At 41.7% G+C, this 499,671-nt stretch overlaps 3 protein-coding genes, 1 non-coding gene and 2 pseudogenes across 19 annotated transcripts; 2 read left to right on the top strand and 4 right to left on the bottom strand.

Moving 5' to 3' along the window:
• Nucleotides 1-17,336: 17,336 nt before the first annotated feature.
• Nucleotides 17,337-18,747, bottom strand: LOC101154010 (large ribosomal subunit protein eL15-like; annotated as a pseudogene).
• A 137-nt stretch (nucleotides 18,748-18,884) lies between these two features.
• Nucleotides 18,885-97,160, bottom strand: FHIP2A (FHF complex subunit HOOK interacting protein 2A). Of its 2 annotated transcripts, none has more exons than XM_004050134.5 (17): nucleotides 96,723-97,107; nucleotides 87,520-87,598; nucleotides 85,051-85,220; nucleotides 82,813-82,917; nucleotides 82,207-82,329; nucleotides 75,180-75,473; nucleotides 74,477-74,673; nucleotides 72,930-73,044; nucleotides 72,330-72,406; nucleotides 72,052-72,244; nucleotides 71,690-71,859; nucleotides 71,185-71,328; nucleotides 69,673-69,763; nucleotides 63,079-63,222; nucleotides 57,494-57,634; nucleotides 57,054-57,157; nucleotides 18,885-19,227 (listed from the first exon to the last, which is right to left on the bottom strand). In XM_004050134.5, exons 1-17 carry the CDS (start codon nucleotides 96,765-96,767, stop codon nucleotides 19,203-19,205), a joined length of 2,217 nt encoding a protein of 738 aa, XP_004050182.2. In that variant the 5' UTR covers nucleotides 96,768-97,107; the 3' UTR covers nucleotides 18,885-19,202. The 2 variants fall into 2 exon arrangements, with proteins under 2 accessions (XP_004050182.2, XP_004050181.2); XM_004050133.5 differs by lacking the exon at nucleotides 18,885-19,227 and adding an exon at nucleotides 53,878-56,953 and having other exon boundaries at nucleotides 96,723-97,160.
• LOC134759244 (uncharacterized) lies at nucleotides 87,607-96,716 on the bottom strand (annotated as a pseudogene).
• A 196-nt stretch (nucleotides 97,161-97,356) lies between the features above and the next one.
• Nucleotides 97,357-488,155, top strand: ABLIM1 (actin binding LIM protein 1). Of its 15 annotated transcripts, XM_019034674.4 has the most exons (24): nucleotides 234,871-235,203; nucleotides 317,296-317,430; nucleotides 343,822-344,005; nucleotides 348,024-348,133; nucleotides 371,407-371,533; nucleotides 374,096-374,189; nucleotides 427,221-427,308; nucleotides 431,083-431,141; nucleotides 433,718-433,801; nucleotides 445,178-445,255; nucleotides 446,106-446,261; nucleotides 451,027-451,062; nucleotides 453,425-453,554; nucleotides 465,802-465,906; nucleotides 467,616-467,663; nucleotides 471,266-471,412; nucleotides 473,885-473,976; nucleotides 475,152-475,257; nucleotides 477,503-477,567; nucleotides 478,211-478,271; nucleotides 479,189-479,196; nucleotides 480,028-480,102; nucleotides 481,350-481,430; nucleotides 482,907-488,155. In XM_019034674.4, exons 1-24 carry the CDS (start codon nucleotides 235,140-235,142, stop codon nucleotides 483,018-483,020), a joined length of 2,247 nt encoding a protein of 748 aa, XP_018890219.1. In that variant the 5' UTR covers nucleotides 234,871-235,139; the 3' UTR covers nucleotides 483,021-488,155. The 15 variants fall into 15 exon arrangements, with proteins under 15 accessions (XP_063566596.1, XP_063566595.1, XP_055208190.1 ...); XM_019034676.4 differs by lacking the exon at nucleotides 433,718-433,801 and having other exon boundaries at nucleotides 234,875-235,203; nucleotides 471,272-471,412; XM_019034678.4 differs by lacking the exons at nucleotides 433,718-433,801; nucleotides 465,802-465,906 and having other exon boundaries at nucleotides 234,877-235,203; nucleotides 471,272-471,412.
• On the top strand, nucleotides 224,475-230,639 carry LOC101153289 (peptidyl-prolyl cis-trans isomerase A-like). The gene is made up of 4 exons (XM_055352039.2): nucleotides 224,475-224,632; nucleotides 225,076-225,156; nucleotides 225,878-225,974; nucleotides 228,791-230,639. The coding sequence occupies exons 1-4, from the start codon at nucleotides 224,475-224,477 to the stop codon at nucleotides 229,331-229,333; spliced, it is 879 nt and encodes a 292-aa protein (XP_055208014.2). The 3' UTR covers nucleotides 229,334-230,639.
• LOC115936149 (small nucleolar RNA U13) lies at nucleotides 262,905-263,004 on the bottom strand. The gene has a single exon (XR_004071726.1). It is a non-coding gene; the product is annotated as a small nucleolar RNA U13 (small nucleolar RNA).
• Nucleotides 488,156-499,671: the final 11,516 nt, after the last annotated feature.

The raw sequence follows: 499,671 nt of genomic DNA, 5'->3' as shown, positions 1-499,671 counted from the left end.
AGGATGCCCTCACATTACAACATCCGAACATGGGAAGGCACAAGTTCTCATTTGTGTTCCTTCCAGGAAGAAACCTTCCCTGAATTTCTCCCACCAGACTCACTGAGCATCACATGCACACACTTAAACCAATCATTAGCAAAAGTAATAGATTACAACAAGTGGTTTAGACTGACTCATCATCCCGGGGTTCAGTATGTGGGAAGGTAAACACTTGAACAAAACCAGGGCTCAGTTATCAAGGAAGAAAAGAGGTAGGCAGGAAAGTGGGGAGGAGTGGCTACTGGATCCATGAAAGTTCCTGTTTGCCACACATACTCTGTTTTACAAAACACAGTGATTTACAACTGTTCTCCTGAGTTGTACATATTTAGGAAATTCCATGATACCTCACTCATTACTTAAATAGTATTTTCTTTCAAAAGGGCAAAACACAAGCCTGACAGCAGACAATGAATGAATCATTAAACATTAATTCACAGGTGCAGATTTCTGTAAGTTGTAGAAAAATAAAAGGAGCTACCTTTTGATGAATAGCAGTAGTACTCATAAAGTGTTACACTTTTAGCATTACAATGGCATTGGGGGAAAAGGACAAAAAAGGACCCATTATTTTAAAATTAAAATAACAATCAAATAATTTGCATTCTCCCACAGAGATGATCGTACATTTTTATTGGATGTTCTCTTTAAATCCCTAAGGACTTTCACTGGTCAATGTAAAATTAGTCTTTTCTTTTTTCCATAATAACCTTGTTTGTGAGCCTTATTGTACGTACTCCCCACTCTTACTCCAAATAAAGCAGCCCAGTCTCTGTATGTTGAAGGTTTGAATTTCCTTAGCTACAGGAAGAATTATTTGGTGTAAGTTCTCAAACCCTAGGCCCATAGAGGTTTAAAACCTAAGGACTCAAAACCTAAGCCCCAGGGTGTTTCTGGGAGTTGAGGCAGAGACAAGCAAACACGGTAGAGTTAAATTCCCTGGGACTAAGTAGGGGAGTAAAACATGGTGGCAAGTTCTACAGTGTGTGAGGTGCATGCCCACCCAGCTCTTTGGAGCTGACTAGTTGTCTGATATGCCTGTATGGAGATCGTATCCCCAGTACTGTGGCCTGGAGAGCAGCCTCTGGCCCATGGGAGTTTCTGTGGCAGGATTTTTGAAGCCCACCCAAAGCACTGGTGCCCAGCAACAGAGCATATAGTTGAAGAAGCCATCAGGAAAGATGGCAATTATTGTGGAATCCGGGCTGTCCTTATTTTCTTAAAGTCAGGTAAATTCTTGGATGCTTAGGATCCAATGGAGACTGGGAAGGAGTTTCAAAGTGACAAAAACTACCAGCATCTATCCAATATTCATTCTTTCTAAATAACAAAACTGCTAAGTTACCAGAGGCAGCTGTACCTGCCTTAAACACTGCATTACCTACCTTTCTCACACCTGGGGTCAATGAAAAGAAGAAGTCATCAACAGGGGCTTTAGAAAAAGGCCATATGCTCTTTGGGCTTTCTGTTCCTCCTGCTGGAAATGAGGAAATCATGTCTGGAAGTCCAACAGCTATCTATTAATCCTGAGGATGAGAACCACTCATTAAAAATTACAGAGCAGGAATATAGGAAGGGCTCCAGTTCCTAGCTCAGGGGTCCCTCCACCGAGAATTTTACATGAGATATTAACCCTTACCTTTTTTAGCATTGTCAATCCATCTCTGTTATTGACAGAAGCACTAACCTCCTGTAAAGGACATGGCATGCTTTGGTCAAGGAATAGGCCAAGGCAGACATTCAGGCCTGCATGACTCAGCGGGATTGGTGCGCAGGTGCACACCTCCACTTGTTATATAACCTGTTTATGTAAGCGCATATTTGACTTGGAGCCGCTATTGTTTCAAAAGGTATAACTGCCCTGCTTCTGCTGTACAGGCGCTCTTGGACATGGCTTGGCTCAGCTCGGCATGACATTTGGCGTAGTCATGGCCCTGACACCTCCTAACCAGTTCATATATTTCTGACAACCTCGGAAGTACTATTACAACGGATTCTTTTTGTTGTTGTTGTGTTGTTAACATGATGAAGGACTGATTAATCCTGGAGTCAGAATTCAAGCACAATTTTATCTGGCTCTAAAGCTTACACTTTTAATTATCAAGCTATCTGCTAAGTCAAGCTGGAATGACGTTTATGCAAAGGGGAGAAGCGGCGTAGATACCAGAGCAAAAAACAGACAACCAGAAACCAATGGAAAGAATTCTTAGAGGAATGTGTGTATGTGTGTATTTGTGTGTGCTCATAGTAACAAAGCCCCCCAAATACAATCATGCTGATGAGGCAGCTCCATCTGTTTCTGAACCCTGATCATTGCACTTGAGATATTTCTGAGCTTGAAACCTCAAGTCAAAATTAAAAATATGCCTAGCAGTTAAGTCCACTAATTGAATTAATTTAGATGCCAATCCTGATAAGTCAAATCCCAAAGAAAAAATTTTGATCTGAATTAACTAGTTTAATTGTCTGCAAAGTCCAAATTGACCAAACAATTGCAAGTTAATCCCTTCATTTAATGGTTTGTACAGCCTCCCACTCTGATTGGAAATGGGATATTGGTACTTTTGGAATTCTCTGCCTCTGTAACAGGTGTGACTCCTTTCACCAGGCTCAGGTATAAATGTCAGGGGACATTTGGCAATGTATGGAGACATTTTGGTAGTCACAGCTGGGTGATGTTACTGGCATCTAGTGAGTAGAAGCCAGGGATGCTGCTAAACACCTTGCAATGCATAGGACAGCCCCCTGAACAGAATTACCCAGGCCAGAACACCGGTACTGTTACTGCTGATAAACTGTGCACTAGCCAAACAGTACTCAGTGAAGGGAGAATTAGGAACTTTAACCTGCTAATAACAGCCCAATCCGTTATTTCGGGCTTCAAAGTAATATTTAAACCTGGCCTGTTGATTCAACAAATTAAGCAGGTAATTGATCATACTCCATTTCGCTTTTCCATTGTAGATGCAGCCAAAACGTGTAGCTGATAGGTTTCTAAAATCCTTCATCCTTTCCCTTTCAAGTCTTTCTGTTTACTGGAAGGTCATTAAGTTGCTTTGCTTTTGAAGTCCATTTATTACTTCTAGATCTAGTGCAGTCTATTTAGTCTTTCTTAATGCTGTCTAGTAAAACATTAATGAGAAGCTCACGCATAGTCATAGAATTTGTCTGATTACCTCATTCATTTTTAATGAGCTTGCTGCTTACACTTCAGGATAACATAACAGAAATTGGATAATGTAATTCCTTCTGGGTGGAGTGCCCCTAAATTTGGCTCTTAATTATTAATCATGTAGGCTGGGGACACTAAAAAGTCTTTTGCCCGTAAATTTATCTAAATCTTTGACTACATAATTTCTATCAATATATTCTCTTCCCAGAAATTTCTTTTAATCAATGTTTGTGGCTGAAAACATCTGATTTTCTTCTGAGTGCAGTCCTCAGGATTTAAAACCTGAGAAATTTAGCTTCATCATAAGATTCAAACTTGAACAAAGGTGAGTCATTATTTTAAATGTTAATTTGCAGCTTCTAGAATCAAGGCAATGTCTTTAATTCTAGGTACATATATTTACGTATCTAGATCATCTAAGGTTATTATACATTTTAAAATTCTCATCTTATGGATTTTTGGCACAAATTTTCATTAATATTCAACTAGTTTCGCAGCTATTTAGTAATATATTAATAAGTCCTATGGTAGCAACGATTACAGAATTACTCGGTTAGTTTCTTTTATAGGTGGAAACACGTCGGTAAAATAAAAGGTTAAATTAGTTGTCCTAGTCAAAAAAACTAGACCTTTTGCATCTCATCTCTTTTCTAAGAATAAAGCAACCATTTCTTTCCAGTAGAGCAAGAATCATAGTGAAAGTCAGACTATAAAGTTTCATGAAGACTTCTAGGTAATCCTGACTCTACCAATTCTAACTACCACATCCCAAAACAACAACAAACTAATTTCTGTCAGTTCATGGGAGCTATAAACCAATTCAAGCTGTGTTCATGTGTTTAGTCCAGAATCGTTATAAAACATCACAAAAGCAGCATTCTACTGAATTAATTAGCCTCAGCTCAACACAGGAGTACAATCAGGATGACCAAGCCTCTGCTAATCCAGCCCTTATTTCTCTCAGCCAAAACCTATTAGATTGACTGAAAGCTAAGGTAATAAAGTTGCAGTGAATGTTTGCAGCACGGGCTTTAGTGGGATCACAACAAATAAGACAGTCAAGCTGGTCATTTTGGTCATGTAGATTGACTTAACTGTTAGGATTTAAGGGGGCTCATTCTGAATCAGGTGAGAAATAGGCCCAAAGTCAAATGGAGGTCAAAATATTAGATTTATTGCTAGTAAAGCTGGACTGGAATAAGGGGCTTGAATCTATGACAAAGTCAGGCTTCCTCTTTCTCTTTTCTGAGTTCTCCCAGATAGATACGCCTGAGGACCAGCTGTCTGCAGGGGTAGGGTTTGCCCTTGTGCCTGTCACCTGAAGAAATAAAAGATATTTGTGTCCTGTGAACAGCCTAGCTAAGAAAAGATGTATGCCAGTAGCTCAATGCACCTCTATAAATCCCACTGCAGGAAAAAGCCTGCAAAAGAAGGAAGGCAGAAGCCTTTATCCAACACTTCCAAGCGCCTGGAAGTCCCTAATTTGAGGGCCAAGGCTGAAAAGCCAGGAGGAGAAAATGACTCCCACCTACCTAAATATCTCACTGCTTTGCAAAACGAGAACTGAATTTTTCAGTTTTTAGTAATCATACTTTAAGGATGGAAATAGAAATAGTCTTTCTCCTTAAAACAGATTTTTTTTTTAAGATCGTTTGAGATGCAGTATTGAATTTCTGGCTCAGAGTTGGAGAAAGTATTTAACTTCATCAACTAGTGCTTTTTTGTGGGGATGACCGGATTATATTAGCCTGAATTATTGAGTCAATCTACAGTCTCTTGCTTTTGATAACAATGTTAGGATTGCACACTTAAGCAACAGTATAGTAAAGGAAGCTTGGGAATAATTTCAAACAGTTATTCTCAACTCTGGCTGAACATTAGAATCACCTGATAAGCTTTAAAAAATAAATATTAATGAGCCAGGTCCAGTGGTGCATGCCTGTAGTCCCAGCTACTGAGGAGGCTGAGGCAGGAGGATAGCTTGAGGACAGGAGTTCAAGGCTGTAGTGTGCTATGATCACACCTGTGAACAGCCACTGCACTCCAGCCTAGACAACATAGCAAAACCTGTCTCAAAAAATATTGTATTGGCTGGGTGCTGTGGCTCATGCTTGTAATCAGCACTTTGGGAGGCCAAGGCGGGCAGATCACTTGAGTGCAGGAGTTTATGCCCAGCCTGGCCAACATGGTGAAACCCTGTCTCTACTCAAAATACAAAAATTATGGCCAGGCGCTATGGCTCACACCTGTAATCCCAGCACTTTGGGAGGCCGAGGCGGGTGGATCACCTGAGGTGAGGAGTTCGAAACATGGCGAAATCCTGTCTCTACTAAAAATACAAAAAAAACAAATTAGCTGGGCATGGTGGCATGTGCCTGTAATCCCAGCGACTCGGGAGGCTGAGGAGGGAGAATCGCTTGAACCCAGGAGGCGGAAGTTGCAATGAGCCAGGATTGTGCCATTGCACTCCAGCCTGGGTGACAGAGCAAGACTCTGTCTCAAAAAAAAAAAAAAAAAAAAAATTAGCCAGGCATGGTGGCGCACCTGTAATTCCAGCTACTTGGGAGGCTGAGGCAGGAGTATTTCTTGAATCAGGGAGGTGGAGGTTGCAGTGAGCCAAGATTGCACCACTGCATTCCAGCCTGGGTCTGTCTCAAAACAAAAAACAAAACAAAACAAAAAAATATATATGTGTATATATACATATGTACACACACACACACACATGCACATATGTGTATTAATGGCAATCCCCTTTCTTAGAGCTTTTGATTTCATTAGCCTAAAGTGTGACCCAGGCATCTGCATTTGTAAAAGGGCCTCTCTTCTGACAGATGCAGCCCCAGGGCAGAGGTTGGAGTTTGGCTCAGGCTGTGCCTTACCCTTACTCCCCTCTCTGCATCCTGACCTCTTTGATCAGTATTGTAGTGGGGGCAAAATTCCACCTCCTTTTTCGTGGTTTCCCAGCTGGGCCTGAGGATTAAATTGACCTAACATAGATTAACAGGAGAAAACCATACAAAGTTATTCAATAGAAGTTTTACATGGCACAGGAGCCCTCATACAAAAATGAAGACCCAAAGAAGCAGTTGAGAGAGTCAATCACATACTGAATTGCACAAATAATAGTAAGTTGTGAAATGTAAGAAGGCAAAGGGGCTTGAGCTGGGGTAGTTAATTGGCTAGAGAAGTGATGAGGCAGATAAGGGTTCTTTTGACAAGGTTGGTTTGTACAAATTTCCCTCAGCTTCAACTTCCTGTCCTTGATGATAAGAATGTTATTCTTTTTGGTACAAGGCGGATATCTTTCACATGGGATTTTTATGCTCTGCTTCTAAGAAACAGAATGAAGGTCAGAGTGATCTTCTTGCACCTGCTGCTTTTGTAAAAGCGTCTTTAATTCAAAATAGTCATTATGCCAGAGCAGTGTATTTTGGGGTGGCATATTTTTGACTTCTTCAGTACAAAACTGCATAAGTATTCATAGCAGCCCAAATCCCCAGGCCCTACCTCATAGATGTGGAGTAAAGCCCTGGGCTGTTGAGTAGGAAGTAGAAAGGACACTGAATAAAGTACAGCAGCAAAAGTACTGAATTAGAAGCCGCAGACCTGGGGGCTAATCTGAGGTCCATCCCTTACAAACTGTGTAACCTCAGAGACATCCACTGTCTGGGCCTCTGTCCCCTCCTTTGTTAAAATGTATAATGGGAATGTCTGGAGTCTCGGTTTTAGCTTTGGGGAACTCTAGGTCTGGTTTCATTCCATCTAATTCAAGGACAGGTGTAGGGAGTTTATTACTCTAGGTTAAAAGTAAGTCTTCTATAGTAGTTGCAGAGACGGCACTAAAGGCAGCTTTCTCCCATTAGATAAGCAGCCTTTTACCCAGAGACACAGAGTGACAGAGTCAGGATAAAACAAGCTTTGTTGTTGAATCCCATCCTCCTAAGAGCCAGTGGGGAAAAAAGGGAGGAGCCCTGGCCAAAGATAGGAGCTTAAGGGGTGTAAGTCTCACCACTCCTGGCAGGATCAGAGGCTTGCTCAAGGTAGAGAAGGACGGGTGGGCCCTTCTGCTTACAGAGGATCCTCAGGGAAGCTGGCTTCAACCTTGCTCACGAAGAGTGGAAACTGAACTTCCTTCCTTTGGCAGATCTCAGCAAACCTAGATCTGGTCATCAGAATGTTGCTCTAACCAGTGGTTCTCAAAGCTTAGCGTGCATCAGAATGACTCAGAAGGAGTGTTTAGACCCTGATTGCTGCCCTCCACCCCCAGAGCTTCTAATTCAGTAGGTCTGAGAATTCGCTGTTTCTGTTGATCTGGGGACCACACTTTAAACTCTACTGCTTAGGCTATCTTAGGAAGAGCCACTAGGTTCTCCCTCTACAAGGCAGTTGCCATGACTTGGGGCCACTAATATCCTTCTGAAAACTTCTGAATCCACTTGTATTTTGTGTGTGTGTGTGTTTGTGTATGAAAGATGTGTCTACTCTTTAGGTTTCATCAGGATTAATGTACAATACTCTTGGTTGGGCGCGGTGGCTCACACTTGTAATTTCAGTACTTTGGGAGGCCGAGGCAGGCGGATCACTTGAGGTCAGTAGTTGGAGAGAGTCTGGCCAACGTGGTGAAACTCCGTCTCTATTAAAAAATACATATAAAAATTAGACAGGTATAGTGGCACGTGCCTGTAATCTCAGATACTTCGGAGGCTGAGGCACGAGAATTGCTTGAACCCAGGAACCAGAAATTGCGGTAAGCTGAGATGGCGCCACTGCACTCCAGCCTGGATGACAGAGCGAGACTCTGTCTAAAAAAAAAAAAAAGTATGATACAATTGTTAACCAAAGATACGTTTGTCATTCTTTTAAACCACAAATACAAAAAATAAATAATTAAGAAACCCTGGCCACGTGCTGTGGCTCTCGCCTGTAATCCCAGCACTTTGGAAGGCCAAGGGGGGCAGATCATGAGATCAGGAGATTGAGACCATCCTGGCTAACATGGTGGAACCCTGTTGCTATGAAAAGTACAAAAAATTAGGCGGATATGGTGGCACACACCTGTAATCCCAGCTACTTGGGAGGCTGAGGCAGGAAAATCGCTCAAACACAGGAGGTGGAGGTTGCAGTGAGCCGAGATTGCATAACTGCACTCCAGCCTGGGCGACAGAGCAAGACTCTGTCTCAAAAAAAAAAAAAAAAAAAGAAAAAAAAAAGAAAAGAAACCCTATGCACATGTGCAAAAACACTTGACCTTTTATGTGATACAATAACAACAGATAAAGACCACACTGAGATTTGCTTCTACATATCTTCATTGAAAGTTTTTAAAGTTCAATATCGTGACTAGTATTGTCTTCACAAATATACATTTTCTCCACTTATAGCCTAGAGATCATTTAACTTTTTTGCTATTGTAAATAATACCTCAATAAACATGTACCAATAATACTTTTTTCTGCATTTTGGATTGCAAATAGTTATACTGAGTGAAATTTTTCTTCATGCTCATTTTAGAAAATCCTTTTCCCAGCAAATCATTCTAACCATCCTCCCACCCCATCCTGCTCCCTGTCCCCCAACTTTCAGTTCTGGGGCCGTGTTCAGCTGTGGTTACACTAAATATTCATTCATTCGAACAATATTTATTGGATACTTACAATGGGTCTGTGCTATATGCCAGGGATACAGTGGTAGAAAAGACAATCATGGTTCCTACATCTATGGACTTACATGTTGACAGAGATGAGAGACAGAGATCAAGTAAATGCAAGTTAAATATTTACTATGGAGAAACAAATGAGGTGCTGAGATAAAGATTAATAGACATGCATTCATGTCTATTAATGGTAGTCACCAAGGAAGGCCTCTCTGAGGTGACATTTAAGCTGAAACTTAGAACAGGGAGTAGCTAGTCACGCTACTGTGGGTAGAATAGTCCAGTCAAAAGTAACCGTATGTGCAAAGGCCCTGTGGTGGGAAGAGTTTCTGGTAGAGAAACTGAAGGAACGGTGCAGCTAGAACTGAGGAAACAGTGAGAGAGAGGCAGGATTCAATCGTAAAATGCTTTGTAAGCCATTATAAAAAGTTAGGGTTTTATTTTCATTGAAATGGATGGTTTTAAGCCAGGGAGTTATCAGATTATTGTTTTAAAAAGATCACTTTTGCTGTTGAGTGAAGAAACAATTAAAGGAACAAGATCGGAAGTGAGAAGACCAATTAGAAGGTTGTTGGGGGCTCCAGGCAAGTGACGGCGCAAAATCGGACTACAGTGGGATTGTGGAGATGGTGAGTAAAGGACATTTATTTGGAGGTAAGCTCTGTGGAATTCCCTGATATGAGGGATGAGACAGTGAAGAAAAGGGAGGAATCCAGGGTGACTCCTAGGTTTCTGGCTTGAGTAATGGAGGGAGTAGTTATATAATTTACAGACATGAGTAAGACTTGGCAAGTGAAGAAAAGATTGCTCAGGAGGCCACTGAAGTGGGGATCCTTAAGCAGTTTCCCAGGATCCGCCTCTAAGGAAGCTGGGCAAGGGGAGACTATGGGACCAACACCCACTTTTCTCTTCCTATGTGCATGATCTCTCTTCTTTGGGAATCTTCTCCCCAAAACTAGGCTATGGGGTGCCATCATCTTCCCAGTTACCTAACTCAAGACTACAGCCCCTCTTGACTCCTCTTTCTTGCTACCTACATTACTTTTCAGGATTTCGCTGAATCACAAAAGGAAAACAGAAAGATAATAAAAACTTTTATTTATTTATTTATTTATGAGACGGAGTTTTGCTCTTGTTGCCCAGGCTGGAGTGTAGTGGTGCAATCTTGGCTCACTGCAACCTCCACTTCCCGGGTTCAAGTGATTCTCCTGCCTCAGCCTCCCAAGCAGCTGGGATTACAGGCACACGCCCCCACTCCTGGCTAATTTTCATATTTTTAGCAGAGATGGGGTTTTGCCATGTTGGCCAGGCTGGTCTTGAACTCCTGACCTCAGGTGATCCACTTGCCTTGGCCTCCCAAAGTGCTGGGGTTACAGGCATGAGCCACATGCCCAGTCAGAAAGATAATAAAAACTTTTAAAATTCTAATTCCTGGTTCCTTTATTTTATTCATTCATGCTAAACAGAGGCCCAAATGGGTTCTGTGCCTTGAGACTTTATTTCTGAGAGGGGACTTACTATGGTCTGAATGTTTGTGTCACCCCAAAATTCATATGCTGAAACTGAACCCCCAAGGTGATGGTATTAAGAGGTTGAGGCTTTGGGGGATAATTAGGTCATGAGGGCAGAGTCCTTATGAACGGGATTACCAGATACTGAATCTGCTGGCACCTTGATCTTGGACTTCCTAGCCTTCAGAACTGTGAGCGGTAGATGTCTGTGGTTTATAATTTACCCAGCCTAAGGTATTTTGTGATAGCAGCCCAAACAGACTAAGGCAGGACTTCACCAACTTCTCCATCTCGAATCCTCTTATCCTTCCCCTTCCCCTTTGGACTAAGCCCTAGGTCTGACAGACTGTTTTCTCCTGCCACACTTCACTTCATACAGTGCAGGGTTGTGAGGCCACCAAGTGCCTTCTCTTCTTACGTTTGTGTATTCATTTCCTAGGGTCGCCATAACAAATTGCCATAAGTTGGGTGGCTTTACGCAACAGAAATTTGTTCTGGTGGTTAGATGCCCAAAATCAAGGTGTTGGAAAGACCACGCTCCCTCCAAAGTCTCTAAGGGAGAAGTTGTCATTGCATCTTCTAGCTTCTGATAACCCAGGTATTCCTTGGCTGGAGGCAACATCACTCAGCCTGGCCTCTGACTTCACATGGCAGTCTTCCCTCTGAGTCTATGTCCAAATTTCTCTCTCCTTGTAAAAATACCAGTTATATTGGATTAAGAGCCCACCCTTTTTCAGTGTGACTTCAGTTTCACTTAACTAATTACTTCTACAATGATTCTGTTTCCAAATAAGGTCACATTTTGTGGTACTGGGAGGCTAAGGCTTTAACATATCTATTGGGGGATGCAATTCAACCCATGATGGTAAGAAATTTGCATTGCTTTTAATTACAGATCGCGTGACATCCTACCGTTTCTCTACACACAACCCACAGTGGACCACAGTGGACTGGTCCCATTTGGGCATTCCTTCTATGCTAGCCTGGTAGTCTCAGAAACTTCGTTGAGTCCTAGAGGTGAAGGATCTGTATAGCTCATCCCACACCGTCATATAATCAGGGTACTTGCTTGCAAATTTTCAATATGAAAAACAATTATTAGACATGCATAATGTTTGTGTTGGCTTGATCACTGCATTTTTTCCCATGTAGGCAAGCTCCATGGGACGTCAAACTATCAGACAGTTGCTTGGAGAGTATGGAAGAAGCTAGAGGTAGGGGAATCGGAGGCAGGAGTTTTACAACTTGAACATTTGGTAGCATCCACCCAGGACTACAATAAGAAGGCAGAAGGGCCTCCACCTATGCTCAGTGCTTAGATGAACGCTGCTAGTCTTGTCTTTGACAAGTGATTTTTATCACCTTGGCTGACCAAATCCTCCCCTGCCCTTTTTTTGTTAGATACATTATTATATCTTCAATCTGGTTAATGTCCATTCTTATTGCCTGGGGAGCCACTTGACCGCTTTAAGGTACTTGCTAATCTCTGCTCTGATCCATTAGGAATTCATTTAGAGTTTAACTCTCTGAGGGCAACTTCATTTCTACGGCTTGAGGACCACAGTGCAGTAACAAACAGAGGAGAGGAAGGTAGAGGTCCCAGCAAAGGGGGCTGCCTCATTGGGACAGTATATTGCAAACCCTCAGGAAGGCAGGAGGATAACAGGAAGACCCTAAGGAAATGAGAGACTCAGGGTGAGGGGTGGCAAACAGGAAAAAGGAAGAGTGAATGCCAACCTCGACTTTGCAATTTTCCCTAGAGCCAATTCTGACAGTATCCTCCTGCCTCTTTACAAAGAGCAGGCAGCGAAAACTGAGATGACAACAATTTTTTTTCCCTCTGTAAAGCTGGGCTCAATTTGAGACAGAATATTAATGGCAAAAGGCTCAATATCTCATTATCAATCCCCATGAGCATAGAGTCCTCAGAAAAGATAAATATTTGACTAGATGATGATAATATGTGTGATAATTTATAGTCAGCATTCCACATGCATTTTCATTGAATCTTTTATTTGCAACTAGTACTTCAGAGTGGGCTATGCAACAATTATATACATATGTATTTTAAATTCTGAACTCAGGATCTGAGGATCATTAAGCCCATATAACTCTTCAAAAAAAGAGCAGTTTCCTTATTGATTACCCAGGACAGGCAACAGAATGTCTACATTCTTTCCCTTTATCTTTCAGTTCATTGAGTAAAAATAGATTGAGGCTTACCCCAGTTTTCTCAAAAGCTTGCTTGAAGGTGAACATGAGGTCACCTTAATGGCTATCAAAACCATTTCTTATTGCCAAGCTTGAAAAAGTTTTCCCAATTCTCTGAAATTCTGTCTTTGGGGGAACTTTAACCTCTTTCTGACTTCTAATTAGCCTTTCTTCAAGGACAAGAGTTAGTGGAAAGTGAAAAAAAGTCAGAGAGTCTGCGTGGGGCACCTAGGTTGCAAAAGTAATTGGACTCCTTTCATCTCTTCCTCTGTGCTAATTCTAGGGATTAATACTGTTGTCTGTAAAATATCCTTTGAAACCAAGCCTCCCAAAGAAGGTATTGATGTATACAAGCAGACACAATTCCCAGATGGACTACTGGCTGATTTATGCTGATCCATGCACCTACACCCTCACAGATTTGTCTTCAATGACAACTCTTATGAGTCATTCTTACATGGACTCTTCATAGACAGCCTATTATAGATCCGTCCAAATCCCTGTAGTCAGTGCATTCTGGATTCAAGTACTTTTCCACTAGGTGGGGGAATGTTTTTCTAGTGGAAAAGGAATCTTCCATTCATTTGGACATGGTGTAAAAATGACTGGCAGAAAATGTGTTGTCTCAAAAGACTCCATTGCAAAAGCTCTTTATTTTCACATTGCTAAAAGATGCAGTTAAGTGGATTTTTTAAAAAATTAAGGAGCAGTCTGTTCTCAAAGATAAATGTATCCTTTGATTCATTCAACAAATATTTATTTAGTAGCTACTCAGAAGATACTTTTAAGATACTTTCTCCATTACTTTTCAAGTAACAAATCAATGTTTGTAGGAAGAGGCACTAGGTTTAAAGTATAACTTTAAACTCTCATGGAGCGTATATTTTGGTGAGGAAGATAGATAATAAGGAAGTGAAGGCCACAAATAAACCTAACAGCTTCCAGTAGTGATAGGCTTTGGATTTTTTAAAAAGAAATGAATAGGGTAATTGGAGGGTAACTGGGTGATAGCGTTTGGATGTTTGTTTCTTCCAAATCTCATGTTGAAGTGTGATCCCTGGTGTTGGAGGTAGGGCCTGGTGGGAGGTGTTTTGGTCATGGGGGTGGATCCTTCATGAAGGGATTGCTACCTTTCTTGTGTAATGAGTGAGGTTTTCACTCTATTAGTTCACAAGACAGCTGGTTGTTTAAAATGAGTTTGGGACCTCCCGTCTTCCTCTCTCTTGCTCCCTCTCTCACCATTTGACGTACCTGCTCCCCCTTCATATCCTACCATGATTGCAAGTTTCCTGAGACCTCACCAGAAGCCAAGCAGATGTTGGTGCCATGGTTGACAGCCTGCAGAACTCGGAGCCAAATAAAACTCTTTTCTTTATAAATTACCTAGTCTCAGGTATTCCTTTATAGCAACGCAAAACAGACTCACATACTGGGGAAGGAAGTTTTATATAGGGTGATCATGCGGGGCCACCCTGATGAAGTCATGTTTGAACCAAAACCTGAAAGATGAGAAGTGAAGGAAGAGTCTTCCAGGCAGAGGGACTATCAAAAGCAAATATCTCAAAGCCAAAACGGGCAGAAGTGGACTTTTTGGAACATAAAGGAGCCAGCACGTCTGACTGAAGGTGAGATGAGAACAGGTAAGTAGGTGGGAGCTTTCCAAGGGGAGATCTGATTGGCTATGGCAAGAGATTGGATTTTTCTAAGAGCACAGTGGTGCCATTATGAGATTTCAATGATATGAGTCTTGTGGTCTGCCAAAAGATGACCTGTTCAATAAACTTAAACATTGACCAAAACTTTGTTCTTTTAATTTATTTATTTAAATTTATGTATAAAGTTTAGAGCTCTCTCCCTGTCTTGCAGCATCTCAAATTGAATGCAGTACTTTTAACAGCTTTTGAAGGTTCCTGTGAAGTTTTTGTTGACTGGTTCTGATTTTATCTCCCTAGCAGCATATTAGGGAATGGTCAGATAGTCAAATGGCTACAAATTATAGAGAGGTTTACTATTCTGATGAATATATTTAATATCATAAATCAACTCTAACCAACACCTTAATGTTTCATTGAGGGATTTTTACGTTTATATTAGTTTCTTTCTAACTCTTTTTAGGTCACTCTTAAAGTTTAATTTTCTAATATTTTAGTACTTTTAAGATACTTTCTCCATTACTTTTCAAGTAACAAATCAATGTTTGTTTGTAATTTTTATTATCCATAGCCCTTGTTTATTATATAATGTGATTGCTCTCATCACTGTCTGGTTCATTTCTTCATTTAGCCTTTTAAGGGTTTTTTTTTTAACCCTTTTTAAATTCCTCCTTTACAGTTTGTTGTTGTTGTTGGTGGTGGTGGTTTTTTGTTGTTGTTGTTTATTTGTTTGTTTTTGAGACAAGGTCTCCCTCTGTCATCCGGGCTGGAGTGCAGTGGCATGATCTCGGCTCACTGCAGCCTTGACCTCCTGGGCTCAAGCGATCCTCCCACCTCAGCCTCTCAAGTAACTGGGACCACAGGCACATGCCAGTACGCCCAGCTAATTTTTTGTATTTTTTGTATAGATGGGGTTTTGCCATGTCACCCAGGTTGGTTTTGAACTCCTGAGCTCAGGTGATCCACCCACCTCAGCTTCCCAAACTGTTGGGATTACAGGTGTGAGCCACCATGCCGGGCCTACAATTTCATGTTTATGGTTAAGGTAACTCAAATTTGAACTATTAATCATACAGTCTGTTATGCTAACCCCTTTTAGGTATTCTTTCTAGTAAGTTGAATAATTTTCCTTTTCCACATTGAGTTCTTCTGCAAACTGTTACTGAGTCTATGTATACAATTTTTCCTGGTTAGAACTAAAAATGTTAGCATTTATTACATGGTAGGGTTTTATAAGCTACTTCTTGTTTTTTTAGGATACTCTTTAATGTTAATTTAGTGTTTGAAAAGTAAGAAATGACATTGAAATAATTATTAAAAGCAAGTTTTTTTAATAAATCCATATGTTCGATAAATTTGGAGAATTGCATATTTGGCAAATTATCATTGAGTAAATTAAATTTCTGTAAATTGGCATTTGGCAAGTTGATTTTCAGATAATTCACTCAGAAATTATTCAGTTTCCATTAATGAAGAAAGAACATTACAAAGAAAAAACAAAAAATAAAATAAAAATAAATTTAAAAAGAAAACAAAAAAAAGAAAGAACATTGACATAAATGTAGAAAATGTATATTGAATTCAAGCCTTTTCTTTTTGAGAAAAACCTGCTTATAGATCTAATTTGGTTTTAAAGCTTCCAGTCATCAAAGTTGTCAGGCATCTCTTTATATGGTTTTATAAAATTAAAAAATGTCATAGTTTCTGCTATTCTTTCAGGGCAGCCTTTTAAAAAAAAATGTTCACCTCTCATAAATAATATTTTCCTAGGATGAAAACTCAATTACTAAGGAGAAGAGTTAACATCAATTCAACAGAGACATGCTTTGTTAGTGCTTCTCAATGTCTTCCTGGATTTTTTTCTCCAATAAAGTTCCTGGTATACTGCCGGATGACTACCCAAAATGCAGTTACAATTGTGGGATTTTATGATTTAAAAGTAATTTAAAAATCAATTCCCTTTGCCGTTTACTCTAAGAGACAATTATTGCCTGGTATTGTTTTGAAATGTGGTCAGATAAAAGAAAAAAGAAGCTTTCTCTGGCCCTCTCCATCCACCAAGTCAGAGGTTATACTTTCCACTCAAGTTCCATTTTATGAGAATGGCAAATATTTGTGGTATGTCTTTGCTGTTTCTCTTTTTCTCCCCCTCCCTTTCTGAAGCAGTGCTAAGAAGTTGCTTGCGAATTTTTGCCCTTTGCATTCTACATTTTTCTCAAGTATTTCTATCTTTTCTTGTCCCTGTCTGCATTTTACTTTTCTGCACAAATACAAATTAAAATGAGTATATTTTAAGAAAAGTAGGAGCAGTATCATCTTTACAAAGGAATTAAATGTGCTTGAAATCCCAGTGTCTTTCCTCACCCAGAATAAAGCAGAATGACAGATTATTTGAGTTATACACTTTGACTTAGAAGACAAACATTTCCTCTAAACGGGTGACTTCAAATTTCTCATTATTCTTATTACAACATTTTGGGGGTAACACAGATTTTTTAAATAAATAAATAAATAAATAAATAAGTCCACCAGTGGGGTAGGCTAAATAATGCCCTCCTCCAAGATGTCCACATCCTAATCCCTGAAACACGTGAATTTGTTATCTTACATGGCGAAGGCTCTTTGCAGATGTGGCTAAATTAAGGGGTTTGCAATGGGGAGATTATCCTGGGTGGGCCCAATGTAGTCAAATGGGTCCTTATATGAGGTAAGAAGGAAGCTCAATATCAGAAAAGAAGATGTGGTGATGAGAGCAGGGGTTGGGGTGATGCCACTTCTGGAAGGGGGCCCTGAACCAAGGCATGGGGACAGCTTTTGGTAGCTGGAAAAAGCAAGGAATCCAATTCTCCAGCAGGAACACAGTTCTGCCAACCCACTGGTAACTTCTGACCTCTGTATGAGAACAAAGTTGTGCTGTTTCAAGTCACTAACTTTGTTGCATTTTGATTATAGCAGCAATAGGAAACTAATACAACTGGAATGTAAGAGGAACTTTCCACTGGAGTTCTTTTTAAAGAGTAGGGCCTCTTTAAAGAAATTTTTTTTTGGACTGTCCTAAATTGTGTATTAGGAAGGAATTTTACAAACTTTACTTATATCAGCAGTAACGGTGGAGCTGGAGAGTATTGTGTCTTCTCCACGCTGCACGGCGAGAACCACCAACAGTGTGGTGGAACTTATGGCCCTTTCCAAGACCGCGGCTCTTTTGGCCTGCAGATGTCAGCCCACACATCTCCCTGTGCTTGTGGACTGGTTTGGTGATCCACTGGGTGTCAGGATTTCTTCTGATGGCTTTATGGAATGGATCAATGAGGATAACCTCAGAAAATTTGTATGTGGAATCTTCACCAACCCAGTAAGAATTCAGGACTCTTAGAGCCCCACAGTGGCATCTGGCTCGCTCCTCTGCAACAGACTGAAGGTTTCGGGCAAACTTTAGCTGGTTAACACCGTGACGGACAGGCTTGCTCTAAGTTGCACCCTTGGAACTGGGCGTTTTTGGCCACCACGCCGCACACGAATCCTACATATCACATAACCTTGCTTGGCCTTGTAGCCCAGTCAGCCAGCTTTATGAGACCTGCTGCGGTGGAGCCTGGTGGGGCGGCGAGCCCTGTGGACAGCAGAGAGCTGGCAGTACTGCCAGCAGTGGACCCTTAAAAGAAAGTGCATGACATCACACTGCTTCTTCCTGCATAGCTCCTGGATGTGCTTGTATGCATCCACCTTGGTTTAATGGATGGCTGCCGCCAGGTGGAAAGGAAAGAGACTTTCTCCACTAAAGAAATATTTTTACACTTTTTTTTTGAGGACATTTTTTTAAAAATTAACTCCTCCACAGTTACTGCTCATAAATTCTCTTTCCTTTGGGAATTTTTGTTCCCAAGAGAAATAGTACAACCTTAGAGCAACTGAGCAAAGTTAGGCCGACTCTGAGAAGTTAGGCCAAGTTGAAGCACCACCCCAGGGCTCAAGCAATTAAAAGACCTAAGGCTTCACGTCATGGTTGGATCTGAGATCTCAAATTCTATCATTAGGTTGTTTTTCTTCTCTCTCCTTGCAAACAAGCTCTCTTCCATATGCCAAGCATGATGGCCATGAAATTCAATACACATAGAATTAACTTAGAAACCCCTGAGGAAAACGGACTCAGGATCACTATGGCAGAAAGGTCCCAGGAGGACTCCAATTGACCTAGCTTGGATCACATGATCAAGCTAGATTCATCACTGTGGCCAGGGAGATGATATACCCTGATTGGCTGGTCTGAGAGATAACATACTCTGATTGGCTGGTCTGGGAGATGAGCCTGCCCCTGTGGCAGGAAGTTGGGTCAGCTTTAACCAAACCTCGCAGAATGGGTTCCCCACAGAAATTAGAGAGTTAAAAATTAATATCAATGAAAAGCAGAGATAAAAGACCATGTAATTGTGGAGGGGGAGAGAGAGAAAAAAAAGAAAAGACTCTCTTATGACTTTCTAGTTCTTGGATATAATTCTTCATGACACCTAGCCACATTGCCTGTGGATTCAGGAGTATCCTGCATGCTTCTGATAAACTTTCTCATTTCTTAAGTCAAGAGTATTTATATTCTTGGTATCCAAATGATTCCCAACCAAGAAAAACCAAAGTAATATATCTTTAATGAACCAAAGTATCAGGTGACATTTTATTGATAACAGCATTTTTGATACTTGTGGTGGAATTCTTTTTCCCAGTAATAGCCCCCTGATTTTCTTTGGGGAAACACTCTGGATTCCCTTGTTTTGGAAGAGCCTGGTCAAGCCAAAGTTCTGGGCATGGGATAGGTGATTCAGGTCTGCCAATCAGCCTGGGGCCACCGGGATTGGTTCAAGGGTGGGCAGTTGATCCAAGGCCCAAGATTTTTTGTGGAAACCGTAGAGATTCTTTTGGCTGAGCTTGAAGCTTTGAGGACATAAGAGACTCTGGAATCCCTCTTACCACCATGAAGGCAACGCCTGCCTGAGGATAAAAGAAACAAGATCAGGAAATGAAGGTAAGACGGCTGACCCCTGAGGATGTAGCCTGAGCATACGGATCTAACTGTGTGCTTAACCAGCTCCTAGACTTTCAACTATGTAAACCAATACGTATTATTTTGTGCTTACACTAGCTTAAGTTAGATTTCAGTCACTTACCACAGAAAAAGTTTTTACCAATATTTTAACTTATATATCTTTTCAGTTAGTGTTTCAGTTATATTTGCATCCGTAATGTACTGCTATGCAACAAATCACCCCTAAATGTAGGGTCTTAAAATAACAATGATGTTTTCTTTCTGTGATTCTGTAGGCTAAATGAGTGAGTCTTCTGTTGGCCTTGCTTAGGCTTACCCGTGAAGCTGCACTCCACTGGTCTACCAGGTTAGGGCTGGGCTTTGCTCAGCATGTGGTTGTCCATCCTCTAGGAGGCTAGACTATTCCTCTTCACATGGCAATGTCAGGGCAGTGTTCAGGGGCACATGTCAATATACAAATGCTTACCAAACTTCTACTTATATCATGTGTGTAGATGTCCCATTGGCCAAAACAAATGTTATGACCAATCCTAGGGTCAGTGATTCACACTATAAAGTAGCACGAATAAAAGAAGGATGATACATTGAGACCATTTATACAATGATTTACCAAATTCTTAAAAAATTTCTAAGTGCTTCTCTGTGCATTAGCTTATTTAAGCATCATAAGAACCCTGTGAAATACTCAAAATCAATATCATTTTTGTATCAGTCAGGCTGCAATCAGGAGAGAGAAATGCCAATCAGAAATTTAAAGAGAAAAAATGTAATATAAAGAGTTATCAACTGGTAATAAGGAACTAGCAACTGGGACTGGGAGGAGATAAAAGAGAACTCTGAAGAATAACCTAAGAGTCGGGGAGAGTGACCAAGAAAAGAACAAACTTGGAAGGTAGGCCAAGTCTCACACCTTATGGCAGGTAGGAGTTTGCCTGTTGCCCAGTAGATAGAGGAGAAGTTTGTTGAGTTGTCCCAGGCCAGAGCTGGTTATCAGCTGGTGGGCTGAGGCTGGTGAGCAGGGAACCATGAGTCTCTCACCAGTGTGCCAGCCAAACTTGCAAGAGTATGAATGTCCCTGGCCATTCTATATGCATGCCATGCATCCTATGTGCCATAGGAGCAAGTGGGAAAGAATAACACTGGAACTGGAAAAAGAAGCCTCTTTCACCTGCAGAGTCCCTATGGCACTCTCTATTGACAAAGCTGTACACAGTGCTGGCTGACAGAGGTCAACATGTATAGGGTCCAGCTCCACAGTATCACAAAGCAGAACAACAAAGAGAACTGAAAAGCGATCAGTTGAAAAGGGGCACTGTCCATCTCTTTGGCTTCTTCGCTTCCATATGCACCCTTTTACAAACATTTGAACTCCTTCATGAAAACAAAACACCTCTATGTTTTCACCTAACATAATACAGCTTCCCTTTGTAAAAATGAACACGTGTTCACCATTTCCTCAAAATAAGGAAACACACAATCCCAATAGTAATAATTCTCAAGTTCAGTCACAGTCCCAATGAATTTTTGTTTGTTTTTGAGATAGAGTCTTGTCATCCAGGCTGGAGTGCAGTGGCGCAATCATGGCTCACTGCAGCTTTGACCTCCCAGGCTCAATCAATCCTCCCACCTCAGCCTCCTGAGTAGCTGGGACTATGGTGTGCACCACCAAGCCTGGCTAATTTTTGTACTTTTTGTTGAAACAGGGTTTTGCCATGTTGCCCAGGCTAGTCTCAAACTCAGGGGCTCAAGCAATCTGCCCATCTTGGCCTTCCAAAGTGATGGGATTACAGGGTGTGCCAATGCGCTGGGCCCCAGTGAATATTTTGTTGCCTGAACACTAAATTATAAAGTTAACCTCCAACAATTTAGATATAAAATAACAGTGGGAAGGAGAGAAAAGAATATTTTTATAATATACAAATGAATATATACTGTTTGAAATGCTTATTTAGTAATAAAATGCTTGTGCCCCAGTGCCGTAAAGAAATAGCATTTGAACATACATTTAATTTCCTCAGCAAGGCCATTTTGACTTTCTGCAGAAAGGGTACACTTGCCAGCAGTTTTGCCACGAAAGTACACCGAATAAAGGGTCATTTATAACCTGACACATCCACCCTACTGCTATGTCCGGTTACCATTGGCTGGAAAGAGACCTCACATTCTCTATTTGTCCCAATTGGCTAGCAACTTAGAACTTTCTAAAAGAGGCAAAGGCAGAGAAGAACAAAGGAAGGAGGAAGTAACTTGGGGAATGCTGAGAAAGGTAAAAGCACCGCCAAATATGGAAGAGGAACAGGCTATGACCTAATGCTTGCTTGGACCAGTATAAGCATGCCAGGGCAAATATTGAGGCTAAATTGTGGGAGCTAAGAACATAAAGTACATTCATTTTTTTTATTACGGCTAGCAGATATTTAAGAATGTTAGCACAGGTCTTTAAATAAATTTTGCTTCTAAGAGAAGTTACTATATTCCTAATTAGTCAGGGAGGAGAGTCTCTTTGAAGAGGAACCTTTACTTTACTTTTTACATACACATATAACAAGTAAGGAGAAAATCTGCAAAGCTACTGTGAACCCAGAAAATCTGGGACAGGTCTCAGTTAATTTAGAGAGTTTATTTTGCCAAGGTTGAGGACACAGCCTCAGGAAGTCCTGACGACCTGTGCCCTAGGTGGTCAGGGCACAGCTTGGTTTTATACATTTTAGGGAGACAGGAGACATCAATCAATATGTGTAAGAAGTACATTGGTTCGGTCTGGAAAGGTGGGACAACCTGAAGCAAAGGCAGGTAGCGGGGAGGGGCTTCCAGGCTACAGATAGGTGAAACACAAACGGTTGCATTCTTTTGAGTTTCTGATGAGCCTTTCCAAAGGAGGCAATCAGATATGCATCTATCTCAGTGAGCAGAGGAATGACTTTGAATAAAATGGGAGGCCGGTGCGCCCTAAGCAGTTTCCAGCTTGAGTTTTCCTTAGTGATTTTGGGGGCCTAAGATATTGTCCTTTCACATGACCACAGTCCTGATTTCTGTAAGATGCCATGGAATAATCTATGATTTCCTCCTCCCAGAATCCATCCTATATTCATTTTACCCTGAGGCAGAACCTCAGATGGTCAAGGTTCTTTACCAGGTGAAATGACCCAAACCTTCATTCCCAAAGGGTCTAAGTCCTCAGTCATGTTGCTTTTTTTTTTTGTTTGCTTGTTTCTATATTTTCTATTACCTTTTACTATTGTGCATAGAAGTACTAAGAGGGTCTCTAGATAATCCTCTGTGTTCCAGACATGGTTCCTCTTCCCCATTGTGTAGTAGCAGCTCAATTTCCCCCTTGGTAACTAGGATCAATCATTCTAGCCCATGGAGTAACACCTTTTTCTGCTGGTTGGCTCAGTGGCACAAGTCACCCCAAATGGCCAGGTGGCAGTTGCATCTCTCAGGAAGCCGCAGTTTCACAAAGCAGGCAATAAAGGGTGGATTTGGGGCTGAGTGATGAGAATAAATTGATAGCAGCACAGTTGTCTCTGTTTTTCAAATAAGAAAACTATGATTCAGAGAGGCTAATTGATATGCCTTACATCATGTGCTACCGAGAGGCAAGGGCCAGGACTTCATCCCTGGTCCTCAGACCTCAAATCAGAATCTTTTTTGCTCGTTTAGGGATAGTTGTTCAGCTAGATTGGATCAAGCACCAGACATGGATATAAGACCTAGGTCTGAATGCTACCATGTATTTACTCACTGCAAAACCTTAGGCAACTCATTTAAGGATTCCGGAGCCTCAATTTTTTTCAACTGTAAAGTCAGGATACTGGTCCCCTCTTGACAGGATTAGAATGAGATCTGAATGGTTAAACGTCCATGAAGGCACTATGTAAACTCCAGCAGATTATACAAAGCTAAGGTATCGTTATTAAGGACTGTACAGACTCTCAAGTTACTGCTTACCCATGGAAAATTTTGATTAATTCCTTAGCATCGCATAGTTTATGATAAATGGCCCTATTAAGGGAAGTTACTGCCACCCAGGCAGCGATGGGGTGATTTCTAAAACCAGCAGAAAATGTAGAGCAAGCGGGGATAGTCCAGGGTGGTAGGAATTGGTAGGGTTCTATGGACCAGTAATCTCTGAATCTCAATTATTTCTGCCAAATATTTCTTTCAAGTCATTTTGGGAAATGGCTCACTGCCTTTTTTCTATTTTATTAAATCTAAGAACCTCATTAAGTCAAACTATCAGTGATGCATTGTCAGCAGGAAGAAAATGGGGAAAATCCTCTTTCAGTGTTTGATCATGAAAATCTTTCTAACAAACCCAAGACAAACACATTCCACTCCTACTGTCTATTCACATGAGATTAACTATTGTGCCTGTTCACAATATTCAATCATCATTTCTTACTCATTTAGAGCTGCTTGCATGCGTTAGGAAATGGAGAACAGCAGGCTACAGTGTATCCTTCTGCATTCTCAGTGCTAGAAATATGGCTTAATTAAATGCAATTAGGACCTTGACACTATTTTTATTAAGAAAAGAAGAAGCCAAAGCTCTCTCCTCCAAAATAAAGAAGAAGATAGTAGAAGAAATTAACATTTGTTTTTCACTTTCTACTACACACTCTAGGTCGTTCCCAGTTTTTTTGTTGTATTTTATAGACCATTACTCATAGTCCTGCCTCACAAACACCTAGACTGCCTTTCTTGCCTTTACTTGCTGCATTGACAGTCCCCACTAATAATAAGCGTTGAACATATTTGATAGGAAAACACAGTCTCCTATGCTCAGTCCAATTAATGAAAATGTCCTTTTCCATATAGTTTTCAGGAAGGTGTTACATCATTAAACATCATCATCTGAGGGATGATTTGAGACAGGGTCTCACTCTGTCACCCAGGCTGCAGTGCAGTGGCACAATCACAGCTCACTGCAGCCTTGACCTCCCCGGACTCAGGTGATTCTCCCACCTCAGCCTCCCAAGTAGCTGGAACTACAAGGCATGTGCCACCATGCCTGGCTAATTTTTTTTTTTGTAGAGATGGGGTTTTGCCATGTTGCCCAGGCTGGTCTTGAACTCCTGGGCTCAAGCAATCCACCTGCCTCAGCCTCCCAAAGTGCTGGGATTACAGGAGTGAGCCACCATGCCCAGCTTCATCCTACATCATCTTAGCAGCTGTCTGTGTGCCTTATTTGGTGTCTGGCACACAAGCACACAATAAATATTTGGAATGGAGGCCTTTGGCTTAATGTCATAGCCTGTTATCAATGAAAGAATCATAAAAGAAGAACTCATAAGGAGGTTCTAAACTTTTCAGATGACATTTAAAATTAACTGGTTTAGGGCTATAAAGCTAAACCAAGACTTTTAAAGAAAGTCTTCCCCCTCATTATAAAAGTGATAAATGGTCACTATGGAGGTTTTTGAAAATATAAGGAAAAAATAAGATGAAAATCACCCATAGTCTCACAACCCAGATATATTTTTTAAAATTTTGGTGTATTTTCTCCTGTCTCTCTCTCTCATTAGGACTGTACAACACACAGTTTTGTATTCAATGCTTTTGCACATAATATATTTTGAATATATTTTTCTTGTCATTATGTGGTCTTTGAAAACAAAATTTTCAATGAATGTATGAAATTCTATGTTCGTATATATGTGTATGTATGCTCCCTCAGTGTGTATATACATAGACACACACACACTCCACACACATACAGGGATGGACACACACACACACAGAATACCACATAACACAAAGCTGAATTTATTGCTTATTATGGTAAGGAAGAGCCATGCTGGTCAGGTAGAATCTGGCTTAGCAGAATAGTGATTTTATACTGGATTTTGGGGAAGCATACAGTTCAGGGACTGGAAGATTTTCAGGGATATAAGTAGATTGACGTCAACTCTAGAAATGTGGTTACTCCAGTGAGACTGTTGCTGATTGGTTGGCATTCAGAAGCTCATCTATTAGACTAACTCTATTCCTGATTGGCTGACTTGCATATGTAAGAGACTATCACTGATTGGTTGATTTGTCAAAGCATGTTCACTGAAGCAAGTTGCATTGATTGATAGAGTTTAAAACCTGGTTATAATGGTACTTGTTACCATGGTTATAGAACAATCAACCTTTTCCCAGAAATATGGGATTTTAAAAAATTCTTAATACAATAGTTTATCTAATCATTCTCTTATTATGGGATAATTGGATTACTCACAATATTTCCCCTATTATAAATAATGCTCCAGAGACTATGCTAATAATCTTTGATCATATTCCTGGTTTTTTTGTTAGGAAAGATCCCTCGAAGTGGATTGGTGAATCAACAGATGATTTTGTTTAATGTCATTAAAGTAATACAAGTCTGTTACAGAACATTTAGGAAATATAGATATATAAAAAGGAGAAAATTAAAACATCCATAAGCTGCCCCTCTCCACACCATATTATCCCTGTTTAATGTTTAGAGCTTATTCTTCTATTCCATTTTTGTTGTTGTTCCTCTATAGAGCTATAAAAGAAACACAAATGAAAACTTCTGGTAGTCCTCCTTTCCAGTTTGCTTTCTTTATCTAATTTTCCTGGATATCTTTTCTTGTCATTACATAGTCTCATGTAATGTCTGGATAAAATGTGTGTTTCTATCTGTATATAATACCACAATTCCTTTAACGATTTTCTGTTGTTGGATATGCAGGTCACCCTTCATCCTTATTTTGTTCAATCCTAATTAGTATTCTTATATTATTTTAAATTTTTGTCATTATTATTATTATTATTTTGAGACAGAATCTCGCTCTGTCACCCAGGCTGGAGTGCAGTGGCACCGTCTCTGCTCACTGCAACCTCCTCCTCCCGGGTTCAGGCAATTCTCCTGCCTCAGCCTCCCAAGTAGCTGGTACTACAGGTGCCCGCCACCTCGCCCAGCTAATTTTTGTGGTTTTAGTAGAGATGGGGTATCACCATGTTGGCCAGGCTGCTCTCCAACTCCTGACCTCAGGTGATCCGCCCACCTTGAACACTGGGATTACAGGCGTGAGCCACCGCACCCGGTCTTCATTATTATTAGACAATGACTTATTGCACATACATATACCTAAATGTTCACACATATCTATGTTTATTGTCTAAGAATAATTTCACAGAAGCTGGACTTTGGGTCAAGTAGTAGGGCAGAGTTTTAAGATTTTTTGATAAGTATGTTGGAAAAATGGTTTGCAGAAAGATAAAAATTTAAACTGTTGAATTTTCTTCACCCTATGAAATACTTTGCCTCAATATTTTTTCTGTTCTTTGCCTATTTTATAGAAAGAGTTAATATAATATTTCTATATTAATTTGTATTTTACTGAGTGGAGGGTTGAAAACTGCTTTCCAGTTTTGTTGTTAATATTGTTTCTCCTTCTACCAATGTCTTATTTATGAACTATGTTATTTTTCTGTAGTCAAGTTCATATTTTCATATATGGTTGTTAGAATACTCCATATAAATGTATTCACCCTTGGCTGGGTATGGTGGCTCATGCCTGTAATTCTACCACTTTGGAAGGCTGAGGTGGGCGGATCACCTGAGGTCAGGAGTTTGAGACCAGCCTGAACAACATGGAGAAACCGCATCTCTACTAAATATACAAAATTGGCCAGGCATGGTGGTGCATGCCTGTGATCCCAGCTACTCGGGAGGCTGAGGCAGGAGAATCGCTTGAACCCGGGAGACGGAGGTTACAGTGAGCTGAGATCACGCCACTGCACTCCAACCTGGGCGACAGATCAAGGCTCCACCTCAAAAAAAAAAAATGTATATATATACACACACACACACACACACACATATATACACACACACACATATGCGCACACACACACACATATATACACACACACATACATACGCGTGCGCGCGCACACACACACACACACACACACACATATATATATATATATTCACCCTTGTGGCATTTCAGGTATCTTATTTGCTTTAAATTTGATTTAGTGTTTTAAAAATCTCTGTATTATGGAAAATTTCAAACTTTTAAAGGTTTTATATACTGTATATAATACTATGGAAGATACTATAATAAACCTCCAAGGACACATTACCCAGTTTCAATAATTATCATGGCCCATCTTATGTCTCTATGCCCCCCATTCTTTCTCTCACACTGAATTATTTTGAAGCAAGTCTCAGACATCAAATAGTCTTATCAGTAAACACTTCTATATGCATATATATATATATATATATATATATATATATTTGTTGTTGTTGTTGTTATGGTTGTTTAGACAGGGTCTCACTTTGTTGCCCATGCTAGAGTGCAGTAATGTGATCATAGCTCACTACAGCCTTGAACTCCTGGACTCAAGCAATCTTCCCACCTCAGCCTCCCCAGTAGCTGGGGCCTTCAAGTGGCACCACCATGCCCAGCTAGTTAAAAAAATTTTTTTGTAGAGACGGGGTCTCACTATGTTGGCCAGGCTGGTCTCCAACTGGCCTCAAGCAGTCCTCCCATCTTGGCTCCCCAAAGTGCTGGGATTACAGGCGTGAACCACCATGTCCAGCCTGTATATGCATATATTTTAAAAACCTAACAGCAAGATTATTATCACACCAAAAACCTCTACAATAATTATTTAATATTATTAAATATCTAGTCAGTGTTCATATTTTCCTGACATACATATAATATATGTCATATATAGTATATATTTTATATATAATATATGCAAATATATGTGTGTGTATACACACACACACACATATATATAATCATAAATCATTGGGTTCTCAAGTTAGACTCACACAATCAAAGGTATTACCCCGTATCAAGCTCCACAAGTAATTTCAAAAATACAGGTGGTTAGGCTGGGCGTGGTGCCTCATGCCTGTAGTCCCAGCACTTTGGGAGGCCAAGGTGGGTGGATCACTTGAGGTCAGGAGTTCAAGACCAGCCTGGCCAACATAGCAAAACCTCGTCTCTACTAAAAATACAAAAATTAGCCAGGCGTTGTGGTGGGCGCCTGTAATCCCAGCTATTTGGGAGGCTGAGGCACAAGAATTTCTTGAACCTGGGAGGCAGAGGTTGCAGTGAGCTGAGATCACGCCACTGCACGCCAGCCTGGGCAACAGAGTGAAACTGTGTCTCAAAAAGAAAAGAAAAGAAAAGAAAATATATAGACAATCAAGAGACTGAGATAAAGTACAGACAGCCTCCAGGGATGGGGCAAGGTCACTGTGGGGTTGGCTCCGGGAAACCTGGCAAAGCAATGGCCAACACTGAGGCAAAGGGACATGCCCGAGTTGCCCTGAAGATGCTTGAGGGAGGAACGCTAAGGGACAGAGGCTAAGGCGAGTAGGATGCTTGGATGGCTATTTATGTCAGGCTAGAAGATCCACCAGAGGAGCAACCCTTGGAGGGCCCAAAGGACACGCCCTTCAGCCAGGGCACTGGAATGTGCTGGTGAGGGGGCATCAGCACTGCTAATCCATTCAGTGGTGGTGCTCCACTGCAGGTCAGGGTCAGCCGTTGAGAAGATGGTCTGAGTTGGGCTTGTTAATGTGGATAGGGATGATGGAGCCCTGAAGTAATAGAGGTAAGGTGGCTTAACCACCAGAAGCCAGGAGGCCCTAATGAGTGTAACGACTAGCAGTGTGGAAGGGGGTGTTGACCCACAAGGGGCTATGGAGACAACTGATAGAGCAAGGCATCTGTAGGGGCAACACAGGTGCCAACAAGGGTGGTGCTTAATATCTAGAACCACAAAAAAAGGCAAGAATGAAGGAGCAGGGAGAGAGAGTGCCTGTCTCACGTCTCCTAGTCAGAACTCAGTGTTATTTTTTAAATAGCATTTGCTGTAACCCAGGCGTATTTTACTAAGGATTATGCAGAGGCAGAGAACAAGCCTTCTTTTATAACGTTTGAGTTCTAGCTGCCTTCTCCTCTCAACCTTTTCTTTGCTGATTCTCCACCTTCAAACTATTTGTCCTAAACTTTTTTGGCCTCATCCATTCTCCACCCACACAGCACACATTAGCAATGATGCGGGTGGCCTCATAAACTTCAAAATCTGACAGCGCAATCTCAAACCTATTGCTAAATTACCTCTGAGAGCTCCTTCAGACCAGCCTCAGCACTTCATCTTGGCTACTCCGAAACCCAACTTCAGAACTTTTGGTAAGCAATATAGATTTCACTGAATGCTTCATAAGGAAATCAAAGGGAAGATTACATGACAAGTCATAGAGCAAAACTTCATCAGCAAACTTCGGACAAACCTCAAAAGTTCCACCTTTGGCAGGGCACGGTGGCTCACACCTTTAATCCCAGCACATTGAGAAGCCGAGGTGGGCAGATCACTTGAGCTCAGGGGTTCAAGATCAGCCTGGCCAACATAGTGAAACCGCATCTCTACTAAAAATACAAAAATTAGCCGGGCATGGTGGCGGGTGATTGTAATCCCAGCTACTTGGGAGACTGAGGCTTGAGAATCACTTGAATCTGGGAGGCGGAGTTTTCAGTGAGCTAAGATCGCACCATTGCACTCCAGCCTGGGCGACAGAGCAAGACCCTGTCTCAAAAGAGAAAAAGAAAAAAGAAAAAAAGAAAAGTTCCACCTTCATGATCTGGAGGTGCTTACTTAAGCTTCTTAACCACTCTCTACCTTGAACGGTATCTTACGGACACTTTGTAGTTCTTTGGAGTATTTATGCTCTTGCTTTCGTATCTTTCCACTTGTCATTCTCTCTTTTTAGCATATTCTTCCTACCTCCACTTCCCCAAACTGGATAATTCCTGATCATCCTTTAGGAGTTACAGATTTCACTTCTTTTGAGCAGCCTCCCGTCTCCCTCCAAGTCTAGATTAGGGATCCTTCCTGAATGCTCCTCTTATTATCTCCTCTGCTTACCCTTTATAACAGTCAGGGGCCCCACAGGAAGCAAACGGTACACTCAGAGTTATAGAAACCAACAAGGAATGCTGAGGCATCTGGGAACCAGAAAACTTGAGAAGCCATTCATACCCCTAAGCCTGAAGGAGCAAATGGAGAGAGTGGTGTTACTGACACCCTCGTGGGAGCTGGGGCCATAGAAGCAGAGTCGTCCAGCAGAAGTCATAGCCAGAGAAGATCATCGGCACTGCTAGAATGAAGAAGGCCGAGATGGGGCTGGGGAATGAATACTCTGATGCCCCTCTCCTTTCCTCTCCTTCCAATATCTGTCCATAGGCTGCACCTAACCAGAAGTCAGAGGGCAAGAAAGCCCAGGCCATTCTCTGGGAGCCTTGAGTTTGACAGAAAGATACAGAGAATAGACGGTGAAAGGAGAATAGCCACCATTTCCCATATTAATTCTTTATCACATGGTGTTGTATTTGCTGGTTTGCTGATTTCAGCTCCTTGAAGGCAGGTGCGGCATTCTCACAGCCTGGTACAATGCCTTGTATATGTAAACACCCTATAAAGAAATCTTTAAATCATTCAGTACACATATCAGGTGATGCAGTACACATCGTTAATTCTCATATTAATCCCCATTGCCTAATCTATGGAGAGAGGAACGGAACTAACATTTCCCAAATAATTAACTAATGAACGGCAACATAGCCCGTGGCTGAGTGCACAGACTTCACAGCCACACTGCCTAGGGTCAGGTCTGCTTCTACCACTTCCTAGCTGGGTGACCTTTGGCAAATTGTGCGTTAGTTTCCCAATCTAAAAATGGAATAAAACTAGGCCTCCCTCATAGGGTTTTTGTAAGAATTCAGTGATTGAATATACATGAAATGGTTGGAAGAGTGTCAGGCACATAGTATCATAAAAATGTAAGGAGCTTATTGTTAATGAAATTATAATGTAAAAATATAAGGTGTTGTAATGATTGGTATTGTTACTTATGGCTAAAATTGTGCTCCATATTGGAATAGAGCTGCTTGTCTACTGTTAGAAAAGAGGTTTCTGGGTCTTTTGGACAGTACTCTCCCTGTACAGTAATTTTAGCAATGTGTACCTGGATAATAGTATCTGCTTAGCCTGGTGAATATACCCCAAAGGAAAGTGTTGTGAAAACTTTGCAGAAAATGACTCAATGTTTTCCATCCCTGGTGCAAAGCTGGCAGTGGTAGGAAATGCATGGAATCATGGCCTTTGAGTTGGACAGACATGATGCTTCAAGTCCCACCTTTCCCCATTACTAGGTGTGTAATCTCATGAAACTTCTTTACTTCTCTGATCCTGAGCCTTCTTCTGTAAAAACAGAGAAAATAGAGCCAGGCAGAGTGGCTTGCAAGTGTAATCCCAGCTACTTGGGAGGCTGAGGCAGGAGGATAAAATAAACCAACAAAACAAAACAAAAAAAGGCCAGGTGCAGTGGCTCACAGTACTTTGGGAGGCTGAGGTGGGCAGATCACCTGAGGTCAGGAGTTCAAGACCAGCCTGGTCAACATGGCAAAACCCCGTCTCTACTAAAAATACAAAAATTAGCCAGGTGTGGTGGCGGGCACCTGTAATCCCAACTACTTGGGAGGCTGAGGCAGGAGAATTGCTTGAACACGGGAGGTGAAGGTTGCAGTGGGCCGATATCACACCACTGCACTCCAGCCTGGGTGACAAAGCGAGACTCTGTCTCAAAAAAACCCAAAAACCAAAACACAAAAATAGCAAAATAGCATCTACTTTGCAGAATTATCTGACAATTAAATAAAATAAAGCATGCGTTAACATCTAAGGCCATATTTGGCCCACTAGAGACTGTTTCTGTTTTTTTTTCTTTCAGAGAAAACTTTAAAAGGCACTCTACAGATAAAAAAAAAAATTAAAAAAAAATAGCCAAATAAATAGTTACCCAACATCCACAATCATGGACTCCAAAGTGTGCTCCTGTTGTTCAAGAGCCACGTCCACCACATAATAATTGGGTGGCCTTTGGCGAGTTACTTAATTCTTGGTGTTTTAGTTTCCTCATCTGTAAAATGGGGATAATAATAGTAACCATCTCATAGAGTTGTTCTGAACATAAATAATCTATAGTATGTGATGTGCTTAGAATAATGCCTAGCTCTTCATAAGTGTTAATTCCTCCTCCTCCTGTTACTGTAGTTGTTATTTGATCAAGGGACTAACTTAGGCACTAGAGGAGACACTAAGACGCTTTATTCCATGCCACTGCCATCAAGAGGTTGTGATCTTCCATCTGAGAAGCCACTTTAAGGGAACCATGTCCATGTCACCCTTTTACGTTAAAGGAAAGTTTTCTTTGACAGCCTTCAACCTAGGTAAACTCTCAGGGTAAACAAAGCCCTGACATTCCTAACTCACCATGGTTGCAAAGCCTATTGCTTTCTCTACACTCTCTTCACCACAGGTTCTACTCAGGTCCTAGCTGAGGGAGAGACAGGGTCTTCCAATACCCACAGCCACAGAAGAGAAAAATGAGAGATGATTATTCCTGCAGGAGCTTCAGCAGATGCATCAATACAATCTACGTAAATGCAATAAAACTGGACTGATTAGGTGGGGTGAATAGCATGGGAAATATGAGCAAAGCAAATGGTGATTACAGCTGAGACAGGATTGCAGTACAGCTATTTAATTCTACCTTAATTCAACGAAGTTGGCATAAAAATGTTTAGTGTCAAAAACCTGGCACACCACCAACAACATCATTAATTAATATTGACTAAGTGTCCAGAGCCTCTTGGGTACTGCAGAGCAAAAACAATTCCCAGCCCTAAAATGAAAACAGGATAGAGAAAAAGGGTCATCTGCTTTTTTTTTTTTTTTTTTCTCAGATGGAGTTTCACTCTTGTTGTGCAGGCTGGAGTGCAATGGCACGATCCCTGCTCACTGTAACCTCCGCCTCCCAGCTTCAAACGATTCTCCTGCCTCAGCCTCCTGGGTAGCTAGGATTACAGATGCTTGCTACCACGCCCAGCTAATTTTTGTATTTTTAGTAGAGACGGGATTTCACCATGTTGGTCAGGCTGGTCTCAAACTCCTGACCTCAGGTGATCCACCTGCCTTGACATCCCAAAGTGCTGGGATTACAGGCATGAGCCACCTCGCCAGGCCGGGTCATCTTTTAAAAATGTTTTTCTCCCCCAGGAAGGTGGGCAGTATGAGAAGCCATTGGATTCATTTAGGGGTATTCTTATAGGGAAATGGAAATATTATCAAAATGATGATAATGGCAGCTAACGTTTATTGCATTCTTATCCTGAATATCAGATACTGTCCTAGTACTCTACATATATTGGCTTTTTTTTTTTTTTTTTGATGGAGTCTCACTCTGTTGCCCAGGCTGGAATGCAGTGGCACTATCTCAGCTCACTGCAACCTCCGCCTCCTGGGTTCAAGCGATTCTCCTGCCTCAGCCTCCCGAGTACCTGGGACAATAGGCACATGCCACCACACCTAGCTAATTTTTTGTATTTTTAGTAGAGACTGGGTTTTACCATGTTGGTCAGGCTGGTCTCGAACTCCTGACCTCAGGTGATCCACCTGCCTCAGCCTCCCAAAGTGCTGGGATTACAGGCGTGAGCCACCACGCCCGGCCATATTGACTCACTTAATACAGGTAGTTAATCTTCATTCCCTGACAAATGAAGGGAAGGATGGGGGCAACGTTTATTAAGCTCTTAGTGAGTGTCTGGCACAGAGCTATTTTCTTTTATACATGCTCTCATTAAATCCTTAAATGGTAATTTTCCTAGTTGAGAAGAAAGAGGTTCAGAGAATTTAAGTGATTTGCTAAGTTCTTAGCACTAGTATGTGGCAGATCAGCAGTTTAAACTCAGTTTTGTCTGACCCCAAAAAGTGACTTTCATTTTTACCACACTGTGTTCTTCTAATAACGTTATAGAAACAAGTCTCAAAGTCTAAATAGCAGATGCCTAATAGTTGACATTGATTTTTTGTTCAGAGATCTTTCTCCTGGGAAGGGCTCATTCTAACCATGTTGGGGCTGCCTTTATACACATCCCATCTCCCTCATTCTCCTCATTATACCAGAATCCTTCCCAGAAATTCACTTTTTTATTAAACTAATTCAAGTTGAGTTTCTAATTCTTACAACCTAGTGTATCCCAATTGAACCCCCACCGCAATTTCAGTGATAGGGCAGGTCGTAAATTCATTCTTGGCATATTACATAGTGAAATAGATGTATTACTCTATACATGATGTCACTGTAATCAGATGGATCTTTGTTTTTGGAGGGTGGAAACCAGTCTCTTTACTATCTGGTCACACCTTTTCTAAGGGAAGCATGTTTTGACCCTGCAGTTTAAGAAAATCTCTTGTATATCGGCCGGGCATGGTGGCTCATACCCGTAATCTCTGCACTTTGGGAGGCCAAGGCGGGTGGATCACCTGAGGTCGGGAGTTCGAGACCAGCCTGACCAACATGGAGAAACCCTGTCTCTACTAAAAACACAAAAAATTAGCCAGGGGTGGTGGCGCATGCCTGTAGTCCCAGCTACTTGGGAGGCTGAGACAAGAGAATTGTTTGAACCTGGGAGGCGGAGGTTGCAGTGAGCTGAGATAGTGCCATTGCACTCTAGCCTGGGTGACAGAGTGAGACTTTGTCTCGGAAAAACAAACAAACAAACAAAAAAATAAATCTCTTGTATATCATGTTAAGCTTGGATAGAATATTGCATTTATTTTCATCCAGTATAGAACCATTAGATGCCTTATCTTTTTTATGCCATTCTTCTTATCAAAAATTGTTTACTTTAATAGTACATAATTAAGGCTGTTGGGGAGTGGGTTGTGAGGGGAGGATGTTCTACAAAGCACAGTGTCTTTGAGCTCAAAGAATTTACAATGTGGATAGGAAGAGAAGACACGTGGATATGAGAAGAGGAGAACTGACATCCAAAGCCACTCTTCATCCCCTGAATCAGCTGCTGTGATCCAAAAGTCCCTTGGAAAGCAGGTGTGTGAAACTTGGAATATTTCCTCATAGGAAGAGTGTGATATAAGGTCCTGCTATTCCATGTTTCATCTGAAAAACTAACCCTGTAATGTCACAAAATGATCCAAAATCTTTAACCTCTAAGGCCTCCCCCAGTCTGGCTTCTGTCCTCCTTTCCTGGTAATTTCTCCTTCTACCCATATCATGCTGGTGCTCTTTAAGTGCCCAGCATCCTACCCTGTCACAAGCCTTTCGCCAGTCTCCGCCCATCTCCCGGCTGCTCTTTCCCGCCTGGCATTGCTTTGCACCTTCATGAACCCTTAGTCATCCTTCTGGATCAAGCTGAAAAAGGAACTGCTGCTCATGAGGTGTTTTCTTTTCTTTCTTTCCTTCTTTTCTTTTTTTTTTTTTTTTTTTGAGACAGAGTCTTGCTCTGTCACCCAGAATGGAGTGCAGTGGCACGATCTTGGCTCACTGCAACCTCTGCCTTCTGGGTTCAAGCAATTCTCCTGCCTCAGCCTCCCAAGTAGCTTGGACTACAGGTGCATACCACCATGCCTGGCTAATTTTTTTGTATTTTTAGTAGAGACGGGGTTTCACCATGTTGGCCAGGCTGGTCTCAAACTCCTGACCTCAAGTGATTTGCCTGCCTTGGCCTCCCAAAGTGTTGGTGTTGGGAATAATGCTTAAAGAGAAACCTCATCATATCCCACATTGCGATGACAGGTGCGAGCCACCTTGCCCAGCCTCACAAGGCATTTTCTGACCCCCCAAACCAAATCTGCCTTTCAAACACTGCCTAGCACTTCTTGGAATGTCCTTTGTAGTCCTCACTGCACTAGCAGGGATTTCTCTAGTGCCTCTCTCCTCTCTCTGAGCCTGTTTTCTCATCCATAGGTGAGCATCGGGATGTATACCATGTGGGCTGTGATGAGGGTAGGAGAAAATCACAGAGGCACAGAGCGTAGCACACATGGGCTCTCCAGCCACAAGAGACTCCTGCAGCTAGAGACACAGTGGAAACGTCTGGGGACAGACTGCCTCATTCTTCACTGAGAGGTGCCTGCCTTAGGTGGCTGCTGAAGCTCCCCAGCTTCTGGGAGGTGAGCAACAGTTACCACCCAGCTGAGGCTGCTCCCGAAAAAGCCCATGAACTTCTCTTCTGTCCGTGGGTAAGCAGACTTATGCTCATAGCGACACAGTGCTGATTCAGGTCAGCAAGCCCTAGCTTGTGTCCCACACTCAGGCCAGACAGGAAGATCCAAAAGCAGCCTTCTTAAACCGAAGTCATTACAAACAAACAAAGCCCACATACACATACAGACACGCACACAGACACACATACACGTGCGCACGTGCACACACAAACACAAGTATGATTTAATGGCCAGGTCTTGACTGTCTTGGAAATGGATGAACCACCTGGGCTTACAAATAAACCTGGTCATGTTTGCTTTTTCCAGGAGAAATTGAGGGTAGGGAGAGCGAGTCTAGCAGAGCTCTGAGATGGCCTAGAATGGGCATTGGGGAGAACTCCTGACCTAGCTATCCTTGAAATGTGTAGATCTCCCTGCTGAGGCTCTGCGGGTGATCAGGCACTGTCAGAATGAATTAGTGGCTCCATAAACCCAGGCTCTGTGGCTAAATGGTGGGGGCTAAAATCTCTGAAGTTCCTTACATCCCAGCAGGCTTCTCTAAAATATTTATGGCTGTTAGGCAACACAGCAAGCCCAGGTCCTTGAAATCTGGAATGAAGGTCCCGGACAAGGTTCCTACTGGCCAGCTGGGGAATCTTGGGCAACCCTCTTAACTTCTCTGAGTCTCCTCTCTCTATATGCAGAAAGCAGCTAATGAAGCCCTGTCTGCCTCATAGTGTGCCGGTGAGGGGCCAAGACCCAATCAGAGTCTCAGCCCCCAGGAAAGTGATAAAACAACTGCGATTACTTTCCAAATATTGTTCCAGTTTATCTCCCTTACTCTTGAAGGCTTTTGGAAAGCTCTCCAAAAGGCTGTGACCTGACAGTCAACTTGTATTTATTTGTTGAGAAGCTTCTGTAAATCAAAGGCATAAAACAGGGGACCCAGCTAAGGAAAATATTTCCGCTCACTGCGAAGAGATAAATTTTCAGGCCCTGAAAGGGGAGCTGGGAGAACTTGCAGGCATGTTTACAGCCCCCTCGTTAGTTCAGGCACAGTGATTGTTTGAAGTCCCAGATTCATCCAGCGAATAAGAAAGGCCCAGCAGGTCAGCTGTTTGACACTGTCTCCAAGGCTTTCTGTTATGTTTATACTGGAAAGTTACCATTGGCCTCTGTAAAATGGAATTTCCATATAATAATTGAGATGGCCTTGTAAGGAGGGAAGGTCCCTGTTGCTGCTTCTACAAGGAAGTTGGACTGATAGGGAAATGTGGAAACAAAGGAAGCTTTTGTCTTATCTCTGAGGCGAAGCCTTGTATGGTGGTTTCCAAATGCCTGTCTCATGCCCTACAGCATCAGAATCACTCGGAGTGCTTCCTTAAAATACAGATATCTACACCCATGCAACACATATTGAATTCCTAGGAAGGGGCCCAGGAATCTGTGTGTGTGTGTGTGTGTGTGTGTGTGTTGAGATGGAGTCTCACTCTGTTGCCCAGGCTGGAGTGCAGTGGCACGATCTCGGCTCACTGCAACCTCCATCTCCCAGGTTCAAGTGATTCTCCTGCCTCAGCCACCAGAGTAGCTGGGATTACAGGCGTGCACCATCACACCTGGCTATTTTTTTTGTATCTTTAGTAGAGACAGGGTTTCGCCATATTGGCCAGGCTGGTCTCCAACTCCTGGCCTCATGTGATCTGCCTGCCTTGGCCTCCCAAAGTGCTGGGATTACAGGCGTGAGCCCCTGCACCCAGCCTGAAGGGTTTTTAACAGTTTTATTAAGATGTAATTCACATCTATACAATTCACCCATTTAAAGTGTATGGTTCAATGGCTTTTAATATATTCACAGAGCTGTGCTTCCATCTCTATAATTTCAGAACATTTTCATTATCGCCAAAAGAAGCCCTGCTCTCCTTAGCCATCACCCCAATCCTCCCGCCTCCAACCCCCAGCCTTAGGCAAGCCCAAGTTTACTTCCTGTCTGTATAGATTTGTCTGTTCTGGGCATTTCATGTAGATGGAATCATGCACTATGTGGTCGTATAGTGAAGTGTGTGAGTTTGGAGCAAGAGCTAATTGGTTACAGGCAACAGAGGAAAGGCTGAGAGCACCACTATTGTCTTCCCCACTGAATGCCGGATGTCACCCCTCTAAATAAGTGTGGAATACATATTTAAAGATATTGGCTTACAGCTGGGCATGATGGTGTGCACCTGCAGTCCCAGCTATTTGGGAGGCTGAAGTGGGAAAATCCCTTGAGCCTCGGAGCTCAAGTCAGCCTGGGCACACCGCGAGAGCCTCCTGTGTCTAAAAAGTAAAAAAGAATATTGGCTTGAAGGAAGCTAAACAGTCAGTCTTCCTGTAGATCCAGCCTTGGATTACGCCAGGCAATCAGCAGGGGTCACTGCACTCCAGCCTGGGTGACAGAGCGAGACCCTGTCTGAAAAACAAAACAAACAAACAAACAAAAGTAAACCCGTCCCTCTGCAAAACCAAAGCCCCCCAGTTGACGATGCCCACCGCTCCTTATGAGGCATTTGAACAATCGTCTGTTATTGCAAGAAAGGGGAATGCCACTTCCGGGAGATTCAACAGACAGGAATTTGGGAACTCTATAAAATGCTCTATTTCGTAGACATTTTTTTCCTGCATCATTACCTTTCTTGAAAAGTATTAGTGCTCAGAGTATGTGTGTATTTCAGTATTCATATGGATTTATTCATCTGGCTGTGGTATAATTGCATTTTGTAGATGAGATCTGTTTCCTTCTCTAACTTAATTTTGGAGCTTACCTAAGCCATGTCCCTAGGGAGGGAGGTAAAATAGGGATTAAAGGATTTGCAGGATATTTTTTTGTTTGTTTTTTTGAGACACTGTAAGATGATGCCCAATTTTCTGAGAGTCTGTTCCTCCATTACAATCAGATCACAATGCAGTCTTGGGAGATTGCCCAGTGCTGTGGAAATAGTGAGGGCTTTGGCTGCTTGAGTTCAAATTCTGGTTACCTTTAACAAATGTGACTTTACTTCTCTCAGCCTCAGTTTTCTTATCTATAAATATGGAATATTGGTAGCTTGCTTATAGAATGATTCTGAAGAGTAAATGAAATAATAAACCTGGCACATAATAATAGCTGCTCTGTAAAAATGTAGCAAATATTACTATTATTTAACTTCTCATTTCATATATGTTATGTTTCCTCATTTGGATTCTTAGCTCCTTTGAGTATTGTCCCTGATCCCTACATAGCTCCTAACATAGTGTGTCCTATGCAAAAGCCAAGAAAGAGTTAGGAAAGAACAGATTGTAGAGGACACCTATGAGCCACCTGCCCAGGCTTCTTTTCTTTCTTTCTTTTTTTTTTTTTTTTTGAGGCAAAGTCTCTGTCACCCAGGCTGGAGTGCAGTGGCACAATCTCAGCTCACTGCAACCTCCGCCTCCCAGGTTCAAGCACTTCTGTCTGCCTCAGCCTCCCAAGTAGCTGGCATTACAGGCACCTGCCATTATGCCCGGCTAATTTTTGTATTTTTAGTAGAGACGGGGTTTTGCCATGTTGGCCAGGCTGGTCTTGAACTCCTGACCTCAGGTGATCCACCCGCCTCGGCCTCCCAAAGTGCTGGGATTACAGGAGTGAGCCACTGCGCCCAGCCAAGGCCTCTCTTTTCTAGACTTATCTATCCTGATTCCCATTGTCCATCCACAAAAATATGAAAGTGGGCTCCAGCAGCTTCTATGAGTGACTTTGCCCCCACTCCTCTTATCCTCAGCCTCAGTTGGTTGGACTAGGTGAGGACACCCAACTTAAGCTTGGCCAGGGAGTTCAGTGAGTTCTTAGCCAGTGGGCGTGAAACTGATCCTCCGTGTTCCACTGTAGTTGTGATTTGAAGTATGTTCACAAAATGTGATTCTAGGCAGCCATTCATAATGCTTCTAAAATTTTTTCTAAGCCCTAAGAAAATGGTCATCTTATAATGTTAAGGTAAAAAGGATAAGACAAAATTACGTAGACCTCACAGATTAGAAAATATATATGCATGAAGTACTGGAAAGAAAATATATAAAAATGTGAATAGAAATAGAGGGATTCTAGATAATTTTCTTTTAGTTTTTAATACTGACTGTTAAAGAGAAGTCTATATATTGGGGGGAAGGTGGGAGTAGGGGGAAGGAGCCAATGTAGATTTTCTTCTCTCTTCCCTTTAAAAAAATTTTTGCTTCTCTGGTCTCAGTTTTCTCAGAATCCTAGCTATGCTTGATATCTGATAAAATAATTCACACACGGGTGTTAACAACTTGCTAGCTCTCCAAGGGTGTTATTATTTGAAAATGGGCTTCCAGACGCAAGATGACTTCATGCAGAAATTCTCAACCATTGATCCTTTGCAGAACTAGGCTAAGCAGTTCTACCAGTTTGCAGGAGAAAACATGATAGAATTGTCTAAAATTAAAATTTTCTCCCATAAATTTTCCCTTGGTGCCTGCCACCAATGTCTCAATTAGAATTTTGTAGTCTGAACAATAGAATCACTGGGGAGCTTTAAAAATATACAAATTCCCCTGCTCCATCTTCCAGATTCCAGATTTAACTGGCCTTTTGTGGGGCCCGAACCGCTATGGTTTTTAATCCTTTGTAGGTGATTCGATCCCTCAGCCAGGATTGAGACTTATATATAATTATAATTATATAATTATACTGACAGTATAATTGATTGAATGCAAAATTCTATATTGAGTAATTTTGTTGTCTCCAGCTTAATAGCGTATCCATATTTTGCGGGATTTCTGAAGGAGCTGCATGGGTTCCAGTTGCCCTACTAATTGAATGAATTTGGAAACTCGTGCTTGACCTGAACCCTCGGGCGGCGCCGTTCCCAGTGGGGAAAGAGACTGTTTGGAGACATCGCCCTCCAGTGACAGCACTCGGGAACTGTTGAGAGGCCTGGGTACACCCTTGCTTCCCATTGATTGTTCGTCTAAGAACAGGGGTGCTCTGAGCCCGTTCCAGCCTGTGAAAGCTCCCTTGAGTTCGTTGTACGTTTGTCCTTGCCCGGATGTGTCGGCAACACGCTTGGAGGCATAAACGGGAACAAAGCTTCAGACGTGTTCTTAACCGTCAGGAGTAACAGTTGCAGATAAAAGCTGCAGAATTGCTCATCAATACTGGGAAGGCTGAGCACAACTAGAATTATTCCGGTAACTTAACAAAAAATAAATAAACATGTCAATAGTTACAGGGTTTAGGAGGGAGGGAGAGTGTAAATTCATAGCAAAACATTTGGTACATTCCGTTTAGCCCCTTCCCTTGTGTGGGGGCGGAAGTCTGAGGCGAGTAGGGTGCACTGTGGGGAGGGGCAGCAGAGAAGAAGTCTCACCAGGGTAGACAGGACCAGGGGGCCGTGCTGAGCCCTGGCCCCAGGAGCTGGCAGGTGAGAAGAGACTCATCTCTGTAAATAATGCTTGAGAGTCCATCTGAGCCCCCTGGGAAGCTTGTCCAGAAAGCTCCCGGCAGGTCCCATTCCTATCAATTCTGGTTCAAGAGGCCTAGGAACCCGAGAGAGTTCTGAGAAGCAGGGGCAGGGCCTGCCGTGCATCCAGTACCTACTTGGTAGCAGGTGTGGAAGGAGGCCTGTGCCCTCGTTCAGTCCTTACAACAACCCTCTGTGGTAGATGGTACCATCCCCATTTTACAGATGAGGACACTGAGGCTTGGGGAGGTGATGTGGGGTGCCTAAAGCACCAGAGCTGAGCAGTGATGGAGTCTGGACTGCAGTACCCTGTTGCGGGCGATGAGGGGGAGCTGTCACAGGAACAAGCCAAATCCTGCATTAGGAGGCTCAGTGCCAAAGGTCGGAGCAGGACCAGAGATGACGTGGACCTGCATGCCTGGTCCACAGCGCTCCTTGGGGACCTTCTGTTCTCCCTGAGGAAAGGGTTGGAGTCAGGTGGGAACGTAGGAAGGAAGAGAAGGTAGAGAGGGGAGAGGAGGCAGGACCAGCCACCAGGCAGGGGAGAGTCAGAGCCACCAAGGCAAAGCGCTGGTGAGCGGGAGGGTGGGGGCCTCGGGTCTCTTCTGCTTCCTCCTCGTCTTTCCCCTCAGGCTCCTTTCTTCCTTCTAGAGCTTTTCTTTCTTTTTTTTTCTTTCTTTCTTTTTTCTTTCTTTCTCTTTCTTTCTTTTTCTTTCTTTCTTTCTCTCTTACCTTCCTACCTTCTTTCCTTTCTTTCTGTTCTTTTTCTTTCTCTCTCTTTCTTTCTCCTTCTTTCTTTCTTTCTTTCTCTCTCTCCTTTCTTTCTTTCTCTCTCTTTCTTTCTCTTTCTTTCTCTCTTTCTTTCGACAGAGTCTCGCTCAATTGCCAGGCTTGAGTGCAATGGCGCAATCTTGGCTCACTGAAACCTCCGCTCCTGGGTTCACACCATCCTCCTGTCTCAGCCTCGTGAGTAGCTGGGAATACAGGCACCCGCCATCATGCCCAGCTATTTTTTGTATTTTTTTTAGAGACAGGGTTTCACCATGTTGGCTAGGCTGATCTTGAACTCCTGACCTCAGGTGATCCACCCTTCCCCAGCCTGCCAAAGTGCTGGGATTACAGGCATGAGCCACTGCGCCCGGTCCCATGTTCCTTCCTTACTTCTCCACCATCCTTGCTTCTTCTTTCTTCACTTCCCCTTTCTTAGAAGAGGGGTTTTCTCCTCCCTCACAGATCCAAGGCATGCCCTCACTCCTCACAGGATGGCAAGGAGAAACGATCAATCGCTTAAGTAATGAAAAACATCAAAATCAGACCCGTCTGCAGTAAGAATCCACAGCAGTCCTTCCGCAGCGCAGCGCAGCACAGCACTGCCTCCGCCGGCCGCCTTCCTTCCCTCGGAACTGAGCCCATCCAGGGCTGCAGAGCGGCCTGCAGTCCCTGGTGGCAACAGCACTTAGCGGCGCCTCATGTTTAATGCAAGCAAGCCTCGGAAACAGGAAAGCTTTCAAGATACAGCTGAAGATACACGAGCGCTGCCCTTTACAGAGCAAACACGAATGTACAAAACCAACGTGGGTTTTCCTATGTTACAATAATTGTGTTCTCATCTGTACAGATTTAAGCAAACCGCTTCTGTCAGAAGAAAGGAGAAATCTATATCCAAGGGCCTCTGTGGCCTAGAGAGGCCTGAGTCACCTCTGTTTTTTGAGTCTCCTAGTAATTTTAAAATGAAAAAATTCCGGCCGGGCGCGATGGCTCATGCCTGTAATCCCAGAACTTTGGGAGGCAGAGGCGGGCGGATCTCCTGAGGTCAGGAGTTCGAGACCAGCCTGACTAACATGGTGAAACCCCATTTCTACTAAAAACACAAAAAATTAGCGGGGCATGGTGGCACGCGCCTGTAATCCCAGCTGCTCGGGAGGCAGAGACAGAAGAATCGCTTGAACCCGGGAGGCGGAGGTTGCACTGAGCCAAGATTGTGCCATTGCACTCCAGCTTGGGCAACAACAGCGAAACTCTGTCTCCAAAAAGAAAAACGAAAAAATACTAAAATAGGTTATACAATTTGTAGTTCATTTGTAAATGCTCATCATTAGCAAGTTAATATTTTTAGCACAAAAGAGATAATGCAATATAATTGTGCTAGTTACTAGCTAATTACAGGATTTGTAAAAAGTAATCATTCCTAGTGTGCTATAAGTAATGGGGCACAGGTGTATAGCTGTATTTTGAATAACTTATTTAATCTGTTAGGATGTGATTCCTTTGGAAAGATCTAAAGTAGAAGTCTTTTGTGTGGCTGTGTTAAAGTGTATGATATTGATGACTATGAAAGTTTCCCTTCTGCTAACATAGACACTCTTGTCTCCAAACAAGTTCAGCTGTGCTTCCCACTCAGTCACTCATTCTGGATGGTTTTGTTAGCATATCCATGTCCTCTACCCTGTCTTCAGAGTGCTTAGGTTGAAAGGCTTTATAAATACCACGTGTCTAGTCCAGTACCCTTTCCTCGGCTATCTGGACCCAAAGCACCATGCCAAGTCAATGCAGTGCTACAGAACTTAGGGTTGTTTTTTTTCCCCCTCCTGAATATTCCTAAATAACTCAGTGTTTTAAAAGACTCTGATGTATCTTGGAGAAATGGCTGATCCTAGGACTGGGGCAGGAAACATATGAGATGAGCTGGGAGTATTTTGTAATCTCCAAAAGTAAGGAAGTACTAAAAAACAAAAAGAAACAAACAAAACACCCATATATTGATGGGGGTATGTTAAAGAGACACAGGAACCAACTGAAACTGTTCCCAAAGGCCAAAGCTGGAACAATTTGAGCAACAAAACCAATGAAATAGTATTAGATTATAACCCAAAGTATAAGATAAATATCCATGAGTTTGTATTGATATAAATGATTGGATAAATAAAGGGTTTGGGACACAAATCTTCCTTGCAGAATAATTCCAAACAGTTTTTTGCAGATACTCTACCCTCAAGAAGATACAGTATTAACTCTACACTTCTGAAGTGTGAGCTATCTACGATGACTTTGCTTCCTGAGAATACAGTATGGAAATGGGAGGGAAAGAATAACTTTACAGTGGAGAAACTTGACAAATACTATTTCAGCCAGGGGATCAAGCCCAACATCATGCTGACAGTGTGTACTCTTGATAAGATATGACTAAAATCACACTTTATCTCTGTATTCCTTCTCTGTAACATCCACAATCCCAGTCTAATCATGAGGAAAACATCAGACTAATTCCAATAGAGGGCATCCTACAAAATACCCAACCAATACTCCTCGAAACTGCCAAAATCAACAAAAATATATGGAAACTCTTAAGAACAGCTGCAGACACTGCAGAAAGCCTAATAGCAACCACTCCTCAGAGGTCTGAACACCAGCCCTGCAGGGCCCATCCCCTAACCTTCTAGGTTCTGATCATCTCAACTCCTTTCCTTTGAATCCTCCATCTTTAGAGGTGGTGCTGCTTCCTGCTATTTTTAGCCCTGCATTACAGTAATGTTCCTCCTTTGCTATTCCACCCCCCAACACCCAATTCCCTGTATAAACTTCCTCTGTTGAAGTACCTTGTGTGGTTTCTGTTTTCCAAACTGAGCTGTGCCTGTTACAGTGCTTGGTACCAGGAAATAGACCCTCAGGGATGGGGATTTGGAGGTTGATTTGATCATTGCTTGGTTTTAAATGCTGGGCTGAGATCTTTTCAGTGGGAATTGCTATGCTAGTACTCCATTGCATTTGGAGGCATAGTGATTAAGTTGTCACCAGTGATTGAGATGAAATGCCTATGGAATCAAGTGCCTTGTGGGACCATATAGCTTTTACACCAAGAATGAAAAGGACAATAGGCATAAACTATCATTGTCCCTTGATTATCCTAATGGCAGTAGTAATTACGACTACAAAGCATTGGAGTAGGATGACATCTTCCAACTGGAGAGATTACAGAAAGGAAATCACTAGCTCAGGTTTAAACTTCTAAATTCAAGTCTAAAACAGAGCACTGAGAGGCTCTATGGCAGCCCTAAAATAATGTAATTTTTTTAGTCACAGGGCCAATCTCATACAAAAAAGAACCATAATTAAATTGTGTGGGTTATAAAATTACAATGTAAATTGAACTCATAGACTTCCCTGACTCTTATGAGAAAACGCATTGACTGGGTGAGTGGGCCTCTAGGATTTTGAATGATCACATCTGGGTAGATGGGAATAAAGCTGAAAATCTTGAACCCAAGGCCTCTCTGCCTTGTGAAGCTTTGAACCCAAGGCCTCTCTGACAGTAGAAGCTTTTGTCTTTTAGGTCTATAATTAGAGTCAGATCTCAGCATGTTCCAGGGGGAAAAAGTGAAGTCTGACCTGGGAAGAATTAGCTTTTATTCCAAATGAATGACAACATCTTGCTAATTGATTTAGGCAGAAATCTGAGGATTATTTGAGAAGTGTCAAAGGAAGATAAAATATAACATTAAATCAGGCCAACGTATGGACTTGGGTGGACTTATCAGAGTCTGGACTTACTGTGTTAGCTCATCCAACTGGAAGTGGCTCTAACAGTTTTCTTAGTTGAGTCAATAAAATATATTTATTGGTGGCCTACATTCAGTGAGCTGAGATGACAACTTCCCGGGGTAATGTAGAAAAAACAATCCATAGATTTAGGGAGATAGGAATGCAAAATTACATGGGGGCATGAACACCCAGCCATATCTCCTGATGGGGTGCAGGTGACAATCTCTTCTCTGAGGTACTAAGAAATATATTAATGAGGGGCGTACCAGCCTCCCTGCAAAGCTCTGTGGTGGATCCCCTCACTAGATTGGGGTTAACAGTGGAAGATGCTGCCACTGAGATGGGTCTAGTCAGGAAAATAGCAATTATGTAATAGAGGTTTCAGCAGAGGGAATTTCATATGGGAGTTGGTTACATCAATGTTGGGAGGCTGAGTGAGGAAAATGGATTATTCACTGAGATCATCCAGAAATAATAACCCAGGAGGCAGCTACTACCACTGGGGCTGACAGAACAAAGCGAAGAGGCTGGGGTTGCAGAGCTAGAAGCTTAGGGCCAGGGCCCTAGAAATGTAGAACTCTGGTCTCTGAGAGGGGGCCTGCCATGCTACTGTTGCTGCATTTGAGACCAGAGGAGGCTGGTTCTAGGAGGGTTTAAAGAATACAGAGCCTAGCCAGGCTCAGTGGCATGATCCTGTAGTCCCAGCTACTGGAGAGACTGAGGCAGGAAGATTGCTTGAGCCCAGGAGTTCAAGGTTGCAGTGTGCTATGATCGTTCCACTGCACTCCAGCCTGGGCAACATAGCAACAGAGACCCAGTTTAAAATGTGTGTGTTTGTGTATATGTGTATATATATATTATATATATATAACAGTATATATATTACATATTTAAAAACATATATTGGTACATATAATTAAAAATAAATTATATGTATGTATATGTATGTGTATATATATATATATGTGGAGGCTAAAATCAATTGCTATGGACCCATTGCTGAGGTGATACAGATAGGAACAATAACCTCAAAGGAAGGAAGTTGCTTCTTCCTCCTCCTGTTCCCCTTCTCTGGAGCCTCTTATTAACCAAATGTAATAGAAAGCCAGTTAGCAAAGGAGAAATGTAGTTTGTAGTGTCCTAGCCTAGCAACACAAAGCAGTACATAGAGGAGTGGATTTGGAACAGAAGGACAAGAGCTTAGTAAGCCCCACTGAACTTGCCTTATCCCTTGTACTTTAAAAAGCAAACCTTTCCAAGACAGGGACTTTATTGAAATCCCCTCTCCTTGTCAGAGCCCTACAAGATTTAGTGAATATCTGTTGAACATCACGGATGATGTTACTACTGTAGCCTTGCAACAATACAATACATTTTGGACCTCAGACCTCAACATTTATGAAACCAGCACTCAATTACAGTGTTTTATGTGTCTAGCTGGAAAGTTTTTTACACTCCAAGCAGGATCATTTAGGAAAGTCCTGTCAAGAGAGTAGAGCCTGCCTTTGTATAAGTGGAGTAGCCTCTTACTGTCAGTGGTTTGATGAATAGAGGTACTGAGGGGAGCGTAACTGCTCCTGTAAAAGATATATATATATATATATTTTTTTTATTTTTATTTAAAATCATTGTTAAGAGGCAGGGATCAGCTTCCATGGTGATGTAAGGATTTCTGAAGAGTTTGTAGATAAAAGCAAGGTCTTTAAAAATAACACAGGAATCAGTAGAAAAACTCAGCATTTGCGCCTATCCAACATCTTTCTTAACCTAATAAGGCTGACAGTCAGCATCTCTGTTAGAAGAAGTTAATGGTATTAGTTGAATGATTGATTACACAGATCACTGGAGGAAGGGCCAAAACACAATGGTCTTATATCAGAGTATAGCAATGGCAAGCTGTACAATGAGGACAAAGAAATTTTAATAATGACCTTAAAATGGTGTTGATATTAAAATGCTCAGCCCAGAATTATCTATGTCAAATTAATTACACTTCCCTAGTCTTTTCCTTTCCATTGAAATAAAAATGATAATGAGCAACACTACTTCGCAAGATGTATATCAGCAATTTCTGACTAATTTCTTTGAAATACTCAGCTCAATGAATATAAATTATATTATATGCTATGCATGAAAATACTCCAACCATTAAGAACTGGGCAAAATTATTTTTATTTCAATGTCAAATTCCAAAGAAAAACACCCAGAAATTGCTATGCACGTTTGCATTTATAGCTTTTATTATTTTTAGGATGTGGTTTTGAACCCAAATTCCAATGAGTCATATGTACTGTTGCCAACAGTATTTTCAGGGAAAGGCTTACTTGAAGCTGCATGACATTGGATCATTTTATGGAAAATGTAAGTCTTTATGAAATGGAACCTGTTTGTTGTCAAGGAGTCCAAGCTACATTACTAATGAGGTAATATTTTGTTTTAAAAGTAGGTGTTTTCTTCTCAACTCCATTTCTGTGGGAGCCCGACACCAATGCAGCTTAAGAAAATGATGGTCTATTTTCTAATCATTTCTAAAACAAAATGGAAATAAAGATCACAGGACAAAGAATTGAAGCAGCCCACAAAGAATATAGAACCATAAATGTTCTGTGACTTGCTACATTGTTGATAAGAGCAACAGGATAAAGAGAAGCAAGTAGAAGAGCATACTTTAAACATGGAAAAATAATGTTTAAGGAATGGCTAATTTGTTTCTCCCCTAGAAATCTCCAGTACATGGCTCTCTTGGGAAATCTAATCAATTAAAACCCTACACGCTGTTCTACTTGTGAGTGGAATAAGGAATACATTTCTCATGTTATTATATAAATGACTCTCATCTTCAGGGATTTGAAATATAGCTTTATCCAGACTATAGTGAATTTGTATGTCATCTCATCTTTCTGCATTATAGTAAAATTGATTTTATGATTCCTTACTCATAAATCACAGGCCTGAGGCAATAACAGCCTTGGAGATGCTTTTGCTTGTCTTGCCTAATCTCACAGGCTGGGTGTGTCTCTTGTTCTTTTTTCTGAACCACATCTAGCTCTTCAGCTTGCAATTATGATTACAGTTCTCAGCCTTGAAAAAGAGTGGCTGTCAGACCCAGGTCATGTTCCTGGCTTGTTTGGATCCTCTAAACTGAATACCATCCTGGACACCTTTAGCACATCATTGGAAGAAATTAATAGTGTGATCACGATGCAAATGAATGCACATCACAACATGGGTACCATTATGAACTTACAGCTACAAAATTCAAAGGATATCTTCCCTTTCCCCTTACTCTCCCCTCTGATATAAGAGCAAAGTGGCCCATGGTGGTATTTAGATTTCTGGCAGTCTGCCAGGGGTTTTACCTTCATGTAAGGATGCGGTTCTTCAATCAAGAGAAGTCTAAAGTATTACCTAATATTTAAAATATATATATATTCCCCCCACTTTTTTTTAAAGGATCTCTGTCAGTTCCTCAATATATTGACTAGTCCAACTAGAGCAGTGGTCCCCAACCTCTTTGGCACCAGGGACTGGTTTCATGAAAAACAATTTTTGCACAGACTTGGGGATGATTTCGGGATGCAACTGTTCCACCTGAGATCCACCAGGCATTAGTTAGATTTTTATAAGGAGCGTACAACCTAGATCCCCGCATGCAAGTTCACAGTAGGGTTGGTGCTCCTACGAGAATTGAATGTTGCTGCTGATCTGACAGGAGGCAGAGCTCAGGTGGTCGCCTGCCACTCACCTCCTGCTATGCAGCCCAGTTCCCAACTGGCCACGGACTGGTACTGGTCTGTGGCCCGGGGGTTGGGGGACCCCTGAACTAGAGAGAAGAGGAAGGTCATAATATAAAATCATAAGCCTGGGCAATATAGTGAGGCTGTATCTCTACAAAAATAAAAATAGCTGGCCATGGTGGCACCTGCCTGTAATCCCAACTACTCAGGAGGCTGAGGCAGGATTGCTTGAGTTGAGGCTGCAGTGAGCTGATAGTGCCACTGCACTCCAGCCTGGGTGATAGAGCAAGACCCTGTCTCAAAAAAAAAAAAAAAAAAAAAAAAAAAAAAAAATTATAAAGCACACTGAATTTTAACTCCTTAGACTCATACTTGGGAAATCAGGTAATTCCTTGAAGCCACCTCAAGAAGACTAGGTATGAAGGCAGCAGAAGTCTCTTGATCTTGCTCCCTGGCAGGAGTGAGCTCTGGCCTGTCCACCTGCCTTCTAGCCTGACTCCAGGCTTAGATTTCAGGAATGGGGGGGAGTTGTGGGATAACCCAGTGGAGGTCTACACATCCTATCTCTCCATGCATATCTGGCACGTGGCTTCTGAATTCATCTCCACCGTCTCCATCAGCCTAGGTTGGTTCTCTTCTTAATTGGATATGCAAGCTGTTTTGTGACCCAAACCAGGAGAGAATAAAGAATGCTGTCAAAAGAGCACTGAGTTAAAAGTAAGGAGAAAGGCATGGTTCTACAAATGCTTTAGCTGAACCAAATCTTACCCCTAATCTTTGGGTCATTTTAAAAGTCCAATTTAATCTTTTGGTTTTAGTATTTCAGTTGACTATGTGCCTTCTCACTATACAATAGTTTTAGAAAGAGATCATAAATCACAAGCTAATTGCTATTCATCAGCTGAGAAAATATGGGCCCAAAGCACTGTTCTTTGGGCTAGTGCTTTATACCAACATCAGAATGAAGTGAAAGGCCACAGTTAAGCACGGCAAATACAGTAGGATGCAGAAGTTTCTTGCTAGGTTGACTCTGTTGTGATTATAACTTCTCTTTTTTTTTTTTGAGATGGAGTCTCACTCTGTTGCCCAGGCTGGAGTGCAGCGGCGTGATCTCTGCTCACTGCAACCTCCGCCTCCCCAGTTCAAGCGATTCTCCTGCCTCAGCCTCCAGAGCAGCTGGGATTACAGGCACGTGCCACCATGCCTGGCTAATTTTTGTAGTTTTAGTAGAGATGGAGTTTCACCATGTTCGCCAGGCTGGTCTCAAACTCCTGACCTCAAGTAATCCGCCTGCCTCAGCCTCCCAAAGTGCTAGGATTACAGGCGTGAGCTACCGCACCCGGCGTCTGTGCTGGTTATAACTTCTGAGACTATCTGGCATATCTCAAAAGTAAGACTATAACCCAAAAGTAAGAATAATACATATATAACATACTTAAAAGTAAGAATATTCAGGCAAGGCTTGAGTTTCAGATCTTCCTGTTTAGATGATTTGCCATCTTACTTCCTTTCCCTGGGGCTCACACCATTTGGGTCTCGTTTCTCTAACAGTGTTTACCAGTGTGCACTATAATTTATTTTTGTAAACACCACACCAAGACTGACTTATTTAGGGCTGAAATCATTTTCTGTGTTCCTAGCACCTTAATACCTGGTTCATAGAAAGTTCTTGAGAAATATGTGTTAAATAAACAAAATTCTTGTTTGGTTTGTGGATGTCCTATTTCTGATACATTTTTAGAAATGATATAACAGAGAAATTTCTAATGCCCACAATAGTCAAATCAATGAGTAGTGAGTGTGAATGAAACAGGCTTAGATGGATCTCTCTGAGGTGGGTAGTGGGGTATATTACCAAATAAAGTTAAAAACTGATTTTCTGGAATCAACCCAAATGCCCATCAATGATAGACTGGATAAAGAAAATGTAGTGTATATACACCGTGGAATACTATGCAGTCATAAAAAGGAAGGAGATCATGTCCTTTGCAGGGACATGGATAGAGCCGGAGGCCATTATTCTTAGCAAACTAATGCAGGAACAGAAAACCAAACACTGTATGTTCTCACTTATAAGTAGGAGCTGAACAATGACATAGGGAGGGAAACAACACACACTGGGGCCTGTGCTGGGGGCGGGGTGGGGAGGGAGAGCATCAGGAAAAATAGCTAATGCGCGTAGGGCTTAATACCTGGGTGATGGGTTGATAGGTGCAGCAAACCACCATGGCACACGTTTACCTATATAACAAACCTGCACATCCTGCATGTGTATCCCAGAACATAAAATAAATTATATTTAAAAAAACAAACAAACAGAAAAACTGACTTTCTGCAAGGTAGGCCCTAGGTGACAACTTTATTGCCATAAGAACAACTATAAAACACTCCATTTCTTCTGCATCATTCAGCATTAAACAAACTCACAGGCAGTGTTTCTGCTTGCTTATATCTATTTTTTTTTTTGAAAAGAGGTATAGATTTTACTTGAGAGTTACTCTAGCAAAACTTCAACTTTTACAGTTTTATGTTAATTCTTTAAATTCCCTTGGGATTACTAGTTTTCCAGCTAAAACACTGCTAAATTCTTAACAGTTTGAAGCAGGTTTTGGACTGGGGATCCAATTATGCATTCCTAAAACACAGTTTTCTTTTGAAGTAGCTTCTTTTGAAGGGCAAGGAGGGTGATTTCAACTCTTCAATGTCTAAACCTTGCCTCTTCCATCCTTTCAACCTATCATCTTTATTTCCGTCTAAAGTGATTTTTGAAAAGAATCTTCGGGTAGTTGGGATTAATCACTGGATTTTTCTTTCTGGCTGTGCTGTGTATTACATGTTTGTTTCCAATTCAGAACCTCTGGCAAATACTCAAGTGAACAGGGTAAGTCTAGAGTCTAATTGTTTTAAGTGTCAGCTAAAAAGAAAAGTTTTTATATGTGTTAAAAAAAAACTAAGAAATGATGCTTAGAATAAATTGTTTTTCTGGGCCAGGCACGGTGGCTCACACCTGTAATCCCAGCACTTTGGGAGGCCGAGGCAGGTGGATCACCTGAGGTCAGAGGTTCACGACCAGCCTGATCAACATGGTAAAACCCCATCTCTACTAAAAATACAAAAATTAGCTGGACATGGTGGCAGGCACCTGTAATCCCAGCTACTCAGGAGGCTGGGGCAGGAGAATCACTTGAACCCAGGGGGCGGAGGTTGCAGTGAGCTGAGATCGTGCCATTGCATTCCAGCCTGGGGATCGTGCCATTGCATTCCAGCCTGGGGAACAGAGCGAGACTCTGCCTCAAAAAAAAAAAATTGTTTTTCTGAGACATGCATAAACATTCCTTCCTTTTGGGCAGTGATTATCAAGAAGGGAAGTGGAGGTTTTCCTGGGGGAATTTTTCAAGCTACACATCTCTCCTCCACAAATAGATACATTGCTTTTTGTTCTCTCCCTTGAATACTATAGAGACCCACTGATTGTAGTGTGCCATATCCCTTTGTGTGTTGGGGGTGCAAAAAGTTAAGAATTGTTTGAGATTTATCATTGGATAAAATGTTCCCAATTAGAATTTTACAAAAACATAAGATGTTTTGTTTAAATTACATTATTTATTTTTTAGATCATCCCTCTTAGTCCTGCATGCAGTTAGCACAAAAAGTTGAACTTGATCACAACTTCCTTTGAAGAGAGAGTAGGTACACAATGACCATCTGAAGAGTTTCTCCACGGATGGACCAAGAATTCCAGACGTTGGTAACACTGTCAGTAACCTACACAACTTTCAATACAAAAAAATTTACCAAATATCCTGTTTAATGTAAACAAGGCAGGAGGCAAAACAGAGTATTACAGTAACACTATTTTACAGGGCCCAGAAAATGTGATTATCTACCATGTTTTAACACATAAAGTGTCACAATGACATGCATATTTGATTTACTATATAACCCAAAATATAATTACCATATAGTGTGGTTTTAGCACTTCACTGTAACTTCTTCTGTCAATACTGATGGACTTCATAATTAAATGGTAATTGTATGTTAATGCAATAATTTATGAAAACATTACCATGAATTTATGAAGTAATTCCATAATTTGTGCCCTGTAAAATTAAGTGTAACAATGTTTACACTAGCAACAGTGTAAGCGAGCTAAGAATTTTGGTCCTTATATATATACATATATACATATATACACACACAATAATGTATAATTAAACCAAAAAGCTATGAATCCACTCACAGCTTCCATATTGCACAAACAGATACATTATGAGAAAGTTACATAGTTATAAGGTGAGTACTATATGGCAATAGGCTAAGACAAATCTGAGTTCAATCAAGTAAAGAATGCGGCTCATAACTAAAAACAAACCCAAAGACTATATTGTTAGAAAGTTTTAAAAAATGTGCATACTTATTGATACAAATGTGAAGCAAGGCTGAAATTCACTTTGGAACTTGCTATGGCAATCAATTGTTATGACGGTGCTTTCCACTCAGCATAGTGCATTTTAGTCACTGTTTTTGCAAGTACTGAGTAACAGAAATATTCAGCTGTCAACAGAAGGTAAGAAAAACTAGTGATGCAGTACAATGTTTCACTAACAAATTGAACTCACTGTGAGAGCTTCTACTGGCTCTAGGCCTGAACTAAATATAAAAGAAAAAAGAAGGGATGAAAAACAGAAACTTAGAAACAAATGAAATCTTAAGCCTTAGCTGATTTCAAATTAAAGTCATTACAACAACTTAGGAAAATTATATTTTCAGAAGCAGCATACACATACACAAATATAAGAGTTAAAGCTTTTCTGAGCTTGGTTTCATGGACTAGTTATAAGGTCCCATAGTGGAATCAAGGATAAAAGAGTATTTGGTTTCAGAGGTAATATCATTGCTACTACACCTATTGAGCACTATGAAAACATTAAGAAATATCTAATATCTCTTAATGCCTTAGTTTAAATACTCATATATCAAAGTAGACTGTTACTACATCTAGAAATGGAAATGTCGAAGTTTTCCTTGTATGAAGTGATTAAAAAAATACAGCAAACTGAATAATGCCTTCACATCATTCAAAATGATTTAAAGAAAATTACGCACAAAATAACTATCTCCCACTTCTGTTTTTTCTTTGTTTTACTTAATAAATTTCTCAGAATAAGCTAACAAAGATTTGCATGAAATTAGAGGTTTAGTCTTTTTGCTGTTTTAACAGTGGTAAGCATTCTAGAGCTGAGGCTATTCATAATCTTTTGATATTCTGTTCTCAATAAATAGCAAGAACAAACTATGAAATAAATCAGAAAAGCTAACACAACAAAATGAGCAGACAGGTGTAAAACAAGCCTCTATGCACATGCCACACAATGCGTATATGCAAACATGCTACATAAAATAACTTCCTAGAGGGGGTAGTGACAGTTCCCTTCAAGCCAGAACCTTTGATAGCCTGTTCCCCCAAATATCAGTAAATGGAAAGATGAAGAAGAAAGTGCTGCGGCTTAACATGTCAAATAAAAACAAACAATAGCTTAAAAGCATTATTTGAGTGATCAGCATCACTTAAAGGAAAAATAGAAAGTGGACTGGCAAACACGATTTTGTCAATCAAGTACAAGCATGCTGTGCCCAGCGCAGCTTTGCTGAACTACAGGTTCCTACATGTGCACCCATTCACATACATACCCAATTTCCCCAAATCCTTTAACATGTAAACAGGACATTTAAAACTCTGTTTTCTTTAATCTCTTTAGAATCATTTAAAACAAAAGACTGAACAAAATAGAAAAAAATGTAAACATCGAGGAGCCACTGGCACTTTGATTGCTGCCAAGGGTTATCAGTCAGTTCCCCACCTAGACACCACCATGCGTTTCAGTAAGAAAATCAAATTATAAAGCAATTTTATAAAGCAATTTTCTGAGAGGGAGAGGGGGGAAAAAGGTTCTCAACCCAGTACATGTTACTTAGCTTAAAAAAATACAATTTTAGCAAACACTACCAATGGTGAGCAAATTCAACACTGTTGCGAAAACGACACAGTTTAAATAAACTGGGACCCACACATGAAGAAAATCACTAACATGGCTATGTGCACAAAAGAGTAAAAGAACATTTCTTTAAAAATATAGATATATTATGTTAATCAAGAATTTATCATATTAAATTGTTATTCTTAAAAAAGCTGAAGAAAGTTAATGGTGCTCTACACATTTTTATCGCCTATAATTCATTCAATGGTTTCTGAATTGTATTTTTTTCTCATTTACAGTTTTCATATTTTGTTTGATAAGAATTCTGACCTTAAAAAGTTATAAAATTAGTGATTTTTTTTTTGCTACTTATTAATCCAAAAGAATACAAGCATTTGAGTCCCAGAGAATGTCAAAATGCCTTGCTACCTAAAAGGACATTAATATAACAGAAATATCATCAAAGTCATGACATCGGAAATATTGCAGCTTTTCACACAGTCATTAGAAATGCTTATTTCCTGAAGTTCCTTTGATTGTATCCTGGATTCAACAATGTGCAATTGTATATATAGAACCATTATGATAAAGCCAATGAAAACAACATTATACAACATTTCACCAAGAATGTCCACTCAATAGGTTCTTAATGGTTCTGTCCAGTTTACAGCAATACTGCGTTTAAAAAGGCTTTTTATCCTCTTGTGGCTGGGTGGAACTGAGTCTTTTTTGGTGAAATGTACACAGTAGTTCTGTTCCCCCAGTTACATGAAAGATGTTATTTATGGTGTGGAGGAAGCGTGATATTTCACAAATGCAATTGCCGCCAGCTCCTTACAGAACTCTTCTAACACAATCACACCCTCTAGCAGTGTGATGTGGTCAATACTGGTAAGGAAAAAACAGACAATAAATCAATTCAAGATATCAGCCGATCATTAAGTTCACTGAAATTTTTGGATTAAAAAAATGTAAAACACTAACTTACATAGGGCCTTCAGGTTCCAAACCAAGTAACCGCTTTCTGACTAACAGAAGCTTGGGAGTAAAGTCTTGAATACGCTGGATTCGAAGCATAAGGTCTCCAACAACCTGCATCACAGAGGCAAGGCACTTCAGTTCCTGAAATCAGCTACACAGACAACCTCAGGATCTAAAAAGAAAAATCTTCCTTCCCTACTATTTAATAAAGAATGTAAACTTTCACTACTCATATAATCATCTTTAACCAAGGACTCATACCTAATTCTTTAAAAGTTACATATTATTTAAAATAATTGAAAAAATAATAGTTCAGAACGTGTAATAATTACTTTTAAGCAGTAGATATATTTTTCATTATGTGACACTAACTGCATACAATGATATTAACATATTAATTGCACAGATTTATCAATCCTAGTGAATATAACAGAACTAGTAACTCACCCTGACAATTACAGAGAAGAGAGATCTACAGCCAGGAGCGAGGTTCACGTAAGGATCCAAAAGGTACTCGTGGATGTGTGGATGAGGGAAGAGAGAAAGTCTAGATAACACTGAGGTTACTTGTAAGTTTACATCATATGGCTATGGAGAGATAAAAAACAGAAAGACATTTAAAAATAATGTATACCGGTGCGCTTAATTTACTATTTCAATTTGTCCTTTTAAGAAAGGAGAATCTGGCCAGGCCCAGTGGCTTACACCTGTAATCCCAGTACTTTGGGAGGCTGAGGCGGGCGGATCACCTGAGGCTGGGAGTTCGAGACCAGCCTGACCAACATGGAGAAACCCCGTCTCTACTCAAAATACAAAATTAGCCGGGTGTGGTGGCACATGCCTGTAATCCCAGCTACTTGGGAGGCTGAGGCAAGAGAATTGCTTGAACCCAGGAGGTGGAGGTTGCAGTGGGCCGAGATCACGCCGTTGCAGTGGGCCGAGATCACCCCATTGCACTCCAGCCTGGGCAACAAGAGCGAAACTCTGTCTCAAACAAAAAAAAAGAAAGGAGAATCCACCATCTTCCTCCCTGCTCCGCATGCTCTTCTGCAATGAAAATATCTACAACTAAACTAGCTCTCATCATCTCAAATTACATATATTGCAGGCCTAAAACTTTAAAGATTTAAAAAGTATATAAACATATAAAGACAAATATGTGACAGAGTCAGAATGTTTATTTTATGCAGGTTGATTCAATTAATGAAATTGTTCAAGGGGTCATAAAAAAGCACCAGTGTGTCATATATAATATTAATTACAGAGGACCCATTGAGCATAAGACCAAAAAACAAGAAGGGAAGATATTACACCTTTTCAAATATAGTAATTTTAGAAGTGATATTCCTCACCTCAGATTATTCAACTACTGCCAATTCCCAAAAACACATACAGTAAAATAAAGTCAAATCACAGAACCTTGTCACCAGAATGAAAGTACTTGGGGATAGAACTGATGACGACCCTATGCCTCAAAGTGGATGAGAAGGTTCAAAATGGTGATTACAGAGAGGGATCATCTCATTTCTTGCATGAGTATTAACTTTCCCCAAACAACTGTATATCTGTGTACAGTTCCTCACACTTGTTTTACATGTAATATCGTGATTTTACTTGAATTCTAATTGTCTGTTTATTCTTCACAGAAAGGGGCTTTACAGAGTTATGTCAACATCAAAGCAAAAGGCACACTACAAAAGGAGTTGCTACTACTTGCTCAGAACTTTCAATAGAAACTTCTCACCCCTTCCAGTTTGCTTCTTCTAAGCAGCCAAAGGAAACGGATTGGTTGCAACAAAACTAACTACAGTGAGGAGGCTGCAGAGAACCCAGGTGGCAAGAGTGAGACAGACACTGCAGCACAGTGGAGGGAAGAGGGAGTCAGGATCAAGTGCAACATCAGCCAGCACAGCGGAATGTTTTACTCTCAGCCACTGAACAACCTGCAAAGCCTTGATCACAGTGAATAGCAATGAGGAAGTCAATCTCTGGCATTCAGTGGAGAATGCTCGGGCACACGCCAGTTCTGCTACAGACTTCGGCATTTTACTATCTTTTGAAAATCACCACAGCTACAGACACTACGATGAACATGTTTTGTTACATAAACAAAAACTCTCAAGTCCTATGCTGTAAGGCCCGTTTTAGTCTTTCTAACTTACTACTAGATTCATGAACATGGATTTTTTTAAAGAATAAAAACTGCTCCAAGTCATTTATTTTTTTTTTTCAAAACCTAGCTGTAAGCAAGGTAATTGAAAGGAAATACGTATTCCCAGTAAAGGATAGTTTAAGAGCAAATTCTCCTACTTGGTAATACTTGGGGGCTTTGGGTATTTTTTATTGATATAGCATAATTGTACCTATTTTGGGGGGGGGGGGTCCATGTGATATTTTGATACATTTCACATGTGTAATGTGTAATGACCAAATTAGGGTAACTGGGACATCCATCACCTCCAGCATTTATCTTTTCTTCGTGTTGGGAACATCACAGTTCTCTTCTAGCTCCTTTGAAATATACAATACATTTTTGTTAACTAATTTCCCTACTGTACTACTGAATACTAGAACTTACTCCTTCTAACTGTACTTTTGGACTCATTAACCAACTTCTCTCCATTCCTCCTCCCTTGATAATATTTGCAACAGAATAGCCTTCTCTGAGACTCAACTCATAATAAACAATGAATTCACATTAAATTGTATTTTAGGTATGAAGGAATCATTTACAAAAAATAATTTAAAAGAATGCATTTAGTAAAAAAAAAAAAAAAAGTAGAAAAAATTTAAAATACAACTTAAGTCCAGAATTGTACATGACTCTTCACTGCAGGTAGTTAAGATTTTTAGGTCACTAAATTTTGCCATCTGCAGGTGCTTAAATAAATAAATCAATACAATTTGGCTTTAAACAAATACATTACTATTTAGACTTTGTATTTTCTCTGTGTGGTGTTACTTTGGTTTGTAGTTTATTTTAACATAAATGTAGGTCATAGGTTGCTTAAGAAATTTAAGGCTGACACAGATTATTTCTCAATGTAGTAAAAATGAAAATAAATTTCAACAAGATAAACTTGTTTCACTGTACTCTGAAATGGTCTCTACTTCCTATTGGTAATAACTTTAAAACAAGCTGGCCTTTTTGGAGGTTGTTGGTAATTAAGTGTTTATATCTATTACTTGAGGTCCCTTTATTTTATACTTTATACAGTATTTACCTGAAAGGAAAGCAAGCCAGATTTCTCTGACATGCCAAATGGACTTGGCCCATGTTTTTGGACTGAACTCAAATTTTGAGATAATAAACTTTGACTTAAAAAAGTAATATCAACTTCACTTTAACAATTAGAAAATGTGACAAGTAGCTAAGTTACTTGATCAAATTCAAATTCATCACGCTCAGGGCAGGGACAAGATTTGGCCTCCTTACAATGTTCCCAGTGTTCTTTACATTCTGCTGTGGGCTTTAGTATTTTACTATCTTTTTAAAATCACCACCGTTACAAACAATAGTAAATGTTTGTATTGTGAATTTTTTAAAATTAGCATTGTGATAACACAATAGTGTTATGAATACTTGATACTGTAAGTTCTCAATTATGCATGAAGACATTAGCCACTTGCCAAACTATTCATATTAAATTTTTAATCTCAGTCAAGTTACCTAGATCCTATTAGGAATCTATACTAAGAAAACGCCCTGCCAAGAGAAAAACAAAAGAAAAAGAAAAAAGAAGAAAGAAGAAGGCCAGGCGTGGTGGTTCATGCCTGTAATCCCAGGACTCTGGGAGGCCGAGGTGGGTGGATCACCTGAGGTCAGGAGTTCAAGACCAGCCTGAGCAATATGGTGAAACCCCATCTCTATTAAAAATACAAAAATTTGCCAGGCGTGGTGGTGTGCACCTGTGATCCCAGCTACTCAGGACGCTGAGACAGGAGAATCGCTTGAGCCCGGGAGGGAGAGGTTGCAATGAGCCAAGATCACACCACTGCACTCCAGCCTGGGTGACAGAGCGAGACTCGGTCTCAGAAAAAAAAAAAAAAAAAAAAAAAAGAAGAAGAAATAGGGAGAGAAAGAAAAAAAGAAACTACAAGCAAGTATCACTCTCTGCAAAAATGTTTAGGAAAGAAAGAAAGTAAAACTAGGCCAAAAATGCTAGCTTTCTAGGACTTGTGTTTTATCTCTGAGATCAGACTATACCATGTTCTTACCCAAAAGGCTTTGAAAATCAAGGGTTTTTTTTGTGTGTTTTAATTTTGTTTTAGAGACGGGGTCTCACTATGTTGCCTAGGCTAGTGTGCAGTGGCTATCCTTAGGCACAATCATAGCGCCCTACAGCCTTGAACTCCTGGGGTCAAGCAATCCTCCTGCCTCAGACTCCTGAGTAGCTGGGACTACAGTTGCACCCGGCTCAAGAGTTTTAAAGATAAAAGGTTTCAGACGGGGCTCCATAGCTTACCAGCTGTAAGTCACATAACTGAAACCAAAGATTCCTCATTTGTAAAACAATACTAGAAATCTCTCTTGCCTATGATACACGGTTACAGGAAGAATGACTGAAACAGTCTATGAATCAGTGCTGTGCTATGAAGTGCTATCTGGTGAAATTGAAAAGTATTTTAAGTATTTCGGATATTCTGTTTTCAATGTATCCTTTTGTGCCAGCACTCTACAAACTAGAGAAAAAGTGCTCAAGGTTGAAGATTCAGGGTAGATCTTTCAATTCAGAAACTACTTTTTAAAATTTAGGTTCCTTTTTAGTACTTTCGGTCAAAATTCCTAAACATTACTGTCTTGATACTCATTGTTATTACCTCTTGCTTGTTAGCTTAATCAAGCAACAAGCTTGATTTAAACTACGCCTAGCAAACTGGCTCAAAAACAAAAACAAAAAACAAACCACAATAAACTGATGCATCCTGGCTACCCAGGAGGCTTACACAGCCATGATGTGAGGCCACAATACCTGTTAATAGCCAGATTTTTATACTTTGGTTGTCAGGTTTAAAACAACCAACCAAGCAACACTAGAAATACAGCAAATGCTATTAAGACGTTAAAAAAGAAAAAAAAAAAGGACCTGGTCTCTTATAGAGATTACCGTCAGAAACAACGCTGACTAAACTCTAACATAGTGAAATACTTCTTAGATTACAATTTCTTTATTTGACTTTCTAGTTACTGAAGACAGCCTACTTAGTAAATTTCTTTTACAACTCCCTATGCTCACATAAATATTTAACTAAAATGCTAAAAAAAGAACACGTACTTTAACATACAGTTGAAAATTAATTCCAAATTGGTCCACTCAGTTTCCACACTGAGGAAAGTACTATGCTAGTTGTGTTCTTTCAGGTTTAGATTCTAATGGGTCAAGCATTTCAAAGCTCTCTCATCACTAAGCTTATGAGCCAATGAGAGATGGAAGGAGGGATTCCATAATCCCAAATTTATTTCTCCTAACAGTCAGATGAGATGTACATAGCAACGTATCAGCTGATGGTGATTTTTACCCACCTTTAAAGGAGTACATTAACCTTTTCTATTTCACCTCTCCCTTATGAAAATGAGTATCGTTTACAAGCTTTGTCTAAAGAGCCAGGTTCATCTAACACTATTCTGTAATTTTACTGAGACCAGTGTTCAAGATTCAATCTGAAATGACATTTAGGGTCTTCCAAATTGAGCATCTGTATTTGTACTAAATGTACTAACTAAAAGGCTAAGCAAGTCATAAAAGAAAAGCACACCTAATCATCTCCAAAATGTGCTAAGGATATTAAGACAATGGCCTATCATGAGAAGTAAAATAAACAAGCAGCTGTCAGGCCAAATAAATGTTTTAACATACAGAATGCATCAGAAATCTGCCAGTTGTTGGCAATCAAGCTTCATGAAAAAGTCATCCAGTGGAAAAAGTAAGAAAACAACAAAAGTACTTTATTGAAGATCTACTAAGACTTGAGATGATTCTGTGGTGAACGGCAAAAAAAAATATGAAAATTAGTATTTTAAAATATATTACCTGATCAAGAATTCTTCCCATTCTGTCGAACAGCACTTTCAAAAAATGACCTTCAAAGAAAGCGGCTTCTAAATTGCACTTTTCCAATGCTTTTGGAGACCCAGGCCACTCCCATCTTAAGCAGATAGCACAGTAGTCTCGGAACTAGGGGGAAAAAAGCATGTGAATCATTAAAGAACAAAAACAAATTAAGATGAAATAGAAATGATTTCCTCAAATAGGCATATAAAAAACCATTTGAATGCAGAATGTCTGTTATGCTTCAGGTGTCAAGGGAGAGGGGGAAGAGATGACTCAGATCTTTCTGTGACTAGGGGCACAGGTAAGATTATATTAACTGCTGCTACCAATATAAGTTGATGAAAAAGAGACATATTTTAACTTTACTAAAATACCCCTAACAGCTCTTTCCTTTAAAGGAATTTAACTCTTTAGTTACTTTTATCACTGATTTAGAGGACATTTAAAAAGCAAAGTCAGACCTAGCCAAGTTTTCAAATTTATTCTAAAATGGTATATACCACAGATGAACTGATGCATGTTATTTGAGAAGACAAGCCTGCCGTTCCTAGAATGGATGCACACTAGCACACTAGGCATGATGTTATGATAGGATCAAACAGTGCTACTCAAAGGTGGTCCATCGACCAGTGCTGGTCCTCAAAGTGTTCACTACCGTCCACAATGAGATGAGGACAAAAAGCAAGAGCAAGCACTTAAAAACGTTCCTAACAATTTGACTATGAAGAGTTTCATGTCTGTTGAATCTAACTATGAAATAATCAGGGTTTGTATTTTGTGTCTTTTTTTCTTTTCATTTTTCTACAATAGGAATTCTTTTTTTTTTTTTGAGATGGAGTTTTGCTCTTGTTGCCCAGGATGGAGTGCAATGGCACAATCTTGGCTCACCACAACCTCCACCTCCCAGGTTCAAGCGATTCTCCTACCTCAGCCTCCCAAGTAGCTGGAATTACAGGCATGTGCCACCACGCCTGGTTAATTTTGTATTTTTAGTAGAGATGGGGTTTCTCCGTGTTGGTCAGGCTGGTCTCGAATTCCTGACCTCACATGATCTGCCTGCTTTGGCCTCCCAAAGTGCTGGGATTACAGGCATGAGCCACCACACCTGGACAGGAATTCATTTTTATTGCATTTTACAAAAGTGTTGGTCTGTGACAGATTGGAAATTAAAAAAAAAAACCCTGGTCTTTCACTATAGATAGTTATCAGTGAAACAGTGTGAATATTTATAAGCACAATTTATTTCATATAATAAAAATGAATTTTAAAAGTCTCCCCCAATATGTAATTTACTTGAATTGAAACAAAAGAAATTTAAAGCACTGTTTTCTTCTATATTCCTTCCCTCTTCAGATTCTCCTTATTTAATAAAGCAAAATTACTTTGACTTCTCTAGTTTAGAAATTACCTGAAATTAAAACAGAAAATGGTCGGGTGCAGTGGCATGAGCCACCAGGTCCAGCTAATTTTTGTATTTTTAGTAGAGACAGGGTTTCACCATGTTGGCCAGGCTGGTCTCCAGCTCCTGACCTCAAGTGATCTGCCCGCCTCGGCCTCCCAAAGTGCTAGGATTACAGGCGTGAGCCACCGCACCTGGCCCAAATCTCAATTTTTAAGAAATCATTTTTACATTAACACTTCTTATATTCTGACTTATAATTTCTTATAGCTTTTGGTTTTTCTAATATTTCTGAAACAATTATAACTTCATTTGTAATCACAAAATGGAAATGAAACTTTACAGAAAGAATAAAAGCAGTTTAAAAATCCAATCGGTACTGCCAAAAGATATATTTTACTTTTATTGTCTTTACTTGATTGTTATTTGAATGTTACTTGCTACTCCATTAATTTATTCATGTATTAATGCAGACGAATTCATGTACTAATGTGGACTTGAATTAAAGTATTATGAATTAACTATGTGCATATGCAGATTAGTTATATATAATAGGATACTTCAATACAAAGAATTTAAATAAAAATTAAATGTACATTTTTCAGATTTGAGAATTTTTTAAATTTAGACTATGTAAATTTTAAAATTCTCTTTCAAATTTTGAAATATTTTATTCTGGTTATTTATTCAACAAATACTAAATAGTTACTGATATTGTAAAATGTATAAAGCTCTAAGCTACATATTTTGAGGGATTTAATGGTAAATCAAGCATGAATCCTACCCTCAAGAGACTGACTATTACCTTATAACCCCAAGGCAAGAAAGAAAACACAAAGGACCACAAAAGATTAGAGACAATGCCATGAGCATGAAGACCAGTAGTTACCTTTACTGTTGGGAAGGGAGAGGAGGAAGAGGGTAAAAAGAATAAATCACGAGCTGGCATTTAATCTGGATGTTGAAGACAGTGTAGAAATATAGATATCAGATGGTGGGTGAGAAATAAGAGGAGAACCTTGTAGGCAAACAGAATAGCATCAATAAATGCACGTAAATGTTATGTTTGGATAGCAAGTTAAAGTCATAGTAAGAAATATAGAAAAGCAGGCTGGAAAACTGATCCGAAAGGATCTTGAATTCTAAGATTTGATGTCTAAGTATTTATACTTTATGAGTTAATAAAGAAGGGGTTCTCAGATCCACACTTCAATGAGATTAATCTGTTAATGGCTTCTAAGCAGAAGGAACAAGCTGAGGAAACAAGTTATGAGGCTACTGTAATCCTGGCAGAGGTAATAAAGATGTAAACTAGGATTCTGAAAGCAAAAAGCAAAAATGGAGAAGGGGCAGACAGGAGAGATATAGTAGGGGCAAAACTGATACAACTTGGCAATACACTAGAGGCTAAGGAGAATAGAAGATGAATGAATCCCAGGCAACTCTGAAATACAAACCTTGAATGACCAGGAGGATGTATATGCCACTGACCACAGCAGGAAACAAAGGAGCAGATGCAGTTTTAAAGGCATCAATCATAAGTTCTGCTTTGGAAAGATAAAGTCTGAGGTCTTAGAAGAACACCTAAGTGGCTGAGGCTAGAGCTTTGGGGACACCTCAGATAGAGAATTCATGACAGAATGAATGTTAAACCAAAAGAATATCAAAGGAATGAAGATAGAAAAGAGGGCCATTGATAGATATTTTTGGTTTTTTGGCCACATCATAATATGGTGGACAGAGTAAAAATGACACCTGACACCTAAAAGCAGCAGCAGCAAAGAATGATGCTGCAGAAGCCTTAAGAAAGGAGAAAGTTGGAAATGGCAGGGCTGGGGTGGGGGGTGGGAGGTGGTTTAAACGAGTTCAGCGAAGTTACAGGATAGACGCTCAATACACAAAACCAGCAGTATTTCTACACTGGAAAGAACAATCAGAAAATGAAGTTCACAAAATAATTTCACTTACAATAAAGAATAAAATACTTAGGAATAGATTTAATGAAGGAAGTGCAAGACTTGTACACTGAAAACTATGAAATTCTGTTGAATAACACTAAAAAGAACCTGAGTAAATGGAAAAACATCCAGTGTTCATGAATTGGAAAACTTAATATTGTTAGGATGGCTGTACTTCTCCAATCAATCCACAAATTCAATGTAAGCCTTACAAACATTTCAATTGCTTTTTTTTTTTTTTTTGCAGAAATGGACAAAGTAATCCTAAAATTCATATGGAATTACAAGGGACTCCAAATAGCCAGAACAATTTTGAGAAAGAAGCAAGTTGAAGGATTCATATTTCTCAATTTCAAAACTTACTGCAAAGCAGCAGTAATCGAGACAGGGTGGTGCTGGGATAAGGACAGGTACATAGGTCAGTGGAATAGAATTGAGAGTCCTCAAATAAACTTTACACTTAAAGTCAATACACGGAAAATACCCTTTTCACTAAGTGCTGCAGAGACAACTGGATGTCTACATGTAAAAAAAATGAATCTGGACCCCACCTCACACTATATACAATAATTAACTCAAAACAGATTAAAGACCTAAATGGATAAACTAAAACTATGAAACTCTTAGAAAGAGACTTAGGTGAAAATCTATGTAATCTTGGTTAGGCAATGATTTCTTAGGTACGGCACAAAAAGCATGAAGAAAAAATAGTTAAGTTGCACTTCATCAAAATTAAAAACTTTTGGCCAGGTGCAGTGGCTCATAACTGTAATCCCAGCACTTTGAGAGGCCAAGGTGGGCAGATCACTTGAGGCCAGGAGTTCAAGATCAGCCTAGGCAACAGGGTGAAACTCCATCTCTACTAAAAAGACAAAAATTAGTTTGGCGTGGTGGCACAAGCCTGTAATCCCAGCTACTCGGGAGGCTGAGGCAGGAGGATTGCTTGAACCCAGGAGGCGGAGGTTGCAGTGAGCCGAGATCATGCCACTGCATTCCCGCCTGGATGACAGAGCGCGACTCTGTCTCAAAACAACAACAACAAACAAACAAACAAAAAAACAAAATTAAAAACTTTTGTGTGTTGAAGGACACTATCAAGAAAGTGAAAAGGCAACTCCCAGATGGGAGAAAATGTTTGTAAATAATGTATCTGATAAGGATCTACTATGCAGAATATGTAAGGGACTCTTACAACTCAACAATAAAAAGACAAATAGCCCAATTAAAACACAGGCAAAGGATTTTTTTTTTATTTTTTGGAGACAGGGTCTTGCTCTGTTGCCCAGGCTGGAGTGCAGTGGCACCATCATAGCTCACTGTAGCCTTAAACTCCTGAGCTCAAGCAGTCCTCCTGCCTCAGCTTCCCCAATAGCTGGAACTACAGGTGCATGCCACCACACACGGATAATTTTTTAAAAAAATTTTTGTAAAAATGGGATTGTGAAGGCTGGTCTCAAATTTCTGGCTTCAAGTGATCCTTCCACCTTGGCCTCCCAAAGTGCTGGGGTTACAGGTGTGAGACACCACACTTGGCCGGGATTTAAATATTCTTCAGAGAAGAGTACAAGTATCTGCTAAGCATATGAAAAGGTACTCAACATCATTAGTCATAAGGAAATGTAAATCAAAACCACTAGGAGACACCACTTCACACCTCCTGGGGTAGCTAAAATTTAAAAAGAATAATGGTAAGTATTGGCAAGGAAATGGTGAAATTGGAACCCTCATACACTGCTGGTGTGATGTAAAATGGTGCCACCACTGTGAAAAACAGTTTGGCAGTTCCTCAAAAAAGTTAAATATAGAATTACCATGTGACCCATCAATTTTACTACTAAGCATATACCCGAGAAAACGGAAAACCTGTATTCAACAAAAAAGGAATATTCACAGCATAAGTATTCATAATAATCAACAATTAGAAACAACCCAAATGTCCATTAACTGACAGATACACAAAATATCCGTACAATAAAATATTATTCAGCCATAAAAAGAAAGGAAGTACTGATGCATGCTTCAACTTGAATGAAACTTGAAAACATGACCTTACGCTGAGTAAAAAATGCCAGACAGAAAAGGTCGCATATAGTATGATTCCATTTTTGTGAAATGTCAAGAAAAGGCAAAGTCATAGAGACAGAAAGTAGATGAGCGGCTGCCAGGGCTGGGGGTTGGCGGGGAGGAGGAGTCAATATGAAGTGACTGCTTTATTTGTACAGGGTTTCTTTCTGGGGTGATAGAAATCTTCTGGCATTAGATAGTGATGATGGTTGCATAACATTGTGAATATACTAAAAAACATTAAATTGTACACTTTAAAACAGTTAAAACGTTGAATTTTATCTCAATACAAGTTTTCTTTGCAGAAGGAATTTTTTAATACAATTTTTAAAATCTTACCATGTAAAATGCTATAAAGAGGAAAGAAGAATGAGAAAAGTCTCCTTAATTTAGAAGCAAACCTTTGAGCAAGTCGTTTGAGTGAGGTAGAAAGGTGAAATTCCGGAGCTGAAGGAGTGAGAGCTGGGCAGCAGAGGGACTATACTTGTGAATCACTGTCCGCATCAGAATGAAGGAGAAAAGGATAATGGCTTGTGTATGAGGATCAAGGGTGCATGGTGGGTAGAATTATTAAGATATCATGTTTTGGATCAGTAGGAGAAATGGATCTGGGTGAGATATAATTTAAAGTGGTAAAAAATTAAAGAGCATAAAGAAATCTTGAGATGGAGACACACAATCGGTGAAGTGCAAACTAAGGTCACTTGTACAAAGCAAAAGTAGTTATAGCAGAGACCAGGTCTTTTTCTTTTTTTTTTTTTTGAGATGGAGTCTTGCTCTCTTGCCCAGGCATGATCTTGGCTCATTCCAACCTCCAACTCCCAGGTTCAAGCGATTCTCCTGCCTCAGCCTCCTGAGTAGCTGGGACTACAGGCGCCTGCCACCATGCCTGGCTAATTTTTGTATTTTAGTAGAGATGGGGTTTCACCATGTTGGCCAGGCTGGTCTCGAACTCCTGACCTCAAGTGATCCACCTGCTTCGGCCTCCCAAAGTGCTGGGATTACAGGTGTGAGACACTGCACCCGGCCCAGGTCTCATTTTTAATAAGAATGAAGTCATTTCCTTGGAGCAGTGGTGGTGGGCAGTGTGACAAGGGGTGTGCGTGTGTCTATTCTTAGATTTCATTTCCAACATTTAGTGACTTCACCTACCTGCCTATGAGCGTCTCGGAGGTAAGTGTCATATCCCGTGCCCTCAACATGGTAGGAGGATTTTGCGTCATCCGGTACCAGACAGAGAAAACTTAAATGAAAACAGCCACAATTATGCAAGATGTCCATTTGCATGAAAAAAAAGGAAAAAGTAGAAGTGAAAAAGACCATAATCAATACTCTCATAATTCAATAATAACTTTATAAGTACTAAAGCATCTAGTGATATCGTAAGTTCAGCTAAGTATTAACACAAATGGAAACCCGAGAAATGAAATTATATGTTGTTAATTGCTTATGAGAAGTTTTACAATTCATTGATTAAATATTCTCATTATTTTAAAGGTTTTAAAAATTACTAATTCCACTTAAAATAGAAGTAAGCCCAAGAAAGACATTTTTTTCCTCTTCAGATTGCTATATAATGACAGACTGCCATGATATTTGTTAATCTCAGGAAACTGGTTTTAAGTAATTGAACTTGAGATTTTTATGTACCCTAATTTTGCATCTTGAGCCACATGCAATTTTTCTCTAAAATCACCTGCCAGAACCAGGTATATCAGTGACAACACTGCAAGGGAAGCAAAAGAGAGAAAAAAAATTGCCACAGAAAAGGGCACTTTTAAAAAAACATAAAACCACGAACTAACAAAAAGGAATAGCCCAACACTTAGCACACGTTTAATAAGTACATCTTATCAAACCAGCAATTCTCAATGTTGTTACAATTGGGAATTACTTAAAATTAAACCACTTATATTTTTTAAAAATGGGATGACTCAGCACGGTGGCTCACGCCTGTAATCCCAGCACTTTGGGAGGTCAAGTCGTAGTAGCCATGCTACTGTAATCCCAGCTACTCAGGAGCCTGAGGCAGGAGAATTGCTTGAACTCGGGAGACGGAAGTTGCAGTGAGCAGGGATCATGCCACTGCACTCCAGCCTGGGCGACACAGTGAGACTCTGTCTCAAAAAAAAAAAAAGGTGGGGGAGGGAACTTTGAGGTTTCATTTAACCACAGTTAATATTAAGTAGAGCTTTTCTCTTAGTATCAAGTGTTGCCCGCAGCCTGGCACTTGTTACATAAGCAAGACCAAAAAACTGACATAATCTTTAAAGAAGATCAAGTTCATAAGAGATTTCTGTAACCATCTAAGAGCAGAACTCTTACATGTTATACACTTTGGGAGGCTGAGGCGGGCAGATCACTTGAGGTCAGGAGTTTGAGACCAGCCTGACCAACATGGTGAGACCCCGTCTCTACTAAAAATACAAAAATTAGCTGGGTGACGTGGCGGGAGCCTGTAATCCCAGCTACTTGGGAGGCTGAGGCAGGAGAATCGCTTAAACCCAGGAGGCGGAGGTTGCAGTGAGCAGAGATTGTGCCACTGCACTCCAGCGTGGGCAACAGAGCAAGACTCCACCTCAAAAAATAATAATAATAATACTAATAAACAAAAACAAAAAACAAGTAAGAGAGATGGAAGTCAAATTTTATATAGCAACTCACCTGTTTACAATTTTATGAACTTCAGTTTTTCCATCATTTTTGGGGTGGTCTGGAGTAGCAGGAGGTGAAGAACTAAGCCACTCTTGGTTTGGCAAAGTGTTTTCTGGTGAAATGTCAGTAAATAATGGATCTTCTTCCAGATCTCTAAGTTAAATTTAATGACACATAAAAAGCACTATTTTATTATGACATTTTCTAAACCAAAAGATTCTCTGCTATGTTCTTAGAAAATGTTACATAGTTTTGCTAATATAAAGGATTAAGGAATTATGTATATTTTCTAGGCAAACTAACATTCTATATTATTTTGTTATTGGGTCTAATGAATACACAATATTATTTGTAATGTAAAAGGATGGTAGTATCAATGCATCTAATTTTACTTTTAAGAACTTTTAAACTGTAAGAGGTATTTCTTTTGAGGATAAGGGAGACAGATAAGAGGAGAGAGAAAGTTCTATCTCTACATGAAATGCTGAACTCACGGAGTTGGATGGAAACTTACACTGCTCCTGCTATCAATCCATTTTCTACCACATCTTTATCTTCTGGGCACAAAGGTTTATATTCTGTATAATTTCTTTCTTCAAGATTTCTCAAGACCAAGTTGTAAAGAATGTGCTCATTGGGTTTTTGTAAAAGATGTTCAAACATTCGTAATGTCATTATGCTTATCTGAAACCAAAATTGATAAAAGCTAACTGAAAAATGTCTTTACATAAGTTACTTTTCTTACCATCTTGTGAGTCATGCTTTCAATTTCTAAAGCCAATAAAAGAGGTTGTATTGAAAACATCTCAAGTATAATACATTAAAACCAGTATTTCAAAGAATCTAAGTCCAATTCTAAATCATTACGTAGCTTACCTCATCAGATATGTGATCACAATGTTCAATTAACCTATGCCTTAAAGGATGTCTGCTGATTTCTGCCAGAGTTTCTGGTTCCCTCTGTTCTCCAAGGATAAAAAACACCATTTCTTGAAGCAAAACATCAGAGGTCACTTGCCGAACGATGCGATGAAGCAGAGCAGTGGATGTGAGAATACCCATCTCAGAACTGAGCACAATGAACAGGTAGTCAGTGGGCAAAAATAACATGACACAGTGATGCGGTTTTTTTCAAAAGAAAACAGGCTACTCACGTTTGCATTAATTGAGGTTCCATAACACCAATGAAAAATCTTTCATGAACAGCTTTGGCAAGAGCAACAGCAGCAGTCTAGAATGTAGTAGGAACATCATTTTTTTTTAATATAAAAGAAAGACTAATTTGTAACATCAATAAATCAGTTTGGACTCCCAACTGAATTAATGTGTAAAGACAAAACTTGCCTAATGACCCTCTTATTGGTGGCATATAAATCTAGATTAGATGTTGGCTACTGGGTCATTTACACTTTTTTCTAAATTTCCAAGAGGAATAGGATGAAAAATTATTCCAATGTCCATATAGTATTAACATCTCATCAAAGAGCAGGACTGAAGGGAAATCAGTGTTACTTTGTAAAGTACTGTACCATAATATTTAAGGAAATATAAAAGGGCAGAACTTGAACTTTGATTTATTCTGGAATTGTAATACACACATACAAACATATATACACTTTTTTGTTTACTTATTTTACTAACCATGGTATTCTAAGACAATTAAAATGTATTTGGGATATAAATTAGGGATTCCAATTTCACTTAATAGATATTTGTATCTTAAAATGATCAAAAAACAATAAAAAATTACAAACCTTTTGGGCTTCCTTAATGAGCTGATCACAATAATCAAACCAGGAAAGAAATGAAATTAAGGCTCGTTTTCCTGGAAATGCTGAAGCATCTTCTTTATGACTATATGAGTCCAAGCTGTAAGACAAGGAAGAATTGCTAAGTCCAAAGTTATCCAAAAGCATGGACCCTATTCAGAATGTATGGAAAAATGAAGGCACATGAACACACTCAGATAGTATGGTACATTCACACAGGAAATGCTGGAGGACAGTGAGAAGAGGATTCTGTAAAAGAAACCAAAGATAAGAGAAAATCTTTTAAATAAGAGCTGTAAATAATTTTCATGTATTAAGTAGGAGAAGAGAGGTTAAAGCAGAATGGAACCGCAGGAGGCCAGGTGTGGTGGCTCATGCCTGTAATACCAGCACTTTGGGAGGCCAACGTGGGTGGGTGGGTGGATCACTTGAGGTCAGGAGTTCGAGACCAGCCTGGCCAATATGATGAAACTCTCTCTCTCTCTACTAAAAATACAAAAAAAAAAAAATTAGGTGGGCATGGTGGCTCATGCCTGTAATCCCAGCTACTTGGGAAGCTGAGGCACGGGAATCACTTGAACCTGGGAGACGGAGGTTGCGGTAAGCCAAGATCGCTTCACTGCACTCCAGCCTGGGCGACGGAGCAAGACTCCGTCTCAAAGAAAAAACAAACAAACAAAAAAACAGTGGAGCTGCAGGAGAAAAAACACTGGGATAGCTCCTCATACTCCTGTCCTAAATGTTACCAAGTAACATCAACGAAAAGATGGAGGTTCTCAGCTGCTGGGATGGAAGAAAAGAACGGTAAATGGGGATCTACAAACAGAAATAGCGAGTGGACTACTTCTCTTCCTGCCCTAAAATGCAATACAGTCGTAATGTTAACAAGTGGGTCTGCCCTATAGATGTTGACAGAAAATAGAGTGGAAAAAAGAAAGACACATTAAAAATACAGAGAAACACAATAAAAGGTGATTATGTCAAAACCTTAGGCTGCTTACAGGTGGTGGGACTATGGGCAACTTGTTTATGCTGCTTTATACTTTTTAATAACTTATAAACGTTCTGCAATAATCATATTTCCCTATGATAATCAAGTTGGGGAGTCTAAAAGGTAGGAAGAAGAGGTGAAAGAATGAGGTAGAAGAGATTCTGTACAAACAGGCCAGGAGACAGATTAGACTGCTCTAGAGGCTGTGGAAATTATTTTAAAAGGAGATTCCTTCTCTGAGGGTTTTTTGTTTTTAATAATCAGTTAAAATTATTGGTTTTAACGTAAGCCCTTAAAAATTGATCAGTAAAATGGACAAAATAAAAATATCTTAACTATGTAACAGCTGGATTGTTCCCACACCAATTCATTACCACTGACTGATAAATTTAATATAAGCTTCAAGAAAATATTCCCATTTAATGATCACTAGTAGTGTTCAATTTTTCAAAGACTTCTACCATTGCAAAATAGAAATGGATTTTAAAACGTAGGTGTTAAGAAGTCACCTTTATGGGAAAATACAAGTAACGGTGCTTACCCCCAGTTAATTGCTTCCACGGTTTCAATATCTAACGGATCCACTGACTGAGGTAGGGCCTTGTACAGGGAGGCAAGTCTGTCTGTCAGTAGTTCACACAAGCAAGTGCTCTGTGTAAGGCACTTTGCAGCCGCAGGCTCTGGCAAACTTACTAACAGCATCAAGCCTTCACATGCCTTCACAGCTATTCTGCCATCCTAAAGGAAAAAAAAATCCCCCTTCAATTCTTGAATTGTATATACATCAGGTTGTTTGAAAACATTCAACATAAAAGGATTTAATGTTTCACACTAAAAGAAAAATAGATTTTGTCTATTTTAAATGCATATTATTAGCCAAGTGTGGAGCTTCACGCCTGTAATCCCAGCACTTTGGGAGGCCGGGTGGATCAGCTGAGGTCAGGAGTTTGAGACCAGCCTGGCCAACATGGTGAAACCCCATCTCTACTAAAAATACAAAAATTAGCTGGTGTGGTGGCGTGCACCTGTAATCCCAGCTACTAGGGAGGCTGAGGCAGGAGAATCGCTTGAACCCAGAGGTGGAGGTTGCAGTGAGCCAAGATTGCACCACTGTACTCCAGCCTGGACAACACAGCAAGACTCCATCTCAAAAAAAATAAATTAAAAATTAAAATTAAAAAAAATAAATAAATGCGCATTATTGAAATAATGTTAGGGGGAAAAAAGTAAGGACCATAACTCACAGGACTTCTAGTAAGATTTAACAAAGAATTCACTAAATTGTAATCCTGATTTGGACGAACAACCGAGGCCTCTGGCAGTGAGGTGACACTGAGGTTATCCAAGCTTGTGGACAGGTGATCCATCTGATGAGGAGGCTCATCTTCCACTTCTGTTTGCTCCATTCCAGTAGCACCAGATAGTTCCTCTGGTTGACGGGACTGTCCTGTATCTGTTGACAAGGAATCCTGACCTTTTAATGTATCTTCTGAAATTACATTTGGTACTCCTTTGGAACCCAGTGATTTCATCTTATTCTGAAAAGGAATATATGTTTTATAAAATTCACATCAATAACTTTTTAAGCCAAAAATAATATTTTAATGGATTTTTCTATAACATTCCACATGCCTAGCCAAAGTAGCAATAGATGTTATGTCACATGAAAATATTCTGACTTTTAACAAACTGTGTTTTAGAATGATTTTACCATTGCATAGGAGTTTATCACACTCCTCATACTAACTACAAAATGTTTTACACTGACCATAAGCAATGAACAGTATTACTGATAATTTGACTACTGCTTAAAACAACTAATGTTAGTGAGGAAAAAAGTTTCAGGAGGTTTCAATTGCAGTTAACTTTTTTCTCATCACTGGACTACTGTAACTACATAGCCTCAATGTTAATTCTTATAAGATCATAGGGTCGGGGGGGGTGGGGTTTGCAGGGAAGGAAGTACAAACTTACAAATAAAAATATTTTAAAGTTCAAAAGTTGCCAGCATTAGACTGAAGGTTTCCGCAAAAGCCCCCAAATTCTCTCAAATATATAAGCATCTTTTCTAAGTTTTTCCTTAAACCTCTACTCTATAAGAATACAAGAAGCTGGGCACAGTGACCCATGCCTGTAATACCAGCACTTTGGGAGGCCGAGGCAGGAGGATCACTTGAGCCCAGGAATTCGAGACTAGATGGGGCAACATAGTGAGATCATGTCTCTACTAAAAAAATAAAATAAAATAAGCTGGGTGTGGTGGCTTGCACCTATGGTCCTAGGCCTTGGGAGGCTGAGTGAGGCAGGAAGATTGCTTGAGCCTGGGAGGTTGAAGCTGTGGTGAGCTGTGATCATGCCACTGCACTCCAGCCTGGGCACAGAGCAAGACCCTGTCTCAAAAAAATTTTAAAAAAGAGAACCCAAGAAACTACTCAGGGGACATTTTTACCAGTGTCTTTAGGATAGAAACAAGATTTGCTTGAAATGCTGGTGCTCCCTCCCCCAATCCACACACCAAAACACAAAGAGACTCTTAACTGAAGCAAATTAGCAAATTATTAGCTTCAAGGCAAAAGTATCTTGCTTTCCATTTGAACATAAGAGCAGAAATCAAATTACACAAGTAGGTTAAAATTCACCATAAACTAACTTCTCCCAGGGCCTATCATCATAGAAACATATTAAAGTCTGAATGAATTCAGGGTTCTACTTCCAAAGTTATATTATACTAATTATAAATCACTTTTATTGCTGTTAAAAGTATAGGTTAGACCAATCTTCTTGAGAAATTGAGTTCACAGAACATATTTATTAAAAGAAAACAACTCTATGGGACTCAATGAATACTCCAAACAATTTGCCAATTTCCAACAAAATCAATGGCATACTGGCCGGGTGCGGTGGCTCACATCCCAGCACTTTGAGAGGCTGAGGCAGGCGGATCACTTGAGGTCAGGAGTTCGAGACCAGCCTGGCCAACATGGTAAACCCTGTCTCTACTAAAAATACAAAAATTAGCTGGGTGTGGTGGCATGTGCCTGCAATCCCAGCTACCAGGGAGGCTGAGGCAGAAGAATCACTTGAATCTGGGAGGCAGAGGTTGCAGTGAGCCGAGATCATGCCACTGCACTCCAGCCTGGGCAACAGAGCAAGACTCCACCTCAAAAAAAAAAAAAAAAAAAAAAAAAACCAATGGTATATCATACTCTTTATGAAAGTAAAACATTTCATTCAATTTAAAATACTAGTAATATTGTTGGGAGAGGCGTCTCAAATAAGAACAGCAAGAGGAAGGATGTTAGTATAGCACTCCGTCCTTCAATCAATGTTTCTCAAAGTAAGACTCAAGATTGTTGGTATCCTGGTCTTCTGTGGGGCTTGATAAAAATGCAGATTCCTGGGTCCCATCCGGACCTGTTGAATATCTGGAGGTGGAGCCAAGGAATGTGCATTTTAGAAAAATTTCCTAGGTGATGAGGAACTGTGGCTTTAACACTTTGGTTCCTACTAAAACTGTTCCCCTTCTGTTTTAGGGATCTCATCAGTACCCACAACATAGTCACACACATAGCTTCTAAATCTCTTAAACTTAAACTTCCCTCCCAAATCAAAGATTTGCAATACCGAATACCTGCTAATTATCTCCATCAGGAAATCATGATGACTCAAAGCATCCGGAACCAAAATTATCATCTTCCCCTCAAAATCAGCTCCCTTGGGGCCCCTGTTTTTCTACTAGCAGCAGCCTTATTGGTTCAGGAATTCCAGCATTCAAATCATCCTTTCCCAGCTTCTGCATCTGAGCAGTTACAAGGCCATATAGAGCCTACCTCTAGTCTGAAGTTAGGCATTTCATTCCAACCCACTGCTTCCAACTTGATCGCAGTCCTTGTTACTTCTTGCCTGGGTTACTCCATCAGTTTCCAAATTAGTTTCCCTGATTTTATCTCTCCTCTCAAAGAATCTGCCATATAAAAGGCTGCTGCCAATTTAACTTAAGGCACAGACACCATCACATAATAACATCCCTGCTCAAAAATAGTTAATGGCTCCCCAGTATCTACAAGTAAGAATAAACTCTTCACCTTGTCATTCAAAGCCTTTGACAATACTTAGTCTATCATAGTTCAGGTGCTTCTTGCCACACATCTTAATTATACTGTTTCCTGAACACACCACAAACTTTTATATCTTCATTCCTTATGTTCACCCACTCTAAACATCTGTCAAGGCTCATTTCTCTGTATTTATTTATTTTTTATAGAGATGAGGTCTTGCTATGTTGCTCAGGCTGATCTTGAACTCCTGGGCTCAAGCAATCTGCTTGCCTCAGCCTCCCAAAGTGCTAGGATTACAGGTGTGAATCACCGCGCCCAGCCTCATTTCAAAGATGACCTCTTCCAGGAAGACTTTCTTGATGACCTAGAGCTGATGAATCTCTCCATCCTATAAGTACTTAAGGAATTTACTTTGTATCTTTCCTTTGATTCTCACCTTACTCTACTTTAGATTACGGTATCTGAACATTCATTTACTGTCTTCACCAGACTGTAAACTCCTTTAGGACAAAGACTGTTTCTTTTTTTTTTTTTTTTTGAGACAGAGTCTTGCTCTGTCGCCCAGGCTGAAGTGCAGCGGTGTGATCTTTGCTTACTGCTACCTCTGCCTCCTGGGTTCAAGCAATTCTCCTGCCTCAGCCTCCTGAGTAGCTGGGACTATAGGCATGGGCCACCAAGCCCGACTGATTTTTTGTATTTTTAGTAGAGAAGGGGTTTCACTGTGTTAGCCAGGATGATCCTGATTGATCTTCTGACCTTATGATCTGCCCGCCTCAGCCTACCAAAGTGCTGGGATTACAGGCATGAGCCACCACGCCCGGCCGGCAAAGACTGTTTCTAACTCATCTACCATATATATTTAATCAATAGTAGATGCAAATATTGGCTGACAGTAATGAATAGAGGAAGATGACATTTCAGGGAATATATGCTTGAGAACTGCAAAGCACTTTTGTTCTTATCTATACTTATAAGTAATAAAACTGCATTTCTGGCTGGCCATGGTGGCTAATGCCTATAATCCTGGCACTTTGGGAGGCTGAGGTGGGTGGATCACCTGAGGTTGGGAGTTTGAGACCAGCCTGGCCAACATGGTGAAACCCCATCTCTACTAAAAATACAAAAATTAGCTGGGCGTGGTGGTGTGCACCTGTAATCCCAGTTACTTGGGAGGCTGAAGCATGAGAATCGTTTGAACTGGGAGGCAGAGGCTGCAGTGAGCCGAGATTGCACCACTGCACTACGGCCTGGGCGACACAGTCAAGACTATCTCAAAACAAAAACAAAAACAAAAACAAAACGCTGCATCTCCCTAAAGATTCATTCATTTAGTGTTAACTGAGCAGTTCCTATGCATTGTGCTAGATTCTAGAGAAGCTGTGGGGACCCAAGATTAATGAGACAGAATCCTTGTCCTCAACGAACATACTGACTAGCAGGAGAAAATAAAATGCACTTAAATAACCAGTGCTGGGGGACTGTAGTAACTGACATTAAACACATATGAATAGTCCTATTCGTTAAAAAAATGCAGACACCTACCACCTCAGGAGTGGTAGGAGAACCACCTCAGGTAGGTTCTCATATATGACATATGAGAAATATGTCATAAAAACACTGCACAAAGCAGATGTGTCACTAATTCTGAGGGGTGTTCTCTGTAGTGAGGTTTAAATGTAAATGTTTTTCCGAAGACAGGTACATACAGTATACCTCACCATGAACATACCTAAGCCTACATATTTCGTCTGCTTCTGATCTATGCTATGCACTTAGAAAACAAGTTTCAGAAATTTTTGAGAAAGAAATTCTCCAGGCTTAAGTTTGGGGAAAAAAAATACATGCATTCCAAGTACACTAAGGTTATCTAAGAAAGCTTTAGCAAAAATGAACCTTGAGAAGAAAAATCTCAGCAAAACTGAGATATTTCTCATAAGTATACAAACAACTAAAAAAAAATTCTAATATCATTATAAATCTTTAGAAATGCAAAATCATAAGACTGTTCCAGCCCTTTTGAAGCAAATTTGCAAAAGATGATACGAAATACAACGCACATCACGAACAACACACGATGCGCATGATGAGTGTTAAGGGCATGCGTAGTCCTTACCACCACCTAGAAATTTAAATTCATGAAATTTTACAGCTTAACTGCTTACCTAATTCGAGTTAAGAGTCCAGAATAGAATCCTAATTTACTTAGTAATGTAAAATAGAAAACAAACCCATCTATTGGAGTGGTTAACATTTAAAAATAACAAAACAAACAAAGACCTAACAACATCCAGTGCTGACGACAACATGGAGCAACAGGAGCTCACGTACACTGTTGATGGGATGCAAAATGACAAAGCCACTTGGGAAACAGTTTGGCGGTTTCTTATGAAAATAAATACACACTTACCATATGATCCAGTGATCCTACCCTAGGTATTTATCCAAGTGACATGAAAACCTAAATCCACGCAAAAATCTGTGTGTGATGTTCTTAGTGGTTTCATTCACAATTGTAAAAAACTAGAAACAACCCAGAAGTCCCTCACTGGTGTATGGATAAACAACTGTGGTACATCCATACAATGGTATAGTACTCAACAACATAAAGGAACAAAATCATGGATGAATCTCAAATGCAATAAGCTAACTTTAAAAGCCAGAATCAAAAGGCTAATTACATTGCTATGACTTTTTGGGAAAGAGAAAACTATTGGGATGGAAAATAGATCAGTGACTGCTAGGGCGTAGGGGTGGAGAAGGGATGACTACAAAGGATCATGGGGTAGTGTGACAGAGCTGTTGCACATCTTGATTGTGGTGGTAACACAACTGTGTTCATCAAGCTCACAGAATGCAGACTGAAAAGAGTGAATTCTATTTTATGTAACTTATATCTTAATCCAAAAAAAGAAAAAGAAAAATTTATTTATGTATTTTGTATTATTTGAGACAGAGTCTCACACTGCTGCCCAGGCTAGAGTGCAGTGTTGCAATCTTGGCTCACTGCAACCTCCACCTCCCGGGTTCAAGGGATTCTCCTGCCTCAGCCTCTCAAATAAGTGGGATTCCAGGCGTGCACTACCACACCCAGCTAAGGTTTGTATTTTTAGCAGAGACGGGGTTTCACCATGTTGGTCAGGCTGATCTCGAACTCCTGACCTCAACTGATCCACCTGCACCAGCCTCCCAAAATGCTGGGATTACAGGTGTGAGCCATCGCACCCGGCCAGAAAAATATTTTTTAAAAAACTGAAAAGGCCAGGTGTGGTGGCTCACACCTATAATACCAGAACTTTGGGAGGCCGAGGCAGGAGGATCACTTGAGCTCAGGAATTCCAGACCAGCCTGGACAACACAGGGAGACACTGTCTCTACAAAAAAACTTAAAAAATTAGCCAAGTGTGGTGGTGCACACCTGTAGTCCCAGCTACTTGGTAGGCTGAGGTAAGAGGATCACTTGAACCAGAGAGGTTAAGGCTGCAGTGACCAATGGTCACGCCCCCATACTCCAGCCTGGGCTACAAAGCAAGACCCTGCCTCAAAAAAGTAAAAATAAAAATAAAAATAAATTACAAACAAGGACAAAAACAACATAATCATTTTTTCTAAAATATTCCAAAATGACTTCACTGCTGAAAAAAAGAAGTGAATGAAGGCAAAAAGTACAAAAATATATTTTTTACTTTAAATCTAGGAGTAAAATCCAAAATATCACTTGATTTAAATAAACTATGATTTGGTGACTATGGCTATCAAAACAGTACAAAATACTACAGCAATCCCAACTGCTATGAGGATGGAGAGATAACTCGTGCTTTTTTCCATCTTGTCCAAATCTGCACATGCCATCCTTATCCCAGGCCAGATTTCCCATGCTACATACTAGGGCAAGCTTGGCTGAAAATATGATAGCATATCAACTTCTGTGACTTGTCTATCTCCGATTCAACCTTCAAGCTGCCCTCTTTTAAGCCATGACTTTGTATCTGTCCAGTCCCTGTACCGCCTCATATATCTGGCTCAACTGCATTCTTTGAAATTCTTTTCTCCCAGGAGAATAAAATAGTGATATTAAAGGAAAAATAATTCTGGGAAATAAAACAAGCTAATAACCTGCAAAATAGAGCTCCTTCTAATATTATTCACAGAATTCAATTTTCATAATGATCTTAATATAACTACAGTTTGAAGGTTGACAAAAAGTGTATCATACCTCTAGGAAAAAGTTAACCAGGTAGGGATCCTGTTTCAGCTTCGCACACACAATGCAAAGAAACTGAATCTCTTCATTTTCTGTTGGTGTTGCTAGGACTTCACCACAGAGTCTAATTAATTTCTGTGAAAACAATTGTTTTTAACTTTTTAAACTCAGGCTACTTTTTACAAATTTGTAAAATAACCATTCATTTACCTTAAGGATATTTAAATTTTTCATATAATGCAAATATCCTGCATTAATCAGAACACTAATGATATTTATAATTATCTATATCAAAATAAACTTACTAGTGGTAAAATTTTCAAGTTCATTACCATAAATAATTAACGAGTTATATAATAAATTCTCCTTCAGATGTCATGGAGGTAAAATCCAAGGAAAATTCATGTATAAAATTTTAAAAGAGAATTAGAAAGACTGTAAGTGCACTGTAAATACACTTAATGCTATGTGATGAATAAAGAAAGCTCAAGTATTTGCTAATTTGCATATTAATTTTAGAATAATTTCATTATTTTTACTCTCAGAAAAATAATATAAAATTATTTCAACATTAAAAGAAATCAAACAAAATAATTTTATGTAGGGGGAACAAAATACCTGCACTGGCCTGTGCACGTTAATGTGTGGAAGTAGTGGCTGCCGGATTCTTCCCAGAAGTTTCGTATAGAAAACCAAAACCTGCTGTTTCATTCCCGGAGGACACTGGGTATAGGAAAAAAGGAAGCCAACAGGAAAACAACAGACAATGCAAACACATTTACTGAAAAGCTTAAAAAATTGGAGAGACAATGTATATGAATGTATTCCACCTTGAAAAGACAAGGCAACTGGCCAGTTAATAACTGTCAGAATAAAATTTTCAATCAAATATTAATGACAGGTACTCTAGAAATAATATTGTATATCTGAGACCATAATACAGCATGTGAGACCACAGGTTCATGTAGTTACAAACAGCATGGTGATAATATGTTGTTGAGATTAGAGCTTGGTGCAGTCAATGTCAACCTGTTTATATTCTAAATGCTGGGGTAACATGAAACTGTAATAGTTAACACCCCGCCGGAACAAAGGCAAAATCTTGTTACTTACACTAATGACAGACATGTCATCAACAACTTTCCATCATATATATGTAGGAGTAAATAAAGCCTCCTAACACACATGTAAATAAAAGGAAACCTATGGTGTAAACTGTTGTGATTTTATCCTAACATCATTTTAAATTAGAGCTGTGCCTCGGTATACACGGTTATACCCAAATCTGCACTCACTCAGTTCTGGTAGTCAGCCCTGTGGAACCCACATATGTGAAAATTCAGCCCTTTGCATAGGCAGGTTTTGCATCCTGGAAATACTATATTTTTCATCCATGTTTGGTTGAAAAAAATCTGCCTATATGTGGACCTACACAGTTCAAACCCATGTTGTTCAAGGGTCAACTGTAAATATTCTTTGCCTATTATAATCATAATATGAATCAAATTATTTACATTATGATTATAATAGGCAAAGAATGTTTAATAAATTAGTTTTTATAAAATGCCAGTTGTTTTAAGTATTTGCTGAAAAGTAGGTAAACCCAATGATCACTCACACTGCAGATTAAGAGAGTATGAATTAACAAGGTTAAGTTCCTTAATTAAGCTGCTTATACTGCTTCACATTTCAAATACAGTTACAAAATAAGTATTTCCAAAGCATCATCATAGACATGCTATCTGGAAATAGTATAAACTATAATCTTATGCACAATATTTTTAAGCTAGCAAATACTTTACATTATTTAGATAAACCACTAAATTATATTTACAATCACCAGTATTAAAATAAATTTACTAGAAGTACAATTACTAACTTCTGCTCAAAAATCAATTAATCAATTTATTATTAACAATCCTTCTCTCCAAAGGACAGGAAAAAGGAGGAGGAGAATGAGTTGCAGAATATTAGGGAGCAGGTGTGTTGCCTAAAAAACATAAATTGAGTGAATTTAATTTAAAAGTAAATTAGAGTATTACAGACAGACAAAAGGAAATCATCTTGCATGCTACTATTCATAACTGTCTTTGTCATGAAAATGTGTCTATAGGTTTGTTTTAGCTTAATTTTTTTCACATATATCATAGAAATTCACAGAACTATATAGACGTTTAGGGCTGGGGAGGCCCCTTAGCAAACACTTCCTGGATTTTAAAGAGGAGGAAGATTAACCAAAGAGACTTATGATGGTCACGGTGTGTGAATAATGATGTCAGGACTGGAAGCCTGGCCTCCTAATCTGAACCCAAAGCTCTCCTGTTCCCTCACTCCGCCACACGGCTGGAAAACTTGCCTCTGTAAGTAATTTGAAGGTTTTGCAATATAAAATATTATTGATATCCTAATTTCAGCTTTGTAAAGATTTTTCAAAATTCATCAGGCCTAAAAAATATAAATTGGCTCCACTTAACAGTTTAGTTAGTGTCAAAATAATCAGTGACATTCTCTTCCAGGACTATGACAAATAATTCCTATTTTTCAATCCTATTTTAACTGACTTCCTTTTATCTCTTTTTTTATTCTGAGCTCATGTACTTGAGTTTATTTTCATAAATGTTTACATTGGAATTCTAAGCAGCCAAGTACTAGTTGTTGTCTAGAGTGTTTGGAATCTTTCTATCTCTACGGACATATTTGTATAGGCTACATAATTTTCTTTTTTCCACAATCTTAACTTGAATCCTGCCATGTTCAATATGTACCTCTATAATCAAGTATTTGGCAGCTTCTTTATTCATAAGACATTAATGCATGTACTAATGCCCAAGAACATGGTGTGGATTAGGAACTTACATCAGCTTTCCCCAAGGTGTATAATGTTTCCAAGATCTTGTGATGAAGCAAATATTCCATACATGGCCCCGTCTCTCCAGATTCCCGTTCGTTTTCTTCTTGAACCAGTATATCTAACATCTGTTCCAGATGCGATGGAATATTTGTATCGGTCACTGGGGCTTTATCATCTAAACAATAAAAAAATTCATCAAATATTTAAACATTTTTAAACTGCATATTCGTACCTAAAATACTCTGTATTTCCCTTTTCCTATTCAAACTAAGAAAAATCTGAACTACACACTTAAGTGAGGTTTATAAACACAGTATGATTATCTCTGCTAGAATTTAGATGATGCATTTTGTCACATTCTTACCCCAAAACTGAATCAATATTCTGAAATATGGCTAGGCACGGTGGCTCACACCTGTAATTCCAGCACTTTGGGAGGCCGAGGCAGGTGGATCACCTGAGGTCAGGAATCCAAGACCAGCCTTTTCAACACAGTGAAACCTCCTCTCTACTAAAAATACAAAAAAATTAGCTGTGTGTGGTGGTGGGCGCCTGTGATTCCAGCCACTCAGGAGGCTGAGGCAGGAGAATCTCTTGAACCTGGGAGGCGGAGGTTGCAGTGAGCAGAGATCGCACCACTGAACTTCAGCCTGGGCGACAGAGAGGGACACCATCTCAAAAAAAAAAAAAAAAAAAAAAATCTGAAATACATTCCATAAGCTAACATTCATCTATCCACAGTAATTCAGAAATAAGAGCTATTTTTGTGGGAAATGGGAACATGACCAGGAAAAATACACGTCACATCAAAAATGTTCTATGTGTATTTATAATTAAAATATTTTTTTCACTTAGCCAGCTCAGAAGATCTAAACTTTAAGTTTCTTTAAATAGAAATAGGTTGGCCTTGAACATGAAGGCAAATAACCTGGGATATATGAAGAGGACAGATTCTGTTTTGGATTGCTACTACGTTACTTTGTAGGATTGGGAAATCTGTCATTTAATGTCCCTAATTCATTTTCTTCTATTAAAATGAGAAGCCAAAAGGAAAACCCTCTACTAAAATTACTGACATCTCTCATTAACGTATAGCTGTTTTCCAAAATCTGTTTTTCGAAGTTGCTTCTCAGGAGAATTTTTATTAAATATTATTGATTTCTTATAATAAAATAAAAATTTAGTGATATTTTTTAACATATCACAGTTAGACTCAAACATCCCATGGTTTTATCAACCCATCCTTATTATACTAAGGTTAAATTACTCTTAAAAATGTGAAGTTTTATAGAACATTTAAATACAAAATACATTAGGAAGTGCCAAATTCTTTACTTATGTCTCTATTTTCATTTACTTTGTACTTCTATAGTTTGAACAACACAATTCTGGTATGCTATGTACTGATATGCTGCTTTGTCTGTATGTATACTAACACAGAAAACCATAACGCTAAGCCTTATGGAGAAAACAATGGATAGAGAAGGGTCACCTTTGTTTTCAGGAGGACATATGTATCAAGTTTGATATGGTATGGGACAGTTGTTAAAAGCATGGGCCCTGGAGTTAGACAACCTGGATTCAAATCTTGGCTCTGTCACTTTCAGCTGGATGAACTGGTGCAAACTATGTAAGCATCAGTCACCAACATCTATAAAATGGAACTAATAAACACTAGTGAGTACTATTATATGAATTCAATGAAATAATAAAGCTCAGTCCTTAGCACAAAGAATTCAAGAAATGTTATGTCTCATTTCATATTCTAAAATGAGTAGCCTAGCACTAGTAAAAGATGATTTGTAAGCTTACTTGCAATTTACTTTTTAAAAATGTGTTTTCCCCATAATTGTAGCCTTTATATACACAAACGCTCCAAGAAAGAATGAATGTTCAAGCTCTATCCACACTGGCTTCCTTAAAGTTCCTGGGATATGCCAAGCGTGCCACATACTCTGGGCCTGAGGGTTTGTGAATTAGGTCTCATTCCCAAGACATCCTTCCCCCAGATATCTAGCAGGCTTGGTTTCTTTATCCTTTAGATTTCAGCTCACAAGTCATATTGGGCAATGAGGTTTTCTCTAACCTAAAATAGCCAACTGACCACTCCCACCACCCCAACGTACTCTTTAGCCTGCTTCATTTTCCCTTGACGCTTATCATCTGACACACTATACGTATTTGTCTATATACTGTCTGCCTCCTCCCACTCAATACATAAACTCTGTGAGGACAGCAGTGTTGTCTGTTTGACGGACTGTTCTATCCCCCAGTGCCTCAACAATGCCTGACACACAGTAGTAGGTGCTCAACAGGTATATTTTTAAATGAGTGACTGAATCTTAAAGACAAAGATAAGATTGTCTATAAACTTAAATATAACTTTGAAGACTTACTTAAAAATATTTTAGTATTTCACAAATTTTCTGTTTAACTTTCACAAATTTTCAGTTAATATCAGCATTGTTCCTTACCTGAAGTCTCTATGTAGTAATGGGTAATTGCCTTCCAGTGATAAACAAAATCTTCTTGTAAAGGAAGAGAAGGTGCAAGCTACACAAACAAAAGACCACAACAATTAAGAAAATGGCATTGAAAGTTTCCCATAACTTATAACTCTGTATTTATCTACTACGATGCAAAGGTAGCATAAAAATAAGGGGTGAACTTTGTTTTTATATGTCAGATATTAAAGAGAAACAAAATAAGTCAAATCAAAGAAAGTAAAAATGAGTTATCAAGAAGAGGAAAAACATATTTATCAACATTATTAAACTACAGTATCGAGCTTTTTTTTCCTCCCCTGACACTTTTTTAAAAGTAGGTTTCAGGCTGGGGGCAGTGGCTTACATCCCTAATCCCAGCACTCTGGGAGGCTGAGGTAGGTGAATCACTTGAGGTCAGGAGTTCAAGACCAGCTGGGCAACATGGTGAAACCCCATCTCTACTAAAAATACAAAAATTAGCCAGGCGTGGTGCCGTGCGCCTGTAGTCCCAGCTTCTGGGGAGGCTGAGACAGGAGAATCGCTTGAACCTGGGAGGGAGAGGTTTCAGTGAGCCAAGATTGCGCCACTGCACTCCAGCCTGGATGACAGAACGAGATTCTAGCTCAAAAAAAAAAAAAAAAAAAAAAGTAGGTTTCAGAGGTATATTAAATGAAAACGAAACAATATTCTATTACTGACATATCAGTAAAATGAAATTACTAATAGCCAGGAATCTTTGTACCTAGGACTTTGAAATGCAAAACAGTAAAAAGCTGCTATGTAATTAGTTCCACATCATCACTACTAAAACATATACCAAAGTCAACTTCGTAATCAGATTAAAACTGTACCCTACATTCAGTGACATACAAATGTAAATCTTTTCTTTTTTAAGCTTGGATTAGGCAGTGCATATTTTTAGCAAAATAACTACTTGAACAAGATACTAACAATTTAAATTCCACAAAGTCAAAAATGCTCAACATTTTAGCTCTAAAACTTACTTCAGAAGTTTTATGCCCAAAATTATATCCCCTCAGCCATCTTATAGCAAACCTACAAGTATTTCAAATGTGTGTTAAATGGATAGAAAAGGATTTGCATACACTTTCTACATTTCTTTTCCTTAAAGAGTGAAAGAGAGTGAGAGCTCCCCTAGTCCTAGTGTTGTCAGAGGCCTTTGAACCACAGCAACTCCATCTTGAACAGGAGCTGGGTAAAATGAGGCTAAGACCTGCTGGGCTGCATTCCCAGGAGGTTAGGCATTCTTAGTCACAGGATGAGACTGGAGGTCACAGGTCCGATATCACAAGATACAGGTCATAAAGACCCTGCTGATAAACAGCATTCGGTAAAGAAACTGGCCAAAACTCACCAAAACCAAGACGGTCACAAAAGTGACCTCCAGTTGTCTTTACTGCTCATTATACACTAATTGTAATGCATTAGCATGCCAAGAGCCACTCCCACTAGTGCCATGACAGCCTTCAAATGCCATGGCAACGTCTGAAAGATGCCATCCTTATATAGTCGAAAAAGGGGAGGAACCCTCAAGGCTGAGAATGGCCCACCCCTTTCCCCAGAAAGTTCATGAATAAGCCATCCCTATATAGTCTAAAAAGGGGAGGAACCCTTAAGGCCGAGAATGGCCCACCCCTTTCCCCAGAAAGTTCATGAATAAGCCATCCCTATATAGTCTAAAAAGGGGAGGAACTCTCAAGGCTGAGAATGGCCCACCCCTTTCCCCAGAAAGTTCATGAATAAGCCATCCCTATATAGTCTAAAAACGGGAGGAACACTTAAGGCCGAGAATGGCCCACCCCTTTCCCCAGAAAGTTCATGAATAAGCCATCCCTATATAGTCTAAAAAGGGGAGGAACTCTCAAGGCTGAGAATGGCCCACCCCTTTCCCCAGAAAGTTCATGAATAAGCCATCCCTATATAGTCTAAAAAGGGGAGGAACTCTCAAGGCTGAGAATGGCCCACCCCTTTCCCCAGAAAGTTCATGAATAAGCCATCCCTATATAGTCTAAAAAGGGGAGGAACTCTCAAGGCTGAGAATGGCCCACCCCTTTCCCCAGAAAGTTCATGAATAAGCCATCCCTTGTTTAGCATATGATCAATAAATAACTAGAAAAATAGCCAACTAGTAGCTCTTGGGGCTGCCCTGCCTATGGAGTACCCATTCTTTTGTTTCTTTACTTCTCCAGAGTCCATTGTCATAGACTTCCTCTAAACAGATGACCTAAAAGAGGTCATGTTATTCTTGCACTTCTACTGGTACCATTTTGATTTCTTGGTGTCCTCAGCATCCACCTCAGAGCTGGCAACCCTGTCGAAACAATTTCCGAACTATTGTCCAAATTAGAAATATTGGTCTAAACATCTTAAGTGTTTCAATCAAGAAGATGAAATGTATTTATGGAATTAAATAGACCTGAAAATATTTCAACAATTATCAATATCTTCCACTGTAAATCGTACTGTGTTAAGAGAATAAAATATTCACCTTATTTTCAAGAAAATAAAAATAAAAAAGACTGCAAGAAAGGAGTTAAAATCTTTGGGAGTACTTTAACTTCAAGGAGAACATGGGGAGAAAAAAACTTATGGGAGATTGAGGGAAAAAATTAAGAAGAAAATTAAGAATCAAAGTATTAACTTGGGAAAACAGTATCATCTTCCTAAAATGTTTAGGAAAAAAAAAGTTTTAATCAGCCACTTGTTTTTAGAATGTTCTCAAAATAATAAAACCTCTTCCTAATTTTTTTGGACCTGACTTCTATAGACTACCTTTATACAGTTAGGTGCATTCACGAGTGGGACAAACCCAAATGAAATTTGTTGTTTCAGGAACTGCACCTAATTTCTTAAGTGTAAATGCTATGATTTGTTAAATTTTTCCAAGGCAACCTCCTGGGTATATAAGGAGTTACAGTATCCTTTTTCCAGATTATTTCAAGAGTGGGATTTAACTGTATTTCAAGGGAACTGAAACTGTATTCTCTGGTCACTAGACAGAGAAGTCTTACTGCATTTGTGTCAGGACCCTTGTTGTAGGTTACAGTCAAATTCAAAGCAGAATGGTGTTACTTTGTGAATACCTCCCTCCAGGAGTTAGATTTAAATAAGAAACCTATTTAACTAGAGAGTTAAATAGTTCTCAATTGCTAATAACTTAGATTAGTAACAATCTTGTTCAAACATGAATAAATGTCCTTATTTATGTAAAACTTTCTAGTAAACTGTCATTACTAATTCTAACATGCAAATTACCTGTTTTATCACTGCATAAAAATGTTGATAATCTGAGTTAAAAAAAAATTATGAATCAGTACCAAGACATTCCAATTTAATTTTTTACAACACAGAGAATTAAATTTTTAAAAACTCATGCAATGACTATCTCAACCCCAAGTTGACATGAAACCCTTAACTAGACTTGGCTTTCTCTGCAAAGCTTGACCAGGCTCTTCCTGCCTAGGATGGAGTCCCTATATATGCCTTGATACTCTTTTTTTTTTTTTTTGAGATGGAGTCTCGCTCTGTCACCCAGGCTGGAGTGCAGTGGCCCGATCTCGGCTCACTGCAAGCTCCGCCTCCCGGGTTCACACCATTCTCCTGCCTCAGCCTCCCGAGTAGCTGGGACTACAGGCGCCTGCCATCACGCCGGCTAATTTTTTGTATTTTTAGTAGAGACAGGGTTTCACCGTGTTAGCCAGGATGGTCTCGATCTCCTGACCTCATGATCTGCCCGCCTCGGCCTCCCAAAGTGCTGGGATTACAGGCGTGAGCCACCGGGCCCGGCCTATGCCTTGATACTCTTTACCAGCTGGCTTGCTCTCTTTTATCCCATATCCCACTTTTGTCATTGTTTAATTATTCATCTCTTCCACTAGATTGTCAGCTCTATGAGGGCTGGAACTGTATCATCTTTTTCATCACTCAATCTCTGGTTTCCAACTCAGGCATGACACAGAGTTAAGTATTTGATAATATATATAAATACATAAATAACACAGAAGTCACTGCCTTTTAATGAGTAGTTATGTGCCAGGTGTAATACTGCAAATTTTGCAAATACTGTATGATCTTAAACTCTTGTGATAAACCTATTTTGCTCAAACTCTGAAGACTCAAAATCGGTTAACTGACTTACCCAAGGAAACATTGCCTTCAACTGGGAGTCTTGACTGTGTCCAATATACCCATCACACAAAAGTATCTAGATGGATAATTCAGATGAAAACTAGTGTTCTAAAAGCCACCTCTGCTTTTACTGTGTCTCATGTATCATCAACATTCCACTCCCAGATTTTATTTTATTTTTGAGACAGAGTTTTGCTCTTGTTGCCCTGGCTGGAGTGCAATGGTGTGATCTCGGCTCATTGCAACCTCTGCCTCCCAGATTCAAGCGATTCTCCTGTCTCAGCCTCCCAAGTAGCTGGGATTACAGGCGCATGCTACCGCATCTGGCTAATTTTTGTAGTTTTAGTAAAGATAGGGTTTCATCATATTGGTCAGGCTGGTCTCGAACTCCTGACCTCAGGTGATCCGCCCGCCTCGGCCTCCCAAAGTGCTGGCATTACAGGTGTGAGCCACTGTGCCTGACGCCACTCCCAGATTTTTTAAATGCTTCTTTCTGCCCCCAGCTTTCCTAGTGACCTTCCCCATCTTCTCTGCCTCTCTAAAGTCTTGCTCACTTCCTTCCAGAGAGCCTTCTATAACAACTCCAATCCTAAATGCTTGCTCCCTTCTCCTATAGAGTTCACTGGCTAAACCAATCATCCAAATGACAATAATGGTTGACTTTTACTGAGCACTTTCTATGTGCCAGGCACTGCACTAAGCACTTCATGTACATTATCTCATTTTAATCTTCACAACAATTCTATGATAGGTTTAATTATTTCCCTTTATAATGAAGAAATGGAAATGTATACATATCAAGTAACTTGTCCAAGTGTAGAAGGAAGGGACAGAGGCAGGAATGGAACATGATTCTGTCTGGCTGTATGGGCTAGAACACATTCTTAGGCATTCCTTATTCTGTAATCTAACTTGTATATTTGTTTTGTTTCCCATATAAGACTGTAAGCATTGTGACCAAGGACACAAGCATACCAAGTCCACCTTGTTTCCCTCACTTGGAGCCATGCTTTCGTGGTGACTCAGAAGACATGTGCTGAATGAGTGAAGAACTGAACCTAGAGATCACTTGTTGGAAAAGAATATGCCTGAGAAAACATGAGATACATTTGATTTGTGGTTTGAATTTCCAGGGCACAGGAGATTTTTAAGGAATTGCTAGTCTCAACAATCATCATGAACTCTTAACTATAATTTGAAAAGAAAACATTGCACTTACATTCTGAAAGATGACTTCCATTAAAGGAATTAGCTAAAATGATAAAACTCTTCCCTGACACTGTCCTTTATCCTCTCTGGAATAAATCTGCCCGCAAGGGTGGAACTGGTTGGAATTTAAGAGGAACATGCCCTTGGGCACATTCCCTAGTGAGGACTAGGCTCTCAACAAATACCAAATTGTACTAAATGGAAAGAGTTTTATCTATCTTTTGAAGAAGTTGTGTTAAAACAATCCAATCTAACCCCGGAACTAACTACAAGAAAGGCCTGAATTCAGACTTGTGACATGTGGCAACTGGCTAACAGAACAGATTCATTTCATAAGACTCTTACTGGCCAATCATCTCTATACTGAGAGAAGACTGTCATTTCTAAAAAGGGAGGCAGGAGTTACATTACAGTTCTTGTTTTTAATCAAGAAGGTGTGAACTTATCTTCCATACTCAAAATGCAGTCTATCAGCTTAATAACACATTTTCAAATATTAATTTTGGAAAATATCTTAGTCATATTTTTCACGTTGTAAGTAGTTGCCAGGGAGTGAGGAGAAACCATTAATCAAACAGTAAGAAAAACTCTATGTTTAAGCCTCACTTAAATGAATACATCCGGTCAACACTAAAAAAACTATTTGGGCCAGGTATGATGGCTCCATCACTATAATCCTGGCACTTTAGGAGATGGAGGTGGGAGGCTCACTCAAGCCCAAAAATGTGAGACCAACCTGGGCACAGTGTCTACATTGTGAGACCCAGTGTCTACAAAAAATTTTTTTAAAAATTGAGTGTGGTGGTGCTGGCCTATAGTCTCAGCTACTCAGGAGGCTGAGGCAGGAGAATCGTTTGAGCCCTGGAGGTTGAGGCTGCAGTGAGCCATGATCATGTCACTGCACTCTAGCCTGGGTGACAGAGACCCTGTTTCGAAAAATAAGTAAATAGTTAATTAAAAATTAAAAACCCATTTGAAGGCTTACCAATTAAATAAGGAAACCTGGAAAGTAATCATACCAAAATGATTGGAAAAGCATTACTCCACAGACTGACCCAACAAAATAATGAAAAAAGCTCATGTCAGCATCCAGGTATTTTCTGTCTCTGTATAATCCTGATAACTATGTTAATTGGAATACTGCATCAGGAAATGCTAATTGGGCGTACACATGAACAGGAACACACAGAAGAGCTAATGAAATGAACTGAGGAATGGTAAGATTGGTTCATAGAGGAAAATATCAAGCAAATTAATAAACAGAACTGAATAACTGGAAACTAACCTTGGGCTACAAAAAAACTATCCAAATACCACAAGGATGGCTTATTCATCATTGCATATGAGTTCATTCCCAAGAGAGAATATTAAAAGGGGGAAAAAAAAGGTTAGTATAGAACATCAAACATTTTTCATGAGATTTAACCTCCTATCAAGATAAGATGGGTGGTACCACCAATGAAAACATTAGGTCTAAGCAAATGAAAACATTACACTTCTAAATGCAATGCGTTAATTTCAGGACTAGGTGAACACAAGCCACTCTAACTTTTTCTCACTAACCTCAGCAAAGTAGGCTAAGGATATTACAGAGCAGGAGCCAGATAATTTTGCAGATGCTAATATATACAATTATAAAAAGATAACGAGGACAAGAAAACACAGGCCTCCGGATAAAAATGAGCCTTTACTAGGAGAGCAGGAAAGCCGTCTTTCTTTTTCTAAGTACTTATTTCTGTAAATACTAGCCTGATGGGTAAAGGATATAAATATAGTCGGTATCTGTGGGGGACGAGTTCCAGGACCTCTCTTCCCACCCCTAAGATCTGAGGATGCTCAAGTCCCTGTTATAAAATGGCATATTTTCATATAACCTATGCATACCTGTATACTTTAAATCATCTCTAGATTGCTTCTAATACCTAATACAATGCCTACACATCACTTCATTCACATGGATTCAAGGCAGTACCTGAATATGGCAAATTCAAGTTTTGCTTTTTGGAACTCTGCAGAATTTTTTTCCCCCTCAAATATTTTTTTACTTGAGTTTGGTTGAATCACAGGTGCAGAGCCTACGGATAAGACAGCTGACTGCAATATAGTAAATTTTGATTACCAAGTATCTCATTAAGTATTCCCAAGTATCTCATATATTCAAGGTTAAAATAAAATGATTCGGGCCGGGTGTGGTGGCTCACACCTGTAATCCCAGCACTTTGGGAGGCCAAGGCGGGCAATCACTTGAGGTCAGGAGTTCGAGAGCAGCCTGGCTAACATGCTGAAACCCCGTCTCTACAAAAAAAAAAAAAAAAAAAAAAAAATTAGCCGGGTGTGGTGGCTGGTGCCTGTAATCCCAGCTACTAGGGAGGCTGAGGCAGGAGAATCGCTTGAATCCGGGAGGCGGAGGTTGCAGTGACCTGAGATCACACCCCTGCACTCCAACCTGGGTGACAGAATGAGATTCGGTCTCAAAAAATAAATAAATAAATAAAATTAAATGATTCTTGGTATTTTTAAAGAAAACAAAATTTAAATGTTTTAATAAACTGCAGTTAAATTCTTTCAACAAAAGTAGAGTGTGTATAAGCAAGAAAAAACTAAAAGTTGTCTTGAAGTCTACCACTGTCATTTCCCTCCCTGTAATACTGCTCTACATTTATGAAACCCTGTTTTTCCTGTTTGATACATTTTCCCAAGAGCTTGCCCTAGAGCTAAATTTTTTAACGCTTCCCATGTATCACTTAAATAACAATTGTACTAAAGTTTGTTTTTATTACTGAAGGCAAAAACTCCATTTTTGCCTGCCCATAAAAAATCATTGTTGTATCTGACATTTTTAAAGTGTACATTTTAAAGTGCCCTATCACATAATATGAACATAGGAAGAGAATGTCATGGTAAAAATTAGCAAAGTAATTATTTCTGCACAGAATGCATTTTTCAATTTGGGCAGTTCTCCCAGAATAAAGTAAACAAGTGAAGCAACTAGCATTCTTACTAGAACAGTGACAAGGCATTTTCTTTTTAGTTTCTTTTCACTTATTAGTCTATTAGGATACTTGAATACTGTCTCTATGCTGGTGTCTAAAACCCTCAAAGGAGAGTACAATTGCAGGATAAACGAAGAGTGTCCAGGAAGAGAACTAGACAAGAAAGGAAACAGATGGTCTCTGTGCTCGGTGAGCTTGGAAGCTGTCGAAAGCAAACTCGACTGGACCCTCCAAACTCCTATCTCAGATCAATACATAAGGTTCAGCTGAGTTCGGCCTCCAGGCCCAAGAAAGCAAAAGCCAGCAACCCGGGGGCTGGTCGGCTGCTCCCTCGCCAGGGACGCCCCACAGCGAGACCATGCCTCTCCCACCTCTACCCCCGAAAACCAAAACAAAACAGAACCAAGCCCAAGCGGTGCTTGCTCGTTTCTTTTGTCTTGCTCAACGCTGACCACTTTTTTTCCGGAGAAGGTTAACGTTAAGGGAGCCCGGGGGAGCTCTCTGCGACCCCGCCAGGTGCTCCCCGAACCCCCGGCCCCATCAGAGGAATGAGGCGACCACCGAGCGGCGTCGGGCGGCCGGGTCCTCCCCAGCACCCCCGCCCCGGCTCCTGGAGGAGGGCAGGGACTGCCGGCCTGGGGCAGCCAGGGACCGACGGGACCCGCGCAGAGCCAGGCCCGAGGCCCCGGGCGCCCCCACGACCCGGCGGCCACCCAGGGCGCCCGCCTGGGGCCTCACCCCAACCGGGGCCAGGGCCGCCGAGGGCCGGGCCGAGGCCGCCGGGGAGCGTAGGCCGCCGACATCCCCGGCCTGCCGTGCGCCCGCAGCCCGCGGCCTTACCGCCTCCACGGCGTGCTGCAGGATGGAGGTGAACTTGGAGAACATCCTGTCCCGGGACTGCAGCAGCCTCTCCCGGGACGACCTGGAGAGCTCCTCGATCCGCCGCCGCCGCCCCTGCTGCGGCTGCCGGGGCCGCTCCAGAGTGAAGGCCGGTGCGGGGCAGGGAGGACGAGCTGAGGATCGAGGCAGGGCCTGGCCCGGCCGCTTCAGGTGTGCGCGGGCGGCGCGGCGGCTCCGGAAGGCGCCGGGACGCGGCGGGCGGCGAGGAGGGCGTTCGGCGCGGACTCGGGGCCCGGAGAAGCTCCGGCGGCGGCACCGGTTGGGACACGGTGGCAGCCCGGCTCGGGTTCCTTCCGCCCGCTCTGCCCGCCGCGGCCTGCAGGGGGCGCCGCCGCAGCCCGGGGAGGCCCGGCCAGGCCTGCCCTGCGGCGGCGCCGCTAGACGCCGCGGGAGCGGGGGGCGCGCTGAGGCCTCGGCCTCGCGCGGGGCTGGAGGCGGCCTGTGGGCAGCCACCGCCCTCTCCCGGCTTTCTCAGGGCGCCTGGGACACCGGCTTTCTGACATTTTTACAGCTCAGCGATTCTCAAGAGTTTTGTTTCTCCAGTGGAAGTAACAGGCTGACTTTGTAGGGACACGCAGCCGTCCATATATGCGTATAGTATTCAGAGGTTCTTCCTGTAAGGACCGATTTGGAAGACTCGTTAAGAAGACAGTGTTCCTTAAGCAAACATTGGCAATGGATTTAAATGCTCAGATTTTGAACAAATCAACGACTGCAGGTGAAATGGCTTTGCTAACTGTAAAATATATTATTATTCAACATTGAAACAGGAAATCCCACATGAGCACATGGTAAGACCGCTGGCTTAGTTTAAATAGCCCATTATAATATTTATATATAATATATAACAATTTATTTGTGATATGGTTGATAGTGAGGTGTAGTGATTCAGAACAGCGTTTTCTATTCAGTTATCAGATGATACCGGAAAACATTAGCGAGGGAAAGAATCTGAAAGGAGTCCAGTAAATGCCTAAGGCAGATAAATAGAGCTACAAGGTTAAGCACTTCGGTGGAGGCTGCTTAAAATACTCCCTAACAGTGTATTAGTCAAGCCTTGAAGAAGCACTTCAGGCTGGTAAAGTTTAGGTTGAGTTAATACAAATTATAAAAATATTTGTATCCTGAAGAAATTTGTTTTATGCTGGTATTGGTGTTTTACCAAAAGGATCATTAAGTTCTTAAGATGAGGTGGGGAGTGAGTTTTGCACAACCAGTGCTGAAAATACATATCTGGCCCAGGCGCGGTGGCTCACGCCTGTAATCTCAGCACTCTGGGAGGCAAAGGCGGGAGGATCACTTGAGGCCAGGAGTTCGAGACCAGCCTGGCCAACATGGTGAAACTCCGTCTCTATTAAAAATACAAAAAAAAAAAAAAAATTAGCCGAACGTGGTGGTGTAATGGGATTACATGCTTGTAATCCCAGCTACTTGGGAGGCTGAGGCAGGAGAATCCTTGAACTCGGGAGGCGGAAGTTGCAGTGAGCCAAGGTTGCGCCATTGCGCTCTAGCCTGGACAACAAGAGCGAAACTCCATCTCAAAAAAAAAAAAAAATACACACACACACACACACACACACATACATGTATACACACACGTTTATACATACACAAACGTATATATACACATACGTATATATACACATACGTATATATACACATACGTATATATACATGTATACACACACACACACATATATATCTGTAATTGATTCATGAAACAGAGAAAAGGTGGCTGTCATATGGAGTGGGGGTAACTGGCCAGGCTCTGGGGCTGGGTAGCCTAAGTCCCAGCTCTGCCACCCACAGTGGAAAGTTATTTAACTTCTTTGTGTTTTAATTTGCTTATATGTCAAAAGGGGAGAACAGTACCTACCTCTTGAGGTTGTTGTGGGAATTAATTAATATATGTGAAACACTTTAACAGTGCCCAGTCCCTAATAAGAGATGCACAGACACTTATACTTGTTCTGAGTTGTGGTAGTGGTATTTAGCAAAATAATAGGGCCAGAAATCAGGAATTAAGGAGGAGATCTTAACTGGGCTTCTTTTCCCTCCTGTTTTTGTGGTTTATATCCCTGCGGTGCTCCTTGGCAGATAAATACGACCTTAATTTTCTACGTACTACCCCCAGAATGCTGGAGGCATCCTCTGTTGTTTTGTGCCCCTTACCAAATTCTGGCTGTGTCTGCTTCAACTGCGAGCACGTATGTATGCTTATTGTTATTATATTCATACACAGTTTAAGATGGTTAGTCATATTATTAGCCATAATTAGTTTCATGATCTAATTATCATGCATTTATATGGCATTTTGTAGTTCCAAAATGCCTTACAACCACTAATTGTATGAGGAGGTCTTACTTAGAGTTGTGTGTATTCGATGATGTCTATCTTTGTGTACTTATTATAAACACAATAAAATATATGTTTTGCTCTAGATTAATATCAATATTTAGGATGGTGATTCATCTACCTGCTGTCTAGGTTTCAAGACACACAAGTTGGACTAGAATTGTAACTGAGCAGATATTCCTATTTCTGATTGTCATCCTAGAATGCCTGCTGTGACTCTGACGTCATCAATTAGCTTAATACATGGGCACCGTTGGACCTGCCCCCAAAGCCTGTGATTTGAGAAAACACAAGAAAACATTCCCCTAGCCTCCAAAACACTTAGGTGTGGGTACCTGAAATTTCTCAGTTAGAACTTAATGCCTTTATCCCTTTGGCTTAAGCCAAATAAGAAACTTAGTCCTTGTTAAAATGAAAATACTCTTGGGAGATGTAACACATCAAACTCTGTCATTCATTAGACCTCAGGGGGAATGAATTTGTTAAATCCTTTTCTAAAATGAAGTTTAATTAGTGAAGACACAGAAAAATCTAGAAAATTGGAACCCAGTTGGGATGGTGTTGAGAAAAGAGATAAAAATAAATCTCTCTTTTTTTAACTTTTTAATAATAGTCATTCTGACTGGTGTGAGATGGTATCTCATTGTGGTTTTTATTTGCGTTTCTCTAATCAGTGATATTGAGCTTTTTTTCATATGCTTGTTGGCCACATATATGTTTTCTTTTAAAAAATGTCTGTTCATGTCCTTTGTGCACTTTTTAATGGGGTTGTTTGTGTTTTTTTCTTATAAATTTGTTTAAATTCCTTATAGATACTGGGATATTAGACCTTTGTTAGATGCATAGTTTGCAAATATTTTCTCCCATTCTGTAGGTTGTCTGTTTACTCTGTACAATAAACACCGATGACATGAGTTTTACCTATATAACAAACCTGCACATGTCTCCCTGAACCTAAAATAAAAGTTTAAAAAAGAAAGAGAAATAGAGTTAGATGATACCTGCTTCCAAATTTTGGCAGACTTCTGGAATTTGTGAGTTGAACACATCAATTGTTAGCAACATTCCCTCCTCAAATCCCACTAAAATGACAGTAAAGGGATTTTCCAAAGCATATGCCCAAAAGGATAAGTTAGGAGAGGAGAGAACAGCAATAGCATTTTCAGAATTAGAAAGTAGCCATAAGATGGGTTAACTCTGATGTGGCCGACCTAAGAAAGCTGAATCCTAAGCCAACAATGAAGAAAGCCAGGAATCAAAAGTCATCCCTTGGTATCCTCCATGGAGGCTTTGTTCCAGGACCTCCCAAGGGTACCAAAGCCTGAGGATGCTCAAGTCCCTAATGTAAAATGGTGTGGTATTTGCATATAACCTAGGCATCAATCTCCAATACACTTTAAATTGTCTCTAGGTTTCTATAATACCTAATACAACAAATGCTATGTAAATAATTGATATACTTTATTGTTTAGGGAATAATGACAAGAAAAAACCTGTACATGTTCAGTACAGATACAATTTTTTCCTGAAATATTTTCAAAAGTCTTGATAGAGGTTGCCTCTGTGGAACAGGAAATTGAGAGTTTGGGAGGAAGGACAGAAGCTTTCATAACACACCTTGTAAAACCTCTTAACTAAACCCTATGCTGCTGTAACACAAAGTTTGTTTGTCAAGGGGAGAAACTAGGAGCAGGAAACCATTTCTGATGCTTTTGTATAAGTTTAGACAAGGATTATAAGGGTTCATCCCTGTAGAAATAGGAAGGAGATGGTAGACTTGATAGATGAGATGTGATCAACCAAATTTTCCAAGTGATAAAGGGAGTGATTTGGTGAAGTGAAAGATGTTGCTGGAGTTTCTAGCTTGGAAGAAGTTAGTTGAAGATGCCATTAATTGGAATAGGGACCATGGAGATGTAGAAAGGTGATGAGATGGATTTTTTAATATGTTAGAATTTGATTATCTATACAATTACATCTATGTGGAGACATAGAGTATTGGGTGATGAGTTTGAATTAGGAAGTAAAGAGAGAGATCTGGGCTGATAATAAAGATTGGAGGATCATTTCTTTCTTTCCTTTTTTTTTTTTTTTTTTTTGAGATGGAGTCTCGCTGTGTCGCCCAGGCTGGAGTGCAGTGGCCCGATCTCGGCTCACTGCAAGCTCAGCCTCCTGGGTTCACGCCATTCTCCTGCCTCAGCCTCCCGAGTAGCTGGGACTACAGGCGCCTGCCACCATGCCCAGCTAATTTTTTGTATTTTTAGTAGAGAAAGGGTTTTACCGTATTAGCCAGGATGGTTTCAACCTCCTGACCTTGTGATCCGCCTGCCTCAGCCTCCCAAAGTGCTGGGATTACAGGCGTGAGCCACCGCGCCCGCCTGGAGGATCATTTCTTAAACATGGTAATGGAGATATAAGAAAAAAATGAGGTAGTTTAGTGAGATGGTGTGGTTGAAGGAAAAAGACAGAATGGATGCAAACTTGAGGACTCCCTGCATTTAAAGAGTAGGAAATGAAAGAAGAGCTCATTTAGAAACAGCAGTCAGAGATAGGAAAACATATAGTAAAGAAGTTCAGGGAGAAGTGAGTTTTAAAAATTGAGAGGCTGCTTCAAGGTATGATGATAAATTAGCTCAGTTCTGCAGTTGCCACAGAAACAAAAGGGAAGCTGATGGATCTCAGAACCTTTCATACAAACCATGAAAACCCTGGTGTTCAGTGTCATATTTTCTTGGTGCGTTCTGTGCATGTTCAGACCCACCTCATGGTGACAGTGTCTCACCTTAATCCCATGATCCCTTTGTAGAATTTTTGCCACTGGAAATTCTCTGTATAGACAAGCCTGCTCTTTCCAAAAGCACAATGGAGTTAGCACTGCAGGGGCAATTCTTTTTTTTTTTTTTTTTGAGATAGAGTCTCACTCTGTCACCCAGGCTGGAGTGCAGTAGTGTAATCTCCGCTCACTGCAACCTCCGCCTCCCGGGTTCAAGCGATTCTCCTGCCTCAGCCTCCCAAGTATCTGGGATTACAGGTGTGTGCCACCATGCCCGGCTAATTTTTGTATTTTCGATAGAGACAGGGTTTCACCATATTGGCCAGACTAGTCTCGAACTCCTGACTTCGTGATCCACCTGCCTCAGCCTCCGAAAATGCTGGGATTACAGGTGTGAGCTACCATGCCCATCCTGTAGGGGCAATTCTTAGCCAATAGGGGATGGAATCTGATGGATAAACACTGCAGTGCCCTGTCTTCCTGGTGGGCAATTGTGGGAAGCAAATCTAGAAAGTGTCCAGAACACTCTTCAGGAGGTCCTGTGGGATCAGTACCCACTGACCACAGTGGTGCCCTCGTATGCTTTTTCTCCTTTGCTCTCATTCTCCTTACTTCCTCACTCTGTGATCTGCAGTGAACTTCCTACAGTTGAGTCTTTGTCTTAGGCTCCAATTTTGAGAAAACCCACTATGTATGGGAGTTGGAGTGGGAGAAACTTAGAGGGAAAGGCTGAGTGCCACAAATTGGATATAGGCTAAGGAAGATACACCAGCACTGCCCCCTGCCCCCACCACAGGCTAGGAAATTACAATAAAGGAAGCATCTCCTGGAAATGAGCAGTGCTGCATATCAGAAAAATCCCAAATAACAGTGGCTTAAGGAAGTTTCTTTTTCAAATAAAAGAAGTTTGCCTTGTAAGTAGTCATGACTATAGCGTGACAGATCCATGAGATCATCACAGAGCCACACTCTTAGCTTTCTGCACCACTGCCCAGTGCTGTCACACTCAGGATCACTTCATGGTCCCATGTAGGTGCTAGAGCTCTAGTTACCACTTTTAGGGCAGTAGTAGGAGGAAGGAGAGAAAGGAGGAATTACCTTCTTCCTTTGAACAAATCCATTCTGAAAGTTCTACACTTCTGCTTACATTTCATTGGTCAGAACTTATGTAATCATACATCATGGTTAAAAAAGAAGCTGGGAAATGAAATGTTTAATTCTATGTAACCACCAGAAAAATAAAAAATACATAGTATAACTTTCAAATTTAGTACAAAAATTTTTGCTCAATCCAATGTACTATAATAAAGAAGATAAAAAAGATACTAGAAAAAGAAGCCTGATGCTAGGCATGGTGGCTCACACCTGTAATCCCAGCACTTTGGGAGGCCGAGGCAGGAGGATCGCCTGAGCCTGGGAGTTCAAGACCAGTCTGGGCAACATAATGAGACCCCATCTCTATTTCTAAAAAAAGAAGCCTGGAGAATAAACACAAAATAGGTCTTTCTCATATAATAAATGTAAATGAGCTTAACTCATCAATTAAAAGGCAGAGATACATACATTAGATTTTTAAAATGACATATTTTCTAGAAGAGACACATTTAAAAGGGAAGAGAAAGGCTGAAATCAATAAATCAAAAAAGATATACAGAGAACTATAATCAAAGGAAAACTAGAATAACAATTACATTAGACAAAATAGAGTTGAAGATGTAAAACATCACAAGGGATAAAGACAGCTATAGCATACTAGTAAAATAATAATAGATCAAGAAGACGTAATGTTTATGGTCATAAACATGTTTACTAATATAAATGCAAAATTTATAAAGCAATAACTGACGGAACTGCAGAGGGAAATAGATGAATAAACTATTATTTTTAGAGTTTTTAATTCACCCCTCATATAATCAGACAGATCAAACTGAGGAAATAAGCAAAAATGTAGGCTACTTGAATAACATGAGTAATAAACTCAAAGTAGACGTTATGGAGAAATTTATACACATCAAAGAAATCACATTTTCAGGCATACAGGGAATATTTACAACATTTGATTATGTATCAAGCCACAAACGAAACCTAAGGAAATTCTAAAAACACATTCATTTTTTTTAAAGAAATTAATTGAGCGAAACATACACCTGCCCACACAAATGGAAGTTATATCCTAGTGGGAAAAATCAATAACAAACACAAAATTGCATGTAGTGATAAATGCTATGAAGAGAATAGAATAAGGGGATAGAAGATGATTTGGGGAAGTGTTATTTTAAATTAGGTGGACAGGTAAGTCTTCTCTGAAGAGGTGCTATCTGAATGAAGCTAGGACATTAGCTGTGTGAATAGGAAAGAGATGAGCATTTCTGGCAGAAGAAGAGTGAGTGCAAGTGTCTTGAGATAGGAAAGAGTTTGACATGCCTTAGGAAGGCCAGTGTGGCTGGAGTAGATAAGTGATTGAGGAGAAAAATTAGTTGAATATACGGGTAGAGAGTAAGCCATGTCAGATCATGTAGAGCAGTTTATTCTCAATGCTATCCAAAAGTCCCCTTTTCTTAATGTAAAAATATCAATGGAAGTGTAACAAAATACACAGATTCATATATGTACAGCTTAATGAAGTTTTACAAAGAGAACCACCTGGGCACTCAGCACCCAGATCAAGAAAGAGAGGATACCACAACCTTAGAAGCCTCTTTGTGCCCCTTCCTGGTCAATTGCGCTTGCCATGGGTTACCACTATTCTGACTTCTTTATTTTTTATTTTTATTTCTGTATTTTTAGTAGAGATGGGGTTTCACCATGTTGGCCGGGCTGGTCTCCAACTCCTGACCTCAGGTGACCCGCCCACCTCAGCCTCCGAAAGTGTTGGGATTACAGGTGTGAGCCATTGTGCCCAGCCCTATTTTTTATTTTTTAATTTTATTATTTTTTCTCTTTTTGTGCCACATCTCACCTGGATATTCTGACTTCTAACACCATAGATTAATTTGCCTCATCTGTTATATCTCATTATTATTATTATTATTATTATTTTTCAAGACAGAGTCTCAGTCTGTTGCCTAGGCTGAAGTGTAGTAGCACGATCTCAGCTCACTGTAACCTCTGCCTCCCAGGTTCAAGCAATTCTCATGCCTCGGCCTCCCCAGTAGCTGGGTTTAAAGGCATGCACCACCACGCCCGGCTAATTTTCGTATTTTTAGTAGAGATGGGGTTTCGCCATGTTGGCCAGGCTGGTCTCGAACTCCTGGCCTCAAGTAGTCCGCCTGCCTCGGCCTCCCAAAGTGCAGGGATTAAAGGTGTGAGCCACCATGCCCAGCCTTGTTTTGAACTTTATATAAATGGGATCATATGGTATGTATTTTGTCATTGTTGGAGGCAAAGTTCTCAGAGTCAAGTTTATTAATATTGTGGTTCTGATCTTCTGTATCCTTAATGATTATTTGTCTGCCTGTTCTATCAGCTTTTGAGATGTGTGATTGGCTCCCACTCTGGTGGAGCCACTATTGTGACTTTTTCTACTTTTAGTTTTGCTGATTTTTGCTTTATATATTAATATTTTGAAGCTATGTTATGTGTATGTTCAGATTTTGACTTTTGGTCTCTTCCTGGTGGATTGACCTGTTTATTCTTATGTATGTGTGTCCCTTTTACGATAACAATGCAATTCAGGCTTTTCTCCTAATGGTTTGGGTCCAAGGAATCACAGCCTGCTGAGGTGCTCGCTGAGGGCAAAGGGATGTGGAATGAGTGATAGAAGATGCTATATATGGACCAGGCGCGGTGGTTCATGCCTGTAATCCCAGCACTTTGGGAGGCTGAGGCGGGCAGATCACCTGAGGTCGGGAGTTCGAGACCAGCCTGACCAACATGAAGAAACCCCATCTCTACCAAAAATACAAAATTAGCTGGGCATGGTGGTGCATGCCTGTAATCCCAGCTACTCGGGAGGCTGAGGCAGGAGAATCGCTTGAACCTGGGAGGCGGAGGTTGCGGTGAGCCGAGATTGTGCCATTGCACTCCAACCTGGACAACAAGAGTGAAACTCCATCTCAAAAAAAAAAAAAAAAAAGAATTAAAAAAAAAGGAAGGTGGTATATACTAGCTATGACCATATGACCACATGACCAGTTGTAGAAATGAGAGCTAGTGCAGTTGTATTTCTTATTTTGATATGGATATATTTGTATATATACTTTTTTAATTTTTAATTTTTTGTAGAGATGGTATCTCACTATGTTGCCCTGGCTGGTTCTGAACTCTTGAGCTCAAGTGATCCTCCCACCTCAGCCGCCTAAAGTGCTGATATTACAGACATGAGTCACCATGCTTGGCCTGTTTGTATGCAGAAACTTGCGATGATCTAGAATGCTCCATTTCATTACCCTGAAATGCATCAAAGCTAGACCATAGTTTTTACATGTGGTAGAGTAGTTGTCATTGTATTTTTTTCAAAAACTTGTTTTCTTCCCACTCTTATTTCCCTATCTTCTCAGTATTTAAACTACAAAATATCAAAGGGAGAGTATGAATTAGCTCAAAGAACACCCAAAGACCGAGAGAGAGATTTTGTAGCCTCTTTTGGAAAAACAGTTGACGTGTTGTTAATTTTACACAAGATAGTTGTACTCTGTTAAGTAGAAGCCTAAATTTTGAATTGTCTTCATATGGAAATTGTGATTTAAAGTGATACATGCCAAGATGACAAAAGCTGGACTGTGGAGGTTTTGTAATGTGTTGATCTGGTTAGGCTGAACTACATTTCCCATAATTCCCTTCCCTATGTTTCCAGTTAAGGGTGTGCCACAAGAGACGTACTTGGGTGAGATTTGGAGGACAGAGTGGAGGAGCAACTATATCAAGAGTATTGTTTTTTGTGCTCAGAGGCTGGGGAAAGGTCTCCAGGTGCTTTTGTGGCCCATGCATATTGTTATTTTATCTGCTGGCTTATCTCCTTGGTGTGGGGCAGGAAGCAGGCTGCAGCTGTTCCATCTTTCGCTGGATCTTCCTTCAGCTTCACTGACTCCTCATCTGACTGTGTATCCTCAACCAGATGTGTGTTTATCTCTGTGACAAAGAGCACCGGGTTCTCCTGCAGGATACCCACATCATGAAGGCTGGAGACAGAGCCTGAGATGGGTTCCATCTTGTCCTTGCTGCTTTGCACCCCCTGACAGCCTTCTTCCCAACTGCCTGCCCTGCAGACTTCAAGCTGCAGCATTAGATATGAAGGCAACAGCCTTCTAGACTTTATCAGCCCCCATTACTGCATATGGTCAAATCCTGGTAATAAATCCACCTGCACATGTGTGGTCCTAATGGTTCTGAATCTCTAATTGAATATTGACTCATATAGACCTATACAAAATGGTAAAATTGTATTTAGGGAAGTGTGATTTTTTTCCTTCCATTATTCCTTCTGTTTTTTTTTTTTTCCACTCATACCCTATAAAACCAGTGTCATAGGTTTTGGCAGTTACGTTTAAGTTTTCTAAGATACAGCTTGAGGAGATCTAGCATGCTTCATTTTATTACCCTGAAATGCATCAAGGTGAGACCATAGTTTGTACATGTGGTAGAGTAGTTATCATTGTATTTTATTGAATTTTCTTTTCAAATGGATTTGAGTCATTCATTGCATTTTATCCTGAAACTATGTTGATGGTGATAAGAATTTTTGGGTCCCAATATTAGGTGGCTTAATGAGAACAGTTTTGAACTGCCATTGGCTTAATGAGAACAGTTTTGAACTGCCATTGTTGCAGGAAGTGACTTCACAGGTGTGGACTGTGAAAGTGAAATCTATACTGTGAACTTTCGAATTGATGCTGTCACTGTTTAAGGAGCTATGGTACAGATAACAGGAGTAGTAGGTGTGCTACTAGCAGCACTGACTCTTAGCTGTGAAACTGATCTTCTTCAGAATGATCCCTTTTAAAGTGAGGACTTCAGTCTGTAGTTTGGAGCTATTAAGCAGTATCTGTCAGGTAACAATCTAGGTTCTGCATATGGCTTAATCAATAAGTAAAGGGGTTTGATTTTTCCATCTTGTAATGGTTAAGAAGTCAAGCGGTTCCTAAGCAGCAGGGTGTTGGGAGGCTGATAGGTTTGCTTGTCATACTTCCATAGATTTGGCTGGGAAGGAAACAAGTCCAAGGGGGAATTAGAAACTTTTATTACTTGGTACCTCCACCTCCACCTCCACCTCCACCTCCACCTCCACCTCCACCTCATCTCCCCTTTCCACGGGCTCCCTCTCCCTCTCCCCTTTCCACGGTCTCCCTCTCATGCCGAGCCAAAGCTGGACTGTGCTGCTGCCATCTCGGCTCACTGCAACCTCCCTGCCTGATTCTCCTGCCTCAGCCTGCCGAGTGCCTGCGATTGCAGGCGCGCGCCGCCACGCCTGACTGGTTTTCGAATTTTTTTGGTGGAGACGGGGTTTCGCTGCGTTGGCCGGGCTGGTCTCCAGCTCCTAACCGCGAGTGATCCGCCAGCCTCGGCCTCCCGAGGTGCCGGGATTGCAGACGGAGTCTCGTTAACTCAGTGCTCAATGGCGCCCAGGCTGGAGTGCAGTGGCGTGATCTCGGCTCGCTACAACCTCCACCTCCCAGCCGCCTGCCTTGGCCCCCCAAAGTGCAGAGATTGCAGCCTCTGCCCGGCCGCCACCCCGTCTGGGAAGTGAGGAGCGTCTCTGCCTGGCCACCCATCGTCTGGGATGTGAGGAGCCCCTCTGCCTGGCTGCCCAGTCTGGAAAGTGAGGAGCGTCTCTGCCCAGCCGCCATCCCACCTGGGAAGTGAGGAGTGCCTCTTCCCGGCCGCCATCCCATCTAGGAAGTGAGGAGCGTCTCTGCCCGGCCGCCCATCGTCTGAGATGTGGGGAGCGCCTCTGCCCCACCGCCCCGTCTGGGATGTGAGGAGCACCTCGGCCCGGCCGCAACCCCGTCTGGGAGGTGAGGAGCGTCTCTGCCCGGCCGCCCCATCTGAGAAGTGAGGAGACCCTCCGCCTGGCAACCGCCCCGTCTGAGAAGTGAGGAGCCCCTCCGCCCGGCTGCCACCCCGTCCAGGAGGGAGGTGGGGCGGGGGGGTCAGCCCCCCGCCCGGCCAGCCGCCCCGTCCGGGAGGTGAGGGGTGCCTCTGCCCGGCCACCCCTACTGGGAAGTGAGGAGCCCCTCTGCCCGGCCAGCCGCCCCGTCCAGGAGGGAGGTGGGGGGCTCAGCCCCCCGCCCGGCCAGCCGCCCCGTCCGGGAGGGAGGTGGGGGGGGTCAGCCCCCCGCCCGGCCAGCCGCCCCGTCCGGGAGGTGAGGGGCGCCTCTGCCCGGCCGCCCCCACTGGGAAGTGAGGAGCCCCTCTGCCCGGCCACCACCCCGTCTAGGAGGTGTACCCAACAGCTCATTGAGAACGGGCCGTGATGACAATGGCGGTTTTGTGGAATAGAAAAGGGGGCAAGGTGGGGAAAAGATTGAGAAATCGGAAGGTTGCTGTGTCTGTATAGAAAGAAGTAGATATGGGAGACTTTTCATTTTGTTCTGTACTAAGAAAAATTCTTCTGCCTTGGGATCCTGTTGATCTATGACCTTACCCCCAACCCTGTGCTCTCTGAAACATGTGCTGTGTCCACTCAGGGTTAAATGGATTAAGGGCGGTGCAAGATGTGCTTTGTTAAACAGATGCTTGAAGGCAGCATGCTCGTTAAGAGTCATCACCACTCCCTAATCTCAAGTACCCAGGGACACAAACACTCTGCCTAGGAAAACCAGAGACCTTTGTTCACTTGTTTGTCTGCTGACCTTCCCTCTACTACTGTCCTATGACCCTGCCAAATCCCCCTCTGTGAGAAACACCCAAGAATGATCAATAAAAAAAAAATAAAATTAAATTAAAAAAAAAAAAAAGAAACTTTATTACTTGGGTCACAGCAGGAGGTATGAGCTTTCCTCTGGTTTGCATGTGTGCCCCCAAAGTTCATGTGTTGCAAACTTAATCCCCAGTGCAACAGTGTTGGGAGGTGGGGCCTAATAAGAGATGATTAGGTCATGAGGGCTCTGTCCTCATGAATGGATTCATGTCATTATTGCAGAAGTAGGTTATTGTCAAAGTGAGATTATTATAAAAGGGAGTTCAGGCCAGGTGTGGTGGCTCACGCCTGTAATCTCAGCACTTTGGGAGGCTGAGGCGGGCGGATCACTGAGGCCAGGAGTTCGAGACCAGCCTGGCCAACACAGTGAAACCCTGTCTCTACTAAAAATGCAAAAATTATCTTGGCATGGTGACACGCACCTGTGGTTTCCCAGCTACTCAGGAGGCTGAGACAGGAGAATTGGTTGAACCCAGGAGGCAGAGGTTGCAGTGAGCTGAGATCGTGCCACTGCACTCCAGCCTGGGTGACAGACCTAGACTCTGTCTCAAAAAAAAAAAAAAAAGGATTTGGAGTTCAGCCCTTTCTCTCACACTCTCATGCTCTCTTGCCCTCCCACCTTCTCCCATGGGACGATGCAGCAAGAAGGCCCTCGCCACATGCTATTGTCTTCATATTGAAATTCCCAGCCTCCAGAACTATGAGAAATAAATTTCTTTTTAATTTATTACCCAGTCTGTGGTATTCTGTTGTAACAACACAAAACAGACTAAAACAGGCTTCATGCTTCCATCAGTTTCCTGTGCACTCAAGTCCCATAGGAGTCAGTGTGGATCAACCTCAGATAGATGCCACATACACAAGTTTGTGTCACAACTGAGAAACACTAAGCATAGGAATCCTCCAGTCTTATAAGGGGGCTGCTAGCAAACCTGCCCATCCTCCTCTCTGGAGAGAGACATTATCTTTAAGTATTCTGGAATGTAAGCACATCTTTCCTGAGGAGAAGGAAACTTTTCTATCCTGGAATGTCTCTGGGTGTCTCTATCTCTACTATCCTGGTCAGGAAACACATCGGCCCTCTGACCTGGAAAGAGACACTATGCTACACACACATCCTCATAAAGCTAGTCCAGGGTAAGTTGAAATGCGATGGAGAATTGCCTGCCAAAAGTAATATCTGGGAAAGCATGTCTTGTGGGGAGAAATAGGTCTTCGCAACACTGGGTCACTAGTCTCACATTATCTCCCTCGAGAGGAGGTTTCTTAGGATGGCTTGAATAAATTTTTGCATAGTCTAGAACTGCAGACACATATTGGAAGGCAAACTCCAACACTTGATTTATTACTCTTTATTTATACTCTGTGATTCCCATATCCTTTGGAGTCTGGGCCATCACCAAGGCATGGCTTGGAGTGGTCTTGGGAAATTGCAGTCTTGCTAACCTCCATGATCTGGCAACTGCTCTAGTAATGTTTTAAAATAGTTTTAAAATTTCAAAACAATTTAAAAATTATAATAGAGGTGTAAATACAGTTCAAAACACCTGAACTATTTGAGGGTAAGCTGCTGACATTATGTCTATCACTCCTATGTACTTTAGTGTGTATTTCCTGCAAACAAGAACATTCTTTGACGTAACTGCAATGCAATTATATTAGTTTCCTGGGGCCGTCATAACAAATTACCACAAACCTGATGGCTTAAAAAAACAGAAATTTATTTTCTCATAGTCTGGAGGCCAGAAATCTGAAATGAAGGTGTCAGCAGGGCTGTGCCTCCCCTAAGCCCCAAGGCTCCAGGGGAGGATCCTTCCTTGCCCATTCCAGCTTTTGGTAGCTCCAAGCGCTCCTTGGCTTGTGGCTGCATCGCTCTAATTTCTGCCCCCTTCTTCACATGGCATTCTCATCTTGCGTCTTCTCTTCTCTATGTGTCTCTATAAGGACACTTGTCATTGGATTTACAGCTCACCTAGATAATCCAGAATGATCTCATCTCAAGATTCTTAAGGTAATTACATCTGCAAAGATGCTTTTTTCAAATGAGGTCACAGGTTTCAGAGATTAAGATGAACACATATCTTTTTGGGGGCCACCATTCAACGCACTACAATAACCAGCATCTGTGTATTGAAATCAGTATCAATGTTGAAATTGCTGTTATCTGATCTGCAGACCCCACTTCAGATTTCACCAGTTGTTTCAATATCCTTTATAATAAAAGGATCCAGTTCAGAATCCCATGGTATATTTAGTTGTCATGCCTCTTTAGCGTCCTTCAGTCTGGAACAGTTTCTTGGTCTTTCCTTGACTTTCATGACTTGACATTCTTGAAGATTATAGGCTGGTTATTTTGTCAAATGGCCTTTAATTTAGGTTCCCAGTGTTTTCTCATAATTAGATTCAGATGTGCATTTCTGGAAGGCCTATCAGAGAGAAATATTTTCTTCCTGTACATCCTATCAGGTGGCACCTATTTTCTTTCTTTCTTTTTTTTTTTTTGAGATGGAGTTTTGCTCTTGTCACTCAGGCTGGAGTGCAATGGCATGATCTCACCTCACTGCAACCTCTGTCTCCTGCATTTGAGCGATTCTTCTCAATCAGCCTCCCAAATAGCTGGGATTACAGGTATGTGTCACCACACCTGGCTAATTTTTAATTTTTTTTTTAATTTTTAGTAGAGATGGGGTTTCACCATGTTGGTCAGGCTGGTCTCGAACTCCTGACCTCAAGTGATCCGCCCTCATTGGCTTCCCAAAGTGCTGGGATTACAGTCGTGAGCCACCACACCCGGCCACCTATTTTCAATTTGATCTCTTGGTTAAAGTGGAGACCGCCAGACTTCTCCACTGTTAAATTACGCTTTTCCTATGTATGTAAGCATCCTGTCCTTTGTCAAACTTTCAATTTAATTCTATCATTATGGACTTACAGTTTCTTGTTTTAATCAAGGGGTTATAAACCATTACTATTATTTTTTCTTCTTTGTCATTTTTTTTTTTTTTTTGAGATGGAGTCTCTCTATGTCACCCAGGCTAGAGGGCAATGGCTCAATCTCAGCTCACTACAAACTCTGCCTCCTAGGTTCAAGCAATTCTCCTGCCTCAGCCTCCCTAGTAGCTGGAATTATAGGTGCATGTCACCACACCTGGCTAATTTTTTTTTGTATTTTTAGTAGAGATGGGGTTTCACCATATTGTCCAGGCTGGTCTCAAACTCCTGACCTCAAGTGATCTGCCTGCCTCAGCCTCTCAAGGTGCTGGGATTCCAGGCGTGAGCCACTGCACTCTTCCTCTTCTTTGTCTTCATGTTATTATTTGCTACTCAAATTTTAGCCAGTGGGAGTCCCTCCAGGATGGCTGGCTTTTTTTTTTTCACATGTCACCATCCTTCTTTGACCATTTTCTTGCTTTCTGGCAGAAGACATTCCAGTCTTATTTCATACTCTTCATGAATCAGTATAGATCCATATCTGTGACCATCTCTTGGCCCAGAAAAAGCAAAACAACCAAATGTACTGTTTGATGTTTTGCCCACTGGGAGGATTTTATTTCTCTCTTCTTTTTTAAGGACACTCCTTGGTGTTGAAATGTTGCAGGAGTCCTCTTCTGGTTGGTGCCAGCATGTCATGAAGCAGTATCTGTAAACCAGGCCTTAGTTTTTTTCCTCTTAGCTGATGAAGAATAATTCTCTCATGAGACCATAGGCATGGACTGAAGGAGAGGCAGCAAGACCTCAGGAGTAAGTGTTGTAAGATATTGAGTCACTTGCTCATGCAACTTGTACATTCTGAACCTACTTGAGCCTAATTTCTTACATGCTGTTTCCACTGAATGAAGGATTGCTGTTATCCATATTCAACATTATGCTTTGGTGGGTCAGATACCAGTGTTCATGATGGCAGCTTGGGTTGCACGATTACTTAATGTCCCATATTTAGGCCTAGTAGTAATACAGGAGCTTTTTCTCAAAATAGGAATAATTATAGTAGAAGAGGGTGTGACTTTGCTCCAGAGACCTGTGGACCTTCCTACTGGGGTTTGTCATAGACTCCATATAACATCCCTATATGCCACAGACACTGAGCATCACTGGCTCTGTTGAGTCATCAAGCCCAATGGGCAAGACAGCCTGCATTACATCCTGGATCTACTTCATAACCTTCTTTTGCTCTATTCTCTACTCAGAACCAACAGCCTTATAGGCAACTGGGAAAATGGGTTGGAGTGGTGTACAATAATAGCACATAATATCTCCAAAAATTCAAGAAAGCCCTCAAATTATCGTGTCTTCTTTTTAGTGATACACGATACGAGGTATAGTAACTTATATTTCATTTTGGAGGAGATATCCTGATGTGTTCCAAACCACTGAATCCCTAGAAATTCAGCGTAGGCCTTGGAATACCCATGGAGGTTTTCTTCAACCCTCTGTCTCTAGTGTGCCTTAATAAGACATCTAAGGTGTTTGCTACTTTCTGCTTATTAAGTCCAATCAGAATAATGCCATCACTTTGCTTATTAGGTAAAATTAGCGTAATGCAGCAGATCATTGTGACGTTCTATAGAGTGTCAAGATGACTGAAATTTCGGCAGACGAGATTAAAGCTGACAGCAGGAAGCTGGGCAAAGTGGCTCACAGCTGTAAATCCCAGCACTTTGGGAGGCTGAGGCGGGTGGATCACTTGAGGTTAGGAGTTCAAGACCAGCCTGGCCAACATAGTGAAACCCTGTCTCTACTAAAAATACAAAAATTAGCCAGGCATGGTGGCTCATGCCTGTAGACCCAGCTACTTGGGAGGCTGAGGCAGGAGAATCGTTTGAACCCGGGAGGCAGAGGTTATAGTGAGTTGAGATCATGCAACTGCACTCTAGCCTGTCTCAAAACAAACAAAAAAAATGCTGACAGCAGCAAAGTTGGCATAGCCCTAAGATAAAATCATAAGATGCCCCTAGAAACCATATTTCTTCTAGTGGTCCTCGCAAATTGGTAATAGAGAATAAAAAGCACTTGCCAGGGCAATAGCTACATGCCAGGTGCTGGGATTCTGTTGATTTGCTTCAATAAAGAAAACAGAGTAGAACAACAATTGAGGTTGGAGTTACCACTTGATTAAGTGTATGATTATTCCAGTCATTTTCCAAGACCTATTTACCTTCTGTACAGGCCAGACAGGTGAAATAAATGGGAATATAATAGTAATCACCAGACCTGTATCACATCTTTGATTTTTGCATAAATCTCTGCAGTTACCTTCAGGGATGCAGTTTTGCTTTTGGTTTATGATTTTGATGGGAAGAAAAAGTTTCAAGGGCTTCCACGTCAACCTTCCTACCGTAACAGTCTTTACTTCACCAGTCAAGGAACCATTGCAGGGATTCTGCCTGTTGCCAAGGATGTCTATTCTAATTATACAGCCAGAGACTGGGGAAATCACCATAGGATGGGCATGTAGATGAACTTAGGCCAAAATACTATTTATTACATGAACATTGTAAGTTCACCACTTTGGTGGAATACAGTATTATTATGGATCTTCAAGAAATGGTATCAGTTTAGGGCTAGTGTCTAGAATTTCTCAAAAGACTGGGTGTTCTTTCTCTAGTGTATGGTAACCTTAGAAAAATGTTCACAGGCCCCTTTGGGAATGACTTGGAGGAAGGTGTATAGTATATTCCTTTGACATTTTTGTACAGTCTTTCCTCAAGAGGACCTAGCCTCCCCATCACTCAAGAGACCCTGGATTCAAGAGCTGCCTAACATCTAGAAACTTGGTAAGAGGCCAAGACTTTAATGTAATTTGATTCAGATTTCTAGCCACCAGATCTAGAGTTCTTACTGTTGTATTGATCAAGTGATACTTCAGTAGGCTGACCATTTATTTCATTCCTAGATGTATCATGATCCATAGTCTGCTAGATTAAGAATTTTGATTATATTCCAGTACTTTCTGCTGTCATTACAGTAATTTCCTCTACCATGTTTCTGTTAGTTAAGTGCTTCCACGTGGCCTGTATCTCTTCTGAATCCCATCGTTTCCACTGTCTCGTTGGCAGCCTCTCCTACTATCATCTCACCATCATGGAGCTTTTCAAGGATGCTTGCTCTCACTTCATTAATGCATTTCTTATGGCAAATGAACAGAGTGCCTTCTTAGCCTTCCAGAAGGATATAATGGGGGATGGATATGCATGTTGCAAATGATAAACGAGTTTTGCATTCTGTTCCTCTGATCTGTGGGTACACTCCTCCATGTCTATGCCAAGGACATTCTAACAGGTCAACTTTTAGAACGTTGAGCCCAAAGTTCAATCAGTCAACCAAGCAAAGTGTTAGAGCCGCTTCCAGCTGTGCTAGTTCACACACCTTAAACCCAGAATCTCTTGCAAATGCATTCATATGAGTACATTTGATATGATCTAATTTTATGTCTTTCCTTTTCAAGTACACTTGTCAAATTCATTTCTAATGTATTTCCTAAGTTTTCTCTACATAATTCCCAGTCTCTCTGCATATTAGAAAAATCTGGAAATTCTTTCAGCATATAAGCTATGTCTTCCTGGGTTAAACTTAACACTCATCTCCTTAGAGGATCCTGATATTTGACTCCAGTTATGAGTCTAGAGTCATTCAGGGGTGGTCAGGGAGGGTCTTGAGAAGGATAGGCATCTCTTTGCAAGGCGTCTTCCCTAAGCTATACAGGATCTTTAAGGAAACCTCTTCTCCTCAGACACACAGGAGGGTAGACTGTTTCTTTTTCTTTTATTTTATTATACTTTAAGTTTTAGGGTACATGTGCACAATGTGCAGGTTTGTTACATATGTATACATGTGCCATGTTGGTGTGCTGCACCCATTAACTCGTCATTTAGCATTGGGTATATCTCCTAATGCTATCCCTCCCCCCTCCCACCACCCCACAAGTCTTGCTCTGTTGCCCAGGCTGGAGTGCAGTGGCGCGATCTCGGCTCACTGCAAGCTCCGCCTCCCAGGTTCACGCCATTCTCCTGCCTCAGCCTCCCGAGTAGCTGGGACTGCAGGTGCCCACCATCACGCCCAAATGATTTTTTCTATTTTTTAGTGGAGATGGGGTTTCACCATGTTAGCCAGGATGGTCTCGATCTCTTGACCTCATGATCTACCCACCTCAGCCTCCCAAAGTGCTGGGATTACAGGTGTGAGCCACCGCACCCAGCAGGAGGGTAGACTGTTTCTTCCTGCAAGAGAGGCTTGGAGAGACTTGGGAGTTAAAAATTTTCAACTTTGTTCAGTTACACCGAGAGGACCCCATTCCAAATCTCTGGTCTACTCCCTCTGAATGTCATAAGTATAACATAAGACAGCATGTCTTATGACAAGTCTGTGAATTCAACTGAAGTTATCATTTTGCAACCCAGACGACTAAATTTTGGGTCTGATTTTCAGTAAGTTTGACTCTATAGCTATAAAAAAAAATAGTAGATTATCTTAGGGCCACCATGGATACTCTGTAGTTCTTTGTGATTTGAGATGAATCTTTTTTTTTTTTTTTTTTTTTTTGAGACAGAGTGTCATCCTGTTGCCCAGGCTGGAGTGCAGTGGCCTGATCTTGGTTCACTGCAACCTCCACCTCCTGGTTCAAGTGATTTCTTGCCTCAGCCTCCCAAACAGCTGGGATTACAGGCACCTGCCACCACACCTGGCTAATTCTTGTATTTTTAGAAGAGATGGGGTTTCGGCATGTTGTCCAGGCTGCTCTCAAACTCCTGACCTCAAGTGATCCACCTGCCTCGGCCTCCCAAAGTGCTGGGATTACAGGTGTGAGCCACCATGCCTAGCCTGAGATGAATCTTTAAAATCCTGGTTTTAAGCTGGGTGCAGTGCTGTACACCTGTAATCTCAGCTACTCAGGGGGCTGAGGTGGAAGGATCCCCTGAGCACAGGAGTTTGAGGCCAGCCTGGACAACGTTGCAAGACTCCATTAAAAAAAAAAAACAACAACAAAAAGCAAAACAAAACAAAACAAAAAACACTAACCCTGGTTGTATTATCTTTTTTTCTGTATTCTCTTTAGTGTAGTCAGAAGCAGCGAATCCACCCCATGATTCTTACAGTCTTTATTACTACCATAGCCATCAAGTGCCATAGCCACTTGGTCTTTCAAGCCACTTGTTTCAGTAGAAACTTCACACAAACAACTACAGGTGATAATTTAGTTCCTCATATGCCCTGCATATCTGCAGACCATTAGATTCCAATTTCCAATTTCCAATTAACAAAGAGTTCAGTACTGCTTTCAAAGTTGAAGACATAACCAAACAATCCTAAATCCCATTTTTTGAGAGTTTATTTCCTGGGAGTACTCTATCACCAGGTACCACATTGGTTAGGGTGTACTCAGGAAACAGAAACCACACTAGTCATTTCAGCAGAGAGAATTTAATATAAGAAACGTGTTATGGGCTGAGCGCGGTGGCTCATGCCTGTAATTCCAGCACTTTAGGAGGCCGAGGCAGGTGGATCACTTGAGGTCAGGAGTTTGAGACCAGCCTGGCCAACATGGCAAAATATATTTTTATTTTACACACACACACACACACACACACACACACACACACACACACACACACACACACAGAAATTAGCTGGATATGGTGGCTTGCACCTGTGGTCCCAGCAACTCAGGAGGTTGAGGCAGAGGATCACCTGAGCCCAGGAGGCAGAAGTTGCAGTGCCACTGCACTGCAGCCTGGGTGACAGAGTGAGACCCCATCTCAAAAAAAAAAAAAAAAAAGTTCCATGGGATTTTTGCTTAAAAAAAGTGACAGGCAGACATCAAGGTCCAGAAATCATAAACTTCCAGGGGAACAAAGGGAAGAAGAGAAGTTTGTGTTTTTTAGAAACTAGCGGCTCGGCAGAGGGCCCCACAGAGCCGGGACTTAGATCCCTGAGGAAGAGGTCCTGCCCTGCTGGTACTGGTACCTCAGAGGGGGCACCTTCAAGCTAATTTTGGAAGTGCCAAAAAAAGTGAGAGACTAAAGCCAACACTGCACAGAGGAAAGTGCTGTTGCTGAGGTAACACTGATGGGAACAGCACAGAGCAGGAGAGGCAGTCCCGGCTTCTGCCTCCTACTCTAGCACCCGCTATGGGCAGAACCAAACAGAGAACTACCTGGCAAAAAAGGAACAGTTTGCAGGCTCCCAGACCCAGACCACAAAGCAGAATTTACAAGGGTGGATTTAGAGCTGATGGAATACAATTATGAGTGTTTTAACACATAACTACAGAGACTCAGTTACAGTAAAGGATGTGGTGAAACAGATGTTTATATGTGGAGTCAGCATGTCTATAGGTGGGGCAGCTATAAATACAGTTGGCCGTTAAACAACATGGGTTTGAACTGTGTGGGCCCACTTATATGTGGATTTTTTTCTGCCTCTGCCTCTCCTGAGATAGCAAGACCAACCCCTTCTCTTCCTCCGCCTACTCAATGTAAAGATGACAAGGACCTTTATGATGATCCACTTCCATTTAATACATGGTAAATATATTTTCTTTTCCTTATGATGATCTTGGTTTTAAATTTTTTTTTTTTAATAGAGACAGGGTTTTGCTATGTTGTCCAGGCTGGTCTTGGACTCTTGTTGTCAAGTGATCCTCCCGCCTCAGCTTCCCAGACTGCTGGGATTACAAACATGAACCACTGTGCCTGGCATCATTTTCTAAATGATATTTTCTTTTCTCTGGCTTACTTTATTATAAGAATGCAGTATGTAATGTATATATACCATACAAAATGTGTGTTAATCAACTGTTTGTATTATTGGTAAGGCTTCTAGTCAACAGTAGGCTATTAGTAGTTAAGTTTCAGGGCAGTCAAAAGTTTTATGTGGATTCTCTTTTTCTTTTCTTTTTTTTTTTTATTTTTTGAGTTGGAGTCTTGCTCTTGTCACCCAGGCTGGAGTGCAATGGCATGATCTCGGCTGATTACAACCTCCACTTTCTGGTTCAAGCAATTCTCCTGTCTTAGCCTTCCAAAGTAGCTGGTATTACAGGCATGCACCATGCCTGGCTAATTTTTGTATTTTTAGTAGAGATGGGGCTTCACCATGTTGCCAGGCTAGTCTCAAACTACTAATCTCAGATGATCCGCCCACCTTGGCCTCCCAGAGTGCTGGGATTACAGGTATTAGCCACCATGACCAGCCTTATATGTGGATTTTCAACTGTCCCCTAACCCCTATGTTGTTCACGGGTCAACTGTGTATTCAGGTATGTTATACTGGTGATGCAAATAATAAGAGTGGTGTTGCCAAAAATAATATTATTTTCCAAAGTAGTGAGCAACTTTTGGTAATATTCCAAAAAATAATGTACCATTTCCCCTTAATTTACAGAATGGTGCATTCCTGGAAATTGTATCGCATATTAAATACTCACCTAATAGTAAATAGTTTCTTCACCAACATGGATATCCTGCCGGACATGTAAAAGTTATATAGGACAAGAGAGAATTCTTACTTTTATAGGACTTTCCTGTATATTACAGGATGTTGAATACTGTCTCCTGAATCCTATAGTCCTCCACAAATTTCCAAAACATCTCCTAGGATATGGCAGTATCCTCTCCATTAAGACTAACTGTCACAAGATCTTACCAGCAGGTAAGGGCATAGGAATTTTGGATATTATTTTGAGTGAAACTAGAAGCCATTTGACGGTTTTGAACAAACACACTCAATTTTTTTTACATTAAAAACATTATTCTGGGCTGGCTGCGGTGACTCACACCTGTAATCTCAGCACTTTGGTAGGCTGAGGCAGGTGGATTGCTTTGAGCTCAGGGGTTCGAGACCAGCCTGGGCAAAATGGCAAAATCCCATCTCTACAAAAATACGAAGATTAGTCTGGTGTGGTGGCTGATGCCTGTATTCCCAGCTACTCAGGAGGCTGAGCCTGGAGAATCACTTGAGCCTGGGAAGCAGAGGTTGCAGTGAGCCAAGATCATGCAACTGCATGCACTCCAGCCTGGGCAACAGAGTGAGGCCCTGTCTCAAAAAAAAAAAAAAAAAATCATTCCAGATGATGCTATGTGGCAAATAGACTGTGGGAAAGGCAAGAATGGAAGCAGGGAGTCCAGATAGGGGGCTCACATTATTTCAGTAAGAAGTGATGGTGGCTTGACTAGTGGAGGAAGTGGTGATAGGCAGTTGGACTCTGGATATATTTCAAAGGTAGAACAGGTGGGAGTTGCTGAAAAATTGGATATGAATGAGGAAAGAGCAAGGCAAAGGATGATGCCAAGATTTTTGGCCTGAACAACTGTGAATGGTGGTGCGATTTGTAAATATGGAAAATACTGGTAAGGAGTGGGTTTTTGGAGGGGGGGATCAAGAAGTTCTGTTTTCAATCTGTCAGATGCCTATTAGATATCCAGATGGAGATGCTGAAGAGGCAGTTGGATATACCAGCCTAGGGCTCATGGGAGAGGTCAGTGTGGAAATATAAATGAGAAAGTTGTCAGGACCTAAATGGAATTTTAACTACATGAACCTGGATGCCATCACCAAGGGAGTGAAGAGGTGATCACATTCCTTCATAGGAAGAGAAGAGGTTCAAGGAATGACCCAGAGGTACTCCAAGATTTGGAGGCTGGGAAGAGGCAGAGATGCCAGCATAGGAGAGTAACATTGACCTGCACTATGTTTTCTGACTGTAATACAATAATAATTGCTAGTGCCGAGCCTATTTTAAGCACTTAATGTTTACTGTACTGGCTGGACACAGTGGCTCATGCCTGTAATCCCAACACTTTGGGAGGCTGAGGTGGGCAGATCATGAGGTCAAAAGATTGAGACCATCCTGGCCAATATGGTGAGACCCACCCCATCTCTACTAAAAATAAAAAACTAGCTGGGCTTGGTGGTGCGCACCTGTAGTCCCAGCTACTTGGGAGGCTGAGGCAGGAGAATCACTTGAACCTGGACGGTGGAGGTTACAGTGAGCTGAGATCGCGCCACTGCACTCCAGCCTGGCGACAGAGCGAGACTCCGTCTCAAAAAAAAAAATTAATTAAAAAAATATACATATATACTGTACTACTACTATCTTTTGGTTTGTTTGTTTTTTATAGAGACAGGGTCTTGCTTTGTCACCCAGACTGGAGTGCAGTGGCATGAGCATAGCTCACAGCATCCTCGAACTCCAGGCTCAAGTGATCCTCCCACCTCGGCCTCCCAAGTAGCTGGGACTATAGATGTGCACCACCATGGCTGGCTAATTTTTTTTTTTAATTTTTGTAGACATTGGGGGGGTCTCATCATCTTGCCCAGGCTGGTCTTGAACTCCTGGGCTCAAGCAATCCTCCTGCCTCAGCTTCCCAAAGTGCTGGGATTACAGGTGTGAGCCACTGTGCCCAGCCTGTACTACCATTTTTTTTTTTTTTTAAACGGAGTCTCTTGCTTTGTCGCCCAGTCTGGAGTGAAGTGGTGCAATCTTGGCTCACTGCAACCTCTGCCTCCTGGGTTCAAATGATTCTTCTGCCTCAGCCTCTGAGTAAGTAGCTGGGACTACAGGCACGCACCACCACACCCAGCTAATTTTTGTATTTTTAGTAGAGATGGGATTTCGCCATGTTGGCCAGGCTGGTCTCGAACTCCTGACCTCAGGTGATCTGCCTGCCTCAGCCTCCCAAAGTGCTGGGATTACAGGCATAAGCCACCGCGCCCGGCCAATAGCACATTATTATATAAAAAATATATAAGGCAAATTAGTTGCACTTAACTTCGTTGGATAAAAACATAGTAACATAGTCATTACACAGTTACCTGCTTTGTGGACATAGTTAATAGTAAAATAGCAAATAAGTAATTTATTTTACTTCACAAATAATGACAGTTTTTTTATAGTCAGTTCAACTTTGTGAGAAATTTAACCTTGTGTATATATGGACAAAAATGTGTTATGTTACTCAGATAAAGTAGATAAGATAACTTCATAATACCAGGTCACAGAGTGGAATATTTAGGAATTATAGGCCAATCTAACTGTCCTGTCCTACTTTAGCCCCAGAAGGCCATAAATCAACATGTAATGAGCTAATCTACCTTTTTATATTAAGTCTTTGAAACTTGCTGAGTATTTATCAGTTGAGACTTCCTGTATTTCAAGTGCTCAATAGCCACATGTGGCTACCATATTGAATAGCATAGTTTTTTTCAAAGGAGGAAATCAATAGAGGAATAAAATAAGGAAGGGATTACTGCAGGAAAGACAGAAAGGTGGAAGTGAGATTGCACTGGGTTAAAAAAATCAGAGTTTCTGAGAAGATACAAGGGAATGGAATTTTGAGCCCATTGAATGAGAGAGACACTAAGTGTGTGCAAGAGTGCTACCTAGGGAAACATTGACTGTGGAACTAGTGGGCAGCTTTGGAATTTGATGACTATGTATCCAATCTATACTGTTATGTGATTTTCTCCAGCAACTTTTGGTAACCTGGTTGTAGGTAATAGAAAGATAGTCATTTGAAATCAATCAGAACTAAGGTTTTTCCATTCAGGTATGAAGAAGGGACTATGAGTTAAAGGAGTTGAAGAATCTATTCAGAAAGTGGCTCAAGTGATGGAACTTAAAATCTAATATGAAGTGGAAATGAAAACAGGAGGGAGTTGATATGGAGAAAGTAGATGTGACAATTTCTTGGAGGTTCCAACAATGTCTGGGGACCCTTCTCTTGGGAATAGTTGATGAGAGAATTGGAAGAATAGGAAGTTACAGTGAGAGAGTGAGATGATTGGATTTATTGTTTATGAAGTTGGACAGTTTTGTTGATGACAAATTTAGGGTGTTGATGTGGAGGATGGGTATTGAAATGGAGTGTATGGGAAAGGCATTAGAGATGATGAGGTCAATAAGCTGAAAGTTCACGGTTTGGGATGGGTCACCCATGAGGATATGCAGGTCGTAAGATGATGGCAGGACTTGGAGTGAGGAGAACAACTGTCCCATGGCCCAGAAGTCTACAAGTAACAGCAACAAGGTGGGGTGGAGGTTGGTATAGCCAAATGGCTTAAAGCTAAAAGGAGTAGGAATTTGGACATGAGAGTGGAAAAGCAAGGTCTGGGAGTAGCACTGGGGAGGGAGGAGATTACCAAGCTTAAAGATCGTGTAGTTCAAAGACTTCTATAGATAAGGAAACTGGGGTCAGAGAGTGGTAGCCAGCCTCCAAGATATTCCCCAGTGAGCCCCACTTTATGGTATTCACACCCTTGTGTAGTACCCTCCTGCAGTGTACCAGGGTCAGTTTATGTGAAGGGTAGAATACAGCAGAAGTATGTTATGTCTGAGATTAGGTTTAAAGGCTAGTGTTCACTCTTGTCTAGTTGCCCTCTTGCTCTTGGGTCATCACTCTGGGGAAAGCCAACTGACATATCACAAACAACCCTGGAGAGACCCACATGGCAAGGAACTGAAGCCTCTTGCCAGCAACCATATGAGTGAGCTTAGAAGTAGATCCCCCAGCCCCAGTCAAGCCTTCAGATGACAGCAGTTCCAGCTGACATCTTTATCGCAACCTCTTGAGAATCCCTGAGGCCTGTGGGACCTGTTATGCCACTCCTGAATTCCCAACCCTCAGAAACTGTGAGATAATATGTTTTTTGTTTTAAGCCTCTATGCTTGGGGTAATTTGTTAAGCAGCAATAGATAAATAATACTGAAAAATTTTGAAGCTTACCCAAAGTCACAAAGCTTGTTAGTGGCCAACATGAAGTGAGAACACAGGGCTCCTGCCTCTCAAGTCAAGGTTCTGTAAGATCACACATATCTGAGGATATCTTGGCCTCCTTTTGTAGTGGATGCCCATAAATTCAGGAGGTGGTAATAACTACCTGAAAATATTGAATAGGTCATAGTTTGGCTTTTTTATAGGCAAAATAAAATAAAAACAAGGACATGCTTTCTCATGGAATATGGAATAATATTTAGTAAGATAAGTAATTTTACATCCCTACCATATAGTAATATGCAAGTATTTCTAAGGCAGGCTTATATCTTTTTGCCACAATTTCTGGAAGAATTGAGAGGATTAATTCAGGTTTGTGCGACCACTGAGTGGTAAAACCAGAAATGTAATTTCTTTTTTTTTTTTTTTTTTTTTTTTGAGATGGAGTCTCGCTCTTGTTGCCCAGACTGGAGTACAATGGCGTGATCTCAGCTCACTGCAACCTTTGCCTCCCGTGTTCAAGCGATTCTCCTGCCTCAGCCTCCCAAGTAGCTGATACTACAGGCTCGTGCCACCACGCCTGGCTAGTTTTTTAATATTTTTAGTAGAGACAGGGTTTCACCATTTTGGCCAGGCTGGTCTCAAACTCCTGACCTCAGGTGATCCGCCCACTTTGGCCTCCCAAAGTGCGGGGATTACAGGTGTGGGCTACTGCACCCAGCCCAGAAATGTAATTTCTACTAGGCTTCTTTTGACCACTTGACAAGGATGGCATAGTGGACCTGGTATTAGTTATCCCATTTAAGCACTTCAATGTAAGTCTGACCTTTCTGTGCGGTGAATGAGTGACAGGGTCTAGTGTCTGCATTCTGCCTATTCCCTCTAAATGTAATATTCAGAGAAGGGCAGACTGCCAGGAAGGCACTTTGTGTCTTCTATTTGCATGCCATAGACTCTACCATTTGTATGCGCATGACTATTAGGTCAAAGAATGTTTGTGTGACCCTTTGATTTATAATCTGGGTCTCAGTTTTTAAAAAATGTGATTATATGATATTTTTATTTTTTTCTTCCTTAAAAATAGAACTAGAAAAGTGAGAGGGTCGGTTTAAGTTTCACTAGAACATGGAGTTTTTTAAAAAATTAATCTCAAGTGTGTTCAAGCTTTCAATTTCCTTAAATCTCATAAAAATTCAGATGTATGTCCAATTATTCCTCATTACAGCCAGGAAGTTAATTTGCTGTCATATATTCTCAGCATTAGGGAGATTCTTGAATGTTTTCCTGTATTTTTTCTCACTATACTTGAAAAAAATAGATTTGCCAGCTATTCCCTGGTTTTACTTGTACTCCTGAGAGTCATAGAAAGACAATTTTCACTTCCTTGACATTTTAGCACTTTCCTGGCTATGATCCAGCTAATTAACTGTGGGTCAAGCTTGCTTTAGATAAAGTACTATTTTATATTAAAAAGGTTAGTGATTAGTATGTAGTTTGAATTTTATTTTACAAAATTTCAGCATTAAAAAACATCAGCATCAAGAAACCGCAAAAAACACAAATATGTATCCTCAGTTACTGATGTTACTCATTTTTCTAGTTGTGTCTCATTTTTCAGAAACCTCAGATGTTCATAATCAAACTTACATTCGTAAATTCCTTTGATTTTTTTAAATGAACCTATAAATGGTTCTTAGTAAAAATTCATTCATTCATTCAGCAAAACTTACTGAGTACTTATTATGTGCCAGGTACATTTTTTGGTTGTTGGGCATATGGGAATAAATAAGACATACGAAGTCTATGTTTTCATGGCACTTGTGTTGTAATTGGGGATGAGAATCAATAAACAAAAGAGATATAATATATCAAATGGTGATTAAATGTAGTGAAGAGAAAATGAAGCAGGATAAGAGAATAGCGAACACGAATAAGGAGAGGGGTCAAGCTATGTATGTATCTGGGACAGAAATATTCCGGAGAGGAAGACTAGTGCAAAGGCAAGTTAACCAAACCTAGTAGGTCCAGACACATCCAGGAGACTTGTGTAGCCACAGCAGAGTCCAAGAGGAGATGAGATCCATTGAGAAGCAGCGGCCAGACTGCATGGTGCCTACAGGAGATGGAAAGGAATTTGGTTTTACCTTGATCACTTCTGGCTGCTGTGTGAAGAGACTACAGGACTGTAACTGCAGAAGCAGTCCAACTAACTAGAAGATGTGCAAGAGATTTATTAAGAGGAACACCTGTGAGGGGAGATGGAGAGGGTGCCAGAATAGGGTTTGAGAGCTTTCAGACTGCAATGCAGGTCTGACCATGCTAATAGACAGAGGGAGGGCAAAAGGATGGACGGGAGACTTGGAGACTACAGTACAGCTCTGTGAAAGTTTGGCAAGGCCAATGGGGATTCCTTGAGCCCAAACCACCCATCAGACGAGTCTCCCATCTCCCAGTAATGGGCCTGCTCCTATGTTCCTGCCACACTCAGTCATCAGCTGGGAGTAGGCCTTGGGACATCCAGCCTCAGCAAGAACACAGGGATCAAGATTTCAGGTGCAGGAGCTGGGGCCACTGTCAATTATGCTGCACTATCAGGAGTTCTGAGAGGCACATTCTCATGGCTGTCACAGAGACTCTTGCCATAACCTAGGTAAGAGCGAGCATAGTGACTTGGATTAAGGATGTAGATGGATTTTGGATATACTAATATATTGACCTGGACATATTTCGAAGGCTCAGCTGGCCCCATTTTCTAATATATTTGATATGGGACGTGAAGGAGGGAAAAGAGACAATGATGCACCCAAGGCTTTTGTGTTCTGAGTATCAGGAGAATGGGGATTGTATTTATTGAGATGGGGAAGACTGTGGGAGTCTTGGAGGAGGGAAATCCAGAGTTCATTTGGCTGTATTTAGTTTGAGATATTCATTAGACCTTGTATTAGGCCACTCTTGCACTGCTTTTATAAATACCTGAGGCTGGGTAATTTATAAAGAAAAGAGGTTTAATTGGCTTATGGTTCTGCAGGCTGTACAGGAAGCATGGTGCTGGCATCTGCTTGGTTGTGGGGAGGCCTCAGGAAACTTACAGTCATGGTGGAAGGTAAAGGGGGAGCAGGCACATCACATGGCTAAGCCAAGAGAGTGAGGGAAGGTGCCACGCACTTTCAGACAACCAGATCTCATGAGGATTCACTCACTATCACAAGGACAGCACCAAGAGGATGGTGCTAAACCATTCATGAGAAATCTGCCCTCCTGATCCAGTTACCTCCCACCAGGCCCCACCTCCAACATTGGGGATTGCATTTCTTTTGTTCTTTTTATTTTTCTTGAGATGGTGTCTCACTGTCGCCCAGGCTGGAGGGCAGAGGCGTGATCTCGGCTTACTGCAACCTCTGCCTCCCAGGTTCAAGTGATTCTCATACCTCAGCCTCCTGAGTAGCTGGGATTACAGGCATGTGCCACCACTCCTGGCTAATTTTTGTATTTTTAGTAGAGATGGGATTTCACCATGTTGGCTAGGCTTGTCTCGAACTCCAGACCTCAGGTGATCTTCCCACTTCTGCCTCCCAAAGTGCTGGGATTACAGGCATGAGCCACTGCACCCAGCTGGGGATTACATTTCAACATGAGATTTGGGTGGCGACACAGATCCAAATTATATCAGATCTCCACATAGAGACATTGATAAAGCAGCTGAATATAGAATCTGGGTTCAAGGGAAAGGTCCAAGCTGGAAATATAAATTTGAAAATCATCAACATATGAACAGTATTAACAGTCATGGGATTGGATTGATTTACCCAAGGAGCCTCATGGATGGAGGGAAGAAGAGGATCAAGACCTGAGAAGGAGAAGAGGAGAATCCCACAGAAAGAAGAAGGAGCAGCCAGCAGGAGGTAGGGTAACCACAAAGCAGTGGTGTCCAGGAAGCCAAAGGAAAAAGTTGTCTGAAAGGATAAATTCTCTGTTCTTTATTCTACTTCTTTATTCTTGATATCTATTAAATGAAAGTTATCTGATGTATCAATATCTTGCTAAGTGGGCCTACTAAATAATCAAGAAGGAAATAAAGCTTATAAGAATACTGACTTTGTGACCAATTCAAAACCTGTTTCCACCATTCACTCTGTGTCCTTGGGCAAGATTCTTTTTTGTGTGTGACAGGGTCTGGCTCTGTCACCCAGGCTAGAATGCAGTGGTGTGATCTTGGCTCACTGCAGTCTCTCCCTCCCAGGCTCAAGCCATCCTCCCACCTCAGCCTCCTAAATAGTTGGGACTACAGGCACGTGCCACCACACCCAGGTGATTTTTGTCTTTTTTGTAGAGATGCGGTCCCACCTTGTTGCCCAGGCTGGTCTTGAACTCCTAAACTCAAGCAATCTGTCCGCCTTGGCCTCCCAAAATGTTGGGATTACAGGTGTGAGCCACTGCACCCAGCCAAGATTCTTAACCTTTATTTGCTTCTGTTTCCTCATTTCCACATTGGGGATTATAGAATTGCTAAGAGGATTAAGTAAGTTAAGAGTTGTAAATGATTATTGAGACAGTGCCAGGCACATGGTAAGTGCTTAATACATGTTACATATTATTACATAAGGCATACTGCAATGAAAGGTCAATTTTACTATCTCTCAAGTTTTCTGATGGTAGCAGCTAGAGTGTAAGGGTTCCTTTTAGATTTCATTTCTCTGATTGGGGTCTTCATGTATTCTGTATTTCTCTTTTCATGGTTTTTCCTTTGTATATATTGAAATAAGAGTAATTTTAAAAATCTGCACAACTCCTTGTATTTGAAGTTTTGTTGTTGTTGTTTTGTTTTTTTGTTTTTGTTTTTTTTTTGAGACGGAATCTTGCTCTGTCGCCCAGGCTGGAGTGTAGTGGCGCAATCTTGGCTCACTGCAAGCTCCCCCTCCCGGGTTCACGCCATTCTCCTGCCTCAGCCTCCCGAGTAGCTGGGACTACAGGCGTCTGCCACCACGCCCGTCTAATGTTTTATATTTTTAGTAGAGATGGGGTTTCACCATGTTAGCCAGGATGGTCTCGATCTCCTGACCTCGTGATCCGCCGGCTTCGGCCTCCCAAAGTGCTGGGATTACAGGCGTGAGCCACCGCGCCCTGCCGTATTTAAAGTTTTTAAACCAGCCACCAGCAGAGGCCTTTAAAAGCAGACGATGAGCCTGGGCAACAAAGCAAGACCCTGTCTCTACAAACAATTTTTTGTTTTCTAAGTAGCCCTGTGTAGTGGCACAGGCCTGTAGTCTTAGCTACTCAGGAGGCTTATGTGGCGGGATCAGTTTAGCCCAGGAGTTTGAGGCTGCAATGAGCTATGATCGCGCTAGTACACTCCAGCCTGGGAGACAGAGTGAGACCCCATCTGTAAAATAAATAAATGAGTAAATGAAATTAAAGCAGATCATGATTTGGCAGATATTTTTTTAAAAAAGGATAAATAATTTCATAGAACAGTGTTTTTAAAGCTTTTTGGGGTTACTGATCCCTTTGAGAATCAGATAAAAGTTCTTCCCTGAAAAATGCATTTACAAATACATACAATTTTAATTACAATTTGAGGGCATTTGTGTGTCCTTGAAGCCAACCCTTGAGTCTTCCAAGGCAACCATGAAGTCAGATTTTGAATTGACTGCAAAGTCCACGTTCTTATAAGCTTTATTTTCTTCTTATTTAGTAGGTCCATTTAGCAAGATCTCAACACATCATGAATTTTAAGTCATTCACATGCTTCTAGTGTAAACAAAAAGGAATTTCCCTTAGAGAAACCTCAATTCTGAACCAATTAAGTTGGAGAGAAAAATAAAATGATTCATAGGAAATGTGACCTGTGCACTCAGGGCACTGCACTGAGAAGGGTCCACACCTAGGTTAATGCTGTTCTGTTACCATGTTGAAATTTTTAGTAATTTTTGAGCAAGACGCTTCTTATTTTTGTATTCCATAGGGCCTTGAAAATTATATAGCCAGAGAAACACATAGACACACAATTTAAATTCACTAGGGTTTTTCTCTCTTTGACATTTAAACAAGAACACAAAGTATACAGGAAATACAATTTCCAATGTCTTTTAAAGATAATGTTTTTATATAAGTTGTGTGTTCTCACTAGTTTTTTCTTCTTGAGGTAATGTATTCACTAATCACAATCTGCTCTTATAATTTTGACATTCACTTTAAAACTCCAAAGGGAAGATGTGATTAGGTATTAAAATTATCATAAACAATATTAAAAGATAGACATATAGGAACCTCTATATTCCAGGCCAAACTACCTAAGCAAAAGAAAGATTTTGATGTTAGTAGAAAATATTTGCAAACTATACATCTAACAAAGGTCAAATATCCAGAATATACAAGAAACTTGAGGCCGGGCCAGTGGCTCACGCCTGTAATCCCCACACTTTGGGAGGCCAAGGCAGGTGGATCGCCTGAGGTCAGGAGTTCTAGACCAGCCTGGCCAACATAGCAAAACCCCATCTCTACTAAAAATACAAAAATTAGCTGGGCGTGGTGGCATGCACCTGTAAATCCAGCTACTCCAGAGGCTGAGGCAGGAGAATCGCTTGAACCCAGGAGGTGAAGGTTGCAATGAGCTGAGATCATCATGCCACTGCCTTTCAGCCTGGGGGATAGAGTGAGACTCTGTAGCCAAAAAAAGAAACAAATATACATGCAAAAAACAACCCGATTAAAAAGTGGGCATAGGACATGAACAGACACTTTTCAAAAGAAGATATACATGTGGCCAACAAGCATATGAAAAAATGCTCAGTATCACTAATCATTGGAGAAATGTAAATCAAAACTACAATGATATACCACCATCTCACACCAGTCAGAATGGCTGTTAAAAAGTCAAAAAATAACAGATGCTGATGAGGTTGCAGAGAAAAGGGAACATTTATACACTTCGGGTGGGAGTGTAAATTAGTTCACGAGTTTACCTATGTAACAGTCCTGTACATGTACCCCAAGTCTAAAGTAAAAGTTATAAAAAAAGATTTTGATGTCAACGGGAAGCTCACACTAAGGCAATAAGGAGCAAGATGGTAGCAGAGACATGAATGGTCGTACATGTCTATTAAGATGCTTGGACCCTCTCCTGAGGCCATAGAGACCACCGAAAGGTTTTAATTAGCAGAGTATGGTCAACATCATTATCTGCATTTTTTCTTTTTTCTTTTCTTTTTTATTTTTTTTGAGACGGAGTCTTGCTCCGTCGCCCAGGCTGGAGTGCAGTGGTATGATCTTGGCTCACTGCAACCTCCACCTCCGAGGTTCAAGCGATTCTTCTGCCTCAGCCTCCCAAGTAGCTGGGACTACAGGCACGTGCCATCACTCCCGGCTAATTTTTGTATTTTTAGTAGAGGTGGGGTTTCACCATATTGACCAGGCTGGTTTTGAGCTCCTGACCTCGTGATCCGCCCACCTCGGCCTCCCAAAGGGCTGGGATTACAGGCATGAGTCACTGTGCCTGGCCATTATCTTCATTTTTAAGGGTTGCCAGATTTAGCAAATAAAACTACAGAATGCCCAGTTAAATTTGAATTTCAGATAAACAATGAATTTTTTGGTACTGGTGTATTCTATGCAATATTTGGTACATACTTACCTAAGAAATATTAGTTGTTAACTGAAATTCAACTTTACGTGAGCCTCCTGTATTTTATCTGGCAAGCCTATGAGGTTTTGTTTTGTTTTGTTTGTTTGTTTGTTTGTTTGTTTATTTGTTTGTTTTTTGAGACGGAGTCCCACTCTGTCGCCCAGGCTGGAGTGCAGTGGGGCAATCTCGGCTCACTGCAACCTCCACCTCCCAGGTTCTAGCGATTCTCCTGCCTCAGCCTTTGTAGTAGCTGGGATTACAGGCACACGCCACCACGCCCGGCTAATTTTTGTATTTTTAGCAGAGACGGGGTTTCACTATATTGGTCAGGCTGGTCTCAAACTCCTGACCTCAGGTGATCCGTCCCCCTCAGCCTCCAAAAGTGCTGGGATTACAGGCGTGAGCCTCCTTGCCCAGTCCCTACTAGATTTCTTAATGTAATGCCTGATGTTGATACATGGTCAGTGGTAAATACATTTCAGTGCCCCTCTGCTTTTCTTGCCACCTGTAGGTGGCAGTCTTATCAAATAATTTCAAGAGACCTATGACAAATGTGTTTAATATTGTGCTGTACAAGTTTAATACTGTTTAATCCATCTATTAATAAGGCTCTTAAAATTATATAAATGTTTACATAAAAAATTTGAAGGTGCTCAAAACTAAATATAATTCAGTCCTCATCTTTTATACAACTTACCATCGAATATTCAAATCTAGATAGCTCATTCTAGTGAAGTACAGTGCTTTTATACTTCTATGGATATTTTGAGGTATTTTGTAGCTTTTCATGATATTGTAAATGGGGTCTTTTCCCTTCATATTTTCTAACAGACTACTTCTGCTGTGTAAGTAGCTATTGATTTTTGTATGTTTGTTTTTGTTTCAGACCATACTCTGTTAGTTCAAATAGTATTACCATAAATACTCTTGGATTTTCCAGTAGACAATTAAATGATCTGCAAATAATTTACTTTTCTCTCTTTTTCAAATAGCAATAAATCTCTTTTAAAAAACTAAATGTAATTCTGCTAGATGCAGGTATTAAGAATAAACAGAACTAATTATATTGATACTCTTATAAAACTATTTCTGGCCAGGTGCGGTGGCTCATGCCTGTAATTCCAGCACTTTGGGAGGCTAAGGCGGGTGGATCACCTGAGATTAGGAGTTCAAGTCCAGCCTGGCCAACACGGTGAAACCTCATCTCTACTAAAAATACAAAAATCAGCCGGGTGTGGTGGCATGCACCTGTAATCCCAGCTACTCGCAAAGCTGAGGCAGGAGAATGGCTTGAACCCAAGAGGTGGAGGTTGCAGTGAGCTGAGATCGTGCCACTGCACTCTAGCCTGGGCAACAGAGCGAGAATCGGTCTCAAAACAAAAACAAAACAAACAAACAAAAACTATTTCCATTAGTATGAAATTTTATATTCACTCAAAACTGTTATTATAATAATATAAAATTATAATCAAAAAAGATAATTGTAACCTTATAGTTGTATTTATACATGAATAATATAGAATTATGTAAAAATAGTACCTCAATTATCTATTTCATCTACACCCATGCCCCCCTACCCATTATACTAAGGATGCTGTTCTTATCACAGATTTGTTTTCTTACAAAGCCAAAGGAAAAAACATCCCCATGAGATCCAATAAAGTCTTTAAGTAACTTATTCCATTATTACATACTGGATTCTAAAAAGAATAATTATAATTCCTTTTGAATTTCAATACAGGAGACTTCAATCTTTTAAAAGAAAGTTACATCACTTCATACCATTATTCATTATCTTTTGAGCTGTGACAGTGTACTCAGTACTACACAAAATACAGGACACAGTGCCTTCCGACATCTGATGTTGAGATGCCACCTAGGAGTTAGAATCTATGAACATGAGTTTCGAAGGTAGCACCTTTAGGTGTTTTAGTTCACAGATATTTTAATGTGTGTTGATTTATAAACTGTAAAATAGAATGGAAGTTTAAATATTAATCTGCAAAATAAACTTTGTACGAGGTGGCACTGTTTGGCAATATGCTATTTCTTTTGAAGTTGACTAAGTAATGTTTCCTTATACTTTGCTCTATTCTGGTACTTACTCTGCAAGTATAAGATCTATTAATCATTTTATGAATATGAAAGTAAATTAGTCTCAATGAAAAAATTAGAAAACACAGAAAAGGGTAAATAGAAAAATCATCTGCAATTCAATGTTTAGGTAGCTTACGATATTTTTTTTCCTTTATGGTCCAGGAAAGTCATAATAAGGCATATGTTTTGGAATCAAACAAATCTGGGTTCAGATTCTACCCTCTCCAGTTATTCAGTGCACCTTGCAGTAAACCTCTTAATCTCACTGAGTTTATTTCAAATTTTGACTTGTCTTCCTTCTCCAGCTACCATCCATTTTTTCTTTTTTTTTTTTTTTGCTTTTTCTTTTTTCTTTTTTTTGAGGTGAGTCTCCGTCTGTTGCCCAGGCTGGAGTGCAGTGGCCGGATCTCAGCTCACTGCAACCTCTGCCTCCCGGGTTCAAGCAATTCTCCTGCCTCAGCCTCCCGAATAGCTGGGATTACAGGCGCCCGCCACCACGCCCAGCTCGTTTTTTTGTATTTGTAGTAGAGATGGGATTTCACCATGTTGACCAGCCTGATTTTGAACTCCTGACCTCAAGTGATCCACCCACCTTGGCCTCCCAAAGTGCTAGGATTACAGGCGTGAGCTACCATGCCCGGCCCATTTCTTTCTTTCTTTCTTTCTTTTTGAGACAGAGTCTTGCTCTGTTGCCCAGGCTGGAGTGCAGTGGCACGATCTCGGCTCACTGCAACCTCCGCCTCCCAGGTTCAAGCGATTCTTCTGCCTCAGCCTCTGGAGTAGCTGGGACTACAGGTGCGCACCACCGAGCCTGGCTAATTTTTGTATTTTTAGTAGAGACGGGGTTTTGCCGTGTTGGCCAGGCTTGTCTAGAACTCCTGACCTTGTGATCCACCCCCCTCAGCCTCCCAAAGTGCTGGGATTACAGATGTGAGCCACTGCGCCCGGCCCATCCGTTTCTTTAGAAAAGTGTGCATTGTCCTTTCTTACCCTTATTCCATTCCTCTACCTACTACAATCTGGCTTCTGTCCCCATTGTCCAGAAACGACTCTCATGAAGGTCACTAACAGCTTCCGTGTTGCCAAGTTCAGTGCACATTTTCCTTCTTTATCTTATGCTCCCTCTCAGCAGCTGTGTTGCCCTGGCACGCTGCAGGAGTGATACTGGACAGCTTATTGCAAACATTTCTTTCCAAGTTCAGTGAAGGAGTGTTGGTAGCTCGAAATTATTAGCCACAGTGACAGTATTTACACCACAAAAATCAGCAAATGCTACAAATCAGGGCCTTTTTTCCTGACAGCCACATACTAAACATTTACCTGCACACCAAGAGAGATAGGTGACCACTTTTCCCTTCACAGGATGCTATTTTGTTTATTCAATACCACTCCCTCCTGGTTTTCTTTCTGTCTTAGCTCCCCTATCCCACCGTTACATGTTAGCATTCTTCTGTTTCTTCTTCCTTTCATGCACTAGCTCCATAAATGATCTCACTAATTTCCATGGATTTAAATACTACCACTATGTGGATCAATTTTGGATTTGTATCTGTAGCCCAGTCCTCTCTAAGATTCAACCTCAAACACGGAACAACTCATTTAAACTTGTACTGGGTATCTTACAGCAGACATCTCAAACTCACTGACAAAACTTAGTTCCATAAAACCTTTCCCTTTCTTTTTCTCTCTCTTTTATTTTTTTTTAGTTTTTATGTTTGTTTATTTATTTATTTTTGAGACGGAGTCTCACTCTGTTGCCCAGGCTGGAGTGCAATCTTGGCTCACTGCAACCTCTGCCTCCCAGGTTCAAGCAATTCTCCTGCCTCAGCCTTCCAAGTAGCTGGGATTACAGGCACCCACCACCACACCCAGCTAATTTTTGTATTTGTAGTAGAGACAGGGTTTCACTATGTTGGCCAGGCTGGTCTTGAACACCTGACATCAAGTGATCCATCTGCCTCGGCCTCCCAAAGTGCTGGGATTACAGGCGTGAGCCACCATGCCCGGCCAAACCTTTCCCTTTCTTATCTTCCCCATCCCAGCATCCTCCATTTCAGGAAACGGAACCGCAATATACTTGATCACTGAAGCTGGAAACCTAAGCATCATCCATGGTTCTTCCCTGTTCCTCAGCCTCATGTCTAATCCATCGGCAAATCCTGTCAATTCTACCTCCAAAATATCTTGTTCTTATTTTTTTTTCTTTAGCTTTATTCCCATCACATTTTGGGCTACCATCATCTTTCAGCCCAATTACTGTAACAGCTCCAAACTGATCTCTGAACTTCAATTCTTCTTCCCCTCGAATCCATTCTCCATGTAGCAGTAAAAAGTGATCATAAAATGTGGAGATCACACCATTTGTCTGCTTAAAGTCTTTAAATGATCTTTCATTACATTTAGTTTAAAAAACAAATTTCAGGTTTTCGAACTGATCTCTGCTTCTCTCTCCAACTTTTGAAGTGTGATTATTTAAGCTCATGTATGTTCTGTTCAAGCCTTTGGCTTTCCAGTCTCTGAACGTGTCAGGCTTGCCCTCCATCTCACGTATAGCTTTTGAATGTACACCCCTAGTCTGAAATGATCTTTTCCTTGCTCTTTCTGTGGGTAGTTCCTTGTGTTCCTTTAATTACCCAATCAATTTAAATCTGCCTTTTCTGTTGTTCTTTATTCCAGCCCCTTGTTTATTTCCCGATTGAATGAATAAATGAATCTATAAGATTCCTAAGGATTTATCTAATAGGAATAAATAATGAAAAAATATTAAAAAGTTCTTAGCATGAGGCCTGGTGCAGGGTATATGTTAAATCAGAATTTTTTTTGCTACTATTTTTCAATTTAATTTAATTTATAGCATTCTGTAGTTCCTAAATGAAGACTTGTGTCTGGAAGGTGGCTGTGTTAAAGCTCAGGATATTCTCACTTCCTAGTTTCACAGATGGGTAACCTGATTTAAGCAGAACATCCCTAGTTTTTATGCTTTGGTTTATTAAGAATATACTAGTAAAGAAAGGAGTGAATCTTGCTGGTAGGAATTGAAACATTTATGGAGATCCAAATAGGATAAAAGACAAGAGCACTAATAAAACTATCAGACCACAGTGCCTTTTGTTTTTCCTGATCAAACAGATACAGAAAGAGCATGTTTAGATTTTGGCAATTTAATTGGTCAGTCAGACTGTGATACTAATAAGGCTCTTGTTATATGCTTCTAAATTTAGTCAGTTTGATATCAGAGAGTTCTGCAACTTTACTCTTTATTAAAAATAAACCTTTTCAATCATTAGAGCACCTAGGGCAAGTAGAAGGATGGTGCATTAATTTTATATATATATATATATATACACACACACACACACGTGCATATATATGTATATACACACATATATACATATATACACACATTCACACACACATATACATACACACACACATAGATATATATACACACACATATTTTTCTTTTTTTTTCTTTTTTTGAGACAGGGTCTCACTCCATCACCCAGGCTGGAGTGCAGTGGCATGATCTCGGCTCACTGCAACCTCCACCTCCCAGGCTCAAGTGATCCTCCTGCCTTAGCTTCCCAGGTAGCTAGGATCACAGACGTGCACCACCACGCCCAGCTAATTTTTGTATTTTTGGTAGAGATGGGGTTTCACCATGTTGCCCAGGCTGGTCTTTAAGTCCTGAGCTTAAGCGATATGCCCAGCTAGGCCTCCCAAAATGCTGGGATTACAGACTTAAGCCACTGCACCCGGCCCATTATATTTTTTTAAGTGGGGGTGATTTAGGGAGTAGCATCACTTTACAATACTAAGAAGAGTACACACAAACAATACACAACTTATATAACATTAGTACTGGCATCAAATTTTAAAACCATTAAAGGCAAGACATTTATTCAAATACTTGTTGGTTGTTTCTTAGGAGAAGTGATTCTGTTGCCCCTAACAACCACAGGGCTAACAGAGTGACCTTTTTGTAGCCTTGAGGATTTCTGCTCAAGGAGCCCCCTCCAGGCAATTGCTTTCTACTTCTTCCCAAACCTGTAGTCTCACCCTCTCCAGTCTCTTGGTCTCCCTTAAGGACTTAGAACAAAATTTTGCTGAACTCCATGATCTTTTAACCTTGAACCTGCCCTGTCCACTGTGGTCTTTCAGGGGTAAGGGCTCAAACTCCTAGGCCTTGTTTTACCATGAAGTCAAAAAACATAGAAAAGAACAACTTAAGAGAAGTAAGAAAGCTTTGACCTGTGAAGGAAAATTGATAGGAGGCCGTTGGTTTGTACTGAGCTCCTGCACTGGGCCCAACAGACCAAAGCAAAATGGAATAATTCCTGCTGAAGTTTCACACCACCAAACCAAAACCAAGGTGTTTATCTGAACTTCCAAGGAATTGGGGGGTTGGGGGTGGCAGGGAGAGAGAGAGAGCCAAATCCCCAAACAGGCCAGTTTTACCCGGCATGATAAGGAAGTCCCCTCTGCTTTAACCTTTAGGAAGAAAGCAACTTCAAATGACTAATCCACTTTTTGTTCTCTATGTCTGCTTCCCCAGCCCTTTTTGTCTATAAAGCCAAACTTCTCTGTTCAGCTCATTTACAGATTGAGTTGTTGCCTGATTCAAGAGTCACCGATAAAAGCCTATTAAGATCTTTAACTAAATGGGTTGTAATTTTGTCTTTTGACAGAGCCACTTGATTTCTTCCCACAGAAAGTTTCACCTTCCTCTTGCCTGCCACCTTCTTTTTCAGGAATCCCACTGTATGCTCTCAAGGACCCTGTTTATTCTGCAACTCAGGCCAAAATTCCTTTTTCCTAAAGATGAGGTGGAGAAGAGAGAAGGCCTTTGCTTTCATTGGCATGTTAGGGTGTGAGCAGTGCTTTTATAGAGAGTTGATTTCCTGGAAAACCTCCAGCCACAGCCCTTTTATTTATTTTATTATGATTTTTTACTCTGCCATAAATTCAACCAAGTGTACACAACCCTTTTAATATGTGAATGATGAAACAATAAAACCCACAGCCTCCGTGGAAGGCAGGATGTGAGTCACCATTAAAAGAAAAAATCAACACAAACTTCATCCCAACAATTTTATTTCTGAGGATCTTTCCTAGACATATAGTTGCATGAATGTGAAGAGACATGTTCAAGGATACTCAGTGCAGCCTGGTTTGTAACAGTGAAATCAGAAACAACATAAATGACTCGCAAAAGAAAAATGGTTACCTAAACTATATTACACCCATTCTATGGAATATATCCATACTATGCAACATTCAAAGAATAAAATAGATCTATATGCATGGATATGAAAACACCTTTAAGACAAATTGTTAAATGAAAACAAATCTATAGAAAAATAAAGCATAATCCAGTTACATAAAAATACATATTTCTTTGTGTATATGTACACACACATAATGTATATATGTCCGTAAACAAAGAAAAAGATCTTGAAAGATACCCATCAAATAGTAGTGAGTTTTTGCTTTGTTTCTGAATTTTTGACAATTTAAATGTATTGATATGCTACTTATGTAATTAAACATTTAAGAAAAAAGGGCAAGGAAAGCAAGAAATCATGCTGCATAGCATAATGGCTAACTGCCTGGTCCCTGGAACCAGACAACCTGTATCCAGATTCTAGCTTGCCACTTACTTAACCTCCCTGCACTTCAGTTTCCTCCTTTGTAAATTGGAGGGTAACAACAGTGCCTACCTGAAGGTGGTTATAGACATGAAATAAGATGATATGTTCAAAGTGCTTGGGACCTAGTGAGGGCTATATAAATGTTAGCTAGTATTACTGATTAAGGAGAGAATAAATCACTGGTGATTCCACTTTAGTCACAGAAGAATGATTATTTTTTTCATGTTCTGGCACTAGTGAGACCTCAGGAAATGTATTTTTTAAAAAATCAATGTCAAACAGCCCTGAAGATGAGGCTTCTAATGGTCCTGCTATTACCTAGTCTTCCTGGAACAAAATGCACACTGGAGAGAGTACAGTTCGACCGACATTCATACCAAATACTCCACTGGGTGCTAGAGACCAGTGAGGCAACATTTCGGCTTTTAAGGGGCTCATTTTATGTTATGGGGGGGTGTAGTGGAGGGAAGAATCAAATCAGTAAACAAATCTTTTTAACACGGGGTAGTCCACAAGATGGGATTACACAGAACTGTGAGTGGAGCTAGAGTAGAAAGGAATGGGAGGGACAAGAACACTCCTGGTAGACGTGAACACTCTGGAAAGATGAGAGGAGTTAGCAATGAAAATAAAAAAGGGATTGGGCATTTCAGGTAAGGGAAACAACATGATTCATTTAGGGGAACTACAAGGAGTTTGGTATTGTTAAAATGTATGTTTGTGTGTGTGTGTGTGTGTGTGTGTGTGTGTGTGTGTGTGTCTGGATGATGAATGGGAGGGGGACAAGGAAGAATGGCCGGAGGAAGTAAGGAACAACAGGTTTGGAAAGACAGTGACAACGACTGGTGACCTTAATTATGTAGCATCAGAGTAGTAGTAGAAACAAAGCAAGATCGCGACGGAAAGATTACTGAAGACAATCTAACTGTTTGGACAGATTGAGAGATTTTTTGTTGTTGTTTTTTGAGACAGCATTTCACTCTGTCACCCATGCTGTAGTGCAGTGGCCCAATCCTGGCTCACTGCAGCCTTAACCTCCCGGGCTCAGGTGATCCTCCCATCTCAGTCTCCTGAGTAGCTGGGACCACAGGTGTGTGATACTACGCCCGGCTAATTTTTGTATTTTTTGTAGAGATGGGATTTTGCCATGTTGCCCAGGCTGGTCTCAAACTCCTGGGCTCAAGCCATCCACCTACTTCAGCCTCCCAAAGTGCTAGGATTACAGGCATGAGCCACCATGCCCAACCAGACTGATTTTATGAAAGAAGTCTCATTTTGACAAGTCACCTTTTGAAAAAATATGACAGGCTGACTTCTGACTTGTATTTCCAGGTAGAATGTAGCAGATCATGGCAGGCCAGTGCTCTTGCTGCAACACCTAAGAAAAAGAAGGATAAGTTACCAAAATCATAGTGCAAAAGATTTAGTGAGAGACCTTAGTGAGAGAGCTGTGGAAACAATGAACACCATATGAACTAACATTGCAGAGAGAGGGGAGTACTTCCTAAGGGAGCTGACAATCTCTGGCTATTTTCCTCCCTGGGGATTTTTGTCAGTTCTGAGTGAAGACTAAGAATCATGCCTGACTAGGAGGAGGGACTCTTGGTGCTTGCGTGGGGCTGGCTTGACAGATTATAAACTAGTGTAGAACTGAACACACAGGAGCATATGCTGATGCTTGGGTGATGCAGGAGGCTGGGAGACTTGGCCAGAGAGGCAGAGTGAAATATCCCAATTTCATGGTACTTAAGAGACAAAGTCCCACTAGGAGGAGGCATCCTGCCATAAATACATGGCCAGTTACCCTCAAGGCATTTCTTAAATATTGAAGCTGACTGGGATCAGAGGGCAAAAAGCTCAACTCAAAACCTCTGAAGAGCAGAACTGACTCAGAAGAGCTGAAGAGCCCGAGATCCAGCAGGCTTTTAACCAAAGGCCAGGAGGGCCATACTTGAGGAACAGGGACAAAAAGGACCCCTATTTGAGTTGAAGTGATCTGCCAATTTCATGGAGGATGACATTACCTGAAACCTCTGAATTCTTTTATATACAATGTTTGGCATGCAACTAAAATTACAAAATTTGTGAAGGGGCAGGAAAATATGGCCAATAACCAAGAGAAAAAGCAGACAATATGAGCAAAGCCACAGATGGTTGATATACTTGAGTTAACTGACAAGGACTCTAAGAATAATTATGATTAATAAGTTAAACAAAATAGAAAAAATATGGAAAAACATGAAAAGAGAGAAATTCAACAGAGGTAGAATCTACTAGAAAGAATCAAAAACATTTTAGAAATGGAAAGGACACTATCTGAAATTAAGAACACTTTGGGTGAGTTTTACAGGCAGAACACAGCAAAGAAAGAGTTAATCTGTTTGAGGACAGGTCAATAAAAATGATCCAAATTGAAACAGAAAAAATCATGGAAGAAAAAAAATGGGGCAAAAGAGACGTGTGGCATAGACAAGCAGTCTAACATATTTATAATTGGAGAGGGTGGGGATAGAGAACAGGGCAGAAAAAATATTTAAAAGAGTTAAAAGACAAGTGCAACCTAAGTAGAATAAAAGAAACTTATACATAGGTATATCATAGTCAAACTGATGAAAACCAAAAATTAAAAAACATTTTAGGCTGGGTGTGATGGCTCACACCTGTAATCCCAGCACTTTGGGAGGCCAAGGTGGCAGGATCATTTGAGGTCAGAAGTTCAAAATCAGTCTAGGCAACATAGTTGGACCCTGCCTCTACAGGGAAAAGGAAAATTAGTTGGGCATCCCATAGCTGGCATTCTTGTAGTCCAAGCTACTTGGGAGGCTGAGGCGGGAGCTCAGGAGAGTGAAGTTCCAGTGAGCTATGATCACACCACTGCATTCCAGCCTGGATGAAAGAGGGAGAACGTGACTCTATTATAAAAATCCATTTTATTTTTTTTTTGAGACTAAGTCTTGCTCTATTGCCCAGGCTGGAGTGCAGTGGCACAGTCTAGGCTCACTGCAACCTCTGCCTCCTGGGTTCAGGTGATTCTCCTGCCTCAGCCTCCCGAGTAGCTGCGGCTACAGGCACGTGCCACCACACCTGGCTAATTTTTGTATTTTTAGTACAGATGAGGTTTCACCAAGTTGGGCAGGCTGGTCTCAAACCCCTGACCTTCTGATCTGCCTGCCTCAGCCTCCCAAAGTGCTGGGATTACAGGCATGAGCCACCACGCCCGGCCCAAAACTACGTTTTTTAACAAAGGAAAAAATATGCTTTACCTTCAAAGATACAACATAAGACCAGCTGCAGTCTTTTTAACAGAAATTATGAAAAAATAAATGGAATGACACATCTTCAAACTGCTGGAAAAGAAAAAGAAAAAGATGTCGCTAATGATTTTACCCACACCAAAAATGGGTTTGTTGTCCACCATCTCATGCTCAGGTCTATTTGTGGGTCCTCTGCAACACTCTTCAGTATCCTGAGATGTCTTCCTCATACCCCTCTATATTGTAGGATTGCAGGCTTCACAGTTCTGTGGTGTCAAGATCACCTATGCCACGTTATGTCCACTGTAGCTTTATACTCCTTTAAAGTGACCTTTAGTTATATTCACTGACTTTAATCTGCAATCAAATCAAAATGTTAATGTAATCCCATCAGGAGTTTGGCATTCCATTGACTATTAGCAACAGCCCTCTGCCTATATATTAGGAACATAATTTGTATTAGATGCTTCTTTTCTGATTTTTTTGGGTAAAATAGTGTTGATGTTCTAGTGGTTAGAGAAATGTTTCATGCCTTACAAATGTTAGATTTGGAGTTCAGTCACAAATGATATATCCTGTGTGTCACTTAAGAATTTAAATGAAGCAGTTCAATAATGTAAGAATCAGTGCCATCACTAGGTTGTAGGTTCCATTCACTATGATTTGATGTATCTAAATGGCTGAGAATGCTTGTAAAACGTGTGTCTTCAATAATCCCATAGATTCATCTGCAGAACACTGAGAACTTACTGTGGCTAATGTGCTCTTCCTGGTCTATCTATGGTATTCAGAATGATAATCCAGTCATTTTCTAAAATATGCCTCACCTCTCTCTTGGAACTAAAGAGACACCATCCAGCAACAGAGGAATAATCCTTGATGATTAGGATAAACCAGTTGTGTCTCCTGATCCCTGAAATATTCCATTGAACTCCCACATATCTAATTCTCAAACTGCTCAAATACCCTATTGATATGGTTTGGTTCTGTGTCCCCACCCAAATCTCATCTCGAATTGTAATCCCCACGTGTGGAGGGAGGGACCTGTAATCCCCACATTTTGAGGGAGGGAGGTGATTGGATCATGGGGGCAGTTTCCCCATGCTGTTCATGTGATAGTGAGTTCTCATGAGATCTGATGGTTTTATAAGTGTCTGGCATTTCCCCTGCTTGCATTTTTCCCTCTCCTGCCACCATGTGAAGCGGGTCTTTGCTTCCTCTTTGCCTTCCTCCATGATTGTAAGTCTCCTGAGGCCTCCCCAGCCATCCAAAATGTGAGTCAATTAAACCTGTTTCCTTTATAAATTACCCAGCCTCAGGTAGTATCATTATAGCAGTGTGAGAACGGACAATACACCTGTGTTTTTTGTTTTGTTTCAGGAAACTAGTTCCTGGCATGGGCACCTTTGGACACCTAGTACTTTTTTTCCCCTGGCTTCTGCTAGGGACTAGAATTCATTCTTATCTCCGCCTTGGTTCCCTTGTACTGATTTCCTTTATGACAGAGCCTACATCTAAAATATTTAACATCTCTGCTCTGCTCTACCAAATGCTGCCCCTAGCCCTCATGTCTAGGTTAGAGGTCCTTCCAAGTTTCACATTCTGCCCTGGCTTTGGACTAGATTACTTATTACTCTGTTTAACTCTGTCTCTTGTTTTTCAGCCCAACTTTTTTCTCAGTTGTAGGAGCCCTACCAATGGGCAGCTTTCAAATATTTGTTCATTTTACCTATCCTCGTGGAACTTCACCCAGTATATGTGCAGCTTAGGAATCAGTAAGGTCTCAAGAGCACTCTTCTGTAGATTACTGTAGCTCTTTCTCCACATAGTTTCCTCTAGGCACTTATCCCACAACTTCCATCCACCATGGCCTCTCGGGACCATGCTTATTTTCTCCTAAACTCAGTGAGACCACTGAGCTCTGTCTGGGTTTCTCCTCCCTCCAACTGTAGCCTGGGAGTTTCCTCTAGTCAGAAGCCACGGCATTCACAGGACTCACTTTATTTGCTTCTGTTTTCTCAAGAACCACTGTCCTGGGCTGCCTGTTGTCCAATACCTAAAAATAGTTGTTTCATGTATTTTTTTCAGTTTTGTTGTTTGATTTGGGAAGACAAGTCTAATTATTACTTCATCATGGCCAAAAGTAGAATTCCAATTTATAATCTCATTTAAATCTCTCTTCTAACTGTAGTTAAGTGTGTCTTTCTAATAATCTTTATTTATTCTTTCTTTTTTTTCTTAGTTTCACTAACGGTCATTCATTTTGTTAATTCTTTTCAAAGAACTACATTTTATCCTAGTTCTTCATTTCAAATGTATTGATATTTAGTTGGATTTATTTCTATGTAAACAAATTTCTTTTTTCCTCATTCTTGCCTCTATCTCATACTTTTTAATGGTGGTCATTTTACTCTACATAAATATATTTATATATTTACATATATATTTATATATAAATGATACAGAAATTTTATTAGTGGTACACTCAATATCTGTCTTAAAATATCTATCTTGCCCTCATTTTTGAAAGATATTTTTGCTGTTCATGCAATTTTTTTGTTTTGTTTGTTTTTGAGACGGAGTCTCTCTCTGTAGCCCAGGCTGGAGTGCAGTGGCGCAATCTCAGCTCACTGCATTCTCCGCCTTCTGAGTTCAAGCTATTCTCCTGCCTCAGCCTCCTGAGTAGCTGGGATTACAGGCATGCACCACCATGTCCAGCTAATTTTTAAATTTTTAGTAGAGACAGGGTTTCACCGTGTTGGCTGGGCTGGTTTTGAACTCCTGACCTCAAGTGATCCACCCACCTTGGCCTCCCAAAGTGCTGAGATTACAGACGTGAGCCACCACGCCTGGCCTATTCATGAAATTTTAAATGAACAATTATAGGCTAATCAGAATTCTGTTGTCTCATGGCTTTTATCCTTTCCCTTGAGTCTGTTATCAATCTGTTTTGTTCCTAGGCTATGTCCTTTCTCTTTGACTGCTTTTTAGATCTTATCTTTGTTTTTAGTGTTGTTCAGTTTCAATATCAGTGTGTCTAGGTCTAGATTTCTTTTTATTCATCCAACCTGGTATATATTGTATTTCCTTTATTGAGATATGTATTTTATAATATTCTTAGTTGTTTTTCCTTCAAATGTAGTCTTTTCTCCATTTTAAAATTGTTTCTTAGGACTCCTATTATTTACAAATTAGATCTTCTTATCCTATTGTCAATATATCTTAACCTCTATTTTGCATTATTCATCTCCCAATATTTTGGAGCTGTATTTCTAGTGGCTTTTTAATATCTACTTTCCAATTCACTAATTCTTTGGTTCTGTTTGTCTGTTTTATCTATCCAATGAGTTTTAAAATTTCTATAGTTGATAGTTGTTATTTCTATTTGGTCCTTTTTGAAATTTATTTGGTCCTTTTTGAAATTTACTTGGTCATTTTTGATAGTCTGGTGTTGGCTTAGTTTTGTGATGTGTATCTTTTGTTTTTTTTTGTTACTTTATATATATTTTATCTCTTGTTTTATATGTATTATCTGAGAATTATAATACCCAAACTACTTAGTATCTATTTGTTGTTTCTGCTGACTCTCACTCAGCATGGCTTCTTTTCCTGTGTATTTTGGCATCTTTTATTATGACCTCATGTTTGCTTGATCTTTATTTGTGGAATCCTTGGGGTCTACACTGATGAAGGTTTTTGTGTTTTTTTGAGACAGGGTCTCACTCTGTCACCCAGGCTGGAGTGCAGTGATGCAATCATAGCTCACCGCAGCCTCAATCTCCTGGGCTCCAGTGATCCTCCCACCTCAGACTCCCAAATAGCTGGGACTACAGGCACAAGCCACCACACCTGGCTAATTTAAATTTTTTTTTTTTTGGTAGAGTTAGGGTTTTGCCATGTTGTCCAGGCTGGTCTCAAACTCCTGGGCTCACACGATTCTTCCACCTTGGCCTCCCATAGTGCTGGGATTACAGGCATGAGCCACTGTTGGATGCTTTTACTGAAAAAGAAGTATTTAAAAAGAATTTTAATCTGCTTCTCTCGGGAGCCAGGGATATGACTAATCTGAGGTCATTTTATCCCCCTTTAGTGGCCTGGCTTAATGAAGAGTCTCAGGCTTAGCTTCTCCACCTTGTATACTGCTTTTCTAGCTTGTTTGCCAGGACTTCCTCATTGCCTATTACATAGTAGGTATTATAAAGGTATTTGATTAAAAACCATTGAGTAGTTCAGTGTGCCTTTAAGCTTGAAGTTATGCAGAAAGAAGAATTATTCTCATGCTACTCATGAGAAGCTTAGGTTCAGAATGAGAAGTGATGATGAGTTGGCAGCTGAAAAGCTGTGGGAGTAAGGCTCAATATTCAATTATTTAAAAAATCAATAAAGAAAAAATGTTAATAATGTACATTACGTTTCCTTCCATTAGAAATTAAAAGAGCATTTTTGGCAAGAGTCAAATAGGAACCTCTTTTTTTCAAACACAGACTGGAATGTGTTTCATCCGTTTGGTCTATATAAATTTTTCCTCTGGTTTCAACCAATACACTGTACTTTATTTCCTGACTTTAAAAAGTGGCATTTACTATGTCTCCTAAAATTCCTTGCACTTTACAATTTGCTTTTACAATGATTTCTAAAGTATTCTCAGTTATTTCAGATGAGACATTTGTTAGGAGATTCAAGCCATTAACAAACTTGGTTGCTGTATGATTGGAAGAATTGGTTTCAGATTTCTGAGACTATAGAAAGAGATTCTGAGATGATGTGAGTGACCCTAAAATGTCATTTCCATATATCACAACTCCAAAATGTAAGAAAATCACATATATTTTAAAATATATACTTAACCTGAAGAAGACTAAAGCTAAATACATAGGTAAACCTCTTTTTAGCTAAAGATGACCTTTGATAGCAAACTTACTATTTTGCAACCTGCCAGTCAGGCAGGCACTGAGTACTTGCTGTGTGCCTAACAGTATTGGGAAAGGTGCCTTATTTGAGACTTACATCTAGGAGTGAATTTTATAATCATCTGTGTAGTCTATTACAAGCATCTTAAGGACAAGAGTAAGATCTGTTCATTATTAGGAATTTGCCACTGTATCTGTAATTCTGCTATGAGGTTATAAGAACCAGAACTATTGTGGCAGTTAGAGAAAAAGACTAGATATTACTTAAAAGAATAAAAATAGGCCGGGTGTGGTGGCTCACGCCTGTAATCCCAGCACTGTGGGAAGCCGAGGCGGGCAGTTTGCCTGAGGCCTGGAGTTCGAGACCAGCCTGGCCAACATGGTAAAACCCCGTCTCTACTAAAAATACAAAAATTAGCCAGGTGTGGTGGCACGTGCCTGTGATCCCAGCTACTCGGGAGGCTGAGACATGAGAATCACTTGAGCACAGGAGGTGGAGGTTGCAGTGAGCCGAGATGGTGTCACTGCACTCCAACCTGGGTGATACAGCGAGACTCTGTCTCAAATAAATAAATAAATATTAAAAAGAAGGCACACAGTTCTGGGACCTCTCTATCTTACTAGTATGATATCTGATATAACATATGTTCTGTATACTTCCAGAACAAATTCAATTCGACAAGACTGCCCAAGTCCCTGATTTCAAGGAGATTTGGGGAGATAGAAAAGACTTACAACAAAACCATTAAACAGCAGCAGAAAGCAGTGTGTTAAGTAAAAACAGGTGATTCTGAAAGTACATGCCACAGAAGTTGATTGAATGAGATCACTGTGGGTTAAGGTACAAGGAGAACCTTTCATAAGATGTTATATGAGTTAACTTGGGTGGGGAGGAGGACATTGGGGAAGAAAAATGAGAATGAGTAAAGGCAGGGAGGCAGGAACCACATTATCTTGTTGAGAAACAGAGGGAAAAATTGTCTGTCTACAGTAAAATGTTTGAGTAGGGAGTAGCTAGAGATGGCACTGGCGAGGTAGGAAATCACAGATTATGAAGGACCTTAAAATTTCAGTGGACTCTAAGCTTTGTGTGGGCACAGATCATGTCTATCTTGTTCACCATTGTAACCCTAGTATCTACCCTAGAGACTGGTACATAATATGTGTTCAATAAAATTTTGCTGGATGAATTAATTGCTTGGATGAAGACAGTTTGAAATGTTGAGTCTGTATCTGGAGATCAGTGAGGACCCACTAGAGGTTTTGGAGTATAACCTCATAGTAGAACATGAACTATGTCATGTTATAAATAGAAAAATTATTCTCAAGGTAATGGGCAAAATAAACCTGGGGGGTGGGTGGTAGGGAGGCAATGGAGGCTGGAGGCTGGATGTAGGCAGGGCAACCAGGCTATTCCTGTGATCATGCTTTAGGTGAGAAAGGTTAAGAGTGGAATGAGGATAGTGGGAGAGGAGAGTTGTTTTGAGATTGAAGCAACTGAATTGTGATTCACTGGCAAGTTTTCTGCCTAAAAGACAGTGAAAGGGATGTTGTCAAGATGGATAAATAATGAGTTGATTTTTGTAGTTGGCATTTGAATCTGAGAATTTCTATTCCCATTACAAATCTTTTTTCTAGTATTTCCTTTCCCACATGATCATTTGGTTGGGTTTTTTTCAGCAATGCTCAATTATCCATTAATTATTTTTTCTGAAAGAATTACGTTCACCTATTTTTTAATATTTCTGAATTGTCAGAACTATTATACAATTCCATACAATTCCCATCACATCAGGATGGATTTGGGCAGTGCCAACATAGAAAACAACTAGAACATCTCTTTCTTTTCTTTCTTTCTTTCCTTCTCTCTCTTTCTTTCTTCCTTCCTTTCTTTTCTCCTTCCTTCCTTTTCTCTCTCTTCCTTCCCTTTCTCTCTTTCTTTCTTTCTTTCTTTCTTTCTGTCTGTCTGTCTGTCTCTTTCTCTCTTTCTTTCTTTTTCTTTCTTTCTTCACTCGATGGAGTCTTGCTCTGTCACCCAGGCTGGAGTGCAGTGCCGTGATCTCGGCTCACTGCATCCTCCACCTCAAGCGATTCTCATACCTCAACCTCCCGAGTAGCTGGGATTACAAGCGCCAGTCACCAAGCCCTGCTAATTTGCTTTTTTTTTTTTTTTTTCCAGTGGAGACAGTGTTTCACCATGTTGGCCAGGCTGGTTTTGAACTCCTGACCTCAAGTGATCCGTCCACCTCAGCCTCCCAAAGTGCTGGGATTACACGAGTGAGCCACCACACCCGGCCATAGAACATCTGTTTTGAGAGTGCACAGAGGAAGAGAGGACAGGGCGTAAGAGTGGAATCCCACCTTTTTAGTTAGAATTTCTGGATCTGGTGGCTTTTTATTATGTTGCTTATTAACATCAAGCGCTAGTTGATAAACCTCCAGGGCACTAAGAGGTTTTTGTTGTATTTTCTCCTTTTTATCCTGACATATAGAAAAAGGGGATTTGTTCAGAGTGGTCACCAGCCCGGCCCAGCCCGGACTCTTCAGAGTTGATGCAGTAAATCAAGTGTATGCACAGACCTCCCTTGAGTGTCTGTTGGTCAAGACCGGGTGCTGGGTGGGGGGACCCTGACGCCCAGCGCTGACTCGAGGGTCGCTGGAGGAAAAGTCCCGCCCCATCCCACCCCGCCCATAGGCTTTCCGAGAGCCCGGCCGACTCGGAGGGGCTGGTGGGTCGGTCCCCGCGTGTGGACTGCGGGGTGAGCCCCCTCAGGCGACCGTGGTCTTCGCTCTCCTGTCAAGGGCATCACTTAGGGGAAGGAACGAACGGCCCTTTCTTGCTTTCTCTCTCTGGGACCAAAGCAGAGAGCTGGAGAGCCATTCGGAGCACCCACGTTATTTTTCTTCTTATTAAGAAGCCGGGCGGGGAGAGGGGAGGACGCAGACCCTCGTTCCTCGGGGACAGAGCCCCGCCCGGCGCCGCGGCAGAGCGGCTGCTGGACCCGGGTGGGCCCCGGCGGTTCGGGGCGGGGGAGGCGCGCCCCGCCCAGCGCGGCCGCGGGTGTCAGCGCTGCCGCGCCCGGCGGGTCCCTGCGGCCGCTGCGTCCCCGCCCGTCGGCCTTGCTGCGCGGAGCGGGCGGCCAGGTGTGCTGCGGGCGGCGTCCCCGCACCGGGAGCTGGAGGGGGCCGGGGCCGGGCGGGCGCTCCAGGGCTGCCTTCTTCCCCGCGCCCTGCGGGGCTGTCCAACGCTTTCCAGCTCCGGCTCCCGCTGCCTGCACTATGTCCGCCAGAGGTGAGTGGGGACCAGGTGGGCACCGTCCACTGACCCCGGCGGGCCGAACAGGTGCGGGAGGGCGGGGGGGCTGCGACAGCCGCGCTGGCCCCAGCCCGGCCTGAAACTTTGGCAGCGGATCCCCGGGCTCGGGGCTGCCGGGGGCCGGGGGCAGGGGAAGGAAGCCCTCGCCTTGACCTTGATCCCCGGATGTGGGCGAGCCTAAGGGCCAAAGTCGGCGCCCCTCTCACCTGTGCCCGCCGCGCGTCTGGGCTGGGAGGCGTGGGGGATGGGCTTGCGCTGGCTGCCCTGCCGGGAGCTGTGGAAGGGCTGGCCAGGAGGGAGGAAGAGGTATTTTTTCCTCCTTTCTAGTTACCATTTTGCAGCTCGGCTATGGAAGAAATCCAGGGCTTGATGCAGCACGATTTAAAGCTGCAGTGCTTACACCCCATTAAAAAAAAAAAAAAAGTAAATTCCCCACCTGTACTCCCCTCTGCATGAATCTCCCCTTCCACTCCCCACCCATTTTCTTTCTGGAGTAAAACAATTACTGCAGGTGAAATGGGTGGAAGAAAAAAAATCAGAATTGCTTTTCAGGCAAGAATAAAGGGAATGTATTTCTTGCCATCTGGAGCCAGCGACGATGCTGGGGAGAGTGGGTTAGTCATAGCTCAGTGGCTGCTAGTATGAGTGAAATATTAAAGAGATCAAGTCATTCTGCAGCTTGCGAGCAATTAAAATGAAGTGAATTGGTTGCTTTGCCGTAAGCATTTAAAGAAAATATTGATTATTTTTAGAAAGTGTATTTGCAAAGCAGTAAGTGCCACCCCTTTTGATACCCTGAAGGCAACCTGTAAGAGGAGTTGCAGAGTTGTTTTTTTATTTTTTTTTAAACTCCGAAGCTTTAATCCTGCTTTTTGGAAGGAGTTTAGGAATTTGATAACATGTGTTGGATAATTAAGCGCTGCTTTTCAGAGTTCATCCTGGGGCATATAATGAATAGAGTAATCTCTATCCAGAGTGTTTTAATTCCTTTTCAAGCAATCTGATCTTTGTTGATGATTGCTTTGGCGATATGGTTGGTTGGATCTGTACCTAGAAATGGGGTGGAAAGGACTTGGTGGAATGACAGAATTTATATTGTAGATACCAGGATGCAGAGGTGACATAGGGCTCTGAGATACTACCTGCCTATTCATGCCTAATTATTCATGTATATTAGAGAACGAAAAAAGAGCATAGAACAGATAACACCATAAGGGACTTGGTGTGTGTATGGATGGAGTCATAACAATCTCTGAACTATGTTCTTAGACTGAGGCTTTGGGTGCTGACCGCTGTCCTAAGTACCACAAGGAACATATGGAGAATATCTCTTATAAGTTGTAAATCTCTCTGAGGTCAGAGTCCACTTCTGATTCAGCTTTACAGCGCCCAAACCTGTTAGTGCAGAACCTTGCACACTGTAGGGGCCAAGTAACTATGTGGAATCTTGGTATGCCCTAGGAAGCATCAAGTTTGTTAGGCCGTCACACAATTTCATTTAGTCTCTGGCCCCTCCTATTCCAGGGTCTCGGGTTTATCTGAGGATGTGAAATGAAGATGGCCCCAGAGATTCTAAGGGGCTCTAAGCCCTGGAATGGGGCTGAGTTCTCAAACATTTCTTCTTCAACCCAGTTCAAGCAGGATGGTTTGGAGTCAGCTATAGACATTTCATTCAGTTGTCTTATTTCTCCTTCAAACTTCATGTTGGTGTTGGTCATCTTGCATTTAACAGTTTGAAGTCTGACTCATCTTGTAGAGGAAAAAATATCTATAATAATAAATATCAGTTATTGTATGTTTATTAGGTGTCAGGTACTTTACATGTGTTACATTATTTAATCCTCACAATGACTCAATCAAGTAGCTATTGTTATTACCTCCCCATTTTACAGATGAAGGAATTGAGGTTTTAAGAGATTATAAAATTTGCCTGAGCTAAGCTTGGTAAATGGCAGATCCTGATTTCTACCCAGGTCTGTCTGATTCTGATCACATCCACTTTGTTTTACTACTTCTGTTATTAGTCCTTCAAATATTGTAATAGACATCACAATCATTGATTTGCTAAGAAGAGAGAGAGAATGGCTTAGACATGGCATTGAAAGGAAATAGCCTTGATAAGTAACTTGGAATTTCCAATACATTTAGAAACATCTTGGTAGGCATTTGGTAATGACGAAGTGTGGAAAACAAGGCCACTGATACTAGATGTTGTTAATTTGATATTCCTAGTTTTTTTCTTCCTATTTCAGTGTTGAGAACCAGAATTTCCTAGACATTACCAAAGACTGAGGATTTTACATATCTTTTTATGCAGCACTTTTATTTATGTGAATTTGAAAAAAAATTCTAAAAGATTAGTAGAGTGCTTAGTAGTTACTGAGTTGAGTTTGTCTAGAAATGTGTATATTTTTGTCATTAATTTTTATAAAAGATTTCAAAACTGTGGGCTTCACTATGGTGTTTCGATTCAGTCATCTGCTCTTGTCTGTACTCCTGAAAGTGGAAATAAGCTTATAGGACCAGAAGCTTAATGTGTCTACCTAAGTACCTAACTTATCAATAGGAAGTCCTTTAGATCCTTGAAAAGATAAATGCTCTTGATTCTTAAAATGATCTCTACTTATTTCTAATATCTGGGCTTGTAGATTATGGTAGGAATAATAGAATTTTTTTTTTTTTAATAGTTGAAAATGGCCGGGTGCAGTGGCTCACACCTGTAATCCTATCACTTTGGGAGGCCGAGGCGGGTGGAACATGAGGTTAGGAGTTTGAGACCAGCCTGGCCAATATGGTGAAACCCCATCTCTACTAAAAATACAAAAATTAGCCGGGCATGGTGGCGCATGCCTGTAGTCCCAGCTACTCGAGAGACTGAGGCAGGAGAATAGCTTGAACCCAGGGGGCGGAGGTTGCAGTGAGCCGAGATTGTGCCAGACAGAGCGAGACTCCATCTCAAAAAAAAAAAAAAAAAAAAAAAAAAAGAAGAGAAAAGAAAAGAAAAAAGTAGAAAACAGCCCCCCTTAAGGGGGCACAGAATGGAGACAGGGGCTGGGGCTGCCTACCTCAGTCCCATTTGCTTGACTTACTTGTCCTTGTGTCTCAGGTGTGCTCTCTGCCTGCTTGTGAGGTTCCCCTGTTCAAGCCTTTGGTGGGATCATGTGTTTGGGGGCCTTGTGGGAGGTCAGCTGCGCTGGAGTGCTGCCCGTGGCCTGGGCAGGACATTTCCCAGCAAGGGCCAGAGGAGTTACTGTGTTTTCAGTCTGAATTGAATGTCAGAGCCAGCCAGCAGGGCTTCATCCTCTTGGGGAGAACTCTGCTTAGCAGATTAGGTCCTGGATAATTTGCTTGTATTTTTTTAAATTAAATGTCCCTGGTTGGTTTAAAAAAAGGAAAAGAAAACAATGAAATCAATTGGCCGGGTGCGGTGGCTCACGGCTGTAATCCCAGCACGTTGGGAGGCTGAGGCGGATGGATCACTTGAGGCCAGGAATTTAAGACCAGCCTGGCCAACATGGTGAAACCCCATCACTCTTAAAAATACAAAAATTAGCCAGGCATGGTGGCGCACGCCTGTAATCCCAGCTACTCGGGAGGCTGAGGCATGAGAATCGCTGATATTGCGACTTTGCACTCCAGCTTGGGTGACAGACTGAGACTCTGTCTCAAACAAACAAACAAACAAACAAATAAATCAATTTAATCTCATAGGAAAAGCAACTTTATTTTTAAAATTTTAAGAGAAAAGTATTAAAATCCAGTTCTCTATTCAAACTAACAATTAAAAGCATTCTTTAATTTTATGATAGAGCAAGCTAAGACATTCCCATCTTGTGGTATTTTAGGATACTCTCATCAAAGACTTGTAACTTGGTGTTGTATTTTTCCACTAGAGATAAAAACGGATCCATTATATTTTGATTTTTGAATTACCAGCTAGAGGAAATTATAACACTTAGAATAGAGTTTCCATACCTGGGGAGAATTGTCTAGGCAACCTTTTAAAAATATAGATTCCCAGGCCTCATTCCCGATCTAATGGTTTCTAAACACTAAAGATAGAGTCCCAAAACATGTGAAAAGTGATTCTAAGGACCACTAGATTACAGTGGTGTCCCATTATGGCAGGATCATAAGACTCATCTGGAGTGTTTATCAAAGGTACTGATACAAAGCCTCTGCTTCAGAGCTACTAAATCAGAATATTCAGGTTAGGCCTGGGCATCTGCATTTTTAATAAGCCCCAGTTATTTCTTATGTACAGGCAGACTTAGGAGCCATTGAATTAGAGCTTATTTTCTCCAATGCAGGGTCTGGATCATCCTGCAAGCTTTCAAAAAAGTTATTTTTAAGTTATAAAAGTAATATATTAAAATCAGGTTGGGTGCAGTGGCTCATGCCTCTAATCCCAGCACTTTGGGAGGCCAAGGCAGCATGAGGTCAGGAGTTCAAGACCCACCTGGCCAACATGGTGAAACCCCGTCTCTACTAAAAAAAAAGTACAAAACTTAGGTGGGCATGGCGTTGTGCACCTGTAGTCCCAGCTACTCGGGGGCTGAGGCAGGAGAATTGCTCGAACCTGGGATGTGGAGGTTGCAGTGAGCCAAGATCATGTCACTGCACTCCAGCCTGGTCAACAGTCTCAAAAAAAAAATCACTATCAATGTATTAATACAACAAAACTATGTTAACATACCTATATAATACATTAAAATATTAAATTATAAATTAATACAGTATATTTAAATTCAAACAGGCTGGAATTATACAAAGTTAAAAATGAAAATCTCCTATTTTCTCCCTTCCTATCGAATCCTCAGAATTAATGGCAAACAGTGCATCCCATAAACCCTTCCAGACAATTTTCTATCTGGTTAGCTTTCGGTCCAATTCAATAAATAGTAAATGCATACACCATGCAAGACACATGCAGAAAATAAACACTTTACAAAGAAGCAATCACTCGATGAAACTGCTGGGTTTTCAGAAGCCTGAGTCATGAGGAAAAAGGCCCAGGTGTGTGTGGGTAGATTCCATTGCACTGGCAGGGAAATAACTCATGTGTGCTGTCGAAATCTTAGACCAGTTTTGCTAACATTGTTTTCGGAACTTCCACAAAACTGGAAGCAACCTAACTGCTCATCCACTGGGGGAATGAGTGACCAGATTGTGGCGCATACATGTGGACTATTACACAGTTATTAGAAAGAGTGAGTGAGACCCATATGCACTGGTCTGGAGGGATGGCCATGATACATTGTTAAGTGAAAAGAGTGTGTTTTAGAATAAAATCTATGTCATAAATGACCCCAGTTTTGTAAATTGAGAAAAATCCCTATGTGTGCATATGTGTGTGTTCCACAAGCAGAGAAAACATCATAGAACAGTACATAACAAGCATGTAGCAGTGGCTACCTCAAAGGTAAGGGTGAGGAGGGAAGGTGGTTGGCTTTTCTTTGGCTATATCTTTATGTTGTTTGGTAGTAAGTAAGAACAGCTTTAATAGATTGAGAGAAAAATCCAATAAAGGAAAAATGTCCACTTAATCCCTACTCATTCATTTCACTTATTGGAGTCAGGGACATAGATTTTTATTCATTTATTTGATGAACATTTATTGAATAATTGTTACATGCCAGCAATTAGTTAATAGGGCTCAGTATGTACCCTCAAGGAGCTCACAGTTTTATGGGGAAGACAAATACACACATATTTATAAAAGGATATCCTGGCCGGGCACTGTGGCTCACGCCTGTAATCCCAGCACTTTGGGAGGCTGAGGCGGGCGGATCACGAGGTCAGGAGATTGAGACCATCCTGGCCAACACAGTGAAACCCCATCTCTACTAAAAAATAAAAAAAATTAGCTGGGCGTGGTGGCGGGCACCTGTAGTCTCAGCTATGTGGGAGGCTGAGGCAGGAGAATGGTGTGAACCTGGGAGGTGGAGCTTGCAGTGAGCAGAGATGCGCCACTGCCTTCCAGCCTGGGCAACAAAGTGAGACTCCATCTAAAAAAAAAAGGATATCCTGAGTGGAGAAAGAGAGAGCGAGTGAGACAGAGAGAGAGAGACAGAGAGAGAAAGAGAGCATATGGGATAGAGAGAGAATTATGGTAATACCAAAGAGTGGCATTGAGTTAGCTGTGGGCGTGACAACCATATCAGGTGAGGCTTCTTAAAGAAAGTAGAGTTGTTTTCTTGAAGAATGAGTTGGACTTAGCCAGGTAAAAAAGAATAGGATGGAGGGAAGGCCTTTCCAAGGAAAAGGGCATGGAAAGAAGAGGCATGGTGAGTACTGAACCTAGGAAGCCTGTTGCTGCCAGATGACACATTTTTCAGGGAGAGGAGAACCAGATCTCAGTGGAGTTGGGAGGTGGAGAGGGCACTTTGGGGAAAGGCTGAGGATGTAGGGTTTTTCACTGACAAGGGCTTGCAGTTCCAGAGCACAGTGGAAGGTTGTCAGTGGTGAGAGATGTGCAGTGGGAAGGAAGAAACAGGGCAGAAAGGGATGAGAAGGGAGAGGAGGGCTCTGTCCTTCCCATGGCTGAGACTGCAGAAATGAGAGAGATGGTTGCGCATGACAAGTTTGAAATGTCCTAACTTTGGCATGAGGAATTTGGTTGCAGACTGAGCCGAGAGCCTGGGCAGTAGCAAGCTGGGGCAGAGAGGTGATAGGGGCTGCCATCTGCTTCCTCGAGTAGCAGCAAAGCTGTCTGCTAAGCATGGCTTGTTCATGGGGCTGGGGCCAAGGTTAGAATGTGGGCGGAGGGACAATAGGAATCAGAACCACACCTTTTTTTTTTTTGCCGATTTCTTGAGCTTTGATGCCTATAGCAGAGCCTAAAATGTATCTGCTAGTTGATAAATGGGAGACTTCTTCATTTCATCTTTCTTCTCTCTTACTTCTGCCCACCACTCTGGGCCTCTTGTCCCAAGCATCACTCTAGCTTTATCAGTTTCTTTCATGGTGATGTTGTAAAGATTAGTGCACTAAGAGTTCTTATTTGGTGTGATATGGGGGCCATGTTTCTGGCCTGTATCAACTACAGTTTCTCCTCTCTTTGAGTTACAGGGCTCCCAAGCAGTTTATTAAATCAAGGAAAGGAGAAACTATCTTTGAAAGCCAAGTTTAGCCATTATTAGATTTAGTATTTAATAACAAAACAGCAAAACACTACATTTCCTGGAAGTTCTTTTTTGCATTTAAAATAAATGATTCTGATTCAATAAACAGATTTCTTTTTTACATGAGAGAGATCATTTTGGACATCAATATCTCACATGTGGGAGTGTCATATGTTTCAGCAAAGATTTTCAGAAGATTGAATTGTTCCCACATTGTATCTGTGAACTGCATTATTTTTTGTTTTGTTTTTTAATTTTTGGGAACTTGTGTAGACAAGCTTGAGTTAATCACACTTCTCAGGTAATGGTTTACTATCATTGTCAGTCCATCAGGACCTGCTGTGGTCTAATATATTGATTATTTTATCTCCATTATTTAATTTCATTACCTTTTTGCCATAGGCAACTATTCTTATACATTTGATATATGTGTCCTTGAATTTGTAGTAAAACCAATTCTTAGACCAGTTCTTGAGCTATAAGCACTAAGTCAGTGTGTGTGTGTGTGTGTGTGTGTGTGTGTGTGTGTGTGTGTGTGTGTGTGAAGGAGAAATTTTCTTCTTGCTGAGAATGGAATAGAAGGCAGTGGGGGTTGTAATTTATGTTAGATATAAAGGGGATTCAACAATTAACAAAAGATATGCTTTCTCTCTTCCCTCCTCCCCAAAACAGAACTGGCAACCATATATCTGAAAATATCTTAACAGCAAGCAAGACAACAATATAATAGACAGTGTTGAACTCAATCTGTCACCCTTTCTCACCGAGATTCAATCAGCTAGTATTTATTGAACCTCTCTCCTGCAGCATCCAGATTAATTTCAAATCCTGTCTATTCCTGGGCTGAGGATGCTAATATACTAATTAATGAAGTCATTTAACAAATAGTTATTGAGCCCTCTGCAGTAAAGATTGTCATGGTTTTTGGGTGGAAAAAGATTAAAGGACATTAGAATTTGTGATTAAGGTTGGGACAAATGGGCTGATCGACATTTATGGCTCACATTTAAGTATATATTTACATATACTATATAAGTTATAAGTCCACCTGGGATGCTTCTATCTAGGACAAATGTTAAACCTGCTGAGATACTGGGACAATAGGTGTATACTGGGGCTATCCTAGGAAAATTGAGACTGTGGCCTTTCTAACTGGTAGTGTTTCTAGCCAGCACGCCTTATGGTGTCAGTGTATTCCTTGGCCTTAAAAGATCGACTTTTGATCAATAGCTGAATATCTGCCTGTAGTATTAGCTACTTTGTAGATTATCTACCTCAAAATTTAAACTTAAATCTTGGGCTGCCTATTTCCTCCCCTTCAATCCAGCACATTTTTGGGCTATTTTCCCAAATGGCAAGTTGGTGTGCTGAGGTATAATTACTATCAGAGACCAACAACGTTTAGCATAAAGTCAAATCAAAATAAAATTTTAGAATATTTGTTTTTTATTTCTTAGGTAATTCACATGATGATTTTATTCTATTGGGTTAAATTATCCAGATACAATTATCATGGGAAGGAAATGCTTAGTGCCTTTGGGACCTTCATTATCATGGGAAAGGCTCTATTTTTTCTGGTTAATATAGTTTCACATAAGCTTTAAAATGTATAGTTTGGTTTACCTGTGGTTATCTTTGGACTCACAACCTACTTGATTTTATGCCAATGTGCTAGAGATTTATCTTTTCTAGCATATTGTATGATTTTAATGGGAAAATTATCTAATTTTCATTTACCACTATAAGGAAATTGCCCGTTAAAAAATTAGTTTTGGATGGTAAATCCTTATTTAGTTGATGAACCTATAAAAGCCTTTGTATTATTGAACCCTGCATTAAAATAAACATGAAAGCAGGAGTTGTGGGTCGAGCATGCAAAAATGATTTGCTGATTGATTGGCGATCATGTTGTTTTCGTCCTTTGTTAGATAATTTTTATAGGCTTGCTTGTAGGAGGAAGAGCTGAACATGCATAATTATTATTATTCATATTTTAAATAAACACAATTAGTCCTTTCTTCTGTATGGTGTGTTCTTTCTCCAGCTCTTTAACATTATTACTTTTGAGAATAATATTAGATGATATATGTATAAATGAAGAAACTTTACCTGTGTTAGGGTCAATTTTTGAATAGTTTTTCCTAAAGAAAATATCACATAATATATTTTTACTTTAGGCTGTGTCCAGGGTCTTTACTGATACTTTTCTTTCTCAACTTATTGGGAATTCATTTAAAAAACATCCACAACAGGGAAGCCACCAGAGAACTGAATGGTGACAATGAAGGGAAACGAGGACAATGAGGTAAACAGCTATTTCTGGCTTTCAGCTCCAAATAGGAATGAACAGAAGGAGAGGAGTCCCAGAGTCTGGGGGAAGGAGGGAGGGGACAGAGCCATAATTTTTAAAAGTCAAAAAAATGTAGAAAAGAGGTTTGGGGTTGGCAATCTCTAATGGATTCCAGGGAGAATTTTTTTGTTCTTGTTGTTCTGGTGTAAAACAAAGGAATCTTTATTTCGAATCACTTAAGCATTGAGTGAGTAATGAGCATGGGCATCAGGGATGGGTGAGTTTTTTTCACCAGTTCCTTGTGACTACTTATTTTAGGAGAATCTATTCTGTGGTTAGATGCTTTATATAAACTGTAGAATTGTAGTTGGCAAGAATGTATTCATTTCTTCAGTTATTCCATAAGTATGAGTTGAACACCTACTAAGTGGTCTAGGTTTTGGAGTGTGACAACCACTTACCATATAAACATATGATAGGTGGTGTAAAGTACTGTGAAAAAAAATTTTAAAAAGTAGAATGGAGAATAGTAGAGAGGTGGGAGTGTGGGGAAGGTGCTATTGCATATGGGGCGATAATGGAAGGCCTCTTTGATAAAGCGACATTTCAGCAGAGACCTGAAGGAAGTGAGGGGTCATGAAGATATCTGGTAAAGAGTTTTTTAGGCAGTGAGATGAGCAATTCCAAGGCCCTGAGAGCTGTCAGGACCAGGAGGCAGGCTTGTGTGGCTGGATCAGAGAGTACGGGAGAGGGATGGAGATGAAGTCAGAGAGGTAATTGGGGGAAGGAGGGTGTCCAGTTGGTCCTTGAGACTGCTGTTATGATTTGAGTTCTTCCCTGAGTTAGATTAAGTGAGTTAGGTGAAAGTTCTGAGCAGAGTTGTGACATGATTTGATGTAGTTTAAAAGGATCATTCAGTCAACATGTAGATGGTAAGGCAAGGGTGGAAGCAAGAAGACCAGTTAGGAGGCTACCGTAATGGTCAAGATAAGAGAAGATGGTGGCTTGGACCGAATGGGAGGAGAGCAGGTGCTGAGAAGTTATTGGATTCTGGAAATGTTTCTAAAGAATTGCTTAGAGAACTTGCTGATGAGTTGGCAACATGAAGTAGAAGAAAGAGGGGAATCTTAGATCTCTCCAATTCTTTCAGCAACTGGGAGGATAGCATGTCATTTCTTGCAATGAGGAAGAGTATAGAAGGGGCAGGTTTGGGGAGGAGATCAAGTATTTTGGACATTTGAAATGTCTCTTAGTCAGCCTTCTATGAAAATATTTATTATTCCTATTTTACAGTTAGAGAAAATGAGACATAGAGAAATGAAGAAACTTGCCTTGCCTGAGATCATCGTCTAGCTAATAAGTGGTTGACTCAGGATTTAAATTCAGGTCTTGTTCGTGCCAGAGGATGCTCTATTTACTGTTACAATGCTGCCTCTTTACATTCAGCTGCAATATACCAGGAAAAGAATCTATCTATTTTTCATTTCTTAATTATTTATGGTTTCTCATTATGGGATAATTTTCTGCATTTTTAAACATGGCTTATGTTTAAGGAAGAAAAAATAAACCATAATCACATTATTCCAAATTATACCATTTATCAACATTATCATTGTTAGCACTGCAAAAACACTATTGAATATGAAGACGCATGCTCTATGATTTGGCACTGAGTGCTTGGTATGAGCCAGGCTCAGGGGATCCTAGCTCCTTTCCTTATAGAGTTCCAGAGTGATGAAGGTGAGAGACCTGTCTGCAGAAGTTGCACTACAACGTGTCCAGTGGCACGATGGCGTTACATACAAGATGTTCAGGAGAACAGAGGAAGGATACCAGTGCATCCTGATTGGATATGGGGCCAAGGAAGATTTTACAAAGCAAGTGATATTTAAATAGGGCCTTGAAGAACAAGTGGAATTTGCCAAATGGAGAAGTGGTTGAAAAGCATTCTAAGCACAGGAAATGGTGCTTGGAAATTTTAGAATTTACAAATGGTAATTAAATATATTAAACATTAAGAATAAAACATCTGAAGTTAAATGTAACATGCAGACACAATATGAGGAAAAAATTTAAACTCTACTGAGAAACATAAAAGATTTAAGTCATTGGAGAGACATACTAGGCTCTTGGATAATAAGACACAATATGATAAAAATGTTCATCTCCCCTAAATCTCGGCATAAAAGAAATAAAATTGCAGTTAAAATGGCAACAAGGTCTGTTTTAGGGACATGGCAAAATGATACTATTATTCATTTTGCAAAATGAAATATATGAAATCCAAAAACAAATAAAGTGTAATTAAGGGAGATTAGCCCTATCAGATCTTAAAAAGCAATATGAAACTATATTAATTAAAAGAGTTTAGTGTTGGAAAAAATTAGACAGAGTAATGTCTAGTTATAGTATAGTGAACAAATGTGCATAGGATTTATTTATAGTAAAGGTAGCATTTAAAAATCAGTGTGAGAAGAAAGATCCCCAGTAATCGATGTTGGAGCAACTAGCTAACTATTTAGAAAAGATAAATCTAGATCCTTTTCTTACTTCTTTTAGAACACACACACACACAAACACACACTCACAAACACACTCACAATTCCTATGGATTAAATAATTAAGTATTTAATAAATGGATTTAATCCTATGGATTAAATAATTAAGTATAATAAATGAAACAATAGAAATCCTAGAAAAAAACATGGGTGAATTTATAACTGAGAGTGTCCCGACCTTCTAAACAGGATACAAAGCCTGAAAGTCATGAAATAAAAAGTAGATACATCTAACTATGCAAAAATAAGACTTCTATGTGGTTAAAAAATACCACATTCAGCATTCTGGCTTGTGATTCTCACAAGGCCCCAGCAGAGCTGGCTTGAACCTGGCCACCTGCCCCAGGACAGTTAAGTCAGCAAATAACAGAGCGGAGCCAGAGGCAGGTGTGGGATACGACTAAGGTGCCTTCAGAAAGCTTGGCAGATAATTGGACCGATAATGTCATGGCTTACCTGAGGACCTCACTGAAGTTTTACTCTCCGTACAAAGCCGGCTAGACAAGTACTGAGGGTGGTGTTCACTCATTCATGCCACAAACGCGTAGAGCTTTTCTTATTATTTTTCATTCCACAAATGGGAGAGCTTTTAGCACCACATGCATGAGGCACAGGAATGAGTAAGGTATAGTCCCCGCCTCAGAGAGTCCATATTGGACCTCCACTTGGTATCTGAAATATTCAGAATTGGAAGGCCATAGTCACTCGTTTTTCTCCTGCCTTCTAGAACATCAGTCCCCAACCTTTTTGGCACCAGGGACAGGTTTCGTGGAAGACAGTTTTTCCATGCACTGTGGTTGGGGAGGAATGGTTTCAGGATGAAACTGTCCCGCCTCAGAAGATCATCAGGCATTAGATGTTCATAGGGAGCCCAACTTATATCCTTCGCATGCACAGTTCACGGTAGGGTTTGCGTTCCCATGAGAATCTGTTGCCGCTGATCTGACAGGAGGTGGCGTTCAGGTGGTAATGCTCGCTTGCCTGCTGCTCACGTCCTGCTGTGCGGCCCAGTTCCTCAGGCCATGGACTGGCACCAGTCCGTGGCCCAGAGGCTGGGGACCCCTGTTCTAGAACATTCACACTCCTTAGGGTAGTCTGGCCTGAGGTTTTTGGATAGTTGTAGGAATAATGAGCAGTTCTTAGTCATTTGCTGTCACCACTCAGGAATGACACTGTCACACCTTTACCACAGGAAAAAAAGGGGATGCAGTGAGTGTGCTCTGCTCCTGGAAACTTGAGATGGACTGCCTGCCAGAAAGGAGGATAAAGAATCTCTCGGGGCTGGACTAGGCCTGGCAGCTTAATTAACTCGTTTATCTCAACCTTTTCTCTTTTCATAGCAAAGCTGCCTACAGTGATAAACACTAAAAGAAAGGTATTTATGTGCTGTGTTCAGAACATTTAAGTGAGCATTTTTATTAGTGTTTCTTGGAGATTAGCCTGCCCTGTTTCTCTGAATTCCTTTGATTACATCAGAGCCTTGCTTTGGAGGCAACCTTTCCCCCTGATTCATTGCTAATAAACACACTTTGAACTTGATCATTGGACTCTGTTCTTCCTCTGATAACTACATTTCTTCCCACCCAAACTTTTTCATGTTAGCATCCAACACACTGAACTGTAGGGAGACATCTGTCTAGGTGGCCCCAGCCACGTCCAGACTGCATTCTGTGAAGCAAGGGACCAAATATTACATGTGTATTTCCAGATCCTTGTCCTGAAGTGGAGTAGATATTTAATAAGCAATTATTGAAAGAATTGGGAGGAGAAAGGTTGCCATCTAAGAAATTCACGGTTTGCTGGAGTAGAAAGATTTATGCAAAGGATGAAGCGGGTAAAATAGAAGGCACAGTCTACAAATTTCTCTGTCCTTTCAGTTGAATTCTACTAAGTTAGACATGACCTAGAAGTTCATTTCCTTATAGGTTTGTTCTCTTAAAACTGACCAGAGGGCTGGGCGCAGTGGCTCACACCTGTAATCCCAGCACTTTGGGAGGCCAAGGCAGGCAGATCACTTGAGGTCAGGAGTTTGAGACCAGCCTGGCCAACGGTGAAACGCCGTCTCTACTAAAAATACAAAAAAATTAGCCAGGTCTAGTGGCGTGTGCCTGTAGTCCCAGCTACTCAGGAGGCTGAGGCAGGAGAATCACTTGAACCTGGGAGGTGGAGGTTGCAGTGAGCTGAGATCACACCATTGCAATCCAGCCTGGGCGACAGAGCATGACTCCATCTCATCTCAAAAAACAAAACAAACAAACAAAAAAACAAACTGACCAGAGAAACAGTTGTGTTTTTTCAGCTTGGACAATGCAGGTTCTAACCTTGTTCATTGTGTTCGTTGGTGGGCTGGGTTCTTTATCCAAGTAGAAATTTATAATAAGCACTGTTAAAAAGTTTCTGGAGATTCCATGTACAGAAAAGTTATGAATATACAATATAAGTAGAAAATGAATCCATTTAACTATCTATAAAACTACTATCTCCTAACCCACCTACTGAAAAGAAAAAAAAGCTGCTTTGCCTTTTCACATATATGTTGAGATCTTTCTGTATTAGTAGGTACAGACATCGCTCATGTTTTATGACTGCATAACGTTCAATCATATGGCTGTAGCATACCTGATTTAATAGTCCCTTATTGATAGAATCTTTGCTCATTTGTTTTTATAGACAATGCTGCACTGAATGTCTTTGTGTATATATCTTGAGGTTTTTAGAGCATAGCCGTAAGTATTAGTCTGTAACTTTTAATGAGCTTTACTGGTGATTCAGAAATAACGGAAAGAGAGCATGGTGCACAGAATTCCTCAAACGCCCCTCTGTGGCTGTCTTGCCCTATGCGCTCTTCGTGTACCATCTCCTGTTTTGCTCCCAAGTAGTCTCTGCCTTGCTGGGAACAGCTTATTTCTCCAGCACTATAAAATATTATAGATGATTCCTTTGTTTCTACCAAGGGAGAGATCACTTCTATACCAGAGAAAAAAGAATGCTGACTCCCCCTCACTTCATTTAAAGCCAACCTCATTGCCTGTTACGGATTAATTTTTTCCAGAATGATGGACAGCGAGAGATCTATGGCTTTTAGGTCAAAACAATCACAATATAGGCTGATGCTGATATATTTCCCAAAGGCTGGATTATTTATTCTTATTCACAGCCACTTGTTACCCTCAGTTAAAAAATGAAATCTGTTGCACACATATGTTCATTGCAGCACTATTCACGATAGCAAAGACATGGAATCAACCCAAATGCCCGTCAATGATAGACTGGATAAAGACAATGTGGTACATATACACCATGGAATACTATGCAGCCATAAAAAGGAATGAGATCATGTCCTTTTCAGGGACATGGATGGAGCTGGAAGCCATTATCCTCAGCAAACTAACTCAGGAACAGAAAACCAAATACTGCATGTTCTCACTTACAAGTGGGAGCTGAACAATGAGAACACATAGACACAGGGAGGGGAACAACACACTGGGGCCTGTTGGCAGGTGGGGTTGGGGGAGGAAGAGCTTTAGGAAAAATAGCTAATGCATGCTGGGCTTAACACCTAGGTGATGGGTTGATAGGTGCAGCAAACCACTGTGGAGCACGTTTACCTATGTAACAAACCTGCACATCCTGAACGTTTACCCCGGAACTTAAAATAAAAATAAAAATAAATGAAACCTGAGAATTCATTCTTTTTAAGGTTGTGTCCAAAGGTCCCTACTTAAAAATAATCAAAATGGCACATACTCAACAGGGGACAGTACGTTCTAGTGGAAAGAGTTGGACAAGGAGTTAGGAGACTTGAGTTCTAGCTTGAGCTCTTCTCCTCCAACCGTGTGGTCATGGACACACCATACAACAGAGTGCCCTCTGGGACCTCCATTCCCCATTCCCCATCCCTAGTCCCCTCTATTCCTTAGATGACCTCAGAAGACTCTTCCACTTACAAGACCTGAAACTAAAAATGAATTTCCAGATCAGATGACTCAATTTTACTTTGACTCAATTCCTGTAATGCATCATCTTGGCTGGAGTTCCAGTAGACAGGAGAGAGACTGGCAGCCTCTTATGTAATGTTACTTGAGCGAAGGGTTGGGGAAGGTGCTGGCTCCATCCTAATTCATGGCTCGAAGGTTTTGGGCTACATTTCTGCTGTGTGATTAAATGCACTCCTGATTTACTAGGAGAGTTGATGCAATTTCCAAGCAGCTTGCGATGGATTTGGTATTCTCAAGCCCATGAAATGAAAAGTTTGTTAGTGAAAGGGAGCACTTGTAATCATGGTCTTTCCATTTCCCCCCTGTGCATGAGTTTGTTTGTTGTATGCCTTTTTTTTTCTTTCCTTTTTTTTTTTTTTTTTTTTTGAGACAGAGTCTGACTCTTTCACCAGGCTGGAGTGCAGTGGTGTAATCTTGGCTCACTGCAACCTCCACCTCCTGGGTTCAGGTGACTCACCTGCCTCAGCCTCCCGAGTAGCTGGGACTACATGTGTGCGCCACCATGCCCAGCTAATTTTTGTATTTTTAATAGAGACGGGGTTTCACCATGTTGGCCAGGTTGGTCTCAATCTCTTGGCATCGTGATCTGCCGCCTCAGCCTCCCAAGGTGTTGTATGCCATTTTTAATGATGCTTGTGACATATTCTAGTTAGGTAGTCCAAACTTAAAACTAACAGAGGGCCAATTTTCTCTTGGAGAGTGTTGTTTGAGATTCATTAAATTTATTGAATGAATTTATTTAGAAGCATTGGCCGATGAGACTTAATATAAGACTATCGTGTGTAATTTATAAAATAATTTAAATTATATCTTTTATTTATTTATTTTTCTTTCTTTTTCTCAGACTTCTAGCTTCCTGAAAAATTGCATCTTTTGTATGGAGTAGAAAGGACTAGAAAAATGTCAGTATCTTCTCTTTTTCTTCCCATGCCTCCTAATGTTTCTGGTACAAACAACTCCCCAATGTTTTTTGGCAAAGAGCAATGAGAAAATGGCAAAAATGAGAATTTTGGAAGTGAGGATTACCTCTTTGGGTATTCATTCACATTCCAAGCGCACTTGTTTATAGTTTTTTGACTTTGCAGTAAAGCATCAGCGACTGAATATTTTTTCTTTCTCTTCCTTTTGATAAATTTGTTAGTTAAGGCAGATTCTTCATTAAGCACTTCAGTCTTCAGAATCCTGATAGGCCAATTATACAACATCCTACTCAATTAAGAAAAGGAATTATTAATAGAGAACTCAGGGGAAAATGCTCTTACACACTTATTGGCTGTTCTATAATAAACACAGTGATTTCTACTTTTGTATTATTCATTGCAGGAAAAATGTTCTTTATGAATATTTTGATGTGAGATGTTAAATGAAATCTATAAAATAAGACTTTAATGCCTGTTAGGACAATTTCTTTGGAAAAAATATTTTTACTATCTTACTGTTTGACTAGGTCATAAAAAAGGGACGGCATTGAGTGGACACATATTTCATTTGTTAAAATGCTGGGAGAAAGACGTTTTATAGGAAATTGTTGTCATATGTAATATACTTTTAAAATTCAGTAGATTGCTTTTGGAGGTTATGAACATTGACAAATAGAGCTATGGCAGAAAGGATATATTCTATCCACCTTCAGCCCAGTTGAGAATATTATTAACAACCTTTTTACTTTCCTAAGCTGTCCTTATCAAATCTATTTCCTAGTGTTTCTTGGGTTTTGTGTTCTGCTTAAACTAGATTATTCTTATATGAATACTTGTTATGGAGATTATGGAGAGTGTTTAAATTTATTTCTCTAAAGAAGGGTTGGTAACGATTCAGTCAAGTTAACTGTATCACCAGACTGTCAAAGACCATAGTGGAGATAATTTGACAGGCTTGATTTTATTTAGGGAGCAATATTTGTGGATACTGTTACCACCTGAATAGTAGGAACAGTATTATTTTAGTCATCTCTGTATGCCTACCACCTACGACATTCATTCCACAAATATTTATTAAGCACCTGCTGTTTTAGGAGCAGTAGCTGTAGCAGTGCACAAAACAGATTTTTTAAAAAAAATCCTTGCCAGTGGAAGTTTCTAGGCAGCTTATGTTTGGAGTTACTTTATTTTATTTATGTAACAATTATATTTATGAAATATAAGCAGGTAAAATACATAGCATATCAGATAGTGATGGGTGCTATGGAGAAAACAAAGCAGGGATCGGGGATGGAGGGTCTGGGATGGGCGTGATCAGGGAAGGCTTCATGGAGAAGGTGACATTTAAACAAAGAGAAGGAGCGGAGAAAGCGAGCTATGGGAGTATCTGGAGTGAGAGTATTCTAGGCAGAGGGAAGAGCAATTGCAAAGGCCCTGAGTTGGGAATGTGCTTGGAGTGTTTAGGGCACAGTGAGGCCAGTAGGAGGGGAGGGCAGAGAGATGGTGGGGCGTGGGGGAGCAGTCATGTGCTATCTTGTGAACCACCTTGAGGACTTTGGCTTTTACTGAGTGACACGACAACCACTCAAGGGTGTTGAGCAGAGGAATCCACTTGGTTAAACGTTGACCTGAAGAGAGTATCTCCTTAAAGAAATCACGAGTACCCCTGATCTGTGACTTTGGGCTTGTTTATTTATATAGTATTTGGTGATCTCTGGGTTTTGTGGTGTGTGTGTGTGTGTGTGTGTGTGTGTGTGTGTGTGTGTGTGTGTTGTTTTAATTTGTGAATAACTACATGAATAAAACTTAGCTTTGTTAGAATTTGTAGCTAGCAAACAAAGAGTGTGTCCTGTACCACAGATCACTAATATTGTTGGAACAAGAAAGAGGCAAATGTAGCCAATGGCTAATGGGCAGTTATTGCCTAACATCAGGCTTAGAGCACTTGATGTAGTCCAGAAGAATAAATACTAGAGGAAGGCAAACCCCTTCCTTTTCTGGCCTCAGAAAGGAAAAGCTGCGAAGTAAGATAACCACCCTGTGAAGTATTTGACTAAGTTTAGAAAGCAAGGTGTCTGACCATAAATCATTATGTTTTCAGTATACTCATGAATTTTGGAATGGTATATAGATTAAATTATTAGGCATTCTTAATTCTAGTACGTTATTTGAACTAGACATAAATCCCCTGGGACAGAGATTATGTGCAGGTATGTCTGCTGTCAAAAATCTCAGCCACTTGCTGGGTGAGATGGCTCATGGCTATAATCCCAGCACTTTGGGAGGCCAAGGCAGAAGGATCTCTTGAAGCCAGGAGTCGAGGCCAGCCTGGGCAACATAGCAACATAGGGAGACCCCCGTCTCTACAAAAAACATTTAAAAATAAAATTAGCTGGGTGTGGTGGTGAATGTCTGTAGTCCCAGCTACTAAGGAGGCTGAGACAGGAGGGTTGCTAGAGCCTAGGAGTTTGAGGCTGCACTGAGCTATGATCATGTCACTGCACTCCAGTCTGGGTGATAAAGAAAGACCTCATCACTGAAAAAAAAAAAAAAAAACTTCTGTTGCCGTCCTTGCATGGTATTTTGTGTTATGCTCTGGGATGTTTTACTTTTTTTTTTTTTTGAAACAGGCAAAATGGAGGGAAGAAATGAACTTACTGGACATGCATACACATCAAACAGAGCAGACAGACAGGCACACACAGCAGATAAGCCTTCTGAAGACTCAGGGCTATATTAAAACAGGCACAGATAACATTTTCATTGTTGTCTTTGTGTCAGGCTCTGTGTGTCTGACAGTAGAAGCATACTTGCAGAATTGAACTGCTCTCTTCCTTCTGGGTCACTTTTGTATAGATTGCATATTATAAGCTGGCCAACCGCAGACGGTATCTAATTTCATGTCTGTTTACCATTATGTATGCTTTTTAAGAACTCAAAAATATTAGAGATAAATCTAGTCAGCCTACTTCTCCAAACTTAGTTCATGAGTCCTATTAAAATGAGAATTATTCTTTTTCCTGAAGACAGCAAGAAAAAAAAAAGAGAATTATTCAAACACAGGGGTTCTTATGGTTTGTGATTTTTTTCCCATCCATTTGGTGGTTCAGTGATTCAGATGTTATATGCTATTGTTTTCAGTGACTTTATTTTATTTTATTTTGAGATGGAGTATCGTTCTATCACCCAGGCTGGAGTGCAATGGCTCCATCTTGGCTCACTGCAACCTCTGCCTCCCAAGTTCAAGCGATTCTCGTGCCTCAGCCTTCCAAGTAGCTGGGATTACAGGCACATACCAACACGCCCAGCTAATTTTTGTATTTTTAATAGAGACAGGGTTTCACCATATTGGCTAGGCTGGTCTGGAGCTCCTGACCTCAAGTGATCCACCCGCCTTGGCCTCCCAAAGTGCTGGGATTACAGGCGTGAACCATCATGCCCAGGCTTCAATGGCTTTTAAATAATTAACTTCATGTAATGCTCTTTGTAGACTTTGAGGACATATAAAGAAAGCAATTAGAATTGTAAACTGGATCATTTGTATACATGCACAACTGTTATCAATATCACCTGTCTCTTCCCTATTTCTAGTCTTTTCTGTGTATAACTATCAAATCCATTTTCGACAGCTTGGCCTTGACCATGTGACTCCCCTATATAAAAAAGCTTCTACAACTCCCCATTGCCTCTGGAATTAGCTGCAGATTCTTCTACTCTGGCATTCAGGGCTTTTTTGTGATGTGTACCAGGAGGGAAGAGATGAACTCTTTGGGCACGTATACACATAGAGCAGAGTGGAGAGACAGGCACACACAGCAGATACGACCTTCCTACAGCTTGGCCGTGGCTGCCTGGCTCTCCCATGCAGAAAGCTTCCATGTCCCCGTGGTCTGTGGAGCTGCCTCCAGATTCCTCAATCTCAGCATTTGGGGATCTTCATGGCCTGGATGGCCCACTTCACTTTTCTGTCTTTGGAATCTTTGCTTAAGTCAAGCTAGACTGTTCATCTTTCCCAAACTGTGCTTTTGATTCTGTTTCCACCTGGAATGCCCTTTTCTTCACCAATTTGTGAAAAAATGGTGTCTGTTTTTTAAGGATCATTTGATATGCTATGAAGACTTTTCCTTCTACACATCAAAGAAAACAATTAGCAGAGTGAAGAAACAATCTATGGTTTGGGAGGAAATATTTGCAAGTCATACAAAGGGCTTAATATCCAAAATAAGGGTTTATTAATACCCTTAATAAGAGTTTAATATCCAAAATATATAAGGACCTCAAATAACTCTATAAGCAGAAAAGAAATAATCCAATTAAGAAATGGGTAAAGGATATGAATAGACATTGCTCAAAAGAAGACATACAAATGACTAACAGATGCAAAATGCCCAACATCACTACTCATTAGGGAGATGCAGATTATAACTACAATGAAATATCACCTCACACCTGTCAGAATAGCTGTTATCAAAAAGACAGAAGATGAGCATTGGTGAGGATGTGGTGAAAACCCTTTCTTGTACGCTGTTGGTGGGAATGTAAATTAGTACAACCATTATAGAAAACAGTATGGAGGTTCCTCGAGAAACTGAAAATAAAATTACCATATGAACCAAAAAGATTTGAAATCGCTATGTCAAAGAAATAGCCTCACTCCCATGATCATTGCTGCACTATTCACAATAGCCAAGTTATGGAATCAACCTAAGTGTTCATCAAGGGGTGGATGAATAAAGACATGTGGTATACGTACACAATAGAATACTATTCACCCTTATAAAAGGAAGAAATTCTGTCATATGCAACAATATGGATGGAATTGGAGAACACAATGCTAAGTGAAATAAGCCAGACACTGAAAGGCAAGTACCACACGTTCCTGCTTATATGTGGAATCTAAAATAATTGAACTCATAGAAGCAGAGAGTAGAATGGTGGTTACTGAGGCTGGGGTAGGGTGAGAGGAATGGGGAGATGATAGTCATCAAAGGGTACAAAGCCTCAGTTGGATTTTTTTTTTAGATCAGTGGCGGAGCATGTGAATATAGCTAATAATTGAGTTCTGTACATTTCAATATTGCCAAGAAAGTACATTTCTAATGTTCTTATCAAGTTAAATATTGAGGTGATAGATATGTTAATAGCTTAATTTAATCTTTCCACACTATATTCAAATTTGTAACACCACACAGTACCCAATAAACATATACAAACATGATTTGTCTATATCTAGAAGACCTTTCTCTTATTTTGAGAGACCTCCTCTGCTGTTTTGGAGCCTCTAATATTCAGTAATAATCTTCCTTGCATTATAGAGATTGACGTCATGTTTTCATTGTATTTCTGGTGCTTAGGAATTTTTTTTTTAGACACAGTCTTGCTCTTGTTCCCTAGGCTGGAGTGCAATGGCGCAATCTCAGCTCACTGCAACCTCCACCTCCTGGGTTCAAGCGATTCTCTTACCTCAGCCTCCCAAGTAGCTGGGATTGCAGGCGTAAGCCACCACCACAGGGTTTCACCATGTTGGCCAGGCTGGTCTTGAACTCCTGACCTCAGGTGATCTGCCCGCCTTGGCCTCTCAAAGTCCTGGGATTAACGGCATGAGCCACTGTGCCCGGCCAATTAGGAAATATTTTATGTATGTTAGAGACAGAGTCTTGCTCTGTCGCCCAGGCTGGAGTGCCAGTGGCGTGATCTTGGCTCACTGGGGCCTCTGCCTCCCAGGTTCCAGCGATTATCCTGCCTCAGCCTCCTGGGTAGCTGGGATTACAGGCACATGCCACCATGCCCGGCTAATTTTTGTATTTTTAGTACAGACAGGGTTTCACCATTTTGGCCAGGCTGGTCTTGAACTCCTGACCTCAGGTGATCTGCCCGCCTTGGCCTCCCAAAGTGCTAGGATTACAGGCATGAGCCACCGCGCCTGGCCAGGAAATATTTTTAAGTTAACCGTTTGTGGAGTCCTCACTACGTGTCAGGCAGGATAGCATTGTAGTTAAGAGAATAGACTCTTTTTCAGTGATGTAGAGGAAGTAGGATTGTGGCTTGGAGGAGGGTGGGGCAGTGGAGGAGGACAAGCAGACCAATTAGTGGCATATTTTGGAGGGGGGATTGACAAGAATTGCTGGTGGAGTGGATAGAGACTGAAGGAGAGAGAGAGCACCTGGGAGAGGGAAGAGGGGGTTGTGGTGCTGTTTCTTCCTATCTGGGGAGAGGGGCAATAGAGAGAACAGGTTTTGGAGTGCAAATAACATCAAGAGTTCTGTTTGCACATGCCAGTTTGAGATGCCTCTGAGACATCCAAGGGGGTGGTCAGGCCAGCAACTGGACACCCGAGTCCTTATGTTAGGGCAGGGTCAAGGTGGGAGCTTTCAATTGGGAATTTGTCAGCTAGGAAGAGCATGTAGATGGGACACATTCTCTAAAAGAATGATGCTACCCAAAAATGGCCCAGAGCCTGGTGTTCCTTCATGCCCTGCCTGCTCCCATCCAATATGATAAAAACAGAAATTGAGAATAAGTATTAGAAACTTTATTACTTTTATTTATTTATTTTCTTTGAGACAGGGTCTTACTCTCTCATCCAGGCTGGAGTGCAGTGGCGTGAACATGGTTCACTGCAGCCTCAACTTTGTGGACTCAAGCAATCCTCCTGCCTCAGCCTCCTGTGTCCCTGGGACCCCAGGCGCGTGCCACCATGCTCAGCTAACATTTAGAAACTTTTATAGCAGTTACAGCAAATGATCACTTTAATTTTGTATGCCTTTGATTTCATTGTTTTGATACCTTGTTTCTTTGTTGCATTTTTCCGGTCGTATCAGTCTGCGGTGGATTGGAAATTAAAGCAGTGCCTGGGTTCTTCTCCCCAGATGGTTGAGAAACACTGCTGTAAAGTTTAGAGTTTGATCAGGGGAAGAAGAGATAGAATAGAGCCTGAGAATAAATGGCCAGTGAGATAGCAGGAAAACCTTGATTTTCCTTGTACTTGAATCCAGTCTAACTAAGTTTGAGTCTACCTCCAAAGCATAGGTGCTTCACTGCAATTTTATATTTCCTTCTCCCTAGAGAGTGTTCCCAGAATGAGGCCTGTGATATAACACCAACAGAACTGTGGTCCCATCACGAAACTTCTGCTTCTACGCCCAGGCCACATCTCATGGTCTCCCAAGAGGCCAACTTAGGCTGCCATTACAGGCTGCATTCCTGGTGGTTCATACAGAAATGAGACTCTTCTCCCCAACTTCTTGTCTCACTTTGTCTTGGGTTCCCAGGGAAGCCCTATGTGTGCTTTATGTTTTGTATGTTTTGGAAAGTCCCTCCAGAAGGCAGCTTTTTTTTTTCTTTTACATTAGCCCATCTTTTTATGAAGGTTAGACCTTGTTCATGTGGCAAGGCTGAAAACCAGAGCCATCCATCCTCTCCCCTGCATATCAACCCTTACAACAGAAGAGCTGTGATGGAGAACAGGAGGCAGCCACAGCTGACAGTCTCGCTCAGCCAGGCTGGATCTTTAACACAACTTTGAGGTTTTCGTTTTTGAGATATACTATCGACTAACGCAGTAACTTCCCCAGAAAAGTTTTGAAAGAGGAATGATTTGATTTTTAGAGGTTCAAGAACTCCTCATGGTTGAGAGAAGGAAAAAAATAGAGAAGACAAATAACTAAAATATTTATTATCTACCACTTGGACTGATTTAAAATTGAGTTTAAAAAACAAATTACTCCACAGAAAGATCCAAGATGGTTATATCTAATTTATGCAAGAAATCTGGCAGTGTATCTGAATCTGGCAATTTGAACTCCAAAAAGTACAAGTGGTTCTACTAGTGACCTTTAATGTTTCTGAGTTCCAAAATATATGACACCTTTAATAGCTAATTGAGTTACTTACTCTGAGAGTTCTTCCATTTACTGAGGGCACACTGTCCAGAACCCTAATAATATCTAACCTCATTGCCCCAGAATCAACACCAGTAGAATATAAACCATTAATTCTAGAAGCTATTCTAAATCTTCAACTTTTAGGCAAAGTACCTTGAAGTTGCTTTTTCTAGTTGCAATTTGCTTTAACCATATTAATGCTACTACTTATACCCTCAAATATAACCATATTAATTTTAAACGTATACTACTTATTAGTAGTAGTAGTAATGGTAATAATTACAAAAACAAACTAACATTTTTTGAGATACAATGTGCCAAGCAATGTTCTAAGACTTTTACACAGATTAACTAATTTAATCCTCACATCTGTCCTTGAGGTAGATTTTTATTTTTTTATTTTTTTGAGACAGAGTCTTGCTCTGTCACCCAGGCTGGAGTGCAATGGCACAATCTTGGCTCACTACAACCTCCCAGGTTCAAGCGATTCTCGTGCCTCAGCCTCCTGAGTAGCTGGGACTATAGGCGTGTGCCACCACAGCCAGCTAATTTTTGTATTTTTGGTAGAGACAGGGTTTCTCGAGGTTTGCCAGGCTGGTCTCAAACTTCTGGATTCAAGTGATCTGCCTGCCTCAGCCTCCCAAAGTGCTGGGATTACAAGCATGAGCCACTGTGCCTGGCTGAGGTAGATAATGTTATTACTCCATTTGACCGATGAGAAAACTGCGGCACACTAAAGTTAAGTCAAGTCACTGCATCAGGAAGAGATTTGTTTTCTTATTCAAGTTGCTGGTCTGGGTATTCTGCCTGTGAAAGTAGGTGATATGAGGAGTGCAGATGAGAATGTTTTCATCTTTGTTTTGCTTATAAATTGTTTGAAATGAACTCAAATAATGCAGTGATGGGGCACAAAGATCAATTGCATCTTCCCTCTTTTTTTGTAGATGGAGTATCCAAAGTGTACTTTTGGCCATTTTTAGTCATTAGAGAGACTTTGGCATTTTGCAGTTAGCTAACTGCTTTTATAATGTTTAAAGTGAAATTAACACGTAGCAATTAAAAATATCCAGGGTCTTTCAAGGGATACTTAATGGAGCCTTTATTTTATAATGCAAAATCGCAGAAGGGTAGTTTTTTATTTATCTTAGAGCATTCATATTTCATTAAAAGGAAGTCAGCTTTGAGAGTCAAAGCTAGCTTTCTGCCAAGGTTAGCAAAATCTATGAGAATTAAGGTTTGCTTTACCCTAAAAATTCTTAAGTATTGAAGTCCATAAGTTATGGATTTTGTTTCATGTAATTGACAAAAAGGTAATTATTCTGTACTTTTGTTATGGTTTTCCATAAACAGCTCTCCATGTCTCTAGAAACTTCTACAGGATTCTTTTTATGACTGCATAACATTCCAATGAGTGAATATACCATAATTCAAAGGCATTGTCAACTTGTTTTCCACTAGCAATGTGTAATGGTGCCTTCACTACTTCTGGATTTTAACTTACAACAAACAATCTCTGTCAGTTACTTGTGGTGAACAAAAAGAATCTTATTATTTGAACTAGCAGGATTTTGATTAGTCATAAATCTGACCTTTATCCGTATACTTATTTTGTGAACTCCTTGATTATTTTGAGGAGGGGTAGAGGGATCGGGGAATGTTCCTCCTTTCTCTTCCTAAAGATATTAACCATTTTTTCTAACATATGGTGTACATATTTCTTCTCAGTTATTGGAAGTTCTTTTGATTTTAGATCTAGTGCTCTTTTATTACCTTCAAGGATTCATATTAAGAATAGGCTGGCCAGGCGAGGTGGCTCACGCCTGTAATCCCAGCACTTTGGGAGGCTGAGGCGGGCGGATCACAAGGTCAGAAGATCGAGACCATCCTGGCTAACATGGTGAAACCCCATCTCTACTAAAAATACAAAAAATTAGCCAGGCCTGGTGGCGGGCGCCCGTAGTCCCAGCTCCTCGGGAGGCTCAGGCAGGAGAATGGCATGAACCTGGGAGGTGGAGCTTGCAGTGAGCCGAGATGGCGCCACTGCACTCCAGCCTGGGCGACAAAGCGAAACTCCATCTCAAAAAAAAAAAAAAAAAAAAAAAAAAAGAATAGTCCTATCAAGGTGTTATCAAGCAGAATCTTTAGGGTGACTTGTAGATACTATACCACTATGGTAAATGGTTTCTGAAGTACTTAAGACAGTATCTTCCCTGATTTTCAGTCTATGTATCACCCCAGAGAAGCAGAAACACAACTTTTTATTATTTCTTTATTCTTTTTTTTTTTTTGAGACAGGATCTCGCTGTGTCACCCAGGTTGGAGTGCAGTGGTGTGATCTCAACTCACTGCAACCCCCACCTCCTAGGTTCAAGCAATTCTCCTGCCTCATCCTCCTGAGAGTGGTGCGCACCACTATACCCAGCTAAGTTTTGTATTTTTGGTAGATGTGGGGCTTCACCATGTTGGCTAGGCTAGTCTCGAACTCCTGACCTCAAGTGATCCTCCTGCCTCAGCCTCCCAAAGTGCTGGGATTACAGGCATGAGCCACCACGCCCAGCCAACTTTTTATTATTTCTAAAGACTGCTTTCATATAGGCTCTGTCCAAGTTGCTATCGCAAGTTACTATATCTAATATAGTATATATATACTATTGAAATTACTGTATCTAATAGTATCCAAGTTACTGTCTCAAGTTACTGTATCTAATCAGTATAGTACTAATTTTCCTGTAAATTTAAATTTTAGGCTGCAGCCACTTCCTTCCATACTCAAACATTTTCCATTTTGAGTCCCCTAGGAGGATGTGAAGGAGTCAGGATTTAATAATGCCCAGATTTCCTCCTGGGTAGAGTAAGAAAGATTTCCGAGGGAAGTGGTGGAAGTCCCCTACACAGTCCCAAGCAAAATTAAAAAAAAAAAATTCCCGAAGAGAAGGTAGGGAAGGGGGAAGAAAGTTCAGCTTCAAATCTGTAACTGTCCATTTGTGTTAGTGTGCCTGCTTTGCTTGTATGTAGCATATGCTACGAGTAGGAAAAGCTTAAAATGTCTATTCTTTAAAGTCCTTCTTATAACTAACAAATATGGGTCCTCTTAAAATCTTGAGGCACATACTACCATTTCCCAGTCTTAGTTAAGAATCAGGTCAATGCATATTAAACTATCATCTGCTATATTGTAAGAGACTCTCCATGTACAGCCTAGACACACTCTTGGATACTTCTGGCGAACATTCTTTCTCTGCATCTTATAATTGCACATTGTATGTTCAAATTAAGACTTAAAAATTGATGCCAACAGGTTTGCTGTTATTTAAGAAATGGCTATCTCTGTTCTTGCTGAAAATAGGGAATCCATCGAGTATACTCAAGGCCAGGACATTTATTGCTTCTTTTTACTTTAGTTTTATTAATAGAAATATGCCCTAACAAGAAAAGAGCTTGGTTGAGCTTCCTTTAATCCTTTTGGGCTGTTTTCAGTTTATTTTCCAGCACTGAAGCAAAGATGTAACATTGCCTGAATGCTAGTCAAGTTGGCATTTAACCATCTGAATGGAAGTGGGAAATTGCTATATCCAATGGATTCATGTTTTTGATGGCAGAAAGATGTGTTTAATGTGTTCATTTGTTATGCAATTATTTTGTTTTCTGGATTCTGTGATTTAAAAAAAATCAAGAAATCATGATAAAAGCAATGCATATATGATGGGAAATTTTTTTTAAAAAATACTGGATGGTATTAAGTTAAAAAAAAATCCAGCCTCAATGGTTCTACATACCAGAATTAATACTTTCAAACAATGCTTTTGTTCTAGATGGTAACACCTAAAAATCTACATTGTTCTTTTTTCATTGATTAACTTCAGACTCCTCACGGTGAAAGATAAAGGTTAGCATACTTCCTCTACTTCTACCTCTCCCAACCCTGTCCTGCCTTCTTATTCTATCAACCCTGGACTCTATGGACTCGCCAGGATGTAAGATGAAGAATGTCCCTAATTATTCCCAGCTTCTCTCTCACTCCACCTCTTGAGCTCCATCAGTTCTGTCACTACTTTTACACAATCAAAATTTGACATTTACATTTTCATGTTATAATTAAGCTTGTCTTGCTTTGTCTGTAGACTAATTTGTAAACATTGGAAACTAGAGAAAGAAATGCAATTCTGTGTGTCCAAACCTGTAGTTTTTAAAAGAGACTGTTCAAAGCATTAAAATCCAATGGATTTTCTTTTGTTACATTCCAGTTACTTAAAATCACCACCTTTTCATTTGTTTCTATTCAGTTAATGACTTTCTTCTACTTCTCTGCCTATTCTGGAGATTTTAAGTGCCCTTCTTTTTGTGTGCGTGAGAAGAAACAATACTTTCCCCCACATTACTAAGACATTTTAGCATCTTAATTGTGCTATCATTTGAAGGGAATCATTTCCCTTATTTGTCTTAAATAGAGCATGTTCTTGTGCATCCTGACCACTCTAGAAAAACAAGAAGTCTATCTTTCCTTCCTCTAACCAACTAGCACTCCCTACTTTTTTTTTTTATCGTGCCTCAGTTTCCATCTCTTATAGATCCAACAAGGAGTTTATGAATGAAGCTGCCATTTTATTTGTTTCGGTTTTGAGGCACAGTAAAAGCTATCTATTAAAGCGTAAGTGAGCTAGCAAACACCCATTTCTACTCGAACTAAATCACCAAAAGCTGTGGCCTATCTCTTGAGCTCTGTTTTGGTAGTCTCTGCAGTTTTTCTTTTTAAAGCATGAGAGTAAATGGATTTTGTCATTATTTTTTCTCCTTAATTGAATGACTAGAGAGTATAAAGTGCTGCTTTAGATCTTGTGCACATTTGTACATTTTCCCATGAACGTCCTACTTGGCTTAGGACAAGTTACTTTGTTTCTCTAGATACCTGAATTTCTCTCGTCTCTTCTCTGGAAAGCATCATTTTTTGATTATTGAGATATAATTCACATATCCGCTGGGCACAGTGGCTCACGCCTGTAATTCCAGCACTTTGGGAGGACAAGGTGGGTGGATCACTTGAAGCCAGGAGTTTGAGACCAGCCTGGCCAACATGGCAAAACCCCATCTCTACTAAAAATACAAAAAATTAGCCAGACATGGTGGCACGTGCCTGTAGTCCCAGCTACTTGGGAGGCTGAAGCATGAGAATCACTTGAACCTGGGAGGCGGACATTGCTGTGAGCCAAGATCGCGCCACTGCACTCCAGTCTGGGCGACAGAGTGAGGCCCTGTTAAAATAATACATAATAATAATAATAATAATTTATATGTCACAAATTTCACCCTTTAAATTTCAACCTTTAAAGCATACAATTTGATGGCTTTTAGTAAATTTTTTTAGTAAAAGTTTTTTAATATTCACAAATGTAGTAGTAGAGTGAACATCCATATATCCATCATCCAGAGTGAACAGTTATAGTAGTGCCTTTTTTACTAGAGTGGTTCTGAGGCTGAACTGATGCTGGTGAAACATTAATTTACTGTGTGAATCTGCAAGAGAGAAATCATTCCTATTTTGGCCACTATCTCCTGAGACCACAATCATTTGAAACTCTTTGAATGTTTTCTGTGTTAGGTAGCAACAGATTAAGAGATTTCTTTACTAGGTAGCTTTGAACATGCTCTGTTCTTAGTTCCTTTAGTACATCATCTCGAGGTGTGAGATAAAAATTCTTGAAAAAAAATTTAGTGATATTTGTACCTGTTGTTCACACAACATTAGAATCTTGCTTCAGTTGGGGTAAGAACCTGGCAGGACATGAGCAGGCCCATTTACAGGATCAGGACTTGGGGTCTGGAGGAGAGCAAGGTGCAGGTTGGGAGGGATTTGGAATTAGAGCTGCCATTGTGTTGAAACCAAGGAGTCAGGAAGCACTGAGGGTGATGTCGTCTCAAAGGTCAAGGTCGGAAAAGGCCTTGAGTTCAACAGGCAAGATGATCTGAAAAAGTGGTTCTCCAAAATTCTTTGTTTGTTTTTCCTTTTGTTTTGTTTTGCTTTTGAGACAAGGTCTTGCTGTGTTGCCCAGGCTGGAGTGCAGTGGCACCATCTCGGCTCGCTGCAATCTCTGCCTCCCAGTTTCAAGTGATTCTCGTGCCTCAGCCTTTGGAGTAGCTGGGGTTACAGGCGTGTGCTATTACACCCAGCTAATTTTTGTGTTTTTAGTAGAGATGGGGTTTTCCCATGTTGGCCAGGCTGGTCTTGAACTCCTGGCCTCAAGTGATCCGCCTGCCTCAGCCTTTTGAGTAGCTGGGGTTACAGGCGCGTGCTATTACACCCAGCTAATTTTTATATTTTTAGTAGAGATGGGGTTTTCCCATGTTGGCCAGGCTGGTCTTGAACTCCTGGCCTCAAGTGATCTGCCTGCGTCAGCCTTCCAAAGAGCTGAGATTATAGGCTTGAGCCACCACGCTGGGCCAGTTCTCCCAAATTCTGATCATAGCCTGTCTGTTTTCTGTCCCTCTTTTTTATTTCCTGCTGATGTTAACTGCCACAGCCCCACAGATGAATCTAGGGTATGCAGGTGTGCCGTCTTCTTCCAGAGTTAGTAGGATGTTCAGCAACACATACTTGCAAACTATTTCAGATAGATATAATTTAAAGCATCATTGCATTACATCGGGTTTTAAAAAGCAGAAATATATGAAGTAATATTTCTATCTATATGTTGGTCACTAGATTTCAGGGCATTTTATATTTTCAGACTACCCTGTCATGTGTACTGCTAATCTCAGTGTTGTCCCTGGATTCATGTTTAGATAGCTGTCACTGGATGTGCCATTTATATTTTTCCCAGCATAAATATCTCCTTTGTTATTTTTAAACAATGGTAAATGAATATGTATAATCATTGCTTTTATTGCTTTTTAAGTAGGGACTGAAATGGTAGCTTAGCGTTGTTGTTTTTTAATATCCAACCCAGTCAGCCAATATACTCATCTAATTCTTTGTCCCTGTTTGGATTGGCTTGATAATCAAACCCAGAATGGCAGTGAAAATTAAGTCACTATGGCCCATTTTATTACATTCTTATTTATGAGATCTTTGCTTAATGCAAGCAGTATGTATCTGTGTTAAATTTCATATTCTAGGGCCAGGCTATTGTTTACAGGTGACAGATGGTATAATAGTGGACTTCAAAACCAATGCCTTCTGGTTCCTGGGGGGCACTTTAAGGTTATGGAAATGATTCTAGAAAAACATCACCACCTGTCTAAATCTCTTCTGTAGGAAGTTTAGCTCTCTTTTGGGGGTACATTACATAAAATCATTGCCTTGCCAGCATATTTAGATGTCATATTGCTCCACAAATGGTGATGTGGGGAGATCTACTGGCCCTTCAAAGGATATTTGGTCAGATATTTTGAGAATAATACAGAAATTTGTGATCACATATTCATATTCTTTCACCTAGTCTCTTTAGTGACAGAGGCACACATGCTATGTTGTAATATTTCTTTGACTATTGTATTCCTGTTCCAGCTTTGTATAATAAATATAACTTTGACTTGACCACAACAACAGTTTGACTGAAACATTTTTCATGATAAGACCAACACATTGGCCGGGCATGGTGGCTCACGCCTGTAATCCCAGCACTGTGGGAGGCCGAGGGGGGCAGATTACAAGGTCAAAAGATCGAGACCATCCTGACCAACATGGTGAAACCCTGTCTGTACTAACAATACAAAAATTAGCTGGGCGTGGTAGCGAGTGCCTGTAGTCCCTGCTACTCAGGAGACTGAGGCAGGAGAATCGCTTGAACCTGGGAGGCAGAGGTTGCAGTGAGCCGAGATCGCGCCACTGCACTCCAGCCTGGTGACAGAGCGAGACTCCGTCTCGAAACAACAACAACAACAAAACCCAGCACATTTATTAACCTAAAACAAAAAAACCATGGGATTGGCTCCCAGTTGGCTCCCAAATCCCTCTAACATACAGAAATTAGAATTTTTTTATTGTTGTTTTTCTGTGTTCAAAGAAATAAAGGACATTTCACTAGAGGCCTATCTGTACTCGATTGTGCTACAAAATAATAATCTTAGATACCTGAGGAAACCATTGCTGTTTAGACTGAGACTCTTCATCATTAGCCCAGGCATCTGCCTGCCTTCCTCTCTTCATGTTATTCCAGTGTCTGAAACATATTACAGTAAGTAATCAGGGGCCTGTGCTAGCCTACTCGATTGGGGACTTCTTGAGGTCGGGGACTTCTTGAGGTCAGGGACTCAAGAATCTATCTTGTCTTTGTAAACCTTTGAAGTGCCTAGAATTGCATTTTGTACATGGTAGAGAAAAAGAAAAGAATTCCAAGGCTGTACTTGTTAACTTGCTGCATTTTATGTAGTCACATAAGCCCCTTTAAGTCCATGCTGGAACCAGCGTAGGTAGCATGTTCTCACTTAAAAGCTCTTCCAGCCAAGAACTTTCCTACGTTTACTTAATTATTAGCTATTTAGTAAGCCTATTTTGAGTATATTTACTTATTAGTTATTTACTAAGTTATCACTAGATGAAGGGCATACTGTTGGGCAGTGTGAGATATATACCAAAGAAACCCAACCCTCAGGAAACCTCCCGTTTGGTTGTGAAGAGGATTTATCCCTTTTGAAAATTCAATAATCCATGTAAAATTATCAGATGAGGATTTGGTGCCAGGATAAGTCATGTCACGGGCAGGAAAGCACACAACCTTATTATGTGCCCAGTGGTCTGGGAAGTCTTCCTCCCCCAAGGAGTTGAGCTGAGAAAATATTTGCAAATCATTGCAAAGGATTTGGAAAACAGAGGGTGAGGTGGGCCTTCCAGAGAAGGAGGATTGGGGGAACAAAGTGTGAGAGTTGTGGGGGTGTTGTGTTGAAGAAGTGTCTGGGAGAAACTGAAGGAAACCAGTTTGGCTAGAGTGGAGACTTTGGGAGAGTGTCATTGGAGTAAGGTTGGAAACCTGGGTTAGGACCACATTATGGAGGGCACGAATGTGAGGTTATGGATTTAGCTGTGTAAACAGAAAGCCATTTTGAAGGTTTTGAGTAAGAGAGTGCCATCATCTAAGTGGTATTTTAGGGAGATTTGGTGGAGAACCAGTTATAGGGTGAATTAGATTAGGTGACAAGGAGCTGGGGCAGGGAACAAAGGCAGGAAGACCAGTTAGAGTTACTGAATCCAGCTAATAAAGTTGCAAGGTCGTGGCCAAGCGTGGTGGTTCATGCCTATAATCCCAGCACTTTGGGAGGCTGAGGTGGGCGGATCACCTGAGGTCAGAAGTTTGAGACCAGCCTGACCAATATGGCGAAACCCCATCTCTACTAAAAAAACAAAAATCAGCCGGGCATGGTGGCACACGCCTGCAATCCCAGCTATTCGGCAGGCTGAGGCAGGAGAATTGCTTGAATCTGGGAGGCAGAGATTGCAGTGAGCCAAGATTGTGCCACTCACTGTATTCTATCCAGCCTGGGTGACAGAGTGAGACTTCATCTCAAAAAATAATAATAATTAAAAAAAAATAAAGTTGCAAGGTTCTCAAATCTGGAGTTGTTGGTTAAAATATAAAAGAAGAATGAAATGCCAGAAACATTTTTATAGAACAAATCAGCAGTGGAGGCGTATGTTTCTGATACAGGTGGTATCTGGCAGATGTACCTGGTCTGTGACTTATTGGGAGCAAACACATCCTTTATCTAATTATAAGAATACTGAATCTGGATGTTATTAATCGATTTCCCCAGGCACTACCTGTGTTCCTGGGTACTGAAGAAAATGGGGTGTGACATCTTGAAGGATTTATCTCAGTAGGGTCCAGTTCAGAACATAAATAAATAACTTTAGCTCAGCATGCTACAAGAAGGCTGACTTTTACATTGTTTAGCATGTCTGATTAAATTAATTTCAGAGACTAAACTTTAAATCTTCAAAGGGCATGTTTTCACTCGGGGTACAGCATTACAGTAGCTGAATTACATATGCTCAAGCCACATGAGCATTAGGTTATTTTGTTCTAAAGGGCAATTTTTTTGGTCCTACTTTGTATTGCTAGAAAATTCAAAGGATTCAGAACAGTTGCTGTTTTCCCTGTGGTCTTTGATTAGGACTCTGTTCCCTCTGTTCTTCCACCCTGGACCTATCAATCACCTATCACCTACTAGTACCTGATTCACACTGTACCTGGCATCCCACCCAATCTTTCTAACTTACCAATGAGATTGTGTCACTTCCTTGCTGAAAACCCTTCTAAGCAGTTTTGCTTACAGAGCAAAGTCCAAATTCTGTAACTTTACACTCATGGCTCTCCACAACATAATCGAGCCACTTTTAGGATTCATAATATGGAATCAGTGATTCCAGCACATTCTTAATTATTATATTTATGCTAGATGGACATAATAATATAGATGAGAGAATCTGAACATTAAATGAGGTTTATATCACCTGAAGTTCAGTTGGAGCGTGAGTCAATGCAAAAAATTCACTTCTCCATTTTGAGTTTTATCTTCTTTAGTTTTGTGTTTAAGGATTATTTGTCGTAGATATTTCCATGTATTAAAGTAATTTATATAGTTGGCCTTTTCAGTGACTATGGCTTCAAAATTAATTTATTAATCTTTTCCTTTTTTTCTAGAAATAATTTAAGGCAGTTTATAATGATGTATAAAAGATACCATGGTAGCATAACTAAAAGTAAGTGAGATAGAAAAAAACATAGGTATAAATCTTTATGACCTTGGACTAGGCAACGATTTCTTAGCACAAGCAACCAAGGAAAAAATAAATGGAATAGACTTCATCAAAATCATAATCTTTTGTGCTTTAAATGACATTATTGAGAAAGCAAAATTGCAACCTACAGAATGGGAGAAAATATTTGCAAATCATATATCTGATAAGGGTCTATTTTTCAGAATATATAAAGAACTGTTATAACTCAACCAAAAAACCCACAGATAACCTAATTTTAAAATTTGCAAAGGACTTGAATAGACCTTTCTACAAAGAGATATAGAAATGACCAACTAGCACATGAAAAGATGTTCGACATCATTAGCCATTAGAAAAATGCAAATCGAGGAGAATCGCTTGAATCTGGGAGGTGGAGGTTGCAGTGAGCCGAGGTGGCGCCACTGCACTCTAGCCTGGGTGACTGAGCGAGACTCTGTCTCAAAAAAAAAAAAAAAAAGAGAGAAAAGAAAAGAAAAGAAAAATGCAAATCAAACCCAAAAGATATCACTTCACACTCAATAGGATGGTTGTAATAAAAAAAAGACAGAGAATACAAGTGTTGATGAGAATATAGAGAAATTGGAACACTAATACATTGCTGGTGAGAATGTAAAATAGTGTGCCACTTTAGAGAACAATTTGGAGTTCCTCAAAAAGTTAAATATAGAGTTACTATGTGACCTAGCAATTCCATTCCAAGCTATATAACCAAGAGGACTGAAAACACTATGCACCAGGCGTGGTGGCTCACACCTGTAATCCCAGCACTTTGGGAGGCTGAGGCAGGTGGATCATTTGAGGTCAGGGGTTCAAGACCAGCTTGGCCAACATGGTGAAACCCTGTCTCTACTGAAAATACAAAAATTAGCTGGGTGTGGTGGCACCCGCCTGTAATCCTAGCTACTTGGGAGGCTGAGGCAGGAGAATCGCTTGAACCTAGGAGGTGGAGGTTGCAGTGAGCCAAGGTTTGAACCTAGGAGGTGGAGTTTGCCGTGAGCCAAGGTTTGAACCTAGGAGGTGGAGGTTGCAGTGAGCCAAGGTTTGAACCTAGGAGGTGGAGTTTGCCGTGAGCCAAGGTTTGAACCTAGGAGGTGGAGGTTGCAGTGAGCCAAGGTCACGCCACTGCACTCCAGTGTGGGTGACAGAGTGAGACTCCATCTCCAAAAAACAAACAAACAAACAAACAAACAAACATGGCTAGGCACGGTGGCTCACGCCCATAGTCCTGGCACTTTGGGAGGCCGAGGCAGGCAGATCACCTGAGGTCAGGAGTTCAAGACTAGCCTGGGCAACATGGTGAAACCCTGTTTCTACTAAAAATAAAAAAAAATATCTGGGTGTGGTGGCAGGCACCTGTAATCTCAGCTACTCACAAGGCTGAGCCAGGAGAATTGCTTGAACCCGGGAGGCGGAGGTTGCAGTGAGCCAAGATCGTGCCACTGCACTCCAGCCTGGGCGACAGAGCGAGACTCCAGCTCAAACAAACAAACAATCTATGCAAAAACTTGTACACAAATGTGTACAGCCCATTATTCATAATAGCCAAAATTGCAAACAACTCAAATATACATCAACTGGTGAATGGATAAACAAAATGTGGTGTATCCGTACAATGGTATATTATTCAACAGTGAAAAGGAATTAAGTAGTGCTCATGCATGCTATAATATGGATGGACCTTGAAAACACACTAAGTGAAAGAGCCAGCACCAAAGATCAGATATTGTGTGATTCTATTTATATGAAATATCCAGAATAGGTAAATGCCTAGGGACAAAAAGTAGACTAGTGGTTGCCATGGCCTGGAGGAGGGGGAATGAGGAGTGACTGCAAATGGACACATGGTTTTATTTTGGTGTGATGAAATATTACAGAATTAGGTAGTAGTGATGGTTGCGCAACTGCTTGAATATACCAAAAACCACTAAATTGTACACTTTAAAAGGGTGAGTTGATATGTACGTTGTATCTCAAAAACAAAGTCGATGAGAAAGTTGAAACAATCATATAGATCTTTAATTGATTTACGAGTAAAACCAGTATTATTCTTTAAAGATCCATATACTTGCCATTGGTTGGCTATGAACTTAGCTCTAATTTGTGTAATTTAGGGATCAGTTACATAATCCATCAATAGTTTCATTAAGTCCAGTGGCTCCAGATTTCTCTTGGTGACTGATCATAGTGCTTACTCAGCCCTTCTTCTCTACGTGGAATTCTTTTTTTTTTTTTTTGGAGATGGAGTTTCACACTGTTGCCCAGGCTGGAGTGCAGTGGCACGATCTCGGCTCACTGCAACCTCTGCTTCTTAGGTTCAAGCGATTCTCCTGCCTCAGCCTCCTGAGTAGCTGGGATTATAGGCGTGCATCGCCACACCTGGCTAATTTTTGTATTTTTAGTAGAGATGGGGTTTCACCATGTTTCCCAGGCTGGTCTGGAACTCCTGACCTCAAGGGATCCACCTGCTTTGGCCTCCCAAAGTGCAGGGATCACAGGCGTGAGCCACCACGCCCAGCTCCTAAGTGGAATTCTGTACTTCATTATAGGAAACAGCACTCCAGCTACTTATATTCTACGTTTTCCTTTTACGGAATAAATTCTTTGTGTTCACATTATTTCAGAAAAGAAATACAACCGTTTGGATGAAAAGTAAAGGAGTTTTTGGATGAAGAATAGAAAGCCACTGAATTAGGTTGACTTATTTGAATGAAATGAAAGTTAACTGACATAATAATGCCCCTGTTCTCAAAACGTTTGTATTCTAGTGAAGTGGCTTAAAGAGTGAGAAAACTGTTGTTTTTTCATTGGCTTATTTTTTACCCAGTAATTGTACTGGCCAAGCTGAATAACATGGCTTTTTATTAGCAGAGCAGTAGACCAAAGGCAAAACCATTAGAAGGGAGTTTTGCCTAGCAAACTTCAGTAACATCAGAATATTGCCTTTTCCCTATTTCTCAAAATATGGTTGTATGGTCTCATTTTCTCAGTCGTGGGTTTCAGAAACACCCTGGATTTGTGTCCAGATTCCATTCCTTACCCATGCCACACAGTTTCCTATGTCCTGTGTCCTTAGGGCAGTCATGGTCATTCACAGTCAAAGAACTTAAACACTCATTCAGTAGCTTCTGTTTCAATTTGGGAATTGGACTGTGCAAATTACTTCCAGATTTGGCCCTTGGGGTATTTTTATACTAGAGATAATTAGCTCTGGTCATGAGAGACCAGAAGCCCTTAATCTTTTTCAAATAGAGTCCTCATTTCCCTGGAGCCTTAGAGTTTGATGGTGTGGTCAGCGTGAGAACAGGGTGGTGCTGCCAGGCTGAGTGGAAGGGCCAGCATGTTTTGGAGCTCAGGGTGTATCCATGCATTTAAGCCTCTGGATGTGGAGCGTCATGGTGGAGAACATTGGCTTTGGAGTCCTTCTGGGTCATATCTTATCTCTGCTACTTGCTCACTGTGAGACCTTGGTCAAGTACTTTCCCTAGGCCTCACTTTCCTCATGAGAGCATGAGGATGAAATTAGGATTAAAGGAGCTAAAGCATGTAAGATGCTTAGCACAGGCCTGTAACTTGGCTACGCAGAGTAAATGTTACTGTTGCAGTACCTAGAAAGGTGCCTGCTTATGCTCAGTATATTTGAATGAATGAATGAATGCATGGATGGACTCCTTAACTGCATATTGGAAAACATTACTTCATGAGCACTTTAAAATAAAAAGTGTTTGGAACATACAGAAAAGAACAGAAAAAGCATGATATGCACCCTGCTATATAGAATGTTACAGTTTTGCCATACTTCAGATTGTTTTAAGAAATAAAATGTTACAAATACAGCTGAATTCTCCTACAGGCCCCTCCCAAATCGCTTTAATCTCCTCTGCCCAGAGGTAATTGAATTTGGTGTTCTCACTATCATGCTTTTAGAGTATTCTCACATATATATGTAGACGAACAATACACATCACAGCTTTGCACATTTTTCCCCTTAATATAAAAGCATCCACAGCTTGCTTTTTGTTTTTTCTATTTTTTTTTGGCTCTCCATTATGTCTTTTAGATTAATTCATGTTGGTACATGTTGCTATAGCTCACTCTTTTTTTTTTTTACAGCCTTATCGTATTTTATGACTATGTCATTATTTACCTGTTCTTGATGTTGATGGATATTTAGATACTCCCTCCCTTCAGTGTCTTGCCATTACAATAATGATGCAATGAACATGCTTACATGTGTCTTCCTGATGCAGCGTGTGTAAACAAAGAGGAACTATTGGGGTTTTGGATTTTTGCATCTTTGCTTTATTAGATATTAAAATTTTCCTCTTCAGAGAGCCTGTGTGGGTTTATATTACCAGCAGTATAAAAGCGTTCCCGTTTCTCCACAAATTTGTCAACACTTGCCATTGTCAAGTTTGAGTATGCAAAATCTTACTTTAGTTTTAATTTTCGTTTTCCTGATTACTAATGAGTCTGAATAACACATTTTCTTATGATTACAGTCATTTTCTTTTCCTCAGTTGTGAACTGACTATTAGTATCTTTATCCATTTTCCAATAGATTACTCTGTCTTTTTAAAATTGACTTGTAGGTGTTGTTTGTAAATTCTGGTTGTTCATTCTTTGTTGTATATTTTACACATCTCCCAGTTTGATTTTATGGTGGCTGTTTTTGAACAGAAATTTTATTTATTTATTTTTGAGAAAAGGTCTTGCTCTGTTACCCAGGCTGGAGTGCAATGTGGCATGATCATGGCTCACTGTAGCCTTGACTTCCCGGGTAGCTAGGAATACAGGCATGAGCCACCATGCCTGGCTAACTTTTGTATTTTTTGTAGAGATGGGGCTTCTCCATGTTGCCCAGGCTGGTCTCAAACCCCTGGGCTCAAGTGATCTGCCCACCTTGGCCTCCCAAAGTGCTGGATTACAGGCGTGGGCCATCACATCCAGCCAGAAATTTTAAATTTTAATATAGCCAATTTTATTAAATATTTTCTTTATGATTTGAGTTTTTTGACCCGTTTAAGAAATTCTTTCTTGCTATGAATTCATTAAAGCTATTCTGTATTCTCTTCTAAAAGTTTCAGTTTGACTTTTCCTATTATGATTTTTAATGCATTTGGAATTTATTTGTTTGTATATTGTAAAGTGGTTATCCAGCCTTTTTTCTATGACATGGGCAATCCATTGATAAGAGACCACTTTAACATTGGGAAAATTCTCAATTCTTGGATGACTGAGCAATACTTTTTTGCATTTGTTTCACATCTTCCTAGATATCGTATTATACTCTTTTGATATTGTATCAAGACACAAACAGAAAGTTTTGAATTGTCACTTGAAATTTTATCTTGTTCCTAAGGTGAAACTATTCTTTCTGGGTGAAGGCTTTTTAAGCATTTGTTTGTTTTGGCAGGTGACACCATACATTTATCTTGGTATGCCAGCAGACTCACTTCGGAAAAGGTGGCAGGGAGATTAAATGAGCCTGTTGATTTGTTTATACTTTGGTGCATGTCAATTTCCAAAGGAAGGTAAAGGTTTTGATGATGACATTTTGAGATTCTGTAGAATTCTTTGGCTTGCTTTATTGCTATTCTTTGTATGGGTTCACACTGAACATTGTTTCTGCAAGGTAGACCAAGTTGAATTGCTCTAACTCACTGATATAGTTTAAATGTATGTCCCTACCCAAATGTCAGGTTGAAATGTAACCCCCATTGTTGGAGGTAGGGCCTGGTGGGAGGTGACTGGATCATGGGGGCGGATTTCTCATGAATGGTTTAGCACCATCCCCTGGGTGCTGTTCTTTTTTTGTGTGTTTTTTTGAGATGGAGTCTCACTCTATTGACCAGGCTGGAGTGCAGTGGTGCTATCTCCACTCCCTACAACCTCTGTCTCCCAGTTCAAGGGATTCTTCTGCCTCAGCCTCCCAAATAGCTGGAATTACAGGCGCCCGCCACCACGCTCAGCTAATTTTTTGTATTTTTAGTGGAGACGGGGTTTCACCATGTTGGTCAGGCTGGTCTGGGACTCCTGACCTCAGGTAATCCACTGGGTGCTGTTCTTGTGATAGTGGTGAGTGAACTATTGTGATCGCTGGTTGTTTAAAATCTCCCCCCAGTCTCCCTTTCTCCTGCTTTTGCCATGTGATGTGCCTGTTCCTTCCCCCTTTGCCTTATACCATGATTGGAAACTTCCTGAAGTGTCCCCAGAAGCAGATGCCACTATGCTTCCTGTATAGCTTGTAGAACTGTGAGCCAACTAAATATTTTTTCTTTATAAATTACCCAGTCTTGAATGTTTCTTTGTAGCAATGCAAGAATAACCTAACAAACTCACAAAACCTTTTTGCCTACTGGCAAAATTGAACATTTTGGTGAAAATTACTTTCTACTTACTCAGGTTCATTTTGTAACAACAACAACAACAAATTTCTAAACCTATTCCCTAAAACTTTTTACAAGTCACACACTCATATCTTTTGGAGGTATTAAAAATAATTATTAGTTTCTTAAAAATATGGAAACGCTTTTAAAAATTATTTTGAACTCAAGTCACACAAGGCCAGGCATGGTGGCTCATGCCTGTAATCCCACCAATTTCAAAGGCAAAAGCGGGAAGATCACTTGAGCCCAGGGGTTCAAGACCAGCCCAGGCCAAATAGCGAGACCCCATCTCTACAAAAAACAGAAAACAATTAGCTGTGCACGGTGGTGTGCACCTGTAGTTCCAGCTGCTCTGAGAGGCTGAGGTAGGAGAATCGCTTGAGTCTGAGAGGTTGAGGCTACAGTGAGCTGTGATTGCACCACTGAGCCCTGCCTGGATGACAGAGCAAGTACACACACACACACACACATTTTATATATATCATATGTAAATATATATATTATATATAGTGAATGGTAGAAACCGCAATTACTTTTGCACCAACCTGATACCTACATAGCTCCCATCTGAATGGTTCTTGCAGAGACTTCCTCCTTTCGTAACTCCCAGTGCATCTCCTCAAAAACAGTTTCTTCATGTTCTTGTGTTCTTCCAGAAGAAATACACTTCATTTCCCAAAAGCGACCATACTCTACGCACCATTTTGTGCTTTGTTTTTTAAATTTGATAATCTCCCTTGGGGTTTTGTCACGTTGGCACATACAGGTATGCTGGGTCCTTGTTCATAAATATGAATTTATTGTATAGATGGTCTACATTTTATAAAACCCAGCTCCACATTTCCTGCTAATGGATATTTCAGTGTTTCTAGGATTTTGTCTTTGTCTCTGTTTCTTGTTTGGTTTTGGTGTTTACAAATTGTGCTGTAGGAAACATCCTTGTACATACATCTTTGGCCTGTTTTTGCTGGTATATCCACCAGGTAAATTGCTAGTTGTGGAATTTGTTAGTTCACAAATTATGTGCTCTTTAAATTCGGAGGGATATTGATCAATTTTAAAATTGGAAGTTTTAAAAATACACTCTTAAATGCTAGTTTTGGAGTGAGGGCCCGATGCTTGTTGAGAAAGATTCCCTTTCCCTTTGTAAAAATGGTATTAAATTATTTTGTGTGGCTGGGGATGGAGGGAGAAAAGAGAAAAGAGAAACATCATTTTACTTGTTTAAATTAATTCTTTTAATTGAATGTACTGCACGTGGCTGTAAGAGAATAAGCAGGCCTATTTACTGCGTGAAGCAAGGCAGACATTGGGCATCTGGTGGCTCTGCCTGGTGTGGTCAAGGAGCACCCTGCAGCCAACTCACCTGTTTCCCCTGGGTGGGGAAGCTACATAAGCTGTCCCCTGGCCTCATAGCCTTCTTTGAGTCTCTCCTTAGGGCCGGACAGTCCAGGTGAGGGCCTGGCCCTTGGAAAGTCTTTGTGAAAGGTGCCTGCTGTTCTCGTGAGAGGAAGGCAGGACTTCTCAGAGCTCTCCTGGCCTTTATTAGGGTGGGACCATCTTCACCTTGGAAGGCCTTGAAAGAATTAATTACAAAATAAATACCTTTCAGTAGAGCCTCTAGGGAATGATGGGAAGGAGATGGGATGAGGGAGAGAGCAGGTTGGGCAAGACAGGGTGACTTTCAGGGCAGGCCTTGTGCAAGGGAATGTCCATTGCCAAAGACAACTTTGCGTGTTTCATGGCCTGAGGCAGAAACAGGAGAGGCCGAGTTCACCTAATTTCAGGAATTCCTTACTTCCATAAAGGTGGTAATGACAGTGAGGATAGCTCTCATTAGAGAGCCTTCGTAGTCTTGCTCATACTTTCATCTATATTCTCTCTTGATCCTCGCAGTGGCCACATTTCACAGATGGAGAAACTGAGGCCCAAATAAATTAAGCAACTTACTCAAGGACCAACACCTAGTAAGTGGCAGAACTGAGGACCCCTGTGAGTCTTGTTACAGGCTTTTTCTGTTGCACAATAATAATGAATGTGCAATGTAAATATCATCAATCACTTTCCAGATACAAAATGAGGAAGTTTCTTTTTAATAAAGCAACCAAAATTTTGGAGTAGAGGCAATCACAATTGTTAAAAGGGTTTTCATAAATAAGTAAAATCATGACTCTCCTGCAGATACCAAAATGAACATAGGTCAAAGATTTTATTTTACTCCACCAATGAAGGAACCACGCAGATGTTATAACCAGTTCAGAAGAGAATTGAAAAACATACATTTCTAGATCACAATATTGAAATGAATATGTAAATGGAGGCAAACTGATTTTTCCACAGGGTAGGAGGAAAGATAATTGAATCTCTACCAGGCAAGACAAAGATTGCATATTTATCAGTTAGTTACCTACAATATAAAGAGGTACAAAAGAGCTCACAGACAATGAACAGGGCTAGAATCAGATAACCCTCAAGTGTGTGCTGTGTAGACAAAGCATACTTTTCCACTGAACCACAAATTATTTCTACTCAATTAATGTAGGCATGTCAGGCGGGCTGCAAAAGCAGTGAAAGCTGCCTGCATGTTAGGTGGTGGAGAGGAGGAGGATGGGCAAGAGTCAGCCAATAATAGGTTGGTGACATATTGCAAGGTTTTGTCAGGTTCAAGGTGCATTCTGCCCTTTCCCCTCAGCCCTTTTATGCTGGCCTGGCTCAGTGCCCCCAGTATAATCCCACCTAAATTTGTCCTCCAAGGTAGTAGCTCATGCTTTTATTTATTCCCTTTTCAGCCATTAAAATCTCCCTGCCCCTTTATTCCATTTCCAAAGAACCCAGACTTTGGCCAGGTTACAGATTCCTCTCTCAGATAACCTGAGGATATTTACAGGGGCATGTCCCTCTAACACGGTATGCCCCTCCAGCACCCATAGCTGTCCTCTGACCACTGCACATTGAGATTCTGGTCCTCACCTAAGCCGGCCTCTCCTGGGTACTCCAGTGCTTTGGTTCTGTCAGTTTCTCTCCCTCACCAAAATCTGGTCAGGCACTTAGAAAGGATTGAATAAGCAAATCCACATTCTGGTATGCATTCATTTATTCAGTGGATATGTGTTATGCTGCTCTGTGGCTGTGCACTGAGCTAGGTGCTGGAGGTACAATAGCTCAGGAAGGAATTCCTGGTTTACTGGTGAAACAGACATGTAAGTAATCATTATGGTACAATGTGCTCAGTCTGCAAGCGAGCTATATACACATCCAGCCATGATTACAGAAGGAAGGAGTAGCTCAGCTTGAGCTGGGTTTAAAAAAAAATTATCTAGCCTAAAATGTCATTGAGCTGGTCTGGAAGCATAAGTGGGATTTTGCCAGAAAAGAAGGGAAAAAGGGAAAAGAACTATCCAGGTACTGAGTCCTCCTGCCTCTCCAGCTAGCAGCACTCATGACTGCATCTGCCCAGGCAAGGACAAAGCATTACCTGCTTAGAGTGACTATTTTGGGCACCAGTGGGATTCCTATAAGCAAATGCTTGGGGAAAAAGAAATACCAGGAAAACAAATTTTCTTCCTCACCTTGTCCCTTACATGTGTTCATTTATGTGTGTTTGTGTGTGTATATGTAAATATGAAATGGAAACAGGGTAAATGAAGACAATGGCTTGATTTAGAAGTTTGGATCTCTAGCATTTTATTTTAAAATATGACTAGACGTGTGATATAGTTGGATTTGTGTTTCCACCCAAATCTCATTTCAAATTGTAATCCTGAATGCTGAAGGAGGGGCCTGGTGGGAGGTGATTGGATCATGGGGGCAGATTTCTTCCTGGCTGTTCTCGTGATAGTGAGTGAGTTCTCACGAGATCTGGTTGTTTAAAAGTGTGCAGTACCTCCCCCTTCTCTTCCTCCTGCTCTGACCATGTGAAAACGTGCCTGCTTCCCCTTTGCCTTCCACCATAATTGTAAGTTTCCTGAGGCCTCCCCAGCCATGCTTCCTGTACAACCTATGGAAACCTATGGAACCATGAGCCAACTAAACCTCTTTTCATTATAAATTATCATTATAAACTTTCCTTATAAACTATATCACATGTCTAGTCACATTTTAAAATAAAATCCCAGAGATCTGAACTTCTAAATCAAGCCATTAACCTTAATTAAGAAGTAAAATTGTCTTCATTTACCCAGTTTCCATGTCATATTCACATATACACATGCAAACACACATACATGCACACATTTTAAGGGACAAGGTGAGGAAGAAAATTTGTTTTCCTGGTGTTTCTTTTTCCCCAAGCCTTTGCTTATAGGAATCCCACTGGTGCCCAAAAAAAGCCTTTCAGGTATTTCTTTACAGCACTGCAACAACAGACTAATCCAACATGGAACTTTGATTATAAGGCTTAAAAATTATCTGCTTGGCCGGGCGTGGTAGCTCATTCCTGTATTCCCAGCACTTTGGGAGGCTGAGGCAGGTGGATTACCTGAGGTCAGGAGTTCAAGACCAGGAGTTCAAGGGCCAACATGGTGAAACCCCGTCTCTACTAAAAATACAAAAATTAGCCAGACGTAGTGGTGCATGCCTGTAATCTCAGCTACTCGGGAGGCTGAGGCAGGAGAATCATTTGAACCTGGGAGGCAGAGGTTGCAGTGAGCCGAGATCCTGCCACTACACCCCAGCCTGTGTGACACAGGGAGACTCTGTCTCAAAAAAAAACATCTGCTCAGGGCATTTAGCTATTCTCAGGGCCTGCTTGGCCATTCACCAAGGATGCCCCTCCAGACTGATATGTCTGGGAACAGCAGGGAGCGATCACCTGGGCACCTCCTTAGACATACATGCTCAATGGGGCCCTGCTGGCCAGGCTGAGTCCATAAGCCATCACCCACGAGCTGTGAAAGGACTTATTCCTGAGGCCAAGATTTCCTTGTGCTGCCTCCACTCCCAGAGGTGAAGCTCACCTGTCAGGGAGTTACTGCTAACTAGGGAAGCTGCCACCAAAGGGATCATGCCAGTAACGTGTTTGGAAAAAAACCACAGTTAATCCTCCAGTGCCACCAAACCAGACTTTGTAAAGCTACTCAATCTATTAATAAACAGTGTGGCAGCCCTCCTTATCTCAACTGAGCACAAGTGCCAACTAGTTTCCAGGTCAGGCGTTTATGTAGTGATCAGTGACATTTGATGTTAGCCAGATTTACCAGGTGTGCTGACCCTGGCTTAGGATCTTTGAGAGCAAAGTAGGGACTGGGGTCTCAGACCTTCTGGGTTTGGTTCTAAGCCACTGCTGGGAATAACTTCTTTATTTAGACACCAGTAGTTATTCTTGCTTGTTTATTTGCACAGTTGGAGTGGTGAAGACTGAAAGTAAGTGGCAGGCAAATGTCTGACATTGAACATAAGGACCGTGTTTGGTGGTTCATGTTGTGCAGAAACCAGGTTTGGTTGTCTTCTTTTCTTTAAGATTGTTTTTATGCTTGCTGTTTTTTTTTTTTTATTTCAATGCATTTTTCCCTGTCTTGTTACTCCCATAGTTGATCCCGGCTAAAAATCGTCAACAAGGAGGTTTCAGGATTATGATTCAAAGGATACTGGAAGTCATTCCTTCCCAAAGATCTCTCTCTGCATTTTCTCATTGGCTGAAGCAGCCTGTGGATCTCCTAGGAGTCCTGTGAAAATATGTTTCTCCAACAGATGCTGGCGAGGCTGCCGAGAAATAGGAACTCTTTTACACTGTTGTTGGGAAAGTAAATTAGTTCAACCATTGTGGAAGAGTGTGGTGATTCCTGAAAGACCTAGAACCAGAAATACCATTTGACCCAACAATCCCATTACTGGATACATACCCAAAGGAATATAAATCATTCTGTTATAAAGATACATGTACATGTATGTTCATAGCAACACTATCCACAATAGCAAAGACATGGAATCAACCCAAGTGCCCATCAATAATAGACTGGATAAAGAAAATGTGGTACATATACACCATGGAATACTATACAGCCATAAAAAGGAACGAGATCATGTCATTTTCGGGGACATGGATAAAGCTGGAAGCCATTATCCTTAGCAAACTGATGCAGGAACAGAAAACCAAATACCACATGTTTTCACTTATAAATGGGAGCTGAAAAATGAGAGCACAGGGACACAGGGAGGGAAACAACACACACTGGGGCCTGTCATGGGGTGAGGGAAGGGAGAGCATCAGGAAAAATAGCTAATACATGCTGGGCTTAATACCTAGGTGATGGGTTGATAAGTGCAGCAAACCACTGTGGCACACATTTTCTTAAGAAAGGTTAATTGGATTGTTTATGCTCATAGACACTTCTTCATGGCTTAGTTTTATAAGATAAATTATTGAGAATTATTCTGAAGGAATGGAGGAAAAGGCAGGCATATTTGATTAAAGAGAGGGGATTCTGAAAATGTTTAATTAGCCCTGGGAAGACGGGATTTTTCATAGAGGCCACCAGAATGCTAAAGCAGGGAGCCTGACTTCAGCCAGGACACCCAGCACAAAGCTGCTGGGATCATCCAGCAAAGCACAGACATCAGCCTTTCTGTTTCCTAAGGTCAGCCGCGTGACATCTAAACTTGGGCACAGGGAGAGATGCCCTTATAACTGCAATATCTAGAACTGTATAGTGTATGCCTGACACCAGCCATCCAAAGGTCACGAATCTTTCCCAAATATTCTGAAGAGGGTGAGGTCACTGACCTTGATAGCGTACTTTCACCTAGCACTCTGGAAATGTGGTGAAGTGTAAGGATAGGATTTGGCATCCAGCCCAAGCCTTTGTGTGGCTGTTTAAACAACTAAGTAACCCTGGACAAGGTCCTTCAGTTTGTAGGTGAATAGAGATCCTCCTTCTCAGGGCTGTTCAAAATTCAGCTGAGATCATCTGTGTAAACTGCCTAGGACTAGGACAGTATCTTGGCCACAGCAGGCAGTCAAAAAATGCTTATTTCACATTTTACAGAGAAATCTTAGATATTTAATTTTCAGACTTTTATGAAACTATAGCCAATGTTAATTTTATCATTTAAGGCAGAGAGATCAATGGTGTTTTTTTTGTTTGGTTTTGTTTTTAATCCATTGGCTTCACATTATCCTCCCTACTTTTCACTGTAACCCAGGCCATTCTTGCCAGGTTTACCCTATGACGGTTGGTCATTATTATATAATAACGTACATACATGAACAAAAATTAAACTGCATAAAAGACTCTTCAATGAGTGCATCCTCTGACTGTAGGCCCCACTTATACTCCTGGAGGTAGCCACTGTTAATAGTTTCTTTGGTTTCGGAAACCTTCTAGTAACTTTTCCCACATGTATACACATATTTATCTTATTCATTTCATACATGAGAGAAACCATACATACTCTTCTGCACCTTGCTTTTTGTTGTTGTGTGGAATTTATATTAAATTAATATTGAGTGATACAAAGCCAGGTTATTTGGAAGGTCTTGGGCAAAAATGAGAGCATTGTTGGTTCAATGCAAAAAATGAATTTGTTTAAGAATCTAGGACTTGAGCACCTTTAAAACTGCAAGGGATTTAATTATATTCCTTTGGCTTCTAGTCTGATTCCCCCCGGAAGACCTTCTGGGTTAATTATGGGTCCCAGGGACACTTGGCAGACACAGCTGCTGCATTGCTGTTCTACAGAGGTAATTAATCACCCCGCCTGAATCAGGAGAGAATGCTCTATTCTTTGTCCTCATTACCAATAGTTTTTGGAGAAGGAAAATTTTTGAACAAAATGGAACCACATATGATTCTTTTTAGAATATACAGCAGGTGATTAGGAAGGTGTTTATGTATTGGGCTTACTACTATACAGTAGAGAAAACGTGTGTGTGGGGGCGGGTGGGCTATGGAGAGAGCAGTAAATCACTTAGCTCTTTGGGGCTGGCTGCTGATAATTTGGAAGTTTTATTTGAAGGGACACTCTACATACTTATTTCTCCACCATCTAGTTAGTTACTTGCCATTTTTAATATTACAGAATCCTAGCTTAAAGAGGCATTAGTGCCTGCCTTTCTTTCTTTTTCTTTTTTTCTCTTTCTCTTTCTTTCTTTTCTTTCTTTCTTTCTTTCTTTCTTTTTCTTGCCCTTCCTTTCTTCCCTTCTTTCTTTCTTTCTTTCTTTTTCTCTTTCCCCTTCCTTCCTTCTTTCCTTCCTTCCTTCCTTCCTTTCTCTCTTTCTTTCTTTCTCTTTCCCTTCTTTCTCTCTTTCCCCCTCCCCTCCCCTCCCCTTCCCCCCCTTCTCTCCTCTCCTTTTGACAGGGTCTTTCTCTGTCACCCAGGCTGGAGTGCCATGATGCGACATGGCTGACGGCAGCCTCAACCTCCCAGGCTTAAGCGATCCTCCTGCCTCAGCCTCTTGAGTAGCTGGGACTATAGGTGTGCACCAACATGCCTGACTATTTTTTATTTTTTGTAGAGACAGGGTTTTGCCATGTTACCCAGGCTGATCTTGAACTCCTGGGCTCAAGTGATCCACCCGCTTCAGCCTCCGAAAGTGCTGGGATTACAGGCATGAGCCACTGTGCCCCGCTGATCATCTATTTCAATGGGTACTTTCACCTATTTACTTATTTGGAGGCAGTTTTGTCCCCTCAGGGGACATATGACAATGTCTGAAGATGTTTTTATCACAACTGGGGGAGGGGTGCTACTGTCATCTACTAGGTAGAGGCCAGGGATGTTGCTAAATACCCTACAATGTGCATGATAGCCCCCCAAAACAAGATATTATCTGGCCCCAAATGTCAAAAGTGCTGCAATTGAAGAATCCTAGCTGACAGGTTAGTCCAGTGTTCTCCCTACATGATTTCAGTCTTATTGTTTTTGTATTTGGGTGATAGACAGGAATGACCACCAAGTAATTTATTATAATGCTGAAATATTTCCTAAGACCATAGACTTTCCGTCCAGCTGTAAGATTCTCAGAATTTCTTCCCACGAGTAGAAGCAAAGACATCAGCACAGAGCAGTTCACTTGCTCCTAAAAAATGATAATGGTAAAATTACTTCACTGGTGAATCATTCACAGAGGAGGCCTGTCTTATTTGCTGTAGGTTCCCCAGCCCCAGGCAGTACTAGGGGCTCAGTAGACATTGGTTGAATGAATGAATGAATGAATGAGATACCATGATGCTTTGGCATCAGTGGGATGGACTTAGGGCAGTGATCTGAGCAGAAATTTGGCACACATGTACACTTGACTTTATGGAAAATATAACTTCCATGTCAGCTCTGTGTTCATGTGGCAGCTCTCATTAATGGAGCTAACTGTTTCTCCTGTGTTTTCCTGCTCTTCGGCTTTTTTTTTTTTTTTTTTTAACAGTTCCAGGCAGTGCAAGCAATTATAGTAAAATTTATACATAATTGGCATCTGCAGAAGCAGCTAGCATGAACTCAATATTGAAGACCTGCACGAAACCTCTCAAGTAGAGTGTTGTTTGTTCTTGGAGTTTTAAAGGACTCACTTTTGCCTCAGATTCCCAAATCTTTGGTGGTATTATTTAGACCAGATGATTCTAACTTGAAAAGTGTACTGATCTTAACAGTTAGCATGTGTGTTCAGATGAAGTATATCAAGTGGAAGAAAACTTACTACCCTTAAGAAAACATCCGTTGTAAGTTCAGGAGATAGTGGTCCCCACATAAGACAAATCAGAGGAAAAGTTCTACCTTAACACCCGTTTTCTTTTTTTTCTCTTTGAGGCTGTGGGGAGGGGTGTGTGTGTGTGTGTGTGTGTGTGTGTGTGTGTGTGTGTGTGTGTGTGTGTGTGTTTCTCTCTACCAATTTGAGAACACTAACTGTGAAAAACTCTTATACCTCTCATGCATCTACCTACCTTAGTTAGCTAATATAGCAGAAGAGTGGCAACCAGAGCTGCGGAAACACTGGCCGCAAAAGATAGAATTTTCCTTATATGGAGGAACATGCCAGATGATGACAAAAGCTTCTGTATTTTCTCCACTTCTTATTGGATAGTTACTTCCCTGGCCTGGAGGACTCCAGATCATTGTCTGAGACATATAATGTCAGCTCTTGGGATGGGTGGAAAGTGTGTTTCTCAGAGTGCCAGAGAGATTTCCTTCCCTATTCTCACAATACCATTTTGTGGAAACACTTGATTGTTTGGGTTAGCAAATAGCGGGAGAAGGTAGAGACAGACAGAATTTCTGCGACCTGGATCCCTACGATGGCCTAGTGGAATCTGATTGTGCTGACCTGTGTCCCTAACTCTTAGGACAAATGTCTAGGGCAGTGTATAACATGTTGATTTTTTTAGGTTTATTTCCATGTATAGTTCTAGTAACATTTTCCTTATGCAAATGAAATAATTCTTGCAAATGGAAGTATAATCTTTGATTGCAAATGAAAAATCAGTGTTCAGAAGAAATTTTTTTTTTAGATATATGTACTTCAATTTTTAACTTTCAATAGCCAAACGCTCTACGTATTAAGTATATTGCTGTATGTTTCTTATGAAAAGGAAAAGTCACGGTGAGGGCTGAGGTCAGGAAGAACATTGTTGACCTCTTTGAACTGCTTGCTGGTTCCCTCTGCACCTTCTTTTCCTTGGCGACCTGACTTCGTGTGTGAGCAGCCAGGCAGTTTTACCCACTGTGCCAAGGGAGGGTAATCTGAGCTGCAACGTTAGCCTGGATCGCTTATCAGGGAGGAGGCATTGTTAGGAAATACGTGTCTTTTAAGAAGTGTAATTTGTTTTTGTTTGGTTTCACTAAATGGGTTCTTACTAAGGAAAGAGCAGAAGATTCCCGAACTTCCAGGCTTGTTCTTTTCTAGCGACTGATTTTACTTGGAAAGAATTGAAGGAAGGGGCTTGGATACTGATCTTTGGTGTGTTTGTAAAAATTAATGGTGTTTGGCTAGCTAATTAGGAGGAAAGGGTAACATTCTCTAAGCAGAGCAACTAAGATGACTGGAATTTTCATTCTTGGCTCGCTCTTTTAATTCCTTTGGCCCTTAGCCTGTCTGGGAAATCTTTTTGCCTTTTTTCCCTGCATCAAAGAAGAAACTCTGTACTTACATGAAAGTTAGTGAGTTTATTAAGGATAATATTATATTAAAAATGAGTAACTTTTCAACCTATTGAAATTTTAGATGTACTTTCTGCTTTGATTTGGGGGTTTTACTTTTCTTCCTTTTATTTTTCTTTCCTTCTCTCCTTCTTTCTTTGAGAGTGCTTAGAAGTTGACATTGGAGTCACTCTTGCCTTCATGGCATAATAGGTAGATGGAATGGGACAAGGGAGAGAAGAAGGGAGACAGAGAGGGATGATCAGAAGTTGATTTTTTAAAAAAATAACAATCCCTCATCTAGATATATTATAAGAATATATGTAGGGTCAATTTCTTTACTTCTTGTTACAGCAACTGCATAATTGTCTTCTAAAGGCTTTCTCTTAGTTTTCTGAATCTGTAGTTTATATACCATAATCTGCTATTGATTTCCATGCAGACTGCTTGAAACCAAGTCAAACCAACCCTTCTGAGTGTATGTATCATCCCAAGGTAAACAAATGGCATTTTGCATTCCTCTGTGGAGTTTGCCTGCTCCAGTTACAGGCTGAAGAATAGCACAGCATTGGTAGCATATGGATATTGGACACATCCAGCTCTGATGTGGGAATCTGTTGGTAACCTCAGTCACAATGACATCACATGCCCAGAGTTCCCAAATCTTTCTCAAGTGCGGCTTTCAACTTAAGATGTCAGGATCACTGGCTTCTTTCAGCACTGCTTGTTGACAGCCTCTTTTTAAATGGCTGTGTTTGGCTGGCGACCCAGGAGTGCCATGGCTGAAAAAGCTGTACACTCCATGTCCATAGACCTGTGCTCTGCTCTCAATTTGATTAGCTGCCTGATCTGCAGCAGGTCACTTAACCTCCGTGAACTTTAGTTTTCTCATCTGTAAAATGAGATGTTCAGTCTGAGGTCCCCAATGGATGATTTCATGATCTAAATGAAGTTAATTAAAAAACCAGTTCCAGCCTTGCGATTAATAAACAGGAAGAGAAGGCATTCAATTCCAGGCTAAACAACATAGAAGGGCCACTTCAGACAGTGTTCTTTTGGGAAGGATGTTCTACAGAGTAAAATATTTGGGAGGACTGATTATATTCATGGCTGTTTCTCTCTAGGTATTTCTGGGAGATGATTTTCAAGTCCAGGTTGGTGTGTAGACCCTGTGAATTCAACACCTTCCCAGTACAGAATGCAGTTAACACAGACAGGGTTGGAGTCAGCTTCCCATTTTTGTCTCACTTGGTTCCCTCTTCGTTGCCATTCAATCTGTTGTGTAAATTTTTTGAGTGAGGAGGCACGATGTTCTCTACAACTGTGATATTTAGCTCTTACTATTGTTTGCATTTAGAGAAAGATGTATGTGAATTCCTCACTGTTTTTATTATTCTGTAACTGAAAGGAGTGAAGTGTTCTTTAAGGCTGCCTCCTGATGGGAAACAATCCTACTGAATGAAATTGGCTGATTGAAATGGGGAGCAGCCCGTAACTCCCTGAAAGTTCTTTAGTGCTACTAAAAAAAGACCAACACAAATGAAAATGTTATGCTTTCTCTAAGTAAATACCAGTGGTAGGAGATGGTAGGTTAGAAGCCTTTTTATTCCCTTCACTGGGTAAGAAAAACACTGAGGGATAGCTTCCGGACAATCCCTGTTTTTGATTTTCCCTTTCTTTTCATCTTGCACTTGGTTTTGATTTCTCTGGGTTGTATAGTTTATTGTTGGATCTTACTACTGTGAACTTAAAAACTATGCTATTTGCCACCCCAGCTCCACTGTCTCTTAGGGACATAGCTCCCGTTAAATGCAAGGATTTTATGAAAAGTGGGATCTTTGCCATTCCATTTATCCTGGTTCCAGAGCAAAGACCTCCCTCCTGCTCTTCTGCTGTCCTTGGTAAGTAACCCATGTGCTCTAGGAAGAGGACAATACAGTAGCAATTGATTTCCTTCTTCCCAGGCATTTTCTCATACCAGGATAATGTCTCTTTAGCTGCTCCTCTCTTCCTTGTTAAATCATGAACCACATATCAACATATTCTGCCCAGCTATGTTATAGAAATAACTGGGCAAGAATATGTATATTCTTTCCTTTTTTTTAAGAGACAGGGTCTTGCTCTGTCTGTCAGGCTGGAGTATAGTAGTATGATCATAGCTACTGCAACTTTGAACTCCTGGGCTCAAGGGATCCTCCCATCTTGTCCTCCTGAGTAGCTAGGGCTACATGTGTGAGCCACTGTGCCTGGCCATGAAGATGCATGTTTCATTAATGGATGGAGCTCTAAGTCGGGGCAATCCATTGCCCTACGGTTTTATTTGTAATCAATAAGGAGTAATTATAGAAAATCATTGACAGTTTTGCTGAGCAGGTTCAACATTACTTGAAGAAACTCCAAATATTCTCATGTCGTAGATCATTTTGTACCAGGGTTGTTCTACATACCACTGAAAGTTTTCACTAGTAGCCTCAGACTGTCATCTGATTCTTCCATCCACTTAGCAGGCATGTCTCACAATATGGTGACAACGAAGAGGAAAACGAAACCAAGAAAGCCAGCATGGCTTCGGGGAGCTGGGTAAATAGGAGGTGACCTTGGATAAATACAGCTAATCTAACTGAGGGTAGCCCATAATAGGCTGTTGTCTTTTTTGTTCCTAAATTTCTTCTTATGCATTTATTATGTTGGCTTGAAAACCATCTTTTATCTCTATATTGTAATTTTCAGGTGTTATGAAGGAACTACTATGGCTTTTAATTATAGCATTCATGTACTTTTTTTTTTTTTTTTTTTTTTTTTTTGAGACGGAGTCTCGCTCTGTCACCCAGGCTGGAATGCAGTGGCGTGATCTCGGCTCATTGCAGCCCCTGCCTCCCGGGTTCAAGTGATTCTCTTGCCTCAGCCTCACGAGTAGCTAGGATTACAGGTGCCCACCACCATGCCTGGCTAATTTTTGTATTTTCAGTAGAGATCAGGTTTTACCATGTTGGCCAGACTGGTCTTGAACTCCAGACCTCAAATGATCCAACCACCTTGGCCTCCCAAAGTGCTGGGATTACAGGTGTGAGTCACCAAGCCCAGCCATTAATGTACTTTGTAATGAAAATCTTTTCCCTGTCACCCTGGAGACCCACAGGCAGGATATGCTGAATATTTTCCACATGCTCCTCCGATTCCATTCTCCACCCTTTGCCCTGCTGTGCTCCTAGAGACTAACCCCGATGGCTACAGCAATGGCTCCCTTGACTTCTGCTTCAAGTTGGGTCCAGTTTGTGCGGGGGGCACTTAGCAGGATATCTGAGGGTGGGAGGAGAATGTGGTTGGGGTATTTATTCCCTGGACTCCTTCTCTACCAGGTCACCGTTGGTTGTCTGTCTATGAAAGGCCACAGGTCCTGACAAGCCCCCCTCCCTCTCCACTCAGCTACTCACTTCAGGTTCTAGCATCGACTCCACCCCTTGCCTCTTTAGGCCTAGGGGTAAGCAACAGCTCCCCACTGTTGCTGGCTCAGGGTAGTGCATGCCCCTTGTGGGTTTACCTGAACCCTGACCACACCTTTGTAAATATCCCCTTTGTTAAACCTTTTTCAAATTCTCCAGTTTGATTGTAACATCTGTCACCTGCCAAGACTCTGGCTGATATGCAGGTTTAGCGTGGGGGCTGGCACGCCTGGTGTTAGAGTGGTGTCTGTGACTGTGAGATTTGGGTCTATCATAAGCTTTATAGTTGGCTTCTCAATGGTCTTAACACTGTCACCATGGAAACTGAACATCAAAAGACAAGGGAAGGTTATGGATGAAGAGGCTCTGAGACATACCCAGTACCCTATAAAAGCCATTGTATAGCAACAGGAGGGCTCTTGGTAAGTTGAAGTGGGATGACTGCAGACAAATGGCAAAAGAAAATGATGCAAACCCCTAGTGAAACACAATTTCTAATGGGAGCCTGGAAAGCAGAAGCCATTCTGTTCCTTACGTGTAACAACCAGAAATAAGATGACTTTTGCTACTTTTGTTCTTGTGATTGATAGGGGAAAACATAGATCCTCAGACAGAAACAGAAGACATACAGGGACAACAGATTCTTCAAAAGAGTAGGAATATCCTGAACATTGTCCTAGTCATGGAGTGGCCTTCTTAGGCCCACATATAAACCGGCATGAGCTTATAGGTCATCTTTGAGTGGAACCCATCAGATGTCTTTGGGATTTTCGAATGCGTGAGGGATAAGCAAATGCTCCAAAGCCTTGCCTTTTCTACTGATAGAATGGAACACAAATACTTAGTGTGCAAATATGGTCCCTTGTGTTTCTTTCTGGAAAGTCAAAATATGTGTTCTGTGAAAATTGCTTTATTTTATTTTTATTTAGTTTTTGAGACACAGTGGGCTCTGTCGCCCAGGCTGGAGTGCAGTGGCACCATCATGGCTCATTGCAGTCTTGACCTCCTGTGCTCAAGCAATCCTCCCACCCCAGCTCCCAAGTAGCTGGGACTACCAGTTCAAGCCACCAAGCCTGTTTAATTTTTATATTTTTAGTAGAGATGGGTGATATGGTTTGGCTGTGTTCCCACCCAAATCTCATCTTGAATTGTAGCTCCCATAATTTGCACATGTTGTGGGAGGAACCTGGTGGGAGATAATTTAATATGGGGATGGTTTCTCCCATACTGTTCTCATGGTAGTGAATAAGTCTCATGAGATCTGATGGTTTTATAAGGGGTTTCCCCTTTCGCTTGTCTCTCATTCTGTCTTGCCTGCCACCATGTAAGATATCCCTTGCTCTTCTGCCATGATTGTGAGGCTTCCCCAGCCCTATCGAACTGTGAGTCAATTAAACCCCTTTCCTTTAAAATTACCCAATTTTGGGTATGTCTTTATTAGCAGTGTGAGAACAGATTAATACAATGGAATTTCACCATGTTGCCGAGGCTGGTAAAGATTGCATTGTAATACAATTCTGATAGTTGCCAAAGCCCTACTGAGTCACTCTAACTCTGGATCTGTTGGGCAGTTGAGCTGTAAAAGAAGTGGATAGCAAGTCCAGTGGAAATCTTGGACCTGAGTAACCATTTACTTCAAAGAATAGGAGATTTTAGTTGCATGACAACTCTTGCCCAAGTAAATATGTGTGTGTACACATGTGTGCACATGGTGGGGGGGGGTGGTATATGTAGTTATTATCACAGATTAGGGGAAAGTCAAGGTTTTATGGACCCTGAGGCTTATGTAAGTTTGAGAACCCTGTTTAGAAAAAGCATAAAAAATTATGAACACAAAGTTAGACATCAAAGTGAATATTTAGGAAGGGAAAAAAGTCACAACAAATGACAATATTTCAAAAGTGGTAATTCCTAAATATCATAAAATACAGAAAACTAACAAGCAGCTGATTAATAAACATGTTCTGACGTACCTGTATAATATTTTCCCTGCTACATTTTTGACAGCATATTCCTTGATTGCCTCTTCATATGACAATAACTTTGTAATTTTTTCTATGTAGAGAAAAGAACCTTTCGTCTTTCCTCTAGCATAGTTTATTGAAATTTATCTTTCATTTTTGGTAGCTGGTTTACATAAAACAATCTCATACACAAATGTACTCACTGCTACAGTTTTAGATCATATATAGGAATTTTAGATCAAAATATAGGAATTTTGATCATCTCCATTTCACATAGTGGCCATTAAAAATGTATATGGTGCATTTATAATTATAACTGTTTTAAGCATATTTATGACAGGAGAGAACTTCCGTTTTGACTCTATGTTGATGAAAACAGGATTCTCTGCTCCTAATATTACAGGTCTGATGGCTGGAAGATTTTTCTATAAACCAGCTTTCTGCTTTATACGATTCAAACCTTGTTTCTCTTCCACTACGTAACAAACTCCAGTGTTGGGTGCTAAGGAACACATTCCCATCTAACTCCAGTGTTGGGTGCTAAGGAACACATTCCCATCTAACTCCAGTGTTGGGTGCTAAGGAACACATTCCTATCATGGCATGGCTTCTGGTCTTGCATTTCCATATCATGACTCTAGATGAGTCACCATAGTAAATAGTAAAAGTTTCTGGAAATCATTTCCACAATTTGCAGTAATAGCTAGCAGTAACTTAACTATGCAGGGAAGTGACCATACAGCCATACATGTGGTCCATGAAACCTAAAACTAAATATAGCCCTAATCAACTTCCCCTTAGCCAAGTTCTTAAAAAATACTTCTCAAAAAGTACCAATACCAGTGCCATTCCAATGCTGACCTGCAAGAGGGAAGGTCAAAATGGAAAGACATGGTAGTCTTAAAAGATGGTGATTAAAATATCACTTTTTGGTACAGATTTTACAAACCTATGCCCATGTGGATAAAGATGAGGACTTTGAAGGGGGTCCCTGAACATTAAGTATGATCAGCTTCGTGCAAAGTTTATCAAGCATTAAAAAACTGACCTCAGATTTTATCACCTAGAATTGACTTTTAGGATACGTAGATTTTATTATTCAGTTGGTTATTTTCTCTGCTCTTCTTTCCTCTTTCTTAACTTTGCTTTTATCCCCCAAATATAGATGGAGAATAGCAGCTCCTTTAAAAATTACTCAGTTCATTTGCTTTCCTTTTGTTGTCTTCTTATTCTCCCCATTTTTTCCCCTCTACCCGCCTTGCTCCTTTCTTTTGCCAGAAATACACAACTTACTTTCACGGGTGTCATGTCTACCTCCAGTTACCATCCCCACGTAGTTTTGGGGTCACATGGAAGGAGAGTCCCTGTCCCTTCCTCCATGCTCCTTGCCAAGCAGGGAGGAGGGAACTGGGACACTCCTTTTTCTGTGGCAGAACTAGCCTGGAGAGGACTGGAGGAAGCTCTTTCAGGGAAACAGCAGCTATTTTTCTTAGGCCAAGAGATTCATGATGGCCTTCAGAGGGTGTAGCTGTGTTGCCATCATAATTACAGCCTTGGAATGGTGCCTGTTGAGGTCGTTTTGTTTCAGAATGTACCAGAAGCTGGATCACTTTGTCTAGAGGTAGCTCGGCATGCATTTCACGCTTGCCATCGTTCTCATGGGGGCTCCTTTTTTAAACGCTGTTTTCCTTAGTGACTAAGGTTGGTTTTAACAAGGTTTTCCATCATCAAGACCGTTGAGTTGCACCTGTTTTGTCTGCAGCGCCACATGTAAACAAATAAAAGATCTGCCACCAGGACAGGCTTTGAAAAACAGCGGTTAGCATAAAGGCTTAGTACAAAATTGAAAACTGTTGGTAATTAGGTTTTTTTGTTGTTGTTGTTGTTGTTGTTGTTTGTTTGTTTTGAGATGGAGTTTTGCTCTTGTCGCCCAGGCTAGAGTGCAATGGTGCAATCTCCGCTCACTGCAACTTCTGTCTCCCATGTTCAAGTGATTCTCCTGCCTCAGCCTGCCGAGTAGCTGAGATGACAGGCACCCGCCACCACGCCTGGCTAATTTTTGTATTTTTAGTAGAGACAGTGTTTTCACCATGTTGGCCAGGCTGGTCTCGAATTCCTGGCCTTAAGTGATCCGCCCACCACGGCCTCCCAAAGTGTTGGGATTATAAGTGTGAGCCACCGTGCCCGGCCGGTAATTAGTTTTTTATGACTAGTACTCAGGAAGCTGGGGGCAGTGGGATTGATGGTTTAGCAAATTTGTCATTAAAACAAAACTGGGCCAGGTGTGGTGGCTTACGCCTGTCATCCCAGCACTTTGGGAGGCCAAGGCAGACATATCACTTGAGGTCAGGAATTCAAGACCAGCCTGGCCATCATGGTGAAACTTCGTCTCTACTAAAAATTTTAAAATTAGCTGAGTGTGGTGGTGTGCGCCTGTAGTCCCAGCTACTTGGAAGGCTGAGGCTGGAGAATTGCTTGAACCTGGGAGGCGGAGATTGCAGTGAGCTGAGATTGCACCACTGCACTCCATCTTGGGTGACAGTGCGAGACTCCATCAACAGCAACAACAGCAAAAAACTGAACCCTTACTGGAGAACTTTGGGATATGATGATCTCTAATTGCACTGTATGTATGGTAGTCACTCATCACATGTGGTCATTGAGCACATTTGAAATGATAGTATTTTTGATATATTAGGTTAAATAAAAATCTTAAAAATCTTAAAATTAATTTTACCTGTTTCCTTTTACCTTTCTAATGTAGTTACTAGACAAATTTAAATTACGTTATTTGTATATCACATTCTATTTCCATTGACAGTTCTGGTCTACAATACACCATTCTGTATGCCTGAAAGTGTATTAATGATGCCTTCCAGGCTCCCTGTAAGTTTCGGGAGAGGTTGTTTTGGTTTTCTTTAGGACTGGGCAGGGCTTAATTTTTTTTTTTTTTAAAGTAGAAGAAAACTGAAACATAATGAATCACAGTAGCAGGCCGTTCTCATTATAAGAAATGAGTATCAGGATTATGAAACCCCTTGGGGGATGTAACAAAAACAACAAAACAAGTTCTCAGCTTTTAGGAAAATATTGCCCTGAAAGGTTATCTCTTGTAACCCTGCTTCCACAGATTATAATTCAGCAGTTGCTGTGGACGTCTTTAGCCTCAGGCTTCATTACATTGGTGTGGAGAGAGAGAAATATGTGGTTCTCTCTCCTCCTTCAGACTCTTAAATCATACCTGGCATCCGCCTCCAGGGAAAAATTTGGTGCTGGGATTTATAGTTGTTTATTGTTTGTGCTTCCAGCATGTGGACTGTGCATTAATTTGTTTCTCAGGGTCAATTTTGGTATCATCATTGCCAGCAGACATTTGTGAGAATAACTCATAGTTTAGGATTTATTTATTGATAAGCGTATTCCACAAAACTTTGACAATCAGCTGATGATGAGCTGGTACTACTCCTGTTAATTCAATATCGTTTATGTAACTTGGGTGATAAAATGAACCTTGTGAAAGAATGCTACAAAGTCTGTCCTAGGAAGAGGACTTGTGCCTAAATCAGTTGAACTCCCAAAGTCTTCCCAACACTTGGCCTTTGCTATACTGATTTGTATGTAGTTTTCCCTTCTTCTTCTCTAATTATATCTTACTGTTTTTTACACAGCAGATACTCAACAGATTCTTCTTGCATGGTTGTCAGATTCTGAGATTGTCATCAAGAAGGATTGTAGTCTTTCTTGCACTTGAGATTGAGGTTTAAAGATCTGAGTTTGACTTGGTGATTTTTCAAAGGATCCAGTTCTTTAGGGTAAGAATGATGACTGCCTTGTATTAGAGGTTTCAGGATAAACCTGATCTGTTGCCTATTTGTCTTGGGAATTAACCTGGTGAAATGTATTAACAAGTAATTTGATCCATACTCCCACTTCGCTACTCTGTCCTTGCACTGTAGTCTTCTCCACATAAAACAAGATATATCATCAAATTTCAAATTTTTTGTTATGATTTTCTCTATTGAAGTTGTCTTTGTTGATGAAAATATCTTACATAACTTCCTTTGGAAGGTAGGGATACAGTTTCTTAACCTTTTCTGCTTTGGCATTGCACTGAATTTTAGAGAGACTGCTTTAGTTTTTGTGCCTATCATGGTGCCCAGCCTTTCTCACCAAGGGTCTGAGTAGATTTTTGTTGAATGAATGACTTCTTGTATTTTCTGTCAGTCTCCTGTGTTTGCCCATCCCCAAACCATCTCCATTTCCCATTTCCTTCATCCTTACTCGTTATGTCAAGCCTCTGCAAACTGTGGCTTTCAGAACATCCCCTCCAGATTCCACTGTTTGAGGTCTTCGCCTTGCCCTCTTCATTTGCATCCTGCCCACTGGTGACCTATCCCCTCATGAGCCATGGCAAGATCCCTGTGGGTGCCCATGTTTCACTTTAGGATATGGGATGATGCCCAGCAACTATTACGGGTTTTGTATCCTAACCTCAAGTCTTTATCAATAAACTTTATTTTAGTAACTGCTTTAAAATATGGCTCACACTGGTTGGTTCTAGTCAAGTCAGAATTCTTCGTACTTCTTGTGTTTTAGCATTTAAAAATGTCCTATGCTCTTCCCTAGAAGTCTTAAATATCCTAATATCTAAGATAGTTTAAGTACACTTTTACCTGGGGTTGGAGCTTGAACAGATACTTCTCAGGCCCCTCTTGGGGCTGACTCCACACTTGCTTAGTCTAAGAACTAGACCTGATGCTAATGAAAAAAAAAAGAACTCGAACTTCCCTTTCTTAAACCTCACCGTGTCAAGGCACAGCCATGGGTTTGGAAATTTGGGGCATGACTACACAATCCTTTGAAAATGTCTTAAGACTGGTATACATGAAGGGAATTCTAAAGTAGTCTTTCTCCTTAAGCTGATGAACTATTCATGAGTTTGTCTTTGAGAATCAGAATGCACTGAAGTTGGGCTTGATGCCTTATTAGAGTCAATGATCCACTAAATCTTTATCCTTGGAAACAATCTGTGGATTCTCTTTGTAGCAATACCCTATAACAGAGAGGACTTTCACACTCCCATGCATGCCAGAGAAAAGGCCTTGGACCCCACAGCCTCCCAGGAAGGGAGAGATATTTGCTCTGCCCGTTTTCTTTTTCTCCCCGCCCCCACCCCCACCCCCCTTAGAATGACCAAAGGCAGGCTTTGGCTGCGAATCACTTTATAGAAAGTGATATGAAGCATAAATGAGCTATAACCAATTTAAGGAAAGCTTGAAACTGGGCATTGGGAAATCTGCCAATATGTAATACTCTTACTAAATTCTGGCTTAGTAGCTGGCCAAAGCAGATTTATAGATAATCCCCATTTATGAAAATGTTCTACTGAGACCACTGTGCAGTTACATTTTAATAGTTTATGTGGTAACAATTTAGGCTCTTGTTATTCCAAGATACCTCACAGATGTAACGCACACACGTGAGATATATATATATATATATATATATGTAGAGAGAGAGCGCGCGAGAGAGAGACAGATAGAGTGTCAGAGAGAGAGAGAGAGATTGTTCGAGTCACTAACTAGAAAAGCCTAATCACACAAATGCCAAATAAATTATGTTGGCAGGTGGCCGGCTGAATTTAGACATAGGTTCTCTGTGTTATTCAAAAGTCACTCCATGTTGATCTAACCACACCAATGAAAAGAAAATAAAGAAAATAAAAAGTGATTCCTGTTTCATGAGAGCGTAAGTCCAGTATCTTTATTTCTGGCACTCCTGGGCATGTCAGTTTACACTTTGCATATTATTTCCACAAAGAGAATCCACACATTTTTCCAGAGATAAAGATTTAGTGAGTACATTCACTCCTTTACGTTGACGCTGAAAAGGAGTGAAGCTCACGTGTAGTGAGAAACGTGAATGTTTCCTGTAAGAAACTGATTCTCCAGTAGAGGGTGGTAGTGTTCTGTGCCCCCAGCCTCTATCTGCGACCCTTCTGGGCTCTGTTCAGATGAATGAACTGATAAACTATTTTAATTGAATATCTTATTCTCACAGTACATAATGTAAACAAAGGCCAAAAAGCATTTATAGAGCATGTAATGTGTGGAGCACAGACCAGGTGCATTGGAGGCATTGAAGATGACTGAATGCTGACCTTCCGAGGTGTTCCTGAAGGCAGTGCCACTTGTAGTCTTTAAGAGAATGGGCTGGAGAGGTGGGCACCTTGTACTGGGATCCTGGTGCTGCCACTGTAGGTGAAGTGATCTTAGAGAAAGTTATTTCACCTTTTTCAGTCTCTGGTTTCTCATCTGTAAAATGGGTACAATTATGACTAACATTTACTTCACCTCTACTAAACTAAAAACAGGGACCTGCTGGAAGGCACACACACAGACAAATACTCCCGTAAGACGAACATGCCATAGTCAAGGTTAGATAAGCTGCTGTGGCAGCAGAGTAGGGTGATGCATTCGGACTAGTAATTAGAAGGGATTCAAGGAAAAAGTAACCTTTGAGATGAGTGTTGAAGGTAATTAAAATTATTTTGATCAATGGATGGAGAGGATGTCTGTAAGAGTATGAAGGGCATTCCAAACTGAAGGAACATAGACAGTTTCATTTTGTTTATTTATATCTAAGGCTGTAAAACTCAGAGTATCAAAACTATTAAGTTTCATTCAGCAAAAATTATATGTAGTGTAGAATTTTCCTATTAAGAGGTTTCCAAATGTCTGAGTTAATTCATCTAGGTACTCCTGAAGTTTGTGTATTTAAAAGCGACAGTGGTTTCTAATATACTTTCTATTTGAAAACATCAACAAATAAAATAATTATTTAAATATTTTTCTTTTTAAGAACAAATGACTTGAGAGCTTCTAAATGTCTAGCGAGGGAAAGTATATTATGATTGGTGGAGTTGATTTATTATTTATATGAATAATTCTAGCTATGATGTGTTATGTCATTAAAAAATATTGGCTCACGCTTGTAATCCCAGCACTTTGGGAGGCTGAGGCGGGCAGATCACGAGGTCAGGAGATCGAGACTATGGTGAAACCCCGTCTCTACTAAAAATACAAAAAATTAGCCGGGGGTGGTGGCGGGCGCCTGTAGTCCCAGCTACTCGGGAGGCTGAGGCAAGAGAATGGCGTGAACCCGGGAGGCGGAGCTTGCAGTGAGCCGAGATCGCGCCACTGCACTCCAGCCTGGGCGACAGAGCGAGACTCCATCTCAAAAAAAAAAAAAAAAAAGTGTTCTTACTTATATATTGTTCAGTGTATAATCATGATAGATCAGTGATTAATGACAAGAAACAAAAAAACACTGATGTTAAAATACAAATGAATCATTTTTATCGTTGAAATTATTTTAATTCTGCAAATTCTTACTCTCAAGTTGATCTTCTCCAGATTTGTATGTTTCACTCATCTCATTAAAATTCTGTAACTCATTAGAATATCTGTAGTATTTCAAAAGCCAACATTTTTTAAAGATCATGTATTAATGATTGTCTTTTTCGTTATTAGCACTATAGGCTTTCACTTGCAATGTGGTATTTACAGAGAAAATATTTGCAAATAGACAACTAAAATCTTATGTTTTAGCTTACTATTCATAAAGACTTAAAGTAATGAAAATCAACCAGCTGAATTTTTTAAGCCCAAACTATTAGAATTCTAAACATCTGGTCATGTTGCTGTAATGCATAGTTAAAATTCAGTGTACATTTTTTACTTTGCATATGTTTGAATATTTCTATGATAAACAATAAAAAAAAGTATAATGAACCTCAAGTACCCATCGCCCAGCTTCAACACTCTGCCATTCTTATTTTTTCTAAATTTCTACACCCTCTCTTATTTTTAACAGTTGTTTTTAAGGTATAATTGACATACATTGAAATGTACGAATCTTGGCTATAGAAGTTTTACAGATAGATACACCTATGTCACCCATAGACCTCTATCACAATATTGAATATTTTCATATCTCCAGAAATTCTCTTGTGTTCTTTGTCAGTGAATCCTCTCACTCCCAGACAATCAAGGTCCTAATTAGATTAGCCTTTTCTAGAACTTCACATAAATGGACTCATATACTATGCACTGTTTCGTGTAAGGCTTTTTCCACTCAGTGTAAGGTCTGTGTGATGCCTCCATTTTGTTGTGTATGGGAGTAGTTCATTCCTTTTTATTGCTGAGTAATATTCCATTATATAGGTATATCACAATTTGATTATCCATTCTATTGATGGACATTCATGTTGTTTATAGCTATTTACTAATATGAATAAAGCTGCTGTGAACATTCTTGGAAAAGTCTTTTTTGTGGATTTATGTTTTCATTTCTCTTGGTAAAAGATCTAGATGTGGAATTGCTAGGTCAGAGGGTAGGTGTATATTTATAATAAGAAAAATTGTCAAACATTTTTCCAAAACTGTTGTAACCATTTTATATTCTCACTAGAAATGTATTAGAGTTACAATTGTCTCACATCGTCACCAATATTTGGTATTTTAATTTGGCATAGTGATATCTTGTTGTGATTTTACTTTGCATTTACCTCATGGCTTATTATTTGAGAACTTTTTAATGTGGATAATGGTCATTTGCATATCTAACCTTGTGAAGTATCTATTCAAGTCTCTCTACCCCTCTGTTTTTAACCTGTATTATTTTTCTTATTGAGTTGTAGGAGTTTTTTTTTAATGTATTCTAAATACAGGTTATATGTCTGCTTTATGTTTTGCACATACTTTTCTCCCAGCCTGAGGTTTGCCTGTTTATTTTCTTAATAGTGTCTTTTGATGAATGGAGTGTTTAATTTTGATGAAGTTTAATGTATCAATTTTTATACATTTTTGTGATTTTATTATCCTATCCAAGGAGTTTTTGCCTAATCCCAGGATATCAAAGGTATTCTATATTTTTATGACACTATTATAGATTTGGATTTTAAGTTTACATCTATGATTCCTCTCAAAATAATTTTTGTGTATGGTGTGAGGTAGGGGTTGAGGTTAATTTTTTTTTTCACAGGGATATATAATTGTTCCAGCCTCATTTGTTGAAAAGATTACCTTCCTCATTGAATTGCACTGGGGCCTTTGCAAAGAACCAGTCAATCATTTATAAGTGTAGATCTGTTTCTGGAATTCCTATTCTGTTTCAATGATTAATTTGTCTTTCATTATGGCAGTACTACATCATCTTAATTATGCCATGTAGAGTAAGCTCTCCATCTTTGAGTGTGTGTGTGTGTGTGTGTGTGTGTGTGTGTGTGTGTTTTAATTGTTTTTGGCAATCCTAGGCCCTTTACATTTTCATGTCTATTTTAAAACCAGTTTGTCAATTTTTATCTAAAACACCTGCTGAGAATATTATTAGGGTTACATTGAATTCATGAATTAATTTCAGAGAAATAAGGATCTTATATATTGAACCTTATAATCCATAGACATGATATATATCTTTACTAATTTAGGTTTTCTTTAATTTACCTCAGTGATTATTTGTAGTGTTCTATGTAGATAATTCTCTCTCAGTGAGGTTTTACAAGAGAAGTAATCCATAATGCTCAAATGCATCCTTCATATGTAATGAATTAACTTATTGCTTATGCATCTGGAAATGTATTAGCTAGTTAGACTTCTTTGGTAGAATCAAGAGTAGAGTCACAGGTTGGATGTGGTGACTTGTGCCTATAATCCCAGCAACTTGGGAGGCTGAAGTGGGAGGATCGCTTGAGTCCAGGAGTTCAAAGACCAGCTTGGACAACATAGTGAGACCCCATCTGAAAAAAAACAAAGAATAGAATCATTAAAATAACTTTTTGCTTAATTCTCTCATGGATTGGGGCAACATCTTGCAATACTGTCGTATAATATCACAACCAGTATATTGACACCAATTCAGTCAAGATATACAACAGTTTCATCACCACAAGGATCCTTTGGGCCGCCCTTTTATAGCAGACATAACTGTTTATAAAAGTTTACTTTTTACTTCTGGATAGTAATACTATAATTCTAAATAATATGTTTGGATTTATATTTATTTCAACAATGTCTCTCAATTGGTTTTAATGTTCACTTCCAGAGTTTTATTAGTTTTAAATCTACCATTGATATAGAGCCATTTTATAACTCTAAATAATATACTGCTATTTTTTATCTGACTCTACATAATACCTTCTTACCCCTATTAGGTAGAATGAGGACATTATCACCCTTCCACCTCACTTCTCTTCTCCTACCCACACTTTCTGTCTTCTGACTGCTGTCAGAAGACACCTTACTTTTACATTGTCAAGGTTTATATATTTTAAATCTAACTTTTATGCTTTCTTTTTTATTATAAGTTGATTTTTAGAGCTGAAAACCAATATAAATTATCTGTAACATTAAAATTATGCAAATATTCTTCACTGCAGAAGCAGATACTGTGACTGGACCCTTAGAGAAGGAATTATTCTGAGCATTAAATCTGTCTTGCTCAAAGTACATGTTTAAGCATTATTAAAGCATCATCCAAGGGCCCTTTTCCAACAACCTCCTTTTTTTTCTCAAAATTTTATGACTCTTTAGTTTGCTTAATATTTAGATTATGGTTTTTTATACAGATTTTTAATTTACATAAAGCTTTTAATTCCAATTCCTTTTTTTTTTTGCTAAGCAAAATGAATTTATTAATAGCATTACTAAGATCATCCAGGCTCTGAATCATAACTTGTTTAATGAAATCTACTTTCTTGAAGATGTTTTCTTGGAGACTCTATCTTCTAATTTGGACTCACTGGCTTCTAGATCTGTTATATAGCTGTCACTGTGGGATTCCCCCTAATCCCATTTTATTTCTAAATGAATTCCACATTTTCTTGGAATCTGCAGTTTTCTTTTTGGGAATTAGTGTTTTCTCCTGTGAGAGTCAGTCTTCAAGTAATTTTTTTCAGTAAGGGTGCATAAGAGGTAAGTGGAATCCTTCCCTGTCTGAAAATTTCTTATTTTCTCCACATGCTGAATTGTTTTCTTCTGACTTCACAGTGACTGCCAAGCCTCATGGTAGCCTGAGTCCTTTTCCCTTCTTGGTAACCTGAACTGGTATCTGATAGCTTTTAGGGTGTTCTCTGTATGTTCAGAGTTCTAAAATTACACCAGTGTATGTCTAGCTATTTTGTCATTTTTCTTCATCCTGTCCAGCACTTAGTTTGTTCTTTCATTCTGAAACTTGTGTCTTCCTTCAGGACTGGAGAATTCTGTTTTTTTCAGTTTCTCTCCTTTACTTTCTTTGTCCTCTCTTTTTGGAACTCCTATTCAATAGATATTGGACCTCTTCCATATCTCTTAATTCTTTTTTTTTTTTTTTACATTTTTAATCTCCTTTATTTTGCTCTACTTTATGGGAGAGTTTCTTGACATTTTGTTTTCTGGCCTGTCTGTTGCATTTCTTTTTATTTTCATAATTATTATTTTTTTATTTCTGTAAACTCTCTTTTTCTCTGATTGCTCTTTTAATTTTTTCCCGGATTAGCTTCATGGATACAGTTTGTTCTCAAATGCCTTAGAGGATATCAATTTGAATTTTTATTTAGTTCTTTTCTTCTGTTGCTTAAATTATCTATTTTCTCTAGAATCATGTGTTTGTGTATTCATCTTGGTCCAATTTTGTGCTTTTGTTTTCCTTAAATGTCTTAGAGATTCTTTTTTTTGGTATACGTTAATTAACTAATAGGGGGATTAATACAGAGATTTCTATGTGGGGGATTAATGTTTCCTTCTGTCTTTTTGCTGGTGTAATTTTCCTCTATAGTTGTATTAGTTTGCAACCACAAGAGATCTCTAAAATGTAATCTTCAGTATATTCAATAATATATTGATTTAAAATCATTACTTTAAAGCACTTATTTATCACATACCAAATGAAATGGCAAAATGATCTTTTAAAACCCTAAGGAAGATGATATAATTTTATATTAATATGAGAAGGTTTTGAGAACCAAGTTTAAAACTTGATGATATAAGGAATAGCTGGATTACTAAAATTGAAAATTAGGGCTATCTAAGTTAATGGATTTATTGATGGGCATAGGTTTTCTTTTTAACAGCAAATATCACTCTTGTTCTGTTTCTATTGTGTCATGGTTTGGATACCTATAAACCCCAAATACCTAATTTGTTTTTAGAAGCCATTGGCACACACCCTGTGTGAAGTGAGCACCTCCTGACAGGTTCACGCTGTGCAGGTTTTCCTCCCTCCTACTCGCTGGCATTTACGGTGCCGCTGCCCCGGGCTGAGTGGGCTGGCCCGGAGGCTGGCTCTGGTCCCCAGCCCCTACTGCTGGGCAGATCAGCTGCTCGGAAAACCGCGTGCCAGCTCCTGAGGGCTGATCACCACTTGCCCCAGGGCAGGAGAAGCCTTGCAGGCTGCCAGATCTGAGTTCTTTAGTTTGTACTTTTGAGTAACTGGTTGTGTCTCTGACTCAGACTGTTTTATGAGTGCCACTTTAATTCTCAAAAAACCAGAGTGGCCTTACTTAAGCTGTGATGAGTGGAGTGTGGGAAGGAAGGTGGGTTGGGTTGGTGGACAGTGAGGCTGAGAATTGTTTTTCTCTGATCCCATGGAGCAGAAATGAGAAGGGAAGGGGCGTGTTTTGTGTCTGACCTGGAATTTTGTTCTCTTCCTTCCTCCCCCAGAGTGTCCTGAGTCATGAGGCCGAGAGATTCAGATTACTGTGAATTCTAGTTCTTATTGAACCCAGACTGGACCAGAAGGCCTCAGCATAGCCCTAGGACTTAGTGATCCGTTCAGCATCTGTTATGAGTTGAATTATGTCTCCCCAAAATTTCTATGTTGCAGCCCTAACTCCCAGTATCTCGGGATGTGACTATATTTGGAGACAGGATCTATAAAGAGGTAATGTAGTTAAAATAGCCTAATCCAGTATGAATGGTATATTAGTTCATTTTCACACTGCTGATAAAGACATACCCGAGACTGGGTAATTTATAAAGGAAAAGAGGTTTAATGGACTCACAGTTCCATGTAACTGGGGAGGCCTCACAATCATGGCAGAAGGTGAAAGGCATGTCTTACATGGTGGCAGGCAAGAGAGAATGAGAGCCAAGCAAAAGGAGAAACCCCTTATAAAACCATCAGATCCCATGAGATTTATTCACTACCATGAGAACAGTATGGGGGAAACTGCCCCATGATTCAATTATTTCCCACTGTGTCCCTCCCACAACACATGAGAATTATGGGAGCTACAATTCAAGATGAGATTTGGGTGGGAACACAGCCAAACCATATCAAATGGTGTCCTTATAAGAAGAGGAAATCTGGGCACAGAGACAGAGAGACCAGACACATCTGTGCAATGAAGCTCATCCATGTGAGGTCACAGCAAGAGGGCTGTCATCTGCAAGCAAGAAGAGAGGGCTTAGAAGAAACAAAACCTGCCATCATTTTGGTCTTGGACTTCTAGAGCCTGTGGTATTTTGTTGTTGTCATCTTAGCAACTAATATAGCATTTTTAGCTAAGAAATCCTGCTTTGTTCCCCGCTGCCCTCTCCAGGGATGGAGGAGGGAGGCATTCCCTGGGTGGAGCCTGGGCAAGGAACCCTCATCACTGGATCCTAAAACCTGTGTCTTTGATTTTCCATAGACACTGGGGCTATCAAGGAAAGATTTTTGACTCATCTTGCCAAGTTCTAAACTATTTGGATATCAAACTTGGGTAAAGACCTAGTGAAGAAATCAGGGAGGCTGTAGTTAGGAGAATTTCACAGGCATGCAGAAGTAATGTCATGTAGGATGCTAGCTGAGATGTGTGGATAAGCATCAGTTGCCACATTGATGGAGCGATGGCAATAAGAGTCTGGAAACTCTGTTTTCCCAAAGAAGCTGACATCCTCATAATCTCTTACGATCAGAGATCAAAATTTGAGGTGCCTTGGTTTGGTTGTACAAAGCTTCATACATGGAAATCCTTCTTTCTGTTGGATGTGTTTTATTTCCAACAGAAATAAAATGCCATGGCATTGTCTCCAATGCCATTGCATTATCATTGCCATTTCTAGCAGCAGAATTCTTTAATTTGAAAAAGTTGTTGAATTGTAATGGACCCAGTTCTAACCTAAGTTTCAGGTCAGTGACTTTGTATAATTCATTGGCTCTCTGTGTCTCAGTTTTCCTTATCTGAAAAGGGGGATAATTATTGCTGCTCCCCAGTGCACAGATACATTATTTTGATGTTGTGGGAGTGGGGTTTGAATTTGTAGAAAGAGAATGGATTTCAAAAAGGCCTTCTTTCCCCCATTTAATTTGGTCTTGAGAAAATGATGTAGCCTCTCTGAGCTTCAGTTCTCTCCTCTATAAAATGGGGATAGTAATGGTTACTCCAGTGGGGGGTGTGAGTATTAAATTAAATCTCCATTAATATGGAGAGCACCTTACGTTGATTCCTGCATGTTTCAAGGGCTCTATAAATGTTAGCACTTGATGATGATATTTTAAAATTATTGAAATTACTAACAAGAGGTGAGTTAGTTGCTTTAGATACTTAAGTATTATGCTGTCTCTTAAAGGGGCATCTGCTTAACAGATGGTTAGTTGACCATTTAGCTAATGGAAAGCAGTGTAAGATTTAGGATAATGTATGGAGATGTAACTAGAGAATGAGGTCTTGTTCCTTTGACCTACAAATGCTAAACTCTCAGTACATACCATCAAGCAGGCTTCCTCTAACTGTAACATGCACATAAATTCCCCGGAAATCTTGTTGAAATGCGAATTCTGATTCAGTACCTGGAGAGTCCGGGTTGGGTGCTGACATTCTGCATTTCTAAGAAGTTCCCAGGTGAGGGCGCTGCTGCGGCTCAATGTCCGGGTTTTGAGCGGCGAGGTCGCAGAGAAGATGGTAGAGCTAGCTATGATCCCAATCTGTAAGTTCCACTTTTTATCAACCAATTATTATTGTCTATCAACTTACATTAAGCTTCAGAAACATTTCATTTTGACTTTTCATGTCAAATTCCCCAGCTCTTGCTACTTTCCTGCCCCTGGCCTCTCTATTTAGTACTTAATGTCTTTTTTTTTCTTGTTTAAAGAATAATAACAATAATGACTAATATTTGTCAGGAATCAGGAACTGTTTCCTTAAATTTTCACAACATCCCATGAGGTAGGTATCATAATTATCCCCATCTTACAGGTGAGAATATGGAAATACGTATAGATAAAATAACTTGCTAAATCACCCAACTAGTGAGTGGTAAACCAGGACTATTTTAAGAGTTTATTTAAAGGAGCCCTTTTGTAAATGAGAATCTCCAGGGATAGCTGGCATAGTGCACCCCCCTTACCAGTTTTTGTTATGCCCCTTTAGGTTTTTGTCACATTTTAGAAAATGTGGAGTCTCCCTTCCAGGAGCCAGCAACTGTGGCATTCATCCAGAATGCAACCCCAGGTGACTGCAGAGTCTAGGAAGTCCATGATGTTTTCTCAGAGTGGCACCCGGGCCAGAACCCACACAGCTCAGCTGTGGTTTGCTACCTTATGAGTGAAGGCTGTAAGAATGAAGGTCACAGCCAGCAGACAGATCCTGTAGGGTGTGTTCACATCCTTTCCACCTGCTTCTTTCACAATTTGAGTATAAATTCAATTTTTATCAACCGAATATTATTTTCTATTGATTTACTTCTGGAGTACTGACTTCTGAAAACTTCAGAATATTTTTATTTTTCATCTTACATAGGCAGGGCTTTTGCTACTATTCTGCCTGTGGCCTCTGTGTCTAGTACTTTAAAAATGATTAAAATAGACTGGGCATGGTGGCTCATGCCTGTAATCCCAGCACTTTGGGAGGGCAAGGCGGGAGGATGGCTTGAGGCCAGGAGCTCGAGACCAGCCTGAGCAACACAGCAATAACCCAATCTCTACAAAAAAAAAAAGCTTTTTTTAAATCAGCCAGGCATGGTAGCATGTGCCTGTGTCCTAGCTGTTTGGGAGGCTGAGGTGGGAGGATCACTTGAGCCTGGGAGTTCAAGGTTACAGTGAGCTATGATCATGCAACTGCACTCCAGCCTGAGTGACAGAGCAAGACCCTGTTTCTGAAAGAAAAAAAAAAAGAAAAAGAAAGAAAGAAAAAACGCTTAAAATTATATCAGCAACAACACCCTACCTGCAAGCCTGCGCTTATATGGCTGTGCGCTGTACGAGGAAGAGCTGCAGGGGATAGACCAGAACCCTATGATGGATGACAGGGACACGTCCTGTAGGGGCAATGTACTTGGCGATCTGGAGAGAGTGCACGCATGAGAGCATGTTGCTCAGAGCCTGTGGCTGGTCCACTCCTGCCTTGGCTACTCATTCTCTCACTTGCTGTAGTCACTTACACTCACAGGCCTTCATTTTCCTCCTTTCTAAAATGAAAGGATTGGGTAGGTTGGGGATTTTTCAACATGTGTGTTTATTTTTAGCTATGGAACCCTTTCTTCAGATGAAGGCTCACCTGGAAGCCCAGAAAATAAAGCTTAAGAGCTGAATTTTCTTTGGTGGAAGTCGGACCCAGAACCAACTCTCCGCCTTCCCCGCGCTGCATCCCTCACCGATCCCAACACAGCCTCCTTCTTCTGTTAGCTAGAAAACAGCTGGCCTAGATAATAGGAAGCCTCCCTTTAGCTTCCACACTGTGCCTGTGCGCTCAAAGGAATAAAACATGGGGTTTCAGAAAGCCACTGTTAGGGAGGAGTATTTGCTAAAGGCAGTTTTGTTTCTAACTCCAGTGGCTGGTTATTATAAACCCTAAAATGATTCAGCAAGGTGTCCTTGGTGTTGACTTATTTATTTTGCAGGGTTTAAATGCATTTTTTTTTGTGTGTGTGTGAGATGGAGTCTTGCTCTGTTGCCCAGGCAGGAATGCAGTGGCACCACCTCAGCTCACTGCAATCTCTGTCTCCCGGGTTCAAGCAATTCTCCTGCATCAGCCTCCCGAATAGCTGGGACTACAGGCACCCACCACCACGCCCGGCTAATTTTTTTATTTTTAGTAGAGACGAGGTTTCACCATATTGGCCAGGCTGGTCTCAAACTCTTGACCTTGTGATCTGCTCGCCTTGGCCTCCCAAAGTGCTGGGATTACAGCCATGAGCCACCGCTCCTGACCCGTTTTTTTACTCTATTATTAAAAATACTTTATCCTTTTGAATTTAGACTTTTGTGACTGGAAGTTTCTTGTTTTGGGGATGATGGGGGGGGAAGGTTTTTTGGGGAAATATGGAAGATCATTGCAAAGAACAGAGTAGAAAGGTTTTGTTTGTTTGTTTGTTTTTGACAAGCTCTATAATGTTGTGATGCGTATTGAGCAGACTAGCCCATCTTCCTTTGCTGAGGCAATAATCTTGGAAGAGACAAAAGTTGAAAGGAGGCAGACACAAGACATGAAGAGTTTCAGAAATCTTTGAAATCTTTGAAAGTCTTTTTGAAAGTCTTTGGAATAATTACTTCACCTGAGACCATCAATAAAATGCTTGCTTTCATTGGAGACTAAGTATGAATGTTTTACTGTCAGCAGAATTGTTAACTAGAGAGGGTAATACAGAATGTTAAATAAATTTGAAGTCTCCCAAATTAAACTGGAGAGCTGAATTGAAGTCAATGATCTGGAGTAGCATTCTTATTCTCAGTAGAATATGGCATATTTTCTCTTCCCACTGATTTTGAATGAAGCTTCCATGGAGAAGGTGGTGGAACAGCTTAGAAGTAATACACACTGAGTGAACAGTGCAGGAGAGAGACAATGATGTAGTAACATTTCTTGGGCAGGTATGTGTCTTCTAGGAGTTTATTCTGTTTTCCTACCCTTTCACAACAGCAAAAATCTGTATTAAATGTAGCCTTCTGGGTATAGCACAGTCCATAAATATCCTCTTTCATTCTCTGGGGGTGAAGCTATGTGTGGAATATTTTGCAATTGCTGTGGTCATGTATCACTCATGTGCCAAATGAAAATGGTAATGAATGTGGAAGTTATAAAAAATCCACACTAAAGTAAGTCATTATGATTTAACCCAATGCTTCATCTGTTTACAATGAAAGAACATAGAATCTCCTTGTTCTGCAGTAATTTGTTTCCTTTTAGACTTTATCATTACAACTTTTTCAAAGGCACCAAGAGTGGAATCCCCTGATTCCTTCAACTTATTTGCATCAAATGAGTCACCAAAGAGAAATGCCTGTTGTTTTTGCAGGAAATACAGCATGCATTTTAATCCTCTCTAACATAGCAGACTGGGAGGGAGTGAGAGGCAGAACGAAATGGATAAAAGGGAGAGGAGAGAGACGTAGAAAGTCCATCACTGCAAACTTCTTAGCTGTGTATGCAAATATAAAAACTGTTTTATGGATACCACTAAGTGCATTCCGCTTCTAGTTATTCGTTTATATGAAAAAATTCATGCAAATAACAGCATTGATATTAATTAATTGGCATCCACGTGTATTCTTTCAGCAGAGCTACAAGAAGAAGCTGTGAGAATGTTGAGGTGGAGCCATTGATCACGTCTCATAATAGCACAGAGATCAAGACATAGAGACCTGAGTTCAAATCTGTGCTCTTCTGCATACAAGATGTGACTCTGAAAAAAATGACTGTCTTTAGGCTTAGTTTTCTCATCTTTTAAAGAGGGATTCATAATTGTCCTTATCTCCTAAGGTTGTTAGAAGGAACAATTGAAAGATGCATGTCAGAAATGTTTACTATAGTCAGAATAACTATTTGAAAAATATTAGCCAGGGCTGGGCGAGGTGGCTCGCACCTGTAATTGCAGCACTTTGGGAGGCCAAGGCGGGAGGATCAGTTGAGGTCAGGAGTTCGAGACCAGCCTGGCCAACATGGCGAAACCCAGTCTCTATTAAAAATACAAAAATTAGCTGAGTGTAGTGTTGCATGTCTGTAGTCTCAGCTCCTTGGGAGGCTGAGGTGGGAGAATCACTTGAACCTGGGAGGCGGAGGTTGCAGGGAGCTGAGATCGCACCACTGCACTCCAGCTTGGGCGATGGAGCAAGACTCCATCTCAAAAAAAAAAAAAAAAAAAAAATAGGCTTTTGCAGATGCTGCTACCGGCAGGAGCCCTGTAGTATCAGCCATAGTCAATCCCACGGTGTTCTTCAACATTGCCGTCAATGGTGAGCCCTTGGGCTGCGTCTCCTTTGAGCTGTTTGCAGACAAGGTTCCAAAGACAGCAGAAAACCTTCGTGTTCTGGGCACAGGAGAGAAAGGATTTGGTTGTAAGTGCTCCCGCTTTCACAGAATTATTCCAGGGTTTATGTGTCAGGGTGGTGACTTCACATGCCATAATGGCACTGGTGGCAAGTCCATCTATGGGGAGAAATTTGATGATGAGAACTTCATCCTAAAGCATACAGGTCCTGGCATCTTGTCCATGGCAAATGCTGGACCCAACACAAATGGTTCCCAGTTTTTCATCTGCACTGCCAAGAGTGAGTGGTTGGATGGCAAGCATGTGGTCTTTGGCAAGATGAAAGAAGGCATAAATATTGTGGAGGCCACGGGGCACTTTGGGTCCAGGAATGGCAAGACCAGCAAGAAAATCACCATTGCTGACTGTGGACAACTTGAATAAGTTTGACTTGTGTTTTATCTTAACCACCAGACCATTCCTTTTGTAGCTCAGGAGAGCACCCTCCACCCCATTTGCTCGCAGTATCCTAGAATCTTTGTGCCCTTGCTGCAGTTCCCTTTGGGTTCCATGTGTTCCTTGTTCCCTACGCCTAGCTGAATTGAAGAGTTGAGTTAAGTTTATGATTATGAAATTAAAACTAAATAACTATAAAAAGTTAGCCCCATTTTGGGGTGGTGGTTGCAGATGCTAAGGGGCAGCATCAAGCAGTGATTAGAATAAGCATCAAGTCAGGAAATGGATTCCCATGTACTCACTACTCTTCCCTGTCCAGCTTATTGTTGAATGTAGAGTCCAGTTTTCTGTGTGCTAGAAATTTCATCTCGAATCTTTTTTTGAAAGATACTGATCATAAAGAGAAAAAAAAAGGGAAGGAAGGAGGCAAGGAAAGGAAAAGAAAAAGAATTAACAGAAAAAGTGCGGCCAGGCGCGGTGGCTCATACCTGTAATCCCAGCACTTTGGGAGGCCATGATGGGTGGATCACTTGAGACCAGGAGTTCAAGACCAGCCTGGCTAACATGGTGAAACCCCGTCGCTACTAAAAATACAAAAATTAGCTGGGAGTGGTGGTGCACACCTGTAATCCCAGCTACTCGGGAGGCTGAGGCATGAGAATGGCTTGAACCCAGGAGGCGGAGGCTGCAGTGAGCCGAGATCGAGCCACTGCACTCCAGCCTGGGCAACAGAGTAAGACTCTGTCAAAAAAAAAAAACCAATATACAAAAAACAAAAATGGTGGGTGAACTCTGTCATCTTCATTTATTCTAAGGTAGATAGGATGGGTATTATTGGCCCATTTTACAGATTTGGAAGACAGGTGATTTGCCTAGGATCATTGGTGAGCTGATGATAGGACCAGGACACGAAGCTGGGTCTTTTGCCTCTTCCTGGTCTGGCATATGCTGGATGGCAGCTCCTGCCTGAACTTGATAAACTGCCCTGTGCAGTAGCCATGAGGTGAGAGAAGCAGGCTGCTACGATGGCCTCCCTCTCTGCAGCCTCCGTAGAGACAGGGACTACCCATCAGCCGTCCTTGTGAAAGAGATTAATTCAGGAAAATCTCCTGAAAGCAGAATGTGACTCAGAAAAATGATTCTTCTGACGTCAGTAATAAGAACCCCTCCCTGCACACATACAATCTTTGAGTAGTCATACTTTTTGGAAAAAGCATAAACAGCCTTTGGGTATACGCTAAATTTTTGGACTGCTGAACTTGTCTTTTATATCACCCTGCCATTACTTCAGGCATGAAAATGGCTTTGGCATCTTCTCTGATTACTGATTCATCCAGAGCTGTTTTAATATTCTTGAGAATAGTTTTAGCATCCTGGGCACAGTCTCTGATTCTAGCTGCTTATGTCCAAATCCCAACTGTACTCCTTGTTAGCGGAGTGACTTTGGGCAATTTATTTGACTTCTCACCTTTTCTTTAACTGCCTCATCTTTAAAATGGAGATGATGATGGTCCCTGTCCTAGAGGGTTATAAGAAATCAATGAGGGAATCTTTGTTCAATGCCTACAGAGAGTGAGCCCTCAGTCAGTGTGAGCTATGAACAATAATGAGGCCATTCTCTTTGCAGTTTATGAAGCTTTGCAGTTTATGAAGTTTATAGGACCAATGATTTGGGCTTATAATTGAATATCATTGGAGTACAAGTTCATGAAAATGAAAAACATTACTTTTTTCCTGTGCCTTTCTAGATAAAGTCTAGAAGTTTCTTGATTACATGAGTTTTTTCATATAAAAAGAATAATTAGAAGCTGAATGCACTTAGGGACCGTATGTAATAGGGGTTGATAACAGAAAAGCTCATGAAGTTTCATTTCCAGTCACAAAAATAATTTCACGGGACCCACCTGGAAATTATAAGCAGAAATTGGAATGAATAGTAGCACGGAGGACGTAGTTGTGTGCTATAAAGACCATTTCTAGGTTAAGCTTTCTGTTTAAGTGTGTGGTGAACTGCACACTCCTTTTATTAGGTTGGGGCAAAAGTCACTGCCTTTTTTGCCATTACTTTCAATGGCAAAAACCGCAATGACTTTTGCCCCAACCTAATAGTTCTGGAAACTGATCTCCAACAAAGTCGTATAGCTGAGCTTGGGCTGGGACCAATGATTTGGGCTGGTAATTGAATATAATTGGAGGACAAGTTCAGGGAAAATGCCAAATCATTACTTTTTTCCTGTGCCTTTCTAGATAAAGTCTAGAAGTTTCTTCTTCTTTATTGAATCTGACCTTTTAAGAAATTTAGTTTTTATCTTTCCCAAAGGAATCATTTTTCATGTGGAATTCAATTTGCTTCAAGTTTCTGTCTCTTCTGCTTAGTTTAAAAGATGAGGCCAAGGCCCTCTGAATGTTCTGTTACTGATATCTGCTATTTTTCACTCTCAGCCCTGTCATAAATTACATGGTGGTAAGCTTTGTCTCCTATTCTGTAATTGCAAAGCAGACCTAGGCCAGGTCTTTTAACATAATCTGTTGTAAGGTATGCTGTTTGCCTAAGAACACAGCAGCATCTGTGTTACCAGGGTATGACAGCATCACTATCAGTCATACCTTAATTGCAAACAGAGCCAAGCATGTTGGCCTATTGTAGCCATTCAAAATGTTGTAAGGCAGAAGAGAATTGTTCTCCTTATATATCCTCTGCTGGCCCTGGGCAAGTCCCTAAATTTTTGGCTTTGAAACTTCTTATCTTTGAAACTGTGATGGAAATTATCTCTAAAACCCTTTCTAGCCCTCTCCTTCCTCAGAGAAATGTTTTCCAAGCTCTGTTTTGTGAAAAGTTCATAGTTGTACTGGGTTGGGGGTTCTCTGGTTGAATAAATTCAGGAAATGCTTCTTATCTTATTTATCTCTTAGTTACAGGCACACTTGCATATTAATATATAGTGAGTCCATGGTTAAGAAAACTGTTTAACAATATTTAATTAAGCATTTCTCAAATACAGGTGAAGATGCAATTTTAAGCATTTGTATTTGTTTTGCTAAGTGACAGTCACTTTCCTGTGAAGGGTTCTAGAAGCGTGGTTGGGAAAGATTTCTGCTCTGTGTTTTTAAGATGACTGAATCAGATAAGGTAAGGAACACACAACCGTGTCTCTGATTTCAAAATGACATGGTATAAACTCCATTGCTATTTAATTAGAAAGTGGTTGTGTGAGGCCGGGCACTGTGGCTCATGCCTGTAATCGCAGCACTTTGGGGGGCTGAGGCGAGAGGATTATTTGAATCTGGGAGTTTGAGACCGGCCTGGGCAATATAGGGAGACTCTGTCTCTATTAAAAAAAAAAAATAGCCGGGCATGGTGGCACATGCCTGTAGTCCCAGCTACTCGGGAGGCTGAAGCAGGAGAATCACTTGAACCTAGGAGGTCAAAGCTGCAGTGAGCTGTGATTGTGCCAATGCAATCCAGCCTAGGTGACAGAGTGAGACTCTATCTCAGAAAGAAAGAAAGAGAGATAAAGAGAGAAGAAGGAAGGGAGAAAGGAAAAGAGGAAGGAAGAGAGAAAGAAAATTGTGCATTTTAAACAAGTTTCTAGGCAGTTGGTTTCACCTCTTTTGTTTTTGTTTTTTTTTGAGACGGGGTCTCACACTGTCACCCAGGATGGCATGCAGTGGTGTGATCATGGCTCACTGCAGCCCCAATCTTCTGGGCTCAAGCAATCCTCCTGCCTCAGCCTCCTGAGTAGCTAGGACCATAGGTGCAGGCCACCATGCCTGCCTATTTTTTTTTTTAATTTTTAGTAGAGACAAGGTCCTGCAATACTTCCCAGGTTGGTGTGAAATTCCAGAGCTCAAACTATCCTCCCATCTCGGCCTCCCAAAGTGCTGGGATTACAGACATGAGTCACCACACCTGGCCAGTTTCTTGACTATAATAAATCATCAACCAAATTATCTGTGGTTCAACTAACACAAGTCAAATTTGGAGGACTATGATTAGGAAAGAATCACTTTATTGCTTAACATTCAAAAAAATCAAAGTTTCAATATTGGATTGCCTGCTCCCCCACTTTGCCCCTGTCCTGCCTTGTAAAAGGCAAGGAACCAATGCAATGCAGGTTATTTTTAAACTAGCACCCTATTTTAGCCCCTGAAAATAGCTGTAGCTCTGTACTTGGTTTCTTCTCTCATTTAATATCAAGTAGGAATAATACTTCGAGATTTAAAGGAATAGGAAAAACTAGCCTCCATTACATTTTAAATGCAGGCTAACAAGAATAAAGAATGCAACGATGAAAGACTTCCATCCTTATGGTAAAAATCCCAAGACACTAACAAAAAACACATTAGGCTAAAATATGGAATCACTATCATGAAAATGCAAGGCATTAGGTGTAATCAGAAGATTTCAGTTGATGCGACTGGCCTTTGGCAGCAGCTGACACATGACAGCTCTGCAAATGGCAAGCATTTTATCAACGAGCAATCCAGTTGTGATTCTTTGTCTGGCGCCTGGTGCTACAGCCAAGTCAGGAGGACGTTATCAGAGGCACCAAGTTCCAGGCAGTAGCCTGGACCAGGGGAAGGGCACATAGGGTGACCCATGAGGATGGCTGTCTACCCAAGTCATTTCAAAACAAAATAAAAAAGCCACTTAGCTGGGGAAGAGAGTAAGCCAGGACTCTTCAATTAATCAAACTTTGTATTTGGCCAATGTGTTTCAAATAGTCTTGTTTTCCAGTGGATTGATTATAGGCCTTACATTAAATTAATATCTCACAATGGGTGCTGCTGGTTACATCTTTATTGGAGGAATTAAATGTTTTACCCTCACATTTGAAGCAATTATGCCAGTTTCCTCCTATTTCTTAGCCAATGTGTGTATCTGATGCCAAGGATATTTGTCCTAAGGGTCTTTTTCCATTTAAACTGTCTTCATAACTTTTCCAATATGCAAAATTCCCGGTGTTCAAAAATAACTGTGAGAAAAGTTGGATTGTGGGTGGTGGATAATCCAGCCCAACATCAGGGCATTACTGACGAAAGGAAAAAAAATGCCTCTTTCCTGAGTCTTTCCGGATGAGGTCATTGTTTTCAGACAGCTTGTATACCTAATATAAAAAGGCTCAAAGTCCACGGCTCGTCTCATACCAGGAGTTTGTCAGGGAACTGTTTCCAAAGCCATAATGAATAATCAGGCTGTTAGTAAAAGAAGCCTCTCCAAGTTATAGCATTTTTTAAAAATTCTAGTAGTGAAGAAAATAATTAAAAGCCCATCTGGTTGAGATAGTAATTCATTAAGGAAAAAGAGGAGGCAGAAGGCTGGGGAATAATCGATCCTTTTCTTGCCTTATTTCATGTGTTTCAGTTATTGTGAAATGATAGTGATCAAAATCTGGATTCTGGATTGTGCAGAATGCAGGAAAATCCTAGGAACATTCTTGGCGTGTTCTAATAGTGGCTTCCCAGAAACGAGTGTTTTCAGTGGGTGTGGCGTCATTGAGCTGATGTGCTTTTGCAAGGGGTCTCTTTAGAAGTGGTAGGGGCAGGGTCGAGAGAAGAAGGGGATGCAGAATCTGTACATGAGGAAGGAGCCAGAGTCACTCAGGAAACTCCTCATTCTTCCTGCGCTGGCTGTGGCACACCCACCGGTGGCACACCCCTCCCTCGGGTCCAGTTCAGCCCACAGACTCCTGGGAGGAGAGCCAGGGCCCCAGCCTCTCCTTTGAGGAGTGTTGCAGCCTTTCTGTGTGCCAGATGCCTAGTGAAGAAAAGCTGAAACCCTGGAGCTTTGTGCATGTTAATGACCTTGGAAATGACTGAGCTCACGGACCCTCATCACACCATGGGAGACTACAAAGGTTAGACCGTCCATTTTGTAAAGTCAGCATATATTCTGTCTGGGGTCGACCGTGTCTTTAAAGATGAGGAAAGATGCAGGGCTTTTCCATTTGATAAAATTGTTTTACACTTATGATAATAAGTAAAAGATTGTTTTACAATCTATTTCTGTGATAGTATATATCTGTATAAAATGCACATCTTATTTGTCAACATATTTACAGATATTCTTAATATAATAGGATGTTAAAATCGACATGACTCTTTTGTAGCAGTAGCCCAGCTCAATTCAACCAACAGTAGGTTGGTCCTTTGGACACATTAAAAGGCATCTTCAGTGACTGTGGGCAAACACCTGTGATCCTATTTCTGGGCATTTTGTTTGAGTTTGGATGCCATCTCTAGGATGCTTTCCCTACAGTTGTGTTTGATGGGAGAGTTTGTTCCGTGGTCAGGCTGGCTGGCTTCAGGAGTGCCCCAGCTGGTCCTGCTCAGCATCTCCAGGGGCCGACAGCCAACACCACGTCCAACAGAACTGCAGAGGGTGGCCCCACGCAGTCTCACAGGCTGCTCCATTGAAACCTAGGGACTGTGGTGATCGGTTGCTGATTCCTTTGATACTGGACCCCTTAAGATAAGAGAGTGTAACTTATTTTGGTTCCTGGAGAGTAGACTCGTGGGTAATTCCAGATACGGCAGATAGGCTGGGCCCCCTCCCTCCTTCACTTCCAATCTCGCCACTCTTCTCTGTTTCGCAGGACCTCTGGTGAGCTTGGGTTTGCCTTTGTACCCAGGACTGGTAGGACTGGGGAGCCGGGTCTGCTACACTTCACATGTATACACTTGTTAAGAGGTACAAAGGAATCTGAGGTTGGCACTCGCTGTAACTGATGAATAATTCATGGTGGCTTTTTATGCCACACAGTTTTCTCCTGTAAATGAGCATGATTTTGAAAGACTATGCTGATTTAAAAGTCCAGTAATGTGGTTTCCTATTCCTCACTGACCTGCCTTGGACGTTTACTGGAAAGACGAAAGTTGACAAACATTAGAATAGTAAAACTTAAAGTGGACGATGGCCCCACGTGGGCGGTCAGCCAAGAACAGCCCTCCCCTGTTCTTTCTAAAGGATAACGTCACCTCAGGTTTACACAAGATTCTTTGACATTCTGGACTTTCCTCAAATATAGAATTTGAATTTTAATAAGGACACTATGCATATTAATTAGAATGCATTCGTGTATTCCTGATACATTTAGAGTGGAAAACTATGATGCTATGTCTTTTCCAACTGAATGGGGTCCTAGTGATAAAGTTAGAATATCTCAAGATGTCTAGATGTCTTTATTTAAATGAATTTAAAGTCCTCTGTTTTTATTGTACTGTACAAAGAGTGGATTTTAGTTTGGCTTTCCAGAAAGATAGGGCAGGTTTTGGAAGAAATCTTACATGCAGAGAGACTGTAAGTAAACAGAGTAAGTGATACATCTAATTATATTTTTAGTGGTCAAGCCAGAAAGAACAACTTTCTTTCTCTTCCTTGTTTTTTAACTACTCTCCTCCCTTCTACTCCGTGGCATATTTTTAAGGTATTTGGAGTCTTTCCACTTGCTACCAGCTGGAATCTACAGAAACCGTATCTCTAGAACACTCAACAGTTGACTTGAAGCTCAGTCATAATTAAATTGGAAGTTGGCAAATTATTCCAAGACTTAAAAACAGGCACACCTTATGTTGGGAACATAAGGGGTTTTGCTACTCTGCATTGTTTTAAATGTACTCTCTATAGGGAATATGGGCAATACTTTTAATTAGCTTTTTTTAAACAAAAGGATATTTTGAAAGGATATGTAATAAATAAGTCTGACCCTGCTTACATTTTATTTATTATTCTCAGTAGCTGGTTCCTTGATATTTTAAAACAACAGCAAAGCTTGCAGCTGTTCATCCATCTCGCTTTAGTAAGAGAAGATCATCCTGTCCTTTCTCTCCTGGCACACCTTGAAAGCATTAGCTAGTTAGGTGGCTGCTGATTTAAGACTTTGATACAGTGACTTACAACCTTCTGCTCTAAAGGATATACTTAGAGCTAGTGTTTGTTTACAATTAATAGTAATTTAGGCCTTTGAGATAGTCAGCTGTTAATTTTATATTAAAATCTGACTGCTGACATGTATGTCTCCATCGTTAACATAGTTTAAATATTGGGGTGGTAGCCAGGATAGCAATTCAGAATATTGGGATTTTACAAGACTTATCACTAAATGTCATTCATTTCCAAAAAGAGGGAAAATGCATCGTGCCGATTAGCACTACTTTTAGGTTTCATATGAGAGAATGGAAATGCCAGACAGGTGTTCCTGCTTCCAAAGGCAGTCACAGCTGCCACTGCAAATGAGCGCTGCCACAGTTGGTGACCAGTGGGTCAATCAGAGCATGACATTGCCAGGAACGTGCCCCAGGAGTGGGAGCAGGCAGCATGTTCGGAGAATTGGGCACTGGATTTCCATAAAACAGTCAGCAATAGACTGAGTCTTGGGAGCTTCTGTCTGAGTCATAGGCTCCCCAGGCTTGTGACCACACCAGGGTACCTTGAATATCTTCCTGGAACAGGAACTCCCCAAGCCTGCTATTACTCTTCTTTGTAATATTTTGCCTGGGAAACATATGTCCTGCTGTCATGTGAATTGAAGTGGCGTAGAGAGTTAGAAGGGGATGTAGTATACACAGTGCTCTTGGGAAAATGCCAGCATGTTCATGGGGTGGCATTATTTTGTGGGAAGCACATCCCTGGTGACTATTTTTAAGTGGTTTAGGCCAGGCGTGATGGCTCATGCCTATAATCCCAGCACTTTGGGAGGCTGAGGCGGGCAGATCACTTGAGGTCAGGAGTTCGAGACCAGCCTGGCCAACGTGGTGAAACCTCATTTCTACTAAAAATACAAAATTAGCCAGGCATGGTGGCACACGCCTGTAATCCCAGCTACTCAGGAGGCTGAGGCAGGAGAATCACTTGAACCCGAGAGGCGGAGGTTGTGTTGAGCTGAGATCGTGCCACTGCACTCAAGCCTGGGCAAAAAGAGCAAAACTCTCTCTCTCAATATAAAAATTAAAATAAAAAATATATAAAATGGCTAAAATGGTCTGGTAGCCCCATTTTCCATATATAAGGTAATGCTGGTTGTATGACTAGCTAAATGTACCTGCAGATTCATGGATTAATCAGCCACTTCACTGATTGTGGCTCTTGGCCCCACCCACATCTTTATTTTTTACATTTAGAGTGACTGTCACTGTAATAGTCTGTCTCTAATTGGTAGCTTCATCAGGGAGGCTCTGCTGATGAGTCATAGAGCCATCCCTATACTTGGCATTGGAGCTGTTAAGTAACATTCTGCTGTAATTAATTTACAAGCACTTTTCAACAGGTGGCAGGCACCATGCTAGGGACTGTTCAGAATAAATCTCTGTCATTTAGAATGATAATCCTGGAAGGTCCACTGGCATATATGGGCAACTAACCAACATGAGACATTATGTAATGACCTGAGCAAGAGTGGAGAATGCAAGTGTTGGGATAAATGATGTGAGAGGATGTCATCATCTAAAGATGTTAGAAAGCTGGCTAGGGAAGGCCCGCGGGATCCTTCGGGATATAGATGACCTCGCTGGTTACAAGGGGCAGATCTGAGCATGGGTCACCACGGCTCCAGTATGAAGGAAGGGTGCCTCTTGTCCTCAGAAACCATTTCTGCCCCTTCCACACTGCCAGAGCCACAGAGGATTGGGGATTTATTTTCCCCTTGCTAACATGATTGTTCTTTGGTAAATTTCAAAGTGATTTTAACAAATATAAATGCATAATTGTGGACTTGTAGAAGGAAAGCATGCTCCTTTTGAGCATGATGCACTGGTGAAGTGCTTGAGCTCTAGAAGCAGAGAGATTTGGTGAGATGGCAGCCTGGACACCTACTAGCTGTGTAATCTTGGCCAAATTTCTCAACTTCTCTAAGCCTCAGTTTCCACATCTGTAAAATAGAGATAACAATACTGTCTGCTTTATAAGATTGTGAGGATGAAGTGAGAATATCTATAAGACTCATGGCACAGTGCCTCCCGCGTAATAATGAATGGGTTATATAATTGGCAATTAGAGTTCCATCTGGGAGATTCAGATTCTTGCAAATTATTTATATCGTTGAATAGTGCTATGAATCCAAGGCCTTGATTCTAGTTTGGTAATTTTATTTTAGTTTTATGTCTGTGTGTTTTGCTTATTTTTAATTATAAAAATCATGTAAGAATAGGCTTTCATTGTAAAAATTTCAAACACTACATGAGAGGCAAAAGCTCCCTTTGACCGCTGCCCAAACTTAGGGGATAACAACTATTAGCTGTTTTATTTATCTATTTTATTTTCATCAAAGTAATCCATATTCCTAGTTTTAAAAGGCAGATAGTGTCTTCTCGCATGAATGGGAGACAAAGGAATGAGAGAGCCAAAGAGTATAGAGTTTTTCTGGCCTGACTTCTTAGGATGATGAAAACTGGGGCATTTCTGTTCCAGAATGTGGCATTTCCCAATGAGACATTTTGCATTTTTATGTTTCATGGTTGAATAAACATGCAATTTATTAAAAGGTTTAAGATATTTCTTTTTTTTTTTTTTTTGAGACGGAGTTTTGTTCTTGTTGCCCAGGCTGGAGTTGCAATGGCAGGATCTCGGCTCACTGCAACCTCCACCTCCAGGGTTCCAGCAATTCTCCTGCCTCAGCCTCCCGAGTAGCTGGGACCACAGGCACACGCCACCACGCCCAGCTAATTTTGTAATTTTTAGTAGAGACAAGGTTTCTCCATGTTGGTCAGGCTGGTCTCAAACTCCCGACCTCAGGTGATCCACCCGCCTAGGCCTCCCAGAGTGTTGGGATTACAGACATGAGCCACCACTCCCGGCAAGGTTTAAGATATTTTTAACTTAGCCTGTTTGGTGGGGAGAAAATTAATAGCAAACAACAGGGGTCTGGCAAGCCCTCAGAAGAGCAGGCAGCACACTTTTTCTGTAAAGAGCCAGATAGTAAGATTTTAGGTTTGATGAGACATATGGTTCGTGTCATGCTGCTTTCTTTCTCTTTCTTTCTTTCCTTCTTTCTTTCTTTCTTTTTCATCATGCTGACACAGAAGGGCAAGACAGCATGTAGAAATATGCGTGACCTCTTGACGGCTAAGTTCATAACTGGCACACTGTCACTTCTTTATTCTATAAGCCAGATGAGTCACGTCATCAATTCCAGTCTCAAAGTGAGAGGGCATTCAAAGTTACATGGCAAAGGGCATGGATATAAGGAGGGGTGATAAATTCAGCCAATGATATAATCCACCATAGCTTCTATGCAGTAGCAGTGGTATTGGCATGAATAGACATGCACTGAGACTCAGTGAAATAAAATTATTATGCTCAGTTAACCTGAAATACTTTATTCTTGGTTTTAAAAAGAAAATAAAAAGACAATCTAACCCTAGGAAACTTTCTAACAAACTCAAGGAATGGTACACAGATGAAACCAATGAATAAGATGTTTATAGAGCAAAAAGCTAAGAAATACAAGATTTGAATGCTTTGTGTGATTAGCCTAAAGCATACTTTTTCTGTAAAGGGCACAATAGTAAATATTTGAGTCTTTGTGAGCCAAATGGTCTCTGCTGCAACTACTCAAGTCTGAGATTATAGCACAAAAGCAGCCATAGACAATACATAAATAAATGGACATGGCTGCTTTCAACAGAACTTCATTTACAAACACAGGCAGCAGGCATTAGTTTACAGACCACTGCCCTAGACTACTGAAAGAAATAAGAAAGAGTCAGCTGTGGAAGACTTCTTGAAAAAGAATCCGTGGTTTCAAAGGCGATAAAGATTAGTTTAGCTTAACGAGACATGCTTTAGAAATGAAGTCAGAAAACAATTATATGATTGTTCAATAAATTTGCCAACAGGTTAATGTAGTTAGTTCAGTCAGAATGAAAACAATAATGAAAACTCATCATTCTTTCAAAATATTACTTGGTACTAATTATTTCTGCTCTAAAACCCTGTTTGAAAACCTGTTTGCTAAGAACGTTCATGTTTTTGCTTAGCTGGAGAATGAGGAAAAAAAAGGATTAGAAATAAAATGAAAGAAATACCTAATTAAAGTGATTTGATTTTATGCCACTTTAAAACATTTATTTGATTGATATGACCTAGATGTGTGTAAAGGAACTAAAGGAATTAAAAAAGAATGGTTGATTTTTAACCATCAGGAAACCATGCAAATTCAAGTGAGTATTTTTCTATTGTCAGTTGTATTTCACCTAGATTTTACTCACCAACTTTCATGTGTTTCCTCTCCATGTTTGGAGATAGAATGAAACCTGGAATCCTGTTACAAAATGAACAGCTTTTTGCTAGAAATCTTTAATACCAGTTTACTCAATTATAGTCAGCTTGTAGTTGGGAACCTGTAGTTAGATGATTTCTTTTTTATTTTTATTTTTTTGAGGCAGAGTCTGGCTGTTGCCCAGGCTGGAATGCAGTGGCGCAATCTTGGCTCACTGCAACCTCCACCTCCCAAGTTCAAGTGGTTCTCCTGCTTCAGCCTCCCAAGTAGGTGGAATTACAGGCGCGTGCCACCACACATGGCTCATTTTTTGTATCTTTTGGTAGAGACGGGGTTTTACTATGTTGTCCAGGATGGTCTTAAACACCTGGCCTCAAGTGATCCTCCCACCTCGGCCTCCCAAAGGGCTGGGATTACAGGCGTGAGCCACTATACCTAGCCAGTTAGCCAGATTTCTGCTGATTAAACCCAGATACAGAAGAGTTTGGAGTGTAGCTTTAGGAAAGGTGGGAAGGCAGAATGCTCCTTGGATAAGAGGCTTAATTCTATCAATATTTTTCTCAGGCTTTATACTTTTCTCAGGTATTTCTGGGTTTTTTGTCCTGATGGCAATGTCATAATACACACAGAAGAAGGGGCGTGAGGGGGATTGTTTTATTTCATTCATTTCACTATTATTTACTGAGCTCCTACTATGTGCCAGTCGCCATGCTAGGACCTGGGGATACAGTCATGAGAAAGGTGGCTATGAATCTTCCCTTTGTGGAGCTCATAGGCCAGCAGCAGTGGCAAACAAGTGGACCATAGCATGCCAAGGGTTCCAGGAGGGTCCCCCAGAGGGAGGGAACCAGGCTTTTCAGAAGTAAGAGGGATTTTTCTTGAGGTAGATAAACTTGGCCAGGCACGGTGGCTCATGCCTATAATCCCAGCACTTTGGAAGGCCAAGGCAGGGCAGATCACCTGAGGTTAGGAGTTTGGGACCAGCCTGGCCAACATGGAGAAACCCCATCTGTACTAAAAATACAAAAGTTAGCCAGGCATGCTGGTGCACGCCTGTACTCCCAGCTACTCAGGAGGCTGAGGCAGGAGAATCGCTTGAACCCAGGAGGTAGACGTTGCAGTGAGTCGAGATCATGCCACTGCACTCCAGCCTGGGTGACAGAGACTCCGTCTCAAAGAAAAAAGCTTCATACTGATTTTATATACATATGATTAAAATAAAACCGCACAGTGAAAGGACTTAGGAGTCTCCATTCCTAGTCATTAAGCCTGAGATTGGCAATAAAATTTAAAGGAATTCTTGAGGGGTTTTGAGAACACAATAATCTGAAATCCCCCGAGTTTCTTGGGAATACCATTTCCCCAAGAAACATAATCGTATAAATCCACTCTCATCGTTACTGATTGTTCTCTTACATTTTCTTTTTTTTGTTTTTTTGAGACATAGTCTTTTTTGAGATGGAATCTAGCTCTGTTGCCAGGCTGGAGTGCAGTGTCGCGATCTCGGTTCACTGCAATCTCTGCTTCCCGGGTTCAAGCCATTCTCCTGCCTCAGCCTCCCGAGTAGCTGGGATTACAGTCACGCACCACCACACCCAGCTAATTTTTGTATTTTTAGTAGAGACGGTATTTTGCCATGTTGGCCAGGCTGGTCTCAATCTACTGACCTCGTGATTCACCCACCTCGGCCTCCCAAAGTGCTGTGATTAGAGGCGTGAGCCATCGCGCCCAGTCACATTTTCTTTTCATTTGTTGTTATACCAGTTGTGTTTCCTTCTTTTCTTGAGAAGTCGTCTTGCCCCACTGTCAGGTAATTTCCTTTCTTCTGGTTATGCATTGAATTGTGTCCTCACAAAGGATGCTGAAGTCCTAATCACCAGTACCTGTGACTGTGACCTTATTTGGATCACCTTAGCAGACCATCAAGTTAAGATGAGGTCATGAGGGTAGGCTTTAACCTAACATGAGATGTCGTTAAAAAAAGGGAAATTTGGATGCAGAGATGGACATGCATAGGTAAAAATGGCATAAAGACACAGGAGAACCATCTCCAAACCAAGAAAGGCCTGAACCTACCAGAGAGTAGCAGAGAGGAATGGAACAGATTCTCCCTCACGGCCCTCAGAAGGAACCGACTCTGCACTCTTTGACTTTGAATTTCTAGTCTCCAGAACTGTGAGACAGTTTCTGTTGTGTAAGCCACCCAGTCTACGATACTTTGTAATAGAAGCCCCAGAAAACTAGTACATCTTAGCTAATGCGTAAGGTCCTGGTAAGCATGACAGGAGTTGTATATGTAAATACACGCAAAGGCTAGTGGCTGGTGTATTAGTCTGTTCTCACACTGCTATAAGGACATACCTGAGACTGGGTAATTTATAAAGGAAAGAGGTTTAATGGACTCACATTTCCACATGGCTGAGGAGGCCTCACAATCATGGCAGAAGGCGAAGGAGGAGCAAAGTCACCTCTTACATGGTGGCAGGCAAAAGACCATGTTCAGGAGAACTGCCCTTTATAAAACCATCAGATCTTGTGAGACTTATTCACTATCACGAGAATAGCATGGAAAAGACCCACCCCCATGATTCAGTTACCTCCCACCGGGTCCCTCCAGTAACGTGGGGATTTGTGGGAGCTACAGTTCAAGATGAGATTTGGATGGGGACACAGCCAAACCATATCAGCCGGTACATACTTGTCATCTTATTGTAATGTACGCTTCAGCTTGGGAGTCATCAACGTGGGGCTCTCTACCCAATGATGACAGCTCTTCAGTGATTGTGGATACTCGGCGACATAGGGTGAATGGAACATAGGGAACATAGGGAACATCTGGGACATAGGGATGGGCAAGATATTCCATCTCAGGACATAGGGAGCATTTGGTTATAACCACGCTGATACAGAGGACTTTCTACCATTATATGATGGCCATGGAAAGAGCCATGTGTTCATATAGCAAGAGAGCCAAGAGAGGTTCTAAGGAGAAAGATTAGGTCAGGGAATTCTGGGCAGAAACTGCCTGAGATCCAGCCTCCCACAGACTTTCATCTTTAAAGATTTTCCATCTTTATGAAGAAGAAAATTTTTTTCTAGTCTCTTCATGACTCAGAGCATTCTTATAAATTTCTGATTTTGAAGGTTTAACAGTGTCCCTTCACTTCACTTCCACTTTTGAGATGGAGCAAGACTCCATCTCAAAAAAAAAAAAAAGAATAACAATTATTAAGATAGCTCAGATCTTTTGAGTCCTCACTCTGTGGCAGGCACTGTGCTATGTCTTTACTTATTGTATTATCTAATTTAAATCTCATTTAATTGCCTTAACAGTTCTAGGAAGGAGGTGAGGAAACTGTTACTTACAAAACATTTTCCCAACTTCATGGTAAATCTTGCCCAACTTCGTGGTAAATAGTGGAGCCAGAGCTTGAACCCAACTCTGACTGCAGAACTTATGTCTCACTACCTTCTGAATTCCTGAACACCAAGTGGCTGAGAATATGAAACATTTTTACAGTTACGATGTACATTTAAAATAATAACTGCTAAACTGATTCTTAGGAATTGAGACCAAAGGTGTGTACAAAAGGTCTCTCTTCTTTTTAATTAATTAATTTTTTTTTTGTGTGTGTGTGACAGAGTCTCGCTCTGTGGCCCAGGCTGGAATGCAGTGGCATGATCTTGGCTCACTGTAACCTTCACCTCCCAGGTTCAAGCAATTCTGGTGCCTCAGCCTCCTGAGTAGCTGGGACTACAGGCGCATGCCACCACGCCTGGCTGATTTTTGTGTTTCTAGTATAGATGGGGTTTCGCCATGTTGGCCAGGCTGGTCTCGAACTCTTGACCTCAAGTGATCTGCCTGCCTCGGCCTCCCAAAGTTCTGGGATTACAGGCATGAGCCACCACACTGGGACCAGATGGTCCCTCTTAAACTCTATTTTGCTAACTAGATAACCTGGTTCCCCCCACTTTTTTTTCCTCTGATTACATTTGCCTGAATTTTGCCCTTAATGTCTCTCTTCTCAATAGTCTTTTATTTTTTTAAGTCACTCTAGGGATTTCATCTTTATTGAAAACAAAAAAGATTCAGATCAGTAATTGAACAACTACTGAAGCCCGTCATCATGTCCAAATAATTGGTCATATAATAAGTATGGTCCCTCCTCATGTGATGCTCCTTGCAGGCTTTTGAGAAGTCAGACAATTGCATAATTATAAATTGTGGTACCATGAGAAAATATATAGGATAATAAGAGAATCTAATTTAGTTGGGGCATCCCGGAAGACCTCTCCAAGGAGCTGACACTGAAGCAGAGGCCTGGCTGATAAATAAGAGTGTGTGTGGTGGGGTTGGGAGCCACAGAGACTGCCTGCAGAGGGAAGAGTGTGTCTGAGGTCTGTGCCATGTGAAATGAATGATGGCCACTGTGAATGCAGCTTAGTGAATGAGGAAGAAGGCTTCAGAGATGAGGATGAAGACATGAACAAGGGCCTGCCTGTGATTGCATACCATAGTAAGGGTTTTGGATTAGCATTGCTCATTGCTATACAAATTAATGGGGTAAAGATATCTTAACTATTATAAAAAATGATTACAAGTAAACTTGAATGGCAGTGTGGTGTTGGTGGAAAGAGGTTTTTTTTTTGTTGTTGTTTTTTTTTTTTAGCTGGAGTCTTGCTCTGTCGCCCAGGCTGGAGTGTAGTGGCACGATCTCGGCTCACTGCAACCTCCACCTCCCGGGTTCAAGTGATTCTCCTGCCTCAGCCTCCCAAGTAGCTGGGATTGCAGGCATGCACCACCACGACCGGCTAATTTTTGTATTTTTAGTAGAGATGGGGCTTCTCCATGTTGGTCAGGCTGGTCTGGAACTCCTGACCTCAGGTGATCCACCTGCCTCAGCCTCCCAAAGTGCTGGAATTACAGGCATGAGCCACTGAGCCCGGCTGATTTTTTAAAATATTAAAATGGAAGAGAGTAGAATCCATAAACAATACCACTCACATATGGTCATCTTATTTACAACACAGGTGCCACTACAATTCAGTGCAGAAAGGATGGATTTTTCAGTAAATGATGCTGGAGCATGAGATATCTATGTGGGGGAAAAATGAACCTTGATCACTATCTTATACTATTTATTAAATTTAATTTGAGATGGAACATAAAAGCTAAAACAAGCTTCTGGAATAAAGCATAGAATACCTTCAAAACCACGGATTAAACAAAGATGTTTTAAACAGGACCAAACCCAAACACTAGCCATAAAAGAAAAAAAATACTAATTGAATTACATTAACATTAGGAGTTGTTCATCAAAGGACATCATTAAGAACATGAATAGGCCAGCCATCATCTAGGAGAAGATAGTTACATTATGTTTTTCTGAAAACATACTCATATCCAATATATAAAAAGAACTGGCCAGGCGTGGGTGGCTCATGCCTGTAATTCCAGCACTTTGGGAGGCTGAGGCAGGTGGATCACCTGAGGTCAGGAGCTCGAGACCACTCTGGCCAACATGGTAAAACCCCATCTCTACTAAAAATACAAAAATTAGCTGGGCATGGTGGCACATGCCTGTAGTCCCATCTACTTGGCAGGCTGAAGTGGGAGGATTGCTTGAACCTGGGCGGCGGACATTGCAGTGAACAGAAATTACACCACTGCACTCCAGCCTGGGCAACAGAGTGAGACTCCATCTAAAAAAATGAAAAATAAAAATAAATAAATAAATAAATAACTCCTGGCTAGGTGTTGTGGCTCATACTTGTAATCCAGATCCTTGGGAAGCCAAGATGGGAGGATTACTTGAGGCCAGGAGTTCAAGACCAGCCCGGGCAACATAGCCAGATCCTATCCTAAAAAATTAAAAATAAATAAATAAAACAAAATTAGCTGGGTGTGGTGGCGCTCATCTGTAGTCTCAGCTACTCAGAAGGCTGAGGTGGGAGGATTGTTTGAGCCCAGGAGTTGGAGGCTGCATTGAGCTATGATCGTGCCACTGCACTCCAGCCTGAGTGGCAGAGAGAGAACCTGTCTCTAAAAAAAAATCGGAAAAAGGAACTCCTACAGATCAATAAGAAAAAGGCAGATAAGCCATACTTCACATAGGTGTATACTTCACAAAACAGCATATCCAGAATGGTCAATAAGCATGTGAAAAAAGTCTCACTTTCATTAGTCATCAGTGAAATGCAAATTAAAACCTCAATGAGACACCATTTCAATAAAACTTTATTTACAAACTTTTATATGTCTATCAGCATGGGTAAAATTAGAAGTTCTGACAATACTAAGTATCGTCAAGGATGTGAAACAACTGCAATTCTCCTACATTGCTGGTGGGAGTATAAACTGAACAACTCACTTTGGAAAAGTGTTTGGCATCACCTTCAGAAGCGAAACATGCATCTTCTATACATCTATATACACCTGTATGATACATCCGTGTGTGTGCATAAACATAAACATATACACTATACATCTATAGAATGAACGTCCACCAGTGGACATGTACAGTGATATTCATAGCAGCTTTATCCAGAATAGCCCCAAACTAGAAAAACCCAAATGTCCCCAAACAGGAGAACGGACAAATGAATTGTGGTATATTCTTTCAATGGAATATTATCCAGAAATAAAAAAGAATAAACTGCAGATACACACAACTGCATGGATGAGTCACATAGGCATTATGTTGAGCCAAAGGAGCTAAACATGGAAGAGAACATACTGTCACATGAATCATGCATGAAGTTCAAAACTAGCAAAACTAATCTTTCATGAGATTAAGTCAGAATAGTAGCTATCTGGAGGGATGGGGATGCAGTATTGACTGGAAAAGGGTGTAAGGAAACCTTCTGGGGTGTTAGGTATGTTCTAGATCTTGATCTGACTTGGGAAGTGGTTATACGGTTGTACACACATGTAAAAATTCACTGAGTCATATACTGGAGATTTGTGAACTTTGTAGGTAAGATATATATTTCAATAAAAAATTTAACATTAAAAATATTACAACAGATTTGAATAAATGGGGGAAAGTTTCAAAAAAGCAAAGTTACAAATTGCATATGTAATGTGATCTGAACTCCATTAAAAATTCATGGAAAAAAATCTGTGGAAAGGCTGGGCACAGAGGCTTACGCCTATAATCCCAACACTTCAAGATTGACTTGAACTTCTCATTGCTTGGGCCCAGGAGTTCAAGACCAGCCTGGGTAATATGGTGAAACTCCATGTCTACAAAAAAATACAAAAATTAGCTGGGCGTGGTGGCACATGCCTGTAGTCTCAGCTACTCGGGAGGCTGAGGTCGGAGGATTGCTTGAGCCGGGAGGCGGAGGTTGCAGTGAGCCAAGATCGAGTTGCTGCACTCCTGGATGAGGGAGCAAGACCCTGTCTGAAACAGACAAAAAACAAAAAAAGAAAATTGGCTGAATAATTAATAGTGGTTTCTGGATGGAGGGATTGTATTTCCATTTCTCAATAGATTTCAGTGTTTTTTAAGTTTTCTCTAATATATGTATCTTATTTCCATATCAGAAAAATTGAAATGGGAGAAACAATCACTGAGTTGATTTTGACATAATTTCAGGGAATTGTAAATCAAGTTTGAAATTTTAGGGGTGAAATAGCAATTCAGGGATGGGCAAATTTAGAAGGCATCACAGAGGGGTAGACCTGAAGGGGAACTGGAACAGCATTTTGGGAAGGATATGAATGAAAGCAGGAATGGGGGATGGTCAAGGAACCTTGTGTGATGTTTCCTTTGGCCCACGTTCTTCAGCCTATGCTGGTCTGACTTTGTTTCCATCTAGTTCATGAGTTCTGTAGTCCCTTCTGTGGGCCTTCAAGGATGTACTAGCTTTTTCTTACACTCTAACATGGTGATTTGAAACCATTTATGATTTGTATCCTTAACAAGCTCTTTTCCTAGCCTTCTACATTTTTAGGCATTACCATTTGCTCTGTTCTCTATTTTGAGGCTGCCTTTTCTTCCCGGCTGCACCATATGCCAAAGTGAGTTTAAAAATTAATTGTGCCAAGCCATTTTCTCCTCCCCAAAAATAAATAAATAACCCCAGATCCCCAGATCCCCCTTCCCTCCCGCCACAACACACACACGGAGCTCCAGATGATCCATCTGTCCTATTGAAGATATCTACCACCCACTTCATCCTGAGGCAGGCTATTTTTGTTAGCTTTGTCTTGAAAATTCCTATATTGTAAGCTTTAAAGAATACATTGGTTTCCATCAGAAAATGAAAAGCAAAGCACTTTGTTCTCCTGTTTCATACCTATTGCAGGGCTGTGCACAAAGAAATGCTCAATAAATGCTGATTGAATTGCCTTGATGCAGATCATGGTCTGTGCCACATTTTAGATTTTTCCGTGCACATTTTTACTGATGATTGCACATTTATAATCATAAAATGGATTATGAAAGGGGTAATATTCCCTGGAATCCAATATTTTCTGGAGCTGTTTTTTGCAAATCTGCATCCTCTTAGGTGAGGTTAATTACCAAATTTTCAAATTCTCTGTGGTATCCAAGGATGGCTGGAAGCCTTCTGTGAGTGCTGTTTGATTTGTTTTGTTTGTTTTGTTTTCAAACTGCTTCTCTCCCTTTCCTTGACAGGGTAAGTAATAGCATTATGCTGTGTTACTGGAAATTTTAATCAATAAAATGTACCTGTCTTTAATTAGTATGCTAGGAAGTACTGCTGAGTTAGATCATTTAGTTAATGCAATGAGCTAAGAGGCTCAAGCATTTATGTGCACGGGGTCAATTTGAGTAAATTTGAGCCTAGATGGGCAGTTTTCATATTTTTTCCAAGATAACCTGAATGAAAGATTCATTTTAATGTCCGAAGTTCATAAATGTGTGGGAAAGCAGTTCTCCTGAAACAGACATAGAAATGAGGAAGACTAGCTTTGCTTTTAAGAAGTTCACAGTTCAGTGATTCCTTTTCTCTTTCATCTATGCCTGTGGCTCAGCTCTCACCTCCAGGTGGATGGGTACTATGAAAGCTATCCCTCCTGCTCTGACTTTCCATGAGACCTAGAGCAGCATTCTCAGCTGCCAGCTGGACACCACTTCATGGATGTTCTGATGACCTCTTAAGCTTCTTATTACATCTGAAATTAGCTCATTGTTACCTCTTTCCACCAAAACTCATTGTCTTTCCTGTGTTTCTTATCTAAATGGCTCTACTTTTTTGCAGTCAGTCTCTAATCTTTGGGATTCTTTTTGATGCCTCCCCTTACATTGAAGGTTGATTTCAAGCTGGGCATGGCAGTGTGTACCTGTAGTCCTAGCTACCTATAAGGCTTAGGTGGGAGGATTCCGTGAGCTCTAGAGTTTGAGTCCAGCCTGGGCAACATAGCAAGACCCCATCTCTTAAAAACTAAATAAATAAACAAAAGAAAGAAAGATTGATTTCCCCCTTATCAAGTATCCATGTCCTTTTTCTTCTGGCCATTTTTCTATTAGGGCTGTCTCCTATAAATAGTGCCCATCCTCAGTTTGGCTGGGAATATGAACCCATGTAAGAAAGGAATGGCCCAGTGGGTACTATTTGTGAGACAATCTTAGATCTTGTTTTCCTTATCTACTAATATCCCTGTCTCACTCCACTTGTCCCTTGGTCATCAAACTTATCCATCTCTCTTCCCACCTCCACCTAGGCTGGGTGTTCTTTCCTTTCTTCCTCCTCTCAAATGCTGATGCATAATTGACTACTTCCCCATTTACAATTTTTTTATTCAGTATTTGTAGAAACACCTCTTCCAATGGATTCCCTCCCCCAAGCACTGCCCCCTTTCAATTTCATGCAACCTGAAGTCTGCCCATCCCCTAGTACTGCCTACCTTGAAGGACCGCCAACCATACCGCCTCCCAGTCAATGACATGGTGTCAACACTGGCATGCTTTGGGGCTCCAAAAGTAGACATTGCATTTGTTCTCATTTCCAAAATCTCATGGAATGGATGTTTACTGCAAAGTAATAGCACCCAGATGATGATTTCTAACACACTGGAGAGAAGTGATTATTTTTGCATTGGGATACATGCTAGAGGTAAAACTCAATGGGGGAATATGGATGAGTCTCAAAAACATGCTGAGTGAAAGAAGCTGGGTGAAAGGGTACATATTGGGTGGTTCTGTTTATATGAAGTTCTGGAATGTGCAAAAAATGATAGAAATGGGAACAGTGGCTATGGTGTGAGGGCAGGGATTGACTGGGAAGGAGCACAGAGGAACTTTCTGCAGTTCTGGAAGTGTTCTATATCTTGACAGACATGTGGTTTACATAGGTGAAAGCATTTGTTAAAACTCATCAAATTGTATACTTAAGATCTATGCTTTTTGCTGTATGTAAATTATACCTTAATTTAATCAAAGAAACAAAAAATTAATTCAAGGGGAAAAATTGTAGAGTAAAATGTGTAATAGTATCCTACTAGTAGTTAAAGAGAAAAGACTGTATGTGTAGGAATAAATAAAATAATATAATAGGGAGAGGAGCAGACATGCTCTTGTATTTGTTATTAGGAAACATTTGCTTTGGAAGTGCTACTAGTTAATATCATACACTGTTTTTGGGACTACATGGTCACTTTTGCAGTGGTTCACAGCAGATTAAAATCTGATTTTAGAAATGGGAAGGTATAGGTTTTCTCTGTGGAAACTTCCAATGCTTCTAAAAATCTTGCACCCCGCTACATTCCCCCAGTACCCAAAATAAATCACAACTGTTTGGTTTAAACTTGGTGAGTAGGAGGGTTTAAATCACAGCTTTTATAATAACTAATATGTGGATCCCAGACTGATAGCCTAAAGGCCATGGTAGGCCTGTGAACATGTTTTGTTCTGTTTTGCTGGAGGGTGGAGACGTGGACAGTGGTGCTTTTTTCTTTTTATGAGTTGCAAATGTTTGAAACTTGGGAAATTTCCTATAAAAATGTGAACATCTGGCAATACCTGGCTGGCTTGGATTCTGAAACAGCAATAATTGCTTGGATCTGAGTACTGGCTCCTCCTTTTATAAAATTAAGATATAATTTACTTTATATATATGCCACCATTCACAGTTATCTCAGGACCAATCTACTGCCTCCATTAAAAAAATTCTAATTTCAGTCCGATTTTAATTTGCAACCTGTGGATTAACATTTATGAAGCCCTTTCTATGTACCAGGAACTATCAAGGATATCAGGAACTATTTGATATATACATGAGGGAGATATTCTTGTATCTGTTTTACAGATGAAGTAACCAAGCTTCAATAAGAACCCACCTGAGGTTGCTGAGCAGCAAGTAGCAAAACCAAGATTTGAGCTAGGTTATTCTTACTTCCAGAGCCTACAGATTTACTGACCATGTTGTTGTTTGTTTTTTTACTTTTAACTTTAGTTTCATCTATCGTTGAGTAAAAATTTAGTACTTACCTCTGGTTGAGTTCTGATTAGTTTCTTTGTGATTTATTTTGGTAGAGTAATCCCTGCTCTCCAAACTCTATTGATTTTGCATCCCTAGCAGTAAAAAAGAAAAACAATGCATAATATGTATGTATCTTATTTATTGGTAAATAATAAACTTGTGCTATATTACCATTATCTACACTTTTAAACATATAGGTAAAGTCTTAAAGAATAAGAATATATATATGAAATCCAGAATTTTCTCTCCACACTGCAGAAAATTATGTTGTAGGTATTGCATACCCTGTCTTGGCAGCCAATAGATTCAGTGATGCCTGGACAATGATTCTGCCCAAAAGCATTTTCATATCAGAGACTGCCAATTTTGTGTCCAATACATTGTCCTTTCTAGATAAAGGATTCAGGAAAAAGGTCACCTGATTTGCCCACGCTGTGGGAAGACAGCAGAAAGTTCTCCATTGTTAGAAAAGGTATTGTCTCTCTGTAGCCACATTTAAAAGACTGTATTCTAAAACCTTCTATAACTGTGAACTCCAAAATAGCCAAAGGCATCTTTTATTCCTATTAAGGCCTGGGTTCCCTTTTGGGAAGCTTAGGTTCTTTTCAAACATCTAATTTTGACTGTGGATTTAATGCAGAGAAAAGCAGTACCATCCCGGGTCTCAGTTTCTCAGTCTGAGATGTGGGGGCTCCATCTCACAGGACTTCTGCTATGATTAACAAATTTGTGGTTTTAAGTACTTGGAAAAAACAAGCGCTGAGAGAGGCTGTTAATATTGAATCAGTGTGAAATGTATTTGTGGATCCATGCCAACAGTTTTCCCAGAATTCTGGTACTCTAAAGAAAGAATGACAATTTATGCTTTTAAAGCCTTGCTTTGTGCCTGCTCAAAGGTCATGCCATGTTATCTCTCTAAATAGAGTTGTTTATATGTGGAAGGATAGGTTTTTCTTTCTAAGAGCTTCTCCATGTCCTTTGACCTCCTTCCCATCAACTTGTGCGATCTGAGTGAAGCTTTTTTCTGGAGCATCCTTTGTTTGGAATGTTCTTTTCTGCTCTCCCCTAACCTCTTTATTCCCTTAGTTAGTTTGTCTTCAAGGCCCAGATGGAACACCAGTATCTTCACAATCCTAGCAGCACCAGGGTGACTTAATCTTTCCCTCTCATGCTCTTTCAAAAAATCAGAGTGCAGCATGGAGGGAATGCAAGGGAGCACATTTGACACACCCCTTGTGGACTGAAAGCCTTGTGTGTGTGCGTGTCATCATTGGGAATGCAATAGAAATACATAAAGTTGTTCATGTAAAATGTGAAACATACACCACATCTCTGTTCTGGAACATTTTTTTTTTTTGAGACGGAGTCTCGCTCTTTCGCCGAGGCCGGAGTGCAGTGGCGCTATCTCGGCTCACTGCAAGCTCCGCCTCCCGGGTTCACGCCATTCTCCTGCCTCAGCCTCCCGAATAGCTGGGACTACAAGCGCCTGCCACCGCACCCGGCTAATTTTTTGTATTTTTAGTAGAGATGGGGTTTCACCGTGTTAGCCAGGATGGTCTGGATCTCCTGACCTCGTGATCCGCCCGCCTCGGTCTCCCAAAGTGTGGAACATTTTCTTTTATTATGAAAGAAACATTAGGCCGTGGCTCACACCTGTAATCCCAACACTTTGGGAGGCTGAGGCGAGCGGATCACCTGAGGCCAGGAGTTCGAGACCAGCCTGGCCAACATGGTGAAACCCCATCTCTACTAAAAATACAAAAATTAGCCAAGCATGGTGGCATACACCTGTAATCTCAGCCACTTGGGAGGCTGAGGCAGGAGAGTTGCTTGAACCCAGGAGGCAGAGGTTGCAGTGAGCCAAGATTGCACCACTGCACTCCAGCCTGGGTGACAGCGAGATTCCGTCTCAAAAAAAAAAAAAATAAAAATAACATTTTTTTAAAAAGAGAAACATTAAAAAAACTTAAAAAGACAGAAATTAAAAGAGATCATTAACCATATCCCCAAACTCTAAGCCAAACCCCCAAACTTTTACTGCTGTAACGATACACTGGCATGGTATTTACCAAGTTGCACTGTAGTTAGGCACACCCACGCCTGGTTTCCTGCTAATTCGTGTGCTGTTTGTGGGCCCCTACATTATTCATCATTAAGGCTGCTGACACCTGGCCCATCCTTTTGTAGGCACTTAATGAATGTTTTAGTTAGCTCACAGTCTCAAAGAGTAGAGAAGGGCCTGGCACTGATTTTAAACCAGTCTCCTGTTCTATTCCTTATCTAGCTTACATTTCTTGTGACCATAAACTACAGGAGTTCTGTAAAGCTAAAGCTGAAGTCCACCCACAGGTGAAACATCTCAACAAAGGAAGCCAGTGAGCGAGAAGCCCTGATAATAGCATAGTCAGAAAATAGATTATCTGGGGTATTGGAGATTTCCTAGTAAATTGACAGTGAACATGAGGTTTGCCAGAGTGAGTCAGAGCTTTTCAGTGTTGAGAGAGATGAATTATAAATACTTCAAACGATGCCATTAGAAACGCTTCCCTCTGCATTTTTCCTCCTGGGAGAGCCACGGTGGGGAACCTGGAGCAGGCAGGCACCGTGCACCTGCTCCAAGGTCAGCAACTCTGTCAGGGGAGGTGCAGAGAAATGCTGATGCTGGTGTTTCTGGTTCTACGCTCAGCTATTTATCCCACCAGCAAGGACAGCCTGTCTCCTAATTACCAACCACTGGGACAGCTTCCTATGTCCACAGCTGGCCAGGGCCTCTCGGGCATGTGCCTGCCACTTAGTGCCTTCCAGTTCAGTGGCACTTAGCTATGCTCTAACCAGGAGGAATGATAATTATATCTTGCAGCTGTATATGTGGTATAGAAGTTCTTAGACACCATGGTATAGAATGTGTACATTTTCCTCTCCTAGCAGAGCATTAATAATGGCCAGAGTGTGTTTTGTCTTTGATATCTGCCTTTTTAAGTATTGGCTACTCTTTTCACAGTGACTTATAGAGAATTACCAAATGTTATTTACAAGGCATTGAGCACCAAGTATGTACAGAGCCTCATGTAAAGGAAACAGGGTGACAAAGGCAAGGCTCCTGCACTCCAGCAGCTTAGCAGCTGGCAGGGGAAATAAGACAGTCTATAGATAACCTTATTGCAAGGCAGGATTACAAATACCATGGGAGAGCTGCTATCTGGGGACAAGATAGGAAGAAATTGATTCTAGCCAGAGTGATTCTGGAAGCCTGTATGGAGGAGGTAATGTTTGAGCTGCATTTTTAAGCACAGTTGGATTTTCAGAAAGTTCCAATGGGAAGGAGGTTGAGGAATTTCAGGAAAAGCAAAAGAAGCAGGGGAAGGATGAAGAGATGTGTTGAGGGCATAGAGAAGGTTTGGCCGCTGACAAAGACTGCAGCCTGGTGGATTGTGATGTGTGGGCAGCAACTTAGTGCTCTGATTCTACGGAGGAGATTCATGGGAGAGTCTTGTCTAACATATGGAGTTTGAGCTCAGGGGGTGCCTGTGACCCCACTCTGAGCTGATCTTCATCTGTGGCTGCTTCCTTGAAGTCATTCCAAGCCTGCCTCTCATTCCTCTTTGGGAACGTTGCCTATGCAGAGTATTGTCAGAGAGTAATTTGAGACACTTGATGCCTGTTAAACTAATTATGCTTCAGTCCTCAGAGTGCCGTGGTGCTCTCAATCCTGAATGCTCAGCAGATTTTATGTAGTATCTGAATTATTAATGGAGAAGATATGGAAGAGGGTGTTTGGCTGCTTGTTCCATTTTGAGCAGATCTTGGGCAAGTGGCATTACGGGAAGAGAAGCAGCTGCATGCAGAGGGATGGAGGAAGCAGGCCTTCCAGAGGAGACCTGCCCAGACCGGAGCATATGCCAGTATGCTCAGAAAATCACAGCCTGCTTTGGAGGGATGGGTAAGACCCTTTAAACATTGGGCTTTGCAGAGAAGATGCCCAGGGCTGACCATGCAGAAGGACTGAACTTTAGGACTTGCGGGGAGCAGGGAGCAGGGATAGCCGCTGCTGAGCAGGAGAACCTCAAATGGGCCGAGTCGTCACTGTCTGAAAGTCCAGTTGCACCCCTTTTTCACAGCCTTCCCACTGAATCTGTTCCGTTTAGCAGCAAAGATCATCCTGACTTGTGAGCAACTGCAGGTGTTTTTGGAAGGCATGCTGAGCTCTTTTTGTTCTTTCATTTTGATTAAAAAAACAACAACAAAAATGAAAAGTAACCCCATTATCACTGATAAGGCCACAGGCTAACTGCAGAACATTTCCTTAGCAAACTAAATTCCAGAAATATTGGCATCGTAAGGTGGCAATTTGCTCTCTGAGAAAATTTTATTCTTTAGTGAGAAGCAAGTAGGTCCTAGCAGATGATTTAAGCAGGGAGGGGATACTTGTCTGAAAAAAAAGACTTAAATCACTATATAGAATAAAGTCCATGTTCATTTGTGGAGAATCACTGTGACTGATGAAGAAAGAGCAGTAATTGAGGCATCTGTTCGCCGAGCACTGTGTAGCCCCAAAACGCCTGGCTTTGGGCTGGGGCCCATCACATCAGGTGTTTATTGAGCTCCTACAACATGCAAAGGCTGGGTGTCCTCAGTGCCCCTTGGTGAATTTTCCCACTGATGGTTCATTTTCATAGTCTATCATAGAAGAGCTTGAGTAGGTACAGTGGAACTGCTTCTAGAAAGATTAGGAATTTCCTATCTGATAAGATACACAGGCCAGCAAAATCTTGGGCAGAAGTTCAACATTTGTAATTATCATTAGCTTTGTAATGTGGTGCATTGTGATATCATATCATAGAACCATAGAAACGGTCACAAAACCCACTGCACTCCTTTGTGATTGCTGTGACTGTAGTTTTATGTGGGCTGTGGCAGAAGGCAGCAGTGAAAGACCTGAATCCACTGGTGCTTCTTTAGGGTCTTCCCCAACTGTGCTTTCCTGGGTGAAGAGGTTGCTGTCAGGCAGATACCACTGCAAGTCTATTTTTAAGACTGGAGGCTTGGCCTCTGCTAGGTATTTAACCGGAGCCATGTGGAGGAGGGTAAGTGAAAAGCTCTGAGCACTTGGGGAGTGGAACTTAGTTCACAGGTGTCTGCAGTCACTGCTGCCAGCATCTGAACTCTCATCCCTCTCCACTGCATGAGAATGGAGTCAGCCCCCTCACATTTATATGTAGTTCGGTTGTCTTTAAAAGCAAGCAACCATTTGTTTTTCTCATTAGCCGTCTTCATGATCCATATGTAGTTTGCTTTGCATCTTGACCTAAAAAAGTATCAAAATTCTTACGTATAATTCCGTTATTGAATAAGAATTTATTTTCTTTTCCTTTTCGCAGTCTCTTAGAAGACAGTTGCATCTTGAACTAAATATATGGATCTGTAAACTTGTAAAAAAAAATTTAGGAGTGTTCTGTGCATGCTCTGCAGCTACAATGGCTAAGCACTGAGGTAGAGTTAATGCAGTGGAAATAGTTTTTGTGGGCAATGCTTGATGAGTTTAGGGACCAAGAAAGCCGAACAGCTTTGTTATGGAAGAGTTACCTTTTTTCCAGGTCAGGAAGCTGCTGGGTTTGAAGGAAATAGTCTCTTTTCTGTCCAAAGTCTATGTTTGTGCGTTGTTACTGTGTTCCAGAGCCTGCCTTCAAAGTGGCTGTATCATGTTCCTCTATATAAACACATCTATATTTCACACAAAGACCACGTAAGCACATATAAGCAAGTAGCTGCTCAGGTTCTCAGTTTGCAAAGAGCAGAGCTCCAGGAAACCCAGCAAGAAAGAATTAACAGTGAAAGGCAGGGGTTCCCACACTATGATGTTTATTACAAAACACTCTAGAAGAACCTGGTAGGGCTGAGGTGGCCCTCGGGGATCTCCATCTTAAACAAATTGGCCCAGAAATCACATTTTGGGAAATATGGGGTTTTTTTTTTTTGATGGATGAATGCCACTTTTTTTTTCCAGTTGTATTTCTTTTCTTTTCTTTTTTAAAATTTCAATAGTTTTGGAGGGAACAGGTGATGTTTGATGACATGGGTAATTTCTGTAGCGGTGCTTTCTGAGATTTTGGTGCACCCATCACCCGAGCAGTGTACACTGCATCTAATGTGTAGTCTTTTATCCCTTACCCTCATTTTGAGAAACATTGATAGAACATCTTACATTGTATATCTGAAGGTTCCTCAAAATAGGCAAACAGGGAAAAGAACACATACAGATTGTTTGACCTGCTTTGTAAACTGTTTTTAGAGGAAGACTTTGGAGGTTGGTGTTGGGCTTAATTCCCAGAATTTTGGAGCAGAAATTTTGAGGTGTGACTTCGGTAGTGGTAGAAGTCCCATGTTCCCACTTTCCCCAAGTCCACCTCAGTCTGAGTGCCTCTAGACAGCGTCTGTTTCTTCCATTCCCACCGTGCTTCTCGTTGGCATAGAACAATTCTAGCAAATTGGAATTCTCAGGTTCTTGAATTGTGTTTCCAATAGATTAGGAACTTGTAACAAGAGAAGCAAGAATTTCCTTTCTCTGCTTCATCTGCCTGGGGCCTTTGTGGAAGGACCTGACTATTGGATAGGAAGAGTCAGCATGGGAGGCAGAAGGCCTGGCTCCACCCTAGGCTCTCTGCATTGTCCCGAGAAAGTCACATCTTCTCTGAGACTCACCTTCCTCATCTTAAAGGCTGGCGTAGATCAGTGCTTCCTGAGTGCTGGCACTAGTCTGGGAGAACGTTTAGAAATGTAAATGATGAGTTAATGGGTGCAGCACACCACCATGGCACATGCATGCATATGTAACAAACCTGCACATTGTGCACATGTATCCTAGAACTTAAAGTATAAAAAAAGAAAAGAAATGTAAGTTCCTGACCTTTACGTGCAAGAATCCCATATATATATATTTTGTATTTTTCAAAAGTTCTACAGATTTTTTGTTTTGAGACAGAGTCTTGCCCAGTCACCTAGGAGTACAGTGGCACAATCGTAGCTCACTGTAACCTCAAACTCCTGGGCTCAACCAATCCTCCTGCCTCAGCCTCCCAAGTAGCTGGGACTACAGATGCATGACACCACACTTGGCCAATGTTTTAATTTTTTTTTTTTTTTTCTGTAGAGACAGAGTCTTGCTATGTTGCCAGGGCTGGTCTCAAAGTGGCCTCAAGCAATCCTCCCACCTCAGCCTCCCAAAGTGCTAGGATTACAGACGTGAGCAACCGCACCTGCAGATGGTTCTTATGCACAGCAATATTTGGGAACTACTGGACTAGATTACCTTTGATGGCCTTGTCAGCTCTATAATTCTATTCTAGGGTTTTAATGAAAAGGAATTTATATTAGAACATAATAGCCCAATGACAGGAGAGGGAGTGTGAGTTTATTCATTTTGACTTGGGACTTTTGTATGGTTGTAGACGGTCACATATTGTACTGTATCTTACTGTGTGGATGTTAAAGAGTAAATGATAATTACTGGGGTTGTCCTTTTTATATCAATACACTAATTCCATGAAGGTCCTTCTAGCTTGTAACTTTGTGTAAAGCTGAAGCTACCTACATGTTAATTCTGTCTCCATCATATGATTCTGCCATCACAGAAAACCCATGAAACATTAAGACAGTAAACATTGGCTTAATGGAATGAGGCAGAAGGATTTTCCTGGTACTGAGGGGAGGGGTCCCCTTCTAGAAAATGGAAAGGAAATGATCGTTTACTATGGCTGAGAGCTGGATTTGTCACGAATTGAAGCTGAGGATCTTTATCGAGCCTTCCCCACCTCCACCTGTGAGATCTGAAATACTGGAAAACTTGGAATTATTACCCTGGGATTTTTCTGATAGACATTTTTAGATTATATAAAATATGTGTGTATATCCCTAGCCCTATTCTCAGTACTCTTACCAGATGATACTGAATATTCTAGGAGTATTTGCAGGAGAATTCTTTTAGATATTGCAGCTATATTCTTTCTCTTATTCTGGATATTAATCTGATTTTCAAGTATGCATTCATGTCTGAGACTGAAAGTCTCGAGTTCCTGGTAGTGGCTGTTTTTATACCTAGTCATCTGACTGAGAATATGGTGCCCTAAGCTCTTGAGGGTAATCACTTAAATACATCTCCCTTAATCTTCTTTGCTGGGCAGTGAGAAAAGGAGACAGTAAGGAGCCAGGGGAACAGAGAGAATTGTGGGGCAGCACCGCTCCTTGGGCCCCCGCTCCCCATTTCTCATTGCTTGGAAATCCATGCCAAGATGCCTGCCTTCCTTGGTCTAAAGTGTCTGGGGAAATTGTGCAGCTCTGAGAAAAGCAAAGTCACCTCATCTGAGAGAACCAGTGCCAGGGGCTCGAACAGAAAGAGACTGATTGTTGAGGACCGGAGGGTCTCTGGGACCTCCTTCGCCGCTCATAGGCGTGCCACTATCACTCATTTGCTGTATCTCTGTCCCAAGGACTACTGCCCACGTGGGCGTGTATGTAACAGCGTTGATCCTTTTGGTAAGTAAAATAACCCTCTCTGGACATGGTTTTGTGTTTTGTGATTGGTGTAATTAAGAGACTACTATCCAGATCATTCTTCTGTAATGTGTTCTTCAAAGGAAACACTATCTTTAATATATAATTAATGGGGGTGAGGGTGGGAGAGATGGAGAATGTAACATAAGTATAGCTACGGAGCTAAATCCCGAGGATATTTTTGTCCAGGATTTTATGATCTTCAGTAACAAATGTATCTCTTTCCAAACTTGGTATGAATAATTGTCAGTAATAGGAAGTATGATGGAAAAGAAAGATCTCTGTCTGTAGATGTTATTATTTCATATGACAAAGGATGAATGGAAAGGAAATATTCAAGGGGGGAGATGGAGGCTAGCAAAAGATAAGTAAAGATGAGGTCCAAATTGTGTCACTGTGTAGGGAGGGCTCGTCTTGTGAAATGTTCTAAAAAAATAAAATAAAATAAAAAGAAAGTGTTTTAATATTGAGAGAACTTGTTGAGGCTTCTTTTCAGTGAAGCTCATTAAAACGTGTCACTCATCCCTCTGCCTGGGAAAAAGGTGGAGAAGGCCCACTCTGAGGATAGAGTTATTGCACTTGGGAGTTTTCAGACTTTGAAGTTATCATGGTGCCTTTGTTAATGAAGATGATACCTACCCAACTGCTCACACCTTGTCAAAGTCAGAGCTAGAATTGGTACAGGAAGCAGAAGGCGATTAACCATGGTCCCTACGAATGTGTGAAGTTAAGTCAAATAAGCCAGGAAGCATAACGCATTCCTCATCATTCTTGGACAGCCAGAGTTGAATTGGATTCAGTTTAGCTGAAGTACTGGAGTTAAGATGTTCTGTTTTGTTGCAATCAGCTTTCAACAGCTTTATTGAGTTATAATTCATATGCTGTAAAATTCATCCATTTAAAGTCTATAGTTCAGTGAGTTTTAGTATGCAACTGATATGTTACATATATATTTTCATTGCCTCAAAAAGAAACCCTGTACCTTTTAGCTATCGCCTCCCCACCCCAACCTCTTCATCCCCATCTCTCAGCCTTAAGAAATCAAAATCTACTTTCTGCCTCTTAGATTTCCCTATTCTGGATATTTCATGTGAATGGAATTTATAATCTGTGGTCTTTCGTTTATGGCTTCTTTCACTTAGCATGTTTTCAGGGTTCACCCATGTTGTAGCACGTGTCAGTACTTGATTCCTTGTTGTGGCCAAATACTATTTCACCGTATAGATATTCCACAATTTGTTTCTGCTTACACCAGCTGATGGACATTTGGGATGTTTCCAACTTTTGGATTTTATGAATAATGCCTCTATGCATATCCATATACAAGGTTTTTTTTTTCTTTTTCGTGTCAGATGGGTAATGTGCCAATGTCATAACAAGGTTCAAGAGTGGCTGACCTCACACACGCGTGTGTGAACACATCAAAAGGATCATCATATACAGGTTTTTATGTGGACATATGATATGTTCAGGGCTCTTGGGTATATACCTAGGAGTGGAATTTCTGGGTCATATAATAACTCTATGTCTAACCTTCTGAAGGACTTCTAGATTATTTCACAAAGCAGTTACTCCATTTTACATTCCCACCAGCAGCATATTAAGGTCCCAGTTTCTCCACATCCTTGTTAACACTTGCTATTATCTGCCTTTTTTTTTTTTTTTTTTTTTTTTTTGAGATGGAGTTTTGCTTTGTTGCCCAGGCTGGAGTGCAATGGCGTGATCTCGGCTCACTGCAACCTCTGTCTCCTGAGTTCAAATGATTCTCCTGCCTCAGCCTCCCAAGTAGTTTGGATTACAGGCATGTGCCACCACACCTGGCTAATTTTGTATTTTTAGTAGAGATGGGGTTTCACCATGTTGGCCAGGCTCGTCTGGAACTCCTGACCTCAGGTGACCTGCCTGCCTCCACCTCCCAAAGTGCTGGGATTATAGGCATGAGCCACCGTGCCCGGCCTTATCTGACTTTTTTATTCTAGCCATCCTAGTGGGTGTGAAGTGGTATCTCACTGTGCCTATACAGAGCTTTGGCTGTGACAGAGAGGGCTGACAAGCAGATCAGTGCTCAGGCAAGACAGGATACTGACTTCAACAGCTGCTGATGGTGACAGCTCCTTGTCTCTTACTCTTAACAGTCTTCTCTTCATGATTCCAGGCACATTCCTTTTTAGGGGAGCAGGGAGCAGGGATGAAGAAGCCATGCCTTCTGCCCAGTCCCCTTACAAGCTCTGCTAAGACGACTTTGTTCAGAACCAGCTGAGTATGCCTATTGTAGCAAATGACACCTCCCTCAAAAATCAGATCCACATACTAGTGTATACCTAGAATCCCTTTATTGATGAAAAAATGTTTTATTCGACAAATAGGAATAAAAATGAAACATGTAGATTTCTCCTGGAGCTAACACTTTATTCTGAATGACTTCGATGCTTCTATGGAATGTTTCTACTCAAACAGACTCAAATCAGATATTTTTGGAATGAGCCACTGTTGCTCTTGAAAGAGATAAGATCTGTTGGGAGGAGAAGGCAGGAAGGCAAGGAGAAGGCAGGAAGGCAAGGGGAAGCCAGGTAAGCTGTAGTTTAATGAAAGCATGCTGGATAATGACTTATCAGCAGATTCCCTCACGCGGGAACAAGAGAATTAACAGTGTCCGAGAGAGTTCTGGATACAGGAAAGGTAATCATCATTGGGATATCCATATCTTAGTGGAGGCAGATAAGGAAATCTGGGAGATTAGTTAAGTGTGGCTTTGAGGTTGGACATTCCAGAATTTGACTCCCAGCTCTTCTACTCACTAAATGTGTTACTTTGGGAAGTTAGTGATTCCAAGTGCGTTTCTCTGTCCCTAAGGTAGGCAGGGAATGCATACCTTATATGATTGCTTTAAGCAGGCCTATCCCTAGAGTAGATGGGGCCCTGGGCAGATTTTTTTTGTAGGGCTCCTGTCTATATAAACAATTTGAGTCACCCAAAGCAGTGTGTCAACAGCTCAATCTGTTTCAATCTTGGGAAAGAAATGCCACACCAGCCTGAGGAGGTGATTGCTTGCTAGCTTGTCCCCTAGAATGGAGCCAGCTCCAGGGCCCCAAGAAACCCATTGGCATGACTCCTGGGGATCCTTGGGGCATCTGGCCAACCCCTTGCACAGTATGGGAGAGATGCAGAGGATCACTAGAGAGATCTGTGAAGAGGAGGCTTAGATTCCCCGTCCAGACAGCACTGCTGGCCCCAGCGATCCCAGGTACCAGAGCACACTTAGACATTTTTGAGGAAGGAATGGGGTTAGGGCGGGGGCCCTGCTTGCCTGTGTCTAAGGGCAGTATTGTTTATGAGAACTAAGTGAGAACCTGGCTGGGCATGGTGGTGTGGGCCTATAGTACCAGCTACTTGAGAGGCTGAGGCAGGAGGATCACTTGGGCCTAGGAGTTCAAGACCAGCCTGGGCAAACTTGCAAGACCCTATCTCAATTTTAAAAATTGTAAAAAAAGATAAATTTAAAGAATGAGAACGTGCATATCAAAGTGTTTGGTATAGTGGCACACAAAAGCATCCACTAAATATTAATTTCAGTAATAATAATAGAGTTGCAATATAGTCAGCATTAGTCATTTTTGACAGTCTCTACGGAGGCTGAATTAAAAAAATAAAATGAGAAAAAATTGTTTATTATTGTTAAAAATAATTTCTATTGTTTGCCTTCCATGCTGTGAAACAATAGAGGCCCAGAACTATAGATGCTGCACAGGACGTGGGATTCCCAGAAAGCCACTGTGTGCTCAGAGCATCCTGTTTAGGACAGGTGCTTGGAGGAAGTGCGCCCTCCTGCAGCCATGCATGTTCCTGTGCTACGAAGCCCTGGAGTGTTCAGGAGCAGCTCCTGGCAGGGTGCTTGGGAATATTTGGCAAAGGCCTCCTCCAGCTGCCAGAAAGATCTCACGATGCTGCAGCTTCCTGTTGTTGTCTGGTGCTCAATCCCTGCTTTGAGTTGTGCTGGACTCCATGATTTTCCAAGTGTCCCCATGCGTATGTGTCCTTTGTAAAGCTCAAAACAACCCTTGGATGTTGCAAGGGAAGAAATTGTTTTCCCCCACTTAACAACAGCAATGAGTTAGCAAGAAGATGGGAAAAGTGGGCAAAACAAATATATCAGTGAACATACAAAATAGCTTCCGCAAAAATATATCAGTGGACATATATCAGTGAAATAGATCTGTGAATATACAAAATAGCTTCTGCAAAAATATATCAGTGAGCATATATCAATGAAATAGATCAGTAAACATACAAAACAGCCTCTGCAGCTTCTGACTGTAGATGTAGTACTGTTCTTGAAGAACGGCTGTCATTCATTGAGGGCCTACTATATCTCAAACATTGTGATAAGTGTCTTTTTTTGTTTGGTTTTGTTTTTGAGAGAGGGCCTCCCTCTGTCTCTGAGGCTGGAGTGCAGTGGTGAGAACAGGGCTCACTTCAGCCTTCACCTCTTGAGCTCAAGTGATCTTTTTGCCTCAGCCTCCCATGTAGCTGGAACCACAGGCACATGCTACCATGCCTGGCTAATTCTTTGATTTTTTTTTAGAGACAGGGTCTCACTTTGTTGCCCAGGCTGGTTTAAAACTCCTGACCTCCAACAGTCCTCCTGCTTTGGCTTCCCAAAGTGTTGAGATTACAGGTGCAAGCCACCATACCTTGCCTGTGCCAAGTGTTTCATGATTTTTCCGTGTTTGATATTCTCAATAACTCAACAAAGCAGGAATTACTTTTATCTCATTTTACAGAGAAGGAAACTGGGGCATATGCAGTTAAGAGACCTGCCAAAGGTCACATAAGTACTAGATTTGGGCTTAGGCCTGCCTGACACCCAGGTTCGTGGTCTCAACCATGATGTCACTCTGCCTCAGCCTGAGGAGCATAAGAGTGGGTCATTCATGAGGTATGCTGAACACTGGCACACCTAAAGTTTGTAAATAATATTGCTAATTACGTACTTCAGCAGCTCAAATTTGAAGACTCCCATAAAGTAAATTGCTGTTGCCAGGAAAATTAGCAAAGATTTCCTTCCTCTAGCTCATAAATACAAGCGGTCTGTATGGAATGTTCCCTTACTCTCCTGTAGGAAATTAGAGTGAAGTTTTTGAACCTGTGTTTCTTTCTGTCCTTTGGAGCTTTTGGGTCTCATACAAATGAAAGAACATATTTAGGGCAATTACCTTCTTGACAAACAAACAAGAGACTGGCACTATTATCAAAAGCCCCAAGGATATCTGGAGAGGATTCAGTGATTATGTTGTCAGCTGAGTCCAAATCCCAAAGCAGAATGTTCTGGACTGGAGAGCAGGGACCAAAGTAGACTTGGCAATCCCCTCCCTGGAAAAGCAGTTCATCTCCCAGAAGAGAGAAAGGTGGTTCATGTCTGATTCAGGCACCTGCTGAGACCTTTCTGTTACGTGCAGCACACCAGGGGTTGTCTTCACTCGGAATGGTTTCCCAAGACCCAGATACTCAGAGTATCACGTAAGTGAGAGAACCTCTTGGGTACATTATTGTTTCTTAAAGCAATACCAACCTATTTTCAAACTAAGCAGAACATATAACACTATAATATTTTTCTTTTAGTGTGCCCTTCTTACCCCATTCACTAATCCGCAACCCCAGACCTGTATGTCGGAGGGCTAGGGGAAGCGTCTTGGGTGTAGTAGGCCATAGGCCACAAATGGCTTTGTTGTAAAAAAGACAGCATATTCTTCCAGATGCTGTGGAGCTTTTCTATAGCATCTTCCTGGTGACATTGAGAGTCTGTGTCAGGGAAACGGTTTTAATTCTCTGCAAACCCTGAAACTTAGCTGTGAAGGCCCTCTATTACATTTGAGAGAAGGGTTTGAGCTAGCCATGAAACATACATCCTGGGAAAGTTGGTAAGAAGGACCAGCATGTGGTTCCTGCCCTCAGACCTGCTCTCCTGACTGATGGCTTTGACTAGACTACTTTGAGAGGCAAAGTAGTGACCGGCGTCTGCTGCTGGCAAGGAGACACACTGTGTTGTGGCCTCCTGTTCCTCCAGCATGCTGGGTCCCCAGGGCCTCATCCAGTTTGTTGATGGGATATGGTTCCCCCCAAACAGCAGTCTTACTTTAACTTTTGTTCTCCTGAGGATGGAGATGATAGGTGGTGGCCAGTTACTTCTACATCTTGCAAGGGCATGAATGGAGAGGGATTTGAGGTTTCAGCTATTTGGGAAAGCATTAGATAGTTTGCATTTTTTTTTTATTTATAGTTACCAATACCCCCTGTTCAATTCCCTAGGCTTCTCATTCCATTAGTTTAATCATATTTCCCAGAATCATACGTTTCAAGCTCTTGACGGTTAAGCCTTTCTAACACGTCCCACTCTTAACCCCCAAACACCCGCATCAGTCTTCTTTGTCACAGATGTTTGAAGGACGCTTTCACATTGGGCCTCTCTTTGTATGTGCAATTCTGCTGCCTGGCACAGTCTCCCCAGTTTCTCTGAGGCCCAGCAGGCTGCAGGTTAAACTTTTCCTCCTCTGGGCAGGCCTGATCTTACCTCTTGCCTCGTCCTCCTCTGTGTTTTCATAGCATCCTCTGCACATCTTTGTTCAAGTTGCCTGTTTATAAGCTTCTCCCTTTTCATACACTGTGGTCCTCTCTGAGGGCAAGGAGAGAGCTGTGCTCTTATTTTTATTCCATTATAGTACCTGGCATGGAAAAAAAGCTGTGAGTGATGAGTAAATGAATGAGTGAATGTTCGCAGAAATCAAATCACTATGTTCGAAGAATACAATTCAGCATTAAATTGTCCCCCTGCCTTCAAGTAGCTGAGGCCAGGAGAAGCTGCAAAGCAAACTGGTTGCAAATTCAGGGTTATGGGGTCAGACCTCGCTGCCAAGTTCAAAGTCCAGCTCTGCTCTTTGCAGTTCTGTGACCTGGGCAAGTTACTTAATATATCCGAGCCTTAGTTTTCTCATATATAAAATGTGGATAATACTACCCACATTGCAGCAGTATTATGAGCCCTAAGAGAAAATACTTATTTTAGAAATGCTGGCATTTAGTTGGAGCTCGATAAATACTTCCCCTTCTTCTTCTCACCCAAATGTGTGAGAAGTTGAATAATTGTCTAGATAACAAATACAATTAGTTTTCAAAGGAAAGAAATATCACTGAAGGGAAAGAGAAAGTAGGATTTGCGATTTGAGCTGTAAAATAGATATGATTTACCCAAAATACGAGTAAAAGGAAAATAGCCCAATGATCTGAGAGTGGAAAGAAAAAGGTAGAAGTAAGACACTTTTCACCTAGTTCCACTGGCTGAATCTACTTGGTCCAGCTTTTTTTTTGTTTTATTGATGGTTGCTTTTTGTTTTGTTTCTTTATTTTATTTTTAGTCCTAGGAATGTGGGCAAGTAACTATTTTCACATGAAATGTTCCCATGTAAATTACTTCCTTGAGTGAGTAAATATGCTGCAGTGCCCCATTCGTTTTAATTAAATGTACTTAAAAACTAATCTTATTTAAAGTCAGAGGGTAAAGCAGTCTGTTTAAGTTTATTGTTTGGCATTGTTTTAATCCAGGCTTTAAACAAATTTGAATCTTACTAAGAGTGGCTTACTTTCAAAGAAATCCCTGATTTCCCATCCTTTGATCCTAATGATTCTGGGGCATGACCCAGTGCTGATTATTATGGATGGACTCCTGTTAACTTGGCAAATTAGCCATGGACCTGTGACAGCCATGGGTACAAGACAAAGCTGCTAACAGAAAGGGAATATGGATTGTGTGGAGGCTGGGCACAGTGGCTCACGCCTGTAATCCCAGCACTTTGGGAGGCTGAGATGGGTGAATCACGAGGTCAGGAGGTCGAGACCAGCCTGGCCAACATAGTGAAACCCCGTCTCTACTAAAAAATACAAAAATTAGCCTGGCATGGTGGTGGGCACCTGTAGTCCCAGCTACTCAGGAGGCTGAGGCTGAAGAATTGCTTGAACCTGGGAGGCAGAGGTTGCAGTGAGCCGAGATAGCACTACTGCACTCCAGCCTGGACAACAAAGTGAGACTTTGTCTCAAAAAAAAAAAAAAAAAAAAAACAAAAAAAGAAAAAAAGAGGGGGGATATGAATTGTGTGTTACTCCTTGGGGTGGACAGGTGGCCAGCACAGGCTTGATTTGTCTATGGACTATAAGACGAAGGCTACCAGTAGGAAGGTAATATAAGGTGAATATGTGGTCAGCAGATGGGTGATTCTGTCCCTGGGGTGGAAGATGAAGGCTGCCAACAGGAAGGAAGCATAGTCTGTGTGCTGTTTGTTAGGGTGTGTAGAGGTAGCCAGCAGGAAGATTCCTTTCTCAATCTCAGAAAGCAGCACACCAAGAATACACTAGAGAAACCCTTTGCAGAATCAGGATTTAAGTATGTCAGGATTTTAGATAGACTATGATATGATATGCACGAGGATTCTAGATATTTCTCAAAGGTAGAAATAAACCTTTGATATCAACACCTTTATTTATTTATTTATTTATTTATTTTGACAGAGTCTTGCTCTGTCACCCAGGCTGGAGCACACTGGTGTGATCTTGGCTCACTGCAGCCTCTGCCTCCTGGGTTCCAGCGATTCTCTGTGCCTCAGCCTTCTGGGTGGCTAGGATTACAGGCATGCACCACCATGCCTGGCTAATATTTTTGTATTTTTAGTAGAGATGGGGTTTCACCATGTTGGCCAAAGCTGGTCTTGAACTCCTGACCTCAAATGACCTGCCCGCCTCAGCCTCCCAAAGCACTGGGGTTATAGGTGTGAGCCACCGTGCCCAGCCAACACCTTATTTTTGTAGGAAGTAAGAGACTGAGGTCCAGAGAAGTAAATGACTTTCCTAAGGTCTATGGTATAATTACAGGGTAGTGTTACATTAAGACCCTAGCTCTCCTCTCTCCCTGTTTGATATTACATGAGAAGACCAAAAGATTATTAATTTTTTTTTTTAAGTTTAGTTGGAGATTCAGCTCAGGTGAAACTTTCCTGTGGAGTCTCTCCAGACCTCTCCTCTTTTGGGCTCTGCTGTGTACCACACAAATGCCCATCCAAGCACCTCTATGCTTGGCTATTTATATCTGTTTGTTTGCATGTCTCCCTACCAGGTAGTAAGTGCCTTAGTGGCAGGACAGTTGTTTCCGTGGTTTCTTCAGACGATAACACAGTGCTTGGTAAGTAAAGGTACTTCATACATTTTAAAATGGAGATGTAATGTAGTACACCATAACATTCACCACTTGAACATGTACGAGCCTGTGCATTTTAGTAGAACCACAAAGTTGTGCAACCATCCCGCTATCTAATTCCAGAGCATTTTTATCAGCCCAGAAAGAAACCTTGTGCCCGTTAGAAAACATCCCTGATGACTCACATTCCTCAGCTGCTGGCAACGACTTGTCTCCTTTAGGTGTTTGTGGGTTTTCCTATTCCAGACATTTCATCTGATTGGAATCATGTAACCTGTGATTTTTGTGTCTAGCTTCTTTTACTTAGTATAATGTTTTTAAGGCTCATCGAGGCGGTAGCATTTATCAATACTGTATTCCTTCTTATGGCTGAATAGTATCCCATTGTAGGGATATATCACATTTTCTTTATCTTTTCGTCAGCCGATGGTCATTTGTGTTGTTCCTGCTTTCTGGCTATCATGAATAATGCTGCTATGAACACTTGTTACATGTTTTTGTGTGAACATGTTTTCAGTCCCCTTGGGTATATACCGAGGAGTGGAAATCCTGGGTCATACGATAATTCTCTGTTTAACTTTTTGAGAAACTGTCAAACTGTTTTCTACAGTGGCTATACCATTTTACATTCCCACCACTTAATACAATTTCAAATTAAATTAAAGCTATTTTAAGCTTTAATTTAATAACCAAAGTGAAATAACCAGTTTTCCCATATGTACACAAATCCTATATGTACATTCATGTCTATTTACATCCTATATCTTAATCTTCAAAACTGCTTTCATCTTTACAACATAAAGGTCTGCAAACATTATATAAAGAAAGGTAGGGCCTTTACTTTGAGAAATCATTTAGCTGGCTTTTAAATTCACTTTCTGTAAGTGACTTACTGTGGCCCCCCAAGTTTTGTTTGTTTGCTGTTTAGAAGTCTTTCCTCATCCAAGTTCTGTGGCCATAGATAACAACCAAAATTAATCAGAGGACATCAGAGACATTATGACTCACAGAGCCCAGAAAAATCTAGCTCACAAAGGTTTGTCTGCAGCCCAAGTGGAGAGGGAGAATTCTCATGACATAGAGTAGGATCTTCTGGGATAAAGATGAGCTGGGGAAGAAAAGTCAAATAGCTAGGGCCACAGCTAGCGCTCAGCCAGCTCCCTTTCTGTCCATCATGACCTGGATCATTTTGTAAGGTCATTTTTGACATCACTAGAATATTCTGGGGTGTTTAATATTTGCTGTCCTTGTGGGACAATTCCCAGTTCTGTTTCATATTGGTCTTTTCCCTGAAGTGCTATCATGTGATTCTAGTGTGTAGCTGGATATGTTCTGTTATCCTTTCCTTGGGCTCTTTTCCCTAAAGGGCACAGAGTCTATCTTCACTTGGTAGCCAGTGGCATTATAGGGGCAGTGGCTACTTAATAACTGCCTAGGCTGGGCACGGTGGCTCACGCCTGTAATCTCAGTACTTTGGGAGGCCAAGGTGGGTGGATCACCTGAGGTCAGGAGTTCAAGACCAGTCTGGCCCAACATGGTGAAACCCTGTCCCTGCTAAAAATACAAAAAAATGAGCTGGGCATGGTGGTACACACCTGTAATCCCAACTACTTGGGAGGCTGAGGCACAATAATTGCTTGAACCCAGAAGGCAGGGGTTGCAGTGAGCCAAGATCGTGCCACTGCACTCCAGCCTGGGTGACAGAGTGAGACCCTGTCTCAAAAATAAATAAATAAATATTAATTAATTTATTAATTAATTTAAAAAACTGTCTAATCTTTGAGGTCACCAATTGGTCCAGTGCTATCCATGATGGGAATACTAAGTGAAGTTAATTGTTTAGTAATACTTCAACTGAACTTGATTTCACATAGATCGTGGTTCAATTGGTCTATTTTAAGAGTTTAAAGAAGATGCAAACAGGATCCAACACATTTCCTGGTTAACTTCTATATCTACATACCAAGAGTGATCCAGTTCATTTTTCTATATGTGGCAGCAGCTGCTGAAAAGATGTTGAGCCCAGCCAACCTCCTGTAACTCTTCCTGTAATTGTGAGGACCACATTAGACTTGAAGCTCACCTTATCTCTCTTGCTGAGCGGCGAGCATTCCTTCCTTTGAATCTTCATACCGTTTGGTCGGTATCTCTGATTCCAATCCCTTTCTGCCTTGTTTTAGAGTTATTTCGGTCCTTGTGCTGTTTGGTCTACTTAGATGTAAGGTTGTTGAGGGCTTAGTTTAGGTATCTTTGATCTCTATACCACTTGTGGCTCCTTGAAGGTGATACTTCGCATATTGCAGATGCTCAGTAAATATTGTTAGCCTCATTAATGGGTCAACATTCATTTGTTTCTCTTCATTTTTTCCTTTGATTTTTGCCCACCTAGTTCTCAATTGTGGATGCTATGGCTGAATGCTCATCTTGTGGCTTAGTTGCTTTTTTTCCTGTGTGCAAATTTAATGGCCAATGAAGCATATTGGTAAATGCTCAGTGCTCTTAGTATATGTTATTCAGGAAGAGGAAATATTGTGTAATCCAGATCCAAAACCAAGAAGAATTTAAGTTCTAAATATTTTCCTTCCTGTCCACCCTCTAATCTCCTCCAAATCCCAACAAATCCAATACGTATGCGGAGTGTTTTCATCTTGCTAGAGATAGTGAGAGAAAGGAAAGGAAGAGACCTACCTTCTGTATCTCTTTCGAATGTACAGCCAACTTGGCATATGGCATGTAGTACTAGCACAATCTTTGGTTGAATTGTAGCAATATGCAGCTGTTTAAAATGGTAAAAAGAGAGCCCATGTAATATATGTGTAAATGTTATAAAATGACTCATTTTTATAGAGCTTGGTAAATGTCATAAGTCACATCCTTCTGCCTAAAACATAAACACAGGCCAAAAAGACATTTTGGGGGCATATTTATTTATGAGGCAGTTGGTAGTTCTGACCTCTGCTACCAGAGTTAATCTAAGTTGTCTCCTTTACATATTTTAAAGGAAGAAGTACTTTGGCGTAGTCTGTGTGCATACAAGTTCCATTGTGTTTGTATAATAAGATGATCCAATTAATGATTGATTTTCTTGAGAAAAAATATATTCTGTCGGATGAACATGCTTGGTCTTTTCAGGACATTGTTCTATTTAGAATCTGTCTCTGTTATCTTTAGATGAAAGTGATCAGTGACTCAAGACAAAATTTTTTTTAGCATAAAAATATGGATCTCAGATTCTCTTTTGTTTAGAACTCCCTGCCAAAAAAAAAAAAAGAGACTCTGCGAGGAAAACTTAAAAGCAAGTAATTTATTTGGAAGGTGATCCTAGGAATCACTGGTAGAGGAGTGAGGCTAATAAAAGGTGCAATATCAAGCCAGTTACCAGTGTGGGCAGCAATTCTCAATCCATTGGGAAGTCTAAGAGGTAGTGTGGGATGTGCTGCAGAGATATCCCAGCCAAGGGGTGAGGAAGCTGGGGTATTTATCTACCACCTCCCCATCACCATTGTTTGATAGCTGCTTTCAGGTACATTAACTCACACATTTTGATGCTTCTAGTAATCACATCTGACTTGTAGAGGCGAGTGCCACGGAGGTATGGGTAGGGCACTGACAGATTCCGTTGCAAATGATCCCAACTGAGGTATTATTTTGGTAAAAATTCCCTCTCCATTCTAATGGAGGATCTTTTGTTTCTGAAGAACAGAAATCCACTTATACTTTTCAATAACCCAATCAAAATAGGTAGAGAGATGGGGGATAGGAACCCAGGAAATGCTGGACAGCCAGGCCTCAGGAAGTACAGAATTCCAGGCTGCTCCAGGACCAGCAGTTTAGTTTGAGGGGAGGCCCTATTCTCTTACCGCCCGTCTGGCTTCCTCTGACACTCTGTCCCTTGGGACTTTGGTCTGCGCATGGTTCTGTGATGCCTGCACCTGGCCTGGCCTAACTTTATCTTTTAAGGTGAATATCCATCACTGACTGGGACTTTTATATGTTTCTCTCTCTATATATAGAGTAAATTAGGAGTAAAAATCTAATTGGCCCAGTTCATCTTTTTCAAAACTGGATAAAAAGCTGTTGGCCAGCTGATGTATGGGCCTCTCTCTGATCCAGTGTCTGCTAACAACCTAGTCATCCATAGGCAAGGGGAGGAGTCATACGGCTCAGTGCCTACTCACAAGATGGGTAGAGCAGGGACAGACGAGCAATGAATGCGACAAGGTCCGTCAAGAAAGATCATTACACCTAGGCAATGGTTCCATATTGAATGAAAATCTTGTCCTGAGAATTCCATGGCATTTTCATGAATATACAGGTCAAATAACTGGAAATATGAAATAAAACCCCATGTGATTATCCTTAGAACCAATGTGTGTGTGTGTGTATATATATATATGTATATATACGTATATATGTATATATACAATTTTATATATATACATATATACGTATATATACATATATACATATATATACATACATATATACATATATATACAATATATACATATATATATATATATATATATTTTTTTTTTTTTTTTTGAGATGGAGTCTCACTCTGTCGCCCAGGCTGGAGTGCTGTGGTGTGATCTCGGCTCACTGCAAGCTCCGCCTCCCCAGTTCATGCCATTCTCCTGCCTCAGCCTCCCGAGTAGCTGGGACTACAGGTGCCCGCCACCACGCCCAGCTAATTTTTTGTATTTTTAGTAGAGACGGGGTTTCACCGTGTTAGCCAGGGTGGTCTCTATCTCCTGACATTGTGATCTGCCTGCCTCGGCCTCCCAAAGTGCTGGGATTACAGATGTGAGCCACTGTGCCTGGCCAGAACCACGGTATTTTTAAAAAATTATTTATTCATCAGTCTGTCCGAAAGAAACATGCTGTAGAAATCTTAAATGTTAATGAATTAGAAACAATTTTGGTTCTTGCACTAAGAATCTGGATATAGGCTAGGGTCAGTGACTCGCACCTGTAATCCCAGCACTTTGGGAGGCTGAAGCAGGAGGATTGCTTGAGCCCAGAAGTTTAAACCTAGCCTGGGCAATGTAGTGAGACTCCCTCTCTGAAAAAATTTAAAAATTAGCTGGATATAATGATGCATGTCTGTGGTCCCAGCTACTCAGGAGGCTGGGGTGGGAGGATCACTTGAGCCCAGGATTTGAGGTTGCAGTGAGCCATGATCTTGCCACTGGACTCCAGCCTGTGTGACAGAGTGAGACACTATCTCAAAAAAAAAAAAAAAAAAAAAAAAGAATCTGGATATAATCAGTAAAAAGTTAAAGCTATGTCATCTCCCTTTTCTTAAAAAATCCTGAAGATATATTTGCCTTATGATACCCTTTGCCTTACCAAGTCCAAGAAACAGGAACTGGGGTATAAACACAGTGATGAGATTTTATATAATCTCTAAGCAAAGATGAAGTGATTGTGTGATGTGATCTGAGGTTGCTTCTGTGAGATGCTTAGGTGAAGAATCTTGTACAGTCTGGTGCCAGTCATTACCTCCCTACTGTGTACACGAGAACAACAGCACTCTCATAGTTGTCTCCTACTCACCTCTGATTTTTGTTAGTTGTAATGATGTTTTCACATTTTCCTTTGCTCAAAACATTTCCATATTCCTCTCTAACCATAATCGGGTAATTGTGGTGTCAGTTTCCTATTTAATTGAATTCACTGCTCACTGCTAGCACTTTTAGTAGTGTTTGCATTCCTGAGTTTATTTTAATTCATCTCTTAATTGGCTGGATGTTGTTTTCCAGCAGTTTTCCCAAGAAGGGTTCACGGTGTTGTGCTTCCTGAACACCTTTCTGTTTGTGGTGGTTTGCCCATTGCCCTTATCTCTGAACGACGTTTTGGCAGGTGTAATTTTCTTGGTTCTTTTGGCAGGTTCTTGGACGTTTTGGTAGGTGTAAGGTTCTTTCTTTCCCTCAAGACATCCAGGTATTGCTTCATCATTTTCTAAGTATCAGTGTTGCTGTTGAGAAGTCTGAGGCTAGCCTGAGTTTTTCTCTTTTTGTGAGCAGTAGGGGTTTTCTGCCTGGACATATGGAGAATGATATCTTTTGGAGTTCCAAGGCTTAGTCTAGGACTTGGAGTCAGCATTCTGTATCAAATTTTGCCAAAATATATTATATCTATACTCTTTAAATCTGTGAATTCAGCTGTCTCTTCATTTCAGAGGTATTCTTGTGTATTTAATCTTTGAATACATCTGCTTCTTAGGTTCTCTACTTCTAGGATATACATTTAAAAAAATCTTCATCTTGCACATCTATTGTTTTCTCTCATTGTTTGAGGCTCTTTCTTCTGCATTCATTGAAATCATTTCAAAGTTTTCTCTATGCTAGGAATTAGATATTTTATCAGTGTTTGTTTTGTTCTTTGATATTTCCATTCTTACTATTGAAATTATCTTTGTCCTTGGTTTTTATTTCTTAATTTCTCTAACCTTTTTCATCTAATCCTGTTGTGTCATCATTTCATCCTTGAGCTCTTTTTTATTTCATGCAGTAATTCAGCACTCTGCATCTGTGCTTACTCTCCTTAACTCTAGTTTCCAAAGAGCAGCAGAGGATCCCATGGAGCTGATGATCAGATCATGCCACTTTCTCTGCTCAAATCCTGCAGTGGCACTGGGTGCAGTGGGCTCACATCTGTAATCCCACCAATTTTGGAAGCCAAGGCTGGAGGATCACTTGAGGCCAGGAGTTCGAGACCAGCCTGTGCAATAGCAAAACCCTGTCACTACAAAAAAAAAAAATTAAAAATTAAAAATCAGCCAGGTATGGTGGTGCACACCTGTAGTCCCAGCTACTTGGGAGGCTGAGGTGGGAGGGCCACTTGAGCCTTGGAGGTTGAGGCTGCAATGAGCTATGATCATGCCACTGCACTCTGGCCTGGGTAACAGAGTGATACCTTGTCTCAAAACAAAACAAAACAAAACAACTTAGGGGAAAAGCCAAGGCCCTTTACAATGACCTGCAGGCCCTAACTCCTCCACCTCACTAACTTCATGCCTCCTGCTGTCTGCCTCCTGATCTCACCAGCCTCTCTGCCTTGAACATACTAGGTAGGCTCCCGTCTCAGGACGTTTGCACTTACTGCTCACTCTGTCTAGGGTGGTTTTTCCTCAGAATCTACACGGCTTATTCTCTTCCCTTCTTCAGGTACTTACTCACATAGCACATCCTCAAAGAGGCCTTCCTCTACTACTCTACTTAAAACCATAGCTTCTCCCCCTAGCAGTCGCTGTCCCTGGCCTTGCTTTTCTTCATAGTACTTACCACTTTCTAATATATAATCATACAGATTTTTATATATGTATACATTACTCATGTATTTTATTATGTCAACTTCAACCTTCCCAACTAGGACATAGCTCCTTCATGGCAAGGATTTTTGTCTGTTTTCTTTGCTGTGATATCCCAACACCTAGAACAGTTCCTGACACTTAGGAAACACTTGATAAATATGTGTTGCATGAATGAATAGGCTGAAGATAACAACCATGTCTTCCTGGGAAGATTTTCTAACATCGAGGTCCACCTTTTTTTTTTTTTTTTTTGTGATTGGCTTCACAGTGACTTTCTCATTTGGCAGCAGAGGTCATATAACAAAATATCAGGAGGGGGTCTAAATTCTTTAAGATGCTACAGGTTAAATCCCCCAGCTTTGATATTATTAAAAGGCTCCTTATACCTTCAAATGCTTTTGAAAACTTGAATTTTACAGTTTTCAAGCTTATCCTGTTTTATTGTGAATTGATGAGGCAGTGAGAAATGAAATAACAATAGTTATTACCCTTAACTGCGTTCCTTCTTAGTGCTAGGTACTTTCTTTTTGGATAGAACACCTGTTATTCTCACCCAACACAGGATACATAATTTTCAGGCCCAGTGCAAAAGGAAAAGGTGGGACCCCTTGTTTAAAATGCAGGAGAAAGTGCCATTAGTGGTACTAAAATATAAAGCTTTTTTCTTTATTCCCCAGATTCTCTCAACTCAGTAGTTTTTATTTTCTATTTAATGTCATCCTAAATAAAGTAAAATTAAATTTTTAAATTATTAATGTGAATTTTACCTTTTATTGTGCAAAGCCAATTTTAAGTGCAAATACAACAACTTTTAACTCAATGGAATCACTGAAATTACACAATTTGTATTACACGAGTCATAGATGTTATGTACTTTATTCTCTTTAGAACAGTAGAAATACACAAGACATACACAAATCTGACTCAACTGTTTTTTGTTGTTGTTGTTGTTGTTGGTTTGTTTGTTTTGAGATGGAGTCTTGCTCTGTCATCCAGGCTGGAGTGCAGTGGCGCGATCTCGGCTCACTGCAGCCTCCGCCTACTGGGTTCAAGCGATTCTCCTGCCCCAGCCTTCCAAGTAGCTGGGACTACAGGTACCCGTCACCATGCCCAGCTAATTTTTGTATTTTTAGTAGAGACGAGGTTTCGCCATGTTGGCCAGGCTGGTCTCGAACTCCTGGCCTCAGATGATCCTCCCACCTCAGCCTCCCAAAGTGCTGGGATTATAGGCGTGAGCCACCGTGCCCAGCCCTCAACTCTTTTCATTTCACTTCTTGATACGTGCACATTTTACCAATGTTCTCTACCTTTGACTTATTGATGAATAAGGAAGGGCTAAAAGGAAGACAGCACCAGTTACCCTGTCTTTCCCTTTCCTTCTATGTCATCATTTTTGGTGTGAGTGGTTGGCTAATACAGGGAACTAACATGGATAGGAAGGAATATAATAAGATTTCTTGGTTGTTAGTATTTCCTAGAACATCATTGCCTTCTCCGTGCATTCAAAGCAAGCATCCTGGTTTGAATGGAATGTGACTCAGTTATGGATATAACACACCTTGTCCTCACTTTGAGTCTCCCTGAATTCCTACACATTGTGACTGCACTGGAATCCTGTGCTCACGGGGTGTTGCAAACACTCTGTGTGCACGGGCAGCAGGAATAGCAAACACACAAACTGCACGCATCTCATCTGTTCACATGTGTGCTCCGCTGTCCCATCAGACTTCACTTACGAAACACAAGTTCAAAGACTAAATTATAACAAATGTCAGGATGGCAGTAGCAAAGCATTAAACCAAATAGAGACATCTTCTGAGCATAGGATCCTATGCAGCGCTGCAGGTTACATGCCATGAGGCTGCCACTGTCCTCACCACAACCTCACAAGTGGAACGTCTCATACCATTCACAGCTGAGACTGCTGAAACCCAGACAGAGAAAACAATGTGCCCAGGGTCACTCAGCATGTGGTGGAGCTAGAATTCAAACCCAGCCTGTGTTTAATCAGGCGGCCTGTGTGGCCGGTGTGGCATGATAGAATAACCACTGGGTAGGCGGCAGGATGTGAGGGGTTTTGACCCATTTCTAAGTAATTGTGTAACCATGGACACGTCTGCTTTAGGACTTCTGCTTTTATCTTAATTAATGCCTATTTATGAATACAAGTTATAGATTTCCACAAACCAGGGTGTGGGTTGCATGGTCTCTTCTCTGTACTAAGAACTAGAGAAACATGCTGAGATGTGTTAGATGACAAAGCTGCCATTCCTGTGGTAGCAAATGCAGTAATGGTTGTGTGTGTTGCATGTTTTACTTGGCTAGTTCCTCCCATGATGACTGACAAATCCAAGAGTATGAGAGAGAGGTTATTTTCTGGGACTGTTCCAGGGCATAATTAGGAGAATTTATTATAAGGCCAGATGAGGTGGGGGAACAAATGTAGGCTTTGTAAACCTTGCAAAAAAATTGTTTTTAATTTTAACTTGCTGTCTACATAAACCACAGAAATGCCCTTCCTTAAGAATGATTAGACAGGGTGGATGATTACACTGCACTTTTGAAGTCTTGCTATGTGGGTCTGGGTACATTATCTTCCCCTATGTGGCCAACGGTGAGTGCCACAGACCAAGGTTATGATGCTATTCACCTGACAGGTCCTTCCATATAAAGTCCAAGAACCAATGAAGGATAAGGTATCTGGAAAAAGGATTGCTTTACACAGGCAAGGCAAAGGGCAGCATCATTGCTATCAGGCCAGGCCTTTTAGAAATGCCTGTTGATGTACATTGAGTACACTTTGCCTACAGAAATGCTTGTGTGTGTGTGTGTGTGTGTGTGTGTGTGTGTGTGTGTAGGCAGGGCATGGGACGAGAGGCTCTTTAACAACCTCTGCAGAAGGGAAGGCCCAGTAACCCAAAGAGAGGGCCCATGGCTTTGGCCTCTAACCAACCTCTTTTCTCACATATAAAGTATAATAATATGTACTTCATCCAGTTGTTATGAGGACAAGATGAGGTGATACATGTAGAGACTAGAATGGTGGCTGACACATACTGGGCTCTAATGGTGACCAAAGTAGCTGTGAGGGTAGGTTATAAAGGGGACTTTGTAAAATGACTGCCTGATGAAGTTCCTCTTTGGCCTACTTTCTCTCCAAAGTAATTATTGGTTTGTATCTTGGCAAATACTTTGAAGCAATTGTTAAATTTATTTTTATCTAAGAGACTGAATTTACTCTTAATTTATTTGAGTTAGATTTTGAAATCAGTCTATTTGTATGAAAAGGAATATTTATTTATTCATCAAATATTGCATTCCTACTTTGTGCCTTTGTGTATTACTATGTGAATACAGCACAGATACAATAACATGTGACCCTTTCCCTCAGAGAGCCCACAACCTTTTGCAAAAATAGATATGTCCATCCTTCATTACAACATAGTCAACTTCAGAGCACTTGGTGGTGGTAAGTACCAGAAAGAGGGGAGTGTTGTCAGGGAAGGCATTGCAATTCTACCTGATAGAAAGCAACCATTTTTATATCCCAATAACTGGATTTCTATCTAGAAAATATTACAATAAAAGAGAAAGCTGGTAGTAAACTGTTTTTAAAAATGGCCTTTTCCCAAATAATTCAGAGAACTATTTTTGTACTTGTGTACTCATGAGTCTGCTAAAATCTCTGAAACTCTTTACTATCCCAAGATCCTTAGAATTCTAGTAATAGCTTTTGCTGCTCTTGTAGGAAAATGATTTATTTTTTGTTCACTCTGTCATTTATATCCTTACTGATTTGTTTATAGGGAACTTTAAATATACCGTAGTAATTTTCACGATTTTTCTTGAGGTGCAACCTATTGCTTGGGTCCAAACTCAGAACTGGCTTTTGAAAAAGACCATGGAGAAGTTTGGATACAACCATAAAATAGTTCTACTTTAAGAACTCAAGGAAAAGAACTTTGCCGGGCATTGATTCTATGAGATTCATATGGAAAAAAATCTTGAGAATTGTCGTTTGAGGACATGAGAGTGAGTAGGATCAAGAGGGATCAGATATTTAGGAATTTGTCCTAGACTGTAGGAAGCTTTGGAATCACCACTTCTAATAAATTCTCATTAAGATTGCAGTGAATGTCCAGCTGATTGTTATTTTGGCCAACAGAGAGTATAAGGATTGTTTTTCAGATCTGATGGCATGGTATATAGCTGTTTGTAAATCTCAGTCTATCCTCGTGCTTTGCAAGCCAGCTTATTAGCAAGGGGTCCTTAGTCACCGGAGAAGCTGACTGCCACTCAGGCCTCCTTCCCAGAGAATCTGAGTTATCAGTCAGACCTGAGGTGGGGACCAGGTATCTGCATTTGAAGCACCCCTTGCATTTCTATCCCTGGTGATCTGCAAACCACCACACTCTTTTTTTTTTTTTTTTTTAAAGAGACAGAGTCTCACTCTGTTGCCCCGGCTGGAGTGCAGTGGTGAAATTTCGGCTCACTGCAACCTCTGCCTCCTGGGTTCAAGCGATTCTCCTGCCTCAGCCTCCCAAGTATTTGAGATTACAGGTGCACGCCACCACCTCTGGCTAGTTTTTGTATTTGTGGAAGAGATGGGGTTTCACCGTGTTGGCCAGGCTGGTCTCAAACTCGCGACCTCAAGTGATCCACCCATCTCAACCTCCCAAAGTGCTGGGATTACAGGTATGCACCACTGCGCCGAGCCTTGCAAACCACACTCGTATCAGCCTAGTGTGAATGAAACCCTCCTTGCCGTCAGAGAGCTTACAACCTAGTTGTGAACTTGGAGCCATTACAATAGAAGGGATAAGCCAATCCCAGATGCCTTGTACTTCTTAAAATACTGTGTGTGAGACATGTATGGCTTTTTATTCTGTTGACCTGGGAAATGTTTAAATAAATGAATAGACACTTCCTATGCATTCATTCCATGTCAAGCTGTCTGCTAAACACCAGAAATGCACACACCAACACAACCCAAATGGAGGCAGAAGGCAATATGGTTGGAAACAGATCATGCTGTACCTTGAAATGCAGCCAGAGCCTTTGAACTCCATTTAGAAAGAAATAGGTAGCTTAGGTTTGAGACTTTAACCACAACATTTCTAAGGTCCATTCTTTAGAGTGGCATTGAGGGCCCTCTGTCACCTGTCACCCAGCCTCATCTTGAGCCTCTCCCTGCTCCTCACCAATAGTGAACTACTGGATGCCTTCTTGCCCTATTACCTCCACTTGGAATGACTTTCCCTCTTTCTGCACTTGACCCGTCATTACGTACCTCCTTACTCTTCCTGGAAGCCCCTTCTGACTTCCCAGGTTGGACTCAGCACTGCCCTGCACCCCGTGCCTACTCCTGTCTTAATACCTTCCTCATTTCATTGAGAATATTTGTGTGCATGTATCTCCTCCGCTAGATGGTGAGCACCTCCTGGGCAGTGGTTTCTCTCTTCTTGCTTTTGTATACCCAGCCCAGTACCTGGCACGCAGCAGGTGTCCCATAAATCTCTGAAATGAGATTGATTGATGCCAACACTAAGTAGAAAGCAAATAGGAACTCATTCTCCAGGTTTCTTTTGGCTGAATTCTGCTAGAAAGGATTCTGAGCATGCTTTTAGCTAAAGAGTCCAGTGGGGGCCGGGTGCAGTGGCTCACGCCTGTAATCCCAGCACCTTGAGAGGCCAAGGCAGGCAGATCACCTGAGTTCAGGAGTTCGAAACCAGCCTGGCCAACGTGGTGAAACCCTGTCTCTACTAAAAATACTAAAATTAGCCAGGCGTGGTGGCGCACCTGCAATCCCAGCTACTCGGGAGGCTGAAGCAGGAGAACCTCTTGAAACCTAGGAGGCGGAGGTTGCAGTGACCTGAGATGTGCCACTGCACTCCAGCCTGGGTGACAGAGTGAGACTCCGTCTCAAAACAACAATAACAAAAATGAGTCCAGTGGTGTTGGGGGGTAGCAACTGGACACCTGATGTTCCAGTCCCACGGAGGGATCCTGAAATTCCTGCACTACAGGTGCACGTACAGTAAGTGACCCATGGCTCTGTAGAGGAGAATAAGCTATGAGGAAGTGGACTCTGCCGGGTTGCTTGTTTCTAGCTGTAACATTTCCCTCCTAATTGGCATCGCTACTGAAATGATGTACGCTTGAATTTTTGCCAAGAGTGACTGTATGCTAACAAGCTTTTCTCTCCAACAAAATGGTTTCTGTCCTTTGGTCACTTGTGGACAACCCTTGCTTTATGTGTAAGTGAATGAGAAGGAGGCAATGGGTCAGTCTGATGGGGCAGAAAACAACAAATAAAACCGTGGGTTGGTGTCCATATTATGAAGACTTATGTCATCTGAGTGGAATGAGATTGAGATAAGTTCTTTGGAAATCATCTCAAGATATAAGAATAAAAAGTTCTTTCTTATGAACTATAAATTTCATTTTTATTCTTGATGTAGTTTGCTGCACTTCTTGCAGCTTTAGCTGTAAAGTAGAAAATGTCTATGCTTTGCTTCTGTTCTTAAAGCTCTTTAGCAATTCTGCCCTGAGGCAAAGAGGCAAAAACAATTTGTTTTACTCTCCCACATTCCAAAAATAACTTTAGTAATACACTCTTTGGTTATCTTAAAAGTGCAGAGTGGATACTTTTATCCCAAAGTAGCAGCGTCTGATTGGCGGGGGGACTTTTGCCGTGTGACTATTACTTAGCAACTAAATGCTGGTGACTCATTCACTTTGACTGTGGCACAGGAAAATTCTTTCCATGGAAAACACAGGCGGGGGGAAAATCTCTCTGAACCACTATGTAGTATTTTCCTTTAGAAAAGGCTTCTCTGAAAATGAATAGGCACCAGCTGTTACTCTGCCAGCTTAGTCTCCAAAGCTGCCAGAGAGCCTTTCCAAATTCTGTTTCTGTGTGATTTATCCACCAAGGTATACAGGTAGGTTCAGAACTGTAATAAGAGACCAATTTGGTTAGTAAACTTAAATCTCAGAGTTTTAAACTGCTATCCCAAGTAAAAGAAAAATTGAGCTAATGGCATTTACAATATCTGGAACACTTACATATGATCGGGTTTGCTCTAGAAACCAATGGTGTTTTACTGTCACATTATAGTAGCAAGGAAGGGGTGAGGAGGAGTGGGGGCTGGTGTGGGGGAAGGAAAGAGAAAGAAAGCTGCTTCCTTAGCTTTGGGCTGAATAACATGAGAGCTTTGGAGACAAGTGCTTAAGTGAGATGCCGATGTACCTAAGCAGCAAAAATATAATAAAATAGATTCACCTGCTAGGCTCACAACACAGCCTAATTCCAGCTCTCTGCAGTTAATTTTGCTTGTCAGCATCTCCTTAAAGGCTCTGAGGGTGATTAGGAGTGGGAAAGTAGACAAGTGCAGTTTTAGCCATGAAAATTGGGGAACGTGAAGGGCTTGTTTCCTGGATGCTCTTGAATTCTGCCATCCCTCTGGACTGGAAGTTGAGCTGCTCTCGTGCTTGGCTCATATTTATGAATGGAGGTTAGAGAAGTCGCTTAAACGCTCTTCAGTGCTTACACTCCAGCTGGCTGCTGACTTAGGAAAAACATGACCTTATGGGGCTGCCATGGGTGCGGGGAGTGGTGTGGGCGAAGTATGTTGTCATAGAAAAGACAACCCAGGGGCTGGAGGGGACTTAGCTCTTACTTACAGCCTGAGACACCCAAGCTATTAATAGTAAAGCCCTGAGTCACAGATGTAGGAATGTCACAGCTGCCTGAGCTGTGCTACTGTTACACATCAGAAAACCAGCAATGAAGACCTGCCCAAGATGAATGTGAAGAAATGGGCATTTTCCCCCCTTTTCCCCAGACCCACCAAATGTAGTTTATTTCAGCCATACACACCCTCTGAGTCAAAGAGGAGGCAGGTTGATTGACTTCATTCCTTTCGGTTCCCCTGGCTCTCTTAGACTCAACATGTTACAATATTTGCAGTAAATACCGTCTAATACTGGCTGTGCATTCTGGTTCTGAAAGATGTGTTAGCCATCTGCTGCTCTCTCTGCCTTGTGATGTCTGTCTTTTTGTCTCTTGCTCATCCCATTTCTCACACATGGTGGATGTATATGGCATGCGGTCGGGACCCGGTGAGCTGGATTTGGGAGACAGAGGCTGGAGTCAGGTGGGTGTTGGCTTTGTGAACCAGAAGTCCTCAGCTCACAGAACAGCAGGACAGGTCACAGGACAGCCCGTGACCCTGTGGGTCAGAAATCAAAAGCCTCCTGAGGAGTTGCTGCTGTGGGGTCAGGCTTAGGCTGATCCTGGCAGTGGACCGAACTAGATGAGGCTGTTTGTCCCTTAATTGTGACTGGAGTTCCTCCCTGGTATATGCACATCCAAGGGGCTTGTCTAAAAACTCCGATGAAACAGATGGAGAAGGGGGAAGTCAAAATCCACCCTAAATGGATAAATCAGATTTTAACTTTGATCCTGAATTGGATCCTGGATAAGGAATAGAATCCTGAAAGATCCTCTTCCCCGGCTGTCTCTCAGTCTCTACCTTCCCCATTCAGGTAAATTATAACGGGGAGCAGCCGTGCAAACCAAATGTCATTATTCATTTTTCATAAGAAAGTGAACTTGAAATTGCCATTAGCATCATTATTCTGTTTTTGTTTTACATTAAGGCCAATTTTATTTATCCAGTTTGCCTGAAAGAAGCCGTAGTAAAAATTGAAAGCGACTGTAACAGGGAGCCAATAAGCTAACCATTGACTAGTTTTACTTATTGGAAACGTCCCTAGCTGGTGCTCCGTCCTCCTCCTCCTGGCAATCATTTATCAGACTGTGGGAGGGGGCCAGCGTTCGGGAGCCTTTCGTAGCCCGTCCTCGGTGCGAGGAATACAAGGTGGTGTCAGTGACCAGAGATTAGGACAGTGGAATTTTGCATTTGTTACAGCAGCAGCTGTAGCGAGTGGTTTCAGCCGCAGGGCAGAGTCCCCGAGCTGGGCGCGGCTGCAGCTCGGCGGGCGGGCGGAGAAGAGCGCGGGGGCGATCGCGGGGCGGGCGTGGGAGCGGGGCCCGCCGAGGCGGGGCGGGACTCGAGACCACAGCCCCGGACCTCACAAGCGGATGCCGGGGCTTCTCCTGGCTGCCCCAGCGCCCGCGGATCTGTCTGCCGAGGCGCGCTTCCACTCCCAGAGTTTATTCCTCGTTCCTTCTTCAGTCCTGCTCGTCGGAGGACCCGGTTGCCATGGTGAAGGAAAAAGGTAATTATAAATATCGATCACTGTGCATGGTTGCAGAAGTTGGAATGGCACCGCAGGGCTCGGCCACCTAACGGGGAATGATCAATCGACAGCCGGGCGGACATGTTCTCGGTCTGAGAAGCTCCGTATTGTGAAGTCTGGGTTTCCATCGAACCCAGACTTCGTTCAGAATCTTTAATTTCACCACTGCATCGGGAGCACATCCTGTTTCTGGAGCACAGCTGAGCTCTGGGGTGTGTGTCTCTTTTGATTGCTATTGCATTTTGAATTTTTTGTTGTGTTTGAGACTTGCCGTCTTGTCCCCCATCCCAGCCATCATTCTCTTCCTCTCTTACCACCACGCCCCACCAATCAATAAGTTAATTAAGATATGTCATGAAAGGGCCCTTCCTGCCACGGCTGGGCTGTGTGGTGCTGGGACATGCCCAGGCCTCGCTAGATCCGGCTGAAAGGAGAAGCTGGGTTGTTTTAAAGGCTTCAGGTGCTCTGCGTGTATAACCTGTCATTTCACTATTATCCCTAATCACTCCTCCAAACACCTTTTTAAGGATGCTGCACATGGCAAAGGAAACCACATCATATCACAAGGAGAGTGTTAAAAGGGAGAGGACAGGTGTGGCCTGAACAGGTGTACATCATTTATGCACTAGGCGTGGTCCTGAAACGGAAGGTACATTTTTCAGAATTGAATGATAGTTGAAATGATTTGTTTCTCCGGGAAATGTGAAAGAACACCGCAGTGCTTGTTTTGAGTGATTCAAGTAATATATAAACACACTTTGTCTTAAGAAAGTAAAACGTTGCAGGAGGATAGGGAGGGAAAGTGAAAGCCCCTCACTTCTGCCTTGTCAGCTTCAATTCCCCTCTCCTCTCTAGAGATAAAATTGTTAACAGTTACTGTGTATCTTGCTAGACCCTTGTAGACCAGAATTAGAGAGAGACAGACACATATGAATATAAAAATTGAATCATTCTATGATCGTTTTTCTGTAACTTATTTTTTTCTCTTTTATTATGTCTTAGGGACCTTCACCAAATGATTTTATAATGTAGATAACCACTCTTTAATTTTGCTGTCTAGTACACTTAGATTTATTGTCACATTTTCTTACCATGGGGACATTCTTTCCTCCCCAAACACGGACATCTACTCTTTCAGGGCGTTCTTGAACCATTTCAATGACTTATCTGTGTTTACTTTATCTTAAAGCTACTATAGGGAATAGATTTAAGATGAAAATGCTGAACTCAAGATGATCCTTGTTGCTTGAAACTCAGTTTGATTCTATTATATTAATGAATGGATTGACATACAGGATCCTGAGAGCTTAACAGTGTAAAGGCTGCACCTCAGGACAAAAGAGAAACATGATTCTGCTCTATTCACTCTGCTCCTATAGATCTTTAGTAATCACATGCTGTAGCTTTGGTTTTTCAGTGAGTAAATGGTAATTGAGTGAAATGATTCGGTGTGAATAAAGGTGCTTCTAATAATATTTCCACTCTTTTGGGGGTGCTTCCAGGAACCCTCAGTACCAAACACAGATGTTGACATTTACTGCAGTTCAGATCTCTTCATTTGTAGCTCCCACCCAACTATGACATGGCGCTCATGTCTGTTGCTAATGGATTTGAGTTTGTTTCCCTGATATGAGTAATTTATGAGTGATGGGAAAGGGAATTAGAAAGCCATTTCTTCATTCCATTCTTGCGGGACTCTTGGAAGACCTAGCCTTGCTATATATGGTATATATTATAGATCAGTAGTCCTCACATAGCAGCTCTTTTTCTAAGTCTTGGAGACTTCCCAAAGCTTAGATTGCCTGGGTTCACATTGCTCTACAAGTCGCTGGCCACCTTCTAACTGGAACACTTTGGACAGGCCACCAAGAGGTCACATACTAGTATTATCTTAACCCTTAGACACTGATTAAAGGCTGTTCTGTTGTATTTTGAGGTCTGTGCCAGTCCACACCACTGCTTTCTGATTGCACTGACCTCAGCCGTCAACAGAGAAAGGCAGGTTTGTTTCGTTTCGTTTCATTTTTGTTTGTTTGTTTGTTTTCGGTAGGTACACAAGGGTTTCCATAGGAAAAAGGGAACTTCTTCATAGCCCTTAAAGTGAGAAGGGCACTGGGGATCGTTTAGTCCAGGCATTCATCCTAGAGATGAGAAAACTGGGGATCAGAAAGGGTAAGTAGGTTGCTCAAGGTCACACAGCAGATTGTGGACAAAGCACTCATTCTCTGTGTCTCATCACACCATGTAGTGGATGAAAGACCACAATTGCCAGTGTGTTGACAGCTGCTATCTCTGTCACAAGATGGGGAGCCTTTCAGAAGTGGCACTATGTCTCCATCTTTAACTTTCCAGTGCATAGCTTAGTGTTTCCCCCACTGTAGATCTTCAAACAACCAAAACAGGTTGGCCCGTTGTCAGAGCAGGAACAAGAACCTGTGCCTTCTTGATTCAGAAACTTCTCCAATCCTCTCCATTTCTTCTTGTTCCCAGAAAAGCCTAGCTCCTTCCTTCCCTGTGGAGCTGTCAGGAATCAACTCGAGGAGGCTCAGGTCCTGGCAACGTCCATCCCGAGGAACTTGGCCGGCCCAAGGAGGAGTGGCATAGACTCCCTGTTGTGCTTGCCACTTAGAGCTCACACTGGCTTGCCTCATAGTTTTCTGTCTAGGAGAAAATACCTGGTTCGGGGCTGACATGGGCAGGAGAGAAAGCACGCTGGCTGATTGCCTCCACTAGTGTGGAGTGGCATTTGCTGACATCCTTTGGCCTCATTATCTTTTGTTCTCCTGACCAGGCACCCATTCACTTCCAGCTGCAGACACTTATTGACTCCGGAATCTTGATGAAATGGTTATTTCTCTTATGTCTTCAAGGGTACCTTACCCTTGCTGTATCCTGTAACAAAGAAGCACAGGAGATTTCTGCAGGTTTATCTGTCAATAACTGCCTTCCTAAATACACGCTCGTCAACCTATACTCCAGAGGCCCACTATACTCATTTAAAAAGCTGTAATGTCTAGCTAATGGGTGTTATAGTGCAAGTTTTAAGAATACAAAAGGGATTTATTATTTATTTTTGTTACAGAAAATAAAAATAAGCAAATATTAGAGATTAAGCTCTATAAACACTCATTTTAAATAATAAAGAATGCTTATGGTTTGGGAACCATGTGAAAAGACTAAGAATTTAGTCACAAGACAAACTTCAAGGTAAATAGAATTTTACGTTTAGGCACATCATTTTTTGTTTGTTTTGTTTTGTTTCCTGGAAGTTTTCTGACATTGTTGGATGGCCCAACTTGCTTTTGGGATAGAGCGGGACCCAGTGAAACTCATTCCAGTGTCTAAGTGGAAGGATGTTCACCTTCCACCTGACATTCATGTGTGTAGGGACGAACACATACGCATACCCACAAGGCAAGTACTTTTTCTAGAGCAAGGTTTTTCAACCTCAGCATCACTGATATTTTGAGAGATAATTCTTCGTGATTCTGTCTTGTGCATTGTATGATGTTGAGCAGCAATCCTGACCTCTACATACCAGCAGCACTGACTTCTTACTCATGACAATCAAATATGTCTCCAGACATTAGCAAATGCCCTTTGGGGAGCAGGATTGCTCCAGTTTGAGAACTACAGCTGTAGAGAGCAGTGGGGTGCTAAGACACCTTGGTCACAGTTCTCTTTAAGGTTTAGATCAATGGATTCCCTTGAGCACAGAGGGTGACAGATGTGAACAATTTGTCTTTTTTCTTTTTTTGAAACAGAGTTTCACTCTTGTTGCCCAGGCTGGCATGCAATGGCCCTGTCTCAGCTCACTGCAACCTCTGCCTCCCAGGTTCAAGTGATTCTCCTGCCTCAGCCTCCTGAGTAGCTGGGATTACAGGCGTGCACGACCACGCCCGGCTAATTTTGTATTTTTATTAGAGATGGGGTTTCACCATGTTGGCCAGGCTGGTCTCGAACTGCTGACATCAGGTGATCCACCCGCTTCGGCCTCCCAAAGTGCTGGGATTACAGGCAAGAGCCACCATGCCCGGGCTAAGATGTGAACAATTTGTATGGAAAATCAATCAGACCACCACAGCTCCTCCTTGATGCCATTTAGCTTTTGGCAGAAACAGATGCTTCAAATAATAAAGCTGCAGAAGGCCTAAGAAAGGCCTTCCTCTTTGTTTATGGGCCTTATTTCCCAGCTCATTTCAGTTGTTGAAAATGGAAGAATCCTCTTCATCAAAGTAGATATGTCTACAGAGATGTTCTAGCTTAGTTCTTTCTTTTCCTTTAGGATTCTGTAAGCCCCATTCTGGTCAGGAAACTTCCCTATTCTGTTATCATCTCCTGCTTGCCCTTTCTGTGTTAGGCAAAGTGCTGGGTACTCAGAAAGCTCTCAAGGGTTTAGAAGATACAACAGCTGCCCTTTGCTTCTTTACCACCTGTCGAGGAAGTAAATAAGCTCACAAATAACTAATATTATGTAGATGTTTAAAGAGGCATTGGTACAGTGCTCTGGCAGGTCAAAGGTGGGAGACTTAGCTTCCAAGTATGCCGATCAGGAAAGACTCCCTGAAGCAGGCAGCTCTTAAACTGAGGCTTTAAAGACTGTGGATATGTGGACATATAATAAATTGAAATGAAAAGAGAATGATAGATTTGAGAGAAGCCACCATATTAAAATTGATGGGGCCTGACAACAGGTTGGGTGATTGTAATGAGAAGGATTCAGAACAAATGATCTTAAAGTTTTGAGTCCAAGTAGCTCAGGTATCAGTTTGCTAGTGGCACTGCAACAAAGTACCACAGACTGAGCGGCTTAAACCACAGAAATGTATTGTCTCACAGTTCTGGAAGCTACAAGCCTGAGGTCAAGGTGTTGGCTGAGATGGTTCCTTCTGAGGGCTGTCAGGAGAATCTGTCCTATGCTTCTCCCTGGCTTCTGGAGGTTTGCTGGTAATCTTTGGTGTTCCTTGGCTTATAGAAGCAACTGCCTTCATGTTCACAGGGCATTCTCCCTGTGTGCCTATCTGACTCCATGTTTCCCCTTTTTAAAAGGACACCAGTCCCAATGCATTAAGGCCCACCCTAATGATCTCATTTTAACTTGGTCACCACTGTAAAGACCCTATCTCCAAATAAGGCCACATTCTGAGATACTGGGGGTTCGGACTTCAATAGATGAGTTTGGAGGGTGATGCAGTCCAACCCATTACACGCAGGCATCAGTGTTAGATGTGGCCAGGCTTGGGAAGGAGAACTGAAGAGGAGCAGAGTGGAATCGGATGTGGATGGGAGAGAGTTTCTAGTGGTGAAGAGGAAGGGAGGAGGTCGGTGGGAGGAAGGAGATGAGCTCAGTTTTATAGACCTTAAGCCAGCGTTCGGGATAAAGGACTGGGGAGTGATCAGAAGTGAGTAGTCCAGTTCATACCTCTTAGGCAGACTCTGAGATTTCTTGGCCGATTTGTACAAACTTGCTACAATCTACCTTAAGGAAGATAACATTAGAAACAGGCCTTGCTTTCCCTTTGGAATAACAGGAGGCATTCAGATGTTAGGCATCAACAGGGAAGCCAACACCACACCTTTCTGCCTCAAGCTGCTGGGTCTAGCACCCTTTATGGTTTGATAGTAGCCTCTTCCTGCCACATCCAAAAGCCACTGCAGCCTTGTTCTTGGCAGCTCCTGAGAACAGTGATGTACTGTGTCTCAAATGTGACCTACACCCTGGCACCAAAGTTATCCTTTTAGGACACTGAATCATTTCCCAGCTCAAAAACCCAAATAAATGACAAGGTAAGGTTCAAAGCTTCCTGCTTGTCATGCGGGGTTCTCCTCAAGACCTTAAAATTCCTCCTCCCTGCTTACTTCTAAAAAAATGTTCTTCTAAGCCAATCTTATTTTATTTTCATTTTAATGTTATTATTAAATCTGTCAGTGATTGAACACATACTAAATGGCAGAGCTTCATATACAATGTCTTTAATCTTTGAACCCATCAAGGTAAGTAGTATCTTCCCCCTAATAGGTGAGGGAAAGGAGACTCACAGGAGGTCAGAGATCACTTAGCTAGCATGTAGAAAAGCTAAATTTTCTATCCATTTTTCTGCCTATCTGGCTCCAAAACCAGTGCTAATGTCCACCCTGAGCCCTTTTACCTTTTGAATGACCACAGGGGTGGTATTTTCTGCTCTAACCTCAGTCATACTGTCTACCTGCCTTGTGAGACATACTGTACCCCCCCTTTTATGTATGTATCAAAGATCTAACTCAAGTTTGGCTTCCTTATAGAGCTCCTTGAAGGCGCATCCCTTCTGCGAATTCTTCTAGAATTACTCTGTGCACCTAAGTAAACACCAGATAAACAACAGTTGTTACCTGTGCAACTTAGGACAGTGCTCTTTTTCTCAAGTATTTGACTTCATATGCAGTCTTGTAAAACAACCTTAGGAGCTGTGAAGTGTTGCTGCCTCTAATGCTGTCTGCCTTCCCAAAACACACACCCACACAGACACCACCCACTCAGATGCATGCACGCTGCCTGGTGTAGTCAATGCCCACTTCTATTCCATCTTCAGGAAAGGCTAAGAACAGTAGGTTTTTCACTGTGGTGTAATAATTCCTCATGTGTGCAATGACTATTGAGTCGCTATCCAGGCATCTTCTTTCACATATGCTAGCCACTCCTAGCCACGGGTTGAAGTTTAATGCCTCACCCCTACCTGCCCTTGGATTTGTCTTAACTTCAAAAGCCCCAATCTTTTAAAGGGGATACCACCAACAAGGTCATTTCCTAAGTAAGGTCTAAAGGGAAGTGATAGATTAAAGGAGACACTACAAGGCTACAACTTTCAGAATAAATTGTTCTTGATCAGTGACATTCACACTACTCAACTGTGAATTTCCCATCTTTGTGGGGAGGGGTGCTCCAGTTTTTGTCATCATATTCTGCTTGAGAGAAACCAATCCAAGTGTGAATTGCTCGTACTATTTTATAAATGAAAGTGTTACTCTTACCAGGAAGTGTGGCTCTGCTTCACTCCAGAAGTACTGTCTGAATAATGGGATTTCCAAAGCTAAAGGAAAGGATTTCACATGTTTAAAAGAAAAAAAAAAAATCATAGCAAATCTCCTGCCCTCTAACACCAACTAATTGATGTCTAAAAAATGTTTATCCAGAGAGAAAAAGATGTCATTTCTACAATATAAATAAATATGAGAGAAGGAATACATTGACTTGAATGTGTTCAAGGCTCTTGAGGGCAATTTTTGATGACAGGAATGGAGTCAAGAATATGTAGACAGTGGGCATCTGAAATGGAGGTTGGGCCTCATCTACTGTTAGCTACTGTCAGACTTTGGAGGTGGTATTGCTTCTTGCCTTTCCCATGCCAGGCCAAATGACCAGGAAGGATGAACAACTTGTATTGCATCACAGAGAGTTTCTTTTAAAGAACGACAAATTGACTTTTCCAAATTCCTGCAGAAGATGTACTGCAAGAGACTCACCCCACCAAGAAGCATATCTTGGCATTTGATTCATTTTGAGGAGGTGGCCCTCTTTGCCATCGCATTCACAGCCCTAGGGGTCAAGAAAGAGGATCCTGGTATTGTTGGCTTCTCCTATGCCAAAGTCAAAGTGCTGAGTGTTTTCCTGAGCCAGCATTAAAGAGCTGGAGAACTTTTCAGAAGGTTCAGTGATCAGTGAGTGGTGCAGGATTTCTTCCCATTGTGGTTGAGTTTGATCCGGGCGCACCACAGTAAAAACCAGCCCAGCTTCCTATTTCATTGTGTGTTTGTCTGATGGTGACTCATACCGAGAGGTATGTTTATCCCAAACTGGCAGGAGCTGTGTATTCAAGGGCAAATTTTGTGAACAGTGGGGAGAGCGAAAATTTGTTATGCATGACCTCTTTTCTCTGAAACATTGTATTTGTGCTCAGACTGACATAATTAATGTTATTATGGTCCAATGTCCCCTGGGGGTGGACCAGGGGTGAGTTTGTGTGTCCCTGTTGCAATCAAACAGGCTGGCTTGTTTGAATACTTGCATTTAACTATGAAGATCCTGGCTTTTTTAATACTTCTAAGGAAATTACTGTCTAGGACAGTGCTTCTCAAATTTCAACTGGGATCAGAATCATCTGGAAGGCTTGTGAAAACACAGATTTCTGGGCCCTGCCCTCAGAGTTTCTGATTCAGTAGGTCTGGGAGAAGGCCTGAGATTTTGCATTTCTAACACTTCCCAGATAATGTTGATGTTCTTGATTCAGGGACCACATTTTGACACTGTGCAGGTAATCTGTCATTTCTGTGGGTAAAATGACCAGCCCTACAGGTGGGTAAGTCAAAATTTTTATAGAAGTAGCTTCTTCATTCCCCTTTGCAAATATCATCTTGCTCACCATGCACAGATGGCAAAAAGAAGGTAAGGAACATCACTGTCACTCTGGCTCTCCAGCAGGATGAAACAAAGCCATGTTTCATAATGAAGCAGACCTGTGAGATCCCAGTGGCCAAGAAACTGCTGTCAGTATATGATACTGGGAGCAAAGGTTGGCAGGAAGTTTAAGTTACTTTTTCATGGGGACGAGTTGGGGCTCAGCGTGACTTGGAGAAGGCAATGTTAATTCAGAATGAAGGCACAGGTGTGCATATTCTGCAGGCATCACTCCTATGTCTCCAAGACTTAGATGAGCATGTTTACCTGGAATCGTAGAGCTGTTTGGAATTTTTGAGTAAAAGTTCATTAACAATACAAAAATTAGCCAGGCCTGGTGATGCATGCCTATAGTCTTAGCTACTCAGGAAGCTGAGGTGGGAGGATGGCTTAAGCCTAGGAGGCAGAGGTTGCAGTGAGCTGAGATCGCCATGCACTCCAGCCTGAGCAGTAGAGCCAGACCTTGTCTCAGAAAACAAAGGAAAAAAAAGGAAAAGAGTTAATCAGCTATCTTGGCTCACAAAGGCTACCACTCCCTCTTTAATCTTTGAGGAATTGAAATATGTTGTTTAGGCTTGGAGTGTTTCATTTACTACCACTGTACAATATTTACTGTTCATTTGGTGGAAGTAGATCATCATAAAGGCCTTTATCCTCCTTGTCTTTATGCTGAGCAGGTTAGGAGAAGGAAGAAGAGGAGGGTTTGGTCTTGCTGTCTCAGGGGTGGCAGAGGTAGAAGAAAATCTGTCTGCAAGGGGATCTGTGCAGTTCAAACCCGTGTTGTTCGAGTCAACTGCATTCTGTCTGTGTTCTAGTAGTCTGTATTTTTTCTTCTGTTTATTTCTGTTGTTCTCTATTTGAAACATGAGAAGGGAAAAGTTTAAGAAGAATTAAGAAAAATGGGTCAGGCACAGTGGCTTATACCTATAATCCCAGCACTTTGGGAGGCTAAAGCAGGCAGATCACTTGAGCTCGGAAGTGTGAGACCCTGTCTCTCCAAAAAACAAAATTCCCCGCCCCCCCCAAAAAAAATTAGCCATGCATGGTGGTGTGTTCCTGTAGTCCCAGCTACTTAAGAGGCTGCAGTGGTGGGAGGATCATCTGAGCCTGGAGGTCGAGGATGCGATGAGCCATGAGCGTGCCATTGCACTCCAGCCTGGGCAATAGAGTGAGACCCTGTCTCAAAAAAAATAGAAAAGTGGATGATAGGAAAAGGTGGCAAGGTTGTTCCTCATTGGAGTGTCTGATGGGGAATGGGAGAGAAGGCTGAGTACTCCCTTCCTGGAAAAATGATAGGGGCTATGGGTCCCTGGGTACATGGACCATCTCATAGTGACACATGAGCTAGCTGGGTGTCCACTGGACTGCTGCCATGTGCCACTTAAGGGACCCCTTCTGAATGGCCATCAAGGAGCAGTTTTAGGACTGATGGGGATTGGAGTCCGCAGGACGAGAGCCCAGTTATGCTGAGCTCTAAAGAAGGAGTGGATGCCCCTCTGTCCCTGCTTACCTGGAAAGTGCTACCACTTCTGGCATGTGTAGAGGTCCTAGCCTAAAACTCAGAAATAGCAATGAGCCATAGCGAAGGGCTTCTAGTAGTGGCCTGATCACATTACAATTTTCTTGAGGTCTCTTATCTGTGAGGCACTTCGAGAATAACTCGACACACTGGAAAGATCCTACATTTAGTGGATGAATGGGTTAGCAGGTGTTGAGAGGGATGCTGATGGAGAATGCAAAATGGAGGGGACACCAGGTGATAGAACGGGGGTGAACAATCTTCTATGGGGGTTCTAAGGAAGGAAGAGCTATAGTCCCAAGGGAATCAGAAAAGGCTTTATGGAAAAGGGGGCATTTAAGATTGGTATTTGAGGAGTTCTGTAGGTTTCTTAATGTTGGGGATGGTGTTTGATTCAACCTATATTCATTACACAGTGTCTGCTCCATAGTAAGCACTCAATGAATGTTGAATGAACTAATAAGTGAATGAATGAGGTGTATGGGTTGGGGAGATGGTTATTCTTATTTGGGAAATTTTTTTTAGACTCTAATGTGAGATAAGCCATCTAGATATAGCAACACATAAAATGCAGTTCTTGACCTGAAAGCACTCACTTTCTAGCAAGAAACAGACACACATAGATAAGTCATTATGATACAAAGTGAAATGTACTCAAAGGGGAACTATGAAAGTAATATGGGACTGCAGGACAGAAAGTGATGAATGCTGTTGGATGGTCATGGAGGACTGGGCTTTGAAGGATGAACAGGAATGCAATAGTGGATAAAAAGAGGATGGCGAGAAAGGCACTCAAGTGGGTAAAACAGAAGCAATAAAGTATGCCTCCTGTCTGAGGATTTGCAAGCAGCTCAGTTTAGCATTTTGGCCACATCATACAGCAATGGACATAAGGAGAGGTAAGTAGGGGCGTTTTGTGGGTCACGTTGAGCTAAGGATGATTAGAACTGGGGTCAGACGTATGGATGCCCCGAGAATCAGGCAGGTGACCTGAGTGGAGCCTGGGGCAAACTACAGAGCATGGCCCTCCCTAAAGGGAAGAGTTACTTTGTCCTTCATCCTAGGTTCCACGGAGGGATGCAGGTCAAGTTGCCAGGCCTTGCAGTTTTCAAGAGCAGCTGGAAATAGGGATTTTTATGTAACATCTCCAGATGTTTAAATATTGGCAAATGATTTCACTTTCTCTTTAAAGAATATTGTGTGTGGCCAGGCACAGTGGCTCATGCCTGTAATTCCAACACTTTGGGAGGCTGAGGTGGGCAGATCACTTGAGGTCAGGAGTTCAAGACCAGCCTGGGCAACATGGTGAAACCCTGTCTCTACTAAAAATACAAAAAAATTAGCTGGGCCTGATGGTGCATAACTGTAATTCCAGCTACTCGGGAGGCTGAGGCAGAAGAATCGCTTGAACCCAGGAGGTGGAGGTTGCAGTGAGCCAAGATCACGCCACTGCACTCCAGCCTGGGCGATAGAGCGAGACTTCTTCTGAAGAAAAAAAAATATCGTGTGGGCCAAACAAAACATGTCTGTGGGTAGGACTCAGTCAAAGGGCCTCTCGATTATGGTTTGGAGTTTAATGACCTGTCCACCACGCCTACCCCAGGAAGAAACACACTTTTACACAGCAAGACTCAGGATTCATATACACATGCATATAAATGGCTGAAACAAAGCTCACATGAAGCAATACTTACCTTTACTCTCTGCTAGTTTCTTTTCTACTTTTTAAGTATGCCGGTGATGATCCATTAAACTTATTTTATGTTCCAGTGGTTCAAGACCCAAAGTTTGAAAAGCATTGGCTTAGACCCTCTACACTAACTAATTAAACTTTTATTGATGAAACAGAATAAGGTACTTCTGTGGGCAACCATGTTTCCATTCTGAGTACTCCTGTTATTGTGATAATAGGTATGTTTGGGTTACGTTGGGTTTCTTCACTTGCAACGGGACAGGTTTTGACAAAAGCATGTCTGAATCTTTCATTTGCCACTTTATCCTTAACAGAAGTTGGCCGGAATTTGGTGTCATCTGTCTTGGGTGCTTGATACCATTAAGAACTAACCCAACTGCTAAATTCAGAGTAAAATACTGTTTGAATTCCAGCTGGAAGTCCAAAGAAAATGCTCGTAGAGCCCATGTCAGCTTTCAAGCCTGGTATTTCTGGAATTGCTTTTTCAGTTGGGATCACTTTTCCCTATGAGTCTGCCTCTCCTCTTTGTGTTCACCACGCTCACCTTGTTTCCTTGCTTTTGCATCACAGCCAGGGAGGGAGGAGCAAGATCAGGACCAGGACTATCTGCCATGCATCGTCCCATCCCTCAGTGACCAGCTGTTCACCTACATTGTCGAGCATTACATGCTGGATAGCATCCATTTTTGACGTGTAAGAGCTTTTCCAGAAAAAAAATATCATTTCAGCCAGGCACAGTGGCTCACGCCTGTAATCCTAGCACTTTGGGAGGCCAAGGCAGGTGAATTGTTTGAGGTCAGGAGTTCGAGACCAGCCTGGGCAACATAGTGAAACCCCGTCTCTACTAAAAATAAAAAAATTAGCCAGGCATGGTGGTGCATGCCTGTAATCCCAGCTGCTCGGGAGGCTGAGGCAGGAGAATTGCTTGAACCCGGGAGGTGGAGGTTGCAGTGAGCTAAGATCGTGCCACTGCACTCCAGCCTGGGTGACAGAGCAAGACACTGTCTCAAAAAAAAAAAAAAAGGAAAGAAAGAAAAAGAAAAAAAAAAGAAAAAATATAATTTAAGGGCTTTGGAGAGAGTTCACCCCTCCCTCAGGAATGTCCAAAAGGTGAGTTGTAAGCAGGCCTTCCATGCAGCAGGAAAGGTTTAACCATTCCTTGGGTGCAGGGCATGTCTGTCATCACCCCTATCTTGACTTGAAAGCACCCTTGCAATATACAACAGGATTCAAAAAGCACTTGGACTTTTGCAACAAGAGCCCAGGAGTGGCTTCTTGCCATTGGAGAGAGTTGATATGATGGAGACACCCCCAGGGAAAGGCCACCCCTGCCGTGAAAACCACACGACCACAGTGAGGCAACACTAATATGGTAGTTTTGCATAATAAGTAGGCAAAGATGCCAACTACTAAACATGAATCAGGCAAGCAAGGCCAGCCAGAGAGTCGGCAGTCAACACAGTACTTTCAGGTTGGGGGCTAGCGTGGTGCAAGATGACCAGGAGCAGCATTGCAGATGAGATTGGAAGGCACCTTGTTGACAGGGCCTGTGCCTTGCCTCTCCAGGGCACTGCTCTCATCTGAGTTGGGGGCAGCACCCTCTGGAGTTGTGCAGCCACAGCCTGCACATCTTTACCCAGGGGCAGTGTGCTTCCAGGGAGCTGGCGCTGCAGTTGGTAGTGGGCAAATCACGTCTCTACCACTTCCTGGAGGACATAGAGCCAAGCTCCTAACCTGTCTCAGAGTCAGGGTTTTTTCAGTTAAAACAATACTGAGAACACCCAATTCTCTCTCCACATCAGGAGGTTTGATAAGTTATCTGGTGAGTTTGAGCATTGGAAAGAATTATTAGTAGATCACAACAAAATAGGTAGAAAACATGATGGATTATTCATCAGGAGCTAGGCAAGTGGGAGAAAGGGAAACGATTAAATCTAAGAGAACAAAAACCATTGTACAAGAAAGGGAATCTATTCCTAGGAAGCACTACAGAGTCTAGTAGAACAATAATTACATTGTCAAAGTGTAAAACAGTGACCATGGGTTTAACCAAAATTTGTGGTGTAGGCCTATCAGTAAGAGCCGAATCTTCACCTGCAGAAACAGGATGTCAGTAGCTAATGACTGAGTTGATATAAGCGTAGTGTTAAGAAAAAACACCAAAAGTTGAGCACATTTGCCTATAGGGGTTGGGAGGAGTGGGGCAGGCAATTACCATCAAGCATTATAAGCATATTTGTTTCTTTGGGTTTTTTCAACTTTTTCTTTCTTATAGAGACAGGGTCTTGCTATGTCACCCAAGCTGGTCTCAAACTCCTGAGCTCAAGCGATCCTACTGCCTTGTACTCCTAAAAGCTGGGATTACACATGTGAGCCACCGCCCACACTTAGCCTAAACTTTGATAAAAAATAAATAAATATGGGGTAAAAAACCCATACTTCCCACTCCATATCTTTATTGTTAGGGTTAATTTAAGTGAAACAGTGTGCGAAAATTTCAAATGTGGCCTGTGCCATGTGCTCAATAAATGTTAATGAAAGTCAGTTGGTCTGTGGAGTTTCTTTAAGCATCAGGGTAGAAGCACAGCCCAGAGCCAAAGGAATGGCCCGAGATCCCTTGCAGATAAAACAGGACTAAGAAGTAGATGGTGAGAAGCTGGGCACAGTGGCTCATGCCTGTAATCCCAGCACTTTGGGAGGGCGAGGCGGGTGGATTACCTGAGATCAAGAGTTTGAGACCAGCCTGGCCAATGTGGCGAAACCCCATCTCTACTAAAAATACAAAAAAAAAAAAATTAGCCCGACGTGTTGGCACTCACCTGTAATCCCAGCTACTCGGGAGGCTGAGGCAGGAGAATCGCTTGAACACGGGAGGCAGAGGTTGCAGTGAGCCAAGATCGCGCCATTGCACTCCAGCCTGGGCAACAAGAGCAAAACTCCATCTCAAAAAAAAAAAAAGTAGGTAGTGAGAAGAATTAAATTTGTAACCAGAAGGAGAGACAGTGTTCAACTGCCTTCGGCCAGGATTTTTCAGAGGCTGAATGCCCTTCACTATAGTATATATCCTTCTCTTTCTCACTTGCCCCTTGTGGTACAGCTGTCCTTCAGTTGCCTTGGTGGCTTTGTAAAATTATTCCCTAAAGCTTCAGGATTTCATAGGTTTGCCTAAAAAGTAAGTCGTGTTTATAAATGGGAGCTCTGCAACCAGTCTTCATGGGTTTGAATCCAGCTTGCCTGTTTACTAATTGTGCCACCTTGGGCAAGTCCCTTAACCTCCTGTTGCCTCAGTTTCCTCATCAGAAAATAAGGACAATAATAGTACCAATTAATAGGGTAATTTTGAAAATTGAATCAATTAATCCACGTAAAGCATTTAAAACAACGCCTGGTCACCGCATTGCCTCCCGGCACGTAGCTCAGTAATTGCTATTCCTTCTGTTACTACTGTCATTCCTTTCGACTGAGTAAAATCAGGACAATGTGTCCAATGAGATGGAGTTTAGTAACAGATTAGTTTGAGGATCCCGGAAAGTAAGTAGAGCTGAGATAGGTGAGTCAAGGAACCCAGGAGGGTCCACCACTTTCCACTGGACAGTGTCTTCCAGCTTGCCTAAGTAGAACAACGCTTTGTCACCTTTGTCATGCCACAGTACTCCAGGACCACATCAGTGGCTTCCTGTGGCCAGTAAGCTCTACTGTTCAGTGATAGAAATTCACCAAGGAACTGGACCTGTTGGATTTTCAGTGCCCAGATCCTTCGGGCAAGCAAGCTAATGAGACTGCTCTTTTTGTTGTGGAATGAAATGAGGTGGCTAATGATGCTTTGATGCAGGAACGTGATGGCATCATATGAACAGTTGTAAAGTGCTTGAGGCTGGAAGCCATGTGTGCTCAGGACACCCACTGGAGGAAGCTGCCCACCTGCTCTGCAGCAGTCCCTGCTGGCTGTTGGCTATAGGGGTTGGGAGGAGTGGGGCAGGCAATTACCATCATGCATTATAAGCATATTTGTTTCTTTGAGTTTTTTAAACTTTTTTTTCTTATAGAGACAGGGTCTTGCTATGTCTCCCAAGCTGGTCTCAAACTCCTGAGCTCAAGTGATCCTATTGCCTTGTACTCCCAAAATGCTGGGATTACACGTGTGAGCCACCGCCCACACTTAGCCTAAACTTTGATAAAAAATAAATAAATATGAGTAGAACACTACTCATCATGTCCTGTTCTGGGGACATGCCACTTAGCTTTTCCAAGGCTCTGGGGCCACCCAAACTCCTCCCTGCAAGTCAGGTCAGCCAGAAATTGTGCTTTGTTGTGTGGTTCTCATTCAGAGAGCTTAGCCAGGGTTGGTTTGAGACTGGTCCATCAGCTCCTTCCTTCAGCTGTTTTTTTTTTTTTTTTTTTTTTTTCTGAGTCAGAGACTCAAATGAGTCTTTTATCTTTTGTCATCGGTTGAGTGGTATTGACATCATTCAAATTACCTAACTGATAGTAGACACTGTTGGTGAACCCAAGGTATTTTTCTGACTTTCAGTTTCGCCCAAAGACTGTTGCTCTGGAAAAGAGACAGAAAGCCAGGCTGGTATTCAAAACATGAACATATTGAACATGCATTTATAGAGTGCTGACTTTGGGCATACAACGGTGCCAGACCCTGGTAATACAATGGCAGTTACCTTGTAATGGAGAAGATGGAAAAGAAAAAAGAAATAGAATGTTTAGACTGTGGTAAATATAAAGAGAGGAAACTGAGATGGGGGTCGGAGGGAGACTGCCTTTAACAAGGTAGTTCAGGGAGAAGTCTCAGAGGAGGTGACCTAGAAGCTTGAGGGTGTGACCAGAAGGAGGAGAGGGAGCTGGGCTCGCAAACAGCTGGGGAAGAGCCTTCTGGGCAGGGAAAAGCATGCCTGGAGATCTTGAAGCAGCAAGAGCCAGAGCTTGGGAGGATGTGGAAAGAGTGTGAGAAGAGGCTGGAAGAGGTGGTGGGGCCAGAGCGCATCTTCCATAGGGCAGTGAAAGAAGGATTAGTGGAGTGATCTGTTTATATTATGCACTTAAAAGATCATTCTGGTTGTTGCATGGCAAAGGGATTTAACAAATGAGTTGACAGTCCACACTATTTGAAGATACATACTTGTGTTTTTCTTTCTTTCTTTTTTTTTTTTTTTTTTTTTTTTGAGACAGAGTTTTGCTCTTATTTCCCAGACTGGAGTGCAATGGCATGATCACGGCTCACTGCAATCTCTGCCCCCCAGGTCCAAGCGATTCTCTGGCTTCAGCCTCCCAAGTAGCTGGGATTACAGGTGTGCACCACCATACCTGGCTAATTTTGTATTTTTAGTAGAGATGGGGTTTCTCCATGTTGGTCAGACTGGTCTCGTCCCAACCTCAGGTGATCCACCCGCCTTGGCCTCCCAAAGTGCTGGGATTACAGACGTGAGCCACCACGCCCAGCCCACACTTGTGTTTTTCATAGCTGTGCCCTGAACCCCTCCTAGCACCTTACTTTAGTGAGGGATCAATTACTCATAGGGATATCCTAATGTTTCTAATTTTCTAGCAAATCTCTGGTGCTGACACTGGTGTTGACATTCGTCTAGGCAAGTTGTGTTTGTGAAAACTCCCATGTGAGTGGGGCACTGGTCTGATGGCATCTCGTTCAGATTTTTTTATATCTGTCTTGTTATGGGCTCTTTCCTAAAAAGGTAGCAGAGATGTAATGATATTGAGGACATTTGCTGGGGTGGGGATGTGTTGGTGAAAAACATGTCTAATACTTTAGTGGGGAGGATGGCATGCATTAATAAGGTGTAGGAGGTGCAATCTCAGCCCACTGCAACCTCTGCCTCCCGGGTTCAAGCGATTCTCCTGTCTCAGCCTCCCCAGTAGCTGGGATTACTGGTGTGTGCCATCACACCTGGCTAATTTTTGTATTTTTAGTAGAGACTGGGTTTTGCCATGTTGGCCAGGTTGGCCTGGAACTCCTGACCTCAGGTGATCCACCTGCCTCGGCCTCCCAACGTGCTGGGAGTACAGGTGTAAGCCACCGCACCCGGCCTATTTTCCAAGTGTTGGAAGGTTACATTTAGGAGTTCCATGGAGGGATTTAAAAATTTTTTCTTCCTCTCCCTTCTCCTCCCAGTCCCATGTTGGATTTTAACATGTTTTTTCTTTTCAAGCCATAGTCTTCACTAAGTGCTTTGTTAAACTTTGGGAGATAATCTTTTCTTCTCCACTCAAGCAGAGGCCATTCTGAAGGTAAATAAGAGAATGATCAACCACCAGGGTTATGCTCACTTGTCACCGGGATGAACAGAAGAATACCTAGCAAGGTGACAGATTATATGTGTTTGCATTTTCTTGCAGAGGTTACACCCAGCAAAATTAGGTCATAAGAGAGCTTGAGGGAGCCTGAAGTTCAGGTCTGGGAGGAGTCAGGAGCCTAGGTGTTTAGAGAGTAGTTCTAGAATGTGTAGCATTCTAGAATGTCTGACATTGCAAGTTGGATGCTGTGAACACAGGTCTCATGCTTTCATCTCCCAGTGGGTGTGCAGACACTGGAGAGAACCAGGTGAGGGCAGGTTTGTGTCTTTATTCACAGTGCAAGAGCAAGAGTGCCTTTTCAGAAAGGGTTCACATTCTTGTTTCTGAAATTTATAAGCACTTGAGTGAAAAGCTTCACTCTGCAGTTTGGAATCAGTATAACCTTTGGCACAATGGTGTGCCGGTAAATGTTTAACAACCAGCTCTCCAGAGGGCAGGAAGAGGAAGGCCCTGATCTGTAAAGTTTGCCAGTTTCCGTGGTATAAATGCTTCCACTGCAGCCAATTTCAAGCTACCAAGGTGGAGTCAACCACACAGTTGGGAAGGGCTGGGCATAGCCGGCTCTCCCAAGCAGGTTAGAGCTCTCCACTGCAGGGGTGAATCCCTTAAAATTTTATTTTCTTCTCCCCAGAAACCCCCTTAAGATTTTCGAAGTACAATTTCTGTATCTGCAGAATCAGTATAATTGGGGTTGATGGGATCACAGGAGTTATTATCTTTGAATACCTTTTATAAATTGTGAAGTGCCACACATATATTAGCTTTTTTCATTAGTTTGTTTGAAATGCTGTTTTTAAGTACTTAATGATTCTGAGTATGTCCTGGAAGTAGAAGCAGCCAGAAAGAAAAGGCAAGGACAGCTGGGAGACTTCCTGTGCTGGAGACAGACAGTTTTGTGCCACAAAGAGACACCTCAATCAATATCGTAGTTCTTTGGTTTTTGGTTTTTGTTTTTCAAATTCCTCTGAGGTGTCTGGAATTGGAATTAGAGGGTAGAAGGTAATGGTGGTACCATGCTTAAGCTAAACCCTGTCTCAAGACCCTAGGCCATGTGACAATAGACTCTGACCCTCTCTCTTAACTTGTATTTCTGTAAATGGCTCAGATGGGACCACAATCCCTCCTACTCTCAGAGTCAGGATGGATGTGGCTCTCTTGTTGTCCATAAAGATGTGATGTTCTGCCAGCAGAGTTTAGACTGAAGCCAATGCCCATTTGTTAGACTGGATTCATTTCTAAGTAGAATTGCTGGTGCAGGGATAGTTTGAGATCCCTGGGTGACCTTAAAAGGTTCAATCAAATTTCAGAAGGGATTTTTGTAATGCTTCAGAAATTCCTGCTCATACAGGTTAGTGACAGTCTTTCCTGACATTCAGCTGACATGGGCATCTGTGTGCCAGGCTGAGGCTGTGGGGGCTCTGTCTTCGTCCATTTTGTGTTGCTAGAACATAATATCACAGATTGGATAATTTATAAAGAAACAGAATTTATTTCTTATGGTTCCTGAGGCTGGGAAGTCCAAGGTCAAGACATTTGTATCTGGCAAGGGCTTTCTTGTTGCGTTATCCCATGGTGGAGGCAGAAGAGCAAACTAGGGTGTGAGAGCGAGGATAGGGGCTGAACTTCATTCTTTTATCAGCAACCTGCTCCTGTGATAATTCACTCACTCCTGCTGTGATGGCATTAATCCATTCATGAGGGCAGAGCCTTTGTGACTGAATCACCTCTTAAAGGTCCCCCTCTTAACGTTTACAATGGCAATGAAATTTCAGCATGATTTTGGAGGGGACATTGAAACCATAGAAGGCTCCTAGGAGGATATGGCCTCACACTGTCTCTGCTACCACCATAGAAGGTAGGGCATGTATTCTTGGCCCCTTTTACAGTCTCAGGGAGGTTGAGGCATGTGTCAGCAAAGGCAGGACTGGGAATCCAGTCCCCTAATCTGAGGTCCCTTCTAATTACAATTAGAGAGAAGAGGTGGGAGTTGTATACAAATGGTTGAACATGGTCAGAGAAAGGCTAGGAGAGGTCGAAGAAGGGTGTCATTTCAGTGAGTCATCTCAATCAAAAGGTGTGTCAAAGGAGTCATGCTTTTAGGAGGAGGAGGAAAAGGCACCAAGCCAATTTTAAAATCCCTTTCTGAGCTTACCCTTCACATAGAGAAGGCAGGTGCAGCACATCAGAGCAAGTGCACCAAGTGATTTATAAGGAGGAAATTTCCTGGCTGAATTATGATAATCCTAGTACCTCTTTGCCTTGGGGGAATCAGATTAACTGGATTTGAGCAGAGGCTGTTTCTATAATCAGGAGTCCAGCTGACGGTTGCTGACAGCGTCTTTTATGTTTGGAGGAATAGCAAGGACCTATCACATAGCCACGGAAAAGGCAAATCAAGTATCAGAAGTATCAGAGTATCTTTTTTTTTTTTCTAGGCAGAGTCTCACCTGTCACCCAGGCTGGTGTGTAGTGGTGTGATCTCAGCTCAGCAACCTCTGCCTCCTGGGTTCAAGCAATTCTCCTGCCTCAGCCTCTCGAGTAGCTGCCATCTAGAGTACAGGCACCTGCCATCATGCCTGGCTAACTTTTGTATTTTTAGTAGAGAAGGGGTTTTGCCACGTTGGCCAGGCTGTTCTCGAACTCCTGACATCAGGTGATCCGCCCGCCTTGGCCTCCCAAAATGTTGGGATTAGAGGCATGAGCCACCATGCCCAGCCAAGTATCAGGGTATCTATATATTTTTTTTTTTTGAGATGGAGTCTTGCTCTGTCCCCAGGCTGGAGTGTGGTGGCACGATCTCAGCTCACTGCAACCTCCACCTCCCAGGTTCAAGTGGTTCTTCTGCCCCAGCCTCCTGAGTAGCTGGAATTACAGGTGTGTGCCACCACACCTGGCTAATCTTTTGTATTTTTGGTAGAGACAGGGTTTCACCATGTTGGCTAGGCTGGTCTCTAACTCCTGACCTCGTGATCTGCCTGCCTGGGCCTCCCAAAGTGCTGGAATTACAGACATGAGCCACCGCGCCCGGCCAGTATCAGGGTATCTTAACTGGTGAAAGCCACAAGTGGCAGGGAAGCCCACCATTGTACTGCCCATCCCCCCGGAGTGTTTGTGCCAACTAATAATTCTGTTTACCGAACTCACATGGTATAAGAAAATGAGGTTGTGGAAGCCAATTTAAGAGAAGGATCATTTTGGACAACTAATGACTGGGTAACTGTGTATGTAGCTTCAAGTAACTACCACTTGCCACAGCAGGAAATGGGCCTTTAGGTAAACTGCAAATTAAGCACTCTATGCATTTATTTAAACTGTTGAGTTTCTTGTTTTCTGGGCTCCATACTAGTGCCGGTCTAGCACAAAGAAAGGGAGTAGGAGGTGGGAGAGCGCACATCTCTGTGATATGTGTTTACAATTCAGTGGGAACCAATGGGGTAGAAGCAGAGAAAATATTCTAGGTAATGAAGCAGTCTCTCTCAAACATAGACTGCCATGAGAATAGGACTCCTGTCTTTAAGCAGAAGTCAACCTTACCATACAGAGGAGTATCTTAGGATTGCAAATCCAGACCAGTCTCAACCAGAGAGAGATTTCCAATCCTGGCCTCAGCTCAGGCTGGAGGTGGCCGAGAGGGTCCTCCCAATGGTGGGTCGTGTTTCCTTGCTATCTCACCCTGACTCTGTACATGTTCTTCTCCCATAAATGGCTGCAGCCTGGAAGAATTTCTGTTTGTACTTCAAGCATTGTTCCTCATCCGCGTATTGACTAGCAGGTGTTGCTTTTGGAATGATGATGCAGGTGGGCATTCACCAATTCTGAGCCATACACCCAGGGCCTAGTGAGGACATTAGACTAGCTTGATTTCCTTCTATGCTAGATAATCTTTTCCTGTGGAAATCCCTTACACAGTGCTTCCAAATGTGGCCAAAGTAAGACTGTTTCTTCTTAGCTGTATCTTTTTGGACAAGGTTTTTAACTCTTCTTAGCCTTGGTTTCCTCCTCTGCAAAACAGGAATTATGCAACAGTCCCTCGTATGGCAATTGTGACGCAGTTATTTTGATTGTGAGTAGCAATTAATTGTTATAGTGCCTGGAACATCATTAAGTATTCAGTACATTTTACTTGTTATAATAATATAGTAGTGTTCTGGAGTGATTTATTGCAAATGTCAGAAGTTCAGGACCCTGGACCTTCGCATGGGAGATGTCCCTATAGTGTTATTAGGGATAACCCTATTTTCCCTAATCCAAACATTGAACTGAGAAGTACAGAGATGACAACTCAGGCTATTTGATATTTGAAATCAATATCAGAACTATTTCAGACATTTGGAGGAATTGACCATTGAGCTTGCAGTTTTGTAGGGCCAGGATTATGAAATAAAAGCAAAAGAAACACAAACCAAGAGAAACATTGGTGATGGTACAGATATTCAGTGCTGGAGGACGTGGAGGAGAAGGAAATATTTTCTCAATCTAAGCCAGCATGAAAGCTTCAGAGAAGCACCAGGACCTGGGCTATGCCGTATGGGTCAAGTTTGATTTGAACAGATGGGGAGAAGAGAAACCACAGCAAGTGAGGTTACAGTGGGAGTGAAGGCACTGGCGAGAATGAAGATGCTAGACTAGAAAGTGGTCAGAAGGCCTTGCTCAAGGGAGATTTATAAATTAATACAAATAAATAGTAGAATATTTTAGTGCTTGGTCTGCAAAGTCAGACTGTCTGCGATCACATCACTTAGCACAGGGATAAGTACTCAGCAGAGGTAGTTGTTTCTTAAACACCTAAAAAGCTGACATGAGCCATGTTATTGAAGATCTCTGAAGTTAGGTAGAGAACTTTAGGCTTGATGATTTGGGACTGAGAGAGCTATTTGGAACTTTTTTTTTTTTTTTTTTTTTTTTTTGAGGCAGAGTCTCACCCAGGCTAGAGTGCAGTGGCACGATCTCGGCTCACTGCACCCTCCACCTCCCATGTTCAAGCGATTCTCCTGTCTCAGCCTCCTGAGTAGCTGGGATAACAGGCACCTGCCACCACACCCAGCTAATTTTTGCATTTTTAGTAGAGACTGGGTTTTGCCATGTTGACCAGGCTTGTCTGGAACTCCTGACCTCAGTTGATCCACCCGCCTTGGCCGCCCAAGGTGCTGGGATTACAGGTGTGAGCCACCGTGCCCAGCCTTTGTTTTTCTTTTTAAAATAAGCTTTATTTTGTTTGTTTGTTTGTTTTTTAAGACAGAGTTTCACTCTTGTTGCCCAGGATGGAGTGCAATGGCACGATCTCGGCTCACCACAACCTCCGCCTCCCAGGTTCAAGTGATTCTCCTGCCTCAGCCTCCTGAGTAGCTGGGATTACAGGCATGCGCCACCACGCCCAGCTAATTTTGTATTTTCAGTAGAGACAGGGTTTCTCTATGTTGGTCAGGCTGATCACGAACTCCCAACCTCAGGTGATCCGCCCGCCTCGGCCTCCCAAAGTGCTGGGATTACAGGCATGAGCCACTGCCCCCAGCCATCTTATTTATTTATTTTTTTTGGTGACAGACTTTTGTTCTTGTCTCCCAGGCTGGAATGCAATGGTGCGATCTCGCCTCACTGCAACCTCCACCTCCTGGGTTCAAACGATTCTCCTGCCTCAGCCTGCCAAGTAGCTGGGGCTACAGGCACATGCCAGAATGCCCAGCTGATTTTTGTATTTTTAGTAGAGGTGGGGTCTTACCATGTTGGCCAGGCTGGTCTTGAACTCCTCACCTCAAATGATCCACGCACCTTGGCTTCCCAGAATTCTGGGATTACAGGCATGAGCCAAGGTGCCCGGCCTATAAGCTTTATTTTCTTAAAACCATTTTAGATGAATAAAAAAATTGAGAAGATAATACAGGTATTTCCTATATATTCAACACTTGGTTTCCCCTGTTAGTAACATTTTGCGTTGGTGTAACACACTTGTTATAATTACTGGACCGTATTGGCACACTGTTATGAACTAAAGTCCACACTATTCAGATTTCCGTAGTTTTTACCTAATGTTCTTTCTCTGTTCTGGGATCCCATCCAGGATCCCACATTACGTTTAGTCATCACATCTCCGTAGGCTCCTCTTGGCTGTGATCATTTCTCAGACGTTCTTTGTTTTTTATGATCTTTACAATTTTGAAGAGTACTTGTCAGGTGTTTTTGTTTTGTAGAATGTCCCTCCATTTGGGATTTTTCTCATGATTTCATAGGGATTATGGGTTTTGTTTTGTTTTGTTTTTGGGAGGAAGACCACAGAAGCAAAGTGCCCATTTTCATCACATCATATCAAAGGTACATTCTGTCAACGTGACTTATCACTGTTGATGTTTACCTTGCTCACGTGGCTGGGGTATTGTCTGTCAGATTTCTCTATTGTAAAATTAGTCATTTTTTTCTTCCTATCCACATTGTACTCTTTGGGAGGAGATCACTATGTACAGCCCATACTTAAGGAGTGGGGAGTTAGGCTGCACCTCCTTGGGTAGAATACGCTTTGCTGGTTGCATCTGGAGAAAAACGCCAGGGGCCGGGCACGGTGGCTCACGCCTGTAATCCCAACACTTTGGGAGGCAGAGCCGGGTGGATCACGAGGTCAGGAGATGGAGACCATCCTGGCCAACATGGTGAAACCCCATCTCCACTAAAATACAAAAATTAGCTGAGCGTGGTGGTGCGCGCCTGTAGTCCCAGCTACTTGGGAGGCTGAGGCAGAGGAATCACTTGAACCCAGGAGGCAGAGATTGCAGTGACCCATGATCGCACCACTGCATTCCAGCCTGGTGACAGAGCGAAACTCAGTCTCGAAAAATAAAAAAGGGGGCAAGGGCATAGGGAATTTTCAGTAATCTGAGAAAAAGGAGTTGAGGGCCTGGGCTGCTGGGGTGAGAAAAGGGATTGAGGCACAGGGGATGTGAAGGTGGACAAAATTTGGTGGGAAATGAAAGAGAGGGCAGAATCAAGTTTCAAACACTGGTAATTAGGGGATTATTCTGGTATGAAGAGGTCTGGATTAGAAGTCACTGCACTAGGTGACTGCCAACTCTTTATTTCTTGGCTGTGCCACCTTGGATGAGTCACTTCATTCCTCTGAGCCTCAGTTTGTCTGTTTCTAAGAAGGGGTTGACAGCACCTGTTCTTCCTACCTGAGAACTCCTGTGAGAATGAAATGAGATAGAGAAGAGGAAAGGGCTTTGGAAGCCATCAAGCACTGTGTTGTTCCAAAGGCTTATAGGTTAGGGAGTGATGGTGCAGTGGGGAAGGAAGGGGGCTTGAGAGGGAGAATGTGTATGTTATCTGCAAGATACTGAGTATTTCAGATGACCCAGAGCAAGCTGTAACTAAGAGTACTCTGGGCCGGGTGCGGTGGCTTACACCTGTAATCTCAGCACTTTGGGAGGCCACGGCGGGCAGATCACAAGGTCGAGAGATCGAGACCATCCTGGCCAACATGGGGAAACTCCATCTCTACTAAAAATACAAAAATTAGCTGGGCGTGGTGGTGTGCACCTATAGTCCCAGTTACTAGGGAGGCTGAGGCAGAAGAATTGCTTGAACCCAGGAGGCAGAGGTTGCAGTGAGCTGACATCACACCACTGCACTCCCGCCTGGCGACAAAGCAAGACTCTGTCTCAACAAAAAAAAAAAAAAAAAAAAAAAAAAAAAAAAAATTGGACTCTGTCACAGGTTTGTGATATTTACCTGCTACTGCTAAGGAGATTTTTATTTCAAATATGCTTTCCCAGATGTTCTGTTTCTGGCAGTCTAGTTCCACAGTCTGTCCCCCAAAGAGAGGTAGCTTGGGCAAGATGAGGCTAGTTCTGGATTTGGAAAGAGGGACTCTGATTAGCTTTGTGGACTTCCTCTTATGACCTGCCATGGCCTCTGCTTGACTGCACTGAAGGTTACTGGGATTTCTTTAATGGTCTCATTCCCCCAGTCTCATTGCCTGAGATCGTTAATAGACATTCCAAAAGTAACACATCAAAAATGGCATTTTTGCTTTCTGTCCTGCACTGGAATTCGGAGACGTGGCTGATCTGCTTTGCTTGACTCTGAAAGACAGTGTGAAACTCCTCAGTAAGCCATGCAATTGGCTGCTTTAGCTGAGTAGTGAGAATTCCTCCAAACTGGGTATTCTGCAGTGGAGGAATCCCGTTACCTTTTCAGGCAGGTAGACTCTTGGCTCTTTGTAGGTATTTCCTCATTGTTCAGAGAGTGTGCAACCATGCTTTTGGTTTTTAATTGTACAATCCTTATTTAGGCAACAAAATTGATGAGCCATGGAAGGTTTGAACTGTGTCTGCTCAAGTTCCAGGGTATATCATTGACTAGTCGGTACAGTGGAAAGTGCTGGGAGCCTGAGTGCTAAGTATGCCTCTGCCAGTAACTCCTGATGACTTTGGGCAAGGAATGTAAACTCTTTGCTCCTCAGTTTCCCTATCAGTAAAATAAGTAGGGACCGCTTGGGCCTTGAAAGATGGAACAGTCAAGTAAATTTTGCAGCACAGCCAGTTGGCAGATAAGGGGAGTGCGGAATCAATGTCATGTCTGTATTGGAAATGACTCAGCATATTTCAAAATTGTAGCATCGAGTCAACAAACATACATGTGGTAATAACCAGACTGTCAAAGACAGTTATATAAAGTTAACCTCTTTATTCGTTTTGGAAAAGGAGAGATATTCCTTTCTTGACACTGACTTGAGTTGGGATGAAATAAGAACTGAATCTTTTGCTCTTTGGATGCTGCCCTTCTCTAGTAAGAAAAGCCCATTTCTTTACAAATAGGTTGTTCTGAGATGCCTAGGCTGTTGTGTGAAGGAAAGGCAAGTCTAGTCTCTGGGTGAAGGCAAAGCAAGTCATCTCTGGGCATGGGGGACTTTGTGGTGTAATGTATATTTCCAAAGGGAAACTCATGCAAAATGCAGATGCTGATCCCAGTTCTGACCTTGGTAGCTGGTGCCAGCATTGGCAGTGGCTCCTTTATTCGGACATAGAGAAAAGCCAAGAAGTGAAGTGATATTTTCCTTCCCTCATCATTACTCAGCATGACTGCCTTGCTTAGCAATAAGAAATTCCAGTGTCAAGAGAAACTGCAGTGCATTTTCTTATCCAAAAATGCATTCTCCTGTGTAGTCAAGAGATTCACTATGTTCTCATATTGTTGCTGAAGAGGATGGGCTTTTGAATTACTTTTGAAATTCTAGCTCTTCTCCATAGCTGGCGTATTCATATTGTCTGAATTCTAAAGGGAAATAGCTCTTAAATTGGAGTATGCGTAAGAATCACTTGAGTAGTTTACTAAAAAGGTAGATGCCTGACTCCCACTCCTAGTCACTGGGGCTGAAGAACCTGCATTTTTAATACATGGTACAGAAGGTTCTGATATGGGGGATCCATAGAGTTGCCTTGAGTGTTACCACCTGGGTGCCATGCTTAGTTATCAAAAACCTTATTGCTACGTGTGTCCCCTTTACAAGCCAAGCCCTAGCTGCTGCTTTTAGAACGGCACTTGAACTTGCCATATAAATTAGAGGCATAATGATAATACTTATAAAAATAATTATTTTTGACTTACAACAATTTTCTGATTTATACAAACAGCATGGAAGGAGCATGAACTTAGCAGTCAGAAAGGCCTGGGCGTGGATCTTTCAGCTTCCTCTGCTTCTTGGGCAGGTTGTTCAGCTCTGCGGCTCTGTTTCCTTATCTGTCAACTGTCAAATGGGAACAGTATTACTCACTTCACTGAGAGAGAGGGGTGGTGAGGATAGAATAAAGTGGCTTATGTAAACACCCTGCACTATGCGTGGCATTTAGTAGATGCCAATAAATACCACTTGTCTTCTTTCTTATAAGAAGCAGGAATTAACTTAAAAAACACAAGGACTTAAGGCAGATATTTTTAAGGAAAACTTTTTTTTTTTTTTTTTTTTGAGACAAAGTCTCACTCTTGTCCCCCAGGCTGGAGTGCAATGGTGCGATCTCGGCTCACTGCAACCTCTGCCTCCTGGGTTCAAGCGATTCTCCTGCCTCAGCCTCCTGAGTAGCTGGGATTACAGGCGCGTGCCACCACGCCAGGCTAATTTTGTATTTTTAGTAGAGACGGGGTTTCACCGTGTTGGCCAGGCTGGTCTCGAACTCCTGACCTCAGGTGATCCGCCCACCTCGGCCTCCCAAAGTGCTGAGATTACAGGTGTGAGCCACCGCGCCCAGCCAAGGAAAACTTTTCTTCTTTTTTTTTTTTTTTTTTTAATGTGCAAGGGATAGGTTTTTTGGCCTTCATACACATCACTTTAAAAGTCAGTCATTGTTTACAGATCTTGAGAGCATGTCCCTCCTTAATTCCTTTAGATAATAACTGAGTTATGTTGTAAATACAGGTTTTCAAGAGAGATCCCAGGAGGTAGATAAGGAATTGCAGGTGAATTGCAACCTTGGTATCTTTGTGGCCATTCCCAGTGTCCCTTGCAGAGAACACAGATCAGGTGTTCAGCCTGAAACTACACTTGCTCCTAGTCAGAATCTCACAAGAAGAACCTTGTTTCTCAGAAGTTAGCTAGTAATGGATTATTTGGACTATCTTGTTCAAACTCTTGCCAGGCAAAATGAGAACACTGCTGAGGTCTGAGAGAAACAGTGAACTATTATATTGTGGTATACAGCGGGCTCCTTGTTGTAAGGTGTTTTCTAAACTGAGTTTCAGCAATATCTGCCCACATCTACCCCCTGCTCAACCTGGTTTTACCTTTGGAGAGAAAATCATCTTTGTGTTGGTTGATTAATTTTAGGTTCAATGTTCTTGTCCCATATAATGCTCATGTCATTCCTTAAGGAGTATGTTTTTATATATCACCATGTTCCTCCTTCTGAGGCCCCACATCAAAAAAAGGAATTTGGTAACAAACACTGCCTATCTGCATTCTCTAGCTGGAGAAACTGCAAGTTAAATGAAGACTCTTGGTGAGCTCAAAGCCACAAGTGTCCCCTCACTGCCTTCTCTCCGGGCCTTTGTAAAGGGGAGGCTGTACATCCCAGTCCCAGGGCTGGGCAGTCACAGAACTTCTAGTCTCTGAAGGCCACACTCTGGAAACTAAGAGTATTCTTTTAGTATTCTCTTAGTATCCTTGTAAGCCCCATCATGTGATGTTAAGGTCTGAAAAGACCCTATAAATTCCCTGGGCCAATCCCCTTTGTTTTATGGGAAAGGAAACTGAGGTTCAGAGAGATCCATGTTGTTCCTAGTTTATTTTTAAAAAATTTACTGCCTGCAGTGTGTGTATCAGACACTATGCACATAATGGGAGGCTCATCGCAGGCCTGCAACAGGTTAGATGAGTTGCCATTTATGATCAGGAATGACCCTCTGGTAAAGCAGGCTAGAAACTGTTCAGCACATACTAATTAATAAGTAAAGAAACATTTACTGAGCACCTTTGGGGCATGAACATTCTGCTGTGTCCCAAGAAGCTGGGAGAAGGAGGGAGAAATACAACTGGTGAGACAAAAAGGATAAACTTTAAGAAATGGTCCCCATCTTCAAGGACCTACAGTCCACAGTGAACTCCTTCTGAAGGTGCCTTCTAAATCAATATAAAGACATATTACAAGTCCACATAACAAAATATTGAACTAAGCAAGATTGTGTATTCAATAGTTCAATGATGTCATCCTAGAGAAGTTTGGGAAGAAGGGAGAAGACAGCAGGCTCCATTGAGGAACACGCCTGGTGTTTTCCCCCCTGGACTGTCAAAGCCACAACTGTCTTATGGGTCTTTGTGTCTCCAGGATTATGACTTGGAGGGACTGCTCTGTTCACACTGTCGAATCAATCTCTGTGGCTCATTTGACACCAAAATTACAGAGATACCATGATGACCCCTTTTGCAGGAATGCTCTCTACTCACCTGGATCTTTTGTTGATTTTCTTTCAGTGGCCCACCCTCAGGACCCTCATCACCCATCAGAGAAGCCTGTCATTCACTGCCATAAATGTGGGGAGCCTTGCAAGGGTGAAGTGCTTCGGGTCCAGACCAAACATTTCCACATCAAGTGTTTCACCTGCAAAGGTATGGTGCCTCCAGCTTCGTGGCTCAGTGGCATGCCACGGTCGGGGCTTGCCTTGGGTCCAGCCCATCCCGTTAACTCCACATCGGGTCACTGGATGATAAGCGAATGCCCTCAGAAGCCCTGACATCATTTACTGCCAGTTTGGGATTCAGTTAGACTCTAGGGCGAGAACGAATCCTGCTAAAACCAGTGATTCATGGGCCTTTGGGTGCTCACTGAGGCCCCTTCTCCTGGAAGAAGGGACTAACACTGAGAACGAGCAGTAAAAAGGCCGGCTCACGCCTATAATCCCAGCACTTTGGGAGGCTGAGGCGGGTGGATCGCCTGAGGTCGAGAGTTCGAGACCAGCCTGGCCAACATAGTGAAACCCTGTCTCTACTAAGAATAAAAAAATTAGCTGGGTGCGGTGGTGGGCGCCTGTAATCCCAGCTACTCTGGAGGGCTGAGGCAGGAGAATCGCTTGAACCCAGGAGGCGGAGGTTGCAGTGAGCTGAGATTGTGTCATTGCACTCCAGCCTGAGCAACAAGAGTGAGACTCCGTCTTAAAAAAAAAAAAAAAAAAAAGAAAGAGCAGTAAAAATACAGTTCTGTGGTTTTTGCCTTATTTTTTCTTTTTCTCTGAAATGAAGAACTCCTACTACAAAGTAGCTTGTCCTAATACCCATTAGTTACAGGAGGCCTGGAAAGCTTGCAAGATTGGGTGCCAAGTCACTGTCTTCTGTGTGTGTGTGTGTGTGTGTGTGTGTGTGTGTGTGTGTGTGTGTGTGTTGAGATGTGAGAATTAAGCAAGAACACTTGGGAGACCTCTAAGCAGAAAAAGACCTGCCATCCAAGAAGCTACCAGTTTGGTGTTGATTTCCATTAACAAGCCTACCTTTTGGGGTTTACAAAGATTGGCATCTTTGTATGAAATATGCCAACCTGTTATTTCAGAGCCAGGGCATGGCCAACTGGGGAAAAACAGGAAGAAGAATGGTTTTGTGTGTTTGTTTGATAAATAGGTTACTTGGGCTGAGGGCATGTCTGGGTAGCTCAAGATGGGGTTCAAGGATGTCAGAGAAGGAAGGGAGGCGAGACTCGGAGTGCACTCTGTAGATTTACTCTGTGCCCTGCACGGGGTAAGGACCCTCATTCGTATGCCCTGCCTGTGGTACGCACCTTCATTTCTGGAAACTGGGTTTCATTTTGAGTGTCATACGTCACAAAGACTTAGCATTGTCATCCTAAGCCATCTATCCATGGCCACGGGGGCTCTTGGGTAGGTTCCAGTCTTCCTAGTGACCACGAAATACATGAATAAAGGAGGAGGGAGTGCTTTCCTGGAGTCCACAGCTGTTCCTTACACTGAGAGTAAAGTTTTCAGGAGAAAGAACACTAGCATGTGTAGCTAGGGTAAGAAGGTGGAAGGAGTAGAGGGCATGAGCTTAACTCCCTCAAATGAGCTCAATGCTCAGCGCATGACAAGCGTTACAAATGCTGTGTCCACATCTCAGAGAGGGATTATTTAATCCTCCTGAAAACCCCTGTGAGTAAGTATGATAAACCCCAGTTTTCACCCAACCCAAGATGGCCATGAGGAAATGTCAAGGTCACACCCAGGGTGCTGGGCTGTCACGTTGTGTGGCTTGAGTCCTGCCTTGCCATTAAGCAGCTGTCTGATTGTGGACAAGTTGCTTGTCTCTCTGTGGCTCAGTGTCCTTATCTGTAAAATGAGGACACTAGACCATATGAAACTTGTATCATCCCAGGTCTGAAGTTTGCAGATTCCAGATACCAGATAATTGTATATTAATATAGAACCCAATTAGAGCTTCTTAGGGGGTATGTCAGAGAAAAAATGTTTTCTAGTTATATCCAGTTTAGCTAACTTGGAGTCAGCATTGTATTTTTATTTTTTCTCATAAATTTATTGAGACATGGCTCAAAGGATAGATTTGGTATGAAATAAATACAATCCATAAATGACTGCAGCCACATATATTTTTTATTTTATTTATTCTATTTTATTATTTATTTGTTTATTTATTTGAGATGGAGTCTCACTCTGTTGCCAGGCTGGAGTGCAGTGGTGTGATCTCAGCTCACTGCAACCTCCGCCTCTTAGGTTCAAGCAATTCTCCTGGCTTGGCCTCCCAAGTAGCTGGGATTACAGGTACGTGCCACCGTGCCCAGCTAATTTTTGTGTGTGTGTGGTTTTTTTTTTTTTTTTAGCAGAGATGGGGTTTCATCATGTTGGCCAGGCTGGTCTCAGACTCCTAATCTCAAGGGATTCTCCTGCCTCAGCCTCCCAAAGTGCTGGGATTACAGGCGTGAGCCACTGCACCAAGCTCTCTATATATTTTATATTTCTACTTTGAAAGTATGAAGTAGTAGACTCAGATCTGGGCACTCACTGTTCAACACATCAAGGTATTTGAAGAGACATTCATTTATCCCCTGTGGGGTGAAAGCTCCTTGCTTTTTTTCTCTTTTAGTTTAATTCTATGGACCAAATGTAAATTCCTCATCTTGGAAAGTTGTATCATATGTCTTGTTTCATGCTATAAATGTGTTCTTGAAAAGTTGAGTTTTTGTTTAAATTAAATTCTATTTTAAGAATACTTGCTATCTGTAGGAATTATTTTTCAATTTAACAAAATGTTACTAAAATAAATGAGTCATCTATTCTTATAAATTTATATTTTCTCACACTTAATCTGGCAATGGCTACTATCTTGTGTCCCAACATTCTGGAATCACGCTTTTCTTTAATATCTGAAGAAAGTGGTTTAGGTTCCCCATGCCTTATACCGTAGGGAGTCTGTGACTTTTCCCAAGATTCTAGAGCAGCACTGTCATCACTGCTATAACTGTGGGGAGACTTGCAAGGGTGAAGTGCTTCAGGTAGAAATATCATGCAAGCTGGCACACGTTTACCTGTGTGACAAACCTGCACATCCTGCACATGCACCCCAAAACTTAAAAAATAAATTAAAAAAAATGCAAGCCACTTGTATAATTCTAAATATTCTAATAGCCATATTGAAAAGGTTAAAAGGGAAAGGTGTAGTTAATTTTCATTAAAACATTTTATTTAACCCTATCTAAAATATTATCATTTCAACAAGTAATATAAAAAGTATTGAGATACTTGACATTCTTTTTTTTCATGCTACCTTAACACATCTCAATTTAGACTAGACACATTTCTTTTTTTGTTTGTTTTTGTTTTTGTTTTGTTTTGTTTTGTTTGTTTGATACAGAGTCTCACTCTGTTGCCAGGCTGGAGTGCAATGGCGTGATCTCAGCTCACTGCAACCTCTGCCTTCCGGGTTCGAGGGATTCTCCTGCCTCAGCCTCCTGAGTAGCTGGGACTACAGGTGTGCACCTCCACACCCAGCTAATTTTTGTATTTTTTTTAGTAGAGATGAGTTTTCACCATGTTGGCCAGGATGGTCTCTATCTCTTGAACTTGTGATCCGCCTGCCTTGGCCTCCCAAAGCACGGGGATACAGGCATGAACCACTGCACCCGGCCGCACATTTCCTTTTTTTTTTTTTTTTTGAGATGGAGTTTCACTCTTGTTGCCCAGGCTGGAGTGTAGTGGAGTGATCTTGACTCACTGCAACCTCCACCTTCCGGGTTCAAGCGATTCTCCTATCTCAGCCTCCCGAGTAGCTGGGGTTACAGGGTTGTGCCACCACACCCAGCTAATTTTTTTTGTATTATTTGTAGACACGGGGTTTTACCATATTGACCAGGCTGGTCTTGAACTCCTGACCTCGGGTGATCCACCCACCTTGGCCTTCCAAAGTGCTGGGATTACAGGCGTGAGCCACTGTGCCTGGCCTGGACTAGACACATTTCAAATGGTCAGTAGCCACATGTGGTTAGTGGCTACTGTATTGGACAGCACAGTTCTAAAGATTCCTCAAGGTGTGCATTGCTGTGGTTCCCTCACTCCAAATTCTTGCCAGTGTCAAAGTCTTGGTCTCCTCCTGTGAGTGCTGTGCCTTTTTCATCGCTTCATCCCACACGTTTTTCCTCTCTCTCCTCTTACATAGTACCACTACCCCAAGGCAGCTGTTTTCAGCAGACTTACTGAGGGTCTAGGCTAATGGTGGGAGGTCACAGCACAGAATAGACACCAACTGCCCTCGTATTCTCAGGCCATCTCTGACACGAGACATTTCTCATTAGCTAGAGCCTTTTCTTTTCTTTTCATTTATTTTCTCTTTTTGTTTTTCTTTTCTTTCCTCCTTTCCTTTCTGTTTCTTCCCTTCTCATTCCATTCTATTTCTTTCCTTTTCCTTCCTTCCTTTCCCTTCCCTTCCCTTCTTTTCTTTTCTTGCATTCTTTCATTTCTTTCCTTCATTCTACAGCAGTTTTAGGTTTATGGGAGAATTGATCAGAAAGTACAAGCCAGGGCCATTTTTCAGACTTATTCCAAACCTCATCTGCACCATCTTGACCGGGCTTGCTCTCTCTCCAAAGACGCTTCTCTCTGCAAAGACCCTTCTCTCTCCATCCTAATCAGATCAGCACTCTGAATTTCCTTAGCGTCTTTACTTTTTATAAGTCCCAGCAGCAATAGCAGTCTTTTACCTGAGGAATGCTGTCTTCCTCGTAGCCCAAGTGACCCAATTGCAGCCAAGTCCTAAAACAACATTTTCGTTTTCTTCCTGTTTCACCTAGAGTGGCGATGTTCAGGTACTGAGCTGATGTCCTGGGACAGAGGATTTTGGGTGGGGAGCATGTGCCAAAACAAGCCTGGGCTTTTGGTCAAGACCTGGCTGAGTGCACAGGAGGCACATTCCAGTTTTGACTGTGACCTCGAGTCCAGCAAAGCTTTCTCCCTGGAATTCCCTTCCCTCCCTCCCACCTGCCTCTCCTTCACATGTATACCTTGTCGACAAAGCCTTCTATTTCTTGAGTGGGGGCAGAGGTTGATTTCCCCTAGAAAGAAAGGCCAAAGATGTAAATGCATTTGGGAATGAAAAGCAAGGATGAACTCTTTTTGCTAAAAATAGGTTTTGAAAAAAAGGAGAAAGGGGACACTGAACATTTTACACAAGAGCTAAACAAATATGAAGGTGGGAAAGGGTTGCGATGGAGGAGTTAGAGTTGATAGCACAAACTTAGATCAGTTTCAGACCCCATGACTTCACAGGTTTAGCTGTGACAAGGTAGGGATTGGTGAGCAGAAATTGTGTTGGTGAACTCATCTCACTTTCTAAAATGCCTGACATTGTGGGATCTGATGGTTCATGAGTTACTCATCCATTTACTACATGTTGTATTTTGTGATGGGGGGTCTCGCTGTGTTGCCCAGGCTGGTCTCAAACTCCTGAGCTCAAGTGATCCTGAGTAGATGGGAATACAGGCATGTGCCACCACGCCAGGCCCATTTACTAAATGTTAATTGAACACACACTCCATGCAGGACACTGTGCTAAGTGCTAATAATAGAGACAGCATACCAGGTTGTCAAGGAACTCCTGGGGTATTAGAGGAGACATACAATAAGCAACATTTATGAGACCAAGTAATAAGTCCTGTGATGGAGAGATGCATAGCATGCAGGCCAGGAGGGCCACAGGGGAGTTAGAATGGAGATGGGGAGAGCCACAGGTGGGAATAGTGTAAGGTAGTAGCAGGTGCAATAGAAAATAGAAGATTTAAGAGACAAAGTTAGGGTTGATAGAATTTGATGACTGAATGGGAGGAGTGAAGAGGGATCCACATGTCCAGCTGAGCTGCCTGGGTAGATAGATGGAGTTGCCACCAACTAAGAAAATACGGAAGCACCTTGCAGGGCAGTGCTGGAGAAAGATGAGTTCAGTTTGGGGTATATTGAGGTTGAGTAACATGGTACATCCAGAGTCCAGTAGGGCTCTGAGATAGTGGTCTATGTTGGGAAGAAGAATTCGGAAGCCTTTGACATGTGGATAATGGCTGAAGCTATATAATTGTGTGTGAAATTTCCCTGGGAAAGAGCAAAAGGCAGGAACTGAATACTGGAAGATGCCAGCATCTGAAGGAAGGAGAACCTAATTCCCATTTGTCACCTCAGAAAATGTACCCAGGTGGTAATTAGATGAAGAAAGTGGTTTAATTGATGGATGGATTCTGTAATTAAATGAAAAGCAGATCCCAAAAGCTTATGGTATTTCTTATAATAACCCAGTGGGAGTAGAACATGGCTGCAGGGTTCTGAGTGGAGCTATTCTATCTTCGGTATTCACTTTGTTTTTCATCCTTGTCCATTACAGCCTTCATCCCACTAACTTAAAGGAGTTGTTTTAATGTGATCTGTTCATTCTGTCATATCGTTCCAGTGATAGGTTTTTAATGTTTTACTTTGTCTGTATCATGGTTGTATTTTATGCTGTATTAGAGAATAAGAAACCTGAAAACAAAAGGGAAGCATTCATCTCTATTTGGATTTGAATGTGTTGGTATTTGTGCAGATTCTTCTCTGGGGGAATTGCTTCTAACAAAGGACAAATTAGCACTGTCTGGCATTTCTAAGTGTCTCTTTAAATGTGAATTATAGTTCATTTTAAGTATACGTGTTATATATTTTGTTCATTATTTTGATCTATAATTCATTATAACTATTGTCATTTATCATGAGCATTTTTCAGGGTAAGGACCAAGATCTATTTTTTTTTTTTTTTTGCCAGAAAGTTCTAGACCATTTAGAAAAGACCAAGGACCAAGGAGACTGCCCAGAGAATCAAGAAGATTGTTCAGCCAAATTGTCTGTTTTCAGTGATCCTTTCCTGGGCTGTCCCATATATAAAATCAACTACTCCCTATATCACATGTCCCTGCCTTATCTTTTTTCTTTTGCATCATTTAATACATTGTATTAATTTATCTTCACCTCCTACTAGAGAGTAAGCTCTTTGAGGGCAGAGATTTTTGTCTGTTTTGTTCACTATAAACCCAGTGCCTAGAACAATGCCTGATATGGCAGGTACTCATAAGGTGAACGAATGAATGAACAATAACCATATGTTTATTTAGAACTTGGTTATTCATAAATTTGTTTTGTTTTGTTTTGTTTTGAGACAGAGTCTCACTCTGTTGCCCAGGCTGGAGGGCAGTGGCACAATCTTGGCTCACTGCAACCTCCACCTCCCAGGTTCAAATGATTCCCCTGCCTCAGCCTCCCTAATAGCTGGGATTACAGGCACTCGCCACCATGCCCAGCTAATTTTTGTATTTTTAGTCGAGATGGGGTTTCACCATGTTGGCCAGGCTGGTCTGAAACTCCTGACCTCAGGTGATCCACCTGACTCTGCCTTCCAAAGGGCTGGGATTACAGGTATGGGCCACCGCACCCAGCCTGGTAAATGTTTTTAATGGCATAGCTAGTCACAAAGATTTATCAATTGCTTTACTATAATGTGTGTCTTCAAATGGCTACTAGACAGTAACATTATCTTCTGAAAAGAAAGAGTGCAAGTAAAGATATCTATCACAGATGACTGAGCTACAAGCCTGCCTGGCAGATACCACAGGTAAGGAAACATATGCTCAGGCAGTTCTTGGTTAAACTGTTGCTGCTGCTTAGTTTCACTCTGGTTTAGACCCTTAGCTTTCTCATCTGGGCTCAGAGGGACAGACTGGATATGGGTTGTTTTGGGGCAAAACTAGAAAACTGATGAAACACCAGAAAAATAGAAGTAGTTTCTTGCATTCTCCAAAAGCAGAGCTCATCCTTTTATTACCTATCTAGAGAATCTTAGTCATTCACAAACTGATTAAAAGGCAGGTTAACCAAAATGAGAGAAACATAAGTGTGATATAAATGTGCTCGCTTCTTATTGCAAGTGGGAACCCACTTTCATACTGTCTTTGTTTAGTAAAGGATGATCCTGAGTATTTTATTTTTTGAATTTGTTGCCATGTTGAAGTGTTACCTTGTCAAATAAATATAATTTAGTTTTTAAAACATTTAGGTTTTGAATTCCAAACTGGAACAGGGTAAGGTCTTGTAGTCTTTCCAAAATACACTGCTTACTGATTTTGACTCTTGTTGGGAGATAATTATCCATGAGTCTCTTGTGAGCTGAGGTGCTGATAACTTTTTGTTTTGAATTATCTTTTCAAGGTCATTTGCACAACAAACAGCCCTGGAAGATAGAAATAGTTTTTCCCTCCAGAGTCAAGGGCAGATTTGTTTGCTGTCTAGTACAATAAAGATAATGTCTGCCTCTGGAGGAAGTATTGGGCAGGTTTTCTTGCAGCTCATTATACAAGAGTGGGGCTTCCTAGGCTCAGGTTTCCTCAGCTCTTATACAAACCCACTGAGAGTGCAGCATCCAGCTAGCCTACTAATGTTGCCCCAAGGGATTTGGGGAGCATGGAGAAACCTGTAACAAATACAAAACTCATGCTGCCTGTTGTGCTGTGATTCTTTTGTTTCTGATCCAGGAGTTTCATGTCTTCTGCCAGTATCCATTGTACTGGAGCAGGTGAACTTGTTAGCTTGCAAGTATGGTAAAATCTCAGATTCTTTTACAGTTCTTGACAACTCTAAGGTCATGTCTATGAATGCTTATTTCTTGAGGAAAGGCATGCCAAAGTTCACCCAGCTTTATCAAGGAAGAACAAATTATCTAAGAAAATGATTAGTACAACCAAGGTTATGAGGCAGTTTGTACTATAGAAGGAAGAAAATTGAAATTTTCATCAATCATTTTAAAAATAAGCATTTCACCACTTATATTGCTGGTTCTTCTTATCTCCTGGCCCTGAACCATTGAGTACCCCATGCTCAGACCTCTTCTCCCTGTCTACTTCCTAGTGACCTCATCCAGTCTCATGGTTTAAACACCATCTGTTCCCTGACAATTCCCAAGTCTGTACTTCTCCTCTGCATTCCAGACTAGTATCTTCAACAGCCTTCTCAGCATTTCCAGTAGACATCTCAAACCAAACTCTCCTGATTACTAGCCCCATACCCACCCCAACCTTCTTCTTCAGCCTTCTAATTTCAGCAGATATCAAGACTTTCCTTCCACTTGCTCAGGTTAAGAGCCTTGGAGTCATTCTTAACTTCTCTTTTTCTCTCATGTGCCACAAATAATCCATCAACAAATCCTGATGGCCGCATCTTCATAGTATGTACAAAATCTGACCATTTATCATTATCCCAAAGATAACCACCCTGGTCCAAGCCACCATTACCTCTTGCCTGGATTAAGAATTTTAGCGGGTCTCTCTGCATCTGCCTTTACCCGCAGTCCCACCCCACTTTTCCCTCAGTTTATTTTCAATGCAACAGCTAAGATGATCCTTAAAAAAAGGTCAGATCCTGTCACCTTTCCCAAGAACTTCTCATCTTTTGGAATGAAATCCACAGACCTCAATTTGGCCTTCAAATCCCCTCCCCACTGTTACTCTCTGAGCTCATCTCCCACCATTTTCTTCCTGGTTCACTCTGCTGAATTCTGCTGTCCTTCCTGAACGTTCTTAAACAAACAAGTACCAAATAGCCTCAGCACCTTTGCACTTACTATTTCTTTGCCTTGACAAGCTCTTCACTCGGATATGTGTGCTTGGTGCCCTCCCATACCTCCTTTGGGTTTCTTCTCAAATGTCACTTATCAATAAGGCCATCCTTGACACCATCTGATATGTATATGTGTATATAACTGTGTATGTGTGTGCACATATATATGTATTTATATATTATATAAGTTATGTATGGTTTATTTGTGTATTGCCTGTGTCCCCTGACAAGAATGTAGGCACCAGTGGGGCAGGGAGTTTGTATTAGCAATTCTTAGGAAAAAAGCCAAACTTATAGGGGACACTCAATAATATTTATTGACTTGAATGATTGAAATGTTTATCATTGAGTGATATATGGGTTGAATATCCCCAATCCAAAAGTTTCAAATCTGAAATGCTCCAAAACTCTAAAACATTTTGAGGGCTAACAGGACACCCAAAGGAAGTGCTCATGGGAGTGTTTTGGATGTCGGATATTTGAATTAAGGATGTTCAACCAGGAAGTATGTAATGCAGATATTCCAAAATCTGAAAAAAATTCCAAAGTTTGAAATACTTCTGGTCTCAGGTGTTTCGGATAAGAGAGGATACCCTGTACTATTTATAGATAGTTATTTACAAATTATTAAATCCAGGTCGCTAAGACTTGGTTTCAGTTAATATTTTTGTTAAGTATGAGAAAGAAGAATTTTTTTTTTTGGTTCCCAGACACAGCATTTTTTCACACAGTGAGAAAGTATTCTCTCTTTAATCCTTTTTTTATCCTTCTAATTTCATGAAGCAGAATATCTTTATAACAAAGATAGAACAGCTTTCGGGCCCAGGGATTTTATCAGACAATGGTATCAAAGCTCAAATTTAATTATACCATTTAAAATTTGTTTCTACAGATTATATATAGAGGAAATGATAATTGGCTATTGACTTATGACAGTGGTATATATTTGCCTTTTTGAATAGTCATATTTAATAAACATAAACTGATTTTTTTTAAATTAAGGAAATAGAATAGGTAGATAAAAACTATGGCAAATAACAGTGAAGGTAGTATCTGAGTGAAACTGGGAAATTCCAAGAAACACCCATCCTGATGGCATGCTTGAATTTGCATCTGAAGTGATGAGGTCATTTTCAATGTAGTCTTCAGAGTCAACTTTACCATATTATAGCCATGACATCTATTGAGAAGTAGAAAAACTGCACTTACATAAATATAGTGAGACAGTTGAACTATTATGGTGAGATTGGTCTCCCACTAATTAGATCGAATTAGTGAAATTTGTATTGTAGTTGAAAAGTGTGATGTAAGAGTTGACTCTATGTTGGCCATGATTTTCTTCCATTTAATCTGAGAAGGGATTTTGATGGTGTCTAGAGAGGTATTCTAGACCAAGTGGGAGGCAGAGGACAAAAGGAGGGTTCCTTGATAAGATCAACCAAGACCAAATGAAATAAGCACCTTAAATTTTTTTTGTCCATATTAAACCCATGCAGAAGGGTTTGGAGTAGGCTTTCTCTGTGATGGAAGTGGCCTTCGGGGGTACCTTCAAATTGACTTCTTCATCCTTTCCCTGTAGGTCCCCAGCGTCCCACTATCTGCCATGAAAAGCCTGGGCAAGGCAAAGGGTGGATCTCACTTTCCTTCCAGGAGAGAGTATTTACAATGTACCTCAGCATCAGTGACAGGCTTTCTGCTATGCCTGCAGAACTAAAACTAAAACCCTGGGTTTCTCCTTATCCTTATTCACATTACAAGTAGCAGAACCTTTAGTGAGAAGTAGGGAGAACCTCAGTAGATATCATGTATCAGGAAATACTATGTATACAGTTTAAAAGCTAATTGGAGAGGGGTTAAACTTCTAAAACTCTTTAGTGCAGAGTTCATAAAGTGTGGACCAAGAAGAACCTAACCCAGAGTGACCAGACGCTGATTAATGGTTCACATTCCTGACCTCTCACCTCCAGTCTCACGGTCAGCATCTCCGTGGTTGGGGTCTAGCATTTTCAACCAGCTTCTTAAGTGAGTACCTCTTAGGTCACTCAGCAATGGGGGTGTGTTCTAAGAGACACATCATTAGGTCATTCCATTGTGTGTGAACATCATAGAGTCTACCTCCACAAACCTAGCTGGTATAGCCTACTGTACAGCTAGGCCATATGGTATAGCCTATTACTCCTAGGCTATGAAGCTGTATAGCATGTTACTGGACTGAATTTTGTAGGCAATTGTAACCCAATGGTAAGTATTTGTGTATCTAAACATATCTAAATATAGATCAGGTATAGTAAAAATATGGTATAAAAACTAAAAATGGTACACCAGTATAGGGCACTTACCATGAATGGAGCTTACAGGGCTGAAGTTGCTCTATGTGAGTCAGTGAGTGAGTGGGGAGTGACTGTGAAGGCCTAGGACATTACTGTACACTACTGTAGACTTTATCAACACTGTACACATAGACTATGCTACATTTATAAATAATGTTTTTCTTTACTAATAAATTAACCTTAGCTCCCTGTAATTTTTACTTTATAAACTTTATTTTTAAAAACTTTTTGACTCTTTTGTAAAACATTTAGCTTAAAACAAACTCTAAAAAAAGAACAAAGAAAGAGCCAGGCATGGTGGCACACATTTGTTGTCCCAGCTACTCAGGAGGCTGAGGCAGGAGGATCAAGTGAGCCCAGTAGCTCAAGGCTGTAATGGACTATGATCGCACCTGTGATTAGCCACTACACTCCAGCTTGGGCAACATACCAAGCCCCTCTCTCTCTCTCTGTCTCTTTTTTTTTTTGAGACAGAGTCTCACTCTATTGCCCAGGCTGGAGTGCAGTGGTGTGATCTTGGCTCACTGCAATCTCTGCCTCCCAGGTTCAAGTAATTCTCATACCTCAGCCTCCCAAGTAGCTGGGATTACAGGTGTGCACCACCATACCTAGCTAATTTTTGTATTTTTAGGAGAGACAGGTTTCACCATGCTGGCCAGGCTGGTCTCAAACTTCTGACCTCAGGTGATCTACCTGCCTCAGCCTCCCACAGTTCTGGGATTATAGGCATGAGCCACTGTGCCCAGCAAAGACCCTGTCTCTTAAAAAAAAAAAAAACACACACACACACACAGACACACACACGCATTGTACAGCTATACAAAAAATTTTCTTTTTTAATATCCTTGTTCTATAAGCTTTTCTCTATCTTTAAAATTTGTGTTTTTAAAACTTTTAGAACTTTTTTTGTTAAACTAAGACATAAATGTACACATTATCCTAGGCCAAGTCGTCACTAGGTGATAGGAATTTTTCAGCTCCATTATGATCTTATGAGACCATCATTGTACAGGCAATCTGTTGTTGACTGAAATATCATTATGCGGTACATAAATTAAATATTCCAAGGTTGAGAACCACTGCTTTGTTGGACATAGGGCAGGAAGTTTCTAGCTTGAATTGGTAGTGGGGTGATGGAGGGGGGAAAAATATAGGTCCATGAAAAGGACAAAAGAAAGAGTATTTCAGGCCAGACGCGGTGACTCATGCCTGTAATCCCGATACTTTGGAAGGCCGAGGCTGGTGGATCACTTGAGGTCAGGAGTTTGAGACCAGCCTGGCCAACTTGATGAAACCCCATCTCTACATCTCTACTAAAAATACAAAAAAATTAGCCAGGCACGGTGGTTCCCTCCTGTAGTCCCAGCTACTCAGGAGGCTGAGGAAGGAGAATTGCTTGAACTGTGGAGGTGGAGGTTGCAGTGAGCTGAGATAGCACCATTGCACTCCAGCCTGGGAGACAGAGCAAGACTCTATCTCAAAAAAAAAAAAAAAAAAAGAAAGAAAAAGAAAAAAAGAAGAGTATTTCAGCTACCTGTTCCATTCCATCTAGATAAAGGTTCTCTGATCATGGCCTTTGTGGCCTAGGAAATTCCCTGGAATTGGGCTTTTTTTTCAAAACAGCCTCATTAAATGTAGAATGTAGGTAAGAAACACTCAACTAAAGAATAGACAGAACTCATGCTCTATCCTTACCTGACTGGCTATGGGGAGATGGGAAACGTCCTGGTACCCAGGTGTGCCCTGTGATTCTGGGGAGGAGCAAAGGAGCAAGAGTGAGAAACTCCCTATCGTACAATTTTTCTGCACCCAGAAGTTCAAAGCTGAAAATTGAAATCAAATGATCATCAATGATGAAAACCCTGGTTAAGCTAGGGGCATAGCATAAATTCTGAGTGCTCAGGCACTCAAAAATAAGTTATACATAATCAAGTTATATACAGATGTGATCTCTGCCTTCATAGGGATATTAATCAGACATTCAAATGGTCATATAAATATGATGGGTTGAAAGGTATACATAACACGGTACCTACCCCTGAAGAACCTGTGAGCTGGAGAGCAAGGTGCTTACTAGTGGAAGCATAGCTGGTAGCAGGACAGGTGCAGGTGAGCGGTTCAGATGCCAGGTGCCAGTGAATCAGAGACCACTTAGAGCTCAGTCTCATTGGTCTGGGGGTGTTGCCAAGCAGGAAACAAGATTTGAACATAAACCTCCAGAAAACTGAATAGCCTTCCCAGGACTAAAGAGGGGAGCATGGTAGGCATAGTCAGGTGTGGGGGCTGCCTTGTTCAGGGCAGTGGGTGGTGAGGACACAGGTGTGGCTAGAGTTGACAGTTACCTTAATTTGAACAAGCAAACTTCCTACTAGAGATAAATGGAACCGTGATGCTCCTATTGTCATTGAAAAGATGGCACTTTAAACATTAATTAGAATAACATTATTCCCTTTCAAAAATGGAAGTAGTTTTATATGTTATTTATAGCCATATTATTTTAAAGAGAATTCTGAACACTGGGCATCTGTGGAAAATTAAAAAAAAATCAGATCATGTAAGCTCTTCTTTCAGGGTAGCATCAGCAGAAATCCTTATATAGAATAGAATGATATTTTGATAGAGTCTGTTACCACTTAGCAGTGTGAGTCTTAACTATGTGTAGAGGGTGTGGGAAATGATATCTTTTGATAGCTTCTTTAATCCCTTGCTCCTCTATCTGTAATTTTCAATCCATCAAGACAGCCCATGGATATCAAAAGTGTTGCTAAAGTGTTAATCTAAAGCTATTAGAAAATAGAGATTACAACAATGAGTTGGAATACATTTTTCAAGAATTAGCCTTTTTAAAAGATTGTGTTCTATGAAAGGCTTGGGAAAAGTATCCCATCTCCAATCGTACTTTCCATTTTTGCCATTTTAGGCTAAGATGTTTACCAGGTCAGGATCATTCTATGTAGGACGTGTGAACTTATAAAGTGCATGGATATTTGTAGAGTAAAATGGATGAAGATGGGGGTAGGCAGTTGAAGATACAGATTAAGGGTTTTCTGTGTTTCATTTTTTTAGGTAAAATTGTATTATCTAATTCCTAACGTATAAGAACTAACTATATATCATTTCTGAAATGGAGTTTTGGAAAGTAGTTAAAATGATGAGTTTGGACTTCCTTTCATTGCTTGTAATCCCTGGGATTTCACCTAGATATTTAGGTCAGGAAAATAGCATGATCATCTTGTCCATATCCGCAAGGATGAGTGTGCTGGCTGTCCTGGATAGATGTGCCATTTATTCTATCATAAATATTTCTGAACCAAATAGATAGAATAGCTCTCTTCCGGAGCCTGCTCTCATTTGCAATTGCCTTCAAGGTTAGAGTTTATGTAACCCACATCTCTTAGTACATGTAAAACAAATGCTTTCCCATTTTGTCCTCAGATGGAAAAGAGTTGATCATTGATTTCCTTAAAAGAACCCATGATACACTTAAAGACCATCATTACCCTGACTTCTTTTTCTTTGGTCTAATCCTATCTACTTTTTTAAAGTGCTCCTTCCCAACCCTTTAATTATTCCTGTTGTTACCCTGTAATCCCATTCTCGTTTCTTCTCATTCACCTTAAACCGTGGTGCACTTAACTAGCCACAGTCTTGTTCTCTGTAATCAGGGCCTTCTTAGTATAGCTAAACACAAAGTAGAGCATAGCCCAGCGCTATACACGGCATATGTGAATGGAAATTGTGTTAGGTTATTGAGTTGTGGTCAATTTCAGTTGCTCAAAGAGTTGAGAAGAGCCTTAAGAGACTAGAGAAGTTGGAAGATGAGTGAAGTTTCTACCTTGGCACCACTATTTTGATGCCAATTGGGTAGTTTCAGGGGCAAAGATGGAATTACTGGCTTAAAGTCATGCAGAAATGCCCTTTACCTGATGCTATGCCAGAGGAACTTGGCTCTGGACACAGGGTCCAGACACCAGCCTGATTTAAAGTAGTATGAAATAGGGGGTTAAGAAAAATAATTGTTCATCTCTGTAAGTATTGTGGAAGACATAAAGCATAAGAAGTGGTCTTTGCCTTCAGTAAGCTTGCAGTCGAGACGAGGAGACAATCATAGTGACAGTGGATGGAGTATCACAAGAGATCATATTAAAGGCCAGATGTCAATCATTGTTTTGTGTCTCAAGGATGCAGAGGCCTGGGGGACTGGAGGAGGCTGTCAGCTTTGCCATGAGGGTGAACCTGAGAGGGGCTGGGAGCCTGGGTGAAGTTGGCATCACCAGAGTGGTGAAAAGAATGTCAGTGGGGTGCTGAGGAGATTGACTGGAGTAAAGTGCTGGTGTTTGGGAAGAGTCAGATGAATGTTTGGAAGATGTGGGGGGCTTACATGCAAGATCAAAGCGTTTGGCAAAGTAGAGCAGGAAAACCTGTTGATGAAAGCATCGTCTTTACCATATTGATTTGGAAGAGGTAAGCAGGGGAGATCGGGCAGGGGAGCAACTAGAGAAAAAGAGCCCATTAGGAGGGATAATAGACCCCATGCTAATGATTTCCTGTAGTTGCTGACAAAAAATGGTGTTTGTGCCTTTGTTTTTTTATAAGGTCAGTTTATAGACACACATATAGCTATGGCTGGGGCTGTCTCTTGTGCCTGGAGTTTATAAAAGGCAAAGATACATGACCTTTTATGTATCTTGTCATCCATGTATGTATGGTCGTGTATCTGGAGACTAAAAAAGGGAAAGGAATAGTAGAGAATGTAGACCTTAATAAAACTTACCTTTGAGTCCAAAATTTAAATGCGTGGCCTAGTTTGAAATGTAATTCCCTGGGGTTAGCAAGGTCGTTCCTATTAAGCATAGCCAGCCATTCATTTCTTTCTTGTGCATATTTTCAGCCCTAATGCCTGATATTAAAGTAATCTGTGCTATGGTAGAAGACTTTAATACTTATTTTTCTGTTATGGGCCAAATCTTAGAAAGCAAAAAAAAACTGAGTGAGAATATTTATTTCTGGATGATATCATTGTTTCTTGAGCTGTTTATAATTAATATTGTTTGCACATGAAGTTCTACAACAGGTTAAACAACAAGCTTACTGTGCAGTCAAAGATTTTATTAATAAATAGAGGTTTCAAAATGATTTCTTTCCAATCAAGGCTCTTTACTTAATATTGTAAATTCAAACTCTGAATTAAATACAAACTCTCAAATGCCTGGCTGTGGGGCCTGTTTTATCATCTGGTTGAGCTTGTAACTATCATCTTTCCCAGAAATGATAATTGAGTTTGATGTGCATTTAGAAGTTAATGTGAAACACTCTTAAAATATGTTTTCTGAGGCTTAGTATTTGCTTTCAGAACAATGCATTAGCAAAAGATATTTCTAGTGGGAAGCTGCCCCCTCACATTATTGTTGATGAGTCTCTGCTCAGCTATTTTGAGCTCTGGGCTACAGTGGATGGTACTTTTGAGCTGCCGTGTGTGGTACTTTCAGCTACACTGCTCTGGGTTTCAGAGCAAAAATGGATTAACTCGGATCCCATACTGTAATGGAATTTTTGGTGGTTTGAGAAGACATTTTGTCATAGTCTACTTTTGTATTCTCTAGGAAGATAGGGTTTGATGAATAGACTAACATCTTGGATGAAATAAAACTTTAAAAAAATTTAGTTGGAGGACAGAGGCAGAAGATGGGAAGGATATGGTATTCGCAGTGCTAATTGGGGTGAAGTGTTTGAGAGTTCTGTACCCTGCGTTTGCTCCAGCCCAGCTCTAGCACATGACAGCCTAGGAAGGTGCAGGGATGGTGTAGTCAGGCAGAAAGGAACAGGACTTTCTTTTCTTTTCTTTTCTTTTTTCTTAATTTTGACTTTTACTTTAGATTCGGTGGGTACATGTGCAGGTTTGCTACATGGGTGTATTGTGTGGTGCTGAGGGTTAGGGTACGATTGAAACCATCACCCAGGTAATAAGCATAGTACCCAATAGGTAGCTTTTCTACCTTTCCCTGCCTGCTTCCCCACCCTTGCATTCCCCAGTGTCCATTGTTCCCATCTTTATGTCCATATGTACCCACAGTTTAGCTCCCAATTATAAGTGAGAACATGCAGTATTTGGTTTTCTGTTTCTGCATTAGTTCGCTTAGGATAATGGACTCCAGCTACATCCATGTTGCTACGGAGGACATGATTTCATTCTCTTTTATGGCTGCATAGTATTCACCGTGTATATGTACCACATTTTCCTTATTCAATCTGCCATTGACAGGCACTTAGATGGATTCCGTGTCTTTACTGTTGTAAACAGGGCTGTGATGAACAGACGAGTACACGTGTCTTTTGGTGGAACAATTTATTTTTCTTAGGCTATATCCCCAGTGATGGTATTGCTGGATTGAATGGCAGTTCCATTTTTAGTTCTTTGAAAAGTCTCCAAACTGCTTTCCACAGTGACTTAACAAATTTACATTCCCACCAACAGTATATATATATATATATATATTTATATATATGTGTGTGTGTGTGTGTGTGTATGTGTATGTGTGTGTGTGTGCGTGTGCGTGTGTGTGTTCCCTTTTCTCCACAGCCTTGGAGCATCTGTTTTTTTTGTTTGTTTGTTGTTGTCTCTTTTTGACTTTTTAGTAATAGCTGTTTGGACTGATGTGATATGGTATCTGGTTGTGGTTTTGATTTGCATTTCTCTGATGATTAGTGATGTTGAGCATTTTTTCATATGTCTGTTGGCTTCTTGCATATCTTCTTTTAAGAAGACATGTTTTTTGGCCACTTTTTAATGGAGTTATTTGTGTTTTGCTTGTAGAATTAAATTCCTTATAGATTCTGTATAATAGACTTTTGTTGGATGCACAGTTTGCAAATATTTTCTCCCATTCTGTAGGTTGTCTGTTTACTCTGTTGATAGTTTGTTTTGCTGTGCAGAAGCTCTTTAGTTTAATTAGATCCCACTTGTCAATTTTTGTTTTTGTTGTAATTGCTTTTAAGGAGTTAGTCATAAATTCTTTGCCAAGGACGATGTCCAGAAGGGTATTTCTTAGGTTTTCTTCCAGAATTTTTGTAGTTTTAGGTCTTACCCTTAAGCCTTTAATCTATCTTGAGTTAATTTTTGTATATGGTGATAGGTAGGGGCCTAGTTTCATTCTTCTGCATATGGATAGCCAGTTATCCCAGCACTGTTTATTGAATAGAGAGTCCTTTCCTCCATTGCTTATTTTTGTCTACTTTGTTGAAGATTAGCTGGTAGTAGGTATGTAACTTCATTTCTGGGTTCTCCATTCTGTTCCATTGGTCTATGTGTTTCTTTTTGTACCAGTACCATGCTCTTTTGGTTACTGTAGCCTTGTAGTATAGTTTGAAGTCAGATAATGTGATGCCTCTAGCTTTGTTCCTTTTGCTTAGGATTGCTTTGGTTATTCAGGCTCTTTTTTGGTTCCATATGAATTTTAGAATAGATTTTTATAATTCTATGAAAAATGATGTTGGTAGTTTCATAAGAATAGCATTGAATCTGTAGATTGCTTTGGGCAGTATAGCCATTTTAACAAGTTTGGTTCTTCCAATCCATGAGCATGGAATGTGTTTTTTGTTTGTTGCATCATCTATGATTTCTTTCAGTAGTGTTTCATTCTCCTTGTAGACATCTTGCACCTCTTCGGTTAGATGGATTCCTCGGTGTTTTTGTGTGTGTGGCTATTGTAAATGGGATTGAATTCTTGACTTGGCTCTCAGCTTGAACTTTCTTGGTGTGTAGAAATTATACTGGTTTTTGTATATTTATTTTGTACCTGAAACTTTATTGAAATCATGTGTCAGTTCTAGGAGCCTTTTGGTGGAGTCTTTAGGGTTTTCCAGGTATAGAATCATATCATCAGCAAAGAGAGACCGTTTGACGACTTTTTTTCCTATTTGGATGCCTTTTCTTTCTTTCTCTTGCCTAATTGCTCTGGCTAGGACTTCCAGTTCTATGGAGTGGTGAGAGTTGTCATCCTTGTTTTGTTCCAGTTCTTAATGGAAATGCTTCCAGCTTTTGCCTCTTCAGTATGATATTGGCTGTGAGTTTGTCTTAGACAACTCTTATTATTTTGAAGTATGTGGAACAGGATTTTGGCCTAAGGGTAAATTAGTACATCTAGAGCACATGGCCCTCATCACTGGAAATGAGGAGGGTGTAAGAGAGGTCCCGGAACTTTCATGGGGCAAATTCAGAAGGGCTCCTTCTTCCCTGAGAAGAGCTGACCACCTGGCAGCATGCTAGATGGGTTTTCCTAGAAAAGAGAAGAAAGGACCCACCCAAGGCTACTGGCACCCCAATTAAAATGCTCATGTTGCTCAAAACTGAATTGAAAACATTGATCATGTTTGCTTAGCATCCCCCTCTCTCTCTTACTGGTAAAAATTGATTAAAACCTGTATGAGAGCAGTAGCACAAGAAAGATATGTTCAGTCTACTGATATGGATGAAGAAAATGTCTTTGACATTTTGCCCCCAAAACCCACCATTGGGTAGAGTTTTAGGTATGACCCATTCTCTTAAATGTTTGGCAGTATGAACTAGTGAACAGGCAGATGGAGTGTTGCTGCAGTGAATTTGTTGGAACATAAAATATTACTACCGTTTTTAGAAGGTTGAAGAAATAGTTGCTACTGCAGCCCTGTTCATGCCATTAAAATACTGTTCTGTTTTCACCCTTGTTGGACACCCCCATACTTTGTTCCCCTCCTGTTCCATGGTATTTTTACTACATGGGCAGCTCCTGTTACTTTTTTAAAAAGATTTCAGCTTTTAAAATATGCCTGTTACTAATTTTGCAACTTTTATATAAAATTTCTTGGATGTACATGTTCTTCTTTAGTAGTTGATTGTATTCAGTGGTTTCTAGAGAATGAATTCCAGAGCATAGCATCCACAAGGCACAGGACTTTTTATAGCCAGGCTTTGGTGGTGGCAAAAAAGGGCAGGATTGAGTTGGCACCTTGAGTGGGGAATGTTTTAAATAATTGATCAGAAGAAAGCAATTAATCTCTTTCACTAGAAGCCCTATTTTTTAATGAAAGGAATCTATGCTTTTCCCTGGGCGTATGTTAACTGTCAGCTAAAGACTAATGGAGCACCCAAAGTAAAAATCTAAATATACCCTACTGAAGTTTGACTTTACTAATTGAGATGTTTGTGATCATTTAGATGTGAAAGTTTTGCTTTGTACCACCAGTGAAGAGCATTTGCTAAGTTGTTAATATCAAACAGACCAAAATTTTGTTAAAAAAAAATAATGTTCACCTTTAGATATTTTTGGTTAAAAAGAGTAATGCCTTTGTCAGAGTATAATTTTCAAAAAGTATAGGACTCTTATACAAATCTGAAATGAGCATGTATCAAAGATTTATTCAACTTATTAATGACAGAACCAGCAGGATGTTAAAGTTGGTTCCAAGGAGAAATAAAGTTGGGTTGGCTGGGTGCCATGGTTCATGCCTATATTCCCAACACTTTGGGAGGCCAAGGCAGGAAGATCACTTGAGGCCGAGAGTTCAAGACCAGCCTGTGTAACATAGCAAGAAACCAGCCTGTGTATACAAAAAAATTAAAAATTAGCTGGGCCTGGTGGCACATGCCTATAGTCCTAAGATACTTGGGAGGCTAGGGCAGGAGGTTTCCTTGCACCCAGGAGTTGAAGGCTGCAGTGAGTTATGATCATGCCACTGTACTCCATGCTGGGCAACAGAGCAAGACCTTGTCTAAAAAAATATATATATAATATTATATATATATAATATTATATATTATATATAATATTATATATATATAATATTATATATTATATATAATATTATATATATAATATTATATATTATATATATTATATTATATAATATTATATAATATATATTATATATAATATATATTATATATATATTATATATAATATATATTATATAATATTATATAATATAATATATATAATATATAATATTAAAATAAAGGAGTGGGTTATAAAGGCATTCAAAAAGGAATGTCAGAATAAGATGGCTGGGCTAGATGTCAAACTGATTCATGGTTCAACACGATGATAAAACCAGACAGAAGTCATCTGCATCTCTACTGGACAAGAATAAAAAAGTTAACATTAACTTCTAAAGTCTGGGCCTTTCATCAATAGGGAAGGGCTTGTCCAACACCGATCTAGTCCCCCCGGATAATGAAATAATCCTTGTATGAGCTGTGAAACAATGCCCCAGTATGCCATTTAAAGAACATGCCTTCTTCCCTTTACCTTGTTTACAAGTTTTGGATAATTTTTCTTAACATTACTGTGATTAAAGGTGAACTTCTATTTATATGAGGAACCTAGAGGAGTTAAATTCATGGAGATAGAAAGTAGAATGGGGTTGCCCAGGGCTGGAGGAAGAGGGAATAGGGATTTTAATGGGTGCAGAGTTTCAGTTTTGCAAGATGAAAAGAGTTCTGTGGATGGATAGCAGTGATGGTTGCACAACAATGTGAATGTATCTAATGCCACTGACCTGTACACTTAAAAATGATTAAGATGGTAAATTTTTTGTTATATGCATTTTGTCACAATTAAAAATAAAATTACAAAATGGACTGATGCGTGGGTATATGAAGAAAAAATTAATAATTCTTTACCCTCCTGAGAGAACCAATTTAATGGTTCTGTTTATGTTAACTCACTTTACCTAGTTCATAAAAACATAACTAGACTTATCTAAAAATGGGATTTTTAAAATCGTTTACTCTGTGACATTTGTTCTTTTCACTGAACAATATATCACAGACAGATCAATGTCTGCAACATAGAGGGCTGTCAATATCCACAATCCAGAGGGCTAAATTCATTCTTTTTAATACCAGCTCCATAGACTGGACATAGCATAATTTATTCAACTATTTTTCTACTAATGAAAGTTTAGATTGTTTCCTGTTGTTTTTCTTTTCCTGCCAATACAAATGTTGTTAAAAAAAAATTGTTTTACTACAGCAGAGCCATGCTGAAGGCCAGGTTTTGAGTAGTGATAGCAAGAAGGCAGAGGAGGGAATGGATCAAAGAAACACCTCATTGGGCCAGGAGCAGTGTCTCACGTCTGTAATAACAGTACTTTGGGAGGCTGAGGTGGGCGGATCACCTGTGGTCAGGAGTTCAAGACCAGCCTGGCCAACGTGGTGAAACCCCATCTCTACTAAAAATACAAAAATTAGCCAGGCGTGGTGACAGGGACCTGTAATCCCAGCTACTCGGGAGGCTGAGACAGGAGAATCGCTTGAACCCAGGAGGCAGAGGTTGCAGTGAGCTGAGATCATGCCACTGCACTCCAGCCTGGGCAACAAAGAGTGAAACTCCATCTCAAAAAAAAAAAAAAAAAAAAAGAGAGAAAGAAAAAGAAACACCTCATTGGGGAAATGGGTTGGATTTGGGTCCAGTTGAAGATGTTGATGTTGGCTGGGCGTGGTGGCTGATACCTGTAATCCCAGCATTTTGGGAGGCCGAGTTGGGCAGATCACCTGAGGTTACGAGTTCAACACCAGCCTCACCAACATGGTGAAACCCCATCTCTACTAAAAATACAAAATTAGCCAGGTGTGGTGGCACATGCCTGTAATCCCAGCTACTCGGGAGGCTGAGGCAGGAGAATCGCTTGAACTGGGGAGGTGGAGGTTGTAGTGAGCCGAGATCGTGCCATTGCACTCCAGCCTGGACAGCAAGAGCGAAACTCCATCTCAAAAAAAAAAAAAAAAAAAAAAACCAGAAAATGTTGATGTTGATGTAAGAGTTGGAGAATGGATACAGCTACCATTTTGATGAGAAAGGGAATAGAAAAAGAACAGCAGAAGGTTTTATGGGGGATGGCAGAGAAACTGTGAGGAAAGGGTGTGTTTGGAAAATGCTGGGCTTGAGAGAGGCATGGGGGTCTGCCTGTGCCCAGCACACAGCTACAAATCAGGGTCTAAAACTTGGGGAAGACATCACAGAGAGAGATCATTAATTTGAGCATCCCTCGCATAAAGTTATAGTTGAGGTTGTGAGAGTGAATGAGATCTGTTCCCAGGGAGGCCTTACATCATAGAGGGAGGAGATGACACACATAGGAGTGACCTGCATTTAGGGGCCTGGCCGCTGAGACTGAGAAGGAGTAGACAGAGGAGGAGAAACAGGAAAGTAAAGCCTGGGGAGGCAAGAGAGGGAAGAGTCTGAAATGATGTGACAGCTGGTCCATTCTCAGGAAATGTACTGGCATCCTAGGTCCCCCTTCTCACTGCTTGTTGCATATGCCTTTAGGAACACCTGCCTCTGGGAGTCACATCAAACACTGGTTTCCTTGTATAAACCACCAGAAATAATGGTGTGGTTTGTAAGCCACCTTGAGCACTACGTTAAGGAAAAAGCCAAATCAAATCATAATAAGGCACAGTTTGAATGTAGCTTGGCATCTCTCAGTAGTGTTAAGAATTCATTTTTTAAGGCTATGTTATGTTCACAGAAACTAGGACTTTATTAATAAAGGATACTATATGTCAATTTCACAAAACCATGTGATCTGGAAAAGGCTGCAGACAGGTGCCCTAAGAAAGCAGTAAATACAAATAATTTCTAAAACATTTAGAATTAGCTTTGAAACTATCTCAATCTATTTTTTGTGTATTGCCACCAGATTACCCTTTTGACACCACATCTTTGTGTAACGACTCTGCATTTTTAAGCCATAGCTGACTGGAGGAGAGAATTTAGGGAATTACCAGTAGTCTGGATGCATTGTTTTGTCACTTCTCAGGGCTTTGAGAAATCGTAAGTTTGGAAAAATAACTGAGTCATCAGAACTTGATGTCACTGAGGAGTGAAATCAGTGGGAACCTGCCAAGTTTCAGGCAGGATTCAGTTTATTTCAAACATTGTGTTTCCTGTTTTATATTAGTTACAATTAGGTTCCTGAAGAAGAATCAAAAGAAGGCTCTCACCCCTCAAATACCTTGCCATCTTGTAGAAAAATAAGATCTGCACATAGACAGATATTGAAGAAAACACTCTAAGGTTCTGTGACCCGCTACCCCCAGACTGCCTATTGTTGCTGAAGAAATTTGCAATCAGAATGAGGCCAGTCCACACGTGGGTTCCCCTGACCCACAGGACTCATCTGGGGAAGAAGAAGCAGGTGGGAGAACAGTGGGGGCAGAGGAGAGGTTGGCAGGTGAGAGGAGGCAGCAGGTGGTGAATGAGCTGTTTTCCAGATAATATGATCACAGGAGTATTTATAGGGTGGTCAGTTTCAGGCATGATGGACTCAGGCCATAATCTTGGGTTACTTAATTGTAAATTGCAAAGAAGAAGGTCATGGCTGTGGAGTGTTGATCTAAACAAAGACTGATGAATCCACAGTGGAAAGTTTCTTTGTGGGTTTCGGATCACCTTGAACGTCTTCCGTAGCTTGTAGTTAGTGAAGAGTCCTGACTGAAGGTGGGGGAGTCGTGACTTTCATCAGAACCTTACTGAAGCCCTAGTTCATCTAGATGAATTAAGGAGTCATGGGAACTCAACAAATGAACCCTGGGAGCATTCGAGCAGGTCCTTAGGAAAGCAATTTACTGATTGAACTCACCTTGTCCCCACCCCAACTGAATACCAAATAATCAAGAAGAATCCTGGATTCTTTGCCTAAGGAATTATAAATTGGAATCAGTTGACCTTGGGGATAGCAAGGTTAAGGTCAGAGATTTCCAGCTTTGGCTGTTGCTTCTCAGCCATTTGGCAGAGAGAGATCTTTACTGTCAGGGACTGCTTTAGGCTTTATTTGCAGACAAATTGTTGTGACCTACTCTGGTCTTGTCTGGACATGTAGACCAGGCCCAAGCTCCCACTGCCTGTTTGCACCATCTCCCTAATCCACAGCTGCACAGTCGGAAGGAGATGCCAAAATCCAGACACAATAAAGCATCCAAATAACAGGTCTTTCCTCTTTTGCCTGTTTGTTTTTTATCTCCCTATAATATATAAATAATGGGCTTATTCTGTTTACTGCACAAAGAAAAAATGAAACATCTGAATTTTTCATAGCAGTGGAAAGTAGTTCCAGAGTGTGAAAAAATATAGCTATCGGAAATTTCAGCTACTGCCTTTGGTATAATGGAAATTTATTACTCAACTCCTAACAATCTTGGCCCAAACCATGCGGTTGTGTGGGCAGGCAGTGGGCACCTTTCCTAAATAGCACACTGCCAGGGACACCTTTGCTCATATTTGAGACAGCCTGAACGAAGGGTATCTTTCTATCAAAGACTGTTTGATTATCTCAGAATTTTAGACATATCACAAAAGCTGTTGAGACCTAGCCAGTGGATTTTACTTGTATGAGATATTGCATAGCTCCCAAAGGGAGGGTCAGAGCCCAATAATAAATAGCTCTTTGTACCCATCCCCTCCCTAGCCCCAAACCATTGAGATCACAGGGTAAGCAACCAGTCAGTATTCAGTCAAAGGCAGTGCTGCCTGGCAGTGTGGCAGATAATGACCAGATGTGAACTTGTCTCTCTACAGTGTGTGGCTGTGACCTGGCACAAGGGGGCTTCTTCATAAAGAACGGAGAGTATCTCTGCACCCTGGACTACCAGCGGATGTACGGGACACGCTGCCATGGCTGTGGGGAGTTCGTGGAGGGTGAAGTGGTGACCGCTCTGGGCAAGACCTACCATCCCAATTGCTTTGCTTGTACTATCTGCAAGTAAGTGAGCCTATCTTTCCAAAGCCTACACCTTCCTCCAACAGAGAAATTCTGGTTTGGGCTGTTAAAGGTTGGATTATACACCTTTTGTCTTGAGTAGCACATACTCTTATCCTTAGATTTCTTTCTTACTGTACTATCAGTCCTAGTAAAAAAGTAGATTAGTTGGAAACTGTATGCGTGATGTCCTCTACAAAGTAATATGACTGATTTTTAGTAGATTGAAACTAATTCTGAAAGCAGCTCTGGGTCTCAAAACATTTTGGAGCAATAAAAACATCAGGGGGAAATGGCATAACTGCTTAGAAGGGTAAAGCTTATTTGGAAGTACAAATTCCTAGGCCTGTGTGTGTGTTTAAAATGGTCTCTTTCATCTATAATAGGGGGTGGCAAACTGTGTCCCATGGGCTGAATTAGGCCTGATACCTGTTTTTGTGGATAAAGTTCTATTGGAACACAGCCACTCCCACTTGTGTGTGGCCTATAGCTGCTTCCACGCTGCAACAACAGAGTTGAGTCGTTGCGACAGAGACCATATGGTCCGCAAAGCCTTAAAAAATTTACAATCTCATCTTTGGGGGGAAATATTTGCCAACCCTGCTCTCTATATATCTGTCATCTACCAAGGCTGTATCTTAACTGTGCAAACCAGCTTGATTAAAATGATCAGTCAGGCTGGGTGTGGTGGCTCACCCTTATAATCCCAGCACTTTGGGAGGCCGAGGCAGGTACATCACCTGAGGTCAAGAGTTTGAGACCAGCCTGGCCAACATGGTGAAACCCTCTCTCTACTAAAAATACAAAAAAATTAGCCAGGCGAGGTGGCAGGTGCCTGTAATCTCAGCTGCTTGGGAGGCTGAGGCAGGAGAATGGCTTGAACCTGGGAGGCGGAGGTTGCAGTGAGCTGAGATTGTGCCACTGCACTCCAATCTGGGTGACACAGTGAGACTCCATCTCAAAAAAAATAAATAAATAAATAAATAATAAAATAAAATGATCAGTCAGAGAACAGAAGAAAACTATGTGAAGTGTGAGTGGGAAAATGTGGGGCTTTTTGTGGTTTTTGTGTTTTGAGGTCTGCATGTTATAAAACTTAAGATAGGTTTGATTCCTATAACTAGTAGACTCACCACCAAGGGTCAGCTGCTTTATTGATCAATTCTAATTTGGCAATTTTGCAATCCAGTGCCTTTTCAAGTGGAGATCTATTTGCTATGCCTTTCTAAAAACCCCAATTCAGAGGAGACGTGTTGTCTGTTTTTCAGCATTGTATGTTTCTAAGCCAGAGAGATGTAAGCTCTAGAAGGGAAGAGTCAATATTGTGTAATTAATTAACAAGATAATACTGATAAATCATAATAAGACACAAAATATTCATAATAAAATTATTTAAATAACTTTATAGCTATGTATTAGCTCATTTCTCCATTTCATTTTTTTTAAATCATAATTTAATAATTCTGGATGAATGAACTGAATATTTTTCTGTATTTAATCAAAAGCAAAGTTCTGCCCTGATTTTTCCCTTTTCAGGCCGTGGCACACAGCCTGGTTAAGAGTCCTGGGCTGGCATGGAGCCCCAAGTCCCAGTCTTACTTCCCAGGTTGAATTGAGACCTATGTGATTTAGCTTTTTCCAGACAATTGCCTCCACCTTAGAATGAGAAGCTGTGAACTAGATGCGAGTCATTTTTCAAGCCTCACTGATCACTGGAATCTCCTGGATGGGTGGGAATGGACTAGAGATGGGAGTCTCTCCACAAAGATCAATTTCTAGCCTATTTTCCCCCAAAACCTGCATGCTAATTAAGTAGTTTCTGGAGGGTTCTCATGTATGTTGTCAGTCAGCCAGGTTGGAAGGCTGTGTTCCCAGTAAACTCTAAGAGCCCTTCTGATCCTGACCCTGAGAGGTCATTGCTTTGAAGTTGGTATAATGATAAAAAACGATTTATTAACTATGGCCCTGTCCCTGGACATTTGAGCCAGCAAAGGAGCACTTACTGCTACTGCCTCTACTGCTGCCGAATGACAATAATTCTGTCTGTGTTGGGGCCTCCTTTTTAGTTGAGAAGTTATATTCATACAGAAGTTAATTTCACCCTCTTAGCAATTCTTTGAAGGGAACCAGGAGTTAATATCTCTATTTATGAGTGACTTTGAGGCTCACAGTTTAAGGGACATTCCCAAGTTAATGTTAGAACTCAGGTTTTCTAACTCTAAATCCAGGTCTCTTTCTATTATAAACATTCATGCAAATAAAAGAAGGAAGTTATCCAGTATGGGCAGAGGATATAGGGAGGGAGGAAATTACTGAAAAGGGCCATTTACAAAACAACAAAACCCACCCTTCAGAAGGCCCAGCCCAAGTTGAGAACTGGATTCTGGCTTGTCCCATAGAGGATCCGTGTGGGACTCGGGTCTAAAAAAATAAGCTTGGATGGGAAGGAAGGCCTGGGCTTGGGTGGGGTAAGCGAGGTGCCCCTGGGCATGCAACAGGTAAAGGGCACTTATTCTCAGGGTCCTGCAAGTGCTGGGTCAGCCACGGAGCACGAGTGCCTCTTTAAACGCTGTGTCCGGGTCCACTCCTGGCCTGGTCGGAGGCAAAAGAACCTGTGCGTGTTGTGTCGAATGGATCCTTAACTTCCTGACTCCCTCCTTACAGAACAGATTTAAGACTTGTTCAGGTTTAGCTAATGAGTGTGAAGCAGTAGGGCTACTGGCATCCAGCAGAGGGTGATTTTTGATTCTTAAAAATAAAACAAGTTCTAAGTTGGTGGATGCCATCTGCACCTGCCTATGGCTTGATCTCCCTAGCTGGTCAATCCAGGCACGTCACTTCACCTCTCCGAGCCTTCACTGTACTGCCGAAAGTGACACAGCATCACAAGTGGAGAGGACACCACCTCTCCTCGGGACTTCTAAAATGTAAGGGTGTAAGAATTTAAAACTCTCTGTGATGACTGGAGCAAGCCACATTTGTGGGGTTAAGTCCAAATTTACCTATATGTTGTTTATTACAGTTAATTGCCAATTGTTAGGCTACTGAAGGGCAACTTAAAGGGAATGTAGCAGCTGTGGAAATAAAAATAAATGTCAAAAAGCTGGTACTTGCTCTTAAGTAATTGCTTCTAACTAAGATTTGTGGTGATGTTCAGCTTGTGAGTTTCACGTTTCCTAATTGACAGCATCACACATTTGAAAAATCACTTTGATGAAGACTATTGGCACATAGGCCAAGGGCAAGTGAGTGGGCATGGAAACTGTCATATGTCTGTTCATTAATGACTTGTTTAAAGGGCTGTCTGCCTGGTGATCTGGGAGAAGAAACTGATTATCTACATGCAGAAGGCAATATTTTTGCAAAATGTGCTGCTATTGATGAATATCTACTATGAAGAGAAATTGTCTTTCTGAAAAGAAGCTAATATGAATTCTTAAACAGATATTTACAGCCTGTCCCATTTCTCCCAGTTTATAAGGGACTGGGTCTCCAGCACCATGAAACGTTCCGTTCACTCATGTAGGTGTCCAGCACAAAGTCTAATTCTGCATAATCATCACAGAGGTCTAGGCACGGTCCCAGGGAACTGAAAGACCCACTGCTTACTGCTTGACCTGTAGCCAGGTCTCCTGGGGCAGGGCCTTAAGCTTCACTGGGAATTCATGGTATTTAAAATATTTTTTCATGAAGGACTTTCCATTTGGAAACTTACTGTTCTGTGTGCCCCGCTAGATCACTTGCTGGAATATCCCTTCACTAATGAATGGAGGTAAATCATTCCATTTTACTACCTGGTTGCCCTTAGAACCAGTACATTCCCCTTTCTTCTCAAAATGAGGCACATTTATTTGTTTGGACTGTCTCCAGCTGGCTGGCTTGGTTATGACTGCATTTCAGACATGTTGGCTGCTGCTTCTCCAAGAAATAAATGGGCACCGGAGGGCAGCAAGCAGAAGGAATAAGGAAAAGGAATGAAATTGCTGCAATAACCTTGAGGGCGATGTCTTTCTGCCTCCAGGCGCCCGTTTCCACCCGGAGACCGAGTCACATTCAATGGGAGAGACTGCCTTTGTCAACTCTGTGCACAGCCGATGTCGTCCAGTCCTAAAGAAACCACCTTCTCCAGCAGTAAGTGCCCCTGTGACCCGCTGACGTGAATACCTATGTAGTCCAGAGGTAGCTCAGGCAGGTGCCTTCCTTTTTGAGAAATGCCGTTAGCTGGAAATGAGAGTCATCTATCTACTTGAATAGATATTTCTCCAAAGATGACATTAAAATGGCCAACAGGTACATGAAAAGGTGCTCAATGTTATAAGTCATCAGGGAAATGCAAATCAAAACAACCATAAGATACCAACTTATACCTGTTAAGATAGCTATTATAAAAAAGACAGGAGATGACGAGCATCAGCCTAGGTGTGGAGAAAAGGGAGCCCTTGAACACTGTTGGTAGGAATGTAGATTCTTGACGTAGGCATCATGGAAAACAGCATGGAGGCTCCTAAAGAAATTAAAAATAGGCCAGGTGTGGTGGCTCATGCCTGTAATCCCAGCACTTTGGGAGGCTGAGGCGGGAGGATTGCTTGAGCCTCATTTAAAAACAGCCTGGGCAACATGACAAAATCCCATCTCTACAAAAAATGCAAAAAGTAGCTGTGTATGATAGTGCACGTCTGTAGTCCCAACTACTTGGGAGGCTGAGATGGGAGGATAGCTTGAGCCTGGGAGGCGAAGGTTGAGGTTGCAGTGAGCTGAGATTGTACCACTGCACTCCAGCCTGTGTGACAAAGCTAGACCATCTCAAAAAAAAAAAAAAAAAAAAACCCAGAAAAATAGAACTACCACGTGACCCAGAAATTCCTTTGCATACACAAAAATATCTAATATGTGAAAAAAATTAAAGTAGGAATAAAATTAAAGCAGAATAAAAGAGCTGCATGTATATGGGGCAGAGAAGACTTCTCTCAAATATGACACCTAAGGAGAGGTTTGAAGAAAGTGTGGGAAAAAGCTGCACATATATCTGGGGACTTGTCATTATTTACAAGGTCTTGTTTGACCTGTCAGAATCCATAGAGAACCTACTTACCCCCAAATAAAAAGAGTGGCCAATTGCACCATTTCTTCTGGAAAACAACATCGGGTAGGCCAGTTAACACACATTTTAAGTCGATGCATTATGAACTGTGGGCACCAGGCAAGGAAGCTCTACTCCCATCTCTTCATCTCTTTCCTGGGACATTAGGAAGTGAACTAGAGGTTTGCCTTGGGTTCTGTGGCTTTTGCCAGTCCTTGGGAGATTTGGAATAAACCTCTTTAAGCCCTTAAGTGAGTCTTAATACGTAAGGATGAGATAAACCACTTCTGCACCAGAGAAATTCAGTGCAATTTATAATAGTGATTCCAAATCTTCCTATTAGAGAGAAGTGTTATACTTGTTAAAAAGAAGAATGTTCTGACTAAAGCATTTGCATAGAAATTGGATTTTTGACCATTGGGAGGAAAGAAGAAAATACACATATTAGCACATGTTATTCAGCACACATGACTGGATCCTTGGCGTGTGAATTTGTGTGACCTGCTGACACATAACAGCAGCTTGGGTAGGATGACAGCTACAAAGCAAGGCACCATCCTAGACCCCTAGTAGGGTTTCAAGTCCTTCACCATTCTTGCTACCCTGCCCCAAACACAAGAGATACAGTTAGCCTCTGGTCACTGGGAAGGTAACCTCCAGTGGGAATTGTCACCCCATTATTTGGGAGGGCTTGCTTTGAAAGTACATTACCAAAAACTTTGAAGGAATTCTTGTCCAGTTAAGAAAAAGAGGCCCTGTAATCCCAGCACTTTGAGAGGCTGAGACGGGCGCATCACGAGGTCAGGAGTTCAAGACTAGCCTGTCCAACATGTTGAAACCCTATCTCTACTAAAAATACAAAAATTAGCCGAGCGTGGTGGCGGGTACCTGTAATCCCAGCTACTCGGGAGGCTAAGGCAGGAGAATACCTTGAAACCGGAAGGCAGAGGTTGCAGTGAGCCGAGATCGCGCCACTGCACTCCAGCCTGGGCAACAAGAGCAAAACTCCGTCTCAAAGAAAAAAAAAAAGAAAAAGAAAAAGAGGCTTTTATGATTTTTATGAGTTCCAGAATATGGCGATAGCTGTAGCAGAGAACATGTCCACAAGGCCCATCATGGGAATGGCTGTGTCCTCATTGTGAAGTCCTTTAGTCCAACTATGTTTTTTGGTAGGCGGGGAAATTGAGGCCCACAGGCATACTTAAGGTCACATAAGCTATCTAGTAAGATAGGGTCAGATGCACGTCTTTTGGCTCCTGGTTTTTTGTTTGCTCTCTCTCTCTTTTTTAAATCTAATGCTCTTCATTGTTTGGTTTAAGATATAGAAGCATGATATCTTTTAAGGCTTCCAACCCTCTCTGGCCATGTAATTTGGGAGCATGTTTCCTAGTCACAGCTCTACCGAAATGTTGATTCTAATTTTTATTAAATTTCTTTATCTGTATTTTGTTTTTATATGGCATACATGTTATGCACATGTAAGTGAACATTAAAAACATAAAAATGTAATCTAACTCAAAGCCATTGCATGTTTAATATTATATTTAACCATCATTGCTTATGTGCAAATTGTTGGGCCAAGTTGTATTTTCTCCTTTGCTTCCAATGGATGAAATCCCATTTCTATGCAACTGCTTTGGTCAGGACATCTTTATTTTTAACAAGTACTTGTCTATTTAAGTAAGTACTCAAATGGCATTTATGGGGTGTGTGTGGGTGTCTATAAAAAAGAAAGCTATTTTATATAGATACACACTTGCAAATTACCCAGACTAGACAGGCACACAAATATTAGAGCAATGGGAATTTCTGGCAAGTTTCAGAAATTCATTGGAGCATAATTAGAAAACACTTGTTTGCTATTCGTGACTCTTCAAGAATTGCCCTATACTTTAAAACTAGCCTGTGTGACTTTAGTTCCTCTTTTATGACTTTTGAAAAATTTTTAATGTTTTTTTAAAAATTCCAGGGCACATGTGCAGGACGTGCAGGTTTGTTACATGGGTAAACGTGTGCCATGGTGGTTTGCTGCACCTGTCAACCCATCACCTAGGTATTAAGTCCCGCGTGCCTTAGCTCTTTTCCCTTTTTAAACTTCGTAAAGCTTCCTAAGTGGAAGTAGAAAGTAGCCTTTTTAAAATGTGAATCTCTCCCTTGATAATGTTCACAGAGTCGGTGAAACCTACCAAAAGCCAAGGCCAAGGTCCTCTTTTTCCTTTGAAATATCCTGTTCAGAAATGAGTTTGCTCTTCTGAACCACAGTTTTATTTCACATTCTGTGACTGGTTTCCCATCATCTCTAAATAGGAGGGGAAGACAGCAGATAGGTAGAGAAATACGAGCAAAGTGGATGGAGTGGACATTTATATGAAAGAGTCTCTGACCTTATTGAGGAAAGATGCAGCCTTTTTCTTTCAGCTGCTCAGCAGCTGCCATGTCTGTATTGTTCTGCTTTAGGAAGAGCTCCCACTGGAGTGCTCTGTTCAGTGCTTCCTCCACCTTGCAGTAACTCTTCTAACCTTGATATCTGTTTTATTTCCCTCATCAAGCACTCACATAGTACTTATGATATATCAGGTACTGTGTAACTGGTTTACATTATTAACTCATTTAATCCTCATAACAATCCTATAGCTTGGCACTAATACTATCCCCTTTTCAGAGAAGAAGAAACAAATGTCCATAGAGGTTAAATAATTTGCCCAATGTTCCATAGACAGTATCAGAGCCGGGATCTAAACCCAGGTGATCTGGCTCCCGATGCCATGTTCCTGTCCCTGATAGTTCTTTGATGATGTAGGTATCACTCTCTGATTTTCAAAGACGTGAGTGCTGAGCCTTGGAGCAGTGGCACATTTGTCTGCAGATTATCCAGGTGCCCTGACTCCAAGAGCTGTGCACTTTCTACATGGGAGGCACAGCAGCCTCCCTGTTATATCAAGTGTTGGTGAATGGAAACCACCAGACAGTTTTTGTTTTTGAGACAGAGTCTCACTCTGTCGCCCAGGCTGGAGTGCAGTGGTGTGATCCTGGCTCATTGCAACCTCTGCCTCCCAGGTTCAAGCAATTCTCCTGCCTCAGCCTGCTGAGTAGCTGGGATTGCAGGCATGCACTACCACACCTGGCTAATTTTTGTATTTTTAGTAGAGATGTTGTTTCACCATGTTGGCCAGGCTGGTCTCTAACTCCCGACCTCAAGTGATCTGCCCGCCTCAGCCTCCCAAAGTGCTGGGATTACAGGCGTGAGCCACCATGCCCGGCCAAAATCATTAGGAAGTTATTTATAGACACAAACAACTTCAATGAAAGATTATTGCCTTGAATTATTTAAAACTGTTGCTGCATCCAGTCTAAAGCAATTTGAATCCAATAAGCAATAAACATTACATGAAAGCAAGATAGTAGTGAAAGTTAGCACACAGGGTTTTGATGAACATTAACTAGATTGTTTTATTAGTTGATTCATATTTTTTTAAAAATATTATGTCCAGAAGACATGCTTTACAAGAAGGTTAAGTACAATCTTCGAAAGCTTCATTCCACTCCCTTCTTCATGTATTTACCAATAACGGAGAGAGGGGCTGGATTCCCATGGGTTAAGGAGGGATGTGAGAGAAAGTCTGTGTGTGGCAACTGAGAGTGTAGGGAATCAGGTTTGGGTTGTCATTTCCTACAGGGCTCCTATGTATTTCAGACATCTGAGCAGGAGTGGGCTGCTGTCTACAGTCACCCTTTCCATGTCAAAGGGTGTCTGACTAGTGTCTGATGGCGTGTGGGTTTGCGGGGATTGACAAGATGAACACCCACACAAACACATGCAGGCTCATCTTTCTCTTTTCCCTCCTCTGTGTGCAACATCATTATTCTAACTGCAATTGGAACTCCTACAGGTATCAAGACAAATGCTCTAGTCTGACTGAATTGAAATCATTTCGACCGGGTGTGGTGGCTCATGCCTCTAATTCCAGCACTTTGGGAGGCCGAGGCAGGCGGATCACAAGGTCAGGAGGTAGAGACCATCCTGGCTAACACGGTGAAACCCCATCTCTACTAAAAATACAAAAAAATTAGCGAGGCATGGTGGCGGGCGCCTATAGTCCCAGCTACTCAGGAGGCTGAGGCAGGAGGATGGTGTGAACCCGGGAGGCGGAGCTTGCAGTGAGCCGAGATCACGCCACTGCACTCCAGCCTGGGCGACAGATCGAGACTCTGTCTCAAAAAAAAAAAAAAAAAAAAAAAAAAAGAAAGAAATCATTTCAGATAAAGCATCACGTGCATGTTTCCAAAGGGGAGGCAGACATTTCCAATTATTTTACTTTTCTATTTAGTCCAGTAGCCTTTAATACATGCAAGATAACTTTCTTTTATCTTTACGTTCTCTCTAAAAAAAAAATCATTGTCATGTTGAGTGAGAACTGTCTGCCAAGGGAGCGTAGGAAAGATCTGCCCTGGCTTCCGAGTGCCTAGGGTCAGGTCCTGGCTCTTCCACTTACTAGCAACCTCTTTACTTCCCCATCCTCCACTTCCTCATCTGTGAAATGGGATGGTCATAGATCCCTACATTGTAGGATTACATGAGTAAATAAAATGCTATGTACTTATAAAACAGTAACTTACTGTTCAGGCACTGACTTCTGAATTTTCTTGGAGGACAGTTCCCACATTTTGTGACTCTGCTCTTGTCACTCTGCTGGTCATGACAGCTGCCTTTCTCTGCTCATTTGATATTTTCTACCAGTATAAAAACTGACAAAGGCAGGAATGCATCCACACATGTAGCACATGGATTGTTGGAGTTTGACTCATAGTGATGAGTTTTTATGACAGCATCTCCAAAAACAGATCTGCCTCTCCTTCTTTAGACACATTCTCCCTATAGGATGCAATGGCAGAGGAGGCCTGGCAGGGAACTGCTGAAGAGTAGGGGTTCTGGACAAGTTCTTGGATGGTTCTAATTCCAGCTCTAGCACTTAAAGGATATGTGGCCTTGAGAAATCAATCTTTCTATGTCTCTGTTTCTTTGCCTATACAATGGGAAACAATAGTAGTTCCTTTCTCATAAGGTAGTTGTGAAGATTAACAAAAATGGGGTGCTTAGAAAATTGGTGACACATGGGAAGCACATATGTGTTGGCCATTATTCTTTAAGGAAGTTGTGAAATTATAAGCCAGGAACTTGAGCCTAGAGATACTCAGGACCAGAAAAGAAATAAAAAAAGAAAAGAGCACAGCATAATGGTTGACAGTGTGGGCTCTGCATTTCAGATGTGCCTGGGTTTGAATCCTGGTCCTACCTGTTCCTAGTCATGTAGGGTTGGGCAAGTCATTTGATATCTCAGAAACTCAGTGCCCTCGTCTGTAAATTGGAAAATCTCTGCTTCAAAGAGTTGTTATGATGACAAAGTAAGATACTTCATGGAAAGGCAGTCTAAATGGGGAGAGGGGACCTGTAAAACCCATGTAGGATGCTGGGTGCAGTGGCTCACACCTGTAATCCCAGCACTTTGGGAGGCCGAGGTGGGCAGATCATGAGGTCAGGAGTTTGAGACCAGCCTGGCTAATATGGTGAAACCGCATCTCTACTAAAAAAAAAAAAAAAAAAAAAAAAATATATATATATATATATATATATATATATATATATACACAAACATTAGCTGGGTGTGCTTGCACGCGCCGGTAGTCCCAGCTACTCGGGAGGCTAAGGGAGAAGAATCGCTTGAACCCGGGAGGCGGAGGTTGCAGTGAGCCGAGATCATGCCACTGCACTCCAGCCTGGGTGACAGAGCAAGACTTTGTCTCAAAAAACGAACAAAAAACCCATGCAGGAGGAAACCCACCCAGAACAAAGGCTTTGTTATTGTGTGTCTTGAGAAGTGAAATTGGAAGATAGAGCAACGAGGCCAGGTCCAGGGATGCCTGGAGGAGTTTGGCCACACAGAGTTCCTGAGGATCATTTTAACCTAGAGGATGACCAGATGAAAACAATGTTCTAGAAAGACTAAGGTAGAGAGAATAATATGCAAAATCACTGATTTTGGATCAGGGATCAAGGTTGGGGGGACCATTGATTGTATTACTGATAATGGCTGTGGGAAAAGATGAGGAAGGTAAATGAAAATCTCATTTTTACAAAGATCTAGGATGCCATTCACTCATTCAACAAACATCTCATTGAACACCTACTGTGTTCCAGGCATTGTTCTAGGCACCAGCTAATTTTTTTTTTTTTGAGACGGAGCCTCTCTTTGTCACCCAGGCTGGAGTACAGTGGTGCAATCTTGGCTCACTGCGACTTCCGCCTGCCAGGTTCAAGTGATTCTCCCACATCAGCCTCCCAAGTAGCCAGGACTGCAGGCATGTGTCACCACGACTGGCTAATTTTGTGTGTGTGTGTGTGTATTTTTTGTAGAGACAGGGTTTCACTATGTTGACCAGGCTAGTCTGAAATTCCTGACCTCAAATAATCGACCCACCTCAGCTTCCCAAAGTGCTGGGATTACAGGCATTAGCCACCAGTCCTGGTCTAAATTCTTTATTATATACTTAACATATTATATTACTATTATACATTTGTCACAACTAAGAAACCGCCATTGGCACATAACCAATTGCATTTTAATTGTTTACATGCGTGCCCACCTCCACTACCAAGAAAATGAAAACTCATGGACAGACAACTCTGTTGTCTGTCTTTCTTATACAAGGCCTAGCACTTAAACTCCTGGATAAAAGTTCCGGAAATTGAATCAAAGCTTTCTCTGTCTCTAGACAGGGTTAATTACAGTCTTCTTGTTTTAAGTATTCATTGAAAAACAACACACATATTACAGAAACATACAAAAGAGATAAAGATCACCCGAAATCCCATCACTAAGAGGTGACCTCTGTTAACATTTTGGTGAACATTCTTCTGAATATCACTATAAGTGCTACAGACATGTACATGGTTTTACATAACTTCTTCCCATAGTATTTTGTTTGCATGTCTTCTTTTCCAAAGTCATTTATTCGTCTGAGTGTCACACAAAAGGCTGAAACCCTTAAATTTACTTGGGTTGCTTGGCAATGGGGTGAGCTCACGTGTGTCCTGGTAAAGCTGTGCTTTGATTTCCATTAGAACATATTACCATATAGCCCTGTTACCTCCTGGTATATTTCTCTCTCTAACCAGACTGTCAGCTACTGAACGGCAAGGACTGGTTTTTTTGTTTGTTTGGGTTTTTTTTCTTTTTGGCTTTTATGAATAGCACTGTGCACCTAGCAAGCACACACATGTTCATTTAGTGAGTGAATTGATACCATCCCAGGAGAGCCTTTGAGGGAGTAAATCTCAGCTCCCAGGTCTGAATGGTGAGGTCTGATTGCTGTTTGAATGAAGATGCAGTTTGCATGCATGTGAAGTAAGGTGTACTGGCATGTTTAAACTCTCTGTTATTTTCTCATCTCACAAATGTTTTCCCTTACTTAACAGGGGAAGCAGTTATTGCTTCTGATAAATTTTTTGATAGCAGAATCAAAACATGTTTGTTTGTTTGTTTGTTTTTTGAGATGGAGTCTCGCTCTGTTGCCCAGGCTGGACTGCAGTGGCGCGATCTTGGCTCACTGCAAGCTCCGCCTCCTGGATTCACACCATTCTCCTCCCAAGTAGCTGGGACTACAGGTGCCCGCCACCATGCCTGGCTAATTTTTTGTATTTTTAGTAGAGACGGGGTTTCACCGTGTTAGCCAGGATGGTCTCGATCTCCTGACCTTGTGATCCACCTGCCTCGGCCTCCCAAAGTGCTGGGATTACAGGCGTGAGCCACCGCGCCCAGCCAAAACATGTTTTTAAGAAAAGGTAGAGGTGTCAGGGAATGGATCTCCTCAACTTTGAGTATAACACTGGAGAGCAGCTACACTTCTCTGAACGTAGAGGTAGCCAGCCCCTGACCTGGAGGAGGGGTGACCTGGTGTGGCAATTTCAATGTTGCTCTACTGGATATTGAGAGAGGTGTTGAGAGGCTTTGGAATCTTACATAGTAGCCAAAGGTTCATTGCAGAGACAAGGTATAGTGCAAAGAGGAACAATAATATTCAGATTTTTCCTACTGAAATCTGTAACAATTATGACCCAGACATCAAGATCCCAGAGTGATCCATCTTTTCCCTCATCCTGAGCCTGGATTATCTAAGTTTCAAGAAAGGAAGAAAAATTCCTGCTTTATAGGGAATGGGTGCAACTCGGATTAATTTAAAAGTGCTTTCAGTAGGTGGAAAGCTAGTGGCATTTTGTTATTTGCTGTTTTTCTTTCAGCAGTTATATGTCTTATGTGACAAAGCCCACATCTAAAAACTTATCAGTAGAACTGGAATTTCAGTAGTTGGAACAGCAGTCATTTCCCAGTTTAATTTTAATGTTTAAGTAACAGTAAAAATTCAGCTGTTTAAAAGCACTGCTTTGTATATCTGTAATTGTATATTTATACAGATTGTTCCTGGAAGGATATTTGAGCAATTGCTATTAGTAGTTGCCTCTAGGAAGGGAGAGAGAGAACTGGGTAGCTGGGAGACAGGGAGAGAAGGGAAATGATTTTTAGTGTATTTTTCACCCTATGTTTTTACCTATTTAAAAGCAAACTATATTAAAAATAAAATAATGTTCATTTTTCAAAATAAAATAAGACTCATTCCAAAGTCTTGCTGATGCCTGCCCTTGCTGTGACCTTCAGCCATGTGTGTATTAAGTGACAGGTCACGTGATGAAAGAACTAAAAGTGACATTCTGCCCCTTCTTGTCTTCTTCCTATCTTGGAATAGGATAAATGAGCTGAGGTTTGCTAATGAGTATGAATCTGAGAAGCTGATGTAGAACTCAAGTATGATTTCCTCTTTGGCCAGAGCCCGGGTATGCTAGGTGAACATAGCCAGTTAAAGATTTAACATAAACCTCTTCGCCAGGTTAAAGTTTACACCTACATTAGGGAAATCAGCTCAAGAGCAAATTTTCTGGAAACAATTTGTTTTAATTGAGGTGAAATTCACATAGCATAAAATTGACGATTTTAAAGTGAACGTTTCAGTGGCCTTTAATGCATTCACTGCAAATGTGCTTTTGTACAGCCATCACCTCTATCTAGTTCCAAAACATTTTCATCACCCCAAAAGAAAATTCCTGTACCCATTAGGCAGTTACTCCCCTTCCCCCACTTTTTCCCAGTCTCTAGAAACTACCAATCTGCTTTCTGTCTCTATGGATTTACCTATTCTCGATATTTTATATTAATGGAGTTATACACTACTAGCCTTTTGTGTCTGGCTTCTTTATTTAGTATCATGATTTTTAAGGTTGATCCAGTTCGTACCATTTGTTTGTGCAGTTGTGTTGCTCAACAACAGGGATACGTGCTGACAAATGCATCCTTAGGTGATGTTGTCATTGTGTGACCTCTACTTACACAAACCTAGATGGTATAGCTTACTACACACCGAGGCTATATGGCATAGCCTATTACTCCTAGGCTACAAACGTGTATAGCATGTGACTATACTGAATACTGTAGGCAGTTATAACACGATAAGTGTTTGTGCGTCTAAACATATCTATACATAGAAAAGGTAATGTATTGTGCTTCATGTTACGGAGGCCACAGTGTCACAAGGCAATAGGAATTTTTCAGCTTCGTTGCAATCTTATGGGACTACCGTCATGTATGCAGTCTGTCATTGACCCAAACATCATTATGTGGTGCATGACTGTACTTCATTTCTTTATGGCTGAATAATGTTACATTGTATGGCTGTATCACATTTTGTTTATCCATTCATCTGTTAATGGGTATTTAGGTCATTTCCATCTTTGGCTATTATGAATAGCTCTGCAATGAACATTCACGTATGAATATTTGTCTGAGTACTTGTTTTTAATCCTTTTGGGTCTTGGTACATTTTAAGGGGAGTTTGCTAAGAATGATCCCAAATCTTGAAAGCATTGGTGGCGTTTTCTTAAGCTCTCCCAGAAATTACTGGGCTGGTGCTCACTAATGTTTATGGCATGGCAGGCTATGGCATGGGCACCATCGAATGACCTTAGGTGACGGCAGGTAGCAGAGTTCATCTGGGTGCCTTTCTTCCTCTCTTGTTTGCTTTCTCTCCCACTCTTAGATCCTTCCCTCTTTCTACTGCTTTTCTTCTGCTCTATTGCTGGCCATAATTTGAGCAGAGGATCATATGGCCATTGCTTAGCCTGCTGGTAGAAATTTACCTCAGGTTTTCTAAACTCTCCAGAAAAAAGAGTATCAACAGTGCTCAAAACACAGCCTTCAAGCTTCAGCCATGTTACTTCTGTCTCCCTGCAAAAAGATACAAAGTCCTTTGTGGCTCAGGGATCACATAACGTTTGCAAGGCATGTCTGGATTATATTTTGTAAGCAGAAGGAAGAACTGCTCTAAGCCCACAGGGAAGCACTGGTAGAGCCATGTGCTAGGTGGGTGGTCACTTGCCCTGCCCCGAGGGAGACCCCAGGGTGAGCATATCCTGTCCACTACAGCCATGGCCACAACTTTTCACCCATGAAGGTTGGAAGTCAGTATCTTTTTCTTTTTTCTTTCTTTCTTTCTTTTTTGTTTTTGAGAGACGAGTTTTTGCTATGTTGTTCAAGCTGGTCTCAAACTCCTGGGCTCAATTAATCCTCCCACCTCAGCCTCCTGAGTAGCTGGGATTACAGGCATGTGCCACCACACCCGACTGGAAATCAGAATCTTCAAGGTTGCCATGTGACCATCGCCTTTTCTGAGAGCATCCCATGATTGGGTGGTGCTTGGCTTTGTTTTGATAGCTTCCCATTTTCCTCTTGCTATGCAAATGGCATTTTCAGGCGAAAGAGAGCCCTTCTTTTGATTTCAGGTCAGTCCCTATGATATTTACATCCTCAGAAATGATGTGAGCAACCACATGAGACCAATGGAGTAGGGACTGGAAAGCAATGATGCTCCAGGCCTGTCCTCCATCAGCTGGGCTTTTGAAATTGTTACCTGGTCATTTTGAAGTTAAGAATATATTTATTAGGGTGATGGTTCATTCTATACATATAGTCCCTCCTTTTAGTTATAGTTCTGAAAACATACATGTATACACACACACACACACACACTAGTTCTCCCTGACAGGACCTGAAACCTTAAATATTGGAGGTGACAAAACAGTCTTAATGTTTTATGCTAGTATTTTTATTTCCCATAAAAGAATCTCTTTTACATTCCCAGGAAATACGGGCTTATTACTATTTCTATTTATTGTTCAGAGAAATGAACAGAGGCAGTTTAAGAGATTCTTATCCAAGGCAGTAGACACTGTCTTTAAGCAGATACTAAATTTCTCAGCTCCTAGCTAGTTTTCAACAGCCTTTCAAAGTACATGTTTTGCTTGATAAATGAATACTCTCAAGTAGCTGGAGTACTTGCTCTCTAGAAGGCACCCGCATCCTTCACCCTATTCCAAGCAGGCCCTGAGAAATTCAGCCCTCATGGGCTCATCAGATCAGCCATTGAGTCCAGCCCTGATTGCAGTAGCAGGTGTGGGGGCCATTCAGAGCCATCCTGTGAATGTCATTAGTGGAAGTTCTCGGACTCTCAATTCTAATACTTCTGGGAATGGGGTCTGAGTTGGTATAAAGTCCACAACAGACTATCTTCTATTTCTTTTGTGCTCACCATCATACGTAGAAGCATTTGCCATGGGATTCCTGTGTAATAAATTGTTAATCAGTTAATCCAGAGGAAAGGAAAACAACCTGACTCCTTTTAGTTTCCTGTTCACATCCTGGTCATGGATATGGGGGGCGGGGGAACACTCAGTACTAGCTAAAGGAGAAGGGTTCCTGACCTTGAGAATTGGCTACCGAAACACCAGGGGTTTGGTTTAGGTCCCGCTGCTCGCTTCACAGAAAGTCAATGACTGAGACAACAATTATTGCCAAGGAAGAAGGCTTTAATCGGGTGCTTCAGCCAAGGAGATGGCAGATCAGTTTCAAATCTATCTCCCTGACTGTCCAAAATTAGAGATTTATATAGTACAGAAGAAATGTAACAATGTATAATGAAACAGGAACTAAGGAGGGGGTAAGGAAGCAATCATGATGAATGAGGGGTCTGGCATCTCATTGTCTGGATGGGTGATCTAGTGAGTTTCAATTCTTTGATCTTTTTTTTGAGAGTCATAAGGGTCCTTTTCTGAGAAAGGAACTCAGATAAAACAATTATTTTTGGGCCTTGTTACATTTTAAGGGGAGTTTGCTAAGAACTATCCTAACTATCAAGCTTTAAGACCAGAAGGGCCAATTTCTATATTTATCCAAAAAAAAAAAAAAAACAAAAAAAACACCTCTCTATGGAACTATTGGGTCAGTTTCAAGTCCATAACACTCCTAACAGAATTCTGTGGGACTGGTTTAGAAATAAGAATTAGAAATTCAAAATTTGCAATGGCCTCTATTTATGAAAACTATGACCAAAGTAACTAAAACTCTAAGTATATATGATATATACTTAAAACAGAGGAAAGATAAGATTTATTGCCAAATACCAGGTTGTAGAGGACTTAGAAAATGGCTGCTGCCCTGCCTGCCTTCTGCTTTCCTGATGAAGGCTGACCCCCTGTTGCTGTTATGGGCCACTCTGTTGCTAAAACTTGTTTGTTGTGCGGTAATTGTTTTCCAAAGACAACAAGAACCTTCACTTAAAATAGCACTTCAGAGGCTTGCCCTGGCTTTCAGTGTGTCCAGCATGGCCATTAAGACAGCATGGTGAGCCACTGACCTACAGGGACATGGGTGATTATGCACGGTCTAGTTCAACGTTACATACTCAGGCTCCACATAAGCCTTTCAAAATCGTCGAGCCATTATTCGTAAATCTGAGATGTAAAATATGTATAGTATTGAGACCCCCTTTTCCCCAGAGTGGGAAGACTTTGCACCCACATGAATGTTTTGACTTCCCCACCCAGTATGTGTCTTCTGACCTTGTATTGCTTTTCTGGCTAATGGCAGCATAGAATTTCAGTAGCTAAAAAGTAGTTTTTAAAAATAATCCTTGAAAAGTGCTTAGCGTAACAAATTTGCGGTTTCACATTCTGTTTTGTACTCTATTCTTTCTTATGTTGACCTCATACCCATGGTGTTTGCCATGACATGCTAAAAAAGAAAATTGTGGACTCATTTGAGTGACTTGCTTTAAATAAAAAACATGGACTGTGGCCAGTCAATATTTGTCAACTCCTAGGTGTCTGATTTGGGACCTGGCAACATTGAACAGCCTGGATGAAGATGAAGGTCAACATTCAACAATATACACTTGCTAGACCAACATTCTTATCACTACTAATGATGGGGACTTTTTGGTCAAGGAGAGGTTTTCAAGTGCCTGAATCATTTCTGCCTCAAAGATGTCGAAACTGTTGCCCAACTCTTATACAAAAATAACATAAGGAAAGTCTGGGCTTTTTAATCCATGTGTTGCAAACTCATGGTCCTAGGAAGGCCAGGCTAGTAACACAGTTGCAAGTGGTCAGTTCAAGCATGAGAACAGGTGGCAACTGACACACTTATGGAGGGATGGAAACCCTTGCCGACTGGAACTATCTGTCCCGTATAAAGTGAGCAGTCACCACGTGTCTCTAAACAGTGATTCCCGTGGTGGAATCCACATGTCAGGGGCTGAGCTAACATGCTGAAGGCTTGTGTTAAAGGCAGCTTGTTAGCAGAATCTGATCCACATTCAGGTCACCCTTCTCTTGTGCCCCTTCTTTCTCTTTCGGATAGAATGAGTATTCTCCCACATTCCACCTCCACCATTTTATTACACAAGATTGGGAAATCCATGTTCTCTAGGAACAAATGAATGACAGGATAGATGACATTAAATTCAGGACCTCAACTTACCCAAACCCTAGAACTTAAATTTGTTTTTTTTGTCTTGGAGCTCCTTAGCTTGAGTCCTGGCCAGGGATAAAGTACTGCAGTTAACAGTCTATTAAAAGGATATTTTATAAGGTCTCCAAAGTCTTATTCCACTTTCTATTAATAACAACCTAAATCTGAAATGATTTTGTTTCTATTTATTTTTTATCCATGTGTATAGCCAGGAACTTATTTTGTACTTTTGTTTATGACAAATATGGTTTTTTGTTTTTTTTTAAGATCTATTGTAAAAAAGCATTCCAAGGAAAGCTTGAATTTTCTTCAACATACCTGGGCAACAGTTTCAATACTGAAAATTGATTTTTTAAATGCTTTATTTAAAAATTTTTATAGTAAAGGGCATGCTCTGAACTGTCTTAAAATCCCTCTGGACGTTTTATAAGTCTCAGTTATCTCAGTGTCTCAGCAAGCATTGGTTAGATGCATAAACTTTCTCCCTGGTTTTTTAATGTAATGATTTACATTCAGTTCACAATAGTTCTCTACATAGTCTTTACCTTTGAAGGAACACCTCATGCTCTTGTTCTGTAGTGTCTGTTTTTGCCCGTTTACAATGAAGGAGGCTGGAACCAGAGAAACAAACCCATGATCAGAGATTTAAAGTGAGAGCAGTCCTGTAAGCATCAAAGCCTGGGTTCAAGGGCATCTGAGAAAAGAAGATTTGTCCTCTGTGGTTAATTGGGCAGGCAAAGCCCGGGCCCACTCCAGGCCTTAGTTTTCGGTGTGTAAAATGAAGCATTTGCATCAGATGGTCTATAAAGTCCCTCTGGCTCTCAGATATTCTGTGGTCTGTAAAATGCAGATAATCTCTATTCTCCCAGGTTAGTGGGAGCCCTAGGGTAAACTGAGATAACAGACATGCAAACTTCAGAACACAAGATGTTAATTTTCTTATGATGATTATGAAACTAATGAGAATCTAAAATGCCTTCCCCAGAAGCTGACAGTGGGCCATTTACAATGTTTTAAAGGGAAGAGGAAATGTAAGTTATGTTAGATTATCACAGGTATCAGGACAGTAGAGACACCAAGTGTTTACATGTATGTGCCTGAAATTCGGCTTGGTAATTACACATATTACGCAGCCTGGGAAAGCAGGTATTGCTAACCTACTCATTTTACAGATGAAAAAACTGAAGCCCAGTGGTGGCCTAGTTTGCCCAGGGTCCCTCTGTTCAGTGTCAGAGCTGGAATTTGACTCCAGTGCTCTTCAGCTCCAAAATCCTTAACTGCTGTGAATTGCCCAATTAGTGTCTAGAATAGGCCAAGACACACAGGGTACAAAACAGTGAAGACTTATTTTTCCCTATTGCTACTTTTATTATCCTCTATCACAGCTGCTTTTTCCACCTTAATTATATCTTTTAGAGACAGGGTCTCACTCTGTCACTCTGTCACCCAGGCTGGAGTGCAATGGCGTGATTGTAGCTCACTACAGCCTTGAGCTCCTGGGCTCAAGCAATCCTCCCACCTCAGCCTCCAAAGTAGCTAGGACTTGCAGTCCTAGCGCTGCTACGCCTGGCTATTTTATTTTCTGTAGAGACGGGGGTCTCACTATGTTGCCTAGGCTGGTCTTGAATTCCTAGCCTCAAGCGATGATCCTCTTGCCTTGGCTTCTCAAAGTGTTAAGATTTAAGGTGTGAGCCACTGTGCCCAGTCTGATGATATCTTAGATTACATAGCTTTCTTGTCACTTTCAGCTCTTCAAAGTCCAGTCCTATTAAAAATTCTCTTCCCCCATCCATTTCAGAGCTTCACCATTTCCTAGGTCAGGCCCAAACCAAATTGGAGACCTGCAATGAGGCTGGTCTTTCTTATCTCCTTTCTGTCCTTCAGGGTTCCTTTGGGGTTTTGGACAGGGGGTGGGGAATTAGAAGTTGAGGGGACAAGGTGTTATATAACTGGCATTATTGTGCTTCTTTCTGCCAACACTGGCTGGAGATTTTTAGTGGGGATGGGGCATACATTTTGAGTTCTTTGACCAAAATTTCTGATTAACCTCTTGCAACCCACCCTTCTCCATTTCCCAGAATCAGCCCCTACTTCCTCACGGTCTCCTCATAGCTTGTTACTAATGAAGTCCCCCTACTCAGCAGGCACCTTTCTCAGGTGGACTCATCAAGATGCTTGGGTGTGGGTACCATCCATGTGATATTCATGCACCCCCAGAAATGTGGGTACCATCCATGGGACATTCATGCACCTCCAGTGAGCTGAACAGTGGAAATTCACACCACATCACTTCTGTCTTCTCATTCACCTGCCATCAAGGGTGGCTCCAGCCAGCTTCCTGCCTTCCCAATTCAGTAGGCTCCAGACTTTTTGTCCATGAATGCTTCCAAGCTCCAGGATACATCAAAAGCTTCTCTTGGCTGGCACAGCAGCGGTAGGGCCTGAGTTTCCCCACTTAGTAAACATCTAGGCAGGCAGTGGGAGGCTGTTCCTCCTTCTAACAGGATACTGTAACCCTTGCAGCAGAGCAGAGAGGGACACCACTCTCCTGCTGTGTGAAGAGCTCGCTGCTGACTCTCAGCTCTCTGTTTTCCAATGTCTGATTCCAGAGTTGGGTAGGCCATAGGGTTGATAGTCATCAGGCAGAGTCTACCATCTTTTGATAAGTCCTGCAAGGATATTCCTAGCACCTTTCCTTGGAAGATGGGATACTTCTCCCCATTGTTCTCAGCTCGGAGGTTTTAGCCAAAAATTCCAAGACACTAAGAAAAGTCCCATTCTGTATTCTGGAAGTTTTGATCCTGGCTAGGTAGTTGCTCTGAATGGAAATTGCTACCTTTATAAATGACTCTACACATTCGAAGCATGCAGCCTGGGAAGGTAGCGGTGGCTGGGAGTTTAGCTAGCACATGGTTCTCTTTTTTTATAGCTAGCCCCATGTTCTCAGCCTTCTTTTCCAGAGAGGCGTCTTCACAGAGTAAGACATCTTTGGGGCCCTTATTCATCTCAAATGAGAAATTCCAGGAAGGCGGAAATAGTTCTCAAGGAGAACATAGGTGCCCAGGCTGAGAGAAGCTTAATTGCTGCCCAGGAGATGACTTCTCTCTTAACTTTCTATCCCCTAACAGTGGTCTTTATTTTCAAGTTGTGTCTTTGCTTCTTTCATAGCTCTGGGATGTCTGAGCACTGAAGTGCTTGTAAAGAACCCAAGACCTAACTCCGCTCCTAACCAAGGAAAAAGGGAGTCTATTGAGTGGCTCACATGTACCAAGCATTGTATTATGCAAAACACTTTACCGTGCATGATCTCTTTTCTTTTTTCCTGAAAGCAACGTGTCCCCTTCTTCAACTTACTTTTGCAGCCCAGGTGTCCATAGCCCTATGCTAAAATACATAAATAAACAAATAAAATATATTAAGAGTGACAGGCAATATCCCTATTGTCAAGGATATTAATTGCCTTTGAACAAAATGATATCAATTTGGAAGCGGCTATGTAGATGGATGTTAATTTAACCTGGACGTGAGTAGCCAAATCCCTGCTTTTTTCTGGTTTTTGATGCCAAGAGTGAAGGGCTCAGAGTCAAGTGTTTAAGGTCTGGCTTTTCTCTCTTTTTTTTTTTCCATGTTAGGTCATTATTTTTCCTGGGTAGGACACTGGCGAGTTCCTCGTGGGTTTTATTTCCTCGATGCCACTGCATATTCACCTGCTTCTGACGTTGACAATAATTCCAGTGCCAATCACCAGCTTTCTATATTTATCAGCAGCTGCTTCAGTGATGTGGAAACAATTTTCTCAACAGCTGAAAAACATGAAGATACAGAGTAGGACATTTTGTTCTTTATGAAAGAGCTTAGTTGGAGTGAGCTTGGAAGGAGTGAGCAATCCAGCATGAATCTTTTGTCTCTGCATCTTTTCCACTCTCTCCAGCACAATGTCAGGCTTGAGTGAAGACCATGGCTTTGTCCAGACAGGAGTGGGTAGGCTCTGTGAAATACACCAGAATACTTCGGGTCAGGATTCTCACGTGGGCTGGTATTCCCTTATCTAGGAGGTGCTCTTTGTTGATTTGCTTGATGTGTATCATAGGGATTGGCAGGAAGGAGGCCTAACCTTAGCCTTTATTTGCAGCCCAACCTTACCAGCTGGCTGGTAAGCATTCAGTGAATATTTTTCTATAAAACATGTAGAGTGGCTGTCCCCCATGAGGCACCGTGCAGGGCATGGAGGAGCTCAATGGTATAGATATCACCTGTGAAGTCAGAGAGCTTCCAGTCTGCAAGGCACTTTGGCTAGAATGATTGTGAAAACTAAATGGTACCATGTTTACAAAGCCCTCACATGGTACCTGATTCTAGAAAGCCCTCAGTGCAGAATGATCATAGTGGTGAGGCAGGAAAATAGGGTCTAGAGACTGGGAGCCTAAGGCGAATCTGAAGTTGACTTCTTAGAATTAAATCAAAAGGAAAACTTCAGCCTCTGATTGGTCATGGGCCAATCTTTCACTTCAGTCTCTGATTGTTTGCAGGTCAAGTTTCCACTTCAGCCTCTGATTGGCCCTGGGCCAGTCCTTCATTTATATAGAGTGTAACCACTTCAGCCTCTGATTGGCCATGGGCCAGTCCTTCATTTGTATGGAGTGTAACTCCGCTTCAGCCTCTGATTGGCCGTGGGCCAGTCCTTCATTTGTATAGAGTGTAACTCTGCTTCAGCCTCTGATTGGCCGTGGGCCAGTCCTTCATTTGTATAGAGTGTAACTCTGCTTCAGCCTCTGATTGGCTGCAGGCCAAGCCCTCAAGATTTTCTATCCCCTAACAGTGGTCTTTATTTTCAAATTGTGTCTTTGCTTATTTCATAGCTCTGGGATGTCTGGGCACTGAGGTGCTTGTGAAGAGCCCAAGACCTAACTGCTCCTAACCGAGGAAAAAGGGAGTCTATTGAGTGGCTCACATGTACCAAGCATTGTATTATGCAAAACACTTTACAGTGCATGATCTCTTTTCTTCCTGATAGCAGCCTAGGCAATGGCTGTTGTCCGCATTTTACAGATGAAGAAATGAGGGTTCGGAGAGAGTAACTTGACCAAGTCTTCCTGACACCAATGCCCATGCTGCTCCTACCTTCCCCACACCATCCACCTCCCTGGACCTCACTTTTGGTGCAGCAGAGAGACTGCAAACAGCTCTGTCAACCTCCCTGAGCCCATCCATTGTCATTTGTAGAAATGAAAAGCCATTTCTGAAAGTTGATTTTCTCTTTTAAAAATTCTATTGAACAGCATCTTCCTTATTATTAAAATCTTTGCTGCCACCTAGTGGGAATTATGTAATTAGAAGAATAAAGAAAAATTTCAGTTAGACTTGGGTTAAAAAATTGTCCATTTCATCCTGGAAAAGGCAAAACTATGTAGACAGTGAAAAGATCAGTGGTTTCCAGGAGTTAGGAGGAGGGAGGGATGAATAGATGGGGTACAGAGAGTTTTTAGGGTAGTGACACTACTCTGTATGATACTATAAGAGCGGGTACATGTCATTATACCTTTGTCCAAACTCAGAATGTCCAACATCAAGACTGAACCCTAATGTAAGCTGTGGACTCTGGGCTATCATGATGTGTCAATGTCAGTTCATCAATTATAACAATGGTTCCACTCTGGCGGGGGATGTTGCTAATGGGGGAGGCTGTGCACGGGGAGGGACTGGGGTTGTATCAGAAATCTCCGTACCTTCTGCTCAATTTTGCTGTGAACCTACACCTGCTCTAAAAATAGTCTCTTTTTTAAAAAAACTATCAGTTTTCTTACATCCATACTGTGCTCCTAACCTTTAAAAATTATATTTTTAAACTAATATCGTGGCCTTCCATTTTTATCTTTATAGTAAACTACCAGATGTGAGATTCCTTTTATAAAAATTTTGGTCAGATGTTGGAATTCATATAAACCCCAGCTTTTAAAAAAATGCTTAATCTTTTATGACCATCTAATATACACTCATATGCATATGACCATCTAATACACACTCATATGTGTACTAGATAATGGGCCATACATTAAGAAATTCTAATTTGCAATATTCAGAACTTATATTTTTAAATTTTATAAATAGTCAAATTTTTTACTTTATCATGGTTTAAAAATTCAAACAACACAGAGGATGTGAAGTTAAACAGTAAAGTCCTCCTCCAGAGAAGGAAGTTTCTTAAGAATTTTTAATGTTTTCCCCCAGAAATGTTCTATTCTGGGACTAGGACACACACACCATTTTCTTTACTACTTTTTTATGAATGAGCTTATGCTATGCTTACTGTTCTATGGCCTGCTTTTTTTACTTGATCTATTTTGAACATCTTTCCATGCCAGAGCACAAATCTGCCTCGTTCTTTTGAACAGCACATAGTATTCCATTATCAACTATACTATAATTTATTTAACTGGCTCTTCACTGATGGTCCATATAGCCTATTTCCAGTTTTTGTTATTAGAGAAATGCTGTAGGGAACATATGCATGCACATATGTGCTTTTGCAAATATATTTGTAGAATAAAATCTTAGACATAAAATAATTACTGGATCTCAAGGTTATGTGAACACCCACTGTCCAAGATCACCAGAAATACACCTGTCATTAAAAAAAAAAAGAAGAACGGGTTAAACTAGCTGCAGCAAGAGGGAAGCCAGAGGAACTGTGAGCCCACTCTGGGTGCAGTTTGGAGGAGTTTTCACAGCATTTGGGCTTGTGCTGGCTAATTTTATTTATTTATTTATTTATTTATTTATTTATTTATTTATTTAATTACTTTATTTATTGAGACGGAGCTTCGTTCTTTTTGCCCAGGCTGGAGTGCAATGGCATGATCTCAGCTCACTGCACCTCTGCCTCCCAGGTTCAAGCAATTCTCCTGGCTCAGCCTCCTGAGTAGCTGGAATTACAGGCGTGCGCCACCATGCCCGGCTAATTTTTTGTATTTTGTAGAGACAGGGTTTCACCACATTAGTCAGGCTGGTCTTGAACTCATGACCTCAGGTGATCCATCAGCCTCGGCCTCCCAAAGTTCTGGGATTACAAGTGTGTGCCATCGCACCCAGCCCACGTGCTAGGTAATTTTAAAGAGGAGTCAAAGGATTAGAAGCAGTTCTAGGTTAAGTGTTGTCAAGAAGCAGGACCAGGTCAGTGATTGGGTCTCAAGTTTTTCTGGATAGTCAGAGAATTAAAGTTGGGCTAGAAGCGTCATTAGGAAAAAGCAGTGGCAGTCACGGATGTGGTCAGAAGAGGGGGTTGTTTCATCACTTTGTGTACCAAGTGGACTCTGTCTTGGTCCAAACCTGGCCACTAAGTGGACTTGCCAGGACATGGCTTTATTCTGTGTGTGTTCTGTCTGATCAGCTGGGAACACGTGGCCAACTTGACACGTGCTTGCTTTCATTCTCTCAGGTAGATTGATGTGGAATGTCTGTAGTTGTTGAAGTTGCTTTCCAGAAAGGTTGCACCAATTTACAGTCTTCTGGGTTCTTTTTAATACCCAACTTCCCTAACAGAATGAAGCATTCAATAATCAGATTAATTATGGCAATTGTAATAACAGCAAATGTTTCTAGTCACTTCCAATGTGCCATCTACTGCTAAATCTATTAAATGCACTGAATCCTCATCAGAGGGCTGAGACCAGGTGCTGATAACATTCCCACTTCCCTAAGAAGAAACCCAGGCTTCAAAAGGGTGTAACTTGCTTTGATCACATAGCTAGCCAACGAGGAGTTAGCTGGGGTTCTGCACTGGGATGTCTTATTCCAGGCCCACACTCTTTACCATGAAGAAATAATTTCTCCTTTATTATCCTTCCAGGAGCCTGCCAAGGAGAATTGAGAGCTAAGGAATTAAGAGCCATTTAATTGATGATCACAAATCTTTGAAAGGCCGGTTTGGATTGATAAGGAAGTAGGGTCCCATTTACAAAAATGAGATTTACGGGCAGCCTCCAGGAGTAATCACGTATATAGTGTTAGGCGAGGCATCAGCATAAAGTGCTGAGTTGTTCACAGTGCCCTCAATAAATGCCTATGCGCACTTTCTTAAAATCACAGCCAAGACACTATAATTAAATATTCTCTGGGCGATCTGTAGCTCAGAGGATGCATTAAAAAACCCCCAAGTAAGCAGATGGGTGAAGGACATCCATCCCCTTAGATCCACGGAGGTTCATGAAGCTTCCGTTCTGTGTCCTTCTGAGGACGCAGCCTGTGAGCCTTCACCAAGAAAGATTTTTGTGCAGGGAAAGAAACTGACCCGAGATGGTGCTTGAGTAAATATTGATTGAGTGTGTGATGGGCACACAGTGGGGTTGAAATTGGGCTGCCTGCTTGGATTTAGCAAAGGAAATGTGTAGTAACCACTGGCGGCTGCTCTTTTTCAGATTGTGCCGGCTGCGGAAGAGATATCAAGAATGGGCAGGCGCTGCTGGCGCTGGATAAGCAGTGGCACTTGGGGTGCTTTAAATGCAAGTCCTGCGGGAAGGTCCTCACCGGGGAGTACATCAGCAAGTAAGGCTGGGCGCGGGCACGCGTTCCTTTCAGTGGGCACCGGGCGTTGTGGTTCTTCTGCAGATCCTGGTCTCAGGGGCCCCACCCCATCAATGGTGCTGAAATTGTTCACATCCTGCCATCATAATGAACTTGTTGCTATAAAACTTTTGAACAGAATTGTATTCTTTTGCTTTGGCTACTATAAACCTAATGATATGTTAATCATTGCCTAATTTAACAATTAATGAAGCTGACACTGTTACACTGTATGTCATTACCAATTAAGCATTTAATAATTTCCCTGTTGCTGTTCATCCTCCTATGAGGAACTAGTAAGCCTTTGTTCTCCTTCCAGGGCTGGAGTACATTCATAGACGCTCCCCAAAAACACACAAAGCCTAGGTTGTGGGCCCTTTAGGACTGCACAAAACAGCCTGCCAGGAAATTGGCTCATGTTCAATAATAGTGGATAATAGCTACAGTTAAGGAAGTGAGGCTTTTTTTTTTTTTTTTAAATGTAGCCTGGCAATGAGGGGAAATTTTCCACCATATACCTTTTCATGCCTTAAAAAAAATTTTCCTGCTGGGCGTGGCGGCTCACACCTGTAATCTCAACACTTGGGAGGCCAAGGTGGGAGGATCACTTGGGCTCAGGAGTTCGAGACCAGCCTGAGCAACGTAGCAAGACCTCATCTCTACTAATATAAATAAATAAATAAGCAAGCAAGCCAGGCATGGTGGCACAAGCCTGTAGTCCCAGCTACTTGGGAGTCTGAGGTGGGAGGATCACTTGAGCCCAGGAGATCAAGGCTGCAGTGAACTATTATCGCACCACTGCACTCCAGCCAGGGCAACTGAGTGAGACCTTGTCTCAAAAAATAAACAAATAAATTCATTCATTCATTCATTCATTTCCCCAACCACATGAAATCACCTATTTGAAAATATTAATGAATGTAGTTTAAAAATATAGTGAAACAAACAAGCAAACAAAAGGTTGCTTGGGCCCCACCCGCTAGAAATCTAATTCTACAGGCCTAGGGTAAGGCTGAAACACCTGCATTGAAAGGGCAAGAAGGCTGGGTGCGGTGGCTCATGCCTGTAATCCCAGTACTTTGGGAGGCCGAGGCAGTCGGATCACCTGAGGTTGAGAGTTCGAGACCAGCCTGGCCAACATGGTGAAACCTCATCTCTACTAAAAATACAGAAACTGAGCCGGGTGTGGTGGTGGACACCTGCAACCCCAGCTACTTGGGAGGCTGAGGCAGGAGAATTGCTCGAACCTGGGAGGCGGAGGTTGCAGTGAGCCCAGATCGCACCACTGTACTCCAGCCTGGGAACAGAGTGAGACTCTGTCTCAAAAAAAAAAAAAAAAAAAAAGAAAAGAAAGAAAAGAAAGGGCAAGAAGCTCTATGGGTGACCATTATGGACAAAATAAGACAGGTGCCTGGCTTCTAACGGAACATTGCAAGCTATGCGGGGGTGGGTAACTTGGCAGTCTAGGGTGGCACTCTATAGCTTTTCCATGCAATCACACACAGGATATAATATTTTTCCTGTGCTCCAAGGAGGTTAACTGACCTGGAGGAGGTGGCCCTGGGCCCCGGAGGCCTCCTGAGAGCTGAGGAGGTGGTGTCTGCAGGCTGTTCAGAGGCTGTATTCCGGCATGTGGCCCCGTTGTAGGGGGATGAATGCTGAGCCCACATCTGATGGGCTCAGTGTTCTTTTTTTTTTTTTTTTTTTTTTTTGAGATGGGGTCTTGTGCTGTCACCCAGGCTGGAATGCAATGGTGCGATCTTGGCTCACTGAAACCTCTGCCTCCTGGGTTCAAGCAATTCTCCTGCCTCAGCCTTCTGGGTAGCTGGGACTTACAGCTACACCCCACCACACCTGGCTAATTTTTGTATTTTTTTTAAAGTAGAAACAGGGCTTCCCCATGTTGGCCAGACTGGTCTCAAACTCCTGACCTCAGTTGATCCACCCACCTCAGCCTCCCAAAGTGCTGGGACTACAGGCATGAGCCACTGTGCAGGGCCTCAGTGTCATATTAATAACTATATGTATTATATACGTTAACAATATTTTATAGCTTTGCCTTTATTGTGGTTTTAATGAAATTGTCGCTAGTGTTTTGCCTTCAGGTGTGATATTGCCTATTGATTTGCCAGTATCTTCTTCAGGTTCATTAACACCATTCTTTCTCTGGTTTATTAATTATTGTTATGTGGGCTCAGTGGGCTCAGTGCTCCTACGTGCCCAGGTGGCCTATGGAGAGAGAATGCTGCCAGGCTTTCTGCTAGTTAGCTCTGAGACAGTAAAAAATCGGCAAGGGTAACCATATGGCGACATGGCTGTTTCGCCTGTGTGGCACCGAGAGCCGCAGAGCGCTCTCTGGATCGTTTTGTTTGTGGTTTTGATCCTGTCTGGCCAGGTCTGACTGGATTGCCAGGCATGTGAACACTGGGCGGGGTAGAAATATGTCCTGCCCTTCTGTGGAAAGGCCTTGGAGAAATGTGGTTTTGGTGTCTTCTCCAGCCCCTGGCCACCTCCTCAGGAGCCGAACACAATTTTGTCTTGCAGGGATGGTGCTCCGTACTGTGAAAAGGACTACCAGGGACTCTTTGGGGTGAAATGTGAGGCGTGTCACCAGTTTATCACAGGGAAAGTCCTGGAGGTAAGTGGCAGACCGGCTCCCTCATAGCTACCGCCATCTTCCTCAGCGGCCCTCAGAAACAAACAAGAGGGGACCCTTTCCCACCTCCTCCATCTTTTTTTCACCTGTGGAGAAAGAAAGTAGTCGCAGGTGACTGTTTTCAAGAATTAAGGTGCTGCACTCTCCTCAAAGGCTCACGTGGAGATTAGAATGATGGAGAATTTGCAAAGGAAAAAAAAAAGAATGATAAAGGTTCTGGTAGGAGTTATGTAGGACAGGCTATATTAGACCATTTTCATTTTTAGAAGTTAGACAAGAGTAAATGAAGAGGGTGTGAAATCATGTGTGTATACATCCATGTGTGCGTGTGTGCATATGTGTATGCGTGCATCTGTGGGCGTGTGCAGATTCAGGGAGCAGAGGCTCAGAATGGAAGCTAAGAAAGGAAGGGTGGGGGAAAGGTAGAGGCGTTGGCTTCCCCAAACTTCAAAAACCACATCCTGTGTGATCCAGAGCACCCTGTGGCCGGGGCTGAGCTGAAGCCTGTCAAGTTCAGGTGCGACCGCCTCCAGCTAGGGAGCTTTCTTCCTGCTTTCTCAGCAGCTGCCACACAGGCTTCTGCCTCTGTGCTGAGCCAGTTCCTCTGGGGTGAGACACAGAATTCTGGGGCCAGAGTTCAGAAGGAGTCGCTACCCTACTTCTCCCAGGCCTGTGGGGTGTCAGCCAGGTCCAAGGAAGAAGTAAGACTGCCTCATCTGTGGCCCACCTGCCAGCGTGGAGAGTATGGCCCAAGCAGAGGTGGGTCAGGAAGCCCCACAACTAGGGGGATGACTACAGGTGTTCCAGCTTGTCATCTTGCTTTGTCAGGCACCAGGCTGCTAAATCCACGGAGCCATGTTCCACCTTCCCAGCAGGGCACGTTTCAGAGACACAGACACAGATCTGAGGCCCTCCTCCCCGCCACCATGGTGCTTCTGGGCTGCGCTGTCTCTTCCATGGGGTTTCACAGCAAAGGCCCAGTGTAGCCCCCTAAATCCCACTGTAAACCCTTTCCATGAAGCACAGAGGGGCCAGCATTGGCTGTGTGCTGGGACGTGGGCAGCTGATTGCATTTGGGAGAGAAGGGTGTTGTTGTGGTCAAATGCAGTTGCCTCTTAGCCCAAGGAAGAGGGTTCTGGGAAGAGGGAGCAATACCTGCAGAGGCTCAGAGATGAGGAAAAGCACAGGATACATAAGAAACGTCAGTTGGGCAGGAGAACCGATGTGACAGATGATGCTGGAGAAGTGGGCAGGGTCCCAAGAGTCATATTCTGGAGTTTGGGTGTTACCCTAAAAGAGGTGGGAAGCCATTGAACTGCTTGTAGCTGGAGTGTCCTGTGATTAGACCAGGTTGTTGTGTAAAGAATGTATGAGAGTTCTCAAATCTATGTACGCACGTGTTCACAGCAGCCCTATTCACATCAGCCGAAAGGTAGAAACAACCCAATGTCCATCAGCAGGTGAGTGGATAACAACATGTGGTGTATCCAACTAGTGGAATATTATCCAGCCTTGAAGCAGAGCTGCCGACCACAGGATGAGCCTTTAAATAAAAGAAACCAGCCACAAAAGGCCACATATTGTATGATGCCATTTATATAAAATATCTAGAATAGGTAAATCCGTACAGATAGAAAGCAGATTGGTAGTTGCCAAAGGCTAGGGGAAGGGGAAATAGGAAATTACTGCTTTATGGATACAGGATTTCCTTTTGGGGTGATGAAAATATTTTGGAATTAGAGGAGGTGGTTGCATAGCATTGTGAATGAATGTACTAAGTGCCACTGAATTTTTCACTTTAAAATGTTTAATTTTATAGTACGTGCATTTCAGCTCAGATGTTTTTTAAATGGCTGGGAAGGGAGTTGGGGTGGAGACAGGCCAGCTAGGAGGCTACTACAGAACTTTGGGCACAAAATGATGGTGGTGCTGGCTGGAGTGGAGCCTGAGAAATGGGCCCCCACCCTCCGCACACACAGGAAGGGTGGAAAGAGTTCTCTCATAGCCTTTCCAATAAAGCTTTAATTATTGACCCAAGGACACTTCAAAACTAGTGTCTTGACCAGGGAGAAAGAAGCATATCCCCAGGAAGGCTGTTGGAGAAGGTGGATGGGACCCACCTGATGGGGAGCTTGGAGTCCGAGCAGTCCCATCACAGGGCTCAGAGTGTGATGCACAGGAGGTTGGTGCCTCCCCTCCTGGCCCTGAGTCCATCCCTCATCCCTCACTAGAGAGCTCTTCTCAGAAGTGCCCTGACTGGGGCCTGACGCCATTTCCCTTGGGATTCCTGAGTTTGATCTCTTGTGGAGGACTGAAATAAACCTGTTGAGTTGGGAGCAACTTGGAAATTTCCTTCTCCTCCTCCTTCTTCTTTCTTTTTCTTTTCTTTCTTTTTTCTTCTTCTTCCTCCTTCTTCCTCCTTCCTCCTCCTCCTCGTCCTCCTCCTTCTTCTTCTCCTCCTCCCTTCTCTTCCCTCCTCCTCCCTCCTCCCTTCTCCCTCCTCCTTCCTCCTTTCTTCCTTCTAACTTCTTTCTTCCTTCTTCTTCATCATCTTCTTTTTTTTTTTCTTTCTTTCTTTTTTTTTTTTTTAGAGACAGGGTTTTGCTCTGTTGCCCAGGCTGGAGTGCAGTGGTACAATCATACCTCACTGCAACTTTGAGCTCCTGGGCTCAAGCTATCTTTCTGCACAGCCCCCTGAGTAGCTGGGACTACAGGTGCATGCCATCACACCCAACTAATTTTGTTATTTTTTGTAAAGAACGGGAGTCTCACTCTATTGTCCAGGCTGGTCTCTAACTCCTGGCCTCAGGCAATCCTCCTGCCTCAGCCTCCCAAAGTGCTGAGATTACAGGCATGAGCAACCAAGCCTGGCCCTCATAAAAAGAAACAATAGAACATCAGAATGATTTCCCAGATGTCCAGCTGTACAAAGAGAGGCGAGAAAATACTGAACGTGGTCCCCACGTTTGTGACAGCCGTGTTTGCAGTCTTCTTAGTCCACATGTGGAGCTGTGTTCCCCCAAAACATGCTGGGGAGGGAAAAGAGCTCTGTGTGTGTGTGTGTGTGTGTGTGTGTGTGTTGATTCCCTTCAGATTTAGCTCAACAGCTGTGGGGAAGAAAATCTAAAATAAAGCTAGATCCAAGAACATGCCATTTGGAAGAAACATCTGCTTACTCTGTTTTCTGCTTCAAGACCTGAGTCATTTGGCATTCACTGTGGCTGCAGAGGCCTCTTCTCAAATTGGCTTCAGGTTTCTGTGAAGGCCGTTTTGTGAGGCTTAAGACTTGGAGACTTTCCATGCGGGGCTTTCAGAGTTGAGGCGTCTGGGAGTAGTTTGCACCATGTTCAGCCTCCACCCAGCAGAGTAGTCCTCAGATGGGCGTGTGAGCTAGAAAAATGTCCTGCAGGGTTATCACACTGACGTGTGACAGCTTGTGAGTCAGTTTGGCTTGGTTACCAACACAAAGCAGGACGGTCTCCACACACTCCTCCTTCGGCCTCTCATGCTTGGGTCTTGGTGGTGGTGAAATATTATGATGGTGGATTTGTTGTAAATACTGTAAACCTTGGGGTTTTGTGGGTTTTTTATATTTATTTTATCCACAGATGAATTTATTTTATCCCTTTACGAATGTATTAGTTTTCTGTGTCAGCTGTAGCAGTGGTGGCTTAAAACAACAAGCTTAAACAGTTCTTGAGGTTCTTGAGGTTAGTTCTTAAACTGAGTTCTGTCAGTTCTTGAGGTTAGACGTCTGAAAGCAAGGTGCAGGCAAGGCCATGCTGTCTCTGAAGGCTCTAGTGAAGGGCCTTTCCTCGCCTCTCCCAGTTTCTGATGGCTCTGTGTGTTCCTTGACTTGTGGCAGCCTCCCAATCTCTGGCTTTGTCTTCATGTGGCTGTCTTTTGCGTGTTGTCTCCTTTTCTCTGTTACAGTTCCCTCTGCCTCTTTCCTGTAAAACCACTTGTCATTGGATTCAGGGCCCACCCAGATAATCCAAGATGACCTCCCTATCTCAAGATCCTTTGCTTAATTACATCTGCAAAGACTCTTCTCCCAAATAAACTAGCATTCACAGGTTCCAGGGAATTGATAGGGAGTCTCTTTTGGTGATGATCAGGTCACCATTCAACCCACTTGAGTAAGCCTGGGAAATCATGCACGTATCATCCCAGCAAGCCTGCAGACCCTGTGTGGTTTTAATTTAACACTCACTGAGCCCTAAGAGGACCCTAAGGCCTCTCTAGGTGTGGTGTCACCAGAGATGCCACCAGACACCTGAGGGACCTTTGGGAAAGAGAAAGGTCACTGGACAATGATAGAGAAGAGACGCTCGAGGTCTGGCTGTGTCACTCATTCCTGAGTGACTTGGGGCAGGTTGTTCAGCCTCTTGGGGCTGTCTTCATTTCCCAGGTAAAGGGACTGGCATGTAACCTCCAGCAGCCCTCGAGTTCTCTCTGTCTCTGTCATTCCTTAATCCTTGTAAGCCCTGAAAATCACATCAGCTTGAACGGGTGGGGAGGCGGGCCCGAGCACCAGCGGCTCAGTTGAAAAGGCTCTGGGTGGCAGCCAATCTGAATCTGTACTCACCAGCTGGGGGCCCTTGGGCAAGGCTTGCCACTTCTTTGAGCCTCAGTTTTCTTTTCTTTAAGTGCAAGAATTGAAAATATACATGTAATTCCAAGACTTGGGCTGCTAGACCTCCCGGAGTCCCTTCGGCTCTAAGGATCTGAGTTCTAGAATTCTCATGTCTTGGCTGTAAGGGATCAGACAGAGCCAATGGTTCTTTTTTTCTGGAAACCAGCACGTAGCACTCAGCATAGAGCATACACTCAAATTGTAGCTTGATTTCTCATCACTTGCTTTCAGTTTTGTTTTCGACAGCAAGATTCTCTTTTTAGGGAGATCTTCCTATAAATGGTACATCTTCAAATGCTTCTGCTGATTAACTTATAAATTTAGGAGAGTTCTGAAGATATTTACAACCTGCCTCCTAATTAAGAAGTGCAGGGGCAAATTAGTGTGAGATACTCCAGTTTGCTCTCTCCATCTTTTCTCCAAACTTCTCCCCCTTCCTTCTCCCCTCCCCCTCCCCCTTCCCCTGCCCCCACCTCTTTTCTGCCTAACAGCCTAATGGTAACAGGAAGCTGGAAGAGACTTCAGACTTAGGTCACTAATGTCATGGGGGAGTGGGGCATCTCTTTGGAATGCATTTCTTCCCATCTTTGGTAGATAGCCCTAGGAGAGCTCTCACTCCAGCAGACATCCTTTCCAGGGTACAGGTGGTTACCTGCTAGCCTCATAAAGAAAAGAAACAGCAACAAAATGGTTGTTATTATCAACAGCAACAGCTAGTTTCAAAATGAAGGCAGCTCATGGTGGGTGTAATCAAGTAAGGACTCCCAAATTTATAAGGGGGTTAGTCTCATATCTCCAACCCTAAATTTAAGTAAGACAGCAACTGAGTTTCTTGGTCTCTCTTTACAAAGGTATAACCATCTCTAGGCACATAGCTAAAAGTAGATTGTTTTTGATGGTGCTTTCTTAAGATATGGAATCTTCTCTGGAACACTACACTCTTATGTAATACTTCCCATACCTCTTTTTTGTTGTTGTTGTTGTTGTTGTTTGAGACAGAGTCTTGCTCTGTTGCCCAGGCTGGAGTGCAGTGGTATGATCTCAGCTCACTGCAACCCCCACCTCCTGGGTTCAAGCGATTCTCCTGTCTCACCCTCCTAAGTAGCTGGTATTACAGGTGCATGCCACCATGCCCAGTTAATTTTTGTATTTTTAGTAGAGATGGGGTTTCACCACGTTGGCCAGGCTGGTCTTGAACTCCTGACCTCAGGTGATCTGCCCACCTTGGCCTCCCAAAGTGCTGGGATTATAGGCGTGAGCCACCGCGCCCAGCCCCATACCTCTTTGGATTAGATAGAGGTTGAATCTATTCTTGACAAGTGTTTGGAAAAAAAAGCAAATGTCAAACTGAAAACAGAAGCCTGGAGGGTAAAGGAAAAGGTTTTGTCCCATGTGTTCTTCCCCTAGTCTTGGGCTGTTTTACCAACAGACTAACGAAGGGTGGGCTTGACTTTCTCTTGGCCTCTCAAGCTGTCTTATGCAATTCCTATGCCCCCAGGGGCTACCTGTGTGCATGGAGCACTGCACTGGTTCACTCAGGACAAAGGCGCTCGGCCCTCTGCCCACACTGCAGAGTGGTACTTCCCTGAGCAGGCACCTGCCAGGCTGCACGGGAGCATTCTTTTGTTCTCCTCCCTGAAAGGAAAGTTGTCTTATGTGCATTCTGACCACAGAGGGAGAGGGTGGGGCTCTGAGTCCCACGATTTCCCTTTCCTCACATCACCGCACCCAGAAATCAGTTGGCCTGGGTTCATCTGGTCTTTCCGGGCGGGCTGGTGGCACCTGTCCTTGTGTCTCGTGGTATTTACTGTGCCACCTGTGCTCTCTGGGAACGTGCAGTGATGTCTGTGACAGCCTGTACACCGACCACATAAGAAAGAGCCTCAGACAGAGCCGAAGGAAGTCCTCCTGACCCTGGAATGCCTGTCCATTCTGCCCTACGAGGCCACCCTCCCCTGTCTTTATCTGTTAACTTGGAAAGGGTGGACAGCAGGACAGGATTTAGACTCGCTTTTAGACCCCTCCTGCTGAACTCCTGGGGTGAAGGAAATGGAATCACAATGGGATTCAGCCAAATCCTTTTCCTTGGCTCTCAGAGGAATTAAAAACTGGTGGCTCTGTTTTGTTTTGCTTTTGGACTGATTAAAAAAACTGCTTTTTCACAAAGCTGAGGGGCAAATGTTTATGATGTTTCTGAGGTGAATTCACATTATAAATTGGAGGCCTTTGTCCCCTTCCTTCTTTTTGGCATAGGTATTTTAAGTATGTTATGTGGCAGTAATCATAAGCAGTGAGTAGGTCTCGTTCTGGGCTAAGCTGTTCTCTAGTGAGCAAAACATAGGTTATCCTAGGATGCTTGCATGACATCTAATCTTTTTGTCACCATCAGAGATGTAATTTGCAAAAGAGAAGCTGACATGTCAATTCCCCTTTTCTTGTTCTGTGTATATCATACACTTGCAAGGAACAAATAATAACCCGTGTCCATGCTGAAGGCTAATTGCATTCTTCTCATTCTCACTGTGCTCAGAGGAATTCATGCTTTCATCCAATTAATTAATTGTAGACCCAAATATTTTTGAGGATCATGTTATCTGATCCTCAAGTTATCTGAGTATATTGGTTGAGATGGTCTATGTCCCAGTGGACAGTAAGCCGCCACTGTATCCTGACTTTGTATAATATTTTTAACATCTGCAAGTGATCTCATAAACATTTAATTCTCACCACAGGCCTGCAAGCTGGTCAGGGCAGTTAGTTACTAGTCACCTTCATTTACAGATGAGGCTACTGAGTGTCCGAGACTCTGGAGCTAATTGGTGTGACAGAACCATGATTAGAAAATAGATCTCTTAGGTTGGTGAGTGGATACAAACATGCAGTTAGAACAAAGAAGTTCAATGTTCAGTAGCAGACTAGGGTGACTACAGTTAACCAGCAATATACTGTATATTTCAAAGTAGCTGGGAGACAGAGATGATAAATACTGAAGGTGATAAATACTCCAGATACCCTGACTTGAGCATTATACATTATGTGCATGTAAAAAAATACTCATATGAACCTCATAAATATGTAAAATATTATGTATCAATAAAAGAAAAAATAAGGAAAATAGGTCTCTTTCAATTCTCAGAAGATAGGGACATACACACATAGAGACAGAGAGAGAGAGTGAGTGAGCCTGAGCTTTATTATCTACCTGACAATAATCATTACAGAAAACAAATAATTTGCCCCTTGATATAACTTGCTGAAGGACCAAAAGTTACCATTCCTGGTGGATGGCTGGATGGCAAAGGCCTGTCTCAGTATCCCTTTTGTACCTATTCTCAGGACAATAAACATGTACCGCTTGGTTGGTTTACTTTTTACCAGTGTAAAATGTCACTGAAAATCAGTGACTTTGCTCATAGAGTCTGCTGTGTTTCTGTGCCTCATAGTCTGACCTCCTTGAATCATCTGTAGCCTCCACCAGGCCACCTGGCTCTGCCCTTAGAGAATGTTGTGGATGGATGATGCTGTCTCAAGTTTGAGAGCATATTTTCTTCATGAAGCTCTGGTCTCGGACTCTGCAGCTCAATGGACAGTCAGGAAGGCCCTGTGAAACAGGGTCAGTATTGAGACACTGGTCACCTTGTGTATTGTCAGGCCATCACTTGACAATAAACTGGAGAAATTGCTTCATTTTAAATATGAATTAAGCAAAAGGTGGTATATCTAGAAAACGGAATATTATTCAGCCATAAAAAGGAACAAAGTTCTGATATATACTACAACTTCGAGGAACCTTGAAAACATTATGTGAACAAAAAGTCAGGGCCAGGTGCGGTGGCTCACGCCTGTAATCCCAGCACTTTGGGAGGCCAAGGTGGGCAGATCACCTGAGGTCGGGAGTTTGAGACCAGCCTGGCCAGCATGGTGAAACCCTGTCTCTACTAAAAATACAAAAATTAGCTGGGCGTGGTGGCAGTTACCTGTAATCCCAGCTACTCAGGAAGCTGAGGCATGAGAATCACTTGAACCCAGGAGGTGGAGGTTGCAGTGAGCTGAGATCATGCCATTGCACTCCAGCCTGGGCGACAGAGTGAGACTCCATCTCAAAAAAAAAAAAAAAAAAAAAAAAAAAAAGAAAGAAGGAAAAAGACAGTCACAAAAGACCATAATTGTCCAATACCATTTGTATGAAATGTGTGGAATAGGCAAATCCACAAAGACAGGCAGTAAGTTAGAGAATGCCAGGGGCTGGGGGAAGGGGGAAATAACGAATGACTGCTAATGGGTATAGGGTTTCTTTCTGGAGTAATGAAATGTTCTAGAATTAGACAGTGGTGACGGCTGCACAACTCAATGAGTATAGTCATCCCTCAGTATATGCAGGGGATTGGTTCTAGGTCCACCATCCCCCTGGTAAATCTGTCAGACTTAAGTCCCAAAGTCAGTCCTGAGGAACCGACTTATATGAAAAGTCAACCCTCTGTGTACAGAGGTTTTGCATCCCTTGAATGCTGTATTTTCAATCCATGTTTGGTTAAAAGAAAGGGAACCATGTGGTTCAAACCCATGCTGTTCAAGGGTCAACTGTATACTAAAAATTACTGAATTATATACTTTAAAAGGGTGAATTGTATGGTATGTGATTTATCTCTCAATTTCACATACACACATCTACCTATCTAGCTATCTATGCAAGAATGGCCATTCAGGTCAATAAACGTCTTAATGCAAGATTCTATGCTAGGCGTGGCCAGGCACGGTGGCTCATGCCTGTAATCTCAGCACTTTGGGAGGCCGAGGTGGGAGATCACCTGAGGTCAGGAGTTCAAGACAAGCCTGGCCAACATGGTGAAACCCCATCTCTACTAAAAATACAAAAATTAGCCGGGCATGGTGGCGCAAGTCTGTAATCCCAGCTACTCAGGAGGCTGAGGCAGGAGGATCGCTTGAACCCGGGAGGCAGAGGCTGCGGTGAGCCAAGATCATGCAACTGCACTCCAGCCTGGGCAACAGAGCAAGACAACATCTCAGGGAGAAAAAAAAAAATTCTATTCATAGGCTGTTTCCCTCTGTGGGAGCCTAAATTTTGTTTTCTTGTGTGGCAAGAGGTTACCACTGCACAGGACATGGCCTTGATTGTAGAGTGTAGCTTAGTGAATGTAAAACCTCTCCAGTGCTGGGAAAGTCGACTCAAGTTGAAATCCAGTGTATGGTTTGTGATGAGTTGGTTTTGCAACATTTTACTGGAGAAGAACAACCTGGTGCTAATATTTTGTCCCCTTCATGGCTATCAGGTTGGGAATTGACCCAGTAGGGTAGAGCACATTGATTGAATGAATGATTTGAGGAAAATCTATCTGATTCACCTGAAGCTGGCCACTTTCTCTTACTTTCACAACAGGAGGAAATGTGTTGTGCCAGGGCACCAGCAGACTGCATTCCCATGCAGTAAAGATTTAATATTTTTGGAAAAATCACCCCATTTCCTGTCAGCACAAATGGAAGGGCTTTCTTATCTGGAAATAACAGTTTGAAAAGAATTTCTATTTATCTTGAGTTAAAAGGATGTTTTGTTTTTTTCAGCATTATTTAACTTCAGAGAGTTTGGCTGAAATGTGTGAGCAGGGGAGTAACTGACCCGGCAGGTCAAGTGAGACTCTTCCAGGAAGTCAACCAGGATTATTGAGCATGTGCTAGGAGCCCCACATGCGGCGGGGTGGCGGCGGCGGGGTGGCGGCGGCGGGTGGGTCACAAAAGAAAATGTAAGATTTAGGACTTGTTCTCAGAGAGATAAGGCATGCGTCTTTAAAAGTCACAGAGTATCCAAGCTGAAAACCTCCTGGAGTGTCCCAGGAACCCCCCACCCCCACCCCGTCTCAGGGATCATGAGTGCCCAGGGCCGTTGCAGCTTCTTCAGAGACCCAGGGCATATGGTAGTTGAGAAATGGCTGGGATTCAATAGCAGAGAGACACAGCCTGCCTGGACAAGTTACCACCAAGTGCAGTAAGGGATAGAGTTCCCGGACTGGCCAGTATTCTGGGCACCAAAATGATGTCCCCAGAGTAGTCTTTTCTCCTCTCCAGAACCCAGCACATCAGGGCATCAGAAGGACTCCTGCATCTGCTTTCTCAGGGACCCAGAGCAGCACCCTTCCCCTTCCTGCTGTTCCCTCCCAGCTCCCATCCCTGGCTCTGCTTACCTCTTCTTTTACCACTATAGACATAAAAGGGGTGATCATGCCCCTTCTTCTAAATGATTGATTCCAGGGTGCCCCACCTACCCAACAGAGGTGATCTTCAATGAATTCCATGGGAATTTTCATGACCTTCTCTTGGGGGAGCGGAAAAAGAGTTTAATCTTTGGTGGTGTCTCTCAGTGCACAGGGTAATCCAGGGCCAGATGTGGTAGCTCATGCTTGTAATCCCAGCACTTTGGGAGGCCAAGGCAGGAGGATTAATGAGAACAAGAGTTCAGGACTAGCCTAGGCAACACAGTAAGACCTCACTTCTAAAAATTTAAAAAATTAGCTGGATGTGTTGGTGAGGGTCTATAGTCCCAGCTATTTGGGAGGCTGAAGCAGGGGGACTGCTAGAGCCCAGGTGTTCGAAGCTGCAATGCTGCAGTGAGCTATGATCACACGCCACTGCACTCCAGCCTGGGGGACAGAGCAAGACTGTCTCAAAACAACAACAACAAAAACACGATAATTTTGGACCCACAGTATTAAATGGCCAAGTAATGGGCACACACAGTAAATGTCCTGAGTTCAAGAGAGATTTTTGGTGATTACTAAAAAGAAGTCAACTTTGGTTCTTAAGGAATGGGTAGTCAAGGTGAGAAATTTATCTTTGTTTGCTATTGTTACTGAAGGCTTTGTTCACTTTTTGCCAGCCTTGTTTCTTTGATTTTAAGCATGTGATTTGATTGTACTGTTTGATTTAATTGCAAGATTATAATAATATGTCCTTTTCTATTCCAAACCAGTAGTCAGCTTATAAATTTTATTTTATTTTTGTTTGAGACAGAGTCTCCCTCCATCGCCCAGGCTGGAGTGCAGTGGCACTATCTTGGCTCAGTGCAACCTCCACCTCCCAGGTTCAAGCAATTCTCCTGCTTCAGCCTCCCAAATAGCTGGGATTACAGGCGCGTACCACCACACCTGGCTAATTTTTGTGTTTTTTACTAGAGATGGGATTTCACCATGTTGGTCAGGCTGGTCTTGAACTCCTGACCTCAAATGATCCACCCACCTCAGCCACCCAAAGTGCTGGGATAACAGGCGTGAGCCACTGCACCTGGCCAGTTTAAAAAATTTTTTAAAATATTTTCTACTACAGGCTAATTTTAGCTTAATCATGAGGGAAACAGAATTTTTTGGGTTCACTCAGACCTAATCTCCATTTGAAAGACTGACCCTACTAATCCACTTGTATCTGCTGACCTAGCTGATGGTGGTGGAGAAACAGACAAGTGGGTCTCTACACCCAAGCCAGCCTGACTCCTGGAATCTGGGTTGTGCCTCTGCTGGGCATTGCAACTACCTCCAGCAATCTTCTCTAGCTTTTGGGTTCATAATAAGTCACACCAAAGATGGCATCTCAAGCTACCTTGGCTCGATTTTGTCCTTGTGATTCCACCCGCTTGGCCTCTCCATGAATGTTTAACTTGGAGGGGTCTGTGTTGAAAAGTGGTACCATCCAAAGGTCAGCAGAATAATTTCTGTTCTGGGTGCAGTATTACCAGGCTAAGGATATGAAATTGTCCCCAGGGCCCAGGAGATGGCATGTGCTTCAGGGAAAATGGGAGCATTTTGTTCCTTTGGATCCAGTGATGCTGCGCTTAGGGGTCTGCCACCATGGACAGGCTGCCTCCTCGTCTGTTTCACACCTGAATGTGCTTGCTTCCTGGACCTCGTGACTTCCTGCCTTGGGGAGGATATGATGCCAATTCCAGCAGATGGACTTGCTTGTAGTTTGCCAGCTAGTCAGGTGGAGGGAGTTAGGGCTGGTGCCCATCCAGCCCAGCGGAAATGAACTGGTACAGAAATTCCTCCCGAAAAGGGAAACTCTGGAGTGGCCTTGCAAATGAAAACTCTTCATGAACTATGTTAATGGCTCAATAGCAAAACACAAAGCTGCACGCACCTTGGAAACAGGGATAGAGTTTGGAATTTTGGAGCTTGATGTGGCCTGCATAGGTAAGGTGGAAGGGAGAGAAGAGTGGTTAGCAGAAAGAACTGATACAGGCCAGGTGCCGTGGCTTATGCTTGTAATCCCAGCACTTTGTGAGGCCAAAGTGAGCAGATCACTTGAGGCCAGGAGTTCGAGACGAGCCTGGCCAACATCATGAAACCCCGTATCTACTAAAAATACAAAAATTAGCTGGGCATGATGGTATTCACCTGTAATCCTAGCTACTCAGGAGGCTGAGACACGAGAATTGCTGGAACCCAGGAGGTGGATGTTGCAGTGAGCTGAGATGGCACCACTGCATAGACACACCAGGACTTGATCCCAGAAGCCACACTTAAAGCTAAGTAATCTGGTGGGGGGCGGTGGCTCACGCCTGTAATCCCAGCACTTTGGGAGGCCGAGGCAGGCAGATCACGAGGTCAGGAGATCGAGACCATCCTGGCCAACATGGTGAAACCCCATCTCTACTAACAATACAAAAATTAGCTGGGCGTGGTGGCATGTGCCTGTAATCCCAGCTACTCGGGAGGCTGAGGCAAGAGAATCACTTGAACCAGGGAGTTGGAGGTTGCAGTGAGCTGAGATCGCATCACTGCACTCCAGCCTGGGCAACAGAGCAAGACTCTGTCTCAAACAAAACAAAACAAAACAAAAGCTGAGTAATTCTCAGCAAGTTGCTTACATGTTGAGTCCCGGCACCTGAAGCTGGGATAGGTCTTGACCCTTCTCATCTGAAAACTCACAAATTTGGAAATTTGCTCAGTAAATCTGAAGATGTCCCATCCTCTTATTATTACGATGTGGGCAATGATACTTACCTTGTACAGGCTTCAAACAGATAGTAAGAGTCATCTGAGACAGTGCCTCACATACCGGGCCTCAAGAAATATTTTTTCCATTTTCTTCATTTATAAAACACAGATTTTGTAAAAGCCCAATATTTGGAATGAACTTACAGCTTCCTGTTTGAATGAAGGAGTCAGGCTCACCCATCTCTGTTTACTCTCTGATGTAGTTATATGGGATTATTTCAGATAATAATAACAAGTTAACAGTCATGTTGATGCTTGGGTTTGAAAATTTCTTAAATCGCTTAACTTTAGACATTCACACACATTTATGCCCATAAATTCAATCTACCATTGTTTCATGGTGTATTTTTAATTACTTTTTTACCAGGCATCTGAAAACTGCTCAATAAAGGTGTGTGGATAAATGATTATTTTTCCCGTGGTGAATTTTTGCCATGTCCTTTAACCAAAAATGTTAAAGACTTCACATATTCTTTAGGCCTAAACTTCTCATCCCTTTACTAAATACCTATTTCTGGCTGGGTGTGGTGGCTCACGCCTATAATCCCAGCACTTTGGGAGGCTGAGGTGGGCATATCACCTAAGTTCAGAAGTTTGAGAGCAGCCTGGCCAATAAGGCAAAACCCCATCTCTACTAAAAATACAAAAGTTAGCTGGGTATGGTGGCGGATGCCTGTAATCCCAGCTACTTGGGAGGCTGAGGCACGAGAATTGCTGGAACCCAGGAGGTGAAGGTTGCAGTGAGCCGAGATCGCCCCACTGCACTCCAGCCTAGATGACAGAGTGAGACTGTGTCTCAAAATAAATAAATAAATAAACAAATAAATAAATAAATAAATAAATATTTATTTCACTCACATATGAAATAAAGGCCCAAGTGATTTTTTTCTGTTAATGTTTCTTTTATTGCATCTAGCTGGATATAATCTGTTTAAGTATAAACTCCTGGAGGATTTGTGCTGTCTGTTTAACTGCTCTGTATACTACCCAGCACATTTACCCAGACTGGGCCTTCATCAGTATTTAGTATGACGGTGAAGAGGTCTCTTAACTTCTCTGGACTGCCAAAGTGTGGCTTTTATATCAGCTCCTTGAACCTGAGCCTTAGCACTGAGTCCCTTTGGAACAGATTTTAGCCAACAACACCTGTGATTAGTAGCAGCTTTGTTGAGGCTTTATTACATACCAGAAAATTCACCCATGTTAAGTGTATGATTCAATGACCTTTAGTAAATTTACAGAGTTGTGCAACCATCATCACAATCCTACTTTAGAACATTTCCATCACTTCAAACACATCCCTCTGCCCACCCTTTGATTATTTTTAAAAATATTATTATTTTTTGAGATGGGGTTTCACTCTTGGCATCCACGATGGAGTGCAATGGCGCGATCTCAGCTCACTGCAACCTCTGCCTCCCGGGTTCAAGGGATTCTCCTGCCTCAGCCTCCCAAGTAGCTGGGATTACAGGTGCATGCAACCATGCCTGGCTAATTTTTGTATTTTTAGTAGAGACAGGGTTTCACCATATTGGCAAGGCTGGTCTTGAACTCCTGACCTCAGGTGATCCACCCGCCTCAGCCTACCAAAGTGCTGGGAATACAGGTGTGAGCCACCACGCCCAGCCCACCTTCGGATTATTTCCTCTTCATGTTCTTTCCCCAAATTGTGTGCATGCATGTGCACAGGAGGCATGCCAATGGGAAAGGTGGCTCAGGTCGCTCACCAAGGGCTGCCCAACTAGGGAGGTGACTTGAACCTCTTGACTCCACATGGCGTTCTTCACACTTTTCATCTGGAAACTCACGAATTTGGAAATTTGCTCAGTAAATCTGAAGATGACCCATCCTCTTTGACCCCATCCCAGAAGACATAGAGATGCTTAAATAAATAAAATCCAAAAAGAGAAACTGATCATCCAAATATAGGAGAGTAGAAAGAGGATGAAGAGGCCGGGCGCGGTGGCTCACACCTGTAATCCCGGCACTTTGGGAGGTTGAGGCGGGCGATCATGAGGTCAAGAGATCGAGACCATCCTGGCCACCATGGTGAAACCCCATCTCTACTAAAAATACAGAAATTAGCTGGGCATGGTGGCATGTGCCTGTAGTCCCAGCTACTTGGGAGGCTGAGGCAGGAGAATCGCTTGAACCCGGGAGGCAGAGGTTGCAGTGAGCCAGTATCGCACCAGTGCACTCCAGCCTTGCGACAGAATGAGACTCTGTCTCAAAAAAAAAAAAAAAAAAAAGAGGATGAAGACTCGTGGGTAGTGAGCCTAATTCTAACGCTCAAGTTACTTCTTGCCATGTGACTAGAAGCCTGGGTAAGTGTCCCATTTTACCTTTGTAAAGGGGGACACCTTCACTCCTCTGACAGACATTGCATGCTAATGTCTTAAACATGAGGTGAGGTGCAGGGGTTACAGAGGTAAAAGGTACCATCCTTAACCCCAAATGGTCTTACCATCTAAGGCTGAGGTTCTAAAACCACTATGCCTAACAATCACCTGCATATCTTGTTTAAAGTATGGATTCCCAGCACAACATGGTGCCTATCATTAACAATACTGTATTGTGCACTTAAAAATTGAAGACAGTACGTCTCATGTTGTGTTCTTACCACAATAAAAATGAAGTTATTCATGCTTTTAAAAAATAATGAAGTATGGATTCTCAGGCCTCACCCCAGACATTCTGATTCAGGAGGCCTGGGAATCTGCATGTGAACATGCACCCCTGCTCTGGGTGATTCTGGTACAGGGAAGTCCACAGATGCCACTTTGAGGATCTGGCCCTATAAGGGTGTGGTGAGGACACATTGATGGAGATTTCTGACTCCTCAGAAGAAAAATGCACTAGAAATTTAGTGAGACCCCTGTCATTATTATGATGTATAAGCCAATAGTCTCCTCTTCATTTTAGAAGCACGGCTTTGTTGCTAAAACCTTACATTTTCTCAGCACTGTTTGGGACTTCTTCCAAACCAGCTTAGAGAGATTCCACATGTCTATATAAAAGGGTCTTTTCATTTCCTGATCTTTGTGGGCAAATAATCTCCCTAAAAAATTTCGTAAATCATCCTAGTCTTGTTAAAAATGACAAACGTGACAAGGCAGGGTGGCTCACACCTATAATCGCAGCACTTTGGGAGGCTGAGGCAGGAGGATCACTTGAGGTGAGGAATTCGAGACCAGCCTGGGCAACACAGCGAGATCCTGTCTCCACAAAAAATTTAAAAATTGCCGGGCGCAGTGGCTCACGCCTGTAATCCCAGCACTTTGGGAGACTGAGGCGGGCGGATCACAAGGTCAAGAGATCGAGACCATCCTGGCCAATGTGGTGAAACCCCATCTCTACTAAAAATACAAAAATTGGCTGGGTGTGGTGGTGCATACCTGTAGTCCCAGCTACTCAGGAGGCTGAGGCAGGAGAATTGCTTGAAACTGGGAGGCGGAGGTTACAGTGAGCCAAGATCATGCCACTGCACTCTAGCGTGGGCAACAGAGCGAGACTCCGTCTCAAAAAAAAAAAAAAAAACTTTAAAAATTAGCCAGGCATGGTGGCTCACACCTGTAATCCCAGCTACTCAGGAGGCTGAGGTGGGACAATCGCTTGGAGCCAGGAGTTGCAGGTTGCAGTGAGCTGATTGCGCTATGATCGTGCCACTGCACTCTAGCATGGATGACAGAGATCCCATCTCAAAAAAAAAGACAAGAGTTGTTTCAGAAATCTTTCCATCATCCTAAGAAAGAGTACATTAAAAGGGCTGTGCCATCACTGGAGAAACTTCCAGTTCCTCCTCTCTGTTCACATGCATAGAGAGCCTGCAGCTTCCCCTCAGTCACTGGCTAACCTGAGATTTCTGCAGGGATGATTTCGTTGAAAATGAGGCTGTGTGTATAAAATGCCTGCAACATAGCCAGTAGCGAGCCAGTAATTTTCTGCTACAATTAAAAACACACAATACAAAATGTACCAAAAATATGAATCAAGAAAGCTTGATAAGACGTTTTTCAATCATATTTGTCTCAGACAGTACTGCAGAATAATATGGAAATTCTGAAGTAACAAAGGGGAATAAAAAGTTGAACTCAGTTTTGTTATACTTTTGCATAAGGGGTTCCTTACATGTACCTCAAAAGCAGGGACTTGCGAGGAGGCTGCAGGCTGTGTGATGGCTGTGCTCAGCTAGGCACCTTTCCATCATCTCAAATCCGAGAAAGAAACTCAAAAAGCCTAAGAATCTCGTTTCAGTACAAGCTTATGCCTCAGGGACAATCACTGTCGGTTTCACATGCAGACAATAGTGAGTGAATGCAAAGAAATGGTACTTTCCTACCTGCATTTAAAAAAAGAAAGAAAGTAAATCTACTCCCCCTCCTTTTTTGGGAACATGGACTGGCCCATTGTGGTTGCTGGTGTGTTGAACTAGTAAGTAAAGCGAGGAGAGGAGGCGTGAGAGAGCGTGCCTGCCCGCCGCACACGGGGCTGGTTTCCGGAGTGCGTCTCTAGAGGGATGCACGTTGCCTTAGCCGAGCTTCAGAGAGAAGCCTGATATGTAACCCAGGCAGGTGGGAGCCTCAGTCTGTCGGGCTGAGGTCTGGCATCTACAAAGCCTCTTGGCCGTGTTCTGAACTTGAAGCCTGGAGGAGTTCTCTGCTCAGCACAGCCAAGGAACAGAATTAGAAGAAAAGGAACCCTGGCCTGAGGTAAAGCGGACATTGCACAAGGTGACCTATGTCCTTTGCTTTGCGTGGCAGATGTGAGATTTCTGGCTTCCTTCGTGAGTTCGGAGGCCGCTCGGATCCTCCAAATGTGGTGGCTGGATGCTGGCGACAGAAGTCACTTTTATTGACCTGACATACATTTATGTAAACTTTTTGTTTTCCTGATGATACAAAAGAAACGACAGGAGCTTTTGTTCATCGATACAGAACTAGACTGAAGGGCAGGAAAGGCTGGTTATTTATTTCACTGAGAAGTGTAGTGCATTGACCTTTTAAATAAGGCTTATGTTTTTTTAGGCTGCTACCCGCAAGATTGAAAGGAGACTATGGTTTTCAGACTTTGGGGTTGTTTTGTTTTGTCTGTGGTTTGTAGAGCTCTGTGAAATTTACATTTGAGTCCTGTTTGGGGGATTTGGTGGTGGAAGTGGCACGTGGGAATGAGTAGATTTAGCTATTACTGTAAATTATGAGATATTTTTTCTTTAAGAAATACCAAATCAATAAATGAAAATAAGGAAACAAAATGTTTAGATGTTATTCATGTTTTATTGCAGCTCTAGGTTGAAAGAGCTTGACAATTGCCTCTCTTTCCACCTTTGATATGCAGTAAAAGAAATCTAGAGGTTCTGGCCTTTATATTGAAAATAGTTTTCCTAAAAACCCAGTTATTAATCGAATCATGCTGTAAAGACTTTTTTTTTGGGAAAAGTGTTTTAAAATGTGCTATACTAGCATGAAAGAAGAAATGGGACCAGAAAGTTATTTCATCTGTGAAAAAAATAGATTTATGATGTTGGAAAAGAAAAACAGAAAACGTGAGTTTGGCCATAACCCAGCAGGAGTGTGGTCGCTATAGCAGTTTCATTTGTCACTTAGCTGAGATTGGAGACTTAAAAGAAAACTGAGCCTGTTTTTCTCTGAGACAGCCTCATAAGGAATGTTAAGAGGATGTGAAGTTATTTAGATTACCAAAACAGGTTCTGACAAGTAAGTGAAAATAACTCATTAAAATATAATTGTTGCCATTCTATAAATGGATCAAAAGGCTTGTTGAGTCACTGCATACTTGTAGAATAGGTGAATTTGCCACGGCTCATTGGTATAAATTACTTTTGAGAAGGCTTTTTAAGACTAAGCGTCAGGCCTTGCCAAGCATCCCTTATAACACTTAGAATGAATGTTTTGACCAATGTTTTCAAGGGGCTTGCCTAAGCATTTTCATGTGTCAGTGAGTCTAATCCTCGCATCAGTGCCTTATCCAGTAAGCTCAGGGAATATTATATCCTGACAACAGAAGCCTGCAGAATTTTCTCTTCAACTAAACAATAGCTCACCTAAAAGGACAGAAAGTGAACTACTCAGTTCTTGCAACCTGACTTTCTGGAGGGATGGTCATGATTTTGGCTCCTGTAGACCAGGATTTCTCAACCTCAGCATTACTGACATTTTGGATGGGATTATAGTTTGTTGCAGGGGACTGTCTATGGGTTGTCTAGTAGCATCCTTGATCTCTACACACCAGGCGACAGTAGCACTCCCTCCCCAGCTGTGAGAACCAGAGATATCTTCAGACACTGTTAAATATTCCCTGTGGGCAAAACGCCCCTGGTTGGGAATCACTGCTAGAGGGAAACCTGTCTTGGGGCCTACTGCTGCCAACGAGGGGGAAGGGGCTATGAGAGGAGGCTGGAGTCCCAGGGAGGTCTGGCGGGGTCCAAGGAACAGTGGCAGGACAGGTGCTTTTGCCTGACCGTTTGGTTTTTATCTTGTTTGGGTTTTGTTTGAAATCACATCTTGGGAATGGGGTATCAGATTCAAGGACTTGCTGCGGATATACATTCTTCCGCCCCCTTTTCCTTCTGTGCCCTTGTGGGACTTATTTTATACAGTGCTATGATTGAAAGAAGTAGTCAAACTTCTTTCAATTGAATTCTAAAGTGCATTCTGGGGATATACTATTTTGTATTTTTTTAAAAAGAAGTTTATAGTGATCCATTTTATAAAGCAAATAGTTACCCATACTTTTCCCTTCTGTAAATATAGGGATTTTTTTTGTTGTTGTTGTTTGTTTGTTTGTAATGTGGGTTTTTAGTAAATCTGGCCATGCCTGTTAGTTTTTTTTTTTCTTCTATAATCTGCAAGTGAATGCTTTCATTTCTTTTTTCTTTTCGCCGTCTGTACCAGTGGGTCTCAAACTGTTTTGATTTTTTTAGGAATTGGGCCTTGTTTTGTGAGTGCAATTGAAGAATCACAGCTTTTTTCCAATTTACAGATAACGATGAAGTCAATGGCTGGGATTTTTTCCGTTTAAAATTTTTCTTACACCTTTAGCATTAATGCTACTGCTTGTTTGCTCTCAAAGGTTTACAGATTACAAAATGCATGAAGCTGCGTGTGCCGCTTTTTCTTGGTGTTTCTCCAAGAATATAGTACATTGCACTGAGCACCGTGACTTCCAGGAGCTACCACCACCACCCAAACCAGATGAGATGTACCACTGCATAGTGCTTAGCGGTGCTTAGCATTGGCTGAACAGATAGGGAAACACCTTGACTTATTGAAGTCTATTCTTGGTGACAGATCTGGACTGGCCCATAATGTTATCAGAGAGCTGTGGTTTCTGCTTTTGATTGCAAAGCAAATCTTGCATTTATCTCCACCTGGAGGTACCAATGTGACACACACCATGTGCTCTCCAAGTAACAGTTCTTCGTAATTAAAATTCACCCTCTCCCCCCATTCAGTAGACCAAAGATCCCTGAGTGCAGCAAATGTGAGCATTTTAGGTCTATTTGCCCCCAGGATATAGCACAGTGCCTGCTCATACTATTTGCTCAGTCATTGATGAACAGACAAATGAATGTCAATGATTTCTATGGAAAGACCACCCAGGAGCTTGGTCAGCAAGCTCACATGTCTGCAGCCTGTGTCCATATTTCTGTAATTTTTTTAAGAGGACAAATCCAGTCACCATCTAAGCAGGTTTTAATGTCTGAAGGGCTACCAGAAAACTCTTTGAAGGATGCAGGAAGAGTGGGTCTGTGGGTTGTAGAATTTGGGCCTTCATAAGGCCCAGAAATTAAATTTCTGCTCTTATTATAAACCCCACAGGTTAATGCTGCTTCATGGTTTCAATAAGATAAAGAGCACACTAACCATAGGGTCTGACCCAAAGGCAAGGTATTTACCATCTCTTTAAGAAAACTCGCCAGTTGAAAGAGCTTATGATCAGAGGTGAAAAAACGGCCCTTGTTGATCTATGTGTCCTGTGGGGAGTCAGGTGGTGCTGCCCAGAGAACCTACCTGGTTCTCTGAACCAGGTTATCAGGGCGAGGGGGGTGCAGATGGGGCAGATGTCTTGAAATTGGAAGTTTCCAGACTGTGCAGAATGTAAAGATGCCGTAGTGAGAGACAGAGAAGCCAAAGATCCTCTCAATCTCTTGCTTTGGTTCACAAACCAACCCCAGCTCCATGGGTTTTTTTTGTTTTGTTTTGTTTTTTGAGATGGAGTCTTGCTTTGTCACCCAGGCTGGAGTGCAGTGGTGCAATCTTGGCTCACTGCAACCTCCACCTCCTGGGTTCAAGCGATTCTCCTGCCTCACCCTCCGAGTAACTGGGATTACAGGTGTGTGCCACCATGCCCGGCTAATTTTTTGTGTTTTTAGTAGAGATGGGGTTTCACCATGTTGGCTAGGCTGGTCTTGAACTCCTGACCTCAAGTGATCCACCCGCTTCAGCCTCCCAAAGTGCTGGGATTACAGGCGTGAGCCACCGCACCTGGCCTAGCTACATGCTTCTAAGCAGAGCCCTGGGAATGAGCAAGCGTGAGCCTTTCTTGTGCCTTAAGCTGCAGAGGCTTAAGGTGCGGCCTTTGGCGGGAGGGGACCTTCATCAAAGAGGAAACAAACCCTGCTGCTTTATTATTTGCCAAGCCTGGAATGTTTTTAGCAAATACGTGTTTGTGTCCTTCTCAGCATTGCTGGTTCACACTGAGGCCATTTGTTGCTCATAAACACTAGATGAAGCAAAAATACTTGTTTACACTTAAGACTGCTTTTATCTTTCCTTACTGCTGAATAGTAATTTTTTACTAGATTGTCTTGGTTCTGTGCAGCTGGTTCCTTATGTCTGTGCTCATATCCGTATACCTTGTCCAAATAAACATACTTGAAAAGATAGAGAATTGTGTTTTGTGAAGTTTAGAACATCCTCTAACAGAGTTTAAGCTGAGCTTTCTGCTTTGTTTTGGCAACTTGTTTAGGATGCCAAATGTATCTGGTCTGGCAACAGATGAAAGAAGATGTTGGCCGTTATATAACGAAGTTTAGGGAATAAGTGGGGGGTGGGGTGGATTGCCAGGTTTCCTTTGTGTTTTGAAAAGAGTTCTAAAGCATAAGGAAAAAATGTGTTTGACTGGGTTTTTGATTTGCCTTTAAACCTTGGAATTTTGAAAATCTATTGAAATATCTTCTCCTGGCTTATGCAGCCCTCTGAGATTAAGTTTCTGATTTCCTACATCTTCCCTCCTCTTTCATTCCAGCCCTGCTAGCCTTCTTTCTGCCCCTCAAGCACAGACACTGTCCATCTCTGGGCTTTCACTGCTCCCTGAGCCTGGCACGTTCTTCCTCCAGATCTTGGCTTCCTTCTCATTATTCAACCTGCCTCTTTTGACTTGGAGAGGTATCCTCTGATCACCTAGCTAAAGTTGCTTCCACCTGCCCAACCCCTAGGCCATCTTCTCTCCTCTGGTTCTGTTTTAGGTTCTTCATGGCACTGTTCCCCGACTATCTGGAATTCTTATCTGCTTGTATCCATGTCTAGTATCTGTCACTCATTGCAAGAATGTATGCTTATGACAGGGACTATCATATCCCTGAAACTAAAACATCATCTGATAGAAGGTTGGTGCCCAATAAGAGGTTGAGTGGATGGATAGAAGGATGGATGAATGGGAGGGAAAAGGAGAGGGAAGGAAGGAAAGAAGGAGCAGGGAAAGGAGGGGGGTTGACTACCGAGTAAATTTCTACTCTCTTTTAAGTCTAAGAGCTTCTCTCCTGTGATTCCTCTTTGACTCCCCAAGACAGTAGCCTTGGAGAATTTTCTCCCCACACCCACCTCACTTTGTACATTACACTAACCATCTTATCCAGTTACAGTCACCTGTTTGCTAAGCTCTGCATACTAAGCTCTTGAGGACAGGAATGTGTAATAAAGGTGGTTATGGTTGTAATTATTGTTTGTTCTTATTGCCTTAGCACTTTATAAGCATACTTCATCAAAGTCCTTTCATCAACTCTATGGCTTGAGTATGACTCTCATCTTTGTTTTGCAAGTAAGTAAACTGAGGCCCAGAGCAGTTGCCAAAAGGTGTACAGATGATTACTGCAGGGTCAGGAATTGAATACAGATTTCTTCTTGGTAGTGCAGATTATACAGCCTTTCTTTCCTCCTCATCAGGTGTCCAGTGCCTGACCCACAGGTTCATCACAGGCTTTTGCCAAATGAATGAAACCTAAGACCTCACCTCCTCCCTTCTCATCCCTATTATTTGAGCTTATACATATTATTTATACTATTTATAAACATAAACATGAGCCTATTGGTTCATAATCCAGTGACATCTCTAAGGATAACTAGCTGCTGTATCTTAAGTCACTTATTTTTATTGTTTTTTTAGAAACAGGGTCTCACTCTGTTGTCCAGGCTGGAGCAGAGTGGCACAGTCATAACTTACTGCAGCCTCAAACTCCTGGGCTCCAGAGATTCCCTGCCTCAGTCTCCTGAGTCCCGGGACTACAGGTGCATGCCATCATGCCCAGCTAATTTTTTTTTATTATTATTTTTTAGAGACAGGGTCTCACTATGTTGCCCAGGCTGCTCTCTTAACTCCTGGCCTCAAGTGGTCCTCCTGCCTTGGCCTCCTGAAGTGCTGGGATTACAGGCATGAAGCACCACACCCAGCCTACATCATTTTTCTTTCTTTCTTTTTTTTCTTTTTTTAACTGATAGGACGTCATTGATTGCTTAAACTCTCTCATTCTTCTTATGTAAACAAATCTATTAGTCAAAAGTTAAGCAGCTGCTGAGTCACATGGCACTTTAATCCAGGGTTACAATTGGCAGCCCTGGGAATGAGTTCTCCTTTTTTTTAGCTCCCACGATGGCACTGATTTCCCCTAGAATATGAAACTTACACCGAGGAAACCACCATGACAACTATAGGTAGCAATTTCAAGCAGAAAAGACTAGGAAAATGCCTAAGAATTTTAAACCTGACAGAGTTCTTCCACATTTTTAATATAACCAAGTGCTGCTCGTCACCTGCCTTGACACAGGTGTTTGTGAGTTTGATTGGCCCCAGGATGTTCCACTGCAGAACAGAAGGCCAAGATCAGAAGCCCTTGTCGACATATAAATGTAATGCTGTAAGCTGGCTTGGAGCTGTGACTCCATGGAGCCAATTCTAAAATGATTAAGACTTCTGTCTATAGAGAGTTGAGGTGGAGACTGTTTACTATGGCCCTGCCCAGAGGCTTCAGCAGCTGAGGGTGTACCCTCTGCAGTGGGAGTCTTCAGGCATGAGCCTGAAGCCTGTGCTGGCCTCTAGGGATGGAGTCCCTTGTTGTCTTACAGCTTGAATTTTCCAGCACAGGGCAACTCCAGATGACAGCTCCAACAGGGCAGAGGCTGCAGCCTTGCCAGACTGGTCCGTCAAAGCTTTCCTTGGCACATAATCCAGTTTCACCCAGGTTTTGGGGTAACCCAGCTGGTTCCTTTTTTCCTGGGTTGGCGGTGAGCTAAGCAGGGAGGTAGTACCCACAGGTTATTTATGGATGTCAAAAACTCAAAAGGCCCTCAGCACTGGGGGTAGGACCAGTGAGAAGTGCTTAGCCATGGCATGTATGAGGGATCTGTGGGCGAACCCTGATGTGTCATTTGGCTCCTCTATCCATCACAAAGAGCAGGGACCCCTGAACCCTTTAACCATCCCTGAGCAAGATCGGAGGGATTTTTGCCCTTTTAATACAACTTCTTAAATGGCCTGATGGCCTTGGATGTACTCACTAATAAATATGTCTTGTGGTTTGCAATTTAACTGTGTGTGTGATGAGAATATTGGAAAGGAGTTTCTGACTGATTCATTGTTCACACTTGCCTCTCCCAGCCGAGGGATAATTGGGGCCTTGCCTAATCTGCACTCGCTCACACCCAACATGTGCTGGGCGGGGAAAAAAGGCTGCAACCTGGCCGGCTGGTTCCCGGACCTGGCCTTGCACCAACCAGGAAGATCTCTTCTCTACCTCCTTTTCTGTGTTCAAGGTGATACCTGCTTAGGACTCCCAGAAATATCATTAGCAGGAAAGTTCCACAGATTTAATCTAGTCTAACCCTCTGAGAGTTGAGGACACTGAGACCCAGAAAACCTGAGTGATTTTCCTAGGAACACACAGCCCATTGGTTAGTAAGGCAAAAGTAGACCTCAGAGCAGCTCAGTGCTTCTCTATCCCCTCTGCACCTCCCCCAGGCTGCCTCTTGAACTACTTCTCTGCTTGCTGTACAAACCAAAGCTATCTTTCAAAGTCTTTTGGAATATTAAAGCCATTACAGGGAGGCAAGGTGTGTGGGGATTGAGTAGATATTCAAAAGATTTTTGCTCAAACCTTTATTTCACTTTGTTTTCAAACAACTTCCCTTTCCCATGCCTATGGAGCTTTTCTTGTCTCATCCTAAAAACTCCCAAGTTCCCACCTGCTTCTAGGAAGATTGTTGATGATTGTCCAGGCATCCCCTGCCACTGTCTGAGCAGACAACTTCTAAAAGCTTTTTTTTTTTAAGTAATGTGAGCTCATCGTAAATAAATAAATGAATAACTGAATAAGTACACTTGTTTGTACTTCTCTGAACCACATGTAATGGGCCAGATAGTACATATTTTCAGCCTTGTGGACTATGCTGTCTCTGTCTCAGCTACGTATGGGCTAAAGCAGACCTAGAGATTATGTAAATGAACAGACATGGTTCTGTTCCAATAAAGCTTTATTTACAAAAAACAGGTAGTGGGCCAGGTTTCACCTATGGGCTGCCAATCTTGGTATCAGGTAAAAAGTAAACATTCTCCACTTACTCCTTAAGCTTTATTGGCACGGACCGCATCTGTTCATTTACATAGTCTCTAGGTCTTCTTTAGCCCATACCAGCCTTGAGTAGCTGAGACAGAGACAGCGTAGTCCACAAAGCTGAAAATATGTACTATCCGGCCCATTGCATGTGGTTCAGAGAAGTACAAATAAGTGTACTTATTCAGTTATTTATTTACAATAAGCTCACATTACTTTAAAAAAACCCACTCCCAGAGGTAGCTATTGTCGAGAGTTGGGTCTGTAGTGTCACTGGCATGCAGATACTTACAAATATGGGGTTGGATCATGTAAATTTTTTCATATAGGATGTAGAGTTCTGTATCTTGCTTTGCTCCTGTTTCTTGCACATAGATACCTGTGGGAGGGCATGTATTCTTTTATACAAATAGGACCGTTTTATGCATGTTGTTCTACAATTTCCTTCACTTGGCAGTAACTCAGTGTTGATGCTTATAGGATGATGACATTCTTTTTAATGACCACATAGTGGTAAAATCCTTTACCGTACACTAAGAAAACATAACAAATACCAAAAAAAAAAAAAAGTCTGTGTGTAAATAACTACCAGCAGACACAGATGATGTCTTGTTCGTCTCACATGGTCCCATGTGTCTGGTGGGCACATCCAGGGGGATCCACGTCAGCCCGTGCAGCGTTACTATGTTTCCAAAGGGGGTTTTGTTTCAGCCTAACTTGCTGCCAGCACAGCACCACATACAAGTGACGAGCTAATAAAAGATTTGCATGACGAGGAAGGTTTCAGACAAACTTTAGCTTCAACATTGTGGTTGATTATGAGGCAATTTCTGTGAAATCCTAAAAATCCCAAGTTTTTTGTCCTGCTGTGAACACAGTTTATAGCAAAAAAGTACAGACCCACATTGTACTATGGGGCCCACCCCCCCCCCCGCCCTTTAAGGTATGCGCTGTCGTTGATGCCTTGAATTCGTTCCTAAGGATATCATAGATCACCACAAACTTGGCGGCTCAAACATGACAGAAATGTATTCTGTCACATTTCTGGAGGCCTGAAGTTTGAAATCAAAGTGTTGTCGGTGTGGAGTGGGGGTTCTTCTGGGGGCTCTGCTGGAGGGTCTGCTTCATCCTGTCCCCTGGCTTCCAGTGCTGCAGCATCCTTGGTGCTGCGTGGCTTGGAGCTGCATCGCTCCAGTCTCTGCCTTCATCTTCATGTGGGTCCAGCTTGCCCTCTTGGTCAGCTTCCTTGTCTTGTCTGGTCCCGTCCTGTCCTGTATTTTGTAAAGACTTGTCATTGGATTCAGGGCCCACCTGAATCCAGGATGGCCTTCTCTCAACACCCTTACCTTAATTACATCTGCAAAGCAGGTTGGACATATCTTTGGGGGACCACAGTTCAACTCAGCCCATGCCCTCCCATCTAAAAATCGGAGTGCTTGCTCTTCCCTCTCAGGTTTTTCCTCCTGGAGTTGAGGAAAGGGGCAAAAGCCTTGTTCTTGTCATAATCAACAGCCCTGCTCTTTGAGGATAAAAAGCAACAACAACAAAAAAACGGAGTCCCAAGGAATGGCATCTACTGTTAGTTAATCGCAGGTCCCAGAAAAGCACCAGCCAGAGCTGCAAGTCTTCTAGGAAATTTCTTACTGAATTCAGCAAAATAAGAGGCTAATGAGAAGAGTGTTTGCATATCTGATAGTTTAACTGAAAGGAAACAGAGGAAGAAAAATGTGCTTTTGTAAGCCCTGAGAGTTTTAGCTGAATGGCAGCCTTTCCCTGGGATTAACTGGCGTTAATTATTGTTTCAAAGAGTTTCCAAGGTTGACTGAATCCAGTGTGAAGCTCACAAAACCAACACCATCTATTTGTTTTATTTCTCAGGAGAAAGTTATATTAATGCAAAAATAAAGAATTGTGGCTGGGTTTGTGATCTGTTTTCAATAGTTTCTTTAAGGAAGCAGCTGTTTTTTGTGTTGCACAGGGTACTTGGATGCGAAACAGTTTTTGTTGTTTTGGCTTTTTTTGGAGACAGAGTCTTGCCCTGTCACCCAGGCTGGAGTGCAGTGATGCGATCTCGGCTCACTGCAACCTCTGTCTCCCCAGTTCAAGCTGTTCTCCTGCCTCAGCCTCCCTAGTAGCTGTGATTACAGCCACACACTATCATGGTTGGCTAATTTTTGTATTTTTAGTAGAGACAGGGTTTTGCCACGTTGACCAGGCTTGTCTTAAACTCCTGGCCTCAAGTGATCTGCCTGCCTTGGCCTCCCAAAGTGCTGGAATTACAGGTGTGAGCCACCACACCTGGCCGCAAAACGTTTTTTATGTTTAAAATTGATACCTGCTCACCTCACTCCCTTAGACAATGTTTAAAATTGATACCTGCTCACCTCACTCCCTTAGACAATGGCTTTGTCGCAAGGGACAGAAACTCACCTCAAACCAGCTGTATTTTGGAGCCAGCATAACAAAGCACCACTACTTGGATGTTTTAAAAAAGACAAATTTAATTTCCAACAGCTCTGGAGGCTGATGAAATCAAGCTGTGGGTAGAGCCATGTCCTCTCTGAGCCGGTAGAGGAAGATCTACCCTGGCCTCTTCCAGCTTCTGGCCTCTTCCAGCTTCCTTGCTTATGGCAACAAAACACCAACCTCTGCCTCTGTTTTTGCTTGGAGTTCTCCTGGTCTGTCTCCCTCCCTCTTCTGTTCTTATAAGGACATCAGTCATAGTGGATTAACAGCCCAACCTATTCCAGTATGAGCTCATTCCAACTAATTAACATCTGCAACAACCCTATTTCCAAATAAGGTCACACGCTGAGGTATTGGGAGTTAGGGCTTAAACATATCTTTTTGGGGGACACAAGTCAACCAGTAACATCAGCTGAAGCAGAAAAGAGGCTCACATAGCCAAGCCGCTGGAGGGGACAGGGCCTTAGATGTCATTAGCATCCTGTCAGCTCTGTCTGCTTATCTGTGTGTGTCATTCACACTCACGAACTCACTCTGCATGAAAAGCATAAGGCTGCAGCTCAGGGGTTCTCAACCGTGGTGGAAAGGGCTCTTCTACCCCCAGCTCACATCCTGAAGTCCCAGGAAGAGATTCCATCGGAATGTCACCTGTCCAGCTCTAGACCATTCACTGTGGCCAGGGAGAGGGTCACGGGAGGGAATGGCAGCTTCCACATCTGGATTTGGGGAAAGATCCCACTGCCACACACCAAAAGCAGGGTAGCCTTGACATGGCCGCTGCGGGAATTGTGAGCTCAGTGTAGCTGGTCCAATTTGTGTGAATCTCAGAACTAACCTAATTCGAATGCAGCACTGCAGTCACGTGTCACTTAAATGACCCTTGTCGTGACTTACCTTTAATGTAATTTTATGCACGCGCTCCTTCTCACCCATCCCCTGCTGCATTGACCTGGACTAAACTGCTTTCAGGTTCTGGGAGATCTCCTCAGAAGTTGTGTTAGATTTTTCATTTCTCTGGAAGGTCAGTGCATTTGCATTCGGGCAGAAGCTCATGGTGACTATACTAATAATTTAATCTTTAGTCTCAAAGGACACCATGGTGGGTAGGTCTCAATGACAGGCGCTTTTCCTCTCTTTTTTAGTTTTCAATCTGAAGCTTTTAAACTTCCAAAAAGAATCACAGTATTGTAGAAATAGTCTTAACTTCTGCTAAATGGCCTGTGGGAGGCCTGCTTCCTGTACTTTGAATACCTTTTCATAGGTTTTCATGCAGTCTGCAAGAAAAGACAGTTTTATTTCAACTATAAAAATTAATTCAGGTTGAGAGTGGTGGCCAGGCCTGTAATCCCAACACTTTGGGAGATCAAGGCAGGAGGATCACTTGAGCCCAGGAGCTTGAGACCAGCCTGGGAAACATAGGGAGACCCTGTCTCTACAAAAAATTTTTTTTTAAATTAGTTGGGTATGGTGGCACATGCATCTGTAGACCCAACTACTTGGGAGGCTGAGGTGGGAGGATCACTGAGCCCAGGTGGTCGAGGCTGCAGTGAGCTGTGATCACGCCACTGCATTCCAGCCTGGGCAACATAGTGAGACCCTATCTCACAAAAGCAATAATTCAAAGGAATGACTGCAGAAATTACAAAAACAGCTGATAATTCAGAATGCTCATTTCACTTTTTTTTTTTTTTTTGAGACAGTCTCGCTCTGTCACCCAGCTGGAGTGCAGTGGTGTGATCTTGGCTCACTGCAATCTCCGGCTCCCCTTTCCCCCTCCCATTCAAGTGATCCGCCCACCTCGGCCTTCCGAAGTGTTAGGATTACAGGCGTGAGCCACTGCACCCCGCCTCATTTCACTTAATTATGTTTGCTTCCAGCTAGTATCGGAAAGCAACTTTTTTATTCTGTGAGTCTTAGGTGAGCAGCAGTAGAGAAACTTACCTGAGATAACTAATCTGTAGATCCTGAAAGTGATGCTTGTGGAGCCTGTAGGACAGATGCAGTTATTCCTTGAGTATAGTCATTGAGTGATGGTGTCGTGAAAACTTTGCAGGCTTGGATGATATTTTCAGGAGTATATGTATCTTGGAAATTTGCAGTATGACCCAAACTTGGCACATCTTAATAGTCAATAAGAATTTGCAGGGGCACTAAATCCTTGCTATCTCTCTGGCAAAAGATAGATTTCTTGGTAGTGTTGGCATCGACACCTTTCATGGAAAAATCGATTGCTTGTATCTACTAGCTCTGTGCTAGACAGGAAGCACTAAGAATTCATTTGGTGGTTCTTTCATTCCTGGCTAATGAGGGATACCCTTTGCTCCTACCCGCCAACAAGGTGAATTCACCTTGACCCTGAGCATACCAGCACACAGACCAAGTTGGGCTTTGATTGCTGGTCATTTACAATAGGTTAGAAAGGGGTGAGCTGAAGCATGTCGACTAGATGAAATTGCCACAGTGTGGTATTAACCTGCTCAGGATAAATTGAGTGTGAAATTGTTACTGCCGGATGTTGCTTGCCAGTGGGGTTTCTTTTTTTTAATTTTCTTTTATGTGATAAATGTTTTTGCTTGATTTAAGAGGTGGTAGAATACTGGCTGTTACTGAAATGAAGCTAATTTCTTCCTGTTCTGAGCCATTATAGCATATCTTGCGGACATTTGAAACACATTTTTCTCCTAAGATAGCTGCATTTCTGAATGAAGAACTGATATGCTTTCTTTCTAAATTCATCACATTTCTTTCTAAATTCATCATGTTTATCAGTTAAATGTACAAGGGGTAAGAAATGAATTTTCAGCAGATTGTTGTACCTGAAAAATTACACAGAAAAGTAACTTTAGGTGAGAAAGTATCTGGTAAGTTTCTCAAAGGTTTAGGTTTTCTGGGTCTGGTTTGGTTTGGTTTGCTGGGGAAAGGGAGGATGGATGGAGGAGGATGGATGGAGAGTACAGGTGACTGTCTTCTTGACTATAGTGTAAGTGATAGGAAAAAACTCTCGAGTTTTGGTATATAAGTAATAAAAGCAAAATTCGGCTTGCTTGCTTGCTTTCTCTCTTTCTCTCTTTCTTTCCTTCCTTCCTTCCTTCCTTCCTTCCTTCCTTCCTTCCTTCCTTCCTTCCTTCCTTCCTTTCTTCCTTCCTTCTTTCTGATGGAGTCTCACTCTGTCACCCAGGCTGGAATGCAGTGGCACGATCTCGGCTCACTGCAACCTCCACTTCCTGGGTTCAAGCGATTCTCCTGCCTCAGCCTCCTGAGTAGCTGGGATTCTGGGTGCACACCACCACACCCGGCTAATTTTTGTATTTTTAATAGAGACAGGGTTTCATCATGTTGCCCAGGCTGGTCTTGAACTCCTGACCTCAAGTGATCCGCCCTCCTCGGCCTCCTAAAGTGCTGGGATTACAGGCGTGAGCCACCACACCTGGCCTGGATTCTGCTATCCTTCTAATCCCAATTTACAAGTTATATCTTCTGTGAAGTCCTGCCTGACCCCTTGAATTATAGTTAGACATTGTCCCTTCCTCTGGATTCAGAAGCAGGATCTTTCACTCAATGAATGTCTATTGTCCACTTACTATTTGCACACTTCGAGAATGCAAAGATGAATAAGGTTCCTACGTAAAGGCTTTTGGCTTCTCTGCAGACTGGTCCCCAGAGGAATCAGCATGTCACGAGTGAATAAGAGGTACTCAGTGAGTGCACATTGCATTGGATTGTAACACATTTTCTTTCCCCAGTTTGCTAATTTCAGCCCTTTTTATGCACAGGAAAAAAACATCCTTTTGTTTGGGCTCCTGTCTTTAATAGACTCATTACTTTTGGAATAAGTAGCTTCCCCCCAGGAAAGTTTACCTGAGTCATCTTGTGCTCAGCGCGACTGGCCTGCAGCAAGGAAGTGGTACCAAGCAGCTTTACTGTCCTAATTGGACAGAAGGAAATTGACTTGTCTTGGATGGGGATTATTCAGGTCTTTCTGCTCCAGAAAGACACTGAGAGAGCATCTGTCCACCTGAGATTGTTTGTTGATGAGAAAGTGATGCCACTGTGTTCAAGTTTGAGGGAACTGCAGAGCGAGACCTTCTGGGTCCACAGGAAAGAGAGGTCTTCAAACTTAATGATGCTCCGAACAGCTGGAAGGGGAAACTGGAGAATATGGACAGTTGGCTTTTCTGCTGAGAGTTGAGACTAGTCTCTACAGGTGACTTATTTGATGCAAACTGAAAGAATTAGAACGAGTCTTTGCCAAAATATACACTGGGAACAAAATGATAGGAAATGGGACTTTTGTAGAAAGACGTGAGAAGGGGCCAGGTGTGGTGGCTCACGCCTGTAATCCCAGCACTTAGGGAGGCTGAGGCGGGTGGATCACTTGAGGTCAGGAGTTTGAGACAGCCTGGCCAACATGGTGACACTCTGTCTCTACTGAAAATACAAAAATTAGCTGGGTGTGGTGGTGCGTGCCTGTAGTCCCAGCTACTCAGGAGGCTGAGGCATGAGAATCACTTGAACCTAGGAGGTGGAGGTTGCAGTGAGCCGACATTGCACCACTGCATTCCAGCCTGGGTGACAGAGCAAGACTCTGTCTCAAACAAAATTTTTTTTAAAGAGGTGAGAAGGGTATTAAAAAAATTAAAATGAAAAACATTGCTTAGAATAGAATAAAATCTCGTGGATTCAGCAATACATCTTGCTCTTAAAAATTTGTTCTGCCATTGTTCTGTGACGTTAGAATTTTCCTCAGTGATAAACTTACATTTTTTGTATACTAGTTTCAGGTATAATTGATTCTATAAACAAGAATTTAACATTTCATTCTTGTACTATGTTAACTGATTATATAATTATACTTATAATGTGCGATTATAAAAAGACAACCCCTACTTTAATGGAACTTAAACTTTAGTGGAAGACTTCAAAGATATTGATAAGTTCAAGGCACTACCTGAACAGAATAAATAAGTGCTGTAGGAGCACAGAGGAGGGAGGGAACACACTCAGCTAAGACTGAAAAGACCCTGTCACAGGGCACAGTGGCTCAGGCCTGTAATCCCAGCACTTTGGGAGACTGAGGCGGGTTATCCCTTGAGCCCAGGAGTTTGAGACCAGCCTGGGCAACATGGTGAAACACCATCTCTAATAAAAATACAAAAAGTTAGCTGGGAATGGTGGTGCATGCCTATAGTCCCAGCTACTCAAGAGACTAAGATGGGAGGATCACCTGAGCCCAGGAAGTCAAGGCTACAGTGAACCAAGATCGCATCACTGTATTCCACCCTGGGTAATGGGAGTGAGACCTTGTCTCAAAAAAAATAAAATAAAATAAAAATAAAATCCCTAGAGAACGTAGTAGTAGAAGCTCGGAGCGTTGGTATTTTATTATATGAAATAGATTATTTTATACAAAAAAATACCTAATATGTGTTCAACACCCATTAGACTCTGGAAATACAAAAAATGAATGAGGCAATGTCCTTGTTCCCAAGAAATTAAAGTCTAGTGGGGAAAAATCTATTAAGTAGCCAGCAGTTATAATTCATTGCATTATATAAATGGCATGTGCTTTATATGAATATATAAATGTATATTCGAGTCAAGAAATACATGCAAATCAAAGAAAATGCCTAAGTCCAGGGGAGCTGGAGAAGGCTTATTTCAGTCTAGAAGTTTTCAACCTGGGCTACACCTTGCAATCACTTTCTCTAGAGGGGCCCCAGGCAACTATACTTTTTTAAAACTACCCTGTTGATTCTAATGCACAGAGAGGTTTGAGAGTAGCTTCTCTCAGGAAATTTAAGATGTGGGAAGGTACAGGCAGTGATATGGTTTGGCTGTGTCCCCACCCAAATCTCATCTTGAATTTTAGCTCCCATAATTCCCACATGTCATGGGAGGGACCTGGTGGAAGGTAGTTGAATCATGGGGGTGGGTCTTTTCCATGCTATTCTCGTGGTAGTGAATAAGTCTTACAAAATCTGATGGTTTTATAAATGGGAGTTCCCCTGCACAAGTTCTCTTGCTGGCCGCCTTGTAAGATGTCCCTTTGCTCTTCCTTCATCTTCCACCATGATTGTGAGGCCTCCTCGTGTCAGCCGTGTGGAACTGTGAGTCCATTAAACCTCTTTCCTTTATAAATGACCTAGTCTCGGCTATGTCTTTATTAGCAGTGTGAGAACGGACTAATACAGGAAGGTTAACATATTTGAGGCTGAGGCAGAGCCCACATGGCCAAGGCATGGATGAGGGTGTGGATACCAGGTAGGCAATGAAACTGGACAGGTAGATTGAGACCAGACTGCAGAGGGTATTGAATGCCAGGATTAGGAAACTTAACTTTTTTCAGTAGGCAATGGGAAGACATTCAGGTCTTTTTATCCAGAGTATTGTGATCTACATCATATTTAATAAAAATTAGCCTGGTGTTCAGAATGCACATCTTTGGGAGGGAGGGAGAGGAAGAGGTTGTGGCTTGTGGTCCAAGTAAGGCCCCGAGGCAGAGGAACCTCAAAGGATTGGGAAGAACAGCACGGGAGGAAGGATAATAAGAGCCTGGAGACCGACTGGTGGGACAAGGGGAACAAATTGCTCCTCGGTTGCCTCAGCAAATACCGCCTGAGCCCTGACTGCTTGAAGACACGAATGGCCACAAAGACCAGGGTCCAGTACCTTGGAGGCTGCTGACGCCTCACCCTGACTCGTCCTGGGAGTCCTTTCTCACGCCGCACTCTCCATGCTGCTTCCTCACCAGCACTTGACTGTATCAAGCAGTTTGCCCTCCTTATGTGACCCTGGTTGTCGTAGCCTGGGTAGCTCCAGGGTGTGGGGTTTAGAGTTGTCTTTTCCTCCTGCTCTCCTGAGCTGCTCTCTGCATTCTCCATATGAATTTATTCTCATTCTAAATTTTCCAATCATTAAAGACAACTATGTGCCTCTCTTTGCTCATCTGTAACATGGGGATAGTAATGGTACTTGATGTTCCTATCTCATGATCTGGTGTGAGTATCCAGTGAGGAGAGATACGTGAAAGTACTTTATAAACTGAAAAGCATAGCACAGATACTGACTGTTGCTATCTTCATCTGTTTGTAGAACTTTCAATTAAATACAACAGTTTAGGGCTCAGGGACAAAGTTTAATCACTGTGTGGTGACCACTCTGTCAATGCAGTATTTTCCTATATAAGGCTTGTTTAATTCACAGTAACTGCCAATGAAGATGTCCTAAACCATTCCCATTTTACTCTTTCTTATTTTTTAAAATATTTTTGTGGGAACGTAAAGTCAAGGTCTCACTTTGTTGCCCAGGCTGGAATGCAGTGGAGAGATCATGGCTCATTGCAGCCTTGAACTCCTGGGCTCAAGCAATCCTCCTGAGTAGCCAGGACTGCAAGTGCGCAACCACACATGGCTAATATTTTGAAATTACTTTTTGTAGTGACAGGGCTTTGCTGTGTTGCCCAGGCTGGTGTCCAGCTCCTGGCCTCAAGCAATCATCCTGCCTTGACCTCCCAAGTTGTTGGGATTACAGGCATGAGCCATTGCATCTGGCCAATATTTTTTATCTTTTTTCAGGAAAATAGAATTTTGGAGCTAGAATGTATCTTAAAGGTCCTTTAATGTAACCATCTCCTGCAAATAAGGCGCCTGAGAAATGGAGATATTAACCCAGCCCAAGGTTTCACAAGTTAGGACCCAGGTTTCCTGACTTCATCCTAGGGCTCTTTGACCTGGAAAGTTCTTCCTTTATCACTGGGGCCATCTCCTAAACAGGGTAAATTTGTGATACGTTTGTCCCACTCAGGTAGAAAAAAATTTTTAATGTCATGAAATGCAACAAAGCCTGGTATTTCAATTAAATGCCCTTAAGGCTCAGTAAAGGGTTTCTGAGTCCAGACTGCTGAGCAGTGGGGATGGAAGCCTGGCCCAAGAGGTACCCCAGCATTTCTTTGCAGAGCAGCTGCTTTGGCTGGGAAGCTGGGCTTTTCTTTCTTTCTGTTGTCAGAGGAACCAGCTAACTTAGACTAAGGTCAGCAGACTTTGCCTTGGAGTACCTGGATGCCTTTACTCCAGAACTCAGAGGGATCTGCTGCCTTGAGGTACAACACAGACTTTTCATCAGCCCAGGTTGCACAGCCTAACACTTGGAGGGTCACCCCAACAGCCATGTGACTGCACACAGTGGAACCCAGAGTTCAAAAATCACCTGTTGATGTAAGTGGGTTGGGCTGTCTCCCTTGAGTCTCAGTGTCCAGCCATGGCACTGTCCCTAGATCTCCTCTAACAGGTCCTCCTGTCACCTGACCGTGACTGGCGCCTGGTACAGCAGGTGTGGCTGGCAGGGTGCCCGTTTGCACAGCACTCCCTGCTTATTCTGGCTCAGGTCTCTGAGGCCTGCCCTTTCAGAAGAATCCAGACGACTTGGGGCAGGGCAGGCACCCACCCAGCATGTAGAGGTCTGGAATGTGAATTGTGTGTCTCTTTCTTTGTGGGATACAGAAATTCTTTGGTTGTCATCCAAAGGTGTGAGCCTTGCCTTAAAAGTATTCTCATTTGGGGCATTGCGAAGCCTGGGGGTCCTGAATTCTTTCATATGTCTTCGTTCCTTCTTCAGATTTATTTTTCAGTCATTTTTTTGCTTCCTTCTCATGATTGGAACCACTACTCAATGATTGTTATATACACCACTCCTCACTGCTCCCAGTGAAATCACAGAATTTGTGCTAGGTAAATTCCAGGCTGGAAGGCATAGTTGTTTATTAAAGGGGATGAAGTCCAGCCACAATAGGAGAGGAAATCAGACAAGGATGTTTTTAAAAGCAAGCTGTGTTTTTCTGACTGCTCCAGTATTCATTCCCACCCTGAAGGCTCCTCTAACCCTGGGGAAGAAAAAATATTTTTAGTCTGATAGTGTACTATAGAGCTGAACCATCTGTAAAACAGTCTTGATAACTCAGAGGAATGGTTTTAGTGGAAATAACTTGTAAAGGATCACCCAAGACTCCAAAGCTAAGGCATCAACTACCCACAGAGCGCCGGGTCCTACCCAGCTCCCATGAAGTCCTTTAAGATTTATTTTAGAACCTTTGCAGCCAAACCAGAAATTGACAAGTGGGAGTTAATTAAAGAGCTTCTGCACAGCAAAAGAAACTATCGACAGAGTAAACAGACAAGCTACACGATGGGAGAAAATATTCACAAATTGTATATCTGGCAAAGGTCTAATATCCAGAATCTGTAAGAAACTTAAACAATTAAAAAATAAATAACCCTATTTAAAACTGGGCAGATACTTCTCAAAAGAAGCCAATTTGCAGCCAACAAATATATAAAAAAATGCTCATCATCACTAATCATTAGAGAAATGCAAATGAAAACCACACTGAGATACCATCTCACACTAGTCAGAATGGCTATTATTAAAAAGCCAGAAAACAGATGTTGGTGAAGTTGAGGAGAAAAGGGAACACTTATACACTGCTGGTGGGAGTACAAATTAGCTCAGCCACTGTAGAAAGCAGCATGTAGGTTCCTTAAAGAACTTAAAACAGAGCTACCATTTGACCCAGCAATCCCACTACTGGGTATATACCCAAAGAAAAATAAATCATTCTATCAAAAAGACACATGCACTTGTATGTTCTTTGCAGCACTGTTCACAATAGCAAAGACATGCAGTCAACCTAGGTGCCCATTCATGGTGGACTGGATAAAGAAAATGTGGTATCTATACACCATGGAATACTACACAGCCAAAAACGGAACAAAATCATGTCCTTTGCAACAACATGGATGCAGCTGGAGGCTGTTATCCTAGGTGAACTAATACAGGAACAGAAAAATACCTCGTGTTCTCACTTATGAGCAGGAGCTAAACGTTGAATACACATGGACACAAAGGTGGGAACAGTAGACATTAGGGACTACTGGAGGGGAGATGGTGAGGGGGGAAGTGGGTTGAAAAACTACCCATCACTTACTATGCTTACTACCTGGGTGATGGGATCATTCATACACCAGACCTCAGCAACATGCAATTTACCTATGTGACAAACCTGCACGTGTACCCCTTGGACCTAAAATAAAAGTCGAGAGAAAACAAGACCTTTTTAAGAATAGAAATACTGAGGAAGGAAATAAAAGCAGGGTGGGATGGGAAAATATTTATAATTCATGGGGGAAGGAGAGCTATCACAGAGCTGGAATGTACTTTAGAGATAGCAATATGGTGACGAAAAGCAGTTGACAAACTAGAATCCCGCTGAATTGGGATCAGCCATTTGCTGCATACTATAAAACAAGTTTAAACATTTTTAACTTAGAAAGCCTGGCTTCTGAATGTTTATTGCAACTTACAAAGTCATGACTAAGATATTAAATAAAGGGGACTTGTTATGTTATCTGATACTGCCCTATTCCTTCCCACCAAATGCACTTAATTGTACTATTTGGCAACTGGGAGATGTGTATTGAGAACGGATTCCCTTAGAGCAGCTGGCATGGGAGCGATTCTTTGGATTGCTGTTATTGTGCATTCCTGACTCCAACATGCTATTGTGTTGGAAAGGAGGCCAGGAATGAGGTCATGAGTAAGAAGAAACCTTAAGTTTTTGCCCTTGCACAAGAGACAAAAATTATCCAATTGGAGTTAGATTTCAAGAGTGTTGAACTTGAAGGCAAATATTTATCTTCTGGTGTTAAGGAAGGAAAGGATGTGAAACCTTTGACCTTGAGTGTTAGGGCAGTGTCTGAGTTTGGAAAGCAGTTGTCTGAAGCCAGAAGCATGATGAATTTCTCATTGTTCCTTCCCTGGAACTATGCTAGTATTTTTTACCACACGCTGAGCAGCACCAGCCGACTTAATAGCCTGCTCAATGTCACATTCCATTGGATTTGGGGTCTCTCCCTCTGGGGTCCAACTTCCTGAAGAGACCCCTTTAGAATTCTAGGTAAGTGTTTGGAAAGAAAATGGCTTAGAGTCATCTGGTGTTTTGCAACCTACTTCATCCTCTCTCCGTGTCATATGACTCAAAGTGAATTTATAAAGAATTAACATTTATCTACACAGCAACCTTGCAAGCTAGGCAGAACCACTACTTTATACCCTTTTAACATTATGGAATATGTAGCTTTTCATGGTCTGAGGATTTTTCAGAAAGTACATAGCATTGGGGCATATAAACAGCTAAGTCCAGGTATATCCAGTCATCCTGAAAGTTCAGTCCAGCCTAACAGATTGATCAGACCTCCTCCTTTTTATCATTCTTGATGTACATGCAGAAACTGGGGTAGCCCTTATAACACGTCAAAAATCAAACAAACCATTGTTTCTGGTTCCAGGGACCAGAATCCTTTTCCTGGCCACATTTTCAAATTATCATCACTTAAAGTGACTTTCTATTTTTCAAGGGATGGCCTTAGGAAGATCCACTGGATCTTACCAGGCGGTTAGCTTCTGTATTCCCTCATGATAATTTATGGAAGGAAAAAAAGAATACTTACTTTAAACTGTCCAAACGACCAAAGTAATTTCTAGTTCTTCTGAGCCTTAACATGTAGCAGGATGTTGGGGGAGTGGGGAATGGACTTAGGAGAAAACCTTAGATTTGAACTCTAGCTCTGTAACTTTGGAGACTTTTCTTAGCCCACAGACAGGCATAAGAATAACAGGGGCCCACCAAGTGTTGGATGGATTAAATGTGAACATACTTTCTAAACATTCAACTACAGAACAAGTACAAAGGGTATTGTTAACAAAAGTAATTGATAAGGGAAGAAATATTTAAGCTCAATCAGGAGAGGAAAAAGTTGATCGTTTGGTAACCACCTCCAAAGTCCTCAAACTTCTAAACCCAATTTTTTTGTGTTTTCAGTGAGCCTTGGTCCTGACTAGAAGAAGCCAATTTTGAGGCTTCATGGCAAACACTTACAAAAAGTTATCCAACTATTGCAATGTCAACCCTTGCTTGCTGATATCAGGTCAATTTAGGAATTAAATATGGAGGTTATTTGCATGCCATCCACGTCTCTCCATCAGTTCAAAGGATAGCAGCAACAGAAGGATGAAGATGAAAGGAGAATTGAAAATTGTTCAGTGGCACTTTGGAGGTCCTAGAATAATGGATACCTGATGAGATTAAACTGCACAGCTTTTCCTTAGAGACCATTTTATAAAGATCATTCACTTCACAGAGGTTAGAAAAACACTTTGAGAATCCATTTGGCAAAGTGCTGTTAATATGATTCTTCTTACTTAATTCCTTTAAATTCCTCTTGGATTAAAATTGTAATACAGAGCAAAAACCACTTTGGACAATGGTTTGGCAGTAGCTACTGAAGCTAAACATAAACATATCCTATGACCTTGCCACATACTCTCTATTCCCATGCATATATATGTATATATATACAACTGAAATATGTATATAATTTACCAAAAGACATGGGCAGGAATTTTCATAGCAACACTATTCAGTACAGCCAAAACCAATATTTTTTTTTTTTTTTCGGAGACATCTCTTTCTGTTCCAGGCTGGAGGGCAGTGGCATGATCACGGCTCACTGCAGCCTTGACCTCCCAGGCTCAAGCAATCCTCTCACTTCAGCCTACCAATTAGCTGGGACTACAGGCATGTACCATTATGCCTGGCTAATTTTTGTATTTTTTTATAGAGATGGGGTTTTGCTGTTTTACCCAGGCCGGTCTTGAACTTCTGGTCTCAAGCGATCCACCTGCCTCGGCCTCCCAAATTGCTGCCGAGGCATGAGGCACCATGCCCAGAAAAGCAGCCAAAATTTTTAAATTACCCAAATGCCCATCAATAGTAGAATGGATAAATAAAATCTAGTATATTTCCACAAAGGAATTGAGATTTAGTGAAGTATGACTACACACACTAACATGGATAATTCTCACAAAGTGTCGAGTGAAAGAAGTCAGACATATTTGCTTCTATTGATGGAAACTGAAAACAGGCAAAGCTAGCATGTGGGGTTAGAAGTCAACATAGTGATTGGAAGGCATAGTCATCATTGGAAGAGGACACAAGGGGTTTTCTTAGTGCAGATAATGTTCTTTTCTTTTTTAATTTGGGTGCTAGTTATAGAGTATGTTGCATTTATGAAAACTTACGAAGCTGTGCACTTAGAATTTGTGCATTTTTCTCAATGCTATACTGCAATAAATAATTTTACTTAAAAATTTGGCCAGGTGGGTGGATCACTTGAGGCCAGGAGCTCGAGACCAGTCTGGCCTACATGGCAAAGCCCCGTCTCTACTAAAAATACAAAAATTAGACAGGCATGGTGGCGCATACCTGTAATCCCAGCTGCTCAGGTGGCTGAGGCACTAGAATCACTTGAACCTGGGAGGAAGAGGTTGCAATGAGCCAAGATCGCACCACTGCACTCCAACCTGGGCAACAGAGTGAATCTCTGTCTCAAAAAATAAATAAAATAAAATAAAATAATTAAAAAGGCATACCTCTTTCCCCCTGCAAAGAAGGTGGGGGGAGGTGTATTGAAGACTTTCTACCTACCTTGTAAGAGACAGTTGATATAATATGTAAAATTTATGGCTTTTTTTTTTGCTGGTGAAGAAAAGAAAAAACTCTATAGAACAGGATGTAGCAAGTGCAAAGGAAATGCCTGGTCAGGGAACATCAGATTCAGCTAACTCCCAAGGAAATTCAACACCACATCCTCAGGTCCCTGTTTACCTTCCAGACTGTGTTGTATTCCTGAATAACTTACCAGAAGAGACTAATGAGAGGATGATGTTTCATGCTATCATATCAGTTCCCGCTTTCAACAAAGTATGTTTGGTACTTGGGAGACATGACATTGCTGTTGTTGAATTTGAAAATGATGGACAGGCCAAAGCTGTCAGGGATGCTTTGCAAGAATTCAGGATCACAGCATCCCATACCATGGGGGTCACCTATGTCAATAAATAATACGAGGGATGAATAGGTGGAGCACAGAGGATTTTTAGGGCAGTGAAACTATTCCATACGATACTATAATGATGGATACATGTCACTATAAATTTGTCTAAACCCATAGAATGTGCAATACCAAGAGTGAACGCCAGTGTCAACTATGGACTTGGGTGATAATGATATATCAATGTAGATTCATAATTTGTAACAAATGCACCACTCTGTTGGGGGACATTCTTAGTGGGGGAGACTGTGTGTATGGGAGAAGGGATATATGAGAACTCTCTGCAGGTTCCACTCAGTTTTTCAGTGAACCTAAAACTGCTCTAACAAAGTCTGCTAAATTTTAAAAAATACATTTGGAATAGTTGTCTTTAAAGCACTTGGTGTTATTTATAGTGGTACTTTGTTTCGTTTTTTGTAACATTTGATTAGGCCATTTTAATAGTTGGGAATGGGAAGGGTAAAATTTTCGTTAAGGACTTACAACATGATCTAGTCGTTAGCCTTGCCAAACTGTGAAATATGAAGGCTCGATTTTATATAATAAACTTTTATTTGTATCCTTTAAAAAAGTTGAAAGAGGATATATAAAGTCATGGGAGATCTGCTTTGCCAGTGCAGATCTTGACTAGAGCCTTCCCAATATTAACTGAGCTCCTGAGGCCTGGGAAAACAAAAGTGGCTCTGGGCAGTCTCTAGAGTTGGACAGACCTGGATTCAGATCATAGCTCCATCCCTTGCTAACTGAGTAGCCTTGGGTGATTTCCTGATCTCTCTAAGTTTTGATTTCCTCGTCTGTGAAATGGGCATATTACCTACCTCACATTGTGGCTGGGAGAGTCAGGTGGGGTAAAGTTTGTGAGGTGCCTATCATGGTGTCTGGAAACAAGCAAATACTGAAATGATAGCTGAGGCACAGAAGAAGTTGACCTTTTACTCATCTTTTGGCCGAAGTAATTGTATAGGGAATGGTTGCAAATCTATTTAGAGGTTTCTGTTGGCATATTAATTCACTGGACATTTCTAGAACACCTTCTTGTGGGAAGCATGAGAGGTATAGAGTTATGAAGATACAGGTGTGGCCCAGTTCTTTAAGGGAATTTATAACCTAGTGGGAAAGAGAGGAAGAAAGCTCACCTGCTTTGATTGGCACCAGTTACTTTGCTACCAACTTGCCTTTGTTTATTTAACTTTCATAGCAATCCTACATAGTAGGCTCCCTTCCCTTCCCTTCCCTTCCCTTCCCTTCCCTTCCCTTCCCTTCCCTTCCCTTCCCTTCCCTTCCCTTCCCTTCTCTTTTTTTTTTTTTTTTCTTTCCACACAAGGTCTTCCTCTGTCACCTGGGCTGGAGTGCAGTGGTGCAATCATGTCTCACTGCAGCCTCAACCTCTGGGCTCAAGTGATCCTCCCACTGCAGCCTCCCCAGCTGCTGAGACTGTAGGCAAGTACCACCATGCCCAGCTAATGTTTGTGTTGTTTGTAGAGATGGGGTTTCTCCATGTTGCCCAGGCTGGTCTCAAACTCCTGGGCTCAAGTGATCTGCTGGGGTTACAGGCACAAACCATTGCACTTTGGCCGTAGTAGGTTTTCTTATACTAGTTTTTACAGGTGAAGAAATGAGTCCAGAAAAGTGCCCAAAGTCCAATTTTCAGTCTAGAATTTAGGCCCTGGGTTCTCTTGCTCCCAAAGCCCATGTCTTTCTACTCTATGATGAAAGTTAGAGTATAATGGTTTATTTCTCCCTAAACTAGTTTATGCACCCTTACTCAGAAGGATAAGCTGCTGACCCTTCCTCTGACATAGCACACGTGTTTAAAGCAGTGTCTGTGAGCTCAGAAGCCTCGCAGTTAGTAAGGCTGTAGGGCTACAGGATGTTCTCACTTGTGCAGGTTGGCTTTGCACAGACTTGTATAGAGCCCTCTAGGCTTTGTGAAAGCTGCCTGGGCAGACTGATTTATTCACCTTTGCCCAGAATACATATTTACGGCCAAGGCACGCCCTCATTATCCTGCCTGTTCATGATGCTGCATCAGGAGAAAAGCCTCCTGGAACAGGTGAGTGTTTAGCTTAGAGATCAAGCCAGTCTAGTTGCATTGGAAACCTCTCCCAATTGAGGGTGAAAAAACCAGTAGACGCAAAAAAGCTGAGTCAGCCTCTGCACTGCCTTTCTGCAGGAGCATAACAGGGAACTTACGTGATTCTGCCTCTCCCTTCCACCCATGCACCTGCCACGTAAGCAGCACATCTCTGTTACTCCCTTTGGCTTCCTCATCTCTTCATCCACCCACAGGTTTGTGGTTTTGGTACCACCCAGACCAGTGTTTTCCCATCTCATGGTGATCTGCATAGACTCATTTCAGTGCTTATAAAATAAAGACACTCATATCTGGGCCCCACCTTAAGGCCATCGAACCCATTTTTAAAAGGCTTCTTGGGTGTTGCTTATGCGCAATAATGTTAGAAAACTCCTGATCTAAAGCAACCCACTGGCCTCTAGGTGTTTGTATATCCTTAGTCTGAAATCACCACCCACCAGAGCTGTGTTTGGGAGAGTTTTAGGGACTGGAAAACAATTTGCTTATTCCTTTGGGGATTCTAAGCACCATCTCTGAATCAAGTTAGATCTTTTAAGATAAAACAAGAAACAAAACTACACATGTAGTCCTCGATAGTTTAACTTCCTCTATGGAAGTGACTTCATTTAGTGATCTTTCAGTGCTACGTCTTTGGTATTTCTCAAGGGTCTATATGAGAAACAACTACTTAAATACTTCCTATCATCAGTGAAATTCCTGTGGAAGATGTTTTTCTGTCCCATAACTGAGGGTCCCTGTATGAGAATTCCTTTGGTGCTTTTAGGAGGTAGTTTAACAGGGTTAACATGTGGACCTTGAGTCAGCTACCTGGGTTCTACCCCTAGCTCTGTCTTCTGGAAGCACTGGTGGGTTTGGGTAAAACAATTTAGTTTCCTTGCTTGTAGAACAAGACTGGAAAATAGCACCAACCTACCTCATAGGGTTGTTGTGAATCATTTAAAGTCTTGATACAAAGCCTTACACAAAGTAAGACCTTATAGAACTTCAGCCCACAATGACTGTTATTAACTTAGAATCAGGAAACCTAGCTTCTGTAGTGACAAGTGTGTGTGGCCATTTTTTCAAACAGTGAGACTTTGGCAGCCTATCAGTTCCTCTTTTGCCCTCATCTGCTAAGAAGCTCACATCACAACAAACATGTTTGCCTGAGCTTGGGTCTTTGAATTTTAAGGTTCTTGATCAATTGTTTTAAAATCATGTCCTTCTCTGATAAGAATCAGCCAGTCCTTTTTAAAAGTAGGCAGAACATAAGTTATAAGTGGATTAAGGTTGACCTTCAGGGCCATCTTCCCATCTCCTGGGCTCATGCCACAAGTAGAGCACTCCTAGAGAAATGAAGGCGGTAAAGGAAAGAAACTAAAAGGGACTGTCAGCAGTCCAGGAGCTAAGCAGGTTATCAGATGAGCAGATTTTCTGTCCAAGGGTGGGTTCTAGAATCACAATTCTCTTTTTCTGTTCCCAGGAGCATATTACATGGGCTCAGGGCTTAGGGCATTAGAATTTCTCCTGGGTAACAGACACGGAGGAATCATTGGTTAAACTCCATTTTTCTGCCATCAAGAATGTTCTTTCTCTACCAAAATTGCTCTTCTGTTAGCACTACTATGTGAGCTTGTAGAGGGTATGGGATTTCACACAGAAACGTAGAATTTTGCAGCTGAATAGGACTTGAAATTGTCTAGCCCAGCCCTTTGCATTTTTCAGATGTGTGTCCTGAGGCTTGGAGATATTAAAGAGTGACATATTTGAGGCCCTATGGATAGTAAATTGAGGTATGATTCTCAGACTTCCTGATTCGAAAGCTTGTAGCCCTTTCCCTGTACCTCATGTCCACAAAGAGTTCGGAACTCCTTTCTGCTCTTCCAGACAAAGGGTTTATAAATAACGTTGTGACTTACACTAAATTTTGCATTAGAGTAGATGTTATTTCCCCAGAATCCTGGTTTGTATGCTAAAGTTCATACTTCAATTTAGAGATTAACTAAATAGCAATAATAACTACAGATGTCTGATTTAACCAGCACTATTAAAGGCAAACAATTTTTTGCACTTCATATGTGTAGGCAGGTACTTTGTAAAACTCACCTAAATAAGCAAATTGTCAGTTGTTCATAGAGTTTCATGCTAGCCACAATGTAGTCTTTTTATAAAAGCATTTTGAATATGTGAAAATGCAGAAATGGGGACGTGAATTTTTTTTTTTTTTTTTTTGAGACAGAATCTGGCTCTGTTGCCCAGGCTGGAGTGCAATGGTGCGATCTCGGCTTACTGCAAGCTCCGCCTCCCGGGTTCGTGCCATTCTCCTGCCTCAGCCTCCCAAGTAGCTGGGACTATAGGCGCCCGCCACCAAGCCTGGCTAATTTTTAATATTTTTTTTTAGTAGAAACGGGGTTTCACCGTGTTGACCAGGATGGTCTCGATCTCCTGACCTCGTGATCTGCCCGCCTCGGCCTCCCAAAGTGTTGGGATTACAGGCATGAGCCACCGCGCCCGGCCAGAAATGGGGACGTGATTTTTTTTAAGGAACAGGGTACAAAGATAGATGGGGAAGAGCAGTGATGGCGCTCTGGTGAGCTCTCTAGCAGCACCTCTGGCCACTCAGGCTCAGGCAGGACGGCTGCCAGTTGTGTGCCTGGGGCCAGGTATCTGGTAAACCAACCTTCATGCCGTTGTCTGCCACAACAAAGCTCCTGCTGGGCTTTAAAAGTTTATAGTCAACAGCATCCTCTCTGCAATGAATTGCAAGCTTATTATCTGTTTCTTATATGAGCGCTATTTAGTCTTTCATTTTGCTCATGATCTGAAATACTTCTCCTTCTCCTAAAAATAACTCCAATTTAAATGATTTTGATTCAGCAACATCTGATTTTTGGTAAATTTGCATATGCACTGCCGTCTGTGTTCAGCTCTGTTACTTTTCCTGGCCTTGTGCACATGGCTTCTCTGTGAACCATCATGGGTGCCTATGTAAGGAGAAATGAAACAGAAGGGTGGCTCACACATGCGAAGGATGGGCTCCTTTGTCTTAAGCATCTGATCCTGGAGCCCCTCAAGCCTGCACTGCTGCAAAAACAGAACGACTCCTCAATGCCTTTTAACTCTGGCTCACCGAATGTCTTGACATGTTCGGCATCTTGGGATGAAGGAAATGCATAGGTCAAGACATCCCCGGCATTACAATGGGCTAGGGTTAGGTTTTTTAGCAGTGTTTTCTTTTTATATAATTATTTTATTTTATTTTTAAGTTCCATAGTACATGTGCAGGATGTGCAGGTTTGTTACATAGGTAAACATGTGCCATGGTGGTTTGCTGCACCTAGCAACCCATCACCTAGGTATTAAGCCCAACATGCCTTAGCTCTTTTTCTTAATGCTCTTCCCCCGCCACCCTCCCCCAACAGGCTCCAGTGTGTGTTGTTCCCCTCCCTGTGTCCGTGTGTTCTCATTGTTCAGCTCCCACTTGTAAGTGAGAACACGCGGTGTTTGGTTTTCTGTTCCTGTGTTAGTTTGCTGAGGATAATGGCTTCCAGCTTCATCCATGTCCCTGCAAAGGACATGATCTCATTACTTTTTATGGCTACATAGTATTCCATGGTGTATATGTAGCAGTGTTTTTACTAATGATTTATAGAGCGAAGTCCTGCCACATGGGGCCTTGATGTAACTTCCATTCATCTTGTGAGTTGATAGAACTCTTATAAGTTGATGTAACTTCCCTTCATCTTGTGAGTTAATAGAACACAGTGACTCTCCTATGCCTGCCCAGGGCATCCAGAGAGCCTTTTACTGGCATCCAAACCACACTAATGTGCCTTCTTTTTGTGAATGACCTTGGGACTGTCTCTGAGCAGAGAGTTATTACATTGTTATTCCTATCGTTATTGTTATTACTTTGTGCAATGTGTCACACCATTTTCAAAATGTCTTTTGGTCATCACACCAGTATCACTGTGAGGTAGTTACAGCAGTGACATACTGTATGGTCATTAGTGGTGGTACTGGGTAAGAACACTCACTCCAGAGCCAGACTGCCTGGGTTTGCTTCCTGGTCCCACCAGTTCTAACTGTAACTGTAAAGGAGTTATAAAATCTCTCCAGGCCTCAGCTTCCTTATCTTTAAAATAAGGATAATAATACTTCCTGCCTTCTTAGGTTATTGTGACACAAATTGACTTAATGTTTATGGAGTACATAAAAGAGTAATTGACACAGAATGATCACAATATCATCACCAGCACTACCATCAATGTCAGCAGCAGCAGCAGCAGCATCACCGTCATCACCACCACATCATCTTCACCACAATATCATCATTACCATCATCATCACCATCATTGTCTTCATCATTGTCATCACTATCACCATCATTACCATCACCTTCACCATTATCACCACCACTACTATCATTATCACCATCACCATCACTACCATCATCATCATCATCATCATCATTACCACCCCAGCACCACTCACCATCATCATTATCATCATCACATCACCACCACCATCATCACCATCATCATCTCTACTTTACAGTAGAGGTTCCAAGAGCTTGTGATCTGCCCAAGATCCCATTTCCAGTACGGGCTGGGGTAAACACTCTAGTTCAGGTGTCACAGCTCCAAAAGAAATGGACTTTTTTTCCCTCTTGGTCTTTATTTTATTACACAGCAACACAAAAATATATTTTTGTTATAAAGGGTTGAGATGTTATAGCTGCAAAGGAGAATGTGAGGGTCCCTTCCTTTACTTCTTCCTGACTCTCACCTCTTGCTCCAAAGGTAGCCACAGCAAACTAGTTGTACATTCTCCCTGTCTTCTCTCTAAGAAGGGCACACATATAAGATCAATATACATATACTGTATATTGTACATATGTGTCCTCATTGAAGTAAATAATCATAAGAGTGTCTGCCTTACAGGATTGATGAGGGGGTTGAAGAAAATTAGGCTTTTAAAGCACTTAACGTGGTGCCAGGCAATATACTAGGTTCCTAATAGTGCTCTCATCAACTGCGTGGGGTAAGTTCTATTATTTCTACCCATTTTATTGATGTGGAAGCTGAGGATTAGAGAGATTGTCACCTGCACAAGATCACACAATACTGAAACTGGATTTGAATCCAATCAGACTTACCCCAGTGTCTCAACAGCTTTGGCCACTAGTTTATGTGGTTATTTTATAGGCATGATTTTTCCACTTGACTTTTTTTCTCTTGGTAATATTAACTTGAACTGTTTCCATGTGTGTAAATATGAGTTTACATCAGTCTTGTAATGGCTACATGTGATTCAGTATTATAAGTACTTCTTTATTGGGGTTGTTTTCTGGTTTTGTTGTTGTTGTTGTTTGGTTTGGTTTGCTTTTGAGATGGACTCTTGCTCTGTCACCCAGGCTGGAGTGCAGTGGCATGATCTCAGCTCACTGCAGCCTCAGCCTCCTGGGCTCAAGCAGTCCTCCCACCTCAGCCTCCAAGTAGCTGTGACTACAGGTGTAAGCCACCATGCCTGGCTAATTTTGTTTATTTTTTTTTTTGTAAAGACAAGGTCTCACTGTTTTGCTCAGGATGGTTTTGAACTCCTGGGCTCAAGTGAGCCTCCTGCCTAGGTCTCCCAAAGTGCTGGGATTAGAGGCATGAGCCACCACGCCCAGACTGGAATTGATTTTTGTATAGGTTATGACTTAGGAATCTAGATTTATCTTTCTGTAAGTGGAGAACCAGTTGTCCTCTCTATTTATTAATCCATTCTTTCGGCTCATTTGAACCATTACCTTTATCATAAACTGAATTCTCTTGTATGTATGGCTATGCAACTGGTTCCTCTCTTCTCTACTGTTGGTTTATTTTCTACTCCCATGCCCATACTAAAGTACTTTAATTATTTTAGACTTAGAAAAAAATTTTATGACAGGAAGGGAAAATCCTTCCTTATTGCTGTTCTCTTTCACAAAAAAGTGTATTTTTTGTGTGTGCATTTATTCTGTCACGTAAACTTACAGAAGCAGCCTGTCAAGGTCTATAGAGAAAATTCCTGTGGGTATTTAGACTGGGTGTTGCATTAATAGGTTCATTTTTGATAAATCAGCATCTTTACAATATTTGGTTTCTCCATCTAGAAATATCATACATTTTTATTTAGGTCTTTTATGTTCATCAGTTAAGTTCCGTAATTTGCTTTGTGTAGATCTTGCATTGGAGGGTTTATTAGTTGTTATTACAAATGGGATCCCATTTTCCCATTACATTTACTTGATTTTTATTGCTAGTGAATAGGAAATAATGGTTTTTATATGTTAATTTTTTATCTAGCCATATGACTTAATTTTCGTATTTGTGATCTTTATACTTCTTTTTCTTGACATCACATTGGCCAGGAGGAAAATGATGTAGAATGATATTGGTAAAACTGTACACCTTTGTCTTGTTCCTGTCTGTAATGAGAATGCCTCAAACGTTTCACCACTAAATATGATAAATACACTTGATCAGCTTGAAGACATTTCTTTCTATTTGTAGCTTACCAAGAGGTATGCTTTTCACTGCAGACAACACCATGGTCTTGCCAAGGGGCCTTTATTTTTTCACTTAACATTTTCCTTAAGAGTCCAGAGATTGCCCAGACTAACTTGGGCCTCCCAGCACTGGCATCCTAGCTGAGCGAACCTGGTTTAGAACTGAGCACTTAGGACTGAGTAATGTCTTCTTTCTACCTCCTTTCTGCTCACATTTGACTTCAGATGTCCTACAGGCAGGAGCTACTTTGTGTTGGTATTTCCCGCCTTCTCTCGCCACTCTCCCCCAGCCCTACCCTTCCTTCTGCAGAAAAGTAAAAAATTTTACAAATAAATAAAAAGTAGCATGTGGACGAGGACAAGAGCACCACTTCTGGAATTTTCTGGCAGGCACCACTGAAAAGATTTTTATTCCTAACTTCTAATTTAAATAACTTCAATTTTTTTTTCCACCTGATTATCTTAAAGGGCTAACCACCACCTCACGTGCTGGTTGCTAAGTGGATCTTGTAGTTTTTATAGGAAAGTATGAGAAAGGAATTACCATGTGACATCTGATTTCCTGTTGCAGTTTCATGCAGGTTCTGATGCAGGATACAGCCATTTTTAACTCTTTCTCAGCCACTGCCTTGTACATGGTTAATGCAGAATAAATGTTTTGATGGTGGATTGATGGAAATGATTTAATCAGAGTCCATCTGAGAGTTCTTAGGTGGTGATGATTTTTTGCTAGGCTGTGAATGAAAGGATTTGTTCTTGTCAAGCATGTATGCGGAGCATGACTCTAATGTGATTTGGCACCTGTCTAGAAAATTGTCCCTGTATCCAGTGACACTTTGCTTTGGGGAAGTCAACACCTGCTGTGATGGCATCTGTCATATTTAGGAATGTGAAATGCACATGAATAATGCACAGCCACCTTAGTAAAATGCCTTCTCCAGAAAACTCTTCATGTAAGCCACTGGCAAAAGATTTTTGCAAGCTGCATAGAGGAGACTTAGGGCCCCCCTTGAGATAAAAACAGTGGATGATGTATTTTACTATAGCTTTTCTCACCTTGATGCCATTGGGGTAGATTTTATTATTTTCAGATTGTTTAGCCAAGAAAGCAAGAACCTGCTAAATATAAGGGTCATTTATTTTTGGTTGGTTTGTTAGAAACAGCATTAGCTCCCAACAAGGTGGGGTTTTGGGGAGATGGAGTGACTCATCTCAGGCATATGGTGTGTTAGTGGCAGCCATCCAGGTCAAGAGGGAGACATAGAAGCCAGAAACACCGAGAAGCAAGGCAGCCCCACCAGGCAGCCACGAGTAGCTGGCCTTGGAGCCCCTCCCGATTTCAGTGAAGTTGGCTTTAGCTTCCGGGGCTGTTGGTGTAGGAAGTTTGGGCAATTAGACAATTATTTTTCCTTTTTCAGCACCCTCTCTTTTCTTCTAAATCCTCAAGTCCAGAAAAGATTCTGGAATCCATGACGAGGAGCAGACTCAATGTTCCCTACCTTTTCTCTTGCAGGCAGGTGACAAACATTACCACCCCAGCTGTGCACGATGCAGCAGATGCAACCAGATGTTCACAGAAGGAGAGGAAATGTATCTTCAAGGTGAGGTGGACTCAAGAACACTAGAAGTTTTCCTTGCTGGGGGAAAGGAAATCTTGCTATGTTTGTTTGATTGTTTTTAGAGAAGGAGGCATGTTATTAGCTGCGAGGCTACCCAAATCCAAGAAGATTGTGGCCAAAAGTTACCTCATCAGTTAGTATTAATCAGCCAAGCAGTTGACATGCTGGCAGTGAGCCCCTCAGGCTGTTCACGAATGAACTTGTGATGCTGCCTTAATCAAATGAATAGAACTCGACATTTGATGGCTCGGATGTGAGGGAAGAGTGATAATCAGCAATATCTCCTCTCCAACTCTCCCCCAGGAATATGCTTAGGAAACAAAAGATTAAAAGAATTTCTAGAAATTTCTAGAAATGTTACTTATTTGATGGCTACTTTTTTTCTCCTTTTAGTCTCCTGTGAGAAGGGCTTTTTGAGGCCTCCCAGGCTGCTGTTCTCTGGGTTTTCAAAAAGAAAATCTCATATTTGATGAATTATGTCACAGACTTGTTTCACCCCATTAAGATGATTAGCTCTTATATTGAGAGAGAGAGAGAGACAGAGAGAGAATAGGAGATAACAAGAGAGAACGCACTCTCTGAAAGAGAAATTTCTGGTGTCAAAGAGGTACTTTTTACCAGGGAGCCATTGGAATCCCAGCACTTTGGGAAGCTGAGTTGGGAAGATTGCTTGAACCGAGGAGTTCAAGACCATCCTGGGCAACATAGGGAATCCTCAACTCTATTTTATATATATATATATATATATATATATATATATATATATATATATATATATATACACACACACACACACATATATATATGCCGGGCGTGGTGGCTCACGCCTGTAATCCCAGCTCTCAGGGAGGCAGAGGCGGGAGGATAGCTTGAGCTGAGGAATTCAAGACCTGCCTGGGCAATAAGCGAGACCCCATTCTCCACAAAAAGGAAGAAAAAAAACCAAGACAAAAAAAAAAAGCATACATATATATATAAAGGACCATGTATATATGATCATAGTTTTTATGAAACTGATCATATATATATATATGATCAGTTTTTATGTTCTCTGAAATTCTGAAACTTCTCAGAGAGGCTCTAAGAGAGGATTCTCTTCTAGTCAAACAGCACCATCTGTGTAAACATTTTACTATTTTTAGCTGGAAAAGAGTTATTAATCAAACAAGGGTTTATCAGTAAAATTAGCAAAACCCATAAGAGCTATTGCTCGTTCCGTTGTGGTAATTACTGGGTCTCAACTACCTGTGCATGTCATTTCTTGATTTCTCTTTGCACATGGCACTATGTGTACCTGTAATGAGTTGTTCACTTTGCTCTCTCAATTTTGTTTTTAGGCAACTTAGGAAAGTCTACAGAAAGGATTCTTGAGTATTAAAGCAAAGCTTGGCTACTCTCCCCTTAAAAAAGGCTAGCTTCATGAGAAATTGACAACCCAAACTTCTTTTTGGCTTTAGAATGATCACTCTGAAAAACTGTGATTAAAAACATCACGGAATTTTGAAAGGCCTTATGAAGGCAAGTGACAAGCACCCGCATCTGTGGCCTCATGCGGGATTTATATGACACGTTTTCCCAAGGACAACAGGCCTTACATCTGCAGTGGCAATAGGCAGGTGTCACTTTGCATTTCTCAGCACAAAGCAGATTTATTCTTTATTTGGTTTGTGGGCTTAGATTTTAGCATGTCAATTCTAGCACTCAAAAGCAAAGACACAGGAGTGCCAATCAACCCTGTCTCTGCTAGAAACAGACTCAGAGGCTCCGGGTGCAGCTCTGCAATTCAGAGTGGTTCTGGAGGCTGGAGAGAGAAGGTTTCAAGCAGTGCACAAATGCAGCACATTCGGGCTACGAATAAATGGCTATCTGTTGAGGCTGCATTTGGAATTCCAGGGATTGCTCTAAACCTTCTGGAGTTGTGCTTCCGTAGCCTTTGCGTGCCCTCTCGGCACATCTCTGAAGAAAGAGCAGTTTCATCTTCTTCAGCATCTGATGTTCTGTCCGAGTCACATTCCTTGTGTGCCTGACCTCTGGAGAACAATAGTGCTATTGTGCGCAGACCCGGTGTCCTGGCCAGTGACTCCTGCTCAGCAGAACCTTCACAGCGAATGCTTCTCCCGAGCCTGCACCTGACCCCTGGGCCCTCTGCATTCAGAGGATTTCCTGTGCTTTGTAGTCAGCCTTTGAGCCAGAGTTAGTGCTGAAGGGACCTATACGTCTGTCTGCTTTTTGTTTGATTTTTTTGTTTGTTTATTTTGGCCCTGGGTTAAGAAGATGGAAAAAATGATTGTTAAATAAGGATTAAAGTATTATGCTGATATAAAATGTATTTTTTCTTGCCATTAATTTAATATTAGTTAAGCTCAGTGGTGTGAAATAACTCATGAGTTATTTTAATTTGGTTACTTTTCAAGTATGCACAGGTTGTTGCTTAAAAGAGATAAAGATTTTGGCCAGGTGTGGTGGCTCACGCCTGTAATCTCAACACTTTGGGAGGCCGAGGTGGGTGGATCACTTGAGGTCAGGAGTTCCAAAGAGCCTGGCCAATATAGCGAAAACCTGTCTTTACTAAAAGTACAAAAATCACCCAGGCGTGGTGGTGCGTGCCTGTAACCCCAGCTACTTGGGAGGCTGAGGCAGGAGAATCGCTTGAACCTGAGAGGCAGAGGTTGCAGCAAGCTGAGATTGTGCCACTTGCACTCCAGCCTGGGAGACAGAGCAAGACTCTGTCTCAAAAGAAAAAAAAATGAGGTAAAGATTTAAGTCATGAAATGTGGAAACTCTGATATTCATACTATGAATTTTATTTATGTAATTTATGCTTTCAACATAGTAACTTTATTTTCTTAAGTCTTCTTAAGTGCTCATTTAAATTCTGTCCATCCCCACACTTGAATGTGTCCTTACATGGACATATCAGCCTTACTCATAATCATATAAATGACATATTTGATATGTATCTAGTCATACAAAATCATATGAGCAGGCACTGGATTCTTATAAGAGCTTCTATTGGAGATAAGTGTTTTGTTTAATTCTGTGATGCTGGTACCACGCATTAAAGTGCTTCATAATATGAGAAAGTGAGACTGTTGACTCAGGAACAGAAAATAACACCTAAATAGTTACTTCACTAGTTTAAAAGCAAAGACTTTTTAGAAAATTACTTAAAAGATTGAAGGCCAAAGGCAATTTTTGGATTTATAATTTAACTTTCACCCTTTCTACTAGTTGGTTTAATTTCTCATTTCTCTGTAGGTGACTATGTATAATTGAATCAATGAAAAATTCAGTAAGTCTTGCTTCTGGACATAGACTATCTGGTTGACTTTATTCCCCTCAACTAAACTGCTTGGTTGTTTTGATGTTATATAAACAATGGCTATTATTTTTTAAATTAAATGCAGCTTGTAGTAAGCACTCAGGCATTCCTTTTAAAGGATGATAATAAGGTTGAAAAATAACAAGACACGATTAAGAACTAAATATCTCTTGCATCAAAAGACTCATGCCCAGTTGGTGGTCTCTGTGGTCTAGAATTATGACCTTTATCAAACAAGCTTGGGCTAGATCAGGAAAACTCACTTAGGCTTTGGACATGTCTGATTTTTGTGTTATGATTCACTTGGACATAAAGCAATAACACCTTCCTATGATGGGGAAAGAGGGATAGGAGCCATTCTCAGAAGTGCTGTCTAAGAGGACTTTGTATCTTTCCATTTTCCTGGCTCTTAGCAGTGCATTCTGTCTTCTCAGGCTCCACCGTTTGGCATCCCGACTGTAAGCAATCTACGAAGACCGAGGAAAAGCTGCGGGTAAGGACACAATTAAAAGATGATGCCAGCTGCATTTGTAGGCCATACGCTCGTGGTCACTAATTCTTGGGGCTAGGGTTTAGGTGAAATTACTTTTTACTGACTTTTTCCCTTATAGCAAACTAAGTTCAAAGGCCATTTGGCTAGGGAAAGGGTTCCCCTCTTACCTTAAACGTACTGTGGTTTTTGTTCCAAATGCTTGTGTTAGACAAAGTAAGCCTTGGCCTTACTAGTCAGCTTCTTAGAAAAGCATTCAAGAGAAAAGTCAAATCATGCAGATGGGAAAACAGTGATTCATCAGGTTCCAGGTGCAGCATCTGCTGACCTCACCAGACTGTTTGGTGCTTAGTCTATAATGCACTACTCTGACCCCAGCTCTACATTGGCACATTTTACTGGTCTCTCATTTACTGGATCCAAATTCACCAGAATAGACTCTAAAAGCTGATGGCTTGTCAGATAAAACCTTTGGGGGAAATAATAACCAACCAAGATAGGTAAATTAGTCAATTCTCGGAACACCTCCAGATGGCAGTATTTTATGTTTCAGAAGCAAAGCGCTGTACACAGTTGTAAAACCGTGATCATAATCTCTGTCCTGTTCAGATGCCCTATTTTTCACACGGGCTAGGAAGTATTTTTCAGTGCAATAATCAGACTGAATGAATCCCAGTGCCTTGGGTTAACCTAACTTAGTGGTACCCATGGAAAAACTGGAGTTTAACTTCACCCTATTTACTGTCTCAGGGAAAAGAATGGCCTGGATTTATTTTGGAGGCCAGATTCTAGTGCATAGTGTAATCTCTTCTCGATCTGCCATTAGCAGGCATCAGAAGCTATGTATGCAATCCCCAGCAGCAGCACGACCAGTTTACTGATGGGGTCTAGTCACGGATGTGTGACTTGTGAAGGGGTGACTTGGCTTTGGAGCAGTGATTATCAACGAGACCCATTCGCTCTGCCTTTTTTCAGATCCCTTTGCCTGCCGCCTTGGGAATTACAGCTCTTATTTTCCTAGTGTGTTTGCTTTATTCTCTGAATGAACCACACGTATGCACAGGAGATATTTTTCCTTTGTTTTTTGTTTTTTCTTTTCCTCCTCAATTCGCATCCATCAATCAGAGGGAGACATTTTACCATTTGGATATTTTAGGAACTTGTCCCTTGCCTGTGACCCTGAACAAATGCAATGCTTTTAGAATGCACAATTATTATGAACATACTTAAGTTGAGGGGGAAAAAAAAACACTTTTTCTCTGAATAATTAAGTAAAGGTAAGAACAGCCAAAGAGGAATTTGCCCATCAAGCTTAGGGTGGTTTCGCTCTCTGTTTTTGACACACAGAGTCCTGAAGTCCATCAGCCGGATAGTCACACACAGGTGTAGTCACCTGCTTGTGGGCTCTGGACTCTGGGATTTTTGAGAAACTATGGATGCTTTGGCAATGAGTTACCTTTATAAAATAGGAGAACAGAAATGATCGTCCTTATTGTGACTTTTATCATAAGAATGTAAAGTTCACAGCATAGCTGGAGGATGCTGCCCCGAAACCACCCAAGTAGCCATAGCAGTTTGTACTCTCTCTCTAGTGTTGCTTTTAGGTTTTTTAATAATCATTTTAACTTCATCTCTGATGAAGTCTTTTGGGAGATGAAGAGAGGAATGCTAATGAGGCCAGACTGAGTGGAATGTGGGTCTTTTCTGTATCAGGATTGCTTGAGTTTGCAAATCATGTGACTAAAATGATTTTTAAAAACCAACAACACTCTGATAACATCTTGATGGAAAACTCTCTGGATAAGCTTGTGAAAACAACTAGTGAAATACTTTCACCCATTCTGGCCAAGAGGAGCTATTGTTTTCTTCCTTTAGTAAGCCCTTCCAGAGAATTCTAAAGCTCTTCTCCTAAACCCAGCATTCACTACGTGGGAGGTCAGGGCAGTGCTCTGGGTCACTGTCTTTGGAAAGCCCAGAAGTGAGGAAGAGGCTCCCATGTACCCAGAGCCGGGTTCACACTGATGTTGGTAGGGTTTAAAGGGAATACGTTTTGAACAGAGAAATACATCTTGTGCTCTCTTAAGGGTGTGTCTACACATCACAAATCTTGAGCCAAGATTTCCAGGCCTTTCACTGCATGTCACATTAGTGCAGTTTCCATAGCAAAATGAAAATGTTTTAAGAATCTTTCAGCAACCCCACTGGGTAGTCCATATTTTGTATATTTAAGAACTCATGGGGCATTTGTAACAACAGATTCTCAAGGATGGCTCTCAGTTGGCTTCACTGGCTTCTTACCCTTTATATATTGTAAGAATGTCTAAGCCAAAATAAATGGAGAGGAATTGAAGGAGGTTGGAGCTTAGATAAATTTACTGTAACTTGAAGACCAGTTAATATGCTTTTAAACATAGGCCCAAAAATCCACATGTACATCAATGAAAGAATCCCACTTGATGTTTACTCTCAAGTTAGTTTTCCCTAAGGTGGTTGTTGTTTTGTTTTATTTTTTAAAATAATTCTTCTGATTTGAGGCTATTTCTGTGTTCGTTCTTCCCTTTTCTCATGTTTCATGGCAGCTGCCAAACATTCGGCGTTCTTCATCCGATTTCTTTTATCCCAAAAGTCTGATTCGACGCACAGGACGGTCTCCGTCTCTGCAGGTTGGCATTGTGTCTAGGCTGGGGCTCGAAGCCACTGTCCTGGGCCCAGGCTTCTGTTGCTTTTCCCCTGGGCTGCTTTTCTCACATAACTTCTTCGGCTCCTGCAGAAAGCAGATGCTTTTCTCACACCACAAGCGCCTCTCACACTGACTCCGGCTGTTGTCTTCTTGGATGGATGTTTTCATTCAGAGCAGCAGCTAAAGCTTTGTGTCTGTTCAAGCAAGCACATCAGAAGCTGCCTTTTGGTCCCGTGTTGCCACGTTTGTTCACTGCACAAGTATCTGCTCAGCACCCAGGTATAGAGCTGGGCTGGATGTGGCAGATCCAGCCTCATAGGCAAGAAAAGATGATAAATAATTTTAAGGGTGGTACAGAAACCCATCCCAGGCTATGGCTCGCGTAGGCCATGCTCCTTGGAATGTCAGATGAGGAAAAGGTTTCCAGGGTCGCTTCCTGGGAGAAGTGGTCTTGGAGTTGATTTTTGGAGGCTGGCTGAGATTTGCCCATGAGGGGATGAGGAGAAAGTGGTGGACCTGATGAGGAGATGTGAAGTGTGCAGCCGGGGAAGGCAGTGCTTGGGTAGGGAGTGGTTTCACTCAAGAAAGGAAGAGTGAGTGAGGCCAGGCACAGTGGCTCACGCCTGTAATCCCAGCACTTTGGGAGGCCGAGGCAGGCAGATCACTTGAGATCAGGAGTTCAAGACCACCCTGGCCAACATGGTGAAACCCCGTCTCCACTAAAAATATAAAAATTAACCAGGCATGGTTGTGGGCGCCTGTAATCCCAGCTACTTAGGAGGCTGAGGCAGGAGAATTGTTTGAACCCTGGAGACAGAGGTTGCAGTGAGCCAAGATTGCGCCACTGCACTCCAGCCGGGGTGACAGAGCAAGACTCTGTCTCAAGAAAAAAAACAAAAGAACAGTGAAGTGGGAAAGGAAGAAACTGAGAACAGGCACCTACTCTATGGAGACTGGGGGATTTACGTATAATCTCATTTGCTCTCCCTAAGAATTCCTGCGAGGTAGCTAATCTTATTCCCATTTTACAGATGGGGAGACTGAGACCCATCATAGTTAGGTAACTTCTCCAGAGTTACTCTACTGGTAAGTGGAAGAGCTAGGATTGAAAACCATGTTTCCGTGAGCCCTTCACTCATATTCGTCCTGCTATACTGCAAGGGGACAGTGAGAGAAAAACCTGAAAGAAGCAGAAGAAGGAGAACATTAAATACTGGCTAAGGCTGTTGTCAGGGGGCCACTGATGGAGTGTAAGGAAGAGAGCAGCACCACCTGCCCGGGGCATCCTGCAGGGGAAGGGAGAGGACTCAACCAGCCCGGCAGAGGAACAGCCAGGCTGGAGATTATGCTGCATGCACAGACCTGACCGTCTTTAGGGTTCTCTGAGAATCAGTGGAAACCTTGGCCTGTTAAACTAGAAGTGACTTTCTACAATCTCATCTCAGCCCAGATGAAACCTGTTCTGTAGCTCTGCTAACAATTCAGGGTTGCACTGCAGCACTTTGGCTGGGCTGTGTGCCTGTACATTCTGTGCCTGTCAGAACTGCGCTAAGGATAAGAAGAGTTTGAGTTTCTATTTTTGTTAAACCTTCACCTTCTTTCTTTGCACGATGGAAAAGACAGAAGTATAGAAGCTTAGAGTAGAAGAGAACCTTTTAGAGGTCAACCCCCTGAGTTTCCTCATTGATAGAATGAAGTCGGATGGGCTGGACATGGTGGCTCATGCCTGTAATCCCAGCACGTCGGGAGGCCAATGTGGGCAGATCACTAGAGCCCAGGAGTTTGAGACCAGCCTGGGCAATATGGCAAAACCCCACATGTACCTTTCCAAAAATACAAAAATTAGTGAGGGATAGTGGTGCGTGCCTGTATTCTTAGCCACTCAGGAGGCTTAGATGGGAGGATCACCTGAGCCTGGGGAGGTTGAGGCTGCAGTGAGCCAAGATCATGCCACTGCACTCCAGCCTGGGCAACAGAGTGAGACCCTGTCTCAAAAAAAAAAAAAAAAAAAAAAAAACAAACCAAAAACGGACAGATACAGCAGCATGTCTGAGACTGCACAGGCTGTCTGTCATAAACAGCAAGCCAACTGCACACTTCAGTTCTTGACCCCAGGCCTCAGTGCCTTGCATTGTCCCGTGATACTGGGTTCCTATGATATGATGTATTTTTCATACGATCTTCATTCTGTGTTAAAGTTTCAGCTCCAGTGGCAGAGTTTCCACACACGGTGAAGTCAAAGTCACATGAATCCAGAGGAACAGCCAAAGATTGTCCCCACTTTAAATGAGTGTTGCTCAGAATTAAGTGCTTCCACTTGGCAAGAAGCCACTTTTTCAATAGTTTTTTTTTCTTATTTTTTCCAGTAGTATACTGTTAAATAGTATTACATTTTGTTAGCCTGTGTCTACAACCAAGTAATACATTTTCATGACTTGAAGAAAAATGCCATCATCAAGTGTGAAATTTTTTAGTTTGCCCCAGACTTTTAAGCTTAAGAGATTTGGAGCATCTTGAGAGACAGAGAGGGAGCGAGAGAGGTCTGTTTTCAATAACTTCTCTCCTCCTATCTTGTTGTTCAAAAGGGACATCTGATTCCTATTATCCAGCTGTAACTATCAATGAAGTCAACTTTAGCTCCATCGCAGAAAGTTGTAAACAGCTTGGGACCTGGCAGGGAAAATGGGCTGTGTGGCAAGGTCTCCCTTCACCCGTTGGCGATTGAAGAATGGCTCACCAGTACCTTTAAGATTCCGGAAAACTCCAAAGCAATGCAGTTCTCAAGTCACAGATATTTTATCTTTTAAGTAATTTTGGCTACACAGCAGCTCATTTTCCACCACTTAAAATTCAGTACCCTTAGTTATTAGATAAACTGTCTTCCTTGCAGGGACATTCAGTACTCTGTGCTGCAGAAATAAGTCCTGGTTTTGTTGTAGAGGAAAGTAAAATCTATAGCAGGAAAGTCATTTTTGTTATCTATATTGAGAATGAGCTCCATCTTTTCCTTTTGCCTGAATTACAGGTAAAAGAAAATGATGAAAATAGAATTACCTAAGAAAAAAGTATTCTGGTTCCACTCACTTGGAAGTTTTCTATGAATAGCAAATTTTGTCTACAGGTAAAACTCAGTACTGAGCATGTGTAATTCATTATACACAAAGCACATGGTATTCCCAGGACCAAGTCTGTAATAATCTGGGGGGTGTCACTTGCTTTCATTCTAAAAGGGAGTTTTTCTCAGCCATGCCTTTGGAGGTTAAAGCATGAATTGACTGACCTACAAAATGGGTTTGACTTTTTTCTTTGAAACTAATATTCACCAATTATAACATATGCACTTGTCAATCTATAATATACCGAACAAATACCATGTGTATATTTTTAAAGGAGCTAACTTGAGGCTTAATGTCTGTCAAGAACAAGCAAGTAATGTTAGTGGTGCTTGATTTTTGTTTTGTTCATGTCACTACAATACATACTGTTTTACTCCCAGTGTTCACTTCGTCCAAGCATTTCATCCTTTTCAGCATGTCTTTACAGTTCATCAGACAGCTGAATGTAGAGGTGTAAAGATTTATACTGGAAAGATTTCATGTAATAACGGCTGATGGCATTTGTGAAACTGTCCCCAGAGAAGTGGTGTGTGCGCACAGCACCCTCCTGTCTCCTCTCCAAACACAAAATTCTTTTTTCCAAAGGAGTTGATTTCACTCTTTCTTTGCTTAGCAGCGGGCATTCAGTATGTGCAGGTTTTAAAAGTATTCCTTTTTCTGCAGCTGTTATCCCCACCTTGTCTAGTGAACTTCAACAAAAACCCAAGGCAGGTACTGTCCACATCAACAGGACTTAGTATAAGGTGTCAGTCACCTTATATCAGTAGTTGTCCCATCAGTGTTCGTAAGATCATTCTGATCTAGTTGCCAGATGCCTGTAGTTTCTCTCCTTAGAGCATGGCTTTGGATAAATGCAAATTAGATGAATATAGTTGTTGCATCCCTGCTCCTGCTGAATGGGGGGAGGACAGGGGCTACAAAGTGCTTCCCAGCACTGTCCTTCTAGGCGACCCATGTGCATGGTGGATCATAATGGAAAGTAAATGGAAAATGTCATTTATCTACTTACTCAACCAGCAGAGCTCTGGTAAGTGTTTTTAATGGTTAGTATTTGAAGAATAATAAGACCTGTAATGGAAACGGAAGAGGATGTCTTCAATTAATTTTTGTTCTGTGACTGTGCCTTCTGAATGGTAGGACAGATGGACAAAATCAAGGCATAGGGGAAAAATAGCTGAAAGGTATTTAGAGGGCTTTTCAAAGAGATTTCATGAAGAAAACAAAAAGATGTGCTTTTTAAAGCATTTGGCTACTTATTTGTAATTAAATGCCATGTTTTATCTCTCCTGTTGAACTGCTAGTCTTCTAATGAGGCATCTCTTTGTTATTTTTGTGTGTGTGTGTGTGGAAAGTAAAAATCGTTGTCGAAATCAAACGTAAAGACATGAAAGTGTGCTGGGGAGATAACTATAGAGTAAATGGACCCCTTCATCATGACAGACTGAATGAGAACAGCCATATCAACAAGAAGGTTCTTACCGAAGGCTCCTTTCTTCCTTTTGCCAAAATAAGGTTTCAACTACTTGCCTCATCTTACTGGCAAAATACTCTGAGCGATCACTACCATATATAATTCTTTATCTATCTACCTTGCCTGCTTTCTTCATCCCACCCCACCCCACCTCCATGCCAAAGATGGCATCAGAAGATGCCAAAGATAGCATCAAAAGGAAGAACTGAGTTTCTCCAACTGCACTTTCGAGTTGGTTTTTCTGCAAGGAAAAGGTGCTTAAATGAAAGTAAATAAATTGTACCTGCTTTTAGTATGTTTGCCATAAGTCCTTGCTGTTTCCTTTATTCTGTAGAAGTGAGCTTACCTTTGGTGATAAATATTTGAAATTGTATGCATTTATAACATAGACCAGAGAGTAATTTTTTTTACTGTAACTCTCATAAAGAATTCCAGAAACAAGGCTTCTGACCCATTGGGTTATTGAGTTCAGTTCATAATTACTGGGTCACTGTTGTTACCCTGGACATCTGAATGGGTGGAAATGGTAATTTAGATTAAATAACTACATGTAAGGATCATCAGTTACATGTCAGGATCACCTGTAAAATTCTGTGATGACCAAAGTGGTGATGATAGTGTTGGGTTAATGGTAAAGAAGAAACTGTCAGTGGGATTTGAAAGTGGGACAGCATGTCAGTAAGTTAAGTGCTTTCAAGATTGAGATGGTTTCTGTCTGAGTGGATGTATGTTAATGTGTTGGAGAACAGCTCTGAGCCTTTTGAAGATATCTTAGCTGTAACAGCAAATTATGGATTCATTAGGAAAAGAAAAATAACAGCTGAAAGAATAAAAAGGGTTCTTTTAATAAACAAGATGTTAATTTGAAATTCAACATGTTTAGAATTCTAGATGTTTCAAATTGAAATGTAAAATTCTAAGTATCTAGGATTAAAAGTCCAAAAATAATCATTCAATTTTTAAAAAGTAATTTTATGACCTTCATAAGGGAGAGACCTCTAACCTCCCGCAGTTGAGCAAATACACTCTGAGAGACATTAGGGACTGTGGCAAAAAGCAGGCAATCCATGTGTGTCACTTAAGCCTTGAGCACAGTTCAGTAGGCAACAAACCAGGAACTGTCCTGGCAGATAAGACAGACTGTGCAAGGTCATCGTCATCGGCATGGGAAGGGCATTAATTACCAAAGTGGAGACACAGTCCCTGTCTCCAAGAGCATTTGGAATCACTTCACAGAGTTCTCAAGGAGGGGAAGGCTATCTGTCAGCTCCTGGCGGGACTGCTGCCCCATATACTGTGATGAATTGCTTCACATATCTGAGTTCTGATGGGAAGGAGTCCAAGTGCGGTAGCTGTAGAGAACGCTGGGGAAGCCCAGTTCTATGTAGCTCACGTATGAAAGGAATATTCATGAAGAGCAAAACAGAGGCATTATTTGAGATTAACTGCCTGAGAAACCTAGTCTAATCCCAAGTGTCTAGAAAATGTTGACTACTTGCCATGTGCCCAGTAAGGTGCTTGGAGCTTTATATGCATTCTCTCATTTAACCCTGTGACATAGTTATGCTGGTACACCTTGCTGCGTTCTGTACGTGAAGAAGTTGAAGCTCAAGGAAGTTAAAGGAAAAAGAGAACGGAAAAGAAAAAAGAAAAACTCATGTAACATCAAACAACTAGTAGAGCCCAGGTTTGAACTGTTATTTGGCACCAAAGCCAGCCTTTTAAGTCCACTGTATTACACTGTCTTACATAAAATACATAGATGTGTTTTATCCCATTATTTCAATATAGACAGGTAAACAGAATTGGGCCATTGTAAGAAAATAAGCAAGCAAGAATGCAACTCAACCCGCAAAACAAGATGTCCATGGAAGTAAATTTTACCATAAACTTAGGAGGTCAGAATGAAGCAAAAACAAACAGTGGTAAATTCAGTGAAAGAAAAAGCAGTTTCCAAATCTCGAAGTGTATTAGTCCATTTTCACACTGCTATAAAGAACTGCCCAAGACGGGGTAATTTATAAAGAAAAGAGGTTTAATTGACCCACAGTTCTGCATGGCTGGGAAGGCCTCAGGAATCTTAACAATCGTGGCAGAAGGCAAAGGGGAAGCAAAGACCTTCTTCACATGGTGGCAGGAAAGAGAGAGCATGTGAATGCAGTAAAAACTACCATTTATAAAACCACCAGGTCTCGTGAGAATTCTCTCACTATCATGAGAACAGCATGGGGAAAACCACCCCCATAATCCAATCACCTCTCTCCCTGGACACATGGATATTACAAATCAAGATGAGATTTGGGTGGGGGCACAGAGCCAAACCATATCTCCAGGATACATCAGGGCATTTATCAACACTAAAATTTGAAGATGCGAGTAGCAGAGGGATGGCTCTAGGACAAGCCAGAACATCAGCAAATTTGATGACCAGTTCACCTGACTTTGAAAACTGCCTATTAAAACCTAAAATATTTATTTCTTAATCAGAGAACTTGGGGGTAAGTGTATGCAAATTGGAGGTAATTTGGATCTGAAAACTTTTAAAAACCAAATGGGACTTGAAAAAATTCAAATTGTTGAATAACTTTTAAAATCTTTAGCTCAACAGTATTAATAGTGTAAATAAAAAAAGATAAATGTTTCCAAGAAAGCCTGCATAACTCACAGGATCCTCTAATCCAGTCAAGAAGGAAGGGAGAGGCCAGGTGTTATGGCTCACGTCTGTAATCCCAGCACTTTGGGAGGCCGAGGCAGGCAAATCATGAGGTCAGGAGTTCAAGACCATCCTGGCCAATGGGGTGAAACCCCATCTCTACTAAAAATACAAAAATTAGCTGGGTGTGGTGGCAAGTCCCCGTAGTCCCAGCTACTTGGGAGGCTGAGGCACTAGAATCGCTTGAACCTGGGAGGCAGAGGTTGCAGTGAAGCTAAGATCATGCCACTGCACTCCAGGCTGGGCGACAGAGTGAGACTCTGTCTCAGAGAAGGAAGGGAGAGAGAAACTGAAGTGAAATAGGCTAGTTCTGCCAAGAGAACTGCCTTTACTGCCCACGAAGCTCTTCATCCCTGGAAGGTGCTGTTAAAGACCCTTCCCTACATGTGCGTGCGTTGTTCTTCAGCTCTGTTTCTACCAGTACATGCAGTACAAGAGCAAATAAAACCATTTAGAGCCATCCCCAGCTGCATCATTACAGCAAAGGCTGAAAGTATCCTTGCCCTACACTTGGCAAAAATAAGGATGAGTAACATACGAGTGACCCCAAAGCCCCAGCGTACACTTTGGCTGTTCACACAATGTCCTGGATGCTTGTTAATGAAAACAGGCCTTTGTCATAGCAACCCCAGTAACCGAAGACATCTGATGCTCCTGCCGCACACCCTCTCCCCACCCCAACCCAGTGAGCTATTGCAGTGTTCTTACAGAGCTAGCGCAACAGAAATATTTTCAGTTAGCAAGCATTCTTTTCTGCTACTTGATCTCAATATTTCTCTTTTAGTTTCACCCCATTTGTCCCATAGTTATGTTGATAGGAAATAAATGATCACATTTGCCCTCCAATACAGCAAAATTTTAGTGCAGGGCTTAAGTGCTTGGGCTGTGGACCTAGAGTGTCTGAGTTCAAATCCTGACTCTTCATCCCTTTCCTACCTGTGTGGCTTGGAGCACTGATACTTTTTCCTTATCTGTAAAATAGGAATAATAATGGAAGCTACCTCCTAGGGTTACGGAGAAGATTACATGAGATTAAGCCTGGGAAGTGCTTGGCACAGGGCTTCCACGTAGTAAGTGGGCAGTAGACATTCGTTGCCATCGATATTCTTGGGTTGCTACTTAAGAGGTTTCATTTTGACATTAAGTTTGGAAAATGTGAGATCCTGGCCACTTGAAACTGAAGGACTACCTGTGGTTAATAATTATCTCACAGAGATGGATACAGGTTCAGCTTTTTCAGGGGGTAGCATCTCCTTGTAAAGGAGGAATACATTTTGATTGTGCCACTTCTATATTTTGATTAGGAAATGGATCTAGAAATTGCACTTTATGATTATGATTATGATTATTATTATTATTTTGAGGCAGAGTTTCACTCTTGTTGCCCAGGCTGGAGTGCAGTGGCACAATCTCGGCTCACTGCACCCTCCGCCTTCCAAGTTCAAGCGATTCTCATGCCTCAGCCTCCCAAGTAGCTGGGATTACAGGTGCCTGCCACCACACCCAGTTAATTTTATTGTATTTTTAGTAGAGATGGGGTTTCACCATGTTGGCCAGGCTGGTCTCAAACTCCTGACCTCAGGTGATCCACCCGCCTCAGCCTCCCAAAGTGCTGGGATTACAGGTGTGAGCCACTGTGCCCAGCCTGCACATTTCTTGAATAGTGTTATGTGAGTCTTTCCTTTTTCAACATACTCAGAGGTAGAATTTTCTCATATTGAGATATGCCTCTGATTGGTATAACTCTAGCAGGAAAGCGCTTGTGCACGGCAGGTCCTGGGGAGGAGGCCCAGAAGTGATGCACCTGGTGCACCTCCACCTGGGTGTGGTGTGATTTCTCCCAGCCACTTCCACCCTAGCATCTCAAAGATACCAGGGGCATTGGCTGAAAAAGACTGATCACAGTCTTCCGGCAATGAGTCTAATCACTGCCTGACCTGAATTGGCCAAATATGTTTGCCTTCATTGCTTCAACTGTGAACAGCATAGTGAGACAACACCCTTGTCTGAAGGAGTTTCTTTGGCTCAGTGGTGCCCACATTCAAGGTATTAAACACCAATAGAAACAGTACTGAGAAGGCAAGGTCTTATTCCTATTGTAGAACTATAAGTTACTCTCTTTAGGAAATGGCTGCAACAGAGGCGAGGAAGTGTTCCAAAATGAGGCCTTGAGTTTTCTCTGCAGAGCTTTCCAGAATATGTTAAACAGAAGCAGGAGGCAGCTGATCCTAGTTCATAAGTTTCCTTCCTGCTCACATAACCACCTCTCACTCTCCACGTTCTTCAGGTATATACTATGAAGTCCAGTTTCTTTCATCCTTCCCAAAGGCCGACCCACCAGCCTTACCTCAGTGACTCTCTATATAGTTAGACTGAAATCGTGTAATTAACATAAGTCAAGTGTCTGCAAACTAAGTATTTGTTTACAAATAATAAATTCTAGCTCATTCCCTCAACTAGGATTTGTGCCTTCTATGTACCTGTGGAAAGCATTGGGTAAAGACAGTGGTTAAAAAATAAACTCTATGAGGGCAGAGAGCATGACTAAATGAGGGAGACAGACATGATGCAAGGAAACCAATAAATATATAATTATACATTTTACTCATGAAGGAAAAAAGAATGACACTATGAGAGAAAACAACATGGGGAACCAACTCTGGATTGAATCAGGGAGGTCCTCTCTGAGGAGGTGATATTTAAGCCAAGACTGAAGGAAGAGAATCATCCAAGTAAAATTGGGAGCTAGGGCATTTCAGGCAGAGGGAGCAGTAAGCAAGGATAAGAACTCCGAGGCAGCTTTGTGCGCTGGGTTCTGTGAGTGATGACAGGTGAGAGACAAGGTAGGAGGGGAAGGCAGGGATAGAATCATGAGGCCCTGGTTGTTGTGATTTTATTCTGAATGGATGCTTCTGTTAGGTCTGTTCTCATGCCGCTAGTAAAGATATATCCAAGACTGGGTAATTTATAAAGGAAAGTGGCTTAATGGACTCCAGTTCCACATGGCTGGGGAGGCCTCACAATCATGGCAGAAGGCAAATAAGAAGCAAAGTCATGTCTTACGTGGTGGCAGGCAAGAGAGCTTGTGCAGAGAAACTCCCATTTATAAAATCATCAGTCTCGTGAGACTTATTCACTATCACAAGAATAGTATGGGGGAAACTGCCCCGTGATTCAATTATCTCCACCTGGACCCACCCTTGACACGTGGGGATTATTACAATTCAAGGCGAAACGTGGGTGGAGACACAGCCAAACTATATCAATGCTGGAGACAAAAGCAGAGAAGTGACCATCCAAATTATGTTCTTGAAAGGTCTCTCGGCTGAGTGCGGTGGCTCACACCTGTAATCCCAGCACTTTGGGAGGCGGAGGCGGGCAGATCACGAGGTCAGGAGATCAAGACCATCCTGGCTAACACGGTGAAACCCTGTCTCTACTAAAAATACAAAAAATTAGTCGGGCATGGTGGCAGGTGCCTGTAGTTCTAGCTACTCGGGAGGCTGAGGCAGGAGAAAGGTGTGAACCTGGGAGGCGGAGCTTGCAGTGAGCCAAGATTGCACCACTACACTCCAGCCTGGGCAACAGAGTGAGACTCTGTCTCAAAAAAAAAAAAAAAAAAAAAAAAAAGGGTCTCTCTATCCATTGCCTGCCAGGTGGATTTGATTTGAAGAAGGGAGGGGAGAAGGCAGAAAACTCACAGGGAGGCCATTGCAATAATCTGGATGAATGGAGGTGGTGACTGGGGCTGGGACTATGGCAGTAGAGAGGGAGAGAAACAGGAAGCTTTGAGGCGTGCTCAAAGGTAAACCAGAAATTCTCGTAGGGGACAAGGAGCAGGAAGGGCCAGAAAAAGGCCTCCCCATGCCTTTTCAAAACTGGATCGTACAACTAGTTTGCATTTACCTTTCCTTCTAGGTTGTATTTTACCTTATTCAAAAAGGTGATAAATGTTTCTTTTTTTCACTAGCTGAGTTTTTAGTAGAGCTTAAGGGCCCAGGACAGTCTAGATTCTGAAGCCAGGGTCCGAAGTCTTACAAGTCACTGTTTATTTTACAGCCTACCAGGACATCCTCAGAAAGTATTTATTCTAGACCAGGCTCCAGTATTCCTGGCTCACCAGGTCATACTATCTATGTAAGTATCTACTTCTGGAAGTGACATTTCTGGGACAGGTAAATTAGTGGATTGTAATAGCAGAATGGGTAATCCAAAACAAAAACTAATTCAAAGTGATTTCTATTTTTGTTATGAGACCTGATTTTCATTTTTGTAGAACAGTCTCCTCAATCACTTTTACCTTTAGGTAATTACATTTATATGTGACCATCAACAGAGTGATCAGACGACCTGTAAAATGTAGTAATATGTTGCGGGACTTAAAAAATTCTTGCACCTAAGACTCCGTCTCAAAAAAAAAATTCTTGCACCTAAGACTCTGTCTCAAAAAAAAAATTCTTGCACCTAAGACTCCGTCTCAAAAAAAAAATTCTTGCACCTAAGACTCCGTCTCAAAAAAAAAATTCTTGCACCTAAATTGCATATAGATATTTGGGCATTAAATATATATTTTATGAAGCTGATACTGAGTGTTCCTAAATTCTACCACAAAGATATTTAAATATTTAGTTTATTAATTATGCAGTTCTTGTTTTTAGCCATCTGAGAGGATTATTGGACCATCTGTTTGAGCTTTTTCCTTTACTATCATAAATTCAGAAAATGATCCTTAAGGTTTGCACGTTTATCTATTTCATGAATTCTACACAGATTTTTTCCTAAGCGTTCAGTGACTTTTAAAAAAAAAACATGATTAATATATGGTATAAAGGGCAACTTCTGAAGAGTATAACTGTGTTAGGCAAGATGTTTTGGTTTTTGTTTATTTTAAGGCCTTCACTTTTTAAACAACAGGAAATGCGCCAACTACAGTTTCCCAAAGCAGTGAGACTACAAGGTAATTGTTCTTTCTGGTTAACTTTGCCAGGCAAAAGTAGACAATGAGATCCTGGATTACAAGGATTTAGCAGCCATTCCCAAGGTCAAGGCAATTTATGACATTGAACGTCCAGATCTTATTACCTATGAGCCTTTCTACACTTCGGGCTATGATGACAAACAGGAGAGACAGAGCCTTGGAGAGGTAATACATTCCTACTGGTTGTGAGTTGTACAACAGTTTACCTTCTCTTTTGTCACATTTGTAATAACTACCATTTGGAGTTCAGGTAAATCAGGTGGTCTTTTGTCTGCCTAGTATTTGCAGATTTCTAGACCAGGTGCTTTGAGGTATTCAGAAGCCCATCATGAGAAGTGGGAGAACAGAACAATGGCACATCAAACAACAGTGAAGAACGGCTAAGCATTAGCATGCTGGGATGGAAGCTGTCGGGAGGTGGGGAGGGGGTGGGGATTGTGTGAGCTGGGCAGAGCAAATAAGGGAGTGAGGGTCTCCTGGGGTCTTAGTCTAGTGATAAGCTTTAAGTATATTCATGGCATCATGAGGGGAGAGAACACACCCCCTAAATTTTGGTAGCTACAGTTTTCAGCAACTTAAGAAAGTTAGCATGTGAAAGAAAAAATAAAGTAGAGCGCATGGGGCAACAGTCTAGCTCAGGAGTGTGAGCCAGGATTCTGGAATCAAATTACCTGGTCTCAACCCAGGGATCACCACATGCTGATTGTTTGACTTTGACCATGTGACGGCCATTCTGCTCCTAGTTTCCTGGGCCATGTACAGTGCTCATACCTGTAATCCCAACATTTTGGGAGGCTGAGGGCCGGAAGATTGCTTCAGGCCAGGAGTTGAAGACCACCCTGGACAACATAGTTGAGACCTCATCTATATATATATAAAAAAATAAGAAAAATGGTCCTAGTTTCCTCATCTGTAAAACAGATAGGGTGATGATAGAATCTACCTCATAGGGTGTTAGTGAGAATTAAGCAAGCTAATCTACGTAAAGCAATTATCAGAGGCCAGACTTGGGGGAAATACTGAGCATGTGGCAATTTCTACCATTGTTGCTACCTGTCCTCTTGGGGCTCGTTAATACTTGGCCTGCAGACCCATCTGCTGCGGGACCAGAGCCTCTCAGCCCCTCGGGGTCCTCCCCTACCCGGTCCCATCTCAGGGTTGAAGGTTCTCTGTGGTCGCTTCCTACCCAAGTCCGTTTCCCCTGGCCAATCGGCTCACTCTCATTATTTTCTCTTTTATTTTTTAAATTAGAATCATCTGTAGACTGATTTTAGTCCACACAGATGTTAACAAATAGCCGACAAATCAGCTATTCAACAAAGGTTAAAACAGAATATAAACAATCTAGCATCTCACAGTGCTTTGAGGTCTTGGAGAAGAAAAGGCATGAAAATGTGATTCTGTTTAATTGTTCTCAATTCCAGATGTATAATATTATTTGATAATTATATTTTTGTTTATTTGTCATTTTATGTATATTGTTCCTTTTATTTATTTACTTTCTAATCTGGGCTTTCTTCCAGAGCATAGCTCTGCGTGGAAAAGGTCCCTGTGGCAGGAAGTGATATCCATTTTCATGTAGTGCCACCTAGTGGTCACTTAGCTGTAGCTGCACTTGCGGCCGCTCTCAAGCGCAGGTGCATTGGCCCGGGTCGTCAGTTGCCATTGAACCCCACAGAGTTTCGTAGGGGATAAGAGGCGAGGGGAAGTTCCTGAACAAAGTGCATAGAGATTGGCCTTGGACCCTGTGGATGAGAATTTACTAATGTTTAACTCATACAAGCAAGGGGATGTGAGTTTTTTTTAATGGTGTTAAGGATTTGGGGTTCATGGTGTGCAGTGTACGTGTCTGTGTGCGTTTCCCAGCAGCTCCATCAGGGCAGTAAAACATTAAGCACTCAAGAGTTTGGGCTTTGAGGTGAAAATCTCTGCATTTAAAACCAGACTCTGCCAGACATGGTGACTCATGTCTGTAATACCAGCACTTTAGGAGGCCAAGGCCAAGGTGGGTGAATTGTTTGAGACCAAGAGTTTGAGACCAGCCTGGGCAACATACCAAAATTCCATCTCTACAAAAAAAAACACAAAAATTAGCCAGGAATGATGGCACACGCCTGTAGTCCCAGCAACTTGGGAGGCTGATATGGGAGGATCACTTGAGCCCAGGAGGTTGAGGCTGCAGTGAGCCATGATCATGCCATTGTACTCTGGCCTGGGTGATAGAGTGACACCCTGTCTCAAAAACAAAACAAAGCAAACAAAACAAAAACCACCACCACAAAAAAAAAAAAAAAGAAAAACCAGACCGATGCTGACTAACCACATAACTTTGGGGAAATTATATACCTCAATCTCCTTATCTGCAAACTCAAGATAGAGAACAAGAATACCTATGCTAGAAGTTTTCTGTAAAGAGTAAGTGAGCTATTTACATTAGAACAGTACTGGGCACATAATAAGTGCTTAAGAAAAATGCTGGCTACTCTCGTAATCAGCACACTTACTGTCATGACCTGGAATTATGTCCCATGGTTTTCTCTATGCATAGAGGGTGCCCCTGGGATCAGAAATCAGATATATTAGTGAACTCTTTCCCAATACTTGCATCTTGCAACTGAGAGAAATTTACAAGCTGTTCTATTATTTATTCCATTAGTTTTTAACACACTTATTTTATAGACCTCATATACATATTGCCTTTTGTTTTGTTTTGTTTTTTGAGGTGGAGTCTCACTCTGTCACCCAGCTGGAGTGTAGTGGTGCAATCTTGGCTCACTGCAACCTCCGCCTCCCAGGTTCAAGCAGTTCTCCTGCCTCAGCTTCCCAAGTAGCTGAGACTACAGGCAATGTGCCACCACGCTGGGCTAATTTTTGTATTTTCAGTAGAGTTGGGGTTTCTCCATGTTGGCCAGGCTGGTCGTGAACTCCTGACCTCAAGTGATCCACCCGCCTTGACCTCACAAGGTGCTGGGATTACAGGTGTGAGCCACCGCACCTGGCCTTTATACATATTGCCATTTAAGAAACACTGCAAGAGTCAGATTAGTTCTGTGCAGCCATTGGTGCCTCCAGGGCCTTGCTGTCAGTGCAGGTGCAGACCTGGGCCCTGACCTTGAGACCAGCCTTCACCCAGCTGAGACCTCCTAGAGACAGGCCGTAGCTGCAGAGGACACTGTGGAGCTTGTGAAGGCTTAGAATACAGAAAGTCTGCCCACTTACTATAGAGTGTGGGGAAAAGGGCAAATTCTAAAACTGAGAAGTCCACCCCTGGCTGTGTTCTCCATAGCTCTGTTTGAATTTCATTTCTATTTGAAAGCTTTTTGCATTTTAATTGTAAACATTTTATTCATTTGGAAAATACTTGATCAACTACTGTGTCCCAGGAGCTGCTGTTATCACTGGGAATATGTAGCTGTAAACAAACAGTCCTTGCCCTCATGGAGCTTGTGGCATCATGTGGGAGACAGACAGTAAAGAAACAGATATGTAATATAATTTTACAGAGTGGTAGGGCTCTGAGGAGAAATGAAGCAGAGTAAAGAGAAAGCGCACCAGGGGCTGGGTTGCTCCTCTCGATAGAATGGTCACGGAGATGCTGTGTGACAGTGGGTTTGAGCAGAGACATCAGCGCAGATGGGGAATGAGCCCTGCAGGTGTCTGGGTGAAAAGCACTGGCAGCAGAAGAGACAGCAAGTGCAAAGGCCCTGAGGTGACAGAAAGCTTGGCCTGTTGATGGCCCCAAGGAAGCCTGTGTGCCTAGGAGGATGGAAGCCAGAGGTGAATCATAGTGAGATTGGCGAGGTGAATGATAGTGAGATTGGCGACGCAGCCAAGGCAGGATGCCCCATGCCTGGTCACCAAAGTCCTATTTTAGTTATCAAACTATTTTATGGTGATTGCTGTGGTTGTAATTTAGTCAACAACCATGTGAACAAGATCCTATGTTTCGGTAGATGCTGTAACTCATCATAGTAAAATGAGCGTAGTTTAAATATATAAGGGAAATGGTTCCAACTTGTCTAGCTTGATCACCTAAGTATGTATCACAATCATATCTAGTCATGGTTCTTTTTTTTTTTCTTTTTTTTTGAGACAGAGTCTCGCTCTGTCTCCCAGGCTGGAGTGCAGTGGCGTGATCTTGGCTCACTGCAAGCTTCACCTTCCGGGTTCACGCCATTCTCCTGCCTCAGCCTCCCAAGTAGCTGGGACTACAGGCGCCCGCCACCACGCCTGGCTAATTTTTTGTAGTTTTTAGTAGAGACGGGGTTTCACCGTGTTAGCCAGGATGGTCTCGATCTCCTGACCTTGTGGTCCGCCCGCCTCTGCCTCCCAAAGTGCTGGGATTACAGATGTGAGCCACTGCGCCCGGCCTATTCATGGTTCTTAGGCAGAGATGTGCACCAGAATCTCCCCGAAACTTTGTCAGAGTCTACCTGTCTGAGCCCCATGGCAGATGCATTTGTACCTGATCAGAAGACAGGGAGATGGGGAGGGATGCTGGCAGGTACATGTTGGCTAATATTTGCAGCTGACTCTGATAAACAACTCTAATTAAAACTGACAAAGAGGCCAGGCACGGTGGCTCACGCCTGTAATCCCAAAACTTTGGGAGGCTAAGGGGGGCGGATCATGAGGTCAGAAGATAGAGACCATCCTGACTAACGCGGTGAAACCCCATCTCTACTAGAAATACAAAAAAATTAGCTGGGGGTGGTGGCGTGCGCCTGTAGTCCCAGCTACTTGGGAGGCTGAGGCAGGAGAATCGCTTGAACCTGGGAGGCGGAGATTGCAGTAAGCCGAGATTGCGCCACTGCACTCCAGCCTGGGCGACAGAGCGAGACTCCATCTCAAAAAAGCAAACAAACAAACAAAAAAAAACGGCAAAGAGTTAACAAACATTGTGACTTTAAATTCTCTTTTATTTTTCTAGTCTCCGAGGACTTTGTCTCCTACTCCATCAGCAGAAGTAAGTACCATTTCTTTTTATCATTTTAATGGGTGCAATTTGAGAATTGCTTGGCCCTTCCCTCGACTGGGATTTTTGAAAAAGGACATAACATACAAAAGAACAGAAAAACTGCGTGTGGCATTATGGTGGCTTTGGGGATTACCTCCGTGAAAGAGGAGACTCTAAGACACAGCAGTATATTTCTCTTAAATTGGAGACCAGGGAGTAAAAATGGCCTCACTTTAATCTGTGTCTGTGCCTCTAAGTGGAAGGAAAGTGTCTGCGGGAACATAAGTCACTTGTCCCAATGTGGGGCTCTTTGTCTGCATCTATAATTAATTTTTCTGAACCCTAATATACTGAAATGGCCAACAGCAGTCATGGCGTATTCTATAAGCAGAGCCATCTTGATGGGAGGTTACTCTGTTTAGTCTGAAATCAATCATCCGATCCTAAAACCAAGCAACTTTCTGGATATTATGAAACTGGACTACTTTTAGGGAATCTCTGTAATTCAAAGTGGTAAAAATACCATAATATTTTCATGGTTTATGACTGCTATGAATTATTAATTTCTACCTATAGTCTAATAATTTGCATTGAATTTATGAAGAATTAATTTCTATTGACCAACTGTGCAAGCTTGAAGCACTTAATCTGGTTACTTTTTGTTTTGTTGTTGTTTTATTTAATTTATTGTTATAGACAACTAGTATCAAGTCAAAGTTTCCCCTTGCCGTTTCCTCTCAAATTCCACAAAGCTATGGTTACTGAGGTGTTCATTTAGTCGTTATTAATGCATTCTTTCAAACTTTTTACTTTTATTATGCTAGTAGAAATTTCACAGGACAACAGATTCCTAAAATGTAAAGTATTATTTGTACTCTTTCAACTCTTTAGACAGTTTTATATTGTGTTTGTGTGCATGTGGTTTTTTGTACTTATTACCTAATATATCCTTTTCTAGATTTGGAGACAGGTGACATTTTAGTGGTGCTGTGATATTCCATTGAATTCGCATGTCGTAATTTCCTTTTTTTTTTTTTGAGACAGAGTCTCACTCTGTTGCCCAGGCTGGGGTGTAGTGTCACGATCTTGGCTTACTGCAACCTCTGCCTCCTGGGTTCTAGCTATTCTCCTGTCTCAGCCTCCCAAGTAGCTGGGATTAGAGGTGCACACCACCATGCTCAGCTAATTTATGTATGTTTAGTAGAGACAGGGTTTCGCCATGTTGGGCAGGCTGGTCGCAAACTCCTGACCTCAGGTGATCCACCCACCTTGGCCTCCCAGAGTGCTGAGATTACAGGCATGAGCCACTGTGCCTGGCCCATGTGTCATAATTTCTTAATTGTGCCCCAATTTGTTGAACATGTAACGCAAATTTTTGCCTTTATGAATAGTAGTACTATGAAAGTATTTGAATAAATTATTCCTCCTTTTAAAGGGCATTTTAAATTATTTTCTTGGGATATGTTTCCCAAGGTGAGAAGTAAAATACCGGCTTTATGGCAACCATCAACTTGTTATTCAGGAGAATTTATTTAAAATGCCACCAGATCAATGTCGTAGACAGTATAGGTTGGTTGGTGGTCAGAACGAAGGATGAGATTAGAGTCAGGAGTCTGGTTCCGAAGCAGGCTTTGCCCATACCAACTACATGCCTACCCACAGGGCTCTTACCAGCTTGGAACCATGTTTCTACATTAGTGGGGGAGGGAGGTGATAGTATGTGACCTACCTTTTCTTGTTGTTATGCAGATCTAGTAGGTATGTGAACATACTTATGAAACAGAAAAGTACAATGTCAGCATGGTCATTGGAATTATTATCTCTTGTCCCATAGCCCTATCTCTATTAAGGTTTATGTGTTTTCATGTTTAAAAATTTTTTTTTTTAAAGAAACAGTGTCTCACTCTGTCGTCCAGGCTGGAGTGCACTGGCACAATCATAGTTTACTGCAGCCTCGAACTCCTGAGTAGCTGGGACTGCAGGCATGTGCCATCATCCCTGGCTAATTTTTTACACTTTTTTGTAAAGACAAGGTCTCGTTGTGTTGCCCAGGCTGTTCTCGAACTCCTGGCTTCAAGCCATCCTCCCACCTTGGCCCCCCAAAGTGCTGAGATCACAGGTGTGAGCCACCACACCTGGCTCTTAAAATTTTGTAATAAGCCCAAGTACTGCAGATTTTGAACAAAGTATATTAGCCACAGAATGCTTATTTGCATATAAAATACCTGCAAAATTTGCACATAAAAATAAGTGCATATATTAATCAAATATATGTAAACAAGTAGACATGATGGTTCCTTGGCAGTGTTTGTGAAGCGTGGTTCCTACTGAGGAATGGTGATAGCCTGAATGTGTTGAACTTTGTTTCCAGGGGTACCAGGATGTTCGGGATCGGATGATCCATCGGTCCACGAGCCAGGGCTCCATCAACTCCCCTGTGTACAGCCGCCACAGCTACACTCCAACCACGTCCCGCTCTCCCCAGCATTTCCACAGACCTGGTAAGGGTGACTGTTCCTGGATTCACTCTATATAACAAACTGTGTTTCTGTGATTTTTTTCCCCTACTATTGATAGCACATTGAAAAATCAATGACTAAACATTTCCATCCCTCTCCCAGAGCAAAATGAAAACTGGTATCCAACAATATTTTATGCTCTATCTTTTCTTGAAACATCAGTCATCCTAAGCCTGTGTTCATTTTGATTTATTAAATAATTATATTTTGACAGCGAGCTACTGGAAGCAAGGGGTTTTTTAAAAAATTTTTTTAGGATTAACAAAAATCTCTTCACTTTGAGACTTAAAATGGAGATCTCCCAAAGAAAATATTTTGATGTGCTTTTTAGGCATACCAACATCATCTAAAATTCAGTATTAGCCATTTTTAACAGCTGGATTATGTTTCCCTTATCTAGGCACATGGTGTTAGTAAGCATGCTTGGTTAAGCACTTTCTAGAAAGAGGACTCAGGGCTGTTCTTGATCACTTTTAAGATCGTTCCAACCCTAAGATTTTCAGTCAGACTTAGGAGACATAAAATCATTTCCAACCCTAAGATTTTCCCTTAGACTTGGAAAACAAAATCATTTCCAACCCTAAGATTTTCCCTCAGACTTGGAAAACAAAATCATTTCCAACCCTAAGATTTTCGATCAGACTTGGAAAACATGCAATTATTAGGCATCACTACTGTAGACAATGCCACGAAGTAGCAGATTTTAGTGGACCTTCATCTGCAGAGAATTTAGTCTCTGTAGCTACTAGTGGGTGTCTCCTGTGTGTAGTGGGAGAAGAATGGAGATCCCAGTACAGATCCAAGATTCCCTGAGAAATAGATTCACAAGGAAGATTCTGGCCTCTAATAAAACCTAATGGTGATGGTGCGCGTCTGTGAAGACTTCATGTTAAGCTTCTTGCTTCTGGACGCATAGATGAGAGCAAACCCATATGCTACCTTTTTTAAAATAAATTGTACAAGAAATAAAACCAAAAGAATTAACAGGATGATAAAAAGCTGCAATCTTCTAAGGCCCTAGATTTAATGATCGTAGAGAATTCAAACTATTTGATCCTTTGATAATGTATAATTTTCTCTACGCTGATAAATGTTTGTGCTATTTATTGAATTACATTAAATGAAAGTTCTCAGGAATTTTTTTTCCTTTATTTCATAGGCTATTATATTCATTTTATTCATGCTCAGGACGTGAGTCCTGATTTAAGCCTTTGTCCATTTGGGTAATAAGAAATCCTTTATGCTGGGCCAGGCGTTGTGGCTCATGCCTGTAATCCCAGCACTTTAGGAGGCTGAGGCAGGTGGATCACCTGAGGTCAAGAGTTCAAGACCAGCCTGACCAATATGGTGAAACCCTGTCTCTACTAAAAATACAAACATTAGCTGGGCGTGGTGGCATGCGCCTGTAGTCCCAGCTACTTGGGAGGCTGAGACAGGAGAATTGCTTGAACCTGGGAGGCGAAGGTTGCAGTGAGCCGAGATCACGCCACTGCACTCCAACCTGGATGACAGAGCGAGACTCCATCTCAAAAAAAAAAAAAAAAAAAAAAAGAAATCCTTTATGCTGCCACCCTGCTCATGTACATATGCTGAGGTCACTGAGACCCCAGCCATGGAGTTGCCGGAGTGGCGTGGGGTTATAGGGGCATTGTTGTTCCAAAGACCCCTGAACAGTGAGGGGAGTGGTCAGTCAACACTCCTTCCCCCAAAAGCTCATGTCCTTACTGAGAAAGTTTCCATCTGTTCCAATCATGGTTCTGATGCCAATAGACTTTAGAATCTTCTCCTTCTCTCCTTTCACAATATATTACATGTATGCCCGATGCCACTTGTTAGGCTTTAGAGTTATTATTTTGAAGTCTGCCCTTCCAAAGTGAAGCTGGAGGGATTCTGATAGCATACTTGTGATCCATATAGAACACCCCAAAGTGTCTACTCCACAAGTTCTAGATGCCAGATGATGATTTAAAACCCCCTCGGTCTGGGTTGAATTTGAATGGTCCATTCTTCCTGAGATAACTGAGTTTCCAGCCTCCAGTCCTCCTGCTGAAGTTCTCAGGATATATAGACCTCTTTGCCACACAGGGAACACAAACAGGTTTTCCTTCTATGTAGGCGAAATAAAATTAAACTTACAGTGCGATGTTTGCTTAAGAAAAAAAAAAACCTGACCCTTACATATAAATACAATGATTGTCATTTTTTTTTATAAGCATTTCAGAGAGTTCTGTTTTGTCAGGTGCTTTTTAAAAACAGCTGTTGTTGAGTCTAAATGACGTGCCTGCTACTGGCTGAACAGAGACCATCCGGGTGACCATTTCTTCTCACCAAAGCCATTTATTCTCAGAGAGTGACTCTGTACCCACCTGAACCTCTTTGCAAACTCTCCCCCACTTTGCCTCAGCCTTAGCAGGTGCATTCTTAACCCTTTCTCCTTCCTCCCTTTTCAGCCTCCTAATTAACGTTCTTTATTTTGTTTTCCCTTGGAACGATGGCACTTTCCCTGCTCCTGTGTTAATTTCTGTTCTTCTTTTCTGTTTCCACCGTGCCCTGCCCCTGACTCCTTGCTGCACAGAGCTTTTGTCTCCTGGTGTGCAGAGGTTGTCGTACCTGCGCACCAGCAGCCTCAGCCCCACCCACAGCGACTCCCGCCCCAACCCCCCTTTCCGACACCACTTCATTCCCCATATCAAAGGTAAGGAGGCAGGTTTCTCCAGGCAGCACCCTGCATAGTGGAGATTTATTAGCACCCTGGGAAGGCTAATAAGGTGTATCTCCAAGAGTTAGTGCCGAGCTTTTGAGCTCTCAGCATGCCTGCGTGTGTCATGACTATACCCAACAGTTGTCTTAGAAGGGGCATAGCGTCTCTCATTGGGAGAAATATGTCACTTCTAAGGGCTCTAGATGAAGAAGCAGGAAGTATGTTTAAGACCATAAGATTTATTATCCACTACTTTAAAAAAAGAAAATATACATATATATTATTATTTTGTTTTTGGATGCATTGAAACAAAATATAATATATATAATTGGAATATTTTCCTGGGTTCAATACGCAACGTGTCTCAGCAAAACACGGTAGTGTTTAGTAACAGATATCCAAAAGCTGTCTTACCGGTGATAAACCATGACCATATTAACATGTTTGGGCAGCATTAAAAGATCTATGGCAACATCAATGTTTCTCTTTGAGCCGACTCTCAGAGCAGTCATCTTTTGATTTGTCCTAACTCCCACATGATGCAGAAGAGAGGCTTTGCCTTCTGTTTTCTGTTCCCGCCTCACATTTCTGCCCCATCCCTTCTTTTTCATCATTGTCGGCAATGCTTCTGCAGCCGTCCTCAGTTGGGACTCTCCACACTGGGGGAGCCGAGAACCCTGAAGAGGCTACAAAGGGGTCATAATTTAAAATTAAGTAGGAGTTCCCAGAATGGTGCGAACTTGATTTGAACCAAATAAACCAATAATAATAGCTGAAGGAGGAAGGAGGAGGCAAGCACAGATGTTATCACGGGTCTTAAAACAGTCCTAAAGGACTCTTAACCATGTGCTGCTCCACGTGTCGTGGCCCTGATGCTTCCATTGAGGAGCTTGTTCTGGTTTACTGAATTTTCGTTGTCAGGCTACCCAAGCTTTTTCTTTGTGCTCACCTGGTTGTTGAGCGGCTGAATCCTAAAAGGTACATGTACTGTACTTATCAGTATGCAGTGATTCTATAAATTTGCTAATTTCAGCATTCTCTATGTTTTGAAAATAATATTGCTTATTGAAGCAATCATGCTTATCAAAGACACACCTGGAGTTAAGGTACACGTGCCATTTGCCATTAGCAAATTTTTTGATAGGTGCAACACTCTCTAAAACTCTTGACAGATTATTTTACTTTATTTTTTTTATTTTTTATTTTTTTTGACACAGAGTCTCGCTCTGTCACCCAGGCTGGAGTACAATGGTGCAAACTTGGCTCACTGCAACCTTCTTATGCCTCAGCCTCCTGAGTAGCTGGGATTACAGGTGTGCACCACCACACCCAGCTAATTTTTGTGTTTCTGGTAGAGACTGGGTTTCACTATGTTGGCCAGGCTGGTCTCAAACTCCTGGCTTCAAGTGATCCACCCGCCTTGACCTCCTAACGTGCTGGGATTACAGGCGTGAGCTATCATGCTCAGCCGACAGATTATTTTAAATTATAAGTGCTAATTAGTATTTTGGGGGAAAATTTTTATTTATAAAATGTCAAGATTATACTTTAGAGAATGTTTATAAAATCATAAATAAATTATGCTGTTTTTTTTTCTTAAAAAAAAAAACCCTTCAGTTGTGTATTTTAAAGAGACTTTAATATAACAGCCATTAGCCAAATTAAGATTTTGGTTATTTCTGCTGAGGTGGGCAGATTGCTTGAGCCCAGGAGTTCAAGACCAGCTTGGGCAACATGGCGAAACCCCATCTCTACCAAAAATACAAAAAAAAATTAGCCGGGCATGGTGGTGCATGCCTGAAGTCCCAGCTACTCAGAGGCTGAAGCAGGAGGATTGCTTGAGCCCAGGAGGTGGAGGTTGCAGTGAGCTGAGATCGAGCCACTGCACTCCAGCCTAGGTGACAGAGCAAAACCCTGTCTCAAAAAAAAAAAAAACGAAAGAAAACAAAGATTTTGGTTATTTCTGATATTTAAGAAAAAATACATTATTGGTTCATTAAAATGTAAACTTCCTCACTTGGCTATTATATGTTTCAACTTGTAGAGAGAGACTTTTTGTAGAAAGAAAAGTGTCACAGGCCCTATAAAGTTACACAGTTTGTCCAAATAACACAGCACAAAGTGTCCATAAATGGTCAATGACTAATACTGCTTCATGTCCATGAGTAGCCATGTGGAGAGTTGAAAAGCCCATGGGCATTGGAATCTGGGTTCAGATATGATCTCCGTCACTTGCTAGCTGTATCACCTTGGGTTGCTTATTTATCCTGTTGAGTGTCACTTGACTCCTCTATAAATCAAGAACAATGAGACTCCTACATCACGAGGTGAAGTGTCTTGGTGTGGGGCACACCCACCTTGGTCAGCATGGTGCTCTTAAATTGCTTTTTTTTGTTTTTTTGGAGACAGAGTCTCACTGTGTTGCCGAGGCTGGCATGCAGTGGCACAGTCTCAGCTCACTGCAGCCTCCGCCTCCCAGCTTCAAGCGATTCTTCTGCCTCGGCCTCCTAAGTAGCTGGGATTACAGGCGTGCGCCACCACGCCTGGCTAATTTTTGTATTTTTAGTAGAGACGGGGTTTCACCATGTTGACCAGGCTGGTCTCGAACTCTTGACCTCAAGTGATCTGGCCACCTCGGGCTCCCAAAGTGCTGGGATTACAGGCGTGAGCCACCGCGCCCGACCTTAAATCATTTTTGATGCCATCATTCTGTTCACTTTTCACAGCATTCTTGGGAAATGGGCTCGGTGAGGAGACCAAGTACAGAGGCCCTGGCTAAGTAACTGTCCAGGGGCTCACCACTAGGACGTGGCAGTGCTGGACTAGACCCAGGCCCCCTCCTCCCCAGGAACGCTCCTTCATATAAGGGCCATGCATTTCAGTATAAATATGTGTGAAGATAATTTTTAAAGCATACGTTTATTTTTCATCCCTTTTAGCCAGAAAATTGTATTCTTATTGACTCTTAGACCAAGAATGATCCTCAGTCATTTAGATCACAAAATTAAGAAATATTTACTTTTCCATAGAAATATTAAATGGTTATAAAAATTATAGCACCCCTATGTTCCTAAATGGTGCTTTATTAAAAATGTAGATATACATTCTTTTCTGTTTTCAGTCTGCATTTGAAGTGTTTGACACCGTCAGGTGTTCTGGATTTGAATGATAAAAAGCATTATCCAAAAGGAATTAGTGACCCTGAACTTAAAAACATCTAATAGTCTCTCTCCCCTTTTCTTTTTACTAGACGTGTGCCTATAGTTTGTTCATATGAAATAGTCTTTATGCTTCAGATGCAAAGTGTAATGTACATAACAGTATATACTTAGTTTTTCAATCATATGAGCTTTTTGCCAACCTTAAAGATAAATCATTGGCTGCTTTGGGCACACTGCCTATTGGGCAGTCCTGCTCCACAGGGAGCAGTGTAAAAAAAAAAAAAAAGATATGTGGTGGAGATTTTGTACATTAAAGATATTGCTTTAAAAGCCTAGTGTATTTGGCTAAATGTGGATTCTCCAAGGAATTACGTCTTAGTTATTTTGAAAAACATGCATCCATTTACATGGAAGACCTCTCCAGCACTTAGAAATTTCCGAATGGGGGGAGCCTATGGCCATTGATAACACATCCAAGATATCTTTGAGATAAGTCAATGTCTTCCAGGATTTTTTGTGGCCCTTCATTGACTTTTATCTTGGAGCTTGTCTTGGAACTTGAGGGAGTTTTTGTTTGTTTGTTTGTTTTGTTTTGTTTTTAATGGATGTGAGCTGGGAGCTTGACCTAAGGTAGGATGTCCATCTCAGAGGCAGGGGGCGCCCTTTGCCACTCTGGCAGCCAGAAGCCCAGCCTTCCGTTGCCCAAGTCCACTTCCTGTTCCTTGTTTTTGCAGCATGTGACCCAGGCCTGGGGCTCACTGAGCTGAGGACGCCTGCATGGTTGTAAAGCTGAGATGCACGGCATAGACTGTTTCTCTCCTTCACTGGCTTCCCCATTCATTTTCCATAACATCCATTGTTGGTTGGGTGTATTTTTATTTCTGTCCTCCAAACTTCCTTGTAGCCTCATTCTATCTTAGTATATCTTTGGGCCATTTGGACAACCTTATGCCTAGAGATTTGGAAAAACCATTTTCACTTTGTTTCGGGCTTCGTTTGTGAAGTGTCTGCTAAGTTTCTCTTCCTTCCCCTTTGAAATACTGCTAGACATGACATTCTGTGTCCATGAAGTATAAATTGGATTTCTGAGCAGGAGGGTTACATATATTAAGTTTCTTTGAAAGGAATCTTTCCTCTTTTGCTATAAATATGAGTTGCCATGATGTAAATATATATTTGACACTTGCTGAAGGAAACCGTAACTCTTATTGACGCTTTAGACAAGAACCGGCAATCTTAAAACTGTCACAAAATTCTGGATGCCGCCAACTTATCTTAAGGTTCCCTCAAGATGTTCATTTATATTTGGGGATGTAAGCACTCTGAGTCCAGAAAGCTAGGCAGTGCTCCAACAGGTCCCCACAGCAGAATCGCACACCCCCATCTCTATTCGCTTGTCTTAGAATTAGTCACTCGGGCTCTCATGGTGCCAAAAAGAAGAATGAAAGTGGAGATGGGCATTTAAATGTGTGAAGTACAGTGAGAGTCCTGTGAGTGAATGCTCCCCTGAGGTCTAAAAAATTGGCTTACTAGGCTAACAGGAAAGGAGATAAAAATGAAGGCCAAGAAATAGAAATAGAAAGATAAATAGAAATATAGTAGCTTGTCACTACAATAGATGAGAACACTAACAACTTAGGGTGGCCCAATCTGAGGACTTAAAGGAACAAAATAGCTATGAGTGTGATATATATATATACTATTGTATTATGCACACACACACACACACACACACACACACACAGAGTAGTTTTGTTTTTTGTTTTGAGACAGAATCTCACTTTGTCGCCCCAGCTGGAGTGCAGTGGTGCAATTTCGGCTCACTGCAATCTCCACCTCCCGGGTTCAAGCAATTCTCCTGCCATAGCCTCCTGAGTAGCTGGGATTACAGATGCCTGCCACCAACACCTGGCTAATTTCTGTATTTTTAGAAGAGACAGGGTTTCACCATGTTGGCCAGGCTGGTCTCAGACTCCTGACCTCAAGTAATTCACCCGCCTCAGCCTCCCAAAGTGCTGGGATTTCAGGCATAAGCCATCATGCCCATGCCTGGCCTATTATTTTTAAACAGTATCTTATTCAGGGTTGATTGATGACAACGATGATGATGAAAATAATGATATCTTCCAAATATGATATTTCATCTGGTGTGTCACACATTACTTTGTTTAAGTAAGGAACTATGCACAGATGACCTCTTAGGGCCCCCATAAGTTATTTCCTGCCAGGGTTGGGTTCAAAGTTATATCATTTAAATAGGGTATTGGCCAGGTGCAGTAGCTCACGCCTGTAATCCCAGCATTTTGGGAGGCCAAGGCGCCGCAGATCACTTGAGGTCAGGAGTTTGAGGTCAGGAGTTTGAGATCAGCCTGGCCAACATGATGAAACCCCGTCTCTACTAAAAACACAAAAACTAGCTGGATGTGGTGGTGCATGTCTGTAATCCCAGCTACTTGGGAGGCTGAGGCAGGAGAATCGCTTGAACCTGGGAGGCGGAGGTTACAATGAGCCGAGATTGCACCACCGCACTACAGCCTGGGCAACAGAGCAAGACTCTGTCTCAAAAAAAAAAAAAAATTAAAAATAAATAAAGATAAGGTGTTTAATTTAGAAAAGGGAAAGAGGCCTCTTCTTGAGAATTTTTCTTTTTCTTTTAAAAATGCCCAAAATTTGTCATGCCTTTGGTATTTCAAGGGCTAAGAATTTGGTACCTAGCAACATTATGTATTCCAAGAACTTATTCCCCAATGAGTGGTTGTGATATGTGAAAAGCACATTCTGCAGAATTGCTGAGATGGGTGTGTTATTGGGTCTCTCTTTACCTGATTTTCAAAAATGCTTTGTGGGAAATTTTAAATGATTATAGTTAAATCTACTTACAAAATTTGAACAAAGTAGTGTTTTTTTTTTTTTTTTTAAAAACAACTAGAGAGGTGAATGTTTGCTGAAGACATCCAGCCTAATATAGAACCACACCCAACTGGTGACAGCATTCAGCCAGAATCCAGTCCTTGGGAATTCAGACAGCTACTCCATAACCTTTGAGAGGCTTTGACCATATGCAAGAAGTGAGGGGCTTCTACAGGCACTGGCCAACACAGGGTCTTGTTGATAGAAATATTTTAATCCCTGGACAAATGTCTAATTCTAATAACCTTAAAGTTTGTGTCCTGCATATGCAGATATTTTTGTGTGTGCGTGACACTGGCTAATAATGATAAAAACTGATTTAATGGGGGTTCATTTGATTGTGTATTGTAACCAAAACCTATGAGAACTTTCCTGGAAACATCTGATTTTCTGCAAGGACAGTGGAGGTCTATGTGAAAGAACAAAAGCATGCGGCAGGGGGGTTCAGAAGCAGTAGTAAAAGTTGGGACCCATTATACCTTCTTTCGAGAAAAGACCGTAAGAATGATTCTGTTTTTCAGTTATGGATTACTCTTGTTAATTTCTAATGTTCATAGGATTAAATCATTTTTCTTCAGTGAAACATTTAAATTGGAGTTGTCAAGGATTAGCTGTAATGGCAAACTTATAAAACAGGTGTTGTTGTGAGCCCAGTGCTGTACACAGGTCTTTACTTATCATCATCAATGGGTTCTTGGAAACTGTGACTTAAGTGAATTGAAATATTAAAAAAACTAGTTTTTCCCCTCATCAGTGTTCTAGATTGAAATAAACGACGTTCTTCAAGGACCTGCTATATGTTGTTTTGCTTAAAGTTGCAGTTTCCAGCCGGGTGCGGTGGCTCACGCCTGTAATCCTAGCACTTTGGGAGGCTGAGGCGGGTGGATCACGAGGTCAGGAGATTGAGACCATCCTGGCTAACGCGGTGAAACCCCGTCTCTACTAAAAAAATTCAAAAAATTAGCCGGGCGTGGTGGCGGGCGCCTGTAGTCCCAGCTACTCAGGAGGCTGAGGCGGGAGAATGGCGTGAACCCAGGAGGCAGAGCTTGCAGTGAGCCGAGATCGCGCCACTGCACTCCAGTCTGGGAGACAGAGCGAGACTCCATCTCAAAAAAAAAAAAAAAAAAAAAGTTGCAGTTTCCAGTAACCTGTTGATATTAAGTGAGGACTTATTGCACTAGCATCTGGCTTCCTTTAATTTAGAGAAAATTGATGGTGAATCTTGCCATGGTGCTTGCTAAATTAGGCCAATAAATAGCTGTGGAGGTAATTAATTGGCCTCCTTCAATCATTCATTCACAGACATTTATTAAGCACTTACTCCTGGCCAGGCAATACCCTGAGCACTGATGATGATAAATGAGACCGAGTTTTAATTCAGCAACAAGTTTAAAACACTATTTCCTTCTAAATGCAAATTATAATCTTCCTTCCTCTGTTTTCCTCTGTGTTTTTTATACTCATTTTTTCCCAATAGGAACTAGTTACTTCTCTTTAGGAGAGGGGTAAATGAGATAACATTTTTATAAATTAGCTTTTTAATAGATCAATAGTTTGGGATGATATTTCATAATTTTTAGGAACTAATATATGACTTAAATAATAAAGTCAACATTATAACATATTTGGGGCTGGATGCTAAACCAACCCTTGATAAGAAAAGACAAAAGTTTCAGAACACCAATAACCAAAAGCCAGAAATCTAAATTTGACTCAGTAATAGACACAGATCCCATATTTGGAATATCTTACTGCCCATTTAGTGTAGATCTGTACTCTGGTTACTTAAAAATGTACATGCTGAGACATTAAAATTCTCTTGAATGTATATTCAAACTGTAACAATTGACATCTTTCACACTTGACTGGATAGATTTAGAAAAATTTGACCTGAAGCAACTGGCCAGACCTCTATTTTCTGATGATCTATGATTTATTTAAAATTATTAGTGTTAATAAATAAATAAATTGGACTTTATCAAAAATTTTAAACTTTTGTGCTTCAAAGAATTCCACCAAAAAAGTGAAAAGACAACCTACAGACTGGGAGAAAATATTTGCAAATTCATATTATTTCTGACAAGAGACTTGTATCCAGAATATATAAAGAGCTCTTACAACTCAGAAGTAAAAGTCATTACCACTACTAATTTATTGAGCTTTAATAGTCCTACATCTTCTGGTGTCTTCTTGAGACAAGATGTTTGCCCAGACATAGGGTAGGGGGACAATTTAGGCCAGTTACAAATCTCTTTCTAATTTTGCACAAGCTGAATTAGTTTATCTTGGCCATTCTCCTGGTCAGAAGGGAGTGATGGTGGCTATGGTGGCACTTAAAGCTTTTGCAGCCACCCCTTTGCTCTCTTTTCTGCCCTGGTCCCTCTTCTCTCCTCCAAGAGCACCATGCCTTCCAGACAAGGTGGCCAGTCCTGTTGCTCCTCCAGTCTGCACCCTTCCACACCCTCCTTTCTCATGACATTCCAGCTGTCTGGAATATGGGCTTCCCACCCTCCCATTCACCTAACCTCTCACCTGGTGAGCTTACTCTTTGATGCCCAGCTCAAACCTAGCTTGAAGAATTGGTGGCACCTTCATCTGAGTCTCATAGCATTTTTCTTATACCTCAGAGTAAACAATTGCATGTCATTATATGGCGTTTAAGTTTGTCTCCTTAGCCTCTAAGTCCCTTGAGGGCAGGGACTATATCTCATTCATCTATTTGTCCTCAGTAGTACTCAGTGCCCAGCCATAGTAGGTGTTCAATAAATGTTTCAGTGATTGAATCATTGGCCGGGGTTGAGCCTCATCTTTGAAGTGAAAGATGGGGAGAGGTATATAAATGGTCATGAAATACCTGGCTGACACGTGTCTGACTCTATTTTATATATTTCAAAGTGAGGAAAACAGAAACATATGCAAACACGCTGCAATTGAAGGCACTTTGTATTCCTAAGGGGAAGGACTTGGTGACCACACGGGTTCCCGGACTTAACCTTCAGATTGGAGAAACCTCTGCTAATTACCAGCTGCTACCATCATGCTTGAGAGTGATTTGTATTTGGGTTTGCCTAGCCCGCTCCTTTACACGCTTGGGATTTAACCACCTGACAACTGATCCTGAATCATGAGCAAGCAGCTTTCCATCGCTCCCAATGTCCCCTCCATCTAATCAGTTTGCTGCGAGCCCACAGCTTTCAATGCATGCCATTGGAATGACGCACCTGACCGCTAGCTGCTTCTAACCCAGCTCCACCTGAGTTCAAATCGCTGCAACAGAAAACTAAACCTGATATCACCTTTGCAAGTCAAGTTGATAAATTGAGTTTGTTTCTTTTGTTTCTCCTTTTTGATGAACCTCCTTCCAGTCTGTTGTTTTGAATTTTTATTACACTTGCTTTGTTTTCTTTGTTTCTCTCTCCCTTCTCTCATTTTGTTTTTTGCATTCTTCTCATTGGAGGCAATGAGCCGTCCAGCGGCCGGAACTCCCCTCTCCCTTACCGGCCAGACAGCCGCCCTCTAACTCCAACTTACGCTCAGGCCCCTAAACATTTCCATGTTCCAGGTAGGAGCTGACACAGTCTGTGTCTTGGTGTCCTGTCACAGTGTAGAATGTAGCCTTGTAACCTCGTCTTGTCTCATCTCTCATGCTCTTTTAATTGGGATGCACAGTTAACAAACCCTAAATTGCAGGATCTGACCTAGGGGGCCTTTCAAAAGTTTTATGTGCTAAATGCCAGGATTATGTTGAAGGTTTATGTTTTCTAAAATAATCTTTGAAGAGTGTGGGTGATGGGTAAAAGCAGTTGGGTTGTTTTGTTTTGTTTTTTACTAAAATTTTAATTGTACCTTTTTATCATTGCCTTCTGAGATATCTTTCTGTGGTTTGCTGTCATTGACTAATTATGGCAATGGCAATCTGGTTATCTTCTCATCCTAAAGACTGAACCACAGTATCACCTGAGAGAATACTTTTATATTTCCTGTTTTTCTCTAATGTGGAGACTTTCTCCAAGGACTTTTCAGAGAGATGTAGAATTGGGTGAATTGGTTGGTCTTTCTGCAGCGCATAACAGACTAGCCATCTCCATAGCCCGTGAAGATATCTTGCAATTTAGGCTTGGTGCTGCAAGCTTTGCTCTAGTAGTCACAAGCATTTGCTGTCATAATACAAATAGTAATTTGACATCAGAAACTGAAATAATCAGAGCCCATTAATATAATATCTTAATGTTTAGAATCAGCTCACTTTGTAAGGACAGGATTAGCCATCAGAGGTAATAATATTATATTTCTACCAGCAGTATATTGTTTTTTGCTTTGTTTAGCTACTGAAAGTAGTTTCATAAATTACCCACTATATTAATGTAAGTGTACATATTTAGAATCTATAATCATTTTTTTCTTTTGCTTCTAAACTTACCTAATAAAACAGAGGAAAGTTCACTGAGATTTATATCACTTAGTTGGGACTGTCCTTTCTAAAAAAGTTTAATTGAATCTTGAAAATTAATGTTCTATATTTGGGATTTTTCACATAAAAATGCCCCACCAAGATACAGTGCCCACGGTTCTGGGGAAACAGAAACCTTTTGAAATTTCCTGAGTATTTATAGTTAAAGCAAAATGGTTCCATAATCCAAGGGGGTCTTGTATAAATACATACATAGTGTTTAGCATCTCTTTTCTTTTTCATTCATTCTTTTTTTAAAAAATTTGGCCTGTATAAATTAGGATTTGTTGAACATCCCATCAGCACACCAGGCTAGCCTTGCACATAAAAAGTTTCTATGTTTTTTTTAAAAAAACTTTTGATTTTTCTACATTGCTTTCCACTGTTCCACTCATTAGTTGAAAAGTAAATTGAGCCACTGGTATCTACTGGGGGCTCAATTTCTAGACAATAGCAATTTGGGCATTTTCCCCAAGCTGGTTATGTCTTTCTCACCATAAGAGTACCACCACTGCTTGCGTTTCTTCCTATTTTAATCCCACTTTCAATGAAGTGTGTATTTGAAATAAATGGCTCATGAGTTAATCACATCTTTATATATCCTAAGATGTATTACAAAGGCTTCCATAACACTTGTCTGTAGTAAGCCACTCATTTCTATAATTTTTCTTCCAATAAACTCAATCTTTGTAATACAGAAATTAACCTTCTGGGTTATTTTTGTTCAAGATCTTCAGTTTGATTTGCCCCTTGGTTGATCTGTTTTTCCCATCGCTGAACTGGTTCCCATAATCACACACCTTTGCTTTTCATTTCCACAGATCAAGGAATCAACATTTACCGAAAGCCACCCATCTACAAACAGCATGGTAAAACCCGCTTTCCTCCGTGTAGCTTTTAAATAGCCAAGTCAGCTGAACTTCTCCTTGCTGTCCTCTGCAAGGCTTTTCCTGCTGCTGCTTTTGAGAGTAAAACTGGGGCATCCAGCATATTATGCCTTTCTGGTCTACTAAGATGTAAATATTGTAAAATTGATTCTCCTGGATGGAGAGACTTAGCTTGATTAGAAAGCTTCTAACCTGTTTCTGAGCCCATCAAACAATGTATCATTCCGTTCCTAGAGAAGGGGAAGTACTGGTCACACAGCAACTCACAAACATCCTAGCAAGACTTTTTTCTTTTTGCCATCAAATATAGTCACCCTTTAAAATAACTTTGATGAGACTAATTTAAACTAGTGAAAAACCAGCCACCTAGAAAAACTAATTTGACTGAGCCTACATCAACTTGGCTGTCCAGGTCTCCAGTTTCTTATTGGGCATGAAGATGTGTGCACAGTGGAGTGGACAGGATACAGGCTAACACAGAGGTCAAGGCTCTGCTCCCACTTTCTCCCTAAATGGCTCTGTGACGTCATTTCTCTGTGCTTCAGTTTTCTCTTCTGTAAAAACCAGTTAGTTAGATCAGTTTGTCTCTGAACTTCCTGCAAACTAAGAATCACTAACGTGGATGTATAATTCTGTTTTCCTTTTTTTAACTCAGGAACTCACATGACTTTATGTAAATCACATTTTCCTCCACCATTATTAAGTCTCTGTAGATATATCGACCATAAATCTTTGTGAAAAGATATCTAAAGCTGGTCTTCAGGCGTTTTCAGAAAATTCTACACAGATTGTGCCTGGAAATTTGAAGGCTGCCTTTAGAATTCAGCTGACTGACATTCATGAGTCCTTAAGAATTAGGATAACATGAGGCCAGGTGCAGTGGCTCACGTCTGTAATCCCAGCACTGTGGGAGGCCGAGGCAGGTGGATCATTTGAGGTCAGGAGTTCAAGACCAGCCCAACCAACGTAGCGAAACCCTGTCTCCTCTATTAAAAATACAAAAAAAGTTAGCTGGGCGTGGTGGCGCACACCTGTAATCTCAGCCACATGGGAGGCTGAGGCAGGAGAATCACTTGAATTCAGGAGGCAGAGATTGCAGTGAGCTGAGATCACACTACTGCACTCCAGCCTGGGAGACAGAATGAGACTCTGTCGCCAAAAAAAAAAAAAAAAGAAAGAAGAATTAGGACGATGTGAAAATCAAATAACATTGAAAATGCATAAGGAAAAAAATTTTAGACCAAAATCAGGAAGACAAAGAGAAATGTATGTATCGTAATGGTTCTAGAGTTATGATTTTTTTCTCATCTTTTTTTTTTTGAGGTTTTAAACCATACGCTTGCTTTTTAAGTTTGTTAACATTGTTTTTGTTTTTTTTTTATGGTTTATTGTCTTTCCACACACTCATTAACATGTGAATGTTTAACTACTGACTTCACCAATTCTAATGCGTAAGTACTGTTTGAAGTCATCCTTTTGTTGTTAATTTAAGAATAAAATTCTCAGCGTTTGATTTGTCAACTTACAGACTTTAAAAAATACTATCTTTAGGTCCTCCTCTCTGAACAAAAATAATCAAATAATTAAAATTTAAGGAGATTGGATAATGTTAGATTATTTGTTTGGAAGGAATTAGTTGACTTCTTTTCATAATATTTACTTTGACTGAAGTCTTTCAGTCTGTTATAATTAATTAAAAATAGCCCAGCCAGACCAGCGCTTTCCAAAGGATGTTTTTGCAAAACAGCCATTCCATGCCAAAGAAATAGTTGTTATGCCCCAAACTGGTGTCTGTGCCCTGATGCGTTTGAGAAAGGCTAGATTTAAACTTGATTTAAATTTGTTCTTCATAATGCAGAACTTCTGAGAACTCCTTATATGCTAACATGTTTTGTCCATCTTTAAGAAGGGGATTTCCTATGTAGTGTTTTCCAAGCTGAAATGGTTTTCTCATGAGGTTAGAGACTCAGAGGAACACTGTTTCATGCCTGGCCAAGACTTTACCTCCTAAACTGGGCACAGTGGCCCACACCCATAGTCTCAGCTACTTGGGAGGCTGAAATGAGAGACCTGCTTGAGTGCAGGAGTTAGAATCCAGCCTGCACAACATAGCAAGACCCTGTCTCCAAGGAAGGGAAAAAAGACTACCCCTTTGTATTGGGTGACCTTGGTTGAGTTATTTAAGCAAATTGAGACCCCGAAGGTTACTCGAAAAATGGAGGACTTAGAGCTGAAGATTCAAAAGGTTATTTCCAGATTTTAAAATATGTAAGCCCAGAAGAAAAAAGTTATTTAAGGCATTATAAATACATTTTGAAATATTTAGTGACATCCCTGGCCGATTTGCAAAATTAGCCAGAATCAGGGACTGTCCATTTAACCTGGTTTGTTTTGCTCCATCTCTGTAGGTTAGATGTGGGGCTCTAAGCTGTGACTCCTCCTCTAAGCATAGCCAATAAGAACTTTGTGAACTAATATTGCTGCTAGTTTGGCTTTTGTTGTTTTAAAGTTGGATAACTCACTTGTGTGCACAGACCTTTGAACAAAACAATGAGTGGAAACGGCAAACATAAGTTTCAGTGCCAAATTCCTGCAAGCTGAAAGTGGATTTTCCAATGTCCATTTCTCCTAGGACTCAAGGACACATGTATTTAGTATATAAGGATTAGAATGAAATGGACCAGACAGGGTGTGGTGGCCCATGCCTGTAATCCCAGCACTTTGGGAGGCCATGGTGGGCGGATCACCTGAGGTCAGGAGTTCGAGACCAACCTGGCCAGGAGAAACCCTGTCTCTACTAAAAATGCAAAAATCAGCTGGGCATGGTGGTGCATGCCTTTAATCCCACCTACTTGGGAGGCTGAGGCAGGAGAATCCCTTGAACCCGGGAGACAGAGGTTGCAGTGAGCCAAGATTGTACCACTGCACTCCAGCCTGGGCGAAAGAGTGAGACTCTGTCTCAAATAATAATAATAATAATAATAATAATAATAATAATAATAATAATAGAATGAACTGGACCAACATATTTGTGGCTTCTTGCCCAAAGATGCAAAGCCAGCCAACCCTCTAATGATTAACAACTACAGTCAAGTGACAGCGTCATGCTTTCAACTTAGCTCTTTAATTTTAGATTACTAATTACTCTAGGAGAGTGTTGTCCACTGGAACTTTCTATAAGGATGGAAATGTTCTATATTTGCACTGGCCAGGACAGTAGGCACTAATCACATGTGACTACTGAGCAGTTGAAATATGGCTAGTGAAACTGAGGAGCAGAATTTTAATTGTATTAATTTTTTTTGTTTAAATAGCCTCATCTAGCTAGTGCTGGGCAGCACTCTAGAATAGGGTTTTTCAGATGTAGAACACATGTAGAATGAAGCTTTGCTTCTGACGTAAATTAAGGAAAATGAGTTGACTTGTCAATAGGTACCTCTGAGTGACTGGGCCATGGATAATGGTAATAGACAGAACTTTCTGGAACTGAAACTTTTGCCAGAGAACAAGAAAACTATGTAAGTGGGGTTGTACCACCATTGTCTTACAGACCAATAGCTAAGCAACCCCTGATTCCCATCTAGATGCAGCTGCCTTGGCAGCCCAGAGCAAGTCCTCAGAAGATATCATCAAGTTTTCCAAGTTCCCAGCAGCCCAGGCACCAGACCCCAGCGAGACACCAAAGATTGAGACGGACCACTGGCCTGGTCCCCCCTCATTTGCTGCCGTAGGTATGCAACTGTCACGGCTAAGTCAAAGGGACAAACTGCTAGGAGAGCTCAAGATGACATGCTTAAAAACATGAAAGAAAATGTATCCTATTAGGAAGATTTTAAAGAAAAATATGACCAAGAGGTAGCATAGTGAAAAGAACTAACGTGGTATTAACTTGTTGTACAAAACGCTTAAAAGTTACAAAAACACATCCACCAGAGTCTTGTTCTAACCAAACCCACTGGGATCCAGAACTGGTCTAAAACCAATGGTTTGCATGGACTCTCAGAGTTAATACTGCAGAATCAGTAACTCTGTTGAACATAGTTGAGTGAAAGCCTTGTGGCAAGAACATTGTTCTATATAATTAGAGTCTAGTGGGTGAATTTACCGAATGTTTGTAGAAGCATGACTTCTTTCAGTTAAATTTGTTTTAGACTATTTCTGGGTTGTAGTTGTAATTCTTAACAACCAATCTTAACACTGAAGCACTTTCATTTTTCTTGTGAGATCACGTTGTCCATCATGCAAAAGGGCTATTGCAGAGTAGTAGGTGTTCTGAAATATTACTTCTGTGAAGTTATGTGATTTTACATCTACCATTTTCATGAATTCTGTGCTAAAATGTCATATTTTAGCTGTTTCATTCTTTGCTTCATGCTTTCCAATTATGTTTGTGTCTTTACTATATTATCAGTAGTGAACCTACTCGGCCTAAAAAGAAGTATTAGCAAACCCAGAAGCTAATACTGAAAATTTAGCGAGTCAGCTTTACAAAGATATGATCTTATCACATTTCTGTTAACAACCTAAAAGGCCTTCAATTTTCCAAAATGTCCTAATCTTCATCGTGCTATTTTTAATAAGTTATTTTTGGAATATCTTTCACAAGCAATACAAGTGGATTTTAAATCAATTGATATTTATAGAAAGAGTTTAAGGAACATCTACCTCCTAAGTTCATTATTCACAAGTATTGTGTACATTATGTTAATGAAATTTATCTAGTCCTTGCAAACTTGTGCCTATTGATTTTCATTAGTGTAAACTAAAGAGAAAAACTTCACACTGACATTTATAATTGTGAGAACTAAGAACCAATCATCAGCTTTTCTATGCCAATCCATGCCCTTCAGGAAGTTCTTGAGGCCTTGAGGTTGCTAGTTTAGTAAATTGCTTACTGGGACATTAAAGCAGCTACATTTTGGAAAGAGGGAGAATTAAGTTTTTGTTGTTGAATTTATTATCACTAAGTAGTTTAAAGCTCTTTTAGATTCCAAAAGGAGGAAAAATTTCAGGTCCATTAATCAAAATGCTGAAAACTAAGACTATTAGTTAAAGTTTATTTTGATTAGATTAGCAAACTTTCCTGTTTCCTCCCACAGCCAGATTAATCCAAGCAATTTAGGAAAACAATAATTATCTTAACCTCCCAACCATTCAGATTCCTCCTTTCCTTTCCCTGTCTCCCCTTTTCCAGAAAGCTAAAAAATTGAACACAATTTACTATATTGTTCCAAAGTAAAATTGTACCTGTATTAATGCTTTTTATTTACCTATTAGTATAAAACTCTTTTGTGACCATTTTTCAAAGGATGAGAAAAAGAAAACCTTAGAGACCCATTTCTTGAAAGAAATAGTAAAAGTATGCTTTTTATTGAATTTACTAAGAGTAGAAGACAGAGTGATAGTATTATGAAATTCTAAATATTCAGAAAAAGAGAAAACTACAAGGTTTAAACACATGTCACAAAACAATGACTATCTTACCTATCTGTTGGTATGTAGAGAAATTTGCATTTCTTTCTATTTGAAAATTGAGGCTGGGCGTGGTGGCTCACGCCTGTAATCCCAGCATTTTTGGAGGCCAAGGCAGGAGGATTAGTTGAGCCCTGGAGTTTGAGATCAGCCTGGGCAATAGAGTGAGACCATGTCTCTATAAAAAATATTTAAAAATCAGTACGGTATGGTGGCATACACCTGTGGTCGCAGCTACCCAGGTGGGTGAGGTGGGAGGATTGCTTGAGCCTGGAGGTCGAGGCTGCAGTGAGCCATGATTGCATCACTGTACTCCAGCCTGGGCAACAGAGTGAAACCTTGTCTCAAAAAAGAAAGGAAAAAGGAAATTCACTTCAAAGACATCAAAATAACAACTGGAGATGCCCTTCCATTTACTAAAGTGATCTCTGACCAGTGAACTTAGACTAAGTTGCAAACCCAGTTCTAACTGAGCAGGGAGGCCTAAATTCAGGCCTTCCTTGCATTACACGTTGACCTGGCTTGTCACACAGGGCCATTTTCTTGAGAAACCAGCCAGTAATGCTGAGTTGGTGGCAGGCATTTTTGTTTTCTCTTGTATTGTTTACTTAAAAGTGTTAAAGACCGTTGCTGACCTTGCCAGCCTAACAAACTGAACACAGATGGACTAGCCCGTTAAGATTCCCTTGTCTTGGGGCTGATGTGAGAAGTTGTCTTTGCTGTGGAATTAGGACCTGACATGAAACGCAGATCTAGTGGCAGAGAGGAAGATGATGAGGAACTTCTGAGACGTCGGCAGCTTCAAGAAGAGCAATTAATGAAGGTTTGTCCTTAAACTACCTTGCTGCTGTCTTCAATGCTAGTTACATAAGATCTATATTTTTTGAATGACTACTATGTATAAACCATCTAGATAGGCAAGAGGTGGTCCCAGTCTTCAAGGGGCTTGAAGTCTGGCAGGCAAGGCAAGACAGCTATCTGTTAATAGTAACTAGAATATGGCAGAATACCTGCTGGGCTCTAGAGGAGACGGCATTGGTGCTGGAGGTCAGAGGGGTGTGGAAGGTTTGGGTTGTTGTGGGAAGGAAAGAGAGACCACATGGGGGCATGTGTGCAGTGCATGTGTTGAAAGGCTGCTGGAGGGCCAGGCAGAGCAAGGTGGTATCCACCCAGGTAGTGCCACACCTTCCTTCCCTCATGCAGTTCTGCTGAAGGAATGACTGTGGGATTGAACATTTCTCCAAGTCTTTTCCCAGGATATGGGCCAGGAGAAAAGGAATGAAAGGAATGGCCACCATGAAGGGGTCCTCTTCATACCCTCCTTCCTGTAGCAAGGGCCTGCAGCAGCCCAGAAGGACAGTCTGTTATCAATCAAGAGGATGCTGAATCCTTTCAAATGATGTTTTCTAAGCATATAGGAAATGCACGTGATATTAGTCAAAGGATACAAAGTTGCATTTATAGTATGATCTCAGGTTTATATGTGTGTATACAAAAATACTAGATAGATATAAATCAAAAGATAGTGTTATTTCTGAGTGACATATTATGGGTTACTCTTCTTTTCTTCTAGATTTTCCAAAATCTGTAAAATTAGCATGTATTACCTTTATTTCTTGTTTTTAAACAAATCAAGGCAATTTCTTTTTAAAGGATACCAGCCCCAGTCTTCCCTTCCCACATCAAAAATCCACACACACTCACACATGCCTTCTGAGGTCTCCTGGCTCTTTAGGGAAAGCAGAGGAAGGAAAACGTTCTTCTAACATAGAGCCTGACTTAGGGAAATGGAGCTTTGAAACTGAAAGGGCTAAGAGGATTTAGGGTCCCAAACTTGACCTACCTCTTCAGGAACTACCAGGATCTGGGGCCACATGCATTCAGGCCCTCCAGCAAGAGAAACTTCTTGTGGGATCTGCTACAAAGAAACTGCAGCTCCATGAAAGTAATTGCAAGCTTTGCTTTCTTTTTTTTTTTTTTCCTTTTTTCTGTGACTAGCTTAACTCAGGCCTGGGACAGTTGATCTTGAAAGAAGAGATGGAGAAAGAGAGCCGGGAAAGGTCATCTCTGTTAGCCAGTCGCTATGATTCGCCCATCAACTCAGGTGAGCAGCAAATCCCCAACTTTCCCTGATTCGAGAGCCAGCCACCTGCCTGTAAGGAACCTGCCTTGACTGTTCACTTGTGGTGGAACCTACAGAGTATTCCACGGGAAAGGAAGTGTGGGAAACCCACTCCATGTCAAATGAGCTCATAAGCATGTCATGAGTCTCCCATAAATGTGTGTTTCCTTTCTTCTGGAAATGGGTGAACCCTTGGAGGTTCTCAAAATCCATGAAGGCCAATCCCCATATACTAGGTTTGTCTTCTAGAACACTCATCTCCAAGGGAAGCAGCAAAAGGAAATCCTCTAAAAAACATGATGCTTTTTTCTTCTTCTTCTTTTTTTTTTTTTTAGATAACATGAATAAGACATTTTCTAAGCATTATGATTTTACATTAATATCTTCAATAGAGGCCGGATGCAGTGGCTCATGCCTGTAATCCCAGCACTTTGGGAGGCCAAGGCAGGCGGATCACCTGAGGTCAGGAGTTTGAGACCAGCCTGGCCAACATGGCGAAACCCCATCTATACTAAAAATACAGACATTAGCCAGGTGTGGTGGTGGGCTCCTGTAATCCCAGCTACTCGGGAGGCTGAGGCAGGAGAATCACTTGAACCTGGGAGGTGGAGGTTGCAGTGAGCTGAGATCACACCATTGCAATCCAGCCTGGGCGACAAGAGTGAAACTCCATCTCAAAAAAAAAGAAAACAATCTTCAATACAAGAACTGAGGATGAACAGTGTTTTTGATACTTTTGAAGAAGATGACTTATATACTGGGCTGAAATAGCCTATCTGTATTTTCCCCTGTATCTATTTGTCATAAGCCAATTCTCTCTTAAACCACAAGATTTCTCCTCTCATATTCTGAGCTAGAGCATAATTTTCTCCTCTAAGAGTTCCTTTAAAAATGCATTTAGTGGGGAGACCAAGGCGGGCAGATCACAAGGTCAGGAGATCGAGACCATCCTGGCTAACACAGTGAAACCCCGTCTCTACTAAAAAATACAAAAATCAGCCAGGTGTGGTGGCGGGCGCCTGTAGTCCCGGCTACTCGGGAAGCTGAGGCAGGAGAATGGCGTGAACCTAGAAAGTGAGCTTACATTGAGCCAAGATTGCACCACTGCACTCCAGCCTGGGTGAGAGTGAGACTCTGTCTCAAAAAAAAAAAAAAAAAAACAAAAAAAATTCATTTAATGTTCACTCCATGCAAGCACTTTTGCTAAACATTTTATTTAATGTTCACAACATGCCAGTGAAGTAGATGTGGTTGTTATTAGCAACTGCAGCATTTTCATCTCTATTTTAGAAATCAGGAGACTGGTGTAGAAATTGAGTTAACATACCCAATGTGATACTGCCAATAACTAGCAAGACTAGGATTTAGAAATCCACATATTATAACCCCGGAGCCCACACCCTTACCTGGAATTCCCACTACCCTTCATAGATGCCTCACTGGCATTGATCTTGGATTCGGTGGTTTACAAATCTTTAGAGTTCCTTGGAATTCTGAGATTCTGCTCTATAAGAATGTATAACATTGTACCTAAATAGATGAAGAAATGAGGACTTCAGAAAGATTAAACACCATGTCCAGAGATACAGAGGTATTAAGTTGCAGAACCAGAATTCAAGCCCAGGGCTGCTCCCTCTCAAGCCCAGCAGCTTATAGGCTTCCATATCATTGACAGATACCCTGTATCAGGCCTCCCAGGAGTCCACCTGTAGATGGCTGGTAGATCTTGATAACATACAGGGTTGGCTTCCAGTTCAGTTACTGCTACCTTATCAACTGGGGCATGGGCTAATGTATTCAGATATCCCTGATTTACATCCTTGCTCAGCTGTTTAGAAGCTTAGTAACTGTTGGCAGGATATTTTTCTTAGCCCCTATTTCTCCTTCTGTAATATGGAACTAATAATCATAGTGTTATTAGGGTTATATCGAAGATTCAAAGAAATAAAGCATGCTGAACACTTAGCTCCATGCCAGAGCTGTAGGAAGCATAGCCAGCTTCAGCCCCCACTCAACCGCGTGGACTTCTTTCCCTTCCCTCCTCAGTCATATCACTGTCCACCCACTCCTTGCAAATATGATGGCATATTTTTGAACATTTGAGCCCAATATGATATGAATTTTTTTGGTATTTCTATCCTGTGAGGTAGAAGATACTGCCAATTTCATTAAAGGATTGGACCTTCTTATTTCCTAACAATGGGTTTTTTACTTTTTTCTTACTCAGCTTCACATATTCCATCATCTAAAACTGCATCTCTCCCTGGCTATGGAAGAAATGGGCTTCACCGGGTAAGATTTCTCCCCGATTCATTGTTTCTGCCTTTACTCCCACCTCGGCCCTGGTTGAAGTATTGACACATTGCCTGAATACGTCTGACTCTTGATCTCAGTGTTGGAACATAATGAAAATTTTAACCTCCCTGGTTGCCTAGTAAATTAATTTGAGTTACAGGCAAAATAAAATGTTTCTATTGAGAGAAGGAGAAATTAACTTTAGATAAAAGAATGGCCTGTGTATGATTATGGGAAAACTAAATTGCAAAACTGTATGGCAAATATTTTTTACAATGAAACAAAAAGTAATTACTTGAACCATTATCTTTGCTGTAAAAAGATATAAGAATGTGTGTTATAACCATCCTCCTCACAAAAGATGGAACAAATACAATTATGTAACTGTGTAGGAAAATGCATTTTTATTTATCAGCAAGAGATCCCTGCTTACCAAGAGCCTGCTGAGTGGTTGCATTAGTACACTAAAAAAGACAAAGAGATGGCATAGCAGTAGAAGAATCATAGGGGAAAAAAAATGAAGGTCTGGCATTTAGCTTGGGAAGAATTCCTAGGATTTTGTAAACTCTTTCTTCCTTTTCACCTGACTCCAAAACGATCACTATGGAGATTTCCTAATAATTGTTTTTCCTCATTTCAGCCTGTTTCTACCGACTTCGCTCAGTATAACAGCTATGGGGATGTCAGCGGGGGAGTGCGAGGTGAGGCTCCCATGGCCTGGCTGAGCATGGCCACGTCTTCCCTCGAGGCTGAGGTTCATGAGAGTCAAGTATACTGGCTGTGTTCATGCTGTATTGTATCCTTAGAGTAGGATCACATCTGTCTTCTGTGAGCTAATAGGGCAATTATTTACAAACTTTCAAAGAATATCTAATGAAATCAAACTGTAAGAAGTGAGTTTGTGAGAATTTATTCATTGCTCATACTATGTGCTGAGCACTCTATCAGATACCTAGAGGCCAGGCATGGTGGCTCATGCCTGCAATCCCAACACTTTGGGAGGCTGAGGCGGAAGGATTACTTGAAGCCAGGAGTTCTAGACTAGCTTGGGCAACAAAGTGGGCCTGTCTCTACCAACAACAACAACAACAAATTATAATAATTAGCTGGTGGCATATGCCTGTAATCCCAGCTACTTGGGAGGCTGAGGCAGGAGAATTGCTTAAGCCCAGGAGTTCAAGGCTGCAGTGAGCTATGTTCATGCCACTGCACTCCAGCCTGGATGACGGAGCAAGACTGTCTCCTAAAAAAAAAAAAGTAACTGGAGGTACAACAGTAAGTGAGACATGGCCCCTGCCCTCAAAATGCATATGGCAGAAAGAAGGTCTGTGTGATGAACATTGGGATCAGAGATGCAGAGAAGGAAGCAGTAAGTACCTTTAGGTTGTCAGCGAAAGCTTCCAGGGGAAAATGTTTTAACTGTTAACTAACACTGGACCAGGCATTTCTTGGCTTCAGGGAGGCTGATGGGATAACATGTGCAGAGTCTGGGAGCAGAAAAAGAACATGGTTTATAGGGAGAATATGTTGGGAATTTCAATATAATATAGTCTGTGAATGGTTCCTTGCTTTTCCATGGTCTTTCCCTTATGATATTTTCTTTTCCTTTCCTTTTCAGATTACCAGGTATGGAACGCTTTGTCTTTCTTGAATTGGCCACACCGATGGAACAGCCATGTTCCAACCCAGACTGCTGGCTCCAAGGCAACAGTTTCTGTTGAGAAGATGCTTGTTGTGGTTGATCTGTCTAGTAATTACTCTATAGCCGTGAAGAGCAGACATGCCTGGTGCCTGGGTCAAGCTGTCCCTGCAGGCCTTGGGGACACTGCATGAACCAGGCCAGGTGTAGGGGGTCTCTCTTGCTTTGGCCTTGGAGAGTCCTCTCTGGGGTGGAAGTGGACCAGCATCAAGGGTCTGCTCATATACAGTTTTTCTTCTTTTAATTATAATCTCTCAGTACTTTAGGCCACCCTTTTCCTGCGTGTTCTCAAATGAAAAGACACTGATGTCTTAGCCAATAGGAGAGAGCAGTTTGCCCTCATGACATTCCTTTCTCACTAGAACCTAAATCTTGTTAAAAAAAGAAAGAAAGAAATGTGATGGAGAATAAGAAAAGAAGAAAAATGCATAGAAAATCATGATTAAAGATAAGAAACTAACAATAATAGACTTGGGCATCTTTTAACTGTACTATATACTTTCATTCATGGAGCCTAATTCAGGAATTTGTCCATAACCATTAAGCCAAGATCTCTCCCCAACTTGATTGCAAAAGAGCTGTATTCCTGTTCTTATACAGCAAGGATCTCATTTTGAAAAATACATGGTCATTTAGATGACACAAATAAAATAGTGGTTAGGATTGGAGACCCAACAGGGAACTGGGAGCCCAAGAGTACTCCCTTCAGTTTCCTAGACTATTTCATGCCTCACCTGGAACTGGCATTTCTGTTGCAGACACTCCCAGATGGCCACATGCCTGCAATGAGAATGGACCGAGGAGTGTCTATGCCCAACATGTTGGAACCAAAGGCAAGTGCAGCTGTTCTTTTTCCTCTCATATGGGAATGGCGTAACCCTAAACAGATCTGATGTTCTATCTTTTCATCATTCTCAAAGTGTTGTAGGCTGGTGTGTTCAGGTGAGCCATGTCATGAATATGCACCTTGCCATTCTGCTGTTTTGCCCACATCAGGTCAGCAGGTTAAACCCTTACTGGGCAGGATGCTGTGTGTTTACAGTGAGGTGCCAGTCCCTCTCTGCCTATGACCAAGGTATTCCCTTGGCGTCTGCCATGTGCATTACAGAGCATATCCAGTGCTGAGTGGAGTGACTGCAGACTCACCATGTAGGTGAGGCAACCCTGTTTCACCATTGAAAGCCCTGCATTTCAAGAACCTCAGTCCTGGGTACACTGGGGTGACTGGCCTTCCTAGCTCCAGAGCACCCTGTACCTTCAGAGTTGTCCAAGGACTCGTGCTCCCTGGTGACCATAGCCAGGGCTTATTCCAATATGGCAGTTGCCAGAGCACTGCTTCTGGGCCTGCCTGGCCCCATAGATTCATGAGCTAGTCATGGGATAAGATTGTTAACCCCAGCACAAATGCACCCTGCCCTATAACAGCATCGTATAACAGGTAACACATTGGCTGGGCACAGTGGCTTATGCCTGTAATCCAAGCACTTTGGAAGGCCAAGGCGGATAGATGGCTTGAGTTCAGGAATTTAAGACCAGCCTGAGCAACATGGCAAAATCCCATCTCTACTAAAACTTAAAAAAAATTGCTTGGCATGACGACATGTGCCTATAGTCCCAGCTACTCGGGAGGGTAAGATAGGAGGGTCACCTGGGCCTGATAGGTTGAGGCTACAGTGAGCTGTGATCACACCACTGCATCCAGCCTGGGCAACAGAGCAAGCCCTGTCTACAAACAAACAAACAAACAAACAAACACCATGTGCCTGTAATTTCCATTATCTTCTAATGTTTACCTTCATCCCAATACATAGTAAGTTAACGTTCTGCCACTCAACAAAGCCCCCCTAAGGCTCAGTGCTACCTGAGACACTGGTGGAAAGTTGAGAATGTCTAAGATTCTGTCCCTGTCCCCTGGAAACTGGAGCTTCCACTGGCCTTGCAGAAGGAAGACCCATCACTTGGATTCTGTCATGACAGTCTCTTGGAAGCTCTATCTTGGGAGTACTGGCGTTTAGGTGGATTCTGCTTGTTAATAAAATGGACTGTGGTGTTCTAGAAGAGGTGTTTTCTTTCTTCTCAGATATTTCCATATGAAATGCTCATGGTGACCAACAGAGGGCGAAACAAAATCCTCAGAGAGGTGGACAGAACCAGGCTGGAGGTAAAACAAAACCGAAAAATCCAGTCCCAACTGCAGATCCCTATGCACTCCCCCAACTCTCCCCTAAGCAATGTTTTATTTCTTCAGTGAAAACAAAAAAAATCAAAAAAATCACCCTCATGTCATAGGTAGAACTAAGAAATAACTTTGGAGAAAAAAAAATATCCAGGTTTTCACTTAGATCAGCATAAAAATGCCCGGTAATATCCAGAAGAATGACCCAGGAGGTGGGCATGGTGGCTCACACCCATAATCCCAGCACTTTAGGAGGCTGAGGTAGGCAGATCACTTGAGGTCAGGAGTTCAAGACCAGCCTGGCCAACACGGTGAAACCCTGTCTCTACTAAAAATACAAAAATTCACGGGGCATGGTGGCAGGTGCCTGTAGTCCCAGCTACTTGGGAGGCTGAGGCAGGAGAATCGCTTGAATCCAGGAGCTGGAGGTTGCAATGAGCCAAGATCACACCACTGTACTCCAGCTTGGGCAACAGAGCCCGACTCCGTCTAAAAAAAAAAAAAGAAAAAGAAAAAAGAAAGAAAAAGAAAAAAAGAATGACCCAGGAAACACAGAATGATTTCAGTCATTTTCTTTGAAACTTGATGTTGCCATAATTATGGCTGGTAATTCAGAATGGGAGTCGCTATTTCTCTTGAGATAGTCTCAGATCCTTATCTTCCCCTGAGCTGGGGTTGAGTTCATGGGAGGCTGTGGGAGCGGCAAAGGCTCTCAGGAGAGACATTTATACTGATTTATACTGGACAAGTTTCTTTCTTGGCTGTTTCTACATTCCTTGTTGAAGGGTTATCTGGGTACACGTACCCAAGATCTCCTTAGACATGGAAGACTAATTTTTGTATTATAGCTTTCCATCCCAATGATTTTAATTAAGAAAAACCCTGGCTGCCAGTCTCAGAAAGAATGCTTACTTTTTCCTGACAAAAGGCAGTACCTTGGCGTAGAGGTACAGAGAATAAAGGCTGCAGGATCTTGGGGGAACTTTTCTAGGGGGGAATGACTGATGGGAAGTCTTCTCAGTAGAACAGACATCCACCTTACCTCCTATTCCTCAGCCAGGAGGAAGCCCTGGGGCTCCCCAGGGACCACGCTGGAGGTCATTTTCTTTGGCTTTCTATTGCGATAGTCCATTTTCCCTGCATCTTCTCAACGTTCCAAGGACCTGGAATGGAGTTGTCTCCAATGTAATAAATCACCTCTCTGTGTCCCATCACCACTCAGTGTTATTATTATAATCCCCATTAATACTCTGCCAGCTCTTTTATCTGATGGGAAGGGCTCCTCACCTGGCCCAACCAGGTAAGGAATACTGATGTCACAAGCATTAAAGATCGGCTCCTCTCCCGTCCTCCTGCCTTGTTCTTCAGAATGACTCTGTATAAACTATAGAGCAACGCTCAAGGCCATTTGTGTGGCCATCAGGACTGACAGCAGCTCTTTTTTTTTTTCCCTCTTCCCAGCGCCACTTAGCCCCTGAAGTGTTTCGGGAAATCTTTGGAATGTCCATACAGGAGTTTGACAGGTTACCTCTTTGGAGACGCAACGACATGAAGAAAAAAGCAAAACTCTTCTAAGTCCCACTCGTGAATGGCAATTAGAGAAAGGACTGACAGTGGCGGTGCCCCATAGGATGTCATATTGAGGCCCAAACTTGATTGGAGAATTTGCAAACTACCGTCGCTCAGCAACACCAAAAAGAGAAAGTCTGGTTAAAACACCATGAGTCAAATGTTGGGCCAGCCAACAGTAACACTTGCCAAGAAGCATGGCGTAGAAATTTCTATGTTCCGAAACACAGAGTAGTGTCCACATGTGACCTTTTCACATTACCTTATGTATACAACAGGAGCTGCATTGTTTTCTTCTTTTTCTTTTCCTTTATCTGTTGTCCAACAACAGTGCTGACTGTCCGGATAAGAGCCGGCAAGTGCCCTTAGGATGCCGCATGGGAAAATCGGTTATCATAATTTCAAAGTATAAATATATTTATTATGTAGCGCTGCGGCTAAGAAGGAAGAGTGAGGGGTCTGTCCATGGGGTGGCAGTGATTTCACACCCGCCTTTCTTGAATGGCTCCGTGTTACTCAGCTGTGCCCTGGCAGGAATGGAACTCCATCAGGGAACAGGGCAGCTCTGTTTGAATGGGGTGAATAACAGCAAAATTAATTCTTAACAAGCTCCTTGTTCTCTACTGTTCACCGGGACCTGGTTGGCAAACGACTTAGCTATTAGTATATTTAAAAACTGTTCAAAAGCAAAAGAGAAGGAACAGGAATGAAAGGAAACCTTCCCTTAACTCTTTCTGCTTCCCATAGCAGGTCTGGTTCCTGCTCCCCACCTAGGACAGAAGCTGTCTGGAGCTCCACCTTTGCAAAGAAAGGAAAAACAAAAATTGCCCCCAGATTAGCCCAGTGGCATGCCATTAGGTGATTTTGCGTAGGGGCCATATCACTCATGGCCAAAAAAAAAACCAAAAAACAAAAACAAGTCCCATGTCCTACTGACTCTAGTTCTTCCAGTCGTTATCCTCTGCTGTCTCTCTGGCATCCTATGAATCAGATCAAGCCCATGCTGTTGTTGGTTTTTAAGGTTTCTTTCAATAATAGGCTAAGGAAAGACATGTTTTTCTCTTTTAAATCTCTGTAACTCCAAAGTAGACTCCTTCAAACGTATTTAATTTGGCCTTTTCAGCTTTCTTCTTGCCCAGCTCTGTCGAATTCGTGGGTGTGTGTGCACATGTTGGTTTCACTCACCCAGAGTAATTTTGTGAGCGTGCATGTGCTTTTTAATTTCTGCTTGAATGTTTGTCCCGCTGTGTTGCAGCTTCTAAAGACATTTTCACCGAGTGTGTGTGACTCAAAGATCAAGAGTGAGGCTAAACTGCGACCCCAACATCACTTCCTTCATGGAAAGGTGTTGGCGCTGATGTAGCTCATGGCAGGATCAGACCGGGAACCACAGAGGAAGGATGAGGTGGGATGTGGAGGTCAGAGCATCTCACGAGAGTCCCTCAGGCTCTGCAACACTAGATTCGAATATGAGCCTAGGGTTTCCCCAACACGTGCGTGCATATGAAACCACATCATGATTCCCGACGTGAGTTAGATGAGGGAGAGTTTGTGTAACTCCACACCCAGGAGGGTAAGCCACTTTATTATCGTGCTTTGGGGCTGTGCTTAAGAATTTAAGCTCTGTTTTAAAGCCAAAGAAGAAAACATTTGAATTTACCTTCATATGCCACTAAGAACAAAAGCTCTGAAGTTCTTCCTGCTGGCACCAAATATTAGGATTACAAGCTGTCTCTCTGACACCAGTGGTAAAAAAGCAAGTAGAATAGTTTCTGAGTCTGTGTTGCAGCCTCTGACACGTGGCTGACTGCTGTCATTTGGGGGCTGGAATGAACAGTCACTGTTCTATAGCATCCTCCTGTGCTCTTACCTAAGGAATCTAAATTGTCCTAGCCTTCCATTGCTATGCACTGAATGAGGACTATTCTCGTGTGTGTGTGTGTGTGTGTGTGTGTGTGTGTGTGTGTGTGTGTGTGTGTGTGTTGGATCTACTAACATGTTTAGCAAATGGCTCTGACAGGGTGGCCATGAGCAGATGAGACCAGCTCTTGCTTGGTTGGAAGCCACACTGCAGTTTGCAGTTTAGCCTTTGGTGTCTCAGTGGCCTCTTGCTTATTCCATGCTTTTTCTATCCCATCCTCTCTCTGTGCCCTCCTGCAATGGCAGCCTTGGCACAATGCCTGGGTGTCCTCATCCTTGCTTTACTCTGGAAAGTGTGGGGATGGAGAGGATGGTGCATTTCCAACGTTTCCTTACCTGTCAATAACAATGGTGGCCACATGGGTCCCAGCACTTGGCTGGTGGAGAGATTTTTTTCATTATGGAGCTAATAAAGGGTCCCTATGTTTTACATTGATTAGTGAATTATCACCCAGACATGTGCAGATGAAATGTCAATATAAGAAAAATCAAGGTATTTGGGAAACATGGGCATAATCAGGTAGTTTTGCTAAAATTCCTCTTCCTTGGTCTACATAAAAAAGACATGGGTCTGTCATAGAATGGGGACATTAGACTGAAAACTGGGACAACCCCCTTCCTTATTTTATAGAGACTAGGAGTTAAGGGGCCTGCCTAAGATTGCAGTGATAAAGAACTGAACCCTAAATCAGCTCCCACTAATGAAACCCTGCTTTCCTTGTGTCTTTTAAACTCAGTTCTGCATCCAACTTGAGAAGAAGAAAAGCTTCTTTCCATATCAAGTACCATATGAGTTCATTTAAACTGCATCTTGCAGAAATGCATTGCCAGAAAGCACCAGTAGCCTCCTATCTGCAAGCAGAGTAGTGCTCTGCTCTGGGGAGGGGTCACTGGAAACCATAATGCAGAGTGGGCCCCCTACTCCATTTCCCAGCAGAAGGCTCCAGCTGGAGGGATGGGTTGTGGGGCAACCTGGTTCCTGCTAACTGCCAGATTGAATGCGTGGGCTAGAATGCCTGTGCATTTAGTTAAACTGGGCTCAGCATGCTTGTCCTCAAAATGTCCATCCTGGTCACAGCACACAAGATGGCTATTGGTCTGCTTTTACCCTACCCTGTACTATACAGTTATTAACACACTCAAACTGGTGGAGCTTGTTCACCCTAGGAAGGGGATTGTATATATGGCAGGCTTCCCTGGTGCCTATGTAAAGGGCTACATTTTGGAATATTTGATTTCTTTGGGACTCTTAAGTGCGTACTGATGGCATGAAGTAAAAGGGGCTTCTATGATGATAGGAAAATCAGTTGTTTTAAAATTTCTTCAAGAAAATCCAGGCTATCACATAGTCTTTCTGTGTGACTTATTGGGAGATAGGAAGAGCATTGGGAAACTTGCACAGCTAGCTATGCATCTACATTTTGGTTTGGGGTTAGTTATGAAATGTTCTTAATATGACATGTTCGATAACTTCACATAAACTGCCTGTTCTCCAAAACCTCAAAGAGATAGAGTTAATGAGTTGTTGTTTTTTTTTTAAATGGGAGTAGTTTTCTATCTGTCATGGGCTCTAGCATCTACTCCGCTACCCAATTCTGTCATCTCCAAGCTGAGTTTCCTCTTCTGAGGCAGAGGCTGGAGCAGTTCTTTTTCAGTTCTCATCCTCTCCATCCCAATCCAGTGTATCAGTCAGCTCTAACTCGGAGACGTCTAGCTGGTAATGTTTCTAAAACTTTCACTGGATTTCTTTAGACATTGAAGCAAACATTTTTTTCTAAGAATTGCTTCTCAGATGATGATATCAAATGTATATGCTTTTGCAAGTTTGAAAAATTCAAATTAACCACTTTTGACTAGCTAAGTCTTTCTAAAAACCACGTAAAGCTAACTGGGTCTTAGCATCCTCCTGTGTATGGAAGAGACAGGTGACCGCTCCAGGTTGGGTGCTCACAGAACCCTTTTCCTGACTCTCATGGAAGATGGTGGAAGGAAAATAGACTGTCTCATCAACCCTCCTGTGTCCTCTGAAGCAATCTCAGTTTTTATTAACCACCTCTTCTGTGTTTCTGATAGCTATTTAATCTGTATTTAATCTGTACTTCTTATGCCAGCCTCAATTTTATTTGATTTTTAAAATTATTCTCTTCTAACCAATGAAGTGTTTGTCAGTATGCCCCAAAGCTTGCTCTTTTGTGCTCCCTTTTGAATAACTTTCTATCCAGAAAAAGAGATTATTTGGGACTTGAGATTTGCAGTGATACCAACTTATAGCAGTGATGTACTTTAAGGGAACTACCCAACTATGTTGTGATAGAAGAAAGAGAAACCTTCACTTTGGCATTTTTTTTAATCACTGTTTATTTTTCCGTTTGCTGCCCAGGAAGCAGTGGGAGGTGGTGGCAGATATGCTTTGCATATGGATTGTTATGTTTTTATTTGGGCAAGTTTAATCATGGAAAACTCAAAAAGAAGGGGGGAAATGGTCAGTTTAAGCCAAAAGAAACTTTCTAAACAATGTATAGGTACACAGCAAAATTAAACAAATCCAACAATTTCTGAAGCTTAGTGTAATTGAGTGGTGGTTGTTATTCAATATAATTATTCCCAAAAGTGTTTCTCCTAAGAGTGCAGTTCCCATGAGTCTCTTCCTGAACCCATTGACCAAAGGTGGACAGAGACAATCCTGTAGACCTTGACATTCAGAAAGATGTGAGCCGCTTACTGATCATATATGCATACGTTTCTTTACAGCAGAGGAAACCATTGTCCACAAAACTGATGTTCTTTTGGGGTTTTATGTACAGACTTGTCCAATCATGTGTGTGGTTCCTGCGAGTTGCTGATGACTCCGCATTGAAGCTCTCTGAGTTCTTTGATTTTAAGTTGGGTTTATGGAATTTTTTCAAATGTTGGAAGGCGTGTGGTTCTTCCTGCCCTCCCTCCCCTTTTGGAAATATGAAAGCAAATGTTTAGAAGAATTCCTTTTGAAAAGCTGTGTCGTGTTCCCTGTGAAACTGAGCAGGTGTGTGTTGGCGCGCTAAGTGCCACATGCTTGTGTGCAGAGGAGGAGGTGGCCCTGCCGGCTCCGCGCTGCTGTGCCTGTGATCCCTACCTGCTCCCCGCTCCTGTTGCCAGCAGCACTCACTGCACTCCTTTGTCATATACTCTGCATCACTGTCATACTCACAACTTCGTGAATAAAGTTGTGTGCTTTATTCGTAGATGCCTCCATACCTGTGTTTCATTTCTCGTTCCCTGGCTCCCTTTGAAGGTCTATCTCATTTTAAAAAGCACCAACGCAACTTCCAATAACCAAAACAAAATCAGAATGATCCCAAGGCTGTGGGAATGCATTTTTATCATGCAGGTGGAAGAATGCAACAAATAACAACAGGATATTCCAGGACTGTGTGTCCAATAACCCAGACCATATTGACCAAGCTGTCCAAAGGAAAGAAATGTTTAGTAGAGCCATTACACTGTGCTGTGTCATAGGTGTTTGATTTGGTTTGTGACACAGCAGGGATAGTCCCATCATTTCGACAAAGCTGGGGATTTGAGGAGGTTTGAAGCTTCTGAGCCACTATGAGTGTGGGCCACTTTTTAGTAAGAAGCTAGAATGCAGTAGGAGAAAAGCATCCTTCCAATTTTGGGCATCACCTGCATGATCAAACTTTACATGAAGAAATTGTAGATGTTAACTTCCTTGTTATCATCACTGCCAAGATTTTAGGCTTGCCAGAAAGTACAAGGATCTATGTCCAAGATGGCCCACTCCAACGATAGCCTTCCTTCTGCTCTGTGTCTGCTGAGCCTACCCAGGACCCAGTCACACTGGCATTCACATGACCCTCCCCTGGAAGCGGGATGCAGGTTGTTTTCAAGACAGTTGGCATGTTTAGTTCACCACCATGGAAAACAGGCCGGGAGACCTCAGCTCAAGGTCTGTGTTCTGCTCACCTCTGCCTCCACCTGTGGGAAAGCATCCCTGCTGTGGTCCATAATTACCATAGCTGGGGGTCATCTCCAGTACTTATGAACTCTCTGTGGGATTTGGCTCTGGTGGCCACCTCTCCAATGGAAGTTGACCCCTGCCTCACTTCAGTTGCTAGACTTTAGTCAGCAAATCTCATACCGCCTTTGCTGGGAGTGGAAGGATCTCGCCTCACCCACTGCTCAGCTGCCTCTCCCCCAGTACCCTGCCTTCAGATCTTGCCAAATCACTGCAAGTTCCCAGGACATACCATGCTTGCTCCCTCCCAGGCAGCTTTATCAAAGGTATTTCTTCTTTATGATGCTCAACTCTTCAAGGAGGTGGTGGAGCAGAGAGGACCTGGCCCCAGGGAAAGGAAGTAATGATCAATGTTGACTCTTTAAAAACAGCTACCCATCAGCTCTTTGGAGTTACCCATGTGAATTTCCCATGGGCTCCATTTGTTCCAAATTAAAGACAAGTCCGAGTTCACACCCTTTCTATGAGCCTGTCTTAATGGGCCCAGCCCAACCTGCATGTAATTCTTTGCATGCCTCTAGTCGAACCTCAAGGTCGGTACTTAGCAAGTGTTGCCTCGAACTGCTAGCTGCGTGGGTTTCTGCTCTTCAGCTGAACTGTAGTGAGATCTCTGTGCTGAGCGCCAGGCACCCTAGCTTGGCATAACTATATTGCTCGTGAGAGCCTTTCAAAGTAGACAATTGTAGCTCCACTATGCAGGTAGGAAACCAAAGCTCAGAGTCTAATCAAACATGCCCAATCACTCAGCCAGTGAGCAGCAGAGCTAGAATTCTCCAGGTCTGCCCTTTTCAGATCCCATGCTGTTATCCTCCACATCCCATTCCCTGTGACTTTCTTAGGGCAAGGACTGTGTCCCACATTCTAAGTCTCCCAGGGCACACTGCACAGAGTGGGTTCGTAGTGTGAGACTGGCCAGCGCCCTTCAGTGTGGCCATGAGCCCCAACACTACCACCAAGGCGCATTTATGAACAGTTTGGGGGTTACTCACTGTCTGTGTGTCTTGGAGCCCGTTTAGCCTCTCTTCAGCCTCAATTTGTTCATCTGAAGAATGGACAAGATAATATCCATCAAAAGACTGTTGCCAAATTATAGCACGTGAGCACTTAGGTGGTTGAATAAGGTATTATTTTAAATAATCACTTGAGAATGAATTAGTTTACACTCTGGGCTTTTTACCCCTCCCTCTAGTCATTTTGTTTGTGTTCACAGGGCCTTCCTCATGGATTCTCCTTCTAGTCTTTATATAAATACTCCAGGATTGAAATAATCCCACGACCTCTTTTACGTACTTCAACAACAGCACTCTCTCCACCCAAGCATAGTCTAAGATAGAGATCCCCTGAAGATGTGCTAATTAGTAGTAATAATAACCAGAAGTATTACTCAGCAGCCAAGTGCAGGGTATAGCATCAGGCCACCTGGGTTCGAGTTTCAGCTCCACCAATAGCTATCTGTATAACTAACAAATTGTTTAACTTCTCTAAGCCTCAATTTCCATGTCCATAAAAGAGGAATAATAATGATACCTACCACAAAAGGTTATTATGAGAATTCCTGCAGGACAAGAGCCTGCATGATACTAAATGAGCACTTAAAATGGCTTTTATTCAGGCCCGGCGCGGTGGCTCATGCCTGTAATCCCAGCACTTTGGGAGGCTGAGGCGGGCGGATCACGAGGTCAGGAGATCAAGACCATCCTGGCTAACATGGTGAAACCCCGTCTCTACTCAAAATACAAAAAATTAGCCAGGTGTGGTGGCGGGCGCCTGTAGTCCCAGCTACTCAGGCAGCAGAATTGCGTGAACCCGGGAGGCGGAGCTTGCAGTGAGCTGAGATCACACCACTGCACTCCAGCCTGGTGACAGAGCAAGATTCCGTCTCAAAAAAAAAAAGGCTTTTATTCACGAAGTAGCTGCCATGTAATAAGTACTGTTTGCCCAGCCCCGAACGAAACAATTTCTGTGGTTTCTTTCATATACTTCCTTAGGTTGCTTCCATTTTAGTTAAGGAAACAGACCCAGAGAGACTGTCTCTGAGTAGTGGGGCTGAGTAGGCTGAGGTAGGTGGATCATCACGAGGTCAGGAGATCGCTACCATCCTGGCTAACATGGTGAAACCCCGACTCTACTCAAAATACAAAAAATTAGCCAGGTGTGGTGATGGGCGACTGTAGTTCCCAGCTACTCGGGAGGCTGAGGCAGTCCTAAACACTGCCTATGGGCAAGTGTCATGCCGAGAGGGGCACAGGTGCCCCCAAAGCACTGTGGCCACCCAGCATGGCAGACTCCTCAAACTGGAAGCGTTGAGAGGTGCCAGGTTGGGACTCAGCTGCTCCAGAGGGTTTTCCTGGGTTGGGAGGATTGTCCTAGCCTACTCCAGCGGTGCTTAGAAACACTCCCTGCGGAAGAGCTGAGACTCATTCTCATGAAAGATGGTGTTTGTTCCAGAAAGATCTTTTCAATGGTATGACTCACTTCAAAGCAACCAAAGGCTGTAAAAGTTGAGCTGCTGGTCCTGAGAGTATTGAGGGAGAAAGCCACCAATCCTCCCCAGCCCCTCTTGCCTGTTGCTGGAAGAAGGCTACTCTTCCCCACAGGTCATTGCCAGGGTGTGTCTGTCAGGCCCACCCTGCTGGAGGTGGCCCACTGTGGGCTGGAAAGCACTGGGAAGGGCAGGGACTTGGAGCTGTCAGCGTTTGAGAAAGCCAGGGTGGTTGGGAGAATAGCACCCAAAACTTCAGGGAATCTTGACCCCAGCCCTACGAACTCACTTCCGCACCTTCTTCCCCACAGGAGACCAGGACTCTGAACAAACACTTCCCTTCTACTCTGGCAGAGCTCAGGGATAGGCTGTAGCGAGTCGGGTCTGCAGAAGAGGGGGTAATAGGACCACATTTATTTTACTTTCCAATCTCCACTGGATAAAACTTGCTCTCCAGGGCCTGCTATTGTGCTGAGCACAATCACAGCTCCTGGAGAGGTTTTTCTGTATTTATTTGTGCTGTCCCCTGCTGCTCACTCTTAACTCAGCCCTTCCCATCAGATAAAAAGAAAAAAGTTGGCTTAGGAAACCTCCCCTTCAGAGCAGAGGCTGTTCCTGCTTTGCCCCTAGCATATGTTAGCCATAGGCCCTCCCAGAGTATCCCGAAGGGGCTGGAGGCAGGGCAGAGCCTCAGGGGCTTCTAGCCCCAGATCTAGCCGGGTTGAGACCCCCAGGTGTCTGAGTCCAGGCACTAAGAAGAGAGGGGTCTGATGGCAGCAGCAGCGAACATTCTTTGCAGGCCTCCAAGTGCCAGGTGCTGGCTAAATACTCTACGTAGATTATTTTGTTTAATCTGAGAAGGGCAAACCCAAGGCTGGGCGAGCCCCACTGACAAGTGGGTAGGATTCTAGCCCCCTCCCATCAAGTCCAAATGCCACCTTCCTCCTAAGGCAATTACAGCCTTAGGGGGTCTCCACAAGGCCTTCTAAGGATGTCAAAAGGATTGTCTACAAAGACAAATACCAGGCTTTCTCAGCAAGGTGGAGCCTGGCCATGAATAACATTTTGTTCTAAGCTGGACGGATGCTGGCACAGAAAGAATAGGTTCTTTCGTTCCTGCTATTGTCTTAAAACATATGCTTCTTAATGAAAAGTTAGAAAATGTTGATGCCAGTTACATTCCCATCAGATAAGAGCAAGGGTCAGCTGGCTTCTCCTGTTGAAAAAAACAATTATTACGCCCCTCCTTTACATAAAAACAAGGTGCTTCATACAACTCAAGAGTAAATTGCTCGGATTTATTAACCATTTTTTCAATCAAATGGCATCCACTTGCACAGACGTGATCTATGATCCTCACGAGCCATGTGGGTGAATGTTGCTCCCTTCGATACACAGATGAGAGCCTGCCTGGCTTGTCCAAGCTCAAAGGGAGACTTGGGGAAGGAGCTAAGATCTGGACCCAAGTCTAACCCCAAAGCTCAGGCTTCAGTCCACAAAGAGGCTTTGATTGGGTAGATCTGGGTTAGGAGCTGGGAAGTTGAATCTTACAACAAAATATAAAAGCCTCCAGATAATTCTGATGATCAACCAAGTTTGGGAACCCTTCCCCACATCCCAGGATCTCAGGTCAGTGGCAGAGCTGGTCTGTGATGAACCAAGCATCCCTTGCCAGGATTTGTTATCACTGTCGCCCTAATTCACAAGACCACAGTCAGACAAGGCCTGGGAAACCTGCCCTCGCTGAGACCTCCATGGGAAATCACCCACATCTTCCTTCAGCTCGGCAAGGCTTGGAATGCCCCCGGGACATTCCACTGCAGTCTGCTCAAGTGTCACCTTATTTGCAAGGAGATTATCTCTTGTAAAATACAAAAGTATGAGATGAGAGAATCAGTTAGGTGCACAGTTGCTTAAAGGAAAAGCAATCCACCAGTACTATTCTCGCTTTCTCCCCTCACAATCTTGAGAAACCTCTGAACATTGAAAAAAATGGCCTAGAAATGTTGTTATTGTACCAACTTATTTCCTTTTCAATGTACTCTCGTTCTCTTTGTTCTATTGTTAGGAGGGTGAGTATAATAAATGCTGGTCTTAAGTTTTCTGTGGAGACAGTCACTTCAGGGAAACTTAGTGACTGTCCTCAGGGCCTGGCTGGAGGGAGATTAAGAGCAAGCAAGCCAGAAGTTGTGATTACAAACTGTTCTTTTACAGAAAGGTGGCTGTTTTTAGTTTTGAGCCTTTATATCAGTGCATATGTAGTGGGTCGAAATAGTGTCTCCCAAAAGATGTCTACCTGGAACCTCAGAATGTGACTTTATTTGGAATAAGGGTCTTTGCAGATGTAACTCTACCAAAAGACACATGCACTCAAGTGTGCTATTCACTGTGCCATTCACAACAGCACAGACAGGGAATCAACCCGCGTGCCCAGCAATGGTAGATTGGATCAGGAAAATGTGGTCCATATACACCATAGAATACTATGCAGCCATAAAAAAAGAATGAAGTCATGTGGTTTGCAGCAACATGGATGGAGCTGGAGGCCAGAATCCTAAGCAAATTAACACAGGAACAGAAAACCAAATACGGCATGTTCTCACTTGTAAGTGGAAAGTAAACATCGAGCACACAGGGACATAAGTATGTGGACTATTAGAAGGTTGGGGAGGTGGGTTACAAAACTACCTGTGGGGTACTACACTCACCACCGGGGTGACGGGATCCATACTGCAAACCTTAGCACCACACAATATTCCCATGTAACAAATCTGCACATGTGCCCCTGTATCTAACATAAAAGTTGAAAAAAAAAAAGAATCAAGATGAAATCTTAACTAGGAGATTAGGTAGGAGGAATAAGTTCAAGAGATCTCTTGTACAACATGGGGATTGTATTGATAACAATATATTATATACTTGAAAATCAGTAAGAGAGTAAATTTTAAGTTCACTCAACACAAAAAGTGGTATGTGAGGTAAAGCACATATCAATTAGCTTGATTTAGCCATTCCACAATGGACACGTTTCAAAACATCACGTTGTATCCCGTAAATATAGGCAAGTATTATTTGTCAATTCAAAAATTAATTTTTTAAAACACTGCCTAAATTAGGCTGTTCCTTTGAAGTATGAAGTAAGTTTGATTATTAATCACTAGAAAGAGACTATATTTGCTTTAAAATTAAAATAGAAATCCTGACATCTCATTTCTATTTTCTGTAATTGGTTATTTTTAAGCAATACAAAATGCCAAGTTCATAAAGTTTATTGTAATGAGTCTGTTCTGGCTCCCAGAAGATGCCTCAGTTCAAATCGCTAAGCTTTACGCTCACCATTTCTCAATTTTTGTAATGAAAACAACAACACAGTATTTAAATGGATCCTTTCCATTCTGGGACAAAGTGTTCTGTCAAAGACAGGACACGATGGCTCATGTCCGTAATCCCAACACTTTGGGAGGCTGAGGTGGGCAGATTGTTTGAGGTCAGGAGTTCAAGACTAGCCCAGCCAACATGGTGAAACCCCATCTCTACTAAAAATACAAAAAATAGCCAGGTGTGGTGGTGCAGGCCTGTAATTCCAGCTACTCAGGAGGCTAAGGCAGGAGAATCGCTTGAACCCAGGAGGCGGAGGTTGCAGTGAGCCGAGATCACACCACTGCACTCCAGTTTGGGAAACACAGTGAGACTCCATCTCAAAAAAAAAAAGTTCTGTCAAAGCTTTGAAGTTCTTTAAGCTCTTTCCAGCTGGGTATGGTGGCACCCATCTGCAGTCCTGGGTACTCAGGAGGCTGAGGCGGGAAGGTGGCTTGAACCCAGGAGTTCTGGGCTGCAGTCCACTATGCGATTGGATGTCTATACTAAGCTCAGCATCAATATGGTGAACTCCAGAAAGGAGGGACCACCAAGCTGCCTAAGGAGGGGTAAACTAGCCCAGATCGGAAATTGACCAAGTCAAAACTCCCATGCTGATCAGTAGTGGGATCGTGCATGTGACTAGCCACTGCCCTCCAGCCTGGGCAACATAGCAAAACCCTATCTCTTAATAGAAAAAAATTTTTAAAGGCCTTTCCAGTGGTAAGAAATAAATCTGTTCTTCTTTGGCCATTGTTTTTTCTTTGCCCAAACACATCAGCAGAGGCACGAGGGAGCATCTCCTAGCACACCTAGCACAAGTGAGAGAGCTCTCTGTCCTTCTCTAAAGACAGCCAAATGCTGCTAGATCTGTAGCTTTGTTGTCCAAGGATGCCTCTCTTTCTCTGTTGCTGACGCAGGAGTACCTCCTGTAAAATGTTCTGAAAACAGGTCAGGAAGTCAGCTTCCAGATGGAATGGGCTTTTCCTTGAATCTCTGAATCTGCAACCCTTGAATGGAGAAAGCCTCCTTCCCTTGTCTCCAAGCAGCCCAAGAAGTGGATGTCCCATGAAAACTCATTCATATTGGGAAGAAAAAAGTGCAACTAGGGAAAAATTGCCCCTGAATATAATGACCCTTGTCGTTTCATATCTGGGCCTACTCTGAGGATAGAAAGTTGTCTTTCCATTTTTAGGCCTCACACATTACTCCTGTCTCCATTGCTACTTTCTACCTGAATTTGGTTCCAGATTTTAAAAATACACTACCAGAGCACTTTGGTTAATCATCTAACTCAGCAACACTGTCATAAGAAGGCAACATAGAGGCCGGGCGTGGTGGCTTACACCTGTACTCCCAGCACTTTGGGAGGCTGAGGCGGACGGATCACCTGAGGTCAGGAGTTTAAGACCAGCCTGGCCAACATGGTGAAACCCCGTCTCTACTAAAAATACAAAAGATGCATGGTGGCACGCACCTGTAATCCCAGCTACTTTGGAGGCTGAGGCAGGAGAATGGCTTGAGCCCAGGAGGTAGAGGTTGCAGTGAACCGAGATCGCACCACTGCACTCCAGCCTGGGCAACTGAGTGAGACTCTATCTCAAAAAAAAAGAAAAAAGAAAAAGAAAAAGAAAAAAGAAAAAAAGAAGAAGAAGGCAACGTAGAATAAAATAACTTTCTGGAGTTCTGGGCTAGCAGGGGGCATTCAAGTGACTGTGCATGGGAAGTGTGCCTCATACAATCAGTGCCTTTGAATGACCACAAATGATGTTTCCTAGTTACCCTAATTTGTCTTAATTTTCAGTGGGATACAGAGCCCTAAAGCCTTTCTAAGATCTCATTGTTTAATTTCAGGATCATCTGTACTGTATCTAAAGTGAGAAATGTGAGGCTGGAGTGTTGTGGAAAACATGAACATGAACACAGGCTGGGACTATGGGGGCAACTGAGGTGTGTAGGCTCCAAATGTCAGGGGATGCTCACTCTAGGGCTTACGCAAATACTGACCCTGGTAAAACAATCTCTGCCTTCAAAGAGCTTGAAGCCTGGAAGGGCAACACAGGCACGTAACTAATAGACTAGATTTGAGGCTATTTGAGCAGATGAAAAAGTTCACAAAATGAAAGCAAAAAAAGGTGGCCCAAAGACCCAACTATAAAACCAAAAACTATAGAATTTCTTGAAGAAAATACAGGAGAAAATTTCCATGACCTTGGTTTAGGCAAAGAGTTCTTAGAATTGATACCAAAAGCATGATCCAGAGAAGGAAGGAAATTGATAAATTGGTCATCAAAATCAGGAACTTCTGCTCTTTAAAAGATGTTATAAGGAGAATGAAACAAGTCTGAGACTGGAAAAAGCAATTTTCAAATCACATATCTGATCAAGGACTTGAATCCAGAGAAAGGAGATAAAGAACTCTCAGTACAAAGTATTGCAAGGACGCAGAACAAGTGGAACTCGCACACTGATGGTGGGAGTACAAAAGGATACAATATTTTGGAAAACAGTTTGACAGTTTCTTTTAAAGATACACACCCCTAACATAAGACCCAATGACTCCACTCCTATGTATTTATTCAAGTAAAACCAAAACCTTAGTTCACACAAAAACCTGTACATGAATGTTTATACTGACTTTATTCGTAATCACCAAAAACTGGAAACTGCAAATATTCTTTAACTGGGGAATAAATAAACTATAGTTCATCTATACAATGGAATATTACTCAACAACAAAAAGGGATAAACTTTTGCAACAACATGGGTGAATTGCAAATGCATTATGCTAAGTGAAAGAAAAGCCAGGGGTTTTCAGGGGATAGGATCGAGGGGAGGGGTTGACCACAAAGGGTCACAGGGAAATTTTGAAGGTGATGAACTGTTCTGTATCTTAATTGTGGTAGTGATTGCATGACTGTATGCATTTGTCAAAAGACACAGAACGATGCACTAAAAAAGGTGCATTTTACTGCACATAAATTATAACAATTTAAAAATTGTGAAAAAAGAAGCAGTTTAAGACAACAAACTCGTATTGACAATGCTAGTGTATTGGGAGCTGTGAGATGTTGTAAAGGGAGTGTGATACATATCCAATCTTGAAAAGTTTACATGCCTTGCAACAAACTAGGCACTATGCTAACCACTTGAGCTAAAACTGTGAGCAAACAGATATTAATCAAATAACCCCACAAACATAAACACAGGGGTTAAAGCATATAAAGAATGAATGGCCTGATTGATTCTATCAGCAAAGCTTCTCTGGGAAATACTTCTATTTGAGTTGCAACTGGACTCAATGTGGGCTGCAGCAGGGTGGAGGATGAGGAGCTGAGGAAGGTGCAAAGGATGACTTGTAAGTTTCTGGCTTGGGCAACAGGCTAGGTGGTGGAGCCTGCAATGTGCGCTGGAGGAGGAGCAGATTTGGGGTGGAGTGAGAGATCGTGAGTCCAGCAAAAAAAGAACAAGTGTGAAACCACAGAGAGCAATGCCTGATTAAGCACAGAACTATGCAGTGGACCCAACAGAAATGAAAACAGGTATCTACACAAAAACTTGTACATGAATGCTCATAGCAGCACTATTCATAATAGTCCCAAAGTGGAAGCAACTGAATGCCCACCAACTGATGAAAGGATAAATGAAACGTGGTATGTCCACGCCATGGAATATTATTTGGTGATATTAAAAAATGAGGTACTGATACTTGCTACAGTGTGGATGAACCTTGAAAATATTCTACTGAGTGAAAGAAGCCACCACAAAAGACCATGAAATGAAATGGCCTTTTGGAATATTGTGTGATTCCACTTATTATGACATTTCAAAAATAGGGATATCTATAGAGTCAGAACATAAATTAGTGGTTGCTTAAGGCTGAGGGGGATGGGGAGAATAAAGTGGCTATTAATGGGCATGAGGTTTCTTTTTAGGGTAATGAAGATGTACCAAAACTAATTGTGGTGATAGTTGGAAAACTTTGTTCTATTAAACACCACTAAATTGTAGATTTTAAATGGATGAACTGTGTGGTATGTCAATTATATCTCAATAATGCTGCTTTAAAAAATAAGATAAATAATCTGCATAAAGATGTTCTTTTTTTTTTTTTTTTTTTTTTTTGAGACGGAGTTTCACTCTGTTGCCCAGGCTGGAGTGCAGTGGCATGATCTCGGCTCACTGCAAGCTCTGCCTCCTGGGTTCACGCCATTGTCCTGCCTCAGCCTCCTGAGTAGCTGGGATTACAGGTGCCCGCCACCACGCCCAGCTAATTCTTTGTATTTTTAGTAGAGACGGTGTTTCAGCGTGTTAGCCAGGATGGTCTCAATCTCCTGACCTCATGATCCGCCTGCCTCGGCCTCCCAAAGTGCTGGGATTACAGGCGTGAGCCACAGCGCCCTGCCATAAAGATGTTCTTATATGTTCTATTTAGAATATTGCAACCCCTCAGTGGGAGAATGGTTATAAAAATTATGACCCATCAGTAAGGTAAAACTCAGCACAATTAAAAACACATCCAATGACAAAAAAGAGCAATTAATTTGGAAAGATGTAAAGTTTTGTTTTTATTATAAAAAACAAAAAACAAAAAAACTACACAGTAAAGAAAGATGCAATCACTTCGGAGAAGACAGAGATCCTGGGAGTCTGGCAAAGGTGAAACTCAAAAGCAAGGGCCATGCATTTCCAGAGCTTTTGCAGGAGAGCCTCAGAAGTGGCTATGTTGGCTTCTTCTCTGATGGGAAGTGGGCAAGAAGCCTGGGCAGGTGAGAAGTGGGCAAGAAGCTTGTGCAGTGGCTCGCTCCTGTATTTATGGCCAAGAGTGAGGGCTTGAATTTGGTTCTCTGCACAGGAAGGAAGGCACTGCTAGAAAAACAACTTGC

This window comes from Gorilla gorilla, chromosome 8 (genome assembly GCF_029281585.2).
Source record: "Gorilla gorilla gorilla isolate KB3781 chromosome 8, NHGRI_mGorGor1-v2.1_pri, whole genome shotgun sequence".
NCBI classification, from domain to species: domain Eukaryota; kingdom Metazoa; phylum Chordata; class Mammalia; order Primates; family Hominidae; genus Gorilla; species Gorilla gorilla.
This window is presented reverse-complemented; position numbering and strand designations above follow the sequence as displayed.

Bases quoted from the DNA above. Each gene is read 5' to 3' on its own strand.
- FHIP2A (XM_004050133.5), bottom strand. From the start codon at position 96,767: ATGTTCTCCAAGTTCACCTCCATCCTGCAGCACGCCGTGGAGGCG. The intron at 74,674-75,179 runs GTGAGTTATGGT...TTTTTCCTTTAG, and splicing joins TAAATCTTACTAGAAGTCCT to GATGGCAGAATAGCTGTGAA. The intron at 72,407-72,929 runs GTTTGTAATTTT...ACTACATTCTAG, and splicing joins TCATTAAGGAAGCCCAAAAG to ACTGCTGCTGTTGCTCTTGC.
- LOC101153289 (XM_055352039.2), top strand. From the start codon at position 224,475: ATGCGAATTCTGATTCAGTACCTGGAGAGTCCGGGTTGGGTGCTGACA. The intron at 225,157-225,877 runs GTGACTGCAGAG...CCTACCTGCAAG, and splicing joins CATCCAGAATGCAACCCCAG to CCTGCGCTTATATGGCTGTG. The intron at 225,975-228,790 runs GTACTTGGCGAT...AAAAAAAAATAG, and splicing joins ACACGTCCTGTAGGGGCAAT to GCTTTTGCAGATGCTGCTAC.
- ABLIM1 (XM_019034674.4), top strand. From the start codon at position 235,140: ATGTTAATGACCTTGGAAATGACTGAGCTCACGGACCCTCATCACACC. The intron at 317,431-343,821 runs GTATGGTGCCTC...GTCTCTCTACAG, and splicing joins CAAGTGTTTCACCTGCAAAG to TGTGTGGCTGTGACCTGGCA. The intron at 433,802-445,177 runs GTTGGCATTGTG...TTTATTTTACAG, and splicing joins GACGGTCTCCGTCTCTGCAG to CCTACCAGGACATCCTCAGA.